The 576,716-nt window shown below is 33.9% G+C and overlaps 36 protein-coding genes and 5 long non-coding RNA genes across 58 annotated transcripts; 26 read left to right on the top strand and 15 right to left on the bottom strand.

Annotated features, from left to right (window-relative positions):
• Positions 1–9,567: 9,567 nt before the first annotated feature.
• On the bottom strand, positions 9,568–14,250 carry LOC130625270 (uncharacterized). The gene is made up of 7 exons (XM_057440322.1): positions 14,103–14,250; positions 13,837–13,943; positions 13,531–13,659; positions 12,460–12,907; positions 11,807–12,246; positions 11,308–11,716; positions 9,568–11,228 (listed from the first exon to the last, which is right to left on the bottom strand). The coding sequence occupies exons 1-7, from the start codon at positions 14,248–14,250 to the stop codon at positions 9,568–9,570; spliced, it is 3,342 nt and encodes a 1,113-aa protein (XP_057296305.1).
• A 28,988-nt stretch (positions 14,251–43,238) lies between these two features.
• LOC130625269 (uncharacterized) lies at positions 43,239–43,950 on the top strand. Its single transcript, XM_057440320.1, has 3 exons — positions 43,239–43,546; positions 43,597–43,682; positions 43,778–43,950. The coding sequence occupies exons 1-3, from the start codon at positions 43,239–43,241 to the stop codon at positions 43,948–43,950; spliced, it is 567 nt and encodes a 188-aa protein (XP_057296303.1).
• A 708-nt stretch (positions 43,951–44,658) lies between these two features.
• Positions 44,659–61,195, top strand: LOC130625476 (uncharacterized). 2 transcript variants are annotated; one of them, XM_057440578.1, is made up of 10 exons: positions 44,659–45,498; positions 56,285–56,368; positions 56,441–56,454; positions 56,998–57,060; positions 57,142–57,244; positions 57,321–57,343; positions 57,924–57,954; positions 58,509–58,531; positions 60,016–60,046; positions 60,686–61,195. In XM_057440578.1, the coding sequence occupies exons 1-10, from the start codon at positions 45,487–45,489 to the stop codon at positions 60,725–60,727; spliced, it is 426 nt and encodes a 141-aa protein (XP_057296561.1). In that variant the 5' UTR covers positions 44,659–45,486; the 3' UTR covers positions 60,728–61,195. The 2 variants fall into 2 exon arrangements, with proteins under 2 accessions (XP_057296561.1, XP_057296560.1); XM_057440577.1 differs by lacking the exon at positions 44,659–45,498 and adding an exon at positions 51,428–53,323.
• Positions 61,196–76,260: 15,065 nt separating this feature from the next.
• On the top strand, positions 76,261–77,675 carry LOC130625475 (uncharacterized). Of its 2 annotated transcripts, XR_008981716.1 has the most exons (5): positions 76,261–76,280; positions 76,822–76,884; positions 76,966–77,068; positions 77,145–77,167; positions 77,645–77,675. It is a non-coding gene; the product is annotated as an uncharacterized LOC130625475 (long non-coding RNA). The 2 variants fall into 2 exon arrangements; XR_008981715.1 differs by lacking the exon at positions 76,261–76,280 and having other exon boundaries at positions 76,342–76,884.
• An 11,585-nt stretch (positions 77,676–89,260) lies between these two features.
• LOC130626122 (uncharacterized) lies at positions 89,261–90,704 on the bottom strand. The gene is made up of 3 exons (XR_008981810.1): positions 90,613–90,704; positions 90,448–90,499; positions 89,261–89,767 (listed from the first exon to the last, which is right to left on the bottom strand). It is a non-coding gene; the product is annotated as an uncharacterized LOC130626122 (long non-coding RNA).
• Positions 90,705–131,310: 40,606 nt separating this feature from the next.
• LOC130625268 (loricrin-like) lies at positions 131,311–132,873 on the top strand. Its single transcript, XM_057440319.1, has 3 exons — positions 131,311–131,511; positions 132,269–132,329; positions 132,584–132,873. The coding sequence occupies exons 1-3, from the start codon at positions 131,311–131,313 to the stop codon at positions 132,871–132,873; spliced, it is 552 nt and encodes a 183-aa protein (XP_057296302.1).
• An 8,977-nt stretch (positions 132,874–141,850) lies between these two features.
• LOC130625400 (protein SEC13 homolog) lies at positions 141,851–158,009 on the top strand. Its single transcript, XM_057440490.1, has 12 exons — positions 141,851–141,965; positions 142,069–142,113; positions 149,091–149,206; positions 150,505–150,586; positions 152,140–152,209; positions 152,423–152,512; positions 153,412–153,455; positions 153,543–153,599; positions 154,062–154,144; positions 154,363–154,483; positions 156,972–157,118; positions 157,494–158,009. The coding sequence occupies exons 1-12, from the start codon at positions 141,960–141,962 to the stop codon at positions 157,578–157,580; spliced, it is 948 nt and encodes a 315-aa protein (XP_057296473.1). The 5' UTR covers positions 141,851–141,959; the 3' UTR covers positions 157,581–158,009.
• Positions 158,010–160,584: 2,575 nt separating this feature from the next.
• On the top strand, positions 160,585–166,173 carry LOC130624958 (uncharacterized). Its single transcript, XM_057440024.1, has 3 exons — positions 160,585–161,384; positions 162,319–162,364; positions 164,779–166,173. The coding sequence occupies exons 1-3, from the start codon at positions 161,076–161,078 to the stop codon at positions 165,237–165,239; spliced, it is 816 nt and encodes a 271-aa protein (XP_057296007.1). The 5' UTR covers positions 160,585–161,075; the 3' UTR covers positions 165,240–166,173.
• Positions 166,174–168,592: 2,419 nt separating this feature from the next.
• On the bottom strand, positions 168,593–172,748 carry LOC130624959 (sentrin-specific protease 8-like). The gene is made up of 6 exons (XM_057440025.1): positions 172,341–172,748; positions 171,559–171,647; positions 170,131–170,242; positions 169,753–169,868; positions 169,186–169,245; positions 168,593–168,878 (listed from the first exon to the last, which is right to left on the bottom strand). Exons 1-6 carry the CDS (start codon positions 172,445–172,447, stop codon positions 168,712–168,714), a joined length of 651 nt encoding a protein of 216 aa, XP_057296008.1. The 5' UTR covers positions 172,448–172,748; the 3' UTR covers positions 168,593–168,711.
• Positions 172,749–173,518: 770 nt separating this feature from the next.
• On the bottom strand, positions 173,519–191,478 carry LOC130624956 (uncharacterized HTH-type transcriptional regulator YjiR-like). The gene is made up of 12 exons (XM_057440023.1): positions 191,386–191,478; positions 185,018–185,152; positions 184,338–184,444; positions 180,384–180,535; positions 178,613–178,774; positions 178,360–178,486; positions 178,008–178,133; positions 177,487–177,601; positions 176,006–176,077; positions 174,910–174,958; positions 174,652–174,703; positions 173,519–174,034 (listed from the first exon to the last, which is right to left on the bottom strand). The coding sequence occupies exons 2-12, from the start codon at positions 185,144–185,146 to the stop codon at positions 173,911–173,913; spliced, it is 1,215 nt and encodes a 404-aa protein (XP_057296006.1). The 5' UTR covers positions 185,147–185,152; positions 191,386–191,478; the 3' UTR covers positions 173,519–173,910.
• Positions 191,479–191,633: 155 nt separating this feature from the next.
• Positions 191,634–207,048, top strand: LOC130624960 (uncharacterized). The gene is made up of 6 exons (XM_057440026.1): positions 191,634–191,806; positions 201,522–201,555; positions 201,908–202,041; positions 202,120–202,166; positions 203,837–203,907; positions 205,159–207,048. Exons 2-6 carry the CDS (start codon positions 201,538–201,540, stop codon positions 205,504–205,506), a joined length of 618 nt encoding a protein of 205 aa, XP_057296009.1. The 5' UTR covers positions 191,634–191,806; positions 201,522–201,537; the 3' UTR covers positions 205,507–207,048.
• Positions 207,049–208,050: 1,002 nt separating this feature from the next.
• On the top strand, positions 208,051–218,409 carry LOC130626201 (uncharacterized). 2 transcript variants are annotated; one of them, XM_057441305.1, is made up of 9 exons: positions 208,051–208,367; positions 208,752–208,969; positions 209,311–209,449; positions 210,867–211,087; positions 211,797–211,942; positions 212,698–212,732; positions 214,248–214,301; positions 214,725–214,789; positions 216,856–218,409. In XM_057441305.1, exons 1-9 carry the CDS (start codon positions 208,088–208,090, stop codon positions 217,156–217,158), a joined length of 1,461 nt encoding a protein of 486 aa, XP_057297288.1. In that variant the 5' UTR covers positions 208,051–208,087; the 3' UTR covers positions 217,159–218,409. The 2 variants fall into 2 exon arrangements, with proteins under 2 accessions (XP_057297288.1, XP_057297289.1); XM_057441306.1 differs by having other exon boundaries at positions 208,233–208,367; positions 208,825–208,969.
• Positions 218,410–218,850: 441 nt separating this feature from the next.
• On the top strand, positions 218,851–226,510 carry LOC130626204 (uncharacterized). Of its 2 annotated transcripts, none has more exons than XM_057441311.1 (7): positions 218,851–219,168; positions 219,761–220,005; positions 221,709–221,851; positions 222,068–222,108; positions 223,269–223,310; positions 224,184–224,245; positions 224,654–226,510. In XM_057441311.1, the coding sequence occupies exons 1-7, from the start codon at positions 218,889–218,891 to the stop codon at positions 224,783–224,785; spliced, it is 945 nt and encodes a 314-aa protein (XP_057297294.1). In that variant the 5' UTR covers positions 218,851–218,888; the 3' UTR covers positions 224,786–226,510. The 2 variants fall into 2 exon arrangements, with proteins under 2 accessions (XP_057297294.1, XP_057297295.1); XM_057441312.1 differs by having other exon boundaries at positions 219,016–219,149.
• A 156-nt stretch (positions 226,511–226,666) lies between these two features.
• LOC130626203 (uncharacterized) lies at positions 226,667–235,578 on the top strand. Of its 2 annotated transcripts, XM_057441310.1 has the most exons (10): positions 227,383–227,522; positions 228,272–228,417; positions 228,851–229,080; positions 229,240–229,381; positions 229,711–229,766; positions 231,223–231,362; positions 231,965–232,008; positions 232,473–232,517; positions 233,088–233,161; positions 233,704–235,578. In XM_057441310.1, the coding sequence occupies exons 3-10, from the start codon at positions 228,883–228,885 to the stop codon at positions 234,046–234,048; spliced, it is 1,044 nt and encodes a 347-aa protein (XP_057297293.1). In that variant the 5' UTR covers positions 227,383–227,522; positions 228,272–228,417; positions 228,851–228,882; the 3' UTR covers positions 234,049–235,578. The 2 variants fall into 2 exon arrangements, with proteins under 2 accessions (XP_057297292.1, XP_057297293.1); XM_057441309.1 differs by lacking the exon at positions 228,272–228,417 and having other exon boundaries at positions 226,667–227,522.
• A 241-nt stretch (positions 235,579–235,819) lies between these two features.
• LOC130626202 (uncharacterized) lies at positions 235,820–244,521 on the top strand. 2 transcript variants are annotated; one of them, XM_057441308.1, is made up of 9 exons: positions 235,820–236,133; positions 239,070–239,233; positions 239,529–239,671; positions 239,991–240,057; positions 241,443–241,579; positions 241,850–241,878; positions 242,639–242,683; positions 243,450–243,526; positions 243,803–244,521. In XM_057441308.1, the coding sequence occupies exons 1-9, from the start codon at positions 235,824–235,826 to the stop codon at positions 244,124–244,126; spliced, it is 1,296 nt and encodes a 431-aa protein (XP_057297291.1). In that variant the 5' UTR covers positions 235,820–235,823; the 3' UTR covers positions 244,127–244,521. The 2 variants fall into 2 exon arrangements, with proteins under 2 accessions (XP_057297291.1, XP_057297290.1); XM_057441307.1 differs by having other exon boundaries at positions 239,070–239,311.
• A 423-nt stretch (positions 244,522–244,944) lies between these two features.
• On the top strand, positions 244,945–251,022 carry LOC130625763 (uncharacterized). Of its 2 annotated transcripts, none has more exons than XM_057440864.1 (9): positions 244,945–245,247; positions 245,351–245,580; positions 246,710–246,833; positions 246,993–247,027; positions 247,766–247,890; positions 248,684–248,724; positions 249,386–249,418; positions 249,988–250,049; positions 250,243–251,022. In XM_057440864.1, exons 1-9 carry the CDS (start codon positions 244,962–244,964, stop codon positions 250,540–250,542), a joined length of 1,236 nt encoding a protein of 411 aa, XP_057296847.1. In that variant the 5' UTR covers positions 244,945–244,961; the 3' UTR covers positions 250,543–251,022. The 2 variants fall into 2 exon arrangements, with proteins under 2 accessions (XP_057296847.1, XP_057296848.1); XM_057440865.1 differs by having other exon boundaries at positions 245,113–245,247; positions 245,328–245,580.
• A 3,079-nt stretch (positions 251,023–254,101) lies between these two features.
• On the top strand, positions 254,102–258,708 carry LOC130626090 (uncharacterized). The gene is made up of 4 exons (XM_057441197.1): positions 254,102–254,632; positions 255,207–255,424; positions 255,526–255,661; positions 256,737–258,708. Exons 1-4 carry the CDS (start codon positions 254,305–254,307, stop codon positions 257,066–257,068), a joined length of 1,014 nt encoding a protein of 337 aa, XP_057297180.1. The 5' UTR covers positions 254,102–254,304; the 3' UTR covers positions 257,069–258,708.
• Positions 258,709–259,493: 785 nt separating this feature from the next.
• LOC130626089 (uncharacterized) lies at positions 259,494–260,448 on the top strand. Its single transcript, XM_057441196.1, has 3 exons — positions 259,494–259,566; positions 259,652–259,755; positions 259,948–260,448. Exons 2-3 carry the CDS (start codon positions 259,690–259,692, stop codon positions 260,353–260,355), a joined length of 474 nt encoding a protein of 157 aa, XP_057297179.1. The 5' UTR covers positions 259,494–259,566; positions 259,652–259,689; the 3' UTR covers positions 260,356–260,448.
• A 461-nt stretch (positions 260,449–260,909) lies between these two features.
• Positions 260,910–262,597, top strand: LOC130625499 (uncharacterized). Its single transcript, XR_008981723.1, has 2 exons — positions 260,910–261,624; positions 261,818–262,597. It is a non-coding gene; the product is annotated as an uncharacterized LOC130625499 (long non-coding RNA).
• A 3,079-nt stretch (positions 262,598–265,676) lies between these two features.
• On the top strand, positions 265,677–270,315 carry LOC130626085 (uncharacterized). The gene is made up of 4 exons (XM_057441191.1): positions 265,677–266,207; positions 266,782–266,999; positions 267,101–267,236; positions 268,312–270,315. Exons 1-4 carry the CDS (start codon positions 265,880–265,882, stop codon positions 268,641–268,643), a joined length of 1,014 nt encoding a protein of 337 aa, XP_057297174.1. The 5' UTR covers positions 265,677–265,879; the 3' UTR covers positions 268,644–270,315.
• Positions 270,316–271,068: 753 nt separating this feature from the next.
• On the top strand, positions 271,069–272,022 carry LOC130626083 (uncharacterized). Its single transcript, XM_057441190.1, has 3 exons — positions 271,069–271,141; positions 271,227–271,330; positions 271,523–272,022. Exons 2-3 carry the CDS (start codon positions 271,265–271,267, stop codon positions 271,928–271,930), a joined length of 474 nt encoding a protein of 157 aa, XP_057297173.1. The 5' UTR covers positions 271,069–271,141; positions 271,227–271,264; the 3' UTR covers positions 271,931–272,022.
• A 15,409-nt stretch (positions 272,023–287,431) lies between these two features.
• On the top strand, positions 287,432–289,856 carry LOC130625328 (protein starmaker-like). The gene is made up of 3 exons (XM_057440386.1): positions 287,432–287,591; positions 288,941–289,152; positions 289,339–289,856. The coding sequence occupies exons 1-3, from the start codon at positions 287,522–287,524 to the stop codon at positions 289,744–289,746; spliced, it is 690 nt and encodes a 229-aa protein (XP_057296369.1). The 5' UTR covers positions 287,432–287,521; the 3' UTR covers positions 289,747–289,856.
• LOC130625266 (glutamic acid-rich protein-like) lies at positions 289,747–290,296 on the top strand (the record flags this gene model as incomplete). The annotated part of the gene is made up of 1 exon (XM_057440318.1): positions 289,747–290,296. A coding segment is annotated over one exon (369 nt), but the record flags the coding sequence as incomplete, so codon positions are not given.
• Positions 290,297–292,021: 1,725 nt separating this feature from the next.
• On the bottom strand, positions 292,022–308,354 carry LOC130625326 (uncharacterized). Its single transcript, XM_057440385.1, has 9 exons — positions 308,185–308,354; positions 301,560–301,626; positions 300,651–300,801; positions 299,927–300,138; positions 298,920–299,047; positions 297,656–298,257; positions 295,693–295,961; positions 295,131–295,334; positions 292,022–293,304 (listed from the first exon to the last, which is right to left on the bottom strand). The coding sequence occupies exons 1-9, from the start codon at positions 308,268–308,270 to the stop codon at positions 293,227–293,229; spliced, it is 1,797 nt and encodes a 598-aa protein (XP_057296368.1). The 5' UTR covers positions 308,271–308,354; the 3' UTR covers positions 292,022–293,226.
• Positions 308,355–310,466: 2,112 nt separating this feature from the next.
• On the bottom strand, positions 310,467–333,460 carry LOC130625887 (copine-9-like). 3 transcript variants are annotated; one of them, XM_057441009.1, is made up of 25 exons: positions 333,266–333,460; positions 331,904–331,944; positions 331,559–331,602; positions 331,225–331,328; positions 330,103–330,142; positions 329,025–329,101; positions 327,723–327,749; positions 326,934–326,974; positions 325,919–325,947; positions 325,299–325,402; positions 322,632–322,736; positions 321,808–321,849; positions 319,168–319,246; positions 318,519–318,572; positions 318,195–318,256; positions 317,758–317,804; positions 316,939–317,044; positions 315,869–315,944; positions 314,714–314,801; positions 314,602–314,641; positions 314,059–314,100; positions 313,365–313,437; positions 312,791–312,848; positions 312,555–312,628; positions 310,467–311,640 (listed from the first exon to the last, which is right to left on the bottom strand). In XM_057441009.1, the coding sequence occupies exons 1-25, from the start codon at positions 333,415–333,417 to the stop codon at positions 311,491–311,493; spliced, it is 1,755 nt and encodes a 584-aa protein (XP_057296992.1). In that variant the 5' UTR covers positions 333,418–333,460; the 3' UTR covers positions 310,467–311,490. The 3 variants fall into 3 exon arrangements, with proteins under 3 accessions (XP_057296992.1, XP_057296994.1, XP_057296993.1); XM_057441011.1 differs by lacking the exon at positions 321,808–321,849; XM_057441010.1 differs by lacking the exon at positions 327,723–327,749.
• A 119-nt stretch (positions 333,461–333,579) lies between these two features.
• LOC130625886 (copine-9-like) lies at positions 333,580–352,079 on the bottom strand. Of its 3 annotated transcripts, XM_057441006.1 has the most exons (26): positions 352,020–352,079; positions 349,784–349,933; positions 349,194–349,234; positions 348,972–349,018; positions 347,931–348,034; positions 347,813–347,852; positions 347,424–347,500; positions 345,530–345,556; positions 345,058–345,098; positions 344,406–344,434; positions 343,626–343,729; positions 343,221–343,325; positions 343,082–343,123; positions 340,245–340,323; positions 339,934–339,987; positions 339,319–339,380; positions 339,197–339,243; positions 338,796–338,901; positions 337,838–337,913; positions 337,483–337,570; positions 336,688–336,727; positions 336,518–336,556; positions 336,240–336,312; positions 335,868–335,925; positions 335,605–335,678; positions 333,580–334,996 (listed from the first exon to the last, which is right to left on the bottom strand). In XM_057441006.1, the coding sequence occupies exons 2-26, from the start codon at positions 349,897–349,899 to the stop codon at positions 334,808–334,810; spliced, it is 1,758 nt and encodes a 585-aa protein (XP_057296989.1). In that variant the 5' UTR covers positions 349,900–349,933; positions 352,020–352,079; the 3' UTR covers positions 333,580–334,807. The 3 variants fall into 3 exon arrangements, with proteins under 3 accessions (XP_057296989.1, XP_057296990.1, XP_057296991.1); XM_057441007.1 differs by lacking the exon at positions 345,530–345,556; XM_057441008.1 differs by lacking the exons at positions 349,194–349,234; positions 352,020–352,079 and having other exon boundaries at positions 349,784–349,908.
• A 263-nt stretch (positions 352,080–352,342) lies between these two features.
• Positions 352,343–361,659, top strand: LOC130625889 (ubiquitin-conjugating enzyme E2 H). The gene is made up of 7 exons (XM_057441012.1): positions 352,343–352,544; positions 352,628–352,704; positions 356,936–357,010; positions 358,470–358,509; positions 358,761–358,813; positions 359,287–359,415; positions 359,981–361,659. Exons 1-7 carry the CDS (start codon positions 352,492–352,494, stop codon positions 360,103–360,105), a joined length of 552 nt encoding a protein of 183 aa, XP_057296995.1. The 5' UTR covers positions 352,343–352,491; the 3' UTR covers positions 360,106–361,659.
• A 2,361-nt stretch (positions 361,660–364,020) lies between these two features.
• LOC130626165 (uncharacterized) lies at positions 364,021–385,820 on the bottom strand. Its single transcript, XM_057441267.1, has 6 exons — positions 380,276–385,820; positions 372,777–378,935; positions 368,318–370,385; positions 367,628–367,837; positions 366,682–366,954; positions 364,021–365,263 (listed from the first exon to the last, which is right to left on the bottom strand). Exons 3-6 carry the CDS (start codon positions 370,305–370,307, stop codon positions 364,380–364,382), a joined length of 3,357 nt encoding a protein of 1,118 aa, XP_057297250.1. The 5' UTR covers positions 370,308–370,385; positions 372,777–378,935; positions 380,276–385,820; the 3' UTR covers positions 364,021–364,379.
• A 35,383-nt stretch (positions 385,821–421,203) lies between these two features.
• LOC130624971 (uncharacterized) lies at positions 421,204–447,000 on the top strand. 5 transcript variants are annotated; one of them, XM_057440042.1, is made up of 21 exons: positions 421,204–421,256; positions 421,517–421,672; positions 425,833–425,944; positions 426,408–426,559; positions 429,031–429,116; positions 430,684–430,784; positions 432,321–432,561; positions 433,295–433,383; positions 433,894–434,128; positions 434,840–434,940; positions 435,063–435,321; positions 435,447–435,526; positions 435,994–436,225; positions 437,649–437,682; positions 439,205–440,351; positions 440,741–440,879; positions 441,484–441,549; positions 442,592–443,495; positions 444,574–444,847; positions 445,192–445,362; positions 445,735–447,000. In XM_057440042.1, exons 4-21 carry the CDS (start codon positions 426,414–426,416, stop codon positions 446,005–446,007), a joined length of 4,578 nt encoding a protein of 1,525 aa, XP_057296025.1. In that variant the 5' UTR covers positions 421,204–421,256; positions 421,517–421,672; positions 425,833–425,944; positions 426,408–426,413; the 3' UTR covers positions 446,008–447,000. The 5 variants fall into 5 exon arrangements, with proteins under 5 accessions (XP_057296025.1, XP_057296023.1, XP_057296024.1 ...); XM_057440040.1 differs by having other exon boundaries at positions 425,833–425,956; XM_057440041.1 differs by lacking the exon at positions 425,833–425,944.
• A 4,196-nt stretch (positions 447,001–451,196) lies between these two features.
• LOC130625409 (sodium/mannose cotransporter SLC5A10-like) lies at positions 451,197–461,946 on the bottom strand. Its single transcript, XM_057440502.1, has 13 exons — positions 461,617–461,946; positions 460,024–460,146; positions 459,267–459,341; positions 457,950–458,219; positions 457,492–457,597; positions 456,825–456,905; positions 455,780–456,017; positions 455,057–455,141; positions 454,371–454,588; positions 453,703–453,935; positions 452,635–452,883; positions 452,020–452,208; positions 451,197–451,449 (listed from the first exon to the last, which is right to left on the bottom strand). Exons 2-13 carry the CDS (start codon positions 460,123–460,125, stop codon positions 451,286–451,288), a joined length of 2,010 nt encoding a protein of 669 aa, XP_057296485.1. The 5' UTR covers positions 460,126–460,146; positions 461,617–461,946; the 3' UTR covers positions 451,197–451,285.
• A 669-nt stretch (positions 461,947–462,615) lies between these two features.
• On the bottom strand, positions 462,616–471,091 carry LOC130625410 (ankyrin repeat and MYND domain-containing protein 2-like). Its single transcript, XM_057440503.1, has 12 exons — positions 470,817–471,091; positions 470,523–470,581; positions 469,886–469,993; positions 469,647–469,677; positions 469,040–469,138; positions 468,255–468,329; positions 466,729–466,814; positions 466,187–466,395; positions 465,370–465,505; positions 464,217–464,272; positions 464,054–464,126; positions 462,616–463,657 (listed from the first exon to the last, which is right to left on the bottom strand). Exons 1-12 carry the CDS (start codon positions 470,884–470,886, stop codon positions 463,340–463,342), a joined length of 1,320 nt encoding a protein of 439 aa, XP_057296486.1. The 5' UTR covers positions 470,887–471,091; the 3' UTR covers positions 462,616–463,339.
• Positions 471,092–480,218: 9,127 nt separating this feature from the next.
• Positions 480,219–492,438, top strand: LOC130624997 (integrator complex subunit 11-like). Its single transcript, XM_057440070.1, has 7 exons — positions 480,219–480,325; positions 483,971–484,193; positions 485,796–486,010; positions 488,850–488,949; positions 490,435–490,607; positions 490,886–491,558; positions 491,952–492,438. The coding sequence occupies exons 2-7, from the start codon at positions 483,980–483,982 to the stop codon at positions 492,428–492,430; spliced, it is 1,854 nt and encodes a 617-aa protein (XP_057296053.1). The 5' UTR covers positions 480,219–480,325; positions 483,971–483,979; the 3' UTR covers positions 492,431–492,438.
• Positions 492,439–492,595: 157 nt separating this feature from the next.
• LOC130624998 (uncharacterized) lies at positions 492,596–500,856 on the top strand. 3 transcript variants are annotated; one of them, XM_057440071.1, is made up of 5 exons: positions 492,596–493,978; positions 497,732–497,966; positions 499,272–499,731; positions 499,954–499,970; positions 500,077–500,856. In XM_057440071.1, exons 2-5 carry the CDS (start codon positions 497,732–497,734, stop codon positions 500,709–500,711), a joined length of 1,347 nt encoding a protein of 448 aa, XP_057296054.1. In that variant the 5' UTR covers positions 492,596–493,978; the 3' UTR covers positions 500,712–500,856. The 3 variants fall into 3 exon arrangements, with proteins under 3 accessions (XP_057296054.1, XP_057296055.1, XP_057296056.1); XM_057440072.1 differs by lacking the exon at positions 492,596–493,978 and adding an exon at positions 495,146–495,279; XM_057440073.1 differs by lacking the exon at positions 492,596–493,978 and adding an exon at positions 495,330–495,573.
• A 7,141-nt stretch (positions 500,857–507,997) lies between these two features.
• On the top strand, positions 507,998–522,581 carry LOC130625432 (uncharacterized). Its single transcript, XM_057440525.1, has 22 exons — positions 507,998–508,281; positions 508,562–508,645; positions 509,718–509,897; positions 510,471–510,519; positions 511,503–511,598; positions 511,847–511,914; positions 512,285–512,374; positions 512,455–512,550; positions 513,339–513,500; positions 514,022–514,090; positions 514,290–514,416; positions 514,753–514,811; positions 515,195–515,323; positions 515,715–515,753; positions 515,940–516,137; positions 516,309–516,357; positions 516,726–516,844; positions 517,122–517,289; positions 517,631–517,731; positions 517,806–517,945; positions 518,320–518,506; positions 519,186–522,581. Exons 1-22 carry the CDS (start codon positions 508,048–508,050, stop codon positions 521,644–521,646), a joined length of 4,905 nt encoding a protein of 1,634 aa, XP_057296508.1. The 5' UTR covers positions 507,998–508,047; the 3' UTR covers positions 521,647–522,581.
• A 9,599-nt stretch (positions 522,582–532,180) lies between these two features.
• On the bottom strand, positions 532,181–533,450 carry LOC130625824 (uncharacterized). The gene is made up of 2 exons (XM_057440940.1): positions 533,293–533,450; positions 532,181–532,987 (listed from the first exon to the last, which is right to left on the bottom strand). The coding sequence occupies exons 1-2, from the start codon at positions 533,338–533,340 to the stop codon at positions 532,268–532,270; spliced, it is 768 nt and encodes a 255-aa protein (XP_057296923.1). The 5' UTR covers positions 533,341–533,450; the 3' UTR covers positions 532,181–532,267.
• Positions 533,451–537,622: 4,172 nt separating this feature from the next.
• LOC130625956 (uncharacterized) lies at positions 537,623–538,892 on the bottom strand. Its single transcript, XM_057441080.1, has 2 exons — positions 538,735–538,892; positions 537,623–538,429 (listed from the first exon to the last, which is right to left on the bottom strand). The coding sequence occupies exons 1-2, from the start codon at positions 538,780–538,782 to the stop codon at positions 537,710–537,712; spliced, it is 768 nt and encodes a 255-aa protein (XP_057297063.1). The 5' UTR covers positions 538,783–538,892; the 3' UTR covers positions 537,623–537,709.
• A 4,170-nt stretch (positions 538,893–543,062) lies between these two features.
• LOC130625461 (uncharacterized) lies at positions 543,063–544,332 on the bottom strand. The gene is made up of 2 exons (XM_057440563.1): positions 544,175–544,332; positions 543,063–543,869 (listed from the first exon to the last, which is right to left on the bottom strand). Exons 1-2 carry the CDS (start codon positions 544,220–544,222, stop codon positions 543,150–543,152), a joined length of 768 nt encoding a protein of 255 aa, XP_057296546.1. The 5' UTR covers positions 544,223–544,332; the 3' UTR covers positions 543,063–543,149.
• A 4,172-nt stretch (positions 544,333–548,504) lies between these two features.
• LOC130625462 (uncharacterized) lies at positions 548,505–549,774 on the bottom strand. The gene is made up of 2 exons (XM_057440564.1): positions 549,617–549,774; positions 548,505–549,311 (listed from the first exon to the last, which is right to left on the bottom strand). The coding sequence occupies exons 1-2, from the start codon at positions 549,662–549,664 to the stop codon at positions 548,592–548,594; spliced, it is 768 nt and encodes a 255-aa protein (XP_057296547.1). The 5' UTR covers positions 549,665–549,774; the 3' UTR covers positions 548,505–548,591.
• Positions 549,775–549,990: 216 nt separating this feature from the next.
• Positions 549,991–551,887, top strand: LOC130625463 (uncharacterized). Its single transcript, XR_008981714.1, has 2 exons — positions 549,991–550,364; positions 550,607–551,887. It is a non-coding gene; the product is annotated as an uncharacterized LOC130625463 (long non-coding RNA).
• Positions 551,888–558,068: 6,181 nt separating this feature from the next.
• On the top strand, positions 558,069–559,337 carry LOC130625532 (uncharacterized). Its single transcript, XM_057440636.1, has 2 exons — positions 558,069–558,226; positions 558,531–559,337. Exons 1-2 carry the CDS (start codon positions 558,179–558,181, stop codon positions 559,248–559,250), a joined length of 768 nt encoding a protein of 255 aa, XP_057296619.1. The 5' UTR covers positions 558,069–558,178; the 3' UTR covers positions 559,251–559,337.
• Positions 559,338–571,176: 11,839 nt separating this feature from the next.
• LOC130625571 (uncharacterized) lies at positions 571,177–575,352 on the bottom strand. The gene is made up of 2 exons (XR_008981736.1): positions 574,969–575,352; positions 571,177–571,552 (listed from the first exon to the last, which is right to left on the bottom strand). It is a non-coding gene; the product is annotated as an uncharacterized LOC130625571 (long non-coding RNA).
• Between the last annotated feature and the right edge of the window lie 1,364 nt (positions 575,353–576,716).

Here is a 576,716-nt window from a genome sequence, read left to right as displayed (position 1 = left end):
AGCTCGCATCAGCTCCAAACTATCACAGCACATCAAGATCTGACAAGAAATTTGTGGCAATGGAAATGAACAAAGTGAAGGTCGTCATGAACAAACCTGTCTACCTCGGCCTCTCCATCTTGGACTTGAGCAAACTCACAATGTATGAGTTCCACTATGACTACATCAAGCCGAAGTTTGGTGCAGGCGCAGAGCTTTCCTACATGGACACAGATAGTTTCGTCTACCACATCAAAACAGACGATGTCTATAAAGATATCGCAGGTGACGTTGAATCAAGGTTTGACACATCGAATTACAGTCCCGAAGACAAACGTTCCTTGCCCATTGGCAAAAACAAGAAAAAATTGTGCTTAGTGAAGGATGAACTTGGTGGCAAAATCATGATCGAATTTGTTGCATTGAGGTAAAAAATGTATGCGTACAAGATACTCGAAGGACACGTGCAAAAGAAGGCAAAAGGTACAAAAAAGTGTGTCGTCAGGAAACAGATCACGTTCACAGACTATTTGAACAGCCTGCAAACCTGTCAAAATTTGTATTGCACGCAACTGAGATTTACCAGTCGAAAACACGAGATTTTCACCGAAAAGCTGAACAAAATTGCGCTGAGTGTTGATGATGACAAGCGACTTCAAGCTCAAAGTGGGTTCACCTTTGCACATGGAAGCAGTCCTGGAGCGGTTTGCAAGAAAGAATTGCTCACCAGAGTGTGGCATCCCGACCATGTTAAACCATGGATGTTTTGAGTCTCGCGGGATGCTTCAAAAATTTATTTGCATCTCACACGTCTCAGTGTTTTTAAAATGTCAAAATTTTCTGTTTCAAACGTTTGCATTCAGCATGGTCTTGGTCACGAAAATGCATTAATAAAAATGATACTTGAACTCTTGTTGGTAATGTTGTACGTAAATTTTTTGTACGTCTACTGCAAGTTTTCCTTTCTAATAAAAGTTATGTCAGAACTGAATGAAATTTTAGACGTCTTAGAAACACCGTCACCAGCAATGAGAAAGCGCGAAAAAGTCAAGCAAAACTTGAGTATCGTCAACTCTCTTGGAAAAAAGCAGTGGACGCCTGAGTTGCTGGATAAAGCGACAGAGAAACAACTTGACAACCTCTTGAAGAAGCTCGAGGCACAAGCGCAAAAATCAGCAGCAAAAGACTTGCTGTCGAAAATGTCAGGTGTTGATAATTTTCAGACCATGATAAGCGACATAAACGCAAACTTTCTGATTCAAAACTCGACTTCAGAGTTGATTGGTAATGTAACGGAGAAATTGCCATCGTTCACAGGGAACTCTCCGATGGAAGTTGCAGGGTCATACATGTATGAAAAGTGCGGACTGTGGCTCTCTCCCGTCTCTCTGTTTTGCACAGTTTTCAACCATCTGAACTGGAAAAAATTCAGCGAAATTGCCGAGGAGCGTCAAGCGCAAATCAAACTGCGAAAAGATGTGCCGGATGAAATAGAACCAAGTTTCGCAGAGCAGAAGCCGTCTTGATGTAAAAAAAAGATTTTTGTACGTCTCACGACTTACAAATAAATGAGTGAATCTAACCAAGTCATAACCAAAAAGGGTCGTGTGGCTGCTGGCAAGAGACTTGCAGAATGGAACAGGGCAAACAAGGCCAAGTTGAAGCAAGTACATGCTCGGGTCGAGACAAGTGAGAATTCAAGTACCCCAGCAAGTACTTTGCAAGAGGGTCAGGAACCTCTCGCAGGTCCTCACAAGTTCAGTGCATATCTCTATGGCGCTGGAAGTATTGCCGTTCTTGCCGTTTGCGTGGCAGTCTATTATATACGTAAGAAGCCTAGCGTCGCCGCAGGAGCACGCGTGTCAGCGGAAGGGCCTTAATAAATGAGCACCAAAGAGTATGAGAAAGAAATAGTTGATTCCTTGTGGGAAGCTGGTAGACTAGTATCCTATACTATTTTCTTGGCGCTAGGCGGGAAACAAGTTCTGGAAGTTTCTAGACCGGGGGCTAAGATGGACATGTCGGACGGCTTGAAGCTCGCTGGCTATATGACAGGAGCGATAATATTCGACGATTACGCGATAAAACATCAGTGGTATAAACGTTCCCTAATGCCTCCGAAAGTCTAGATATGACTCTTATCAAAGACTCCCCATACGACAATCTTCACCGGGCCTACAAGTTGCGGCAAGACCCAACGAGTGCTCGACCTCCTTGAGAACGAGTACAGACATCATTTCGACAATATTGTAATTCTCTGCCCTACTCTCTGCTGGAACAAGACCTATCTCAAGAGGTCCTCGCTGTGGAAAGATGACTACGTGTCCTTGGTGGAGCCCAAGGAGCAGCTGTTCGAGTGGATTCAAAAACTGTCGTCGTTGCTGGCGGGCGAAGAGACGCTCTTCATCATTGACGATATGATAGCTGACGAGAGTCTCGACAAAAAACGTCAATCCCTGCTTGAGCTTGCCATAAGCGGTAGACATCGCAAACACAGTCTCTGCTTACTCACTCAAAGCTACACGGCCATCCCGAAGAACCTTCGAAGGCAAAAAAGCAGCTATTCATGTGGTACCCCTCGGAAAGGAGCGACATGAAAATGGTAGACGAAGAGACAAATATGATCAACGACTGGGAGACTATCAAGACTGAATTGAAAAAGTCCAAGCATGCATGTTTGTACGTAAGACTGGAGCATCCTAGAAGTTACAAGATCGCCTAGACGGGCTTCGCAGGAGCAGGTAAAAAATACGGAAAGGTGACGCTGTTGTTGACCTCCAAAGGGTGGACAGATCTGTCCACACTCAGCCAGATGCAGTTTTTCATATAATAAAAGATGGATAATGAGAGCGTAATTAAAGCTGTGTATCAAGCTCTTTTGAGAGCCTACAGCAGACTAATAGATGCAGTGAATGCTGACGATGACAGCAAACTGGTAAACACGACTCGAGATATTGAAGAGTTATGCAAAAAATATCCCTGGCTTCCTCAGCTTGGTGTTGGTTATTGGACCTCGTAATTTTGTGATATTTTGTGAATCACAAAATCCCTAGCTGAGCCTTGGCACCAGATATTTAATGAAATGGAAAAATTGAAAATGCAGCATTGGATGGCAGACGAGGACGAGTACCAGAATGTTTTGAGAAAAAAAGACTGCGACGCTAGCCGAACTCTCGCAAAGGCGGAAAAACCACGCATACGTAGAGGCCCCAACTTTTCAGCAACTGAGACTTGGAACCTGATGCAAGATCCTGAAGACGCATATCTTGACGGCAAGACGAAAAATTTCAAAAGGCAGATGATAATCTTTATGCTCGCTCTAAACTGGATGCAGCACAATGTGGGACGCCTCACGCCTGACAAAATCCAGACTGTCCATGAGATCATAATGCGTGGAGAAAAACACAAGAGCGGCAAACCCGTGCTGACGGGAAAATACAGGACGACTAAGGTATACGCTGGTTATCACGAATTTGCCCCTGCTTTGCAATCCCAAGGTTAGTGACAGAAGCCCTGGATCGATACTACTCTACAGAGAGTGACGATCCGATATGGAACGCAGTGAGGTTGTTCATAGACTTGATTAATATCCATCCATTCGAAGATGGGAACGGGAGGCTATGTAGGCTCGTTATCTCATATGTACTTGTGGAGAGTGGAATGAGTCTCTTTCCAGTTTTGCTTGGTTCGTTCCACAAACGCGGCAGGCGCCATTACATTCAGGCTGTTAAAAGGTTTGAAGAGAGACCATCGTTACTTTACACGATGGTCTGCAAGTCTTTGGTGAAGGTATGGGATAATTTCGAGAAAAACTTGGCTCTACTAGAAAACTGATTCCTCGTTAAGCCTTGGCGTGTATAAGAAAGATGTCCTTGGTCAGTAATTTTTTCGAACGCAGCAAAGTTCGTTCTTTATACATTAAGGAAGGAGGCCAATGCCTCGTAGCCAAAGACGTGTTGAGAGCTGTCGGCTATAACGATAATCATAATGGTAGAAAAGCTATTCAGGCACATGTACCTGAGAAGCATGTAAAGCGGGCCTAGGAGGTTAAAAGTACCGCAGAAGACAAGTGGGTCGATATCATCCAGACATGATGTTACTGACAGAACCCGGTCTCTATTGCTTCCTTTTAAGGTGTAATAAATCCAAGATATAGCCCTGGCGCTCCTTGCGTATGATCTCGATCAAAGGGACGTGACCATTGCCAACCTAGAGGACGACCTCGAGAAAGACACGTCCGGCATCGGCATCAATATGACAACGTGCTATGCGTGGTTAACAAGAACCATCCTCATGATAAGAATCCCTACTACATGATCAGATGTCAGCGTAGACAGCTGGGCAAGAGCATGGGTATACTGATGACAAAGTACCCCGAGAGCACTATACTCGGGAGATGTGACGACCCTAACGCGATACACACCTGGTGTCGGTTTAAGGAGGACACCCTAGGGTCTGCGAACTCTTACAAAAACCACTTCACCCTACCCGACGATGATACGCGTGAGTTGTTTGAGGGAATGTTCGACATTGACATGGCTTAGCCCTGATAACTACTCACCAAGGCTGTAGACGAAGCTTTCGTGACCACTTCAAGTGTTAAAAGATAGTTAACACTTTAAGAAAAAAATGGAGGCCTATGTAGAGAGCTTGCAACTCAGAAACTTTTACGATATTCAGGTATCTGTGCTGAGATGCTGCATCAAGGCAGGATCTACTACTGGTTATTGTTCACAGTGTTTGGAAAATTTTAGATTTCGAAATAGGGAGTACTACGAGGGGTTTGTATATCCAGATAATGACGAGCTTTTGGATAGAGTGCAATCGGGAGAGAAGCCGTAGGCAACAATTCCGACGGAATATATAGATGACGATCTCGAAGATGAAGTGCTCGAGATCGATATTGAAGACTGGGGTCTGCATATCGTCTCCACAAAGGTGAAGAGGGTTGTGGTATGTTACGAGAGTATCAAGGATAAGGACTTAAGGCTCTCGGATCTGGCGGACTTGGAGAAAATTGGTGACATACTCAAATTTCCTATTGAAGATAGACGTTTAGTTGACATCATCGACCTTGATAGCGAGCCAAATGTTATCAAGGGAATCGTCTATGGGTATCCATTCTACACTCTAGCTCCTTATGATTATACCCGCCTTGATTGACTGACTCTGGTGACTAAGACCTTATGTTGGTAAATGTAAGCGGTAGGTTCACATTAACTACGCTTATGGGTATGAACTGAGCGGTTCCCCCGGTACGGGGGAACCTGTGAAATGGTCATCTGGCTCGTGAAATTTTCCATTCCTTAACATACTCCGGAGGCAGCTTCGTGTCTTCAGGAACCCGCAAAAGCTCTTCTTTCACAAACACACGCTCTGGACCATCTGCAAGGTAGTACATCGTTCGGTTGTCTGGTTCGTTGACGATGCGGTCCAAACGGAACGTTTTTTTCGACCAAATTATGTCAGTTGCACGTCTTCTCTAATCTCCATGCTCTTCACCAGGTTGCATCAAATATCGGTAGAGACCATCTTCTGCCAGAGGCTTCTTGTCAGGCTTATAACTCGCTTTTTGTGGAACTTCTTCAAGTTTGACTGCATCGTTTGGTTTCATCTTGATTCCAGCGGTTTTGGTGTTGTTCATCTGATCGACAATTTTGTAGAGTTGCTTGACCCATATCGTCGAGACCTTACCCTCTTCGTTGAGCTCTTGAGCATCTTGAGCCTTGAAGAGACGTCTCGCGAGCTGCTTGTTGAAGTTTTCCACAAAGGCAGTGTGTCTATGATGGTACTTTGTCACCGTCCTGTCGATCTTGACGTCACGCTTTTTAAAGGTCTTTGTAACGTCTGCAAGGAACTCGGTTCCTGCATCTATCATGACAGTCTCGGGCCACGTCAAGGGTCTGGCCTTGTAAATGTCCTCGATCATTTTGGCCACTTCTGCAGCCTTTTTCGTTCGCAGGGGTCTCGCCACTTTGAACCTGCTGGCAATGTCAATTCCAGTAAGAATGTATTTGTACACGTTGCTATAGACTTTGTCATGAGGCATGCTAAGCAAATCAAATTGATGTACTGCATTTGGAACGGTAACGGTGTAATGAGGATGTTTTACCACCTTTGGCCCTGGAGTGTGAACCTGCCAGAAGGCCTGGTGGGCAAGGTAGATTTTGACCTTTTTCGCAGACAAACCACTAAATTCAACAAGTTTTTCAATGGCTTCGTTTCCGATCCAGAGATGTGTGGGCTGATAGTACAATTTGTCTAATTTTTCCTTCTCTGTGGGAATATTCGACATGTTTATTACATATCGAAAATATTTTACATATAACTCCTATGGAGACGCTAGGCGAACTTGTACACTGCAAAACCAAGGAGGGCTAAGGATCCTACGATAAACGTCAGCTCGCGTCTTGTTGCTGTTTGCTGGGCGTGTAGAAGTCGGATAACTTAGGAGCCTTCTCGATCGTTGCAATGTAATAGTCTCTCATACCTTCATCGAGCTCCTTCAAGCTCTCTCCAGCTTGCCTTTTCAGCTCTCGTTGATGGTTATACCAATCGATCTTTGCCTGCCTGTCACGTACCCACTGTGTTTGAGCTGCTTGAAGTTGTTCAATTGCTTTATCACGCTTTTTACGCTCGGCCTCACCATGCCCACCTAGTTTACTGAACAGATAGTTACTCCCCGAGAATGCTAGAGCGTTAATCAACGCCCCTCCTGCCATGATTGCAAAGGTCGCAATTTATTTTCAGGTTCAGCTGAGCATCTTGAAGTAGGAAAACGTAGCATTTAATATCCCCCGTTGTTCCGTCTGCCTTCTTTGTCATATGCAAGGTTATACCGTCTGACAATCTCTGTAATTGCCTTCCAGAACCGTGGAGACTATGATCAGGTGATGCTCCGAAATCAACAAACAGGGCGTATGTCTCTGTGAAGAACTTGGTTGGGCAATCGTCACCTTTGAATCGTGGCTACCGAATAAGTTTACAATCTGCTCGAGGTGATCTTTCGGGAACATCGCGTGCGTGTAGAGCTCATTAGGCTCACCCTCGACAGTGATCGAGATTTTTTCCATCTTTGGGTTATAAAACACCTCGTTAGCGCCCGAGTAAGCCTTCACTTTTGCAGGGTCTACAAAGAGCAGTAAAACGCCTTTCAAACTTTTTGCAGGCGTATCAATTTGCAAATTGTAACTTGTGTCAGCCTTTTTCATCGTGACAACCTTACCACGGAGAACCCTTTCATAGGGTAGCGCAAAACGATTATACCGTGACATCATAGCGCTCGCGAGACCCTCGTTAATAATCTTGTCAAACTCTTGTGCAATATTAGTGATCTTATACGCGGCATCCGGTGGTTTAGCTGCGGTATTTCCAACAGCTGCCGTATTTCCATCTTTGATAACGTCACCGTATGATGAAAAATGTATAACGAATTCCAGCCTATCGTGTAAGCCTGCCTGGTAGAACGGCAAGTCTCGTGTTAATTCAAACATTGTCCCCAAGGGCACGCAAAAGGTGCTACCGTAGGCTGCGACGATCGCTTTTTCCTCATCCGTGCCTATATGATCAGTCGCTTTTACCTGTAGGGCGCGTATTGTACCGTCGTTGGCATTGATCCCCTCTAGGATCAAGTTGTTTTCCCGATGAAAATTGGGCAACCATAGGTCCTTGTAGGTAGCGAGCACCCTGTAGTCGCTAATATTTTGCACCTCGTTGCCATTCAAAGTGATACGAAGATTTTGCACCAAGGATTTACCTATATTGCTGACGATAGTGCGCTTTGTGTTTCCCGTAAGTTCTAGATCAAAGAGGAGTTTGATACTAGATGGAAAAATTACATCGTTCAGCCCCATGTTGGGGATGTCCACATATAAGTCCTCGTTCTGATTCATCGTGCTAGGGACATGACTTACTTTTACACGCTGCTTCTTCCCTTTCATAGTTTCATTGTTTTAATCTTAGCGTAGGGATCGAGCTTAGTTCCGAATATACTCATGCTTTATTATTAGCTGATTTTCGTTTCAAATAAATGCCGATTAATCCAATATACGAAGGAGACGACTTTACGTCTGAGGAAAAAATTCCAGACGAGGATTTCAGTAGGCCTGATGGCAGCTCCACGATAACGCCGGATCAGGGTCAATCGCCTACCGTCTCCGCAAGAAACACCACGACAAGACAGAGGGAAGAGCTACTAAAATCAAAGGTCGACGATCTTTACAAACACCTTGGCGAGGAGCTGGGACAGCCAATCGCGAGATTTTATAACGAGTTTGAGGCACAAGGAAACCAGCTTCTTTTCGATGGCATAGAGATCACTAAAAGGAATGGTGAATTGAGGAGCGTTGCCGAGATAGCGAGGAGATTAGGTACAAATCGCTTGTGAGAATTGGGGTTTACCGACTACACTACACCAAACAAAGGCAGTAAAGCAATGGCTCAATGACTTCATGTTGAACAGAAGGCCGATGATATTGAAATGATGCCGCTGCTCGAGAACGTCCTTGATGAAACGGAGAGCCTGATAGAAGAGACTCCTTTTGGCGCCAGCTTCACAGAGCGTGAAAGAGGAGGGCTTAACCTCGAGCTTCAAACGCTAAAGGGTAACCTGAAGCACTTGAAAAGCAAGATGATCTTCTACGACAACGAGATCGCCAAAGCAGAAGCCAAGGTGAAAAGGCTTGATACAAAGAAAGCTACACCTGGCGTATCAGAGGAACAGCAAACTATCTGGAACGAAGACATTGAAAAGGCTAGGGAAGATCTAGAACGACTCCAAGATCAAAAGGAAGCAGTACGAGAAGCACACGGTTTACTATCATCTGACATTCAGAGCCAACTGAAATCTATTAAGGAAACGCTGATGAAAATCACAGAAGGCGATAAATCTCTGGCTGAAAAGCTTAGAATCTTGTTCAAGGAGCAAGGTGTTACTATAGCTAGCATCGTGGCGGCTGTTGGTCTACTGATTTCCACCATCGTACTCGCAGTTATAATAATGATAATAATGGTATATTTCGGGCATATCCATATGTTACAATGGCTCTTCATCCCTAATTAAAAACAGCTATTTATAATAAAAATTAAAGAAAATTTTAAAAAGCGTAATATATATTTCAGAATAAACATTAATCAACTAAAATTTGACTCGAAATGGACATGAGCATAGAGTAGATAGGACTACTGGAGAAGTGGCTAGAGGCATGGTGGGATGCGATAGCGTGGAATCGATTGGTGAGAAAACGTATGGACAAGGCAAAATCAACAAATAAACAGATTATATATTAAAGAAATACTATAGTATTAGTATATGTAATCAAATAAAGTCAGAGATTAAAATGGACTTGGAATAGAACGAGTAGAACAAGCGGAGAGAACAAAAAACAGCCTGGGGGAAATAGTAACTTGATTGGCTGGAGCTATGCGCATACTGAGGACATACTAGGTAGAACCGAGGCTGTTGTTGGAATATATAAGAACAGGACAAAATCAACAAATAAACATGTAATCATAAAGTCGTAAATAAAAGTGAACAGTGTGTGTATATATTGAATGCAATATTTTCTATAAAAACAAAAACAAAAAAAACTAATGTTTATTTATATATTTTGCAAGAGCTCTATCTGATAAATAACATTTAGCTCCGTAAACAAATTTTTTATAAACCACTTCTTTTCGTAGACTGGTGGGAAGATCGTTCAGTTGTCGACCACTTCTTCCAATAAAAGTTTTATCCGATGCGTTAACTTTGAATTCGGACACACATCTTTCAGAACTTCTTGTCGTTCTTTCTGTTTTCTTCATTTCCAGCCCTTTCAGGTATGTGGGAAATTCTGTTTCGTGCAAAGATTTGTGAGCGAGTTTCAACATGTTCAAGTTGATTCTCTCTTTGGAGGGCAACCATTTCAAATTCAAAATATCTGCTGTGGTACAGTAGTGCGCTGTAACAAAGGCTGCTGCACATCTTAAAACTTTGTTGATACGGTTAAGTTTGTAATCTGGTGCGTTGGAAAACACCACATTGCAGTAGTCAAGTCTAGAGAGTAACAGTGTCTCCACTAACTGTTTACGTAAGTACTGAGGAGCTGAATGTTTCAATTTGCGCAATACAGAAAGCTTACAGTAAGTAGATTTCAAAAGCTGTTTTAAATGAGTGTCCCAGGCTAAATGTTCATCAAAATGCACACCAAGTAACTTATAACTTGCAACTCTTTCAATAAGTTTACCACAATGTTTAATATTGAAGGTTACATGTGTGTCATCATCTAACTTATGTGTTTGTGACATTCTGCTTCCCGAAAACAGCATGATTTTAGTCTTGCCTTGGTTGAAAGCAAGGTTGTTGTTGAAAGACCAGTCACACAAGTTGTCCAAACGTTGTGTGAGTTGTTCAATAGCATTCGGTAATTCGTTTTGTTTGCAGTGATCATAGCAAGATGTGTCGTCAGCGAATTGACAAACTGTCCCATGAACTGCATCTTGTAGGTCAGTTACGTACAAGTTGAAAAAAATCGGCCCTAGAACTGAACCCTGTGGCACACCAAATTGAACGGTCTCCATCGATGATGAACAGTCATCGATTTGAACGTACTGCAATCGATTGTTGAGGTAGGAAAACATCCATAGAACAGCTGGTTTAGAAAAGCTAAGATGATACAGCTTAGTTATGATAGTTTTGAAATCAACTGTATCAAATGCCTTGGAATAATCTAAAAACATTGCTAGTGTCACTTCACCCTTTTCCATGGCTTTTATAATATCATAGCGTATTTTCAGCAGTAAGGTGGTAGTCGAGTGATGCTTTCTAAATCCGGACATGGTGTCTTTAAGTGCATTCTCAGATGAGATGTATTCACATATTTGGTTTGCGATACACCTTTCGTACACTTTAGACAAGGTCGACAAAACTGAAACAGGTCGATACTGATCTGAAGAAGTAGTATTGTCACATTTTGGAATTGGAGAAACCTTTCCGATTTTCCATTGCGTATGAAATTTTTGCTCATCAATACCGGAATTAATAACATGTGTTAAAGGTGAAATGAGATATTCTAATACAGGTTTTATATGAGCAACTGGTATATTATCGAATCCAGCGGAACAATCCATGCGAAGCGATTTCAGTTCTGTTTCAACTTCCGTGTAGGTCACATGTCTAAAATACAACTCTGAACGGTCATTGCGTAGTTGGAAATTGTTAATATGATTCAATAAGTCATCTTGTGTAGTTGGAACAGCGTTCAAAAATTCTATTCGCGGTTGATATATATTGATCATTCAGCGTGGTTGGATCCAGGCAAATTTTATCTTTCTTCGGATTCAGAATACGGTGAATAAACTTCCACACATCTGCAGGTCTTTTTGAGCTTAGAGCTTTCTTGAAAAACGTTTTCCTAGTGTGCTTGATCGTACGTTTCAGGTTATTTCGAATATCTCTGAAATTATCCCAGTCACTATCAGATTGTGTCAGGTGAGCTTTGTGACGCAATTCTCTACATTTGCTTTGCATATCATTAATGCGGAGATCTTTTAGCCATGGTGCTGGAGGTCTGGTAACTTTGATTCGTTTCAATGGTGCATGTCGTTCTATACATGAAGATATTAATTCATTGAAAATATCTAGTTTATCATCTGCAGATTCTGAAGAATAAACAACACTTAATGGTAATTGCGAAAAGTCAGTGACATAATCATTTAAAATGTAATTCTTGTAATCACGTATATATTTAAAACGAGGCTGAAATCTTGTAACTCTTGTGTTGATACAGGCATATATAGCATCATGATCACTTATTTCTGGTGTTGGAGTAACATCACAAAGTTATACTTTACATTGAGCGTTTGTTATAAAATGGTCAATCAGCGTAGTCCCTCTTCTGCTTGGCTTCGTAACATGTTGTACTAAGTTATGAGAGTCAAGAATGTCGTTGTACACTGTTGTGATCTGTGAATTCTCCAACAAGTTGATGTTCATATCACCGGTAATAACAATGTGACCTCTCCACTGAGACACGACTTTATCTAATATAATATCCACTTTACTGAGCCATTCAGCTTTGCTTGCATCGTCAAAGTTCGGTTGATAAAAAACACCCAACAGAATTTTGCTATGTCTATTGCGACCATTTATCTCTATCCATATGTGTTCAAGTTCGTTATGTAAAGTTGTGATGTCATTTCGTAATTTAAAGTCAATATCATCTTTAACATACGCTGCCACACCACCTCCTCGCCTTTCTTTCCGTTTTTTATAGACTAGCTTGAAACCTGGTAATTCAACATATTAGATAATGTATTTATTATTTTTCAACCAAGTTTCAGACATTGTCATTATATCGAAGTTATATGTATGGGCAAATACTTGAAATTCTGCGAAAGAAGAGATCAAGGATTGGGTGTTCAAATGAGATATTTTTAACAAATGTTTGTTTTTGTTCAGCGCTTCAAGATAGTAGTCAGTCATTGATACGTCGTTCTCACTTTCTACATAGGATGTATTTAGTGAAACATTGAGAAACGGGAGAACAGTATGAAGACATCGATCACACATTGTTTCGTACGGTACTCGAGAATTCGTAACCAAGTGTTGCTTATTTTGGCATACTGCATGTGAAACATCGAGGCATTGACTACATAATAGACGTTTTTGGTTACATCTCACTACTTTAGAACAAGTACTGCATTTAGGAGCGACGAAACCAGGTCCTGGATTAACTTCAATATCACCATCAAGAATAAGATTAAACGTGGCACTGCAATTTGAATAATACAATACCCGTGATTTCCCTCTTTTAAGATGTCTCGCTTGGGTATTCTTTGGTAACAACGGTAATGAAGTTTCATAATGTACTTGTTGATCATTGGAACTAATTATGAATGTTGTTAAAATTAATGTGTAAAATAGAATTTTTCTCATATCACCTGGTTTCTATTAGATGGAATGTAAGAAGCTGGTGTAGAAAATTCTCCCGCAATCAATTTTCAGAGCAACGACTTATTTTGTAAATTCCTTCCAAATTATTAGTCAATTCACATAATGTCTTCTTGGTTATCATGTATCAATAACAAAATAAATCTGTGTTAAAATCTGTAACAAATATGAGTAAAATCTTGGTTTATCATAACTTTATCAATAACTTTTATCAACAATCTGTTTATTCAACATGCTGTCGTCGAGTCAATAAATTATGATTACGGTCTTTATAGGACTGTGCACGTAGTTAAGCAGTTACAGGTGGAGGTTCCGCAACAGGCTCAGGAGGAAGTGTCGTAGGAAAGGATTTTTTGCAAAAACAGCTGGAAAGGCTTGGAAAATTTTTGAAATACCTAGCAGGTAAGGCAGGTGAGGCGCTACCAGTGATTACTGGCACGGTTGTCTCGTTCTTTTTCAGAGTTGCTGCAAAAGTTGTCGTATATGTAGCCAAGCATCTATACATGGCGATCGCTGCCGCTGCTGCTGTTGTTGTGGCATATAAGATAGGCAAACTATATTAGTGCTTCTGCGGAGCATTAATATTTCTTCAACCAAATGTACATTAGGATCGATAATACTCCCGCAGTAACCAAGGTGGCCTTGGTGTCATCGTGAGGGTTTCCATCACCTGACTGAGGTATCTTTTCAGACCCCGGTTTTAGGGCAACCCTCGATATTTCTTGCCCAGGTCTGACTCGTTTTAAAAACTGTGTGGGTTTGTTGTTTAGGTCTAGCCATATGCCAAGCATCGCACTCGCCGGCGCATTCAAGATGTTGTTGTTATACCCCACAATTTTACCAATACGCAGGTTCATACCGGATGGTAGCATGTACACGTGGTGCATCACGGCAAAATTCACTGGGGTCCTGGCATATTGAAGCACCTTTTGAAACTCGGTGATATCGTGGCCTACGTTCTCCGAAGGTTGTACCATGGCTTCAAATTTCTGTAGTAGTATCTGTCTCTCTGTGAAATTGTCAGCATCCGAACCTATAAGGGATGCCTTGGCATCAGCTTGGGACCCTAGTAGTAAAATCACGTAAACACGAATACTCTCGCTAAGCTTCGTCAGACCTTCCGTTGTCAGGCCTTGTCCCGTAGGCATGATAAACTTGGCCCAATCACCATCTACCTGCGGCCACCATCTACCATTTGTGAGCGAGGACATGAGAGCCTTAAACTTGTATTGGGCATTAGGGTCGGCACCATATTCGCGACAAATCTGGGCATATCCAGATGAAGAGTAGGGGTTCTCGTTTTCAGAAAAGCCTTCATCGTATGGCATGGGTACCTTCATTCTCGCTAGGATACGCCGCATGTGGAAATAGACGTGGAATTTAAAGATACTGTTGATAAGAGGCACGGAGCCATTCAAGTGTTTGGCGGATATACCCAAGGCGGTGCTAGCGCAATGACAGGCGAAATTAACTTGTATATTCCAGTAGCCAAGGGCTTGACCGGTCCAATTTACACTTACGGGGTCGTTCAACAGGTTAGTGGGGACTTTTATGGGGTATTTCGTGAACATCGAGAAGGTCACGGGAATGTGCGATTCTGTAGAAACGTAGAGGTCTTGATGCTCTAGATTAATTACACCCAGAGGCCATTCGTCTCTATTGGACTTGTATTTTGCCTTGTGGTTATAGCTATAAATGTTCATGTTTCTTTAAAGAAAGATGCGACAGCTGTATGTGACCAATATAGAGAAGCCTACGATTTTTAACGATTACCTAGGGGAGGATACGAGAATTGCCCTGAAATCGATAAGTATCAGGCCCGTCTGGCTGAACCTTTACAGCGACAATGATTTTTTCATCGTAGGGCAGGGCCTGATCAGAAAGAAATTAGAATTGAAATTATGAACGGTTTGTTTAAGATTGAAGATATCGCGGCCATCGTCAACAGCCAAGCAGGGGACAAGATTAAGCTGTTTGTCCTGAAAAATGGACTCTGTAGGCTTAGTAGAGTTTTGACACTCCAATCTACCTTCCTTTGAAAGGCTCAACAGACAGACTGGAGTTCATGCTGACGGACGAGTATCATCATGAAAAAAATGTTTCGTTCGTCGGAATTACGATGCATTTACTCATAGAATGAATGGCAGATATGAAGCTTTACCCAACTTTGCCGCCAAGTGCGCCTGAGCCTGAAGAAAGTCAGGTCTATAGACTAAAAAAGATCGAAGAAATCGAGCAGTACCTGCGGTCTGAGATCAAAGAGCGTGACAAACTCGCCAAAAAGTTCAAGATGCATGGTACGTGGGTTAGATTCACTGATCATGGATTGCTAGCTGTAAGTATTATAACTTCAGGTGTTGGGATTGGTAGTATGCTGTCCGGAATAGGTGTACCACTAGCTGTGGCGATGGGTGGCATCACGATCGCTGTAGGACTAGGGCAGGCAGGTTTAAGGAATGCGGGGAAGAGGCTAGACGTTAAGTCAAAGAAGCATGAGGGCATCAGACTCTTAGCAGAGACTAAGTTGAACTCCGTTGTCGACCTCATCTCAAAGGCTGTGGAGAACGGTGTGATTAGTGATTATGAGTTCAGCCTAATCATGCAGGAGAAGCAACGCTACATGTTGCTGAAGGAGCAGGTCCGACAACAAACGAGAAAGATCGTAGATTCCATCAATGATCGGGAGCGACAGCAGCTTGTCGCAAAAGGGCGTGAGAAGGCCAAAGAGGAGCTTACGGAAAAACTTCAATCTGCACAGTATGCCAGCGCTACTTAGAGTCTCCACCCGCTTATAGAGTGTAATATGTTGGTCAACATACTAGACAATCACTTCTCCCGTATCTTAATCTATGAGCAAGTCGCCATCATGTACGACACGTCGCTGCTTTTTAGCGAGATCCCTCAAATATTGTTCAAGATTTTTCTGCCAAGGAATTTTAGCACAAGGCTCGCAGTATGGTCCGTCCGTTTGTGTCGACGCATCCCTATACTTGACTTTGCGTATGGCTTCGATAAGTTCTATTCGCTTCAACATGGAGTACCCTTTGAGGCCTAAGGCTTTAGCTTCTTGTCGGAGTTTGTCCATTTGTTTATGTGTGAACCGCGGCTGAGCACAACCACCTTTACTGTTTCACCATCAAACACTTATTTTCGGGTCTAACCTGCTTTGCCTCCTGGACAAAAAAAAGTCTCATAGGGGCAGTGGCCACCATTGTAAGTGACGTAGTCTTGGTAGCAATACCAACAAAGCACCTTCTCTCCCACGCGCAGACGTCTTTGACATCTACCACATCTATCGTAGGCATCTAGAGTTCTTTGACAGTCATAGCAGATTTGATATTAAAAAATATCGCTATATACATGTTGGTACGAATATGTGACGCAACCGTTGTAACTCTCGCGGACTGATACCGTCAGAAAGTAAATGAAATATAGTTTTTGAAACTGTCGCTAATTCTGCAGCGCGCGCTAACGGCTAGCATTGATTCCAAAGTAAAAATGACTAATTTATATAAATTTTTAAATAAAGCGCTACCACAGCGCCCTGTGTAATCGCTGAGTTCCAGCAATCATATCAAATTAAGAAGAATGTTATTTCTTTAAGTCCAATTGTCTCATTTATCACATTTATAAGCTCAATGTCCAAAATCAGTTCAATTAATTCCAACAGTCAATCATTTCACTATTAAAAGCGATGCAGTTCAATTAAGTCCAACAGTCAATCATTTCACTGTTAAAAGCGATGCAACCTATTAATGTCTCAAAAATATGGCTGAATACATGTTGCTACGAATATATGACGCAACCGTTGGAACTCAAACCAACTGATACCGTTATAAAATGAAAGAAATGCAGTTGCTAAAACTTTCCCTATTTCTTCAGCGCGCGCTAAAAGTTAGGATTGGATCCAGAGTAAGAAATGGCTTATTTATCTAAATTTCTAAATAAAGCACTATCACAGCGGTCAGTGTAATTTCTGAGTTCCAGAAATCATACCAAATTATGAATAATGCTATTTCTTGGAGTCCAATTGTCTCATTTATCACATTTATAAGGTTACGGTCCAAAATCAGTTCAATTAAGTCCCACAATCAATCGTTCTATTCATAAAAGCGATGCAACCTATTAATGTCTCAAAATTATGGCTGAATACATGTTGGTACGAGTATGTGACGCAACCGTTGGAACTCAAACGCACTGATACCGTTATAAAGTCAAAGAAACATAGCTTTTAAAACTGTCTCTGATTTTTCAGCGCGTGCTAACGGCTAGGATTCGTCCCACAGTAAAAAATGACTTACTTACTTAAATTCTTAAATAAAGCGCTACCACCACGTCCAGTGTAATTTCTGCGTTCCAGCAATCATGTCAAATTACGAAGAATGTGATTTCTTGGAGTCCAATTGTCTCATTTATCACATGTATAAGCTCAATGTCCAAAATCAGTTCAATTAAGTCCAACAGTCAATCGTTTCACTGTTAAAAGCGATGCAACCTATTATTGTCTCCAAAATATGGCTGAATACATCTTGCTACGAAAAAGTGACGCAACTGTTGCAACTTAAACGAACTGATACCGTTATAAAATCAAAGGAATGCAGTTGTTGAAACTGTCTCTATTTCTTCAGCGCACGCTAACGGCTAGGATTGATACCAGGGTAAGAAATGACTTACTTATCTAAATTTCTAAATAAAGCACTATCACAGCGCCCAGTGTAATTTCTGAGTTCCAGCAATCATTTTAATTAAGAAAAATGTTATTTCTTGGAGTCCAGTTGTCTCATTTATCACATATATAAGGTCAACGTCCAAAATCAGTTCAATTAAGTCCCACAGTAAATCAATTCACTGTTAAAAGCGATGCAACCTATTAATGTCTCCCAAATATGGCTGAACACATGTTGGTACGAATATGTGACGCAACCGTTGAAACTCAAACAAACTGATACCGTTATAAAATCAAAGAAATGCAGTTGTTGGAACTGACTTTATTTTTTCAGCGCGCGCTAACGGCTAGGATTGGTTCCAGAGTAACAAAACGCTTATTTATCTAAATTTCTAAATAATGCACTATCACAGCGGCCAGTGTAATTTCGATTTCCAGCAATCATTTCAAATTAAGAATAATGCTATTTGTTGGAGTCCAATTGTCTCATTTATCACATTTATAAGGTTAAGGTCGACAATCAATTCAATTAAGTCCCATAGTCAATCGTTTCACTCATAAGAGCGATGCAACCTATTAATGTCTCAAAATTATGGCTGAATACATGTTGGTACGAGTATGTGACGCAACCGTTGGAACTTAAACGCACTGATACCGTTATAAAGTCAAAGAAACATAGCTTATAAAACTGTCTCTAATTTTTCAGCGCGTGCTAACGGCTAGGATTCGTCCCACAGTAAAAAATGACTTACTTATTTAAATTCTTAAATAAAGCGCTACCACCACGCCCAGTGTAATTTCTGCGTTCCAGCAATCATGTCAAATTACGAAGAATGTTATTTTTTGGGGTCCAATTGTCTCATTTATCACATTTATAAGGTCAATGTCCGAAATTACTTCAATTAAGTCTCACAGTTAATCGTTTCACTGTTGAAAGCGATGCAACCTAGTATTGTCTGAAGAATATGGCTATATTCATTTTGGTACGAATATGTGACGCAACTGTTGTAACTCTCACGGACTGATACCGTTAGAAAGTAAATGAAATATAGTTGTTAAAACTGTCTCTATTTCTTCAGCGCACGCTAACGGCTAGGATTGGTTCCACAGTAAAAATGACTAATTTATATAAATTTTTAAATAAAGCGCTACCACAGCGCCCTGTGTAATCGCTGAGTTCCAGCAATCATATCAAATTTAGAAGAATGTTATTTCTTGAATCCGATTGTCTCATTTATCACATTTATAAGCTCAATGTCCAAAATCAGTTCAATTAAGTCCAGCAGTCAATCATTTCACTGTAAAAGCGATGCAACCTATTAATGTCTCAAAAATATGGCTGAATACATGTTGCTACGAAAATGTGACGCAACTGTTGCAACTTAAACGAACTGATACTGTTATAAAATCAAAGGAATGCAGTTGTTGAAACTGTCTCTATTTCTTCAGCGCACGCTAACGGCTAGGATTGATACCAGAGTAAGAAATTACTTACTTAACTAAATTTCTAAATAAAGCACTATCACAGAGCCCAGTGTATTTTCTGAGTTCGAGCAATCATTTTAATTAAGAAAAATGTTATTTCATGGAGTCCAATTGTCTCATTTATCACATATATAAGGTCAACGTCCAAAATCAGTTCAATTAAGTCCCACAGTAAATCATTTCACTGTTAAAAGCGATGCAACCTATTAATGTCTTGTTGAAACTGTCTCTATTTCTTCAGCGCGCGCTAACGGCTAGGATTGGTTCCAGAGTAAGAAATGGCTTATTTATCTAAATTTCTAAATAAAGCACTATTACCACGGTCAGTGTAATTTCTAAGTTCCAGCAATCATATGAAATTAAGAATAATGCTATTTGTTGGAGTCCAATTGTCTCATTTATCACATTTATAAGGTTAAGGTCCAAAATCAGTTCAATTAAGTCCCACAGTCAATCGTTTCATTCATAAAAGCGATGCAACCTAATAATGTCTCAAAAATATGGCTGAATATATGTTGGTACGAGTATGTGACGCAACCGTTGGAACTCAAACGCACTGATACCGTGACAAAGTCAATGAAACATAGCTGATGAAACTGTCTCTAATTCTTCAGCGCGTGCTAACGGCTAGGATTGGTTCCACAGTTAGAAATGTCTTACTTATTTAAATTTTTAAATACAGCGCTACCACCGCGCCCAGTGTAAATTCTGCGTTCCAGCAATCATGTCAAATTACGAAGAATGTGATTTCTTGGAGTTCAATTGTCTCATTTATCACATTTATAAGCTCAATGTCCAAAATCAGTTCAATTAAGTCCAACAGTCAATCATTTCACTGTTAAAAGCGATGCAACCTATTAATGTCTCAAAAATATGGCTGAATACATCTTGCTACGAAAATGTGACGCAACTGTTGCAACTTAAACGAACTGATACCGTTATAAAATCAAAGGTATGCAGTTGTTAAAACTGTCTCTATTTCTTCAGCGCACGCTAACGGCTAGGATTGGTTCCACAGTAAAAATGACTAAATTATATAAATTTTTAAATAAAGCGCTACCACAGCGCCCTGTGTAATCGCTGAGTTCCAGCAATCATATCAAATTTAGAAGAATGTTATTTCTTGAAGTCCGATTGTCTCATTTATCACATTTATAAGCTCAATGTCCAAAATCAGTTCAATTAAGTCCAGCAGTCAATCATTTCACTGTAAAAAGCGATGCAACCTATTAATGTCTCAAAAATATGGCTGAATACATGTTGCTACGAAAATGTGACGCAACTGTTGCAACTTAAACGAACTGATACTGTTATAAAATCAAAGGAATGCTGTTGTTGAAACTGTCTCTATTTCTTCAGCGCACGCTAACGGCTAGGATTGATACCAGAGTAAGAAATGACTTACTTATTTAAATTTTTAAATACAGCGCTACCACCGCGCCCAGTGTAAATTCTGCGTTCCAGCAATCATGTCAAATTACGAAGAATGTGATTTCTTGGAGTTCAATTGTCTCATTTATCACATTTATAAGCTCAATGTCCAAAATCAGTTCAATTAAGTCCAACAGTCAATCATTTCACTGTTAAAAGCGATGCAACCTATTAATGTCTTGTTGAAACTGTCTCTATTTCTTCAGCGCGCGCTAACGGCTAGGATTGGTTCCAGAGTAAGAAATGGCTTATTTATCTAAATTTCTAAATAAAGCACTATTACCACGGTCAGTGTAATTTCTAAGTTCCAGCAATCATATGAAATTAAGAATAATGCTATTTGTTGGAGTCCAATTGTCTCATTTATCACATTTATAAGGTTAAGGTCCAAAATCAGTTCAATTAAGTCCCACAGTCAATCGTTTCATTCATAAAAGCGATGCAACCTAATAATGTCTCAAAAATATGGCTGAATATATGTTGGTACGAGTATGTGACGCAACCGTTGGAACTCAAACGCACTGATACCGTGACAAAGTCAATGAAACATAGCTGATGAAACTGTCTCTAATTCTTCAGCGCGTGCTAACGGCTAGGATTGGTTCCACAGTTAGAAATGTCTTACTTATTTAAATTTTTAAATACAGCGCTACCACCGCGCCCAGTGTAAATTCTGCGTTCCAGCAATCATGTCAAATTACGAAGAATGTGATTTCTTGGAGTTCAATTGTCTCATTTATCACATTTATAAGCTCAATGTCCAAAATCAGTTCAATTAAGTCCAACAGTCAATCATTTCACTGTTAAAAGCGATGCAACCTATTAATGTCTCAAAAATATGGCTGAATACATCTTGCTACGAAAATGTGACGCAACTGTTGCAACTTAAACGAACTGATACCGTTATAAAATCAAAGGTATGCAGTTGTTAAAACTGTCTCTATTTCTTCAGCGCACGCTAACGGCTAGGATTGGTTCCACAGTAAAAATGACTAATTTATATAAATTTTTAAATAAAGCGCTACCACAGCGCCCTGTGTAATCGCTGAGTTCCAGCAATCATATCAAATTTAGAAGAATGTTATTTCTTGAAGTCCGATTGTCTCATTTATCACATTTATAAGCTCAATGTCCAAAATCAGTTCAATTAAGTCCAGCAGTCAATCATTTCACTGTAAAAAGCGATGCAACCTATTAATGTCTCAAAAATATGGCTGAATACATGTTGCTACGAAAATGTGACGCAACTGTTGCAACTTAAACGAACTGATACTGTTATAAAATCAAAGGAATGCAGTTGTTGAAACTGTCTCTATTTCTTCAGCGCACGCTAACGGCTAGGATTGATACCAGAGTAAGAAATGACTTACTTATTTAAATTTTTAAATACAGCGCTACCACCGCGCCCAGTGTAAATTCTGCGTTCCAGCAATCATGTCAAATTACGAAGAATGTGATTTCTTGGAGTTCAATTGTCTCATTTATCACATTTATAAGCTCAATGTCCAAAATCAGTTCAATTAAGTCCAACAGTCAATCATTTCACTGTTAAAAGCGATGCAACCTATTAATGTCTCAAAAATATGGCTGAATACATCTTGCTACGAAAATGTGACGCAACTGTTGCAACTTAAACGAACTGATACCGTTATAAAATCAAAGGTATGCAGTTGTTAAAACTGTCTCTATTTCTTCAGCGCACGCTAACGGCTAGGATTGGTTCCACAGTAAAAATGACTAATTTATATAAATTTTTAAATAAAGCGCTACCACAGCGCCCTGTGTAATCGCTGAGTTCCAGCAATCATATCAAATTTAGAAGAATGTTATTTCTTGAAGTCCGATTGTCTCATTTATCACATTTATAAGCTCAATGTCCAAAATCAGTTCAATTAAGTCCAGCAGTCAATCATTTCACTGTAAAAAGCGATGCAACCTATTAATGTCTCAAAATTATGGCTGAATACATGTTGCTACGAAAATGTGACGCAACTGTTGCAACTTAAACGAACTGATACTGTTATAAAATCAAAGGAATGCAGTTGTTGAAACTGTCTCTATTTCTTCAGCGCACGCTAACGGCTAGGATTGATACCAGAGTAAGAAATGACTTACTTATTTAAATTTTTAAATACAGCGCTACCACCGCGCCCAGTGTAAATTCTGCGTTCCAGCAATCATGTCAAATTACGAAGAATGTGATTTCTTGGAGTTCAATTGTCTCATTTATCACATTTATAAGCTCAATGTCCAAAATCAGTTCAATTAAGTCCAACAGTCAATCATTTCACTGTTAAAAGCGATGCAACCTATTAATGTCTTGTTGAAACTGTCTCTATTTCTTCAGCGCGCGCTAACGGCTAGGATTGGTTCCAGAGTAAGAAATGGCTTATTTATCTAAATTTCTAAATAAAGCACTATTACCACGGTCAGTGTAATTTCTAAGTTCCAGCAATCATATGAAATTAAGAATAATGCTATTTGTTGGAGTCCAATTGTCTCATTTATCACATTTATAAGGTTAAGGTCCAAAATCAGTTCAATTAAGTCCCACAGTCAATCGTTTCATTCATAAAAGCGATGCAACCTAATAATGTCTCAAAAATATGGCTGAATATATGTTGGTACGAGTATGTGACGCAACCGTTGGAACTCAAACGCACTGATACCGTGACAAAGTCAATGAAACATAGCTGATGAAACTGTCTCTAATTCTTCAGCGCGTGCTAACGGCTAGGATTGGTTCCACAGTTAGAAATGTCTTACTTATTTAAATTTTTAAATACAGCGCTACCACCGCGCCCAGTGTAAATTCTGCGTTCCAGCAATCATGTCAAATTACGAAGAATGTGATTTCTTGGAGTTCAATTGTCTCATTTATCACATTTATAAGCTCAATGTCCAAAATCAGTTCAATTAAGTCCAACAGTCAATCATTTCACTGTTAAAAGCGATGCAACCTATTAATGTCTCAAAAATATGGCTGAATACATCTTGCTACGAAAATGTGACGCAACTGTTGCAACTTAAACGAACTGATACCGTTATAAAATCAAAGGTATGCAGTTGTTAAAACTGTCTCTATTTCTTCAGCGCACGCTAACGGCTAGGATTGGTTCCACAGTAAAAATGACTATTATCTATAAATTTTTAAATAAAGCGCTACCACAGCGCCCTGTGTAATCGCTGAGTTCCAGCAATCATATCAAATTTAGAAGAATGTTATTTCTTGAAGTCCGATTGTCTCATTTATCACATTTATAAGCTCAATGTCCAAAATCAGTTCAATTAAGTCCAGCAGTCAATCATTTCACTGTAAAAAGCGATGCAACCTATTAATGTCTCAAAAATATGGCTGAATACATGTTGCTACGAAAATGTGACGCAACTGTTGCAACTTAAACGAACTGATACTGTTATAAAATCAAAGGAAAGCAGTTGTTGAAACTGTCTCTATTTCTTCAGCGCACGCTAACGGCTAGGATTGATACCAGAGTAAGAAATGACTTACTTATTTAAATTTTTAAATACAGCGCTACCACCGCGCCCAGTGTAAATTCTGCGTTCCAGCAATCATGTCAAATTACGAAGAATGTGATTTCTTGGAGTTCAATTGTCTCATTTATCACATTTATAAGCTCAATGTCCAAAATCAGTTCAATTAAGTCCAACAGTCAATCATTTCACTGTTAAAAGCGATGCAACCTATTAATGTCTCCCAAATATGGCTGAACACATGTTGGTACGAAAATGTGACGCAACCGTTTTAACTCTCACAGACTGATACCATTAGAAAGTCAATGAAATATAGTTTTTGAAACTGTCTCTAATTCTTCAGCGCGCGCTAACGGCTAGGATAAAAATGAATTTAAATAAAGCGCTACCACAGCGCCCTGTGTAATCGCTGAGTTCCAGCAATCATATCAAATTAAGAAGAATGTTATTTCTTAAAGTCCAATTGTCTCATTTATCACATTTATAAGCTCAATGTCCAAAATCAGTTCAATTAAGTCCAACAGTCAATCATTTCACTGTTAAAAGCAATGCAACCTATTAATGTCTGAAAAATACCGCTATATAAATGTTGGTACGAATATGGGACGCAACCTTAGTAAATCTCACGGAGTGATAACGTTAGAAAGTAAATGAAATATAGTTTTTGAAACTGTCTCTAATTCTTCAGCGCGCTAACGGCTAGGCTCTGTTCCACAGTAAGAAAAGACTTACTTATCTAAATTTCTAAATAAAGCACTATCACAGCGCTCAGTGTAATTTTTAAGTTCCAGCAATCATGTCAAATTACGAAGAATGTTATTTCTTGAAGTCCAATTGTCTCACTTATAACATTTATAAGGTCAATGTCGAAAACCAGTTCAATTAAGTCCAACAGTCAAGCGTTTCACTGATGAAAGCAATGCAACCTATTAATGTCTCAAAAATATGGCTGAATACATGTTGGTATGAATATGTGACGCAACTTTTGGAACTCAAACGGACTGAGACCGCTATAAAATCAAAGGGATGCAGTTGTTGAAACTGTCTCTATGTTTTCAGCGCGGTAACGGCTAGGATTGATTGCAGAGTAAAAAATGACTTATTTATCTAAATTTCTAATTAAAGCACTATCACAGCGCTCAGTGTAGTTTCTGAGTTCCAGCAATCATGTCAAATTTAGAAGAATGTTATTTCTTGGAGTCCAATTCTCTCATATATCATATTTATAAGGTCAAAGTCCGAAATGACTTCAATTAAGTCTCACAGTTAATCGTTTCACTGGTAAAAGCGATGCAACCTAGTAATGTCTGAAAAAGATCGCTATATACATGTTGGTACGAATATGTGACACAACCGTTTTAACTCTCACAGACTGATACCATTAGAAAGTCAATGAAATATAGTTTTTCAAACTGTCTCTAATTCTTCAGCGCGCGCTAACGGCTAGGATAAAAATAAATTTAAATAAAGCGCTACCACAGCGCCCTGTGTAATCGCTGAGTTCCAGCAATCATATCAAATTAAGAAGAATGTTATTTCTTTAAGTCCAATTGTCTCATTTATCACATTTATAAGCTCAATGTCCAAAATCAGTTCAATTAAGTCCAACAGTCAATCATTTCACTGTTAAAAGCGATGCAACCTATTAATGTCTCAAAGATATGGCTGAATACATTTTGCTACGAATATGTGACGCAACCGTTGGAACTCAAACGAACTGATACCGTTATAAAATCAAAGAAATGCAATTGTTGAAACTGTCTCTATTTCTTCAGCGAGCGCTAACGGCTAGGATTGTTTCCACAGTAAAAATGACTAATTTATATAAATTTTTAAATAAAGCGCTACCACAGCGCCCTGTGTAATCGCTGAGTTCCAGCAATCATATCAAATTAAGAAGAATGTTATTTCTTGAAGTCCAATTGTGTCATTTATCACATTTATGAGCTCAATGTCCAATATCAGTTCCATTAAGTCCAACAGTCAATTGTTTCACTGATGAAAGCGATCCAACCTATTAATGTCTCAAAAATATGGCTGAATACATGTTGGTATGAATATGTGACGCAACCATTGGAACTCAAACGAACTGATACCGTTTGAAAATCAAAGAAATGCAGTTGTTGAAACTGTCTCTATTTCTTCAGAGCGCGCTAACGGCTAGGATTGATTCCAGAGTAAGAAATGACTTATTTATCTAAATTTCTAATTAAAGCACCATCACAGCGCTCAGTGTAGTTTCTGAGTTCCAGCAATCATGTCAAATTTAGAAGAATGTTATTTCTTGGAGTCCAATTCTCTTATATATCACATTTATAAGGTCAAAGTCCGAAATGACTTCAATTAAGTCTCACAGTTAATCGTTTCACTGGTAAAAGCGATGCAACCTAGTAATGTCTGAAAAATATCGCTATATACATGTTGGTACGAATATGTGACACAACCGTTTTAACTCTCACAGACTGATACCATTAGAAAGTCAATGAAATATAGTTTTTGAAACTGTTTCTAATTCTTCAGCGCGCGCTAACGGCTAGGATAAAAATGAATTTAAATAAGGCGCTACCACAGCGCCCTGTGTAATCGCTGAGTTCCAGCAATCATATCAAATTAAGAAGAATGTTATTTCTTGAAGTCCAATTGTCTCATTTATCACATTTATAAGCTCAATGTCCAAAATCAGTTCAATTAAGTCCAACAGTCAATCATTTCACGGTTAAAAGCGATGCAACCTATTAATGTCTCAAAGATATGGCTGAATACATGTTGCTACGAATATGTGACGTAAGTGTTGGAACTTAAACGAACTGATACCGTTATAAAATCAAAGAAATGCAATTCTTGAAACTGTCTCTATTTCTTCAGCGAGCGCTAACGGCTAGGATTGTTTCCACAGTAAAAATGACTAATTTATATAAATTTTTAAATAAAGCGCTACCACAGCGCCCTGTGTAATCGCTGAGTTCCAGCAATCATATCAAATTAAGAAGAATGTTATTTCTTGAAGTCCAATTGTGTCATTTATCACATTTATGAGCTCAATGTCCAAAATCAGTTCAATTAAGTGCAACAGTCAATCGTTTCACTGATGAAAGCGATCCAACCTATTAATGTCTCAAAAATATGGCTGAATACATGTTGGTATGAATATGTGACGCAACCGTTGGAACTTAAACGAACTGATACCGTTTGAAAATCAAAGAAATGCAGTTGTTGAAACTGTCTCTATTTCTTCATAGCGCGCTAACGGCTAGGATTGATTCCAGAGTAAGAAATGACTTACTTATCTAAATTTCTAAATAAAGCACTATAACAGCGCTCAGTGTAATTTCTGAGTTCCAGCAATCATGTCAAATTACGAAGAATGTTATTTCTTGGAGTCCAATTGTCTCATATATCACATTTATAAGGTCAAAGTCCGAAATTACTTCAATTAAGTCTCACAGTTAATCGTTTCACTGTTAAAAGCCATGCAACCTAGTAATGTCTGAAAAATATCGCTATATACATGTTGGTACGAATATGTGACGCAACCGCTTTAACTCTCACAGACTGATAACATTAGAAGGTCAATGAAATATAGTTTTTGAAACTGTCTCTAATTCTTCAGCGCGCGCTAACGGCTAGGATAAAAATGAATTTAAATAAAGCGCTACCACAGCGCCCTGTGTAATCGCTGAGTTCCAGCAATCATATCAAATTAAGAAGAATGTTATTTCTTGAAGTCCAATTGTCTCATTTATCACATTTATAAGCTCAATGTCCAAAATCAGTTCAATTAAGTCCAACAGTCAATCATTTCACGGTTAAAAGCGATGCAACCTATTAATGTCTCAAAGATATGGCTGAATACATGTTGCTACGAATATGTGACGTAAGTGTTGGAACTTAAACGAACTGATACCGTTATAAAATCAAAGAAATGCAATTCTTGAAACTGTCTCTATTTCTTCAGCGAGCGCTAACGGCTAGGATTGTTTCCACAGTAAAAATGACTAATTTATATAAATTTTTAAATAAAGCGCTACCACAGCGCCCTGTGTAATCGCTGAGTTCCAGCAATCATATCAAATTAAGAAGAATGTTATTTCTTGAAGTCCAATTGTGTCATTTATCACATTTATGAGCTCAATGTCCAAAATCAGTTCAATTAAGTGCAACAGTCAATCGTTTCACTGATGAAAGCGATCCAACCTATTAATGTCTCAAAAATATGGCTGAATACATGTTGGTATGAATATGTGACGCAACCGTTGGAACTTAAACGAACTGATACCGTTTGAAAATCAAAGAAATGCAGTTGTTGAAACTGTCTCTATTTCTTCATAGCGCGCTAACGGCTAGGATTGATTCCAGAGTAAGAAATGACTTACTTATCTAAATTTCTAAATAAAGCACTATAACAGCGCTCAGTGTAATTTCTGAGTTCCAGCAATCATGTCAAATTACGAAGAATGTTATTTCTTGGAGTCCAATTGTCTCATATATCACATTTATAAGGTCAAAGTCCGAAATTACTTCAATTAAGTCTCACAGTTAATCGTTTCACTGTTAAAAGCCATGCAACCTAGTAATGTCTGAAAAATATCGCCATATACATGTTGGTACGAATATGTGACGCAACCGCTTTAACTCTCACAGACTGATAACATTAGAAGGTCAATGAAATATAGTTTTTGAAACTGTCTCTAATTCTTCAGCGCGCGCTAACGGCTAGGATAAAAATGAATTTAAATAAAGCGCTACCACAGCGCCCTGTGTAATCGCTGAGTTCCAGCAATCATATCAAATTAAGAAGAATGTTATTTCTTGAAGTCCAATTGTCTCATTTATCACATATATAAGGTCAAAGTCCAAAATCAGTTCAATTAAGTCCCACAGTAAATCATTTCACTGGTAAAAGCGATGCAACCCATTAGTGTCTCCCAAATATGGCTGAACACATGTTGGTACGAATATGTGACGCAACCGTTGGAACTCAAACGAACTGATACCGTTATAAAGTCAATGAAATGCAGTTGTTGAAATTGTTTCTATTTCTTCAGCGTGCGCTAACGGCTAAGATTAATACCGCAGTAAAAATGACTTAATTATATACATTTTTAAGTAAAGCTCTACCACAACGCCAGTGTAATTGCTGAGTTCCAGCAATCATGTCAAATTAAGAAGAATGTTATTTGTTGGAGTCCAATTATCTCATTTAGCACATTTATAAGGTCAACGTCATATTTTGCAGGCCATTTCTTGAATAAAACTATGCCAGAGCTACAATAAGCGCTTGCTAAAAAATTACGAGTTCTATGGTGTGCGAAAAACCGCACTTACAAGCAAATATTGCAGGTGCGATGTAAATATTTGCAAATGTCATTCACACTTAACTATTCTTTGTTTACCACAACGTTATATGTTTTTTAAGCTGTATAGAAATGATTTTTTAATACTAAGGGTCCGTCTCCACGATCGTTTCAAAAATATTTGTGTTAAGTCGTATGTTTTATTTGAAATGATCTCTATACAATTTTGAAACAAATTTAAAAAAAAATCCCAAAAAATTGTTTTAACTTCGTTTCCAAATAGTTTAAGTCGCTTCGTTGAATTGAAAATCGTTTCCAAATAGTTTCGCATTTGTTTTCCAATCGTTTCAAAAAAATTTAAATTAATTCTTTTCAATTTGTTAAATTCGTTTCAGATTTACACAGATTCACAAAAAATTAGAATATCTTAAAAAAATTGATTCTTTGCACAAAAAATTTTTAATTAGGGTCATTCGCCAATTTAAAACCCTTTAAACAGTTTGTGAAAAGTGTTACTAATCAGTCAATTGTTTGTGATCATGATTAGAGTCAAGAATTACAAACTGAAAATAACGGCAAAGTATCAACTCATTCCAGAGTGTTTTCCCGCCATGTCTCTGTTATCATATCATTTGACATGTTTTTTTAATGCATGCCTCAAAGATAAAAGTATCAAAGCAAGAAAAGCCGAATTTCTTTACCTAGGTATGTTTAGGAATAATCAAAGCTTCAAAGAAGATATAATGCGAATGCTGCAAATTTGAAAAAATACTACGTCATTAATTTTTGCGAATTGCTTTCTCCGAAATATTTTGAGAAATAAATGTTTGAAGGTAGGTCATGTAAAATTATGACTCAATTTTCTGGCTGATTGATATAACTTGGGTTCGTATTTTTAGATAAACCGCTTTGAAATGTGGATTCCAAAATTGGGATTGGATTATTCGTAACGTTAAGGCAAAGTGGTTTAATTACTGCATAACTATTGCAAAAAACAGCAATTCTGGGTAGCTGGCATAAATATGTGCGCCCAGTGTAAATTCTGCGTTCCAGCAATCATGTCAAATTACGAAGAATGTGATTTCTTGGAGTTCAATTGTCTCATTTATCACATTTATAAGCTCAATGTCCAAAATCAGTTCAATTAAGTCCAACAGTCAATCATTTCACTGTTAAAAGCAATGCAACCTATTAATGTCTGAAAAATACCGCTATATAAATGTTGGTACGAATATGGGACGCAACCTTAGTAAATCTCACGGAGTGATAACGTTAGAAAGTAAATGAAATATAGTTTTTGAAACTGTCTCTAATTCTTCAGCGCGCTAACGGCTAGGCTCTGTTCCACAGTAAGAAAAGACTTACTTATCTAAATTTCTAAATAAAGCACTATCACAGCGCTCAGTGTAATTTTTAAGTTCCAGCAATCATGTCAAATTACGAAGAATGTTATTTCTTGAAGTCCAATTGTCTCACTTATAACATTTATAAGGTCAATGTCGAAAACCAGTTCAATTAAGTCCAACAGTCAAGCGTTTCACTGATGAAAGCAATGCAACCTATTAATGTCTCAAAAATATGGCTGAATACATGTTGGTATGAATATGTGACGCAACTTTTGGAACTCAAACGGACTGAGACCGCTATAAAATCAAAGGGATGCAGTTGTTGAAACTGTCTCTATGTTTTCAGCGCGGTAACGGCTAGGATTGATTGCAGAGTAAGAAATGACTTATTTATCTAAATTTCTAATTAAAGCACTATCACAGCGCTCAGTGTAGTTTCTGAGTTCCAGCAATCATGTCAAATTTAGAAGAATGTTATTTCTTGGAGTCCAATTCTCTCATATATCACATTTATAAGGTCAAAGTCAAAAATGACTTCAATTAAGTCTCACAGTTAATCGTTTCACTGGTAAAAGCGATGCAACCTAGTAATGTCTGAAAAAGATCGCTATATACATGTTGGTACGAATATGTGACACAACCGTTTTAACTCTCACAGACTGATACCATTAGAAAGTCAATGAAATATAGTTTTTCAAACTGTCTCTAATTCTTCAGCGCGCGCTAACGGCTAGGATAAAAATAAATTTAAATAAAGCGCTACCACAGCGCCCTGTGTAATCGCTGAGTTCCAGCAATCATATCAAATTAAGAAGAATGTTATTTCTTTAAGTCCAATTGTCTCATTTATCACATTTATAAGCTCAATGTCCAAAATCAGTTCAATTAAGTCCAACAGTCAATCATTTCACTGTTAAAAGCGATGCAACCTATTAATGTCTCAAAGATATGGCTGAATACATTTTGCTACGAATATGTGACGCAACCGTTGGAACTCAAACGAACTGATACCGTTATAAAATCAAAGAAATGCAATTGTTGAAACTGTCTCTATTTCTTCAGCGAGCGCTAACGGCTAGGATTGTTTCCACAGTAAAAATGACTAATTTATATAAATTTTTAAATAAAGCGCTACCACAGCGCCCTGTGTAATCGCTGAGTTCCAGCAATCATATCAAATTAAGAAGAATGTTATTTCTTGAAGTCCAATTGTGTCATTTATCACATTTATGAGCTCAATGTCCAAAATCAGTTCCATTAAGTCCAACAGTCAATTGTTTCACTGATGAAAGCGATCCAACCTATTAATGTCTCAAAAATATGGCTGAATACATGTTGGTATGAATATGTGACGCAACCATTGGAACTCAAACGAACTGATACCGTTTGAAAATCAAAGAAATGCAGTTGTTGAAACTGTCTCTATTTCTTCAGAGCGCGCTAACGGCTAGGATTGATTCCAGAGTAAGAAATGACTTATTTATCTAAATTTCTAATTAAAGCACCATCACAGCGCTCAGTGTAGTTTCTGAGTTCCAGCAATCATGTCAAATTTAGAAGAATGTTATTTCTTGGAGTCCAATTCTCTCATATATCACATTTATAAGGTCAAAGTCCGAAATGACTTCAATTAAGTCTCACAGTTAATCGTTTCACTGGTAAAAGCGATGCAACCTAGTAATGTCTGAAAAATATCGCTATATACATGTTGGTACGAATATGTGACACAACCGTTTTAACTCTCACAGACTGATACCATTAGAAAGTCAATGAAATATAGTTTTTGAAACTGTTTCTAATTCTTCAGCGCGCGCTAACGGCTAGGATAAAAATGAATTTAAATAAGGCGCTACCACAGCGCCCTGTGTAATCGCTGAGTTCCAGCAATCATATCAAATTAAGAAGAATGTTATTTCTTGAAGTCCAATTGTCTCATTTATCACATTTATAAGCTCAATGTCCAAAATCAGTTCAATTAAGTCCAACAGTCAATCATTTCACGGTTAAAAGCGATGCAACCTATTAATGTCTCAAAGATATGGCTGAATACATGTTGCTACGAATATGTGACGTAAGTGTTGGAACTTAAACGAACTGATACCGTTATAAAATCAAAGAAATGCAATTCTTGAAACTGTCTCTATTTCTTCAGCGAGCGCTAACGGCTAGGATTGTTTCCACAGTAAAAATGACTAATTTATATAAATTTTTAAATAAAGCGCTACCACAGCGCCCTGTGTAATCGCTGAGTTCCAGCAATCATATCAAATTAAGAAGAATGTTATTTCTTGAAGTCCAATTGTGTCATTTATCACATTTATGAGCTCAATGTCCAAAATCAGTTCAATTAAGTGCAACAGTCAATCGTTTCACTGATGAAAGCGATCCAACCTATTAATGTCTCAAAAATATGGCTGAATACATGTTGGTATGAATATGTGACGCAACCGTTGGAACTTAAACGAACTGATACCGTTTGAAAATCAAAGAAATGCAGTTGTTGAAACTGTCTCTATTTCTTCATAGCGCGCTAACGGCTAGGATTGATTCCAGAGTAAGAAATGACTTACTTATCTAAATTTCTAAATAAAGCACTATAACAGCGCTCAGTGTAATTTCTGAGTTCCAGCAATCATGTCAAATTACGAAGAATGTTATTTCTTGGAGTCCAATTGTCTCATATATCACATTTATAAGGTCAAAGTCCGAAATTACTTCAATTAAGTCTCACAGTTAATCGTTTCACTGTTAAAAGCCATGCAACCTAGTAATGTCTGAAAAATATCGCTATATACATGTTGGTACGAATATGTGACGCAACCGCTTTAACTCTCACAGACTGATAACATTAGAAGGTCAATGAAATATAGTTTTTGAAACTGTCTCTAATTCTTCAGCGCGCGCTAACGGCTAGGATAAAAATGAATTTAAATAAAGCGCTACCACAGCGCCCTGTGTAATCGCTGAGTTCCAGCAATCATATCAAATTAAGAAGAATGTTATTTCTTGAAGTCCAATTGTCTCATTTATCACATTTATAAGCTCAATGTCCAAAATCAGTTCAATTAAGTCCAACAGTCAATCATTTCACGGTTAAAAGCGATGCAACCTATTAATGTCTCAAAGATATGGCTGAATACATGTTGGTACGAATATGTGACGTAAGTGTTGGAACTTAAACGAACTGATACCGTTATAAAATCAAAGAAATGCAATTCTTGAAACTGTCTCTATTTCTTCAGCGAGCGCTAACGGCTAGGATTGTTTCCACAGTAAAAATGACTAATTTATATAAATTTTTAAATAAAGCGCTACCACAGCGCCCTGTGTAATCGCTGAGTTCCAGCAATCATATCAAATTAAGAAGAATGTTATTTCTTGAAGTCCAATTGTGTCATTTATCACATTTATGAGCTCAATGTCCAAAATCAGTTCAATTAAGTGCAACAGTCAATCGTTTCACTGATGAAAGCGATCCAACCTATTAATGTCTCAAAAATATGGCTGAATACATGTTGGTATGAATATGTGACGCAACCGTTGGAACTTAAACGAACTGATACCGTTTGAAAATCAAAGAAATGCAGTTGTTGAAACTGTCTCTATTTCTTCATAGCGCGCTAACGGCTAGGATTGATTCCAGAGTAAGAAATGACTTACTTATCTAAATTTCTAAATAAAGCACTATAACAGCGCTCAGTGTAATTTCTGAGTTCCAGCAATCATGTCAAATTACGAAGAATGTTATTTCTTGGAGTCCAATTGTCTCATATATCACATTTATAAGGTCAAAGTCCGAAATTACTTCAATTAAGTCTCACAGTTAATCGTTTCACTGTTAAAAGCCATGCAACCTAGTAATGTCTGAAAAATATCGCCATATACATGTTGGTACGAATATGTGACGCAACCGCTTTAACTCTCACAGACTGATAACATTAGAAGGTCAATGAAATATAGTTTTTGAAACTGTCTCTAATTCTTCAGCGCGCGCTAACGGCTAGGATAAAAATGAATTTAAATAAAGCGCTACCACAGCGCCCTGTGTAATCGCTGAGTTCCAGCAATCATATCAAATTAAGAAGAATGTTATTTCTTGAAGTCCAATTGTCTCATTTATCACATATATAAGGTCAAAGTCCAAAATCAGTTCAATTAAGTCCCACAGTAAATCATTTCACTGTTAAAAGCGATGCAACCCATTAGTGTCTCCCAAATATGGCTGAACACATGTTGGTACGAATATGTGACGCAACCGTTGGAACTCAAACGAACTGATACCGTTATAAAGTCAATGAAATGCAGTTGTTGAAATTGTTTCTATTTCTTCAGCGTGCGCTAACGGCTAAGATTAATACCGCAGTAAAAATGACTTAATTATATACATTTTTAAGTAAAGCTCTACCACAACGCCAGTGTAATTGCTGAGTTCCAGCAATCATGTCAAATTAAGAAGAATGTTATTTGTTGGAGTCCAATTATCTCATTTAGCACATTTATAAGGTCAACGTCATATTTTGCAGGCCATTTCTTGAATAAAACTATGCCAGAGCTACAATAAGCGCTTGCTAAAAAATTACGAGTTCTATGGTGTGCGAAAAACCGCACTTACAAGCAAATATTGCAGGTGCGATGTAAATATTTGCAAATGTCATTCACACTTAACTATTCTTTGTTTACCACAACGTTATATGTTTTTTAAGCTGTATAGAAATGATTTTTTAATACTAAGGGTCCGTCTCCACGATCGTTTCAAAAATATTTGTGTTAAGTCGTATGTTTTATTTGAAATGATCTCTATACAATTTTGAAACAAATTTAAAAAAAAATCCCAAAAAATTGTTTTAACTTCGTTTCCAAATAGTTTAAGTCGCTTCGTTGAATTGAAAATCGTTTCCAAATAGTTTCGCATTTGTTTTCCAATCGTTTCAAAAAAATTTAAATTAATTCTTTTCAATTTGTTAAATTCGTTTCAGATTTACACAGATTCACAAAAAATTAGAATATCTTAAAAAAATTGATTCTTTGCACAAAAAATTTTTAATTAGGGTCATTCGCCAATTTAAAACCCTTTAAACAGTTTGTGAAAAGTGTTACTAATCAGTCAATTGTTTGTGATCATGATTAGAGTCAAGAATTACAAACTGAAAATAACGGCAAAGTATCAACTCATTCCAGAGTGTTTTCCCGCCATGTCTCTGTTATCATATCATTTGACATGTTTTTTTAATGCATGCCTCAAAGATAAAAGTATCAAAGCAAGAAAAGCCGAATTTCTTTACCTAGGTATGTTTAGGAATAATCAAAGCTTCAAAGAAGATATAATGCGAATGCTGCAAATTTGAAAAAATACTACGTCATTAATTTTTGCGAATTGCTTTCTCCGAAATATTTTGAGAAATAAATGTTTGAAGGTAGGTCATGTAAAATTATGACTCAATTTTCTGGCTGATTGATATAACTTGGGTTCGTATTTTTAGATAAACCGCTTTGAAATGTGGATTCCAAAATTGGGATTGGATTATTCGTAACGTTAAGGCAAAGTGGTTTAATTACTGCATAACTATTGCAAAAAACAGCAATTCTGGGTAGCTGGCATAAATATAATGGTCCTGACCGGGCTCGATCCCAGGTACGTTCGGATGAAAACGCAAATCAATAGCCACAGGACCGCCTTGACCTGTCACGGGGTGTTAGAGTTGATGTAGAGAATGCCTCGCAGATTCCTATTTGATGGCACGTGGCATGGCGCATGCGTTAGCACGGTTAAATACGGCAAAGAACCCAAATGTGCTCGATAATGAAACTTCCCGTACGAATTGTGACTTGCAGTTTTCAGCATTAGAATCGCCTTGATATGTAGATTTCAAATATGGGCTTGGAAGTATCGTAACATCAAGGCAAAGTGGTTTAATTACTGCATAATTTTGCACAAAAATAGCAATTCTGTGCAGCTAGGCTAACGTAATTGCTCAATATCGGGCTCAATAACCACAGGACCGTCTTGACCTCACACGGGGTGTTAGAGTTGATGTAGAGAATGCCTAGTAGATTCCTCTTTGACGGCACGTGGCATGGCGCATTCGTCAGCACAGTCAAATAGGGCAAAATACCCAAAAATGTTCGCTAATTAAACGTACTTCCCGTACGAATAGTGACTTGCGGTATTCAGCATTCGAACCGCCTTGACATGTAGATATCAAAAATTGGCTTGAAATTGTTGTAACGTCAAGGCAAAATGATTTAATTACTGCATAAAAGTTGCAAAAAAATAGCAATTCTGGGAAGCTGGAGTAAAGTTATTGCTCCTTTCCGGGCTCGATCCCTACCACAGTTGCCTCATATATTGTTCTTGTCTTTTATTATTTACGATACAGCATAGGGAATGGGGAACTAACAATAAAAACAAACTATTTCTCTGTTATTAGGTTGGTGTTCTGTATTACACGCGTGTTCTGTGTTACACGCGTGTTCTGTATTACGCGCGTGTTCTGTATTACACGCAGAGTTCTGTATTACACGCGGACTGTATTACACGCGGGTGTTCTGTAATACACGCGGATGTGTTCTGTATTGCACGCGGAGCACGCGACACGCGGAGTGTTCTGTATTACACGCAGAACACGCGACACGCGGACTGTTCTGTATTACACGCGGAGTGTTCTGCGCGCGTTATTTCAATATCAACTCCGTTTATGGTCTGGGCTAAAAAACAGTTGTTCTCCATGAGCCAAATTAGAGTGCGTTTGCTATTTTCCAGCTGGAAAAACCGTGATGGTCGAAGTATATGTTCTGCGTTTGTCGAAGATGCCGTTTCCTCTACTCCTGTGATTTTTTTGTTCCGGTGTTTGCATAAAGAGAAAAAAATAAAGTTATAAATATTGTGTATAAGTCAGTTTAACGATGATGTGTCGTCGCTGTTGTGTAACACAGAAAAAGACTGAACTATTACTTAGTTCTTTATATAACCTTTGAAACCTAATGTTACGAACGACGAAGACGCTCATTGTTTAGCCGTCAAGAAAATAATTATCTTTAGAGCAAGTTTCAAGATAATATTATTTTTTGTCTCTTATTATTTACGATACAACATAGGGAATGGGTAACTAACAATAAAAGCAAACTATTTCTCTGTTATTAGGTTGGTGTTCTGTATAACACGCGGAGAGGTTAAAAAGAATTCTGTTGTCAAATTCCAAGGTTTTTGGAAACACTTAATGTTTTTGCCGCAGAATCCATGATGTAACCGTTGCGTGCCTGTTCCGATGACCATCTGCCATGTTTTGATATTAGACGATCAGAAATACCATTTTTTGAGGCAGCCGAAGCTCCACCAGACCGTAAACTATGTAGACCTAAATTATGATTCAACGAAAATGGTTTCGTATACTCCAAGAATATCTCTCTTATTCTGGAGTAAGATATGCCGTGTTTGCCATCGATATGACGACCTTTTTTCGATGTTATGATTTTCGAAATAAGACAATCGGCATCTTTGAGGTTTCCTGATTGAATTAATTTTAACGTTAATTTTACTGGACAGTATTTTGAATTGTTGCCAGCAATGTAAATAATATTTCCTTTTCTTAACTGGTCGGTTTTGGATTTTTAACGCTGATCCGTAGAAGAGGATGATCATCTTGAAAATTTATATCTTTTACCTTCGAAAAATCCTAAAGCACAAACCACTAAAAATCTCAAATGTGCTAAGTTTACTGGATGGATATCATGCTTATCTAATAATAGCTTTAACATGTCGATCGTGAAAGCATCTTTCTTTTTAGTTCTTTCGAAATAACATGAACGTTTAGCTCCTTCGAAAGCCAGATTTACAAACGGATGATCTGTCTGTGAATAGCACCCTGAAGAATGGTGTCCCCATCTTATTCCGTAAAAAGCGCTTAGAATAGCACCCCGACTTTTGCCTTCCTTTACTAAGTTGTTAAAATATATAGCTACATAAAAAGGTTCTCCTGGTAAATGGGTGATATTAAACTCTGAGCAACATGACCTCCAAGATTTCCAAGCACTGTCATATTTTGTTCTGGTTTGGGGAGCTAGTGCTGCATAATTGATGTTAGGCAAACTAGTAATTAAGTTCTTTAGCTTACATGATGATTCAAAAGATAATGTTTTTAACTATATATGCTATACAGTTTTAAAAATAAGAATTAACAGTTTCTAAGGTTTCATATAACACAACATATTAACACGAAAACACAACTTCCAAGTAAATATCTTGGTTACAACCTCTGAGGTCGTGCTTTTTAATTTGCTTACCCCTCTCGGGTGGTGTACACCCCTTCTCGGGTGGTGAACACCCCTTCTCGGGTGTAGCACTGAAATTCGTTTTAAACCCCTCTCGGGTTAAGCGGAATCTCCTCTCGGGTGGTGCACTGAATACGTTTAAAGCCCTTGCGGGTTGTGCACTGGTGTTTACAAACGTCTATTAAAGCAGGTTCTTAAATTACGATAGGTTACAACTCAGAAAATTCCTCGGTTGGGATTTTTTGTTACTTTTGGCACTTCTCCTTACTTTTGGCACTTCTCCGTTGCATTAAATTTTTGACAATTATATGTAACCTACAAATTACAACAATCTATATATAACGCTAATGTTCTAAAGTTTACGTGGCCTTTAAAAGCGGAATTATCACAAGTACTTTTATAAAACGGATTGAAATAGTAAATTCGTTTAAGTCACAAAATGTTCCATTATGAGATAGAGATGGCCAAAAGGAGCTTGAATACCATTCTGGGACTATTAATATGCCTTTTGGCTTTGCACACTTTTAAATGTTTAATAGTCGCGTTTATTAATTTGATTGGTGAGCAAAGCCAATTATTATCGCAATCTGACCAGTCTTGTGTGAAAGCATCAACGCCTAATGAACCGAGACAGTAAAACTTCGAATTAAAATTGCTTACTTTACTGTTAAAATTGTCCGCAAAACGATCGAATTGAACTTCACCAAAGACCTTAATAATGCTTGTGAATGAAGAAATATCAATGGACCAATCATCTGTGTCAATCAACTTGCTTAATTTGTCGGCCGTATAATTTTGTTCTCTGGGTATCCACGTTGGTGAAATTGTGATGTCGTTTTGTACACACATTTTAAAAATATCTACAGCTATAGAATGTAAATGTGGTTTTGTACTTCCAATTTCTAGAATTCTTGAGGCAGAGAGGTTATCGGTTCTGATATTTACGGACTAGTTTTTCGAGAGGTGAGCGAAAGATTCCAGAGAATATTTTATAGCTAATAGTTCGCGTACGGTTGAACTTGTTCTTACCTCAGTGTTGTTAAACTTGCCATGACATAAACATCTTTCCTAGCCTTTTTAACATAAAGCTCCCGTAAAAGTTCTCGCTTGCGTCAGTAAAAAGAATTTGCAATGTTGTATGTTTTGGTTTAAAAGAATATCCATTTTTCTCGCAAATATTGTGCAACCAAAACTCAAGCTCTTGCGTTTCATCAGATTTAATTTTTAAAGACGAATACCATGAAAATCGCTAAGTAAAGTTTTCTTGTAAATAGACGAACAATTGGACCAAGAGATAAGTGCAGATAATTGACCTGTTACTTGTGATAATAATTTTTCTGTGGGGCATCTTGACTTAACACGGATTTTATCAAGGTAAAAAGCTTACTTAGTTTTCTTCTGGGACGTAAAATTTCATAGCAGTGGTATCGACGACTGTTCCCAACCACTCACCTTTTTGTCTAGGCCCTAGGTTGCCTTTGTTGCTAACCTGCTTTTGTTAAATCTTGAGTAACTAATTTGGTTGAATCCTTACATGCAAGAAAAGAAGATGAAGTATTTATTCCGTCATTAAGACATACTACCGACTTAATTCCTGTTTTCTTCCACTTTTTTATTAACGGTCGTAGCAATTTCGTTAATATGTAACATGCAGTAGGTAAACCAAATGCAAGTACTAGAAACTGGAAATATCTTGTTATGCCATTTTTAAAACGCACCTAAAACCAAGGAATTTTTTATGGCTGGGGTGTATTTCTACGTGATGGTAGCCAGATGTTAAGTCAAAAATGTCCTTTTCTCCAATTATATCGGCCAACGTTTTTAGATCTTCGTATTTAAATTTAATTTGTTGTAAATATTTATTGACGTATCTTGGATTGAGTACCATTCTAAGTTTTTTATCCTCGAAGACTGTGAGAGGATTGCAACAGTAAGGTTGTTCTGTAGGTTTTTGTATTAAACCCTTATCTAAAAGTTCTATAATAGCTGTTTCAACAAATTCACTGTGTTTTAGGCTCGACAAATTGTTTTTTGCGAAAAAAGATGGTGGATGTGCAGTAAAAGGCAAGATATATCTATGTGCTATAATGTTCAATACAAAGGTAGAGCATTCAAGTTCCTTTTCCCAAAACTGTATATGTTTTCTTAAACAACCTTTAACTGAATTTGTTTTTGTCGGGGCAGTTGTAGAGTAAGTGTCCAGCTTTTCCGCAGACATAACAGTTTCTATCGAACTTGTTCTTTCTAAAATCGAAACCTTTTTTCATTAAATCACTAGGTTCATCACGATAAAATCTTGGAGCTAAGTTTTTAGAGTAAAAGCTCTTGGACTCGTACTGATTGAAATATTTCTTATTAGCGTACTTATTTTTTTTAGATTGTTCGAATGTTTTTCGCTTTGTTGATGCTTTCGACCGTGCCATCTTAATTTGTTTTTCATCGGCTGAATCAAATGATAAGTCATCAGACAAATACTCTTTAACAAAATGCCAACCGGTTTCCTCTCTATCAGCCAAACGAATAAGTTTCTGATACTTTTTAAGAAGTTCCTTACCTTATTTAAGAGATTCTCTAGCTTCATTGAGTTGTTGGTTTTTAAACTGCCGATTTTAAACTAACCGATTCTTCAACTGCTTTAGATGTAACTGTTTCCATTTGTCGTTCTAGATCCTTGTCCAACATATTTTTGACCTGGATCGCTGTCTCCTTCACTAGTGCTTCACGATTTAAACACGATTGGATTGTCTCCACAATCTTCTGCGTAAGTTGATCGTCAGATGAAGCCATCCTGAAGTTTTAACGATGATGTGTCGTCACTGTTGTGTAACACAGAAAGAGACTGTGAACTATTACTTAGTTCTTTATATAACCTTTGAGGTCTAATGTTACGGACGACGAAGACGCTCATTGTCTAGCTGTCAAGAAAATAATTATCTTTAGAGCAAGTCTCAAGTTAATATTATGTACCACCATTTATTTAGCGATAATGTTCTGATGTTACTTGGTTCCAACGCTTTTAACGGTGAAACGATTGACCGTGGGACCTGAGCTTACAGATTTTGGACTTTGGCGTAATAAATGTGATAAATGAGATATTTGCACTCCAAGAATTAACATTCTTGCCAAATTGGAATGACTTCTTAAAACTCCCCAGAGAGACTGTGCCCTGTGCTAGCGCTTTATTTAAAAATTAAGATGAATAAGACCGTCTCAAAAACTACATTTCATTGATTTCTAACAGTAGCAGTCCGTTTGAGTTACAACAGTTGCGTCATGTATTGGTACTACATGTATTTAGCCATAATTTTAAATGCGATGAAATCTAGTAATATCAGAAAAATATCGCTAAATACATCATGTTGGTACGAATATGTGACACAACTGTTGTAAAGCAAACGCACTGGTACCGTTAGAAAGTCAATTAAATGTAGTTTTGGAAACTTGTCTTAGAGTTAAATGGATGAGTAAAGGAAAGAATTTAGAGAGTCATGAACCGAAATCATAGTAGTACCTAAACCCAACAACGACATTCGAGTATGTATACATATGAGATGTGCTAATCAAGCAATCACACGCGCGCGCTATCCAACTCTCACCGTAGGCGATTTGTTAGTTGAATTAAAATCATGTTTCGTCTTTTCAAAACTCGATTTAAAAAGCGCATTTTATCAGCCTGAGCTTGGAGAAAACTCGAGTTATATTACAGCATTTTAAGCTAATAACAAAATTTATCGTTCCACCAGACTCATATTCGGCGCAAACTCCGCCGCAGGGAATTACAAGATTCACTTAGGACAATTTTAACAATCATAAAAGAAGCTAAAAGATACATCAGGAGAAAAAAAACATTTCCGATTATGCAAGTCGACACGTCACCAAAACTGTCAATCGAAACGCACCTACCGAATTCGACGAATACGTTAATTTAACAAGCAAGTTCGCTACACTAAACCCATTAAAATTAGAAGAAATAAAAAAAGCTACAAAAGAAGATGTACAAAAACAACGATTGGTTACAAGTTAATTAATGTAGACAACCTAGATTTACGAGATCTAGATATCCTAATGTTAAAAAAGTTTTCGAAAATTAGAGATCAAAAAGTTTTAGAAAATTAGAGTTCAGGACGACCTAATGTTGAAACAACATAAGATTATTATGCCCAAAGTCAGTCAGTAGCAATTCAGTTAGCACATGCAGGACATTAAGGCATAGCAAAAACAGAATCTCTATTACGATATAAAGTATTCTTCTTTGGTTTGGATGAGAATGTCGAAACCAAATTTAATAAACGTATAGCATGCCAAGCTATTATGCGATTAAGAAAAACACACCTTAAAAAATTATGAAAATTCCAGACAAAGTATTTGACAAAGTTAATTCCGACTACACTGGACCTTTTCCAAGCGGACAGAATATATTTGTCCTAATTGATAAAAAATCACGTTTCCCAGAAATCAAATTTACTAACTCTACCTCAGCAAAAACCTTTATTTCTATCATGCACAGAATCACAAGCACTTATGAAATACCGAAAGAGTTAAAATCCGACAATGGATTTCAATCGCACGAATTAAAACATTACATGCAACAGACCGGAAGACAATATAGGCGAATCACACCATTACATCCACAGGCTAATGGATATGCAGAGTGATTCATGTCATCATTAAAAAAGTAACCCAATTCGCTGTCATCGAAAGAAAAGATTGGAAAATAGAAGTGTACAAATTCTTATTTAACTATCTTAACACGCCACATACAACAAATAGAATTGCGCCAGCAGAAGGTATGTTTCATCGTAAACTGAATCTCACCATACCGTCATATTCGAATGAAACAGACAAGACGAACATAATCGAATCAAGAGCAACGATATTAAAGCGAAAGAGGAAGCGAAAGAATATTATGATAAGAAGAACAATGCAATGGAAAATAACATCGACGGATCAGATTTAGTCATCGTACATCAACCAAAAAGAAACAAAACAACATCAAAGTTTCGAGCAGAACCACGAATAGTAATCACCGCGAAATCACAAAACAACGATAAATGAATTACTAGAAATGAATCTCACTTCAAAAAAGTTACCACAGATAAATAATTTCCTGAACAATTTGACGACGACGACGCAAGTTTAATTGAACAATCATAAAATGGAAACCCAGCAGCTGAACCAACACCACCACAACGCCAACCAAGAAAAACTTATCCAAAGAGAAGACGTGGACCACCAGAAGAATGAAGAAATTATTAGACAGACTTGTACATATATAAAAAGTTATAAACATTGACATTTTACCAGACACAAATCTTTTGTTGCCGTTTGTTTTAATATGTTTTAGAACTTCGGTTATGATGTACAATAGAAAGCGACACCTACGAAGGAGAACAGTATAAAAACAGTCACTTAGTATTTTGAAAGATAGTTGCTAAATAGATACGAATGTGTCATAATCTCTTTTTTCCCTGCAAAGTAAAGCGTATCACTGGGGACGAGATTGCCCTAAAGGTTGATAAGCGAGTTGTTTAATTTTCGGCCCAATTTAAACGTTTTATAATAAGGTCGTGCCATAGTGGTTATGGAGTTCACTTCGTAATCACAAGGTCCATGGTTTGGCCAAAGCGCTAGCATATTTATCAAGTGCGATTACCACAGCTGCGGTTCAACCCATTCCATGTGAGAGCAACCAACCACGCTCTTCTTCTTTTAACCACGCTCTTTTTTTATTTTATAGAAGTTAATTTATGGATAGCGTATACTTATATATGTATGCCTGTATATAGGTATTTTGGTATACGGGTATATATATTTATCACATAGAACTGAAGTACCGTTCTAACTTTTATTTTGGTAAAGTCTAGCGTAACGTCACGCCTTAGAAGACTAAATGCGACGTGTAAGGAAGTGACTGGCGTGGGCAACCATGCTCACTCACGCAAGGGAATGAAAAATAAAGATAATGGTCTGAATTTACAGGGAAAAGCAAATTTGTTTTTGCATCATTCGTTTGCATAATGCATTCTGGGAATTCATACTACTACTTTTGCTTTTACAATGTTTTATCTAAAAAAACTTATTTGATTATGTAAGAAACAACTGCTTGCCGTATTTTTTATATCGTGGTACTTGAGAGGTTACGTTTAGCTAATTATAATTTTTTACCACAGAATGCCTTTCCTTCTTATTGTCCGACTGAAATTTGTTTACCAGTTCGCAACCTTTTTAAAAAGATTATGAGCCTTGTGTTAGCCATAAAAGGTTTTTTATCAGAACGCACGTCAGAGGTTTTTAAAACTGACGTATTTCAAAGAGGTAAATTTAAGATTGACACTTTGGGTTTAAAGTAATAACTTAAGTATCTCACTTTGAATATATTAAACGCATTTATAGGTAATCTATTCTCTTAGGTGTACTTATCCATTTTTTCTCTATATATTTGAGATTTTCAGGGTGATTGGTGTGCTTTATATATTTTTGGATTAGGTAAGGATGTATATTAAAAATTTCACGTTCAGTTTCTACTTTTTCAAGGAAAGATACACTCTATTTTTTGTTATCTTTAGTTATTTGACATCTTAAGAAAAGAAAATGCCGAGATTTGTAAGTTACTTTATTCGTACAAATTTTCTTTCGACATCTCCAAATTAAATGCACGCCAAATTTATAATTGTCTTTCATCGTTAATAAAATTTCGTGTCCATTCCTAGTTTCTGGTTAGAAATCTATGTTAGAATACCCGATATTCCATGTATGATACATAATACTTGATATTCCGTGTGTGATCCATAATACCCGATATTCCATGTATGATACATAATACTTGATATTCCGTGTGTGATCCATAATACCCGATATTCCAAGTGTGATGCATAATATTCGATATTCCGTGTGTGATGCATAATATTCGATATTCCGTGTGTGATCGATGATACCCGATATTCCCTGTGTGATCCAAGGATGGTTGTTGCTAGTGAAGTCGAGTGAATTTTTCCACGCGTTAACGAGTACTTATATGAATATCTAGTGAAACTGCATCGCTATATTATGCACAACAAAAAATCATATAGGCCTACCGCCAAATTAAATCGCGCTAAAATTTTCTAATTTCCACATCCATTCTGCCGTAAACAAAACGTGGCTGTCTTTTTCAAAACTAGGCAAGTGTTAAGCATTTTCTTCAGGATGCACGGAAGGGGAAGATTGGTTTTTTATATTAAAATGTTATCTTAGTGGCTTCTTTCTTTTTGATAAAATGTATTTTGTAGTAGTATTGATATTAAATGAAGTAGAGTGACAGAGAAAAAAGAAACGTTTGTTTTAAAGGAAGCTCTACGTATCTGGTTCACCAGTTACGAAGCATTATTAATTATGTTGTTTGTAAAATTAGCGTTCTTATTTTTAGCATTTGTAAGGAGAATAGAAAATATATAACGGACAATATGGCTACCTACAATTCCAAGAGTATATCTCTGATTATGTATTTGTATTTCGAAAAGGGAAATTTTTTAAATATTATTGCATATTTATGTACTTAAACTGATGTCGACTTTGTATAAAAACTGCACTATGAATTATGACCAGAAAAATTATTCTACTGTAAACATAACATACAGTAACTTGAATCACCATCCCTTCCCTAGCAGGAATAAAGTTAAATTAACTGGTGTTGATACTTATTATTTTTATGCTTAGCACGCGGTTTTTCTATGAAATCATTCTTTTCTAAATAGTGTAAGGCCATATCGCAATGCTTGAGAAATTCGAATTCATGCAAAGTTCTGTTTGTATTAGGACTTTCCGGATTTACGCCCCGCATGCACTTTATACTTCCCCCGGTGGTACATTAGACCAAGAAAGCTTTAGTATTTTTTGCTTGAATTGCATGAATCAATAAAAATTCAGGCTTTAGATATAATTAATTCAGATTCTGATCACTCCTTGGACGCACGTTATTTAAATAAAATGAATTTATTCGGACTTTGTTTTTTACTTTTTGGATCGTTCCATTCTTTACTAGTCTAGGAAACATAGCAACAAAAAAGCTCACGGTTTACGGCTTTTACGGCTTTATGAAAAATAAAAACACATTTTCATTCATAGAATGCAAGGTATATACACGATTTTTCTTTGATAAGCTACTCGTTCATAAGCGATTGAATTTACAAAAGTTTTTGCCAATTTTTTTTAATCTGATCAAGCATTTCCATAGCTCGAAAGTTTAGGTGACGTGAGCAAAAAAATGATGACTTCAGTAAAACATTAATAGCGTCATAAATCGAACCAACTTAATTTATATCCCTTTTATTCATAGTTTCAAGTTAAAAATTTATCATTTTTTATCAAAAATGTTCAGTGGGGACTTTGAAAACGTCATCTAAAGAATAATATGGTCATAGTGTTTCTCAATCAAAAAATACATAGGGATTCATAGGGGCCGTAAAATATAACTAAGTTCTCTACAAATAGAAATAACAACCTTTCTTTTACCAACAATACGACAATTTTCTTTTCATTCTTACACAATTTCTAAAATTATTTTAATAAAATTATGCAAACATTAAGCAACTTAAGTTGCTTAAAAATTGTCTATGCGGTAAATGTCTCCTTTAGAGAATTTCCCAAAAGTAATGAGAAAATCCGTGGTTTGCCATGTCCTTATAAATACAACTATGTCGGACGGACTATTTACTCCTGTGCTATTTTCTCTGCTGGTAGATTGAAAAATGCTACTGTTTCGCAAAAATATTTACTGGTCCGTCCGACATTTTTATCAAGCATTTGTAGACGACATTTTATGCTGCTAACAGTATTTTATAACTTTATGATGAATAAGGTTTAAATAAGGGTTCAAACAAAAAATACTTAAAAAATTCTCTCATGAAGAACTAAAAAATAACCAAACGACAAAAAATGAAAAAACTGTAGGGAAAAGAACAAACTAATTTACAATAAAGAACAAGAAAGATCCAACTAAAAAGATTCATGGAAAAGCTTCGCTGAGTCTTAATTCGGTCTGTTTTCTTTTCAAATCTCAACCCGGGTTATTTCAAATTTTAAATAACCCGGGTTGTAATTGACCGCTTTTATTTTACTTCATTTTCTCCTTTTGTTTTTATCACAAGATTTGTTATACGATTTTGCAACAAAACAGTTGTCGGTTTCATTCCATTGTTTAGAACCTTGTGTTTTATTTGATTGGTTTACATTTTGCGTTGTTCATGAGTTATTTCTTATAAGGTTCTTCCAAATGTTCTTATAAGTTCTTATAAGAACGTTTGAATTTAGCTGGTGAACATCTAAATATATTTTGCTTTTTCACTTTTCTTATACATTATATATAAAATCATAAAAAATTGCACATTTTTCTTAATTTTTAGGCAGTATGTCAGAACCCATCGAGTAATAATTTTTTTAATTGAATGGGAGAAAGCAAACATGCTAAGCAAAATCACTGGAAAATTTCATTTGCCCATAAAGTGGTGATTACAGTCTCTAAAAATTTGTATATCTCCCATGTTGTCAATCTCGTGTCGTATTATTAAGTATATTTTAGCACTGAAACACCAAGAACAATTGGTTTAAAGTATAGCTTGCCCCAGCACAATAATAAATCCTATTTCTAAAATCTCAAATGTGTGAAATGTGAGTTTTAAATAATGGTAAGCAACTAACATTTTCAAATTTTACGTTTAATGGCGAGCTAGTATACCTCGCTCATTTACCAATTTATATACTCTGTATGTATGTGCGCGCAAGTCCATTGTTCTAGACGCTAAATTACAACAAATTACAACACTACACTACCTCACGCCTCCACTCTTCCAGAACGCACAGTACAAAAGGTGGCCACATCGATTAACAGACAGATTTTATTACATCTGGTCAATTCTGATAAAGTCTTATAAAAGGTTAACTATTTTAAAACAAAGAAGGAATTAGCAGACACTCCAATTAACGGACAAATTTTTGTACTAAATTCTTTCACGGTTCACCCTACTTTAATAAAATTAAGCCCAAAATATCTAACTTCCAATAAGGCGGACATCTTTAATTAGCTGAAAGTGTTTTTCGCACCATTGGTGTTCGGTATATAATCATGTAATGGCTGAACTATTTTATGTACTTAAGCTTTTAAAACAAATCCCTACTAGTTAATCTTTCACCTGCAAGTAGCCAATATGCTTTCTTTGCCTTCACTCTAATGAATCAGCGGAAGCGGTCAGCTTATCTAACAGCTGTGTTTTATGAAAGTAGGATAAGCGTATATTTTAAATTTTACAGGAAGTTCAAACTAGCCATAGAATAACAGTACAAGTGCAACTAATGACAGGTCCTAAACAAAACCTCCCACGTCCCCAGGATTTTTTTGCCTTTCTGATATAGAGATGACGAGGAAAAATAACCTGGCATCATTGACATGTTTTTGTAACAAGATTGCCTTCCATATTTTCGCACAATTATGTTGATTTTTTCCTCAGTCAGCGCTCTTCCAGGTAAAGATGATTCTCCATGAAACAAATACCAACTATACAACCATTCGCTCTATATTTGACACAAAATATCTACAGTAATCATATAATATTTTTCCTTTGTTTTTGCCAGCAAAAGATATGTTCTTCTGAAGAAGAACAAAAAAAATCCACAAACTGGATTTAAAATCTAGATGAACCATCACTAGTTAGCATATTGTCCTGTTCAAAATTGACGTTACCTACTGGTGAAACAGCACATCTTCTACCAAACTTTCCTTGCATACTTTACTTCTGGTAATATGTTTACTTTTTCTGTTACTAAAACATGACAAAAAAGCCCTGGGGATGAGGGTCAAAATTGACCCTACTTATGAGTAGAAGAAATAGATTGTGCCTTTCGTATTGTTCAGGTAGGCACAAGGCCTATAGCAGATCTATTGCTATATCAGACTCACGTATTTTGAGCTCAAACCTTTTTAGCTAACTGCCTCAATTTTTCGTTTTCCTTTTAAGGTAAGAAGTAACGTTTAACAAACTTTTGCAGAAAGAAATTGTCGTGATTTGTGTGGATAAAAATGTTTTTGCAAAATTAAGTCTCGCGAATTGGGCGAAGAGAATAATTTTTTGCTATGATTAGGCAAAACCTTTGTGGTAAATGAATAGCTACTTTTTATAATATGTTGCTTGTATTGCATTTTTGGTACGGAGGGAATTTCTTGTGAATTTTCTCGTTTTGAATGTTACGTCGCATTAGTTGGATCGCATAAGTCAACCGAAATGGATTTTACTTGAGAATCGAATCCTTCCACAAACATTATTTACTTTTTTATTTTATACCGAACTTTTTTAACAGAGTTTTCTTTTATACTTAATAAGCGACATGAAAGTTGTTTCAAAGCAACTAGGCAATGTTTATTTACATCCTTAAAAAAAGTTGCACAACAACTTCTAATAGAAAAACACTGTTTAAAAAGATCTTTTTGCCGCGCATGAAACTTCAGTTAAAAATACATCCTCGTCCCCATGGTTTGTTGCCTATGACAAAGCTGCTAGCGCTTACTTGACGACTAAACAAGACCCTGATACAGGCTGCTTTTCATAACCAGTATATTGGTTACTATAAATAATAAGTTAGTCTGGCTAGTTTCTGCAGCTAGTAAATGCAAATTGATAAAGTCCTCGTTCTTCACATGCACATGGCGAGGGCGATGTATTTTGGTTTTTTATGTTTTTCAACGCGAAAGTTTTATTTCAAACCAAATCATTATTTGTTCACCCTGAAACTATATTTTATAGTGATAAAATGTTTTAAGAAGCATTGTTTATCAACAAAATGTGTTGACGTGTAGCTAAGTATAAAATGTTTTCAACGTCTTATAAATCTTGGCTGAATATTTTTTGTAAGCAACCCAGTTGATAAGACTAGGTTTAAAATTGGGTCAAAGATTAGGCATCTTCCTCAGCAAACTTCAGTCCTTTTATTTACGCTATGAATCCTTCCCTTCTTTTAGCGGTCAACTTTCCCAGTTGATCTATGACAAAAAAATTTCAGCAGCAATATATACTGCGTTTAAACAGCAATAGAATGTGCTTTGGCATGATAATTCAGTACTGATGAACATTCACATTCCCAGAACTGTATTGGTAAAATAATTATAGGTGACAACAACCTGAGAAACTTGTGCTCAGGAAAGGCCTCAGAACTCTTATGTAAATCTAATTACCCAAGAGGTTACAGATAAATCTACTTGTTTATTACTTAATTGTGTTATATAGTTACATAAACTTTTATTTGGGTTAGTACGTTTTTAGGATCTTTAGCAAAATATGTCATGTGAATAATTTCATTTTAGCTGTAAATATGTTTTGTGGTGGCTTTACACACAAATTTTGCTTCAAAACAAGACATTTTTCTTACTAACTGTGACTTTTGTGGCTAAATTTTGCACAAGTGTGATGTGTGTGCTAGCTAGAAATTGGAACATGCATTAAGCTGGTCTAAACAAAACTACACTTTGGGAAGAGCACTTGGTTTCTAATAATGGCTTAACCGTTTAGCCGAGTGACAGACGTCTATATTTTCCCGTATAGACAGGATAAAAGGGTTCATAAGTCATTTATTACCCCACTGATTTTTTCATAACCATTAGTGAAAAAAAGATGTGAGTCCAGGGGTCTTTACCAAAAACAAGGCTTAGATGGAAACCATGTAACTCGCTTTATAATTCGAACGTACACAGACATTGGATCCACAACTCGTTCAAAAATAAACAATGCAATACAACTTTTAAAAATAGAATATTTCAATACAGTTTTGCTGGAGTGTTCGTATTAAGATTTAATGTACCATTGTTAAAATTTCCTCCGGGAAAAAAATGAAGAGACTGCGTGGAACTGGAAGAGCTGTCGATTGGTTATGTACGTCAAGTTGGTTATTAATTGAGCTCAAGATGTTTGAAATTTTGTAACGGTGAGTGGTACTAGCTGATTTGTAATTTCGTAACGAATCAATATTTTTGTGACCACTGTGTTGGGCTACATAAACTTTTGTTTGACATTAATAAATAGTTTGCACAGTTTGTTATTCAGCTCTTCTGGTGGTATGAGATGAGATGGTCTATATTCTTGAATGATTCGACAATACCTGACAAAGGTGTTTGCTGCAAACGTATTACAATATTTTGTAGCTTTTGACTGTTGTCCTGCTATGAATTCGTCTATTTCATTTAAATCGTCAAATAAACTATCGTCTACCAGACGAAATCAAGGAGTAATTGACATTTCCTACCACTTTAAATTAACTTTATTGTTTTGTTTTTCTTTTGATGTCGGTTAATAGGGCGTCATATAGACTGGTCACGTGAAAAAAAAACAATCAAATATTCCGAGAACGTTCGAATAAACGTAAACATTCGAAAATACAGTAATGGCTTACTACGCCTGCCTATGTACATACCTGTTAGCAAGATAGCTATCACCCACTTAAATTGCCAAAATTCATGTTCTTTACAAAGCTGTAAAAGGAACCTTTATTATCATTAAAAATGTCAACAATGGAAAATGAAAGCCCAAATAACATCTTTTATAAAAATATTTGCTGTTTGGCTCACCGTTTTTGGTCAATATTTTTGAGCATTTCAAATACTCAGGAATCCTCTTCTTCAATGTTTTTGTAACAAAATCCGCCATCTTTATCGATTTACTATAAAGATGGCGGATTTTATGCATGTATTACGATCTGTGAATGGATTACCTATGTTGGGTGTAAACCAGCCTGTACCAGGGTTTTTTTTTGCAGCCTGTCTCGATGTTAAAAAGGCAAAAGCCCCTGGGGACGAGGTTTGTTAAAAAGACAGGAATTTTTGCATTGATTAAAAATATACAGTCTTACACCAAATCTTATAATAAAATATTATTTAACAATAATGTTTGAACAATACATATAAAAGAAAATGTAAAAAACGATTTGTTAAAATGAAATTTACGTAAACTATGAAAGGTGCTCTAAGATAGGACAAATTTTTGTTGTTTCGTAAAAGATATTGGCAGATGTAAACATTAAGTTTGAAAAATATATTTTTAACAGGTAGAAAGTTTGTTTTTGTTACGAAAGATACAGTCACCATGAGAACGAAAGATTTCATACAGATATATGTTATAAAATTGCTTCGCACAAAGTTGCAACCGAATAAGATTGATTTAAACAATAAGTCTGCTCAACACAGCATTTTTTGAAGATTCCAGGTGTAAATTGTAGTGTATTCGGGGCCAGTATGTGTAGAAGACCAAAAGGCATTGATATACTTAAAATCTCTGCAGAACATGTTCAGAAAGAGCGGCATCAAAGTGGTTGGCTGAAATAACTAAAACAAGAGTACTTGATGAGAACTTTAAGAAACAAATATATAGCTAACAATATTGTGTATGCATGTAAAAAACACATTCATGAGATGGTAGTATATTTATTGTAACACCTTACACTTTCCCATAAGAACTGTGAAATTTAACTTCAGCCTGATATGTTCTTACTTTTTTATATATATTTTAAGCATTTTTTATTTCTCTTCAATACATATCAGTCTATCCATGACTAATTTTGTCAGCTATTTTTAGCCTTAATGTTCTTGTACAATTGACAAAACATTTTTTTACAATTTCTATTTTACTTTTATGGATAAGAATTGGATTGTACTTACGCAAAAATTCTTATACACTTGTTCAATATAGATCATTGTTAACCGTCGATGGGCCGATATGGAGCGATATTGCCGTCGTCAAGAAAAAAGGTAGCTTAAAATGTAAACAAGCACGAAAAACAAGTTTTAAGAAGCATTGGAATATCTAACTTGTACAATACATTTATCGATAAAAACATTTTCATAGAAAAGAAACAACAACAATGTCAAGTTTAACAGTTAAAATAACCAGAGTCAGCAACATTCTGTCTGGAATGCTTCTTCAACATGGCTAGTTAACTAGCTACATTGTCCATAAAAAGGATGATCTGATATCCAGTTTTATCAAAAAGACTAAATACAGGACGACAAAATTATAACAAATACGTCTCCTCTTATTTTTAGACTCGTTTCTTCAGCTTTTTCGTTACTCAGTCAATATAAAACTCATTAAAGCCCATGTTATTCTTAGCTAGCTAGCTAGTTAAAAAAATTACTTCAATATTCGCTGTAACTAAATTTTAGTTCAACATTCAAATTTTTACATTCCTCTGTTAGTGTCGAACATCGTAATGTTTTGACTTTCCAGGGACTTTTGAATTCTGCATAAAATGTTTAATTTTAGACAGGACTGTTTCGAATTTTGACCTCGAGTATTGTGGAATGCTAGTATTATAAGAACATTAAACCGAAATTCTTATTTTTTTATTTTTATCTAACTTGACGGTTAACAAATACAATAATAACCGATTACCCCGTGTTGTTCCGAAAATATCTCCCTCAGTCATTGGACCGACCTCGCAAGCTCGGTCTGCACTTAGACCTCGGGCGATATTTTGCGGTACAGCCCGAGGTGATCAGTTATTATTGTATTGAAATTATTTTTTAGTTGTTGGGGAAAAGCGCAATAATAATAACCACAGGACCGGTTTGACCTGAGACGGAGAATTTCCAGAATACTCCGCAGACTAAACAAATGCTATCGCTAATTAAACGAACTTCTAGTACGAGTTTTGATTATCAGTTTCCACCTTTCGATACGCCTTGAATTGTAGATTTTAAAAATGGGCTTGGAGTTGTAACGTTAAAGGAAAGTGCTTTAATGACTGCACAGGTTTGCATACACCTCAACCAACTGATGAGACTACAGCATTTAGAAGTTTGCACAACCGTAACGTGATCCATACGTTAGAAATAATTTCTGAAAAAACTGTTACTTTTCACGACATTATCCAATGCAATTTCTAGAAGCATTAACTAGTTCTTTTCATTAACTAGTTCTTCCTCTTGATCCTCTTCCCTAGCCACTAAGATTATCATCATTGTGCGTCTTGATGACTTTTACATACTTTGTCACATAGCCCACAAGGAAAAGTGCATAATCGGATCTTAAATGAGGGGCGAACAAAATAAGTAGGTTTTAGATTTACTTTTCAGTAAACATCAAAAATAACATCTTTGACTTGAGTTAACCAAGTATTTTTTACGTACTATAGTAGAAACAGCTTCTTATAACCTTTGTTTTAACTTCTTTGGACTTAAGGAATTTTTTTTATGACCAACAACAATATTTTTTTCATGTTTTGAGTTCCTTTTCCACAAAATACTTCGAGCTTCGAACGATGAAGTTTGTTATGATGTGATGGCGCCAAATTTGATACATATACAGACAGGAAACATTCAACAACAAATTGAACGCACAATATGGAGGCTTCATCTTTATTAACGAATCTTTAATTTCCTAACCTTCTTTAATCAAATTTTGTTTCAGTATGGTCAGTTTTAAATAATAAAAATATTTCCGTCACATGTTCTTCAACATTTTTGCTATTTTGATCCACAGCTTTCTTGTTTAATTATTTCGTGTGCATTGACCCGTGGCTATTACAATGAAGAGAGAAATATATTTCATTGTTTTTTAAATTAAGCCACCCGTTTGGCGATTCAGTAAAAATACTGTATTATCTATAATTCAGCACAGCAAGATGTAAACAAAAGTGTTTTGTATTTTGGGTCTATTGCGTTGTCGTTTTGCAACATTTCTTGTATGCGTAACACATCAAATTATATCTCTACGAATACGAACTGTACGAATATTTTCAATATCAAAACATTCTTAGTCTTTGTTTTATGACTTTTTTGTTATCATGGCTGTAACATGCAGATTAATTTATTATGGATCAGCAGACCAAGCCAGTCGGTCTGGTCTTCAAAATCAACATTGGCATCATGAACTTTTGTTCAGCAGCCGTGCCGTGCGCAGTTCGCCTCTTCTTTAAGAAATAATAATGAGGTCATATCAACATACTATTCCCTGACTGCATAAACTAAACTAAAAGACTACATTTTCAACAGGACGGTCAATGATAGCAGTTCTTTATATATAATGTACATATAAACTGGCGGTTTCATCCTGTATAAATATTCAGAAAAAAACAAAACAAAACAAATTCACATAGTTCGTACGAAAATTCATTTAAGTAATTATCTTCGTCTGAAACTTCCATAAGATTATCAGTCATCCTCAAAATTATCTAATGATGCCAAAACACATCTTCACTTCCACCAATACTAGCCTTTTTGAATGATCGTGCACTATCAGGGTCAAGTGACGTACATTAAAAGATCGAGCGAGTATCATTGGGAATTTGCCGATCTTCTGAACCAGTCTTTTTTTAATAACTATGACAGCAACTACGAATTTCTCTTTAAGTTTGTTTTGTTTTACTTATTTTTCAGTTGTATGCCGAGACAAATTCGACCGTCGAATCAATGTCCACCATTTTCAAGGGTGTTGCCGGAGTGAAATTCTTGAGAAGGACAGTAAGTAAACCAACAAAATTATATTCTTGTTATTGTTATTTTCTCTCATAACAATTGCTTCTTTTCTTTTAGAGCCCGCAGTCTGCGTAAGTTATGTCATAGTTGCTGTTTATAGTCCTAATTGAGTTGGTGATAATTAAAATCCAACGGCATCTTTTTCCATAGTTTTATAATACTTGCTAAATCAATGGAGGTAATTACTTTTCTTACCAAAATATAGTTGTCTCTTTGTTAATTAAATATGGCTCCCTTAGTATCTTAGTGGTGATTCTTGCAACAGTTCGCATTCTTACATTTTTCAATCCCAACCGTGCTAAGAATATAGCGAGAATTTAAAAATATTCATGTTGAAACTTCAAACAAACAATACATATATCATTCTATGAAAGTCTCAAACTCCTTCCAAGGTAAGAGTAGTAACGTTCTTGGCAGTTATTGCCCCACTGCAATTTGGCACCGTTTTATTATAAACATGGATTCCTAAAATTAATTAGTTTGCAAAAAATGAACGCAAATACAAAGACTAAAAGTTTTGTATTGTTGCCTCGTTCGATAGTGCATTTATAGATTAAAGGAGTAACTTTGTAGTAGCTTGGACACTACTAGTAAAATATATTACCTTTTTACAGCCCGAGGAATGCAATATTCCTCAAAAAAGGCACAAGGGCTGAAAAGAATGTGCAAAAAATTTGGTAAGATACGTTCACGTCGAATATTCATGAAAGCATAAATTTGTTGCAACCAGTTCTTTTATAATTTATTTTCATTTCTAGGAGGCAACGTAAAATATTTGAAGAGGTTGCTGAGCGCCGACGTAATCGGCAACAAGCTGCTAGCGAGAAACGTCGGCCTCAGCAGCCTAAACAATTAACGTTGGTATGTTCGATTGATTTGAATTGAGGATAGAATTAGTAATGTAATTTTTTTAAAAAATTTTCAACTTTTTTTTCAGGTGGATCGACTCCGGAAAGAAATGTAAGTGAAGTTTGTATTCGCATTAACGCACAGCTACTTTCACCATTGGTAATAATTTTGCGGTAGCTAAACACAAAGTGATAATTAGCTACGTTTGTTTTGTTAATGTGCACGGTAATCCATGAAATAAAACATAGGTATCTCTTTCCTTCCTATTGGTATTAGCATAAAAAGAGGAGCTACAAATATTTCAGCAAACCTCATTGGCTATAAAGTGACATCGCTATAATGATCATTATAATCACGTTCGAAAAAGCCTTCTGTTCAAAAAATATTACCCTGCTTAAAATTTAAAAGTAGTTAGAGGGAATGTAAGGGGACGATAATAAATTGAAATAAGTGGTAAAAATTAAGAAACATTGCGGAGAGTGGGAGAAATCTAATCGTAGTAAGGGGGGATGTAAGGGAATAGTAGTAAGTGGGGATGTAAGGGAATATCAAATTTAAAAGTGTTAATTTTTCTGAATTTTGATGTCGTTTCCAAGCTGACTAAATTTAGGTTACCAAACGTTGCGTTCTTCACTTTATACATTGCTAACAACTTGAAGATTGACATGTTGTGTTTTTTCTTTTAACTTAGTACGGATTTAAAAAATGAAAATGAAAATATAGTAAGTAATCATTATTCACATCTTATTATAATATTTCATCTCAATATATTGATGAATTAAAACAAATTAATCAGATCAACAAAAAGATGTAGTTGATAAAATCTTCTTCGATTAATTACTATTTGTTGATTTGATGCGAAAAGTTAATTTCATATGGAAAAGCTTCAAAAGTTGTCTAAAAATTTGTATACTTTCAGCTTTCTTGATTGGTTCTTAAGAATTGGCTAATTTTACTAATTATGCATGATGTCAATTTTGATTAGAGAATGTTTTCAGCCGTTCACTTTGGTGTTTTGAACATTTTACACAAATTTTTATATTTACTTTCTATAATTAAGCTCAAAAGCAAATACATGTTTTGGAGATAATTTCGCATAATTAGCGCAGCTTTCGAAACGAATAATCAAGAATCGAAAAAGATTTTTTTATAATAAATAGATTCCTAGATAGCTTTTAAGATTTTTTATATGAGCACAACTTATTTTCGAGTAAGCTATAAAACAAAAAGCTGGTCAATCTTTTATGACTTATTTCTCTTTTGATTCTTTTTTTAGCGCAATACTATGAACTTAGAGATGTAAGTAAAAACAATAATTAGAATCGATTTCCACAAATGATATTTTGTGTGTTTTCGAATTGGCCTATGTTCTCAAAAATGGCGATAGTGAAACAAGTTGAAAAACATTATTCTTAAATAATAATTTTAACATGAAACTGCAGTTGGAGCATAAATTTTACTTAGCTACACCTTTCTTATCGGCTGGACTGCGATATGTCATCTGCAACAGTATTTCTTTAACGATTTTCTTATCGGCTAGAGTAGTGTAAGTGCCGAGCGAGCTTGCGGGGTCAGTGCAATGACTGGGGGCGATATTTTTGGTACAGCACTGGCTAATCAGTCATTACTGCATTTGTTAACCGTCCAGCTTAGATAAAAATAAAGAATAATTTTATACTGTAATAATACCATGAAATGCTGAAATCAAGATTTTGATGCGCTTATCTGAGGGTCCGCTTATAAACTAGTATAAAAAAAGTGCAAGGAAAAAAAAGAAAGAAAAAGTAAATAATTTTTTTTGCATATTCTTTTTTGTGTATCTTTTTGTACAATGCCGTTCGCCTCCAGTGCGGAAGGTCTTGTTTTCAAACCCCGACCGAGTCATGCCAGAGACTATAAAAGTGTGAATCGATCCTTTGTGCTTAACGTTCAGTATGAGAAAAGGATTGATATCTTAGGCGGTTGTCTAGTTAAGCGGTTGTTGTGCTTGCACGCCTTCTTTAGCTCAAATGGGAGTTTTAAATGCACTAGAACCCCCTTCCCAGGACCCTCATTGATAACAGTTCCCATAGAAACTGAAGAGGCTATCCTGGGTAAATAATAGTAAAATAATAGTAATAATATTCCTTAATCTTCATCAGTTGTTGAATCGTCAGAAGAAATATCAGAACGAAAATTACTTTGTTCGTACTCATACCATCTGTGTCAGGGGATTCTGAATCGTCATCAGTTCTGATCTTTCGATCCGTCGGAGTGTTTAATATTCCACACTTCAAAAAAGACCTAATTATCAAATCTTTGTTTTGTTTTACAGAAAAATCCTGCATTTTAACCGAAACGATCATTGTATGCTCTATCTCTTTTCCTTATATGCGCTTGTTTGAGGGTGCGCTTATAAACGGGAATAAAATCTTGGTAAGGATTTGGTACGTTTAACAATGGGTGCGCTTCTAATTGGCTGCGCTTGATTTCGGCATTTTACGGTACTTTACTACTGTCCTTGTAGAAATTAGAAGCAGAAAAAAAAAATACATCCAAAGCAGAATTCTCTATGCACTAAATCCCTATAATTTTTCTTTCACTACTCTTGACCAGGGGCCTGCATAAACCAGACTGTCGGCAAGATCGGTAAGTCAATTACAATGCCTCAAAACAGATATTGCCCGCTTGCATAATCCAGACGGTTAACAAACACTTCTTTGCTAAAGCTTTTTGCAACATCAAAAAAATATGTTGTTATTCTTCTTCCTCTCTTGTTCTAAATATTTTTTTTTCATGTGCAGAATAAGATTGAAATCAAAAGTGCATCGACTGGTAAGACTAACTGTTTTTGTTTTTTGGTAATTCGTCACGCAGAAAAGTTGTAATTACAGTTGACTCTACCTAATACGAATTTCCACGGGAAAAATTTTTAGTTCGAATTATTGAGAGATTCGAATTATAGAAAGTCTCTGTAATTCGAACTTTTCCTTCAGAGAGTGAAAATTCGAATTACAAAGAGAAATTACGTTAATTTCAAAATCAAAAAAACACTATTCCAGTTTCATTCAATCTTTATGTTCATAGTTTACACAAAAAATAAACTCTATTTGAATATTTGATTGTATAAAGAAGTGAAAAAATGTAGAAAGACCAACATTTTAAAGAAAAATAACGTTTGAAAAACAATTTTTGAATTTTAGAAAAAAAATCGAATTTGTCAAAGCCCTGTTTACACTCTAAAATTCCAATTAGGGAGAGAATCGTGCTGAAGGGACTGAAGGATTGTTCGAATTAGAGAAAGTTTCGACTTAGAGAAATTCGAATTGTAGAAAGTTTTTTATAAGAGTTCCTTAAGGAAAAGTGACGGTGACTGAGCAATGGTTCGAATTATAGAAATATTTGAATTATGGAGATCTGAATTAGAGGGAGTCAACTGTATCAAAATAATGAATAAGAAATTCTTACTTATAGGAGGATGCGCTTTTTAAAAGCAATGAAATAAGAAAAGGTTAGTTATTGATCACAGTTAATTATTTCTGAAATTGTTTGTAGAAACAAGAATAAATCTTCATTCATCTCTTTAATAATAGCCGTCGTCTGTCTGTCTGTGTGTCCGCGAAAGCCGCCTCCGTTACAGGAACACGAAATTTTGTAAAATACGCACCGATAGCAAAAACGATATATTTTTACCGACTTTTTTTTGACCGCTCCCACGTAGTACACCAATCACGACGCCTGATTCTTTAAAAAACAAAGCAAGACTTTCGCTTAAAAAAACAATCCAATATTTTCGCGGCTATACGAAGGCCATTTTGACGAAGGCCATTTTGACGAAGGCCATTTTGACGAAGGCCATTTTGACGAAGGCCATTTTGAAAGTGGTCATGTGTGGTCAGTTTTGTAGGCTTTTATCTTCTGAAAGCTTTATATTTTTGTTATATTTGTTTTTTGTTTGTTATTAATGTTAAGATAAATATATTATCACGTTTTTTAGCCACGTAAAGATCTTAAACGTACCAGTTTTAGAATTTTTGGCTAGGAACGAAGATTTCGCTACTTAGCTAGCCAGCTAAAGCCTTACTTATTACTCTTTTGTATGGTTTTTTATCCTACCCAACATTTATTTTTATGTTGAGGCTGTAGCCATTTTGCTAGCTCCAATCTTTGGCCAAAAACTGAGAGTATAAAAATGCAGTTATGCTACAACAATATTCTTAAGCAATAATTCTTATGCTAAATTCAATTACCTAGCTAGCTATAGGAGCTAGCTATATACATCTTTTATTATTTTCCTGAAAATTTTTCTGCAAATAAAATGGCTGAGCAATTGTTTTAGCTGGACGAGTCGGTAACGACAGCCTGTTCCCTGTGTTTTTCACAGTTTTTTGGAAAAGTCTATTACGCTTACTCACCTGTTCAACTATGTTTAACTGTACTAACCGCTCCTCAGGGCGTTTAATGCCGGGTTACATATTGACTTGTGGCTTACCCCGGCGTTTCGACGCCGGGTTTCCCGGCTAGTCTATATTATAATACCCGTATGCGTCTGTCTGTCAGGCAAAATTATACCGCAAGTAGCGAGACGCACGCAAAGCTGTATAAAAATTCGGGCGAACCCGTGAGGTTTTTCACGGGCCATCGACTAGTACTAAATTATTAATCATTAATTCTCTTTTTTTCATCATCATCAAACGCCAAAGCAGATATAAATGCTGCCGGTTCCTTTTCCAATCCTGTGTAGCTCACCGTACTCGCTATTGGCTCTATTAGAGGCGCCTTTATTATTCAATGCAACGTTTGTGAAAGGTGATGTGGCAATTTTATTTACAGTGCGAATGCGCCCAATAACCTTGCCCTTGTGTGACGATAATACAAGTGTTCTAATAGATATTGCAAATTAAAGATAACACCTATGTGAACATATAGGTGTTATCATATAGGTGCTCACATATAGGTGTTATCATATATATAGGCTATGTGAGCAAATAAATGGTCATATTACGACACTATTTTTTTTTTCTTTTCTGATTTAGATCGAATATCAATAGAAGGTACTACATTATAAGTTATACTTAATAAATACGAAATACGATTACGTTTAGCTAAATTACTTTTGTTTTACTTTTTAGTGCCGAGAAATGAAGGTATGGTATTGTTTGTGCGCATTTAAGAAATTAATGTTATCACTCAAATTTTGACTTAAATTATACATCCCTTCCTTTAGAGCCTGTCGCAGATGGTATGTGACATTACCGTTCACCTCCAAGCATAAAGTTAGCGTTTCTTTTCCGCAATGTTAAATATTTTCTTATTAGTAACGATTACAATTATTGTTTTAGACGACCTTCCAAGTGTAGGTAAGTTTCATTTATTTACTATTTTGTACGCTCTAGGATTTTTGTAGCATTTAATTTTGATTTTAATTTTGATTTTTTTTTTAGACTTTTCGTTCATCCAGTGTAAGTTATTAATGTTTATAAAGATGTATTCAATTTTTGCAGTATATTTCTCCACACTCGGGCTTTAACTTAATTTAATCAGCAGTTGATTTAGGCGTTACATAGTGTCTGGTTTCTGATAATTTTATTTTGATTCATAATTGTTTTGCTAGAAAGATATCAAAGGTGTGGAAAATTCCTTTTAGAATTATTTACTATCGCTGTTGTTGATATTGCATTTCGTTGTCCTCTTCCCCGCCTACATTGTCCAGGATTATTAATCATTTTTTAATTTTTCTTTTTCAGTTGAAAAGTCGCCTCAACTATCCGGTAATAATACTTTTTCGCTATTTATCTAAGTTGCGACAGGGTGTTTTTTGGTGATGAGCGGATTTTCATTTTTAAACAACAAAACTTATCGGAATGTTTAACAACACAAAACTATAGGAGGCTAGAATTATTGATAAAATTAAGATAAGATTGCACGTAATATTTGACGTCATTTCGTACAGAGATAAGTTATAACAACATTTTGTTTTGTGATAATTGTAGCACTCGAACATCGTTAAGCGACATAAAACTGGTTTTACCATATCTCCTGTGATCTAATATTACAGTTAAGCACTATTTTGAGGATCAGATTACGCACCTATTTTTAATATCTAAAAAGAAAAAACTTTCATGTACCAACATTTGATGATTTGCTAATGTATACCTGAAAGAAAAGGGTTCGTGTACCCAGCTTTGGAAAATTAGTTCCATTTTTATCGAAGGTCCAAAGTTACCTACTAGTTTTAAAGTTTTTGGAGTCAAAATTATACCTGCAATCCAGTGACTTTAGTATTATAATTAAAAACATCTATGTTCGTTCTGACGTAGCGTTTAGCAATTCCTTTTTTGGTGAAAAAGGAACGTGTCACAATTCGCCCTTCCAAACACGCTGGATTTTGGTATAATTATGCAGGGGAATTTTTTTTTCAGTTTTTTTGTTGAGGGTGGTTTAACAAAATGCCCTCGCTTTTTAAAGTGCATGTTTAAATTCGAAGTATGGTTTCAGGGAAAAGAACCAAATAGACATTGTTTGGTCAATCTACATTTCTTGACTAAAGAGATGTTGTGGTCACTCTTTAAAGAAAGAAAATAAGACAAAGGGAAATAAAAATGCCATGATAACTTTGTCGAAGAGTTTAGTAATTGACTCTTCAGCCTATTCTGTTCTTTACTTGTAACTTTTGCTTGAAATTTTTACTAGCTGAGTTTTTATTTTTATAAAGTTGATTTAACAAGAAAAAAATAAATTTGCGCCCTTAACATAACACCAGGTACTCCCCTATTTCTAACGTCCCTTATGCAAAAATTAAGCATGAAATATTTTTTTGAATTATTAAGCGCAATTTGTGATATGTGATCAGTATATTAGATTCATATTTCATTGTGGGGTGCTTACGCCTTTATTACGGCCTCGCATATTATTTTGCTCCATGTGGGCGTAATTAACGCCCATATGTTGCAGTAAAACTCTTTTTATCGGTTTGGCACCCCATTGGCTCAGAAGAAAAAAAAATTGTGCAATTTGATATCATTTTGAGCATATTTGCATATTTCATACTCAAAAACATAAAAAAACAGCAATTTTTCAAATTTTGCTGACGTCATAAATTTATCACGGGACCAAAACCAAAAATTTTACCGCCATTTTAATTCTTTATTGACAGTTAACATTTGTGCCTATTATTTGTCAAAATAAGCCAGTAGATCAGAAAATATAGGGGTATGGCATCCTCCCACTCTTAGACCGGGTCATTCAGACACCAATTTGAGTAGGGTTAAGCATAATTAGATTTTCGTACGCAACTTTCAATCTCTTTTGCCTTTTAGCTGAAGTCAAGGACAGACAAAGTTGTAAGTACAATAATAGATGATGGTATATGTAAACTTTAAATTAAGCCAGAAATTATGCTTTTTTATTTATTCTAATCCCTGTCTTAATTGTTCTAAAATTTGTTAAAACTGTTGCTAAAAAGTAGATTGCACAAAATACAATTCGCCGGATAAGTTTGGACGTTAGACAAAGTGGTAACATTGTTAGGATGTATACAATTTGTGATACTTGCATTGAAACATCCATAAGTTTTAATAATTAAATTGCTTTATGTTTACTAGACAAAATCCCTCGTTTAAGGAGTAAGTGAAATTTATTCTTTATGGAATTATACTATTTAATTTCAAGTTAAATTTTACAGTATTGCGTATTCTATTTATATCCAAAATCTATAAAGCTAGATGTATTATCAGTAATAAGTATCACAAAAATAACTAAGTTGTCGCTTGAGTCATTTTTTTAGATTTCACAAAGAGCATTAATTGTTCTGCAGATATTAGGCTGTAACAATTTCACTTTAGGAGAGCTTTAATATCTCATAATTTGCAAGTGATGGAAATAGTATAAATAGAAGTAGCGATCAATTTACCCCGAAAACATCGTTTTTAATTAGTGTATTTAAAAGCATGATTATTTAAGCTAAAGCGCTTCGCCTCACCATGTCGCACAGTGTGCGATTCTTATTAACCGCTCCTCAGGGCGTTCAATGCCGGGTTACATATTGCCTTGTGGCTTACACCGGCGTTTCGACGCCGCGTTTCCCGGCTAGTCTATATTATAATACCCGTATGCGTCTGTCTGTCACGCAAAATAATACCGCAAGTAGCGAGACGCACGCAAAGCTGTATAAAAATTCGGGCGAACCCGTGAGGTTTTTCACGGGCCATCGACTAGTACTAAATTATTAATCATTAATTCTCTTTTTTTCATCATCATCAAACGCCAAACCAGCAATATAAATGCTGCCGGTTCCTTTTCCAATCCTGTGTAGGTCACCGTACTCGCTATTGGCTCTATTAGAGGCGCCTTTATTATTCAATGCAACGTTTGTGAAAGGTGATGTGGCAATTTTATTTACAGTGCGAATGCGCCCAATAACCTTGCCCTTGTGTGACGATAAAACAAGTGTTCCAATAGATATTGCAAATTAAAGATAACACTTATGTCAACATCTTTAAGCAAATAAGTGGTCATATTACGACACTATTTTTTTTTTCTTTTCTGATTTAGATCGAATATCAATAGAAGGTACTACATTATAAGTTATGCTTAATAAATACGAAATACGATTACGTTTAGCTAAATTACTTTTGTTTTACTTTTTAGTGCCGAAAAATGAAGGTATGGTATTGTTTGTGCGCATTTAAGAGATTGATGTTATCACTCAAATTTTGATCTAAATTATACATCCCTTTCTTTAGAGCCTGTCGCAGATGGTATGTGACATTACCGTTCACCTCCAAGCATAAAGTTAGCGTTTCTTTTCCGCAATGTTAAATATTTTCTTGTTAGTAACGATTACAATTATTGTTTTAGACGATCTTCCAAGTGTAGGTAAGTTTCATTTATTTACTATTTTGTACGCTCTAAGATTTTTGTAGCATTTTATTTTGATTTTAATTTTGATTTTTTTTTAGACTTTTCGGTTATCCGGTGTAAGTTATTAATGTTTATAAAGATGTATTAATTTTTTGCAGTATATTTCTCCACACTCGGGCTTTAACTTAATTTAATCAGCGGTTGATTTAGGTGTTACATAGCGTCTGGTTTCTGATAATTTTATTCTGATTCATAATTGTTTTGCTAGAAAGATATCAAAGGTGTGGAAAATTCCTTTTAGAATTATTTACTATCGCTGTTGTTGATATTGCATTTCGTTGTCCTCTTCCCCGCCTACATTGTCCAGGATTATTAATCATTTTTTTAATTTTTCTTTTTCAGTTGAAAGGTCGCCCCAGCTATCCGGTAATAATACTTTTTCGCTATTTATCTAAGTTGCGACAGGGTGTTTTTTGGTGATGAGCGGATTTTCATTTTTAAACAACAAAACCTATCGGAATGTTTAACAACACAAAACTATAGGAGGCTAGAATTATTGATAAAATTAAGATAAGATTGCACGTAATATTTGACGTCATTTCGTACAGAGATAAGTTATAACAACATTTTGTTTTGTGATAATTGTAGCACTCGAACATCGTTAACCGACATAAAACTGGTTTTACCATATCTCCTGTGATCTAATATTACAGTTAAGCACTATTTTGAGGATCGCATTACGCACCTATTTTTAATATCTAAAAAGAAAAAACTTTCATGTACCAACATTTGATGATTTGCTAATGTATGCCTGAAAGAAAATGGTTCGTTTACCCAGCTTTGGAAAATTAGTTCCATTTTTATCTAAGGTCCAAAGTTACCTACTAGTTTTAAAGTTTTTTGAGTCAAAATTATACCTTCAATCCAGTGACTTTAGCATTATAATTAAAAACATCTATGTTCGTTCTGACGTAGCGTTTAGCAATTCCTTTTTTGGTGAAAAAGGAACATGTCACAATTCGCCCTTCCAAACACGCTGGATTTTGGTATAATTATGCGGGGGAATTTTTTCTCAGTTTTTATGTGGAGGGTGGTTTAACAAAATGTCCTCGCTTTTTAAAGTGCATGTTTAAATTCGAAGTATGGTTTCAGGGAAAAGAACCAAAGAGACATTGTTTGGTCAATCTACATTTCTTGACTAAAGGGATGTTGTGGTCACTCTTTAAAGAAAGAAAATAAGACAAAGGGAAATAAAAATGCCATGATAACTTTGTTGAAGAGTTTAGTAATTGACTCTTCAGCCTATTCTGTTCTTTACTTGTAAATTTTGCTTGAAATTTTTACTAGCTGAGTTTTTATTTTTATAAAGTTGATTTAACAAGAAAAAAATAAATTTGCGCCCTTAACATAACATCAGGTACTCCCCTATTTCTAACGTCCCTTATGCAAAAATTAAGCATGAAATATTTTTTTGAATTATTAAGCGCATTTTGTGATATGTGATCAATATATTAGATTCATATTTCATTGTGGGGTGCCTACGCCTTTATTACGCCCTCGCATATTATTTTGCTCCATGTGGGCGTAATTAACGCCCATATGTTGCGGTAAATCTCTTTTTATCGGTTTGGCACCCCATTGGCTCAGAAGAAAAAAAAGTTGTGTATTTTGATATCATTTGGAGCATATTTGCATATTTCATACTCAAAAACATAAAAGAACAGCAATTTTTCAAATTTTGCTAACGTCATAAAATTATCACGGGACCAAAACCAAAAATTTTACTGCCATTTTAATTCTTTAAGGACATTTAACACTTGTGCCTATTATTTGTCAAACACCAATTTCACCAATTTCATTCAGACACCAATTTGAGTAGGGTTAAGCACAATTAGATTTTCGTACGCAACTTTCAATCTCTTTTGCCTTTTAGCTGAAGTCAAGGACAGACAAAGTTGTAAGTACAATAATAGATGATGGTATATGTAAACTTTAAATTAAGCCAAAAATTATGCTTTTTCATTTATTGTAATCCCTGTCTTAATTTTTTTAAAATTTTAAAAAAAACTGTTGCTAAAAAGTAGATTGCACAAAATACAATTCGCCGGATAAGTTTTGACGTTAGACAAAGTGCTAACATTGTTAGGATGTATACAATTTGTGATATTTGCATTGAAACATCCATAAGTTTTAATAATTAAATTGCTTTATGTTTAGTTGACAAAATCCCTCGTTTAAGGAGTAAGTCAAATTTATTCTTTATAGAATTATACTATTTAATTTTAAGTTTTACAGTATTGCGTATTCTATTTATATCCAAAATCTATAAAGCTAGATGTATTATCAGTAATAAGTATCACAAAAATAACTAAATTGTTGATTGAGTCATGTGTTTAGATTTTACAAAGAGCATTAATTGTTCTGCAGATATTAGGCTGTAAAAATTTCAGATTAGGAGATCTTTACTATCTCATAATTTGCAAATGACGGAAATAGTATAATAGAAGTAGCGATCAATTTACCCCAAAATATCGTTTTTAATTAGTGTATTTAAAAGCATGATTATTTAAGCTCTTCTTTACTATTTTTCTACAACACCATACTTAACAATTACTTTTTGTTGTTGCTTTTCTACATCCGTGTTTTCTCTAACGCTTTTGCATGTCTTTTGCCTTTATTTTTGTTCTAGAATGTACCACTGAAAGAAATAAACAAATGTTTGTTATAACAACAACAAATTCCTAAAACTTTTCATAGTTCGAACAGATATTTACGCATATACCTGTTAAAGTACTATTTTTTACCCGGGGGTGGCTTGGTAGACGGTTTTATTTTTACTTCATAAGCAGTTTGTAGATGTAACGAAAGTTATTGCTTGATATCCTTCTTAAGCTTCAGCTACCAGTGACGAAGAAAAACAAAAGGGTTATTCAATGAAGATACAGAAATAATAATGTTAATTAAAGCTTTGGACATGCAAAACATTGTAAATTAACTACGGGAACGCTAGCATCTAATGAAAAAGTGTATAAAGACAGTACCTTTAAATTTTCAAAAGATGGACTCTATATAATATTGGGTCACAAAATATCTAATTTCATTTTTTTAAGAGAAGTGACACTATATCATGTAACTTTAAAACAGATGTTAGAGAGATTAGTAATTAAATAATATTAGAATTTCGTAGCAATTCTCGATCTGTTTTCGCAAAATTTCACGAAACCTTGAACTCCACACAGCTTCTTGCCTGCGAAAGTAGTTAAACAGTAAGTAAACTAGTTAAGATGAATGTGTAACAAATTTGATGATTCCCTTGGTGCAGCCTAGTGCCGCGAAATTCTGTCGTAAAGAGTTTGAAATTTTAGTTTCTGTCGTGTTTATTGTATAGGTAACGAAGACATGCTAAAGCAGCTCCAAGAATCAGGTAAACTTTCATTACCTTGACACGTTTGAAATGGCGGAGAGCTATTTTTGTCTTAATTGAAAATAGTCTAATCAACTACTTTACGCTACATCGTTCATTTGCTTTTAGCTGATAAAAGAAGAAAAGAAGGTTTGCTTCATTACTTCGTCTTTATTTTATTTTTATCATCAGTTTAATGATCACTAAGTTATTAATTTTTTATATGCATAGACAATCATTGCACAGTTTCATTAGCCTAAATATACTAAGCTTTTTTAATCTTGTAAAATAGGATGCGGCGAATTCTGCCCCTACCTTCTTTGTGACTTTTTTTCAGCCTTCTTAAACGTATCAGCTTTCTCAATTTGTGAAACAACACATTAGTTGCAATACTTTTCTCTTATATCAGCGTACATTGAGATGTCAACCGAAGTAATTTCATTAAAATTCTAGGAAAGTATCTGGAAGTATGGTACCTAAAATTTCGACAGGCAGGTGTAAAATAGATATCTTTAAAAAAGTGTATAAAAATTTTTGCTAGCAGCATATCAAAATGTTATTAAAAAACTGTCAAAGTAGTTGGATTCCGGAGCAAATTTAGTATTAGTGGTTACGTATTTCAGGTATATATTTATACTGAGTTTGCATACATTATTAATCAATTATTTTTCCTTCTTATTTTTCTCAGAAACACCAAAACGTTTAAGCTTTAGTAAGTAAATTTTTCTACAGATACTTCTATACTGCTGTTGTTACCAATTAAATCATTTGTTGTATATTAATCCATTAGTAGCTTTCTTGTTCATTCCTGCTATTGCATTTTTTTATAGATACCATGATCAGAGACCTAGAGGAGTCAGGTATGTATACAATAAATTTAGCATACTTAGAATAACCAAGCCGCTTCTTTAAGCAGACATCTACTTTAGATATCTATGCGTGTTTTTTTTAATGTAAAGAGACAGAGCGTTTATATTTTGTCAATATATCGGTCTTTTCCCTCTAGCAAAAAGAAGGAAATGGATGGAAGGTAAATTTTCTTAATATATATTTTCCTCTATTTTCCTCTGTTTAACCATATTTGATGCGGGTTTTTCACTAATTAATCCATTCACATGTCATAGAAATTTTTAGCGGTAATTTTATGGAAAAACATGTATGGAATAGAAAGTAGGACATCCTATTGCTCCAACATGCACAAGCTAGTCAGTATTTATGAGCAGAATACAAACAATTTTTTAGCTTTGTCGACCAACCTTTACCTAGCTCTACATTACTTGCTAGGTGCTGCAATTCGGGCCTTCAAGTATGGTTAAAAACCTTTCCCAAACTTTAAAATGTGGTATAATTGGATGTAAAATGGATCAATTCTTTCTCTTTTTTCATCAGTTTACTGGCTCCTGTTCTTTTTGCAAACATATTTATTTAAAATTTTGATTTACATCCATTTGGATTATTGAGAACGGTAATATTTGAAGCCACATACAGTACAGCTCTCAGGAAGCCTAACATCGTGTATCATGCGCGACAACCACGATCCACTATCTTTGTGCTTAAATGTGAAATAATGCTATCGTGAAAGACGCGAGTTATCGTGTCACGATGCATAAAAACATATATTCGGAAGACACAGTCAAATTGTTAGGAGTTAAAATTGACAATAACCTTAGATTTGATCAGCGCTTAAATGAAGTTTGCAAGAAAGCATCTGCGCAACTAAATGCTTTGTATATATTTAAAAACATACTTCCTTTCAAAGCTAAGAGGTTCTTAGCAAAAAATTTTGTGTATTCAAACTTTAACTACCGTCCACTTATTTGGAATTTCTCATCCTCAAAATCACTTTCTAGGGTCGAAAAACTCCATAAGCGAGCCCTAAATTTTGTAGATAGCGAATATTCAGAGGGAAAAGAAAAGTACATTTCTAGCAAGAACAAAAGTAACTACATGAAAATTATGCGAATAAGAAATCTCTGTATAGCTAGAGATTTTTAAATCTCTTAATAATTTAAATCCGCCATTTATGTTGGACATCTTTCAACGCAGCGAAACAAACAGGCCAGTACGAAGTCAATATGTAAATAATCTTAAAACATTGAACTTACTAATACTAAGAATTTTGGGGAAAAATATCTTCGCTCATTGGACTTAAATTTGGAAATTTCAGTCACTCGGTCACTCGGTCTATTTAATTTTTATACATTTTCAAAAACTATAAACAAATTTTTGTCGGATTTGATTAGTTTCCTATATATTTGTAAATATGTATTTATTTATTTTATTTAGTTATTTCTCCGACGTTTAATAAATTAAGAAAGAAAAAAGAAAATGCATCGTGAGTTTCACGATCATATAAAAAATTAAAACCGTGTTCATCACGATGCAATTGTTTCAGTTAGAATATGTAATCGTAGCTAAAAATCTATTGTCTTTTAACTGAACAATGTCATCTCTATTATAATAGCCGTATTTTGTGTGTTCAAAAGGGTTACCGATATTCCTTTAATCTTACCACGAATTTTTAGAAACCAGGGGGGCTTATGATTTATCTTAGCAAATCGGTAGAACAGTGGAGATTTTTGTCTCTTTGAGGAGTGACCGCATAGAATGTGTGTTGCTTTGTGATTGAAGTGGACTTCGCATTTATAGACGAAAGGAAGACACGAAAATATCTCTCTTGTGCGAATAATTCCAGAAAAATTTGCCAGTCATACATATTTCTTTTATTACTATTTCTTGCAACCTTGCCCATTACTTTGCATGTTGTAATAAAATTCACTTTACGAGGGCTATTAATTTGATTAAAAGCGTACGATGACGTAATAGCTACAAATAACAGTCCCTATGCACGCCAGTTCAAAGTTACTTGAATGTCAATTACATGCTCCAGGCAGAAAAAATTGCTTTAAACTGATATTTCCTTTTTCTTACTTAGGCAATAGAGCAAGACTTTCAACGGAGGTATCAAACCAGGGTACGCCTACGATCTGTTTCTATTTGATGTTCTGCCTCCTCATCCTCCACCTTCTCCTCTTTCTTGTCTGCAATTTCTTTGTCTTTCTCTGCACCTTCCTTACCGTCCTTATTGTCCTCGTCTTTACCTTCTTCTTTGCATTTCTCACTTCTTTAAACACCTTCATCCACTTCTTAATCCACTTTTTCATCCTTCTGTGTCGTTTTTGTCCTCGTCTTCGTCTACGTTGCGTCAGTCTTCTCACCGTCCACAATTACATCCATACTTACGACACCATCCATATTCGCCTCCATATTCACCCTTACGTCCACCCAACATTCCACCCTATTACTTCCTGCACTGCGTTCATTTCGAATTCTTTCACACGGTGGTGGTGATTCAACAATGGCATCGATATCGATGCCGCCGCCGATCACCTTTGCAAACACCGCCATCCTCTACACGTTCTTTATCGTCTGTTATTGTTCCTCGCCGTTCTATACGCACACACATTGTACCCCGTCCACTCCCACACCACCGTTCCAATATTATTCTTCAAAATCCATTGCCTCCTTCACGTCGGGTTCCCCATGATAATGCTTGGTCGGTTGGTCAAGCATTAAGGGACCTGTGTGAATGGGTCAATGAATTTTGGAGGCGGTAAATCATTTATAAATTAGGATAATAAGGAATGGTGGTTTATATTTTTTTCTTGCTTTACTTTGAGTGCTATTTTAAATGGATTGTCACCTCTATATATGAACGAGATATTTTCTGTTAGGGAAAACAAGTACAACCTTCGTTGCTTTAATTTGATCAGGCGACCAACTTGTCGGACAACGTACTATGGCTTAAATACTTTATCAAATATTGCAGGGAAGCTATGGATATCTGTGCCTGACGCTACAAAGAATGCTCCTTCTCTCGAAGCCTTCCGTAGCTCAATAAAATTTTGGGAAGGTGATGTTTGCACCTGTAAAATATGCATGGATATACCATACATATTTTAACTTTACTTATTTATTTATTTATTTTTCTTATTTTTTATCGCTGTTTGCCTTGTTTTACGTTATGTTGTCGATTTAAATTAGTTATTTAAATACTATTGTATCTATCGACGTTAAATAAAGAGAAATCAAATCAAATCAAATCAAATCATTGGATGTTTTACTAATACCTTCCAATTTGTTTTTATGTTTGAGAAAGTACGCATCCTTACATAAAGTTCTATATTGTAGTACAAATGTTTTGCTTTGTTCAAGAGTTTGTAGTAAGAAATTTATGCACATCCACTATGCAGGTTTTTGCAAGCAGATGTCTAACATGTCTAGTTTACGCAACACTGAGTTGCTTATCACTTTAATCCTGCTGTCCTGTTCAAACTGATTGCTGTTTTACCTATCTCCGTCAGAGCTTCATGACATGGCAAAGATCATGCATTGCATTTACATTATACCTAATTACCGTTTATGACAGATGGTAACACACATACAGAGGAATGCTTTAATTATTGTTTTTGTTGTATTAACATATTGAAGATTGTTTCAGTAAAAGTAATTAATGTATTCTGTTCTGATCATGTTAAATAATGTTTACTTGCCTTAGCTGTCACTATTTCTAAGAAGGGAGAGAAGGTGAAGGGAAAGGGGACAATTTTTTCTCGTTCTATTATCATCTGCTTTTGTCTTTTTAAAAATTAATTGAATATTGGGCGATCCAACGCATGTGCTAAATTAATAATACTGATATTTTTATAGAGTATTTACAAAATCGGTAAATTTACGACTATTAACTAAAAATGGTGAAAATTTTCTGTACAAAAGGTTGTCTTCAACATTTTAAATAACCCATTTGATATCAATTGTTAACAAATTGTTAATAAAATTTTTTAGGACGAGAAATCGGTCGAGAAAACAAGCTTTTGATTTATTATCTAAACAATAAAAACGAAAGTAATTCTAGTGCTTTAAATCCGGGTTCTCTTTCCTTCTCAGATACAGGATGCATTGACATTACTTTCTTAAGATCATTTTACTCCAAAAAAAAGTTTGAACTTCGAGTGTTTTTTTATTTTTAATTCGACAAAAAAATGTTAATGTACACTGGCTTATGATATTCGTGTCTCAGTTATATTGGTATGACAAACTATATTATACAAAATTTGTACCTGAGTTGTCAAAGGTGAGAACACAAAAAATGTCAAAAAAGGAAATTTGGAACAGGGAAAAAGTGGCTTAAGATCAAGAAAGTTCTGTAATTAATTTTTGAGGTCTTTATTCATTTTAAAAATCAATTTTTAATTGTCTTGATTTTTTGAGTTTTAACATATTATATTTGTCCATATTTGTTTTATATCTTCTAATAAGTTTTGGGAAAGTATAACTGGAACTCAAGATCTTTCTTTATAAAAATGTAAAAAAACGTTTTTTAGTAAGGAGAATAATTATTTTATATCTTCTGGTTACAAAGAGTTATATACCTCTATTTCTTAAAAACTTTTGAAAAAAACCAGCCTTTAAACTTGTTAGCTAGCTTCGGCTATCGACGTTGCATTTCAAACTTAGTGTATGGTGGACCAGTGAAAAATGGGCAACATTTCTTATTCTGGACCAAAATTTAAATAAACTACATAGCAACAGCAATATATTCAACAACAAATTGAACGCACAATATGGAGGCTTCATCTTTATTAACGAATCTTTAATTTCCTAACCTTCTTTAATCAAATTTTGTTTCAGTATGGTCAGTTTTAAATAATAAAAATATTTCCGTCAAATGTTCTTCAACATTTTTGCTGTTTTGATCCACAGCTTTCTTGTTTAATTATTTCGTGTGCATTGACCCGTGGCTATTACAATGAAGAGAGAAATATATTTCATTGTTTTTTAAATTAAGCCACCCGTTTGGCGATTCAGTAAAAATACTGTATTATCTATAATTCAGCACAGCAAGATGTAAACAAAAGTGTTTTGTATTTTGGGTCTATTGCGGTGTCGTTTTGCAACATTTCTTGTATGCGTAACACATCAAATTATATCTCTACGAATACGAACTCTACAAATATTTTTAATATCAAAACATTCTTAGTCTTTGCTTTATGACTTTTTTTTTATCATGGCTGTAACATGCAGATTAATTTATTGTGGATCAGCAGACCAAGCCAGTCGGTCTGGTCTTCAAAATCAACATTGGCATCATGAACTTTTGTTCAGCAGCCGTGCCGTGCACAGTTCGCCTCTTCTTAAAGAAATAATAATGAGGTCATATCAACATAGTATTCCCTGACTGCATAAACTAAACTAAAATACTTCATTTTCAACAGGACGGTCAATGATAGCAGTTCTTTATATATAATGTACATATAAACTGGCGGTTTCATCCTGTATAAATATTCAGAAAAAAACAAAACAAAATTCATTTAAGTAATTATCTTCGTCTGAAACTTCCATAAGATTATCAGTCATCCTCAAAATTATCTAATGATGCCAAAACACATCTTCAATTCCACCAATACTAGCCTTTTTGAATGATCGTGCACTTTCAGGGTCAAGTGACGTACATTAAAAGATCGAGCGAGTATCATTGGGAATTTGCCGATCTTCTGAACCAGTCTTTTTTTAATAACTATGACAACAACTACGAATTTCTCTTTAAGTTTGTTTTGTTTTACTTATTTTTCAGTTGTATGCTGAGACAAACTCGACCGTTGAGTCGATGTCAACCATTTTCAAGGGTGTTGCCGGTATTAAATTCCTGAGAAGGACAGTAAGTAAACCAACAAAATTATATTCTTGTTATTGTTATTTTCTCTCATAACAATTGCTTCTTTTCTTTTAGAGCCCGCAGTCTGCGTAAGTTATGTCATAGTTGCTGTTTATAGTCTTAATTGAGTTGGTGATAATTAAAATCCAACGGCATCTTTTTCCATTTTTATAATATTTGCTAAATCAATGGAGGTAATTACTTTTCTTACCAAAATATAGTTGTCTCTTTGTTAATTAAGTATGGCTCCCTTAGTATCTTAGTGGTGATTCTTGCAACAGTTCGCATTCTTACATTTTTCAATCCCAACCGTGGCGAGAATATAGCGAGAATTTAAAAATATTCATGTTGAAACTTCAAACAAACAATACATATATCATTCTATGAAAGTCTCAAACTCCTTCCAAGGTAAGAGTCGTAACGTTCTTGGCAGTTATTGCCCCACTGCAATTTGGCACCGTTTTATTATAAACATGGATTCCTAAAATTAATTAGTTTGCAAAAAATGAACGCAAATACAAAGACTAAAAGTTTTGTATTGTTGCCTCGTTCGATAGTGTATTTATAGATTAAAGGAGTAACTTTGTAGTAGCTTGGACACTAATAGTAAAATATATTACCTTTTTACAGCCCGAGGAATGCAATATTCCTCAAAAAAGGCACAAGGGCTGAAAAGAATGTGCAAAAAATTTGGTAAGATACGTTCACGTCGAATATTCATGAAAGCATAAATTTGTTGCAACCAGTTCTTTCATAATTTATTTTCATTTCTAGGAGGCAACGTAAAATATTTGAAGAGGTTGCTGAGCGCCGACGTAATCGGCAACAAGCTGCTAGCGAGAAACGTCGGCCTCAGCAGCCTAAACAATTAACGCTGGTATGTTCGATTGATTTGAATTGAGGATAGAATTAGTAATGTAATTTTTTTAAAAAATTTTCAACTTTTTTTTCAGGTGGATCGACTCCGGAAAGAAATGTAAGTGAAGTTTGTATTCGCATTAACGCACAGCTACTTTCACCATTGGTAATAATTTTGCGGTAGCTAAACACAAAGTGATAATTAGCTACGTTTGTTTTGTTAATGTGCAGGGTAATCCATGAAATAAAACATAATCACGTTCGAAAAAGCCTTCTGTTCAAAAAATATTACCCTGCTTGAAATTTAAAAGTAGTATAAGGGAATGTAAGGGGACGATAATAAATTGAAATGAGTGGTAAAAATTAAGAAACATTGCGGAGAGTGGGAGAAATCTAATCGTAGTAAGTGGGGATGTAAGGGAATAGTAGTAAGTGGGGATGTAAGGGGATATCAAATTTAAAAAGTGTTAATTTTTCTGAATTTTGATGTCGTTTCTAACCTGACTAAATTTAGGTTACCAAACGTTGCGTTCTTCACTTTATACATTGCTAACAATTTGAAGATTAACATGTTGTGTTTTTTCTTTTAACTTAGTACGGATTTAAAAAATGAAAATGAAAATATAGTAAGTAATCATTATTCACATCTTATTATAATATTTCATCTCAATATATTGATGAATTAAAACAAATTAATCAGATCAACAAAAAGATGTAGTTGATAAAATCTTCTTCGATTAATTACTATTTGTTGATTTGATGCGAAAAGTTAATTTCATATGGAAAAGCTTCAAAAGTTGTCTAAAAATTTGTATATTTTCAGCTTTTTTGATTGGTTCTTAAGAATTGGCTAATTTTACTAATTATGCATGATGTCAATTTTGATTAGAGAATGTTTTCAGCCGTTCACTTTGGTGTTTTGAACATTTTTCACAAATTTTTATATTTACTTTCTATAATTAAGCTCAAAAGCAAATACATGTTTTGGAGATAATTTTGCATAATTAGCGCAGCTTTCGAAACGAATAATCAAGAATCGAAAAAGATTTTTTTATAATAAATAGATTCCGGGATAGCTTTAAAGATTTTTTATATGAGCACAACTTATTTTCGAGTAAACTATAAAACAAAAAGCTGGTCAATCTTTTATGACTTATTTCTCTTTTGATTCTTTTTTTAGCGCAATACTATGAACTTAGAGATGTAAGTAAAAACAATAATTAGAATCGATTTCCACAAATGATATTTTGTGTGTTTTCGAATTGGCCTATGTTCTCAAAATGGCGATAGTGGAACAAGTTGAAATACATTTTTATTAAATAATAATTTTAATATGAAACTGCAGTTGGAGCATAAATTTTACTTAGCTACACCTTTCTTGTCGGCTGGACTGCGATATGTCATCTGCAACAGTATTTCTTTAACGATTTTCTTATCGGTTAGAGTAGTGTAAGTGCCGAGCAAGCTTGCGGGGTCAGTGCAATGACTGGGGGCGATATTTTTGGTACAGCACTGGCTAATCAGTCATTACTGCATTTGTTAACCGTCCAGCTTAGATAAAAATAAAGAATAATTTTATACTGTAATAATACCGTGAAATGCTGAAATCAAGATTTTGATGCGCTTATCTGAGGGTCCGCTTATAAACAAGTATAAAAAGTGCAAGGAAAAAAAAGAAAGAAAAAGTAAATAATTTTTTTCGATGATGCATATTCTTTTTTGTGTATCTTTTTGTACAATGCGGTTCGCCTCCAGTGCGGAAGGTCTTGTTTTCAAACCCCGACCGAATCATGCCAGAGACTATAAAAGTGTGATAACAGTTCCCATAGAAACTGAAGAGGCTATCCTGGGTAAATAATAGTAAAATAATAGTAATAATATTCCTTAATCTTCATCAGTTGTTGAATCGTCAGAAGAAATATCAGAACGAAAATTACTTTGTTCGTACTCATACCATCTGTGTCAGGGGATTCTGAATCGTCATCAGTTCTGATCTTTCGATCCGTCGGAGTGTTTAATATTCCACACTTCAAAAAAGACCTAATTATCAAATTTTTGTTTTGTTTTACAGAAAATTCTGCATTATGCGCTTGTTTGAGGGTGCGCCTATAAACGGGAATAAAATCTTGATAAGGATTTGGTACGTTTAACAATGGGTGCGCTTCTAATTGGCTGCGCTTGATTTCGGCATTTTACGGTACTTTACTACTGTCCTTGTAGAAATTAGAAGCAGAAAAAAAAATACATCCAAAGCAGAATTCTCTATGCACTAAATCCCTATAATTTTTCTTTCACTACTCTTGACCAGGGGCCTGCATAAACCAGGCTGTCGGCAAGAGCGGTAAGTCAATTACAATGCCTCAAAACAGATATTGCCCGCTTGCATAATCCAGACGGTTAACAAACACTTCTTTGCTAAAGCTTTTTGCAACATCAAAAAAATATGTTGTTATTCTTCTTCCTCTCTTGTTCTAAATATTTTTTTTTCATGTGCAGAATAAGATTGAAATCAAAAGTGCATCAACTGGTAAGACTAACTGTTTTTGTTTTTTGGTAATTCGTCACGCAGAAAAGTTGTAATTACAGTTGACTCTACCTAATACGAATTTCCACGGGGAAAATTTTTAGTTCGAATTATTGAGAGATTCGAATTATAGAAATTCTCTGTAATTCGAACTTTTACCTTCAGAGAGTGAAAATTCGAATTACGAAGAGAAATTACGTTAATTTCAAAATCAAAAAAACACTATTCCAGTTTCATTCAATCTTTATGTTCATAGTTTACACAAAAAATAAACTCTATTTGAATATTTGATTGTATAAAGAAGTGAAAAAATGTAGAAAGACCAACATTTTAAAAAAAATTAACGTTTGAAAAACAATTTAAGCCCTGTTTACACTCTAAAATTCCAATTAGGGAGAGAATCGTGCTGAAGGGACTGAAGGATTGTTCGAATTAGAGAAAGTTAGTTTTTTATAAGAGTTCCTTAAGGAAAAGTGACGGTGACTGAGCAATGGTTCGAATTATAGAAATATCCGAATTATGGAGATCTGAATTAGAGGGAGTCAACTGTATCAAAATAATGAATAAGAAATTCTTACTTATAGGAGGATGCGCTTTTTAAAAGCAATGAAAAGAGAAAAGGTTAGTTATTGATCACAGTTAATTATTTCTGAAATTGTTTGTAGAAACAAGAATAAATCTTCACGTTTTTTAGCCATGTAAAGATCTTAAACGTACCAGTTTTAGAATTTTTGGCTAGGAACGAAGATTTCGCTACTTAGCTAGCCAGCTAAAGCCCTACTTATTACTCTTTTGTATGGTTTTTTATCCTACCCAACATTTATTTTTATGTTGAGGCTGTAGCCATTTTGCTAGCTCCAATCTTTGGCCAAAAACTGAGAGTATAAAAATGCAGTTATGCTACAACAATATTCTTAAGCAATAATTCTTATGCTAAATGCAATTACCTAGCTAGCTATAGGAGCTAGCTATATACATCTTTTTTTATTTTCCTGAAAATTTTTCTGCAAATAAAATGGCTGAGCAATTGTTTTAGCTGGACGAGTCGGTAACGACAGCCTGTTCCCTGTGTTTTTCACAATGAAGTTTTTTGGAAAAGTCTATTACGCTTACTCACCTGTTCAACTATGTTTAACTGTACTAAGCGGTTAGCCCAGTGTTAACAACAGATTGTTTTTTGTAAAAGGCTGTTATTTTTATGCGCATTTGCAACGCGGTTTACATATATTAAGGGGTCAGTCCATTTGTAACAATTGATATTTATACTTTCTCGGGAATCACACCTGTATGAATGTTCAACATTGTTTATCAGCCCCATGTTACGATGAATTTATTAACTTTCACAAAAACTTATTCCACAAAAAAAGTAATATTGACCGATTGTTTCTGCTATGTTGAAGTAACAACGGTTTGTTAATTCTGTTTTTATTTCAGCTTTTGTTGCGGGTATATTATTTTTTTTTAAAAAAGTCACAATACTACAATGGTGTATGCGCTTCGCCTGATTAACGACATATATACTGCATGAATGTACTAAAGCGCTTCACCTCACCATGTCGCACAGTGTGCGGTTCTTATTAACCGCTCCTCAGGGCGTTCAATGCCGGGTTACATATTGCCTTGTGGCTTACACCGGCGTTTCTAAGCCGCGTTTCCCGGCTAGTCTATATTATAATACCCGTATGCGTCTGTCTGTCACGCAAAATAATACCGCAAGTAGCGAGACGCACGCAAAGCTGTATAAAAATTCGGGCGAACCCGTAAGGTTTTTCACGGGCCATCGACTAGTACTAAATTATTAATCATTAATTCTCTTTTTTTCATCATCATCAAACGCCAAAGCAGATATAAATGCTGCCGGTTCCTTTTCCAATCCTGTGTAGCTCACCGTACTCACTATTGGCTCTATTAGAGGCGCCTTTATTATTCAATGCAACGTTTGTGAAAGGTGATGTGGCAATTTTATTTACAGTGCGAATGCGCCCAATAACCTTGCCCTTGTGTGACGATAATACAAGTGTTCTAATAGATATTGCAAATTAAAGATAACACCTATGTGAACATCTTTAAGCAAATAAATGGTCATATTACGACACTATTTTTTTTCTTTTCTGATTTAGATCGAATATCAATAGAAGGTACTACATTATAAGTTATACTTAGGTATGGTATTGTTTGTGCGCATTTAAGAAATTAATGTTATCACTCAAATTTTGACTTAAATTATACATCTCTTTCTTTAGAGCCTGTCGCAGATTGTATGTGACATTACCGTTCACCTCCAAGCATAAAGTTAGCGTTTCTTTTCCGCAATGTTAAATATTTTCTTATTAGTAACGATTACAATTGTTTTAGACGATCTTCCAAGTGTAGGTAAGTTTCATTTATTTACTATTTTGTACGCTCTAGGATTTTTGTAGCATTTAATTTTGATTTTAATTTTGATTTTTTTTTTAGACTTTTCGTTCATCCAGTGTAAGTTATTAATGTTTATAAAGATGTATTCAATTTTTGCAGTATATTTCTCCACACTCGGGCTTTAACTTAATTTAATCAGCAGTTGATTTAGGCGTTACATAGTGTCTGGTTTCTGATAATTTTATTTTGATTCATAATTGTTTTGCTAGAAAGATATCAAAGGTGTGGAAAATTCCTTTTAGAATTATTTACTATCGCTGTTGTTGATATTGCATTTCGTTGTTCTCTTCCCCGCCTACATTGTCCAGGTTTATTAATCATTTTTTAATTTTTCTTTTTTAGTTGAAAGGTCGCCCCAACTATCCGGTAATAATACTTTTTCGCTATTTATCTAAGTTGCGACAGGGTGTTTTTTGGTGATGAGCGGATTTTCATTTTTAAACAACAAAACTTATCGGAATGTTTAACAACACAAAACTATAGGAGGCTAGAATTATTGATATTATTTGATAGAGAAATGGATTTGGGTGTATAACGATTTTTTAGCCGTTTCTTCCATACCTAAATTTTTCCTTAAATATTAAGTTTGCTGAAAAATGGGTCTGAAGTTTAGAATATCCTAAGAATATGTTTGAGCTTAATAGCTGAAATATAAACATTTGTATGACGCACAAAATTGGTTAGAAGTTTACTTTTTTATTGTATATCGAACGAACTGAATTTTTTTCTTTCCAAGCAATGGGCCTTTACATGTAAAAATTGATATTAGCTAGCTATAGTAACTTATAACCAGGATTTATTATATTAAGGCATTGCATATTTTCAGGCCATAGTTATGGTAACAACATGTTGAGAATAATAAGAATAGCATTTGTCAAATAGGTTAAGAACATCAACGCTGAAACGAAAACACACAGCGTGTGTATCAGAGAATTTACATAAACTGTAAAAAGTAATTTTTCCGTTGTTACTGGTTTTAACACTACAGATTGTGTGATTCAGTTTTGATGTCGTTATAAACCTAAACTTAAAACCTAAACGATCATTTGAAATATATTCGATTCTTAAATTTGAAAACGCTGCATTGTTAGCTTCTTTGATTTTATGCGTGATTTTCTTGATTATAAGTTGTTAAAGCAAACTGTTCTTTTAATATTTTGGATTGAAATATTTCGCTTATTATTATTTTTTTCTTAGATTTTTTGTTTCAGCGTTTTCAAACATAGAATAATGCAGATTGTGAGCAACCTCTATCCCAGGGCTTTTTTTCTTGATGCCATCCCGTTGTAAAAGAGAAGAGCCCAGGGTCGAGGTTTAAATGTGAGGTTTGAAAATTCAAATAACTGTGTTGTAAGTTTCGTATGGTATCCTTTACATCGGTTTAATGAGAGATTCAATGGATTCTTCGACGGGAATTCAGCTAGTACACAACTAATTTCGCTATGAATATAAAATGTGCCTTAAAAGGCGGATTGAAGAAGGAATTAAAAAAAATTGTTTTCCTTGTTATTTTTGACAATACGGAAAAGAGCTACTTGGCCAAAGCCGCAGATGGGAAAGAAGAGAGAGAAAGCCCAAGATAATTAAATAATTGCTCGAAATGTAATCACACTTGCTGTTCTCGCTAACGGAAATTCGTCCCCAGCAAAAAAATGATTATTTTAAAACACTAAGCATTAAAAATGTTTGCATATAAATAACTAGTTGATAAGATCCAAGGAACAATCCACACGAGTTTATAGGATATCCTCAATTTAAGTACTGCTAAAAGTCACGGAAACGTTTAGGCATGTGCACGCAACAACATGACTAAAAGTAGAAACAAAGAGGTATTTGATGGTGTTGAGGAGTGTTCTGACGAAAATTCAATACGTTTCAGATGTCAACCTATTAATGATTTTAATTAAAACAACGCTCCAACCTGATGATAACGCGATGGCCTAAATTTACAGAAAAAGAGAAACCTTACACACAAGGAATGACTTTATTCGGATGTAGGTGGTAATATCCCTATTTTATGTGCAAAAAAATTTTGTCCCGTTTTTTTCGCATTTAACTTTGAGTTGGTTTGAATTTACAATATAGGAACAGAATTGGGTGGTTGTGTTTGTGAAACGGAGTTAATGTGATTGTTACTTAATTATTATTAACCGCAGAAATCATTCCGAAAATTTCAGTTCATGTATGCTGTGAAAAATGTTTTTATGAAAGTTTAGCATTTAAAAGGTCACGATTTCCAATAATTAAAATCGCTACGTATACATCCATATTAACAAATATTTGAAAAATTCTTCGTTATGAAGTATTGTTTTAAATATTTTTAAGTTTCACATTTTATTGGATTTTTCCACATAATATATTCTTGAGTATCGGAAAAGCAATCATCTACTACCAAGAATTTTTTGTAGCATTTCTTGTATGATAGATCGAGTCAAAATTTTGCATCTATACCATCCGTTGCTTTTAACGAGTCGTGAACTTTATGAGATATGTCGTAAATATCTTGACATATTAAATTCTCCAACAGCAAAAACATTTGACCATGTTTGTATGTACCATTCCTTTTATTAGACAGCACCAAGCGAAAGAAACTGTATTTACATTAGCACTACAATGCGATGCACATTTTTTGTAAATGTAATACATTAGTAGCCGAACTGGTTTAAATCAGTGAGCGATTTTCATCAATATAGAAGGGCAGCATGGCTCAGTTTTTTTTAAGTTGAAATAAGATCCTATGCAAACAATTGGATTATGTCCATCTACAGGAATTGCTCAAACAGTTCTTTAATTCCATCAAAGTAACAATTGTTCTTATCTAAAAATATACAGGTATTTTAATATTTAAATATACATAAACAAGACCTTTAAGCGAGAAGAAGATACTTTTGGCCAATACAACAGTTCAGTTACCAAAGCAAATGCGTAGGTTACTTAAAAAAACTGAAAGTCGTATAAAATACAAGTAATATGATAAAATTATATTTCTCTCACCTTGTGAAAAATTGGCATCCATGAACTGAAATTTATCTGAAATTTCAAAATACTACAACACAAGTAGACACCAACTGCGTTTCACAAACGTTACCACCAGTTGTAAAGTTATACTTTGATACAAATAATTTTAGCAATTGAAAACGTGAATGCTATGTTTATTTTTAGCTCTGTTTATATACAGTGTACCCAGGTATAAATTAGCTAGAATTATGAGCCGTAAAACTAGGAGAAACGATGCCACCAAAACATATCCTGGTTAAAAGTATTAAAAATCATTACATTTGGTACTTCAAATCCACGTCTGACAGCAATTTTTAGTTCAATTGAAAATTATGCGACATGAACTTTCAATTGGTAATAAGAATTGCGGTAGTAGTAATATATGCTATTTTACTGACAAGTAACTTCTATTTTAGTTTGGGTAGCAACATTTGTAAAAGAAATGCTGTACAAGAAGCCCAAAATACCGTAGAAAAGACAAATCCAAAATAGGTGAAAGCTTAAAGCTAAAAAATAATTACAAACCCAGGGAAAGGGGGTTGCCCTGCATCATCAGTAGTCGCAGAAATATACATGCAAGCACAATCAGAAGATCTCATCTAAAAGAGTTCCATGAACACATCAACGGCCTACATCGACAAATCAAATTCACTGTTGAGCTTGAACACGATGGAAGTATCGCTTTCCTGGACACTTTAGTCAAACGCAAGAATGGTTCAATTTCAGTTTTAGTGTATCGTAAACCAACACACACTGACCAGTACCTTGATTCAAACCATCAGAAATCTTGTAAAGAAAGTGTCATATCTTTATTACTGAATCGTGCCAACAGCGTAGTCAGTGACAAACAGGAGAGGAAAGAAGAAATTCGACGTAAGGAATGCATTAATCGCAATTGGATACAGTCATAAAGTCATCACGCAAGTAGAAAATAAAATGAAGAGAAAATGCAACGGAGACAACAAGGAAACATTAGAGGAATTTGTCGCATCAGCATCCCTACCCTTTGTACCAGGTACTAGCGAGATCCTTCGTCGAGTTTTAAGGCAACACAAGATCAAATGCATTCTTAACTCAAGACACCCTAAGAAGCACTTTGTCAAACCAAAAGACAAAATAAACCTGGAAGAACAATGCAATGTTGTTCACGAAATCCCGTGTAAAGATTGTGATGCAGTGTACATAGGTGAAACAAAAAGAAAGTTTAAGCAACGAGTACAAGAACATATGCGCGCAGCGAGAAACGGAGATGTGAAGAAAAACAAAATTGCGGACCACAGCTGGAGCAGAAGTCATCAGATTAATTGGGATGAGAAGAAAATCATTGACAGAGAATCCAGAACAACGGCCAGGAAGATTAAAGAAACCATTAACGGTGTAGCACGTAACAAACACATAAACAGCATCTCGTATCAACTTCCTGAGATTTGGTTACCAGCCCTACAGAAGAAGTAGTTACCTACATCTAGGTCCGAAAATGTTAATTACCATAATTAACTGTAATTATCAGTTCGTTTCTGATTGGTTTTTTTATGACTTTCGATCCCCTGCAATTATATAAATAGATGCTTAACATCATTTTACTTTGCCCGATGATGGGAGAAGGATCTCCCTAAACGTCGCCTACTAAACTAATATGTTCAAGACAAGATCGTTGTCAGGTTGCTTCTGTTTTACATACGACACATGGGCTTGCTTTCCATGTTAAATGGAATTATATTGTTTGTCGTGATAAGTAAATTTGTTTTTTTTTCAGTTATTGTAACTGCCACCAATGTGTAAGTAATTTTAGCTGAGAGAATTATTTTACTTTCTGGAAACTAACTCTAATTCCGCATCTGAGGAAACGATACTGACGTTAACAAAAGGAAAAACGGTATGTAATTTTCGCGACAATTATTTCCCGCAAAGTTGGCAAGTCCCTATGTCTTGGCAAAAATATATTCTGCACAATTTAATTCCCTGAAAGCATTGTTAAAACAATCTGCAAAATATATTTGTTTTGTTTTGTTTTCCATACGGAGATTCTTTTACCTACATCTTCATTTTTACGTAGCTGTATGTATATTCAACATCATGAGAATAATGACATTCATTTAATTCAATGTAATTCCTAATGCAAATAAATGTTTTAAAAATATTATAATAACTAGCCGATAATGTCAAATCGCATTGAATCCCACATATAACCGACAGTAACAACACTTGTTACAATACCGACAGTCACAACAGCTCAATATTTTAATCTGAAGTGTCAATAAGAAAGGCTTGCAAGATCAAGCACATATCTATGATCTTTATACATTAAGTGTTTTAACAAATTAAAGAAGAGTATACACGATACAATACATTAACCGCATCAACTTTTCGTCATTTAGAAAACCAACCAAACATACTATTTATATCATTCTTGTATAAGAGTCCCTGCAACTGATTATTAAATTATTGTGTACAGTATACTGTACACTTTAGGGATGAACTAATTTACTTTCTCTCACTGACTTTTGATGTGAAATTTTAATAACCTTTATAAAATCTGTAAATGGATATTACATTAGCAAATCATTAATTTTTTTTTATTTTTAATCGTCAATATTGTATCGAGGGTAAAATATAGAAATACTTATTTGGTAATTTCTAGCTCTAAATGAATACCTCCAACGTTATAATTACAATTTAAATGGGCTATAACCTTAACATTTAATTTCATTGTGATTTTCGCGGGCTATCACTATATTAAACAGCAGACGCAAACTCAAGTTTTACAGCTACTTCATAACAGTAGGAAAGCCTTGTTTTCACATCATCGAAACTAAATGCAGCGTAAAATATGAAATTATTTATTTTAATTGAAAACCAACATATACAAAGGCAACTGATTTCTTAAAATCGCGAATTTCTTTAAAATCGCGAATATTAGGATAAGTGGCGAGTAGAATTTATTCAGCACTTATACACTTGTTTATTTAATAGAAGGCGATGGAAAAGAAAATTGAAAAACTGAGCGCTTATTTTTCTACTTATTATTCGAAAAACAAAAAACATTATATCACAACGCAGAAAGTATAAAACTATTTCATTTATCGCATAAATAAATTATATATATATAAATCAAATAAATTATATTTCCAGTCGAAGACCAGTTTTCAGATCCATCTTGCGTTTTAATGTAGTCCATTTTATTAGTGCGATATTATTTTAAACATAGCCTATTTCTAACTTCTAGACACGACAACGGGCTCAAGCACGATGACAACATCTAAGTTTGTTTTTACAATTTTTATCAATAACTTAGTTGGTTAATTCTTTGTTGAAAGTTTTGTTAAGTCATTTCTTTAAAACATTAAAAAATGCACGATAAAAAATGTTAAGTTCATACTCCAGCAGAATATCACCTCACTTTCAAATCAAACAATTATTTTAAAGTGAAATTTAAATTCTTGATTGCATCTTTGTTATTACTACTACAAAATTAGCAACTAGAGCACGTGCTCTACAGCAAAAAAACGAATTTCTCGAATTGGAAATTATTTTTAAAGTTAAAATAAATATGGACTTCCACAAATTTGGCCGGTCCCTGCTTATCAGTTTTTTTTGCCAGGAGGCAGAGTTTAGTAGGACAGGAGAGGAATAAAAGTGTTTATCTTATTCATTGGCGTCGATATATTTTGTAAACATTACTGGAATCAATTTAAGTTGGCAAGTCCTAGTATTTCGTGAAATATATTAAATCTTCTGAAGGTATTATTAAACAATCCGTAATATTTTTTTGTGTTGAAGATCTTTATTTAGATTCCGAAGATCGAAGATATTTATTTTTTTATGTAAATAAATATATTTTACCAAAAAGTTTTAAATTTTTTTACTCTTTTCACTCCGCCAAAGGGAAAGCGGCGTAACTTAGTAATATCTGGAGTTTGTCGATACATTCCTCTTGGTACGAATGTGTGATGCAACCGTTGAAACACGGACGCATTTCGAACGGTAGAAATTGAATGAAATGTAGTTTTGAATTTTTTTACTTCCCTAGCGCGGAATTGGTACTTTCGTTTTAATTTTTTTTTTAAAAAAATGCTAGCGTAGACAATAATACCCTAAGATTATCGCAAACATAATCTTGAATTGGAACTGTGTTACAAGACGAACTTTAAAGATGGTCTGTAGCAACAAAACCTAAAATGTATTTTCTTATTCCTCAACTTGTCGTTGTTGATATAACTTAGAAATTTTCAAATTAAGATTAGGCAACTAATTCTTGCGACGTCCTCACCCTTTTTTTAAAAATTTTTGAGTTTTTTGTACAAAATTTGTATTTTACGGGACACTGAACTCGTACGTAACACAAGTTGCATCCTCAAATATATAATATATGGCTCATTTTTGAAAGTAAATGTAAACCTAAATTTACAGATATTTCGAGGAAATTTTTGTCCTTGTTCGCAGGATTGAATATTTGCTGATTTTTAGACACTGTTTAGTCGCCTTTGTTAACACCGATTTGAAGATGATATATAAATTATGAGAGTTTTGCACTTTTTTTATTACATCGCGGAGAGAAAATGATGATCCTAGCTACATATCTTAGCAGAACTAAATACAAAATGTCGGCTATAAATGACACACCTACTACACGCTGTTATTTGCTTACTGCTTCGCTTTATAGAAATGCATACACAAAATTATAAAAACATTTCATACCACCTTTGAACAACCTTTCTGCGCCAATCAATTTTTTTTCATAGCAACTTTTTGTTGTCATCATTATCTTGTTAAAATCATCTAAGTAAATACAAAATCGTTAAAGAACTGAAACTGTCGTATATTGTAGAGAAGATTTAGCTGGAGTAACTGAGACCTTGTTAACCCCAAATCCTGATTAACGAAAGCAGGGGCAAAAGTTCACTAGACGCATAAATATTGTTATTTTGATATCTGTAATCATGAAATTCGAATTTATTCCATTTTCCAAAAATAAATAAAATAATTAAATAAACCAAAACAACAAAGCAGTCCGGAAAAGCGTGATAAACACAGATGTAAAATATGAGCGCCTATAAAACCGAATATTTTTTCTACATTTATTTACAGACTGAACATTAATGTTTACGAAAAGCTTCGGTTTTAATGAATTGATTTTATTCTTTGATAACGTTAGATGACTTTCGAAAAAACATCTAAACTCGAAACAATATCTTGTCCGACAGAAGAACAATGTCCCGAAAATTTATTTGCCTTGCTTCCCTCATTTAGTGTATTTCTGAATGGTTTTTTAAAAAATGATTTGTTATTTAAAATATAAGAACAATTTAGGTTTAGCCTAAACATTACAAAAATTTAAAGGATGTTTTCCAACTTCTCTGATATTTAACGCCATTTTGTATTTCAGTTATTGCCTACCAAAAAATAACGATGTTAACTTTTACGCACTTCAAATACTGAGAATTAAATATATTACTTACTTTTTTGAAACACGTTGTTGCTATTGGTAAAATTCTGTGATTTCCTTTTACACTATAAACAAAATACAACATTTCTTATAATCTGTATTCAGAAAACTTATGGATGAAAAATAGTTTTTGTAATATAAACTTTATTTCTAAATGAAAAAATAAAAATTAACTCACCAGATAAAACACTTCAATTCCTTCCTCTTGCCCTTTGTATAAAAATGTCTATGAAGCATCATGGTTTGTCTTAAAACTTTAAGTAAGCAAATTTTCTTGGTTCATTGATTTTTTAAAACAGAAAATTTCCATTGCGTCAATTTATGGTAACTTCACTAACTTTATATGCGCTTAGAGATTAGTCATTATCAATTTCATTTAGAAGGCGGGAATAAAATTGACAAGAGACCATTAATGTTAATTTCAAGTGACAGTCGCACAGTGCACGCTTTATAACTCTGGATTTAAGGCTGGGGTTTTGACAGAAATTAAAAGTATATTAGAGCTTAAAAACAAATTTATATGGTATAAAAACAAATTATTTCTTTAAAACCGGTTAAAATTATACTTGCACGATTTTTTACGACAAACATATCATAAGCAACAACAAGTAGCATTCTTCAAAAATTAAAGCAATTAAGACAACTTAAGTAACCGAGTAAAATGAGACACTCGCAAGGTAAACGACTAACAAATCATTAAAGGAAATTAAAAGGAAAAAGCAAGTTAAAGTTATCCCGGCAAAGTTTTCATTCCGAAAAGTATACAGCCTTTCATATAAACAGGTCCTATAATTAAAAGTTTTTTGTCCTAAAACTAAATTTTCTCTATTGACAATCAGAAAATACTTTTAGCTAGGGTTTCCGTGCGGATCTCGCTTATCACATAGGAACGAATCTCCCATCAGACATAGAGACATATGGATTGGCGGTGACTATTACTGGAATTTCTGTAACACATTAACTTTTAAGGGTGACGGAAATGGTCCTGTTGACAATGTTTTTCTTAATTATTATTGAAATTATTTACCCAGGATAGCCTCTTCAGTTCCTATTGGTGCTGCTTTCCAAGAAGATGCTTCGAAGGGGGTCCTAACCTATTTGAAACTCCCAAGCACAGCAATCGCTCAACTAGACAACTGGCTAAAATAACAATCCTATTCTCATGCTGAGCGTTAAGTAGAAAGGACAGATTCACAATTTTATAGTCTCTGGCATGACGCAGTCGGGGTATGAGTCCAAGACTTCCCGCGCTGAAAGCGAACACTCTACCACAAGGCTACAAGTCTAAGAAGCGAAAATACCGAAGAAGATTTCAGTATTTCTACAAATGTTGGCAGTAAACATGTGTTCAGGGATAGATAGGAAATATTCTCTCACCCGAATTACTTATGATTAACATTAACAAAATGTCATGAACGGTGTAAATCTTTTGTTACAGTACAAAAGAGGCCGTGCTCTACTAACTTATATAAAGTCAAATCCATAGTTATTCAAGTTTTTAAGAAAATTTGAACATTGTGCGATTTTTGTGATGTCAGGATATTAACAATGTAAATTTGAAAATTGCGAGAGAAATGAGATAACTGATTATCGTTATGTGGCGTATTATTCGTCGTAAACCATTCGTCGTTTCCATTTATATCGGCGTGTTACCCATATTCTGTGGATGTTTCGGCAATTTTTTATAAACCAAATAAAGCAAATTAATTATTTTCTCTAATTATTTTAATTTATTTATTTCACCGCTCCCGTTATTTTTAATATTTTCAATGCATTATGGAAATGATCAAACTTTAAATAATTTTGTCGATTCTTACCGTTTTTTTAGCATTAAATTTAAAAAGCTAAAAATGGGTTGACTTGCACATTACACTTGTACTTACATATTTTTTCCTTAACATTTATTATATAGCTAACGGGAAAGAAAACTTTGGAAAAATTAAGTGGAATTTACTGTTCGGGAAATTGGCAACATACAACAGTAAATGTCTGAGTAGTAGGTGTTTCCACGACATTTGCTGAGATGTAGGCGATGCAACGACAGTTGTTGTGCTGTAGGCATTTCCACGTGATTCGCTGAGAGAGTTTGCGCGAGAAACAGCCCAGGTGACCACTGTTTCCACGAGGGACGCATTTATTTCCCCGAGAGACACCTCAGGTAAGTAATGTTTCCACGAGAGACACTCCATGTCAATTTGCGTTTTAACGAGAGACTCAGACATTTTCATATGTCTTAATAAGGGGTAAGGATGGAAACAGAGGCATCTGGAAACGGACGCAGTCTCAGAACTTTTTCATCTCATATTTTCCTCGAATTCCAATGAATTGTAAAATGTTTGCTAACATTGCGATAAATCAAAGTTTTTAAAAAATGAAAAATATTAAAAAAATATCAAATTAAGTACTTAAATCCAACAAGTGGTGCCATTCGTCTAAAGAAAAAAAATGCTGTACAACATCATACTTATTCTTAGAATTTCCAAGGTATTAATGAAAATTGCAAAAAACAAACTTACATGGTGTTGGACACCGGGAGCTTGTCTCACCATCTAAAAGGTAGAAATACGTAATATAATAAATATATATGCATTTATATCAAAGCAGATTAAATTAAAACAGAAGTATACCCATACCCGTGTAATGCTCCTCAACTACAAATATAAAAAATTTATATAAGCTTATAAGCAGAAGAAATCATAAACATATAGAATTATAAGTAAATGGTTTATTATCTCAAATTATATTAGGTAGGTTTTGCGTAAAATTTACAACTTAAAGTATATCCAGCGCATGGTGATAAAGGTAATTTGAGGTTTAAGTATCCTATCACTAAACATGAGATATCATATGTACTATCTAGCGGTGGACAAACTTGGGCAGCAGGTGACCAGAATACACTTTTTCCGAATAAGATTTCTTCAATATGCAGACCCGAAACTTATTCATAAGGTTAAAGTCCAAAGTCAGTTCAATTAGGTCCCACGGTCAATCGTTTCACTGTTAAAAGCAATGAAACCTAGTAACATCGGAAAAACATCGCTAAATACATGTTGGTACCAATTGCTGACGCAACCGTTGTAACTCAAATGGACTGATACCGTAAGAAAGTTAATGAAATGAAGTTTTTGAAACTGTCTCTATTTCTTTAACGCGCGCTAATGGCTAGGATTAGTCCCGCAGTAAAAATGACTTATTGATCTAAATTTGTAAATAAAGAGCTAATACAAAGGCGCAGAGTAACTACTGAGTTCCACTAATCATGCCAAAGTAAGAAGAATGTTAAATCTTGGAGTTCAATTTTCTCATTTACCACATTTATAAGATCAAAGTCCAAAAACAGATCAATTAGGTCCCACGGTCAATCGTTTCATTTAAAAAAGCGATGATTTCTTTCATTTATCATTTCTCGTTGACGGCACGTGGCATGGCGCATGCGTCAGCACTGTCAAATAGGGAAAAAGTACCAAATTGTTTTCGCTAATTAAAACCAATTCTCTACGAGTTATGACTTGCACTTGTCAGCATTCGAACAGCCTTGACATGTAGATTTCAAAAATGGGCTTAGAATTCTTGCAACGTCGTGGCAAAGTGGTTTAAATACTGCATCATTTTGCAATAAAATAGCCATTCAGGGCAGAGGGAGTAAAGCAATTGTTCCTGACCGGGCTCGATCCCAGTTACCTTCGGATAGAAGCGCAGATCAATGACAACAGGACCGCCTCTTCCTGACACAGAGTGTTACGGTTGATGTAGAGAATGTCTCGCAGAGTCCTCATTGACGGCACGTGGCATGGCGCATGCCTCAGCACGGTCAAGTAGGGCAAAGTACTCAAATAATCTCGCTAATTAAACGCACTTTCCGTACGAATTTTGACTTGTGGTTCTTAGTATTTGAACCACCTTTACATGTGGATTTCTAAATTGCACTTGGATTCTCGTAACGTTATGGGAAATTTTTTTAAATACTGCATAATATTTTCAAAAAAATAGCAATTTTGGGCAGCCGAGATAACGTAATTGCTCCTGAGCGGATTCGATCCCAGGCACCTTCGGACGAAAACGCAGAACAATGACCACAGGACCGCCATGTCTTGAGACGAAGTGTTAGAGATGATGTAGATAATGTCTCCCAGAGTCCTCGTTGACGGCACGTGGCATGGCGCATGCGTCAGCACGATCAAGTAGGGAAAAGTACCAAATATTTTCGCTAATTAAACGTACTTCCCCTACAAATTTTGACTTGTGATTTTCAGCATTCGAATCGCCTTAAATTGTTGATTTCAAATATGCACTTGGAATTCTCGTGAAGGCATAGCAAAGTGGTGTAAATACTGAATATTTTTTCAAAAAAATAGCAATTCTGGGCAGCTGAAATAAAGTAATAGCTCCTGACCGGGCTCGATCACAGTTACCTTCGGATAGAAGCGCAGATCAATGACCACAGGACCGCCTCTTCCTGACACAAAGTGTTACGGTGGATGTAGAGAATGTCTCGTAGAGTCCTCATTGACGGCACGTGGCATGGCGCATGCGTCAGCACGGTCAAGTAGGGCAAAGTACTCAAATAATCTCGCTAATTAAACGCACTTTCCGTACGAATTTTGACTTGCGGTTCTCAGTATTTGAACCGCCTTGACATGTGGATTTCAAAATTGCGCTTGGTATTTTCGTAACGTTATGGGAAAGTGGTTTAAATACTGCATAATATTTTCAAAAAAATAGCAATTTTGGGCAGCCGAAATAAAGTAATTGCTCCTGACCAGGCTCGACCCTAGGTACCTTCAGATGAAAGCGCAGCCAATGACCACAGGAGCGCCTTAACGTGACACTGCGTGTTAGAGTGGATGTGGAGATGTATCGCAGATTCCTCGTTGACGGCACGTGGCATGGCGCATGCTTGAGCACGGTCAAGTAGGGAAAAGTACCTAAATGTTTTCGCTAATTAAACGTACTTCCCGTACGAATTTTGAGGTTCATAACCTCATAGCAAAGTTGTTTAAAAACTGAATAATATTTTAAAAAATAGCAATTCTGGGCAGTTGAAAAAAAGTAAGCTAGCTTCGGATGAAAGCGCATATCAATGACCACAGGACCGCATTGTCCAAACACGGCGTGTTAGACGTGATGTAGAGAATGTCTCGCAGAGTCCGCGTAGACGGCACGTCGCATGGCGCATGCGTCAGAACGGTCAAGTAGGGCAAATTACTTAACTGTTTTCGGTAATTTACGTACTTCCCGAACGAACTTTGACTTGTGACTTCCACCTGTCGAACCGCCTTGACATGTAGATTTAGAAAATGGGCTTTGTATTCTCGCAACGTCGTGGCAAAGTGGTTTAAATGCTGCATAATACTTTCAATAAAATAACAACTTTGGACAGCCGAAATAAAGAAATAGTTCCTGACCGGACTTGATCCCAGGTACCTTCGGATTGAAGTACATATCAATGACTACAGGACCGCCTTGGCCTGACACAGAGCCTTAGATTTGATGTAGATAATTTCTCGCCACCAGACATGACGTATGCGTCAGCACTGTCAAATAGGGCAATGTACCCAAATGCTTTTGCTAATTAGACAAACGTCCCGTACGAACTTTGACCTGCGGTTTTCAGCATTTGAATCGCCTTGACATGTAGATTACAAAAATGCGGTTGGAATTCTCGTAATGTCATGGGAAAGTGGTTCAAATACTGCATAATTTTTCAAAACAATTGCACCTGTGGGCAGCTGGAATAAAGTAATTGCTCCTGAGCGGATTCGATCCCAGGCACCTTCGGACGAAAACGCAGAACAATGACCACAGGACCGCCATGTCTTGAGACGAAGTGTTAGAGATGATGTAGATAATGTCTCCCAGAGTCCTCGTTGACGGCACGTGGCATGGCGCATGCGTCAGCACGATCAAGTAGGGAAAAGTACCAAATATTTTCGCTAATTAAACGTACTTCCCCTACAAATTTTGACTTGTGATTTTCAGCATTCGAATCGCCTTAAATTGTTGATTTCAAATATGCACTTGGAATTCTCGTGAAGGCATAGCAAAGTGGTGTAAATACTGAATATTTTTTCAAAAAAATAGCAATTCTGGGCAGCTGAAATAAAGTAATAGCTCCTGACCGGGCTCGATCACAGTTACCTTCGGATAGAAGCGCAGATCAATGACCACAGGACCGCCTCTTCCTGACACAAAGTGTTACGGTGGATGTAGAGAATGTCTCGTAGAGTCCTCATTGACGGCACGTGGCATGGCGCATGCGTCAGCACGGTCAAGTAGGGCAAAGTACTCAAATAATCTCGCTAATTAAACGCACTTTCCGTACGAATTTTGACTTGCGGTTCTCAGTATTTGAACCGCCTTGACATGTGGATTTCAAAATTGCGCTTGGTATTTTCGTAACGTTATGGGAAAGTGGTTTAAATACTGCATAATATTTTCAAAAAAATAGCAATTTTGGGCAGCCGAAATAAAGTAATTGCTCCTGACCAGGCTCGACCCTAGGTACCTTCAGATGAAAGCGCAGCCAATGACCACAGGAGCGCCTTAACGTGACACTGCGTGTTAGAGTGGATGTGGAGATGTATCGCAGATTCCTCGTTGACGGCACGTGGCATGGCGCATGCTTGAGCACGGTCAAGTAGGGAAAAGTACCTAAATGTTTTCGCTAATTAAACGTACTTCCCGTACGAATTTTGAGGTTCATAACCTCATAGCAAAGTTGTTTAAAAACTGAATAATATTTTAAAAAATAGCAATTCTGGGCAGTTGAAAAAAAGTAAGCTAGCTTCGGATGAAAGCGCATATCAATGACCACAGGACCGCATTGTCCAAACACGGCGTGTTAGACGTGATGTAGAGAATGTCTCGCAGAGTCCGCGTAGACGGCACGTCGCATGGCGCATGCGTCAGAACGGTCAAGTAGGGCAAATTACTTAACTGTTTTCGGTAATTTACGTACTTCCCGAACGAACTTTGACTTGTGACTTCCACCTGTCGAACCGCCTTGACATGTAGATTTAGAAAATGGGCTTTGTATTCTCGCAACGTCGTGGCAAAGTGGTTTAAATGCTGCATAATACTTTCAATAAAATAACAACTTTGGACAGCCGAAATAAAGAAATAGTTCCTGACCGGACTTGATCCCAGGTACCTTCGGATTGAAGTACATATCAATGACTACAGGACCGCCTTGGCCTGACACAGAGCCTTAGATTTGATGTAGATAATTTCTCGCCACCAGACATGACGTATGCGTCAGCACTGTCAAATAGGGCAATGTACCCAAATGCTTTTGCTAATTAGACAAACGTCCCGTACGAACTTTGACCTGCGGTTTTCAGCATTTGAATCGCCTTGACATGTAGATTACAAAAATGCGGTTGGAATTCTCGTAATGTCATGGGAAAGTGGTTCAAATACTGCATAATTTTTCAAAACAATTGCACCTGTGGGCAGCTGGAATAAAGTAATTGCTCCTGACCAGGCTCGATCCACGTACCTTCAGATGAAAGCGCAGATCAATGACCACAGGACCGCCTTGACCTGACACGGAGTTTTAGAGTTGATGTAGAGAATGTCTCGCAGATTCTTCGTTGAGGGCACGTACCATGGTGCATGCGTCACCACTGTCATATAGGGAAAAATACCTAAATATTGTCGCTAATTAAACGCACTTCCAGTACGCATTTTGACTTGTGGTTTTCAGAATTTAAATTGCCCTGACATGTAGATTTTCAAAATGCGCTTGGAATTCTCGCAACGTCATGGCGAAGTGGTTTCAATACTGCATAATATTTTCAAAAAAATAGCAATTTCGTGCAGCTGAAATAAAGTAATTGCTCCTGACCAGACTCGATCCCACGTACCTTCAGATGAAAGCGCAGATCAATGACCACAGGACCGCCTTGACCTGACACGGAGTTTTAGAGTTGATGTAGAGAATGTCTCGCAGATTCCTCGTTGAGGGCACGTACCATGGTGCATGCGTCAGCACTGTCATATAGGGAAAAATACCTAAATATTGTCGCTAATTAAACGCACTTCCAGTACGCATTTTGACTTGTGGTTTTCAGAATTCGAACTGCCCTGACATGTAGATTTTCAAAATGCGCTTGGAATTCCCCTAACGTCTTGGCAAAGTGGTTTAAATACTGCGTCATAATTTCAAAAATATAACAACTTTGGACAGGGCTCGATCCCAGTTGCCTTCCGATGAAAGCGCAGATCAATGACCATAGGACCGCATTGTCCAGACAAGGAGTGTTAGAGGTGATGTAGAGAATGTCTCGCAGAGTCCTCGTTGACGGCACGTCGCATGGCGCATGCCTCAGCACGGTCAAGTAGGGCAAATTACTCAACAGTTTTCGGTAATTAAACGTATTTCCCGTGCGAACTTTGACTTGTGACTTCCAGCATTCGAACCGCCTTGACATGTAGATTTCAAAAAAGCGCTTGGAATTCTCGTAACGTCATGGCAAAGTGGTTTAAATACTGCATAATATTCTCAAAAAAATAGCAATTCTGGGCAGCTGAAGTGAAGTAATAGGTCCTGACCGGGCTCGATCCGAGTAGCTTCGGATGAAAACGCAGATCAATAACCACAGGACCGCATTGTCCCGACACAGAGTTTTAGAGGTGATGCAGAGAATATATCGCATATTCCTCGTTGATGGCACGTCGCATGGTGCGTGCGTCAACACTGTCAAATAGGGAAAAACTACCCAAGTGTTTTCGCTAATTAATAACAATTCTGTACGAGGTTTGACTTGCAGTTTTCAGCAAGTCAAACAACCTTGACATTTAGTTTTCAAAAATGGGCTTGGAATTCTCGTAGCGTAATGACAAAAAGGTTTAAATGCTGCATAATACTTTCAAAAAAATAACAACTTTGGACAGCTGAACTAAAGTAATAGCTCTTGACAGGGCTCGATCCCAGTTACCTTCGGATGAAAGGGCAGATTAATGACCATAGGACCGCCTTGACCTGAGACGGAGAGTTAGAGTTGATGTAGAGATTGTATCACAGAGTCTTCATTGACGGCCCGTGGAATGGCGCATGCGTGAGCACTGTCAAATAGGGCAAAGTAAACAATTCTCTACGAGTTTTGACTTGCAGTTTTCAGCATTCAAACAGCCTTGACATGGAGATTTCAAGAATGGGCTTGGAATTGTCGTAGAGTAATGTCAAGAAGCTTTACATGCTGCATAATACTTTCAAAAAAGAAACAATGTGGACAGCGCTTGATCCCAGTTACCTTATGATGAAAGCGCAGATCAATGACCATAGGACCGGCTTCACCTTACACGGAGTGTTAGAGTTGATGTAGAGAATGTATCGCAGAGTCTCCGTTGACGGGCCGTGGCATAGCGTATGCGTGAGCACGGTTAAGTAGGGAAAAGTACCAAAATTTTTTCGCTAATTAAACGTACTTTCCGCTCGAATTGTGAATTTCATAACATCATAGCAAAGTTGTTTAAATACTGAATAATACTTAAAAAAATAGAAGTTCTGGGCAGCTGACATAAAGTAATAGCTCCTGACCGGGCTCGATCCCAGTTAGCTTCGGATGAAAGCGCAGATCAATGACCACGGGACCGCATTGTCCAGACACGGAGTGTCAGAGTTGATGTAGAGAATGTATCGCAGATTCCTTGTTTACGGCACGTGGCATGGCGCATGCGTCAGCACTTTCAAATTGGACTAGGTACCCAAATGTTTTCACTAATTAAACGCATCTCCTGTACGACTTTTGACTTGTGGTTTTCTGTATTCGAACAGCCTTGACTGGTACATTTTGAAAATAAGCTTGGAGTTCTTGTAACGTCATGTTAAAGTGGCTTAAATGCTGCATAATTTTGCCAATATTAATCATTCCGGGCCGGTGAAGTAACGTAATTGCTCCTGACCTGGCTCGATACCTGGTACCTGCAGATGAAGGGTCAGATCAATGGCCACAGGACCGCCTTGACCTGATACGGAGTGTTAGAGTTGATGTAGAGAATGTGTCGCAGATTCCTTGTTTACGGCACGTGGCATGGCGCATTCGTCAGCACTGTCAAATAGGCAATGTACTCAAAATATTTCGCCAATTAAACAAACTTCTTGTAGAAATTTTGACTTGTGGTTTTCAGCATTCGAACTGCCTTTAAATGTAGATTTCAAAAATGGGCTTGGAATTCCCCTAACGTCTTGACAAAGTGGTTTAAATACTGCGTCATAATTTCAAAAATATAACAACTTTGGACAGGGCTCGATCCCAGTTGCCTTCCGATGAAAGCGCAGATCAATGACCATAGGACCGCATTGTCCAGACAAGGAGTGTTAGAGGTGATGTAGAGAATGTCTCGCAGAGTCCTCGTTGACGGCACGTCGCATGGCGCATGCCTCAGCACGGTCAAGTAGGGCAAATTACTCAACAGTTTTCGGTAATTAAACGTATTTCCCGTGCGAACTTTGACTTGTGACTTCCAGCATTCGAACCGCCTTGACATGTAGATTTCAAAAAAGCGCTTGGAATTCTCGTAACGTCATGGCAAAGTGGTTTAAATACTGCATAATATTCTCAAAAAAATAGCAATTCTGGGCAGCTGAAGTGAAGTAATAGGTCCTGACCGGGCTCGATCCGAGTAGCTTCGGATGAAAACGCAGATCAATAACCACAGGACCGCATTGTCCCGACACAGAGTTTTAGAGGTGATGTAGAGAATATATCGCATATTCCTCGTTGATGGCACGTCGCATGGTGCGTGCGTCAACACTGTCAAATAGGGAAAAACTACCCAAGTGTTTTCGCTAATTAATAACAATTCTGTACGAGGTTTGACTTGCAGTTTTCAGCAAGTCAAACAACCTTGACATTTAGTTTTCAAAAATGGGCTTGGAATTCTCGTAGCGTAATGACAAAAAGGTTTAAATGCTGCATAATACTTTCAAAAAAATAACAACTTTGGACAGCTGAACTAAAGTAATAGCTCTTGACAGGGCTCGATCCCAGTTACCTTCGGATGAAAGGGCAGATTAATGACCATAGGACCGCCTTGACCTGAGACGGAGTGTTAGAGTTGATGTAGAGATTGTATCACAGAGTCTTCATTGACGGCCCGTGGAATGGCGCATGCGTGAGCACTGTCAAATAGGGCAAAGTAAACAATTCTCTACGAGTTTTGACTTGCAGTTTTCAGCATTCAAACAGCCTTGACATGGAGATTTCAAGAATGGGCTTGGAATTGTCGTAGAGTAATGTCAAGAAGCTTTACATGCTGCATAATACTTTCAAAAAAGAAACAATGTGGACAGCGCTTGATCCCAGTTACCTTATGATGAAAGCGCAGATCAATGACCATAGGACCGGCTTCACCTTACACGGAGTGTTAGAGTTGATGTAGAGAATGTATCGCAGAGTCTCCGTTGACGGGCCGTGGCATAGCGTATGCGTGAGCACGGTTAAGTAGGGAAAAGTACCAAAATTTTTTCGCTAATTAAACGTACTTTCCGCTCGAATTGTGAATTTCATAACATCATAGCAAAGTTGTTTAAATACTGAATAATACTTAAAAAAATAGAAGTTCTGGGCAGCTGACATAAAGTAATAGCTCCTGACCGGGCTCGATCCCAGTTAGCTTCGGATGAAAGCGCAGATCAATGACCACGGGACCGCATTGTCCAGACACGGAGTGTCAGAGTTGATGTAGAGAATGTATCGCAGATTCCTTGTTTACGGCACGTGGCATGGCGCATGCGTCAGCACTTTCAAATTGGACTAGGTACCCAAATGTTTTCGCTAATTAAACGCATCTCCTGTACGACTTTTGACTTGTGGTTTTCTGTATTCGAACAGCCTTGACTGGTACATTTTGAAAATAAGCTTGGAGTTCTTGTAACGTCATGTTAAAGTGGCTTAAATGCTGCATAATTTTGCCAATATTAATCATTCCGGGCCGGTGAAGTAACGTAATTGCTCCTGACCTGGCTCGATACCTGGTACCTGCAGATGAAGGGTCAGATCAATGGCCACAGGACCGCCTTGACCTGATACGGAGTGTTAGAGTTGATGTAGAGAATGTGTCGCAGATTCCTTGTTTACGGCACGTGGCATGGCGCATTCGTCAGCACTGTCAAATAGGCAATGTACTCAAAATATTTCGCCAATTAAACAAACTTCTTGTAGAAATTTTGACTTGTGGTTTTCAGCATTCGAACTGCCTTTAAATGTAGATTTCAAAAATGGGCTTGGAATTCCCCTAACGTCTTGGCAAAGTGGTTTAAATACTGCGTCATAATTTCAAAAATATAACAACTTTGGACAGGGCTCGATCCCAGTTACCTTCCGATGAAAGCGCAGATCAATGACCATAGGACCGCATTGTCCAGACAAGGAGTGTTAGAGGTGATGTAGAGAATGTCTCGCAGAGTCCTCGTTGACGGCACGTCGCATGGCGCATGCCTCAGCACGGTCAAGTAGGGCAAATTACTCAACAGTTTTCGGTAATTAAACGTATTTCTCGTGCGAACTTTGACTTGTGACTTCCAGCATTCGAACCGCCTTGACATATAGATTTCAAAAAAGCGCTTGGAATTCTCGTAACGTCATGGCAAAGTGGTTTAAATACTGCATAATATTTTCAAAAAAATAGCAATTCTGGGCAGCTGAAGTGAAGTAATAGCTCCTGACCGGGCTCGATCCGAGTTGCTTCGGATGAAAGGGCAAATTAATGACCATAGGACCGGCTTCACCTTACACGGAGTGTTAGAGTTGATGTAGAGAATGTATCGCAGAGTCTTCGTTGATGGCCCGTGGCATGGCGCATGCGTGAGCACGGTGAAGTAGGGAAAAGTACCTAAATGTCTTCGCTAATTAAACGTACTTCCCGTACAAACTTTGATTTCTGACTCCCGGCATTCGAACCCCCTTTACATGTAGATTTAATAAATGGGCTAGGTATTCTCGCAACGTCGTGGCAAAGTGGTTTAAATACTGCATAATTTTGCAAAAATATAGCCATTCAGGGCAGGTGGAGTAAAGCAATTGTTCTTGACCAGACTCGATCCCACGTACCTTCAGATGAAAGCGCAGATCAATGACCACAGGTCCACCTTGGCCTGACACAGAGTGTTAGAGTTGATGTAGAGATATTTCAAAGATTTCTAGTTGACGAAACGTGGCATGGCGCATGCGTCAGCATTGTCGAATTGAGCTAGGTACCCAAATGTTTTCGCTAATTAAGCGCACTTCCCGTACGAATTTTGACTTGTGGTTTTCAGTATTCGAACAGCCTTGACATGCACATTTCAAAAATGAGCATGATTTCTTGTAACATCATGGCAAAGTGGTTTAAATACTGCATAATATTTTCAAAAAATAGCAAATTTGGGCAGCTGAAATAAAGTAATTGCTCCTGACCGGGCTCGATCCAAGTAGCTTCGGATGAAATCGCAGATCAATAACCACAGGACCGCATTGTCCTGACACGGAGTTTTAGAGGTGATGTAGAGAATGAATCGCATATTCCTCGTTAATGGCACGTGGCATGGCGCATTCATCAGCACTGTCAAATAGGGAAAAACTACCCAAGTGTTTTCGCTAATTAAAAAAAATTCGGTACGAGGTTTAACTTGCAGTTTTCAGCATTTGAACAACCTTGACATGTAGATTTCACAAATCGGATTGTGATTTTTGTAACGTCATGGAAGGTGGTTTAATTAATGCATAATATTTTTAAAAGAATAGCAATTCTGGGCATCTGAAATAAAGTAATAGCTCCTGACCAGGCTCGATGCCAGGTACGTTCGGATGAAAGCGCAGAACAATGACCACAGGACAGTCATGTCTTGACATGGAGTATTAGAGTTGATGTAGAGAGTGTTTCGCAGAGTTCTCGTTGACGGCACGTGGCATGGCGCATGCGTCAGCACTGTCAAATAGGGCAAAGTACTCAAATGTTTAAGCTAACTGAAGGCACTTCCTGTACAAATACTGACTTGTGGTTTTCAGCATTCGAACAGCCTTGACATGTAGATTTCCCGGCTTGACATTTTCGTACCTTCATGGCAAAGTGGTTTAAATACTGCATAATTTTGCAAAAAATAGCCAATCTTGGCAGATGGAATAAATTAAATGCTCCTGACCAAGCAAGAGCCCAGGTACCTTCGGATTAAAGCACATATCAATTACCACAGGACCGCCTTGACCTGACAAAGGGTGTTAGAGTCGATGTAGAGAATGTTCAAAAATATTTGGGTACTTTGCCTATTTGACAGTGCTGACACATGCGCCATGCCACGTGCCGTAAACAAGGAATCTGCGACACATTCTTTACATCACCTCTAAAACTTCGTGTCTGGACAATGCAGTGCTGTGGTTATTGATCTGCGATTTCATCCGAAGCTACTTGGATCGAGCCCGGTCAGGAGCTATTACTTTACTTCAGCTGCCCAGAATTGCTATTTTTTTGAAAATATTATGCAGTATTTAAACCACTTTGCCATGACGTTACAAGAATTCCAAGCCCATTTTTGAAATCTACATTTAAAGGCAGTTCGAATGCTGAAAACCACAAGTCGAAATTTCTACAAGAAGTTCGTTTAATTGGCGAAATATTTTGAGTACATTGCCTATTTGACAGTTGTGACGAATGCGCCATGCCACGTGCCGTAAACAAGGAATCTGCGACACATTCTCTGCATCAACTCTAACACTCCGTGTCAGGTCAAGGCGGTCCTGTGGTCATTGATCTGTGCTTTAATTGGAAAGTACCTGGGATCAAGCCTGGTCAGGAGAAATAACTTTATTTCAGCTGCCCAAAATTGCTTCTTTTTTGAAGTTATTATGCAGTACTTAAACCACTTTGACAAGACGTTATGGAAATTCCAAGCCCATTTTTGAAATCTACATTTAAAGGCAGTTTAATTGCTGAAAACCACAAGTCAAAAGTTCTACAAGAAGTTCGTTTAATTGGCGAAGATATTTGGGTACTTTGCCTATTTGACAGTGCCGACGCATGCGCCATGCCACGTGCCGTAAACAAGGAATCTGCGACACATTCTTTACATCAACTCTAACACTCCGTGTCAGGTCAAGGCGGTCCTGTGACCATTGATCTGCCCTTTCATCTGAAGGTACCTGGGATCGAGCCAGGTCAGGAGCAATTACGTTTCTTCACCGGCCCAGAATGGTTATTTTTGGCAAAATTATGCAGCATTTTAACCACTTTGCCGTGACGTTTCGAGAACTCCAAGCTCATTTTGGAAATGTACATGTCAAGGCGGTTTGAATTCTGAAAACCACAAGTCACAATTCGTACGGGAAGTGCGTTTAATTAGCGATAATATTTAGGTATTTTGCCCTATATGACAGTGCTGAGGCATGCACCATGCCACGTGCCCTCAACGAGGAATCTGCGACAAATTCTCTCCATCAACTCTAACACTCCGTGTCAGGTCAAGGCGGTCCTGTGGTCATTGATCTGCGCTTTCATCTGAAGGTACCTGGTGCAGCCTGGTCAGGAGCAATTACTTTATTTCAGCTCCACGAAATTGCTATTTTTTTAAAAATATTATGCAGTATTGAAACCACTTTGCCATGACATTGCGAGAATTCCAAGCGCATTTTGAAAATCTACATGTCAGGGCAGTTCGAATTCTGAAAACCACAAGTCAAAATGCGTACTGGAAGTGCGTTTTATTAGCGACAATATTTAGGTATTTTTCCCTATATGACAGTGCTGACGCATGCACCATGGTACGTGCCCTCAACGAGGAATCTGCGAGACATTCTCTACATCAACTCTAAAACTCCGTGTCAGGTCAAGGCGGTCCTGTGGTCATTGATCTGCGCTTTCATCTGAAGGTACGTGGGATCGAGCCTGGTCAGGAGCAATTACTTTATTCCAGCTGCCCACAGGTGCAATTGTTTTGCAAAATTATGCAGTATTTGAACCACTTTCCCATGACATTACGAGAATTCCATCCGCATTTTTAAAATCTACATGTCAAGGCGGTTCGAATGCTGAAAACCGCAAATCAAAACTCATACGGGACGTTTGTCTAATTAGCAAAAACATTTGGATACTTTGCCCTATTTGACAGTGCTGACGCAGGCACCATGCCACGTACCGTCAACGCAGAATCTGCGAGACATTCTCTCCATCAACTCTAACACTCCTTTCAGGACAAGGTAGTTCTGTGGTCATTGATCTGCGCTTTCATCTGAAGGTACCTGGTGCAGCCTGGTCAGGAGCAATTACTTTATTTCAGCTGCACGAAATTGCTATTTTTTTAAAAATATTATGCAGTATTGAAACCACTTTGCCATGACATTGCGAGAATTCCAAGCGCATTTTGAAAATCTACATGTCAGGGCAGTTCGAATTCTGAAAACCACAAGTCAAAATGCGTACTGGAAGTGCGTTTAATTAGCGACAATATTTAGGTATTTTTCCCTATATGACAGTGCTGACGCATGCACCATGGTACGTGCCCTCAACGAGGAATCTGCGAGACATTCTCTACATCAACTCTAAAACTCCGTGTCAGGTCAAGGCGGTCCTGTGGTCATTGATCTGCGCTTTCATCTGAAGGTACGTGGGATCGAGTCTGGTCAGGAGCAATTACTTTATTTCAGCTGCACGAAATTGCTATTTTTTTGAAAATATTATGCAGTATTGAAACCACTTCGCCATGACGTTGCGAGAATTCCAAGCGCATTTTGAAAATCTACATGTCAGGGCAGTTTAAATTCTGAAAACCACAAGTCAAAATGCGTACAAGAAGTGCGTTTAATTGGCGAAAATATTTGGGTACTTTGCCTATTTGACAGTGCTGACGCATGCGCCATGCCACGTGCCGTCAACAAGGAATCTGCAAGACATTCTCTACAACAACCCGAACACCCCATGCAGGTCAAGGCGGTCCTGTGGTCATTGATCTGCGCTTTCATCTGAAGGTACCTGGGATCGAGCCCAGTCAGCAGCAACTACTTTACTTCACCTGCCCAGAATGGCTACTTATTTGCAAAATTATGCAGCATTTAAACCACTTTCCCATAACGTTACGAGAATTCCAAGCGCAATTTTGAAATCCACAAGTCAAGGTGGTTCAAATACTGAGAACCGCAGGTCAAAATTCGTACGGAAAGTGGGTTTAATAAGCGATATTATTTGAGTACTTTGCCCTACTTGACCGTGCTGACGCATGCGTCATGTCTCGTGTTGTCAACGATGACTCTGCAAGACATTCTCTACATCAACTCTAACGCTCTTTGTCAGGTCAAGGCGGTCCCGTAGTCATTGATCTGTTCTTTAATCCGAAGATACCTGGGATTAAGCGCGGCCAGGAACTATTACTTCATTTCAGCTGTCCAAAGTTGTTATTTTATTGAAATTATTATGCAGCATTTAAACCACTTTGCTATGACGTTTCGAGAACTCCAAGCTCATTTTGGAAATGTACATGCCAAGGCGGTTCGAATTCTGAAAACGACAAGTCAAAAGTCGTACGGGAAGTACGTTTAATTAGCGACAATATTTAGGTATTTTTCCCTATTTGACGGTGCTCACGCATGCACCATGCCACGTGCACTCACCGGGGAATCTGCGAGACATTCTCTCCATCAACTCTAACACTCCGTGTCAGGACAAGGTGGTCCTATTGTCATTGATCTGCGCTTCTATCCGAAGGTAACTGGGATCGAGCCCGGTCAGGAACAATTGCTTTACCCCATCTGCCCTGAATGGCTATTTTATTGCAAAATTATGCAGTATTTAAACCACTTTGCCACGACGTTGCGAGAATACCAACCCCATTTTCTAAATTTCAATGTCAAGGCGGTTCGAATGCTGAAAAACGCAAGTCAAAAGTCGTACGGGACGTTTGTCTAATTAGCAAAAACATTTGGGTACTTTGCCCTATTTGACAGTGCTGACGCTTGCGTCATGTCTCGTGTTGTCAACGATGACTCTGCGAGACATTCTCTACATCAACTCTAACGCTCTGTGTCAGGTCAAGGCGGTCCTGTAGTCATTGATCTGTACTTTAATCCGAAGGTACCTGGGATCAAGCCTGGTCAGGAGCAATTACTTTAATTCAGGTGCCCAAAATTGCTATTTTTTTTAAAGTATTATGCAGCATTTAAACCTTTTCGCCATTACGCTACGAGAATTCTAAGCCCATTTTTGAAATCTACATGTCAAGGCTGTTCGAATGCTGACAAGTGCAAGTCATAACTCGTAGAGAATTGGTTTTAATTAGCGAAAACAATTTGGTACTTTTTCCCTATTTGACAGTGCTGACGCATGCGCCATGCCACGTGCCGTCAACGAGGAATGATAAATGAAAGAAATCATCGCTTTTTTAAATGAAACGATTGACCGTGGGACCTAATTGATCTGTTTTTGGACTTTGATCTTATAAATGTGGTAAATGAGAAAATTGAACTCCAAGAATTAACATTCTTCTTACTTTGGCATGATTAGTGGAACTCAGAAGTTACTCTGCGCCTTTGTGTTAGCTCTTTATTTACAAATTTAGATCAATAAGTCATTTTTACTGCGGGACTAATCCTAGCCATTAGCGCGCGTTAAAGAAATAGAGACAGTTTCAAAAACTTCATTTCATTAACTTTCTTACGGTATCAGTCCATTTGAGTTACAACGGTTGCGTCAGCAATTGGTACCAACATGTATTTAGCGATGTTTTTCCGATGTTACTAGGTTTCATTGCTTTTAACAGTGAAACGATTGACCGTGGGACCTAATTGAACTGACTTTGGACTTTAACCTTATGAATAAGTTTCGGGTCTGCATATTGAAGAAATCTAATTCGGAAAAAGTGTATTCTGGTCACCTGCTGCCCAAGTTTGTCCACCGCTAGATAGTACATATGATATCTCATGTTTAGTGATAGGATACTTAAACCTCAAATTACCTTTATCACCATGCGCTGGATATACTTTAAGTTGTAAATTTTACGCAAAACCTACCTAATATAATTTGAGATAATAAACCATTTACTTATAATTCTATATGTTTATGATTTCTTCTGCTTATAAGCTTATATAAATTTTTTATATTTGTAGTTGAGGAGCATTACACGGGTATGGGTATACTTCTGTTTTAATTTAATCTGCTTTGATATAAATGCATATATATTTATTATATTACGTATTTCTACCTTTTAGATGGTGAGACAAGCTCCCGGTGTCCAACACCATGTAAGTTTGTTTTTTGCAATTTTCATTAATACCTTGGAAATTCTAAGAATAAGTATGATGTTGTACAGCATTTTTTTTCTTTAGACGAATGGCACCACTTGTTGGATTTAAGTACTTAATTTGATATTTTTTTAATATTTTTCATTTTTTAAAAACTTTGATTTATCGCAATGTTAGCAAACATTTTACAATTCATTGGAATTCGAGGAAAATATGAGATGAAAAAGTTCTGAGACTGCGTCCGTTTCCAGATGCCTCTGTTTCCATCCTTACCCCTTATTAAGACATATGAAAATGTCTGAGTCTCTCGTTAAAACGCAAATTGACATGGAGTGTCTCTCGTGGAAACATTACTTACCTGAGGTGTCTCTCGGGGAAATAAATGCGTCCCTCGTGGAAACAGTGGTCACCTGGGCTGTTTCTCGCGCAAACTCTCTCAGCGAATCACGTGGAAATGCCTACAGCACAACAACTGTCGTTGCATCGCCTACATCTCAGCAAATGTCGTGGAAACACCTACTACTCAGACATTTACTGTTGTATGTTGCCAATTTCCCGAACAGTAAATTCCACTTAATTTTTCCAAAGTTTTCTTTCCCGTTAGCTATATAATAAATGTTAAGGAAAAAATATGTAAGTACAAGTGTAATGTGCAAGTCAACCCATTTTTAGCTTTTTAAATTTAATGCTAAAAAAACGGTAAGAATCAACAAAATTATTTAAAGTTTGAATATTTCCATAATGCATTGAAAATAATAAAAATAACGGGAGCGGTGAAATAAATAAATTAAAATAATTAGAGAAAATAATTAACTTGCTTTATTTGGTTTATAAAAAATTGCCGAAACATCCACAGAATATGGGTAACACGCCGATATAAATAGAAGCGACGACAGGTTTATGACGAATAATGCGCCACATAACGATAATCAGTTATCTCATTTCTCTTGCAATTTTCAAATTTACATTGTTAATATCCTGAAATTACAAAAATCGCACAATGTTCAAATTTTCTTAAAAACTTGAATAACTATGGATTTGACTTTATATATGTTAGTAGAGCACGGCTTCATTTGTACTGTAACAAAAGATTTACACCGTTCATGACATTTTGTTAATGTTAATCATAAGTAATTCGGGTGAGAGAATATTTCCTATCTATCCATGAACACATGTTTACTGCCAACATTTGTAGAAATACTGCAATCTTCTTCGGTATTTTCGCTTCGTAGACTGGTAGCCTTGTGGTAGAGTGTTCGCTTTCAGCACGGGAGGTCTTGGAGTCATACCCCGACTGGGTCATGCCAGAGACTATAAAAGTGTGAATCTGTCCTCTCTACTTAACGCTCGGCATGAGAATAGGATTGTTATTTTAGCCAGTTGTCTAGTTGAGCGATTGCTGTGCTTGCACAACTTTTGTAGCTATAAATGGGAGTTTCAACTAGGTTAGGACCCCCTTCGAAGCATCTTCTTGGAAAGCAGCACCAATAGGAACTGAAGAGGCTATCCTGGGTAAATAATTTCAATAATAATTAAGAAAAACATTGTCAACAGGACTATTCCCGTCACCCTTAAAAGTTAATGTATTACAGAAATTCCAGTAATAGTCACCGCCAATCCATATGTCTCTATGTCTGATGGGAGATTCGTTCCTATGTGATAAGCAAAGATCCGCACGGAAACCCTAGCTAAAAGTATTTTCTGATTGTCAATAGAGAAAATTTAGTTTTAGGACAAAAAACCTTTAATTTTAGGACCTGTTTATATGAAAGGCTGTATACTTTTCGGAATGAAAACTTTGCCGGGATGACTTTAACTTGCTTTTTCCTTTTAATTTCCTATAATGATTTGTTAGTCGTTTACCTTGCGAGTGTCTCATTTTACTCGGTTTACTTAGGTTGTCTTAATTGCTTTAATTTTTGAAGAATGCTACTTGTTGTTGCTTATGATATGTTCGTCGTAAAAAATCGTACAAGTATAATTTTAACCGGTTTTAAAGAAATAATTTGTTTTTATACCATATAAATTTGTTTTTAAGCTCTAATATACTTTTAATTTCTGTCAAAACCCCAGCCTTAAATCCAGAGTTATAAAGCGTGAACTGTGCGACTGTCACATGAAATTAACATTAATGGTCTCTTGTTAATTTTATTCCCGCCTTCCAAATGAAATTGATAATCACTAATCTCTAAGCGCATATAAAGTTAGTGAAGTTACCATAAATTGACGCAATGGAAATTTTCTGTTTTCAAAAATTAATGAACCAAGAAAATTTGCTTACTTAAAGTTTTAAGACAAACCATGATGCTTCATAGACATTTTTATACAAAGGAAGGAATTGAAGTGTTTTATCTGGTGAGTTAATTTTAATTTTTTCATTTAGAAATAAAGTTTATATTAAAAAAACTATTTTTCATCCATAAGTTTTCTGAATACAGATTATAAAAAATGTTGTATTTCGTTTATAGTGTAAAAGGAAATCACAGAATTTTACCAATAGCAACAACGTGTTTCAAAAAAGTAAGTAATATATTTAATTCTTAGTATTTGAAGTGCGTAAAAGTTTGTGTAAAACATCGTTATTTTTTGGTAGGCAATAACTGAAGTACAAAATAGCGTTAAATATCAGAGATGTTGGAAAACATCCTTTAAATTTTTGTAATGTTTAGGCTAAACCTAAATTGTTCTTTTCTAAATAACAAATCATTTTTTTAAAAACAATTCAGAAGTACACGAAAAGAGGGAAGCAAGGCAAATAAATTTTCATTGTTCTTCTGTCAGACAAGATATTGTTTCGAGTTTAGATGTTTTTCCGAAAACCATCTAAACGTTGTGCAAAGTAATATTTTTTCGAAGGAAAAATAAATAGTAGCTATGAGCAATTTAAAAAGATATATCAAAGAATAAAATCAATTCATTAAAACCGAAGCTTTTTGTATTTGTATCTAAATTTTTAAAGTTCTGGTACCTTTCTAAAGTAATTACACTTATGCTCTACAAAAGCAAATTTCTTGCATCTTTTTACTGCAAATTATATTAACATTAATGTTTAGTCCGTAAATAAATGTAGAAAAAATATTCGGTTTTATAGGCACTCATATTTTACGTCTGTGTTTATCACGCTTTTCCGGACTGCTTTGTTGTTTTTATTTATTTAATTATTTTATTTATTTTTGGGAAATGGAATAAATTCGAATTTCATGATTACAGATATCAAAATAACAATATTTATGTGTCTAATGAACTTTTGCCGCTGCTTTCGTTAATCAGGATTTGGGGTTAACAAGGTCTCGGTTACTCCAGCTAAATCCTCTCTACAATATACGACAGTTTCAGTTCTTTAACGATTTTGTATTTACTTAGATGATTTTAACAAGATAATGATGACAACAAAAAGTTGCTATGAAAAAAAATTGATTGGCGCAGAGAGGTTGTTCAAAGGTGGTATGAAATGTTTTTATAATTTTGTGTATGCATTTCTATAAAGCGAAGCAGTAAGCAAATAACAGTGTGTAGTAGGTGTGTCATTTATAGTAGACATTGTGTATTTAGTTCTGCTAAGATATGTAGCTAGGATCATCATTTTTTCTCCGCGATGTAATCAAAAAAAGTGCAAAACTGTCACAATTTATATATTATCTTAAACTCGCTGTTAACAAAGGCGGTTAAACAGTGTCTTAAAATAAGCAAATATTCAATCCTGCAAACCAGGACAAACATTTCCTCAAAATATCTGTAAATTTAGGTTTGCATTTACTTTCGAAAATGAGCCATATAATATATATTTGAGGATGCAACTTGTGTTTTGTGTTACGTACGAGTTCAGTGTCCCAAAAAACTCAAAAATTTTTAAAAAAAGGGTGAGGACCATTATTGAGCATTAAAATATAAGAAATACAACTATAAAGCAGATCTTTTTAACAGTTGATTTCTATTTATTCTTTAAACAGGGTCAAAAAGTCCCTCTTCTGAACTTTAATTACACGGCATATTTTTGTGTTAATGCATCTTGAAAATTTAGTGTAGAAATATTTGATATAGCTATAGGTTTTTAACTTTATTTCTGCCGTAATTCTTCAACATTTTAGCTGTGTAGTTTCATTATAAGTTCAAGCAAAACTAAAACTTTATTACGCGAAGTATTTGGACCTTCCAAAATTAATTGTCGCAAAAATTAGTTGCCTAATCTTAATTTGAAAATTTCTAAGTTATATCAACAACGACAAGTTGAGGAATAAGAAAATACATTTTAGGTTTTGTTGCTACAGACCATCTTTAAAGTTCGTCTTGTAACACAGTTCCAATTCAAGATTATGTAAAAAAATTCAAAACTACATTTCATTCAATTTCTACCGTTCGAAATGCGTCCGTGTTTCAACGGTTGCATCACACATTCGTACCAAGAGGAATGTAGCGACAAACTCCAGATATTACTAAGTTACGCCGCTTTCCCTTTGGCGGAGTAAAAAGAGTAAAAAAATTTAAAAAACTTTTTGGTAAAATATATTTATTTACAACACAAAAAAATATTACGGATTGTTTAATAATACCTTCAGAAGATTTTATATATTTCACGAAATACTAGGACTTGCCAACTTAAATTGATTCCAGTAATGCTTACGAAATATATCGACGACAATGAATAAGATAAACACTTTTATTCCTCTCCTGTCCTACTAAACTCCGCCTCCTGGCTTACTACTGGACATTGCTTCCGGTTTGTAAATTTATTAACTTCTCATTTCATAGAAAACAGGTGATAAACAATTATTTTCTGTATTCCTTTAACGCATTTAATTTGAAAGTTATATGAAAAAAAAAACTGATAAGCAGGGACCGGCCAAATTTGTGGAAGGTCCATATTTACTTTAACTGTAAAAATAATTTCCAATTCCAGAAATCCGTTTTTTTGCTGTAGAGCACGTGCTCTAGTTGCTAATTTTGTAGTAGTAATAACAAAGATGCAATCAAGAATTTAAATTTCACTTTAAAATAATTGTTTGATTTGAACGAAACTTTACTAACAGTGAGTTGATATTCTGCTGGAGTATGAACTTAACAAACCAACTAAGTTATTGATAAAAATTGTAAAAACAAACTTAGATGTTGTCATCGTGCTTATGTTTAAAATAATATCGCACTAATGAAATGGACTACATTAAAACGCAAGATGGATCTGAAAACTGGTCTTCGACTGGAAATATAATTTATTTGATTTATATATATATAATTTATTTATGCGCCAAATGAAATAGTTTTTACTTTCTGGTTGTGATATATTTTTTGTTTTTCGAAATAATAAGTAGAAAAATAAACGCTCAGTTTTTCAATTTTCTTTTCCATCGCCCTCTATTAAATAAGCAGAAAGTGTATAACTTAACATTTTTTATCGTGCATAAATTGTAAAAACAAACTTAGATGTTGTCATCGTGCTTATGTTTAAAATAATATCGCACTAATGAAATGGACTACATTAAAACGCAAGATGGATCTGAAAACTGGTCTTTGACTGGAAATATAATTTATTTAATTTATATATATATAATTTATTTATGCGCCAAATGTAATAGTTTTATACTTTCTGCGTTGTGATATAATGTTTTTTGTTTTTCGAAATAATAAGTAGAAGAATTAACGCTCAGTTTTTCAATTTTCTTTTCCATCGCCTTCTATTAAATAAACAGAAAGTGTATAAGTGCTGAATAAATTCTACTCGCCACTTATCCTAATATTCGCGATTTTAAAGAAATTCGCGATTTTAAGAAATCAGTTGCCTTCATATATGTTGGTTTTCAAATAAAATAAATAATTTCATATTTTACGCTGCATGTAGTTTCGATGATGTGAAAACAAGGCTTTCCTACTGTTATGAAGTAGCTGTAAAACTTTAGTTTGCGTCTGCTGTTTAATATAGTGCTAGCCCGCGAAAATCACAATAAAAGTAAATGTTAAGGTTATAGCCCATTTAAATTGTAATTATAACGTTGGAGGTATTCATTTAGAGCTAGAAATTACCAAATAAGTATTTCTATATTTTACCCTCGATACAATATTGGCGATTGAAAATAAAATAAAAAATTAATAATTTGCTAATGTAATATCCATTTACAGATTTTATATAAGGTTATTAAAATTTCACATCAAATCAGAAAAGTCAGTGAGAGAAAGTAAATTAGTTCATCCCTAAAGTGTACAGTATACTGTACACAATAATTTAATAATCAACTGCAGGGACTCTTATACAAGAATGATATAAATAGTATGTTTGGTCGGTTTTCTAAATGACAAAAAGTTGATGCGGCTAATGTATTGTATCGTGTATACTCTTCTTTAATTTGGTAAAACACTTAATGTATAAAGATTAAGCCTTTCTTATTGACACTTCAGATTAAAATATTAGGGTTTTCAACATAATCACAATAGCTGTATTGTAACAAGTGTTGTTACTGTCGGTTATATGTGGGATTCAATGCGATTTGACATTATCGACTAGTTATTATAATATTTTTTAAAACATTTATTTGCATTAGGAATTACATTGAATTAAATGAATGTCATTATTCTCTTGATGTTGAATATACATACAGCTACGTAAAAATGAAGATATAGGTAAAAGAATCTCCGTATGGAAAACAAAACAAAACAAATATATTTTGCCGATTGTTTTAACAATACTTTCAGGGAATTAAATTGTGCGGAATATATTTTTGCCAAGACATAGGGACTTGCCAACTTTGCGGGAAATAATTGTCGCGAAAATTACATACCGTTTTTCCTTTTGTTAACGTCAGTATCGTTTCCTCAGATGCGGAATAAGAGTTAGTTTCCAGAAAGTAAAATAATTCTCTCAGCTAAAATTACTTACACATTGGTGGCAGTTACAATAACTGAAAAAAAAACAAATTTACTTATTACGACAAACAATATAATTCCATTTAACATGGAAAGCAAGCCCATGTGTCGTATGTAAAACAGAAGCAACCTGACAACGATCTTAGTTACAGTGCAGCATGAGTTATTATTAAAGATATTATTATTATCTACAGAAACAATAGAATATCAACATCTTGAACATATAGTTTAGTAGGCGACGTTTAGGGAGATCCTTCTTCCGTCATCGGGCAAAGTAAAATGATGTTAAGCATGTATTTGTATAATTGCAGACGATCGAAAGTCATAAAAAAACCAGTCAGAAACGAGCTGATAATTACAGTTAATTATGGTAATTAACATTTTCGGACCTAGATGTAGGTAACTACTTCTTCTGTAGGGCTGGTAACCAAATCTTAGGAAGTTTATACGAGATGCTGTTTATGTGTTTGTTACGTGCTACGCTGTTAATGGTTTCTTTAATCTTCCTGGCCGTTGTTCTGGATTCTCTGTCAATGATTTTCTTCTCATCCCAATTAAACTGATGACTTCTGCTCCAGCTGTGGTCCGCAATTTTGTTTTTCTTCACATCTCCGTTTCTCGCTGCGCGCATATGTTCTTGTACTCGTTGCTTAAACTTTCTTTTTGTTTCGCGGGATTTCGTGAACAACATTGCATTGTTGTTCCAGGTTTATTTTGTCTTTTGGTTTAGACAAAGTGCTTCTTAGGGTGTCTCGCTAGTACCTGGTACAAAGGGTAGGGATGCTGATGCGATAAATTCCTCTAATGTTTCCTTGTTGTCTCCGTTGCATTTTCTCTTCATTTTATTTTCTACTTGCGTGATGACTTTATAACTGTATCCAATTGCGATTAATGCATTCCTTACGTCGAATTTCTTCTTTCCTCTCCTGTTTGTCACTGACTACGCTGTTGGCACGATTCAGTAATGAAGATATGACATTTCTTTACAAGTTTTCTGATGGTTTGAATCAAGGTACTGGTCAGTGTGTGTTGGTTTACGATACACTGAAACTGAACTGAAATGGAACCATTCTTGCGTTTGACCAAAGTGTCCCGGAAAGCGATACTTCCATCGTGTTCAAGCTCAACAGTGAATTTGATTTGTCGATGTAGGCCGTTGATGTGTTCATGGAACTCTTTTAGATGAGATCTTCTGATTGTGCTTGCATGTATATTTCTGCGAATACTGATGATGCAGGGCAACCCCCTTTCCCTGGGTTTGTAATTATTTTTTAGCTTTAAGCTTTCACCTATTTTGGATTTGTCTTTCCTACGGTATTTTGGGCTTCTTGTACAGCATTTCTTCTACAAATGTTGCTCCCCAAACTAAAATAGAAGTTACTTGTCAGTGAAATAGCATATATTACTACTACCGCAATTCTTATTACCAATTGAAAGTTCTGAACTAAAAATTGCTGTCAGACGTGGATTTGAAGTACCAAATGTAATGATTTTCAATACTTCCAACCAGGATATGTTTTGTTGGCATCGTTTCTCCTAGTTTTACTCGCTCATAATTCTAGCTAATTTATACCTGGGTGCACTGTATATAAACAGAGCTAAAAATAAACATAGCATTCACGTTTTCAATTGCTAAAATTATTTGTATCAAAATATAACTTTACAATTGGTAACTGCGTTTGTGAAACGCAGTTGGTGTCTACTTGTGTTGTAGTATTTTGAAATTTCAGATAAATTTCAGTTCATGGATGCCAATTTTTGTCAAGGTGAGAGAAATATAATTTTATCATATTACTTGTATTTTATACTTTTGACTTTCAGTTTTTTTAAGTAACCTACGCATTTGCTTTGGTAACTAAACTGTTGTATTAGCCAAAAGTATCTTCTTCTTGCTTTAAAGGTCTTGTTTATGTATATTTAAATATTAAAATACCTGTATATTTTTAGATAAGAACAATTGTTACTTTGATGGAATTAAAGAACTGTTTGAGCAATTCCTGTAGATGGACATAAACCAATTGTTTGCATAGGATCTTATTTCAACTTGAAAAAAACTGAGCAATGCTGCTCTTCTATATTGATGAAAATCACTCACTGATTTAAACCAGTTCGGCTACTGATGTATTACATTTACAAAAAATGTGCATCGCATTGCAGTGCTAATGTAAATACAGTTATCTTTCGCTTGGTGCTGTCTAATAAAAGGAATGGTACATACAAACATGGTTAAATGTTTTTGCTGTTGGAGAAGATGTCAAGATATTTACGACATATCTATAAAGTTCACGACTCGTTAAAAGCAACGGATGGTATAGATGCAAAATTTTGACTCGATCTATCATACAAGAAATGCTACAAAAAATTTTGGTAGTAGGTGATTGCTTTTCCGATACTCAAGAAAATATTATGTGGAAAAATCCAATAAAATGTGAAACTTAAAAATATTTAAAAGAATACTTCATAACGAAGAATTTTTCAAATATTTGTTAATATGGATATATACGTAGCGATTTTAAATATTTGAAATCGTGACTGTCCTTTTAAATGCTAAACTTTCATAACTTTTTTCACGGCATACATGAACTGAAATTTTCGGAATGATTTCTGCGGTTAATAATAATTGAGTAACAATCACATTAACTCCGTTTCACAAACACAACCACCCAATTTTGTTCCTATATTGTAAATTCAAACCAACTCAAAGCTAAATGCGAAAAAAACGGGACAAAATTTTTTTTGCACATAAAATAGGGATATTACCACCTACATCCGAATAAAGTCATTCCTTGTGTGTAAGGTTTCTCTTTTTCTGTAAATTTAGGCCATCACGTTATCATCAGGTTGGAGCGTTGTTTTAATTAAAATCATTTCATATTTTTAATTAAAAAATAGGTTGACATCTGAAACGTATTGAATTTTCGTCAGAACACTCCTCAACACCATCAAATACCTCTTTGTTTCTACTTTTAGTCATGTTGTTGCGTGCACATGCCTAAACGTTTCTGTGACTTTTAGCAGTACTTAATGAGAATATCCTATAAACTCATAGTGAAAATTTTGCTACAAATTGAAATTCTCATTTAATATCAGCACAAAGTAATACAAAACTACACGCTTTTTGGACGGATAAAGATGTTTAGTTTACTATTGAAAAAATACATATGCTTCGTTAAGGTCATTAAAATACCTAAAACCTCCTGCATTTTCTATTTCCCTTTTGCCCTTGTGGATTTTTCCTTGGATCTTATCAACTAGTTATTTATATGCAAACATTTTTAATGCTTAGTGTTTATTAAAATAATCATTTTTTTGCTGGGGACGAATTTCTGTTAGCGAGAACAGCAAGTGTGATTACCTTTCAAGCAATTATTTAATTATCTTGGGCTTTGTCTCTCTTCTTTCCCATCTGCGGCTTTGGCCGAGTAGCTCTTTTCCGTATTGTCAAAAATAACAAGGAAAACAAATTTTTTAATTCCTTCTTCAATCCGCCTTTTAAGGCACATTTTATATTCATAGCGAAATTAGTTGTGTACTAGCTGAATTCCCGTCGAAGAATCCATTGAATCTCTCATTAAACCGATGTAAAGGATAACATACAAAAACTTACAACTTTGGGCTTTTTGTCTCTTTTACAACGGGATGGCATAAAGAAAATAAGCCCTGGGATAGAGGTTGCTCACAATCTGCATTATTCTATGTTTGCAAACGCTGAAGCAAAAAATCTAACAAGAAAATAATAATAACCGAAATATTTCAATCCAAAATATTAAAAGAACAGTTTGCTTTAACAGACCCAAACTTATAATCAAGAAAATCACGCATAAAATCAAAGAAGCTAACAATGCAGCGTTTTCAAATTTAAGAATCGAATAAGTTTCAAATAATAGTTTAAAACAGTAACAACGGAAAAATTGCTTTTTACAGTTTATGTAAATTCTCTGATACACACGCTGTGTGTTTTCGTTTCAGCGTTGATGTTCTTAACCTATTTGACAAATGCTATTCTTGTTATTCTCAATATGTTGTACCATAACTATGGCCTGAAAATATGCAATGCCTTAATATAATAAATCCTGGTTATAAGTTACTATAGCTAGCTAATATCAATTTTTACATGTAAAGGCCTATTGCTTGGAAAGAAAAAAATTCAGTACGTTCGATATACAATAAAAAAAGTAAACTTCTAACCAATTTTGTGCGTCATACAAATGTTTATATTTCAGCTATTAAGCTCAGACATATTCTTAGGATATTCTAAACTTCAGACCCATTTTTCATCAAACTTAATATTTAAGGAAAAATTTAGCTATGGAAGAAACGGCTAAAAAATCGTTATACACCCACATTCAATTCTCTATCAAATAATTTACAGAAAACACCTGCTTTCTTTCGTTGAACTACAAAATTGTGAAGGTAATGTGAAAGGGAAACATTAATACTATTTGAATTATCAAATCCTTAAAATTCTTAACACAGTAGTAAAAAATTACCGTACCAGGTATGTTCGGCAGGGTGTGTATAATAAAGAAATAAGTTAGAAGTAAAAGAATATGCCTACAGTACTTACAAAATTGACGAAATAGAAAATAAGGTTGCTAAAATTTATATTATAACAAAAAAAAATACAAAAATACAGAAAAACAAACTTACTGTCTTAATCTACAGGATGTAAAGAGAAATGTTATTCATATATAGCCTTAGAAGATATGTTTTTATAAAGGATTAAAACTAGGTTTGTAAATCGACGTATAAATTCAGAATATTCCCATTACCTGCTATTTTTTGGTAATTGTCAATTGTATGTAATTTGTATTTCAAATATTCTGAGCAATTTTAATATAGGAATAATATAAAGGCTATTTTTAATTACAAAATTATCGCGTTCTTGTAAAACAAACCAACCGACATCGTTTTAAATTCATCAAAAATACTTTATGATAGTGAAAAGTTGTTATATGGATTGACGTTGTTTATTTTCCTGTTTAATGGAATTAAAGCTCGCCTGAGTCTTTGATAACGTCGACGAACCACAGCAAAAGCAGATAAGTTGCCCGCTTATGAAATAACGTACTAGGTAGTACGAAGTTAAATAAAATTATATCTAAATAATGCAAAGGAATAAGGCGTATAATCATAGATGATAGCTTTTGCTGTAACAGGTAGCCTAGATTAAACTCCCTTGTTATGTCATTAAAAGTGATTGAACTGTGATGACTATTCCTTTTGTCTCCGAGAGTGGCTGGACCAAATGTGAGCAATTTACATTGGCTCGTTTAAGCTGACAATCGGTGCGACGGATCGGATTGAAAGAAACGAGAAGATATGTTGTAACTAACCATTGCATTATCCAAATGATGTGTTTAACATTTTTGTACCATTGTCACAGTGAGCCATGACATCACTTTCTCTTTACATTATTTTATGCACATGTTTTGCAGCACGACTGCTTCCCGCAATAAGAAGGCTTGGTTTTTCGCTATAATAAATAGAAATAGTAAGCTTTTTAATCTCATTGCAAGTTAAATTTAGGTCAAGAAAAAATTAGCAAAAAAGGAAATTTACTTAATTATTTTCTGCATCTAAATTTAAACAAAAAAGGATTTATCAAACGATTCAAACTTGTGTATATATAGCACAAAATAATACTTAAGAAATTTGTATATAATTTAAATAAATGTAATTCTTATAGTATATAAAGTGGTATTAAAAAAGAGAATATTTTCTGTTAATACAATATTACAGAAAGTATCAACTCTATCTAAGTTGAGAAAGGAGAAATAGAGACTAAATGCCTTTTCACTTTTCATTATCTTCCAAGAATCACTATGAATTGAAATAGCTGTGTTTTATATCTATAGGTCGTTGAATAATAAAAATAATGATTTTAGTCTCCTTAATCCTTTTTTTTAACAGTAATGAATGCAATTCTGGTTATGGTACAATTAATGGTAGTTGAAACATATGTATTTCCATAACTATTGGCTGTTAATTCTCCTTCTGCAGAATATTTCCTGCTGTAAAATAAATGTTTCCTTTGAGCCTTTACTTTGCATTTTCAAAAAGAAGAGAAACTTGGGAATTACTTTTCTTCCAAAATGCCTAAATACTTTTCCTGCGTGTATAGATACTAGTATATCCTATATGATTATTTACCGACTCTCGACGTATTAACTGAAACTAAAAAAGAAAAATTTAATATTAAACAATTATTATGTACATCGTTAAATAATATAATTATTTTATTGAGATTGTTATGATTATGCCACGAAGAATTGATATTTACTGATATTTACTATCTTAATCAATTTGCTTACGTGATCATAAATTGGAATGGCGGAAGCTCTTTTTTTTTGTTCTTCTGTTCTGCTGCCTAAGTAGATTTTTCGATGGACCTTATCGACTAAATAACTTATATTAGCACACTTTTTATTGCCTTGTATTTACAAAAAACACAATTTTTGTGGGCAATTAAGAAAAGCGAAAAAAATTAAAATGATATATAAAGAATCCAAATTAATTCTCCTTTCGAAAACTATGCTAAAGTGTTACCATGACAACAACTTTTCTGAGTGAGTGAATTTGCAGATTATTTTTTTAGAAGTAATTCCTTACAATGATTTTCTAGTATGTAGTCTGCCACTTTAAAGCAAAATCTTATCCTGTTTATGCTATATGGAGAATTAATATTTTAACATTTATAAAGTAAAATTCGAAGTAATAAAGTAAATATATAAGCTACATTTTCTTGTGTTTACAACATGCTTCCTCAACAACCGCCGCCATGTTATAGCATTTTTTTCAGATTAAGCCCAGCATGTCATCCCGGATAGCAAAAAGGCTACTTGAACATGTTGGGGGAAATAAACATTGAGAAAAAAAAGAAAATTATATTATTGCAAGTAGGTTTAATTTTTGGTGAATAATTGAAACGTCTACTTGCACTGCAGTCTCTTGTCAGCTAAGAAACAAAAAACGAGCTGCATAAACCATTATCATCCACAGGATGTTTTCGTTGATGTGGAAGCCTATGTAAAAACAAAAGAACCTCTGGGGACCAGGTTGTGCGTGGAATCTCTAGCAGGGTAGATACTGTTTAAAAACGAGTCAATCAAAAATCCTGTGGCAATTTTTTAATCTCAGTCCTTCGTATCCTTGCGTTAAAGAATAGATCTTGCACAAATTTCGTTGCACATTCTTCTTTACGTTAAACATAGGCTTCTATGTTATATTAACAGGAATGCATGGTCTTCTATTTTTCTCAACTTGCTATTTTTTGTAAATCTTACGATCCGCTGGAATGACTGTGCGTTCGCGTGAATTTCAAACTCGTCAGTTTTATTACATCCCTCGCAGTTATACAAATATTTTATAAATATATAATTGCACAACTTTAGGAATTACAGAAGGAAGAAAAAAAGAAAAAAATGAAATGCAAGAAGGTTAATTGGATACGTTTTTTCAGTAAAACAATACAAATATTAAATCTGCAAAGCTGTATAGTTCTTGTAGAATAAGGTGTGTCCATAAAAAGGTGGTTTTTAGCATGTTGAGTGTGCAATATTTTCTGTAATTGATAAAAGAACACTTTGTCGTAGTAGACATAAAGTTAGATTCATTATGTCACAGAACATCGTTAATGTTTTTTTTTTACACGCGACTTGTCGTTACTGCTACTTTTTGTAGTAGTAGTTTTAGAACAGTTTGCTGTTCTTCCTTTTATCTTGTAGTTATTAAATCAAAAATGCTTTCCATCCTTTCAAATTGAATTTCAAATTTGGAGAATTCTCAGATCTCTAATCTACCTTATCCAAATTCCTCCAAATCGATTTTATTGTCTGCATTGTGCAATAAAAACAAGGCATATTAGTTGATGCGTTAACATACGTCGTAACGTAAACAGAAACTAACCAGTACTTATTTACTTACTAAAAATTTTATTTCTTTGTCTTTACTTGTTCTAAAACAACAAAGGATAAATTTTATTTTTTGATATTCCGGTATTCTTCATGGTTCAGTCAAAAGAATGATTAGCCATGTTTTTTTTAAAAAAATATTTAATTGTTAATGTTACCAATTGATAATTTAGCGCAAAGAAAAATTTTTAGAATAAAAAACTTGTAAGGATTTTTTTATATTTCTTTAAAATTTAGATTAACAAGATAATAGCCTGACACTTCTCCGTTCGTTTTTTTTTTTTTTAATTTTTATGTAAGATTAGAACCAGGTTTAACGTGAATTTTTACAAAGAAACCTCAAATCAAAATAAGGAAACACGCAAGGGTAAAATTTTCTAGCATTTTCTTTTTTCCTAAATGTAGCACGTCAGGGGAAAAGAAAAACATAAAAAGGAACATGTTGGTTCATATTCTCAATTCCACACTTTTTCTGTGTCAATTATAGATTTGAAACGTCGTATAAAAGTGCCATAGCTCTTACAATTACCTGAAGCTTTTCCAGAATGCATATTAAGTCAGCTCAAACCTTAAATTTGAATTAGCTTCTCTTCAACAAAGCCAACCTCCAGACATCTTATATCCTCTTCTTCTTTACTTTTAGTCATGTATTTACTCGCACTAACGAAAATGTAACTTGCTTAAACCATTTTTCGTACGCTTTTGCAGAATATTTGCGTCAACATTGATTTTCATGTTACATTATATTTCTCTGGCAGTTGTGGGCCATTGTAATACTCCATGAACTGATAAAGGTGAGAATGTAACACGCTTTCAAATTAATACTTAGACTGAAGATAAATTGAAAATTAAGAATTTTCTATAGAATATGACGATAGTAAAAAGTTTATTACAAGTTCAACTGAGAATACTGAAAAATTTGATATAAAAAAGGAGTGTAATTTTGCATTACTATATGTTTTAATTTGCCGACTTCATCATTTTTTTTCTTTTTTGCCATCTTTGGCATTTTCCGAGAAGTCGCTTTTTTCCTTTTTCTCTAAAACAACAAAAAAAGCTAATGCTTTTTTCAATTCACCTCCTATATTTAGAGCGAAAATTATTTGAGTATTTTGACAGCGTAGTGAAGATAAGCATTGTACTTTATTCAGTAGTTAAACGTGAAAATCTCGAGATAATTTTTGTTGTCAGAAATATCCAGGAGTATGTTTTTAAGCCGTTAAAGAATGCCTAGACGCCATAAAAAGGAAATATATTTATAGTATGCAACCTACTTCGGTGGTAATTCTCTTGCCAAACGCTCTAGGGTACCTCAATTGCGTCTTCTATTCTCGTCATAATATATATGCACGTTCTTACTTGTAAACCAAATCAAGAGAGGTCGAAAATACCTATAGCGTTGATTATTTTTGTGCAAGTGAGAATTTAGTATTGACATTATTAACTTCTTTTTGGTGGCCCGTGAAAAAATCCACGGGTGTGCGTTATAAATTTAGACTAATCGGTGCCCCCTAAATAAATATACGGGTTCGCCTGTCCTTAAACATTGCGTTTAGCGTTTCGGTGACAGGACTTTTTCCTCGCGAATAAGCAGACAGGCGACGGCTATTACTAGAGACTAGTTGCCAGCCCGCAGAGAAATCCAAATTACACGCTTTTTCGTGTGGATTTGCGGAGTCATTAAAGAAGCTGGTCGTTAACCGTAAAAAATACAAAATGATTTATAAAACAAATGTAATTTTACAAAATGTATGTAACAAATGTAAACGTTTTAAACTTGATTTTGTCTTAAAAAGTTAACTCTCTGTTTGTCATATTGGCTTTCTTTCTTTTTTGCTATTTTGTAAATTTAATTAGGAACCCTTAAAATACGTAAAACTAAGGATTTGAGAAAAGATTGCAACCTAATAATAATAAAGTAACATGATAAAAACATAACCACCTTATAATGATATTTCGAATTATATGAGTTGGCTCGCAAGGGTATACTCGTAAATTTTGACGTTCAAAGTAATCTTAAAAATTTCTGTCGCATGTCTGAAAATTGTTTGATTAACTTTCACAGAAAGACAGTCAATACCATTTGTTCACTAATGACAGCATTAAGTAGACTGATAAGTATAGCAAACTAAAGTGGCCACGTTTGCCAATGTACACAAAACTAGTTAAAACTAATGAATGGTTTTCTATAACTAATGAAGAACGAGAACATTTTTTGTACTCCGAATCAAAATTTCGAGTTAAAGAAATTTTAAATAACCATCCTCCTAGCAATGACGACACCGCCATCCCCACGGTCTTCGCTTTTTAAAGAAGTAATTCTTCTGTACATCTAAATAAGTAAAGAACATAAATTAGAAACAGATCGTAGGCGTACCCTGGTTTGATACCTCCGTTGAAAGTCTTGCTCTATTGCCTAAGTAAGAAAAAGGAATTCATTTAGACTTCATCGAATCGTACTGAAACTTTTTACAATATCAGTTTAAAGCAATTTTTTCTTCAGCAAAAGACATGTCATCAAATATATAGCATGTTTTAATGACTTCAAAAGATATAACAAGAAATATTTTTAGTGTCCCTAGTAACCATTTGTGGATGCTTCTTTTTTTCTATCCGTGTTCCAAGAAGCTATTACTATTATTGCTATTATTTGTAGCTATTACGTCATTATGGGCAAGGTTGCTAGAAATAGTGATGAAGGAAATATGTATGACTGGCAAATTTTTTTGGAATTATTCGCACCAGAGAGAGATTTTCGTGAAAATAATTGCCGCATTTTTAAGTCGAAATAAATTAAATTCGGCGAAATCATAAAGTTGGCAATTCGGAAAAGTATCTTCACCGGAACTTAGGTCACTCGTCAAAGCGACAAAACTATTAGTCGAGTTTTTTTCTATCACAGCCTATTTTATCTAGCAAAAATTGGGGTTAAAAGTTCTATCCAAGTTAAAAAGTGAATGAAGAAAGCGATTTTTCTACTTTGTACTAACCCTCACATGAAGTAACAAAACATGCTTTAACGCGTAAATTTCGCTATTACGTGTTCTTTTATAATTGGCCTAAAACACTTTCAACCTTAATTCTATGTTCATGAGAGTCATGAATCCCTTCTTTTGGGACTAGTTGTTATAATTAATTGTACCTTAACACGAGTCTCCAACGCACGAAACCGATCCTCCCGTGCATCCAGGTACCTCCTGAACCATAACGGTGTGCGCTAAATAATAAAGGATAAGTTTTATTTATAAAAGATTAGTCAGACTTACTAAAGCCCAGCCTGAAAGTCTTCCGGTGGATCCAGCCTAGTGAAAGGGAAAAAAATTGTCAATCGTAGAAAAGAAGCTCTGTGAGAGCAATTTGAGAGCTGCATTATAGATGAAAAACTCGAGTCAAATTAGCGAGACTAGTTGCATCACGTAAAGGCGCGAAAAGAAATTTATAACTTAAATAAATTCGCAGAAAAAACGTTATGCATACGGAATAACATGGAGCTGCTCAGCTGCTGGGGGTGCATTAAGAGCTGCTGGTGGTGCAGCTAATAGTGGTCGTGGCGGTAGCGTTGTTCCAGTTAAAGTTCGTGGCGGTGGTGGTGCTTGCTCAGTTGGTGGTGCTGGCGCCAGTGATGCTGATAGCTCCCGTCGCTGGTGGTGGTGCTGGCGCTGGCGCCTGGTGGTGGTGCTTGCTCCGGTGGTTGTGGTGGCTCTGGTGCAGCTAGATGTGGGGGTGGTGATGGTGGTGGTGCTGGTGCAGCTGATGGCTGCGGTATTGGTGGTGGTGGATCTCCGTTTACTCTCCTCCTCCGTCGCTCTCTCACATAAACTGGCTGGACATCATTTGGTCTACAAGAAAGAAATAATGTATATAATATTCTTTCTTTCCTTATTGAGTGCATCAAGATTCTTACAAAAATTCATTCACCCCACAATTTTGGGTTTAAGTGTATTTCTGACAATCAAACGCAAAAATAAAATTTGCTACAATATATGTTCAACGCTTTTTTACAAAGATGCCTAACAAACTGAATAGTCTTTCGGATGCTAAATTCTACAATAACTCTTTTACAAAAGCCAAAGTATAGCCTTGTTCAACAAACGATCGCACAATATCACTACAAACTTAAGAACAGCTTAATTTTGTACAATTGTTTCAAGAAAAGTTGTTACTGAAAAAGATTGTGCTATCCTATTTTCAATTAATAGTACCGATTTCTGAGGTAAGAAAGTTGGATACTTTATATAAAGCATGCATTGGCGGATGAGTGGCTTACGTATAAAAAATTATAGCAAGAAAATTACTTATGCCACTCTCTTGACGGCTCTTCTCGCATTCTAAATTGATAAAAATGTCGATAATAACTAAAGAACTGTATCGAGAAAATAATTTTATGTTACTTATCCTTCGGAAAGATGATAAACAAGAGGAAGAGGAAGACAAAAAGGATGAAAAAGTGGATGAAGAAGTGAATGAAGGTGTTAGGACAATGAGGACGGTAAGGAAGGTGCAGAGGAAGACAAAGAAATTGCAGACGAGGAAGATGAGAAGGTAGAGGATGAGGAGGCAGAACATCAATTAGAAACAGATCGTAGGCGTACCCTGGTTTGATACCTCCGTTGAAAGTCTTGCTCTACTGCCTAAGTAAGAAAAAGGAATTCAGCGTGAAGCAATATCAGTATTTACAATATCAGTTTAAAGCAATTTTTTTGCCTGGAGCATGTAATTGACATTCAAGTAAGTTTTAACTGGCGTGCATAGGGACTGTTATTTGAAGCTATTACGTCATCATACGCTTTTAATTAAATTAATAGCCCCCGTAAAGTGAATTTTATTACATCATGCAAAGTAATGGGCAAGGTTGCAAGAAATAGTAATGAAAGAAATATTTATGACTGGCAAATTTTTCTGAAATTATTCGCACAAGAGAGATATTTTCGTGTCTTCCTTTCGTCTATAAATGCGAAGTCGACTTCAATCACAAAGCAACACATATTCTATGCGGTCACTCCTTAAAGGGACAAAAATCTCCACTGTTCTACCGATTTGCTAAGAGATTGAAATTGATTTTCGTCAGTAACGCCGTTAAAAAAATGCTGAACTAAGGATGTTCATAAAAAATCTGAGAGTCATGAATCCCTTCTTTCGCGACGTTGTTAATTAAATGTACCTTAACACGAGTCTCCAATGCACTAATCCGATCCTTCCTTGCATCCAGGTACCTCCTGAACCATAACGGTGTGCGCTAAATCTTCCGGTGGATCCAGGCTAGTGAAAGGGAAAAATATTGTCAATCGTAGAACAGAAGCTCTGTGAGAGCAATTTGAGGCTTGTATTATAGATTAAAAACTCGCACGAATGCGAAAGTCGAGTAGGTTGAGTCAAATTAGCGAGACTGGTTTCATCACGTAAACGCGCGAAAAGAAATTTATAATTTTGATAAATTCGCAGAAAAAACGTTATACATACGGAATAACATAGAACTGCTCAGCTGCTGCGGGTGCATCAGGTGCTAATGGTGGTGGTTGCGGTAGCAGTGGTCCAGGTAAAATTGGTGGTGCGCCAGTGGTGGTGATGGCTCCCGTGGTGGTGCTGCCTCCGGTGGTGGTGGTGGTGGTGCTGGCACTGGTGGTGGTGCTTGCTCCGGTGGTGGTGGTGGCTCTGGTGTAGCTGGATGTGGTGGTGGTGATGGTGGAGCTGGTGGCTGCGGTAGTGGTGCTGGTGGATCTCGGTTTACCCTCCTCCTCCGTCACTCTCTCACATAAACTGGCTGGCCATCATTTGGTCTACAAGAAAGAAATAAAAACTGAATAGTCCTTCTGATTTTGAATATTGGTAAGCGACTGCTTGCTGAAGCATGTCCTTTATTTAATGTGGTTAGTTTTTTCAAATACTAGTACAAGACGATTTCTGAGGTAAGAAAGTTGGATACTTTATGCAAAGCATGCATTGGCGGTGGTTGACATATAAAAAAAGTATAGCAAAAAAAATACTTACGCCACTCTCTTGACGGCTCTTCTCGGATTCTAAATTGATAAAAATGTCGATTTACCCTTCGGACGTTGTGATACACAAAGTATCGTTGCCCATTCCTCCACACTTGGTCTTGCTGTGGTGGTGGTTGCTGTTGTTCAGGCTCCTCCGCCTGGCCTGCTTCTTGTTGTTGTTGTTGTTGAGGTTGTGGTTGTTGATGTTTTTCGTTATTCTACAAAAGCGTATGTACTATAAGACAACAAAACATCTCTATCGTAACACGTGCTGCATGAGTAAGAACATGTCATGTTACGAATAGCTTCGTGTATTTTATTGTAGATTTTTTCTGTTATTTTGTATAATGAACTGTTTGTTTTTTATATTTTGTAATCTAATGGGTGAAGACTGTGTGCACTAAATAACTTGTGCTTCATAACCCCTTTGTGGAAGATTTATGGGTAGTGGTAATATACAACATGGTTGATTTGGATGTGCCCCTCAAAATCAGATCTATTTCCAAAAAAATAATAATGTACGATACGGTTTACTTGTACTTAAGGGCTAAAACTGGCGTTCAACCTCCCATAATAATCCAAATTTCCCAAAAAACATTTTTAGCCTGTACTGGACACGTAATTTATCTGACAATACAATGGGAGCACTTGCTAAGAGAAGTTTCCAGGATGACCGAAACTATGTAAAGTAGAGTAGTGAGAACGTCTTTGATCCCATGTCTTTAGGCTCGAGTGCTTCTTTCGTATCGTAGTGCTGTGGGGGAGAACTGCCATACGTGATTAGGATTTTAGAAGTTACATTGCGGCATCGCTATCGATGCCACTGTTGAATCACAACCACGGTGTGAAAGTGTTCGAAATGGAAGCAATGCAGGAAGTAATAAGGTGGAATGTTGAGTAGGAATTGCGGGTGGCTGTAAGGGTGAATATGGAGGCAAATATGTATGGTGTTGTAAGTATGGATGTAATTGCGGACGGTGAGATGACTGACGCCGACACAGACGGTAAAGACACCTATGACACAGCACGAGTTGACGACACAAAAGATGATAAACAAGAGGAAGAGGAAGACAAAAAGGATGAAAAAGTGGATGAAGAAGTGAATGAAGGTGTTAGGACAATGAGGATGGTAAGGAAGGTGCAGAGGAAGACAAAGAAATTGCAGACGAGGAAGATGAGAAGGTAGAGGATGAGGAGGCAGAACATCAATTAGAAACAGATCGTAGACGTACCCTGGTTTGATACCTCCGTTGAAAGTCTTGCTCTACTGCCTAAGTAAGAAAAAGGAATTCAGCGTGAAGCAATATCAGTATTTACAATATCAGTTTAAAGCAATTTTTTTGCCTGGAGCATGTAATTGACATTCAAGTAACTTTTAACTGGCGTGCATAGGGACTGTTATTTGTAGCTATTACGTCATCATACGCTTTTAATCAAATTAATAGCCCTCGTAAAGTGGATTTTATTACATGATGCAAAGTAATGGGCAAGGTTGCAAGAAATAGTGATGAAGGAAATATGTATGACTGGCAAATTCTTCTGGAATTATTCGCAGTCGAAATAAATTAAATTCCGCAAAATCACATGTTTTTTTGTCTTCTTTTCGTCTGTAAATGCGAAGTCCACTTCAATCACAAAGCAACGCATATTCTATGCGGTCACTCATTAAAGAGACAAAAATCTCCAAAAATAAACTATTAGTCGAGTTTTTTTTAGCACAGCCTATTTTCTCTAGCAAAAATTGGGGTTGAAGGTTCTATCCTAAGTTGAAAAGTAAATGAAGAAAGCGATTTTTCTACTTTGTACTAACCCTCACACGAAGTAACAAAACATGCTTTAATGTTATTAAAAATCTGAGAGTCATGAATCCCTTCTTTCGGGACTAGTTGTTAAAATTAAATGTACACGAGTCTCCAATGCACGAATCCGATCCTCCCTTGCATCCAGGTACCTCCTGAACCATAACGGTATGCGCTAAATAATAAAGGATAAGTTTTAAATACATCATACATTTTATTTATTAAATATTTATTATTAAATAAATATTTATTATTATTAAACTTACTTGTGTAGTAGGTTGAGTCAAATTAGCGAGACTGGTTTCATCACGTAAATCACGTAAACGCGCGAAAAGAAATTCCTAATTTTGATAAATTCGCAGAAAAAACGTTATACATACGGAATAACATAGAACTGCTCAGCTGCTGCAGGTGCATCAGGAGCTGCAGGTGGTGCAGCTAATGATGGTGGTGGTGGTAGCGGTGGTCCAGGTAAAGTTGGTGGTGCTGGCGCCAGTGGTGGTGATCGCTCCCGTGGTGGTGATGGCTCCCGTGGTGGTGGTGGTGCTGGCAGTCGTGGTGGTGCTTGCTCCGGTGGTGGTGGTGGCTCTGGTGTAGCTGGATGTGGGGGTGGTGATGGTGGAGCTGGTGGCTGCGGTAGTGGTGCTGATGGATCTCGGTTTAACCTCCTCCTCCGTCACTCTCTCACATAAACTGGCTGGCCATCATTTGGTCTACAAGAAAGAAATAAAAACTGAATAGTCCTTCTGCTTTTGAATATTGGTAAGCGACTGCTTGCTGAATTATCGTTGCCCATTCCTACTTACCCTTCGGACGTTGTGATACACAAATTATCGTTGCCCATTCCTCTACACTTGTTCTTGCTGCTGCTGTGGTGGTTGTTCAGGTTCCTCCGGCTGGCCTGCTTATTCTACAAAAAGTATTTATTATAAGGCAACAAAACATACGAGTTCATTCTCCTCAGCGGAAAAGTATGTCTATTTTGTCAGTGGATTTATTTTGTTTACGTTACGTGATGTAAACAGTTTATTAAAATTCTTGTTTTTTCCGAACTTCTGATAATCCGAACATTCGTTAATTAGAACAAATAATTTAGTCCCTTGTATATTCGAATTAACGGACGTCCACTGTATTTATGTTTAAACCTACGAAAAAGGTTAGAGAAAAGTGGACAAGGTAAACAAACATATATTTTCAATTTTCTTTGTTGATTTCCGTCGCCGCTACGCGAATCGAAAAAGGATCAGTTGAGTTTAATAAATCAATTTCAACAAAAATAAATCCTGTATTGTCCACAGGTTTCAAAATCATGCATCTTTTGCTTAATAAGTTACTTGTTTAACAAAGGTATCAAAAACCGGCCTGATTAAATTTATATACACATTTATATACATCTTAGCCGTGATGCCCCATCAGGACAAGCTCCCTCCTTTTTAAAACAGTGGATCTTGTCATCTTCACTACCATCGACTGGAAGGCTTAAACCGCATGTTTTAAAAGATTTCACGATGAGCTCACTTGACAGCTTTTTCCAACCTTCTAAGATCCACTCGATTACTTTCCTTCGCGGAGGTGGCTTCATATTACCTGCTTTTGTATATTCGTGGATCCCTTCACTAAGCCATGTATCGTAAGCTTCGGTAACATGAGCTTTGAATGGCTTATTCCACGAAACATCGGGGGCTTGAATATACGGAGTACAACCACCGGGGACGATAACTGAATCAACATTGAAACTTTTCAAACGTTGCTTGATTGTTTGCATCATGTGGCATTCAAAGGAATCCCAAGCTAACAATCGCTTTTGAAAAGAAAATTTACCAATAACTGTTTTAATGTATTCTAATGTCAATTCCTCATTCATCCAAGCATTTGACGATGAAGCGATAATACATTTAGATTTGTATTCTTCGTTTAGAGCATTACATTCCCGCTTTGCACCCCCAAAAACGATGAATGGTTTGAGCCGTGTTCCATCAGCCTTTGCTGTAAGGCACACAGAAACTCTGACTTTCTCATGGCCAGTGGTCTTTAAAGGAATGTCTTTCTTTCCTTTGCTTTCTACAGTTGTCCCTGAGAGCATGTCAGACCAAATTGCAGTTTCATCCATCGCAATGATTGAACCAGCGGAGTATTTAAATTTTCTTTGTAATCGTCGGCACTGTAAAACATACATGACAAGTTTGTCGACCATACAACTAGGATTCTTTTGAGCGGTAGTTGTTCTTCTCCTTAAAGAAAGTCCGTTTCTTTTCATAAATTTTTCCAACCATCCACGACTGGCTACAAAGCTCTCTTTTACAGCAGGGTCATCGGTGCTTTTGTCATGGATAATCTTTGCTTTCTTCATTATTAATTTTCGAGAAACTCTAAGCATTGCTGATCTACGATCCATTATCCAGATGAGTACTTCTTCTTCTAAGTCGTCGTTCGTGAGCTTTCTTCCCCCACCATCAAGTCTTCTTCTTTTCAGTCCACCTTTATCAGCAACCCTGGCTTTGATGTCTTCCATTTTTGCTCTCCATTCACGAACTCTCCTCTCGTCAACATTGTATCGCCTTCCTGCTTGGCGATTTGAATAATTGATTGCATATTCCACGACTTCCTTCTTCAGATCCAAGGAATAGGATTTGATTTTTTCTCCTTTGTGTGAATTCTCGGTTGGAGCCATGTTATTTTGCACACACACACACCTCGCTCGCTAGAAATATTTTGTTTATTATACACTAGAACGACTTCATTTTTCGTAACAAAATCAAGCATTACAATAGCTTCCCGCATTCCATTTTTTCAAAAGGTAAACAAACAATGCAATGACTTCGCTGTACATTCAAGAGAGGGCGAAACATGGCTAGAACTATTCCAAGAAACTTTTCATTTGCCTTTATTGTGAAGTTTGAAACAAACATACGAGGCCACCATGTCTACAAAGATGTTTGGACTCCAACTCTGGGAGAGAAACTTAACTGCAAACCAGACGAAAGAGAAGAGGCCAAAGAATATGATCAAAACGCCATAGGTGTATACAAACTAAAGCCACAGGTTACAGTAAAAGGTGAAGATGAATCCGACAAAAAACCTACAGAAGAAAATAAAAAGACAGAATCAGAATCAAGTACTACACCAGCGGTTGAAAACGAGAAAAGTGAACCAAGCGAAACAAACAAAACGAACAAAGTAACCAAAGCCAAAGGAAGAAAATCAACCAAAGGAAGTAAAGCAGCAAAGGAAACTGAAGCAGTCAAAGAAACTGAGGTCGCGATCGAACCAGTATCTAAAGAGGTCAATAAAGAAGTTGTCGAAATAGATTCAGACGATCTGGGAGAAAAGGATGATGAGTTTTTAGTCGGACATTTACCCATTGAACTATCCAAACTAACGAAACAATTTTTGAAATCTGATAAAAACAACACGATGATCGCAAAAGTAACGGGAAAAAGGAAACGAGAGCTTGGCTTGGTCGTCCCTGCCAAGTTTCTTTGCTGTTCAACCAACAGTAAAATTGCAAACATTCTTTATGAGGAACTTAATAAGAAGAAATGTAAATTTAGCTATTTAGAACTTAATGTAAATGAATATTGCAATAAGAAGACTATAGAGTTCGAATAAAAGCATTGAAATCTCATTTTCTCTTGATTTTCTAATAAGCGCCGCATTTGAGGGTGCGGCGCTTATTAGAGGGCGGCGCTTATTACGAAATTCGAATTTTAGGTGCGGCGCTTATTAGAGGGCGGCGCTTAATAGAGGGCGGCGCTTATTGGAGGAAATACGGTATATAATATACCTGTGCATCACATGGCATGGATTTGTATCTTATGTATTTATTGCTGAATTAATTAACAATGAACTACTTCATTATTCAAATTGAGCTCGTTCAGAAGTTATTATATGCGAATCGTCAAGTTTCTACATAGCAAGATTTGTATTCTGGAATTTCCAGAATTTTTCTTATCACTTTTAATTCTACAATAGTCATTCATACAAAAAATTCTGGTACGACCCCTCTGTTATTTTTAGGTTGCTCATGAAGCCACCCTAGCACTCCACACTATTTGATTTAAATTTTGAATCAAAGTTAATGCAAAGTTGGAAGAGAAAAAAAGGACTGACATTAGTGACTTTTCATTGTTTTTTTATCATCATTGTTTCCTTATTTCGTGTGTTAATTCGCTCATGATAAGCGCCTAGCCACCAATTTCCGCGAAAAGGAAAGGAACGGAGAGGACTTTCTTTAAATATTAAACCTCTCAATTCAAACATAATTTAACTCGATTATTTAGTATGTGCATATTAAAATTCTATGTAAAACAGTGTCGATGAAAAAAGTAAAGGAAGTTAAAAAATCTGTGAAAAGGGAAAGAAATAAAAAAGAATTAAGAAAGAAGACAAACTCGATACTTTCTTAAATGGCGGAGAAGAATATTTACAAGATTTATTTAAATATTGTTATTTTTTCTATTTTGTGTAAAGATAATGTAAAAATGAAAATGTTGGAGAACATGTATTATCGTCGAATATCAACAGCCTTCGTGTTACCAGTGCACCAAAAACGAAGTCAACTTTTACCATTATCACATCAACAATATTCGTTTAGTAACAAATACACTGGGAAACAAAGCTTTGCTAAGAACAACGGTCAATCAATTTTTAACATAACACAGGATCCAAAACATAACACACCGATACTGACTCACACTTCTAGTGATTTTAATTAATCCAACAAATTCGATTTATTCGATAACACCAATAAGCGAGTTTAGCGGAAATTTCAGCAGAAATTTTACTAAAAAGATGTTTGGAAATTTAACAGTTAACTGTACGCACTGTAATTCATCTGGTGTGAACCTTTGCAAGCAACTGTACAGAGGAGAAAGGTAATCTTACTCTATCGGTATAATGTGCTGTAGTTTGATAACATGGCCAAGAATCCTTGGCATTTTAAAGGTAAACAAGAAGGCTTCGTGGTTCAAGGTTAGAAGAAAAAATAGTAATAGATAATAGGGAAGAAATATAAAGTGTAAAGTCATAATCCATCTCTATTTTTATTGTTTTATTTATTAGTCGAGGAAGAATTACCGTGGTATGAAGATCCAATAACATTCATGATTGCAGCAGCAAGCGTTTTTTTTATTTGTCTACTGGTTATTTTAAAATTTGTGCTTTCGTACTGCAGGTAAGACTCTATAATACTTTGTACGGAATAAACGATTCATCTTATCATTAATTAAACCGTGCAGTCATGCGGAAAAAAGAGACCACGGGAAGAAAATGTTCTATTTGCTTGAAAAAGGCTTTTTCCAGCAGCAAACCGAACATTCGTTCACTGTATTAATGACCGTCGTCTGTCTGCGCAAAATAAGACCGCAAGAAGCGAGACACATAGCTTATAATCTTTTCTGCTTTATAACACTTGCAGCAACCTCGTTTCCAAGGCATTTCGCCTTGTTGATAAAGTATAACGGTTCAGGGGCCACAAGAGCTTGGGGACGAGAGCAACATCACGCCAAAACACAACAAAATATTTCCTTATTTTCAAATATTTTCTTCCTTGGTTCTCTTATTTTCACCCTCTTTGCAATTTTTGTTTTCGAATCCTTGTTGGTACGGATAGTGAGTTGTGATGAAGACATGTTCATGATTTCTGCGTTCGAGCAAAAATATCAAACATCGGACGCCTTGCTTTATACACAATAGTTTATTTAGATTGACAACCAAACTTTTTGCCTCACCTGTGTAGGCTGTGATTTGTCGGTTAATTTTTTCTTACACATTCTTTTATTAACATTAAAGCTAGTTCTTCAGCCTTAAGCTTATAGCTTGCCGCTTCGTTTTCTTTTTAACCTTCAATAGTTCATTTTCACCCTTTTTCCAAAACATAGGGGCACTTTTTATGAGAACCTAGTACTAGGAGTTGTAATGTTCTAAGGAGAGCTGCATTTGTTTAATTTTGCTCTGCTATTTGCGAGACTGACTTAAGTTCTTCTAATTCGAATTTCTTTCGTGTTATTATTTTTTATTTTTTGTTTTGTTTTTATTTCAGCAAATATTCCGGAGAGTATTACGTTCCACGATGGAAATTACCTCGCAGAAAGAATGGGAAAGAAGGAGACTGGATTCCAACCATTAGTGACGTCGAACCTCCGCCAGCTGAAAAGTAAAAAGTATAACGGTCATAGTTGAGGATGGACAGTTAAAAGTTTATTATGGAATGTTAGATCTGAAGAGAATAATTTGAACTTAATATAATATCCCCAAAAAAAAATTTATGTTTTTGTTTCCGCGTTTGGTTATAAAAAGTACTGAATTGCACCATCTAAACTACTGTACATTTGGTGTCTAAAAACAGGCTGAATTCGATTATTAAATTAGGCAGAACTAACCATACACGCTTTTTCTTAAAATGTTTCATATCTTCGAATCTCCCTCTATATTTTTTACTTGTTTGCAAACATTTTCTACGCTCTGTATAAGTTTGTATTCTTAGAACTACATGAATACGAGAAACCCGTATAACCCGTTCATTTTCGTTCATTATTCACATAGTATTTCTAGCACCAAGTATTGCACGTTCCATATATTTTAATATAAGCCCTTGAGTAACTTATTCAAAAGCAAGCAGGTAATTTCTTTAGATAAGCTCCCGTGAATCTACGCATGCGCATAAAGAGAAGCATCTAGTTAAAACGTTTAAGCGACGGAAAATTTAAGACTATTCAGGCTATTTGTATTTAGACGAAATTTTAACCAGACCTCGGCAGTTCTAGATAGTGCAGCATTAATCAACAACTTACGGTGGTTTTCCATAAAGCAGTAATTACTTTTGCGCAATAGACAAAAAAAACGCCATTGGTTTGGAGATTTTTGTGATCGGGCGAAAGAATAAAGCTCCCCCACAAAGTTGAATGAATTCAACTTTGTGAAGGAGCTTTTCAGCGATAGTCAATCAGATCACTTGGAAAAAAATAATTTAAAAACAAAATGACACAAGCGACAAAATCGCCGTCCCAAAAATCGACGTCAAATTTTGCGTTCAGGCACGAAAATTTTCTTTATGGAAAACCACCTTAAGAAATAATGTACGTCGGGTTCCACAAAGTAAAGCACCTGTGAAGCACTACCTAGCACTAAAAATATAGCCCCAAGTAACGCTAAAATAAGTTTGAGCATTCACACTGCTGGTCATTAAAAACTATAAGCTATATACTATAACTATAAACTGTTGGCATCCTTTGATAAATTATTTTTTACTAAACAGCAACTTTATCGTTATTTCGCGCTAGTTAGTCTTAATTAGCGCCTACACGCTTTTTTATAAAAATATACTCTATAAGAATATCAAGGCTAAAAAATGGGTTAAAAATTAAGAATACCTTCGTGTTTCTTTATTTGTCACTTTTCTTACTTCTTTTGGATAATTACATGCTTTCCGGCTGTAGCCATGTTAGAATAGTTTTAAGAATAATTGAGGCTGAGAATTGTCAAAAAGTTAAGAATACTGAGGCTGAAACGAAAAAACACGTGTAGTGAAAACGTTACTTTCAGGTAACTTCGATATTCGTTGATCTAAAATAGAAAGACATAATTAATTTTCGAAACGAACTTTATAATTAGTTATCTTGTCCCATCATATTTTGACGTGGCATTTATTTGTTTTTAAGCGTAAAAATAAAATATTAGTTTGAAAAGACCGGGGAAAGAATAAAGATATCATAGAAAGCACACAACCTGCAGTTTAGTAGCCTAGTTAACTAAGCTTTCTTCTTCGAGTTGATAAAACGAGTTTCTCTCAAACAAAAGCTTAGACGCGAACGAATGACTCCAGCGGCCTCGAGTTTAAATTGAACAATGTGACTAATCGCTTCGGAGGCCATTTTAATTTATCTGTGAGTTGTTTAACAAGCTTGGCCACATCTTACTATGGTAAAAACTTTATAGTTTACTAATGTTTGTTAGGGTGAGCGAAGCCACTCGCTGGAATATTCGGATGAAAAGGGCTTTCCCCGACATGGACCACGTGAGCAAAGAACAAGAAATAAAAAGCGCGGCCATATTTTGGCTGCAAAAAAATCGTTTGAGACCCAGCGTAATTTTTCCCACCTTAACTGCACCGATTTCTCGGTGGTAAGAAAAATTATGCTGGGTCTCCTGGTTAGCAGTGTAGATGATCTTTGCGGCTTACTTTAAAACAGGTTAATATAATATATGTTATTGCTTGTGGTGTACTAATATTCTTAAATCGCATTCAATATTGTCAGTGACTTTGAAGTTTTTGATTTCCCGCAGTATAAAGATTAATAAGATTAGTCAAAAGGCGCGGGAACGCGGACATGTTTCTGCATTTCCCAATAACAAATCGGCTCCGGAAACTAGATATAAAACAAAACAAGACGTATGATATACGCAAACAACCTCGCCAAAAAAGTTTATAAAAAGCTGAAGCTAGACACGACATATTTTGCTATTCGGATAGGCAATAATATTGATAGAAAATTTCTCGAAATTTCAATTTTCGTTAGGTCAGTCTGGAGGAAACTGACTGACAGGAAGAAGAAAGACCACAAGCTCCAGCTAAAATTTTTGAAATTCAGTAAACCCTTAACTCTGCCTACATTCACTTTGGAAAACTTTGGTGGAAACACCTTTACTTTACCAGTTAGTAGTTAAATAAAGCTTTAGAACACTTATCTTTTTAAAAAATACAGAAGATGCAGGAGGTGCTTAAACTATCTCGCTATTAAAAATGCACAACTATGAAAAATCGAAAATGCGACCCAATTCTACAATTTCTGCTAAGAAAAAATACAGCCTATCATTCATGTTTGAAAGTCGCGCGATGGAACGTTTATGGACTTAAACGGCATTTAGTTGACAAAAAATTAACATTTTGATGTCACCATCATGTTCAGCATACTTTTTTTGTTAACTTTGCTAAACTTTGTCGAAAATAAAGTAATTTTAATTTTGGACCAATTTTGCCCTAAAATAACATTTAGGTGACAAAAAATCAAAATTTTGATGTCACCATCATGCTCAGCATACTTTTTTTGTTACCTCTGCTAAATTTTGTTGAAAATAAAGTGGTTTTTAGTTTCGGACCAATTTTGGCCTAAAATGACATTTAAGTGAAAAAAGCAAAATTTTGATGTCACCATCATGTTCGGCATACTTTTTTGTTAACTTTGGCAAATTTTGTCGAAAATAAAGTAGTTTTAATTTTCGGACCAATTTTGGCCTAAAATGACATTTAGGTGACAAAAATCAAAATTATGATGTCACTATTATGTTCAGCATATTTTTTTGTGTACCGTGCCAATTTTTTTCGAAAACAAAAACCAATTTTGGCCGATGACTTCTAAGTACTTAGAGAGTTTAGGTATGAAGTTTAAATTTGTGACGTTGCAATTGACCATTTGGTTAGTCAGTTACGAGTTGTAAACACGTCCTCGCGGGCGAGATAGTAAAAAGAAAAAAAAAGAAAAAATAGTTACCAAGATGAGATTCGAACACACGACTACTCCCGTGTCGGTGCTCAGAGAGGCAAAAATTTCCATTCTTGTAGGACACATTTGCGTTTTAATACAAGCTCACGAGCTTGTAATTAGCGTACGTTTCTAATCGAAACAAACGAAACTGTGCATGCTTAGATGAAATTCACCATTTTAATTCGCCCCGCGTCAGGCGAAGACACGTAGCCATTTTGACGTCGGTACACACGGATCCGAAAACAAATAAATAAAACAAATGTTGTTGCTCTTCATTTGCCACGATCTGATCCAATATGGCGGTAAGAGTTGCGCTGTCGTTAAAATTAGTCACTGTTAAAGCTGGCAATTTATTGTTGCTATTTCAAAATTTTGGTTTATATTTTGTTTTTTGTGTTGTCATAGGTAAATCTCATGACCACGATTAACACAGATCATGAAGACATGATTGTAAGTTAGTTTTATTTCAGAAAAAGGATGTTTAGCTAATACCGTCCATATTTACGTGATTATATCTAGGCAAACCGTTTTTTGGAGTGCTGATATCACAACTCCACTCGCTACATAACTTGTGGTTTTCACTATAGATTGTTCTTTACAAAACTTAATAAATATGATGGTAAATAGGGTTGAAAGTTAGGGGTCGTCTACAAATTTCGTATGATATTTTATACGAATATATACGAATTTAATTGCTTTTAATTCGTATAAAAATCGTATACAATTCGTATAGTGTTAAATAGTTATACGATTTTTAAAAAATCTAATACGAATTTTATACGATTTTCATACGAATTGTCATACGAATTATATTCTCTTTTATGCTATTTTCATACGAATTGTCATACGAATTATATTCTCTTTCATACGAATTGTCATTCGAATTATATTCTCTTTTATACGAATTTTCATACGAATTATATTTCGTTTTTACACTTTTAAAATGCGATCTAACAAAAACACTTCTATCGCCATTTTTCGTTTTTAAACTTTTAAAATGCGATCTAAAAAAACATTTCTATCTCCGTTTTTCGTTTTTAAACTTTTAAAATGCGATCTAAAAAAACATTTCTATCGCCGTGTTTCGTTTTTAAACTTTTTAAAATGCGATCTAAAAAAACATTTCTATCGCCGTTTTTGGTTTTTCAACTTTTAACATGCGATCTAAAAAAACATTTCTATCGCCGTTTTTCGTTTTAAAACTTTTGAAAATGCGATCTAAAAAACACTTCTATCGCCGTGTTTCGTTTTTAAACTTTTTAAAATGCGATCTAAAAAAACATTTCTATCGCCGTTTTTCGTTTTTCAACTTTTAACATGCGATCTAAAAAAACATTTCTATCGCCGTTTTTCGTTTTTCAACTTTTAACGTGCGATCTAAAAAAAAACATTTCTATCGCCGTTTTTCGTTTTAAAACTTTTGAAAATGCGATCTAAAAAAACATTTCTATCGCCGTTTTTCGTTTTTAAACTTTTTAAATGCGATCTAAAAAAATATTTCTATCGCCGTTTTTCGTTTTTCAACTTTTAACATGCGATCTAAAAAAACATTTCTATCGCCGTTTTTCGTTTTTAAACTTTTGAAAATGCGATCTAAAAAAAACATTTCTATCGCCGTTTTTCGTTTTTCAACTTTTAACATGCGATCTAAAAAAACATTTCTATCGCCGTTTTTCGTTTTTAAACTTTTGAAAATGCCATCTAAAAAAAACATTTCTATCGCCGTTTTTCGTTTTTCAACTTTTAACATGCGATCTAAAAAAAACATTTCTATCGCCGTTTTTCGTTTTAAAACTTTTAAAATGCGATCTAAAAAAACATTTCTATCGCCGTTTTTCGTTTTTAAACTTTTAAAATGCGATCTAAAAAATATTTTATTTTGAAACTCATATACGAATTTAATACAATGTCAAACGATTTTCTTTTTTTCAAAACCATACGCATCTAATTAAAATCTCATACGAATTTTTTGTTAAACTCGTACGAATTTAACTCATACGAATTTAATTTAAAACTCATACGAATTTAATTTAAAACTCATACGAATTTAATTTAAAACTCATACGAATTTAATTTAAAACTCATACGAATTTTATACGAATTTAAAAAATTTTCATACGAATTTAATTACTGTATGGCAAAAGAAAATTCGTATAGCATATACGAATTTTTTTTATACGAATTGCTACGAATTTTGTAGATGACCCCTTAAGCAAAAAGTGAATCGATTAAATTCCATTGTTTAAATTTTCTCTGGCATCTGCATTAGCAGGAAAAAATAGAGGGGAAGTAATTACCAGTCCATTTTGTCACACAAAGGAATTCGTAGGACTTTAAACAAATTCAAATATATAAATCAGAAGACATCAATCTCTAGCATGTACCGTCCTAATTACGTGATTATTTAAACAGACGGCTCTAGCTTCGATCTGGCAACTCTGCTCCCTACATAATATCATGGTTTTAACTAAGCCATCCCTAAAAACAACTTTGCAAGGGTGGAGCAATAAAGAAACGGTGCTGGTAGATAGATGGATGAATGTGCATATTTTACATGGCTAGCCTCACAAATATCGAGGGATATACCCTGTCTATTATTTCCAGGAGGGGCCATGGCTTAGATGGAGAGTCCTAGAGTATTTAATGCTCAATTTGAGCTACGAAGACCCAATTAGGGCCAACTCACAGCTGTTTCGGAGCGGACAAAAATGCTACAAAAAAATAATTCGATTTACCCTCTCAGTTAAAATAGGATATCTCAAGAACAAAATAAGATTTTTATATTCTGTAAAAAGAATAATAATCTTAGATAAATTGTCCATATTATTAAAAGAAATTTTTTTTTGGACACCTGTCCGAAATTGGTAAATTTAGGCCAAAATGTCTAAAAATGACTTAAAAATTATCATTTAGATAAATGTCTTCCACAAAATTTCTGGAATAAAGTTAAAAAAACATGTTTTTTATGGTCCACAGGTTAGGTTAAATATCTGGAATGAAAATTACTTAATTTTATTACTGTCCGAAATTGTCCAAAGGGTTATATTTGGGCCAAATGTGAGAACTATGTGAAAAACGGCCTTAAGAGCCTTAATATATGCTTAAAGTTTATTTATTAACTGAATAAAAAACATTGCTTTGGATTCTAAGACCATTAAGGATGATGTAGATGAAATATTAGTCTGTCCGAAATTGTCCAAAGGGTTATTTTTGGGCCAAATGTGTGAAATATGTGAAAAACAGCCTATGGAGCCTTAATGTATGCTTAAAGTTTGTTTATTAACTAAATAAAAAACATTACTTTGGATTCTGAGGCCATTAAAGATGATGTAGATGAAATATTAAACTGTCCGAAATTGTCCAAAGGGTCACTTTTGGTCCTAAGGTTTTTCGGGCCAAATATGTGACATCTATATATTAAATAAAACATCATTCAGAGTCGACGGTTTCAACATTTTAGTTTATCATGCTAGAAGAAAATACCTCAAGTTGTGCATAAATATTTTATTTATTATATATATACAAAGCAATCATTTTGTGTTTCTTTATAAACTGTATAAAATAGCACCCAATCTTGTGTTAAAGCCAAGATTAGCTAGCTAGGTAGCTAAAAACATCTTTGATTTTAACAAATTCATCTTGAGAAAGCCCACCAAAGTCTTAACTAAATAAAAAAAAAGAAGTATTAAGTTACTTAGCTACAAAATGCAAAACTGTAGGACCAAAAAATAGCTACTCTTTACAGAAAAATATAAAACAGGAGAAGCAAGATTAAAAAAGATAACAATTATCCACGCTTAAAGTTTTACAAGCTGTAAAACAATTTCTTAAACTTAAGGGTGCTCTAATAGCACAAAAATAATAATAAAATCCCTGCAAAATAAAGTAGTTTCCTGTTTTGTCCCTTACCTCGTGCTCTGCCAAACTTTAGCTAGCTAAAAAATTGCAAAGACACCGTTGTCTCGCTTATTTCAACATTTTCGAAAAATTCCGGTTTCGAACCAGGATTCCCGGGTCGAGCAATCAAGTCCAAGGTAAACACCACGCCGCCGTAATTTTTTTGAGAAAAACCATACCTAACAAAACATTAAATGGCATCGCTATGACTCTCTTAGAAGTTTAGATAATTATTTAATTAGACAGAAAAGGGATCACACTACATCAAATCGCCGTGCACCACTTTGGCAACTTTTTCTCCTCTCTTTTAGCGCCTGAAGAAGACTTTAACTTAAAATTTAAGTAGTTTATAGTTTGCGAGACGAACGGTGCACGGTACCGGCCAATAGAACCATGTTTCCAGGCCCCCCATACCAATTTTCAAGTCCGTAGCTAGTAGCGCGGCGTTGCCACGAGGTTGGAAAGATGGTATACTTTCGCCAAAAATAATGTTTTTTTTAATTTTGTGTGTTTTATTCGACGAAATAACTCGAAATCCATAACACACATGTATAACATATTTATATATTAAAAAAGAAGAAAAGTAGGTCGTTTTAATACTTTTTATTTCAGTAAAATTAAAACAATACAAAAAAAGTTTCAAAAACTTAAAAAATGATAAAAATACAAAATTTCAAAAAAAATTGTGGAAGCCATTTTAATTTTGTCCGCGGTTTGACCGTAGCGAAACAGCCGTGAACTCCCGGCAAAATCCAACGACCCACACAGTGTGCACAGTATCTTCCCAATTTCCCTCACATGGCTTAGGTTAACCCGGGGCTATGGTAACATTCACTCGCCCATGTTAAATCATCGTGAAGAGGAGAAAATAGTAATATGGTACATCATGGACTTAAGGCCCAGGATATCATGCCATAGCCAGCCATTATTATCAGTAAAATCAGTAAAAGACGTTCACAGAATTTGGTCGGTATAATCTACACTTCATAATACATGTTTTCACAGTTATTATGATATGTAGTAATACACGAAGTAGTAGTTGCAAAAGACAATGCCGTGCGGCTATCAGAAAATCTGCGCTAAGGTTACTGCGCAGAAAGTGAAAAAAACAACAACAAACACGTTTGCCAGCTCACAGCAGTGGGTATTTTTGGTAAAAAGGAAAAGCCGTTTTCAGTTTTAATATTGAAGTTATGTCTTCTAAATTGGTTTTAAGATGATTAGTATGGTGCAACTATTTGTACGGATAACTTGAGTTGGATAAAATAAGGTTATGTTATTTTTACAGAGCCAACGAGCTTGGCCCGAAATGTAAACATGTAATGTCACACCCTGGACTAGTCCTGTGATTTTTATTTCAATCCCTTAATGTACTTATTTCAACGCCTATCTTTTAATCAAAATGATGGCAATATTTTCCAGGATGTAGTTAATTAATGGCTGTTTCAATCATTGCCATAACCTTTACTTTTAATGTTCATCAATTGGGAAAACTTGGTGCAAAGCACGCATCATGATATAGATTTTTCCTAACAACATTTTCCAGCCTATCCTAGCTAGCCACTATTTTGTATCAGTCTTTTTTCAGGAGAGGCGTGCGATCGCACATGCACACCTTGGCAAACGCCTAAATCGTTTCAGGCGTGTGATTAATTGCATGCCTGAAAAATTAATATTGAGTTTTCAAAATCAAACTATAAAATCAATTTTGTAGCGTGTGATGGCAGCCCTCGAAATAATTTTTGGAGACTCGTCAGACAAAACGTTGGATAGATTTCCGTCTTGGTCGGACACTTTTAGATCTCCGAAATTATTGAATAGTCCTGGTCCTTTTAATCCACGAGCAAGCCTATTCATAGCCAACCTGACCATCCTAGCTAATTCACCTACTCCTGACTTAAAAGAACTACGTAGACATAAATCTCTTTTGCCTGGCCCCTTCGTCGTTGGTAACCAGGTCTTACCAGGAAATCCAGCCATGCAGTTCTTAACTAATGCAGAGTTGAACGGCGACGGAGCACCGATGAAGCAAGGCTGCAAATATGCACTTACAGGTGGAATAGACATTTTATCATGGATTTAATTATAGATAATTTCTTTATTTGAAAAAACAATTGGAAACCATAGCAGGTCCGAATTTAATGGATTTTTTCTTTATGCCTTTGAAAACAAAACCCACATGCGGTATAATTTGTTTTATGTAAAAATTTTGTCAAAGGGTAGCTGAACTTTCTGAATGAATTTTGAAGTTTTATTTAAGCCACATGGATAAAGATTTTTTTAATTTGAAAACAAAGCATATTTTTGCCTATTTGCTTGTGATGACCTGAAAAATATACAGGAAATATAAAAATGACAGTATAGTCATGCATACTATTTTGGACATATAGAAAAGGAAGTTAAGATTGAGAGAGTCGCTACACCAGTAGACGCTCGCTTTAAAACGGCCCCAACTTTTCTACCGCAAAATGAACGCACAACAAAAATAGCATCGGAGCCTGTATCACACGTGTTACTTGATTTACATGTAATAATACGCCATAATTTTTAATGGCGTGCGATGGCGTGTGCTTATTATTGTTCCATTTTTTTCTCAAGTAATCATAGAACTCGCATACAGCAACACTAATTTGCCATGTTTTAAGCAGGTAATTTGTGGCGAGGAAAGTAAAATGTGCGATGCGTTCGTTGTTTATATTTTTTTAGAAAAAAATTTACATGTTTTTTTAACTCAAACAAAGAAAGTGCTGCAAGACGCCAACTTTGTAATCGTAAAAGCATTTACGTGGTTAAACAAATAACTAAAATTGTTATGACGATTTATAACAAAATTATTTCTTTAGCTAAAGTAAACAAGACGGAAAATTTTTGTCGTAACACCCTTTTCTGTTATAAATAACTTCCAAAACAACATCAGCACATTCTGTATAATTTTCAAAACAACACAAGAAAAAGTCTTTCTGCATGTGGCAATTTATCACCGTAACTATAATTAGATATCATGCCGACTCTGTGCTTGCCTCGCAAGAAATGTAATTATTGCGTACTCCTGTTATGAAAAAGATTAGTCTTATTTATTTTACTCGCACTCGCATTGTACTCTCACTCTGAATTATTTTACTTGCATTTATTTGTACTCGTACTCTCGAAGATGTGTAGCTTTACCCGCAATTGACCTTAAAAATAATTAATTTACAACTTATTCATCGTCAGAAAAAAAAGTGTTGTCATCGTGAGAACAATCACTCGAATTATCATCACTTGAATTATCATTGTCGGTTTCACTCTCATCATTGAACTGAATATTATTTATTTTGGTGTGCGATTAGCGCACCCCTGAGGTATTTAGTGTTATTTTTTGGCGTGCGAAGATTGCACAGGAACATTCAAACATGGCGTGTGTGGGCTCGTGCGATCGCACGCCATTTCTGACGAGGCCTGCAAAAATTCCTGAAAAAGACTGTTGTATCTGTAAATATTTTAATTTTATTATTTCTTTATAAGCATACTTTTTTAATTTTGTACTCTAGCATGATGCACAGATGGATTATTATGGACGGAAATTAGCGACGTGCTCTTCCGATCGATCTGTTAAAATATATGAAGTTGTTGGTGAAAGCTATAAATTAACTGCAGACCTGAGAGGGTAGATTATAATTTTTTTTTTCTTGTTAAAGTTATATAAATCAAACCTTAACTAAATTTCGACCTAAAAATTACAGTAATTAATGATGAGGATTTTGAAGATGAAAAGGAACTGGAGTATTGTTCTTTAAACTGTCTTTGTAGATGTTGAACTGCTTATAATGTGAACACAAACTTTTACACAAAACTCCACTCAAAATGTTTGTTAATAAGCGCTTTAAGAGAAGGGAGGGCTGTTTTTAGCTTGTTAAAGTCATGATCATTTTTAAAGGGTACATTGCATCTCTTATTGATTGTTCGTTTGTTCAGACAGTTTACCTGTGTATTGGTTTTTCTTCTTGTAATTTGTCTTTTCTTCTGTAAGTTTTGAGTGCATTTTGTTTTTTTCTTTTTGGGGTGTGTTTTTAAAATTGTAATACTTTGTTTTGATCTAATGTCATTAAAAATTTACGATAACGTTAAAGGGAAAAAAATGTGTGAGGAAAATTTCTTCCAAGAAGGAAAAAGGAAGTAAAGTTTGAGTAAGATAAATGTGCAAAATCAAAATGAGAAGTTCGCACTAATAACCTTGAATAAAGGAATATAAGTTTGACATATGAAAATAAGTTGTGTTTTGATTTATCTTTTCTCAAAACATGCAGGTATATTTAAAATACTTACTTCCAGAAATACTAAAAATGTGGCAACTTTTAATCTAAAATATTTCAAAGATCAACAGTCCGTATAAGTACCACATATAAACTGTTTTATCAAAAAAATTACAAGCCTTTTGCTTTCTGAAAATAGCTTAACACCCCTTGCTGTTACACTTAAATTTGATAAAATTTACAACAAATATTCCTGTAAAACGATTAAGAAACTCTGACATGTTACAAAATAAAGTCAATTTGTTAATTGCTAAGCAAAAATAAAAGTTGGAATAGTTATTTCAAATGTTTTTAAATCAAAATCGGAAAACTTAATATAGCATCATACTAGCAAATTGTTTAGTAACCTGTTTTTAAAGTTATATATATCTATATTTTTATGCCTTTATACATCTGTCTGCCACGTAAAATGGTAGCGCAAGTAGCAAGACGCACATAATATGGTATAAAAAGGATCTGCCACTTACGGGCCTATACTTTGATACTTGTATACATCTGTCTGTCGAGCAGAATGGTGCAGCAAATACCGAGACGCACACAATGTGGTATAAAAAGGACGTGAAAACCCTTGGATCTCTGCATGTGCAATTAACTAGTGTATAAATATTACATCTGGTATTTCAGTTCATATTTGATTTTCTTGAATGTTTAGTCACGATGGTCCAGTATGGCAAGTGGCGTGGGCACATCCAATGTATGGTACCATACTTGCATCTTGCTCATATGATCGAAAGGTAATATACACTTTTATCTAATTGTTTAGGTGTTAATATGCTGCTAACTATTCTAATTCATGTTGGCATTCTGCATTTGTAACTTTCTCTTCATGTATAATTTGATTTTAACTTTGAGTACTATTTTTTTTTTAGAAAAATCGTAAAAATTATAGCTCCTAGTTTTGTTTTGTTTTTAAGGACAGGAAAGTAAAGAATTTATTTTGAAAAATATATATTACAGAAAATAAACATAATTGCCAATCTTCCCCCTTTTTGCTCTGATATAGCTATGTTGCCCAATGTCATCAGCTTGCTATCCACGTCAAATACACTAGAGAAAGCCATAAAATGTTAGAAAGCCAGGCAGTTTTTAGTTTATATGGCATGCCAAAACAAAGCCCTTCTTTAAAAACCCGTTTCAACCTTTGCTCTTAGGCCTCAATTTATTTTAAATAGCATCAAATGATCAAATCAAATATTCTATTGCTATGACTTTTGACAACATCTGCTACATGTGACTGACACATTGACAAATAAATTTGCAATTTCTAAAAATCACTTGCCGAAATGGAAGCAAAATACAGGTAGATTCAATAAGTTCTTGTATGTAATGATCTAGAATCTTTATGAGGGCTTTGATACATTCACTTGAAAAGTCTTTCCAAGCCTGGTAAATAAGTCTAATTTTAACTAAAAAACAAATCATAATTTGTTATTTATTCTACAATTTCTCATTCCATATTCTCTGTGTGTTTAAATGCATATCACTTAAAAATAGTATATACTGAAATTCTCTCTAATATCAGGCAATTCAAAAAATTAAGTAATTCTTCAATGAAAACGCTTTCAAGTTTTATATTGAAAAATATATCTCTATCAACCAGTTTCAGCTATCATATGATACAGTAAAATTATTAGTTACATGTTTTGCGTTTTTTAAAAGGCATACAAAACTCAGTTATAAAATTACAAAAAAGTCTGAAACATTGGATATATTACCAAATATAAGTGTGAAGCTGTAGTAACTCTGAATTTTTTTTTATTTTTTTTTCGCGGTTTTGCGCAGTGATACTTCTGTCTACACATGTACTGGATATATATTTTAATTTTTTACTTTGTGTGACATTTTTAAAAGAAATATGCAAATAAAAATCTAGCTTAATGAAGGAAAGCGACAGAAAGGTGTCACCTACAAACGCTTCCCAGCTCAGTTTTTGAAAGTTGAAAAATTGTAATGTGTGACAACGTCTTATCACGATGACGTTAGTTGATTACTCTCTTGTCTCCAATATTTATAGTAGGTGGTATGATTTGAAAGTGGGTCGACATAGTCCGAAATATTGATACTGAAGAAAAAGGGGGGGGGGCACTACTGGAGACTAGACAGTATAAAAAAAGCTGTTTTAATGCTGGTTAAAAATGCTATATTATTGTTGGTAAATAATTTAAGTAAAGTTTGAGAACAATTTAATTAATAATAATTAAATAATAATAAAAATAATAATAAATGCAAATAATTAGTTTCTTTTTGCTTGTGAAAAATATATATTGCAAAACACACTTTGTTTTAGATTATTATATGGAAAGAGGCTGGTAGTGACTACCAAGCATTATATGAATCGCAACATCACGATTCTTCAGGTCAGTTCTTTTACGCTCCTTCATATTAAATAAATGATTATTTGTCTGTCCTGTGTTTATAATAATACTTCCTCCAAGAGATACTTTGATTGCTTATTAGGTAATTATCATCTATATTTCTATACTTAGGTGATAATGATAGCTACCAGTTAAAATGCTGTTTGCATAGCTATCCTTCATATATATGTTATCAGTTATTTATGTATGTTTTAGTAAATTCCATATGTTGGGCACCACATGAGTATGGTTTGTTATTAGTTTGTGGAGCTACAGATGGTGCTGTATCAATAGTGTCTTTCCAAGGCAAGTGTATGATAGCGTGGCTTTGTTGTTAAGCATGTGAATGTCAGTTTTATATAATAATTTACACATACAGGGCTGATCCTTGCCACAACAAGGATCCGCCATATTTGTTTACAAGTGTTTGCTTTCTTTCATGCTAGCTACTTGTTTTAAATAAAATTTTTTAGCTCATTAACACATTACAAAAGTAGGACAGTAATTCCAGTACCTATAAACTTTAACAGGAACTTCTTAAGTCACCTTCTGCATTTTGTCCCCTGTTGAAACTGTTAGGGCATCTTGAAGTAATGAATTTTTAAAGTAGCTCAATGCAAAAAAGTGAAACTAAAATAAGGTTCCGTTACGGTGGAATTCCACCCTATACGTAAAAGTGAAATTTCTTGCACAATGTTTTACTTAGGGTTGAATTTAATTTTGAAAATGGTTCATTTAAGGCAGAACCTGCGAACTCTGTTGTGTTCTGTTGCTGTTTGCGAATTCCAAGCATGCATACTGATTGAAAACTGCATTTTACATGGAAGCCTAACTCTTGCTTAATATAATCTAGTTTGAAATGCCACCTGTGGGTGTTTTTCTGCCTTTTCTTGACGTGATTAAAACTAATGTAAATAGTTCTAAGAAATGGATTTTGGACCGAAGTGACTAAAACTACTTGGAGTTCACTTCAGCTCTCACCTAAATGGCTTCTGGATGCATTTTGAAAAAAAATAGAAGCTTGGTGACCACAACTTACAAAGACCTTTGGCATGTAATTTGTTATACATTCTGAGAAAGCCCAGTTTAGAGATAGCATCGTAATGAATAACTAACATGAAATTTAAAAATCAGAGACAAATAAAAATTAAGAAAATAGGCAACAACATGTTTTGTGATTTGAACCCTGTTTTGTTTGATTTTAGATGGACAATGGGAAGTTGAAAAAATACCAAATGCTCATTCATGTGTAAGTTCATCACAGATTTCTTCTTTTAAGCAGGATGTGTAATTCAAACAAAGTGGTTATATTACTTGCATTATTTGGTTGGTTTAGATCGGTTGCAATGCAGTCAGTTGGGCTCCTCCTGTACAATATCAAAAATCAGACCAGGTATGCACTTTGTTCCGTCTTTTTCTTTTATAATGTAGAAATTTCTTTTTCCGTACGGGTCTTCGACTGAAGGGTAGAGGCGCTTTTACACATTCAAATGTTTAGATAGGGGCTTGGCACCTGATTTTACCTACAAGGTTCTTTGAGTCGTTTTCGTTAAAATGCATGCATATTTTTCAAGGAAAATGTTTGAATTTGTTGACTAATTGTAATCTGACTATGGGGAACGTGACACACTTTATTAAGGTGCTGTTTAAGCTTCTGTGTTGACTATATCCACAGTTCTACTTAAAAGTGAACAGCAGAATTGACTTCACTGCCTGGTTGCTTTACAGAAGCAAGCAATTTATTAGCACCATTATATATCTGTCTTTCGCTCTCCCTTTGTGAGTGTAACGTGACACTGTCAGATTAGGGAAAGAGTTAAAGGGCAGGCCAGATTATTTAGATCTGATTATTTAGATCTCTGGAACAGGTAGCTTCACGTACAAGAAAAGATTCGTCTCCGGTGGCTGTGATAATTTAATAAAAATATGGTGTTATAGGTATGCAAGTTTTTTATTTATTTATTTTTTGAGTGTGATGATCTAACACAATAGAGAGTTAGAGGTATTTTTTCCTTAAAATTAGACAGGAGGCTCAGTGTAAAAATGTTTTGGTTGATTTATCATCAGAAAGTCAAATGTTTTTTCATATCTGGGTACTGTTTTTATTTACACCGAAGCATTCTCAATAATAACCAATTCGTCTTTTCGTTGTACAGTGATGCAGAAGGTAAATGGTTGGAAGAGGATACGTTAAATGCTCATAGTGATTGGGTTCGAGATGTCGCTTTTGCACCGAATTGCGGCTTAGAAAGATCCATATTGGCCAGTTGTTCCTTAGTACGTATAACTAATATTATTTTGATATCAACTATCTACTTTCAGGTAATGTTAGTGTTTTTAGTGTGTATGAACATGGCCGTTGCGTTAAAATTTGGCACAAGCAAATTGTATTTCGTGTCTATGGTCATGACTTTTATGTTAAAGTCTCGCAAAAGCGAATTGTGTTTAGTGTGTATGACCAGGACTGTTGTGCTAAACTCTAGTCTTTTTTAGTGTTTATGACCAGGATTGTTGCGTAAATTTTGGCACAAGCGAATTATTTTTAGTGTTTATGACCATTACTATTATGTAAAACTCTTGCATATAATCAAATTTTTTTCAGTGTGTATGACAAAAACACTTGTAGCTCTCTCAGTAACAATTCGTTTTGCAAAATACATCACAAAAATTACAAAAAAAAATTTGTGTAAACAAATTGGTTGTCAACAACAAAAATTTACTGGAGCTTAAGGTCGAATTTTTGAATGCTTTTAAATTTTATTGCGCAAATGTGCTAACACGGTGCTTGGTTGTTGAAAGTACAGCGAAAAGTCTGACATTTGACGTTTGGTAGCATGGTGCATAGCTATCTAGCAATCTATCTATATTAGCACCCTCACTAAAAGCTAGATACTGAGAGTATATTTTCCGCAATCGAAGAAAGGCGTCTCTCTGTATTCTGGCCATGAAGGTTGAGGCTTTTCTGCTAAATTGATAGGCAGGAAAGTTTTTTGTCACAATTTTAAACGAAGGCTGCGTTTGCTGCATTGACCGTCACAGGGGAATTTTGTCATTAAAAATTAGTATGTTTAACCATAATATGATCGATGTGGGTTCATTTTATAGAACAGAAAGTACAATAACTTGTTGAAAGTTGTTGAAACCAAACTCGTTATGAGGTAAAACGTTTAGCAAGGTCGATTACTTTGTTCGCATACGCAAACAAACTACGTAAAAAACAGCTGAAATTTGTAGTCAAGTAAAGAAGCAACGTAATCAATATAAACTTTATTACCAGGCTCCCATTTTTTTTGCAAATGGTACCGCAAGTAGCGAGACGGCGCGTTGTAAAGAGGACGGGTGAATCCATGGACCAACTCCTTCAATAAACAACAGGTACAAAAAACGAAAACGAATCATTTCCTTTGATACGGTCGATATTAAGCAAGTTTAAGACAGGAAAAGTAATTATGGTGTTTTTTGCTTTCCTGGTGCATTTTAACATAAGCCTAGTTAACTAAGCTTTCTTCGAGGATATCAATTTCCTTAAAATTCCAATCCACCTCATAGCAAATCCCGAATTACAATCAACCAATGAGCACAAAATCGGTGTGGTCACATCTTAACCTCTTAATTAATGCAAGAACTAATTTGTTCCGGTTAGTGTGGCCATTAGTGTAGAGTGCGACACCTTAAGTAAGTATTCCGAATTGTGCTGAACCTCCTGACTAACATAAGTTTAAATACACGGATTTTAAACTTGTATTTTTTCCTATATTTGATTAGGAGTAAACCTTTATGTTCAATGCTTTTAACCTGATTAAAAATTTCGTAGACACTGATCCAAGTGTTATGTAAAACACGGAAAAATACTGGCTTGTTTTTATGGTGAAAAAGTTACAGAAAGAAAAGGTTGGTTGAGGACAAAAAGCTTTTAGGCAGCCATAAAGAATTATTTTACGGCAAGATAAAAATTTCATTTCAGTGTCTAGTTTTGTGGTTTGCACATGGGTAACTTCATATACGAAATTTGATTATGGTTTGTAATTTCAGTGCGGGTAAATCTCAATATAAATCACGCTTATAAAATATAAATATAAAGTTGGTTTTTAGTTCATATTTAACGAAGCGAAAATAAGAAACGTTTGCATGCATCTTAAAGGGTTATGCTAATACTTCAGGTGTAACGCAACGTAAAAACGTAGATTTCTGATTAAATGTTTGTTTTTGTTTTTCAGTTTGTGAAAGCGTGGCACTTACTTCGGGTCTAGTTACGTCTAGAATGAGCTAGACACGACTAGACGTCCAGTGCGTGTGACTGATAGACACTACTAGGCGTGATTAAACCTCGTTGCGCTGTTTTTGCTAGATGCGTGGAACCAAGAATTTCTTTTCTCGCGTCTAATGATCATAGGATACCTAGTATTTGTGACTTAACTGATCTTAAAAGATGTTTTAACTCCCCCACAATTGACCAGTTTCAATTTTTCTGTTAATATGATAGTACCTTTTTAAAAATATCGGAAAAATCTAACGTCATCGGTTTCGATCTCAGGACCATCAACACTATACACTTTTAGTGATTGAACTATTAAGCCAGATTCCATACTTGCAGTCCTAAAGTATCAGCGTGACATTTATGGGCAGTTTCAAAGTTACGGAAGCACCAGTTGGAATCACTGCTTGCTCAAAATTGATAATGACTGTCAACGTCGGCGTTTTTCGAGCTAGTTTACGTTTATCATACGTCTTGTTTTTAACTGTAAACAACATTGTATTATTTCAGGATTGCAGAGTCATAATTTGGAGGAAGAATGAAAAAGAAGGTGGGAGCTGGGTACCACAAACGTTACATAAGTTCAAGGATGCTATATGGCATGTTAGTTGGTCCATTGCTGGAAATATATTAGCTGTTTCAGGTGCTGACAACAAGGTAGTTTACACACGACCATGAAAGGCGTGTCTTTTTTTACCTTTTGTCGTGTAATGCGTAATGCCGTATGTTGCACTGACCTTCATACATTAATGACGTCGTCGTCGTTTTTTTCACCATTCGTCGTACGTTAATGACGTCTGTTGCGTTGGCCTTTGTATATTAATGACGCCGTCGTCGCTTATTTACAACATTTCATTTTCTTTTCACCATTCATCGTACGTTAATGACGTCTGTTGCGCTGGCCTTCGTACATTAATGACGTCATCGTTGCTTATTACGACGCTTCTTTTTTCACTATTTGTCGTACATAAATGATGTTTATTTTTACCCTAAATCAAGCAGCTTTCATTCACTGTTAATTTTTGCATTTAGATTTCGCTATGGAAAGAAGAATTAGACGGTAACTGGGTTCGCATCAGTGATATAGAGAAAGGTCATGGACAGCCACCTCTTATGTAGATAACGTATTTGTACAAAAATGTTTTCTGGGTTACACGCTGGTTGGGTGGATCACATATATACATAGGAGGACATGTGAAACATTGGTGTATGCAAAAATCCGTGTTATAGAGAATTTATGAACATAAATAATTTTTTTTAAATCGTGTTTTTGTAATATATAGAATAAGAGACATCATTTGCGTTAACACAAAAGCCTTGTATTTCTCTCAGAATAATCTTAAATAAAACACAACTCTCTGATGTCAGAAAAATCTCATTCTCTAGTTTAAAGAAATTGTCACTCAATTTCTTAGTGTGACCACGGTTACACCTGACTTAGTTGTCATGGTAGTGTGATTTTATGTGAAAAGGAATATTTTGAACTAAATGCTGTATTTATTAATTCAGTGATTTTATCAAGCATAGAATGCGACCTCAAAATCTCAACATGTATATTTATTTTTTCCATTCTTTAAATCCCCTCATAACAGCTAATCTGCTAGCGGCTAAAAAAATGTTTTTAAGCTAATTGTTTTGGTGTGTACGACATGTTTACCGTAACCATTGGTGCAATAAATTATTATTTTTTTGTCTTGCTTAACCAATCCTTTGAAAAATGTTTAGAGCAGTGTTCTCGATGAATGCGATTTTCAAGCACAATGTGTGTTTCAGCAATTTCAAAATGTACAATGTTGTATTTATTTACGCCCCTTTCATATAAACGCTTCACTCGTTTAAACGCCCTCCCATAACGCCCATCTTGTATTCGCTGCCACGTTTCTTTGTATATTTTACATAAGCATTTCTCTCAAATGATTGCCTAGGCGTGGTTCTTTGTTATTTTTGTGTTTGTGCAAATTGATAAAACCCTCTTAAACAGCTTTCTGCTTTCGTTGAAGCAGGTCGCTATTATTTCATTGTAAAGAAAATTTAAACATTTACGCTCAGAGATATGTTACATATAGCTGTTATCTGTTTTTGTTTTGATATTTTGCTACTATTGTGGTTACATAAACACAAAAAATGATAACCGCTCCCTATTTACCGTCCCTCTCTAAGTGCCCACTCTAGAAATCAAAATTTGAAATAAACGACTTAGACGTTATATCGAGTATTTAACGTATATTAGACGTTATATCAAGTATTTAACGAACATTTCGCGTATTATTGTCCTGAAAAAATTCGATGATAAAAATACCATACTTGAAACGATGGTTTTAAGTATGGTAAAAAAGCCATCATTGTATTCTATAAAAAGTTAAATTAGTTCGTGACAGCTGTCATCAAAAAAGTTTACTTAAAACTACTGGAAACGAGGTTGAGAAATGGACATCACGCGTTCGGAGGAACAGACTCGCATTTTTTTAGTGTGAGATTTCCATTACTTCTCAGATAACGATAATAAAAAGATATGCGTTGAGGCTCCTGAGCAATACGCCTTTTCGGAGTTAGCGCAACCATATTTCATTTTTCACGCAAGTTGGACTTTGAACCCTCTGTTCTCGGTAACGAATCATACAAGAAGTACTAAAAAGGAGAGGCTCTCTTGATAGATTTATCATGTAGAATCTTCAAAAATTAAGAAAAATCTGCTAATACATTCTATGTCTATTTCTGAAATAAGAAACGTTTGAATTAAAAACATGGAATTTCAGCCTACAACTAAGAACTTTTATAACTAGGCCTTTTGTCAGGTTTCTTATAAAAAAAAAAACGTCTAATCTTGCTTTAGCCGGAGGTCAAAGTCTAACTTGGTCTACTTAAGAGAAAATTAAATATGACTGCAATAATTCAAAAATGGCGTATGAGTCTTTAAATTTGTCCAAAGTTAAAGACATTAATTTGTTAAAATTAAAGTCAGATCTAAAAAATGTTGTCGGTCTAGAATTACTGAGACACGTTTATTCCGAACTGTTTGCAACCTCGTTCACAGGATTTATTGGATATTTTATATATATATATATATTTCTTCCAACTTTAAGAAGCCTTTTACTAATTTTTTTTTAGATGCAAAAACTAGATAGAAAATAAACGATTACAAGAAATCATTATTTAAGAAAGTATTTGATCAGGGAAACAAATTTTCTTCAAGTTTTGAAGAAAATTTTGTTTCCTGGATTGATCTTAATTTGTGTCAAAATTCAGATGCAAATTATTCTATTATTCTATAAAAGCTGAGAAGGCGCACATCATTGCTTTCAAAATAAAAGCGATGATTTACGCTTGAAAATGTTGTTATACCTTTCCAAAATAAGTCTGATATTCTTATAAAAATTTTTGTGTGAAAAAAACGTGATTTGCGTTGTTTCTAAATAAAGAATTTCACTTCAAATATTCACGACTGCGTCAGCAGTATAAGAAAATGGTTTGGTGTAGAAAATCTTCTTTTATTCAACAGATTCAACGCAGTAAATAAAATTTCTTTCAAGGTTTCAATCAATTTAATCACTAAAATAAAAATATCTTTTCATTACAAACATAAACGTGAATTATTTATAGCGTTTGACGAAAATTCAGCCACATGGTTTAACATGCGAAAACGATTTTATTTTTGACTTATTTACCCTATGAAATCAACCACAAAAAACTCAACCAAACATATTCATTTTAGACTTAATGACGTAGATTTTAAGTAAAAATTTAATGAATGTTCAATATAATGGTATGAACCAAAAGCAAGACCCGATCAGGGACCAGGGACCCCTACAATGGAGTATGAATTTGTCAAATAAATGGAATCCCATTGAAAAAGAAATCCTGGATAGAAGTGAATATTTTTTCATTTCTTCCAAATTTATAATAATCAATTTCGTATTTGACATTAATTTCAAATTCAATATTCACTAGAATATTCACTATCCATATTTACCTTTTGATCTACAAATGCTTTTTTAAGTAACATTTAAAAGAATTCTCAGTAATAGAAAATTGGCAAGCAAGTTAATCAAAAAATAGTAAAAATACGTTTTTTAGTCGCTTTGGATGTAAAAAAACTTACTTTATCGCAATTTGCGTAGAGCCTGGTGTATTTGGTTATTATAAATTCTTCTTGTAAAATTGTTCTCAAAAAATTGTACTTATAAAATTGTTCTTATAAAATTCTGTTCTACCTTTAAAATGTTTTTAATCGGACAGTCACACTTCAGGAGGGTTTTACTTTTGAAGGGAACTCGGTCATGTTTTTACGCCTTTAACCAACTGTCAATATTTCACTTAAATTATAATAAGGCAGGAGTCGATATATGTCGTGTTGAATGAAAGTGAATAATTGATTCGAAACAAGGAACAGAAAAACATGCAACAAAACTCACGACATTTACTGCATCTACTCGAGTATCAATATGATTGGTTAGCTTCTCACACGTGATTAGAAACAACACTGCTTATTGGTTATATTTCTGGGTAACAATGGGTATTGTTTTCAAAAAATTTTATCTCATATATGATTTTTCACACACGGATCAGTAATCATTTTTGTTCAACTGTTCATTGGAGGTGTTACACACAGACAGTATGGCTTTCAAAGTTTTGACTTTAATCTTATTGCTTGTTGCTATCAAATACATTCTCACAGAAGGTAACCTTTACCTCATACACAATGTTAATGACATCAAAAAGGGAAAGATCATAAAACATTCGAAAGGTTTCACAAGAACAACTTGTTTGTTAAAATGCCGAAACAATCAAGATTGTGACACGGCATATTTCAAGGCAAATCAGGGAAATAACGCAATTGGAGAGTGTTGGTTTGTCCAAGAAGGTGGTGAAGATGAGTTGGAGTTACCAAATAAATCAGATGGTGGAAAAGTGGAGTCCTTTGAGGTAGGAACAAATTATAAATAATTAAGGTAATAATTAAACCCCATTCGTGCCCAGGGAGGTTGGTTGGGGGGAAAAAAGGTCGCCTCCTCTTCCTCCCAATATTTTTATAAGTTCTAAAGCGTACCGCAGTTGAAATTTGTTGACTTTTCGTTATTTTAAGCAAACTTTTGTTCTGGATATGACGTCACGTCTACTAGATGGCTACTTATTATTTAATTGATGGTTAGAGAAAAATTTTGACGGAATATTCTTGAGGATTTTCAAAGCTGCATTTTTATGCATTTACTCAGTTGCCAATCTAAAAGTTATATCTACGAATTTTTCTTATTCTAAAGTTATTGTTTCACACTTTTAGTCATTTTTTAGGTTTGGATATTTTAGTCCCCAGCCTTCTCAAAGCCCCTAAAATGCCCGACCTAAATAAAATAAAAATGAGAAACTTTTAAATATGTTTAAGTATAAGTATACTCTGACTTTTTAACTTTCTATTGTATTCTGTTTAAACCTTTTCCCATTCTTTCTCTTTTAAACAAACGAAAAGTAATTAATACTTAAATAGAAGGACTGGGTACGAGGTTCGAATTTTTTGAATATACGTTGCTTAGAAAAAGAAGTTGTATAAAATAGCTCAAGAACAATTTAATATCTAAAACAAGTTTAAAAAATATTCCAGATAGTACAAAGTTAAGATTACTAACAACAAGATATATTTGTGTTTGTACTCCTCTTGGCAAAAACAATAACATTTTGAGACTCCTCTAAGCTCAGTGTTCTTAGAAAGTGGCATTATGTCCACCATGTCCCCAGGGTCTTGTGAACACTGAGCCGTTATTAATTTCATTAACAAGGCAAAACGCCCAGGAAAGGTTGACATTATGTTACACAACTAACATTTTAAATTATTGTAACAGAGCAGCAACATTTTTGTTTCTAGAATGTTCCTTATTATGAGACTAAGAAGAAAAACACGAGCTCTAATGGTATGATTTTTTTTGAATAATTTATACTGATGATTTATTCATGTTTATTATAATTTATTTCAATTATACAGTTTTCATTTTGTATTCATGTTAGTCAACATGTACAATTAACTTATTCAGCGGTTTGGACTTGAATTTTCAATTCACAGTTTCCAAGGGCAAGTTTAAAGTTTGAATTGCATCGAAATACCAGACAAATAACTTTTAAGATTTCGACTTTTTAGGAGGTTATAAACTCATTTTCAGTAAAAAGTCTTAAAGAAGATGCCCTGAGAACGAGGTTGTGGCTTTCTTCTAATTATTTTATTGCGCCAAAAATTATGATTTTTTCTTCTGAATTTCTTAATAGCGTGATGAACATACTTTTCTATGAATTTATTGAAAGATGTGTGATGAAACAGACACAAACATAAAATACACTAAACACGAGAACATAAGCTAGTTATCATACCCTCCCATCCTATGTATATTTTAGTCACGAGAACAAGATAACTGCTGTATATCTTTTTTAAACAAACGCGTTTTAAAACGAATGGATGTAAAATAATCTTTATTGAAAACAGTCGTAGGCGCTTATTTGAAGAGAAGTTCGATCGAGGCGGCTGTAAAAATTTCTGATGATGCAAATAATTTCTAAAATGAGGTGTTTGAGGAGAACTGTGGTTAATACTGTTTCATCCAGATTGCCTTGAAATTGAGGACGTAGTTGTTTACCTGTTGACACACATTGTTTTAGACTCCCATGTTGGTAAGTTCTCACAACAGTCCAAACTTAAACTACAGGCTTTAGTTAACAAATATTGTAAACTTAAAGTTAACTTTAGAATAAAACTTAACTCTTTTAAAATTCAACAGTACTTCTCTTATGAAGATAAACTTTACTAACGCTAAAAACAAAGTAATTTAAGAAGTGAAGAAGCTCTTCTTATCCAATGGAAAATGTCTGATCACAATTCTAAAATTGCTTACTTCGCACTTTCTTTGCCTATTTCACTGTGCCATTTTTTTCTTTTTTCCTCCCCTCTTTTTTTCTCTCCTTATTCTTTATCCGTCTTTTCCTGACCTAAAATATTTCCTAAGTTACAAAATCTTTTAACGAAGGTTATTAAATGCTGTTAGTACGTTAAATTTTCTTAGTTATCTTGTGTCAAAGGTCTCATTTCTGATGTTTACTGGTAAGTTCATCTAAAATCTACTTATTTCACCCCATATTGCCATGAAAATTCTGTACAAATTTTACTGGAAAAATATATAAATACTTAATTGTGAAATATAGTTATTTTTTGGTTATGATCATATGGTTAGAGTTTTTCTCGCACTGTGATTGGCTATTCTACACGAAATATATGTTATATTTTTACTTTCTACAGAGGAACGGGTTCAATATTTACTTATTTTTCAATTCCACACTGCAAAAAGCTGATATTTTTTCTCTGATTGGCTGAGATAGCATGCAAAAAACTAATATTTTTCCTGATTGGTTAAAAACTCGCCCAGTAAAGTTATTTTTTTCTTGTAAACATGAACTTGTCGGTAAATACAACTTTCCCGAATTTCATAATTATGACGTCATCCAAAATTTATAATGGTTCAGTGCTCTTCAAATAAGGATAATCAGATAGATTATTAAATTATCATGACAAAAATGAAGTTTTTAGAGCAATATAATATTCTGGTTGGATATTATTTAGATTTGAAGAAAATACTTATTTTGAAAACGAGACCATTCTTGAAAAGCAGGGCTATACAAAGGATTTGACCGTAACTTTCGGCGCGGAATTGAGGCACTTAACGAACAGAAATATTAAAGAAATTAGGTAATTTGTTTTACTTTTTGCTAAGGAACTTAGGGATAAAATCATTCCTATTATCGACCTCTTTAATTTTGTTCGGCATATTTAGGAAATTCGGGAAAGGTCTATTTGTTCCATAATTTTCTCCTTATAAGAAACACAATTTTTGTTTAGGAAACAAACTAACAATTAATTATAAATATTCACAATTATTCTTTTGTTTCGACATAGTCATTACAAAAGAGAAGTGCCAGTGCTCTCCACCGTAGATATAACTGCAACTTTGGGTTAGTGAGGTTTTATCTATACCGCGTTGAAGGAGTTTTGTGTTGAATTCGATTGTTTAACTTAACTTTTTGTTTAACTGTACTTATTAAGCAGACAGACAGTATGCAAACAATAACTAGTATAATAATAAAAAAATTAAGTTAACGTAACGCAGATCTCGTTTCAACAAGCTTTTACATTAATTTTACAAGAAATTGTTATAATTCAATTTGACACAATTTTTTTTTTCTAAATGAACAGTTTGATTTTCTTTAATTAAAAAAATAACATTATGTGTGTAAATTCCAATATAGTGTTAAACATTCATTGATATTGATTATAATTTTATTTTAGCCGACGATTGGAAGTTACAAGCCACAAATGTTTGTTTTGGTGTAAAGGGCGATAGTTATGGTAACTTTACATTAAAGCATACTGGCACCATCAAAAAGTTGAAACTTGAACATACGGGTGAAGAAGGTACATTGAACTGCCGAAGTAACGTTAGTAACGTTACCTCTCGATGGGGATGTCATTATTTCGGAGAAGAGCGGATTTCGACTGTAATCACTGACAAAAACAACAGAGTCCTAATTCCGAATTTCGAATTTCTAAAAATCAGGTTTGTTCAATCTTACTATCTTCCTGGATATCATGGAAACTCGCCATATCTTCAATTTGATAATCTAAACATATCTGCAAGATATGGCGATGAACTCAGAATCTGGCACCTTGTAGATTTAAGAGATTTTAACGAAGAGGAACTCAGTAAAGGAAAATCATGCGCAGACGTTTATGCTGTCTTTCATAATTAACTTAATGTTTGCAACAAAATTTCATTCACATGCAGCTTCTTTCGTTTAAAAAAAAACTTTGAAACTTATTTGAAGGATAAATGAATTCCCGTCATTCTAAAAGTGTGCAAATTTTTTGTTGTTGTAAATTTGGAAATTTAGCTATGTACTATGAAGTATAAAGCTGAGAACGAAGTTGCGTTCAAACATTTTGTAGTTAAAAAGTTTTTTGTTTTCTTTTCTAAACCTTAAGATTTTTTTAACTTCAACTTTTTGAGTGTTAAATAATTCTTAAAGTCTTTTTAAAAATGCAGCTATCATAGGTAAGAAAAAGCGATCGCAAGCAGTTATGGCCGATTTTAAAAACAAATTATCTACAACAGCTCAAATATATCTTTTTAAACTAAAATATATCCGAAGCTAATTTTGTACAATAATTGTTCTTGATCGCTTCTTTTTGTCACCTTCGACTGCGTTAATACTCATATTGACTTAATAAATCAATTTTTTCATAAGCATGTCAATTTAGGGGAAATTTGTGGAAAAATTCATAGAAAGAATAAAATGAGTTAGAATTCCGAAGTTCTTTTCTTACTATTAAGAACAAAATAAGAAAACAAGAACAGGTAGCCTGAGGTCGGATTTTTGTATTTTCATAACAACATGTGATGTGAATGCATTTCTTTAAATACACACCCCACACGTGACATAAATTTTGTATTTAGAAACTACAGGAATTTTCTCAAAGTAGCATTTTTTTGGCCTTAAAATAATTTTATGGCGATTTCCTTCATCTTTATTTTCTCTTTGCAAGCTAACATACACTGTGCATATAATTCACATTCTGTTTATTATATATTTAAAATACCAGTTTTAAAGCATTAATTTGACTCCAAATTTCTTTCTCACAAACAAGCAAATATACCATGAGTTCATTTATTGCATTTTCTCTCCATCGGACTACTTACTTGTAAATAAACAACAAATTTCACGGCGTGAGTTCAAAAAAATTCCCTGATTTTTTTGGTTTTTTGTCTATACGTGCATAACAAAAACAGTCTTTTGTTAGTAAAAAATCAGTTGTAAAGAGAAATACTAAAAAATTGAAGGTGTTATTTATTAATATATGTATTTAAATTTATGGTATTTAAAGTTATGGTATTTAAATGAACATTTTAATGTCAGGAATCATTAAATTTCATTATAATTCGCGTGATATATATAAATGTATATTTGATGAAACGAATCGTGTTACAAAGAAAAACAAAGAAGTATTGTTATTTAATTAAAGTGAAAATTTTTAACTAATTTAAATTTTTCTGTATTAAATTAATTTGGTGTATTAAAATGTAGAATATTTCAACTTTGTTTTTCTTAGTAACTGTGGTTACCATATTTGTTTATATCTTCCCCAGTCCTCTAGCTGCTCTTATTATGTATTTATATTCTCGCACATGTTTAGTTTAGATTTCGTTCTTTAAAAATATAGTCACGTTTTAAAATAAAGTTTTATTTGTATCCGAATTTATCTGGAAATTCAGTAACTTTACACTGTATATAAAATGCACAATTATTTTAAAGATTTACATATGGGATGTACAATTTAACAGAATAGTCAACTTTATCCAAAGTATTGATTTTTCGCGAATGTTTTCCCAAAATTGAGTTGATGTATTTTGTTATAAGAAGTCTTACCAATAGTGTACTTACTTACAAAGTTTTTCCTTAGAACTTTTAGTTCAAAACATTTTTTACAGCGTTCTCCACTCTTTGGTAAGAAGAATTATCTCTCGGTCGTATCATTCAGTATTAAAATCCGGATAAAGAAAATTCAAGAAACTTCAAAATCAACATATATTTTTTCTTTATTCAGAATAATCTCTTCTTCATTTTTTTCTATTTTTAAATATCTCTTGTGATAGGTTTCTTATAAAAAATGTGTTTTGTGAATTGTTTTTCCCAGTTTATTTAATTGTTTTTGTTGACGAGAAAAATTACATTTCTTGTATACTACGTTTATTCTTTGTTAGTTCATTCTGCGTGTGAAGATATGAGGTATCAAAAAAAGGTTTTCATTGTATATATATATATATTTTTTGCAAATGTGAGAGTCTTACCGGTTAAACATATATTCGCCTATTAGAACATCTTGGTTGTCATAGCAACGAAACATTTAACGGTCAAATTGGACCAAGAAATTAAAATTATCGATATTTGTTGCCAATTGATTTCATTGTACATCATAGTTTGATTTTTTGATGTACTCACATGTTTATCGTGTCACTTTATAAAACAAACTTTTGATATAGCAAACCTTACGTTTTTCAAACTGAATTTTATTGGCTCGCTATCCCAAAAACCTCGTTGTAAAGAGCCCGAAGCATTAAACATCATTTAAAAAATAACAAAACAATGAACTTCGAGGTTATAAATAAAGCAATTTTTAAGGGGAGTAAATTTAAACTGAAGTTTAGAATATTTCTTTTTGGCAAGATTTTTTTAAATCATTCACAAGTGCTCATTTTGCTTATTTTGTTAACGTTAATTAATACAACAACAAAAACCTTTTTTGTTTCTATTTTAGACTTAACGAACCCCCGATGTTAAAAAAAAAAAATTATTTTCCTTTGAGGTTCGTTACATCGACGGTCTAACGTATTCACCAATAGCAAGATCTCTTATGCACCCCTAAGGTGAGAATATTTTACTGAGACCTTATTTGATTCATTTCAATTATTTGAATTGTTTTTAATGTTTTCTGAACATTATATCTTTGTCAACATTAATACACTGTCAAAAACAAAAAACAAAAAGCACGGTTTTGTTCTGCCGCTGACTTTTGTAGACACTTTAAGTTATATTCCTCTTTTTAAATGTACTTTTGTTAATGTTTCCAACTAAGACAATATTTTAAACAAGAAAATAAATTTATTTGAGCAATTCCTGGCGACTCTCGCTTTTACCTCTTTTGCGACACACGCCATAGGGAATTATATTTTCAGGGGCAAAGAAACGAAAGTTTTTAATATTGTAAATACAAAAAACAACTTTTAAAAGTATATTTGTGAGGCTAGCCATGTAAAATATGCACATCTATCTATCTAAGTTTGTTGTGTAGGATTTGGTTTGTCTAGGTCAATGCAAAGATATAAGCAGGCAATGTCTACATTTATTTCTTCGTTGCATGTATCAGTACGCTCTATGATTTATATAAACATTATTTTTTGAAGAGTGTGGACTTATTAAATTAATGGCACATTCAACTGATATCTTTATGATCCCTGATTATAATTCCTGATGTAAAAAAATATTACCAAGACTGACTTCTTCCATGGTCTTTTCTGTACAAGCTTGCCATTAACACAGCCCAAAAGCGCAGTAATGGAAATATATATTTATAAGCGATATAATTTAAAGAATATAATGTGAACTCCTATAAAAGGTAAAAGTTGTTAAGTTTGGATTGTTATTATGGAAGCAAAACAGATAAAACTCATCCACTCGAATCTCTCTTCGATATTATTAACTCGTATATTTCTTGTCGCTTGGCATTGGTCATTTCAGTAGTCACGTGAGGAAAGCCAACAATTTGATTGGTAGTTTGATAGTGTTCGCTTATGAGTTCAGCATGACAGATGAGATATATACCACAGTCATAAACTAAGAACGAAAATTAAAAAAACGTGTAAATTTAAAAGAAGATATAATTAAATAGGAATACGGAACAATGAAATAGACATCGATATCGACTGCTTTCTTTAGAACGATTACTCTATCACTGATATTAACTGCGTTTCTACATTCATGTTTTTTTATGACCAAAAATGAATTTAAAGCAACTTTCAATAAAGTTGAAAGATACGCCCTTATTTAAAATATATAGTAAAATAAATAAAACAATTAATTTTAATTTTTTAAAGTTAATAATTCTAAATAAAACCAATAAATAAAACAAGAGAGAGCTTACAATTTTGTTGCTGACTACAATCATGGTGAGCATCAAAACGATAAGTTTCCACACTGGATCCTGAAGCGAAAGAAATAGACATAGAAATTAGATATATTAGTTGTTGGGAAGTCTTAAATAAGCAATTGCGCATATACCCTTAGGTATTTCTGACCATACATTTCGCTTTGTCATACAATCGAGTTTTTGACTTTTTTTATAGATAGACAATTGAATGACAGGAAATAGACGAACGGTCAACCTAGAAATTCTAACACGATGTTAAAGAAACCTAAAATCTTGAAATCTTTTTTAGTTTTTTGAAGACAACTGAGCCTAACTTCAGGACAAATCAGCTAACAAACCTAAATTTAGCAGAAATTTAAACTTAGGAAAAAAATAAATTTTTTTTGTCGTGGAATATATCTAAGGTTTGCAAAAATCTTCAAATATCTCAATTTCCAAAACTCAAAATAACTATTTTCCAGGACAACTTCAAGAAAAAAGCCTTTTTAAAAGAAATTTCCCAGTGGTCAACTGTGGTTACCATGACTACCAATCATAATTTAAAAAAACAGAAGGTTGTACCTGATATGTGTTTGAAAACCTTTGATGCCAAACTCTTCGCCGCATATTCGTTTGATGGATATAAGGAATCGAAATGATGAAAAATGCTGTTAATATTGTCAAATACCAGTAAGCTCCTAGAAACAAATAAATGACGAACGAACGAACGGACGGACAGACGGACGGACGGGCGAACGAAGCAAACAGTTGCTTTAAGCAAATCGTGGACGAAAGCTGTTTACGAAAATAGACGTTACTCAATCTACAAAATGTGTATCTACATAACACACTTGGTGTCCATAAAAACAGTCCATTTAGTAGTTAATATATTCACTTTAAGAAACTTAGTTTGCAAGCAGTCTGCCTGGGAGTCTAGTGAGGAAAAACAGACTTACTCACCAATGACTTCCACCTGCTGTGTTTTGTGATTGGTTATCGTTTACTGGAAAGAAAATCACTTTTTTCTCTTTTAACAACAGTGGCTCCAAAAACACTTGGACTTCGTGACTTGCTGAAAAGAAATATGATACGATAGATAAAAAAAAAGAATGTTAAAACAAATAAAAACAACTTTTGATCTACCTATTACAAAAAAATAATAAGTAAGTAAATAAGTAAGTAAATTCGCGTTGATTAAGACGCTGTTAATTTTTCATAACATAAATTCGCTCTTGTTAATTTATGTCTGGCGCTAAAAAAATAATCTTAATTCATAAAAATAATTTTGAAACGCCTTCAAGATAGCTCGTGGATATACAGCGTTAATCAATAGACATAGAAAGAAAACAAACATGTTAACATTTTTAAGCTCTTTTCATTTCGAACAGGAAAAGATGTAATCAAAGCAGGATGGAAAGCAACAGGGTTCACTGATAACTTCAAAACTGTCCGTAAAAACAATGAAACACTATCAAAGATTACCCTTTTTATTAATCTTTCTTTGAGCATTTTAAACAGAGAGATGTAATACGTGCGATGACATTTCATTATTTCTTTTTTATTCTTCCAGTTTAAAGTGTCTACCTTTTTGAGAATTCGCGTTAAATAAACACCATTTTGAAATTTGCGTTAATTTTTGATCGCATTAATTACGGACTCGTTAATTACTTGCTTCGTTATTTTCGTGTAATAAGGTATAATATTTATATAGCTACTTATTTAATAAAATAAAAAAACAAGGCATACAACAAGAAAAGTATCGGACAGGATCACAGAAAGAGTACTGGACAAGATCACAGAAAGAGTACACGACAAGATCACAGAAAGAGTACTGGACAAGATCACAGAAAGAGTACCGGACAAGATCACAGAAAGAGTACCGGACAAGATCACAGAAAGAGTACCGGACAAGATCACAGAAAGAGTACCGGACAAGATCACAGAAAGAGTACCGGACAAGATCACAGAAAGAGTACCGGACAAGATCACAGAAAGAGTACTGGACAAGATCACAGAAAGAGTACCGGACAAGATCACAGAAAGAGTACCAGACAAGATCATTAAGGGCGAATAAAGTTATATTTAAGAAGAATCAACTCCCAAGCATTAAGAGATGGATAACATTTTTAGCAACCATCTAAACATTTCAACAATGCTCCCACTTAGCTTTATTGATGAGCATATTAGACACCAACGTCTTAAACGCTTAAAGATGAGGCTAGGCTATGAATGTTATAATGCATAAATACAGGTGGGGTTTCGCTGATGGAGAACACGTTATAATTCTCCAACATGACATATTTCCCTACTCTAACTTCGCCATTTTGGTTTTAAACAGTTATGAACATTTTTTATGTTAAGTAGTACTAAAACACATAATAAACAGACCTTCGATGACTTTGATAAACTGCGTTACTTCTGGAGAAATATAAGCCACAGAAGACTGCAGGCCTGCGTAGAGTTCATATTCGAAATACCTGCAAAGGAAATGCACTATGTTTTCATGGTTATAGAATAACAGAAAATTATTTTCAAAAAAAAATAAATAAATAACTTTTAAAAAATTAAGTAACTGATGAACATCAAAATCTTGTAATTGATCTTCGGAGGTCACTGCTCGAACACACTCAACTAATAATAGAATCTATTTTCAGTGTAGAACAAGCTTTCGGTTTCACGTGGTCACGTGATTTTTAAGCAAAAGGGCAGATTTTTTTAGAAATTCAATCACACGTGGTTTAGCTTTTAAGTAGCTAAGCAACCTCCCACCCACCCTAAAGTTAAGGAGTTTATTATAGAAAACATTATGTTAAGGCTACCTTTTCGAATATGTAACAATAAAGTGTGCTTTAAAAGTTGTTTTGTGAGAGAAATAATAATATTGTGGTTTCGCAGAGTATTGTAAAGTTTTGTAGGGTAATCATATGACGACCTTTATATAAGCTAAGCTGAGACGACTCCAGACGACTCCCTTTTCAAAACAACTTGTTTTTATTCTGTCAATTCTGTCTACGGGCAAATAAATAAAGGTAATTTTGTTTAAGCAAAACGAATTAGAAATTAACTAGTTTTATTATGCAAAATGACTAACTTAATAAAGGTAAATGGACATACTAAGATTCTAACAATTGCTCTACTGAACAAAACCTAGGATCAATGGACAAACTTACTCAAACATAAATCCAATGAGTTTATCATTCAGCCAACTTTTTTTCTCCAGTAACTGAACATCGTCTTTTGTTAGACACGTGTTGTGATAGCTAAGCACGATACTCATATTCTCACATCATTTTTCTTTATGTAGCTACCTAGAACAATAAGCTGTCACTCAAAAACATCAGTTATATTTTGCAACATTACTTTATAATAATATAAAGTGGCCACAACGCACCCTCTTCCTCAATTTTTTTGACCATCTCTTTAATCACTTATCACTTTATCCTTGTTTTTTGCATGTTTTAGTCCGATAGGAATTTTCTTAAATTTTTTCTAGGGCTTAGCTTTCTAAAAGCATGTTAGACTTGACACAGTTGAAACGGGTCCCAGCTAGTTTTTCAGATATTAATCCGCGCTTTTTGATTGGTTAATTCTATTGTTCTTTGCGCACGTTGTCAATATTGGGAAATCTTTTGTTTTAAGCGCTCACCCGAACAAATATAATAAATTACTGTATTATTTAAGAGGGAAAAATGTGGCAACACTGATTTTGTGCTTATTGTTTGATTGTAATTCAAATTTTGCTCAAGGTGGATTGGACTTTTAGGGATTTGCTCTGATATATATTTGTGTCTAAGCTTTCGTTTAAGAGAAACTGAATTTGATATCCTCGATAGAAGCTTAGATAACTAGGCTATACAGTTAGGTTCTCCCTTTTTTGCATTCATTAAGCCAAAAAAAAATCTTTGGCAACTAGTTGAAATCACCATAATATTCAAAATATGGAAGTTTTCGGTAACATTTTTCATTACAAAAATTTATAAAAAGGAGCATAAAATTAAGGTAAGTACACCACTTTGGACCAATTTTCTTCTATTCTTTTTGAGAAATGCCTGTGAAAAGTATAAGAAAAACTATAATACAAAAACACTTTATCGAGACAGTTAAAAAACATGAGAAATATATTAAATAGACAAAATAGTCTACAACAGCTGAAACTTAGACTTCCGCAATATACCCTTTCTTTATAAGAATACCAAAATTTGAACCAGGCTGGTCATTATTTTTATTTCTCCACTGTTCTTAGGAATAGACCTAATGTCTTTTAACCTTATATTCTTATAATGAATATACACTGACATAGTGTCTATAAAAACATACATACGATAGTCAGAAATTGATAAAGAAGATATTTTTGTATAGTTTTTAGAAATATGTAGACAATTTTTTTTAATTTTATATATAAAATATTTCAAAAGATTTTGTTGTGATATATATCTATATTTACAAAAACATAAATCGAATCAAAAAATAATTAAAAAGCGAGTCAAAAACACAACTAATTTGGTACATTGAAAGCTTTGGATTGTCAGCAGAATTCCAGAATCACTTGGGTTAAAATTCTCGTTACTTGATATCACGTAATAAATATTAACCTCTAGAAAATCAGGGCTGTACTTTCAAGAACTGCAAAAAAAAATACCTGTAATCCAAAAAATATTTCCTTATATATTTTATAAAAGTCTGTTTCAGTATAATAAACACACCACAACATATTCTTTAACAACATAAAGAACTTTTTTCTCAGTCATGCAGCATGCTGGTAATCTCTTTACACAACACCTCCAACGCCAACAGTAAATCTTTTTCAGGATAATTTGTCACGCATATTCGAAAACAGTTCGTGTATGCCTTTGAAGGGCTGAAACTAAAACAACATAGAAACAGAATTAAAAAATACGAAAATAAAAAAAATGCACGATGTGATGGTTTGTAATCTTGATATGATAATGAAAATTCACACAAAACACTGCACAATATAGAAGCATTTAATTTCCAAGTTTAATTTATACAATACTTTTCCACCACATTTGGGTAAGGGAAGTTTTTAACAAAAACGACTTCTATCAGCTAGATCTTCCACCTCCTAGATCACTGTTAGTTCGCCTATAATATCTTTTCTTCAGTTAGATAATCCACCCTTCTCGATCACTATTAGCCTGCCCATTTCCTCATGTAAAGTTCGCCTATCATAACCTTTAATCAGTTAAATCTTCCACCTCCTCGATCACTATTAACATGTTCATTTTCTCCAGCACTGTTACATGTTCCACCTACTTGATCACTATTAACCCGTTCATTCCCTCCAGCACAGTTCGCTTATCATATCCCACTATAAGTTGACCTCAATCACTGTTAGCCTGTCCATTCCCTTCACCACTGTTACATCTTCTATTAGTCTGTCCATCCTCAAAACGATGTATTAAATAGCACCGATAAATGACATTAGTTGGCTTTAATTTATGGTTCGACACAATGACTTACTTATCTCCCGGCCACACAGACATACCATACTTTTCTAATCTTTTTACCAGTACTATAAAAAAAACAAAGTGAGGAAGTAAGATATTAAAGGCTTATTAACCGTCTGTGCGTTTTGTACAATTACAATACAAGCTGGTCTGTCTATCTATACCGATATTACCCGTGATTAAAAGTATAGACTGAGCATGCGAAGTCAATACGCTGACCGAGGTAATATCGTGACATGACATGACATAAAACATGAAATAAAAATCATACCATGGCTACTGTAATTTTCAGGAAGTTCAAGCCACAACACAAATCCTCCCTGTAAAAAGAAGAAATAATTTCATGGATACATCTTGAGTGTTAGGGTGTAACTCAGACGTATATCTGCTATTTCCATATATGTTTTTGTTAGATAACATATGTATAGTAACTGTAAACACGTTTCTCGTAAATTATTTTACGAGAAATATGTTAACCTGAAATGGGGATGTTCTATTGAGGATAATTTTTGGAATGAGTGAAACAATAACAACTCTTCCTAATTATCTAAAACATTAATTTACTGTAGAAAAGACTTTGTGACAACATTAAAATGTCGTCCAAAAACTAGGAAGGGAAAAAAAGAGTAAAATTAGATCAAAAATTTGGATTGGTTTATATTTTAAGAGCATAAAGATTCGTAAATAAGTACGTTTTGAAAAACTTCTAATTTCACAAATAAGCTAGCCAGGAGATCCAGCATAATTTTTTTTACCACCATGAAATCGGAATAGTTACTTTCTGGATTGGTTAAATCTATTGTTTTTTGGTCACGTGGCTAAATCGGGAAATACTTTTGAGCGCAAATGGCTTCACTCACCCGAACAGATCATAATTAAATCTTGTATTATTTGAACGGGTAAGGCGTACCCACGCTGACTTCATGCTTATTGGTTGATTGTAATTCTTGAGGTGAAGTAGAATATTAGGGATTTGCTTTGACACTTGTTTGCGTCTGAACGTTCGGTTGAGAGAAACTGAATTTAATATCCTGGAAGAAAGCTTAGTTAACTAGGCTACAAATAAGCAAGAATTTTTTCACAAACATTTTTGTTAAGAGAGCAGTTGTTTTTTTAGCACCATCTTCATTTTTCCGATAGTATAGAAGATAAATGATTGGTGAAACTACAGAAATAAGGAAAACTTATTGAGGAAAAAAATGGGTAAAATTTGAAAGGATAGATATATAGCTTCAAATTAGAATAATCTGAGAATATTATCTCTTCTATGATACGTTTGTCCTAAATACCTTGCACGCCTAAATAGCCTTGCACGCCTGCATTTTTAACTCACATCAACAAGCACATCATACATACAGAATTTATACCTTCGGTTTGTTCAATGTAACTTCTTTTGGTAAATGTTTTTCAAGATATTCACAGGAGAGCTTCATAAATCTCTACACAAAATTAAACAGAAAATTCAGGTCTGGAAAATACATCTCCATATGAATAACACCCAACGGTAGCTGGACAACTATTTTTTCTAGAATTGCTGGAAATGGAAATGCCCTGAATATGAATGATAATATGAGACCCAGAATTTTTCTACAGGATAACGTCTAGTCTTCTCTATAATAATAGCCGTCGTCTGTCTGTTTGTCTGTCTGTTACAAAAACACAAAATGCGATATATCACGGACAGGCGACCCCGTGCCTTTTTCCACAGGTTGACAACTAGTCTATTTGATAATATGTATATATATAGCTTTATATATGTATATATGTATATATATGTTTTCAAAATGACTGTGAGCAGCTTCGTCCTGTGTCCCTCGCAGAGTCAATAATAATTATGACTCTGCGCAAAATGGTAACACAGTAGCGATAGCTGTAACTGGCGATTTTATAACTGTTACTGAAACATGACATTTGATTTATAAAAGATGGGCAAACCCGTGGATTTTTGCCTAGAGACTACAAAGTAGTCTATAATAACACCAGTCGTCTGTCTGCTTGTCTGTCTGTTACGGAAACATGAAATGCGACATATAAAGGACGGGCGACCCCGTGGATTTTTCCACAGGTTGACGACTAGTCTCTTTAGTAACGGTATTCTGTTCAAAATGGTAGTCGAATCGCGGCTTTGTGCTAAAGATGCACGAAATAGTGATGTTCTGGATACGTACCACAGTGAAAACCCATGGATGTATCATGAGCTAATGACTACCTTATATTATAATGATCGCCATGTGTCTGTCTGTCAAAATAGTATATACAAGTAGCAATGTTTAAATGGCATTTTCCATACGGCTAACAACTAGAAGATTAAATTTGCATCAAAAACTACTTAACGAAACACTGCATTTTTTTTTGAGTGTTCATGTATCTATTGTGAACATCAAAGTAAAAACAATTTTAATGTGTCTTTTGAAGACGGGCAATTACTTGAGGAGGCCATTTCCTCACAAGTATAAAATGAAACAAATTTATATTTAAGAATATATAGAAAAGCATTCAAAAACATGCAAAGTGATCAAAGACACTTTTTAAAACCCACTCTGTCTCAATGTGCAAAATGCTTAACTTTTCAAGTTTTTTCAGAAGTTGTTTGATCAAAAAATAAAAAACCATGAGAAATAACACAAAGACGACAAAGAAATTTAACAATCCAACGCAGCCTACCAAAACGGCAAAAATGGACTTCACCTTTAATTCCTGCAAATGTCCTGCCTTTTTCAAGATCTAATCGACATCTCGAACAAGTAAACTGTCCACAATCAGTGACAGCAAAAATAATATTTCAATCACTTTATGAACACGTTTCAAATCACAACACAACACGTAAAATATTGTTAAGTGATCCTACACTGTAATGGTTCTTAGCCTCTTCAAAAAAGTCTGGAAATCTTGGGTGGTTTAAGATAGCAGCTGCTAAACCTTGGTTAAAGTAGTTGTAACTACCTCCACTGAAGTAATCTGGTCTAAAAAGAATTTTGAAATTTTTTAATAATTTCACCCATGATAGCGCTAATTAAATATTTTCATTCAAACATTCAGGGATATATCACCAACAACAATGAAACACGGAACAATGTCTTTAAAACTTCTGTGTTTAGAGACATTAATATCGTTAAAGGGTCGGCATTGGAAAAGAAATTATCCTTTGAAAGCTACACATCAAGAAAATCTTTCACAAAGAACAAAACACGCACAATATTTAAATGTGTCAAAATGCACTGAAATTTTCTAAATGATTTTTCTTTCTTGTGACTTTATTGGCAATTTTCAACTTTAACAAATTATCTTCTGGAAAGCAACATTTACAGCATGGTAACATTTAAAAGAGGAGATGTTATATTCATTGAGAAACACAAAATAACATTGTACGCTGTTTCCAGTTGTTTAATAATCCACGGCGATGTTTCCAGCCAGCCAAGCCTTAGGGAAGGAAAGAGAATTTTTGAAAGCGATCCATTTGAAATGACATGTCCCTTTCCGTAATCTGCATCTGACCTAAAGAGAGCAAGAAGACTAGTTTAGAAACACAAAAGTATTCTAGTAAATTTGAAATTTGGTGATGTATAATTAAACAATACTATGATCTTTTCTTTAAGGTGGGTGCTGATAAATTTTATTTCCACACGTTTCCTTTGTATATTTTTCTTGCACTGCTAATTGTTAACCCGAGCGCACCAATTACATTTTGGATTCCTGATTTTTATTAGTTAACAATACTTACGGATCATCATATGCCACCAATCGTTTCGTATTGGTGTCACCATCATATTGATAGTAGTTGTAAATATCATCGGCAACAACAAGAACATTATACTTCCTTGCCAACTCAATAACTTTTTTGGAACGGTCTAAATAAAACAAAATTTGACTTTTTATTATTTATGTGAGAGAAAGATAAGTTTATGAAGCATACACACAAAATATAAAGTCTGATATGAGCCTCAAAAGCATTTTGGACAAAACAAAAGTCTTACGTTCAGAATATATGGTCCCTTTTGGATTGTGCACAACAGTCATCAGAAATATTATAGCCCAATATGGCTTCTTCTCGCTCACTTCACGTGAACATTTTGCCCTGCATTCTTTTAATTTCATCTCAAGTTCAATTACGTCGATGCCATCCAGATCACAGCATACTAAAGAGTTTAGAATAAGAAAACTGAAATAACACACCACCAGCAGTCATTCAAAATAATCAAATTGAGCATCAGAAAAACTGGCCTGGAAGTTAATTCAAAGTACATTTTAAGGCAGTATTTATTAGACAAAGAATAACAAAAACTAGATAATTTCAACATAGAAATTTCCTGTGGGAAAATCTACTAGAATAGGAAGACAGACAGTTAGAGAGTTAACATTTTGATCACGATGTCAATGACCCAAAAAGTGTTGAATTGTGCGATTAACTAGGGCCTACATCGGACCACAAGCGAGTCAATTATTGGGAAAATTCATCTATTTCCGAAGATTACTTTAAATCGAAATATTAACTTAACGAAATAGAAAGCATGTGACCTTTACATTAAGTTGGTAGAGCAAGTTGGTAGAGCAGTTTTTTGATATATTAAGAATTCTAAAGGCAAAGACTTTATCTTACATTATTTTAATCAGTGCTTCAAGACCAACACGATAGATGCAACAGTTTGACAAATCTTGACAAATTTTTGCTGACATCATCAAAATATATTTGATCAACGTTTGACACAATAGCGAGAACATGCTTTTAAATATCAGAAAATTTTGTTTTAATTATTCAGCAGAAGTTATAAACATTTTTTTTCTGTGAACGTTCTTATTATTATTACTTTTATTCCGAATATTTATACAAGATATGACCACTTCAGTGTTGGAACACTGTTATCAATGTGGGTCCTGTGTTCTGAATACATACATGTATTCAGAACACAGGACCCACATTGATATACACCGTATACACCGGCATTGCCTACCCAATTTCCCTCACAGACCTTGTGATTATGAAGCGAACTCTATATATTAGCACCAATTAATTAAGGGGGTTTCCAAGGACCAAATCTCAATGACAATTTCTTTCTTTATACAAACTAATGAGGCAAACACAGTGCAATTTACAGTGACTGGGAAAAAAATCACAAAAAAGGCATGATTGTTCTTGGAAAATACCACCCATAACCTATTTTTTGTAAGTACTTGGTACGTGGATATTACAAAAAAGCAGCTCGGTGAACATGAAACATTAAAGCCACTCTCCGCCATATGCTAACACCCTTATACTTTACTAACATACTACACAAACGTGAATGAAAGACAAAGAAGACCATTTTAAACCATGTCACAAGTAGTCACACTCTGTAAACAGTTTATAAATATGTTAAATAAAAAAAAACAGAAAAAAAGGCTGAATAATTTAAAAGTTGATTTTAGCTCTCAGCTTTCTAACATTAACAATTATATATAGAAAACAATTTGCAACTGCCTCTAAATTCCATGAAAAAAAAAACAATAAAGAAAATTAAAATTCCTTTTTTAAGTCTGTTGGTCTATAGGTCTTTTTTGGATAGAGATAAAAATGTAGATCAAAATCATGCATTAAACAATTCCCTTCTTACAAACAACTACAGAGAAAGACTCAAATTTTCAAGTCAAGCATTTAAAAAATAAATTAACTCACAGGGTTAGTTTTTCTATTTCCCATTAAAAAACAGTACCTACATGGTATTTCATTCACAATAGTATTCTTTCGTACTCTACGTATAATAACACTACCTGATTCCACGTTAAGAGAGAATTCTTTGCTGCTTCGGATACAAAGTGGAAAGGTGAGATCTTCAACAAAAACATAATCTCCTTTCTCGAGAAAATGACTCATGATAAACATAAAACCAAACGATGAACCATAAGTAGCGGTCAGAGTTGAACTAAAATAAAAATAACACTTCTAAATTGTTTCTAAGTTTTCTGACTTTCAGTGACATACAAACTTCTCGTGTAGCGACTAAGAGTTCATACACAAATGACATAAAGTCACCCACTAAAACATCTTGCATTAATAAAGTATTTCCCAATTATTGCTATAGCAGTGAAATACGTATTGTAGCTTCGAAAAAGAGATCACTTTTTTAGCTCGCTAATGGGGAACCAAATTGTTGAAAATTACATTTACAGTTTCCGCAATGATAAACATTTTATAAAAAAAGAATTTTGATTCTCAACAGTGCCACTAGGTGTAGTTTTCAAGTTGAATAGCTCAATATAACGCAGGTAGTGTTCCCATCATTGGTTTTAAAGGAAACTGTAAAGACAAAATTTTAATAGACAATGTTGTATTCTCAATGTGGTACAGTACAGTGGTGGCTTATAACAGGTTTTAATACTATTTAAAATCCCTAATTTTACAGGTCTGGTATCACATGAATGAGAAGAAACATGCTTTGCAATTCAGGGTACTTGTTAAAAGTTTATAAAGCATAAAGTATAAAGCATAAAGTATATATAAATATATATAAATTATACTGTATAATACGACAAAGTACTAAGATTTTGACCTATTATAGGCTAATAGGGCAGGACTGAATTTTCCAGTTTTGCATGTTTTAGGATAAAATTAGGTCCACTCATGATATGAAATATTTTCCACAAAGACCCTTTTTTGGGCTGCCTTTGTATAAGGGAAGTGACGCCTGAAAGTAATGCTGCATCATATAAGGCTAATGTAAATGGAGAAAAATAGAACTCATTTTTTATTGGAGTGATTAAGTCATATATGCTAAAAGTACATCATCCTACAGTATAAACTAGCAAATAGGCCCTTTCACCATTAGTATTGTTTAGCCAAGATAGTAAACGGCATACTGAATCCTTTCCTCTCCCTCTGAAGACCGTACTTACCAGTAGAAAACTTAATACACACACAATTTCTCTGATACACGCTTTAGTACTCTTTATATACACAGTAATATATGTTGCTTATGAGAAGATTCTTGCCACAGTCCAGTTAAGGGCGGTTGTTAAACAAGAAAATATGTCTCTAGATTATGGACGCAGAGTATAAAAGTTACACTATTAGAGCCCTGTTAGTATTTTACACAGTCAGTAAAAAATCATGCCTAAAAATCGAAAAATCATTTCAAATACATAATAGAAACATGTGTCACGCTAAATCAGTTTGAAACTCTGCTAAATAATGTTCAAATACACTATCTAGTAAAAAAAAAAAAATTAATTTTATTAATATCATAAGGTCTGCATAACTCAACACCAAATGCTTTCATGTAAATTGTTACTTGGTCTCCTCGACTTGAATTCACCTTCTTGTGTACTTAACAGATTTACTGCAGATTGCTACGCTATTTGAGCTCTGTTAGTATTTTACACAGTATTAAGGGTAATTCACAAAAAAAAATCATTAAGGTTTTTTCCAGGTTCTTGTCCTAAGTTTAGTCAGCGATTTCAGGTTTTCTAGGCCTCCTCTTATTCAAAGTTTCTCAGGTTTTCCAGGTTCAGTGGCAATGCTGGTCAAGGGCAATATTAAAAGGTACAATACTTTAGCTATTAATGTTAGTCATATCAGTTAATAATGTAGAAATCGCCATTTAATATAAAAAAATAAAAATTTATTTAAAAGAATCATTCTCCCATCATCAACCGATGATGGGAGAAAGATCTCCCGAAACGTCGCCTACTAAACTATCATGTTCAAGAAATGATAAACTTTCAACAGTAATATAAATACTGAACAGACATACCGAAATAATATCTTCAAGGATCAAGGTGGTAGTAAAAATATAGTCAGGTGGTAGTAAAAATATTTATTTAGAAGCTAAGCGTCATACTCATACAGCAGTGTATAAGGCAAAATCAGAAGCACAGAGAAACAGATTTGCAGATGTTTTAAGAAGGGAAGACCAGGGCAATCAGGTTGCTTAACACTGAGTTTGATTGGGATGAGGATAATTTGTCTGATGATGATGTAGTAAAAGGGCCAGCTATGCAGATCAAGACAAAATGGGTAGTGGAGGCTATTGAAGATTGGCAAAGCTGCAGGAGTATCAGGTATTGTTGCAGAGATGGTAGAAGCAACTGGATATATTGGAGTTGAGCTTATTACAAGTCTTGCTAATCAGATTATAAAGGATGGCGCTATTCCGAGTGAATGGAAGTCGAGTGTAATAGTGAATTGTTTCAAGGGTGATGCATTAGAAATAGGTAACTATAGAGGTTTGAAGTTGGTTGATCAAGTAATGAAAGTTATTGAAAGAATGATTGATAAGTTACTTAGAGGAAGAATTGATATAGATAAGATACAATTTGGTTTTGTTCCAGGGCGTGGCACTACAGATGCAATATTTTTACTCAGACAACTTCAAGAAAGGTATTTAGGAAAGAGAAAGAATCTCTATTTTGCCTTTGTAGATTTTGAGAAAGCTTTTGATAGAGGGCCACGTTAAGTTATTTGGTGAGCTGTGAGAAAATTAGGTGTGTATGAGTGGCTAGTTACGATGGCACAGTCTATGTACAGCAATGCTAGAAGTCGTGTCAGGATTAACGATTCACTTAGTGATGAATTTTGTGTAAATGTTGGTGTACATCAGGGTCCTGTACTTAGTCCTTTGTTGTTTGTTCGAAGCGCTGTCGATGGAGTTCAGAACAGGTTGTCCATGGGAGTTATTGCATGCAGATGATTTGGTTCTCATAGCAGAGTCGATGGAAGAATTAGTTGAAAAGTTTAAGAAGTGAAAGAAAGGACTAGAAGAGAAATGGCTAAGGGTGAACAGAGCAAAGTCTAAAGTCGTGATTTGTAGCATTGCAGCCAAGTGTGACCTTGCAGTTGGAATGTGGCCTTGTGGAGTTCGCATGAAAGGGGTTGGTAATAACTCAATTTTTTGTCAGACTTGCAAGCATTGGGTACATAAGAAATACAGTAGTATTGGTGGAAGGTTAAGAGCTGACATTCAGTTTGTATGCAAGCCTTGTAAAGGTGAGATTATAGAGAATGAAGTATTTCCAGCTTTAATGATGTACAACAGTGGCTCATTAGAGATAGTTGAGAACTTCTGTTACTTAGGTGATATGTTGGGCAGTGAAGGGGGTGTTGGAAGAAGTGTTACTTACAGGATAGGTTTTGCTTGGAAAAAAATCAGAGAGTTACTTCCCTCGTTGACTAGCAGAGTCTTGTCAATTGAGTTAAAAGGTAGGTTGTATGAGGCCTGTGTAAAAAGCAGGAAGATCTTGACCGTTTAGAAAGGAATGATATGAGAATGGTTAGGTGGATGTGTAATGCCAGTCTGAGAGACAGAAAGAGTTCAGATGAGCTAAGAAGCAGGCTAAGTATCCGTAGAATTAAAGATGTTATTCAGATAAGAAGATTGAATTGGCTGGGGCACTTGGAAAGAATGGAGGGGGGTAATTGGGTAAGAAAGTGTAGAGACTTGATAGTTCCTGGGGCAAAGCCCAGAGGCAGACCAAGAAAGACTTGGCAGAGGAAGCTATAAGGACAGACTTGATACAGAGGAAGTTGAGTTTATATCTAACTCAGTCTAGATCAGATTGGAAGAGGGTCATTAACATACCCCGTCCAACACATGCTAGCATGGAAAACGGACGTTAAACGGATTTTTTTAGCACAGTTTGACTATCTTAGCATAGGAAATTTTTTTTTTTTTCACTGGAATATAAGTATTTCATGTTTCCTATTAAAAATTATAAGTAAATTTATCATACCTTAATACCGATTCACCATAGCATTTTGACAAAAATGATGATAAACTTTCTAAATATTCTGGTGCAGGTTTAAGGGCGTATTTGTAAGTGTTGTAGTTGCCTTTGCTCTAAAGAATATGTGTTAATTTCAGTATTGGTAATTCTAAAAAAGAATATAAGGTAGCTAACAAGTTGTATAACTTAGCTAAATTGTGAAGTAAAAAAAATCTAGTCTTTAAACATCAGAACCTCTAAAATTGTGCAACAAAACAGTTAAGGAAATTGGAAAATATAGCCTTGTGGTAGAGTGTTTGCTTCCAGTGTAGAAAGTTGCAGGCCTAAACCTGAACTGAGTCATACTAGAGACAATAACATTGTGAATCGATCCTTTCTGCTTGGTATTCAGCATGTGACTGGGATTAATATCTTAGGTGGTTGTCTAAATGATCAGCTGCTGTGTTTGCACTGTTTCCCAATTCAAATTGAAGCTTTATCTACTAGGATACTTTTCACAGTACACTCATTGATAACGGTATAACTATGAATGAATGAATGAATGAATGAATGAATGAATGAATGAATGAATGAATGAATGAATGAATGAATGAATGAATGAATGAATGAATGAATGAATGAATGAATAAATAAATAAATAAATTGTTTACTACATAAAATGTGGTACTACAAAAGTTACTTCTCACAATGTAAGACATTGTTGATTCTGTAACAATGGGATTAATTTTTTTTGCCATGTCACTGGTGAACTGCCAAAACAACATGGAATCTTTACAAGAAGACAATAGTTTCTTTACATCTTGTACATCGTCCATATTGTCCTGAAAACAGAAATTTGTTATAAAGATTTCATATTCAGGGGCATTATAATACCAAATGCTAAAGTAAACAATGAAAAATAATAAAGTAAAATAAGTATATCCATAAAGTAGGCTTTCTGAACTACTACTATTTGCTGACAGAAATATTTTTCAGTCTTTTTAAAGTGAACTTTCATTGCTTTGACTTTTCTGTTACTGTCCATACTGTCATGTGCATAATCCTGACTGGTCTAATAATAATAAAGGATAAAGGGTGTTGGGAACAAGATTGTACATGAAAATATGTATATTTAACATTGGTATTGGAAAATTAGGATGCCCAACCAGATTCAACTATGTGTTTATAGATGCCATACATTTTCAGATTGTTTATTTAAAACAGCAATTCAAAGTGTGGCATTAACAACAGGTGGTGTTTAACCCTATTCAGTCCGACGGGCGCCCCCCCCGGATGGTTTTTCCTTAATAACTCCTAAACGCTCTATGAAACCTTTATAATTTTGACCATGTCATTATTCCGATTCCCCGATTGTTTTGGAAATTTCAAAATAATTTGCTCTAGAACTAAAGTAATTGAATTTTAAGCAGACGGTGGTATTTTGAAGAAATTCATGCTTTTGATGACGTCACAGAAAATGTGCTGACGCAAGCAAAAACTTATTGTCACCATTTTGTTTCCTTTGTGATATACTATAAGTGTGCCAAGTTTGATTCAATTTGAGCAAGCCTATGAAAAGTTATTGAGGGGGGAGGGGGAATATATTGCCCAGTCATAATATGTTCGAAAACCCCCGGACCAAATAGGGTTAAAGGAGAAGAGCTCAAAATTTTCTTGTCATTTTTTAGGTGAAATAAAAAAGTAAATGGTTTTTAATAATCTTTACTCCAGTGTTGACTAAAAGTAATTTAAAATTTTAATAGCATTGACATCATAGCTGTGTTAGACATTTGCTGTATTATACTTGTAGTATGATATGTTTGCATATACAGTACTGGTTGTAGTGCTGCCCTGCCTGGATTATGAACGCTGCCCCGTTTATAAACAGGGCAAAAACTACATAATCCAGGCAACATAATCAGGACAGGTAGGCTTATGTACGACACTTTTTATATTATTTGACACTTATGTCAACAGTTAAAAATATTAAGTGGCACTTATAGAACATACATAATCAGGGCAGATCTACAGTACCGCCTGAATGTAATGTTACATGTACACGCATTTCACGATGTCGCGTAATGAAGTCATGTTTACATAAAAAAAACTTTATGTGTCTATTGTTATCACATGTATTTTGCATGTTTCTATTGTTATCTACATTGTGTGTGTTAACAAATATATATAAGAAAAACTTTAATTCGAATTTAAGACATGCATGTCATTGTTTCCATTTGTGAACAATCACAAAATATCAACTATCATAATCGCGCTAAAAAAAGTTTTAATTCTTCTCAGAAAAAGCTAAAAAAATTTTAGTTTTTCTTGCAAGTGTTTTTTCTTATCATGTAAAAAAATTCATGCTCAAAGTAAACGTAGTATTAAAGTTGCTCTCCCCCTTAAAGGTTTGCATTTTTAATTAGATAAACAACTGGTGTGTAAGCAAAAACGAAAGTAATGATTAAACAGGTTGCAATTTATTTAATAAAATATATACAGAAGATAAGTTTAAAAGTTGTTACAATACTTTAACAAATAAATCCATGTGTGAATAAAAGATGTTTGTCTGCTGAAACAATAGAAACACGAAGGGTATATAATTAAATTTTTAAATATTTTCTTATGTCAATCCCTTAGCAGCTGTGGTAATTATAAAAAACAAAAATTTCATGTGATTGTTAAATTTCACGTTTTGAATATGAACTCTATTGCAAAAATAGATATATAACGGAACCAAAAGTTCTGACGCTACCGAAAGCTCGTATAAAGGTGGTACTCTAATATTTTCTCACTTATAGAATGAACATAATCCGGGTCAACTGGCTTTATATCATTCGTGGCAAGCAAATAGTCTTGGTGGCAAAGTTGTTGTTATTCTCAAATGAAACAATTTTGCGGAAACTACATTTTGGGACTCGCAAGTTTAATAACTTTCCACCAAAATTAATTCCCGCAAAATGAATAATTCAGATAATCCCCAGAATTCAATTCCTGCGAAAAAAATTAATCCACCTATTCGCAAAATGTATTTACTTCAAAGTATATTATGTTGAAATGTAGTCACACAAGGAGTTATTACTAAGAACTACGTTGAGACTTTGTTTTAGCTCTGTATAGTTTTCAATGGTGTTTTATCATGCAAAGAAAAATTACATGAGACTTTTTTCTTTCGCTATGGCTAGTTTTCAATGGTGTTCTATCTTGCAGAGAAAAATGGCATGCAAGAATAATTTGTCAATGGTTTATTCACAAAAGCCAGCCATTATATCAGCGTTCATAATCCGGTCGGCATGACATAATCAGGATAAAAAAATCCAAAAATTTTCACAAATTTTTGCGAAGCAATTGAGCTTTGTAAGCGAAGCAAAATTGTGGAGCACGTTTGCTACACGGGAGGTATACCAAGTGAATTATTGAGATTCCCAAAATTTCGATAAAAAAAAATCATATAAAATCAGCGTAAAGAAAGAGGACTGATATTTTTGCACATATTTTTTGTTTCTAATCGACTTAACTTGTGTATTTTAAGCTTTTTTGTTGCTGTGCTTTTTCTGGAGATTTGAGTTGGATTGGAAAGCTCCTGTGTAAGGTACCCTTTTCTAAAGAATTATTGAAGTAATTTGTACAATTATAACGCGCCGAGCTGTGTTTTATTTTGTTGTTTCTAAGAAGATGTAAAAATACAATATTATCAATTTTAATTGGTTTTATCCAAATCAAGGTAAGGCTTAATCACACGAAAGGTAGCTAGCTAGAGCTCAGTTTTGTATAAAAGAATTGAAAGTAATTTGTAGAATACATATGGAGAAGCTGTATTACTACCTAACTGATAGCCAGATATAGGAAAACCTGTAGCTAGGGCGCAGACAAAACAAATAGCTCTGGGTGCTAGAGTGAGCCGACTAACTTTTTTTTATCACAGTTCTTTATTTATTATATAAGTAACCTGTTACAGTAATTAAAAAAAAAAAAAAACTTTTGCTATCAAACCAACAGCAATGTAATTGTCAATAGGAATTAGTTGTCCGTACACCCTCCCAGAGAACAAGGTTTAAAACGACATTAAAACATTAAAACTGTCATTAAATGTACACCCTCCCAGAGAACAAGGTTTAAAACAACATTAAAACATTAAAACTGTCATTAAACAGAACTGCAAGGATGCCCAAGCCGCACACGTCCTCTAAATGGCGTGGGCATCTTCGAAACTGCTTGTAATTTTAGAACAAGGGTGCTGATAAGCTGCATACGCCGCATACCGTGCAGGCGTTTTTGGGCAAGTTTAGCGTTTAGTAAAAAATTGAAGTATTCACCCAAAAAAACCCGCATAGACCATAAACTAAAGTATGCGGTAGCAAAGTTCTTAAAAGAACTGTTTTTGATGGTTTTTGATAAAATTTACTTGATAAATAACTTTTAAGCTTATTAACTCCTTTCTCTTGAAGCATCTTTTTACAACTATCGTCCACAAGGTATGTTACAAGGAATTGAATTTTGGAAATGCTCCAGGCAAGTTCGGGAAAGTGTGGGCGGTTTTGGAAGACAACCACTAATTTAATTGGAAAAGTTGCCCGAACTCGCCCTTTACAGCTTATTGACACCCTCATATTTTAGAATATTCTCAGGAATAATAGACCAAGAGAAATTACATCACAGTTTCTCCACCGCCCACGTGTGTTTGAGAACAACCCACATAAAAAAGTTCATTATTTTTTAAATTATTTGTGTAAAAATTACTATTTTATTCACGATAAACCATTTGTCAGTCATTTTATTCATCCAACAAAGAATCCTATCCAAGGTGCTTTTCTATTAGTGCTGAATTTAATAATTGACATGATTCAGCATAGTTTTTAAAAGGGTCTGATTGCAAAATATGATTGCCAAAGTTTAGCACTTGTAATTGTATTTGTGTACTCAGCTTTTAAAACACAGACAAGAAACATTATAATTTCCTCTGGGTGATTACATTAATGTTGGTTGAAAAAAACCTGAATGATGAGAAGCATATGTTTTTGAATGGGTCTAGGACAATAAACTTATTTAATTTCCCTTGGCCTTGCATCAATCAAATTCTGAAAAAATAAACACTTCTAAAATGATTTTGTCAGATTTAGAAACTGTTGGTATGGTTGGAACGTTGCATATAAAATTAGTAAAGTTGCCAAATTGTTTAGTTTTTTCTTTATTTCCGAATTAGCCTTAATTATTTGAGATGAAAAACAGTGCTTTCAATTCCATTGACTTGGCCATCCCTTGTTTTTGTTTTAAATGTTTCCCGTGAGTTTTCAAAATTCGTTCCAGCAGATTCTGTGGCTTCTAGTGCCGGTATTTTTATGTGAAAAGAATATCCCACGCACATCAAATAATCGCGCAGTCTATTCACAAAAAAAACTGTTTTTGCGCAACGAATTGTTCTGCAGATCGTTCATTTTCCTACCTCGTCCCCAGGGTTCTTCTATATGATATTCAATTTTGATGTATTTCGAAAGATGTTAGCGCTAAAGAAACAAGAAGCGCTAGGGACAAAGTATTGGATAGTTTAATTTTGCTTGCAACTTGCAAAATGCTTTGCAACCTTTTTTTAATTTCTAGTGTGATTTGCTTTCTCTAAAGGTTAAGAGAACCTAACACGCAAATCTATTTCTTGGTTAACACAGAATTTAGCAAAAAAGACTTCCCGTTTAGAGATAGATAGATAGATAGATAGATGTGCATATTTTACATGGCTAGCCTCACAAATATCAAGGGATATACCCTGTCTATTATTTCCAGGAGGGGCCATGGCGTAGATGGAGAGTCCTAGAGTATTTAATGCTCATTTTGAGCTACGCAGACCCAATTAGAGCCCGCGCTCTACTAGACAACTCCCGGCAACATCCAACGGCCCACACAGTGTGCCATCTTCCCAATTTCCCTCACATGGCTTGGGTTAACCCGGGGCTATGGTAACATTCACTCACCCATGTTGAATCGCAGTCAAGAGGAATCGAACCCCGGTCTCCCGCACAGAGTACGAGAGCTATAACCACTAATCTACGGCGCCATGAACTTTAAAAGTGTACACGTCCGTGTATTAAACATGTACAAAGTAATACCTCATATACATATAGCTATACGATGCCTTGCTCTGCAGAGTATTAAAGAGAATCTTGTAAATCTTAGCTACCTAATATATTTTCTGGAGTCAAAACATTTCTCATTCACACCTCAAAACAACCACAGTCTTTCAGCAATTATATAACTCAGAGTTATATAATTTCTGAGAACTAGTTTAAAATGGTGCACTGGAAGCTCCAATTAAACAAGGTGTGCAAGTTATCAGGAAATGTAGAATAAGTGTAATGTCGCGCATTTATAGCTGGATAGCTTTTTCGAAGGCTCAACTGAAAGTGAAATCTTAACAACTATGTCACCGGAAAATGGTCTATACTAAATTGCACGAAGCCACACAGCTATCAAATAGCAAAAAAACATGCAGAAACGCAACCACTCAATAATATCAATGGAAAAAGACAGTGTCGATTCCAAAGTTGCTCCTTTTTGAATTTTCGAGTTTTTATTTGGTGGCGCCGTAGATTAGTGGTTATAGCTCTCGTACTCTGTGCGGGAGACCGGGGTTCGATTCCTCTTGACGGCGATTCAATATGGGCGAGTGAATGTTACCATAGCCCTGGGTTAACCCAAGCCATGTGAGGGAAATTGGGGAGATGGCACACTGTGTGGGCCGTTGGATGTTGCCGGGAGTTGTCTAGTAGAGCGCGGGCTCTAATTGGGTCTGCGTAGCTCAAAATGAGCATTAAATACTCTAGGACTCTTCATCTACGCCATGGCCCCTCCTGGAAATAATAGACAGGGTATATCCCTCGATATTTGTGAGGCTAGCCATGTAAAATATGCACATCTCTATCTATCTCATTCACAGACAAGTCCTATTTATAGAACTGAATTAACTCTACACCAAATATTTGTGATGTCCGTCCTACCAATAAAAATAAAACATAATTTCAATTAGCAAAAGTGTATATAGCTATCTGGAGGTTTTGTGCAATCCTCAAAATAAAGAAAAACCCACCTGCTTGAGAATCGCTTTCACTTTTGCGGCCTTCTTCCAGGAAAAGGCAAGTTGGTTAAAAGATGGCAGCACAGACACGAAGCTTTACACTAGTTGGACATAATGCAGACCGCAAGCCGCGGACCGCTATGTCAATTTAAAAAGCCCCAAAGCAACACTTTATTGCAGACTGTATCCAGAGCAGATCAACGATTTTACAAATTTTAGGTAAAAATTAAAAACACTTGGATTCTCTTTGAGAAAAAAATCCGTTAAAAACATACAGCGAAGGGATTTGGTCCGCAAATTGCACTTAGGTAGTTTTTAGACTTAATGCATCCTATAAAAAGTCATACATTAAAATACCAAACACAATTTAAAGATCAAAGGACGGGAAGAAACGAAAGTTTACACGCGTGATATAATGTGATATGAGTTAGAGGTAAGCAACGCTTTATAGTTCTATATCTGATATTTATACATACGCAAATAGTCCAATGTACTTTTTGTATTTTAGCTATAGCTATATATAGCTAGCAGCTTGGAACACGCCGTGTCTTAAGACCTGCCAGGCTAATCTTCTGGAGCTTAGGTAAAGCTAGCCGTACCTAAAAGCCGTACCTAAGCCGTACCTTAGCCGTACGTAACTACACTTTTCTTTTTAAGGTGAGGTAATGTATTTTAATGGAAAAAACTGAGCTAATCGTAGTGGTAAATTTGTTGTGTCACTAAATTTCTGTTTCTCAATCGCCAATGAACCCGCAAAATACAAAAAATGTTAACGAAACATGTTGCTCATATAGAAACCAAACGGGGGAGAGCGCAGGAAGGTGTTTCCCAAATCAACAATTTAAGTACCGCTGGCAATAAAAAGGTGGTTAGTACGAGCGGTGAACTTCAATGCGACTTATCAAGTAAAGTAAAATAAAGGGGTAGGTTAGGAAAAGAAAGGAAAAATATGAAAATTATAAGACAACATATATTTTACGGTTGGGTCCTATCATATAAGAAACAACTTTAAAGGCTTAAATACGTACAATAAAAACGAAATTAAGTTAAGTACGGCTAGCTAAAATAAAGTACGGCTGGACAATATTAAGGTACAGCTAGGCCCTATCGTATAAGAAACATCTTCAAATGCTACAAATGTTCCATAAAAACGAAATTAGGTTAGGTACGGCTAGCTAAAATAAGGTACGGCTGGAAAATATTAAGGTACGGCTAGGTCCTATCGTATAAAGAAACACCTTCAAATGCTAAAATTGTTCTATAAAAAATAATTCGATTAGGTACGGCTACCATTGATCAAAATGAAAGTAAGGCTGCACATCTATTTAAAGTAAAATAAATTGTATAGCTGAAAATATAAAAAATATTACCTAAGAAACGAGATGTTTTAACAAACACAAACAGGATAATATAAGACTATATTTTAATAAATATCTCTATCAGTGTCAGATTGATTGCTTACATTCTCTAACGTTTCCATTTCTACGACCAAATCTGTAATAGATCTATCTGATCTTGATGCAATATATCGAAACGCTAACAACTGTAAAAGAAAGATGTCAATAAAATCAAAGGTCGTAAAGAGTGATTTAGAGGTAGCAGGGATAGATACAGGCCAGTTCTGTTTATAGTCAGTCAGTGTGACTCTTAACCCAATTCTCAAACAATTCAAAAAAATACTGGGTAACAATTGGCCAGGGCTTCCTTCCTTGACGCTGCTAATGACATTCTCTCCATATTACTTCGATATTGTGGACTTCTGATGATAGTGGCGATGCTTTTATCGAAGGTTTCATCATTGACTGTTGCACAACAGTAAGAACGTATAAAGGACGCTTTAGAACAAATAAATTTCAAAACATGCTTACATATATTTTCAGAATCATTTTGATATCATTTTGAAAAAGACGTTGCATGTCTTTAACTACTTTGTTTGTTGCAATCTCCTTTACAAAAAGTGTTTCGTCTGATGCAACAAGGCACGAAAAATGCGAGCCGGGATGGCTGTCCAGCGTGATCAGCTTTAAATATGAGAAACGGGACTCTAAAAAGGCTTTAATCTGTCGTAAACAACCATCCGTATTCTCCAAATCAATTGCAATCAAACATTGAGCTACCAAAAGCAATTGCCGAAACTTATATGGATAAGTCAGGATGTTTCTTTGGTTAAGAAGACCGAATAGTACTTCGCAACAAATAGCATGTGTTTGATCAGATTGAGATGTTTCATTTCCCGATTTTTTCAATTCAACAAAAAAAATGTATCTTTTGAATAGATCCCTGTCCTTTGTAAATAAAGAACATTTGCAAAATGAATAAGTTTTACAAATTTCACACCTGAAATAGAAAATAAGAAGAAATTATATTTATGCTTTTCAAAAAACATCTCCTACTGCTTTAAATCATTTCACTAGAACGAACGTGTACGCATGTAAAGCCGTAAAACAACATAATGCATTTTTAGGTGTTGAAAATAGAAAACAGTAGTGTATATTTTGCTCTCGTAATAGAAAAAAAGAGTGTGTGAGGAATGAAGTGACAGTTTTTTTTGTAAGAACCACCTAGACTTGGATTCTTTTGGTTATTATTTTTCATCTTATTTGTTAATGTGTTAGCGCATTCCCCTTTTTAATTCTGTCAAGAAATATTTCTTTATGTTTGTTGTTGTTTTTAGAAAAATCAGTAAAATTTTGCCCCTGAGTATAGTTCTTATTTCGTTCTTAACCTTATTGTTCTTATAAAAAATTGTTTTTATAAAGAGTGTATATGCTGAATTAAATCGGGACACAGTTAACACAATCAAAATTAAAAATCAAAAAACTTTACTAACACATTCTTTCGCAGCTTTTTTAGGTTCTTCCTTTTTCTTATCGTTTTTCATCATTAAAATAACATGCACTCATAAACAACAACGAATATTACATTTTTTTAAAAGTTCCTTTGTTTTATATAAAAAGTTCCATTAACTATAACATCCAACGAATAAAAACGCGTGTGTTCTTCAACTGGCGAAAACGTTAATTCTACTCCTTATTCAGACATTCACAGTCTATACCTCAGTTAGACGGAAGATTTACCGCATTACTTTCAAAGTAGCATTTTTTTATTTTCCTGTGCAGAAAACAATGTGGAGCCAACCTAGTAGAGCTTATTGCATACAATTTTTTTCTTAACCTCGCCCGCACTTTACTTTCCCGTAAACTCTACTTCTTCTACGTACTTATTGTTTTTCGTTTATATTAAATTTTTTAAGCATTTAAAGTTGTTTCTTATATAATCAAATCCAGCCGTACCTTATTTCAACTAGCCGTACCTAACCTAATTTCGTTTTTATGGAACATTTGTAGCATTTGAAGATGTTTCTTTTATACGGTAGGACCCAGCCGTACGTTAATATTGTCCAGCCGTACCTTATTTTGGCTAGCCGTACCTAACATAATTTCGTTTTTATTGAACGTTTTTAGCATTTGAAATTGTTTCTTATATGATAAGACCCAGCCGTACCTTAATATTATCTAGCCGTACCTTATTTTGGCAACCGTATTTAAATATAGCCAGCTCTAGTCACTTTTAGCGCTAGCTGTACAGCTATTACGGGAACCTAACCTAATATCGTCCGCAGCGTAATAATGTTCAATCTTACTTTACTAAAGTTTTCATACATTCGATTTTAAAAATCTCTTTTGTATTTGTATTAAAATCATTTTATAAAAATTATAATACATGTAAGATATATTATTATCGGTATTTCATCATTGAGGATTCCCTAGGGGTTACTGGGGCTTGACGATGGAGTGCTCCATTTTGCATCATATTTATCGGCATGGATATTCACCTAAAAGACGAAATAAAAGTTAGACAATTTAACTTTGGTATACATTAACTACTAATTTTAAGCTTAGAAGCAAGTGGTCTTACACAGAGCTGCTAATTACGAATTTTCTTAAGTACGGCTAGGGTACGGCTAAGGTACGGCTAAGGTGCGGCTGTTAGGTACGGCTAGCTTTACTTTAGCCTTCTGGAAGTGAGAAATGGCAGTCAGGAAAATCCTCTTAATTAAGCTGTATAGCTAGCTAGCATAATTAAGAGGATTTTTTTTCTTTGAATAAGCTGTATCATACAGCTTAATTAGGTGACATATATCTAAATTAGGAGGTAGAAAAAGTTTTCCCCTGATTTCTCGAAAAATGTAAATTTTAGCAGAATCACCGCTGCTCTTTCATTGTTAGTTTGACCACTACATTTTAAAAAAAAGAATAGTATTTCCAGCACCCCGGTTGAAAAGATATGGAATAGTTAGGATGTCATAGTTAGTATACTCAGCTACTAATATCCAAATGTCTGAATGTAAGCTTCCGCATTATGTGCTATACAACACCTTTTCATGCAAGTCGGAAGCCCTTTAATCTTTGTTTATCGTAGTTACTTTAATGATCATTGCGAGAACCATGTTGCGAGTGATATAACAAAAGCTTCGTAATAAAACAATACTGTAATTATTTTCTCATAACTGCAAGCAAGTTTTATTATTAAAACTTATTGAAAATAAAATCTCCTTAGGTATAAGCTTAAGTAATGAAATTTAATGATTTGGTAACTACGCAAAAGATTAAAACGAATCGCGCAAATAATATTGTTTTTTTTTAAATGTTTTTGTGCATGTTTTTTAACTTTATTGCGTTTTAAAAAAAATATTTTTCTTAACATTTTATTTTAAACAATTTTTTTCAACGAAACATTATGCGAAAGAAATCGTGGACAAAACTATTGTTGTTGAAAAATTTTCATGTGCTTGTTTTTTGTTTAAAAGACGTTATTATTCTTTTGAACATTTTATTGCGACCTTTTCTTTTCAACAAAATTTAACGTAACATTAGCAGCATAATTTTAAAATACAAGTCTTTGTGCATGAAAGTAATTATCCATTTACTCCGACTCTCCTCCACCTCGTTCTACCACAACTTAAAAACATGATATCCAGTCCTGTTTTGGCAGCCTAGTCAATGAAGAGGCTAGGTGTGCAACACTTTACATGCCCAGAAGTGTTTCTATGTTGTCAAGGCATGTGATTCGTAATTCTTCAATAATTGTCTCTACAACGGAGGAGGGTGTTACGACAAGCGTATTTTCTATGTATTTTCAAATCACGTACTCAGATATTTTTTGTTGCAAAAAAAATAAATTAATAATTCACCCCCTTTAAAAAAAATAATAAATTTCTTCTATTCTTTTGAATTAGCAAATTAAGTAGTTATGCTTTGGGTTCCAGAATAATAACACAAATTGATAGAAACAATGTATTTCTATTGAAATGAATAGATACAACACATTCAGTATGCGTAGACTATTTATGGAAATTTTTGGGGAATGGGTAGAAATGAAGGTGCCTCCTTCGTGCTTCGTCATATGCACAAATATATAATGCATAACCTGACAGATATGAGACAGATAAGATGCATTGAGCGTCAGATGCATCGACATGTCCTGAGCGTCAGATGCATCGACATGTCCTGAGCGTCAGGCACATGCTAATTGGGGTATTTTCTTCCCTGAGTGTCAGGTATATGAGAGATGCCCTGAGCGTCAGGGGCTTCAACATGGCCTGAGCATCAGGCGCATATTTCCAATTCACATAATGACTACACTAGAGATGCCCTGAGCTTTAGGTGCATTGGCCCGTCCTGAGCGTCAGGCACATGTTAATTACTGATGTTTTTATTTATACTCTAAGCGTCAGGTGTATGAGAGATGCCCTGAGTGTCAGGGGCATGTTTCTTATTCACATGATGACTACACTATCAACACATTACTTGCCTAAACGGCTGATGAAGGAGGCCCAACACACCCACCAATTAAATTGGAGGCTCCTTACAGACTTGTTGATTCTACCTCTGGACTACAACCCTGACATAACATGAGCCAAAAGAAATGCCAGGGAAACCTTGAGGCAGAAGCAATTTGTCTGGTTGTGTTGTGCTGCGTGCTCACATAACAATTGTGATGCGGTTGTCTTTAGTTGCATTGGAGACGTTCATAATATTTCGATTTCGACTCGATTCCATTGCACCACGGTGATAAATTGAATTGGTATCTCATCCACCATTCGTAGGCGTGTTGATGACATAAACAAAGAAAAAATAGGTGAAGAAAATCAATTTATAAAAAGAGTGGGAGGGTTGGTAACTGTAAGCTGTAAGGTACATCTGAAGAACTTGTGTAGTGTGGAATGTTGGGTTTTTATATGCAACCATTAATAATCAAGACGTGGGTACAGTTCCTTTTCAGGAAAGTAAGACTAATAATTCTGGCAATCTTTAAGATATAAGATATATGTAGAAACCACTGTGCTAGGCTCTACATGACATTTCCAATGACTAAGGTAAACGTAATGTATATTAACCACAATTCTAAAGTCACCTGTGTGCCTGTCACCGCAATTAACATAAGCAAAACTTGCAGTTTAGCTCCATGAAAAGTTTTCTTGTGCTGTTTTGAAAATTATGCAAGAAGAATTTTTTTATGTTGTTTCGAAAGTTATACAGCAGGTTAAGATTGTTTAGTTTGAAAATTTCTACAGCAAGTTATTCTCCTTTCACTTATAAAAAAATCTGAAATATTATTTTAATAAAAAATTGTTCTTTTAATGTTTTTCGTGCAGTCTAAATCTATGTCCCACATGTGCAAAATTTTTTTAGGGAATTTAAATGTTATATCATAAAGGAGGAGGATGTTACGACAAACATATTCTGCAATGTATTTTTTATATATTTTTCCTATAAAGCAAACTATTCAAGCGATAGTCAGAAGTATTTCATTTTAGCTAGCAAACGTATATCACTCATCATCATCATCATTCTTGGCTTAACGTCCGTTTTCGATGCTAGCATGGGTTGGACGGGGTATATTAACACTATTATATGATATATGATATCTATATAATAATACGCCAGTTCTGTGTCTCTGTAACAGGCAAAGTAGATGTGTTCATTTTCCTTTGATGTTGCCGCAAAATGCATGTCTAGTATGTTAATTTTTTTAACGTTACAGCGCGACGTAAATAACACTACTTTAACGTCAATATCCTATAATGAATTGATGAAGCCATTACAGTGCAATTCAAACTTTGAGGTCAAATAACTTGGAAACAAGGTGGTGACGTCAATGTTTTTTCACCGCGTGGGTTACTAGGGACCACCCGGGACCAATTTGGGTAAATTTTTCAAACCTAGGTCCCCAAATCCGTTTCGGAATGCACAGGTTTATTACGTCATCAAAAAAACTTTAAACTACAATATTTCTGTAACTGTTTGTCAAAAGTACATGATGCTATACATTTTATTGATCAGCGTTTCAAGATTTATAAGATGAAGGCAACGGGTATACAATTTTTTTGTACTTTTATTAGGGACTGCTGACGTCAGCAAAATTTTTAAACCCTTATATCTCATTAACCATTCATCAAAAGCACATGATTACATACATTTTCTTGATCAGCGCTTTAAACTCCGCACAATAGAGGCAACGTAAAAACAAGGTTTTAATTTTTTTTGCAGATGGGTTGCTGACGTCATCAAAATTCATATGACGCTTATTTTTCAATTTTATCCTGCCTCAGTGGATTTTTCCACAGGCTTTATCGACTAGTAATATAATAATCATAACAAAGGAGGGAGTTACAACAATAGCGCGTATCTTGTTTTTTTTTCGAGTCTTTTCAGATCGGCGTCACCATTACTGACGCAAGTTACAGTTTTAAAAAAAATTTAAAGCAATGTATGTAATGAACGATGTATTGAAATTGTGTTCTAAAAATATAAGATATTTTAAATCTTCCTTCGAGATAAAAATTATAATAGTACAGTTTATTTATTTTATTTTTAAGTTTATTTTTATGTTTTTAATTGCTTTTGCTTACAAATTCTAAGGACTTTGCGCCGAAAATATTCTCAACATGGCCACACACGCAGGTTATTGTTATTTATACAATGAGTTTCCCTGATCTTTTCAATTTCTTGCCGTTTAATTATTTTCTCTAAAAGGCAATAGTCTTTTATGAAAGTAAATATTTATGCGAGTTTCGCGTACGCGGAAAGTTACATTCGGATTGTACTGTATCACTTGCAATGATTGGTGCAAACACTGCTGATGGAACCACCTAGCAGGTACGCAAGTATCTCAGCGAGCCTATATAATGAAAAATTATGTCACAGCGCTCTGTACGCACATGGTAAGCATACTAACCCAATCCTCACTCTTTTTGCCAGGTATTATTGGCCGATCTTTCTTTAAACACCCTACAATTCTTTCTGTGCCATTTTTCTTGTTCTAAATATAACATAAAACAATATATGGAAATAAAAGTCACTATTGTATCGATGAATTCAACAACCTCCTTGATGTAACAATGTGGCTTGAAATCTACTACTTCTTGATTTGCTAATAATTTTTTCACTTCTGTTTTTTCCAACATTAAACATTTCTCTATCTTCGATGATGTAAATGAAACTGTCTGAGACATCTGTTAAATTTTACTGAGGAAAGTGTTAGACAAAGGAAACTGAAAGAGTGAATTTTTGTATATAATTTTTTTTTTATCTCTTTTTGTTGTTTTTTTAAGGAAATATTTTATCACTATTCATCATCATCATCATTCATCATTCTTGGCTTAACGTCCGTTTTCCACGCTAGCATGGGTTGGACGGGGTATATTAATGACCCTCTTCCAATCTGATGTAGACTGTGTTAGATCTAAACTCAACTTCCTCTGTATCAAGTCTATTCTTATAACCTCCTGCCAAGTCTTTCTAGGTCTGTCCCTGGGCTTTGCCCCAGGAACTATCAAGTCTCTACACTTTCTTACCCAATTATCCTCCTCCATTCTTTCCAAGTGCCCCAGCCAATTCAATCTTTTTATCTGGATAACATCTTTAATTCTACGGATATTTAGCCTGCTTCTTAGCTCATCTGAACTCTTTCTGTCTCTCAGAATGGCGTTACACATCCACCTAACCATTCTCATATCATTCCTTTCTAAACGGTTAAGATCTTCCTGCTTCACTGCCCATGTCTCACTACCGTACAACATAACACTTCTTACACAGGCCTCATGCAACCTAACTTTTACCCCAATTGACAAGACTCTGCTAGTCAACAAAGATGTACACCAACATTTACACTAAATTCATCACTAAGTGAATCGTTAATCCTAACACAACTTCTAGAATTGCTGTACATAGACTGTACAATCGAAACTAGCCACTCACCCATACTTAATTTTCTCATAGCCCACCAAATAACTTTACGTGGCACTCTATCAAAAGATTTCTCTAAATCTACAAAGGCAAAATAGAGATTCTTTCTCTTTCCTAAATACTTTTCCTGAAGCTGTCTGAGTAAAAATATTGCATCTGTAGTGCCACGCCCTGGAACAAACAAAGCTGAAATAAAATAATGAAATGATTTTCAATTTGTTTTTTATTGAAACAATTTTAAATGAATCAGAAAATAATGAATGATTTCCATATGATTTGAAACAATTTTATGAAAAACAAATACTTTTTTTCCACAAAGACCTGTTAGTAGGGTTAAAAGTTATTTCAAAGTTTTGTTAAAAAAATTAAAAATGAGACGTTCAGAAGAGTAACACTTTTTCTAAAAAGACTTAAAGTCTTTGAGAGAGGGATCATGTGCGTTAAACTTTTTTTTAACAATTATAAATTTTTTTTAACAACTATAGCTTCTTACGATAGCTTAAGAATCTTTTGTGTAGTGTTTTGTTGAGATTAAAAAGTAGTCCCCCTAAATTCAGGGGTTATACCAATTGAGGGACCACAAAGGTGATTTTAGAGCTATGGAAGTCTTGACCTTTTTAATGTGAGTCTCTACTAACTGAGCTACCTAAATTTTCTAAGTTAGTTTTTAAGGTACAGAGGGTTTGAAGCCTTCTGTCATTAGTTTCTGAGTATCTGAAAATTGCTGTTACTGGTTTAAATATGTTCTCAAAAATTACTCTTCTATTAATTGGATAGATGCTTTCAATTTTCTATTCTGCCCACACAGAGTTGGAAAAAATACCTGATACATATGTTAGATGTGCCTGTATGCTTGCTATCATTTTATTTTGTTAAATATTTTGCATCTTCCTTTAGTTTACCTTGCACTGTTATGAACAGAAATACAACTGTGAGTATGTATCTACTGTTTACTGTGTTCCTCTTTATTCAATCGAATCAAATCCCTCCATGGGGGGTGACATATATCCCTATTTCATTGACTAGATCTCTAGCAGTAAAATTTCTTTCTCATCCATTGTTTACATCTATATACTTTTTATTTTATTTTTTTTATTATTTTGTTTTTTATTGATCCTTTTATATCCTTTTTTAAAAATATTTTTAATCATATATCTTCAGTATTACTGAAATGGTTTACTTATAGCACCAATTTTTTTTAGCATTATTAATAAGTACAGCATTCCGTTTTTTATTGCAATACCTTACAATCCATGTAAAGAGTATTTCTATTTTTCATATAGGAGACCACAACGAATAATGACAAAGATGATGGTAAAGGAAACATAGTTGTGATTATAGTTATCACAGTGATTGTTGTAATCTGCATATCAGTTCTTGTTGTTTTTCTGTTGCGGGTCCAGAAAAGGCGAAAAAGGTGATTACCACTTTGCGCTATGGTTATCAAAACATTACGGTTTTAGCAATTACGTATAACATTTATTATTTGCTGTAGGCGAAGACTGACAAAATGCGGTCATCTTGTTGCAGACCATTCAGTTGGTAAGTAAGCTTGGTAATTCTGCACAGTAAGATATTGTACTATAAACATGCTTTCTATTTTCATGTTTATTACAAGTTCCAAACACCTGGTGTCACATAAATTAAAATTTCACAAAGAAAGAGAATAAAATTAAATTATTAAAAGAATATATTTTAAGGAATTCATTTTTTTTTTAGTTTTTTTATTAATAAACACTTAGTCTTTATTTAACGCTTCTCCAATTAACACCCCCTCCCTCTAAAAGTTAAAGGGAATTGAAAGTACTTCAAACTGAGCTTTCATCATCATCATCATTCAGTCCGTTTTCCATGCTAGCATGGGTTGGACGGGGTATATTAATGACCCTCTTCCAATCTGATCTAGACTGTGTTAGATCTAAACTCAACTTCCTCTGTATCAAGTCTGTCCTTATAACCTCCTGCCAAGTCTTTCTTGGTCTGCCTCTGGGCTTTGCCCTAGGAACTATCTCGTCTTTACACTTTCTTACCCAATTATGAGCTTTGTGCTGCTAAACATGAGTTTACTGCATCAAAGTTAAAGAAAATAAATAAATAAATATTGAAATTAAATTGATAAACAAATGAACAAATAATATATAGTAAATACCCTGTCAAATCAAAACAGTACTACACATTTACAAAAGATAATGTAAAAATATATACTTCAAATTAAAAATAAAAGCATTTTGCTGACCTTCATACAGGAAAAGATCACAGTTTCATCTTCTCAAGGTCCGGAATCTACTTAGACCAATGTAGCAGAAGTTTTCATTTAAGTTTTCCACATTAAAAGAAACAAGAACAGAATGAAACTGGAAAAAGCAAATTTAAGAAGATAGTGGACGCTCTATTGTCAACCACACTCTTTTGTCTACCACCTTTGTATGCAAAAGTGATCACACATTCACAATCAGCCTTCATTTAATGACTGCAATTCTTAGGCAAATCAAAATAGTTGAATCAGATTTTTTGAACAATGAAAGATTTTTTTTCCAAGGATTAATTGCAACAACAGTGAACAGATAAATTTTGAGGTTGCATTAGTAGTATGGTGATGTAAATGTAAATATTGTAAGCCATAGCGGATTTTAGAAGGGTTGGTTATTGCTCTTTCTGACTTTAATAAGGCTGAAATGTCAACATGCAATTTATTAACTATTAAGTTGTGACACCCCTACTTTGAGATGTCATGAGTGGCCCAATGTCACCCTTACTGTGGGCCAGTATATAGGATAATTATTTTTTTTTACTTCAGTGCCAAACACTGTTAGAGTTGCAGCAACAGATGTCTAGATATTTTATTCAATGACAAAGGTTATTCTGTAAAAACCATAGAAATTTTAAGTTTTTTTTAAAATGATTTTGCTGATCCTTACCATGACTTTCAACACATTGCTTTTAACTATCCACACATCATTATAATACATATATATATATCTGCTTGTTAATGCTTTATCAACTCGCATATAAAAGACATTAACAGGTACAAAACCAATAGGATTTATTATACCTGATGCAATTATTTTTAGAACGGGCTACAAAGGCGGTTTCCATTTGTGCTGAATTTCTGCCCAACTAAACAAAACATAGCTTCACAATAAGGCATACTTATTTGTGTATGCGTGTGACAGTATTTTAAGCATTATTTTTGTGTTCATTATTGTGTTTAGAGCTTATACGAAAAAGGAATATATATGTAACAGATGAACATTTGAAAAGAAATGATGATACAATAAATAAGGTACAACAATGTTTTCCTAACATGTTTAGTGATTTCTAGCACTGATGTAGATGTATCAACAGTAAATTAGAAAAAAATGCAGTAAAATATCACTCAAGTTCTCAGTCTTTTTCAGGAGAGGCGTGCGATCGCACGCGCATGCCTTGGCACACGCCTAAAGCGTTTCAGGCGTGTGATTAATCGTGCACCTGAAAAAATAATATTGAGTTTTCAAAATCAACCTCTAAAATCCATTTTGTAGCAATGGTAGCAATGTGCGATGGTAGCCCTTGAAATAATTTTTGGAGACTCGTCAGACAAGACGTCCGATAGATTTCCGTCGTGGTCGGACACTTTTAGATCTCAGAAATTATTGTCCTTTTAATCCACGAGCAAGCCTTTTCATAGCCAACCTGGCCATCCTAGCTAATTCACCATCTCCTGACTTAGTTAAAAGAACTACGTAGACATAAATCTCTTTTACCTGGCCCCTTCATCGTTGGTAACCAGGTCTTGCACAAGAAATCCAGCCATGTGGTTCTTAACTAATGCAAAGGTGAACGCTGACGGCACACGGATGAAGCAAGTCTGCAAAACTGCACTTACAGGCGGAATAGACATTTTATCATGGATATAATTGTAGATAATTTCTTCATTTGACAAAATAATTGGAAACCATAGCAGGTCCAAATTTAATGGATTTTCTCTTTATGCCTGTAAAAAAGAAACCTAAGGGCGGTATAATTTTTTTTCTTTAAAAATTTTGTTAAAGTGTAGCTGAACTTTCAGATCATTCAATTTAAAACGTCCCCCACTTTTCTACCACAAAATGAATGCACAACAAAAATAACCTCGGAGCCCTGTTTTCTGTTTTGTCTCTATGATTTCATAGTCTTGCTACAAACACACAAAATAGCAGTTAGCAATTATTTTATCGACTTTGGTGAAAGGAGAAACTCCTTGGATTTTTTGAAAGGCTAATCATTAGTCTCATACTAATACCTGTATTTTTTTAAAATCACTGTTAAATTGGTATTCGTGCTGAGGGGTAGAGTTTTCCACCATCTGAAAACTAGTGTATAAAAATTCTCAAGATTAACATTTGAATATCATCAGTATAACAGGGTTGCAAAGCCGAAAGGGGTCCACTATGTTTGCAAGGAAATAAAGGGTTGTTTTTTTTATTGGAGCTGGCTTTTGCATTTTTTTAAACTAATGTTCTGTTCTGTTTAGTCAAACTGATCTCAACTGTATGTAAATCAATTATTTTAGGGCTCATTGCCAAGTAATTACATAAAGGTTGCTCCAGAAAGTAAAAACAAGCTACTAAAGGGTAATCTAGAAACTTCAAGAGAACATATATATACAGAGCCAAATATTGCTCTTGGTTTAACAACAGAGAGTACTCAGCTTGATTACGAGTATGCTTATTCAGCATCACAAGAGCAGTCAGAGGAAAACCCGTTGTATCTATCTGGTGGTGAAATTACTTCAAGTTTCAGGTATAAACAAAAACTAAGAGACAAGAGGATGGAAAAAGCTGCAGATAATATAATTTATAAAGCATCAACAACGCAAGATAATTATGTTGATATGTCATGCCCTGAGCATGCCATTTAATTGCTATTATTTTATAAAATGTTTATTTTTATTATATTAATATCCGATTTTTAAAAGTTGCAAAAAAATTATAGTTTAGTGTTACACGTATGACATGGGTGGCAGTTTTACACATTACACAAGCTGTTGAATTTAATCGATTCTTTTTTATGAAATATGAGCCATAACTCAAAATGATGTTTAAATGTTTTTATGGTCAGAGTGATATTTAATGTGTAATACACAACGCATGTAAACATTTCATTTAGACCTTATTTGCTTAATTTCAATCATTTGAATTGCTCTTCATGTTTTTTGCGCATCAAAAGCCATTTAATGACTTCTTTGAAAACAGCTAAAATTGGTCTAAAAACATGCCATACAAGTGTCAAGTCGTCATTTCAATTTGAGTTATAAGAGTTTTATTTCAAGCAAGAATTACGGTTTTAAACGAAAAGCATGATTTTTATACTGCTGACTTTGCTAGAGCACTTTGCTAGAGAACTTATATCTCTTTCAGCACGTACTTACATGATATTTTGTTATGTATCCAAATGAAACAAGTAAGTATTTTAAACAAGAAGCATATTTTGTCTATTTTGCAGAACCAGCCAAATTGAATCCTTTGTTTGGGATGGGGGACAAAGGTTCTTAATTTGGTAAATAGACAAGACAATTTTAAAACGACTGTGGTTGCCAAGATATGAAGAACAGATTGAATAAACCCACCCCAGATATAAGGACACTGAAAAGCTCCGGCATGAATTTAAGTCATTCCAATACTATAAAATTTCAATACCATAAATTCTTGATTTTAATTGTTTTCTTACTCTAGTTGTAAATTTCTTGACATGCAGCCATAAAGGTGCATTTACTATGCTTCATGGCTTAATTACCTTATTAGTAGTATTTTTAATCCAGACATACTCACGATGCACATAGGAAAGGTGCATTTACTATGCTTCATGGCTTAATTACCTTATTAGTAGTATTTTTAATCCAGACATACTCACGATGCACATAGGAAAGGTGCATTTACTATGCTTCATGGCTTAAATACCTTATTAGTAGTATTTTTAATCCAGACATACTCACGATGCACGATAGAATTAGTTTTATATTTTTACTTTTTAGACCTATTTATTTTTATAAAACATATTTTTATATACTTTACATTTTTAATATTTACAATCGTAGTTGTAGTTAATGTTTTATAAATCATTACGCAGAAAAGTATAAACAACGTTGCTTAAAAATCTCAGTTTTTGCCAAACGGTGAGTTAACTTCCAACTGCTCAGAAATATTTCAGTTTATCATTATATCAAAATAGTCATATATTTTTCCTCTTTATCAGCACAAATTACATTCGATTATTGTACCTTTTTTTTTAGCAGAGAATATAATACATACATGTTTTTCTGACTATACAAAAAAAGCGAATTCACATTTATGTATAAATATATTTTTGACATGTTATCATTTGTGATACTTAAATTGTAGTATTTTTATGTTAATTTTAAATTTTATTTTTATTTAAGGAGCACAGGGAAGCACTAATACTTTCACATTGAAATTTTTATTTTATTTTAGCATGTCAATTTTTAATGTTGAACAGCTACTCTTATTCACACTAATAACAATCCCGAATTGCTTAAATAATAATGTGGATACGGGGCTTTAAATATTAAGTACATATGATATGATATGAAAAACTGTACATGTAAAAATCGACGCTCTCATTTTTTTGTGGCTTTCAAAATGGGAGTGAATCTTCAAAGTTCAATGCTTAAATGAGATTTCTATTTTGCATGATCCTGGTCACATGCACCAATTTTCTATTGCGACAAGCCATGTGATTTACTACTGAGTGGAGATTCTTTAATTGGAATTTAATTCATGAATTCTTATATTCGTTTTATTACAAACAAAAATTAACACAATTGATATCAAGGTGCACAGTGAGATGCACAAGTGACATACACGCATGTGTCTCTGAGGTTTTGAGGTGCACAATAATATGAGATAAACGCTTGTGCACCTAATCAACCTACAAGGTACACAAAAAGACGTGTACCAAGACTTTAAATTTTTGAAGCCCTGGGACGGATCAATACATGTAGTCATGGTCAAATTCCCATTTTTTTCACAACAATAATTTGGTGCAATTAAAAAGCTCCATCTATAAATGTGGTAAAATTAGAAAATTATTTTTTTGTCCACAAACCCATCATGAGTGGAAGATCATGTATTATTTTACGAAAAATCTAAATTGTTTAAGCATCTTAAATGGTATCATACGCAAAAATACATCATCCTAGTTAAACCACTCTTATCACTCTTATCAAATTTCATATTACGTATGAAATTATAATTAAGTAAATACCTGCTATTAAAACATGTTAGAACATAAAACATGTTTTTAAAAATTTAAAAATTATGATCAAATACACCTTTCTGTATGATGATATATATAAAAAATATTTATATAATCGTACAACAAAATATGATTGAATAAAAGAGACTTTAGAGAGATTGTGTTCCGTTTTTATACTAAAAAAAAGAAGGTTCTAATGATTGTGTTTTCTTTTTAGACACATAGATATGAAAACCTATTGTGCATACCTTCTAGTTCTCTATGTTGTCCTTGCTGATTCCTTGTTAACAGTCCGCAGGGCTCCTGTACAACCAGCAGTTGGCACTTTTTATCATTCAAGAGATTATTTTACCAATCCAAAAAATGATGTGAGGTTTTGCTTGGAGCATAATGCAGTGTGCGAATCAGGCACAAAATGTGGAACCTGCAAGTGCAACTATGATGATTTGTTTTTTTCATATAAACATGGTTGCAAAAGTTATAAAGGCGTGCAATCTATTTTGAAAGGTACGTAGTCTCAATACTGATACACTCGAAAATATAAATATATTACTAGATCTACAATATAACTGGTATCAATTGGAGAGACCTATAGCACGGAGGACTTGTACCTGTGGCAAGCAGACTTTAATGTGACCGTTGCAAGACTTCTTCCCCATTTTTATTTTTTGTGTGATTACACAAGGCCAACTTAGACAGTTTCAGTTTAGTTGTAAATTAAATTTTAAATTGTGTATACAGACACAGTCTAATTAAGATACCCAAAACAAAAGGAACACCCATCAGAAGGATTCACCTGGGCTGAGCAATATCCTTAACATATGCTTAAAATAAACCCCTATCCAGCCTGATTATTCTAAAATGTAGATATTTTTATTTTTGTTTTTTCAGTTAAAGATTGCATGTACCATTCTCATGATTCCAAATCGTTGATTTTAACCGCCCGTCAGTACATGTTCTTTAGTTGCCGCAAATTATTACTTCCGGTGGCACTGACTCACTATAAAGATTGTGAAATAAAGGCTGTAAAATCTATTGACATTGTAACTGGCATGGAAGTTCCCATAAATGTTTCTCTTATGATTGACAAAGAAGACCAATGTTTAAAGGTGCGTACTCAGAACTCTGTAGAAATCTTGGACTCTCAGGAAAATGTTATAGAAAAGAGTCCATAACTAATTAGCAGAGATGGTGTAGTAGTAGCGCATTTGACTTGTAATTTAGATTTTAAGTTCGAGTTGTATGATATAACAAAATTACAGGCAGTTACAGTTGCAAAGAAGAAGGTAAAAGTAAAATGTGCATACACAATAATGCCTTAAGAATTTCTTTGACTGCGGTAACAGACCTGTGAAAAAGATTAACAGGCATAATGGTAAATTCTTTCATGTTCAGCTGTGGTAGATCAGAGGAAATATCAGGGTTTTTTATATGTTCTTATTTGTTTTAGTGCAAGCATTTTGTGTGCGACCTAACTGACATACCTGGTTTCTTTTTAAATTTTGATATACAATGTGTCAACAAATATACCAAATTTGCAGCGAAGACGTGCTTTATGTTCCGAGTAATTGGTTCTTTCACAACGAATGGTATGAGTCTTTTGTAATTATTTCTTTAATATTCTTTCAGTTACAGTAGATTCTTGATATCTCATTTCCATATGTCGTTTCTTTCTGGTGTCTATTGTCAAATATCTTGTTCCCAGTATGCTACTTTTGGAACTCTTTGGGGGAGATAAAATTTATAGTTTAGATTTTTGTAAATAAAAATTTATTTTCAAACTTTTTCTAATGAGTTTTTTTTCCAGAGAGGCGAGCGATAGCACTCACACTTTTTGCACACACAAAAAGACGTAGATACGTGCACAATAATATGAGAAGTTGACCACTACAGCACACTTAAAATCCCACCTAAAACAATTTATTTGTGCTTTTGTCTATGTACCACCATCTCCCTAAAAACGATAGCTTGTGTGATATATTTATGTTATAATTTTTATGTACAGTAGCATGATTAAAAGGATTAACACAAATGTGAAATTTAAGCATTTGTTTGACAGTTCCAAAGTAATAACATGTATCGAATGCGAAACCTGTTTAAAGACACAAAAACATACACATGATGTTTATACACTTCCCTGTATGTGATGCATCAAGATTCTTTTTGTCTGAAAATTTTTATTGTATACTCTGTTCAAACGTATTCATTTGAAGAAATACTAGTAATGTCTTCTTTTCACCTGCGAACTCCATGTACGTAAACATCATTCAACATTTGTACCTTGTATTAAGTCTTAAAGCCATATTATTTCAGAAATAAGAAACTTTGTCACACAAGATTATTGTAAGACTGAAAAACATTTTCTTGCTACGTGTATTTTTATTTCCAAAGTTTAGATCTTTTTTTACAGTTGCATGAAGCATAACAAAGCAAGTTAATCTGCATGTTAGATTAGATTGTTGCATAGGTAAATGTACATGATATTTTATTTTATTTATTTCCTAATAATTTCAATACATCTCTGCATGGAGGCAGGTAACGAAACCTTGTGTTGTTCCAATTTTGCGTTATACCCCAAATTTTATGTCTTTGTTTTGCATATCCTATGCCTTTTTCTTAAATTTATGAATGTTTTCATCTTGAATTGATCTGTAACAGGAGGTTGAGTACTTTGAAAAAACCTTTGTTAAAGTACCGTGAGGTCCTTTGCCGGACACAACTACATTTTCTGTTTTTGTTTGGTAAAAACCGAATTTAAAAAATGTGAATGCATAAAGTGATTAGAAAATGCAATTTATTATCATAAACATGCATGTTTTTTTACTCAACTTAACCATCACAGACCTTTTTTCTTTATTCATTTCCTTTTGTTTACCATCTAGCTTGCCTACCATTGGAGAGTCCTTACTGTTCAGAAAATTTTAGTAGTTTCCTAAATTTCTTAATTTACATTTTTTATTAGAAGCATTTATTTTTTTATTTTTATGGGATTTTTTATTCCGATAGAATCGCTACCAACAATATCTACCAGTACTAAAATGGTTGAAATGTCAACAACAATAACAACAGCAACGGCAACAATAACAACAACAGCAATGTCAACCAATGCCACAACAATGAAGTTAACATCAACATTAATCAAAGTTCAGAACAATTCTACAAAAGCAACAGCAAAGAAAATGCAAACATCAACAGTAATTGGGACTAGTACACGTCATGTATCTTTTGTAAGACTTGTTATAGCAGTAAACATTTTTCTTTCTTTATTACATGCGGAACAATGAGTGACAGCCTAAGTAGCAACTAATTTTAAGCTCTATAATATCAACATCATTTTATACCTTGAGTTCCGTTTAAGTTCGGATACTATGTTTTCAAACAAAGGTTATTGTCTGTGTGGTAATTTTAGTGTTGAAAAATTAAGCTGCTTTTTTAAAAAAACCCACATAAAAAGTGCAGGCATTTTTAATCTACATTTGCATTGGGTTTCTAGTGGTACAAGTCTGATGGCTTTTCAATATTCACAACATAGCTTACTTCCAAACTAAAGGCAGTGGTTTTGTTTCTATATTATTGATTTAAGACGTGCTTCTGTGTCTAATTAAACATTTCCTTGACATATTCACAGATTTCGGAATTAAAATTTGTTAGAGGTGCCCTTGTAAAAATAGCTTCCAGTGTCAGCTTCTGTCAATTCAAGAAATTTATATAGAAAAAGAATTGGATTTTAAAGCAATACTTTCTTTAATACTACTAAGTTCAGAACGAATTTTAAAAATTCTTTTGATTCAGAAAGGCAATACTTAGTATTATAGCCTATTTTTTTCATATTGATTCAGCCTACCTTCATTATTTAGCACATATCTGCGTTGAACTATAAACAAAAGTTTTCTGTTTTCGTTAAGAAAGTTTGTGAGTACTTTTTCTCCACTTTAGAGTGTGAAGACCAAGAAATCTAAAGCTAATAAAAAGATGAATCACAATCTTGCTATTTTTTCTGCTGTTGGTGTTGTTGTCATCGTTTTGCTTCTCTTCGTAGTTTTATTGATATTTTACAAAAGAAAAAAACAGGTGCAGTCAGAGTAAGTAGAAACTTGATTGATATGATTTCTATTACATGAACACAGGGAAATGTTAAAGCTCATTAGATGAAAATTACGGGAACCATTTCTGCTTTTTAATGTTTAGCAATCGTTGAAGTGAATATGAGTTAACATTTCATGGAATAGCCCACACACACGCTCGTCCAAGATGATAAACTTATTACAAAATTTAAAAGCATACCTAAAGCACTTGAGATGTCTGCACAGTTTAACCCTACTTATGACTTGTTTTTACGTTTTTTAGCAACCTGGGGGTTTACAGTGTTTAAAATGACTTTATGGATGTTCCCAATGCTAAAACAATGCCACTCCCTTCCTCCCTTTTTTCTTTTATTTCTTTTTGGTGTATAATGTAATAATTCTAAAAATGTAAAGCATGGCAGAGGACATGACACAAGATTTAAAGTTATGTTGTTTCATACATCAAATATTCCAGGGGTGGTATTTACCTTTAATTTTTTTATTTTAGCCTTTTTTGAAAATAAATTGGTATTTGTAACACAACAAAGCACAATAATTAACAGTTACTTCATCTTTCTTGCCTATGTTTCCCCAATAGCTTACAAAAATATAGTTTTTTTTTAAATTTACAACCATATTATTTCTATTTTGGTGCTTTGAAATGATACTAAGTTTAAGAACAATATATATAATTACTAATTTTTCAGCCTTTCTGGAGTTATGACTCTAGTCTTTGTATATTATTTTGTTTTGTTTCCTGTTTGTACTTCTAGGAAAGGATGTTACGTGAATGAGCAAGCAAGTGCAGGTATTAAACTGATTTATTACTTTTGTCTCCTATTTTTAACAGTAAAAATTTAGTTATTTAGCATTAGACATTTTGGATTACAAAGTTTATAGTATTTAATAGCTGCCGGCATGCTTTGATTGTTCCTCTTATCACTTTTATTTTTAACAGTTAAAATCTAGTTACAATCAAACTTAATTTTGATGAAAATATTGCTGCATATTGCTTTGATATTGTGCAATCTGCCAAATATGTGCATTTAATATCGTATGTTTTCCTTCTCAATGCAACTTAAACTTTTTTATGCTAGATAGGAAATTTCATTTCATTCTTTTTTTGTTCTGTTCTTGCTGCTGCCTTATTTTTTTAGAAAACAAGAATTGTCTGTTTTTTTATTAGTAAAAAGCATGAACTAATAAAAATGTTTTATAGAAAGCAACTGGTTGTATGTAACTTTTTTGTTTATTTAGTATGATAGACAAGGTGGTTTGTAGAAAGCAACTAACCGAAAGCAGTTAATTCACTCATTTTATCCTCAGCCTAATCACCTTATTATCAAATTTTTTCAAGGTCCCTATTTTGTTATGAAACCTGAAAGATATACACAAGTAATCTGAAAATCAGAGCATGTTCAAATATTTTACTAAACTCACCCCTATTTCTCCCCACCTACAGAATTGCACAATTCACACAATTATAAATACATGGCAAAACAAACCACATAGCGTGCTGGATACATGCCAAAACAGAATACATGGTCAATGAGGGAGAGCATGTGTATTTGTGTTTCAATCATAATGCTTGTTATAAAATATATAAGTTCTGGCTATGATAAATCGAATGAAGTTTCTGTGTTATTAAATGTTTAAACTTTGCAAATCAGGCTTCTTTGCAACACTCAGCTACCTCTTTTGAAGCTTTTTTTTTTGAAGAAAACTTCACCTTGCTGTTGTATTACTTTTGTACTTTAGTCTCTTTGTTATGGAGAATTGAATGTCTATTTTAGAATGATGTTTTTCGAATTATCCTTTTTATGCTTACATTTTAATTGATTGAAGAGGGCGCAGTAGATATTAGTAGCCATGGGAAAGGGGATTTACCTACAGCTTCTCTTTGTTGCATTGTTTTCACCCTTTTTTATTAATTCCCAAAAGCATGTTAGCAAACTCCGCCTCAGTGCTCATTAAGGGCAGGGCAGTCTGTTACCTATGACTGAACATGATTATTTTGCGATGGCATGTTCTTGGCCTGGATTTTAATTACTTTAATATTATGAGTCGTGAAGTGAATGAAAATCACAGTACTACATTTACAATGACATTTTTAGTACAACAAAATCACAATTTATTTTTTTACTGATACTGTTGAAAAAAAAATGACTCCGTAAGGCGACCAACCTTTTCGCCAAAATGTTAGCCAACGTTTGAGCCCACCATTTACCAACATATTTTATTCATTTACAAACGTTGGCCTATATTGGCCTAAATGTTGTCCCAATTTGCAATCACATGTTAACATGTTTTTGTTATGTTGTAGGTGTTGGTAATGAAAATAATGGACCTGTATACAGTGAAATGAATGACCTTTTAAGTGAGTATTATTTTCGATAGTGTGCAATTTACATTTGGTAACATTATACTAAACAACACGTAGTAAAAACTCAATCTTAAATTATGTTTTAAATTGTGTTTTAAATTGTAGATTTTTCAAACAAACAAGAAGGTTTGTTATGCATAAATATATATGTATTAGCGATTACAAGGAGCATGATTTCGAGTCAAATCTATTTTAAGAAATTTGCAGAATAGTTAGTATATTTTCTTAGGGTGCAAATTTAGTTGGACCCAATCAATTTGCACCCAACACCAGTAAATTATGATAAAAATAATCGCGAATGAAAGAAACTGTAGTTACTAAAAATTCTAAGTTAAACCCTGCATTTTAATTGTTTTTATTTTTAAGATTCCCAAGTTCCAAAGCGTAAAAAAATCCTAACATTGCTGTACATTTTAGAATCCAAAACATGCGAGGCAGATGTTTCAATGATGAAAATATCCGAAGAAACAGACAGTGATGAGGTACTTTTTAAACAAACATTTTCCTTACCTTGAGATTAATATTAATTGATAAATACCGTGTAAACAAAGCTGTAGATCATGAATGGGATTTCTAGATATGCATGCTTTGTTTCTAGGAACACATAATTCGATCTAAAATAACGACAAATAATCCCTTTGAACCTTAAAAATCGCCCCATTATGTTCTAAAAGGACAAAATTGCAGTATTTTGTCCTTAGATGACACAAAAACGGCCATATAAAGCTTATACTACGCCATATACCGTTATAAAGTTAAGAAAATTGGTCTGCAGGAAAACCAGCGTATTTAGTTTTAACATAGCTCCAAGAAGCACAGAAGTCATACTTCACTATATAAAACTACAGCACGTTCCTGGAAACATTAAGCATTAATGTACTGTGTCTTAAAATCATCAAAACTGGATATTACAAAGCTTAAAAATATTATCATATTTTTCAAATAAAAACATATTGTTTGAAATTATTTTTAGTTGCACAGTTAAATTTGTATTTTTAACTATATTTTTGGAAATACGTTATACCAAGTTATATATATTCTAAATTCATTAATTCTAAGATATGAAGTAAGGTGGCAGTAACCCTTTTTTAGCTGTCCAAATAGCTGAATTATTTTTTTATACCTTTTTTCACTATTTCCTAAAAATATAGGCCTTAATATGTAATAAAATGATTTTAACTTAACACTAAAATTGCTGAGTCAGTAGAAATTTCTATTCAAAAATGTATCATAAACAAGAGAAAAATCGGCTTCTACGAGCTCCAATTTTGTCTCATTATTTTTCATCAGCTTTTTTTAAATGAGCCTTGGGTTAACCCTGTTAAAACGGTGTGCGGAGTTTTTTTGTTCATTCATTTTTTTTTAACAATAGCCTTTTGTTTTTTTTCAAAAGATTCTTTGTTAGCATCCTCTGCTGCATCGAACGCTGTTAAGAGAAAAATATTCATGGCTGCATGGTTCACCAAGCATGTCTGAAAATTTTAAAGTAAAACGAAAATGCTATCGAAAGTTAAAGCTTGTGCAGTGTAGCATAATGAAGATCGTTTTAAATTTCTACACAATGCCCCATCTTTGTTGCTATTAACGTTTCTCTTTAATAATTATGTCATTTCTTTCTGTACAATTTCGCAAGCGCATAGACTTAAACTATATTCGGCAGAACTAAATAATTATTCATGAATTTTATATTAAAGAGGAATTGTTAAGACTGAATATTTTTGGTGAAAGATAATAGTATTTTAGCTATAAAATCGTGACAAGTGTGTTATAACAGAAAAAATCTCTATAATAATAGCCGTATTCTGTCTGTCTGTCTCTGCGAGGACCCCCATCCCCCTACTGAGTTAGAAAATCATGTTACGGAAACAAAAATATCAAATGCGATATATTTTTATCCACTTTGTTGCTACCCCGTGGATTTTTTATCCACTTTGCCGCGACGAGTAAATATAAGGGACGGGCGAACCCGTGGATTTTTCCACGGGCAACGACTAGTATAGATATAATAGTCTAAAAATAACATTTCTTAACTAATTATGTAAAAAAAAATTTTCCGATTTTTAAAAGGGTTACTGCCACCTTAATACACTCTAGAAATTTTTTTTAATTTTCCTAGAGAGCATCGCAAATACTGTGCAAACAAAGCTGTAGATCATAAATCAGACTTCAAGATAGAATTTTGTGATACAGTGTTCATCACAATTATGCGCTTGCTGTGCACATTCAAATTGTGTTTTCCTAAAGAGCACAAAGGACACACTGTTTTGTTTTCTTAGAGAAAATGAATTCATAAAACACTAACACCATTACTAAAAACATAAATATTACGCAAAAAACTTTTAAAAGAGTTCTGAAATAGGATATGATGTTCCTGGTCTGCAAGAAAAACCTTTTTCATGGCAATCTGTTTTCTGTAACACAAGTTAATTTATTGCAGATAAATTCGGATAAATTTAAACTTATTATTATACTTATTATTTTTTGTGTGGGTTTGCAAAGATTGATAGTTGTATTCTGATAAACCTCAACATTTTGTTTGTAATTTTAGTTGAGTACAATGGAGAATCCTTACTACATGCCAACTCAATGCCACAACGAATTTTCAAATGCAAATTGCAAAGAAAATAATATCTACAACTATGCTTGTAATGGATTTTCTGGAAATGTGAAAATAACCGCCCCCTCTGCACATGTAACAATGTCCAAATCACCGGAGTATACTTATATAACCCCTGTGACATCATCAAATAATCCTATGTATGATGTTGCTAGTTTCGAAAGTATGGATACTGCAACTGTTTGTAGTAACAGTGGTGATAAAACAGCCGTAAACGAAGTATATGGGATATAATTTTTTGGTTCCATTGTTTTCTGACAAACATTTGCAGGGTTTCCTCTTAATATGGGTAGGTAAAAAAAGTTTTTTTGCAGAGAAAAGTAGCGTATTGAAATCAGGGCATACAGTGAATTGAGAAGAGCAAACATTTTGTCAGAGCCAGCAAAGGAGATATAATTTGAAAGGTATCTGAGAATTGTCATTTTTCATGTGTGCATGAGAAATCACGTTCTTTTTTAAATATTTTTAAAATAGTAAATATTAAAAATAAAAATTACTAATAATTTTTATCAAAATAAAGAGATTATTTATAAAAAAATTTGAAATGTTATTTTGACTATTTCAATGTATCAATGTTGTATTTTTACCAATAATTTTATTACCATTAAAAAGAAAATGAATTTGTAAATATTGAATTTATAATAATAAGAATATCATTAAATGTATTAATTTTGATAAAATATCTCTTTTTTAACGTATTTTTTAAAAATAAATCTTTGCAAGCTTATCTTTCAGTTTCTTGTTATTTCATGTCTCATGCCTTTGTTATTTTTATTTTTTTTTTACTTTCGATAACTCATCAAGCCAGTAAACAAAAAGTGATCTTTTTCCACCATTAATAAAAACAGTAATAATAAAAACCTTTGTTTATTTTTGTGTCATATGTTTATATAAAAGTTTGTGTCATATAACTTTGTTATGAATATTCTATCTAAACTACTTCTGGGTTTTTTTCAACAAGGGAAATAATTGTTCACTTGGCCAGTAAAAAAAGATATTGTTGTATCTGTTCTTTTTTTACATGCAACATGCTATATAAGCTGTCATGTATAAAAAATTCAATCCATTCAATCTATAGCTTTTGGACACTAATAACAACGTCAATAATTATGCCAATTTTTCCGGAGTGGTACACATAGCGGTTTATGGCTAATATACTACTGTCACTTACGGCTAGTATTTTACTTTCAGTTTGTAGCTTGTATATATATAGTATATATTGTAGGTATTATAGTAGTCAGTCTTTAGCAGGTCTACGCTCTATGGATTGTTTATTATTTAGTTCCATGGACATGTTTTGATTGTAATAACCCTTTGGGCAGTATATTTTCTATGTAATTTTTACCATGTTTCATGTTTTATTATTGTTTATTCAGGTATGCAACAAAATTATAATGTAATAGCAAACACAGAGCGTCTTTTGATGATGTTTGACTTGTTTGTATTTACCACAAACAAAAATAGAGCAACAATGTTTTCTTGATATATTATTCTTACCCTCCTTATCTTCCTCTCAGATCCAATTGTAAAAATGAATTGTAAAAATCTTGCTTTTTCCCTAAAGACATAGAAATATAAGTATTTTTAATTTTTGACAACTTAGCAAAATATTTTCATACCACAATTTACTTGATTTGCTAAATTCATTTTTTTTCACAAGGACAAGCAGTAAGGTCATGAAGTATTGATAGGTCATAGTGTTAGTTCCAGTTTAAACCATTTTAGGCCTAATGTGATTTAAAAAATAAAAATTAAGCGTCATTTTTTTATTATGGTTTATTTGTCAAAAGCATGATCAAAAAACACCATTAGTTATAATGGTTGAAAAGTTTTAGATTTCAATGTAAGAATGTTCAGAGACATAGAAATACAACTTGGACTAATTTCAAGATTTCTGAGTTTTTGTTGTCTTAAAAGTATTAGTAAATAAATCTGCAATACTCAATTTGTTTCTAGTTGCAAATATGAAAGCGTATTCACTTATATACTTCACCGTTCTCATCTCACGTATCCCTGGTAAACTCTTTGTAGACAGAAATTCTTCACCTTCATCATGCAGTAAGCATTTTTGTGAGTCACTGGATATATTTGCTAACATCGAAAAAAGTTTAAAGTTTTGTAACTCAAGAAATGCGGTTTGCACAACTGATAATTGCACAACGTGTTCGTGTGACAATAATGATGTATTTGTATCGTATAAACATGGTTGCAAAGATACCTTTGAGGTGAATCAGATGTTTAATGGTAAATCAGTTGTTGTATTTATCACATGTATTTTAGAACAGGATTCCAACAAACCTAGAAAATCTGGTGATAGTTAAATGATTGCTGATAATGCTTATGTGCACATAAACATTCTCATAAGAATTAATTTGTGTCTTTCAGTTGGAAAATTTAAATTTGTAATAGTGGTAGCCCTGTTTTTATCCACCAAAACTGTCAAAATCAAAATGTGTCCCTTATATCAGAATAGAACTAAATATCTTATAAATTTAGATTCCAAGTGGTTTTGTGTTACCAGTATGCAAATATATTTTGAAATTGCAAAAATTTAAATGGTTACCCGGGGTGTTTACATATTCTAGCCCTAAAATAGTTGATGATTTTACTATAAATTGTAAAGAACATGGGGGAATTCACTAAAAATTTGTTGAAAAGTTTTTTCAAAAATGTTTTCCAACGTAGCTTATTTGCTCTTCTTTTGTAACATAACGATTTACATTGTGCTCTAAGAAAATAATGAGGCACAAAAAAAAAGGCGGGAGATAATGTGTTCTCTATGTGATCTGAACGTTGTGAAAAAGTGTTTCTAAGTCACCAATTCTTTTCTTTTTAGATAGTTTCTCCTTTTATGCTCGTTCTTATGGCATGGATATACCTCTTATAAATTCTAACTCGTTGTCATATCAACAGTGTGAAAGGCTTTCAGCAAAAGATGACAATATAAATGTAAATGACTGTAAAATAAGTGGTGTGTATAGTATTGATGCTATCGATGGGCTGAAACAAAGTGTTAAAGATCACCCATTTTTAGTTCAACAAGCAATGGTGAGAAAAAGGATACTTTTTCAATGTATCCAGGTAAGTTATATTTCATTTAACATTTTATCCAATGTGTTTTGTGTTTTGGTTTGAAACCGCCTTACAATTCATTTCTATTTGACCGCATTTTCCGCTATAGCGCAAGGCGCTTACCGTTCCTTTTGTTAGTGTCTGTGTACTTTTGTCCAAGTGTACATATACTTAATAAAAAACAGTCAAATTGAAAATAAACTTTTATACAAAAAGTATGATAAACACAATTGCCCCTAATTGATGCTAAACTCTATCGAGAATTTATTTTGAGAATTCCGTTTAGAGAAGTTCGCTTTGATTTATTTGTTGTTCAATGATATGTTTACAAATCCAAAGCAAAGTTTTTAGGCAACCAGTGGTATTTGGAACAAATTCCAAGCTTCTTATTAGGTCACAGAAAAAGGGCCAAGATAAGCAAATAATTTATTGCCACTATGCTGTTTCTTTATGATGTGGCAGCTTTGATGCTAATAAAATTCCATATCAGAACTTTTGTTTTAGGAAATTTGAGTTGTCCAGGTATTTTTAAGTATTTTAAAGTGGTTTAGACTTGTCGTATAAGCAAGGCAGAGCATGTAAAGAATTCTCTTTGTCAGTGATCTGTATGGTAATATGTAACACTAACAAAGTCCTATGAAAAGAGAGAAAAAATATTGTTAATACTATTATCGCCTAATGGAATCTGTTCTAATTCTTCCGATTTCTGAGAACAACTGTATCTCTGTGTGTTTCTTTTCAATTAAAAGTTTAAATTGTAAAATAAACTTTTTCAAAAGGTTTTCTTCATTAGATTTGATTTTGGGTAGTATACACATTTTTCACCACATTGTGCCATAATGTTTGTCTTCTTAAAGGAGTTCTAAGTGGATAATTAGCCTGTTAGGTTAATATACTAAATAGTATGTCTGGAATGCTAAAAGTGGATGTGTTTATTTTCCTAAAGTAACCGAAATTTCAGGTTGATTCTGTTATTTTGACTCTATGATGTCAAGCATTGTTAGGCTCCTGTTAAGAAAAGTCCATTAGGTTAGTGAAGTCATTGCAATTATGTAATATTTAATAACTAGAAAATAAGTGAAAATAAGTAGGTTAACCCTAGAGGAGCAAATTCTGATGCGTTCATCATATACACATTCTTATAAGAGTTAATTTGTGTTGTTCAGTTAAAAATGTAATTTTGAAATAGTGATGACCCTATTTTGATCTATCAAAATCAAAAAATTCTTGCCTGATCTTCCTCAAGTATCATCTAGGGACAGAATAAACAACAATAGTGTAGTAGCATAATGGCATATCTTTTTTATTGTTAGGAATATGGCATGTCAAGCATGGCAGGAAGTTTAGGGTTAGGGGTTCGAAGTTAGCGGAAAGTTTAGGGTTAGGGTTTAGGGTTAGAGTTAGGGTTATATGAGAGTTAATGCATACTGCACACTGCGCATGTGTAGTGAAGGAGATAAACATTCGTGCAGAATTTTTACGAAACTCGATTTCCGATCTTCTATTGTAGGAAATCCTGCTTTCCTTTATACCAAATTCCAATTTGTTGTGAGTTACTGGTATACAATGATCTTTTGAAATTTTAAAAATTTAAATGGGGAAAGAGTAATAACTATCAAGAGTAATTAAGTTTAATTGCTACGGACTGTAACATCGTTTAAATGTCTCTTTCATTTTTTTTTCTGCTTTACAGTATTATAAATGCATTTTAGCATCGACCTAATGAACAAAAAGATGAAGAATCAAACTCACCTACAATTTTAATAATTGTCATTGTCACTGTTTGTTTGTGTTTGATAATATTGTCAATCTTAGCGGTTTTGCTGTTTCGTTATCGCAAAAAATTACGCATAAGGTGTGTTGTTATTTTTTATTTATGATAGTGTTAATTTTTTATAATAATTTACAATTTTATTTTGCTCAAATTAGCGTGTGTGCATAACAGCAAATTGAGGTAATGATGGTATAATGCACAATTTCACATTCTGAAAAGTGATATATTAGGTTCAGGAAAATAATAAGGGCACTTTTTTGTTTTGTTTAATTTATGTTAATTCTATAATTAATTCAGGAAGAAAAGTCAATGCGCACATTATGTAGTGGATGAAACAGGTGTGTTTGCAATCATATTTTATTTTATTTTAAATTTTATTTGTCTCCCCATTACTACTAAGTGACTTATTTGTTTTGGTATTTTCTCAAGTGTTGGTAGTTGCGAGAAAGGAATAAGCATCAACGATAAAATTGTTCCTATCACAGAGAATGAAGGTTTTTTTAATTTGTAGAAGAATTTCATAAGAAAAACTACATTCATGCTGCCAGTCGCACACATAAATACATTTTATAAATATTTGCCTGCACCATTTTTGGCTAAAAAGGCTTAATCTAAGAAACTCCCCTAAAAGTTAAGACGCATTCCATAAAAATAATATTTTTGTTTGGTGTATAAAGGTTAATGTATGAAACTTTTTTTTTGATAAATGCCAGTTATTTAAGCAATGCCACCGTAATTTAAAACAAAAACAGCAAAGTAAACTTTTGCTGGCTTTTTTAAAGTTTGGTTTTAGTAACCATATTAACTGTCGTTGATTTTTTCCTTATCCCAAGAAAATTATTATATTTTAATAAGTCATTATTTCCAACATATAAAAATTATTGTTTAAACGGTCAATAAACACTTTTAGGCACACACAGGGAAAAAAGCATTTATTTAAATTTGCGTTTTCGATTTAATTTACCACAAATGGTAAACTGTTTCAATGGTGCGGTTGAAGCTAAAAATGTCTGACATTGACTTTTTTAAATGGACGATAGTCTAATAGTAAGATGCTTTATGCATTAACGAGAGAATCAATTTCTTCCTTTTTTAAGCTTTTACACAAGTAAAAATTATCTTCAACATGTGTAATAAATACTGTGCTTGAATGTCTGTTGTGTGTATGGCCACATGGACGTGCAACCTCATGTGTCTCTAGAATTTCCTGGTTTTATGTCCAAGAAACTGGATCTTTAACTTGGTTTAGTAATGTTTTAAACTAAAAAACTAATTGAAATCTTCAGTCTCAAATCTGATCTTAGCAGCAATACTGTGTGTTGTTACTATTCTTCACCAAAAATTTTCATGTCAATTAGATATTTTTTCCTAAAATACTAATTTTTTATATTCCTTTCTATGCATGTATCATTTTTTCCAATGCCAATTCTGATTTCAGCACTAATACTGTGTGGTGTTACTATTCTTCATAAAATATGTTGTTAATTTGCTATTTTAGGACAAGACAATCGTTATAATGCTGTCAATCCTGCATATGAAGGTATGTTTTTGAGGTGAAATAAAAATTTAAATTGGCAGGGGTTTTGAAACTGGTGCAAATGGCAGCATAAAGAGTTGAGAATATTTTCATTGATATTACGAATTTAAAGATTGCGAGTTAGTAATCTCTAAAGTATATTTCATACCAAATTCCCTATTTCAACATTTTTTTGTTTCACAGAATTTTCTAAAGGGCTGGTAATTACTTGACGTCTAAAAGGTTGTGGGTTTGATCCCCACAAAGAGGCGATGTCTAGCTAGCCAGAAATATCAGACATTTTTGTAGCTCAGACCTTTTAAACACCTTCCTGGAAACTATTTCAGGGTGTACCCCTCGAAATTAGTGAGGTCAACCACAAGAAATATAAGTCACTCTTTTGCACTACATTCTCCTTTTTAGGTGAAAGCACTGCAAGATTTTTTTTTAGCTTGGTACCACTATTGGTACCTCTATTGGTACCTCTATTGCTCTTATTACTCTAACCTTCAGTCCTTTGCAAAATTTATGCTAATTTCATTTAAAGCAAGTACAGAATTATTTTTTACTGTTAGAGATATACCAGCTTTTAGTTTTCAGCATTAACTGATGGCTAATTAAGTAAACCTATAAAACTAGTCAGAGCCCTGTGGAAAAATCCACAGTTGTCTTTTCTTTTTGTACCGCATTGCACGCGTCTCGCTACTTGCAGCAATATTGTATGGGAATTATAGTAAAGATGATAGAAATGTACCCCTTGAAATTTGAATGCGTAAACAATATTTTATTTAACCTGAAAAATGTTTTTTTAATTTTTATAATTTTCTTTGTTGAGATAAATAGTACATTTTAGTGTCAATTTTTAATATAAACAACAATTTTTTTCTTGTTTCGTAGATGTAGAAACAAAAGTTAGTTCACATGGTGAATATGCAACTATTTCAAATCAAGTGCTAAAGGTAAATTAGTTTGTAAAACACAATTAGACTTGTAACCTAAAAGTAGAGCATTTGGTTTCTTCTTCTGGGTTCATTCACTGCAAAGTCATGTCTGATTAATTCAATCCTCACAACTCTAACAATAAAATTTGCACGGCTTGCCATTTGTTCAATGGTGGCTTCTGTAGTTTTAAATGAAGTAAGAACACTCTTTAAAGAACTATCCTGTATAGACCTCGAAATATTTTTTTATGCTCATTAAACTCTTGGTGGACAGACAACGGTCATTATTATAGAAATGTGTGATCCCTGCTTAGATCTTTAAGGTTCTTTTTTGGGGGGCAGATATTTATGTATATTTTTTTTTATGTATAGCAATAAAACATAATGTCAGCTACTATACATTAGCTGTATCTTCTGTTCTCTTAGACAACAACTGAAGGGAAGAAATCAGCGGAAAATTTGTATTATAAGTCCACTGTTATGGATTCAAACAACAGTACATTAGATAATACGCTAAGCCAAAATATATATGCAGAATTAGATGAAGGTTCAAAATAATATCTGCACAAACATTAGATGTGTAGCTGGTCTACATTTTGAATTTGCTGGTTGTGCTTTATCATGAGCTGCTGAGTGATTCGTGATAAGTTGCACATAAATATTTAAACTTTTTATTTATTATAACTTTTAAATTTTGCATTTGTTGATAGATTTTTGTTGTTATTACTTTAAAAATGCTCAGCTGGTGTTTTGCGGGTTTGGTATATAAATGTTCGGAAGGGAACACAAGGTGGTTTATTGTAACAATGATCTATATTATAATGCCTGTATATGTCTGTCCGTCCGTCTGTCTGTCACGCAAAATGGTAGCTTAGCTGCGACGGGCGAACTCGTGGATTTTTCCACAGGCTAACAACTAGTATTATATATAAAGAGTTTTTTTATTTCGATAGGTGGATCAGTGGGCAAGACATTCTTTTAACCAATACACTCATGCAAATAATTCACAAAAAGTTAAGGCAAGTTTAATTTATTAGTTCTTCCTCAAGGTGTCTTATGTGTGGAGAATTTCCCGAAAAAGAGTGACAACAAATATAAATAAAGACACTTTAAACCTAACTTTCTGTTTTTATCACTGAAGACAGTTCATGTTATAGGCTCATTTTCATTTGGCTGCATTTTTTGGTATAGAGGAGAAAGCTAACAAGTTCAGGAAAATTAGAGATTGTTACTGTTTTTTATACACAATAGAACTTGTTTTTATATAATTTTTATATAATTTCATGCTATTTTTAAATCTGATTTTATAACACAAATAGCATAAATGAATAAATAAATAAATTTTATATTATAACAGAGAATAGTTTTTAAAAATTTATATAAATGAATTTTATATATTGTGAATATTTTCAACATATAATTTTCGGGTTTTCAGATTTTTATAAATACAATGAAACAATGATGCATTTTATTTTTTTGGTTTTAAACAAAATTTCCTTTACTTTTCATTATACTAAACTAACTTACATGTAACATATAAACTTTCTTTGTATAAATGCCTTTCATTGTCCCTAAGGATTTTAAAAAAATAAAGTTTCAAATGGAGTTTATGTGCACTAAAAATGTAACTTCACAATCAAAATTATTTGAAAACTCTTAAAAATTCCAAGATTACAGATAATTTATCATTATCTACCTTTCTTATCCTAACGCAGAGCATCTGTTTTTCAAGAGAAGGCAAAATGTCAAAATTCATCAAAAAGTAATAAATAGTCAATCTGGGTAGAAAAGAACCAACCATGTAACTTAACTGGTGTCTTTACTTTTTTTCTTTTTCATGGGTATATAAGAGGCTTTGGTATATCAATTTTTAATGGTAAAAAAGGGGAAATAAATGTAAGGAATTGTGAAGCTTGTGACAGGGAAGCTTTTAAAGTAAAGTTTTTAAAAAATACTGTTATGTTTACTTTTTTGTTAGACAAACGTTTGTGTTTGTGTAACGAAATCTAAGGGATATATATATCAGTCAATAATTGTTTATGAATAGAATGTTTTATGTAAATGTTAAGTTCTTAAACATAACTTGCACTTCTTTCTGTAAGTTGAGATCAAACTTTATTTTGATGTCTTTATCATTGGGTGTTTTATTTAAAAAAATTGTTTCTATCTGTATTATTTGTTAATATTTTTTGTCATTTGTATTTTTTATTATTAATTTTTATGGATTCGTTACGCATGTAAAGTCGCTAAAATATATTTTTTTGAAAGAAAGACAAAAGTATATACTGTGTAGTTGTTGATATAAACTTTTTTTAGAAGAGGTGTGCGGTAACAAGTGTACACCCTGACACATTCAAAGTGGTTATGGTGCAAAATGCAGAATTACAAAATTTATAACAGGTTGACCATTGTAGCACGCCGGAAAGCACACCTAAAACACGTGACATGTCCTCCTTGCTAATTTGCCAAGTCTTTCTGAAAAATTTTGTTGATGTAAATAAAGGAATAAGATACAGATCAAAGTATAAGCTAGTAAAATGTTGTGTGTTTGATGTGTGAGTTGATCAGCTCTAAGTTTTATTAATATTTTAAAGCATCCTTGTGTTTACACAGATTTACTGTTTGAACGCAGATGCTTCAGATGTGGAATAAATGGGTATAAGAAAAAAAACATGTGAGCATATTAATTGAGTTTTTAATTGGTCTCTTAGTTAAAATAAAAAGATTTTTATTGCCTATATGAATAATTTTCGTCAGAATATGTTTTTACATAATGTTTTTCGATTTTACATTTAAATAATGACTGGAGCAAGTAGAAGAATATTTTTTGTTTATCATTAAGCCCCATTGTAGTGTGTTACTAACTAATTTTAATTTTAGAATACTAGTAACATATTTTTAGTATTTTTTGTTATTCTGTGGCGAGCAATGTCTGATCTGCTAATTTAGTATTGCTTTTTCATATTTTGTTGCAATGTTTTACCACCTTGTTTTCCAGATAACGATGCCCTTAGTACAATGTATAAAAGAAAGATTATTATTTTCCTTTATGTGCAGCTTCTTGGAGTGAGTTTACCGCAACTCCTTGTCGAAAGAAAAAGTAGTTCACATTGTCATGGGTTCTGTAGTTCAACTGATTATTTCACAAACACAGACAAAACTAATTCTTTTTGCTCGTCCAGGAATGCCAGCTGCGTGCGAAACTGCAACGATTGCAAATGTTTTGGATCACATACGTTTGTGTCATACAAGCATGGTTGTAAAAGTATTCACCAACTTGAAAATTTGCTGAATGGTAAATCAATTTAATTTGTGTGCTTATACAATTTTGCTTTAATGTTCTGTTGGAGTTTTGGTTGAGTCGATTGTCCACTGAGTAGCAATATAATTAAATTCTGTGACCTGGAAAAAGATCCACAGGTTTTTCAGTGCATTGCTTGCGTCTTGTTACTTTTGGTACCATTTTACATGACAGACAGACGTATACAGGTATTATAATGTAGATAATAGTGGTGCCTTTTATACCAGGCTCTGTCAAGTCTTTTGCTAAAGACTGCAGTTATTGTAATGTTGTTAAAAAATAATTCATACATGTAGAGAAGATTTGCTTGTACAATTTTAGTAACAAAAGTCATGGTTGTTTTCTTTGTTGATTACTCGATGTATGCCATTACGCAATCATCTACCCCAAAATGTTTTTTTTTTTTTTTACTATTTTTATTTTCTTCTTTCTTATGATTTTATTTTCATTAGAACGTATACCAGTAGTACACATTTCTCACACTTTGACAATTTGTATCAATCCAAAGATCAATTTTGTTCCTCTCTTTTTTCACTGACACAGTACTGGAATTTTTAACCCTACTTCAGCTGTATGCTTGGATCGTGTTTAATAGTAGTAATCTCAGTTCATATAAAACACACTGATATTTGTTGCTTTTTAGAAGACTTTTGCAGCAAAGAAAAGTTCATTTTTGCTCAATAATCTACACTAGTTCATAAAAACATTACCACTTTTTTATTCCTTCTCTTTTTTAATTTTAGAAGAAACTTGACCATTTCGTAATTGGTAAATTTGCTAAGACCGATTCTTAACTTTCAAAATCAGTTCCTCTACAGGGTGATCACTACTCCTTGGAAGTTAAACTCCTGAACATTATACTGAAAAAAAATCCTGGATAGTTGCAAAAGTGAGAAACAACTCCTTTAAAATAATTTTTCTTAACTTATTTAAAAGTCCAATGCTTTTAGTTGTCAGATTATCAAAATCGTGTTTTGTTTTGCATAGAAAGTTCAGCTCCTAAAATATCATTACAATTGTACAAAACAAAGAAGAGCTAAACCAACATCCACTTATAGGAACAACGATGTATGTGTGAGATATATTAGCATAAATAAACCTGCTCATTAGCTTCCCAAGTGCTGCAAAGATGATGGATCGGGTGGGACTTGAAAGCACAATATCTTGCTTGCTGGCAATTACTCTATCGACTGCACTATTGATTCAGTACTATCTCCCTAGCACATGCATGCCTCGTCTACTACATGTGCTAGTTATTATGAAATGTAATCAGCATGTATCATTATAAATAAATGTTAAAAAACAATCATTTTTTGTTTCAGCGACCCTCTGTTTGGAAAGCACTGATTTTTACATGGACGTACCAACAACAAGTGATAAAACTTTGTCTTACGGGAGTTGCGAGCAACTGACTTCAAAGCCCAGCCAAAAACTTGTTCAGTATTGTAAAATTCAAGATGCTTTTGAAATTGAACCTGCATTTATGAACACCGAGAGGCTTTTGGCGCATCCGTTTAAAATTCGACAGATTAGCTTTTCAGAGTGCTTGAAAGTAAGTTTTCTTCGATGGAAATACTAAATTCTAACTGTTTTCATTGGACTTTTCAATTTGACTTTTTTTACTTTTTGAAATATGTATCCTGAGAATAGAGAACTTTTTGAAATATAATATCCTGAGCTGTTTTCACCTTCAAAGAAAATTTTGTTGTAGTGCCGAAATTTTTCGTGCTCTTTATCAAATTGGGCTGGAATGCTTATCAAATTGGTGCTGGATTGTGAAGATTACGAGGAACCCTCCGGTCTTGTTAGCAGTTGTTTCATATTCAAGGTTAATGGTATCAGAAATGTTACCGGTCAGATATTATTTTTTAATTAAAATATTTTTATTATCGTGTACCTGTATATTTATCACTTTACTCCATCATCATTGTCATTATTATTTACTTTTTTATTTTCTCAGTTAAATTCGCACTATTAAGGCAATTTAAATAATCCACATCACATATTCTTCCCATCAAAGTTACATGTAAAAATTGATAACACACCATAGCTTTTGACACGTTTTGCAGCTGTTAATTTTCTGTGGATTTTTTTTAAAATATTTATTTTTTGCTATAAAGCATTCTACTGATATCAGTCACATCTTTAAATGTACTTTTAAAAACTTTCTTTGCAATTGTAGCTCCAGCAACAACAACAACAACAACAACAACAACAACAACAAAGAAGAACACCACAGTAAGTTACCGCACCCATCAGAATTACCTATCCTTACCTAACCGTTGGGCCTACATAGGTCTTACATGGTTGTATGCTTAGACGGACAAAAAACATTCTTTGAGGACTGATTTGCATGAAGAATGTCTGTTTAATAGTTATTAAGTGAAAATAAAGCAAGCTTTTTTAAAATAACCATTTATTGTGTAGACTGACATGTTTCCCTGTACTAATTGGTGTTTATTTTATCCATGTTGACATGTCTTCTGTTAGGACTTAAAATTATTTTTTGAGGATTTGACATTAAAGAAACTTGAATAGTTATCATAAGAATAAAAAACTCAGTTTCAGAAAACAGTGTTGCTAAAGTTAGTTTAGGAAGGAATGTTTACACATATGACTATCTTGCACGAGTGACATCACACTTTTAATCATGTGACTCCCAAAAACTGCTAATCTAAAGCTGTATATAAATGTAATTTTTTTTCGATAAACCATCATTTACAGGTTGTTTTCGATCTCAAATCTACTTATATGTGATTTGTTTATCAGTGTTTTTAATTGATCATGTATCAGCATTTCATGGCGTTAATGTATTTCGTCAGTTCTTTTTGACACACCCTGCCTCTACTGTAGTGGCTTTAGGTAATCAAAAAGTTTAAAAAGACTGTTAGGTCCTAGTCACTATTTAAAAGTGCCTAGTTTAAAACAGTTTTACACCTGCGAGAAACAAGATAATGCAATCAATAGTTTATTTTATGCTTTACTTTGCTTTTTATTGCTAGACATTCCCCGATCTTTATTAACAACCCAGTGGGTAAACTGGATTTGTTTAGGAAGCCTGATTTTTCCATTTTATATCTCTGATTAGAAAAAAATTCTAGGTGAATGGTTTGTTTAGGTTTTTGTTGATATTCTATTTTTAGTCCATTAGTGCGAAAATGGGTCAAACTCAAAATGCGAAACTTAATTCCAATAAATCCCACCTATAATGAATTACAAATTTTCATTTAATGCAAAACAATGGTCATTGTTAATAGTGCTGCAAAACCTAAAAAATTATTTTCAAATGCACTGTTACTGCCTTCCAAATGTCTGTTTCATGATCGAGGTTGGTAAAAGTTATTAAAAATAAATTTCTGTGATTTCACTACTTTTTATCATTCATGGAGATCAATTCTGCAAAAACACAAAATAGGAATTTCTTACAACGAAGCAATATTGGAGATATAAACAAAGATGGCACACAGTCTCATCTGTGTTTTAATAGTCATAGTGCAGAGCCAAATGAATGTTTTCTATGCCTTGATAAAATCACATTGAGAAAAATGAAATTTCAAAACAACTTCACATTTCTTGTAAATGAAAAATTGAATCACATGCATAAAGACTCTTTGTGTTGCTGTATAATTATGTAACATGAACAACATATTTTAATAAACAAAGCAATGCTTTTAAGGTTGTACCTTATATTTAGGTTATATCAATGAAAAAAGAAGAAGAAAAGATTAACACATCCACTATAATGATCATTGTTATTTTGGTGTGCTTGTGCTTAGTAGTTCTAGTTGTATTATCAATTGTGTTGCTTCGTTATCGAAAAAAGAAGTTGATCAGGTAAGGCAAATAAAAACAAACAAAATAAAAGTATTCTTACTATTTATATGGAAATCTACAGAATCCTATTTTTTTTACCTTTTGTGTTAAAAAGTATGCTATTTTTATAAATACATAACCTAAAACGAAGAACAGGTATTTCCATTTCCATAAAGAATGTTTTTTTCTTCCAAACAGTGTCTTAAATTGAAGAAAATAAGTCTTATTTTGATTGGATATTTTATTAAATTATTACAAATATTGATGTCAGTAGTAGTTATTAAAATTAATGAAATCATTGCATTTCCCCTAAAGTTTGATTGCAAATAACTTATGGGTTAAAATAACTGATAACACAATAGTAAATAGGGACGACTTAGAATCAAAAAAAGACGATAAAATTATCAAAAAACGTTTAAACTTAAATATCTTCTAAACTGTTCATGGAAAATACATGATCCTATACATTTTCGTAGTCAGCGGATGTCATAAAAATGAGAATTTACTAGTCCCATTCTCTAGCACGCCTGCACTACGAAATAATCCACATAAGGCCAACGAATTCGTGGAAAATAGGCCAATCAACTAGTCGTCTCTAAAAAAGTAGGGTTTTTTTTATTTAGAAGAAAAAGCCAATGTGCCCACTACCTTACAAAGGCGTCTTCAGGTACATCTTGCTTTTCTCACTTGTTAGTTAGTTAAGTGCTATAAATATAACAACTTTGGCTTTAAAAGTTAAAATTGATCCAAAAGTGATATAGTGTATTATGTTCCAAAAATTTTTGTTAATGTAAAAGTTTGCAAATAACTGTTTTAATACAATATTTATGCACCATCATTATGTGTAACAATATGTACATAAAAACTAGTCTGTTTTTTAGCAGATCTCCTTCTTTATGGAGTATAAAGATTGATTTGAACAAAAACAACCAACCTTTCTTTTCAGTGTTATTTGTTCTAATAAAGATGGAGCAGAACAAGTTCGTTTGTGTAAATGTTGCATTTATTTCTGAGATATTCTTTTTTAAATAAACATGGGGCATAAAGATATTTTAACAAAGTTGTCAGCAATAATGTATATTAAATTTAATATGTTACTCTCTATTTATGTTTACATTTTCTTCGCCCTAGGAGAAGAGAATGTGTATGCAGAGATGGGAAATCCTGCATATGAAGGTAACACTAAAGTGGTTCTGAAAACAAAAATTTTTTCAGCCTTGTGAGACATGTAAAAGCTATTCAGGCAGTCATTTCTGTGTTTTGTTTATGTTCATTTGTTCGTACTGATGATGTGGAAACTATATTTTACACCAGAGATGTCGAAATATACTTTAGATGTTTCTTTCCTTTGAAAAACTTATATTGTGTTATTAAAGTTGCTTTTATGCATACATATTTTAATTATGCATTGGTATGCATGTTATTTTATAGGCTTAAAAAAGAGAAAAAAGCTTATATTAAGCTTTTGCCATATAAGTAATTTGAAGCATCATGATTTATATCATGCTGCACAAATTTCATATAGTCCTGTATGGTATATTCTATAATAGTAAATGATTCCACAACATTTAATCTTCTAGCTTATTCAATTGCATGGATAAGGTGTAAAAAACTCAAGTTTTAACAAGTTAAATTTTTCCTAGTTTTTATAACTCTCCTTTTTTTACTATTTTGCTCGGCCAGTGTTTTATTGTCATGTTTCTGTTATGTTTCTATGAATAAAAATATGAATTTAATATTTTTCAGACACTGATGTAACTTATGAATCAGGAACAATACTCCGCTATGCCAGACCAGATAACAACAGATTGTCAGACCAGGTAAGTTACTTGTGTATTTGTTGTTGTGTCCTAGTGTTTTTTTGTTTATTTTTTTGTTTGTTGATTTGTTTTTTGTTTGTTTTTTGTTTCTAGATCTAAAGGGTGTACAGCTGAATTTTATTGATTTATTTATTTGATTTATGAAAATTTGATGAAAGTTACTAAATAGGGCTTAGTTTTGACATGGTTAAATTTGAACCAAGACACAAAACGCTCACACAAAAGTTGTGGTACTCGTTGTAACCTAAAGTGGATAGATCATATCACGATTTTGTTTACTCGAGGAAAGAAACATTTTTCAGCTGTCGCCAAATTCATAATAAAGTATATCATAAAAACTGTACCTGTAAATCTATTTCAAATCTTTCCAAAATATTTACTAATATTTTTGCCAGCAAAATTTTATTTTTAATTAATTTATTTCGAACCTCAAAATCAAGTACCTACTTATTATTATCACCAAAAACGGTACTAGATTTCACTTTGCTTAATTTTTGTATTTAAATGTTATTTTCTTGTTTCTTGACTTTTTTCTGAAATAGGATCCACCAGAAAGCAAAATGGAAGAGAATGATTACTACAAAACTGCAGATATTAATGGTAATGATAAAGAATTAGCTAATACTCTGTATGGCATGGAATCAAATCATGAGAGGGAGCATATATATGCAGAATCCACTGATACACAAAATATCATACCAGAGGCACAGCCAGAGTATGCTTACACATCTAATGTTTTTGATGACACAGTTAAAGACGTTTCTTATCAGTACGCTGAAGTTAAAACGAAGAAAAAGGATAAGCAGAATAATCTGAGGCCTGAAAATATGTTTGCAAAGAAGATTTCTGGATATGATGAAGTTGGTAGTGTAATGGATCCAAAATAAATTATTTTTGTTTTGTGTTATAGTTTGTTCTTGTTCTTATACTAATCTCTTTTAAATGTTTTCTTAAATATGCATTGTGAAAATAATTTACATCAGTAGCATGATGATTATCTCAAACATGATTGGCTAAGAGGAAAGATATGAATAGGCGGTACCTAATGTTTTGGAAAAAGGGTTTAATGAAACAAAATTAACGAAATCCTTGTTCCAGTTTTTTTAAACGAAATGTTATAATTTATAAATATATTATAAATTATGGAATAATGAATAATCCACGTCAGGGCTCACAAAAACCCTGAAATTCGTGGAAAAATGCCATGCTGACGTCAGCAGCAGTTAGCATATTTCAAGAGTTTGGAATTAACTAAATAGTCAAAGTTCCTAAGTCCTAAATCCACTCTGAACTTGACAAGTGATCTGTGACAAAGCGTGAATCTAATATAAAAATACCTATGGTGATACTTATCGTGACAAACTCTCCAACATGTGATAGGTGACGCCATTTGTGGGAATATTATATTTCATGTTTGCTTTTTTGTTTTTGTTCGTTTTTTTGTTTGTTTGTTTACATGTAACACTTGTTTTTTGTTTGCTTAGTATAATTTCTGCATTTGTTAGTGTAATTTTATCTTTCATACAAATTATAAGTTGCATTCAATATTTTTATTCACTATAATTAACGAGCAATTTTTATTAAATTTTTTAACGCAATTTGTAAAATTAAAATGTATTATATTTGATATAAATATGTATAAATATTTTGTACATAAGAAAATTTATTGCCATTGAAATATTTTAACGAATCACATTATTTTTATTTAAACTAGCTTTCCATTTTTGTCTTCAATTCACTAACAAAAGTTTGAAACATAGAATGTGGGATTTTATGTTGAACATGAAAAACTATGCAACTTCACGTATTTTTACTTCTACTTCAAAAAAAAAGAAGTGTTCCTTTTATATAACATTTTCAAAAGTTATAATTTTGCCAGCGAGGATAGTAGTAGTTTCCAACTCGTAACTAACTATGTCCCAAATGGTCAATTGCAATGTCACATATTTAAACTTCGTACCTAAACTCTCTAAGTACTTAGAAGTTATCTAAAAGACGTTTCAGGCCAAAATTGGTATTTGTTTTCCACAAAATTTGGCACAGTTAAGAAAAGTATGCTGAACATGATGGTGACATCATAATTTTGATTTTTTTCACCTTAATGTCATTTCAGGCCGAAATAAGTCCAAAAATTAAAACTACTTTATTTTCGATAAAATGTGGCATAGTTAACAAAAAAAGTACGCTGAACATGATAGTGACATCAAAATGTTAATTTTTTGTTAACTAAATGCAGTTTAAGACCATAAACGTTTCAATCGCGTGACTTTCAACCATAAATGATAGGCTGTATTTTTTGTTAGCAGAAATTGAAGAACTGGGTGGAATTGTCGATGTTTCATAGTTGTGCATTTTTAATAGAGAGTTTATGCAGCACCTGCATCTTGTTGTACTTAGAAAGATTGATTATTAGAAAACTCACATTTTAAATGACTTGCAATTAAATTTAAAAAAAAATGTTACTGGTGTAACCTAGTTTTTATAAATTTCAGTTTTAGCAGCATTGGTAACTTACCAGTAAAAATTTTGGTCCAAAAACATTTTGCTTGCTAAAAATTATCTCCAGTCTGTTAATGGTACTTTTTTCATTGCTTTACTGTTTTGAATTAATCTTTGCTCAGGAATGTAATTATGTAATGCTATTATAAATTGTATTGAGAATATGCACTTGCATTTTTTAGGAAAGGAAAAAATGTGGAAACTAGTACTCTGTGTTGCTTTTATAAATTCTCTGAAGACTGATGATCTTTTTGTTCAACGAAAAGCAATTGGGTCGTTGGCCCCTAACACAGCTCCCTTTATTAAATCAGTTGACACCTTTACGAATGAATATCAAGCTGATTGGTACTGTCATCAACGCAATGCAGTTTGCGTAAATACTTGTCGTGAATGTAAATGCAATAACTTCACCACTTTTTTTTCATTCAATGAAGGTTGCAAGACATATGAGGAGGTACACACACTTCTAAATGGTAAGTTTGAGTTTTTTTGTTCGTAAGATTAATGGTCAACTACGTGTTTTTTTATATAAGCAATAAAAATTTAAAAATGAGGCTTAAGGCTGCTTCTGAAAAGTACAGTATTAAGCTCAAAATATGCTTAGGTTTTGTTTAATAGCAAAAAGATTTATTGGGATATGCTTATGAAAAACACATGATCAGCCTCAAAATATGCTTATTTAAAAAAAAAAATATCGGTAATTACAACTTAAATCTCACTACATACTGGTTAATGCAGACATGAAGAATAAAAATACAGCCTGCTCACGCAACTTTACAACATTTTGTTAGGCTTCACATAATGCTTAGTATATGCTTAAAAGAATGACCAAATTTAAGCTTATAAATGTCATGCTTATAAAAGAAAAACATGTATGGTTCATAAGGTAATAGCCAGAATATTATCATGTCTATTTGGTAAATAGACATATTTTACAGTATCACGTGTTTTTATTCCACCAAAATATGAAAGCCAAAGTTTCTTTGATAAAGTCTATAAAAAATCGCCTATAAATTTGTTCTGTAAATTAGCAAACTTTGACGTTAGAGCAATATTGACGTCAAAGGAAAGTATATTAAGATTAGTGAAGCCATTGCATTGCACTTTTAAATTTAAGGCTAAATAACTTGAAAACGATTGGAAATAACTGACGTCATCTCCTGCGTGGGTAACTAGGGACTACCTGGGACCAATTTGGGTAAGTTTCCCAAACCTGGGTCTCCGAATCCATTTCGGAATGGACGGGTTGATGACGTCACCAAAAAACCTTTAAACCCTAATATCTCTGTAACTGTTTGTCAAAAGTACACGATTCTATACACTTTCTTGATGATCGTTTCAAGATCTATTTTCAAGATCTATACAGTGAAGCCAGCAGGTATACAATTTTTTTAAAAACATTTTAGGGGTTTGACTGGCCATTACTAACTTCAGCAAAATTTTGAAACCCTTAGATCTCATTAACCGCTTAACAAAAGCACATGATCATATACATTCTCTTGATCAGCGCTTTAAGCTCTTCACAATAGAGTCAACGTAAAAACCAGGTTCTAATTTTTTTGCAGATGGCTTGCTGACGTCATCAAAACTCAAATGAGGCTTCCTCTTTATTTTTATCTTGCCTCAGTGGATTTTTCCACGGGCCTTATCGACTAGTATTTATATAATGAGGAACAAAAATATTATTTGCCAGGAAATAGTTGGGTAGATAGAAAGAAAAGAAAAGAAAAAGGGGGATTAAACCATTAGCACCAGGGTACTGAATTTATGACTTTAAAGTGTTGTTTTATCTTTTTTCAAATATTCAATTTTTTTTTAAACTTTAAACTTTTTTAAAAAAAAAATTCAAGAATGCTCAACGAAAGCGATACGATGAAAAGCAAAAAAAGCGATAGCAAAAGCGATGTATTATCGGAGAACTTTATTTATCAAAATCTAAAACATGCACCAAGTATTAACACCTTAACAGACCTTTTTCTGATGATGGACCATGATGAAGGTAGGGCCCACCCCATGTTAGGTGTTAGCAGTATTTCACAAAAGATATTTCCTTTTTTTCTTCATCTACTAAACAAGGGATTACCTGCAGATCTATTGGAGTTAAAACAAACACGCGTTCATTTATTTGATCTATTGGACTTAAAACAAACAAAAAAATTTCGAAAACAAACACACATTCATTTACCTTTACAAGGATATCACGTTTTTCACAAAATGAATATCAAAGCAAAACGTGCGCAATCCATGGTAATCTGAAATTGATACATAAAGTTACTAAAATTACCATCTCATCAAAATTACAGCCGACACCAGAATTATTAAAAAATGCTTCTAATCAGTGCCTCTTGTTGGTTTTATGATGTTATCTTCAGGGAGTGAATGAGTTGAAGTATGGTACAGCAGAGAAATCAGAAAAGGGCGTTTGTATGTTTAATGCTGCCTATAAATCTTTTCATCCTTGTTGTTGGTTTGGTTGCTGCAATCCTCTGAAGCCTGCATGTCACGTTTTAGCCTATTTTTTGGACTCTTGGAGATGCATTTGAAACTAGAAACAACGTCAACATTTTTCCATCCTTTACTTTTTTAAAGTTATTTCAGTTGGCGTACTGACAACTAGTTTTCCAATTCTCCACTGAATGTGTGGTCATTATTATTATTATTATTATTATTATTATTATTATTATTATTATTATTATTATTATTATTATTATTATTATTATTATTATTATTATTATTATTATTATTATTATTATTATTATTATTATTATTATTATTATTATTATTATTATTATTATTATTATTATTATTATTATTATTATTATTATTATTATTATTATTATTATTATTATTATTATTATTATTATTATTATTATTATTATTATTATTATTATTATTATTATTTACCCAGGATAACCTCTTTAGTTTCTATATGAAGGGGTCCTAGTGCATTTAAAGGTCCCATTTGAGCTACGGAAGGCGTGCAAGCACAACAACCGGTCAACTAGACAACCGCCTAAGTTATCAATCCTATTCTCATGCTGAACGTTAAGCAGAAAAGATCGATTCACACTTTTATAGTCCCTGGCATGACTTGGTTGGGGTTTGAACCCAAGACCTTCCGCACTGAAAGCGAACGCTCTACCACAAGGCCACCAGTTGATAGTTTTCTTTATATATTTTGTGTGCACAACTAATTATGGTCTGAGAAATATTATAAAAGCAAAAATGAAAGGTAAAAGCATTTCGTTTTTGTTAATAAACCCACTGGTTAGAAGGTTTAAAATGTGGCACTTTTTCCCTTTCTGTGTTATTTCCTCTTTTTTTTAAATAATTTGAATTATGTTCATTGCCTTATCTCTTGTCTAATTACAATATATATGTTCATCAAAAACAGATATTACATTTTTAGGTAGCAAGTGTTTTGATTACCTTGCTAAAACATGGAATTTTACAAGATACATTCCATCAATGGGTAACAGCACGAGTGAATGTGGTAGCTTTCATGCTTTTAAGGGCACTGATGAAGTTGAAACGTGCAACATTCGACAGGGCGATTCATATGCAGTCGATCTAGTGAGTGGAAAACAACGTATAAATGCAACAAGTTATTATACCATTGAATCACCATATGGATTCTCTTCATGTTTAGAGGTTTTTTTTGTTCTTATTTATTAGCCTTGTTACTGTAGTATTTATATGTTATTTTCTATTTATTTTCTTTTATTATTCATTATTATTTCTGAGAAAGCTTTAGTATGTTAGCTATACAAAATTCGAAAGCAACACAGCAATTTCAACCACATTCGACAATTTTTCCTAAATAATCTATTAACCATGATGATAATGTATATTTTTTCTATGTTTATAGTGTCAACAGGGAAAAAATTGTGGTATAAATTATCTAGCTGGTTCTTTGATCTACCTGGCATTGGATTGTAGATTGCTTAAGAATAGAGAATATTCCAGTCGGTGTTTTATTTTTAAATTATCTGGCAAAAATGTTATTGAAGGTACTTTATTTATTTTCATGTCTCAACACTAGTATTTTTTGTTTGTTTTTGTTTGTTTTTTGAATACTTTTAGGATTTTTTCCATCAAAATGTTGTTTCTAAATGTTTCAGGGGTAAGTTAACATTTTTTTGTCATATCTTGTTTTTTACCATTTTTGATGTTTAGATATATGTTGTTGTTGTTGTTTGTTTTGTTTTGTTGTTTGTTTTATTATATTTTGTTTTGTTTTTGTTTTTATTTTTTAATTGCATTATTTTGTTGTTTGTTTTGTTTTTTGTTATTTTCTGACCTCGTGCAACAATTCTATCTATTTATTATAGGCTGGAAGAAAAACAACTTTTCAACCAACATCTGCGGCAACTGCGGCAACTACGAGACACACTACGGTTCGTATATTGATTCTAGTGTAGCAATTAATAAGAGTATAGTGCACACATGTAGGAAAGGCTTGTATTGGTGGATGTATTTTGGAAAGAAACTCGCACCAATATTTTTTTACATCATCTTTTCACATCAAAATCTGCTAGTTTAAAAACTGAAACACTAGATCCATTGTGAGATATGAAGATTGATGTTAATATGAGTTATTTAGGTTATTTCTTTAGGTTTTTTGCTTGTTTGTTTTGATTTTGCTAAAACTTTCTGTGCTGCACATGTGTAAGTGTAGGTGGTTGAAAAAACATTTCAGTGTTAAAAGAGAACGCGATTTGTTGGTACGTTGCATCGTCTTTGTTGACGCCAAAATTGTGTTATAACTGAATTACTAATTAATAAGCCCGTGGAAAAATCCACCAAGGCAGGAGAACAATGAAAAAGACCCGTTATTTGAATTTTGATGACGTCAGCGTCGATACACAATTTTTGTTTAGTAATTTGTTTTTATTGTGCAGAGCTTGAATCGCTGATCAAAAAAAGGTATAGGATATTGTGGTGTCATCAACTTGTCTTTTCCGAAACGGGCGTGTTGATCCAGCTGTAGGGATTTTGTTTTATTTTGATATCAAGTGATCCCTTTTTACCCACACAGGAGATGACGTTAGTTATTTCTACCCGCTTCCAAGTAATTTAACCCCAAGGTGCATTGCAAATGCTTCGCTTATTTTTTTTTTAAAAAGCTATTGATGCCAATCTGCTTTAATTACCTGATTACGCAATGTTAAAATGGTAACTTCGCTGTTTAACAAATGAGACGAGAAAACATCCTCTTAGTAAGCATTACACAGAGTTTTAGCCTCATTAAATTTGTAAAAAAGAATGTATGTATGACTGCTGACAAAAAACTCCTTAAACTTATCTTTTCTATTGTTCTTCTGCCTGATTAGATCTTCCACAATCTTAAAAACTAGTTATTAAGATATTTTGTTACTTGGTCCTTAACATTGTTTCGCTAAAAAAAATAGCTGCACTATCTTCGTTCGACTGTTCTGGGTTGTAAAATTACTAGATTATATAAAAATGGCTACAATCTCCATTTTCAATGTGTATCTACCATTTCTATGATTTCATTTATAACTTGTGAGGCTGAATTATAGAATATGTACATCTTTTTACCATTAGTTTGTATTGATCAACTAATAATCTCATCATTGTCACTGTTGACAGATGTAACAATTATACCTTTTCAATGTTTCCTAAGTGTTGATCATTAATTGTTTTTACCATCATAGGATTGTTCATACCATGTTTTGCTTCCACAAAGTGGTTATCAACACTTCATTCCCTTGGCCTGTTAGATGATGATTTCAAAACCTTTTTTTTTTTACCTTTGTAGGTGTTTGTACCACAACAAGAGAAAGAAAATAATAAAAAAATCATCATTGGAGTTGTTGTTGTTGTTGTTATTGTTGTTATTATTGTGTTGCTAATTGTTATTGTTTATCTTATTCGACGACGGCGTAAACAACCAAGGTGAACAAAGTTGTTTTTATAGTTGTCATGCAGGTTTTACAGCTCAGGAAAAATTGGAAAATTTTAAAACTTGTATCATTTTTCATCAAATAGCAACATTTCTAAAATATATAAGTTCTTTTAACAGTATTGTATAAAGCAGACGCTTTCAGAGTCTGTCATTGAAATGTCTCTTTTTAAAAGAGTTTGTAATATATATTTTTTTTTTTGTCATGAACCTAAATTTTGGTTTATTGTTGTGCTCTACTGCAACATTTTTCTCTTTTTAAGAACAACACAAGCAAAGCAGCTAAAAGAAGGTATATTATTTTTGACATTCTCAATTGTTGACAAAAATTTTTAAATATTTAATATATCCATGATTAAAAGTGAATTTGAAATTACCTGAAAAGTTGGAGCACAATTTCAAAATTTAAAACTGACTCATGGATTCTTTGAGATAATCTGATCTTGTAAAGCATACCCTTTTTGGCGGCATGAATATGTGTTTTTTTGCTTCTTTATTATTTATAGATGAAAAAAGTTTTTTTATTTCATTTTATATATATTTCTGGAAAGTAATACAGAATTAAGTTTATGTATTGCATATATTTGAATGTATATTGTCGAATTCTCTTTTAATTCCATCCTTCCTTAAATCAAATTTTGTCATGGATAACAAACCTTAAAAAACCTCTAAAAGTTTATTCAGTTTCAAATTTTGACACCAAACAGTATATACAACTAGTACATGGCATGGTAGAAAAATCCACGGGTTCGCCTGTCCTTTTTTTTGCCGTACTACGTGCGTCTCGCTACTTGTGGTACCATTTTGCGTGACGAATACACGTATTCGGGTATTAAAAAAAGATTTTTTTAATGACAAATGCATCAGCGATAATTATTTGGCCTCTCTTTAAAATTAAATCAACATTAAAAAGCCAAGAAATATTGTTTAGTGAAATTTAAGAAAGGTGTATTCCTTTGCTCTGCAAAGTGGTGGTCGGTTAACATGAGAGTTGGTTTCTACTTGTTTGGTGTGTAAACAGAATAAAAGTACTGTTATAAATTTTTCTGTAGCTGATGAACACATATACGCCGAGACTGGAAATCCTACTTATGAAGGTATCTTACATTGTTTTCCAATCACTTCGAAGAAAGATAAAAAATATTATCTCCAGTTATTTTTAAATTTGTTTTTTTTTTCTGCTCTACGCTGTATGACTTTTTATGATTCTACTTTTGTTAAAATGTGTTTAAAAAATATGTGTATTAAACAGCGTTGGTTTTTTTGGTAGTTATTAACTTAGCGAAATAAGGTTTCTTTGTACACATGCGAAATAACCTCTTGAACACACGCAGTAGCTTCGTACATGTGCGCAATAGTTTCACATGAGAAAAAATCATGTTTAGGTAGAAATGAGGTTTCATTTCATAACAGTCTACTATTATAACAGTCTGCTATGTGGAGAACCATATGTTTTGTTGCAAGCCAACTGCTTACAAATATACAAGACAGTAATTATGCACATAACTATACCAGGCATTGTAACAGGAAGTGTCAAAAAGAAGACAGACCTAGCCGTAGTCGTGTAGCACGATATATTACTTGGGAGAAAGATTCCTATCCCATCTTGCATCAATAACTTCGAAGTTGTGTGTTTGCGACAAACTAGACAGTAGTTTGTGGAAAAATCTACAAATGTGCCGTTGTGCTTTATGTATGTTAGGCTAGAAGTAGGGATTTTTAAACAAATTACAGGTTTTGATATATAGAACTGGTAAAATAATGGGGTTTATTTGTCGGATTGTGAGGTTCTTCTTTAAAGCGACTGTAAACTGTTCACTTATTAGAAATAATTTTAACTTCATGAATTGTTTTATTCTACAGAAACCAACATAAAACCAGCTGATGTACCTTCTAGTAAACAGAACGTGTATGCATATGCAAGTCTTGATCATGGTAAAGTAAGTAAGATGCATTGTCTGTCTGTCTGTCTGTCTGTCTGTCTGGATTTTTATTTAAAATAATATTGGCAAAGACTGAATTTCGTCAATTTTATATATACGCTTGTATTAAATTTATGTTTTACTTTGGAAACATTTAGGAATATCTGTACAAGTCCAAAATGCCTCATAGAATGAGGGAAAATATCAGAAATGTCAGAAAATAAGTACTTAATATTGCGTAGACGTCTAGCACTGGAAATCTCCATTGCACGATTTAGTTTTTTATTACTTCAGCCTGCATCCACAAACAAAGAAGCTACAAGCATCTACTACAAGCCTTCTACAGACGTTGTTACTGGCATGCCAAATAGAGAAAGCGAAAATAATTTATATACTACGGACCAACAGCCCCCCGAACACATCTATGACCAGTACGATGTTGCGCAAGTGAAACAAGATCAAGCGAAAAAATCGGAATATGCAACTGTATATTGTGAAAATGATCAAAAGAATGAAATTGAAACACCTCTACTTGATAAAGATGCTGGCAAGGCAGACACTAATAAACGCTTAGGTTATGATGAAGTTGGTTCCATCATAAATTCTGACGAAAAGTAGAAAGCGTAAATGCATGGTTCCTTTTATGTTTTTCTTATTTATTAATGTTAACTTATTTTACTGTCTGATTTTGCCGACAATGTTGTTGTTTTTATTTAGTGTTATTTATTTGTTGTTTTTTAATGCACTGTTTTATTTTGTTTATGTTTAATTTTTATTTATTTTTGTGTAATGATTTTGTAGTTGAAGCTGTTTTTTTATATGAACTTTTTATTCATTTTTATTGCATTAACTTTTTGACCGAAACAGACAGATACCATAGTAATAAAATTATTTTTCCAGGTGTAACCATATTTTGTACTTTTTATAGTCTATATTTTCATATGTTAGCTATATTTAATTTTTGTACTCTATAATTATTTTAATGCGAATACTTTCTTCATTTTTTATTTAGAGTGAATAATGTTTTTTATTAGATTTGGGAAAATTTCCCATAGGACACAATCTTTTTTGATTGTGATCGTGACGGGTTAAGTTTATCATTGTGTGAAATCACTTCGAAAATGGCTAGGCTTAATTGACAGTTATAAGTAAAATAAGTTTATAGGTGTTGCCTTAAAATAGAGTGGCTACAAGTATTGAAAATTAAAAAAGATGTGTGTAAGGTTGGACAGTGAATGTAAAAATAATGAATAACTGGAATTTTCCCCCTTTTTTGGTGTTTGTGATGAAAATGGCTATTGGCAGTAAGGTAGCAATCCAGTATTTACATAAAATTGCTAAAATGTTTTTTAAAAAAACACTTTTGCTATTGATATTTTCAACTGCTTGGGGTTTGCTTGACCGTAGAATTTGCTGAGAATATCCTTTCTAACATTCTCTCTTTCTATCTAGTATGACAAAAAACATTTATTTTCTATCAATATTCATTTTCTACATCTTATGTGTAATCTTCGTATCCTGCTCTAAAGTGAAAGTGTTACGTCAAGCATGTGATGGCGATACATGTCCTACTGATAAATTCACAAACTTTGGAATAAGCAAAGAAGACTTCTGTCAAAAAAGAAATGCCACATGTTTTGGTGATGATTGTCATATGTGCCAATGTAATGACTCTACCACATTTCTGTCTTATGAACATGGCTGCCATGATGATGACAGTGTGCAGAAAATACTAAATAGTGAGTTGTTAACATCACTTGTTTAATTTTCATTTCTATTTTTTGTTCGTATTGTCTTTTAGTGTTGTGCTTTACATAAGTCTTTGTATACAATGTATTTCAGATGGCGATACCTGTGCTTTCAAGTTTAAGGATGGTCTAAGAAAGGTCATCATTAAGAATGATTTTTATTATAAATGCAAAAAGATCGAGGTTCCAAAGTCCGTTTTACATTGTAACGACGTCAATAACGTGTCGGTTATTGATATTTTGGGCGGAAAAATGCTGCAATATGTTACTCCAAAATACTTTTCATGTGAACAAGATAATACAGATGGTCACTTGTGTTTAGAGGTATGAAGTACTCTTGTATGTCTTCTTATTGTTTATCGTACTATCTGTCGACTTTTTTTGCCATTGACGTAATTTCTCGCACATGTAATAAATTAATTTTCGCGAGGTTTTTTAATATGGCGAAATTTTTTTTTTTTTGGAAAAACGATATACAAATTTTTTTTCTTGAGTTTTTGTCCAGAACTGCATAAAATATAAATGTGAATTCCGACTTCAGCTGTCTTAATTTTATGTCTCCTACATAAAAACCCTTAAGAAGCAGTATAAATAAAGAAGCAGTATAAATTAAGAAGCAGTATAAATTAAGAAGCAGTATAAATAAAGAAGCAGTATAAATAAAGTAGCAGTATAAATAAAGTAGCAGTATAAATTAAGAAGCAGTATAAATAAAGAAGCAGTATAAATTAAGAAGCAGTATAAATTAAGAAGCAGTATAAATTAAGAAGCAGTGTGAATTAAGAAGCAGTTTAAATAAAGAAGCAGTATAAATTAAGAAGCAGTATAAATAAAGTAGCAGTATAAATTAAGAAGCAGTATAAATTAAGAAGCAGTGTGAATTAAGAAGCAGTTTAAATAAAGAAGCAGTATAAATTAAGAAGCAGTATAAATAAAGTAGCAGTATAAATTAAGAAGCAGTATAAATTAAGAAGCAGTGTGAATTAAGAAGCAGTATAAATTAGGAAGCAGTATAAATTAAGAAGCAATATAAATAAAGTAGCAGTATAACTTAAGAAGCAGTATAAATTAAGAAGCAGTGTGAAATAAGAAGCAGTATAACTTAGGAAGCAGTATAAATTAAGAAGCAGTATAAATAAAGTAGCAGTATAAATAAAGTAGCAGTATAAATTAAGAAGCAGTATAAATTAAGAAGCAGTGTGAATTAAGAAGCAGTATAAATTAAGAAGCAGTGTGAATAAAGAAGCAGTATAAATTAAGAAGCAGTGTGAATTAAGAAGCAGTATAAATTAAGAAGCAGTATAAATTAAGAAGCAGTATAAATTAAGAAGCAGTATAAATTAATTATAAGATTAACCGGATTTCTAACCAGGTCAATTCTCATTATTATATTATCAGCAATGACATAAAAAATATGTATTTTTTTTTCTATTAATTTCTTAATTTTCAATAGTGTGAAAATAGGTCTTGTGAAGTAGAAAAAGATTTTAAAGCTGCTTTGGTTTATCTTCAATTTACACATGATGAGAATCGCCATACGTGTATGATGTTTAAAGTGGCTGGATCAGAGATTAAAGGTATGTTGTTTCTTAAAAAAAAATAATCTGAGGACCGGAATATGTACGACGGGGGAGGTGGGAGGTTTTGGCGGCTATAACTAGTTAAAAATCTCCTATACAAAGTGATAGTTTTATTTATTTATTAATTTATTTACATAGTTATTTTGTTTGTTTTAGATTTACCACGTAGTACTTCTGTACCACTCACAACAGTAAGTTTATGTCTTTAGAATGAAATTTATTAGGCATGAAAAGCGGAAACAGTAGAGAAAATAGATATTTAGAAATCCTTTAGATGCTGTCTGTATTTTTCATTAAAACTTTAATTTACTGTCCCTCTTAAAAAACTAAAATTTGACCTTAAAAGTCATCTTCAACCCAAGCTACAATATTTTTGGAAAAAGCCAGATTTTTGGCTTTTTTTGAAATGGCCTAACAGCATCACTTAATCAGTGCTCTGCAGTCAATAGCTTGCAAACATTTTTTACTTGGGAGAAGTATGGCTAAGTTATTAATGTCAAAATGCGCTAGCTGCAATTGCCACAATGTCCGTGTTATGGAACAATCTGCTCCTTGGTTTGAAAACGTGTGAAAAGTTTGAGTCATGCTGACATCAGCAGAAATTATTACCGTTTAAGATTTTGGATCTAGCGAAATAACCTAAGATCCTTAAGTCCGCTCCTTTTCGTTCCATCCCTTTCCACTATATTATATCCAGGGTTGCAGCGTCCTCCTTCAGAATACCCATTGTATTCACCTTTTTCCAAGATTGCGTATTCCTTTGCCTTGCTTTGCCCATTTTCAAAGAAGTAAAAACAGCAACATTGTAATATTTACAAAAATTTAGGAAAAGTTTGACAGCATCTTTACACCACCTAATAAAGCCTTGATACATGTTTGTCATATGTGTTGAAGCTTGAGTGTTGTTCTGTATTATTTCTGCTTTGCAGGTTACCACAAAAAAACAGAAAGAAAGTAAGCCTGCAGTGGTTGCAGCTATTGTAGTCAGTGTACTGCTAATATTCATCATTGTTGTAGCCAGTGTACTATGTTGGAGAAGAAAGATGGGAGAAGGGTGAGAGAACGTTTAAATTTATCTCTCAGAGGTTTAGTGTTATATTTATGATATGTTCAATCAGCAATTAAGTCTTACACTTCCATTTTTAGTATTATAAGCACCAGGATTCCATTTGATTTGACAGCTGTCAATCCTTTTGATTGACAGATTGTTTAGTTTTTATTTGGCAATTAAAAACTTAAAATAACTTTAAAAAACAACTATATTTATTATAAAAAGATTCAGTTCGTTTAAAAGTTATTACAATGCCTATGTTAAATAATGGTAGTAATGTTACCATTTTTAGATGAATCTTATTCAATCATATAAACCTGTCAATCATATAAACCTGTCAATCATATAAACCTGTCAATCTTATAAACCTGTCAATCATATAAACCTGTCAATCTTATAAACCTGTCAATCTTAAAAACCTGTCAACCATATAAACCTGTCAATCTTATAAACCTGTCAATCATATAAACCTGTCAATCATATAAACCTGTCAATCATATAAACCTGTCAATCATATAAACTTGTCCATGATAAAAATATGCCGAGCATATAAGTTTTTCAATTATAGAAACCTATCAGTCATAAAAATCTGTCGATCATATAAATCTGTCAATTATATAATTCTGTCTATCAAATAGCTTGTCAATCATTTTTAAGTCTCTCAATCACATAAAGTCTGTCACTTGTATTAACGTGTTATTCATATAAATCTGACAATGTATAAATCTGTAACTGTTCTTAATATACAGACTGTATGTGGAAATGTGTAATTAATGATTATTTTTTATTTCTTTAGAAAGAAGAAAGAACGTGAAACACCTCTTAATGATTTACCAGGTGATATTCCATTAACTAAATAATACTCCACTAATATTAACTAAACTAGTCGTTAGCCCGTGGAAAAATCCACGGGTTCGCCCGTCCTTTTCATACCGTACTGCGTGCGTCTCCCTACTTGCGCAGCTAAGCTACCATTTTGCGTGACAGACGGACAGACGTATACGGGTATATAATATAGAAGTCGTTAGCCCGTGGAAAAATCCACGGGGTCACCCGTCCTTTATATTAACCCGTCGCAACAAAGTGGACATTTATCGCATTTGGTATTGATGCGCATTTTAAAAATTTCGTGTTTCCGTTACGGGACACGGCTTTCGCGGACACACAGACAGACAGACTATTGTTAAAGAGATAATACTCCACTAATATTAATTAAATAATACTTCACTTTCCATCTATCTGCTAAAAATAGTAGCTGCGAGTAGCAGCGAGCGACGTTTTTCCACGACTATAAACTAAATTATCAAATTTAAATAATAGTTGTACAGTGTACTGTCAACTCTCAAATAACCCGAAGGACTATTTCTCAAGGATATTAAGTTAGGTGGGGGCTTAATAGAGGGCGGGGTTTATAATTTCTGTGTAAGAATGGGACTTTTAGAAAAAGAAGAATTATTAGTGTTTCCAACCGAAGCTGAAAAATAAATTTTTATTTTAGGAGATGAACATGTATACGCGGAAACTACTTTAGGTATGAAGTAGTATTATTTGTGTCATCTTAACCAGCGAATATAGTTTTAGGAATATTCGGTTTTATGCACCATTACTGAATCATTCACTAGGAATGATTTTGTTGTACTAAGGAGCAAAACATTATTAAACTTAGAATCCAACGTCAAGTCAATTTTCATCGCATCTGATGATTTCTTATTTAAAATTGAGTTATTGTTTTTGTTTTGCTGCTGTTGTTGTTGTCGTTGTTGTTGTCCTTGTTGTTGTTTTTGTTGTTGTTTATATTGGTTGTTGTTGTTGGTGGTGTTGTTATTGTTGTTGTTGTTGTTGTTGTGAAGATAAGCGAAGATCAACGATGCAGCTCAAAAAATATCTTTCTATAAACTCAACTCCGTATTTTATCTTAGCGATATTAGACTCTTATTATCGCTTAGATAAAAAACTTAAGTTAGACTCAATTTATATATATATAAAAAATGAAATTAAGGCTGAACCAAAACATTGGTGTTTCTTATTCAAAAAAGCGTGCAATAGGATTTGTGATTGTCTCCTTAGCGTGAATCCACTTAAACGTTTCTTTTTTTTCAGTAACAAGTCAAGATGAAAATAACATTCCAAAGTACGAAACTGTAGATGTAGTTGATGGGAAGGTAATTTATTGTTTTGTCAATTTTTGTCATTTTTGTCGTTGTTTTATTATTATTATTATTATTTTTGTCTTCGTTATTTCGTCATTGTTGTTGTTACTATTTTTGTCGCGTTGTCTGTCGTCTGTGATTTTTGTAAAATCTTTGCACTATGTGCAAAATAATAGTTTTATATATTATGTTAAAATAATTGCAGGACAAGCAAGCTGAAAACCTGTACTATTCACCCGCAGAAGAGCGAATTGACAAACGCGCTAATCAAATTCCAGGTAGTGATTACGACACATCTGTGTATAGCGATGTCAAAGAAAAACAAATTGTCCAAAACGGGATTGATTTTGATGACGACAAATCTCCTCTTTTAAGTGGAGATAAACCAAAAACGTTTGCTTTCCAGTCTGATCAATACGACGAAGTTGGATCCGTAATGCATGGTAGTGCTGACTCAGCAAGAAAAGAATATGACGAAGTGGGGACTGTAATCTTTCATCAATGACATCACCTTATCGGTGTTAAAAAAGCATAAATCTTGTTTGTCACTTGCCTTTTGTTTGTTTGTTTGTTTGTTTGTTTTTTGTCTCCAGTGCTTTTCTCTTGGGTCATTGTGTGATGTTTTTATATTTTTGAATTTTCACTGGCGTTAAAAGAAGGGCGGTAATCTTCTAGGGTGTTAAAAAGTACATGCGGCATAGAGGCAAAAGTAAATTAGTAAATTCCTCCTTCGACTCGATTACCCAAAAGTTTTTCAGTGAACGATATTTGGTGCAGGAGGTATAATATTCATGCACGTTTCACATGACATTATTTATATAGGTGACTTAATTTATATTTATTTATTTATATTTTTATTTAAATGTTTGAAGTTTTATATTCTTATTTACATTTCGTATTAGGAAGTATATTTTTTTACATGCTGTAAAATATTTTTGTTGCAACTTTTACTTACATAACACAGCGTTCGTGTTTTTCTATGTGATGAAGAGTTGTACTTGCTTGTTCAATGTTTCTCCTGTGTCTAACCGTACAAGATGATTGAATACACAAAAGGTGTTTTTGTAGAAGTCTGCGTAAAGTTATTGTCGCATAGGGAGTGCTCAATATAATGAAACGTTTCTCCACCTACAATTCATTACAACTTTCCACACACAAAAGATTAAATGAAGTGTTGGACTTTAAGGGCTACGAAACGATTTCGGAAGCTCGATTCCCGCAATTTTCAAGGAATAGCGTGTAATAAACGGACCACTCAGAAGGTCAATGTGCAAGAAATTATACACACCTTAGAACCACATAGACGGCTAGACAACCTGTTTATAAACAATTAATTTTTTCTGATGAATTTGCTACTTTTTTTTCTAAAAAGAAAAATTTCCCTTCAGTATTATTGGCGGTATATTAAGCTACGGTTTGTAAAATGTATTAAATATCAGTAAATTAAAAGTTTGTTTTGACGATGAAACAGAGACAGCACGAGGAGATGTATTTGTTAAAAATGCTATGTTACTAGCTTTAAGAAGGTAATTTGTGTAAGTCAATAAGGTCGAAAACCAACAGCCGTTTTGTAGCCCGTTGAACGTATTTCTTATCTAGTTTTGTCTTTTTTGAAAATAATTTCGGAATGAAACTTTTCATGTGATGTAAACATTTAAGTTATGTCTATATATGTCTTGTGTATATCCAAACCCTGGAAACGAGATTGCTGGTTTGGCTTCTGCTATTGGGGTTATATATTCGATTATTTACAGCACTTTTTACTAACGATGGGGTATAAAAAAGGTTATCCATTTGCTTTATATCACTGCAACCAGCAAACATCTCCCAGATTATCTTCTCGGCATCGGTTTTATTATCACGGCTTCTTTTTTATGTTTAATCAGATCACATGGAGCCTGGGACGAGCTTAGGTCTTCTTTATTGAATAAAAATTGCGCAATGCAAAAATAAATATCTTTCTGAAATAGTGTAAACATGTACAAACTGCAGTAAATCCAGATTTTAAATTCATGGGGGCGTCTAATCATCTAGGGTAAAGACTTAAACGGACGGACACCTGTGCGATACATAAACGTCCAGTCAGAATACTACAGCAGTATAAACATAGTCATCCATCAGTGGCGGATATAAGCAAGTTCGCACTCAAAATAGTTTGTTTTTAAGACGAATTTCGCCGCCCTATGATAACGGCTTGTATTAAGACCATAAGAACACACGGAATAAGGCGGGGTAGAAGAATAGCGCCTGCTATAGGTTAAACAAATAGTTATTTCCACGTTTGGTAGGATAAAGCCTGTCAACACAGAAATACGAAGAATTTTAAACTTGTTCGCGTATTTATGTTTACCTAGGCTTACAAGACGTTGGAGTTGGCATATATGGTTTAAAAAAATTCTGCACTAAAAATACATGGTGACGTCACGGAAACTATTCACGTTACCACACTTCGGTTCCAGTGTTCTGTGCTAATAAGTATCATCGTATAAGGCAAACCAGGAGAACTCTAGTACCTAGGTTGTTTTTTATTTGTTGGGTATATTAGTTTTTATGGCATTTGTTTACCTATCGCACTGAGGATAAATAGATCGTTTTTTATTTTGTTAAAATGTCGTACAAAGATGGTTGCTAGATGCAGTTGAGTAATACTACATTGTATAAAATTTAAAAGCGCTAATAGTTGACATGGCTAACTTTTTATAATGTAGGTAAAATATTTTTTTAGGTGTTGCAATTTTCCCTTTTTAGGTGTTGCAATTTTCCCTATATTAATAATACCCCATTTTCTGTATGTTGTGTGCGAGGGAGAAAGAGCATATATATTTTTCCCACTCGACTGGCAAATTCCCGTAAGCTAGAAATGGTACTTTTGATAGCAACAGGCGAATTCTCGTGAGGTTCTTTTTGGAGATCTCCAAGGCTAACGACTAGTCGCTCTATTTTTAGACCAAACGGGACAAATGTTAATAACCGCAATTTGTATGGGTGTTCGCAAGTCCAGGGTCGTGCTAAGTAATGCATAAAATAGTACATACGGGTGGATTTTCGTTAATTCATAATGACAACCGTCGCTCATCAGTTTGTCCGCGATCTAAAGATGGTAACTTCGAATAGCACAAGTTTGGCTAAAAACGGTTTTCTTTATCCACAAACGCTTGCCATGTTGGCAATGTAGCACTTCAAAATCAACGACGGTACCCATAAATTTTTCCCTTCTTCGCTTTCCTTTTATAATTCTTTAGATAAATCATTTTCACCTACAGGAGACATTTGTTGTACGAGCGAAGAATTATTTCTTCACAACGAGGACATGAACACCGCCGAAAACTAAAAGTGTAATTACGCCAAATTAATTTCTGACAACAGTATGGTAGTGTCAACAAAATTTTGTTGTGCATAAGAAAAAATAAAGCACTGTTTAGTAAAAAAAAACCAGAAAGGTTTACTAAACAACTGTTTTGTTGTTATACATGACAAATTTTTGGGAGCCGGTAATTACCGGTATTCGCCCTCGTTTCTGCGCCATTTTGATTAACTTATAGCAGCGAAAATTGTTGACCGCTCCGTTATAAGGATCAGGGGTCGGTGGATCCTGGGAACGATGTTTTACTGTTATCACCGCTGTTACAATTTATGGCAGTTTTGTATATACAACATGCTTGACAGGCTATATTATTATTCACAGATTGTTTGTGATATTTTAAGAGGCCTTGTTAGTAACATATATTATACATACCGAGTCGCACCGGTTGAGTTACGATGGTGTAAAATGCGGGACATTTGCCCTATTCTTACCACGTTGTGGAATATAAAAATACGCCGGATCAAGCCTAATCAGCATTTTATCTAAAAATATAATGACAAACCTAGTCTTCTATACAAAACTGCAGTCTGGCTTATGCCTAGAGATTGTAGACAGTGTCAGATTTGGAAAAAGTTTTGAAAACATTTTTGCTGCTGCTTGGTTAAATTTTGCGCAACCTTTAATTTTTGCGCGGCTAAGAAAAGTTAGTATCAAACACAGAATGTGTTTTTGTTTTGTCTTTTCTTTTTCAGTTTGCACTTATTACTCTCGTGCGTTAATTCTGCTCAAAAATTGAAAGCGCGCGATATGCAATAATCGCTGTAGGTAATAGGCCCTGGGTAACAGGCTCGAAGCAAACAATGTGTTTTGTTTTATATTTCGTGTTACGCTTTCTCTCGCTCGTTCGTTTCCTTGTTGTTGTTTTTTGTTAATTAGCTATTTATTTAAACATTTAGCGTTTAGATGTCATATTCTATTTTGATTTATTTATTCATTTACTTTTTATATTTATTCTTCATTAGTATGTACAAGCTTCAATACTTCGTGTGCACAGTACTCGGCATCAGTACAGCCAATTTACTGGTAGTAGTAGAGCGTAAACGTTCTTCATCCATATATCAATCCATTGATGAGTTCACCAACCCGTATAATGATACTTCATTCTGCAGTTTAAGAAATGCTAGCTGCGGTGGAGTTCCTTGTACCCATTGTAGCTGCAATACCAAGACGGTTTTTTACTCATACCTCCACGGATGTAAAAGTAAAATGGAAATTGAGAAAATCTTAAAAGGTAAAAGCTTCACATATCATTTATTCGTTTTCTCCATCCTAAGTGGATAAATTGTATTGTGGTACTTAAGGTCAAGCCTTATTGCCAGTCTTGTACCGATAACTTTAATTCTGACAAAATTAAAAATGTTGTTAACTCTCAATCTCGTTTCCAGGGCTTGTTGCACTTTTTATATTTTGAACAGGACTGTGATAAGCCAAGATAGAGTGTGTATTGAGGGAAGAGTGGTGGTGGAAGCTAAAATTAATTTTTTTTTAACTAAATGTTTTTTTAAACTACCTCTATTATTCAGTAAATAATCATGACAACAGGCGTGTCGTCATTAAAACATTTTGATCAAGTTAAAAACTCCAAATCGAGGATGTAGCATCTGCATACACAAAACTTTAAGGTTACTGGAATAGACTTTAAGACGATTGGCGTCTTTGTGTTCAGCTGGCAAACGGGCTTACTACTTTACCTGTTGTAAGCCTCGTTTCTAATACTTTTGAGTACGAGAGTTAAACCGATAAAAAGTCATTGATTAAGCATCCATATTTCTTATCTTTTGATTTTCAACTGCTTATCTGTTTAGTTAAATTAGTTACATTTTCGGTACGAAACGATATTATCCCATTAGTCGGCGAGGATACGTTGAATTCTTGCGTTAGCTTTTCACTTCCCATTGATGGTGTCACCGATTGTAATTTGGGTGGAATGTATTTTATTAACATTGTAACTGGCGGAATTGATTTCCAATTTATGGACTACTTTGAGTTGGTAAGAAACACAACAAGGTCGCTTTGTTTGAAAGTAAGTGTGAACATAGTTGCTTTGTTATTGCACGATCTTGCGTTTTATGCATATGCGTGGTCATTTCTCCCTGGTATTAATTAATTTCGATTGCTTTATAGTACACTGCTTCGAAAAGAGATCTCGCCAAAGCATACGGAATGTTAGTAAAATTACCTCTTCAGTGCAAAGATGGAAATTCGCACCTAACAATACCATTTCTAATGACAATAGAAGGAGTTTACGTAGACAATAGCAGTAAGTAGAACAGAGAACTAATTTTGTCTCTTCTCTTCTTAGTATTTTTATCTCTTTTAAGATTAACGCAATGTAAAGATGACTGGAAGCATTTGAAGTTTTATATTACATTTGTATGATATTCTAGCTAAGTAAATGATTTTGCTGATAGGAAAACTTTGGATTTTTTCATAAGTTATATATGACTACCATTATTTTGTTGGTTCAAAGCGCTTTTTTATAGGTCCCTCGCAACTCGCAAAGGAAGTAATTTATTAATGAGTAATTGACTAGTCTCTATAATGATGGTCGTATTTTGTCTGTTTATTCATTTTGTTTCGACGGGCAAGCGAATTCGTTGATTCATAACAATGGCCGCCCGTTAGTTATTACTGATTTCGGCTTCTTCTTAGAGATCTTCACTACCTGCTTTCCTACACTTCCATTAAAAATCCCTGAGAAATTATTTGTCGAGAGAGGGGTGTATTCTAATTCCTATATAGCTAAGCAGTAAAGAATTGCATGCTATAATACACACAACTAGCTGATTTTAAATATTGTTTCATTGTTCTACACACCTTGAAAAGTTGTGCTATTGCAGCATATAGCCTGCAGTGTATTTAATGCGATGTTTTCTATTGGGAGGATATTGAAAAAAATGTACATATAGTTTTTATAGACAGGAAATTCATCCTCGGTACCGTTTGTTCGTACTAGTTGTTATACTAGTTAGGTATAGTAGTTACTAGCCAGTGGAAAATTCATAGGAAATCGCCTATCGCATGTATATTTCCCGTATCGGTATTCTTTGCATCCTTGTTTTCCTCTTAGCACGAAGTAATTAAATTACTATACAACGGGCATGAAATAAACAAGCTGCGGTGTGGAGACGGCAAAGTTACTATGTTGTATTCTAGTAAACGAGAAGTAGCTATGCTCGTAATTTTCAAATGTATGAATCTTCAAAAGAAATCAGAAAGTTCCAGTTGTTTTATATTTATATATTATTTTTGTTATTCCTAAATTTTAACATTTGTTAACCTGAATATTTGATTATATATTCAGGTTAATATCATTCTCACTCACATTTTTCTAGAAACCTTTCCGACACAAAAAACAGTAACAACAACAGAACGTACTTTTGTTACGAATTCACCGACTACTGTCACAACTGAAGCGTTAGTCCGCACAATATCTACGACTATCTCAACAAATGTATCGCCATCCGTCAGGAGAGAAACGTCAGCCGCTAAAACTGAAACGTTAGCCGTTACAACTGAAACGTCTTTTAGTAAAAGCACAACAACGTTGGGATGGATTACGTCGAGCAAAACGGAGGTAAAAAGAAGAATGCAATCCTTAAGTTACTGCAGAGAGGTTTTCGCGTGCTTTTGCGAATTGGCAAATGAAATAAAGTCTTTCGGTTAATAAATTTAGGCATATTTAAACAGGAAAACCCCTTTCTGTCCTAAAAAAAACCTTAGCATCTTGAAAAGGTAAACACAGGGCAAATGTTAGATAATTTATCTATTTTGTATTAAATACTTCCAAAAAAGCTGTGGAACATTAAAAGGACTATATAAAATTAAATTCGGTAGGTTTTTATTTCCAAAAAACAAAATTCTTGTTCCCTAATTCCCTCAAAAATTTACCAAATATTGTAGTCATAAAAATCTGTAAATAATGCCATAGTCAGTATGGAATAAGGTTATCGATTGAAATATACATTAGCCCTTACATGTATTGGAAATACAAGAACATAAATCGAGAGCTGGGCGGAGTTGAGTAGCTTTTAGTACTTGACGAAAGACCATTTTGCATTAATGAACTACCCAAACCGTAATTGAGGTAATTTCCGCGAATTTCTTTTGCACTTTTTTATCTTCACTTTATGAAAATACCTTTTCTTAAATTGGGTGTTTACAAATTTTTTGGTGTGAATTAATTTTTGCAGATGCCGAGAAATCAAAATTAATAAAATGCAACTATAGCGAATGATAGGTAGGATATGTTAAGACACGGAAAGTTGGTCTTTAGGTTCGCCTGTCTGTCAATTTTAAAAAAGTTATTTTTCGCGATGACTGATACTGGTACATTTTGTGGAAAAAAACCGGGAATATGGTCGATAAATCGCAAATTTCTTTTCGCGGAAAGTTGCATTTCTGATTTGATCACACGTATGACCTAATAGAAAAAATAACTAAATATTGTAATTGATATAGGTTGCTGTAAGAAGTGAGCGTGAAGACACTGGCAGTGGAAAAATGGCAGTTATTATTGGTGTAACTTGCGCAGCATTGATTGTCACTGTTTTGTTCCTTTTCATCATTGTACGCAAAATATGTGAAAAATCCATTCCGACGTAAGTTTATTTGTTTATTTGTTTTTCTTTGCTTGTACCCATGCTACATTTAGATACCTTTTTCAAAGTATCACTCCATAAGAGAATAGTTATACACCGAGGTCGGTCCAGTGTGCGATTTTATTTGCCGTAGTGAACCCAATCCTATCTCTTTTAAAACTTAATTTTTAAAATTATTCACTTCTTTAGAAAGAAAGACAACGCAGTGGTTGAAATGGCAACAAGTAATTCAGGTGAGTTCAACCAAGGTGTTAAAAGATTACGTAATATAAGCTATGACTCAAACTCTGCTGGTCCTAGAAATTCGATTGTTGACTGTTTTAAACAAAACGACGTTCCAGCTGAACTATGTAATTTGATAAATTACTGCAAGTACAAACAGTAGATGAAACCATTATCACTGATATCAATTTTAAGACATTGGCTTACATAAGAAAATGCAAAAAGCAAAAAAACACAATGAGTAACAATGCTTCAAGAGTCATTTAGACGGTTCACTGAGTGCATCCGGCCGACATAACACGAATTGCATCGCGGGTATGGAATCTTGTAAACAACACCACTTTTGAGAGATTTATCCGCAGATGATTTTACGAGGGTATAACAATTTAAAATTTCTTTAAAGTGAAAATAACCTGACAATAGCGCTTTAATTTCGTAAGATATTTTTTAGATTGGTCTGAGATCTTCCCTTCAATAATCAAAATTTTCTATCTTCTTCTTCCTTCCTTTCCTCAGACTCAACACATTCTTTTTCAAATAATTATTTGCTTCAAAGTGTCTCTTATAATAGAGCAAACAGAAGACTTTGGACACCTATTTTTCTCAAGAATTGTTTTTGCTCGCTGTAAGCTTAAGGATTTTTTGAGAACTGCAATTTCTGAAGATCCTGTGGATCATACCAATAACCACTGAATTCTTATATTTCAAAGGTGCAAGTGAATGAAAGTTTATTAGCAGTCCCGTATCATTGGACTTTGTATATCAAGTGGAAATTAACTTATATCCAGTGTTAATTTTTTGCATATCAAGAAATGCGATCGACTCATTCTTCTATCATTCTACAGTAAATTTTAATGTGGGGTGTAAGGAATTCATTTTTACCAATCTATCAGATTCCTTTTAACTTCTCGTAAAATATCATCCATGTATCGACTATGCAATAACGAATCATCTCTTTTGTTGGATTGTTGAATTAAACTACTCAACCGGCCATTGGCTACCATGGGCGCCAGAGGACTGCCTATTGCTAAATCATCTATTTTGCGGTGTAAACCATTGTTTGTCAACATTATAACATCTTTACTACAAATAGTTAACAGCTTAATAAAATTTTCCCTGTCTACAGAAGATATAAGAACATATTTATTCATTGATTTTTAATCTTGTTTCATTTTGCATTTGAGACCTGAAGATAATCAAATTATAAATCTATATTATATTATCCAAAAAATAAAAATGCTCATTGTTGGTTTATAATTTTGTTGATAGCGTTAGTATTAACACTTCTTTTGCTGTGTTTTTTCAGGAGATCCAATTGCTACATTATTTTTACATGAAAAAGGTGAGAAAGGAATTTTGAATTTTTTCGGTTTTAAAAAACTTTTGTGGCTACACATCAGCTGTGTTACTACAAATTTTTACTTTAGAAAAATCTCACCAATACCAGACAATACAACAACCATTGATGAGATCACGAAACGATTCCCCGTACGATTATGCGTATTCAAATATGGCTGGTCTTCAAGACGAGGTACACGAAACATTTATCTGTTACATCGGTTAGGATCAATATGGCGGATATCATTTATCAATCATCTCAAAATTGTGACGTAGCAGTTTTTGTCCGATTCCGCGCAGAGAAGGAATCTTGTGCGAAGGATGCAGAAAATTCCTGGGGTAAAAACTAGGATAATATTAATCTTATTTTTCTTTCTTTCGTTAGAATACTAAAGAAACCTGCAACCCTTACTACGAACACTCGAAAGATGGCGGACTAAACAAAGATGGCGGTAAAACCAAGCATGTCGTTATAGCCAATGATGACGGACAATCGATAAAAAGTAAAAAACAAGATGTCACTAATCCTTCCTATGACACTCATGAAAATAAATCCAGTGAAATTGCAAGAAATCCAATATACTCATCGTCCTATGCTGTTCCTAACATCAAGAGCGATGTAACATCACACGAATATTTATATCCGACTTGTCAGATTAACGTTAGTGAAAACCCAACGATGTCGGAATATACGTATGCCGTATCCCACGACGTTTCGCAAAATCCACTGTACGTGAAGAATTGCCATGAAAAAAATCCAATATATGTTCATACTGACGAGGTCAAGGTGTAACAGCGTAACATGAATATTGTTATATATCATGATCACTAGAATTCACACGAATCTGTTTTATATGAGTAAGACAAGACCGAGGGTGTTCTCGTTCAAATAATTAAGAAGGTTAAAACTATGTATATGTGACTTATCATTGTCAATGAATTGAAATAAAAACGCGCATGTAATTTAAAATTACTTTTATAGTCTCCTTCAGTTGCGCAGATCCTCATCGTCATTTTTATGGCAAGGTAATTTACAATTTTTGCTTGCGAGCTTAGATATTTCCTTTCACGCCCAGCAAGTTCCTGTTTGTTTATCGAAGGTTCTACTTAAGGCCTGTGCAACACTCTTTCAAAGTTCCTTGTCTATTAAGCAACAACTTTTAAAATTACAGAGAGGGTGGCAGCATTTAGGAGCCTCCAATAGTCCAGCAGGAATAGGGTTAAAAATTTGGAATTAGTGGAATCAGCCGTCCGTGTATTTAGAGTGTAAAGATAGGTGACCTGCACAAGTTGATTAACCTCCTGGTTTTCTTCTGACCATCATAAGGAATGTTCTTCCGCAAGCAATATGGCTATAGTATATAAGATATTCACGTCATTTCTCCACCTTATCGGTCCTATTAACGCCGGCCCTAATTCTGCCAGTCCCAAATTTAGTCTAACCACTTAGTGCTGTTGTTTTAACACCGCTGTGATAGCAAAAGGAAAAAAATTAATCTTTGCAAACATTTTCTTTTTTTTTAGGCTGAATGCTTTTCAAAAATGTTTGAAAGGTTTGATTAAGTTTTAGTTGGATTAATTAACAAAGCCATTAGCCATAGATATTTTTTGAGTTCGTTTGTCCCTACTTAGTCTACCATTATGGATTCCTGTTTTTATAAAGTTGAACAGTTCACTATTGCCGAGGTTGCTTTAGGAGGATTGTAGTGATGGGAGGGGGAGGGAAAGGGTAAAGTTAAATTTAGCTACCAACCTACCCAAGAAAAAGCGCCGCCATTATTATTTTTTCCCTAAAAGTCAATTTAGCAGGACCCGACCGCGCCGTATGAATTTGTTTAATTACAAATCAAAAAACTTAAGTTAGACTCAATTTATATATATATAAAAAATGAAATTAAGGCTGAACCAAAACATTGGTGTTTCTTATTCAAAAAAGCGTGCAATAGGATTTGTGATTGTCTCCTTAGCGTGAATCCACTTAAACGTTTCTTTTTTTTCAGTAACAAGTCAAGATGAAAATAACATTCCAAAGTACGAAACTGTAGATGTAGTTGATGGGAAGGTAATTTATTGTTTTGTCAATTTTTGTCATTTTTGTCGTTGTTTTATTATTATTATTATTATTTTTGTCTTCGTTATTTCGTCATTGTTGTTGTTACTATTTTTGTCGCGTTGTCTGTCGTCTGTGATTTTTGTAAAATCTTTGCACTATGTGCAAAATAATAGTTTTATATATTATGTTAAAATAATTGCAGGACAAGCAAGCTGAAAACCTGTACTATTCACCCGCAGAAGAGCGAATTGACAAACGCGCTAATCAAATTCCAGGTAGTGATTACGACACATCTGTGTATAGCGATGTCAAAGAAAAACAAATTGTCCAAAACGGGATTGATTTTGATGACGACAAATCTCCTCTTTTAAGTGGAGATAAACCAAAAACGTTTGCTTTCCAGTCTGATCAATACGACGAAGTTGGATCCGTAATGCATGGTAGTGCTGACTCAGCAAGAAAAGAATATGACGAAGTGGGGACTGTAATCTTTCATCAATGACATCACCTTATCGGTGTTAAAAAAGCATAAATCTTGTTTGTCACTTGCCTTTTGTTTGTTTGTTTGTTTGTTTGTTTTTTGTCTCCAGTGCTTTTCTCTTGGGTCATTGTGTGATGTTTTTATATTTTTGAATTTTCACTGGCGTTAAAAGAAGGGCGGTAATCTTCTAGGGTGTTAAAAAGTACATGCGGCATAGAGGCAAAAGTAAATTAGTAAATTCCTCCTTCGACTCGATTACCCAAAAGTTTTTCAGTGAACGATATTTGGTGCAGGAGGTATAATATTCATGCACGTTTCACATGACATTATTTATATAGGTGACTTAATTTATATTTATTTATTTATATTTTTATTTAAATGTTTGAAGTTTTATATTCTTATTTACATTTCGTATTAGGAAGTATATTTTTTTACATGCTGTAAAATATTTTTGTTGCAACTTTTACTTACATAACACAGCGTTCGTGTTTTTCTATGTGATGAAGAGTTGTACTTGCTTGTTCAATGTTTCTCCTGTGTCTAACCGTACAAGATGATTGAATACACAAAAGGTGTTTTTGTAGAAGTCTGCGTAAAGTTATTGTCGCATAGGGAGTGCTCAATATAATGAAACGTTTCTCCACCTACAATTCATTACAACTTTCCACACACAAAAGATTAAATGAAGTGTTGGACTTTAAGGGCTACGAAACGATTTCGGAAGCTCGATTCCCGCAATTTTCAAGGAATAGCGTGTAATAAACGGACCACTCAGAAGGTCAATGTGCAAGAAATTATACACACCTTAGAACCACATAGACGGCTAGACAACCTGTTTATAAACAATTAATTTTTTCTGATGAATTTGCTACTTTTTTTTCTAAAAAGAAAAATTTCCCTTCAGTATTATTGGCGGTATATTAAGCTACGGTTTGTAAAATGTATTAAATATCAGTAAATTAAAAGTTTGTTTTGACGATGAAACAGAGACAGCACGAGGAGATGTATTTGTTAAAAATGCTATGTTACTAGCTTTAAGAAGGTAATTTGTGTAAGTCAATAAGGTCGAAAACCAACAGCCGTTTTGTAGCCCGTTGAACGTATTTCTTATCTAGTTTTGTCTTTTTTGAAAATAATTTCGGAATGAAACTTTTCATGTGATGTAAACATTTAAGTTATGTCTATATATGTCTTGTGTATATCCAAACCCTGGAAACGAGATTGCTGGTTTGGCTTCTGCTATTGGGGTTATATATTCGATTATTTACAGCACTTTTTACTAACGATGGGGTATAAAAAAGGTTATCCATTTGCTTTATATCACTGCAACCAGCAAACATCTCCCAGATTATCTTCTCGGCATCGGTTTTATTATCACGGCTTCTTTTTTATGTTTAATCAGATCACATGGAGCCTGGGACGAGCTTAGGTCTTCTTTATTGAATAAAAATTGCGCAATGCAAAAATAAATATCTTTCTGAAATAGTGTAAACATGTACAAACTGCAGTAAATCCAGATTTTAAATTCATGGGGGCGTCTAATCATCTAGGGTAAAGACTTAAACGGACGGACACCTGTGCGATACATAAACGTCCAGTCAGAATACTACAGCAGTATAAACATAGTCATCCATCAGTGGCGGATATAAGCAAGTTCGCACTCAAAATAGTTTGTTTTTAAGACGAATTTCGCCGCCCTATGATAACGGCTTGTATTAAGACCATAAGAACACACGGAATAAGGCGGGGTAGAAGAATAGCGCCTGCTATAGGTTAAACAAATAGTTATTTCCACGTTTGGTAGGATAAAGCCTGTCAACACAGAAATACGAAGAATTTTAAACTTGTTCGCGTATTTATGTTTACCTAGGCTTACAAGACGTTGGAGTTGGCATATATGGTTTAAAAAAATTCTGCACTAAAAATACATGGTGACGTCACGGAAACTATTCACGTTACCACACTTCGGTTCCAGTGTTCTGTGCTAATAAGTATCATCGTATAAGGCAAACCAGGAGAACTCTAGTACCTAGGTTGTTTTTTATTTGTTGGGTATATTAGTTTTTATGGCATTTGTTTACCTATCGCACTGAGGATAAATAGATCGTTTTTTATTTTGTTAAAATGTCGTACAAAGATGGTTGCTAGATGCAGTTGAGTAATACTACATTGTATAAAATTTAAAAGCGCTAATAGTTGACATGGCTAACTTTTTATAATGTAGGTAAAATATTTTTTTAGGTGTTGCAATTTTCCCTTTTTAGGTGTTGCAATTTTCCCTATATTAATAATACCCCATTTTCTGTATGTTGTGTGCGAGGGAGAAAGAGCATATATATTTTTCCCACTCGACTGGCAAATTCCCGTAAGCTAGAAATGGTACTTTTGATAGCAACAGGCGAATTCTCGTGAGGTTCTTTTTGGAGATCTCCAAGGCTAACGACTAGTCGCTCTATTTTTAGACCAAACGGGACAAATGTTAATAACCGCAATTTGTATGGGTGTTCGCAAGTCCAGGGTCGTGCTAAGTAATGCATAAAATAGTACATACGGGTGGATTTTCGTTAATTCATAATGACAACCGTCGCTCATCAGTTTGTCCGCGATCTAAAGATGGTAACTTCGAATAGCACAAGTTTGGCTAAAAACGGTTTTCTTTATCCACAAACGCTTGCCATGTTGGCAATGTAGCACTTCAAAATCAACGACGGTACCCATAAATTTTTCCCTTCTTCGCTTTCCTTTTATAATTCTTTAGATAAATCATTTTCACCTACAGGAGACATTTGTTGTACGAGCGAAGAATTATTTCTTCACAACGAGGACATGAACACCGCCGAAAACTAAAAGTGTAATTACGCCAAATTAATTTCTGACAACAGTATGGTAGTGTCAACAAAATTTTGTTGTGCATAAGAAAAAATAAAGCACTGTTTAGTAAAAAAAAACCAGAAAGGTTTACTAAACAACTGTTTTGTTGTTATACATGACAAATTTTTGGGAGCCGGTAATTACCGGTATTCGCCCTCGTTTCTGCGCCATTTTGATTAACTTATAGCAGCGAAAATTGTTGACCGCTCCGTTATAAGGATCAGGGGTCGGTGGATCCTGGGAACGATGTTTTACTGTTATCACCGCTGTTACAATTTATGGCAGTTTTGTATATACAACATGCTTGACAGGCTATATTATTATTCACAGATTGTTTGTGATATTTTAAGAGGCCTTGTTAGTAACATATATTATACATACCGAGTCGCACCGGTTGAGTTACGATGGTGTAAAATGCGGGACATTTGCCCTATTCTTACCACGTTGTGGAATATAAAAATACGCCGGATCAAGCCTAATCAGCATTTTATCTAAAAATATAATGACAAACCTAGTCTTCTATACAAAACTGCAGTCTGGCTTATGCCTAGAGATTGTAGACAGTGTCAGATTTGGAAAAAGTTTTGAAAACATTTTTGCTGCTGCTTGGTTAAATTTTGCGCAACCTTTAATTTTTGCGCGGCTAAGAAAAGTTAGTATCAAACACAGAATGTGTTTTTGTTTTGTCTTTTCTTTTTCAGTTTGCACTTATTACTCTCGTGCGTTAATTCTGCTCAAAAATTGAAAGCGCGCGATATGCAATAATCGCTGTAGGTAATAGGCCCTGGGTAACAGGCTCGAAGCAAACAATGTGTTTTGTTTTATATTTCGTGTTACGCTTTCTCTCGCTCGTTCGTTTCCTTGTTGTTGTTTTTTGTTAATTAGCTATTTATTTAAACATTTAGCGTTTAGATGTCATATTCTATTTTGATTTATTTATTCATTTACTTTTTATATTTATTCTTCATTAGTATGTACAAGCTTCAATACTTCGTGTGCACAGTACTCGGCATCAGTACAGCCAATTTACTGGTAGTAGTAGAGCGTAAACGTTCTTCATCCATATATCAATCCATTGATGAGTTCACCAACCCGTATAATGATACTTCATTCTGCAGTTTAAGAAATGCTAGCTGCGGTGGAGTTCCTTGTACCCATTGTAGCTGCAATACCAAGACGGTTTTTTACTCATACCTCCACGGATGTAAAAGTAAAATGGAAATTGAGAAAATCTTAAAAGGTAAAAGCTTCACATATCATTTATTCGTTTTCTCCATCCTAAGTGGATAAATTGTATTGTGGTACTTAAGGTCAAGCCTTATTGCCAGTCTTGTACCGATAACTTTAATTCTGACAAAATTAAAAATGTTGTTAACTCTCAATCTCGTTTCCAGGGCTTGTTGCACTTTTTATATTTTGAACAGGACTGTGATAAGCCAAGATAGAGTGTGTATTGAGGGAAGAGTGGTGGTGGAAGCTAAAATTAATTTTTTTTTAACTAAATGTTTTTTTAAACTACCTCTATTATTCAGTAAATAATCATGACAACAGGCGTGTCGTCATTAAAACATTTTGATCAAGTTAAAAACTCCAAATCGAGGATGTAGCATCTGCATACACAAAACTTTAAGGTTACTGGAATAGACTTTAAGACGATTGGCGTCTTTGTGTTCAGCTGGCAAACGGGCTTACTACTTTACCTGTTGTAAGCCTCGTTTCTAATACTTTTGAGTACGAGAGTTAAACCGATAAAAAGTCATTGATTAAGCATCCATATTTCTTATCTTTTGATTTTCAACTGCTTATCTGTTTAGTTAAATTAGTTACATTTTCGGTACGAAACGATATTATCCCATTAGTCGGCGAGGATACGTTGAATTCTTGCGTTAGCTTTTCACTTCCCATTGATGGTGTCACCGATTGTAATTTGGGTGGAATGTATTTTATTAACATTGTAACTGGCGGAATTGATTTCCAATTTATGGACTACTTTGAGTTGGTAAGAAACACAACAAGGTCGCTTTGTTTGAAAGTAAGTGTGAACATAGTTGCTTTGTTATTGCACGATCTTGCGTTTTATGCATATGCGTGGTCATTTCTCCCTGGTATTAATTAATTTCGATTGCTTTATAGTACACTGCTTCGAAAAGAGATCTCGCCAAAGCATACGGAATGTTAGTAAAATTACCTCTTCAGTGCAAAGATGGAAATTCGCACCTAACAATACCATTTCTAATGACAATAGAAGGAGTTTACGTAGACAATAGCAGTAAGTAGAACAGAGAACTAATTTTGTCTCTTCTCTTCTTAGTATTTTTATCTCTTTTAAGATTAACGCAATGTAAAGATGACTGGAAGCATTTGAAGTTTTATATTACATTTGTATGATATTCTAGCTAAGTAAATGATTTTGCTGATAGGAAAACTTTGGATTTTTTCATAAGTTATATATGACTACCATTATTTTGTTGGTTCAAAGCGCTTTTTTATAGGTCCCTCGCAACTCGCAAAGGAAGTAATTTATTAATGAGTAATTGACTAGTCTCTATAATGATGGTCGTATTTTGTCTGTTTATTCATTTTGTTTCGACGGGCAAGCGAATTCGTTGATTCATAACAATGGCCGCCCGTTAGTTATTACTGATTTCGGCTTCTTCTTAGAGATCTTCACTACCTGCTTTCCTACACTTCCATTAAAAATCCCTGAGAAATTATTTGTCGAGAGAGGGGTGTATTCTAATTCCTATATAGCTAAGCAGTAAAGAATTGCATGCTATAATACACACAACTAGCTGATTTTAAATATTGTTTCATTGTTCTACACACCTTGAAAAGTTGTGCTATTGCAGCATATAGCCTGCAGTGTATTTAATGCGATGTTTTCTATTGGGAGGATATTGAAAAAAATGTACATATAGTTTTTATAGACAGGAAATTCATCCTCGGTACCGTTTGTTCGTACTAGTTGTTATACTAGTTAGGTATAGTAGTTACTAGCCAGTGGAAAATTCATAGGAAATCGCCTATCGCATGTATATTTCCCGTATCGGTATTCTTTGCATCCTTGTTTTCCTCTTAGCACGAAGTAATTAAATTACTATACAACGGGCATGAAATAAACAAGCTGCGGTGTGGAGACGGCAAAGTTACTATGTTGTATTCTAGTAAACGAGAAGTAGCTATGCTCGTAATTTTCAAATGTATGAATCTTCAAAAGAAATCAGAAAGTTCCAGTTGTTTTATATTTATATATTATTTTTGTTATTCCTAAATTTTAACATTTGTTAACCTGAATATTTGATTATATATTCAGGTTAATATCATTCTCACTCACATTTTTCTAGAAACCTTTCCGACACAAAAAACAGTAACAACAACAGAACGTACTTTTGTTACGAATTCACCGACTACTGTCACAACTGAAGCGTTAGTCCGCACAATATCTACGACTATCTCAACAAATGTATCGCCATCCGTCAGGAGAGAAACGTCAGCCGCTAAAACTGAAACGTTAGCCGTTACAACTGAAACGTCTTTTAGTAAAAGCACAACAACGTTGGGATGGATTACGTCGAGCAAAACGGAGGTAAAAAGAAGAATGCAATCCTTAAGTTACTGCAGAGAGGTTTTCGCGTGCTTTTGCGAATTGGCAAATGAAATAAAGTCTTTCGGTTAATAAATTTAGGCATATTTAAACAGGAAAACCCCTTTCTGTCCTAAAAAAAACCTTAGCATCTTGAAAAGGTAAACACAGGGCAAATGTTAGATAATTTATCTATTTTGTATTAAATACTTCCAAAAAAGCTGTGGAACATTAAAAGGACTATATAAAATTAAATTCGGTAGGTTTTTATTTCCAAAAAACAAAATTCTTGTTCCCTAATTCCCTCAAAAATTTACCAAATATTGTAGTCATAAAAATCTGTAAATAATGCCATAGTCAGTATGGAATAAGGTTATCGATTGAAATATACATTAGCCCTTACATGTATTGGAAATACAAGAACATAAATCGAGAGCTGGGCGGAGTTGAGTAGCTTTTAGTACTTGACGAAAGACCATTTTGCATTAATGAACTACCCAAACCGTAATTGAGGTAATTTCCGCGAATTTCTTTTGCACTTTTTTATCTTCACTTTATGAAAATACCTTTTCTTAAATTGGGTGTTTACAAATTTTTTGGTGTGAATTAATTTTTGCAGATGCCGAGAAATCAAAATTAATAAAATGCAACTATAGCGAATGATAGGTAGGATATGTTAAGACACGGAAAGTTGGTCTTTAGGTTCGCCTGTCTGTCAATTTTAAAAAAGTTATTTTTCGCGATGACTGATACTGGTACATTTTGTGGAAAAAAACCGGGAATATGGTCGATAAATCGCAAATTTCTTTTCGCGGAAAGTTGCATTTCTGATTTGATCACACGTATGACCTAATAGAAAAAATAACTAAATATTGTAATTGATATAGGTTGCTGTAAGAAGTGAGCGTGAAGACACTGGCAGTGGAAAAATGGCAGTTATTATTGGTGTAACTTGCGCAGCATTGATTGTCACTGTTTTGTTCCTTTTCATCATTGTACGCAAAATATGTGAAAAATCCATTCCGACGTAAGTTTATTTGTTTATTTGTTTTTCTTTGCTTGTACCCATGCTACATTTAGATACCTTTTTCAAAGTATCACTCCATAAGAGAATAGTTATACACCGAGGTCGGTCCAGTGTGCGATTTTATTTGCCGTAGTGAACCCAATCCTATCTCTTTTAAAACTTAATTTTTAAAATTATTCACTTCTTTAGAAAGAAAGACAACGCAGTGGTTGAAATGGCAACAAGTAATTCAGGTGAGTTCAACCAAGGTGTTAAAAGATTACGTAATATAAGCTATGACTCAAACTCTGCTGGTCCTAGAAATTCGATTGTTGACTGTTTTAAACAAAACGACGTTCCAGCTGAACTATGTAATTTGATAAATTACTGCAAGTACAAACAGTAGATGAAACCATTATCACTGATATCAATTTTAAGACATTGGCTTACATAAGAAAATGCAAAAAGCAAAAAAACACAATGAGTAACAATGCTTCAAGAGTCATTTAGACGGTTCACTGAGTGCATCCGGCCGACATAACACGAATTGCATCGCGGGTATGGAATCTTGTAAACAACACCACTTTTGAGAGATTTATCCGCAGATGATTTTACGAGGGTATAACAATTTAAAATTTCTTTAAAGTGAAAATAACCTGACAATAGCGCTTTAATTTCGTAAGATATTTTTTAGATTGGTCTGAGATCTTCCCTTCAATAATCAAAATTTTCTATCTTCTTCTTCCTTCCTTTCCTCAGACTCAACACATTCTTTTTCAAATAATTATTTGCTTCAAAGTGTCTCTTATAATAGAGCAAACAGAAGACTTTGGACACCTATTTTTCTCAAGAATTGTTTTTGCTCGCTGTAAGCTTAAGGATTTTTTGAGAACTGCAATTTCTGAAGATCCTGTGGATCATACCAATAACCACTGAATTCTTATATTTCAAAGGTGCAAGTGAATGAAAGTTTATTAGCAGTCCCGTATCATTGGACTTTGTATATCAAGTGGAAATTAACTTATATCCAGTGTTAATTTTTTGCATATCAAGAAATGCGATCGACTCATTCTTCTATCATTCTACAGTAAATTTTAATGTGGGGTGTAAGGAATTCATTTTTACCAATCTATCAGATTCCTTTTAACTTCTCGTAAAATATCATCCATGTATCGACTATGCAATAACGAATCATCTCTTTTGTTGGATTGTTGAATTAAACTACTCAACCGGCCATTGGCTACCATGGGCGCCAGAGGACTGCCTATTGCTAAATCATCTATTTTGCGGTGTAAACCATTGTTTGTCAACATTATAACATCTTTACTACAAATAGTTAACAGCTTAATAAAAGTTTCCCTGTCTACAGAAGATATAAGAACATATTTATTCATTGATTTTTAATCTTGTTTCATTTTGCATTTGAGACCTGAAGATAATCAAATTATAAATCTATATTATATTATCCAAAAAATAAAAATGCTCATTGTTGGTTTATAATTTTGTTGATAGCGTTAGTATTAACACTTCTTTTGCTGTGTTTTTTCAGGAGATCCAATTGCTACATTATTTTTACATGAAAAAGGTGAGAAAGGAATTTTGAATTTTTTCGGTTTTAAAAAACTTTTGTGGCTACACATCAGCTGTGTTACTACAAATTTTTACTTTAGAAAAATCTCACCAATACCAGACAATACAACAACCATTGATGAGATCACGAAACGATTCCCCGTACGATTATGCGTATTCAAATATGGCTGGTCTTCAAGACGAGGTACACGAAACATTTATCTGTTACATCGGTTAGGATCAATATGGCGGATATCATTTATCAATCATCTCAAAATTGTGACGTAGCAGTTTTTGTCCGATTCCGCGCAGAGAAGGAATCTTGTGCGAAGGATGCAGAAAATTCCTGGGGTAAAAACTAGGATAATATTAATCTTATTTTTCTTTCTTTCGTTAGAATACTAAAGAAACCTGCAACCCTTACTACGAACACTCGAAAGATGGCGGACTAAACAAAGATGGCGGTAAAACCAAGCATGTCGTTATAGCCAATGATGACGGACAATCGATAAAAAGTAAAAAACAAGATGTCACTAATCCTTCCTATGACACTCATGAAAATAAATCCAGTGAAATTGCAAGAAATCCAATATACTCATCGTCCTATGCTGTTCCTAACATCAAGAGCGATGTAACATCACACGAATATTTATATCCGACTTGTCAGATTAACGTTAGTGAAAACCCAACGATGTCGGAATATACGTATGCCGTATCCCACGACGTTTCGCAAAATCCACTGTACGTGAAGAATTGCCATGAAAAAAATCCAATATATGTTCATACTGACGAGGTCAAGGTGTAACAGCGTAACATGAATATTGTTATATATCATGATCACTAGAATTCACACGAATCTGTTTTATATGAGTAAGACAAGACCGAGGGTGTTCTCGTTCAAATAATTAAGAAGGTTAAAACTATGTATATGTGACTTATCATTGTCAATGAATTGAAATAAAAACGCGCATGTAATTTAAAATTACTTTTATAGTCTCCTTCAGTTGCGCAGATCCTCATCGTCATTTTTATGGCAAGGTAATTTACAATTTTTGCTTGCGAGCTTAGATATTTCCTTTCACGCCCAGCAAGTTCCTGTTTGTTTATCGAAGGTTCTACTTAAGGCCTGTGCAACACTCTTTCAAAGTTCCTTGTCTATTAAGCAACAACTTTTAAAATTACAGAGAGGGTGGCAGCATTTAGGAGCCTCCAATAGTCCAGCAGGAATAGGGTTAAAAATTTGGAATTAGTGGAATCAGCCGTCCGTGTATTTAGAGTGTAAAGATAGGTGACCTGCACAAGTTGATTAACCTCCTGGTTTTCTTCTGACCATCATAAGGAATGTTCTTCCGCAAGCAATATGGCTATAGTATATAAGATATTCACGTCATTTCTCCACCTTATCGGTCCTATTAACGCCGGCCCTAATTCTGCCAGTCCCAAATTTAGTCTAACCACTTAGTGCTGTTGTTTTAACACCGCTGTGATAGCAAAAGGAAAAAAATTAATCTTTGCAAACATTTTCTTTTTTTTTAGGCTGAATGCTTTTCAAAAATGTTTGAAAGGTTTGATTAAGTTTTAGTTGGATTAATTAACAAAGCCATTAGCCATAGATATTTTTTGAGTTCGTTTGTCCCTACTTAGTCTACCATTATGGATTCCTGTTTTTATAAAGTTGAACAGTTCACTATTGCCGAGGTTGCTTTAGGAGGATTGTAGTGATGGGAGGGGGAGGGAAAGGGTAAAGTTAAATTTAGCTACCAACCTACCCAAGAAAAAGCGCCGCCATTATTATTTTTTCCCTAAAAGTCAATTTAGCAGGACCCGACCGCGCCGTATGAATTTGTTTAATTACAAATCTGCGTTTTTGTTGAAAGCGTCAAAAGCGTTGCGATTAAGATTAATATCGTCTTTGTTTTTCCATTCACACTAGTCGCTATCAGATTTATTACAGACGGAAATTTCGACTTGAAAACTGCTCTTTGATTTACTATAGCATTAAAAATTGATTTCTTGACCTATGAGCAGGTCATTATCGTAAAACGGGACAAGCGTCTCTACCCCATCAATCACATGCTGGAAATTTTCTTTCCACTTAGAATGATATATTTTGTTGCTGTTGTCGTGATGTAGTTATAGCAATCGAATAGCCATTCTGTATGAAAAGGTTTCAAAAGTGTTAAACAAAAAGGGACATCAATATCTTGTAACGTAAGCAGATTGTGATTTTTTCCACAAGAGGATCAAATATTTCTTTGATTATAACCTGCTCATCATCCTCCTCCTCTCATCATTTTCCTGCTCATTTTTTCTTATTCTTTTTGACATCTGGATAAGATTTCTTTTGATAACCCAAGGTAAGCTGTGTTAAGTAAGCAAAGGCTACATGGCGTCAAGATCAAACTAGGATTTCTGGTAAGTGAAAAAGTGGTGGCGAAACTAAAAAAAAAGCGAAAGGAACAATATATTTTTGTTTCTGACAAACAGAGTTGGTCATGATCGTACTGTTTCTTTGGTTCTGTTATGTTACGACGATAAAAAGATACATATACTGAAAAAACTGTTGTGAAAAAAAGTGAATTAATGTAGCTATCTAGCTAGCTAGCTGACACCCTAAGAAGCATTATAAGGGAGGGTGATGAAGATTTTAGAAAAAAAATGGAATTGACTGAAGAAAGGAAAAAAATAGTTACAATTTATTAAACAAAATGATTTGTTTAAAGTTAAAAAATTTTCAAATCAACTATGTTAGGCACCATTATTTTAGGGTAAATGGTAATGAAGCTCAGCTTGACACATTTTCATATTTCTTGACATGGCACGAATACAATAATTACCCCACAAATTTTGATATCTCACGATCCGGTTTACACAGAATTAATACCCTGCGTATTTATTATCAATCTGAGTTTTAAAAGGATATCACAATTAAAGCCTGAAAATGTGCCAAAAGGGAAAATAATACTTCAGCTTTATTATAGCTAAAACCCACACATAAAAAACCTACAATTGTTGAGTGCAGTTCTATTGTTTTAGATAGGACAAACTTACAAAATATAACTCTTTATTAATAGCCGTTATCTGTCTGTTCGAATGCAAAAAAGTGTCGTGTCACGGTCTCACCAAAATACGGACTATTTTTGTACTGCACGGTGGAGATTTATTTAATGTGTCCGCTTTCAGCGCATTTGGGCAGCTGAAAACCATTCAGCAAGCCTTAAAATTTTGTTGCCGGCGGTTTTCAATTGTTAAATTATTTTTGCCTGCGTTTATTATCACATCGGCACTTTCAACTTTCTAACTCTCCGGCAAATGACAAAAAAGGCAGTCTGAAATTTAGCGAAAGGATCGACACAACCAAATCGTGCTCGTGGTCAGTGTTAGGTTTGTAGGTCTCCGTTTGACCTTTTGGTCTTTTAAAAGCTTTTGGCTACGAATTTTGGGGTAGCATCCTAAAGACAGACAGCTAGCTAGCTAGCCCGTAAAGGTTTTCCTCAGTTTTTTGTAAGAGATTTTATTCTTTACAACACTATTTTTGTTTTATCTTTGCCAATCTGATTTCTACTCACACGTGGTCGTGGCTGTCGTTAGCTAGCTAGCTACATCTGGCTACAAAGTGAAAGTAGCCAAATAAAGTAGCAGCAAAAAAATTACAAATAACTTTTTTTATGCTAAAAGCAGTGTTAGGTAGCTAGGTACACCTTTTACTGTAATATAACACAGGCTTTAGGATTTCAAAAAAAGTTTATCTTATTGTGTTTACACTATTTCGAGAATTGGGAATTTAATATTTATTAAGTAAACTTCGAAAATATAAAAGCAAATATAAAGAAATATAAATATATAAAGGCAAATATAAAGCCACATTTTCTTGTGTTTTTACTATGCTGCCCTACCGAAAGCTGCCATTTTTTGATAATTTTTTCAAACGCAGTTTGACGTCATCCGCTGAATGAAAAAAGACCCCTTAAACATATGCTCCCGTAAATCCAATTAATGAAAACTAAAAGCCAAAGAAAAAGAGTAAACTATTACAACTGAGTTTATGTGAACAATTAATAAATGTCTACACCATTTGGCATAAGAATAATAGAAGTAGCGCCAGAAAACATTCTTTTTTTCAGCCTTGTAAACAGCTAAGAAACAACGTGCTGCGCGGACTCATTAATAAAGTTGGTACTCTTTCAAAACGAGTTTTGATACAAGATGAACACTTTTTACAACTACTACTGTTTTGATCAACGTTGAAAAAAACATGTGATAATTTTTAATCTTAGTCAACCGAGTTCTTGCGTTGGAGTATAGGTCCTGCACAAATTTCGGTGCGCGCTTTACGTTCCACCTAGGGCTTCTCTTTTATATTGGTACAATGCAGGAATTTACGGACTTCTATTTCGCTTCCCGCGCTACCTTCTGCTTTCCGATTCGTGCGCCCGAACCTCATCGCATTCGCTCCATTTTTAACTTCGATCACAGGGCATGTAAAGCTCTTTTGATATCAACCGTTTTATTTACTTTATTTATGCTTGCTTTTGCTGTTGCGTACGCATTTTATCTTTCCTATGGGTCCCTGGGACAAAGTTGCGTGAATGCAAGTGCTAGGCTGTTTTGTAATACAACTTTGACTAGCAGTTGTTTTAGCTTGCGTCGGTCCTTTGTGTACTTACTCACGGGGACGTGACGATCAACTCTGCCGATAGTCTAGCGAAAAGGAAGTTCGTCACCAACTTTCTCAATCACAAAACGCTTGCCGAGTCAAACTGTAAACAAATAAAATTCTGACTATGTGGGTATTGATGTACGTTGTCTACATCTTCGCAAACAGAATTTCTCCTACATGATGTTTTGCATTCAAAAAAACTGCATATAGTTTCCGTGCATCAAGTTCTCTTGAAAGGCACAGAATTCGTACCACAAAGTATGGCCTATTAAGCGTCTCTTGTATTGCGTCTAAATTATGGGAGAAACTTCCTGTCCGAAATGCCCCTTCGTTGTCCTTATTCGAACACGGGCTAAACACCATTCCGTTTATTCAGTGCAGTTGTCGTCTCTGTGCCACATATATTTGTACCGTAGGATATACGAACTAGCTTCTTGTTATTATAACTAGTCGAAAAAACCCGTGGAAAAATCCACTTAGGCAGGAGGACAATGTAAAAATTGGTTATTTTAGACTTTTTGCTGATGTCAGCAGTGCATATACAAAAAAAATTGACGAAATTCAGTTTATTCATTGCGTCTATTGTGTAGAACGTAAACTGCTGATTAAGAAAATGTATATGATCATGTGCTTTTGATGAGCGGTTAATGAGATATAAGGGTTTAGAAATTTTGCTGACATCAGCAAATGTCGTCAAAACCCCGAAAATTTTTTTCAGAAATTTGTATACCTGTGACCTTAATCCTATAGATCTTGAAATGTTGATCAAAAAAATGTATAGGATCATGTACTTTTGACAAACGGTTGCAGAGATATTAGATTTTGAAGGTTTTTTTAATGATGTCATCAACCCGTCCATTCCGAAACGGATTTGGGGACCTAGGTTTAGGAAACTTACCCAAATTGGTACCAGGTGGTCCCTAGTTACCCATGCGATGAAAAATCATTGACGTCACCACCTCGTTTCCAAGTTATTTGGCCTCAAAGTTTTAAGTGCACTGTAATGACTTCAAATGTTAATTAACTTTCCTTTGACGTCAATACTATTTTAACGTTAAAGTTTGGTAAATTACAGAACAATTTTATAGGCGATGTTTTATAGAATTTGTTAAAGAAAATTGTGAAGAATATAATCCACTTTGCAAAAGTCACAGACAGGCAGACAGACAGAACTGGCGTATTATTATATAGGTAGTCGATAAGGCCCGTGGAAAAATCCACTTAGGCAGGATAACAGAGAAAAACAACCGTCATTTAAAGTTTGCTCAGAAATTTGTATGCCTGTTTTCTTCATCGTATAGATCTTGAAGCACTGATCAAGAAAATGTATAGAATCATGTACATTTGATAAACGGTTGCAAAGATATTAGGGTTTGAAGGTTTTTTGATGACGTCATCAACCCGTGCATTCCGAAACGGATTTGGGGACCCAGGTTTGGAAAACTTACCCAAATAGCTCCCAAGTGGTCCCTAGTTACCCACGCAGGAGATGACGTCAATTATTTCCACCCGTTTCCAAGTTATTTAGCCTTAAATTTAAAAGTGCAATGCAATGGCTTCACTAATCTTGATATACTCTCCTTTGACGTTAATATTGCTTAACGCCAAAGTTTGGTAATGTACAGAACAAATTTATAAGCGATGTTTTATAGACTTAATCAAAGAAATTTTATCCACTTTGCAAAAGTCACAGACAGAAGCTCCGTATTAATATAAGAGATATAAATCTCTTATTTTTTTAAACTTTATTTTAGGAAAGTCGATTTTAATTAGCCCAAGGCTAACAAATTTAAACTATATTTTTTTAATGTGTCTAGAATGGTTTATTGTATATTATATATCCACTTTATAGAAAGAGAAAATAAATAAAAAGTACTGTATTAAGCGCTCAGTCTAGTGTTAACGACATAGGCTATTTCCTGTGTTTTTATTTAAACAAAAGTTGAGATAATTTTTTATGGACAAGGATGTTACGCCTAAACGGATGTTTGACATTGTATACCCGTAATAAGTGCTCAGCCCGATGTCACGATTAATTTTCACGTAAACTTTTCTCGCAAGAAAAAATTAAACTTGCTTTGTTGTTTAGAGTAAAACAAAGTTCTAGCGAACACGGCTTGCCAGTTCATCGGTCCTTATCAACATTAGGAGGATTGCGAAATTCGGGGGTAGTCAATTTTCAAAAATATGGTTTAGCCCAGTATGCGGTTTGCCACAAGCCTGTTTACCAACCCTGCGGTTGCAGACGTGGTTGAATTTACAAACTGTTTTCTTTCAACCTTTTTTGCAGTTAAAATTACGTCAAATGTTTATGCCTTGAGAGATATGTGTAGGGAACCCATCTGAATTCCTCTTACTTAAGGCATTAAACGGGTTAAAGTAACAAGACAGAAATAAATTCTAGTCTTATTACCAATGGCCAACACAAACGTAGTTTGCGAACCAGAATCGGTAAAAATAACGTTCTCCTGCTCGAACGAAGGACGAAGGAGGGGACACAATTACGATGAGGCTTAACATCTCCAGTGTTGGAAGAAAGTGCAGGGTGCAAGAATAATTTCAAACTACGGCCTTCTTGCCGGCGAAAAACATCCGATAAGAACCGTTTTGTTATTGTGGAAATAAGACAGTGCGATTGATCAACAAATAGGTGGACTGTTGCAGTGCAAGAAGGAAAGCAAAGCAAGGCAGCAAGGCAAAAACAAGGCGGTTGTACATCAATAGCTGGAGGGCGGAGATTATTGGTTTGATTAATAGATTGTTGCAACGGAGGAGAAGTGCTTGAAGTTTGTGCCAGGCAGTCATTTCTGGAAAATGCTGATCGGAGCCTAACTAATTCGGAATGTCGAGCAGCAATCTGAGTCAGAAGGTGTTGCTTTTCTGTTTGCAAGTTTTGGCTAAGGGATTGCTCTTCCTGTTCTGAGACAGCCAGCTGATTTCGAAGAACAGCTAGTCGAGACGGTGAAAAAGATGTGTTTGCTGTGGCCTATTGAAACTGCAGAGGCAAGGATCTCGGTATTGAGGACATTGGATTAGTGGCGATAGTTGAAGAAAGTGTCGAAGATATTGATGAAGATGTGACGTTGTTGATATAGTTAGAACGACGACCTTGATAATAAATACTGGGAATACCAAATTTGTGTAGATAAAAAAGTTCCTTGTAGCCAGGAAACTTTGGTAAGTCATGAGACATTAAAATCGGAAAAGTTGCAGTTCAAAGAGTGTTAAAAACGTTGCTTTTTGTTAATTATGTGGTAAGCAAGCTGTTGGATCCACCGTTGCTTGGAAGGCTCACCTTTCGAATTATAAATCCCACATTAAAAAGAAGTTTTTATTGATAAATTTCCTGATGCCTTCGTGCAAAATGTTGGTTTTACTATAGTCGATGTTGTGAACAATGTAGAAAATTTAACAAACAGGCAAATTAATAGTTTACTATTAGATAAATAAAAATTCTGGATAGGAACACTCATTATTTCGTAATTTTGTTTCAAGTTTCCTTTTTGACGGATGGCATCTACTGTTTTCCTTGTTTGTATCTGAATGTCCAATGAACTGAGACTATTGTTAGAGATAGAGAGAAGTCGAGATAGACAGAGTCCACTGTAATTAATTTGTGCTGTGGTATAACAGACGCACGACAACGAAAATTGATAAATATTTAAAATAAAAGCCAACTTTTCGAAAAAAAAAACCGCTCAGCTTGAAAACACCCATTTCATGGCGATTCATCTGTACCCTTGTGAATTTGTTAATCAAAGTTTATCATGCATAATACGGAAATATTAAAAAGCGGTGGTAAAACGATTCAGCGTGGTCATCTTTGGGCCTGTTCTATTCTGTAACTCCACAAGTACTAAAAACGTTGAAATTAGTATGTGCCATCAGATCCAGAATTAGATCAATAGTTTCATCTCCCAACGGTCAAACTCTCATAAGAACGTTAAATTAGTAATAAAGTGGCGCCTCATTGTGTCAAACTCTCGCATTTGAGAGGACATACATACACAATTTTGCCCTTTTCAAACGTTAAGTGAAGACGTGTGTTTTAATATCTCATATCTTAACCCGCAGTATGAACTAACAATAAAAAATCAGAGTATACAAGAAATCTTTTTTTTCGTCAACAAAAACAATTAAATAAAATGAGAAGTACAATTTACAATACACATTTTTTATAAGAAACTTATTACGAGAGATATGCAAAAAGAGAAAAGAAACTGAAGGAGAGGGTATCGTGAGTCAGAAAAAATAATTCAATCTTGATTTCAAAGTTTTATCTTGAATTGAAATGGAGCAACAAGCGTAACCTGAATTTTCTTTATCCAGATTTTAAAAGTCTGAATGATACGACCGAGAAATCATTTTCCTTACCAAAAAGTTGGAGGTTGGAAAACCCTGTAAGAAATGTTTTGAACTAAAACGTTTAAAAAAGTTAAAAAATCTTTGTAAGTACGCTAGTGGTAAGACTTCTTATAAAAACATACATCAACTCAATATTTGCGAAAAACATTCGCACAAAATCAATACTTTAGGTAAAGTTGACTATTCTGTTAAAGAGTTGAAATATTCTACATTTTAATACACCAGCTGCACAACCAGCACTTTAATTAAATAACAATATTTCTTTGTTTTTCTTTGTAACATGATTCTTTTCTTCGGGTATATACATCCATCACACGAATTATAATAAAATTTAATAATTTTATGCATTAAAATGTTTATTTAAATACCATAACTTTAAATAAAATTATTAAGGAAATAAGGTTGGTATGAACGCTATAATTCGTAGCTAAACTTTCAAAGATTTACAACAAATACACGCAAACTTAGAATGTCAAAAAACGTTTTTATCCTATACATAAGTTTCTTTAAGCAAAAACCTGCATGTAAATAATAATTTGTTGCGAACATTTGTGCAGAGAAATGTTACTCGCTGAACATTACGTACACATGTGCACATGATCTTCCCCCGTTATTATGCTCAGTATAATCTCTTAAATCTTCAAGGTACCATATTCTTAATTCATCTCCATATTTTCCAGGTATGTTCAGATCAATAAATTGAAGATATGGCGAGTTATGGTGATATCCAAGAAGAGTGTAATGATATGACGGATTTGAATTCGGAATTATGATTGTATTTTCTTTGTCAGTGATCGCAGTAAAAATCATGTCATGTTTGTCATCATGATTACATCCCCATCGAGAACCAGGGTTAGGTGTAGGTCCGCAATTCAACGTAGCTTCTTCACCTGTATGTTCAAGTTTCAACTTTGTGATGGTGCCAGTATGCTTTATTGTAAAGTTACCATAAGTATCATCCTTTGCACCAAAACAAACATTTGTTGCTTGTAATTCCCAACCGTCGGCTAGAATAAAATATAACCATTATTAATGAGTATTTAACACTATGTCGGAATTTAAATACACTAGTCGTTAGCCCGTGGAAAAATCCACGGCTTCGCCGGTCCTTTTTATACCGACGGACGGACGGACGGATGGACGGACGGACGGACGGACGGACGGACGGACGGACGGACGGACGGACGGACGGACGGACGGACGGACGGACGGACGGACGGACGGACGGACGGACGGACGGACGGACGGACGGACGGACGGACGGACGGACGGACGGACGGACGGACGGACGGACGGACGGACGGACGGACGGACGGACGGACGGACGGACGGACGGACGGACGGACGGACGGACGGACGGACGGACGGACGGACGGACGGACGGACGGACGGACGGACGGACGGACGGACGGACGGACGGACGGACGGACGGACGGACGGACGGACGGACGGACGGACGGACGGACGGACGGACGGACGGACGGACGGACGGACTGATTAAGTTTGGACTGTTGTGAGAACTTATCAACAGCGTCTACTAGAATTTGGTAATATAAAATTATAAAAATTAATAATGAATGTTTAAAACTATACTGGAATTTATATACATAATGTTCTTTTTTAACTAAAGAAAATCACACCGTTTTTTCAGGCAAATAATATTTCCATTCAAGTTTTTCTTAACCTTGATATTAAACTTTTATCAGCAAATGTGTTATCGCGAATCTATCTGGCCAGCCCGTTATATTTTTCACCGCACACTTCACCCTTTTTTATATGCAATATTTTTTCTACGGAGATGTTTTTCTATTAGAATTAAGCTTGTCTTCTTCGCTCGAACCTAGCGAGAAATTTAAATCACTCCTAAGGCGATGATGCACGATCCAATTATTCGAATTCTATTTGTCGAAGTTCTATTGAGCATTAAAATAAAATCGAAACTTAACAGGTGATAAATGAGAACAGATTTTTGATACTTCTTTTTCAATAAAATGTCTTTAAAAAGTCAAAGACGAAGATGAATTGACTGCCGTTGCAGTTATTATTCCAGCAAAAAAAATGACTGCAAAAAAGACCTTATTTGGAAGTACGTGATACGTTATTAAACGAATTCCAGTTAGAGCAAGAAGAACATTATTTCATTTTCTTCGGATGTCTTCTAGTATTACGCTCCAAAGCGCTTCTTCCATATACTGATAAAAAAGTTGTTAACTTCTTTTTTATCCTTTTTTGAAGACAATGTTATTTTTCATATGAAACTCACATTTTTCGTAACGCGCATTTGATGTACTGATTTTAAGCAATTTGATTGGTTAAAAACCTTTCGATTAAATTACATGATACACGATCCAATTTGGCCAACTTGTCCAATTTGTGATTTACGATTCGATTTTCGATAAATCACCACCTTTAGAAGACGAAAAAGTGACTAAATCATCATCCAGCGTCTTGCAAACCTGTTGACCAATGTACACCGCGTGACGTCGCAAATCAACAAAATATGTACAAACCAAGTTGGCTTTTGTTAGCTATTGGCGGCAACCGTTAATGTAATTAACAATTTCAAAGGTCAAAATTTGAACACAGAAAATAAAAAAATTTAAATCTTTTTTTATGCCATTTTGTTTTCGTGATAGCTATGTAAGAATGTTATAAAACACATATATACTCAAGCGCTTATTATTCTTTTCTCAACTAAAAAAATTCAAAAAAATTTTGTTCTTCACGAAAATAAGATATTTATAAGCAAAAAAGATCATTACGAAGAAAATCTCAACCTCGTTCTCAGGGAGTTTTTCCCTTTTAGACTATTTACTGGAAATGGGGTTATAACGCCCAAAAGGTAAAAACTTAAAAGTTACTTGTGTAGTATATAGTTGCAATTGAAGCTTTAAACTTTTCATTGGAAACTGTGAATTGAAAATTCAAGTCCAAACCTGAATAAGTTAATTGTACATATTGACTAACATGAATACAAAATAAAAACTGTATAATTAAAATGAATTAAAATAAACATGAATAAACCATGAGTATATATTATTTAAATCATACCATTAGAGCACGTGTTTTTCTTCTTAGCCCCACAAGAAGAAACATTCTAGAAACGAAAATGTTACTACTCTGTTATAATAATAAAAAATGGCAGCTTTTGTAACATAATGCCAATCTCGTTCCCAGGTCCGTTTGCCTTGTTGATGACAAAAAAACAGACAAAAAATCAAAATAATCAACCTTTTTTATGCCATGTTGTTTTCGTGATGTAAGAATATTTTAATTATAAAAAATATATATGTAGGTAAAAGCTCAGTGTTCTTTCTAAGAACACTGAGCTTAGAGAAGCCTCAAAATCTTCTCATTTTTAACAAAGGAGTACAAACACAAATATATCTTCATGTTAGTTATATTAGCTTTGTATTATGTAAAATATTTTTAAGCATGTTTCAGATTTTAAATTGCTTTTGTTTTTTCATACAACTTCTTCTTATAAACAACACCAAATTTAACCCCAGGTACGCTTTAAAAGTTATTAAAAAATTGGGCGAAGGGTTTTTTAGCTCCCCCTCCCAGATTGCATTCCTGGGCACGATTGGGGTGAAATTATTATATCAATTATTTATAATTTTTTTCTACCTCAAAGGACTCCACTTTTCCACCATCTGATATGTTTGGTAACTCCAACTCATTGTCACCTCCATCTTGGACAAACCAACACTCTCCGATTGCGTTATTACCCTGATCTGCTTTGAAATATGCCGTGTCACAATCTTGATTGTTTCGGCATTTTAACAAACAAGTTGTTCTTGTGAAACCTTTCGAATGTTTTATGATCTTTCCATTTTTGATGTCATTAACGTTGTGGATGAGGTAAAGTTTACCTTCTGTGAGAATGTATTTGATAGCAACAAGCAATAAGATTAAAGTCAAAACTTTGAAAGCCATACTTTCTGTGTGTAACACCTCCAATGAACAGTTGAACAAAAAAATTACTGATCCTTGTGTGAAAAATCATATATGGGATGAAATTTTTGAAAACAATACCCATTGTTACCCAGAAATATAACCAATAAGCAGTGTTGTTTCTAATCACGTGTGAGAAGCTAACCAATCATATTGATACCCGAGCAGATGCAGTAAAGGCATTTCGTGAGTTTTGTTGCATGTTTTTCTGTTCTTTGTTTCGAATCAATTATTCACTGTCATTCAACACGACATATATTGACTCCTGCCTTCAATTTAAGTGAAATATTGACAGTTGGTTCAAAGCGTAAAACATGACCGAGTTCCCTTCAAAAGTAAAATCCTCCTGAAGTGGGGCTGTCCGATTTTACAGGTAGAACAGAATTTTATAAAAACGGTTTTACAAGTACAACTTTTTGAGAAAAATTTTACAAGAAGAATTTATAATAACCAAATACACACAGGCTCTACGCAAATTGCGAGAAATTAAGTTTTTTTACATCCAAAGCGGCTAAAAAACTGATTTTCCCCATTTTTAATTATCTTGCTTGCCAATTTTCTATTACTGAGAATTCTTTTAAATGTTACTTAAAAAAGCATTTGTAGATCAAAAGGTAAATATGGATAGTTAATATTCTAGTAAATATTGAATTTGAAATTAATGTCAAAAACGAAATAGATTATTATAAATTCGGAAGAAATGAAAAAATATTCACTTCTATCCAGGATTCCTTTTTCAATGGGATTCCATTTATTTAACAAATTCATACTCCATTGTAGGGGTCCCTGATCGAGTCTTGCTTTTGGTTTATACCGTTATATTGAACATTCATTAATTTTTACTTAAAATCTACGTCATTAAGTCTAAAATGAATATGTTTGGTTGAGTTTTTTGTGGTTGATTTCATAGGGTAAATAAGTCAGAAATAAAATCGTTTTCGCATGTTAAACCATGTGGCTGAATTTTCGTCAAACGCTATAAATAATTCACGTTTATGTTTGTAATGAAAAGATATTTTTATTTTAGTGATTAAATTGATTGAAACCTTGAAAGAAATTTTATTTACTGCGTTGATTCTGTTGAATAAAAGAAGGTTATTCTACACCAAACCATCCTCTTATACTGCTGACGCAGTCGTGAATATTTGAAGTGCAATTCTTTATTTAGAAACAACGCAATACGCAGAACGATTTTAACAAGCCTCATCCTCTTCCCCAGGGCTCTTTGGGATTATATTACACAAATCAGAATTTAATTTTTTCCTTATAAATAGAGCTAGTGTACGTCGCACATTGTTGTGTCTGTGTCTGCCATTTTGCGTTTTCTTGAGGGGAATGCCTGTTGTTATGAGAAACGCGGATTGGTTAGTAAATAAAAGCCGCGAAAATTTTCCAAAAAAATAGCTGAGTCATTTTTACTTTGCACTTATATAATCTCATATAATCTTTAAGTTAAAGATTTCTTACCAACGAATTTATGCGACGTTATAAAGTATTGGATGGAAAGTAATAAATAATTAAAAACATCTAAGATGAATACAAATACCATAAATTTTATTGTTGTGTTTTTTACAGAAATAAGCTTGCATTTATTCTAGCAACTTGATAGGTTGTATATTTGAAAGAAATGTTGTGACTTGAAGTAACTTTAACCTGACCCTTTTAAAATTCGAACAAGAAGCCCTGGGGGCTCTAAGAATTTCCGTTCGCTAATAAAAAAAAATTGATGACCTGCTAATTCGTTGTGTTGTCGTGCCAAACATTTGAAGAGGTTTAATGCATGAAGCTCTGAAGATAAAGCACACAAGTGACATTATATCTTACAACAAACGTAAACAAAACGAAACGTGTCATAATAAACTCACATTTTAAAAGAAATTGCTAACAAAAAATACAGCCTATCATTCATGGTTGAAAGTCTTGCGATTGAAACGTTTATAGTCTTAAACAGCATTTAGTTGACAAAAAATCAAAATTAGCATACTTTTTTATTAACTGTGCTAATTTTTGTCCAAAATAAAGTAGTTTAAATTTTTGGACAATTTTAGGCCTGAATTGACATTTAGGTGACAAAAAATCAAACTTTTGTATCATCATCTTTTTCAGCATACTTTATTTGTTAACTGTACCAAATTTGGCCGAAAATGAAGTGGTTTTAATTTTTGGACCAATTTTGGCCTAAAATGACATTTAGGTGACTAAAATCAAAATTTTGTTGTCACCATTATGTTCAGCATACTTTTTTTGTTAACTTTGCCAATTTTTGTTGAAAATAAAGTAGTTTTAATTTTCGGACCAAATTTTGGCCTAATCAAAATTATAATGTCACCATTATGTTCAGCATACTTTTTTTGTTAACTGTGCCAAATTTTGTCGAAAAGAAATACCAATTTTTGCCTGAAACGTCATTTAGATGACTTCCCAGTACTTAGGGAGCTTGGGTACGAAGTTTAAATCTGTGACAGCGCAATTGACCATTTGGGACAGGGTTAGTTAGTCAGTTATACTGATACTATCCTCCTCTCAGAGGAACGTGAAATCCCGGGGTCGATATTTTCTCAGAAAATGCTCCAAAAGAAAAAAACAACGGTTTTAAAGAATTTCCTACGCCTTTAGGCGCGGAAATTTAATTATTTCTCACCTCAAAATTAATCGCTGTATATTAACTTTCTACTAAAGCCTGAAGTAATAATTAACTTATTTATTTTTCAACACATAGTTCGGACAAAATTGAATGTCTAGTTGTAAGTAGAAATATCAAATATTTATTTAACTTAAATGGAAGCTTCAAGTACTCCAAAAGAACGGCCTTTGCAGTTCATTCTAAAAACGATTCACAAATTATTTTGCTGTTTTTAATCAGAATTTTAAACTTCGTTCTAGGGAATAGATCATTGAATTTTATCAGATAGTTGGATTTTCAACAAATTTCAAGCTTCCGAGGCGTAACAAGGAAATTGCTGATATGAGCAAAAATTTATTGCTGCCATTTTGTTTCTTTAATGACGTAATAAGTGTGTCAAATTTGATTCAATTTGGAAAAAAGCCTGTTAAGTGTTATGATCTGTGTCCACCACATAGGGTTTACAAATCAATTTCGGGACGTTTTTAATAAAAGAAAAGTGCAAGTTAAATTTCCGCTATCGTTTTGAAGCACGAGAAACCTGGGTATAATTAGAATGGACAAATAAATAAACAAATAGATAAATACAACACTTTCGCATGAAAAGATTCTTATCACTCTCCATCACTCTTGGCTAACAACTAGCTATAAATTTGTGCACATGTGACGGAGAGTGTCGTTAGTAATTGATTATTTAATTGTCCGCACATCCCAACAGAACTCAGTTGTCAGTAACTTTTGAAGTGCAGAGAACGTTCAATAATACGAGAAAGAAACCAAAATTTAACAAAATGAAGTTGTTGGTTTTGTTTTTGATTGGGTTGGTTTGCATCAACGCAGTGCCACTACGAGACGATAAAGGTAAAACTACAATGTTTTTTTTGTTTATTTTATATGTGAAGGGTAAACAGTACTGAGATACGTTGTTTATAACTTTTGGTTTTAAGGAATTTATATTTCGCAGAACGTGCTCCATGTTTGGTAAAAAATATTAATGAAGTATATACAGCATGAAATATTTTTACCTTCAAAGTACATGATTTAAGTGAGAATTCAAAATAAAGCTAGAAAATGGAATGGGATACAGTCACAAAACTAAGGGTATAATTATACAAGGCAAGTTTCGACAGCGTAGTTGTTTCCATAAGTCTTATTTTGTATAATGACTTGAAAAGCTGTGAAATATCCTTAAATATTGTGGTTATAAAAAAAAACGTTTTTTTCCCATTGAAATGTTTTGAAAAAGTTCTGCAGTTTTTAGTAAAGTTTTTTTATTCGAGCTTCGTGATTGAAAATGATGAAATGTTCTTAAATAATTCACAACCGACTGGTAGCCTTGTGGTATAGCGTTCGCTCCCAGCGCGGAAGTTCTTGGGTTAAAACCCCGGCCGAGATATGACATAGACCATAAAATCATTCAGCACGAGAATAGGATTGTTATCTAAGACGATTGTCTGGTTGAGCGAGAACACTTTCGTTGGTGTCGTGTCCTCACACATGACTCAGCATTTTCCTAAATTAAAAACGACGTTTTTACGAACCTTTCATAGCCAGAGAGAACTGTAACTAGTCTTTCAATCCAAAACTAATTGTCTGATTAATTGCTTTCAGAGGAAGTTTCTGGGAAGGAAGTTCTATCTCATTTGCTTTTTTGTACTTTCGATAGCCGTTGTGAAGGAAGTTACTGATGGCTAATTGCTGTTGATAATACTTTAGCAACCATGCCCGCACCTTTTAAAAAATAATAGTTTTATATTGCCATTATGAAGAATCAAAATTTAATTAAATCAGGAGATTTGTGCTGACAATTCCTCGTCTCCAGACGTTTAAAATATCCCCACTGTCGAGGTTTATCTGGGTATGAAAATAATTTTATGCACACATCGGAGGCGTAACCGAAAGTTTCGTAGATAAACACCTCAACTATACATTTAAATTAAAAAGATTACTTTTGTTATTACTCTCGAAGTTGAAATTAATTAAGGTTTAATCTGTATCTGTATTAATGAAGCTAATCTGTTGTACCTAAAACTCTCAATTCATCCTCGTCTCCAGGGCTCTTCTTCGCCTATGTTATTCTGGCCTTCCCGTCAGAATATTCTAGGTGTAGAAGAGCCCTGCGAACTACGTTGCGCTTAATTGCTTCGCTTTATGTATTCTCAATTTTCCTACAATTTGTCACAAAGTTTTTGTTTTTCGATCGTCTTTAGATGATGACCTTGATGAAGATATAACCGATTTTGAAGATGCTGTTCCTGAAGACGGTGAGTTTTTTGATGAAGACGAGACAAGTAACTCTGACGATGATTATGAAGACGACGATAATAAATCTAATGACGGCGACGAGTTAAACGACTATGACGACGCCGACGATAAGGATGATGAAGAGGAATCCCATCTCGACAATGAAAGTGATGATATGGTGAGAATTTTGCTTGCATTTTTTTTGTTCTCATCTTGAATGATGTTCGAATGCCAGGAAAAGTTGGAATTTTGTAGTATACATTGTTGTAGATAAAAATTTTGTTCTTGGAACGGAACTATTGTAAAAGTTGGTGTTTGTTTAAAATGTTATTTAAGCTAATTTTTACTCGTTGAATATTAACAGCCGAAAGAAAACGCCGACGCACAGTCAACGGATGTTAAGGATGAGGAAGAAGACGATGGTGATGATGGTGATGATGATGAACTTGACGAGGATAACAATGATGCTGACAACAAATCAAAAGACAAAGAACTAGATGATTTTTATGGAGATCAGTCAAAAGGTAATGTTGACGATGTTGAAAGCGATAAAGGTAAAAACGACAAATCGGGAAAAGATCAAACAGACAAAGAATTAGATGATTTTTATGGAGATGAGTCAAAAGGAGCAAATGTTGGCGAAGTTGAAAGTGATAAAAGTAAGAAAGGTCAATCAGGAAAAGATGAAATCTCTGTCGACGACATTAAAGTTGGTGAAAGCAGTGAAGTAACCCCCATAGAAAAAGATGTGAAGAAGGATGAAGCCAAGTAAAAAAGTGAACCCAAGGAGAAAGACGAAAGTCAAAAAGAAGATAAAGAATTAGATTCTTTCTACACCGATGATGGAGAAGAGGAACCGAAAAAATCGGATGATGAACCAAAACTGGAGGAAGACAAAGATGAAAAGCTAGAAAATGAAATCAAAGCTGCATTTGAGGATAACACACCATTTGCAACTGCAGAAGAACAAGATGAGGATGTTCCAATTGTAGAGGATGAAGAAGATAACGATGAGAAGGATGAATTGAAAAATAACACTGAGGAGGACGATGACGATTTTAATTTCAACGAAGATGAAACTGATGGCAAGGGTGAAGATCTAGATGAAGATGAAGATGAGGATGATAAGAAAAAGAAGTAAAGGAACCAGTAAATCACGAGTAAAGAACACGCCTTTATTTTACACGATTTTGCAAGTTTTGTAATGCATGTTCTGTATTTTTAAGTTTGCACCAGTTTAAATTTCATACAGTAAAATTTAACTTCAATCACTGCTTCAATTATTTGTTTAGTTTTGCTGTGAAAGAGATTTTTTTTCTATATATGTGTTGTTCTGTTACTTTATTACACTTTCGGAAGTCCTCTATTATCCACCTAATTAAACAAGGGGCGAACTGCGCACGGCACGGATGCTGAATAAAAGTTCACAAAAACAGAGTTGATTTTGATGACCAGACCTACTGGTTTGCTTTGTTCTAACCTCGTTCCAAACACCTGTTGCCCCTCTGTTGCCTGTTGTATCAGTTTCTTACATCCTTGCTAGTGGTGAATTATTTATAATTCATTATTTTACACATTTACCAATGGGTGGCTAAAATATATATTTTCTTCTTATTGTAATGGTCACGGGTCAATACGTACAAAATAGTTTGACAAGAGTTGACGATCAAAACAGCAAAAATGTTGAACAACAAGTGATGGGCTTTCGATTTGTTAAATGTTTCCGGTCTGTATATTTATTCACATTTGGCGCCTTCTAATCATAACAAACTTCGTCGTTCAAAGTTTGTAGCATGTTGTGGAAAAAAGACTCAAAACATGAAAAAATACTGTTGTTAGTTATAACACACAACTGGTGAGTACATCTAAAACCTACTTATTTTCACCCCATCATGCGAACATGAAAATTCTGTAACACAGTTGTTAGGAACACATATATATACTTAGTTATTTATCTGTTATTATTGGTAGTTATCTTAGTAGATTTTAAATCTATAATTTTTTCTGTCTTTTTTCTAATTTATTAAACGGCTGCCATTGACAAAATTCAGGTCCCTGGGGTCGGAATAAAAATGACCTGGGTGGAAAAATTAATAGCGCCGGGGGAGGGTGTCCTATTGGAAACAGAGGAGAGTGCTCAGGTCAACACATAATTTTTTTGCGGGGCTTTTTCGCAAACTCTCAGTCCTTCGATTACTAACCTCTATTTTTTTTCGTTCACAGGGCACTTTGTCTTTAACTTGGCGGCGGCTTGATAACAACTCTCAGGCAATTGACTTTGGGGACGCGGATGGCCACATAAGTAGATTAGCTGTAGTTCCCCATTAAATGCATCAAAAGAATGTTACCAGGTAATTACGTTTTGTTGACAAATACGCGTTTACGAAAGCTTTTTATATGAAGCTTTATTCTACGGAAAGTATTCAATGTAATTATTGTATGCGTAAATTAAATCGATAGACGTTTTCCATGCAACGGGTCTCTTTTTGCAGAGAAAGTTTTAGTGCGATAGGTCTTTTTCGTTTTCAGCGGCTGTACTTAACCACCACTTGACGACCAATTGCTAGCGCCGTTATTTGCGAATTATGTAAAAACAGGAACGTAGATTAAGAACTTTTATCTTCAATATGACTTACACGCATTATACTCCCCTGTTATGATCAGAGGTCTGATCGGGGTGAAGCAGAATGAAATACGGATGTGCTTTGATAAATATTCACCTATGTATACACACTATCCGGATAAGCTATCTGAGTTTATCACTAACATACTGCCGCACGTAGTGTATTGGGTTCGTCTGCGGCTCCCAGTTCTGGGAACCGCGAATCGAATCCGGCTCACTGCCAGGAATTATATTAGTATGAACAAAGTAGTTCTTCTTTAATATGACTTTCTTGTGAAGCACACAAACCAAATACTGCAAAAAATTTTGGAATTTTATGTACTGTAACAATGTTTGACAAATTTCCATTGGAATTTGTCCGATATTTTTTGTCCTGTACCGTGAGTTTCGACATGTTGCAAAGCAAGGATAACTAAAATGTATGTTTCGGAGATAAATTTTGTGCTCTTCATGAAGTTGGTTAAAATAATTGAATTATAGTAAATGAATAAACAAATAATACAATAAAAAGAAATTTAGTTTTCGCGCCAAAAATATGAGGGAAAAGATAAAAATAATCGTGGTAGAAAACAAAAATAGATTTATTTATTTTTTGTCTGACTTGAATTGTTTCATACTTCAAAAAAAAACAAGGTTGGTTAACTGCTTTTTGAACCGGAACGAGAACAATGTCTGTTAGTGGTAGTAAAAACGTTCATCGGAGTCATAAATTTTTACCACGGAAGAGATGAAAAAAAAAAAAGAAAGTAATGTTAACCAGTACAGTGAACAAAAGAATTCACGAAGTAAAACGAAAAACGAAAAAAAAAAAAGAAAACCAATCAATAAACTTCATTTACACAAGCGTTACAAATTTTACTGCGTGTTTTTTTGTACCCAGTCTCAACTGTTTACAACGTATCTTCAGAAAACATAGCAGCTACCTATAACTTACTAGAAATTTCAAAAATAAATTTTTTAATTCGTAAATTATAACAGAACGAATAACAGAGTCGGTCTTTAAAATTCATCACCAAGCTCGACATTAAGGATTTCTTGAAATAATATTAGCTTTGATCAAATAACTCCTTACAAAAAAATTTTTTTTAGTCAATTCGATTTCATACTAATAAAACGACAACCTTAAAATGGCAGTGAAATATCAAAATATTCATCGTATTTAACATTTGTGTTGTAAGCCATAAATTACGATGAACAAACTCACACTTAGAGAATATTTATATTTGATATAGTTTCGCCATGTCTCAAGAAAGTTAGGTTTGGGAACGCTTCAAAACTAGAATTATATATGGGCTCTAGATATATGCTTCATATATATATGAAGCATATATATATATGCTTCATATATATGCTCCTTATATATGCTACTCCAAGTATATATGTATTTTTTAGACACGCATTCGAAAGTCAATCACTTGAATAATGATAAAGCAATAAAAATAAATAATCAAATTTTAACATCCTTTGCAAGCTTGGACCAATCCCAAAAATGTTGAACTATGTAGATATTTTCTTGCGAACAAAGCTGGATCTTGCACAGAGTGCGGCGTGCACACTCCAACTCTGTACAGGTGAACAGCAGGTGCATCATTTCGGTGTACGTACAGGGTAGGCCATCATCCTGCAAAGCTATTTCGACGGTGATGTTGAAACACAATCACCAAGAACGTTACGTACTGTTCTCCAGGCCTCTGCCGGTGGTGGAGTCTAAAGAAAAAAATCTGACGAATTAGCATAGCCATGAAATGATCACATCCGACTTGGTGTTAGGGTTAAATACTTCAGCTACTACTTAGCTATACTAGCTAATACTTCAACTTTTACTGTCGCTCACCCTGCTCAAGACTAATTTTTTTATGTGAGATATCAATTATATAATACGTTTTGTAATTCCAGTGATGAAGCAGCTTCGTTTTCGTAAATCGTTAGTTAATATTCATTTAACTGTTATATCCAAAAAGTTGTACCTTAAGGAAAGAAATTATTGTGCAAGAAAAATATTGCGCAAGAAAATATTGCAGAATTCGTTACCTTTTCGTCCACAATTTCTAGCCAGGAGTAGCAATTCTTAATCTTTTCTTTCGCAGTTTCAAGAAATTTTTTTTTGCTTCGATTTTCAAGAAGAATGAAGGATTTTTCTGTTGTTGTTTTGCTATATACAGGAGTAGCAATTCTTAATCTTTTCTTTCGCAGTTTCAAGAAAAAATTTTCAAAGTAACAAATTTTAATGACCAAGATGAAATTTATTAAGCGATTCATGGATCATTGCTTCAATTCGCAATTTGATATCCTGCAATTTTTTGATTGTAACACCAATTCACAATCTTTAGCCCCGCAATTTACGATTTTTTGGACCATGAATTCGCAAATTCCACAATCTATTCTTGCGCAAATTTTTCTCCCTTATTTAAAATCTTAAATATGATTACATATAATTGTTGTCGTCTGTCTGTATGTCAATGCAATTCCAAGTCACTCGATGGGGACAAGTGAAAATAAAAATCTTCAGGAAGGCCAATAAATACAGTAGAAGATACAAAAATAAAAACACAAAGCTTCTTGAGCCAAAAAAGCTTAAATAATCGTTAAAAAATAACTGAATTATAATTGAATTATGATATTAAAAGTTTTCAATGACAAAATTTGTCCCAAAAAATTATTTGGTAGCCAAGGGCATCAGCCTTCATGAGAAACACCAATGCTAATCAGACGTAATATGCACCCACATTCAACCATATTAATAGAACAAAGATTCTACTCTTACAGCAGTGTGGGTGTGTCAAAATAACGCATTTCATTTTTTTTTTTTTGAAAAGGCACATTAATACATCGGTTCATCCCCTGTCAATTAAGATCACCCCCTAACTATCGTCATCTTGAGACTTTTGTTGACGCTGAACTTATGTTTGATGGAGTTTACTATGGTGATGTTTTTACTAGAATAGGTTATTGCACCAACAAACAAATAACCATAAATATAATAACCAATCTCATGTCCTTTATATATCCCATTTCAAGTCTCCGTAGCATTGCTATCACTACAGTAGTAGAATTTTGCGCAGAGATGTGTGCTATTAAAACATATTCGCTAACCCGTGAAAAAATTCACGGGGTCGTTCGTCTTTAGCTTTACCCGTCGCAGCAAAGTGGACAAAGATATATCCCATTTGATATTCGTGGTTCTGTAGCACGTCTTTCTAACTCAGCGGGGGTTGGCGCAGAGCAAATAAAATACGGCTAATATGAAAGAGACTAGTCGTTAGCCCGTGAAAAAATTCACAGGGTCGCCCGTCCTTTATATATCACATTTCGTGTTTTCGTTACGGGACGCGGTAACCCTTTTGAACACACAGACAAAATAAGATTATTAGTAAAGAGACTAGTCGTTAACCCGTGGAAAAATCCACGGGATCATCCGTCTTTAAATACACGCTATTTCGTGTGCCCGTTGCACAACTTTTTTCTCGCAAACAGACAAACAGAATACGGCTATTATTATCATAGCGAAGAATAGAGATTGGAAAATCCCTTACCGAAATCTTTTTTAATTCATTTCTTATTGATGGTAAAAGGTTAAACAACACGATTTTCCATCCCGGCATAATCTTCTGCATATTCGGTGAAGAGTTGTTCCTGTCCGTGATCGTCACGTCGAAGTCATCCACACGCGCATACGCGATCCATGGACACCAATGTCTGTGTTCTTCTAGTATGCTGAAGGATAATATGTCAGGGTCCTATTAAAAAAAGGAAAATTTACTGCATGTCAAAGAACAAAATCAACAAACCACGTAAAAGAATTCCTTATTCCCGACGCCAGCTCTAATTCTTTAAAATTGTTTTGAAGATAAAAGAGTGGAACCTTCTCTCCTACTTATAGCTTTTGTATTGCATAAGTACAATCTCGCAAAGCATCGAGAAATAGATTATTCGAGAAACAGGAATGACATAGGGAGAGAGCAAGCGTCAAGGAATTAGAGCATTGGCTCTCGATAGGGAGTGTAAGTTATGGAGTGTTTGGGGTCAACTAACACAGCAGTTGAAAAGATATTATCGAAATGGGCATCGGCATAATCGAGATTAAACGAGACATACCTGAAAGCGCATGCGTTTTGTTCTGACTGGTTCGCCATCTTCCAGACCGTCCACGCGATGAACAGGCGTCATGGAGCGTGGTGAATTAATAACAGAACTGTTGTCTAGGCGACGGTCGAAAGACACGGAGCCGATCTCACTGATAATCGACTCGTTAACAGAAGGTGATTTTGTTTCGGCTGTCATGAACAATAATTCTTTCATCCATTGTTGTTGCACGTGGTTCGGGTGACTGGTTGGTGGATTCTCCGAAATTGCTTTATCGTATTCTACAAAAAAAAGTTGATAAGATTACGAGGGGCATGTTGAGGCGTATGTTGTTGCACTGTGATACTATTTCCATCATCTTTTTAACATTTTGCAAACAAACAAAAATTGTTATCATGCTGCTAATAATTGAAAAGGTAGTAAACAACAATGGATGTACAACATGGTGTAGTTTGTAGCAGTTTCAAGTAGTTTGTAGTAGTTTCAAGTAGTTTGTAGCAGTTTCAAGTAGTTTGTAGTAGCTTGTAGTAGTTTCAAGTAGTTTGTAGTAGTTTAAAGTAGTTTGTAGTAGCTTAAAGTAGCGCGAAAACTGATTGGCACCATGTTTACGCTAGCCTTAAATCTAGTGAGACAGTCGTAAACATGGTGGAAATGTGACTAAGTTAGGTTCCACAAAAATGCACATTTTTAAAGCAAAATCGCCAAGAAATTGTTTTACAAAAAAAAAAGACAAATGTTGAACAATAAGTTTTTTTACAGAACTAAACCGGTAAAATATCTAAAATCCATGCAGAAAAATGTTTTTTTTTATTTTACATTAGACCTTGAAACATACTTGTTGTGGTACACAATCATACACAAAATTTTTCTCTTAAAAACAAACTTATTAAAGGAAAAAATTATTTTTTATTTTATACCCTGTGTATTTCTTCTTAAAAATATTTTGAAACAAAAAGGCATAGCTCTTTCTTTTGGTTATTTGGCGCCTAAAGAAGTTGGTGGAATATATCCGGACAAGTAGAGTGTCATTCAAAAGTCAAAATTAAAAACTCTTTTAACTTCGTTAGAGGGGCTACAAAACGATTCAATAAGCTCAATCCCCGCAAATTCTGAAGAATAGCGTGCAATAAACGGACCACTCAAAAGGTCAATGTGTAAGAAATTATACACACTTTAGAACCACATAGACGTCTAGACAACCTGTTTATAAATAATTAATTTTTTATGATAAATTTGCTATTTTTCTACTTTTATTTTCTAAAAAAAGAAAATTTTTCCTTCAGTTTTCTGTTATTTTTCAGTTATATTTGGATACCCAATATAATATTTGAGATAATTTAAGATGTTTTTTTCGTCCTTAGTGATCATAAACTTTACACCGCTATTAGTTCCACTGTCGTGTAAAGTCGAAAACTAACAGCTGTTTCGTAGCCCCTTTACGCAAAACTTATTAGCAAAAATACAAACAGTAACCAAAACGAGCCAAAAATAACGCTTAGTCTTTATTTATAGTACCTTGTTTGCATCTTTATAATAGCTGTCCCTTGTTTCCATCTCTATAATAGCCGTCCCTTGTTTACATCTCTATAATACCTGTCCCTTATTTACATATCTATAATATCCGTCCCTTGTTTGCATCTCTATAATAGCCGTCCCATGTTTACATCTCTATAATACCTGTCCCTTATTTACATCTCTATAATAGCCGTCCCTTGTTTACATCTCTATAATAGCCGTACTTTGTTCAAAATGGTAGCCGATCGCCACTTTGTGCTGCGGAAGCACGAAATAGCTATGCGGAAAATACGTACAACGAAAAAAATCTAAGGACAAACCACGGGATAACGATTAGTCTCAATAATAACATAGTTCTACTTTTTGTCTCTACACTAAATAGGAACACAGTCTGAACTTACAAAATGCAGCATATAAAGGACAGGTAAGGCCTTACTTATACAAACAAGATCTTACTTACCAATGTCTCGATCATTCGTGTCTTCGAGTCTTTTTTCAAAACATTCGGAACCAACCTCACTAAATATGGAATCACTGTATATCGAGTGACTTCGACCGCTTCCTGGCGCTGTGCTTAATAATAACTCTTTCATCAACTCCGGTGGAGTAGCATGAGGCAATCGAGGTTCTGAAAACAACGATTTGTTTTGATGTTTATTATCATCTTGACTCAGATCGTCCACTTCTTGATTGTCAATCGAGTCCACGACCATGTTTTTCGAGTCAGATACACGGAGATTTATCAGCGATTCTTGTGATCCAGCAGGCTTCAGCAAGTCTGACTGCGCGAGTGAATCGCTGCTCGTAGCTAGCTTCGACAATTCATGCGTCATGCTACCAGAGTGTGCACTGTTTTCGGATTTCTCGGATTTTACTGAAACACTAGAAGACATAACATCCGGGTAATCGCCAAGGGATTGTTGTGAAATGGCACCAATGCTTTCGGCGACATGCTTATGTCGCTTCTGTTGCGATCGGTGTGACAGGGATTTGTAGTTCCAAAGACCAACTTCCATTCCACATGTGGTGCAAGTCAAAGAAGGATCCTCGACGATCGGCATGCTAAGAAATGACAACTAATACATAACACACCTCATCAAGAAATAAACCATGCTGGTCCACATGAACGTCACGTAATGCGTCACGTCAATGAAAACAAAATACATTTGAGCTACTTAAGCAAAAAGGATGATTAATAACTAATGAATCATTGTATACTTTCACGTGTTCAATGTTAATTCAATGACATTGATTCTATTCAAGATAAATCATTCTGAAAACGAACTATACCACTCTTTCTTGCAGCCGCATTGAAGAAAAACTTCACCCCGCTGGTACACGAACCTTTTTAATTTGGTTTTAGCAAAAAAATAGAAAATATACAAAACCGCTTTCTAAGCAACTGTTTTTTCGGCAATATTAAAAAATCAATCCAACCCGCGTTTTATGTATTTTTTTTCAAAAGCAATTTAAATTTCAAAATGAGGCTTAAGGATGCTTACAAAAAGTTTTATTGAAACATGCTTATAAAAAACACATGATCAGGCTCAAAATATGCTTATTTGAAAGAAACATATTGCATTTGAGTTTTGAAAATCAGTAATTACAATTTAAATATCACTACATACTGGTTAATTCAGACATAAAAAATAAAAATAAAAACTGTTCACAAAAAAAAAACAACACAAAAACTGATGTCATGCTTATAAACAAAAACCATGTACCTCGCCGTCCATCCGGTAACAGCTAAAATACATGCCACCTTTCCTTGCAACGCCTCGTCATCATGATCTCCACCATATTTAAAAATATTTGATAACAATTCTTCAATACAGCTGTTATTAAGTACTTTCTAGAATCAAATCCAATAAATAAGTAACTTTTAGTATATTTATCTAGTTCATCTGTGTCTGCTTCGTTCAGGTTATTAGGAAATTATACCACAATAATTTTACTCAACAAAAGCAAAGGAGGTAACTATGTCTACATTTTAGTTTTAGTGCAACAATAGGATATATAGATTTTAGCATACATGCTTGGCTATTTTACATAAAAAAATTGCATTTATTCCCTTCAATATTTCTCTGTAAAAATATATATGAAGAATTTTATTCAATCTAACAAATGCCACAATATCGCAATACGGTGTTTAAAGGTGAATAATCTTCCGAATAATAGGCAGTCACATACCGTCTTTACTCTTTATTACTGCCTTAATACTACCTATCTAGTAACACAGCCCTTTTTTGGCACGGGTATAAAAAATTATGCCGCCTCTGCAATAAACCCAAACGTAGGATTGCTGTATAATTTTTATTGATTCTGTACTGCATCTACGCTCTTTAATATTTCCGCCGCATAGTGATGTAAAGTAGCATTTTACTACAACAACCTCTATTGCATAGTTAGAACAACTTGCATCTGTTATGAAGCAGATGGTCTTAAATTTGTGTTTTTACGATTTTAACGCATCATAAATATGTGACTTTTTTAAAAACTTGCAGAATTCTTTCGTTGAAAATAATACTAAGCCAATTTCAATGCTTTAAAAAAATAATCGCGCCACTTTAATATTACCTCTCTAACATTCCCGCCTCTCAAACATTCCCGCCTCTCTAACATTACCGCCTGTCTAGTCAACTTGCTTAAGGTTTCCACTACAATCCCGCAGCAGGAATAATAGAGTAAACACGGTACAAGTGGAATATAACAGAAGTTTGATTCTTCTTACCATAGAAGCTATCTCGTCTTCATTTAATTCTGGTAGGTAACTCCTCAATTCAACAAGGTTATTGAAAGCTCCTTTCACAATTTGCTTCCATTGCTCTACAGAATGTGAAGGCAATGATAAAAAGGATGGCGGGCAAGGATTTTGGGGCCATGGACAAAGCTTTTCATGGCCTATCTGAAGTTCATTCTGCAGTTTCGTGCAAATTTCAGCATCTAAGGAAAAATGATTGAAGCACAACTTGTAAGTCAACATCAAACATTCGAAAAGTACCTCTATGTTCTTAATCATTAACCATTTACATTAAACAAAAGGCTACAGCACTGTACACAAAAAGTGAAAAATGAAAAAGTATGCAATAGATTTCCTTGCTTTCTTGTATCTGTGGATTGAAAATGGCTGGATAATAGCATGCATGTAAATTTTCAGTTTAATTAAAATTGTTATCGTCACAGTTGAACCTTTTTAAACTTCTGATGGTTCCAATGGTAAGCTCCAAGAAGTTATGATCTCATAAAATATTGAAGCTGATTATTTATTGAAAAAGGGAGTGACACATCAAAGAAAATTTATTTTGGAAGTGTTTATTTTAAGTGAATTGCAAGCCCCCTTTAAACAATTTAATATCTTCTTCACGAACATTTAACATAAAATGATTTCTCAACAAATCTTAATTGGGACCTACTTTAACTATACATTTGGCCCTAAAAAACAACAACCCACTTACACGCAGAAGAATCCCAATCATCAGGAAATCCAGCATATATCTTTGCATTGCATGTTACACAACGTAACTGATCAGGATGGTCGTTGCACCAACCATATTGTGCACATCGCAGTGGAGATAATTCAAATGGTTTTGCAGCCCAATTCGTTGACTAAATGCAATACAAAGTATACCTTTCAAATTTAACAACAAAGTAACGTATATCACACAACTGCCGTGTTGACAAAAACCCTTTCCCCTAAGAATTTTTTTTGATTACTATTGCATAAGATGTTTTCGATTTCTTTGTTTCCGCATTATGTCAGCAAAATTTAATTTTTTAAACTTGTGATTTCTCTCAGTAAAAACGTAGCTAAAAATGCTCTTCATTGAATTTTTACCACTTTAAGTATACCATTTATCTCTAGCACGGGAAAAGCTTTACCAGTTAAATGCGAGTCTTGTGTTAAAATGGTGATTGCGTGGAAACAAATTTTTAAAAAACAATCTTTAATACCCAAACAGTTAGTTATAAATGTACTGATAGATGCTACCCTTTCTGTTACACCATAAAAATATAAAAATATAGGATTATTTTCTGCTCCACACCACACCATCTTGTAATAAGCTAGAAGCTGTAACTTTTATTTAACTCACACAAAAAGCACACACTCAATCACATGGATAAATTTTTTTAGTGGTTTTTACAGTAACCATCATGTTTTGCATAACAGAATTACATACAAAATAAAGTCACATGTTTACAGATTATTACACAAAGATAGAATTTTCTAAGGTGCATAATGTTACGTGAGATGCATTTATATAGGTTAGAAGTAAACAGAATATTGGCAATACTAAAGTGTTATTTTTTCATAAAAAAAGTATCTCCACTGTTCTTAGTTTTCCTTATTAATTAAAATTACTTACTGTGAATGTTTTCACTCTCTCCAGGAACGAGTCTCGACTTCGTGGGTTGCATGAAATATTGTCAGCACTACAAATAAAAATTAATATCATGTACGAAATTGCATGATGGAGAACATTTAGCATAGATTCTGGATCTATCCTCTGAAAATATTATACTTTTTACACATGGTGGAGAACATTTAGCATGGATCCTGGATCTATGCTCTGAAAATATTATACTTTTTACACATGGTGGAGAACATTTAGCATGGATCCTGGATCTACGCTCTGAAAATATTATACTTTTACACATGGTGGAGAACATTTAGCATGAATCCTGGATCTATGCTATGAAAATATTATACTTTTACACATGGTGGAAAATATTTAGCATGGATCCTGGATCTACGCTCTGAAAATATTATACTTTTACACATGGTGTTTTTTGTTCTAAGTTGACATTTAATCCAGGAACTTCAAAAAACCTTGAAAGAGTTGTCCAGTGCCAATGATGTATTACTTGGAAACTCATAAATTTCTGTATCAACGATCTTAGTAAAACTTTTGACAAAGTTAAAGGGGAACTCCAGTAAAAATCAACTTTTTCTTTTTTGTTTTATACGTACTCAGAAAAGCATAAGAAATCAAAAAAAACTTACTTCACTTGTTTTTCTTATTTAAAATTGTTGTACTAGCTTTCGCATATTCAATTTTTTCCTCATAAAAAAACAGACATGCGCGATTTCATTTAGGACTGGACCCGATTATAAATAATGACATCACATTGTGCAGAAAGTTTAAGCGAGTGCAGAGAATGTTCATGTTAAGACTTATAGCTTACATTTACATCGCTTTTTGTCTGTGATTAACATGCAAATCTATAAAAAATGGTGAGTTTCTCTGCGTTTCGATGTACCAATCGATCAGAGAAGTGTAAAGAAGTCAGTTTTCCCTGAATCCCGTCTACCATGCCATTTTAACTAATGAATGCGATCAATTTTTCTCATTTCTTCTCATTTCATTATTTGTACTTGTATCCACAGAACACAAGCAAATAACGTTTTGTACATTTTTATATTAAATAAAAACACATTATACTAATTTCCAATACAAACACTGACAAAAAAGTTTTCTAGTTACACATGTATCTTTCATAGCGCTCAAGTTTCTATTCTTTGTTTTTCAAAAAAGAAGCTTTTTTGATGGAAGGACCTGCCAGGGGGTAAATGTGCCCATTTTCTTCCATCCTTGTTACTGTTTAAGGCTGCATGTAATGCTGAAATGCAGTTTCTAAAACAGCTTTGTCAAAACAACCACATATAAATAAGTAGCTTCTGCAACGCATTTATGACCTACCATATGAATAATTTTTAGTTATACAATATTAATACCCCCGTTTTACCAACTTATCACGACACAAATATTATTCGATCTTTCGATCACGCATTTCAATGGTCCTCCATCACGGTGAAAGTTTCAATGTTACATAAAATTTGTTTGCATTTGGGCGCAAAAAAGCACGTATGGAGAAATGATATTGCTGAACTGTGAAATAAAAATATATTAAAGATTTTTTACTAAAGCAAATGATAAAGTTTTTTGACGAAAAGAATGTAAAAAAAGGCGATTAAATATATTTTTAATTCTTTAAAAGGAAAATATTTTGCGAAGAACGTTGCTTTGAGCCGTCACTTTGCATCATTATTAATTTCTCCATTGTGAGACACAAGAGGTTCGCAGTCGTATGGCTGTAGCTTTGTAAAGTCTTTTTCATAAAAAGAATTATCTGATTCTAAGTTTTCCGAGTTATAATCTTCGTCATTATTACAAGACATCTTATCAACGAACAATGTAAACAGCAAGTAAAAAAACTTTTAAAAGGTGTGCTGAGCCCACGAACTTCCTGCACGATGTGACGTATGCTTATCTATGCGGGCCTAGTCCTCTCAACTTTACGCGACCTTGCAAATTTATTTGAAATTAAAGATGTTTACAACCCGATTGAGGTATAAATAAAGATTTTTAACGGTTGTAAAAGGTTTATTTTGAAATATTTATGTTTTGGTTAACATTTTTTCAATTTTTTTTCACTGGAGTGCCCCTTTAAACACTTGCATCACTAAGGGGTCATCTACAAAATTCGTAGCAATTCGTATCAAAAAAATTCGTATATGCTATACGAATTTTCTTTTGCCATACAGTAATTAAATTCGTATGAAATTTTTCTAAATTCGTATAAAATTCGTATGAGTTTTAAATTAAATTCGTATGAGTTTTAAATTAAATTCGTATGAGTTTTAAATTAAATTCGTATAAGTTTTAAATTAAATTCGTATGAGTTTTAAATTAAATTCGTATGAGTTAAATTCGTACGAGATTAACAAAAAATTCGTATGAGATTTTAATTAGATGCGTATGGTTTTAAAAAAAAGAAAATCGTTTGACATTGTATGAAATTCGTATATGAGTTTCAAAATAAAATATTTTTTAGATCGCATTTTAAAAGTTTAAAAACTAAAAACGGCGATAGAAATGTTTTTTTAGATCGCATTTTCAAAAGTTGAAAAACGAAAAACGGCGATAGAAATGTTTTTTTAGATCGCATGTTAAAAGTTGAAAAACGAAAAACGGCGATAAAAAGGTTTTTTAGATCGCATGTTAAAAGTTAAAAAACGAAAAACGGCGATAGAAATGTTTTTTTTGGTCGCATGTTAAAAGTTGAAAAACGAAAAACGGCGATAGAAATGTTTTTTTAGATCGCATTTTAAAAGTTTAAAAACGAAAAACGGCGATAGAAATGTTTTTTTAGATCGCATTTTAAAAGTTTAAAAACGAAAAACGGCGATAGAAATGTTTTTTTAGATCGCATGTTAAAAGTTTAAAAACGAAAAACGGCGATAGAAATGTTTTTTTAGATCGCATTTCAAAAATTGAAAAACGAAAAACGGCGATAGAAATGTTTTTTTAGATCGCATGTTAAAAGTTTAAAAACGAAAAACGGCGATAGAAATGTTTTTTTAGATCGCATTTTAAAAGTTTAAAAACGAAAAACGGCGATAGAAATGTTTTTTTAGATCGCATGTTAAAAGTTTAAAAACGAAAAGCGGCGATAGAAATGTTTTTTTAGATCGCATGTTAAAAGTTGAAAAACGAAAAACGGTGATAGAAATGTTTTTTTAGATCGCATTTTCAAAAGTTGAAAAACGAAAAACGGCGATAGAAATGTTTTTTTAGATCGCATTTTCAAAAGTTGAAAAACGAAACACGGCGATAGAAATGTTTTTTTAGATCGCATTTTCAAAAGTTGAAAAACGAAACACGGCGATAGAAATGTTTTTTTAGATCGCATTTTAAAAGTTTAAAAACGAAATATAATTCGTATGAAAATTCGTATAAAAGAATATAATTCGAATGACAATTCGTATAAAAGAGAATATAATTCGTATGACAATTCGTATGAAAATCGTATGAAAGAGAATATAATTCGTATGACAATTCGCATGAAAATCGTATAAAAGAGAATATAATTCGTATGACAATTCGTATGAAAATCGTATAAAATTCGTATTAGATTTTTTAAAAATCGTATAACTATTTAACACTATACGAATTGTATACGATTTTTATACGAATTAAAAGCAATTAAATTCGTATATATTCGTATAAAATATCATACGAAATTTGTAGACGACCCCTAACACGGGATTATCTTGGTTTGAAAACTATTTATTTTAAAGATGCCACAGAATTTTTTACATGGTGCTAACTAATAAAGTTTTTAAATGCAGAGGAAGCTCTATTTTTCTTACAAATTTATGATATAAACAACAGCTTACGTTATTTTAAAAATATTACCACTTATCTGTTCAGTCACTGTTATTAAATAATAACGATATTATCGTGTCATGAACAAGCTAGTTTAATATTTAACAGCATTTATTAAACAGCATTATGTCGGCTGAGGTGAGAAACTACTTCCATTGATACATCGAAGTGGGTTATGAACTTTCCTTTCAAACAACTTTCGGAAAAAGAGAACAGTGTTCTATCAAAAGGAATGAATTATTGTCAACTACAACAAGTTTACCAACTAAAGAATTTGTTGTAAGTGCGGACAGGCTATTGAAGTACTGTAAAAGGAGGAAGCAGACACTTTCCATGCTAAAATTAGGCTGACTCTACAAAATGAAAAATCCCATAGGACAACATGATGAAACAGGAATGCATTACTCTGTCTATAATAAGAAAGGATAATGATAATATGATCTTACCAGCAAATAAAGGGCAAACAACAGTCAAATTAGTCAAGAAGGATTATCTTGATAAATGGTGTGACCACATAAAAAACGGTCCATAAGCACCCCTCAAACAAAATCCAATAGAAGCTATCAAGCGTCACACAAGGAACATCTAAGTTTAAATAATTATAATAGCATTTATGATAGATTGTTTTTTTAAACTTAGACCTTCAGACACTCCACCGCCTTGATTCTACGGTCTTCCTAAAATACACGGGAATTCCAATGCCCCAATTGTTTTGTAAACAGGGTCTCCTTTGTCTAATTTATTGAAATATCTAGCTTCCTTTCTTAGTAATTACACAAAGATTATTACTGCAAAGAATTCTGAATTTATCTAAAAAGTACAGATCAAGGATGAGTGGTATCATTTTATGTTACTTCACTGTACAGTTTAATTTAGTCACTAGAAAAAATGACTAAAAAAGAGTTATCTTATATTAACAACACTTGCAACACCTTACTTGCAAATTGATTTTCCTTTTAGCCATTAAAAAGGTTAAAGAGGAAAATCAGAAACAGAACTGATAAGAACATTGATCGGCAAGATGCAGAAGATGAACAAGTAGTTATATGTGTGTGTGCCAATATACCAGAGTCAAGTTAACATTGTCTTGTATTAAAAGATCATAAAATAAAGCCAGTGTTCTACCTAAAAACTATGTATGTCTACAGAAACAATGTAATATTGTCTATGGAATGCTGTTTATGTTGGTGAAATGAAAGGAATGTTCAAACAATGTGTGCAAAAGCACAAAAGAATTGTATGCAACGCAGATACACATCATAGCTGGAAGAATTATCATATTATTGACTGGATTAATAAAATAATCAAATAGGCCAAGAGCCCGGTTGGACAGCAAGAAAAGTAAAAGAAACAACAAATAGTATTGACAGAAAGGCTCATAATAATATTTCCTATCAACTTCCAGAAAAATGGTTACCCCCACTTTGGAAAGTGAGATGGTTTGAGACAAATGTAACAGAAAGGAAACTTTATAAAAACTTTATATAAAGGAATGTAACATAAAACAAACTTTCAGAAAAAGGAAAGATTTTAATCAATCTATTGCTTCCACCTAGGTCTGTAAAAACAGTTAAATACTATTATTACTGTGATATGATCTGATTGGTTGATTTCGATCATGTAATTATCCCCACAACTAATAAATAATTAGTGTTATTGAACCCTTTTCTGAACTTAAATGCCAACTTTTGTGAAAGTATTATAACTATCTGGACACAAGTTAGTCTCAGTACAAAATTGACCAAACCTTACCGCAAATGTAGCAGAAACTGTTTTTAATCTCAGCAGCTTCTGCTTTTAGATATTGTGGGATTGTCCATGTCAACCTTAACCAGACATTAAGCAAACTAGAATATTTAAACACTCATAAACAGCCTTTGTGGTACCTCTTGCATCTATCTATCTATGTACAATTGACAGGGTATATAAATATATAATTCACCATCAACAGTTTCAGGCAGATCATTATGCTTATTTCCTTGTTTAGTGTAAATCATAACTGAGGGTGACGTAAAGTTTTTATGTCAATTTATCTCTGGTTGTTACTGCTTTTTATAAAATCCATAGTTTAAAAAACACTTGTATATATTCATTTTCTATGTTTTTCAGTTTAAAACTTCAGTGGTCTAATGGTAAGATTCTTGCAGAGAAATTCTGTAGGATCTCCATTTTCACTTCCTGGCAGGAGTTTATAGAATAGAGTCACATACTTTTTTACTCTTGCCACATTACATGAATTCCAAAACTCCCTAAGTGCAATGATTAATGCTTTTTTTAGCACCCCACTTTGGTTTATTCAAACAAATAATCTGCACAAATGTATTGACTAACTGTGAGTATAATTCAGGAATCTTAGAAACAGGAAAAAAGTCCAAAAATATTGACTCCTAATTTCCAAGGACCACTTTGTTACGAGATATTGTTGAAAACATTTAACATTTCAACAAAGCAAAAAATTATATTCAAGTGACAAATTTCCTGTGGTGGAGCTTGAAACAAGCATATTCAAAATTAATTGCTTTCGTTTGTTTCTGGAAATAATATTTCCATGCTACCACCAAAATATTTAAGTGCCCTAATATTTGACTTGGTTGCTTTTGACACAGCTAAAACAAATACAAATTTTTGTCTAGGTGTAGCAAATCTAGAGCATAAATGAATTACTATTCAAATAGGATGTACCAGGCGCTAAGTAGCTTATTCAAAAGTTATCTCTAGCTAATTGATAAGTGTTTTTTGGCAAGAATGAACTTCATTATATCATATAAGCTTTAAGTTTCAGATGAGAAGTTAAATTAATGTGAGATTTTCACTAGCTAACCTTTTTTCAGATGTGTCGTCATTGTTCTTCTCATCCACTAAAGTTGAAAGTACTTCCATAATCTTAATTTTATTTTTTGTTGCCATTTCATGCGAACATTTTGGTCAACGATTGATTTAAAAATACCAACTTCGTGTAAGCAATAGCACGAAACTTGCATTGTTTGAAGAATGGTTTCCCTACCTTCACCTTTAGGTGTAAGAAAACCTGGTTTCTATTAATGAGTACGAAACAAGCCTCGCCACCTAGATTTGTGAGGGAAGTACTTTCGCTCTAATGGAAGAAAGAGAAAAGTCCCAAAATGTTTTTATTAATTAGGCCTTGTTGAAAATGGTGCAACACTTTTTTATATCCGCCAAATTTTTAAAAAAATCTCCCCAAAGCGCTTTTTCCAGGTGGCGACTTGCACGGTGCAGTAAATCTAATAGTGTTCATTGATCCCTGTTGCAAAATGTCCAACATAATATCAATTTGTATCAAAATCAGTCAATTCTAGGATCCTATTTGTTCGTTTGACAAAGTTGCTCTTCTGGCAACCTCGATTCTGGACCCTGGAGATTTTTTTGTTCGGAAGGAAAAAATGCGGTAGAGAATCTGCAACTTGATCGAAGGTTTTAGTCAATAAAGTGAAGAAGTCAAACCAACCATTTGTATATTTGTCTGTTGAATCAATCTGTAAACTAAAATAATGCGTTACATTACGTATTGTATTTTTTATTACAAAACCTTATGTACATTTATGCTTTATGTACATTTTGGATGGTTCCTACCCCATTCTCGTCCCCAGAGCTCTCTGAGATTAGTTTATCTCAAAGAGCTCTGGGGTCGAGAATGTCCTGCCCTTGCTTCTCGTCCCCAAAGACCACTTGCACCTTGAACAATTATAACTGAGTGATCCTTTTGCCACCTTAACGTTTTTCATGAAGGTAAAATGCTTCGATACGTGGTTTCCTGTTCTTGATGTAGTAGTAACGGGTCCTTATAACCAGGATTGGGGTTTTCGACGGTCAAACCCCCACTAAAAACGCTCCTTCGTTACCCCCTTAAAACCTTATGACGTCACAAATTCCTTAATAATGCTGACATCAACAAAAATCGAGCAAGATCGCAATTGAGTAAAGGAAGGTCCCAGTTTTTTTTTCAGTTCTACTTTTATTTCCACACAGCTGGACCGCTTGAATAGGGTTTTCCCCTTACTAATGAGGGAACTCTGGCTATCCATATCGGGGTCCGTCAGGCAGTTTTAAGCAGTTCTGTGTACTTACGTAATATTCTGACAAAGTCTGATGAAAATAAGGTAAGACTGTGATTGGTTATTGAATAATATAAATATTATCATAATATAAATATTATCATGTCATGAACAAGCGAGTTTATTCTAGACTACGTTTCGACAGCTACAGCTGTCATCGACGTGCAATGATCGTAATCATCTTTGGCTATTTATTATTTGAAGAGATAATTAGAGGATCGAAATTAACCAATCAGATCACAGCAATTAAAGTAATTAACTTTTCACGGACCCAGATGGAAGCAATAAATTGATTAAAACCTTTCCTTTTTTTAAAGGTTCGCTTTATGTTACTGTGATTGGTACCATTAACCAAGCAGGACAACTTTTATCGCGACGGCGATATAAACATCTTGCTGTCCCAGACAACAGGCGCTGGGAACAAGGTTGGTCCACGGTGAAGTTATGCCTTATTCGACATGTCAAAGACCAATTGAGACAAACGGGGCTTTAATCTTAAAGAGCTCTGAGGACCAGAATGATCATATTCCAGGCGTGGTGGGGTGAGATCATTTCTTGTCTCTGCCTAACATGCAACTTACCTCGCTGCGTTTCAACTTACGCGAAGTAGTAGTGAACCGCCGCCAAGCGAAACTTTATAAAATCTGTAAGAATTATTTTGTGCTAATTGTATGATTGTGATTATTTCGCGGGAAAAGAATTTACATAGGCTTTGGACCAAAAAATGCTTTTTAATTATGGTGATTTATGCCTTAGGTAGGTGTGTGTAGCAAAATACGAATCGAGTAAAAAACATTTTTTCGTTAGGGTTTAATTTCGTGGGAAAGAGATATTAATTTTTTGATATTAAAGAACGTTTTATATAAGCTGAGAAAATACTTGATATGAGACTGATAAACTCTCTAAATAGCTGATTAAAAACAGCTTCTTTAACCCGTTAAATTAAACCATCTTTATTTGGACATGCTTCCTTCTTTTGAAGATTTTTACGTGGCCATGAGGAGATAGAGAAATCACGTGACACATCATGGTAACACAAGTAAATAAAATTGGTAAATTTTAATAATAATAAAATATATGTATAAATCTATATTACAGTGTAGATGACGCATAAAACTGAAGATTTGTACTTCAGCTGTTCTTTTGTAAAAAAACAATCTATGCTAAAAAAAATTCGTTTTAATTGCTAATGTAAAACAGACGTGTTGTTGGTAACATATACACCTTATCCACATATACATTGTCAACGAAAATGTGGACAATTTTTGAGATTTTATTATCGATTAAGAGAATGCCAGAAAAACATGGCATATAGCTAATTGATGAATAAGAAAAATGAATTGAAAAGTAATGTTAAGAAAAAAATAATTTTCTACATATATCCGGCCGAATTATTTCGGCGGTTGAAAACGACAAATCTTTTGCTGGATGACGAAAATGTTGACCGCTAAATTATGTTAGAAATGTTTGAAACGATAAGACAGGTACGCTAAAAAAAGCTTAATAATCATTTACTCAATTTTTTTTGGTTTTTTGTCATAGCTTTCAGGTAGTGCTAAAAATGTTAGTACTAAAATTGGATAACGAACATTTAAAACAAACATTACTACAATGATTTTACCTCATACTCTAATATAAAAAAGAAAAAAAAGATTTCAGAGTCAAGCATGGGACGTCAAAAAACTTTTAAACATCTGAGTCAAGCATGGGACGTCAAAAAACTTTTAAACATGTAGCTATGTTATATCAAAGTAAACACCAATTGAGTGACGTTTAGTTGAACATTTGGCACCGTTTATAATTTCCGTCCGCGAATGTCTTGTTGGACCAATTTTTATCAGGCTTTCCACATTACAAACAGTTCTCCATTGTTATCCAACGATTAGCTGATAAAATAGCTACTTCTCGCAAATACATGAATGCGACTGACGCTCTTCTTTTCAATCATGACCAGCTTGTATTTTAATTCTTAGAGCCTTTTAACAGTTCTTCTTCTCCGTGCGTTTGACCATGCAATATGTTATAGGCGTCATGGGTGTGTCCTCAAGATATTTCTAGTAAGGTCGAGGATTTGGTTTGATATTATTCTGTTCCATGTATTCTGTCACTTGATCAGGAAGTTCGTGCAATACATCTTTCGCAAGACGAACACCGCTTGCTGGGTCATACACACCACCTTCCATAAAATCTCGAAATGGAACGAACTAAAAACGTATGTGAAAAATCTAAAGATTAAGATGAGCAGGTAAAGCTGGATTTCCACTTGTATGTTTTTTTCGCCTCGGAACGGATCGGATTTAAAAGGGAATCTAATTTTCAACTAATTTTTAGTTACGAAAAATGGCGTGTAGAAAAAATGGACCACTCAAAAGGTCAATGTGCAAGAAATTATACACACTTTAGATTTAGATAGACGTCTAGACAACCAGTTTATGAATAATTAATTTGTTATGTAAATTTGTTACTTTTTATTTATTTTTTTCTAAAAAATTGAAACTTTCCTTCAGTATTCTTCTTGGCAGTAAAATAAGCTACGGTCTGTAAAATATATTAAATATCAGTAAATCAAAAGTTTGTTAGACGCAACACGAGGAGCTGTATTTGTTAAAAATGTTATGTTAGTTCCTACAAGCTTTAAGAAGATAATTAATACCTCTAAAAAGATTTTAAAGTCATTGTTGTGGCTTCGACTGGTTTTATGTGCAATATACTTGTGTTTCTATGCAAAATTTCGAAGGATATAGATAGATAGCTAGTTCAAAAGGTTTAAAGTTTATTTTCTTACAAATTTTAAGTTAAAAGTAAGGTAAGTATATCATATAAATTCGTCTTAATATTTTTGAAGTGAAAATAAGAAGCTCTTATATATTTGCTATGCAGTTAGTAACTTGGTCAAAAAAATATTTCATATGGTTTTAGCTGCCAAGGAAAAAAATTATTTCGAATAAACGGGAAATTCAAATAAGTACTGGCCCGAGTAACCAAGCTTCTACGTTATTTTAACAGAAAAACAATAAATCGAAGTTGAACAGTATTTTTTTGGTTTTGATAACTCAAAACAATAATACGATAAAAATATCAGTCAATTGACATTATGTTATATCGCCCTCTCCTATACCTGAACGATGTCTCTTTGGGCGTACTTGTTATTATGAGACAATTTGACGTCATCACCATCAAGTTCTTCCATAGCTAAATAAATAAAAGTATTAACGATAATAAAAGTTGTCACGAATCAAGAATATAGTTTGCGATATTTTACGCACAAAGGTGTTTAACACCACTTCGTTCTGCTTTCTTTCACAACAATCAAAAGATTACTTAGCAACAAAGTAGGGACACAATTATCATTACCATCGAAATCAGCTTTTCCTACACCAACAATAATAATAGAGACTGGTAATGAAGATGCCTAAAAATACAATAAACTAGTTCTTAAAACAAAAAAAAAGTACTCAAGCGTAACATAATATATATTCAGCCGGAAATAGTTCTTATTTTGTTCTTTATAAGCGGAAATGGTGTAGTGGCAGAGAGGGTTACAAATAGAAAGTCAAAGGTCGGATATTTTCATGGTAGGTTAGTTAAAATTGAGAGTTTGCAAAATCCCGACTTTTATTGATAAGGGATTAACACAAGAGGGTGGAAAACACGTGCAAAAACCTACGGGTTCGCCCGTCGTGCATACTTTAGCATGGCTATTTCGTGCACGTTTAGCACGAAGTGTTTACAGCAGCCATACTTAAACAGAATACGGGTATTAGCATAAAATACATAACTTTAACTTCACAAGCGAACTTCTCTGGAAACATGAATAATTAAGCATTTTAGTTTCATATTTTGTAGAGCATTCAACTTTTCTTTAAATCAATATGTGTTGAAATGAAGCAACAGATGAAGCGTATACCAGAACAAAATAAAACATCACCTCAACTATAGCTTCTTTTGTTCGTGGCATGTCTGATATAATACCATCTGTGATGATTAGAAGGACAAAGTATCTGTAAGTAGAAGAAAATGTCAATTAATCAATCAATCAATCAATCAATCAATCAATCAATCAATCAAGATTTTGCAAGCACAAAGACACAAAATTGTTGTTTAATAGTCTGGTAGCTAGGGGTTGCCAACTGTGTAATTCAGGAATACAAATTGTGACCTATACTAACATATTCTATGGAATGTATTGTTAAAAAACGTTTGTTATTCTGAAATTATTTGTAGGTGTGTATTTTAAAGACCAGAAGAGTAAAAATTACTTCTACAAGTAAAATTTTGAAAGTTATGATATCTAAAAACTACTTGTACTGCTGAAGTTTAAAGAAGATGTAAAAATGGTATTATATGTAAAATTTACTTCATTTCTTACAGGGATATAGTTTAAAGAGCTGGAACATGGCCTAAATTTGTTATTTATGCTGATGTCATCAATTTTTGATTGAGTTTCATAAAACATGAATGTAAATGTTTAAAAGGAGGGGGGCGGGGGTAGAAAGTAGTTTCTTAAAAATGGAATGGTTTTTGGATTTCCTCGTACGAAATAGATGTCAGCCCTCCTTCGCAGAGCAGAATAGAGACAATAAAAGAAAAATAAGTAAACACAAACGAACTATATTACTTACTGGGATGCACCGCCACCAGATTGGACACAATCACGCGCCATTCTATTAAAAAATAAATCTAATGAAATAAATTCATATAATAGCTAGTTTAGTATTGGTATCCTTTTTGATAAGAAAGAAACGACTGAAGTCGTAGACGATACTTTCTCGTTTCACGCGCGTTTTGTATAACTTATTTGATAAAAAAACAAAGGTTCTTCCCATTCTGATATGTATAGAAAAGCGACATAACCCTTATAATTTTTTTTTCAAAGTTGATAAAAACTAAAATTTTTAGTTCCTATTGGTACTGTAATAAATGAGGGTCCTGCGAAGGGGTTTCAGTACATTTAAAGCTCCCATTTCAACTACGGAAGGCGTGAAAGAAGAAAATTCACTCAACACACAACAGCCTAAGATATCAATCCTATTAGCGTGCTAAACGTTAAGCAGAAAAAAACGATACACACACATGACTCGACCGGGGATTGAACCCACGACCTTTAACACTGGAAGCCAACGCTCTACCACAAGACAACAAGTCGGATATAAAATTGGTTATACCTAGCTGTACTGTTGATGATTGGTGCAAAGTTTGTTGGACCTGAACATAAAAACATAGCCATCTTTATTTGGTTCCTTCAACATAGAAAAATCACTATGTAATTAGTCCTACCGTAAAGCTGGACATTCCTGACCGTGTTGTAATAAGCAGCTATTACTCCGTTTACACCTTGACAGACAGGATTGGATGGATTAAAGTTCTAAATGGTACCACAGATATATAAAATGGCTAGCATTGGAATGACAACACTTTTTTTTATCCACACGACTTTGAATTATTTTGTAAGTTCGTTGGATTCTAGTGTAGGTTCTTTTGGTTGTCCATATATGTAACAATATTCAACGACGAAATACATGTTGATTACTTAACGAGAAGTTTTCTCATTGAACGAAATAATCAACGAAAGTATATTACGATCAGTCCTAAGAAAAATCACTTTTAATGAAATATTTCATGGTTAGCAAATATATTAGATTTGGTTGAGGAAAATTAAACAAAAACTTGGTCGGTGAATAAGATTAAATTTTTAAATCTGGTCATTAGATTATCGCAAATCTACTTTGATAAACTTTGAGCGAAAATAAACAACTAACATAGCGAATGCCGAAGAAGAAAGCGTGTTCGGTGCAGAGAAAATTAGAAGGGCGGTTCGAAAGGAGCTGCAATTTAAAGGTGTATACCGTCATGCTTCGAATAAACGCCCGGGGCGTTTATTAATTTTTTGACATTTAGGGGGGTTTCTATTCGAGGGGGGGGGGGGGGGGTTAATAAATTTTTTACACTTCGTCTCTTTTGCAGTTTTTAAGGGTACCTATAATATATATCTTCACAACAAAAAATAAAAGATATTCACATGTTTTAGAGAATAAACTTCAAAAGCGAAAAGCTAAATTTCCAACCTTAAACCTAAGATTTAGGAAAAAAGTAAGTAAGTATACTTTTACTATCGGCTGGCATAAACTCCCCTTATGAGGGACGGGCGTCTATTCGAGGGGGGCGTTTATTTAAAAAATGACTGAAAAGGAGGGGCGTCTATTCGGGAGGGGGGGGCGTTTAATAGAAGGGGAGCATTTATTCGAAGCATTACGGTAGTAAAATAATTTCCGATAAACAATCAGTAGACATTTTCTTTTAAATGAACAGCATATAACTTGTCGTTAAATATTGCTACATATGGGCAACCACAGATTGCGACGCCATAAATATTTGCCACTTAAACTACAACGGATTATAAATCTTAATTCCACATTTTCATTTCCAACTTACCAACGCAAAGTCGTGGTAAACATTGAAGTCAGGAGGCAGCTTGGCACCGAATCCAAATGCTGGAAATAATTTATCGCTAAAACAAAACCAAAGAAAGGATATTTAGTTGTCTTCGTTTACGCTGAGATTTATTTTCGGCGTATATTTAAAACTACAGTATTTCACAGGGCCTTTAATTGAGAGGGGCGTATATTACGAACATAAAAGGCGAGAGTCTATTATGGATGAGCGCATATTATAAACATGAAGTCGGGTTCAGATTTCATGGGTATAATTGACTAGCATACGTATCCTGTGAAAACTAATAAATTTGTATCAGGCGTTTTTCGAATTATAAATATTTCCAGACTGTACTTTGAAAAGACCAATTATAAGCTTACCTCCAACTTTAAAACAACTTAATCTCAAAATATTATAAGCTTACCTCCAACTTTAAAACAACTTAATCTCAAAATATTATAAGCTTACCTCCAACTTTAAAACAACTTAATCTCAAAATATTCATAACATTAGTATTAAAGAAAAAAAAACTATTTCTTTTTGTCTGATTTACATTTATGAGAGTATTCAAAGGTTTAAAGGTAAAACCAGCTACATGCATGCAAATCCGATCGCTATCTTAAATAAAAACTCCAGAGTAAAGCGGCAGATGTCATTACGGGGATTTATGGGGAATTTTTTTGTACATATCAACAACGTCGGTAAAACTTCGGGTTTTGACGTTAGATTTGTTGCTCCATCTGAAATTAAGTCTCTAAAAACACAAACGGGCAAAATACAAACCATTCATACCAGTAGCGGACTACTGAGCAACATACTGACGTCAAAATCGGAATAAATGCAAAATATTTTTCGGACAAAAAACCATTTCAATACGGCAGGGAAAGAGTGAACGAAGTGAGCTCTAAGCTCACAAGCTCTAAGGTTAAATTTCTGATTTTTAAAATACGTTTTTGCTAAACAAATGGTTTTTTTAAAACTAATATATTATGAACATTTCGAATTGGGAGTGGGAGGTAAGATTTAAGCCATCCTTCTAAGTCACACAAGCTGTTTACAGGACAACGTACCTATCGTAATCTTCAATAATCCCTCCTATAGCTTGCAGAACTTCAACGTACTGGCTGGGAAACTGTTCGCTATTGTAGTGAAGTGAGCTGCGATCAGACGGATAACCTAAAACACAACTAACTTTATCCAGAAACCTCTACAACCGGGCACCTTTAGCAAGCGGAAACCTCTAAAAACGGGCACCTCCATCAAGCAGACAATCTGATTTGTCCTGGCCAAATTTCCTTAAGAAATCTTTCACAACGCATCTCTTTAAACGCGGAGGACCTTTTCGATTTTGTGTGAACATTTCGGTTAACTTCCATAAAGTGGACATTACCAAACACTTTTTTTTACAACAGCTTAAGTTCGTTTAGAATACTAATCAATAGTCTTCTCTTGACTCTTCAAGCAATAACTACAAGAGGTTTTCAATCCGTACCCCACCCCCATCCAACTCCCTCATTCTCTTGCAAGTTACCGTTGCGGGTCTGCCCTTCCAATCTAAGGGCAGACCCTTCCTCCTGCCAAATTGCTGCTTTTGCGAAAGCAGTGTATAGCATTTAAACGATTCCACATTAGTCAATTAATTTTGTAAGCAATAAAAACACCGTTGTTAATAACACAAATTTACTCCAGAGCTCTGTATTTGCATTTTAGAATGTTTTTACCCGATCTATTTCTAAAAGAATTTTAAACTCTACTTAAGGGCGTCGGCTCACGCAAATAAATGCTCACTTGCAACCCCGACACCCCCCTCCCCTGCACCACGGGTGCGACAAACAACTCAGTTTAACGCACAAACCACGACTGTTTACTCAATATATCCTAGTACATACCATTCGAAGCAGTGAAGTCAACGGCGACGACGAAATTTAAAGACAACCTAAAATTAGAAATACAGATTCACTTTTTCACTTCTCTTTATTCCGCGCCTGTCGATAATTTTCCCAGATTTATCCAGCGCTTTTATTCAAACATTGGTTTGCCATGGACCAAGCGAGAAATGAAGACAGTTTTAAAAGATATTTTTATTTGTCAGACTAAAGCAAGTTATGTGCGAAAGGCTTTCGCAAAACACACATATCGGACAAGTAAATTGCTGAGGTAAATTGATAGATATTATATTTCTCAGTATGGCTATAAAGTGGTATATAAAAAAGAGATTTAGTTTTAGGAAAATACTCATACTATGAAAAGGATATCTTCCGCTGATGTAGGCAAAAAATGTGGCTTTTCAAACAACCATTCCTACTGTGAAAAGGATAGTACGTACCCTCCTCTAATGTAGTCAAGAAATGTGTTTTTTTGAACTATATTACAATCGATGATGTGAATCTAGAATCAAATAAAAACATGCAATAAAACAAAAGACTGTAATAAGATGTAATAAAAGACAAACACAGGAAATATTAACCTTGGTCTGAAACTTAACCCATGTAGACGGGTACTTTCTGTAGACTTATTTAAAACGTACCAATACCGTATTACAGTACCTCTCAAACTCCTGACAATTACATGTTATAACTTATCTATACCCTAAATAAAGTTTAAATACAACGTTCACATTGTGCAATTTTTTGTTTGTTTGTTTACTTACTGTGCCAGAATGTTTGTATTTCTTTTTCGATTTCTTCTTCTTCGGATTTATAAGCTAAAAATAATGACAAGCCGTTATTAATGTTGATCATTACATGTACAACACTAGGAACAAAAAAAACAAAATGTAGACGCAAACTTAATTTGCAAAAAGAGAATTTTTAAAATAATTCAGATATCAAAAGGAGAAGCTAAAATCTAGCTACACCGACCTTACATTTTGCTACACATACTGTGCTAAAATGTATACTGCTAAAATGTACAAAGTGGAATTTCTCTTGTACATTAAACCATCGGGAAATAATTTTTTTTTTTTCGCAGGTAATAAACTTTCGCGAATGCACCCTATCATTTCCCTAATTCATGTTTCAGCTTCTTTCACGAAGCTTCTTCTTTCAAAGAAAACGTTAAAATTTGGTAATATGGCATGACTAACAGTTTTTTTAAGAACAGTAATAATTATACAGGCATGAGGGTTTCTCGAGCACCTGGGGTGCATAAATATTTAACCTTAGGTCTCTGCCAATAAACTCTCTATCCAAACTATAGTTATGAAATTCCTTGTTTTTCTTAATTGGTTAATTCAAAAAAAAATCCCTTAAAATATTAAACAGTATGAAACATTGAATTCCAACATTTGTTTTGCTCACCTCATAAAACGTAGGTCTACCATTTCTAAAATCAATTAAATCTTGAAGATTGGTTTCACATACACCAATTAGGTCATGGCTGAAACATGAAAAAATACTTCATATAAACTGCCAATGTTCACAAAAGTTTATGAAACTTTGCGGATTTTTTTGTACATGCGCACAGGTCCTAGTAGGTAAAAAAGAAGGACCGCATGGGTAGAATTATTGAAATTTACATGTCTTTTAGAAGCACAAGACCTAAAAGGCAGTGAAATTTAACATTTTTACCTGTATTTTCTTATCTAATAAAAGTTTAATTAATTTTAAGCAAAAATTGTTTTTATATGGGTTAATGTTACTTTGGTTTGTTGTTTACATTGTTGTCTGTTGTTTGCATTGTGGTCTGTTATTTACATTGTAGTCTGTTGTTTACATTGTAGTCTGTTGCTTACATTGTAGTCTGTTGTTTACATTGTAGTCTGTTGTTTACATTGTAGTCTGTTGTTTACATTGTAGTCTGTTGTTTACATTGTAGTCTGTTGCTTACATTGTTGTCTGTTGTTTGCATTGTAGTCTGTTGTTTACATTGTGGTCTGTTGTTTACATTGTGGTCTGTTATTTACATTGTAGTCTGTTGTTTACATTGTGTTCTGTTGTTTACATTGTAGTCTGTTGTTTAGATTGTGGTCTGTTATTTACATTGTAGTCTGTTGTTTACATCGTAGTCTGTTGTTTACATTGTTGTCTGTGGTTTACATTGTAGTCTGTTGTTTACATTGTGGTCTGTTGTTTGCGTTGTGGTCTGTTGTTTACATTGTGGTCTGTTGTTTACATTGTGGTCTGTTATTTACATTGTAGTCTGTTGTTTACATCGTAGTCTGTTGTTTACATTGTTGTCTGTGGTTTACATTGTAGTCTGTTGTTTACATTGTGGTCTGTTGTTTGCGTTGTGGTCTGTTGTTTACATTGTGGTCTGTTGTTTACATTGTGGTCTGTTATTTACATTGTAGTCTGTTGTTTACATTGTAGTATGTTGTTTACATTGTAGTCTGTTGTTTACATTGTAGTCTGTTGTTTACATTGTGTTCTGTTGTTTACATTGTGGTCTGTTGTTTACATTGTAGTCTGTTGTTTACATTGTAGTCTGTTGTTTACATTGTGTTCTGTTGTTTACATTGTAGTCTGTTGTTTACATTGTAGTCTGTTGCTTATATTGCAGTCTGTTGTTTACATTGTAGTCTGTTGCTTATATTGCAGTCTGTTGTTTACATTGTAGTCTGTTGCTTACATTGTAGTCTGTTGCTTATATTGCAGTCTGTTGTTTACATTGTAGTCTGTTGTTTACATTGTAGTCTGTTGTTTACATTGTGTTCTGTTGTTTACATTGTAGTCTGTTGTTTACATTGTAGTCTGTTGTTTACATTGTGTTCTGTTGTTTACATTGTAGTCTGTTGTTTACATTGTAGTCTGTTGATTACAATGTAGTATGTTGTTTACATTGTGGTCTGTTGTTTACATTGTAGTATGTTGTTTACATTGTGGTCTGTTGCTTACATTGTAGTCTGTTGCTTACATTGTAGTCTGTTGCTTATATTGCAGTCTGTTGTTTACATTGTAGTCTGTTGTTTACATTGTAGTCTGTTGTTTACATTGTAGTCTGTTGCTTACATTGTAGTCTGTTGCTTATATTGCAGTCTGTTGTTTACATTGTAGTCTGTTGTTTACATTGTGTTCTGTTGTTTACATTGTGGTCTGTTATTTACATTGTAGTCTGTTGTTTACATTGTGTTCTGTTGTTTACATTGTAGTCTGTTGTTTACATTGTAGTCTGTTGATTACAATGTAGTATGTTGTTTACATTGTGGTCTGTTGTTTACATTGTAGTATGTTGTTTACATTGTGGTCTGTTGTTTTTATTGTAGTCTGTTGTTTACATCGTAGTCTGTTGTTTACATTGTAGTATGCTGTTTACATTGTGGTCTGTTATTTACATTGTAGTCTGTTGTTTACATTGTGGTCTGTTATTTACATTGTGGTGTGTTATTTACATAGTAGTCTGTTGATTACAATGTAGTATGTTGTTTACATTGTGGTCTGTTGTTTACATTGTAGTATGTTGTTTACATTGTGGTCTGTTGTTTATATTGTAGTCTGTTGTTTACATTAGAGTCTGTTGTTTACATTGTAGTCTGTTGCTTACATTGTGTCATGTTGTTTACATTGTGGTCTTTGGTTTACTTACCTACAGGAATGAGACGATGGGAAGTGGTCTATTGTTGCACATACATTTTTATAACAAGATAAGCAGAGAGAGAATAAAAATGATAACATCAAAAGAAAAGTCTAATATATTCTAACCTGGGGGTATTATCAAAGAAGAATCATGTCACTTGAAGGAGAAGAAAAAGAAATTAAAATTCACATCTCCCCATATTTACAGCAATCGAGAGGGGATGTTTATCCAAGAAGTGGCGTCCAATTTCAATGGCGTTAAGTTCTAGTACACTTTTTTACTGGGAAGTATATTTAAGGAGAATAGATGGGCGTTTATTAAAGCTCGTTTGTGAAATAAAACAATAGCAAATGTTACAATGTAGAACTTGAACACCATTTCTAAAAAAACGTTTATAAAAAATGTTTTAAAAAAATAATTCTTACCTTCCGTCGCTATCCCAGTCAAAACAAGAAATTTTCAAAGTCCTAAAAAAGTATCAAATTCAGGCCGAACTTCCTAATATGTTCTTAATTTTTGGCAAAAACGCAGCCTCAATGTTCTAAACAAGGTTTTTATAAGAAACATAAAGTGAGTAGTGAAACGCATGTTCTTCATATGGAAACTTTTAAATTCAAATTGTCATTACTTAATTCATTACTTAATCATGCGCTCTAGTTAGAAGTTGTTCTCGACAAGTTTAAACTGAGCTTAATGTGCCAAGTCGTTATCGTCAGACCCAGGCCCTAACAACACCAGCAACTTAGTGCCCATGCCGTTACAAGCTGTAATATGGCCTATTACAATCAACTAAGAACCTTTAAGGTTATGTATGTGGTTCTATGCTCTAAGAGATATTAAAAAGAAAACCCGAGGTATAAAATGATGTTGGACTTATCTTTAAAAAGTTAGCTAACAAGTTTTTTTAATCTTTATAAAAGTTCTTTACTTTTTTTAAGATACTCACATTTGAAGAATTTCAGATTTAATTATGCTGCATAAATTATGATGTCATATTTAAGTAATAGCAAATGTTGATATTTTATTTGTCATCAGTAATTTTAGTAATTGTTGTGCATTCAACCTTTACGCATTGATACTATAAAGGTAAATTGATTTTTGCTAAAATGACACTTTTTGCTCGTCTCAGTTAAAAAATTTAAAAAGACTTGTTAACCAACTTTTTAAGCTCTATAATATAACTCCAACATAACTTTATACCTCGGGTTCCCTTTAAAACATCGAGAGTGTTCCAAATGTTCTCCCATACCGTTGAAAGTCACCATTGCAAAGCGTTTGAGCTGGAATTTGAAATGATTTCCACGTAGGATTTAACGTATTTTTGATAACTTCTGTTTTGTGAACAGTGGAATATCTAAAAAAAATTATCATAGCTTCCTAAAAATCTTTTTGGAAAATTTACTTTTTTTTGGGTGTAGATCAAACTATGTCCAACATCCATATTCGCCTCGTCACATTCTTTTAAAAATCGCAGGCTTCCAGACTTATATATTTAAAATTTTGATGTTTTGACTATAAGATCATATTCAGCATCATTGAATTGGTGTGTGTAAAAAGTTTTAATTTACTCGGACAAGGAAAAGTGTTTTTTTTCTGGTGGTGTTATTGTAAATTTTATTTTTTGCTACAATATATATTACACAATTGTATATTCTTGTACAATGTATTGTACAAATGTAACCACGACGTACAACTTATTGAAGGTCACAGTTTTTTTTTTAAATCAAATCTGTTTGACTTGAAGAAACTAGAAACTATTGAATCAATTTCAAAAGAATGAAACACCTTTTTCGTTTTCTGCGCATTTAGGTACTATCAAAAACAATACCAAGCAAGTATCAAGTCTTGGTCCGAGTGAAAAGAATGATGGAAAACGTACTATGTTTTTCACTATAAGTTATAAAGAAACTGATGGGGTTAGCTTAAGAGTAGAGTATAACTTCTTCATAGCGTTTTTTATTTTAACCACCATTGAACTTATTCTGTTGGTTTTATCGTTGTTTGCATTTTGTGTTGAATTTAAATGCAGATGTTGCTATTGTGGTTGGAATCGCATTGATTAGATTTCACCTGGCAGTATAGTCGAATTGCATCCATTGATTAGATTAGATTTCAGCTGGCAGTGCAATGCATCCAACTACAATTATTATAATTAGCGTAGCAGTGAAGACCAATATATCACCAATATATCACTACAGATTTTTTCTCATCACGCCAACGAAAAAAGAGCACTCTGACTTACTCTTTAGATACAGAGAATTTGCTAAAATCGGTTGGCAACACAAGATAAACGGACGAAGCTTTATTTTCACAGAAAATTCATTACCCTGATCTTTTGTGAATCTATGTGGAACGTTTCAGGTGTTGTAGATGTAAAATTTTCTTTTGTGCGTAACCATAGCAGGGGATATTCTTTCATTTTACTCAAACTCGTATTGTTGTGAATCTTCCACCTTAAAAAGCTGGTCATTATTCTAATTTTCTTTTTTGTTCTCTATTGATTGTTCTCTAAAGTTTAGCACATGTGACATTTTAAATGTGGTTGTCTTAAGCTTACCTTCCATTTTAAAAGAATTAATTTCAAAACACATATACAACATTAGTATTAAAGAAAAAATATCTCTTTTTGCCTGCTTAACTTTTATAAGAGAGTGCTAAGATAAAACAAACAAGGTTAAAAAAGCTTTTTGCTATCAAATCCGATTGCCCCGCGAAAAGCGAAAAATATCAGAGTGATTTTAACTTTAAGTTACTTGTCAGTAAAATAATCCAACTTGTAATAGGGACTCATAGGGAAAGTTTTGTAGTCGGTGAAATTGTGAGTTTTGAGGTTATCATAATTGCTCCATCCGAAAAGAAATCGGTGGTAACCTAAATAAAGGGTATAACAGCTGTAAAACTCTTATTCCTCGATCCTTTTAAATAGGCAACGCACTCCTGAGCATAATGACGCCAACAACGGATTAAATCCGAAATAAGTTTAAACGAAAAACCATCTCAATATGATAAAAAAGTAACAGAAGTGAGGAAAACACAATTTTACCGGTGATATTCCTGGTTATTGCAATAGAGTGAAGTCCCGCTATCTCGAACTAAAAGCGGACGGAACAAAAAACTTGAGATAGCGGAATTTTCGAGATAGCTGGATTACACCTGGAAAAATTTGAGATAGCAGGGTTGTATCTTTTTTAGCAAATTGAGATTTAAAAAAATTACAAAAGCAAGCCTATATAATAAGACACCTAAAGTTGGCTACGGGTAATAAACCCAATTAAAACAAATAATATAAAGAGCAAAGTGAAAAAGAAAAGAATTTTGCTATTCAGTTTATTTGAAAACCATTTAGATTCAAATCTCAGTTAGCAAGACCGTAAATGGTGACCGAAACAAAGTTCTTCTTCGAGATTGCACGGCATTAGAGATATCGTGCATGATATTAGAGATATCGTGCATGATATTAGAGATATCGTGCATGTTCTAGATAGCGCGACAGACTGGCTGGCAGACAGAGTGTATATGTGAAAAAAAATGTTTAGTTAAACAAACTATATGAAAATTTGTTAGCACTTTTTTTTACATCTCGGCTATATTTGTTGATATATTTGTTATTTGTTACTTGATATAAGTGTAACAACTTTATAGTTCTTGGGACAAAGCCCGAAGGTAGACCGAAAAAGACTTGGCAGGGGGTAATAGAACAGACTTGATGCAGAGGAAGAACTTCAGTTTAGATCTAACACAGTCTAGATCAGATTGGAAGAGGGTTATTAATATACCCCTGCATTTATGTAATGCTTTTTTGCCTTGTTTTTGCCTTGGCTAAAATCATGTGCTAATTAGATCACCCACGCATTGGAGCTCATTTATGATATAACGTTTCTGGCGTACACTTTTACAATAAAAAAGAAATACATACGTGTTGTCCTCATTGCATCTTTCAAACAGCAAATACGGATCTGATTTCCCAAAAAAATCTTTCTTATCCAGTCCTTTTCCACAAAATTCTAACGTGACAATATCCTGCGAAAAAAAAACTTGTTTGGTGAGACACTTCCCTCGTATTAGTTTTTGAAACAGTTTGGACGAAACTTAGTACAGAAATTACGGGTAGCACGTTCAGAATGAAACTAAACCAGAATTTAGTATTTTTTCTTTCTTAATTGTAGGGGGGGGGGAGTTAAAGTTGCGCATAAATTATTACGAATAAAATACAATTCCTTTACTGCACCAAAATTATATAATATGGTATAATCACAATTTATACACTATGAACATCTTAGTATTGATGTGTTGACCAAAAAAATACAAGCAGTCGATCAAATAGCAACATACACTCATGTTTGTATGAGGTCTTCAATATGTATTTAACTTTACTACTCCAATTGTACGAAGGGTGTAAAAGTTTGACCAAAATTGACAGACCTACTAATTTAAAAGAACGTAAATTGTCCACCAAACTGATATAAAGCGCAATACAATGATTCATCGAAAAAATCATCAAGACTATAAGAAGGGTAGCGTAATAAATGTGTTTACCTTATTAGAACTAACTTCTTCAGCTCGAACTAAAACAAAAAAATATACTATTATATATTTATATGAGAAACAAGATTTAAGTGCAATCATGATAAAACACAGAAAAAGTAATATTTCAATATCACTGCCATAGAAATCCAGGAGAATGTATTTTTGGTATAAATTCCTCGTTCTTGTATTTGGTATTTTCAGAGTACTCACCATCCTTTTTCTTAGAAAAAATAAAGGTACCTATCTAGCTACTTTCAAGAAACTTCTAGATCTTAGAAGTTTCTTAGATGTTGGAGAGTGAAACTTGATATTGATTTCTTTTATATGTGATAAGCCAATTACTAGATGTATTGCAAGAACTAGATATAAAATCAATTCCAATGCTTATTAACATTTTTGTTGCACTTGTTTACATTAAAAACATTATTTTTTCTGATCTACGTGCAATATCGGTGTATACTGACCCGGGTTTAACAACTATGAGTCAACCAAAATGCTTAAAACATCTTACGACAGACCACGGTGGCCACTTGTTTTCAACCAAACGGTTAATTGGAGAAAATCAACGAGAAGAAAAAAACCTAAACAATTTCCATAACCCAACAACTAAAAACCGGAGCCAGTAGTAAGCAACGAAGCAAGATGTTTTTACAATGTTACTAAGACAAACACATTACAACGAACCTGAAAATTATTAGATGTCGAAGACACCATTCCACCTTTGGCAAGACAGTTTGCTATTTAGGGTTAGGGTAAATCGGTTACTAGATTTCTCAAAGAATTGGACACAACCTGCCAAAAAGCTGTCTTTGGGTTTTGTCAAAATCAAAAAATTTTTTAGCTTGCCACAAAATTTTTAGAATTAATTTAATATCAGTTCGGGTAAGCCAAAAAGGAGTGAAATACCCAACAATATTCTCACAACCACTAGGAGTTAAAAGATGAAATATGCTTTTTTCAAAAGAAGAACTGGTGCACAAATAACAAAATTCTTCAAATATGACATATAAAGCATATAACCTACCTATAATCTTGCCAGGACTTTTACGAGTGAACTTATCATTCCTGCAAAACAAGAATTACGATAATACATAAATGTCAATTGCAGTGTAGTAAAATGGACATCGCAAATATTTGTCTACTCATATCAATTGGTCAACCCAAAAAAAACATTGGAATTTCTTAAGTCTTTCCACTAAGTAATAGCGGCATCATTTTTAAATCATCGAATCAAGCGACTGTAATAAAACACAGACCAACAACATGTGCTGTTTATTCAACCCATTGCCTGAAATTTAATGAAAAGGCAACAGTAATTTTCTAAGTAGGGTAAACTTTTATATTTCTTTTACCGCATTGGGTTGTAAGAGCCAAAAAACTTAAGTGGTCGCAGTCGCGCCTAAAAAAATTTTTTTTAAAAGAGAAACGAAAGATTTACCAATCTGCCAAATCGTAATATTCAAATTGACAATTGGCCGGGTACTAGAACAGAAAATATTTACGATGTTTGCCTAACCTATAACCTCAAACCATCTGTGTTGATTCAATTTTAATCACCAAAATATAAAAAATGGCACAGATATCATAAAATTAAAAGTATTCAGAGAAGTAAATGAAAAAAAATCGCAATAAAAAAAATACAAGTCTTTAAATGTGTTGCAAGTGGTAAGGCGATAAAAAGGCTACAATAAGGTGTAACTAATCCCTCCACGAGATATTGTGTTTGTGGTTAGATGAGTGAATCTATTTTATGAATTGTCACTACTCTATATTATAAAATAAATAATGATAAAATTTATTTTATGTTACAGACCTTTCAGTATCTTTGACAGTTGGTGTTCTAAGCATGAAAAAGAAGGACAAAAAAGCTTAAGCAAGGGTGAAATAAACTTAGTGGCTGGTTTTGTTTGCTCAAATAATGCATTTGGCGTAGAACTAACTATGCTCAATCTTAAATAATCGTGTTCGGATAAAAAGTGCTTCATATAACCCCAATAAATCTAACTTGATTTAAACAAATCTTACCTATTTTCACCACTTGATGGAATAACGCTTTTTCAGTTAGTTAGCCTGCATTACCTGAGCAGGTTTTTTTTGTCCCAAGTATTGCATAAACAAGATGCAGGTATCTTATTATACTTACCTTTTTTAAGCTTTTATTCCCCCTTTTTTAGCTTTTTTAATCGTTCTTATATTCGGGATGTTTTCTGATGACTCTAAGAATTAGTCCTTACAAAAAGCCACAAAACTTTTTTAGATACTCCATTTTACTTTTTCCATATTTCTTTAACTCTGCATTGTACAGAGTGCCCTTTTTAAATTACATTCAAATATAACAACAATATACCGCAAGCAATTAGGAGTATTCATTGAAGTGTTTCATATTCGTGTTAATATTTTTTTAAATGCTTTAAAACAGAATAAAAAAAAATGTGAAAATGTAATTGCTAGGGAAAACTGAATATTCTGATGTCTTGAAATGCAACAAAAATTAATTACTATATTTCCTTGGGTCCAATATTTTGGTCTTCAACATTTTACGTGTCCTGTTTATTTTACATCTCCATTTAATCAATATTATAGAAATTGTTTTTTGCGCTGCCACGCTTAGGAAGTCTGATGTAATAAAGGGTCAAAAAACGTATTTTTAAAAGTGCTTCAAAAGACTACTTGTTGTTCACATCCAAAAGCATTTTAAATAGCTATATTGTTGGGTATATAAACAAAATATTGCAGCTACATTTTATTTACATCCTTAAACATTTGCTTTCATGGGGTAGAGACACTGATCGAGCAAACATAAGTACACTTAGAAAACCTTACAAATTTAGACTTAAGAACAGAGTACGTGCATTTAAAGCCTGCATTGTTATAAAACATAGACAAGCTTTATTACTTTATTTTTCTGATTCATGCAAAAATTATCATAGCAAAAATAGGTGGAAATGCTAAGATCCTCTCTCATTGTCTTGTTCATGCTTTATTCATTTTACTGCATTACACTACATAAATAGATGGTAACGTGCATGAAGAGTATTATGTTGGTAAAAAACATGCATGAAGTGAATTTACCAAAATGAAATGTGCAAACTTAAGTTACGAGAGGGACACATACTGCAGATGCTGCTCAATTTTACTTCCATTTTCACCAACTATGGATCCAACTGATGTCACCAGCCTACCAATATACTCCTAAAAGTGCGTTAATGAATTAGATTAGAGCGTTTATTATTTATATTGTACAAGTCACACTGTTCTGGAATTAAATTAAACCTAACCTAGCAAGAAACAGACACTCACACAAAAAAACTTTACCCCTGCAAACCTTGGTCTCTGAACTGCTACCCCAATATTTTGACTCTAATCAAATACTCCAATACCTAAGTCAAAATTTGTCCTAGCGAACGAAATATAGATGGTTACGCTAAAAGTTCTTAAACATAGTTCAATGTCTAGCATTATAATAGCTAGTACAACGTATTCGAAAACTCTAGAACGTTTCTTTCTGTGTTGGTAAATCATGGCTCCAAGCAGGTCCAAAATTATGACAATGAAAAAGATTGAAAATTTTCTGTGGGACAAATATCACATAATTTAAGCAGAATACTGAAGTGCCAAAATGGTTACATGTGAATGACAGAGAACAAAAAGTACTGTTTCAAAAATTAAAAATGACTTGTTAAGCAACTTTTTGAGCTCTACAAGTTTAGGATCATTATCCACATCAGATTCCTTTCAAAAGTATCCTGAAACGTGAAACAGGCAGCTGCTAGTTAACTTAGTTTGTATGGAGCAATAAAACTAACACCTTCTTTTAGCCTTCATCCCGGTAAACAATGAGACAAAACAACTGGTTTCAATGTATTATGTATCTTTATATTATACTTATTCATTTTGAACTTTTCAATGTTCAGAGTGAACTTAGGTTTTAGGATCTAAGATTATTTGGCCAAATCCAAACTCTTAAATTATGCTTATTGTTGCTGACAGTAACATGACCATTTTTCCTGATCCTTTCCTTTCAATAAGGGGATAATTCCATGGACATGAAAGTGCAACTGACATTTTATATGCTGTCCACCTTGCCTATATTAACTAAGATTTGTAGCCTGCTGGCTGCACAACATTCCTCGTTCTGTTCTAGATTGTAAATTCAATCAATATTCAATGCCACACAAATGAATAGAACTTACCTGTTTTCTCAGATCAACTGAATCAGAGTCAGAGTCATAACTAAAAAAGACAACAAAACATTTAATTTGCAGTATGCATATGCTGTCTTTTTGTCATCTTTGCAAGTATCTTTGACAATTTTAAGATTGCAATTATTTAAAATTATTTTTTAATGTTGTTGTCAAAACAAAATTTTCACTACAGCAGAAAATGCAGTTAAAAAGAAACGTGGCTTAAGTGAAAAAAACCCAATGCTGTTTCCAACAAAGCGTAATGCATGGCACTTCATAGAACACAACTAAAATACTTAAATAATAATACTTACTTAATAACTAAAAGAATTGCTTTTTTTAGAGATTTTTCACAAGTTTTATCCAAAAAAAGAACTCGTTCTTTTTGAAAAGTAAAAAATACTAAGTTTTATACCTAAGGAGTTGCCTATATTTTTTAGTCTCCTATCTCCTATTACACTCCTGTATTACATGGGAGGTTACACAAAGAATGTAATACAGTGTTAATATGGTTTTTCACTTTCTTCTTTTTTGGTTAGAATTCCTGATCAAGTTTTTAAGAAAGCTTACTAAAATCGCTGAATATTTTGTACAAGGCCATTCACTTTCTTGCATACGTTTTTTAATTATTTAATAGCAAACCCCGGTTTTCCATAATATAAACTAGACAATTAGCCTGTGGAAGAATCAATGGGCCCACCGGTCCTCAGATTTACTGGTGGTACATATTTCCAACATTTCTTATTTGTGCATCCTTGCCTCTTCTGTTAGTGCAAAATTGATAGTTATAGGTACCCCCTGATTCCTAAGAAATTGCGAAAATATTAAAGAAATGTTAAAAGAATATAACATCCCATTTTGAACACACAAACAAAAGAAGGAATATCGTATTATTATACTAGTAGTTAACCCGTAGAAAAATCCACACGTTCACCCATCCTTAAATTACACGGTATTTTGTGTGCCTGTTGTACGACACTTTTCTTGTGGACGGACAGACGAAACACGGCTAATATTATAAAGATTATTATAAACAGGGATTCACACTCAACTCATTTTTAAGGAAAATACAAAACTATATAGATCAAAACTTCATGTTTTCATTTGAAGGGTTTGTGAATGTGTACTTACACATCAAATTTGAGCATCTGCTGTTCTTCGAAAAAATAATCAATAATAAAGGATTTCACAAAATCTGGATTTAAACAATCCATAATGACTTCAGTTCTTCCAATCTATAGAAAAAAAAACTTTTAGTAGTAGTCATAACTATAAGTTGACAAAGTAAAGAATGCTTGGAGGCATATCACTTTTGGTTGTCTGTTCTTGAAAAAAGAATTATTCAATGGTATTGTTTAACCTGTTCATTTTTTTTACTAATATATTTGTCATTTGGAATAAAAAAACAGAGTTAACTCAAGTCAAGCTGTTTTTGGCTAAATTGAGACAAATAATATGTACATACCTCATTCCATTCTTTACGCTGTCCTTGCATGTATGCCACCACAACTAAGAACAACATTAAATAAATAAAAAATAACATATACATAAAATACTTAGAGGTGATTTGCAAATGAAAAAAGACATGCTGATCCTTTCATGCTTAAATATTTCCTACTGAAATCATTTTTTCCAGAATAATATAAATAAAGATGTGCACATTGATGTTTAGGACAGGAAATCTAAATGTCAGAATGATATTCAGTATGATCTCTGAGTCAGCATCACAAGTAAATAAGGCACACCAAATTTGCCCTCAATGTTCTCTTTCATTTTAAATAAACAGCAGAATATTAAGTAATATACTTACATGGATCAGATTTAGAAAACACATCCATGTCAACAAGATCTCTAAATAAAGATGTGAAAAATTAGCTCCAGCAGTGATGTCCACAATCTATACAAAAACACTAATCTAAAAAGTCTTTTACGGCTATTGCATGAAATGTTCACATAGGATGAACTTCTGTATAATAATAATAATAACGCCACCATAGTGTAGATACATAGAACAGCTAATAAAGATTTCAACATTGATATGATAATAGAAATGTGAATGAAACAACTTGAATTAAATTAAGGCATTTGAATTTGAAAAGAGGCCATACTAATGTTAGCAACAGGTATTGTAGCTTGTGAAAAATGGAAAAGATATGCCATTTAAATTGATGTCAGCTATGACCCATCCATATACAAATTTTGTATAGGAATATAACATATACTTTTGACAATAGGTTGAAGAGAATTTGAGGTTTAAAGGTATTCGATGATGTCATCAACAAGTCTGTTCAGAAACCGCAAGAAGGATTCAACTTTAGAAAATTAGTCTCCTTTTGGTCCAAAGTGGTCCCTAGTTACCTATGAAGGAGATGATGCTATTGCCACTTATTTCCAAGTTATTTGGCATCAAACTTAAAAGTGCACTGCAATAGTTTCATTGACTCTGATAATATTAGTGCCTTGAACTTTTATTTACCGTAAATGACAGAATAAGCGTCCCATGCCCAATAAGTGCCCATGTCAAATAAGCACCCCACAGTCAAATTTGTAAATTAGTAGCTCTTCTTTAGAAAAGGAGCACTTATTCAGATCAAAAAAAAAAACAACAACGATGATGATGATAAAAATATTCAAAATTCATAAAACATTTCTTTCTTTTTTGTTTGTATTTCTATTTTTTATTTATAAAAAATTATGAAAATAAAGATTGTTTTACTGAAAAAAAATTTATAAGCGCCCCTGCTGAATTAACACCCCCTGCCAAATAAGTGCTCCTGCTAAGATAAAATTTTTAAACAAGTGCCCTGGGCGCATAATCCATCATTTACGGTAATTAGTAAACATTAGTAACTAGTAAGCATCTTTTTCGATTACGTCCTTTTGATTGCTACTCTTGTTCCAAAATTTTTGTAGTACAAAGATACTGTACATGTTATAAGGAAAAAAAATGTAAATTTGGCAAAGACAAAATATGACAAATCAATTTAAAGTTCTTTTAATTAATGCTATATAAAACATTAAAGTCCTTTCTGCAAAATTAAAGCGGAAATAAGATGATCTGTTAAATTCAGCATGGCCCAACGCTTTAAAAATTTCCCACCTGTGAAAACTTCTCCCTCACATTAAAACAAACAAACAAACAAGCAAACAAAAAGGAAAGGAGCCAACTAACCTGCAAGATACTTTTAGTTCTAATTTCGACATTGGAGGTTGATATGGTCGACTATTCAAGGGTGCACTAGCATTTGCACTTGGGTATGGTGCTGAACCAGAAGTAGGATATGGTGCTGCTGGGTATGGTGGATTTGGATATGGTGCAGACATTTTGTTATTAATATATACTATCCTTAAAAGAAATATGGATGCATATAACTATAATCAAACAAACAAAAGAAAAATACAACACTTGTCGGAATAATAAATTTTAATAAAAATATTAAATGTTGCTTCCATCTATCATGTTTTAGTTTTTGTAAAATAGAATGATTATCATATATAATTGTTTAAAATATTTAAAATCTAAACATTCAATGTCATATTAACATGCTCAAAAAACTTATTTACTGATATAACATGATAAATAAGTTATACAACAACGGGTAAATTACAAAATAAAAAAACAGGTAACATGGTGTGAAAATACAAATACTGCCTGCCATAACAAACCTAGATGTGATTTTGTATGGTTTAATTGGCAATATTCTTGTTTAGAGGTCTTTCTAACTAATTTTTAATGAGAAACAAAGAAAAATCAAACAATGCTAAAAATTAATTTAAGCAGGACCCTTTTTGTGGTCTCAAAATCTTTTCTTTTCTTGATTTAACTTAAAATGAGACAGCTATATAACGATAGTTATGGTAGAGGTTTTTCAGTTTTAACAGGATACCTTTTTTGCTTCCTTGTCTTCTAAAACCTTTATGTTAAATGTAAAACTTACTCTGATCTAATAATCTCCTGATACAAAACCAAACCCAAAAGTGCATTTTTCAGCATTCTTGACTTTTTTTGAACATTCTAAAATATCATGGACTCTTTAGCTACCAACTAGAGCATAGTTAGGGTGAACAGACTAAGTAAAAACTAGATAACAGGAAACAATATTCCACAAATCATGTCAATGAGGTGTTGATTGAAGATAAAAACAATGCATCTTATTCTTCAAAGACTTTTTTTAATACATATAAAAGCCCCTTTATAATCAAAAATTGAAATAAATATATAGTGCAGTTTAGTTTAAGATAAATACATTACGTAACAATTAAACGTCAATATACACTTCTAATTTCAAAAATAATTTTGTTGGAAAGATACATTCTGAAGTAGAATGCAAACAACTCTACAGAAAATAAATAATTTTTGTGGCGTTAATAAGAAGGGTTTGTAAAATTACAATATTAATAAATCAATTTCTTGTTAAAGGTATCATTATGACATTGTAACTACAGATGATAAGTTGGCCAAGCATTTACATAAGTAGAACATTTTTATAAAAGTATAAACAAATATTAATATGGAGCATAAATAAAATAGATTTATTCAAATATAAAATGATTAAAAAAATGGCTACCAGTAGCTTGCTGTACAACGAAATGGATTTCTAACTGGTATGATTTTCAAGTTCCACAGCACTGCACGTTTCACTAGATTCTGTGGTAGTGTTTTTAATTTTTAATGATGTGATTAGCTGACTAAATAGCTAGCATTTGCTCATCATCAACGATTTACCATTCCACCACCATAACCACCGGGTGAATAGGCAGGTGGCGGATTTGGTTTAATGTTCCGCTGTGCCATATATTCTGTCACTTGATCAGGAAGTTCATGTAAAACATCTTTCGCAAGACGAACGCCACTTGCTGGATTGTACACATTACCTTGCATGAAATCTCGAAATGGAACAAACTAAGAGGTTAACAACACAAGAAATTTTATTTAACAAAACAATGTATATTATAAAAAGTGTTGAATGTTAAAAAAAAATCAGTTTTTCAAGTTCTGATTTAAACTTAAATGTTACAGCTATGTTATACGAATCTGTAGACCTTTTTAAATGTTTAATTTTTTCATGGCAAGCCCTTTTGGCTTTAACAATTGCGTGACAGGCAAAAAGATGCTGTTTCTTTGCACAAAGGTATCAGTTTACATAAATAAATGTCAATCAGAAGTTATCCATCTACACTCGATAATAGTTTAAAGCCTCAACAATGTTACCATAAAAAGAAATGGGCTGAAAAAGATCCTTTTTTAGCAAGCTCTCGCATCTTTTTTGCCTGCTACGCAGTTGTTAGAGCCAGAAGGGCTTTCCACAGAAAATGTAAACATTCACAAATTTAATCTCAATATACATACTATGCGTTTATATTGAGATTAAACAAACTTCAAATGACCATTTCCTCCTACTGATATGTACTATTCTAAGATGGCATTGATTGTACTGATAGCAGAGAACATACACACTAACACAATAATTACGACCACAAATTTTATGTCCCTAAAAATATCCAACATACTTGCACTATATCTCTTTCTGCTTCCCTACCACGATAAGAAAGACGAACCAAATCTCCATCCAGTTCTTCCATTGCTGAAAAAATAAATAAATTAAAGCATGATACCTAAACTAAAGAAGTTAGAATGTGAAACAGGAGAAAATCTGGGAAATAAAAATCTTAAAATCAAAGTTTGAATAGATTTCTTGAACATGCCAGGTGACGCACATGCCAAAATAAACGTGTGATGCAATGGTGCAACTTTTTATCCTAAAAATACTTACCATCGAAATCAGCTTGTCCTACACCAACAATTATGATAGAGATTGGTAATGCAGCAGCCTACCAAATACAAAAAAACGTGCAGACATGTCTGATAACAGAGGGCAGTAATATCTTAATTTCTAAATTCAGGTAATGGAATATACCACGAAAAAAATATTTAACTAATTTCTACTACTTTCGCATAATTCTTTAAAATATTGGTAAAAAAACTAATACAATAACTTTATTTCATCAAAGAAAAATTATTAATTTTTAGTTGACATTCTTTACTTAAACTATTTCAAGATTCTGAATAAGCTGCCTCCCCCTTTCCTGGTTATAGTATGTATGGAAATCCTTGGACTGAATAGCGCCAAGGCAATGCTGCTTACATGAACAATAGCTTCCTTCGTTTTCTCCATATCTGAAATAATACCATCAGTAATGATAAGCAAAACGAAATATCTAAAAAAAATATTTTATTATTTCAAATGTTCCAACTGATAATTTTAAAGTCATCATCATAATGACTTTAGAGGTCGATTGTGATTGAAAATTGTTGGTCAATTAATAACCAAATATATTTTTGTTGTCCTTAATTAGTTTATGATCTATTTCTTTTTACTTATTTATTTAGTGATCCCAAATAATAATAAAGGGATTGACTTACTGTGAATGAGAACCACTCGTTACATTTTGTCGCGCAATACTAAAAAACAGTTAACAGTTGTAAAAAAATACTCTTTACATCGTTAATCCAATATGGAGTTAATAAATTTTAGCAATGCAAACTCAACAAAAATTCTCAAAAAATTAAATAAGTGAAAAATAATTAAATACCTAGCTGTATTATTTATAATCGGTGCAAAGTTTGTAGGACCTGTACATAGAAATTTGTTTTTATAAAAATATGTAACTTTTAAAACTATTATACGGCTTTAATAGTTTTTAAAATTTAATTGTCAAATTCTTATTTATATTAACCCTATTCGGTCCAGGGTTTTTCGAACATACTATGACCGGGGGGAGGCGGGAGGGAGGAGGAATAACTTTTTATAGGTTTGTTCAAATTAAATCAAACTTGGTACATGTATAGTACATCACAAAAGGAACAAAATGCCCCTCCTGGAACGAATAGGGTTAAAGTGATAGAAAGAGAATATGCATCAGCAATGCACCTCCTTGTTCACTGATTATCCCATTTTAGTCAAAAATTATACTACATGAAGTGCAAATACTTTACAGAACAGTAGAAAAACCACAAAAAGCTAATCATCATTTGCTTAACATCCAGTCTACAACATAGATTAGGATTACAAACATTGCAGTCATGTGGTAGAGCATTGACTTCCAGTATGGGAGGTTGTGGTTTCAAACCCTAGCTGAGTTATGCAAGTGAACCTTTTCTTTCTGCTTAATGTTCACCATGAGAATAGGATTCATATCTTAGGCGGTTGTCTAGTTTGGCAATGCTGTGTTTGCATGGGTTTTGTAGCTCAAACAGGATCTTTAAACGCCCCCTTTGCTAACATTTGAAATTCCGTTGACATTTTTCTACTAGTAAGAACTGCAAAGGCTATCTTTATAAATAACTTGAATGTACAAGAACTCATTAACCAGAAAGGCTTTTCTTACCATAAAGTTGGACATTGTTGACTGTATTATAATATGCAGCAATGATGCCACTCACGCCTTGGCAGTCAGGATGGGCTGGATTAAAATTCTAGAAAGACAAAAATATTTTACATAACAACTTCATTCAAGGAAAAACTTATGAAACTTTATTTCGAATGATTTTTTTGCATATAACAAGAAGCTCGATAAGTTTTATAGGAGTTTTAATTGCTTTTTAAAAAGGTTGTTTGACATGTAAAGTGTGTTATACTCTCATGTAATATGATACCTTCACCAAGGCAGGGTTTGCTTTTTCTGTTTGTTTCAGTCAAATTTTGATATAAGTTAGATTTAAAAGAAACACTTCTTTACTTACCAGTGCAAAATTGTGTGATATGTTAAATGATGGTGGCAGTTTGGCACCGAAACCGAAAGCTGGGAATAATTTATCTCTAAAGAAAAATAAGATTGTGAAAACAATGTTAAAAAAGAATTTTGAATAAAGTTCGCATGACTATAAAAACATGAAAAAGGGTCTTTTAATTAAAATAAAATTACAGTTATGACAGCTGTAAAAACTGTAATCACAAAAAATTCTTTATCGAAGAATAAGCAGTTTTCAGTGTTTCGATAAATCTCAGTTGCTGATTGAAATGGGACTAGCTTCTTTAATTTTCTATTCTTTGTTCTTTGTTAACATGCTCATTATTGATGCTAATATTATTTCTATCCTCAGAGATAGAAATACGATCAAAAGTATTACTTTGATACTTCGCCAGTAAAACTTGCAAAAGCTATATTTTTAAATGATTATGTTATTTAAAGCAAACTAGGCCCTTTTTGACATGTTTTAAGTGTACCATGAATCTTTCAGGAGTACCTTGTTATTCAGCTATACAAAAAGAACACAATATTTTTGCTCTTGCCCTCAAATCTTTTTTACATATTTTCTTTTTCCCTAACAGCTCAACTAAAATTATTTTGTTCTACAAATTACTCTCATAGCATTGAACAGACATAACTCAGCAACATCTTTATACAGATTGTCTACACACAATGCCAGCTATAATAACCATGTCTGCAAAGAAATATTGTTGCCATCTCTTATCCTGGTACATGGCAAATACAGAAAGCTATATTTTGTCTATCACATGAGCAGATTTAGTGTGAACAATGCATGAAACATTTTTCGAAAATACCCAATGCAAGATATTTTTAATGATTCCCATGATTTAAATGACAGGTTGACGACTAGCCTGTGTAATATTCAAATTTAAAATAACACAATGATTAATTTATATTTTTTGAATGATTGAATCTGTGTATAAACATACGTGTCATAATCCTCAAGTATTCCTCCAACAGCTTGCAGTGCTTGCACATACTGACTTGGTTGGTTGGGTGTGTTGTAATGTAAAGACTGTGGTGTTGCAGGATTACCTAAACAGTAAAACAACAAAATCAGATTGAATATTCAAAGTTCGGAACATTAATACCAATGTCTAAAAAATAAACATAATACAATTTGTTTCTAAAACAAACTTCAGAATTAAATATTTTGTTTAAGTAAGAAGTTATTGAAACCAGAGCTTAGGCCAACACAGCGCAATGTTGATTTTAAGCAATCAAAATGTCACTAGAGTAATATTGTCCATTTTTAAACATAAAAAAGAGTGTTCATCAACAACATTTTATTAAATGAGACAGCTAGTTTAAACATTTTAAGTATACCAACCATTAGATGCTGTGAAATCAACTGCAACAGCAAAAGCCAGCTCCAAACTAAACAAAAACAAAGACTCAACAGAACTTATTTTTTCTTACTTTTTAGAAAACGTTCAACAAACATTCACTTACCCTCCTCTTATGAAGTCAAGAAAGGTTGGTTTTTCAACAACATTGCAATCCAAAATATGTATCTGAAAATAGATTATCTTCTTCATTCTGCAGTCAAGTGCAAATAAAAGATATTGGAAAGCCCTTAAACTTTACGCAATTTCCAAGAACTTTCTAAACAAACTTTGTTTTTGTTTTGTATTTTTGTTTACCTTATTAATATCAATATATTTTGCAATTTGAAGAGGTGCTTTAGTGCACTCAATGAGAGGATTTAATAATAACAACTATCAGCTAGGCTGATTCGTCTGAAAATTACTATTTCAAATAATTTCTTAAATACTTATATAATATTTTTGCCCATAGATGTCTAATTAAATAAATAAGTAAATTACGCATGTTTAATACCACATTGTGACAAAGGCAGGGATTTGTAAGACCACTTACTATGGTCCTGACAGTGTTGTGTTGTTTAGTGACTGGAAACTAGGAACTGGAAACTAGTTTGTGTTTAACAATGTCTAGCTATTGTCTGATAACTAAAAGGGACGTTTTTGTGTAACAAAGTAATGTCCAGATCAAATCGTTTTCAAATTTAAAGAGTAAACAATAGGTGAAATAAATAATAAAACATACTGTTCCAGAATTTTTATACTTCTTCTTTTTTGATTTCTTCTTAGGATGAATGAGCTAAATAATATAGTATATCACACAAAATTATAAAAATAGTTTAACACAGAAAGTTATAAATACCACAGGCTTTTGAAAAATAAAAGGCTGTTGCAGAACAAGAAAAGTGCAACTCCCCTCTAGTAGTTTTACCCTCAAAATTTTTTTTTTTAATTTTTTTTTACACTTTCAATTACACTGATCATTAAATTGGATGAGATCATAGTATTATGTGCTTCGTAGATAATATGATATTCATCAATAAGGATAAGCGTTACCTCGTGAAATGTTGGTCTACCACTTCTAAATTCTGTGAAGTCACGAAGTGTGACATCAAATGTTCCAATAAGATCATGACTAAAAAAAATGCAGTTTGTTATGATTAAGCAATAAGAATCAAATATCTAAATGTAACAGCAACAATATTATTTAGCAATTTATATGTTCCCTCAAGTAAGTTCTTTTTTTTCAGTTTTTTAGTATAATCCATTCTTGAAAAACTACAAAGAATTGTAGCCAGGTTAATTAGGTTGTATCTCAAATTTTGCAGCTCTATACCGTACCATGTGCTGAGATATCATTGTTATTGTATAAACATATTTGTTGTATAAACGTATACGTATATACATATAATACGTATATGTATATATGTTGTATTCAAATTCAAATGGCACAACCTTTTACAAATAAAGTAAATTTTACAAAGTAAACATGCTACAAAAAATAAGAATTAAAAGGAAGTTAATCTAAAAACATTTTTCTTGATAGTTGAACAAACTAGCACATAAAATCATGGGAAAAATATAACTTCGTTTCTGAATGTTGTGTTTTCTGTTGTGTTTTCTTAATAAGCTTCTGTTTTACTTTGTCTTTTTTGTGGGAAACACACCTTTGTAAAAATGGTTTGGAACCAAACAACAACAATGCACTACTGCATTTAAAAACAAAATTTAAAAGAAAAATTTAAAAACAAAAAGAGAACGCAACACAACACATTAAATTATGAACTAACTCAGTTTGTACCAGAGCTTTTTAACTTAATATAAGAGAAGTAAAAGTAACCACCAAGAACAATCATTAAAGGTTGGGAAAACACCTAGAATTGTGTTTATTCAAACTAAATCTTGCAGTTTTCTCTAAATGTCACAAAGAGGGCTTGATCTAGCTTTCAAAGGGATTGAGATACTGATCAAAATTTTCAAAGATAAATCATGAGTTTTTTAACTTTTCATGATAGAAGTATAAAATGAAACCAAATATTTTAAAGTTATTGACTTTTGTTCTATAAAATATCAAAAATTATTTTGGGGTTAACTTCCCCTTTCCACTTGTCTAAATCACACAGGCACTCAGCAATTACCGAGGCAATATATGTTAGCAAATGTTCTTAACTCACACCAGCAAATATAGGGAAACTTAAGGTTACTGTAAAGGAAAAAACTCACTTGATGAGTAGTCTCAGAAAAACACTTATTTATCAATACTTTTATATTTTTTTTTATGTTTTTTGTTTCTGAATGGTTGATGAAAGACTTTTTTGATGGTGCTATTTTCGTGAGATGGTAATTTTCCAAAAAGAAAACATAATGAAATAAACACACACCAATTTTTTTTCACCGTACGTTTTAAAATGGCTTCTTTTTCCGAACGCGTGGTCACAGACTTCTCGTTTTTGCACCATTATATTCAGCATAAATTAAATTCAAAAAGGTTCCTGTTTTTTTTTTCTAATAACGTTGTTATGAAATTATTTGTAATTATATATAATCATTCAAAAAATGCATATTTTTTTCTTTCTGTCGTCATAATTCGCTAATCAGTAATTTATACAAAAAAATCCGGGAACCTTTTGTGCATAATTTATTCAGCTTTTCATTACCGAAAACTTCAATGAGCCAATAGGAAGCTTTCAGAAAAAGAGACCACAAACGTAAAGGCATGTATGCGAAAATTTACTAATGAGATATTTGTTTTTAAAGATTTTCGTAGGTGTTATAAAAATGTGTGAACTGAGTACGCAGAAAGATGATAGAAGTGCAAACTTTTTCTTTATGCTGAATATGCGTGCATGCTCAGAATCATTAATAGACAGAAGTCAGGTTTACAAGAGACAGCTCCTATGCATATTCCTTAACTTTAATTTTTTTTTAATTCGATATTGAAAGTAAACTATCTAAAAATATTATTATGCATATTTTTATACAGGAGTTCCATATTATGCATAATGTTTACAAAAAATATGCTCAACTCATTTTGCACATATTTTTTCAAAGGTGTGAAGGATATAACAGCTCTAAAAAGACTTTTTCCAGAAAAAAGGGATGTTCCAAATATTTTCATACACTATAAAATATGTCATTGGAAAGAGAATTTTTTTTCTATATGTCATGATTTTTTTGCAAAAAACCTAAAAAAAAATTGTTTCCTTTACAGTAACCTTAAAGTGTTTTTTTCAGTATGATGACTTTGATTTATAATTTGCTGATGCTGTCACATTAACAAAGATTTTTTATTCACATTGGCAAATAATTACAAACGATATTTGTTGGATGTAATTTTTTTTCTCCTAATTTAATTCAGTCGCAAAGCAAAATTATATTGTTAATGTAAAAATGCAAGTTTTCCCACTAAAGCTGGCAAACAGAATTTTTTTATTTGCCATTTTTGGTCAATGAAAATAACATGAATTAGAAAAGCTGAAGGATCAACTTCCCTCTACACATTTAAATGATGTAACTATAATGATTTTAAAAAATTGCATTGCTTAATGAAAATAAAAATCAATATTTTTAAAATTGTTACATTGTATTACACATCTAATTACTTAAAAGACATTTAATATCAAATCATATGTTTTGGAGAAAGCTTTTAATTCGTCAGTTCAGAAAGGCGTGAATGGCTCTGTTTTAGTAAACTAGACAAATCTAAGTTCCATCTTGGTTACCATGCAGGCAAACACATCAGTTTTTCTCATCTTTTCCTACATTATTCAACTTCAAAATTGTAAAAGTAAATAATGACTTTATTAACCTTAATGCTTGTTGACTATATAAAGCCAAAATATTATTATTATTACCTATTTTTCAGTATTTCAGTATTATACCAACTTACTTACCCTCCATCACGGTCCCAATCATAACAACATACGCGAATCGTTCTACAATAGGAAAAAAGAAGTTTCGAAGAAATTGAAATTAAAATTAAAAAATATTTTTTTTAATTTCATGTATAATTTTTTTTATTTGCGCCCTCACCTGTCATAATCACCATTACAAAGAGTTTGTGCAGGAACTTTAAAAGGTTTCCAAGAAGGATTCAATGTCTTCTTTATCACTTCGGTCTTATGAACCACAGAAAATCTTGAATAACAAAGGCGAAAAGGCAAAAGAATAATCAGCAATCCACATACGAGAATTCAAAGTATGGTATATAAACATTTATTACCAACAATGAGAATGCGCATTGACAGTCTAAATGCATTAGTCACGCTGTAACGTCAGAAAGATTAACAAATTAAACATAATTTATTTGGCTACATCAAAGGAAAACAAACACATCCACTTTGCCTGTTACAGCCAAACACAGTCTTTGTATTATTATATAGATACTCACAATGGGTATGAATATGATTGTAAACAATAGTAATAAAAATCTCTTACGAATTATCCTCATTGCATCGTTCAAAGACCAGAAACGGGTCAGACTTTCCAAAGAAATCTTTTTTGTCAAGTTTTTTTCCACAAAGATGCAACGTAACTTCATCCTGGGTAGGAGAACAAAATATGTACTTAATATTACTGATTAAAAATAGGCTAAGTATATGGAGAGAAAAAATTCTCTAGCAGATTTAACGGTTCATTTTATCAATGAATTGTGAGGAAGAAAAAAAATGTTGTACCAACAGGTTAAAGAATTAACAGAACAGTTTGATTTTAAATAAAGCAGGACAAGAAAATATTGCTCTTCTTTCATGTAAGGGTAAGCATAAATAACAAAACGAGAGAAAAACTCTATACGTAAATTTTATTTAATATAGAGTAAATGTTTTTCAGTAAAGCAGTATAATTGGTCTCATATCAACTTCAGTAAAAAAAAATAGAAAGTGCAGGAAGCAATAAAAGCATTTTGATAAAAGCTCTATCTCATCAGTGTTACCTTTTTTCAAATTGTACTTTCTATTTAAAGTGGAGTAAGGTAAACAGATTGCAGCTCTTAACACTGACAAAATTGCATTAAAATATAATATATCAATGTTCGTTAATTTACAAAGTTGATACATATTAATTTTAAGGTTGATCTTACTTAATCTTAGTTGAGAGAATTGAATTCTAGACATGTGAGCACTATGTCTGTTTCATCTCTATTTCTTACTTGTTAGATTGCGCTTTTGCTCAATCTTACTACATGGCATATTTTACTTACAACAACAAAAAACTTACTCGATTGTGGTTGACTTCCTCACTGCGAACTAAAAGTATAGTAAAAAATTACAAGGTATTTTAAGTAATAACTTTAAATTTCCAAATAACCAGGATATATAAAACAATTTTTCATGCCAAATTTCTGTCATTTTAGCAATACAAGTTTGCATAACAATTTTTTTGACATTCCTGCTTCTGTCTGGTACTTTACACATGCGACAAGTGGTTTAATCGACTAAGTCAGACTGCTTTACCTTATCTCACCTTGATGAAGAATCGCTGCAACAGTAAATTGACAACAAAATGCGGGATAGTCCCTAGTTGAATAACAACATCAGACCAGCTCTATTGTATTTATACAATTATGTATTTAATCTGTAACTATGGTTACTCTTAAACTTGTGTATATTTAGGAGAAAATTTTACATTGGTGATTGCTTGAAAATGGATGCGTAAAAACCCAAAACATCACAAATAATGTAGTTTTTTTTGTTGTTGTCAATTTACCTTACCTTATCTTATAACATCGTCATAATGCTACTACTCTTGACACACCAAAACTTACCGATTATCGTCACAAATAATGTATTTTTTTTGTTGTTGTCAATTTACCTTACTTTATCTTATAACATCGTCATAATGCTACTACTCTTGACACACCAAAACTTACCGATTATCGTTCCAACACTCTTTTTTGAGTACTTTTTATTTCTAAAAACAAAAAAGCAATGTATAATGAGATTCTGTCAAAGATTTCTCAGCCTAAATTTCTTTATAGATTATAAGACCAAAATAATGTGAGTTTAAAAATTAATTTTTTAGCAGTTATTTTTCCTCTGTACATATATATGTATGTTTTGGCTAAACTTTAATTACTTTCAGTCCTAAAATCCTGACTGTAAATTACCAATTTTTTAACGGATAACAAAAAGAACATTTTAAGTGGTAAAAAAAAGTTAAAAATTAAGCAACCCTAATTAAAATTTAGTTGTTATAAAAAAATTAGTATAAGGTTCGTTTTGAAGAAAAAATAACTAATAACATTGAAAGCGGTTGATGTACAATTGACCTACAATTTATCTTTAAGTTTAATTACGTTAATGTTAAAATATATTTACAAAATAAACAAATACACAACAGACCTTTCACTATCCTTTGCAGATGGTATCCTGTTGAACAGAAAAATAAAAACAATTGTATGTTTTTGATTTGACAGAAAGATATAAAATAATAAACAATTTTTTTCCAATCCTGATGTTGCAAGAGGCATAAAGAACAAAGAAAAATATTTTGTTCCCAATTTTTGTGCCAGGTCTGTGTTGATCCTGCACATTGATTTTTTAGATGTGTTGTAAATTGCACATCGGCACAGGAAAAGGACCTGTCATAATTTGTTAAAAATATGTTGTTACAATGAGATATAGATTTTGACTCACCAAGCTTTTTAGCACAATAAATGATCGATCATAGTTTAGGGGAAAATTACTTACTTAGTGAAAAAAATTGCATTTAAAGTACATTATCAAAACCTGACTCATTCTAACAACAACAAAAGAAAAGGTATGGGATGATGGTACTAAGTAAACAACTTTTATATTTTTTGTGCACTAAAAAAAATTGTGATTTGTTTACAATGTTGGTAACATGGCAACATGCTCAGTATGGCACCATACAAAATCATGTTGGGGATGAACTTAGCTATCCAATGAATGCAACAAACCAATAGGTCTTTCCATTAGCCACCAACTGCAATTCAAATTTTGAAAAGTTAATTATTTTTCACCACTGAAAAAGGATTGTTTTCAAAAGTGGGTGCACATTTTTAGGATTAATTCTAATGTTAAAAAAATTTCAACATTGTGAACAAATATTTGATCTAACCAAACAATATTTTTCTATTGTGAACATATAAATATTTACAAAGAAGTATGTTAAAAAAAAATTGTTTCTTTTAAAATGTTAAACATTCTTGTTTTTACATCCAAAAAATTTATTTTGCAGTAAATCTCAATGCAGAAAGAGAATTTTACTGAAAGTTGTTTAGTAAAACAGTAAAGCTACTGTTTTACTAACCAATTTTCGGTAAAATTCTAATCTAAAATATCGATATAAGCTTACCAGAAACATGTAAAAAAATACACAATTTTTTTAATTAATCACAAGTTGATGTAAACTTTTGTTATTGATACTTTTAAGAGTTTGTCATATTTGTTAGGGTGTAATCTTTTTCGAGTGTGATTAATACTGTATTTTACAATCCTGATTCTAAATGTATTTAAGATGAAGAAGAAATATTTCTCACATAAAATATAAACGTTTTTACTGCAATTTTACCATAACGAAAATAAACTTCTATTGCTATATTGTACAGCTCACGCCATCTTAGCATGGTGACATGCAATGTTTATTGCACACTAAACAAGTTTGAGGGGAAAATACACACAACTCAGCAGAAAATTGACACTTTAGGAAGCTTAAAAAAACGTTATACTTCCACAATAAAAAATACATTTACTGCAATCTTTTAAATGCCAGCAAATTCACTCATTCAGATTCAGAACTGTAATGCTATGCCTTTCATATCATCATATAAGAGTATAATTTACAAGGTCGGATTATTAATGAGAGGTTAAAATATGAAACTAAAGTATTTCTCACTACTACTATTAAGTCACTTTTACACAATCGTATTTTACATGATTTTGATACATTTGATTATGATACTCGTAGATTAAAGTGTATGTTTTTAAAAAATAAGGCCATCTGGTAAACAATCTATAAAAATCAATATCAATCTATATAAATCTATAAAATCAAGGTGTATGACTAGTATTTAATATGAAATTGTGTCATATAGAACATGAAAAGCGGTTTTAGAAATAAATTAACTTTAATAAATTAATTGTTACATCAATTTTAATTAAAATTTATTTCATTTTATTTCATTTCTAGAAAGTTGATACCTTCATTTGCTTATCCTATATAATTGTTGTATATTTCATTACAGAATGTGATTGACTAAAAAAGTTTACATACTGTAGTGGATGCTCTAATTTGCCAGCATGTTCGCCAATTATTGACCCTAACGATGTCACCAATTGTCCAATAAAATCCTGAAGATATACTATATGCTATTTTATTTTTTTAAGAAATTAAAACAAATGTATCGATTTGATAAACAACTAATAATGTTGAAGTTAGTGCTCAATTAATAATGACACCTCTCTTACAAATCGTCAATCGAGCTAAAAAACAGTCTAACATAGTTTTAAATTTCTGTCTACAGTTTTAAATATAAAATGGCTAGTTAGTTCATTTTAAAATAACTACAAGATTAATTTTACAAAACACTTTTTGAGAAAATTTTAAATTGTGCAAGACAAAGTCTATAGGTTAATTAAATGCAAAATTGCTGTTAAACTTACATGCTTTGTCAGATCATTTGATTTATCATCCATATCGTAACTAAATAATTATTAATGTCAGAATTAAGTACATTTTAAATTAAACGCAACAAAATAGTAAAAAGTTTAGAAAACTCACACATCGAATCTTAACATTTGCTGTTCTTCAAAAAAATAATCCAGTATAAAGGACTTTACAAAATCTGGATTTAAATTATCCATGATAACTTCAGTACGATCGAGCTGAAACACAAGGATAGACATTATATGAAACATGTTTATACTACACAGATCATCCTGTTGATATGAAGGCAATTTTAAAAAAAGTAATGGCAGCTAGCCTTTCGGAACAAGTATGTAACACCACATTGCACATTCCCTCGCATAAAAATTTAGACATCTATTGACAGTAAATACTAGCAAAAGGCATGCCAAAAATACTTGATGTTTGTATGATATCAAAAGGCCAGTAAAGGAAACCATTATTCTTTAGCCCTCTGAATTAGCAAAGAATGCATAAAGGCAATATTTTGGTGTGGTTGTTTTAACAAAAAATATAAGTTAATGCCCAAAAGTTTTGCCACTGTAAAAGTTTAAACAATGGTAATTAGAAAAAAAGACGAAACTTGCACAGGATTTAAATTATCTTGCGTTTCCTATAAAATAGGTATTAAACCAGTTTCTTTCAAAGTGGAGCTATATTCTGTAATTTACATAGAAAAATAGAATAAACACTGCTGACTCATGGAGTTTTACTTACACAAAAGTGTGCTACCTGCTTATTTTCCATGCTTTTATGACCATATTAATTAAAGGGCATACAGTATGCCTCTTACATTTTCAAACAAAAAGTAAAATATGTCGGTATTTGACTTTAACATCATCGAAAGTGTGATGCACAAAGCAAATTTTACTATATATATATATATATATATATATATATATATATATATATATATATATATAATCGCATCATTTGACTTCTTTTAATTTTAAAGTTTTTTTATTATAGTATTTTTGCAGAAAATAAACTGTAAATAATGCCACTAGTAACAGCAACTGCTGATTTTGGTAACTCAGAGGGTTAAAGCTTACAAATTATTCAGGTAATTCAACTTTAATGTTGAAATGACTGCGCATTGTGAAAAAGAATTTTAATGAAATATCTTGTAAAACTTACTTCTCTCCATTCTTTCTTATTTTGACTTTGTACGTACAAAACAACAACTATAATAAAAATTAAGAAAAATCATATTTTACCAGGACAGTTAAAAAACTAAAACTGCTAAACTGTTTCATCTTACATTGAAAAAAAAGTGGAATATTCTTTTAGCATTTAGCTTAGTCAAAAGAAGAAACACAACATAAAATTAAAAGAAAGACATAGAACACGCAAACTTACATGGGTCAGATTTGGAGAAGACATCCATATCTAATAGATTTCTACATATAAACAAAAAAAATACTGATAATTGAAAAATAATAAATTAACAGGTATTTTATAGGCTTATAGGTTAAATCTAAATAAATAATTTTTTACAAAAAAAAATGTGTAAAAATTAACTTCACTAGTCGTTAGCCTGTAGAAAAATCCAAATAATAATTATAACTTTAATAATTATAACTTTAACAACCATGTTATATTCAATTATTCGACTAGAGGATATTAGCCTCTGAGACTGTCTATTTGACTTGCGGAAGTCCATCATATCTTAAATCAAGTTTGTATGAATCTGAAAACCCAATGCTTTCCCATTTATATTATTTAAGAAGGTGAAAAATTTATTTCGTTCTCAAGAAATCATGTTTGGGCTTGTGTATATCAAATTATACAGAATCCTAAAAATATTTGGTGTGTGAAAGTCGCATAGGAAAACTTCATGGAATTACAATTTATATTTACAACAAAGCAGCTTTTTCTTTTAATAGCGCCTAATAAACAAACTATCGAAAAACTGTGACCTTAACACAATTTGAAAAATATTAGCTAACCTGCATGAAACCTTTAATTCTATCTTGGAGACAGGATTCTGAAATTGCACATTTTGTGAAGGAGGGGCATTACCAGCAGTGTTAAAATCAAAAAGTGGATAAGGCGTAGATGCCATATTTTTGTTTATAATTTCTTCTGTTTGTGATTGTCTAAAACATAAAATTTAAGTTGAGAAATGTATAACATGTAGTACAGTCAACCCTGCATTTCCACTGAAACAGCCCCCTCCCCACGGCAGTCACATTTGATTCCCACCCATGAATTTTTTAGTACAAATGCTACTGTGTAAGACAGCCACTTCCCTTTACTAATGTTTACATAAAATTATTTAGCGTACTTTTCACATAGGAATCAGTTGATTTACTTGCGAATGGCTTTTATTTAAAGTAGGAAAATTATTTTGAGGTGGTGAAATGAAAATACACTGGGCAAAACAGCCCAGAAATTGGATTGTGGCTGTTATAAAGCCACAATGTTTTTAACCTTGTGATTTGTTTCCAAAATTTCTGTAAAACTAGTCTTAGTGAAGGACAAAAGTGAATCTCTTTGGACATTGTTAAACTGGGTGGCGTATGCTATACACAGGGTTTAAATTACCAGATTTTGCAAATCGAAAAGGCTGTCTTTGTGAATCACCTACTGCTATCAAGGTTGTTGCAACGTAAAAGGACCATTAACAAGAGATCAATGCCAGGTGGCCTAGAACACAGATGCAAAGATGTTTTTTTGTCTAAAGTCTGCAAATTTTTGTAACTGACTTTACATTTTTAATTCGAACCATGATACCATCAGCAGGAGTGACTTGAATGTATTTCAAGACTCTAAACGGCAATGCTTGCTAAATTCTGTTTGCTTATTATGTGTGTTATTACTTTTCATATAAAGAAAACAAACCAGGCCTTGTAAGCCCAACTTTATGAAGATTTTTGAAATTTTTGAATAATATACGATGGTATATGAAACTTTCTAATTTAGTTTTTTACCTGCCAGTTTTGTTAACACATTGGTATGCACAGGGTTAATTGCCAAGTATTATCAAGAATTAGAACTTAAAATACTTTACTTACATACTTTACTTGAAAAACATGGTACCAAACTTAGTTCGGAAACTGAGATAGATCACATGGTACATTAATTATCATTTGGTTTAAAAATGTATTTTTTCTTTTGTAAGGTGAAGTTCATTTTTGTATATAGAACCTTGAATGAGGGCAAGAGACTTTTGATTTCTAGTTCTGAATTTCACAGCACAACATTGAAACAGGTCAGCATCCTTCTGTGTCTAATTATAAATAGATTTTGTATGTAGTTTGAATAAAAATAATTTTTTTATATTGATTACACTATATAAACTTCACAATAAATAGTGCTGTCATCAAGCATTTTTAAATTCAAAAATTAAAAACAACAACAAGGTTTATTTCGTACATGATTTTTTTTGTTCATAATAATTGTGATATCATTAGACAATTCCATACAGAAAAATCAATTACAAATATCCTAATTTATTAGTGCAGCCGTGTTTGCAAATGGCACATCTTAATTTTATGTATATACCTGGTTTTATTTGTTTCAAAAAGCTGATAAAGCTTTGGGACTGCTTTTTTTTAAAAAGTTTTAAAAATCCAGCAGTCATTTTAGGAGGTACAAATACTTAGCATAAGCATTATTAATTAGGATGTGTCTATTTGCAAACAGGACATACAATTCAAAAAGAAGAGTTGCCCAAACCAAAGTCAATAATCAATGTGTAAACCATAGAATTAGCTAACTGTTTAAGTTAACGAAAATACATAGAAAAGATAGACAGGCATAAAGAAACTATAGCTACAGTCTTTGGCAAAGAAAATGTTAAGTTTAATAACCAAAGAGAACATCTACTGTAAAATTAGCCATGTGGTAGTATGTATTTAGTATCTTGTATCAGCTAGCTAGCTAATTGTCATGTTGCAGGTTGTTATTGGTCTTTCTACCTGACTGTAAGAATAATTCTATCATGATCAACAAAAAACTCTTTTTGCATCCAAAAATTAACACGGACTAGATATATCTAGCAACGTGCACGCCAGCATTTACCCTCAGTGAATATATTTTATAAATCTTGCTTCATTGCATTTCCATTCTTTTAAATAAGTGGGGGTTTTCTGTCCTATATATATAAAGAAGCTATTACTGTAAATGCTGATGAAGGCAAACTAATTTTAATAAATGCTTTGGTAAGCAAAGTTTGCTTACCACTAGTATAATTCCGTCATGTTTTTCAGTTCTGCCTTCTTGTCTATGAAACATCGAGTTCTCGCGGGAATGTCACTTTAAATTATTGACCTATCAAACGGGCGGATTAAACAATACTTTGACCAATCATTGGGCTTGCTGCCTCAACGAGACAAAACATGGAACGCTTTCTATTTTGGTTTGTTTTGATTTTACGCAATGTAATTGTAGGCAGCTTATTGGGGAGGTAAAATGTTCTTCTTCCTTTTTTACGCACATTGTTTCTATATTTTGTTACAAGAATTGTTATCTCTATAGTACTATGCCATATGGTACAAGCCGAAAAATATTATCAAGGCTTATGCCGAAAACATTTACGTTTGGCAGAAACCAACAGCCGATGGCAAATATTTTGTGAATAACTATAGCCATATTTTTTTTAAGATCGGTTCACAAAGTTGTTTTAAAAGAGAGTATTCAAAAGACTTAAACCATGTCTTCCCCTTCGCCGGGAAAGCGAAGGATGGATACTGACGTTGTAAAACTGTAAGACTGTTCTTTCAAAACCTTTCACAAAAAAGCTAAGCTGTAGCTATGCCTTTTTTTTCTAATTTAATTTGTTATTTTAGCATTGAAAGCAATCATGAAGTAACTATACTTGGTGGACTAAATGAATTTGTAGTGAAGTTTTTTGGACCTAAAGAAAGTATGTTTGCTACCTATTTAGCTCACCATTGTAATTATGAAGTAACCCAACAGCCAATATAATATAGTTAGAAATGCTTGAGCAAATTTAGAATTCTTGTCACCATAGATAAATTCTGTTGTTTACATCTTCAGTGGTAAGCTCTTTCAGCATTAGCGTGACAGGAAAGAAAATAGGGCACTAGGTGAAGTAAGGTTGTTATCAGTCTATTTTTCCTGCCACACGAATGCCAGAGCCAAAGGGCTTACTGCTAAAAAGTAAACTAATGAAGTAACGCTAGAGTCCATCTATGATCACAGTTTGTCTCAAATGAAAGCTGAGATGCAAACAATTGTCAGAGTAAATCCCTAAAATTTAAATCCACCTCATAGCAAACTCCGAATTGCAATCAACCAATGAACACAAAGATGTTCTGGTCACATCTTACCCTCTTAAATAATACAAAAATTATTTATATACTAGCTGAAAACCCGTGGGAGAATCCACTGAATCTCTCATTAAACCGATGTAGGGGATACCAAACAAAAACATACAGCATATGGTAATTTGAATTTTTAAAACTTACAACCCAACCTCGGCTCTTTGTCTCTTTTTATAACGGGACGGAAAGGAGAGAGAGAAAAAAAGCCCTGGGATCGAGGCTGCTCACAGTCTGCATTACTTTATATTTATACCCGTTGAAACCAAAACGTTGAAAATATAAGCAGGTACAAGAATAACAAACAAAAAAATGTCCAGCAAAATCAAAGGCGTCTAACAACCGTTACCTAAAAAGCGTAATCTGCTAAAATTTATACTTACTTTGCCATGCCGGAAGTACACCAGGGAAAAAAGTATATCAGACATTTAAAAAATCTATCATATTTTGCCAAGTTATACAAAAAAAGTTATTACAAAATTTCCACACTGTACAGTTTCTAACACGTCATACCAAAATCGGATATTCAGTCTATTGCATGCAGCAACCCTTTCAATATTACACATAATATAAAAAATTAACAGTTATCTGAATTCCCGTGAAAGAATCCATTGAATCTCTCATTAAACCAATGTAAGAGATACCAAACAAAAACATACAACACAGTAATTTGAATTTTCAAAACGCACATTTCATCCTCGACCCCAGGCTCTCTGTCTCTTTTATAACGGGATGGCAAAAGGGAAAAAAGCCCTGCGATCGAGGTTGCTCACAATCTGCATTATTCTATGTTTAGAATCGCTGAAACAAAACGTCTAAAAAATAAAGCACGTGCAACAAAAAAAAAATTATAAAATAAAAATGTCCAAAAATATCAAAGGTGTCTAACAACTGTTATGTAAAAATCGAAATACTCTTAAACTATATACTTGCTTCGCCATTCCAGAAGTACACCAGGGAAAAAAGGGATACCAAACATTTAAAGAGACCCAACATTTTCCGTTAAGTCATACAAGTTTCTGTAAATTCTTTTCTAGGATATACACGCTGTTTTTATAAGAATAGTGTGTTTTAGTTTCAGTCTTGATGTTGTGAACTTCTTTGACAAATGCTATCCTCATTTTTCTCAAGATAAGATAACATAAGATAATTTTATTAATCAAAAATAGCTGTACAGTTCAAATAATTAAATAAATTGTAATATGAAGAGAAAAAACAAACAAACTATTTTTGAAGGGAGACCTTACCTAATAGCAGAAGCTAAGACGAGGATAAGGCCACCCTTGGACGAGTACAATAGACGGCACAGGACACACAAGACAGCACGAACATATATAATCACCAGATAAATGAACCGTGTGAGAACAAAGGGAAAATTTGTTACAAATTAATAAGAGGCAATAAAATACATCTTTAGATCACTTTTCAGATCACAAATTTTTTAGTCATTGATGTCTGTATCTTATTCCAAGATTTAATGGTGTTAAATCTAATAGACTTTGTACCAAAACAAACGGTATTGACAGTAGGAAGATTGATCAAGCCAGCCTTTTTTGCACAAGTGCTCTGGGCATGGTTGAAGTCAACCGCAAAAGTATTCTGGATAGTAGCAGGCATTTTATCATGAAAGAGCTTATGCAAAAACAGAATGTTCTGACACTGGACAATATCATTGAATTTGAGGATTTCCAGGTTGCCATAGATGATACTAGATGATGCTCTTCGAGATTCAAAAGTCATTAGTCTGATAGCAAAATTTTGTAAAACAGCAATACGATTAACATCAAGACTATTTGGTTGACCCCATATTTGATTACAATATTGCAGGTGGGAATGAAAAATGGCATAGTAGACTAGGATAAGGACATTTTGAGGCACAAAATGGCGAAGTTTAGCTAAAGCTCCATTAGCCCTCTTGAGCTTGGCAACAGTATTATTGATCTGAGTCTTCCAGCTTAATTCAGAATCTAATAGAACACCAAGATATTCAATAGAATCACTAGGCATAAGCCTTTTACCATTGATGAGAAGCCTAAAATCATAATTAAGAGGTTTATGTGCATGTTTAAATATAATGTATTCTGTCTTGCTAGCATTAAGAGAAATCTTATTAGCATTCAGCCAATGGCAGAGAAGCTTGAGGTCTAAATTCATTTGTTTGGCCAGTTGTTTCAAAGAGTCACTGAAATGCAGGAGGTTTGTATCATCAGCAAAGTGGTGTACCATAGAATAGTTAATTGCACAATTCAAGTCGTTTATATAAATTAAAAATAAAAGTGGTCCTAAAACAGAGCCTTGAGGGACACCATGTCTGGTAAGATTATTTGCTGATCTAGCTCCATTTAAAGACACAAATTGTTGACGACCTATTAAGTAGGACCTAAATAAAGAGAGAGCATTACCTCGAATTCCATAATGATGAAGCTTTGTAAGCAGAATTTCATGATCAACAGTATCAAAAGCCTTCTGGAGATCAATAAACACTCCACATGCATAATTTCCTTTATCAAGAGCATCCATAATTTTTTGAGAGATATTCATTAGTGATTGACAGGTTGAGTAATTTTTTTCTGAAACCAAATTGTTGCTTATACAGGACATTGTTAGCATCAAGAAACCCATACACCCGTTTATATATAAGTTTTTCAAATATCTTATCAATGTTTGAAAGTAAGGATATAGGTCGATAATTTGTAAGTTCCAATTTGGATCCTTTTTTATGAATAGGGATAACCCTGGCAGTTTTTAAATTAGAAGGAAAAATGCCTGAAGTAAAAGACAAATTTATAAGTTTAGAGAGTGGAGCGGATAATTCAGTTTTAACAGTAGAAAAAATTTGGGCAGGAATGCTAAATGGCCCAGAAGATTTACCAAGGTCCAAGGAAGAAATACAATGGAGAACTTCAATATCATCAGTTGGTGAAAGAAACATTGAATTAGGAACAGAATCTTTTAAGAAGGAAGAGAAATGTTTTGATGTGAATGGGATGCCCATTCTTATATTGTCAGCAATTGATAAAAAATAATTATTAAAAGAGCTAGCAATTGTCACTGGATCAGTGACAAGTAAGTTATCAATGTTCATACAGGTTGGAGAAGCAGAAGCAGAAGAACGAACAGAAATTATATTTTTAACACCAATATGTTCTTAACATGACTATGGCCTGAAAACATATAATGCCTTAATAAAAAAACATGCTTTAAGTTACTATAGCTAGCTAATGGGAATTCTATTACATGTAACAGCCCATTGCTTGGACAACAAAAAAATTCAGTTTGATATACAATAAAAAAAGTAAACTTTAATCAGTTTTGTGCGTCATACAAATGTTCATATTTAAAACAAACTATTAAGCTTAGACATATTTTTAAGATATTCTAAACTTCTGACCCATTTTCAGAGTATGTACTTACAAAATAAGTAATAAGTCACTAAAATTTTCACTAAAACTAACTCCAGTCTTTTTATGTGGCACATGACCCTGTTACGTATTTTTTTAAGGACTGCTGCAATTATTATCTACTTTTGTAGTCAGATAAATTTTATTCATTTTAAACATGTAGTTCTTTACATGAAAATAAATAAATAATTTGGAAAATTTTTGTAAAAAAATTATGGTGGCATCTTAAAAAATTTTTATCACCCATTGTACCAAAACTTTATTCTAGAGGTGCTTTCATAAATATGCAAATAAGTTATTATGTGTGTTTATTAAAATAAGGATATATTTTGTATTTGGTGTAAAATCATCGCATGTTGATAATTTTCTTATACTTTTACGTGGATGTATTTTTCTTATGTACTTCTTTTAGCGCCATATGAAGGTGGTATTTGGAAGATAAGAGTGGATTTGCCAGACAAATATCCTTTCAAGTCACCATCTATTGGTATGTATGTTGATTTACTGTTTACTTGTTTACCTTCATAAGTATTATTATCCTGCGGAAATGGACGACATCCAACATACGTTTAAAAGTCTTAAGAAAAATTGCAAAATAATCAGGGTTTTGCTATCTCCAATCTATTTTCACAATGTCTATTTTATCCTAACCTTTTTTAATCTATTTTCAATAATTTTAATATTTACACTCAGTAAGTAATGACGTTTCAGTATTGCATGTGCTCCATAAACCTTTCTGTAACACATTTTACAAAGTTTAAAGCAACCATTTCTTATTATTAATCACATCAGTTTATATAAACTTTGTTAACAATTTTTTTTAACTTATACATTTCCTAATGACTAAATAATTGAGGTATATGAATACTCTGCTCTCTTTGAGCTACACAAACTCAGTTAGGGTCAACGCTCTGCCAGACAACTCCCTGCAACATCCAACGGCCCACACAGTGCGCCATCTCCCTAATTTCCCTCACATGGCTTGGGTTAACCCAGGGCTATGGTAATATTCAATTGCCCGTATGGAATTGCCACCAAGGGGAATCGAACCCCTGTCTCCTGCACAAAGTACAAGAGTGATAACCACTAAACTACGGCGCCACAATGATGATGTACCTAAAAAGAAAATGTTAGTTGTATTACCCTATGTAGGTACAGTATGTTTGCCATGCTAGGTCTCGTCTTAAGAGATTATTCTCTAAGCATTTACCTGGTTGTTCACTACAAGTTGTTTTTCGGAGTTGTCTTCCATGTTTCATTTCAAGGATAGTCTTCAAGGTTCTCTTTTTTCAGGCATTGTGTATAATTTTTCGTGTAGTGGCGGCAATGCCACTTATGTAGGTAAAATTATGCGACATTTGAAAAAAATTTGTGAACAACGTAGGCATTTCACATCTTAAGTAAAACTTGAAGTGTAACTAATCCTAACCCTAAAAGGGAACATTTGTTATTGACATCACTTTATAAAGGTTAAACAGCTTTACTGTTCTGACGTTGGAGGCCACTTATTATTTTCTAGAGATCAAGGAGAGTCTTTTTTTTCAGAAAGAAACTTATTTTAAATAGAAATGTTACGCTGGTTCTACTTTATTGATTTAAATAGTGTGTTCTTACTCGATTATTTAGTCATTAGAGAATATATCAGTTACTTACATTAAAGAGTTGTTCACATAGTTTGTGTAAACTGATGTGATCATGGCTTATAAGCCGAAAGCTTATCCAAAACATTTTACTTTTAAATGAAACAGGGAATGCTGTACCTGTTCCGAATCTGTTGTTTTTTTATTATATATTTTTTAATCATCAAATTTTTTCGCGGATTGCAATATTTTTTTGCCATTAAAATACGTTTTTTTAGGTTTTTTTGTTGTTATCTCTTGAGTATTTCTACAAAAGTTCTAGTTAGTATTCTACACTACAATAATCCATTTTATCTCCTTTTTTAGGTTTCCTTAATAAAATATTTCATCCTAACATTGATGAAGCGTAAGTACAAATATTAATTTTTTTAATCAAATATATTATCACCAGGTAAACATACCACCAACGTAGGGACATTGAATGCAGCCTGTAATTAGATTAATCTGCTTTGAAGCATAAAACGTCAAACTTCTGATATTTGACACATCAATACATTATTATACCACACCTGTTAGTTACTGTATAGTGACATTTTGACGAATAACGCCATGAGATAAATTGTGTTTCTAATAAAATTTTTCTTCTGGTTTTTGTAGGTCTGGTTCTGTGTGTTTGGATGTTATCAATCAAGCGTGGACAGCTTTGTATGGTTAGTAACTATACACTACTTTATACAAATCGTACGTCTTGGTTTGAGCTGATTCTAAATAATCGTTACTTTAATTCTTTTAAAATTCTTACCGTCACAAAAAAAAATTTGTTGTAATCCTCAGCATTCTTTTTAAAAATAATCCAAAAATTTCAAAAAAAGGAGCCCCGATGATTCTTGTACATCGAATCCCTGCAAAGTGTTTTTAATTACACAGTGTTGTTGGTAGTTTGGGTTGTATACTGTGACATCTGCTAGATCATACTGTTTACATTTAGATGTGTGATAAAAAAAGGTTTTCCTAAAGAATATTTACTGATTTTAATTCTATTTAATTCTATTTTTGCATACTAAATGTCATTGATTGATTACTTCAGTCTGAATCACGTGTGTACTTTCTGTGGAACGGCAGACAATAACAAACGGCTTTTTTGTTGGTTATTGACAAAATGAATATAATGTAATATTTTTAGACTTGAATAATGTGTTTGAGTCGTTTTTGCCGCAATTACTTGCATATCCGAATCCAGTGGATCCTTTAAATGGAGACGCAGCTGCACTGTATCTTCATAAACCAGAAGATTATAAAAATAAGATAAAAGGTGAAAAATGTTTCTTATACATCCGGATAATTTACAGGACTAATGCTTGTATGGCTAAAACACAGGGCTTTATTGCTTTATATCGATAAATTGCAGGGACATATGACTTTGCTTATCGATAAAGTACAAGGCTATATTGTTGGTATATCGATATAACGCATGATTGCTCTATATCGGTAAATTAAGGGACTATTATTGCTGGTTTATCGATATATCGCATGGTTTTATGGGTGTAGCTGTATTATCCTAGTGATGCTTTTTCTGTGAGTATGAAGAACTTTCAAGTGATACCTGATGCTGTGTCTGAATTTCACATTGCGTTTTGTAGAGAAGTTTTTCATTTAAGTTAGGCATGCTTGTTACTCTTACAGTAAAAACAAGCCTTTGATAAGTATCGAAATCCTTTGCTCGTAACCCTTTTGCCCCAATAAAATCGGACGGAACTCCGTCAGCAAACAGTTTTAACCAAAGATTTTGAATATAAGACAGCAACCTCGTCTCCAGAAACACGCTGCAGATCAGCCATTATACCAGTGACGTCATTAGTTCCATTTTACTGTTTTAGATTATGTAAAGAAATATGCCTCGGCTGATGTGATGGCAGAGCAAGAAAAAGACGACATGTCGACGTCGTCAGAGAGTTCTTTAAGTGACTTTTCTGAAGACGAGGCTGCAGATATGGAGTTGTAACGTGTTGTTTTTATAAGTTGATATTTCTCACTCGTCATTTTTAAAAAACCTTTTTGTGCCTGCCTTTTTTAGTTGGAAAGCTTTCGTTTCGTTAAACAATTTGACGTAAATCACACTTTTCATAGTTTCAATGTCGGTTGATAATTCATCCATTTCTTTAGGTTTTTTCTTAATGAATTTTAAATCATATAGCACAGTTGGGCGTGATTTTCTGTGAATATTCTTTTTGAAACGGTGAACAATTAGGGATATACTACGCAAAGTGCTTGCACTGTAAGTGATTGTCTTGTTTATCGTTGCCTCGATTATTATCAACGTGAATTCTACACCATTAGGTACGCATTGATGATTTTTACGTTCTTGAATTTTATTTGAAGGCGTCTGCGGTTCTGAAACTTTATTTCCAATTTTTCGAAACTACGTCTGTCTTAGATTTTAATATTTCTTTCAAACTTGCAGTTGTAACAGTGCTTGTACTGAGAGAAGTTTTTTTGTATATAATGTATATATAATTTTTTTTAGTAGGTGTGGGCATGGTTGCTCACATAACCAGTTTTTCGAAACCTAAGATCGCGTACAATTCGTGGTTGTTAGAATCTTTTTTTACTTATAAGGAAAAAAAAAGTCGTTTAATCATGAATTAGAGTATTCGCCTCCTTGAAATGAACGAGGGATGATATTAAAATGACCGGCGTATAACCTACACATCAAAAAAGCCTGCATATAATCGGCATACAAATCCGTGTTTTTGTTGCGTTTGTTCGTCAATTTGAAAAGTAGTTATTTTGATGTCTTTTTCAATCTGGATATTATTTAATTCTTAGATTTATTGATACATAGCAAAATATTTACGTCTGTTTATACATATATATTTTGAGAAAATATAGGTACTCTTAATGTGACCACGTTGTGCACGACGTACTAGACTGGTTGCAACAACGTATTCGAGGCTAGTTTTGCTGGATGAGGAAAGTTATAGTCCAGTCTAGTTATTGCATCCCGGTATGATGTTTCTTTTAATTTATTTGCTCGCATAATTCATGACCAGATATAATTTATCTTACTTCATCTTGTATTTTATTGACCATATTGTACTTTTAATTTTCTTTCAAACATGGCGAAGAAGTAAGTTTTCAGAAGTGTTTTAAAGAATCTTCATAGCTTGCACTTTTTTGCATATTTATTTGTTTTTCATCCTTCCAATAGTAAAGCAGCTCTTAAGCGAAAGTACCAGAGCTTTTATACTATTTGAACAGAATATATACTTGATTTTTTCCGTTTCACTTGCCATTGGCTCGTTTTTCTTGCGTTATACTTCCCATTGGTTCGTTTCTCATGGGTTTTACTTCTGATTGGCTCGTTTTTATTTCGTGTTATTTGATTGACTAGGTTTTTTAAAGTTTAGAATATACAATTATCAATCACTTTAAAGTGCTTTGTTTTCGTTTATGCCTTTTCTTTGTATTTAAAATTTAAAAGAAACGTAATATTATCCGGACATTGTAATACTGAAATAACTGACTTGGAATTCAAATAAATAATATTTAAAAAACATTTCTTTTGTGATAACTCGTTGCGTATACATAAATCCATGGTATATAGTATTTTAAATAATTCTCTTGTTAAATGCTTAGCAATGTAATAGTAGGCTCTTTTTACACTCGCATTTATTATACTACGGTTCCCTTGTGTGGATTTTAATCAAGCATATTTGCATTTGTATATAAGAAATGGTAAAAGTGATTTTAATGGCTTATAACCACAACGTTATATCCCGTTTGGATCCAAGTACTGTAAACTTCTCACTACTGTTGGTAAAATATAATTACACGACTATAAAAATATATTCAATAAGTCCGATTTCCACCTCTTCCTTTTTTCTGTCCCCTTTTTTAAAATAAATCTGAAACACTAGCTTTGAATACGCCGGTATGCCCGAGATTTTTTGTCAGCCTATAATAGAAAATATTAGGTGATTCCAACTCGTTTTAGGTGATTCCAACTCGTTTTAGGTGATTCCAACTCGTTTTAGGTGTTTTTAGCTCGATACAGGTGGTTTAAGCAGTTACTGCTTTTCGTAAGTAGCTATGTATCGAAATAACCAATCAGCAAAAAAACTCATTTAAATTGAATTGTATATCAAGACATGCCTCCTAAATATCACACAACTCAGCGATTGTAATTCTTTATAACAAGATGATGCTATGTGAGTTACTTACCTTCAATTCATACTCGACAACGGTCACAACTAGACGTAACATGCGTTTCAATGTTTTGATTGCTGTTGTACAACCTCGTCCCAACATAAAATATCCAGGGACAGCCAAACATGTGAAAATAGAGAAAATATAAACTGTAACTGTTCTCACCTCTTTATCAATATTCTAATGCTCTCCTCAGCCAAACCTTAGTGAAAACTTTAGTATTTGGAGAGGAATAAATTTGTCAAAGAATTTTTCGCTGGCAGCTACGTCACATATTTATATGTAACCCTTCAAACAATCTCTAATTATGAATGATACGGCGCTTCATTGACAAACAATGTTTACACAATTTGGCTACCATATTGTATGAACTATAAAAGATTTTTTATGACATATATATATATATATATATATATATATACTTCAGGGTAGTTACACAGTGACCGCGTTAATTCCATGACCCTGTTCTGGACGAAATATGAGACAGGGCCGGTCGGTTGTTAGGACTTTCTACGGAGGTGAACTTACTTTCTTAAATCAAAAAAATGTTGCATCTTTAATGCAAACAAAAATAGAATAGCAGAACAAAAAGGAAACGTAACATTAAAAACTTTGAATATTCGGAAAGTACTAATAAAAATGTCCTTTTTCCAACCTCGTTGCCGGGGCATTTTGCCTTGTCGCGGTGAAAAGGGCATTGTTGGCCACTCCGTAATAACGGCTCAGGGGCTACAAGACCCTGGGGACAAGGTTGCCGTATTTCCTTAAATGAGCACGCCCTTCTCCCAATAAGGACTCTTTTCTAATTATTATACAGAGTGCCAAACCGTCCACAATGGTAATAAAAATATCCAGTTGTAAGAAAAAGATTTATTACAAGTCGTGGAAGGTTCTAAACATTTATGAACGAAACAAAGTTGCTCCCAGAAGGCGAACAACAATTGGAGGCCGTCTGATATGTTTTTTGATACAACTGTTGGTGTAACATAAAAGAAAAATATTCTCCTGAAAACAACCAGGTGTAAAAAAGTGAGAGTTCCTGTTTGCCTGACTGTAGAAGCAGACGAGATACGCCTAAAGTCTTTCATTTTCTTTAGTGATGCGAAGCGTGAATACAAAGCATTGAATAAAGAATGATCTTGCCCGAATAGAGTAGCCATGTTGAAGAAAAATCTGCTTTGGATGAAGCATTTTAAGTGAGCTCGTTCAGCCAACTATCCGAATTTAATGTAGAAAATGCATGCTAGCTCTTTTATCTCTTAAATGATAAAAGCAAATTAGTTATCGAGATTTGGTTATCTTTTATAGAAATGTTCACTGCAATTATTTCTGGCTGCGTCTCTTTTTATCTATTTACTGAGATCTATAGAAACAGAAAACTTCAAACTTTAAAATAAGCGCGCCCTCTTGTAAGCGCCGCCGTCTTATAAGCGCCATCTTATATGGGCCGCCCTTTTATAAGCTCGCGCCTGACAACAAGAAATTTTAGAGCAAATCAAAATGGCGACCACTCAAAACAACATTCGAATTGGTAAGGTACAGGTACAAAAGTTTAATATAATTTTAATTGGGTACGAGGTTGTTAGTTGATAAAGATTGAGGTATAGCATGTATGTGTCAAAAAGATTATGCAGATATATCAATAATGGCTACATCACAGCAAAATTTTAAACTTGGGAAATTTTTGGAAATTAAATAAAAGCAACCCATATAAGATCTGATATTAAATATTTGAAATTCAACTTTATACACAACCTATTCCCAGTCCTCCAGTGGTTATAAGAATAAAACCTGGGAAAAAGGCTCCTAAAACAAAAGATATTTAAAACAAAAAACGATCACAACGATGTCTAAGTAAAAGGCTTTATAAGCATATTTATTAAGGACAGTTTAACCACAGCATAATTTCTTTTTAATTTTATATTTAAGTAGGTTAATGCATGATATAACAGGATTGATTAGTTTTCCAATAGAAAAAACAAAGCGATGTGAATAAACACTCCGGTGGAGCGCACTAAATGGAGTAAAGGTTTTGAAATTTTATTTACTTGGATTTTAAAGAATCATATTTTATGATCCATTTTGAAAACCAAACGTATTATTTATATCTTTAACTAAACTTGTCATTTCTTCCGTCGCTTTCTCCGACTGTCGTCCGCCATCTTTTACGCCAGTGTCTTCATTATCGGTATCTTCAACGTCAGATTCTGATATTTGTCGACGTCTTCTAAAAACTGCGTCAAGTGCAGCGCTACTATTAATGCGACGGACTTTATGTCGTGCTTTTGGACGTTGTTCTCGAACATCTTTAGTGTTGCTAGATTCGAGGTCTTTCTCTATAAAACTGTGTCTTCTTGATGCAATCTCAGTCAAATCTATACTATCTGGGACATCTTGTCTCTTGTTAAACCTTTCTTGTCGTACAGCTTCTTTCAGGAAATCTTTCTTTCTATCCTCCAAAGACGCTTCAATACCTTTTAATTCCTCGTCGATATCTCGTCCAATGTTAGACGTCATCTCTTGAAGTTGAGCAATCTCCTCACTCAGCTTTAACTCTTCGTCTGTAAACAAACCATGCGAATGTACTTCACGATCGTCGTCTATAGTTTTATCTCTGTTTGTACCATTTATGCGTGAACCAGTTAAGGTTGGGTTAGCTTGATTTTTCGCTGAATCAAGTCTTTGGCTCATCATTAAAGGACTTGCAGAGCGTCCACGCGGGCGTACAGGTGGCGGTACAGGTAGTTTTTTCTTTCTAGGTCTTCCACGAGGACCTCCAAAAGACGAATTAGAAGAAACTGATTGACTGCTTTCGTATCCGTCGTAATCGGATTCCGAACCTGCGTACCTATGGCTACCAAATCCTTCTGACTGAGTTCGGCGACTTCTGTATTGACCAGGGGCAGGCGTCCCAAAAACTGAATCGTCGCCTTGTCCCAAGAGCTTCTTCATTGCTAGAGTTAAATGTAAAATTAAAGCAAATACGGTAAATGCAGACAGATGGAACAAACCTGTAAGCTTTAATTTTTTGCAAAGAACGAACTTAGTACCGCGCATGATGTTCACCTAAACGCGTCTATTTGTAGTCAATTCTCTATGTGTGGTTTGGGTCAGCTTTAAATGACAAATAATTAAACCTTATTAAACCTGTGCATTTTTAGGCCTGTGTAACCCGTATAGGGCCGCCTGACAGAACTCTGGAATAAGACTAACGCTTAAGTGATGAAAGTTACAGTGCAGTTATGAAATGTCTTAATGCATCCTCGTTCCAAAGGTTTGTTGCCTGATGTCAAAGCCGCTAGCTTCGTTATGAAAAAAGCAAGAACCCCTGGGGACGAGGTTGGTCTTGATATAAAATAATTCCAGGTGCAAAATTAATTTTCACAGGGATCGGAAATAACGTCACACATACCTATATTAGGCCATTTTCCCCTATTTTACAAGATTTACTTCAATTTCTCACATGTTACTGATGTTACGACTTTGATTCTTGGTAGACATGTGGACTGTGTACCAAAATTAATTTGATAGTAGTGGTATCAAAAATGATGTCAGATAAAAGGATTTGGTTTTGTTAGATATATCAATACTTATGCCATTAATCGGAACATCTGCAGAATATTGCATTTAAAGATGTTCGAAGAGAGAATAACAATAAAATAACGGCATCACGATCAGAAATGACTTCATTCTGCTAGAGTAAAATTCCCTTTAAATCTGGTCTGTTTTTTATTCCTAGTACACATATATATCCTTAGCAACCCTTGGTAACCATCTGGTAACAACATACATATAGTTAATATTTATATAACAAACAATCCATTATAGAAACACTCTTTAATAATATCATAACTTGTAAAATTAAAAAACAATCTCCTCTGTCCCAAAAATACAAAATTTTAGCACTCTATCACGTGCCCAACAATTATGTCTAGTCAAACAAACCGCGGCACTTTGTGTCCCCCAAGTATAATAAGGTTGAGATATTCAGGATTCAAAGAGCATTGTACTGATGGTCGTTAACCTGTGAAAAAATCTACGGAGTCGCCCGTCATTTATATATCGGATTTTGTGTTTCCATAACAGACAGACAAACAGGCAAACGACGGCTATTATTATAGACTAGTCGTTAGCCCGTGGAAAAATCCACGGGGTCGTCCGTCCTTTAAATTAACCCGTTGCCACAAAGTGGACAGAAATATATCGCATTTGGTATTGGTGCGCATTTTAAAAATTTCGTGTTTCCGTTACGGGACACGGCTTTCGCGGACACACAGACAGACAGACGACGGCTATTATTAAAGAGATGGTAATGAAAACAGCTTTTGAATGTATAAAAAGAAAGGAAGTCAAGATAAAGAACATTACAAACCTTGTTGAATACGAGGCTCCTGCGAAGCAAGTAACGCGATCTCCATTGGCAACGACTGATGTTCGTGCACCGAATCAAAAGGATCCGACGAAAACTGCCACCTTAAAGTTGCTTGTCGTGATCGTTCTAGCGACATTAATTTTCGGAACTCCTCGGGATGTAACCGGATGAGCTGGTTGGTTAAATAGGCAGCTTCCAGTTGTGATGTAGTAAATGGGTAATTAGAGGATGTAGTTGAGTTCAAATCATCCCTGCTACCATATAGGCTGCCTTCTAAAGATAATTAAAAGCTAGTTATAACCTAGAACTGCATTTGGCAAAATATTGGTTTGCCAAATAGTGTGTTGGAAGCTTTGCAATAAATTCGTCAAAAAAAAACAAACGTGTATCAAGATTATTAATCTTTCATTCAAGCAAGAGTTATTGCATTTTTATTGGGCGAAAGAACATTTCAGGTACTGATGTAGCTAATTCTGTTCAGATACATAATCTAGATAAATATAAGATAAATTTAAAAATATAATATATAATAAATAATATATAATAAATATATAATAATAAATAATATAATAATATGCTTAGAAACATGCCAAATATAAGAAAAATAACAAATAATAGAGTAAGCATACTACTTCTTTTCCTTCCAATATGTTATGAAATTGAGATCAGTTTACAACTATCGTGAATGATAAAGGATAGCTTCGTAAAGCACACGCCAAACGAAGCTAACCCTGAATCGAAATTCAAGAACACACTGGTTTTTCACCTTAGTAAGAATGACTGTTAACCCTAAAAACATTCGAGTTGCGTGGTCTGTTAAAAATACAAACCCCATTGTTTACGTCCGACAAAATACTCTCGTCAGAATTCACCTGCCAAAATACACAAGATAGAATTCACTTGACAGAACAGACTCGACAAAATATACTCGCAAGGCTTGTCTCACCTTTTACTGTGGAAGATGAATTCAGAACAGGTCTCATTCTCGCTGCAGGAAGCGGATTATCCATTTGCAGATTATAAGCCACATCTTCTCCCAGAGTTTCACGAGCGACTTCATACGCCATTAGTTCTTGTTCAGTCAATTTATCCAACGCTTCTTGCTCTTCTTCGACTTTTTGGCGTTGATTTGCTAGCCTCATGAAAAGCTCCTCGCCTATTAATAATCGAGTAGCGAGTAACAATAGATTTAAATTAACCAGCCGTTACTAATTTGGCGCGCTTTTTTGCAGAAATATGCAATGCATTACAACGTAGCGTTCTGTTTTGCTATCAAAGCTTGGTTTGCTCATGGATGTACATCCATTCGTACATCCATGGTTTGTTAGGTAATTATTTTTTTGTTCGAGTAAATTTCGATACGCATACGCAAAACAAGTTGATCTCAATTCTGCCTTTTTCATATATATTCAATTAAATTAACTTATTTCTAAAAATGTGTGTATCATCATTATAATTAAAAAGCAGTTTTTGTCCAACGTATATTTTAAATCAACTAGTCGGTGACCGTGGAAAAATCCACGGGTCCCTGCATTGCGTGCGTCTCGCTACTTGCGGTACCATTTTACATGACAGACAGATGCATAGATTATAGCCTATGGCGCAAATTTGTTTATTAATACGGAATTAATTTTACCTTCAGCTCCTATCCCAACCACCTCGGACAACATCCGCAACGCATTTTTATCTTTGGCCAACTTTTTCCAATTTCTCGGAGTTGTTGATCTTCTTTCAAAGTCAGTTTTATCGGAAGACTTGCATGGAAATCGGGCTTTAACAGTCGACTTCCATCTACGATTTCGGATTAATTGCATCCAGTCCGGTTCGTCCGGAGGTTTATCAAACTCGACCGGTTTCTTTTCATGTTTAATCCACGACCTCTCGCCAGCAAGATTTGATTCCGGTTTCTGTACACCGGGTCGAGGTTTAGCCGGTTTGTGTATAAAAGAAGAACGTAGCGTGGAAACGGGCTTTGTTCTTTCTTGGACGACTTCAGCCCTTTTTTCTTTTTGTCTCCGTTCTTCTTCTTCCCTTTTCGTTCTCTGTATGTCTTTGATTAATTTCTTGGAATAAGGATCAGTTTTTCCATAACTTTCAACAACATATGCCCCTACATCTTTCGGAGGTTCTTTAGGTGGCCATTGTGCGTCTCTGTTCTTTGGTTTTAGTTGTTCTTTTGGTTCGTCCCAAGATTTTGTACCACGCGATGGTCTATTTCGAACAGGCGGAGGTGGTTGTTTTTTGTTTATCAGTCGATTGGTATTTAAATTATTTTCTGATTCTTCCTCCTTTTCTACAACAGTCGCTTGAGGCTTGGATAAAGTAGCTGGTTTACTTCGACCAATAAGATAGTCTTTATTTAAGTATGTGTCCATCAAATTACTGAGAGTCGCAGATTTAGCAACCTTTCCTAAATCTGGTATATTTTTTATGCGCTTTAATGATTCCTCTAATTCTTTATCAGTTTGTTTTACCTTTGACGCCTCAAAATTATTGTTTTCATCGGAATTTTTCTTTTTTTCATCATTTCTCACTTTAGCTGATTTTGGTTTTGACGGCCTACTTGGTTCAGCGTCTTGCTTGATTGTCTTATTTGTTTCTTCTTCTTTGTTTTCTGTAACATCAGTATCAACATTAACATCTTCCGTGCTAAGACTTAGATCATTGATATTAATTTCTGGTAAAGTATCTGATCCCGTGCAACTTAGCGCATTTTCAACTTTATCTGATTTAACACCTTTCCTTTCACTTTCACCATTGCATTTGCTGAAGGGAATTTTTTTTCTTGCTTTTTCAGTTTCTTCTTCAGATAAGGTTGCATTATCTTCTTCACTTTTATCCATTTCTTCAAACTTTGGTCTGTTTTTCCATCGTTTCATCAGATCTTCATCTTCATCTTCCTTGCCCTTTTGTTCTGTGATGTCTTCTGCATTTGATGTTATCAACTCATCTTTCTCTGTATCAGCTGTTGATGTATTATTCTTGCGTAAAGGCCTCCGACCTTTGTCTTCCTCATTATTACTTTCTCTTTCCTCTGACTCCTTATTATTATATGAATCCTCCCTTCGCGTTCGTCGATGTGTAGATTCTAGATCACCATTTTGGTCATTGTCGTTTCTTTTTTTTCTTCTGCTTCGTCTCCCTCCTTCAGTTTCTTCTTGTACACTTTCTTCATTTTTATCGACCCCTCTAGTTCTACGTGTGGCACTCCTTTCACTTGCCTTTCTTCTGCGGTCTCCATCGTCTTCGTTTTCATCTTCTTCTTCTGCGTCATCGTCTTCATCTCTGTCCCTTCGATTTATTTGTTTTCTACTGCGGTCATAACCATCTCTTCGTCTCCGTCTTTCTCTGCTTCTGTTTTGAGGTTCATCGTCTGAAATATCGTCATCATCAGAATATCTACGTGTTTCAAAAGTCTCGGTTTTCTTTTCTTTCCTATTCCTCTTCGTTTCTTCATATTCGTCATCCGTATCTTCTTTTTCTCCGTCGTGTAGTTTCGATCTTTGTCTTCTTCTGTTGACGTTGTTATCTCCGTCATCCTCTCTTGGTCTTGTTGTTCTTCGCGGTCCATTCTGTTCGGACAATTCATCTCCATCATGACGATTTCTGCTTCTTCTAGTTGACATGTCTCTTCACCACAGAGTGTGTTCTTGAATTCCCACAATGCAATGCAACCATAGCCTTACTGAATTCAATCTTTGAGCCTAAAAGCAAAGAAGATTGATGTCACATCTCTCAGATGAAACATAAGAACAACAATTTTCAGTTAGTACCCTTTTTTGTTGATCTCAAAGTTATCTCATAAACAGAATAAAGCAACAATAAAGTGCAAGAAATTTGAATTTGTGGAGAATAGAAGTAACTTTGTGATTCACTTTAAGAAACAGGACGGATAGTAAAGAAAACATAAAATATGTTAAATATATATATAAAACAAAATACGTGAATAAATATAGAAATAACATATTAAAAATATAATTAATATAATTCTTTAAATTTAGTTTGCCATATATAAATAGCTTCGTCTTTCTCTCATTTTTTTTATCTTATCTAAATTGTCAAAACCAACATAAGTTACAACTTTTTTTAACGTGTAATATTTTTGTTGTCACCTTTTCGTTTATACAAATTAATTACCGTCAGCCGATAAAATCTTTATCGTCCGCTTATCTAGACAGGCAATTCCGCCTGCAGCAATTTTTGTCCTCTAAAGAAAATTTCCATTGATCATTCAATTTACTTATTTTCAGCCAGTTGGTGAACTGGTGTGAAAAAAAAACGTGATATCATGTTTTCTTATAGGTTTCTTATTAAACGTAAGAATAATCTAATGGGGACTGTGGGCGTGTGGTAGGAAGTAACCGCCCTCTTTTCTTCAAAAAAATATATCAAATATAAAAAATGGTCCATTTCAGACTAAACATAATTATTTTGCTTTCATATTGTTTCATCTATTGGTATATTTTGTTTTGTTCATGCATTGCTTAATGGAGTTTGGTGTTTGGAGTGCATTTTAGCCAATCTAGAGGGTTTCAATTTTAAACAATTGATGTTCAATAGTCCCTAACCATGATGCGTCCCCTTAGTCACTTAGTTACGCCCCTTTAATAGAAAACCTGCGGTCACGCCTCTGTTAAACATATCCTGGCGTCACTTAACATGAGGGAATTATTTTCGCGAATTTAGCAAGTTTGTGTCAAATTTGCAAAAATTAATTCTCACGATTTTTTTTTTTTTTTTTTTTTTAATGATTTGTACAGATCAGTTTTTCCTTTGATTTACTTATCACTTTTTAGATAGATATGTAAACTTTAACTTCAGAAGTATTTATGTTATGTTTCCTAAAAAGAAGCTGCTGAAAGAGAAATGTCTACAATAAATACTTATACTGCTTACTTATCTGTTTATGTCAACAAAAGAAAAAAACAACAACAACAACAACAACAACAACAATAATAATAATAATAATAATTTTTAAGACAACAATGACAGTAAACTTCAATTTCAATTAACCAATTAAAGCAAGTAAATTTGTGGTCACACATGTCAAACAGATTTAATTACCTAATCAGTTGAAACCTAAGGAGGACATGTGGTACATGCAAAACATACAAACGTTGTTTCTCACAATGCATTATAACAATAGGGAGCAGTACCCTTCTTTTTTACATGCTAATTCGCGCCAAAAAATAGGAAATGTACGCTCTTTTTTTTCGTTTTTTTCAATAGTGTTGTAGACTGGTGTTAAGCTAAATAAAAATTATTCCTTGTATACAACTAGTTTTTAAACTTGATTGGCTTTAGTTTTAGTTAAGTTTGTGAGAGACACCAAAATTATTTACTGGACAGTTTTGCTCTGCCAGGAAACGTTAAAAAGCTTCGTACATGCCCATGCGTGCCGAAAGGTAGCTGTGCACGAAATAGATCTGAATCTGTAAATCTGAATCAAAATTACTTACACTGCAGCTGAATCGTGAAAATAAAATACTTAGACACCCAACTTTGACATTTCTTTTTACAGCAAGAATTTTTATACTGTGAAGTCGGGTTAACACAGCCATCAGAAAGATGGCGACAATAGCATAGCCAAATTATAGCTGTTTTGGAATGAAGCTGCCGTAACTGGGATGCAACACGAAGGTAAACTTTTGCATCTCCGATTGCTGTTTACAATTTCCATGGTTGAAATATTTAAGGCAAACTTCAAGAGTCTTAAGACGTTGTTATGTCACACCTGTTTTCCTTCTAAATCATTCGTTTATTTTTCATTAATGTTCAATTGAGGTCAACTGACTTGCTTAAAAATATCTTCCTCGTTCTAAACTCAGTGACACACCTCTCTTTAAAATTTATTTCATAAACAGCTGACTGCTATAGCCTGCTTAGTAAGTATGCTCAATCTTATTCAAATCATGCTCAAACCCATAAATGTAAAAGCAGCTTGCTAGAGGTGCCTTCAACTTAACAGATGTTTAAAAATAATACTTTAAAACAACACATCTGTGCGTTCTCTGTATGATTTTACATATTATATACCCGTTGTGAAAAACTCCACACGATAATCAAACCCTAACAGAATCGAGCAGTATACATACCAACGTAAGAAACAAATTTGTTTACAAGTATACAACAATTTGTTTGTCTTGACCAGACAGCATATTTTGATCAAATCAAGCTAGATATGATTTTTTTTCTCTGTTTATACGTAAAACGATAAACTAACCGTAGGTAATAATCGTTTATTATCCGTGCAACGATCTGTAAACAAAGAGGTTTTGATGAGGTGAATTTTAAATGTTATTGATGGTATTATACAACAAACAATAGATAATTTTGTTGCTTGTATAAAACAAATTCTTTCATTAAATCTCTTTATTAAAGTCGTGATTTTTTTTAACTGCCCTGCCTATGTATAAAATCCTGGGTTTATTAAACAAGAAAGGATTAGCTTGAAGTGTAAATAGAGAATTAAATCGAGAAGCTGCTGACTCTTAGGCTGGAATTACATTTCGTTTGTGTTCACTACTGTTTCGGACGTTTTGACGGGATTGAGACCATAATAGACGTATATGTGTCCAAATTAACAGTCGTTTTATTACGGCGATTTGCGCAACATTGTTTGTCCTGCTTCAAAATATGCAAGATAATTTTCGACAACAAACCAAGCGGTAGCTTAGCAACTGGATTTATGGATAAAGATATGACACGTCTGTACGAAAACTTGCGGATATAAAGCAAATTAGTACCCAGTCTCTTTACATCTTCACAACCCAGAGCGTACCACTCACTGCTGACATCAGCTAATATTTATAAAATCCCAAATGATGCTAACGAGTTTGTTCAAGTTATTAGGGTCCTGTTGTTAAATTACAATTCATAACTTTTACTCATGTTCTGAAAAAATACTACTTTCTAAGATAAGCAACATTAAACTTCAGTCAAAATTAAAATTCCTTAAAAAAAGGCGTATTCCATAAGTGCGCAATTTAAATCCGCATCAATATCACAAGAATATCACAAGAAGGAGCGCTGTTTTGTGATTAGCTATTAGAACGGAGGTGCTTATCTGAATTTAGGGGAACATAATTGAAACTACAAGAGTTTTAAGTCTATTCATTTTCATATCAACAAAGAATAACTCCAGTTGTGTTTGCTTCACACAATGAAAACTTACTTTTGTTACCGATTGGTTGCCTTGTGGTAAAGTATTCGCTGGGTTCAATCCGACCGAGTCATGTTATACACTATAAAAGTGTAAATTAATCCTTTCTGCTTAACTTTTCGCAAGATAATAGGATTGATATCTTAGGCGGTTGTCTAGTTGAGCGGAAATTGTCCTTGTACGCCCTCCGTAGGTTCTATGGGAACTTGAATGTACTTAGGAACCCCTTTGCTGGACTCTTTTTTATAACAATACACTAGGAAGTGAAGAGGCTCTTTTGGGTAAGTACTAATAAAAATAGTAATTATCATTATTTTTAAGTGCCTTCTTGTCAGAGCGCCTGTCAAGAATAAGCGCCTCCTCAGAGGAACGATTTTGATTATTAGGAATCTATTTAAATGATTCTTGCAACCATAAAAAGAGTGGGTTCGAGAATGCGACTTTGTGATATTTCCAATGGTACAATAACTGAATGAGACTTTGACAACCTGGATTCCAGGGTTCTTTGTCTCTTTTTAAGTCTTTTCGCCCTCTCGATATCAAATGGCATATCAAAGGGCACAACTATCAAAGTCTCAAAATGTGGATAAGAAACCCTATGACGGAAGAAAGATAAAAAATCTTGGTCCGTAAATATCGCAGAAAAAGTCGATAATAGATTTTATCTTTTAATCTATATTTTCCTAATTTTATAAGTTAATGGCAAATTCTGAGCCATTTTAGTAATGAAGAATGCTCCTAACGCAAAGCTTGAGCAATTAAACAACCGCCTAGGGAATAATTATTATCCTATTGTCATGGCGAGAAATTAGCAGGAAGCATATTTTTAATGTTAGACGCTGTTACGACTGGATTAGGATTTGAATCTAGACCTCCGTTAATGAAAAAGTACATCTTTTCTCTTCGTATGACAATGTTTTAGGACATGCTTTCGTGGATACAATTTCGCGTGCACATTACTTTGCAATTAGAGGTATTAAAGTCACATAATACCAACAATAGAAATATACAAACAAAATCTCAAAATTATTGCTAAGGTTCAATTACACATTTTTTGTGAAACAGAGGTTGTGAAAATTCGAATATAAAAAATATTGATTAAGATATATTTTTGTGTGAGTGTTTAATAATCCAGTTGAATAAAATGTGGTGTGAATTAAATTTCGAGGTCGTATCAAACTTTGCGTGAGTTTTAATTCGCGGGGGAAAATTCATCGTTGCGTACCTCACATGACTTGCACAACGAAAAGTCCCGAAACTGTTCCTTTTTTTTTTAATTTTTCGTTACTAACTTCAGTTGCTTCGTTTCCTGTTGATGTAGCTTATAGGTTATTGCTGTTAAAAAATTAATCTAGAAATTGAGAAAAAAAGGAAAATGCGAAGAAGCAGCGAAAGTCAGAGATGATCATCAAATTATAAATGAATCTTTCAAATCATTCTTGCGTTATAATAGAAACAAGACCTTAGTTCACTACAAATTACAGAGCTCTTTATAAGTACCGAGTGTAACAAGGGTATAACTCAGTACGTTACTCATCCATTAATTCAAGTAATTAAAGCTAAATAAACAAACAAAATCCCAATCGATTACAATCAGGGTAATTGTTGTCGCTGTTATTTTTGTTGTTATTATTAACGTTTTCATATCATTCTTATAATAAAATGAACGTTTTAGTCCAAACCTTGTAATCATTAACCATTAGGGGTATCCTTTGAAGATTGAAGTATGACAATGACAAAAAACGTTTCACTTTTATTTTATGTGCGCTCGAGGAGTAGAAATTTATTTGTAGATGCATACTCTAAGAGTAGATTAATTAAGAAAATATGTCAACAGAGTAGAGTAAAATATTAAGTACTAAGTAAAAACATTATGTATGTATGTAATTTCGATAACAGAAGTATTATTTAGAGACTTAATAAATATAAAAGAGTAGCTGCTTGTAAGAAAAGTTATTGTAGACTAGTAACAAAATATATGGAAGTATTAGTTAAATGTATCAAAAGGTTGGCGCATATACAACACAAAAACACTTGAAGTTTAGTCGACTTGTCTAGAAAAAGCATATCTCTTTATCCGCATTACACCAACAAAATTTATTTACATCAGTTTAATTTCTTTCTGGGTGAGGCCATACTTAAAATTGAGGGCTGCCGTTCTTTTGTCATTACCGTCGTCTACGCTGCAACATACGCGTCGTATATGGACAATGATGAAGTAAAAACGTTGTGGATACAAATGACACGCTGTCTGCATTGCACAGATGACATTCTGCTTATCCCATTCAAGTGACACGATGTTGACATTGCGCAATTACCATGTTGTCTATACTGTATTAGTGACATGCTGTCTATCTATACTACGCGAGTGACATTCTGTCTGCACTATAGAACTGTCTACTCTGTACAAGTGACATGCTATCTGTACTGTTCAAGCTCCGATGTACAAGTTATACGTATTCAAAAGGAAAGGTATTCAAAGAAAGGTATTCAAAAGTTCTAAATTTTGTTTGGGAAAAGGACATCGTCAGTAAATCTTCTCAATTCGATATACATTTTCGTTGCTCTGACATGCAAGGAAAACCTGATAAGTAACATTGACGATTCAAAAACAGCGTTATACGTGCGTGAATGAAACGAAAACGAACATTTTGTTCCTATAACAACACTCCGTTGAAGTAGCATTAGCGCATATAGTACTTGGCAAATATACGATCCTATGCTATTTATAATAACTGCTTTCTTTACCGTAAAAACATTTAGTATTGACACTGGTCATGGTGACTTGACAAGCTGTCAGATTAGGTAGCCATCAAAGTGATACGCTGTTTTCGTTTGTTTTCTTAAAAGACACAGGTCAAGACACTGTTATGTAATCCTATCCAGATATATTTTTGGCACTGAATTTCAATTTGAGGCATATGTGGAAAATGGTTTCAAGCGATGACAAATAATATTAGAAGGATTTTAGACTTTTATCTAAAATATATTTGTTTATAAGTTATTCGAAGTTATTTTCATAATACGAATAAAAATAATGTGGAAAACTATTTAGCAGACCGTGGAAAAATACACAAACGTTGTTAGTCGTGTTGCATATTTCGTGCATCCTTGCCATAAAGTATTAATTTAGAAGCCATTTTAAACAACAATATAAATGGACATTTTTACAAAGAGATTATTTTGAATACAGATTGATGTCCCTAACTTTTGTTGTGTCTTACAGCCAGAAAATCTCTCCCAGGCCTTCATGCCTAGACTAAATTCCTCGTAACAAAGTTTAAATATATTACTCTTTTTAGACAGGTGTTACTTAAAAATACTGGCCTTGAGATAACTATCAGGGTCGACACATATCTTTATACGAAACGAAGTCCAGGTCATGAAACCGGAATTTCTTTATATTTCTTTTATTTACTTTTTTTGTTTGCTACTTAAAGTTTATCAGCAGTTTCTATCTTTGAATGAATGAAATGACTTTGGGGCCTTTTTCTGATTTGGTGATGTGGTTTTAAGGAGCAAATTTCTCCCGCGTAGATAACGTTAAAAAGCTTGAATATTGATAAAAACGAATTGAAAATCTCAGGGCTTTAACAGTATATAGGTATAAAAGTTAGTTACAAACTTTGACCTTGATAAAATATTTGATAAAATCACCTTTTTGTCATATCTTTTTTTTTCGCTTAGGTTTTCAAAGAAAATAGATCACGAACTGTGCTTTGTAAAAATGCGAATACACTAAAATTCTTAAAAAACGTAAAAAAGATCTTTTGCAATCCACTATACGCTGCTTTGAAAACTATGTATGAGAATGTATAGAAAGCTCACAATCCTGGATATAAATTAATGCAAAAAAAGCGAAACTAAGCTCTTAACCAATCAAGAAGGGCGTTGCTGGGTAATTCATACGCACTCGAAACTTGTCAAGGTTTCTGTGTCTATATGTGGTGGACTTAGAACTTCGGATTTTAGGTTATTTGATTAGATTTAAAAAATTATATAATATTAATTTTTCGCTGACGTCAGCACGCCTTAAGATCCTATATTTCCGAACTTTTTTGTGGTGGATTGTATTGTAGTGCAGGTTATAACTTTCGTTTCCTTCGGACTTAAAACTTACAACACAACTTTATTTTATTATCGAGGGAAATCATTTTGCAATTTAAACAAGTGATTAACTCGATTTTCTAGGGTTTTTTTTAATTTTACCTGAAACTTGGAAAAAGCCGGATTTTCTGGAAATTTTAAGCCTTACTTAATGCACAATATGTGAAAACCGAAAAATAGTTTAACTTTTATTTGGCTAACAGAAACTTCAACCAGAATGAAATTTAATCTGGAACTAAAGTAATCAAATTTTAAACAGATATGGTAATTTGGACAAATGTCAAAGATAACGTCACAGAAAAATTACTGACATAAACAAAAATTTTTGCTGCCATTTCGTTCCTTTTTATGACATACTATGAGTAGATCTAAGTTCAAAGCGATTTGGAAAAGCCTATCATATTTACATTGACCAGTCGTTAGCCCGTGGAAAAATCCACTGGTTCCCTCGTCCTTTTTATACCACATTGCGTGCGTCTCGCTACTCGCACAGCTAAGCTACCATTTTGCGTGACAGACAAACAGACAGACGTATACGGGTATTTTAATATAGATTTATTTAGGGTTAACATTCGGAACCCATGTTTTTAACATTATTATGTAAAGATGATGGTCTAAGTAACAAGTAAGGGTCCAGTCATGACAAAAACTCCTGACTGACAATATTGAGTGTGCATCCATCCATCCCTTGGGCGGTCAATAAAAAACAAACACCTTGAACAAATTTTTCCTTTTTAACTTAAAAGACATTTTAATAAATAATAATAACAATAATAATAATACTCTATATTACGTAATGAAATTCAGCCTCGTTTCCAAGTTAACGCTCAGAAACAAGACAAGTCGGCAAATATATATTATATCTTTCAGAATTGTTTTTTTTAATTTCATTTCACGTGAATCTTCCTTTTCGTTTCGTAAATAGTTGCCTGTGAAATAGGCGGCGAACGGCTTTCTCTTCGCTGTTCTTTTTCTCCGTACTGGACTAGAAAAATAAATAAACAAATTAATAAACTTGGAGTCATAGCTCACAATATCAATATTGAATTGACTACAATCAATTATTTTGATTGCAAAAACAAACAAACTTTTACTTGGTGGTCATAAACACTCCACCGTTGATAATTTCTATTATACAAACTCCTTAATGTTTCATTTTATAACTGTGCAAATGTAGAAGGGTTTTAAGAATGACTGCAATGTTTTGTATAACATTTTCAAGCATTCGACATAGTAAAAGTTTCAGAAGAGCTTAACTAACCTTTTTCCTAATAATTCACTATCCAATTAAGGATATATGCTATTGTTTTAAACGAAAAAATTCTAAATCCTAACATAACAAAATCAAAATCAAATTCTAGCATGCTTTATTCACTTAAAAAAGATATATAACCGTCGAGGACCTCGTTGAGCGACTTACATGACCTTAGTTTTACGTTCATGCTTTTATTAATGACTGTAGACACATCTACTAAATAACTTTAATTGCTCTCCCAGTTTCACCTACGAATTTTACCTTTTTATTTCTAACTGTAAAAAAAATTAAACATTTCAGTCAAACTAAAAGTTATTATCCTAATCTGGTTATAAGATTAGTTACAAACTTTGACCTTGATAAAATGTTTGATAAAATCACCTTTTTGTCATATCTTTACTTGAGGTTTAGCTTATGTTTTCAAAGGAAAAAAATCACGAACTATGCTTTGTAAGAATGCGAATACACTGAAGCTCTCAAAAAACTTAAAAAAATATCTTTAGCAATCCACTATACGCTGCTTTGAAAACTATGTATGAGATTTTATAGGTCAAACGAAATGAACGTAGCTATATCCTTTTTTGTTTTACTCTAATTGAAACTCACTGTATTAAGGAATAATTCTAATAATTGTTAAGTATTACTTGGAAATTAATTGGAGCTCTAATAGACTGTAAAAATTCACTGTTTTGCTTGTCCATTGCCATTTCGTGCATCCTTTATACAAAGATGAGATTCGGAAGCCATTTTGAGCAAAATATGGATATTAATATAAGAGACGTTCTTAAGTTATAAGTGGAAATATTTAATCACGCCCTGACTGTACCGCGCTAAAATACTTTAAAAATTAATTAAATCAACAAAAAAACCCAGATACATAATTTAAATTTCAACGAGAAAGCTACATTAAGTACAATATATAATATTTATTTTAAAATATTCATCGTCGAAATGCAATCCGTTATAAATTTATAAATCAAGAATCATATTTTCAAAAAATTTTAGATTAAAAAGGACTTATCAATAAAGATTATAAAGTTATTGTTACCAAAAATTTTTTAGCCACTTACCACAATCAATTTCCTTCTTTTCAATTTCATACACGAAGGCCACCTCACGTGACCGCAAGGAGACTGTAAACATACGACGTCATGTAATGAGTAACTGCATAGTAAAATTATTATAGTAAGTTTGACCACGTCGATATTGTAATTCACCAAAACTATTCTCGCCATTACGTCCAGGTAGATGAGTATTTTATTTTTTATGAAATGTTTAAACAAGTTGAACGGAATTTATGCAAATCACGAAATGGAGGGTGTTGCTCTCCACTGGAGAGCATAGATTATTAAAAAGTTCGTCCTGAAAATAAAAAAATGTGTACTGCAAAAGAAAAGATAAAAATAAATAAATTGCGTGACGAACAAAGAGATCGTTTGTATGAACAAAGACGATGTATATTCTAACATACAAAAGTGCAAAGTGGATATGTTTTTAGAAAAGTTTGTCTTGTTGACTTATTTATTTTGGTTGGCAGCTGCCTAATTAACAAGCCAACGCTAAGCACATGAAGATATGTAAGCACGTACTGTAGCGGCACGGTGAGTATGTTCGTTTCTATGTTTAATGTCCATTGAGACTTTTTCTCATTTGTTCTGTTAATTATTTTGGACATGTTTCACAGACAAATATGAACGTATTTCATGTCGAAATAATTTACAGATTTTCAACAAAACGTCACGCGGAGATAATTAGAATGTACCTTTTGACCGCACTCTAGAAAGAATCTCTTGGAGCAGACGATACAAGGTTAAAATAACTCAGTTTTTTACCCAAACAAAGTCGATCTTAATTCCTGTAATTTTCCGCCACTGAAAGTGCACGAATAATTATTTACATTTCTAGATTTTCCTGAACCCTTCGCAGGTTTTAAAATTTTATAGTTATTAGCTTACTGACAGACAACAAGCATTATAATGTATATCAAATATAGATCATTAATTTAAAAAAGGTACTTTAAAAGGAAATTCATTATGTCCACCTTAATTTTTCATCCGCCAAATTTTTATCACTTTTTTAGAACCAGATTTTTTCGGCCCAACGCGGTAAAAATTTTATATAAAACCCGAAATCGTTTTAAAAGCTGATCGGTGTTGTTCTAAGATGAAATCAAATAAAGCATCACGACATTATTTTGCTTTAGAATACTTTAGTTGGCGCTAAAAAAATGTTCTAGTAAATTAAAGTTCTATCATGCACAGGTACAAACGAAATGCATACTATTAAGCTCCTGGTCGTTGGAATTGTTTTAACGCACCAGGCTAAAGTAAAGGTGAGCCTGCCGCCATTATTTTCATGGAATGTGCCTCTTTACATAACACATTTTTTATGACGAAAATTATAGTGTTAAATTCGAAAATTGGTGGTAAACTTATATAAAAATTTTAAGTTTTTTAATTCAATCTTTTTTCCCTTGTAATTTATCAAAGTCACATTGTTCCGTTTCAGCTGTCAAATCAAATTGATGACTTTGTCGTCATTACAACAGCCATTACGCCGCATGGAATATTCATTGTTCCTTATTGTTTAAGCTTACTCCCCCAAAGACTGCTGGGTGAAAAATACAAAGTAAAGCTAGATGACATTCTTCGTTAGGATGGAATGATTTTTCCACTGTTTGAGGATTTACTGCAAGACGGATATTTTCAAACGAAATACGTCAGTATGAAGAATTTATCCCAGGTAAACAGATGTCAATTCTTTCGACAAACATGACCACTTTAATGTCATCTCCAAACTTCAAATGTTTACATTTTGAATGTTATAATAATCCTCAAACAGAGGGACGGAATAAGATAAGAATGACATAAAAAGTGAACAATCTTGACTCTCAGAGATCTTTGTTTTCAGTGTTGTATAGAAAATTGATAAGAATTTGTGAAAAAATTGGGCGAAGTTGGGAGCAGACACGCCCTAATGTGTTGCAACATCATAATAAAGTTCACACGAAATTGACGTCAGTGTTGTGACACCAGTGTAAAGCAACCACACATTAAAGTCACCCGTGTTTTAAATAAAGGCACCGTCAAAAACTAGACTTTAAAAACTTGTAAAAAAGGCTAATTCGGACAATGTTTTTTCCTGACCTTTATAGTTAGTGCATTCTTGAATTTCAACTTCTTCTTAAGTATAAAACTTCCTAGAAAATATATTTTTATAATAAAATACACAGCAGAAACAAAATGATCAAGGCATGCATGTAGCAGAAAAATATTGAATTTGAGTTGATATGTTTTTTAAGACGATTACCAGCCAATAAATGTAAAGAAGTGATAAGGATGTAAGCCTATCCATATTCTGGCTTTCCAATTAAAATGCGTGATTGATTTTGCAGACATTAATTTTAATCCACAACAACCGACAAAAACCGTGCACATATGCAAGTTAAAAAATGTGATAAAATTTCAGCATTGTTCAAAGTCTAACTTCATCTCAAGTTTCGATGTTGGAACCTAACTTTATCTCAAGTTACACGTCGGAACAGAGAAAATTTCATAATGATTTGACAGGGATCTTCTTTTCTTTATCTATATTATAATACCCGTATACGTCTGTCCGTCCGTCTGTCTGTCCGTCTGTCACGCAAAATGGTAGCTTAGCTGCGCAGGTAGCGAGACGCACGCAATGCGGTATAAAAAGGACAAGAGAACCCGTGGATTTTTCCACGGGCTAACGACTAGTTTAAAATATTTTTTCTACAAATTAGAGCTAGACAACGCAAGATTCAATCCTTAAATCATCATTTTTCCAGATGTTTTTACAAGGATAGATGATTTTGTTTGTTTTACTTTATTTGTTTATTTTTGCTTCATTGTCCTATCAGTTTCAATCGTCAACGTCATTACATTTCATCAATTTCAAGGTATCACTGTGACGTTAAGATTTTTACTTAGAAAATGTGCAATAATTTGCTTTTTCGAAAGAAATATTTCACGCTTGTACGAATATTATTATGTGTTAAACGTAAAAAATTAAGCGCGAAATAAAAACTTTTGTTTGAAACATGATCTGTGTGTAAAGAGGATTAAACGCATTCTTTGAGACAGTCACGAACCTACGAAAAAAAAAATCTGCATAACTGACATTGTCTCTCCTGCTAAAATGGATAAAAATCAATTAAGCTAAAAAATAAGAAGTATATGAAGAAAATTCTTCATTTCACATTTTATAAACATATATTCATTTATGAAGCAAACTGCCTTGATAAAAATTGAATTTTTATTTAGGCAAGATAAACAAGTAATTTCATTCAAGAAAGACAAACGTGCAAACGTGTAAAGTCTATTTATAAGACAAGAAGCAATTATACACGTGTATATTTCATTGAAGTAAAATTTACTCACAACGTATAACATTCTTTTAAGTAAGACTAGCTTACAAACGTGTAAATTTCATTCAAGAAAGACAAACTTTCAAACGTGTATATTTTATTCAAGAAAGACGAGCTTACAAACGTTTAAATTTCCCTTGTAAGTAGCTAAGACGTACTTCCCATGTAAAGTTCACTTAAGTAGGACTCGTTCACAAAAGTGTAAATGTTATTTCAGTAAGACGAACTTACAAACATGTAAATTTCATTTAAGTAAGACGAACTTGCATACGTGTAAATTTTTTTTAAGAAAGACGAACTTACAAACATGCAAATTTCATTCAAGAATGACGAACTTACAAGCGTGTATATTTTATTTAAGAAAGACGAACTTACAAACGTACAAATTTTATTTAAGAAAGACGAACTTACAAACGTGTAAATTTCATTCAAGAAAGACTGACTTTCAAGCGTGTATATTTTATTTAAGAAAGACGAACTTACAAACGTGTACATTTTATTTCAACCAGTATAGAAAGTGTTGCGGAGAGGTTGCCAAGGCAAAGGCATTAAGCACGGCAAGGAAAGGGCACGGCCTAAGGCAGGCAGGGAATCGGCAAGGCAGGGGGGTAGGCAAGACATGGAAGGCACAGGCAACGGCATAGTAGGCAGGCACCAGGAAAGGCATAGGAAGGATGGCAAGGAATCAGCATGGCAGGGGTAGGCAAGGCATGGAAGGCACAGGCAAGGGCATAGTAGGCAGGCACCAGGAAAGACATAGGAAGGACGGCAATTCAAAGACACGACAAAGGCAGGCAGGGAAACTGGAATAGGAAACAGCAAGGCAGGGGTAAGCAAGGCATGGGAGGCACAGGCAACAGCATAAGAAAAGGCATGAAAAGGGTAGGCAATTAGTTTACCCGTCCTTTAGCTATATACTGCATTTCATGTCATGCTACTGTGGTTACCATCTTGCGTAGAGACAGACAGAATACTGCTATTATTAAAAAGAGACTAGTCGTTAGCCCGTGGAAAAATCCACGGGGTCGCCCGTCCTTTATATATCACATTTCGTGTTTCCGTTACGGGACGCGGTCACCCTTTTGAACACACAGACAAAATACGGCTATTATAATAGAGACTAGTCGTTAACCCGTGGAAAAATCCACGGGGTCGCCCGTCCTTTATATATCGCATTTCGTGTTTCCGTAACAGGACGCGGCTTTCGCGGACACACAGACAGACGACGGCTATTATTAAAGAGATAGTCGGTTACTCGTGGAAGATTCCACGGAGTCGTCCGTCCTTTATGTAACTCATTTCGTGTTTCCGTAACACGACGTATTCCTCGCGGACAGACCGACAAAATACGGCTATTATTAAAGAGACTAGTCGTTAACCCGTGGAGAAATCCACGGGGTCGCCCGTCCTTTATATATCACATTTCGTGTTTCCGTAACAGGACGCGGTAACCCTTTTGAACACACACCCAGACGACGGCTATTATTATAGAGACTAGTTGGTAGCCCTTTGAAAAAACAAGGGGTCGCCCATCCTTTATATATCACATTTCCGTAACAAAAAGACAAACAGAGGCACGAACAGACAGACGACGCCTGCCCGTGTAAAAATCCACGGGATCGCCCGTCCTTTACGTTTACCCGTCGCAACAAGGTGGATAAAAATATATCTCATTTGATATTCGTTTTGGAATAGCTTAATTTATGATGGTGTCCATCAGTTGACATTAAAATTTTGAATCTATCAAGGGAATAAAAAAATTCTTCAATATAGAGTTAAGATAATTAACAAATTTAATAACATCTAACCCTTCGTAAAACAAGGTAGACAAAATATTTGTTTATCTAGTTAATTTCAATGGAAAAAATGTTGTTTTTTTCAAAGTATTTATTTTTTTCAATGGAAAAAATGTTGTTTTTTTCAAAGTATTTATTTTAAATTCAGCCTGAAAAATAGTTTAGCAATTGTTTGAATTTTGGCAATATTTAGGCCCATTTTAAATTTAGGATATTTTATTAAAAAAAAGTGCACCTCGTTTTACAAAGGGTTAGTAATAAAAATACATTTTAATATTGTGGCTTATACGGCCCACCACGACCGCGTCTCCCACCACGACCGCGTCTCCAACCACGACTGCTACTTCTACCACGATCCCGTCGCCCACCACAAAACTCAACCCCGCCATTATGCACCCAACGTCCAAACACTTCTAGGTCCATTGACCCGCTATGTCTAAGTCTGTACTGTAAAAATTTTGTCCATACTTGCACTTAAAGAAAAAATAATGTAAAGGTTAATACAATAAGTAACATAGATAATACCTAAGGTATACCAAAATAATCGAAGTCGCTGCAAAAGAGCTAACTGATCTGGGCCTTGACGCATTGTTTCTGTAAGAACAATAACATCTTGAAACGAGCGATAGATTGCATAGCCAGCAAAGTTGATTGTCGAATCATCGTGTTTTGGTGGCTGATGTAGATCCAAAGCACGAATTGGTCCAAGCTGACCAAGGTCACCAAAGAAATTGACAGCTGGTACACCACCATAATAATTATCAAAGTCTCCCGTAGCCTCGCATAATCTTTGGCTGCACCAGGCCACAAGAAGCTTCGACTGCATGCTACGTTCATCAATATTAAGTTGAAATAATTTCAGCTCATTGTTTTCATGCATACCTGTATACTTTCTCAGCTTTCTTAGAGATACATCACCCAACGGATAGTCAGAAAGCTGGACAGAATTTAAATTCTTATCTTTTTTCAGTTTGTGTGGTGGTGGAGTCATTGAATGTATAGTGCGACCATTAGGTATGAGGACTGATGCTGCACCAGTTGGGGCCAAGTTCATAACAGCAGAATTTCGCTTAAAAATACGCCGAACGATTCTGGTGAGCGCAGTAATGATGAATGTTTTCCCAACACCAGCTGTTCCTTGTATTAATAAACGTAATGGCTGGGTACCTGTTGGCAAAGTTCCTTTTGCAACTTGCAATAAATGCTGAAGATTTATACCAATGACTGTTCTCTGTAATTCATTAGCATTTAAGATGTTTATTTGGGGTAAGGTACAATCATCAGCCAGATGCAATTCATTTCTTTCTGCTTCTTCAGATATAGATTGTAACCATGTGTCAGCATTAATTATACTGGTCGGGTTTCACGACAAGTTTTACAGGTTGCCAAACTATGCAACTTCTCACCTTCTTCGAACTGTATTACAGCTGCAACAACATCAGGATTTTGATGAATAGAGGAGGTTTCATTTCCATAAATTTGATCACTGGTCTGGTTGTCTGTGACAATTGTCGGAACTGACTGTGTGGTTTGTATGGACTGAGTGGTTGGTAAAATATTTACTAGATTGTGTGTAGTAATTGGAAGTGTAAGGTGTGGCAGGGAATATGTATGTTTGGAGGCAGGCGGTTTTTTCAAACTACCATTTTCCTGATTACTTACGGCTGTTTTAGAAATGTTTTTTTTGCAGCTATAAATTATTCGCCTGTGTCTGTTGAATGTTTCCATACTTGTTTCATTAACTTTAGGTTCTTCATATTTAATATTTAACTGAAGACACTTTAGCTTTAAAGCAGGTTCTTTATTATAATTTGGCTTGCGTTTACGCTTGGTTGTAGGTTTGGTTGTAGGTTTAGGTGTAGGTTTGGGTTTAGGCTTGGATTTAGGCTTATGTTTAGGCTTAACTTTTTTTGGTATTATAGCAGCAGACATATAAGATTTCATTATTTTCTCTACTAGGAGGTCTTGATTTTGATTCAAAGTAGTAACTTCCTTTTCACCAGGTTTTTCATTAGTTATATTTTCAGGATATTTTGATGACAAACAAGGAATTTTTTTAGGTGGACTGAGTGATGTGGATGATGTAACAGGAGTAACGCTCACATTATCATCAAAGATCAACGATTGATAGTGATTTTGATTAACCCTGCCAAGCAAAATGAAAGCACCTGCAGTGGTACCATCAGTCAATAGATGTGCCACTTGTTGTTCACCAGGAATATCATGTGTTTCGTCATGAGTAGGACTAATGAGGGTATATGGGCGTGTTGCAGTACTGGTATCGGCTGTTATCAAAATGTTTACGCCCAAAATTATTGCAGTAGCCCGTATGAAAATCTCTTCAACATCAACAGTAGGTCTTGACTGAGTTTGTATGTCGCGTTCCCACTCTTCCGGCTTTATGGTTAAAAAGATTCTGTTATTTTGAAAAATTTCTAGATTACTATTTTCTCGAACAAATTTGACCACAGCTGCTCGTAGTTGAAGATGATTCTGGAAATGTAGTCCAAGGGGCACAATTTGTCTGATCTCAGGGCGATTAAGTTGCTGTACTACTGCTCTATAAAAGCAGTTGCCATCCCCTTTGGTCACTTCTCGATATGTTATATTTGACAAACCAATACTTCTAGCGTAAGCGACTATTTGATCAGCAGAAGTTGACTGATTAAGAAGATGCGTAGCATAGGAATCCTGTAGTGCTATTTGGAAGTCGATATCATTGTTATTAAAAGGCCCAGGATTGCTTTCAATATCGCCAGATAACAGTAACAGTAATTTCAAAGACGCAAGATTTATATTACAGCTCAGACAACACATGAAAATTATTGAAATAAAAAGTTTCAAGAAATGAATGAAGTTGTTGTTACCATCGATCTGGTCAAAAAACATTTCAGAACGGCTGTAAAAATTTGTTGTTTCATTCCTAATGTTATTGGAGCAACTAGCAGCTACATTATAAAAAGAACCAATGGTGGCACGAAATATAAGTATATAATATAATAATACTATAAGTATTACGACGATATGCTTGGACAGATATAATATATAATTGGTGCAGCCAAAGATTATGCGAGGCTACGGGAGACTTTGATAATTATTATGGTGGTGTACCAGCTGTCAATTTCTTTGGTGACCTTGGTCAGCTTGGACCAATTCGTGCTTTGGATCTACATCAGCCACCAAAACACGATGATTCGACAATCAACTTTGCTGGCTATGCAATCTATCGCTCGTTTCAAGATGTTATTGTTCTTACATAATATATAATTGAATCGCCGTCAAGAGGAATTCAAAGACACGACAAAGGCAGGCAGGGAAACTGGAATAGGAAACAGCAAGGCAGGGGTAAGCAAGGCATGGGAGGCACAGGCAACAGCATAAGAAAAGGCATGAAAAGGGTAGGCAATTAGTTTACCCGTCCTTTAGCTATATACTGCATTTCATGTCATGCTACTGTGGTTACCATCTTGCGTAGAGACAGACAGAATACTGCTATTATTAAAAAGAGACTAGTCGTTAGCCCGTGGAAAAATCCACGGGGTCGCCCGTCCTTTATATATCACATTTCGTGTTTCCGTTACGGGACGCGGTCACCCTTTTGAACACACAGACAAAATACGGCTATTATAATAGAGACTAGTCGTTAACCCGTGGAAAAATCGGCCGAATTTTGGATATTTTTGATGTATAGGGTGACGAGGCGCGGAAATCGTATAGAAATCCTATATACTCTCCACCGTACTTCTTTTTCTTTTATATTTGGCTTATTTAATGAGGAAATGGGCTCCGCTACGCTCCGGGCGCTGACGCGCCCTCCGCTTCTCTCCGCAAAAACACGGAAATTCGTCACGCTCTAATATATTTATGGATTAATTTGTCTTGATTATTCTACGATGCTACAATTAGCTACAATGTGACACAATTTTATGATGCTACGGTTGCTTCCTAGCTGCAGTTAGCACCTAAATCAGATATAAACATAAACGTATATCTTCTTACTTTGGTGACTGTGGCAATGTAGTCCTTGAATCAAAATACAGGAGCAGGGAACAAAAAATAAGATTTAAACAGTAAGCTACAATTTCTACGATTAATAGCTATCTAGCCAGGTATATAATAGCCAAAATGCAAGGACACAGCTGGGGACAAAAATCAGATATAAAGATGCACCAAGCTGCAGTTTACACCTAGCTAAATGTGTTTTGTTTACTAACACAAAAGAGACGGACAAAATTATGAAATAATACTTATCCAATAATCCAGGAAGTATCAATTTCGTTCCAGCAAACAAACACAACACACTCCGGTAAATTTCCAGAGGGTTTGAAAAAAGTGGCGCCAGAAAAGTATATTTCCATCGCTTAAACCACGTGTTCTACTTTATCCAATCAAAGCGAAGAATTTTTGTGTTTGGAAAAATCTACGTGTTCCATTTTGTCCAATAAATCAATGGAAAAAATGTTTGTTTTTGGAAAAACTATAGTTACCTCATTCTCGTCCCCAGAGCCCTTTCAAATTTATCTCAAAGAGCTCTGGGGTCGAGAATGTAGTTACCTGCGTCTGCATTAGCAAATTCGCAGTTTGTTCCGGACGCAATATATCGCATATAAATATGTTGAAAAAATATATCACGGGCCAATGACATTACTTTTTGTTTATAATCTAACCAATCAGAAAGTGCTAAGATGTAAATAAACATGGTATCCGGTGTCCGTTTACCTACCGGTGGGTCAAAGAAGGGTCGGTTTCATTTAGGATACTATACTAGCTAGCCAGTTTTAATCCTATAGATATTCCTAATCAGGGCAAAATTACCCGACTGAATATAATATGTGTAGTCAAAAGATATGAGCCTGTCAAGAACAATTCTTTTTTTCCAGCTACTTTTATACTAGCCAGCTATATGTTCACTAGCTTTAGTTAGGTAGCTAGTGATGATCTTTTTACATGGCTTTGCATTAGCTAGGTAGCTAGCTAAAGGCTAAAAAGTTGTTCATTACATGTATCAAATAGTATAATTTAATAGAAAATACAGTAAACAACTTCCCTGATAAGACAACAATAGAAAAAGCAAGCTTAATTACGGATTACCAAGGCGTGCATTATAGTTATGTTTTTCCTAGCCCTGTCCAGGATTCGAACCCAGATCTCCCATTTCCATAAATGAGTGTCATAGCCATTAGACCAACAGGGCATAATACATAATATATACATGGCATACAGAATTTTAACAGTTTCACATTATACTCAGAAACTTACTAAGCTTTCTTCTGTACCTTGACTGTTAATATTGTTAGAGTTATTAACAACCAATATCGTCAAATCCATATATACATATATTTAAATATTTTCAGTATAGCTATAGGTGTTGACGATTGCATGATAACCGTTCGTCAGAATTTGCCCTGGTAATAAAAAATGCAGGTGTTGGATGTAAGCATCAGAATTTAAAACGTCTCAAACAAATAACAAATGTATATACATGTTCAAAAAGTTTCCCGATATATATATTTATATTGCAATAATTTCCGTTTCTGTAACTTGAGCCGTACTGGTGTATGCTCACTGGCAGGGTTAAAAAAATTTATTTCCTGACCTGTGTACAATATAGCTACAATCGTCCACAAAAATATGGCTTTCCATTCCCCCTCAATGTTGAAAACTACTGCCCTTTGTGGCTGACCAACGTAAACGATTACACGTGACATACCTTTACATAAACATTGATCATCAGTGGGGACCGAACGTACTATTTGCAGAATATGTGACTATAGCTAGCTATGTTTTTTTGCTGACTTTTCTAAACTTTTTGGTTCTTGGTTTTTCATATATAAAACTGTCAGAGCCAACAAATTTTGTGTTGCTGACTTTTCTAAAATAGTAATGTCGCGCCATAGATTAGTGGTTATAGCTCTCGTACTCTGTGCGGGAGACCGGGGTTCGATTCCTCTTGACGGCGATTCAACATGGGCGAGTGAATGTTACCATACCCCCGGGTTAACCCAAGCCATGTGAGGGAAATTGGGAAGATGGCACACTGTGTGGGCCGTTGGATGTTGCCGGGAGTTGTCTAGTAGAGCGCGGGCCCTAATTGGGTCTGCGTAGCTCAAAATGAGCATTAAATACTCTAGGACTCTCCATCAAGCCATGGCCCCTCCTGGAAATAATAGACAGGGTATATCCCTCGATATTTGTGAGGCTAGTCATGTAAAATATGCACATCTATCTATCTATATCTATCTATCTATCTATCTAAACTTTTTGGTTTTTGATATATAAAATTGTCAGGGCCAACAATTTTGTGCACAATTGTAGCTAGAAACAAGCTATGTGATGGGACAAAATATAATTATTGTGTAGTACATGTATAGCTATATTGGTAGTTTTATCCCAGCTAAGTGGTTAATTTTATGCTAGTCTTTTTGCTAGCTATATAAAGGCACTTGTTGCTCTTTTTATGCTAGCTAGCTATTACTCTTTTAAAGTTAGCTAGCTATACACTATATCCTATCTAAGGCTAAGAAGGGGTTCATTACATGTAAAAAAAAAATAGTGATATACTAGCTAGCTAAACATACCCTTTCTTCGTTTCTTGAAAATGACCTTATATATATATACAATATACAAATTACGCTAGGCCATCTTTAAATAAACAAAAGCACTCCCTCGTTGTGTCAATAAAAAAACACCTTGTCTCGCTTAATTTAGCAATTATATAAGAGAATGACCGGATTAAAGTACTGGGCAACCCAGTCCAAAAAAAAAGTGGCACGAAAATTCAATGATTTTGATGTATAGTGGGGGCGGAAATCCTATACACTCTCCTCCGTCCCTTATATTTGGCTTATTTAATGAGGAAATGGGCTCCGCTACGCTCCGGGCGCTGACGCGCCCTCCGCTTCTCTCCGCAATAAGACGAACTTACAAACATGTAAATTTCATTTAAGTAAAACGAACTTGCATACGTGTAAATTTTTTTTAAGAAAGACGAACTTACAAACATGCAAATTTCATTCAAGAATGACGAACTTACAAGCGTGTATATTTTATTTAAGAAAGACGAACTTACAAACGTACAAATTTTATTTAAGAAAGACGAACTTACAAACGTGTACATTTTATTTCAGAAAGACGAACTTACAAACGTGTACATTTTATTTAAGAAAGACAAACTTACAAACATGTAAATTTCATTCAAGAATGACGAACTTACAAACGTGTATATTTTATTTAAGAAAGACGAACTTACAAACGTACAAATTTCATTCAAGCAAGACGAACTTATAAAGTGCTGGGACAGAATATTTACCGGGATTCGGTCCTCTTCAATTACAATAACAATTACTGTGTTTCATGGAAAATTTTGTACTGGGAAATTTTCGTCCCTCGTAGGCTATGTGAAGCAAGACGGGAACACGCCGTCGCGGGACGAACGAGATATTTTTTGCACATTTTAATGGAATAAAAAACGTTTAGGCAAAGCTCTCATATAAACAACACATAATAACGAACTAACCTTTAAAAGAAGAATAAATAGACAAGTCAGGATATACTTACAATATGTAAATATATTTTGTTTTGCTTCCAATGCAGAACGTTTATAATACGCAATAAAATGTTATCATTGAACTACTTTCTCCATATAATTAACCAGTTTAAGCAATTTTAGGCTTTTTTGGTAAAAAATGTCGTCTTAAGGACCATATCAATGAAAAAAAATTGAAAATCTGTGCGGTGATTATCAAAAACTTTGTTATGGTAACAAATACAATGCACTTGATGGCCTGTGCTTTGTAGTAAGAAGCTTTTCTGTTGATTAGTTTAGATACATTTTTATAAGACTTTTGCTGGGCTTAGAAGGTTAAGAGATAAGGAAAAGTGTTACGTACGCTAAACAATTTCTTTGAACGGGCTGGCGACCAAATCCTCCTTAATTATCACGAGATTTGGTGACCAAATCCTCTTGAATTATCACGAGATTTGGTGTCCAAATCCTCTTCAATTATCACGAGATTTGGTGACCAAATCCTCTTCAATTATCACGAGATAAGAAGTGCGTTTGTGACTAAAACGATAAAGTTAATAAGATATTGCAAGTCATCAAAACATAGATTATACCACGTAATATTTCATAGAACTTTTAAACTTTGTTTCTAGATTATTTTACATGGCTGAACGTGCTTGCCAACATATATCAATTTTTGTGAAAAGCTAGTTACGTAAGTTACCATTTTAAACATCCACTTTTAGGTATCATCTTCTGCCTCTGCTGAATAGAATGAACACCAACAAGAAACTAGCTAGCTAAAAATTTATCAACAGGCATGTGTGACGTACACACCACTTTGAACTCGAGTTAGTCCAGCCATATTTTAAGGGAAACGTAACTTTTGTGTCCAGTTTTCTTCTGCCGTTACGGAGGTACACAAGCTTACGTAACTTCGCATGTCAGGCAACACGAATGTTGATTTCATGTAATTATTGCATTAATATGATATACTACGATAAGTATTACGATTAAATCTAACTCGTACAAAGAAGATTTCAATGCTAGGACGACAAAAGATTGCTCCATAACGTAAAAGCAGAAGTTGAAGTACTTTACCACGTGACGAAAACCATACAGGGACATTGTAACTCGATAAAAGAAGGAATGCAGAGAACCTCCCATTTCTTTACCCATATTGCTTAATTTATAAACACACTGGTTTGCGACAAGCAAGTGGTGTATGGGTGTTTTGTACAATTCTTTAAGAAAATCATTTTTCTCTTTTATTAATTCAATTCATTTTAACCTACTGCTCTCGGGTAGAAATCACCATGTCAACTTTAAAGCAGACATATCAAATCAATTTTTTTGTTATTTTTACCTATGAAAGTGACTTGTTAAATGAGAATTAAGCTAATATTGCTCAAGTCGGGTGGAATTGTCACGAGATTTCATTCCCAGCAATTTTTACATTAGAAAACTTGCTATAAATGTTAATGTGTTTATTCTTCTGTCTGCAAATTATTTTGTCATCACCTGTCTGTAAACAACAAAACAAAACAAAACAAAATTTGAAACCAAAACATTTAGCTTCAAGTTACCAAAACATATGTGCTCTGTTGTTTTTTTTCAGGAAAAGTCAAGTGTTATTCACAAGCAAAACAGTCTGTAATTTTTGTTAAGGTAAACGCCAGCCACTTGACTTTCTTAAGATCACTAATGTTCATTACATATTTTATTTAGTATTCAACTCATTCGCACTTGCGAGATTTCAACAGAATTTACTTTGCAATGTGTGGAAGGCTGAAAGGACGTTAGTTGGCTTTATGTAGGCGCTTTTTGCATTCGGTCACAAATTTTATCATTGAAACCTACGTGACCACGGAACTTCCAACGTTTATAAGTCTGTGATCAAGATTCTCAATTTCGATTACATTGAAGATGGCAGCATTTTCCGATTTATGGGATTGCTTAAAAACTGGTCCATCCGTACACCCTGGGACGTTGACTTCTCTCAACTTTCCACCCAATTTTATCCAGGAGAGGGGAGGGGGCACAAAGTGGTTGACATTGAATGTTGAAATTTGGTGACTTTTTCAAACTTTTATTACAAATTCCGGCAAAAAATAATTTTAGGCAAAAAAAATTAAATTTTCTGGATTTCCTGCCATTTTTGAACAAAGATTTTTTTTTTTAAATTCTTTTTTCAAACAGTTGTGTTTCTAAAAGAGTTAATAAATGTTTTTGTGTTACCAAGGATGCATACCACAAGGTGTATATATTGCAGACCAGAATTTTTGTGTCAACAGGACCAGAAAATTAGTCATATATATGACGTCATTTTTGGTCCCTATAACGTCATCAAATTATTTTTTTACCTGGAATGAGTTTGTACTAAGACATTCCACAACTGTGCCAAGTTTCATCACTTAAGCACAAGTGGTTCAGGATGTCTGACCCTCGGGTACTCCCCTCCCACAGAGTTACAAGGACCAATAAAGCTGAGGGATAATAGGGGCCAATCTTTAGTACTTGCGGCTAGCAAAAACATTCTAATGCGCAAGCTTGGAAACTTAGCGCTGGAAGCTACGGCAAAAAACGCATCCTTGGAAAGGAGCCTTTGAATAGAAATACTACGAAATAATTGCCATAGTATTTCCATAAAGTATCAGCATGATCTAAATTAAAAAAAAAATCAAATTTTGGATAGTTTGAAAACCGACAAATTGACCGATTCTTTTATTTTTTTCGTTACCAAAGGTGACCGATAGTAACAAAAAATATAAGTCTAAAATTTTAGCCAAAAAAATAGAAATGGCGCATAAATAGATTTGATTAGTGCACATTGGAGGCGTCTAATCAATAGACAAAAATTGATTGTGCAGACAACACCACGGCCAAATCCTTATAGATTCTTTCTCTAAAAAGCGGACGCTTGGATTTCTTTAATTAGCGAACAGAAAAGAAAATACATATAGTTTGCTTTAAAAATTTTCAATTACTTGACTTTTTTTTATTAATATCACTAAACAACTATTTTTACAGCCCACTCTAGGGCACACCTTTTAGAATTTTATATTTAAATAAACAGTTGTGCCGATTTGAGCATTTTCGCTTCCTAAAAACATAGCCCGATGAAATATCGTTGCCTTAGGCTTTTGAATCTGTTTGTTGTCGAATTAACACGAGCAAATAAAACTCTTTAAATAGCGGGCATCTGGTGGACAAAAAGTGATTGCACCAAGGGTGTTTGCTAATTGAAGAGTCGAAAGAAGTCGTCTAAAAACCCTAAAAAAATTCACATACAAAATAATTCTAAAATTTACCGTTATCTTATCACAGCATGGTTTTTGTTAATTTCGTAAAAAAGGCGCGAGTACGCCTTTTGAACGAAATGGACAACAATATTAATGTCAATGTTAATTATTCGTTACTTTGTCTGTGCACTTATTTATAACAAAGCAAAGAGCATCAATGAAATTAATTACTTTTGTATAAAAGAAGTTTTAAATCAAACAAATGTCTTTACGAAAATATACAAAACAGAATAAAAACATTCGTTTAGCAAAATCTGACATTACTGTAGCTATATATCGGATTAAATACTTAGCAAGCTTGGTATTTTTTCATTATTTTATGAAAAAATAAATAAATAAAGTCAAGAACACAGGTAATAATTAGGTTAATAATGCAAAAACTTGACTTGCTTATTCAGGTTTTTACTATGAAATATACGAGCCTCGTTGTATATTTCTAATATGTAATGTATATCGACCAATATAATGTATGTCGACTAATATATAATGTATGTCGACTAATATATAACGGTTGGCTCTTCTACCCCTCCGACTGTAACTATGTTACATTACCGCCAGAGATACGTATAACATTGCTTTAACTTGCTTGCCTACCACACAAGCTGATTAGCGGTCAGTAAATGGGTTGACAACACTGCATTTAAAGTGCGCCGGAGTGGGTACTCGAACCTGAAACCTTATAATTACAAATCGAATGCGCTACCACTACACCATCTCCGCGAAACACGTTTATACAAACTTATACAGTACAAAATTATTTAGTCTTTAATTCCACAACGTGGGGTAGATATAAAATCTTTTTTCAAAAAATTTAAAATCTCTCTTATCTATAAGATCCTTGTAATTAATATGGGATGGTGTTTTTTAACATATGAGTGATTGTTGATAAGAATAATCACTTATAATCTAAAACAATGAAGAAAAAAACATGTTAGACAATGTTTCACTCTATTACTGTGGAAAGTTTATCATTTCTTGAACATGATAGTTTAGTAGGCGACGTTTCGGGAGATCCTTCTCCCATCATCGGGCAAAGTAAAATGATGTTGCGCATGTATTTATATAATTGCAGAGGATCGAAATTCATAAAAATTAACCAATCAGAAACGAGCTGATAATTACAGTTAATTACGGTAATTAACATTTTCGGACCTGGATGTAGGTAACTACTTCTTCTGTATGGCTGGTAACCAAATCTCAGGAAGTTGATACGAGATGCTGTTTATGTGTTTGTTACGTTCTACACTGTTAATGGTTTCTTTAATCTTCCTGGCCGTTGTTCTGGATTCTCTGTCAATGATTTTCTTCTCATCCCAATTAAACTGATGACTTCTGCTCCAGCTGTGGTCCGCAATTTCGTTTTTCTTCACATCTCCGTTTCTCACTGCGCGCATATGTTCTTGTACTCGTTGCTTAAACTTTCTTTTTGTTTCGCCTATATACACTGCATCACAATCTTTACACGGGATTTCGTAAACAACATTGTTTTGCTCTTCCAGGTTTATTTTGTCTTTTGGTTTAGACAAAGTGCTTCTTAGGGTGTCTTTAGAGGTAAGAATGCATTTGATCTTGTGTTGCCTTAAAACTCGACGAAGGATCTCGCTAGTACCTGGTACGAAGGGTAGGAATGCTGATGCGATAAATTCCTCTGATGTTTCCTTGTTGTCTCTGTTGCATCTTCTCTTCATTTTATTTTCTACTTGCATGATGACTTTATGACTGTATCCATTTGTGATTAATGCATTTCTTACACGTCGAATTTCTATTTTCCTCTCCTGTTTGTCACTGACTACACTGTTGGCACGATTCAGTAATGAAGATATGACACTTTCTTTGCAAGATTTCTGATGGTTTGATTCGAAGTTAAGGTACTGGTCAGTGTGTGTTGGTTTACGATACACTGAAACTGAAATGGAACCATTCTTGCGTTTGACCAAAGTGTCCAGGAAAGCGATACTTCCATCGTGTTCAAGCTCAACAGTGAATTTGATTTGTCGATGTAGGCCGTTGATGTGTTCATGGAACTCTTCTAGATGAGATCTTTTGATTATGGCGAATACGTCGTCAACAAATTTTTTCCAAACCTTTGGACGTCTGTCTGATGTGACTAATGCTGTTGTCTCGTGTGCTTGCATGTATATTTCTGCGACTACTGATGATGCAGGGCCTCCCATGGCAACTCCGTCTGTTTGAGTGTAGAAGTTCTTATTAAACAGATACCATGTTTTGGTTAAAACAAGTTCGACCAAACGCAAAAAATCCGGTACTGGAATCTTTGTCTTTTCACCGAATGCAGCATCGTTTTCGATAATGTCTTTAATGATGTTTAAGGTGTCTTTTATGGGAACATTTGTGTAGAGTGATGTGACATCAAATGATACCATGCATTCGTCGTCTGCTATCTTTATTTCTCTGATGTATTCCGAAAATTCTTTTGAGTTTTTGCTGTGGTCACTTGCTGTGAATTTGCTGAGGATGGAAGCAACAAATTTTGATAGGTTGTATAACGGTGTTCCAGTGCAGGAAACTATTGGTCGAATTGGATTTCCCTGTTTATGAATTTTGGGTAGTCCGTAAAATCGCGGTGGTGGTCCGTCACAAGGTTTCAGTCGGTAATACTGCTTATCGTCGATGTATTCTTTTCTCTTCAACTCCATTAAGATGTTCCTCGCTTCTCGTTTGATGACTTCTGTGGGATCTTTCTTGAGAAGTTTGTAAGGCCCGTTGTTGATGTGTTCGTTGCACTTGTTGATGTAGTCAAGTGTATTCATGATAACCGTTGTTCTCCCCTTGTCTGCCGTTTCACTCGTTGATTTTTGCTCGCATTAGCATTTGGCTCCATTTTACCACAAATGACCTACAAGGCAACTTGTGCTTTTGCGTGTGACCGCGTGAAAAGCTTTTTTTACAGAAATCAATTTTTGAGGTGAATTAATTTTGAAACATTGGTTGGTGGTCCGTGGAAAATTCCAGGGGTTCTTTCGTTTTTATACCGTATTGCGTGCGTGTCACTACTTACGGTGCCACTTTGCGCAACAGACAGACAGACCTATACGGGTATTATAATATGGAAAAATCTACGGGTTCGCCCTTCGTTTAAATTTACCCGTCGCAACAAAGTAGATAAAAATATATCGCATTTGATATTCGCGTTTTATGTAGCACGTTTTCTAACTGAGCGGGAGGTCCGCGCAGAGGCACACCAAGTACGGCTATTAATAAAGAGATTAACCCGTTAAAATTTCTGCGCGAATAACCAATTCAATTTAAAGGACCCTGTCATTAAAGGACTTTGTGCCCTAAGTGAATGTGAATAGGGTTAACCATTTTGACTTCTTATAGCAACTTCATAATTCACAACGAGTTATATAACTAGTAAAAAATAATTATGATGTGGAGGTATATCACAAACTTTTTCAATTTTTCAACAAGACCGATACCAAAGAACAAACGGTATGTCAAATATACAAATTGATGTTATTTAGCTATTTAAGTACAAAGTTCTCACCTAGTTGAAGACATATTTTTTCTAACAAAGACACTGAATATTTTTTATGATTAGACCTTAAGATGATGTCAAAATAGGCTTGACCTAGTAAATTTTATCGTAAGAGGATTTGTGAAGAAATAAGTAAATTAATCTTGAGATTAAGGACACACTGTCTTTTTCTAGCTTCTATAATCTTTCATGGAATTCAAAATCCTAATTTTTGAACTTATGTCAGGACTCCCTGAATCGACTTCAGGCTGCCTCGGTTCCGGTTTTCTGTTGTGATAATTTGATTTGAAATCTGTTAACAGCTTTAAGATAATGATAAAACTTTCCCAAAATTCAGGTAGATAAAATTTTGCTTGATCATTTGAACTTAAAGTATTGTATTCAGTATAGCCAATAAAGGATATTTATTTATGATACATATACATCGCCAATACACATCGACATTTTTACCTTATTTGTCTCACATAGAATGAGTTTACCCATGGTTGTGGTAATGACACTCGCTAAACATATCTACATCGGGATTGTATCACTCATATCGTGATTACGAAGAGTGGAGAGTAGAAAGCAACCCATGCGTTTCATTATCAACGGTGTTATCTGCTGAAAAATTTATTTTTTATTTTAAAACCCGGTGTACACGGAATACTGCTTATGATAGTGGAGATAAAGGCAGTGTTGACACAGAGCGGATAGTCATGTTGTCCAAAATTTTAAGTATTTCACTTGAATTATTCATATAGAAATGCATAAACAATAATGATTCTTCCTGGTGGTCATTTCTCGCAAGTTTTGTCAAGGTTCGCTACATATTTTATTTGACATAGACAAGTACAATTTTTACCTTGTCTTATGCAAGCAATGTTTGAACTTTTATTATCAGCGGTAAATTTTTGGCTTATACAATTTTTTAATCACGGGCTTCATGAATATATTGCTTTCAATTTGCATTGATTTAACCGAAATAATTTTATGGTGCTTGCGTGAGCAATAATGTTTTACAAATCGGACTTTAACTGTGGATAATGCGATTTATCGTTAGCCATTTAAATTTAAACTGCTTAATTTATCCTGGCGTAGATATTTGTCCTTTAATCTGTAGTAAAGTTTTGGCTATAGGCAAAACTTCCTCGATTTAATTTTCATATCGTCAGTTGATCCAGAGAAATGCAGACCAATTTCCTTCAATTTCGTGATGCATTTTTCTCTCTTCAAAGAATTAATAGCTTCCTAATCATTTCACAAGGTTAAAACGTACAAAATAGAATTTTTTGAATTTAAATCACACAACAGCTATAATGAATTATCATCAAGAATTTTTGTTTTTTTACACTAAGAAGCTGCCATTATGAATGTTATTCCCCTACAAAGAGTTTAACACGGCACCGAACCGCGTGGCACGATTTTGAATACTTTGATCTCCTAGCTAGCTAGCAGCTAGCTAAATAAATTGTTTTCCCATTTATAACTAACAGAACACAAGCTAAAAATAACCTCAGCCACAGCCTTAGCTATGAAAGAATGCAGGAAAATAGTATAAAACTTGTTAGTGGAGTTTTCGGTATAAATATATATTGTTTAACCTGGTGTTCGCGCATGGGTACTGAACAAATTGCACTGTAAAGTTTCGCACAATATTTCCATGTTTCCAACAATCTTTACTTAAGTCGAAAAGAGAAATTAAAGTTCAATGTTCCTGAAATTTCACGCTGATTATTGACGCACTATAATGCTTTTTCACACATTCTTCATGTCAGTTAAAGTTTTAAACTAACGTACGAGAAAAGCTAACAATGTTATATAATGTAGCTGAGTTTTTTTTTTCAACTACAAAGGAATTGACCAGCAAATTTAATGTAGTCTTCAAGAATTACTCGATTTTTTTAACATATTGATCAAAACTTTTCCGGCAGAGTTTCATCAACTCTAATTATTTATCCATCTAGCCTTTGGCACTATTCAAGTTTTTCGTCATTTATTCCTATCCTGTTTGCAGCAAGTATATCCTATGTCGGGTTTTTTGTTCTGTAACTTCTGATTGCCTCACAGAATTTACTTTAAACTTGCAGTCGCTAACTTTTACTTCAAATAGCATTGATACGCCCTTTGTCGCGAGGCAGCAAAATTATCTTTATGTTTTATTAAATTTAATTTTTGTTGTTTTCAAGTCCGTTTCACGCTTATGTACGATTTTCTCTTTTGCCTTATTTTTAGACTTTCCAATGCTGTTATGAGTCGAATGTTTATTTGATATTTGGGAGTGTACAGGTATATGTATACGTACTTTCGAAGATTTTGCCATTCTTTACCACAGTTTGATGTAAAACAGCTTTCATGAACCTAAATTTTAATATGTTCATTTTAACGGCTTGGTAAAAGCCCTAAAATCTAATTATTCATTGCCAACTCTTCAAAACTCTAAGTACATTTCAAAAATCAACATATCGCATTTTTTTTAATTTTTGAATTTAACAACATAAAAACGAGGTTAACATCTGATTTTGTGACGTGTTTTATGTTTGTCAGGTAACTTTGTTAATAAGGCAGAAGTTAGGACATTTATGCCACACCCTTTCTCCAAAACTTTGACCGATTCACTTGGACCCCGACCTGAAGAAAGTTAAGCTGATAGCGTTATGTCACATATAAGATACAAATACAAAATTCAAATTTGGCTTAACATTTGCTTAAGGCTTAGAGAATATGATATTCGCTTTATTTAAACAAAAGCACGTAACAGTTTCGCCCTGCGAAGTGGCAAAAAATGAGATTTTGACCTAGTAACCTTTTAGCTAAACAAATGCAAATATTTGGATTAACTACCAGAAAGCAACTTTTAATGCTAGGAAGTTTAGGATAAATATTATGACATTTTGGCAGCCAGATCATCTATCTTATGTTAAGATATCTTTTTACATGGTGTATGACAGAATCAATTACTTTCGTAACTTCAAGTGTCGCCATCCTCGTAGAACGTTTACATTTTTAATTTTATGTTGATCTAGCTTTGCTGTCTTTCACATCTTTATTTCCACAGCAGGGCGTACAAAAAACCGACGCTGTCTGAGAACTCGTTTTTAAAAACATCAAACAAGTTTGCACATTATACAGTGTCTCTACCTCGAACTCAACTAGCTACCTATTTTGAACACTCACATAGACACATACACTGCTCTCCTTCTTTCACTCTCAAACAAATTTTACCACCTCTGCATCTCAAACTTTCTCTATCCCCACATGTTACTTAAGAATTTGGGATAGAGATAATTTGCTGAATAAACCATTAGGCAGCAAGTAACGTAGATCTTCGCTAAAAATTAAACTCAAGCGAAACGCGGCCTATCACAGAAATTTTGAAAAGTAGCTACTTGGAGAAAAAAAAAAACCGTAGCGCATTCTGGTTATGAGAAATGTTGACATGCACCTTTCATCAAATATTTTGTTTATCATACAGTCATAATTTGTTATTGTTGTTTTTTCTTATCTCAAAAACATATCCTTCTTCTCTGGTGGTAGTTATTAAGATGTTGTTCAGAGGCTAAGTTCTTCATGAAATATCGTTTCATGGAGAGATCAGTCGATACTGAAGAGCAAAAAGGGAAAACAAAAGGAACTATCGAAACCTGCAACATTTTGAAACATGGTCGGTATAAGACGCGAATAAATAGCATTTTAAAAGCAGTGTGACGCTGAATTTCTTTAATAACCTACGAAACTTGGAATCAACACATTGGGATTGTGAATACAGCAATGACTTCCAAAACCTTTGTTCTAAAAGTTTCAAAATTTCAATATATTAACCCTTACATTCGAATCCACTACATAGCCATTTACCAGGAAAACTTGGTAGCATCTTACTGGCAAATTTAAGGTCTTTTATTGCTAAACTTGGCGATCTCTCACTGCTAAACTTGGCGATTTCTCACCGCTAAACTTAGCGATCTTACACTGATAAACTTGATGATCTCTCTTTATCAAACGTGGTAGTCCGTCACTGCTTAGGTTCATTGAATAAGGCCTTACGACACAGGGTTCGTAGTAACAGAAAATTTATTAACAAAGCGAAGCTTTTTTAAAAAATGATCACATTTTGGATATATTCGGATCTACGAAGGTTGAAGTTGATTAGCAGCCAAAGTAGAATTTTCTTTATTTACGACAATGGGTGTTAGAAATGATGCTCCCTCCCTGCCCTGCAACAGGGAAGTGTCATTTAACTCCTTGTATGGGAAAGCTCGCCACCAATGTCCCAGTAATGATACAAATGACCACCTGATGTTAACAAACATGATACTAAAGAATCTAACCACTTTAAATTTAACTCACTCTCACAATATTTATTTAACCTTAAGAAACGTGACACCTAACAAAGAGACAAACACTATGTTAAAACTTTTTTTTTTGAAACTACAAGCTGTTTTAACAGAATGTAACTACTTATAATGAATACATAAGTCGTGAAAGCTTTCGTGTCCTTCTTGTCGACAAGAAAAAGTCCTGCTACGGACACACAAAACAGCAAATGCGACATATTTTTGTCGACTTTGTTGCGCGGAAGGAATTCCCGAGGAATTGGAAGGTTGGGAAGACCTGTGGATTCTGAGTGTTTAAAATGGTGGCATGGCTGTATCCCCCGCACCGCATCACCCCGCCCCGCTGCTCTGTCCCCCTCCCCAGAGTCATTTTATAACTTTATGTAGGCGAACATGGATGCACGAAATACCGATTCAAGAAAATGTGTGATGGAAAATTTCCGCTTTCACAGGCCAAAGAATAGGTATAAAAATACCCTTTTTTGTCTGTTCAGAGTTTAAATCTGTACTATGCTAAGGATAAGCGAATTACCCTCGTTTATTTTTCCAGGGTATAACGGCAATGGCTGGCAGGATGTTACTTGACTTTAAGATGACCAAAATATATGTACTATATAATATTCCCGTGATTTTTTAACTGATTACCAACTAGTTATTCTTTAACTTTAGATGTCACCATTTATTTATTTCTATATGCTTTCTGCCAACACAAGTAGCGTTTAAGAATAAAAAGAAAACTTTCCCCCTAGCCAGTTCACCTGCTACCTCTATTTTTCACCACATCAAATCGATTCGGTGTGACACAGAGCATGATATCAATTATTTAGAACATAAAAATAGGCGAAAAACACTTTTAAGGAAACTCATGTTACAATAATGCTAAAGTAATAGTACTTGTTAACCATCCTCGCGCTGTGGACTGAACCACAAATCTCATAATTTCGAAACGCACCTCAGCCCCCTCATCTTAGCTACATAAAAATAGCTACATATAGCTAGATACATCATATCACCAGATTCTTGCTAATACTTCTTTTGGTGCCAGTTGTGGAATTGGGGACAATTTTGACCAAAAATCATAATATATGTAAGATAAATTAATATAAATGTCACCAATCTGCCTTTTTTGTTGTTGGCATTTTTTTATTATTTTATTCAGAATCAATTCAAATCAACAAAACAACATTGTTCATTTTGGTCCAAAATAAACAATGGCACAATATTATAATTCTATTAAATACGGTTGTTTGAATGCGTGTTTGCCTGTTAAAAATAAAGCATTTTAAATTTGAGGGCTAATTTGGACCAACAATGGTAATTGATGGAAAAAATAAAAACTCAATGTCCTTGTTCGGTTGTTCACCAATGGCAAATATTTTGACAAAAAAAATCGTTTTGACCACAAAGACGTGTTAACACTATAAAATGTTTCGCTTAAAATTCCTCGCCAAAAGTGCAACGAGCATTGTTTACAAGTTCTACAAGTTGTTTTTTTCATACTATCACTACAAACATTTTGTGGCAAAAAACAGTAATATAGCTTGCGTCAATAACAAAAAAAAAAACTCACGTAACTGCAGCGCCATTTTTGTTTACAAATAAGTTGCGAGGTGCCATGAAGAGGAAAAAGAATGCATAAGTGGTAACGTCAATGCTTTAAAAACAAAGGGAGCCGAAGTACTGGTTAGGCGGCTGGTTTGCAACTTAGACATCTTTTCCCTTTTATTTTGTAAACATCCAACTATGAGGAAGTTGTACACAACATATATTAGAAAATGTTAAGCAATCTCTTTCAAAGATTCATTACAATGCATATTGTCCAGGTTTTTGTTTAGTAGTAAAAACTGACACGATTTGAAGATCAGTTTGTAATGTATGTCAACATTCAGTTTTTATTATCACTTTCTAAGTAGTTCAAACTTTTAATACATACATAAAAATGAAGTATTAATACGTACATAATAAAGTTTATTTTGAACGACACACTTCGATCGAGTTTTTCCAAAATATTGATATTTCACAAAATACATGGATGTCTTTTGAAAAGACAAATTTGGGAAAAGGAAATCAAGCAAGAAAACACGGTAAACGTCTTCTGTCCTGTGAGAGGTGGAAAACAACGTCATCATATTTCTGCGGAAACGACGCGTTTAAACAATTATGTGTCGTTTTTAAAAGCGGATAAAGAAACAAAGCAGAATATGTCATTTTTCTTTTTTCTAAACACCTATTTACAATACTTTTGTATTTTTTTGTTATTAAGTTAATTTTATTCGATAGCTAAGCCATAGCCTTTTCTTGACAACTAACATGATATCTACAAGGTAGCTCTAATTCATATCCAGCTCCTTGGTTAACATATTTTTTAATTACATCTGTTACAATGTATGGACCTTGCATTACTGAACATTCAAATGAAATTTATTACTGTAATAGTTAAGTTATATTTCTAAACAGGACTCAACCGTAAGTTTCACGATTCCTATTAAAAAAATGGGTATTAAGTAATTTTTTTAGAAATCCAGATAATTTGGGTATAGTGACTCATCATATCAATTAGATATGGTTGATTATCAATACTACCGATAATATATATTACTTGGATCTCACAGATGAAAATAAGATTTTGACGAGATGTGGGCAATTTAAGGTACGGAACATTTTAAAACGTGCTAAATTGTGCTACAGTTGCCACGAATACAGAAATTTGTCCACCATAGATCGCCGTCTGTATGTGTATAGAACTTGCTTATAAAAATTACGACGCGATATAGCGGAGACAAAAGTTTATTTCATCAGCTTATGGGTAAATCCTATTAAAATCAAAAGTTTGCTTGACAATTATATTCCATATTTTAGTGAAAATATTCAGTGAAGAAGAAACTTAATGTATTGTAATTTTATTAACATTATACTATTGGTTTCCATAGTTCCCTTTAGCCCTAAAAGTGTGTCACTAAATAGCATGTGCGACAGATTCCACTGAAATTCAATATATTAAACTAGCTCTGTCTAAAAAGGGATGATGAACTAGTCTTAAAGATTTTTATTGCCGAGTAATCACTGGAGATAATAATATATAATTTTGGAAAAGACAATAAATTGTTTAAGTTTTATTGAAAAGGGTCACAAATTATTTTCTGAAAACATAGTGAGAAGAATTCATGTTCGACAATCCCAGTAGGCGTTGCCTATGATGTTGAAATGATGTGGAAATAATGCACGCTGATAACAAAATAACATTGCCCTCTATTTGCATACAGCGGAAAAAAACAAAATTTTTGTTATTTCTAAAATTTTTGCCAACGCTGCGAAGCAAGGTCCGTATCAGCTCAGTCGTCACGTACGAGTAAACACAAGATGACGTGACACGGTGACAGATCTAAAAATAGATCATAACTTCGTTAGCGTGCTTAAACAAATATATATTTTAATTATTTATTTATATAATTATTAAGTTCCACCCACTTAGAAAAGAGTTCACAGCAGGTCTAACTCTTTTCCGATAATGCTGTTCCTATGTCAATCCTTTATCATATTTGATCTCTTTCTTGAGTTTTTTTATCTACCTTACTACGTGTAAGGCAATGGAAGTATCTCTTTAACACTATAATGATGATGTACAGACCCATAATCTGTTTTCAGCAAGCTCTACAGCAGTGCATATTTTATATCACGTAAAAATAAATAAATGAATGAATAAAAAAATTTGCAGCATTTCTAGGATTGATATCTTCAAATAAAATTTAAGTGAAGATAATAAAAATATATTAGTATTGGATTGAAAGTAGGTTTTTTTTTCATTGCACAGGTCACAACGAGCGCCGTTCTAATAATTATTCAACTTATTAGCTATATTTACTTTGTATGTGTGTTGTCTACAGGACAGCTGACTATCACTCACTAGGGTATCTGAAGAAAACAGATGCTTGTTAATCATTGGTTCGCAAGCAAGATCATGACAATTGAAGTAAAAAAAATTATGTAATGCGAGCATAAAAAAGTGAGCAACGAAGGGTTGATTTTAATTTATTTTCAAGTTGAAAATGTTTTTCATACCAGCCAAAAAAAAGCAAAAATGTAAATAAATACAATATGCTGCAAGTAGTAACGAAATCTGGCAACAATCGCATGTGATATAGGTAATAGTAAATATTATTTAGAGGATTTTAAAGCAGAGACGATCAAAATTTTCTTTTAGAGAAATAACCTTAAAAATTACGAGGATTATTTAACCCATTTTTTTAGAGAGAATGCAGCGCCAACTATACACTTTTTTCAATTCTATAGCCTACGCCAATCTTGCTTTAAAAAAAAAAATTTCCATAATCATACTGCATATGAAATAAATATCGTCATCTTAAACGTACAAGGACTTCAAACTTAGCAACATTTGTCCCTAAAATGGTTCAATCCTTATTACTCAAGAATTTGAAACACAACAATAATCTTTTAAGAATGCAAATTAAAAACTTTTTGTGTTGAGTTCCATCACGTACTTTAAATTTGTGTGATTCACATGAAAGATAATCTGCGACGAGAAAAATCTTCGCAAATGTGATTCATTTTAGAGGAAAGGGCTCTCACTGCTGCATACATAACGAACTTGTGGAACATGCAGAAATAATGCTTGATAGTGGATTGCAAAGAACTAACAACACCGAGTTAGCAATTATACGAGAAATATGTATTTTTGTGAAATAACTTAGTAAATAAAAGAAAGTTAATTTTAAATATAAATATGAATTTTATTAAATATATAAAAATAAATTAAGTCTTAGATAAATTATTCTGTATTATTTTACATGAGTTCAGCAAACATCTCGTCTTCATCCATTTCATCGAACATTTGTTGGTGTTGTGTTGTTTCGATTGTCCTTCTCATTCGTTCAGTGGTTTTACCATCAGTTTTTCTATCTTTGCTTTTAAGTGCCTAAATATCGAAACACAATAATAAAAATATAGTCTAATTTAATATAATATAATATAGGATTGTATACTTTTGGCCTTACTAGACGAACAAAACTATACTTTTTTCAGATGCTTAACAAGTTATATCTTCACCTCAACTTTTGGATTGTTACCAGGTTTGCCGCATCCTCTCCATCTTGTCCCAGTACATGCAATCTGGGGTTTGCAGTTGAGCTGAAACAGTATGGATGTTAGCAAAAGTAGGATAAAGATATAACTTCCGTTCGAGTTCATCTTGTAATGTAGTGCTTTCTTCAAATGTTGTGGTGCAGTCGACAGACAAGTGTGTGTGTTCTGTAGTTTGAGAGATTTCTCCCCTTTTATACATTTTTTCGCCTCACACAATACTTCCCGAGTATTGTTCGGGATGTTATTTTCGGTGATTTTACGATCATCTAGATACTCGTACTGTTTGTTTTTATTACTGGCGGCATAAATGTTTATTTTAAGTCCGTTCTCATTGGCGGCAAAATAACGTCGTTTGGCAGGAAGCCATTATGAAAACAAAAACTAGATCAATCAATCAATTGATCAATCAAATTCCTGGGATTCTTTTGTTTTTGTTTTGTTAAAAGTTTTTCGTTTGTATTCTTAACTTGCTCAACGTACCTCATCGCACACTGGTTGTTTTCACTCTCCCCCACAGGTGTTGATTCATTAAGGCTCTTCACCTCAACAATGTCTCAAAACTATTCAAGTTCTACCTACACGCTTTTTTCTGAGCAGACTAGTCATTCTCTATTGTTCTAAAAAAAATATGCTTATTGTTTTTAGCCTGAAATCCCAGCCTGATTTTCTTATAAAGCATACTCTTACAAAAGCAGAAGCGTATGTTGCAAAACTTATTTTTATCACCTTAAAAATTAATTAAAATCACTAAAGAGTATACTAGGGACCTCAACCTCGTTTCCAGGGTAGTTTGCCTTTTTAATGAATTTCATAACTCTGTAATAACGGCTCACGGACCACAAGACTCTGGAGACGAGGTTGTAGGGACTTCGATGTATAGTTGGCTCATACAACCAAAACAGCGTCAAAATATTTTCCACTTATCTTAGTTAAAGATGAGATGTTGAAATATAATAAAGGTGAATAAAATTTATTTATTTATTTCTATTGAACGAAAAAGAAAACTCATTTTATGTATCAGTATTTCGCGGGCACTTTAAGTCTCTGTCTAATCTCGTCCCCAGTACTTTTTAAATAAAACACATTCTGGGGACGAGGTTGGTCTCTGTCGTCATAAACAAAATTTGCGATTTGTCTGAGCACTTTTCAAAAAGCGGTATTTAATAACGGTATTTTAATTAATGGACAAGAAGCTCTTCTGAGCAGAAACTTTCATTCCCGTATGTACAGTAAACTTTTACTGGACAGACTGCATTGCAACAAAGAGCTCAAAGATGGAGAGTGAATTCATAAATATTCTTTTCAAGTGGCATAGATTTTTTTATTTCGTTCACATCTTTTATCTACTCACTTCCTTCCTTAAGGTAAATGCACACTTACACATCAAACGTGCTTATAAGAGTATTGCGTTTCTCCGACACGAGTTTTTATTTCCTTAATACCTTATTTTAACGTGACGTCACATATTCGTAATTTTTTGAAGACTGCATTTTTACTCGAATCCTTCTCATTCCAAGGGCTTCTTTATCACATCGCTCCATTACGCATGTGACAAAAAGAAAAAGAAGCTCTGATAGAATTTATTTTTCAACTTACAAGTAAAAAATCATTTTAAAATTGATAGTTTTATAATCTTTGACTCGGTAAAAGTCACCTGAGGGCGTGTGTTTTTTATTTTCATTATAAAATTTTTTTGTAAAAACAGCAGGTACTCTCAGATAACAAAAGCTGCAAATTTAACATACGCCTCTGTTGAATGACCGCCTAATCCAAATTAACGTCGAACGCCTCTGGTGGTTATGCGTAGTTTACAATGAGCTTCTTAGCAATATTGTAGCAATCGCAACTACAGCTACCATTTTACTACCACATGTTATTATTTCGCACGCCACAATATTAGGTTTTTGTAAATGACAAATTAATTTCCCTTGGTGTGAACTAAAAAAACTTAAATTTACCCTAGGAAGGTGTTTATTTAGGGCAGGCCTGTTATCTTGGTTATGTTGGTTGGGTCGGTGGGTGTTGAAACGCGTCCAAACCAATGTCATTTTTATTTTCCAGTTTAGTTCTTGCTAAAACTAACAACTTATGTTGTATGTTGTGATGCAGTAAGATGGAGCTTGTTGCGCTCGTACAAAATACAGAGTAGATTTAAAAAGAGTTTAAAAAGAAAAATCTCCGTGAGAAAACCAATGCTAATGCGAACAATTATAAGCTTGGCAAAATCCTAAAATAATCTACAGAAGAAAAACATTGTGATGTGCACTTTTCGCTAGTGTATAATATCCATGTTTTGAGAATAAATAAGACCGATCACAAATTACCTTTTTAGATTAAACTCAAATTTCCCATTTATTTAACCCGTTCGAAAAACGTAAATGGGCATTTATTTAAGCATGGGCGTTCATGCATGCGTTAAGCATGGGGGTTCAGTTAAGCGTTGGCGGTCATTTAAACATGGGCGGTTATTTTAACATAAGTTATTATGCCACCTCGTTACTAGTGCTTTTTTTTCTTTTTTTCTCTTTTTTTTCTCGATAAAGCAGGATGATAGTGAACTACATAATTTTGAATCAGTAACAGTAAATCAACTCGTTCGTTTGTTTTGAATACCTCCTGCAATAGAAGATGACAATGGATATAGCTTGTACTGTATGAAGCAGCATTGAGACTGAATAATTTCACTGTTTTATCATCAATTTGATTGACACTGTTCAAGTTAGTTCTATTAGAAAAATTCCAAAACTAAGGGACATTAGTTAAAATTACTATAGATAAATGGATTTATCAACACATTTCGATGACATGCCGTCCAAAAATATTGGTATTCAACTTAAAGAATATACCTTGGCATTTGCTCTTGTGGTAAAAAAGATAATGTTTTTTTATCATGCGCTAACTACTTGTTTCTTTGTAAAGTCATATCAAAAGTAAAAGTCCACCATTTTGGATTTTTGTGCGACAAGTTATTTCGCTCGGCCGAGACCGACGCGATTTCAGAAAGGTTACGTCACTCTTGCGCGGGAGATAAATAGAGATAAACATTGAATTGAAGCAGCGTGTATGCAGAGACTTAAAAGAAAGTAAGCAATCTCTGTTTTATTCTTGAAGTTAAATAAAATTACAATATTCTTATAGTTATAAAAATGGAAGTAAGTTATATTATTATCTGCATGAAATATAAACCTTTTTAACGTATTCCTAACATAACCTATAGAGATTCAATGATTTTTGCAAATGTTTTTATTACGACCTTTATTAGTTGGATATTTATTTATTTATTTATTTTCCATGACCTCGTCGCCTACTTTCAGCTCCTCTCTTTTAGTTCAAAAATTTTATTTTAATATGAATTTTTGTTCAGAGCGTATCCTAATTTTTTTTGGTAAATATTTTCTTGCTACCGACATCTTAAAGGGGCTACGGAACGGCTGTTGGTTTTCGACTTTAGTGACTTACACGAAAGTCGAACTGATGGCGGCGAAAAACAAAACTCGCTATTTTCCCGGCATGTATGTAATTTACAGACTCGAACATATAGATATATCTAGAATTTTATCTTCTCCAGCCTTGGTCATGTTTTCATCCAGAACGGCTCTCGCTGAAATATTTCTTTGTAATAATACTTTTTCGAAAAAAAATAATGAACCAGCGAGCAAAGTGCACTGGTCTGTTCATTGCGCAGAACGCGTTTGCCGGATTTTTAATATGTGTGCGGGATATACGGAATGTGAGCATTTTAACCGGTTCGTAGCCCCTATAAAGCATGCTGCCAATGATTAATTTTAATCATGTTAATCCGGGGGTCGCATTACAAACATTAAAATTTTATTAGTGTTTAGTGAAGGAAATATTCAAGGACTGGAATTTTTATTTAGTAAAGATAAGGTTATATTTCTATATAATTTAATCAGATGAAGATATAAATAAATATGTATTGCTTGGTATAATAATAATTCACCCCCGGATTCATGTGTACGTAAACATTTTTATACACTAAAGAAACCACGTTTATCAAGTGAAAATTACCACTCTCCACCTGCGAGGTTTTACAACCGCTTAAGCGGTCCTTCATTAATCTGTTGGGGCGCGATATTCTCCCCGATATTATTCGGGGTTTTTTGTGTTTTGTTTTTTGGAGTTAACCTTTGGTGCGCAGCTCCGGTGCTATTTTATCTATTGTTTTCACTAACTCGAACATGTATGTTTGAGATGACCTCCATCAGTCGCTACCTTGTCGCTACGGGACAAGTTCTCGACGCTGGTGGCTAGTTTGTATTGACGGAAGTAACATAGTGAAGTAGGTCTAACCACGTGCGTGGGTTGCTATTGATTTGACATATTAACTTTGCTTTTTTTCAAACAAAAAAAAGTTGTCTGGCGATCGGATCGGTGTGTCACCGCAGTAGTTCCTTCACACTCCGGCTAACAACAAATGTCGATAACGCGCTCTTCTCGCCAAAACTTTTGCTTCTAGTTATGCGTATGAGTGTTCAAGGCGATTCGATTTCGTCTTAGTTTTAAATATTAGTTATGTTTTCTCTTTTAAGATGCCTACATGCATCGCATTTGGCTGCTCGAATACATCAGGTAGGTTAAAAGAAAGAACAGGATTTTTTCAAGTGCCAATGCCAAAAAATGATGACGAAAAAAAGAGGGCGGCAAGGTGGTTACACAACATCGGTACGGGACATACTCTTAATTCATTCAAATTTAACGAAACGAAGAACTTTGAAGTGTGAAGACCACTTTCATTCCGACTGCTTTGAAAGAAACCTGCAAGCAGAAATGTTTGGTTATACATCAAAGAAAAAACTTAAACCAGCAGCGGTTCCTACAATATTTAGCTTCTGCGTATTCGACCAAATAGACATGGATGGAACTGCTGTATCTAAGAGTTTAGCAACTGGCTAAAGAATCAGATGTCTCAAGGTATAACCTTTAATATCGGGAAAATAGGTTAAATAAGAACACGTGTTTATCTCTTTTTCCCTATTCACTATCATAACTCTCGTGTCATCAAAATTGTTCCTCTTCTTCTGCCCAAGTCCTCTCCATCGTCGATGTCTTTACGACATTACATAACTACGTTTTATAATTCGACGCGTATATCGCAGGAATAATTGCTTTGTCAATGTCAACAGAAAGCCTTAAGCACGAGCCTTGGTGTAAGAAATAAACATCCATGCACGTTACAGACCTTGAACGGTACTTAAATGAATCACAAACAAAAAAATCGTGATTAAGGCACTGGGTCGTACACTAATAGCTGTTCAAATGGCAAATTTCTTCTAAAAATACCTTATTTGCTAATTATCACAAGAGCAAGACTTTTTGTTCATTTGGCCTAAAAGTGCGTTAGTGCGCGAAATTTAATACAGAAATTAATTCACGCAAAAATAAACTTTTTTTAAAAAACGAACCTGATTTCCGAAAGGCGTTTATATTAAACTAGTCGTTGCCCGTGGAAAAATCCACGGGTTCGCCCGTCCTTTTTATTTACCCGTCGCAACAAAGTGGAAAAAAATATATCGTTTTTGATATTCGTGATTCCGTAACATCATTTTCTAACTCAGCGGGGCGTCCGCGCAGAGACAGACAGACGACGGCTATTATTATAGAGACTATACCTATTCTGAAACTAATTTTTCTCTTTTTCTATTCGTGTAGGGGTTTAAATACGTGCGAGAACTAATGCACGCGAAAATTTGTACAAATAAGCTGAAATCCACCAAATCTAGTGTTGTTAAAAACTCTTGTTAGCTGTTGGCATCAAATTTGCGACGTGGCGTAAACGCTTGTTTTCATTTAACTGCATTGACTTTATAGCGCAAAAAGCCGATAACCTTTTGTTACTTCTTTTGTATAAAATCTCTAATTTCGCCTACTTGATAATACAAAAAACTTGTGAGCGGAAGATATAGTCAAATAAAAACGAGCTTTAAATCGGCTACTGTTAGGTGTTACACCATGAGAAGTTGAGCGTGAACACTTAAAATGCAACCTCTGAACCTAAGGTGTTGCGATGCATCCTTTGGCCAGCATTAAATTAACTGACATTGATTAGGGTACGGCATCAACATAACGAGTAAAAAAATGCAGACGTTCTAACGTCAAATTTAATTTTTCTTGACAAAAGAAGGGGGAGGTTATTTGCGCTGTTATGTGTCGTTCGCCGTAAGCTTCATTCCAGACAGTATTACTTTTACTTTCGTTGTATAAGTTTTTGTAAAATTAGCATGTGTTGGATAATGCAAAAATACAATATGGTTTATCAATACTATATAAATACGTCAGACCTGATAGATGCTCTTCTGGCATTACTTAACACATCTTCGGGACGGGCAGACAAAGCAATTTTTTTATTTTTTTAACAGCACATATTACACTCAAGTCACCCGGGATGACGATGCAGGTTTTTTTTTTGAACATACCTCTTTTAACGCGTAGGTGTTTTAGAACATCATAATATTAACCAAAGTTTATTTTGTGCACCCCAAAAGAATTTGCGGCTGTTTTATTACCCCTTGTATTAACGGTTGGATCTTTCTACAACACTCTAAAAATTACGAGATAACCTTTTGGACGCTATGCGGAGCTACAGAACATCTTCAGCTGTGTTCCAAAGCTGATCCACTTATGGAACACCGCCAAATAGAGTTTCAGAGCAGTCCGCACAATCTCAGTATCTCATCAAATAAATTCTCATAAGACTTTATTTTTTCTACGGAGGATGGTGTAGTGGTAGTGCATTCGACTTGTATTCATAAGGTTTCAGGTTCAAGTCCCCACTCATCATAATATTAAGTTTATTTTGTGCACCCCAAAAGAATTTGCGTCTGTTTTATTACCCCTTGTATTAACGGTTGGATCTTTCTACAACACTCTAAAACTTACGAGATAATTTTTGCACCCCAAAAGAATTTCCTTCTGTTTTATTACGCCTTCTATTAACGGTTGGCTACAACTTACAAGATAATATTTGTGCACCCCTAAAAAATATTCAGCTGTTTAGAATTGTTGTTGGTCTTTATTACACCCTTAGAACTTTCAAGATTTATTTGTGCACCCACAAAGAATATGCAGTAGGCGTTTTTGCGCATTGTGCTATTACTGCTTTGATCTTATATATCAAAATTCAAAAGCAAAATTTGCAAGGTTTATTTGTAACCTCGGATACGGTGTGCTAATGTTAGGAATATAGCAAAAATATTGCTACAAAAAGTTGTAATGTGTTAAAAACACTCTTAAGGATCCTTTGGGCGCTATACGGAGCTACAGAACATCTTCAGCTATGTTCCAAAGATTATGGAACAACGCCAAATAGAAGTTTCAGAGCACTCCGCACAATCTTAGTATCTCATTAAATAAATTCTCATAATATATTTTTTCTACGGAGGATGGTGTAGTGGTACTGCATTCGGTTTCTGGTTTAAGTTCCCACTCCGGCGCACTTTAAATGCAGTGTTGTTAGCCCATTTGGTGCCGTCTACTGACTGCTTACCAGCTTATGTGGCAACCAAGCAAGTGAGGACATTGTTACACGTATATCTCTCTGGCGGTAATTTAACATATTTACAGTCGGAGGGGAAGAATAGCCGGACATTAAGGTTGAAATTCCTAAGGACCTGAAAGCTCCCCGGTATTTTCCTGGTCACCAATATATTGTTTAAATTTTACGCTTCTCATTTCTCTACACTAGATTTTTGCTGATTGAGAAGGATCACTATATTATTATGCTGGAAGCAAGAAATGGAAGCCGCTGGTAAGAATGACAAAAACCAGTTTTCAGTGGAGCTAAGGAAGTTAAAACTCTTTGATACAGAACCAAAATCCTAATTTACGGCTTTGGAAAAACAACCTGCAAGCCGCTTTTGTCACAGCGAACTCAAATTCTTTGAAATAAATTCATAAATTACTACTAGCGACAGAATTTTTCCGTCTATAAGCTAAAGATGGTAGCTGCGAGAACCGTCGAGTGAATTTTCGTTGATTTCTTTAGAACTACAATTTGGAAAACGTCCTGATTTTTGTGTTTTTGAACCTCTTTTGGAATAAATTATAAGGTCTTTTGATCTGACGGAAGTCAAGTGAGGTAAAGGAAAAAAAACATCAATAAAAGAGAATTAACATTCACAAGCCACCCTAAAAGACACAAAGATAAATTTGATGTGCCTTAACTTTCTTATTTTCCAAAAAAAAGTATAATAATATTTAAAATCCAAATTAAAACTTAGTAAACTAATTAATTGAAGTGACCTATGCTAATGCCAATCGAGCCTGCATAGACTGACGAAAGTGCTCCACCAGGAGTGATGCCCATGCTTTAGTTTAACTTAACACGGAATAACTCACCAGGTCAATATATACTAAGAAAAGAATGATAGGTAAAACGCGCCCATCGGGTTTCCGGTAGAGCGGGCTAATATCAACTCGGGTTTATATGTAAATTTGTCATTTCCCATCCCGGGTTTATATGAAGAAAAATTAGCGGGAAACTAAAAGTGACGGGGTGAGTATATAAACAAATATGGCTTCCATCAACAGAAAAAAGAAGATAGCGATACTGTTTATGCTTGAAACAACTGTGTTATCACTACTAGTTATTTCTCAATTTTTTTAAAAATTACCATCATTTCTGATTCATTAACATCTCCCACACGCTTGAAACAGGATTAAAAGTTAATCTTAGATCATTCTCAATTGTAATTTTAGTGAAACCTGGTGTTGTCAGCATGTTTCATGGTTTTGTTGTCTTTTATTACAAATACACTATGATACAAAAACAAATATGTCCATTGATATGCCTTAATAGTGATAATTATTTGCTCCTCTAAGGTTACATAAACTTTTTCCATACTTTGCCACCGGGTTTTTCTGTTTACATGAACAAATATCCATCCCGTTTGACCGGGATCGCGGCTCACTTGCCCGGGATCTCGGTTGACCGAGTTTCCCGTTGTAACCGGGGCGAGATGAATATGCACCATATAAAAACGATTTCAATTTTCAGCGTTCTTCCACAAATATCTAAGATCTCGGTCATGCTTTATATCTCGGTGGACCGAGTTTCCCGGTCCCATATAAAAAGGCCCTTAGTTTTTTCTATTTTTTTGTACACGTAACCTTTCGGGATGGTACGAAGTACACGGGATACACACGAAATGGTGTTGTGCTGAAATGCACGCTTTTTTATAAGCAGCACAAAATATGTGATTGACGCTCAATTTTGGTTGCTTTTTTTAATTTACAGACTAAGTGCTGCTTTTTATTGCTTGTTGACTATCTACTAATACCATATTAACGTCAACTTCATCCCCACTTTTTTGTTTCTTAACAGCGCAGCGCTTTTTGATAGTTTGGTAGAAGATGCTGGTAACGCGCTTGATGTTAACTTGTTTCGCTGGATCAGTCAGGCTGGTGGGCCAATCAAAATTAAACTTTTAACGTGTAATCAAGTTTGTCAATGTATGAAACTTACATGATCATTACAACAAGAAAAGTCTTGGCCTTCTTTTCGCGCCGTCCCCAATAGAAAAAAGGGTAAAGAGGGCCTGGGAACGAGGTTGGAATTTGAGCCTCACGTGACTAATAAGATATTGCTAACTAAGAAGCGTTTACTGTTACTTTTAGAAAGATGACGTGAATTTTATTTTTAAAGTTCCTGGTAACTAAATTGGTTTTTAATGCGATTACAAGTTGTTTCAACTGTCAATTACAAACCGTTGTTGCTAGGTTAGGCGTAATTTGTATGTTGTATGTGACGAGTATAAAAACGAAACAAAAACAAACAGTGGAGATGAAACATTCTATGCAATGAAACGTTTCTCACTTACAAATAGGGTGTAAATTGTTTTCGTTTATCCTAACAAGATGGAGAATGGTTTTTCCTGTTTGTTTATGATGATGAAACATTTCTTGCTTAACCAAACAAGACGAACATTTTTCTCGTTTAACCAAAAAAATGTACTTAATACATTCTTGATTTTGTATTACTATTGCAACCTCGCTTTACCAGGGCTCTCCCACACCTATGATATCCTGACTCAAAACTTGGAAGGAGGTTGTCTCTATTATTAATCTTTCGTTTGGCACATTATCGGGGAAAAATCCGGGTTCAAATTAGCTACGGGAAGCTAATAGTCAAAGATTAGTTGGTCACCTGCTGCAAAAATACATTTCCAGGGTGATGCGTAGAAGCAAGGAAAGAGGCTGACTAGCATTTACCAATTTCCCCAACCTCGTCCCCAGGGTCTTGTGACTCAAGAGCAGTAAAGACGCAAAATGCTCTGGGAACAAGGTTGCAAGTTCCCCAGAAGAAATTTGGATTCAAGATAGAGATAGAAGAGTTGCAAAGGTGTATATTTTTATCATCAGACAAAAAAAACGACTGGTAGCTGTTGACAACACAAGCTTTTCATAAGAAAATCCAGCCAGGGAGGTTAAAAACAATAAGTCTATTGTTTAGAACAATAAACAAATAAGAATAATGACCAGCCTGGTTGGAATTTTGATATTCTTGTAAAAAAGACGTGAATTCGATTAAGCGCCCATCGATTATGATTCCAAATTTGTACATTGTGCAAGTAAGCTTGTATACTTATTCCTGGTTCGCATATACTTAAAAAAAAAGAAAAAGAAAAAATAGAACATAGAATTTACCCCGCTGTAGCAGGATCGATGGTAAACAAATCAGCGTAAAAGCTGCTTTAGAAAGTGGTTTATTATATATATTTTTTAACATACTCTTATCATTTCTATATCAGTATATTTATAATATGTCCGTTTCAAATTATCCTTGCGCTTTTTATGCATCTGCAAAATTATGCTGCAACCATAGACGCACGAAATAATATCAAAACTTTTGATGTTTTGCGTGGCGCTTATGCTTGCTTTTATGATTGCGTCGAAGGTGTTTATACTGTCTTTTTCTCGCGTTTGTGTCACATGTGTAAACCAGCCTTTACACAACCTCGTCCCCAAGACTGTTGACCTCTAATCGCCGTTTAATATATAAAAGAGATAGCAGGTCAGGTGGTCGAGGTTGGCCTTTACAGTGTTGTACTCCGGACCGAAGTTTACTATGGGACGAGCTAACAAGTTCTGTTTTAGCATAATTTCTTATATTAAATATTCACCTGTGCTATTCATCAAAATAAGACGTCATATATGCTTGTGAAGTAACATTTTAAACTTCACGGGATCTTCTTACCACAATATTGCTAAATTTAGCCAATCTTTTAAAACTTAATGTCTTATTTAAAAAAATAAAACAGTCGATAATAAAATGTTTTTGTTGTTGGGAGTTACAACACTCGGTACAATAAATTAACCTATTAATAGTCTAAACCAGAGTCGTGTACCGTCCGTATTCACAAGTGTAAAAGAGCCCTAGGGTCATACGAATAAAAATAAACAACACCCGGTTATTCCACCCGCTTCGGTGATTAATTTTCACCGAATTTCCAACCTTTTGTTTATTGTGACAGGCAAACTCAGGCACGTTGATTCCTTCATTTTAGTCCCCAAAGCTCTTTTATTTGAATTTACTGTTTTGAGATTTTATCTAGGCAAAATCGGGTCCAGCGTCTTATTGGCACTTGAAGGACATTAAAGTCATTTTCATTTTAAAAATAGTAACAGACCAAAAAGTTGCCTTCTGAAAACTGATTGCCTGGTAAACCTTTTTCTTTTCTGTCTGCGAAAGAAGTTTAATTATTTTAAGGTTTTTGTAAACAATATTAACCCACTAGCAGTATTTTTGTCTTTTCTGTTTCGCTAAAAGAAGGCCAAAAAATAAAATGCAAGACGCCAGCAACCACTGCTCTGAGAAAAAGTTTCTCCTTTCTCAAACTCTCCTCCTCTGATTCTATACAGATATGGCGAAGATAAGTTTAAACGGTAACGGCAAGGCTGATGTTTAGTTGTGTCAGAAGATCACCATTTTGCTTGATGATATTTAAGAACTTCGACTATAGCGTGATAATTTTGGAAACAATGCATTTTATTGTTTTCAGAATCTTTATTATTATTATCATTGTGAATTTATTGTTATTGACAAAAAATTCAGTGCGGAAAATAAAAACATGCGGTTTTAGCGCATGCGCTTTATCATTCTTTTTACGCAAAGAAGAAAACATGTGGAAGGTGAAATTTTACAATGTGTTTTATAAGACAAACTAAAATATTTTGTAGAGCTTAAATCGCTGAAAAACTGAGACAAAAGATATATAAAAATCTTGAATATGTTTTTGTGAAAACTTTTTTCTCAGTCATAATCATTCATATTTCCGATGTGTACTACAAGTTTTAGCGGGATGTCAAAAAGTTTAATGTGTTTTTTTTTTTGTAGTCGTAAAATGGAAATAGAAATTTATATTTATATGTATACTTTCTTTATATTTTAGGTTCTTAGATTGGATTGTAATGGAACATTTATAAGATCACCAGAAAAGAAAGCTGATATCTGAAGTTACAAAACATTCTTGTCTAATCATACTCATTTTAATCAAGTTTTAATTAAAAAGGTTTTTTCGCCTTTTTAACAAAACACAAAGATTCGGGTATAATTCTCTTCTATTACAGAAAATTTTTAGCATGTTTTTATTGAATCCACTACAAAAGCAGTTAAAGAAAACACTAAAAAATATTGATAAGTTGATACCAAATGTGCATTTACGCTCTCTTAATTTACAATTTGGCTTGGTAGTTCTAGATACTAAGGTATTTTCTAGGCGTGCGATTTTTTATTCAAATTTAAGCGTTTTCGAAATCCAAGACACGCAAATATTTTGATCAAAGCAAGGCGATAATAATTAATCGGAAGGGTCGATAAATTTTGTTCGAACTTTTGTTTTTGTTGTTTTTGATTTAACATCCGGGACCTTTGCATTTTGTAGCTTGTACCCATAATGCATTGTTTTGTTTACACCTTTAATGACCCTATTGCCACGGCATCGATCAAGGTGTTTCATGGTAATAAAGTTACTAGATAAATAATATGTCTATCTAAGCACTCTATCGTAAAACATCAAATCAAATCTTAAGTTTGCTTTTTTATGAACTTAAGTTTGTCAACTTTCTCATGTTGAAAGACACAAAAAGAGCTTTTTTTGGTTTGTTTTGATGTGTCGGGATCCGTGAAATTGTAATGCGAATAAAATGGCGGCTATCATGCGACGGCCACGAGCGAGACCATAAAAAATGAAATTCGGCTTCTCACTCAAAACTAAACCGACTCTTTATGCTAATAATAAGAATATGCATGGAGGTAATGTTTAAATTATTATGGATTTTTTACTTTCTGTTTTAATGTGCAAAGGTTGTCGTTCCCGATGCTAATTACATTACAGATCAACACTGAACTTTTCTAGCTAATCTCTTTTCTTTTTAGGCACACAGGTAGCAAGAATTTTAGTTCAAGTTTTTTTTAATCAGTGTGTGAACAAAACATTCCTGTTGTCTATATCTATATTTTCTGCCTATGTATAGCTATATGCATTCCATACCAATGGCACCGTAGATTAGTGGTTATAGCTCTTGTACTCTGTGCAGGAGACCGGGGTTCGATTCCTCTTAACGGCGATTCAACACGGGCGAGTGAATGTTACCATAGCCCCGGGTTAACCCAAGCCATGTGAGGGAAATTGGGAAGATGGCACACTGTGTGGGCCGTTGGATGTTGCAGGGAGTTGTCTAGTAGAGCGCGGGCTTTAATTGGGTCTGCGTAGCTCAAAATGAGCTTTAAATACTCTAGGACTCTCCATCTAAGCCATGGCCCCTCCTGGAAATAAAGGACAGGGTATATCCCTCTATATTTGTGAGGCTAGCCATGTAAAATATGCACATCCATCTATCTATCTATTCTCAATGCAAAATCACAACATATGGAAACTCTTTTCTAGCTAAATGAGTTGGATTAGTCATCATCATCATCATCATTCTTCTTCATTGACCCTCTTCCAATCTGATTTTGACTGTGTTAGATCTGTTCTGACCTAACTACGGACACCGGCCCAACTTTTGACGCGGGAGTGGCCCGTCTCTTTAGACAGGCATCAAAAAGGACAGGCCGGTGAGTTCGCAATCGGGTTGGCCCATTGACAGGCCCCGCCCAACTTTGGACAAATGTATGCAAACATGTCTTAAGTTGGTACAGGCCCAACTAAGGAAACTCTTGCTTTTAAAAGGCATGTCATCAGATGGGACAAACTTGTGACTGTACACAAAGTTCTCTTGCAATTTTAGAAAATGTGTCATAAGATGGGACAGGCCCAACTATTGACAAAGGACACTTGTATTTTCAAAAATCATAGTAAAAAAGGGACAGATCCAACTATTGACACTTTTTAGAAACAGCCAGAACATGGGTCAGTTGAAGACTCCCAGACTAAAGTTAAGCCTTGATGAAAAGCACACTGTTTCAAATTTGAAAAAAAAAGTGAAGACAGGTCTGGCCCAACTGTGGACAAATGCAGTGTCTAAGGAGAGGACAAAAGAAAACAAAAAATATACAGAGGAAAATAAATCATAAATTCTCTAAATATAGTCTATTACAAATATAACTAAAGTAAGGAGCAACACAAATACAATGACATGACAACACAGACATAAATTCACAAATATTAGTACTAAAGTCGGTTGCTAGTTTGATCCCCACATAATGCTGGAAGGTTGTAAGGACAGACTTAATACAGAGGAAGTTGAGTTTAGATCTAACACAGTCTGGATCAGATTGAAAGAGGGTCGTTAATATACCCCGTCTAACTCATGCTAGCATGGAAAATGGATGTTAAGCCGAGAATGAATGATGATGATGATGAAGTTACGTAATAGGTCAAGTTGCAATAATTCCATCAAATATTATATTGAAAATTAAACATAACAAAATAGCTTAGCTATAGCATAGCTACCTGTGAATATATATAATATTAAATTACACTGAGCTAAATGTTATATTTTGATACCTGAGTCATGATTTTTTAGCGAGTCATTATTCACACAAACATTTCCAATCTTTGTCCTTATAACCTCCTGCCAAGTCCTTCTCAGTCTGCCTCTGGGCTTTGCCCCAGGACTATCAAGTCTCTACACTTTCTTCCCCAATTATCATCCTCCATTCTTTTTCAAATGCCCCAGCCAATTCAATCTTCTTATCTGGATATCTTCTTTATTTCTACGGATACTTAGCCTGCTTCTTAGCTTATCTGAACTCTTTCTGTCTCTCAGACTGGCATTACACATCCACCTAACCATTCTCATATCATTCCTTTCTAAACGGTCAAGATCTTCCTGCTTCACTGCCCATGTCTCACTACCAAATAAGTCAAGAATGCTAAATTTGTGAAAGTTGTACTTTAGTTTGTTGTGTCAGCTGACTACATATAGGTAGATGAATTCCATTGTTTATATTTCCAGTGGCAGGCTCTTTCGACACAGCTGTTTCGTAGCTGACAAAAATGCAACAGAAAAATAATTCGATTTAACCTCTCAGTTAAGACAGGAATTTCAAGAACAAAATAAGATTTTCATATTCTGTAAAATAAATTAGATAAATTGTCCATATTATTAAAAGAAAAAAGATTTTGGTCAATGTCCAAAATTGACTTAAAAAATTATCATTTAGATGAAGGTCTTACACAATATCTCTGGAATAAAGTTGAGAAAACATGTTTTTTATGGTCCACAGGTTAGGTTGAATATCTGGAATGAAAATTACTTAATTTTATTGCTGTCCGAAATTGTCCAAAGGGTAATTTTTGGGTCAAATGAGAGAACTATGTGAAAAAAAACAGCCTTAGGCGCCTTAATGTATGCCTAAAGTTCTTTTATTAACTAAAGAAAAAACATTATTTTGGATTCTGAGGCCATTAAAGATGATGTTGATGAAGTATTAAACTGTCAGAAATTGTCCAAAGGGTCACTTTTGGTCCTAAGGTCTTTTGGGCCAAATATGTGACATCTATATTTTAAATAAAACGTCATTCAGAGTAGACGGTTTCAACATTTTAGTTTATTATGCTAGAACTAAATACCTCAAGTTGTGCATAAATATTTATACAAAACAATCATTTTGTGTTTCTTTATAAATTGTAAAAAATAGCACCCAGTCTTGTGGTAAAGCCAAGATTAGCTAGCTAGAAACATCTTTGAATTCAACAATTTCATCTTGAGAAAGCCCACCAAAGTTTTAACTAAATATAAAAAAGAAGTATTAAGTTACTTAAGCTACAGAACACGATGAAAAATGCAAAACTGTAGGACCAAAAATAGCTACTCTTTACAGAAAAATATAAAACAAGAGAAGCAAGATTAAAAAAAGAACAATTAGCCACACAAGTTTCTTAAAGTTAATGGTGCTCTTATGGCACAAAAATGATAATAAAATTCCTGCAAAATAAAGTAATTTTCTGTTTTGCCCTTACCTGGTGCTCTGTCAACCTTTCACTATAGCTAAAAAATTACTAGTACACCATTGTCTCGCTTATTCCAAATTTTCAAAAATTTCTGATTTCGAACTAGGATTCTCGGGTCGAGCAATCAAGTTAAGGTAAACACCACGCTGCTGTACTTTTTTTTCGGAAAAACTATACCTAACAAAATATTAAATGGCATCGCTATGAATCTCTTAGAAGTTTAGATACTTACTTAATTAGACAGAAAAGGGATCACACTAAGCAAATTCCGGAGCAACACTTTGGAAACTATTTCTCCTCTTTTTTAGCGCCTGTTTATAGTTTGTGAGACAAACGTGCATGGTACTGGCAGATAGAACCCTGTTTCCAGCCCCCTACCAATTGTCAAGCATGTAGCTAGTAGCGCGGCGTTGCCACAAGGTTGGAAAGATGGTATACTTTCGCAAAAAATAATGTTTTTTTTTAATTTTGTGTGTTTTGTTTGACGAATTAACTCAAAATCCATAACACATATGTATAATGTGTATAACATATTTATATATTTAAAAAGGAGAAAAGTAGATTGTTTTAATACTTTTTATTTCAGTAAAATTAAAACAATACAAAATTGCTCCCATGAAGTTAATTAATGATTTTTCATGCAAATAAAACATCTAAAGTTATTATTAATATTAAATTTATAAAAATGCTTACATTACGAGAAAAAAATTCATTTTTCATATATTGTATTTTTGAATTTTGATACTTATTATTTTCTCTACAAAATAGCAACAACAATTTAATTCTCCTAAGTTGTTACTAAAATGTATACGAGGGACAAATTTGTTTGGATTTTTCTGTGGCTAACAACCAGTATTATAATTTTTTATTTCTATTATTCCAGAAAAGTATGGTCGAAGACTCATCCGCAAGTATAAAAAACCAAACTGGTAAAATAAAAAGCTCGTTGGTCTGCAAAGATGTACAATTAATTGAAAGTAAAAAGACATTGCATGCTAATGGAAAGTTTAAAACAATTCCAGATGCCATTACATGGTAAGATATGCACCTTGCAGACTACCGTTTTTTCAGTCAGTTTTTGTTCTTGTTGCTAGGATTCCGTATTTGTAACATCTTCCTTACGAGTACTCTGTGGTAACAGTTTTACAAAAATATGGGTTAGGCTTGTATAAAAGCTTTTTGACAGTGTTCTAACAAAATTCTCTGATAATACACTTACATTCACACGCGCAACAGCTATTCAGGCATGCGACTCATCGCACACGCTAATTACGCTCTTTACTTGCGTAAAATAAAAAATAACGTAAGAATTATAAAAGTTAATTTTCTACAGCATTAGTTAATGTCACCGCTTAAGGCTATGCTTTAAGCGTTTAACTATTAAAAACTGTATTCCGAAATTCAATCATTTTACATCGACAGCTTCAACTGCATTGTTGCATTAAAAACAGTTTATAACCACTTTTGCTTAAATTAAATTTTTTTTAGAAAGTTAATTAAATGCCGTGTTTTTTTCCCGTGTTTAATTTAAATGTGTTTTTTTCGGCCTGTGTTTAATTAAATGTATGATTCTTAACTGTATAACATAACATACTCGCGTGAGAAATTTTTAAATCTTTTTTTTTCTTATTGTCGAAGAGAGGAGAAAATGTGTGAAAATGTGAATGTTTTCATTCATTTTTTTTGCATATAATTTAACCAGCTCTTGAGGGACCGGTTTTATACTTGATACAATATGAACCCCTGTGACTTCAAATAAACCTTCTGCATTGTCATTGGTTTTTTTTAAATAAATTTCAAAATTTATTTCAAAATTTACAAGATGTTGATTTGTAATTTTGTACTACGTAACAGATAAACTTTTTCAGAAATGTCTTTTTCTTGTTTTACTTTTAAAAATCTAAAAATCTAAAAACAACTTTAAACTATTCCAAACAAGCTGTCTCCCATAAGTTAACAAACAAAACTTGAAACCTCAATAGATAAAAAATGACTCCCATTTTTACCATTGTTATAGATAATAGATAACCTACGGAGAAAATATAACCCTGGGAACAAGGTTGGGAATAATCAGCCTTCGAATTTCGCTTCGGCACTCGGCAATTGCCGAAGTAATTGCCGAAGTATTAGCAGTTTTAAGGCTTTCGCTTCGGCAATAATATTGCCAAAGAAAAACTTGATCGTCGACTGTTGTAGCAGTCTTTTTTAGGAATATTTGAGTAGGTGTGCGATGATTCGCACACCTACCGTATGCGTAACATTCTTTGCACGTGCGCTTTACATTGCACGCGCAAAGAATGTTACGCATACCGCACAGGCTCCTAGGTTATTTTTTGTTGCGCATTCATTTTGCGGTAGAAAAGTGGGGGACGTTTTAAATCGTGAACTCCAAACACGATGATCAAGCGTCTACTGGTATAGCGACTCTCTCTATCTTAACTTCCTTTTCTACATGTCCGAAATAGTATGCATGACTATACTGTCATTTTTATATTTATTATTCACTTTTCATGTCATCACAAGCAAATAGGCAAAAATATGCTTTGTTTTGTGCCAAGGCGTGCATGTGCGCGTGCGATCGCACGCCTCTCCTGAAAAAGACTGTTGTAGTTTCCTTTTTTTTGTGAATATTCATATTATCCATACTCCTAGATTTCATCAAACAGATAATGCCACAATGACACAAATAACTTTCCACTGCCCATTTCTAAAACGACGAAAAATAAAAAAACATATAGTCTCGATGCCCCCAGCTATCGCATTCTCTTTTAAGGGAGAATGTTGAAAACCCTTAAATGGCGTGAAGGTAGACAACACGATCCCTTCAACCAATGCACTGCACTGTGTTGACAAACTTAATATCGGCCCCGTAGTTTTATTCAGTTCGACCTGCGGTTCAAAATGGTGGAGTGACCGAGTAAGGTTGTATTATTGTTCCCAAGAAAAACAAACATCAGGATTAACTCAGTTGAATTTGTTGATGTTTGATACTCGTCAAGGCTTGGCATCATATTTATATTTTTTTATTTTAAAAAGTGCCGAAGTCTGCCGAGGCAATTGCTGAAGGTTTTCAGTGCTTTTGACCATTGTCTTCGGCATTTTTTCTGCCGAAGTACTGCCAAAGTGATTTTGAAAAATTGCGAAGTTACTTCCTGAAATTCGAAGACTGAATAATAGCACGACAAACAAAATGGCAGACCATTGCAGTAAGTGCAACGTGTGGCACGTGTCAGCGTCTCTTCGTCCACCGTTTAAATTTAATTATATGGTATTTACCTATTATAAATTACTTCCTACAACGAACCAAGGTGTTTTTTTAATATATTTAGCACTTTTACACCACTTAAAGAACACTCACGGGACTGATAAGAGTGAAATAAACCAGGGAAAAAATCGCAAAAAACGCATGCGCAAATTTTCTAAAATAGATTTACACATGCAATGTGTAGCAATCGTGTTGTTTTCTTCGTGAAATTCCCTGATTCATGTTTGTTGTTATCTTTTAGGAATGAATCTGGAAAGAAAATAAAGAGACGGTTAGAAGATCATTTGCCCAACGATAATAAGAAACCTAAAACTGACAACGATGATAGTACGCAGTTTTCTCATTTCCCCTTTGTTTCACAGAAACAAAACATCCAAAAATTGTCTGTTGTATGTAATGCTGTGATTTTTTAAGGTTTTTTCACTACCGTTAAATGGTAGTAAAAACTCAAAAGTTCTTAAATGAAAATAATTTGATAATATCCTGCTCAAATCAGAATTGGGGAAAATGGAATTACTACAATGTAATGAAAGCAATGGTAAACAAAGCAGCATATCATGCTTCTTACATTACAATACAAACGTAACTTTTTCTATCAGCTTTTCTTTAAAAAAATTCCATTTCTAGTGCTTTGTAATATGTCAGACTTTAAATTATGTTCATTTTCTTATTTTTATTTTTGAGAATATTATTGCGTTTTTTGGTTCAAACTACAAAAATTTCAGTGTAAAAAGAGACGTAAACACAAGAAAATTTATCTTATGCGTGTGTTAACTAACCTTAAGTACTTTTACAAAGATGATGCAGCTAAGCAATTATTTAGTGTATTTTTGTGTTGTGTTTTATGTTGTTTTTTTCAAAAAAATTTGTATCTGAATGAAATTAATTACGAAATACAGTGCACCACTTAAAATAAATATTTGACGACTGCCGGTCATACTGACCGCCAAAGATCCAAAACAGCTGGTCAAATTGAATTTTTCGGGGGTCAAAAATTATATGCGATTCCTTGCGCAGTGGTTTTAATCATGAAATTTAATTCTATCCAGATGTAAGAAAGTTAAAAAGCCCTGGGTTTAAACGTTTCTCTCTATTAAAAAGTAAATAAATAAATGGTGAAGCCTTTTATTTGTAGTTAAAATGGTAGCATTTTAGCTAGCTATTTACATTAAAACAAAAGGTAAAAAGTCAAAAGAAATGTATATGAATCAATGAGAAATAAAAGTGAAGCGAGATATTTAGATTATTATCTATTCTTAACAGTAGTAATATATAATAGTAAATATTTTTTTTACGAAGCAAGGAAATATTGCTTATCAGTCTGACCACTCCTAACATGATCCTGACGGTCGATCAACAAAATTTGTCGGCCAGTGACCGTTGACTGGCCGTTATTTTAAGCGCTGCATGTTGTTAGGTTCCAGACGTGATTAAAACTTTAAAAGTCATGTTTATTTATTAATTGAGACAAAGATGTATGCTCGCCCTATTGCTAGAGCATCTACAAACAAAAGTCACTGTGACACGGTTTTTATTAAATGTACAAGGATGTAGAGTTAAGACAGTTCTGCTTTATTTCCACAGAGTCTGGAAATTTGCATGTGTAAATTTAAATTGTTTAATTTCCAGTACCCTTTTCTGTCCCCTAAAATAGTTTATGTTTATACTCTGTAGTATCATTAAGTACTGTAATCTAATGAAATGTTTGGACAAGATGTCTGTTAAATAATGTCAACGTAACTATGAATTTCCTTTCAATAAAGATATCAACTGGATTTATTCAAATTTTATACGATTTTATTCAAATGTTAAAGATTGTTGTCAAATTGTAGAACATCTCTTGTTTAATACACTGTTCTCTATCAATTTTATTTACCTTTGTCTGTTAATTTAGCTGTGGAATTACTAGATGAACTTAAAGAAGAAGTATTTAATTGGGAAAAGTATATAGAAGACACAGGCTCGAGAGAAGTGCCAAGTTCTGTTTTTAAACATGTAGGTTTTTTACCTAACATTATTTGTGGTTTTCTAATGTAGAGGCCATTGTTTTTATCTTTTGAACAAGATCACATTTTTATTTTTAATAAACCCTTAAGGGATCATCTCAAAATGTTCGTACTTATAGTTTATCTAATTCATATCAAAAACATTGTATTGATTTATTAAATCTTTTGTATCATTTTATTTTTAATACGAACTTTTTCGTATCATCAAAATTAAGAGTTCGTATAAAGTTTGTATCATTTAAAATAAAGTTTGTATGTAGTTCGTATCATTTTAGAGAAGTTTGTATAAAAATTTGCTTACATACGAAGTTTGTTTATTAGCTATAATTGGACTATTATCTATAGTCGTTATATTGAAAGTTTTACAACAATTATAAAGTTTGTTTCGTTATGCGAACTTCATTTATCTTAATTAGACTTATTATCTAAGGTCTTTAGGGATCGTCTCCACAGCATCTTAAGCGAAAAGATCCCCGTAGATCGTTTAATAATCATGAAAATGGGATCGTAGAAAACGAAAAGATCGCTGTGGATCGTTTAAAAATCATAAAAACGGCATCGTAGAAAACGAAAAGATCACTGTGGAACGTTTAAAAATCATGAAAACGGGGTCGTAGAAAGCGAAAAAGATCGCCATAGATTATGTAGATTGAAACTATGAATACGTAATTTTGCTAGTCTTTTCAAAAAAGTCAACCTCGTATATTTTACTTCTGTTATTTCTGGTTTCGTATTAAAATAATTTTGCGCAATTACGCTGGTTTTTTTTTTAAGGTTGTTTTAAGTTCATATAGCAGTTTACTTAGTTTAAATTTTGTATCATTTCTTTTCGTATTTCAAAAAAACTTCGTTTAATTCTCTTCTACCTGGTTTCATATTTACATAATTATGCGCAATAACGCCGGTACTTTTGAAGTTCATTTCAAGATCGTACAGCAATTTACTTCGTTTAAAGTTCGTATCATTTCATTTTGTATGATAAAAAAGTTCGTTTAAGTTTGTATCATCTATATTATAATACCTGTATACGTCTGTCCGTCTGTCACGCAAAATTGTGTAGCTAAGCTGCGCAAGTAGCGCGAAGCACGCAATGCGGTATAAAAAGGACGGGCTAACCCGTGGATTTTTCCACCAGCTAACAACTAGTGTATTAAAAAAGTTCGTATAAACTTTGTTTATATTTTTTTATTTTAAACGAAGCACTTCGTATGACATTCGTTTAACGAAACAAAGTAAGCATTTGTATAATTATACGAAAAAAACATACAAGCATTTTAAGACGATCCCTAAGCAATATGCAACTCCTAACATCAAACAGAAGGATATTTAGCATGCAATCTGTTATTCTGAATTTTAATATAAAATAATTGAAAAATCTGTGAAGAGAAAATAACAATATTTTTTAAATAAATAATACAGCTATTTGTAGAAACAGTTAGTCTGACACCAATAATACCATGATTTCATTTCATGTGTGTGTGGTTGTGCTATCTATGCCTGAGGTTCACACAATTTGTTTTAATAGGTTGTACCAGAGTGTATGTGTGGATTTGAACCTGGTATGAAGCTTGAAGTGCCAAACAAAGACTACAGGAATACATACTGGCTAGCAACCATCATTACCAAAGCTCCACCATTAATATTAGTTCGATACGAAGGTTTTCAACAATGCAATAATGCCGACTTTTGGTGTAATACGCTGTCTGATGATCTGCATCCAGTGGGTTGGTGTGCACGAACTAAACATGCTTTAAAGCCACCAAAGTGTATGCAAGTTTTTATTTGTTTGACTTGAAAAAACGTTTTTATAGCTTCCTTTGTGCTAATGTGCAGGAATTAACCAGATTGGTAACGACTTTATAGACAAGTAGACAATATAATGAAGTAATTTTGAAGTGAGTTGTTCTCCCCAAGGAAATAATAAGCAATAGAAATTTGTTTAGAATTATGACATAAAACTATTTTTTGAACTTTCCTCTATTAATTCAGCATTCTCCACATGGACCGTTAACGATGTTTACAATTATTTTAATTTCATTTTCAAAGCAATCAGGGAATTGACCTGCTATTTTTAGTTGCTAAAGGTACATAATTGCTAAATGAATTTTTTCTTATCTTCCTTGTGAGATAGAGAATTTCTAAGTCAACTTTTTGGATATGTCACAGCTTTTTTAAAAAAATGTGACAGTAAATAGATGAAATATCTGGTATCCTTAACAAAAGCCAAATGTCTAAAATCTTATCATAGTAAGAATAAATAACTTGCTACAACATCATATTTGATCTCTAGTTGAACCAGAGGTTCTATATTTAATCTCTAGTTTAAACCGGTTTGTGAGAGAAGTAAAAGATTTGACTGTCACCATCACACCAGTGAAACGGACTTTGTGAAAGCTTAAATTAGTTAAATTTTCAAAAAGACCCATGGAAAGGGTTTTTATAAAATTAATTTTAAATAAGCAGGACACTTTGTTACTGAAATTTGATCTTTCTCTGTAGCAATCCAACACAAAGAGAAGAACTGGTATGCTTATCTTATCAAACACTTAACTGGAGCAAGAAAGGCATCAGAATCATTATTTTTAAAAGTAGGTTGTGTTTAGTGGTTATTTAGCCATAACAATTCGGCATTCAGTGAGCAGGTAAGCGCCCAGTGACCTCACTCTCAGTAAGCATACAGAGGCTCTAATAGGTTGCTTATGTGACGAGAAATGTCAAACAAAAACAAATTTTTGGTATAAGGCGATCTAATTAGTTGTTCTAGGGCCTAACTGACCATGTTTTTTTGGAAAAGCCTCAAACTAATAATACGTTTTTTTTATGTTGTCTTCTCACATTTATCTTTGACTCACATTTGAATTTTTGTTTTTATTTGTGGCTGCAACTTAAATAGTGTTAAAACATATATTGTAGTTTTTATGTTTTTTACCAATTTTCAAATCTTGTATTATGTTCACTTTTTGATAGTTTTCTGAAAAATATGGCCACATAGGCTTTGGATGTGCGTATTTTTTTTGTAATTTGTGGGATATTATTGTTCTTTGCATTGACATGCATGTCTTTTTAGTTGTTAGTATATATTCTGTGATTTTTCTTAGAAATCACACCCTGCACACTACCTTCGCGCTGGTCAATACGTTGAAGTATTAGATGCATATAACCCCACCTGTTATTGGCTGGCAAGAATTGTGGAAGTCTTCTCTGGCCGATTAAATTTGCAGTATGAAGGTTTGGAAGAAAAAAAAACTGAATTGTGGTGTTATTATTTGAACGAGAATCTGAGACCGGTCGGGTATGGAATCAAACATGGATTAACATTATACCCTCCGCAAGGTAAATTTACAGTCTAGATTTACTTGTTCAGAACTATGATAGTGTACTTTCCTATGAAAAAAAAATTCGAAACGAATGTGTTTCATTACCTTCTGTAATAGGGAAATAAAAAATGAGTAAAATTGATACATAGTTGAAACATAACTCTTTTTTTTTTTGAAAAGTGGATAAAGTTTATGGCAATTAAAGTTGATTTTCTGCCACACCTGAAAAAATGTGTAGAGGGTTTAATTGATGAAAAACTGTTTTTTATTAGATTTTTTTTTTTGTTATTGTAGGTCTTTTTCCTTCTATTTTTAAATCACTTTAGCTAATTTTGACCTACTGTTTTCATTATAAATGCCAGAGAAAATTTATAAGACTTTAGCTTGATATTTTGTAGTTGTTTCCACCCAAAATTTATAATTGTTGTTGAAACCACAAAGTCCTAATCAGTAGAATGGGTGTTTAACCAATTTATTTTTTACAATCAGAATCAAGGTGCTATAGACTCGAAAGATTTTAATTAATTAACTGCTGATCAAAAATTAATTGCACCATGTAATTAATTAACAAAACAAAAAGGAGAATTATCCAATGGTTATGTGCCTTGGCAATTTCAGCAATTTTCACTAATATTCTGACTCACAGAAGTATTCTCATATGTAAATATTCATGGCCACCATTGATGGCAGTGTTATTTCTTTTCAATTTCATTTTTCTTAATTTTAGGTTATTTTACATTTACTCATGCTCAATTTAGCCGCATCACTGAGAAATTACTTTCTTTGTCAAAAAGAACTGATAATTCTTTATTTAAAGCATTATTTGTGGTATGTTGTATTTTTTAACTGATCCTTCGTGTGTTTGTTTTACAAATTTATACTTTATTCTTATTTGTTTCCCCCTTTTTTTTCCTATAGTTGTTTCATTTCTCTTATAATTTCATGAACAGGGCTGGCCGAACAAGATAGAGCATAATCTACGTTTGGGCATGAAACTTGAAGCCCTCCATCCCAACGACCCAACATCCATATATGTCGCCTCTGTGGCACGTATTTTCGACAACTATTATTTTCTTGTGAAAGTAGATAATCTTTTGTCGACACAAGATGATTTGATTTTGAACTCTTTCGTGGCACATAGAAACTCACCTTGCATTTTTCCCATTGGTTTTTGCACACGGAACGGTGTCACATTGCACCAACCAAAAGGTAGGGCTTGTTTTCTCTTAGTAGTTTACCTCCACTACAAACTGCTATTTCTTTGTTATGTGAGTTGTTTAATTTAGTAAACTTGAGATATCCAGTTTAAAAAGTAAACAATGTTTATCTTTCAGGTTACATTGGGAAATTTACCTGGGATGGATATTTAAAGTATACAAAGTCAGAACCCATTCCTGAGTCATTTTTTGCACAGGTAATTTGCATATTATCATTACAGCTTCCTGTTTTGTCACCTCATCATGTTGGTAATCATAAGGAACTCGTGCCTTTAGTTTTCTTTTAAATTAAATATCATTTAGGTTTTTATAACCCAATTACATTTCTGTATGATTTTTTTTAAATACTACTAAAGTCTCTATCAACTTGTTTTTAAGTATTTGCAATATGATGAATTGTGCTTGTTTTGGTCTGAATCTCCATTCTTTACTCCTGAGGTTATTTAGTTTATAGTAATATATTCTTGTTGACAATCTGAACATGCATTTCTTGCATCGAATATTTTCTGTGATGAAATAGGTGATTGTGGTGCTGTCCAGCTTTTTTTAATAAGATTGCAATTGTTGTTGTTATTGTTATTGTTGTACTATATTCATTGTTATGTGTTGCTGGTGGTGTAGTATTTAAAAAATCTCTTGTCACCTTAAAATGGATATATTTCAGATATATGACGATGTAAAGCTAGAAGTGGGAATGAAGTTGGAAGCTGTTGATAAAGAAAACAGAGGAAATATATGCGTCAGTACTATTTCAAAAGTAGTTGGACGCCATATTTGGTTGAACATTGATGGTGATACGCGCAGTGATCAGGTGTTTCATGTTGATTCGCATGACATTTTTCCTGTTGGATGGTGTGAAGCAACCGGACATGAACTGCAATGGCCAAGACCAAACAGTAGGTGTTTTTTCATTGGTCTATGCTTTTCATTCCCTTCTACCAGCAGCAGAGCGGTTAGTCTGGGTTACTATTAAAAGCTATATCTAAAAATCTACCGACACTCATGATCGACATTTATGAAAGTAGACTGAATTTCCTACAAGATAAAGCGGTTTTTAAGGCGCCTCAGCTTATTAGTTATTGCAAATTTTAGAATATTTTCGAATTGTGCACAGGGAGAGAACAATTAGCAAGAATGTACTGAAAAAATCAAAAATTTTTGAAATACGTAATTAAATGAAGAAACCCCAAGAAAATCAGAATTTCGTACTCAAAAATGTACAATTATATGGACTATCCATCGTTTTGAGCAATGTCCAATAATTCTTGATGTTTGCAGGTTGAAATTTGGGAAAATATTTATTTAAGACTTTTTCATTCCAAAGCAAACAAACTGTTACTAAAATCTAGATTTGCTGCAACCTTTTGACATTGCAAATAATTCCCGTTATAAAATGCAGCGTTTGACTCGATTATTAATAACTCTCGTAACTGGGATTGTTTCCAATAGCAACGGTACTTTCCGCATCATTAGATTTAACAAGTTAGACATGGTACTCTATTGATCTGTTAATCTGTGTATTCGAAGTTGTTGTTGTTGTAATCACAATAGAGTTGACAGTTCTTTTATGTAACTTGTCAAAACGATTAATCAATCCTCATAAAAGAGACTGTCCGACAGAAGCTTGTTGAAACACTGCAGTTGTATAAAGAGATTGTCTTACAGAAGCTTGTCGAAACACTGCAGTTGTTAATCGATGATGCCATTACCGGAATAAAACTTTGTTCTTTTTCCTATCATGTATGGATGTTGTTGATAGAAATTATCCAGGTGTATAAAATGCCGATTTTTTTATTATCTATTGCTGAAAGTGAGTTGAAAGTTTGGAATCTTTTTTAATTAAGTCGTAGTTTTAATATATTTTGTGGTTTACAACACAGAGTTAGCAAGTGTGATTCTATACTGTAGCTACTGCAAAAAAAATTTCAATGGGTGAAATTTATAAAACGAATAATTTGTTGCGCCTCTTTCTCCATTCAACAGAACATAGGACAGGGTTTTTTTATTTTACACGTTTCTACAAGATTTTACTATTTTTCAGAATTCACACTTGTCGAAACTGATAAGGAAATGTATAAACACTCCCCCCACTGACTCTCCCCCGCTGTTACTTTTTAATTGTCTATGTTGTTATTGACTTCTGAAGCTGTTTTTAACTTGTGTTTTGTCTCGATCAGTTAATTAACACCTTTTTGTTGTCTGTTTATTAGAGCGTGACAATTTAAATAATTACTTCATATCAGAAGGATCAATGTTTACATCATTCCCTCACTGCAAGTAAAAAGTTTGTTCAATTTGGTTTTTTTTTCGTTCTTCTAGCTTTGGAACAGAAGAATCGAATATCAAGTTTAAGGTAATTTGATTTCCGTGTTTGTTTGTTTGTTTATTTTATTCAATCAACATATTTGTTTATATCGTTTCTTTGTTTTTTTGGTGTTTTTTTTTTGGGTTTACTAAGAAGTTAAAAATGGGGAGAAAAGCTTTTTTATTATTATTGTTGTTGTTGTTGTTGTTGTTTGTTTTTGTTTGTTTTGTTATTTTGTTTTTTTTCGAATTTCGAAAAATCTATCATTTTATCCCTTAGCACTTTTGCTTCTATAACTCCTGCACCTCCTGATTTTATTATTAAATGCCGTACATTCAGGGGGTCGTGGTTTTCCGCAAAACTAAAGAAAATGCCAAACTTTGAACTGAACAACGTTTTTAATTATATTTTCACAAGTCGATTGTAATTTATGTCTCAAATCACTTCAATACATATTTTTTTTGCTAATTAAGCGCTACCAGAGATTTAATTTAGACGCAAGGTTAACAATTAATCATCCGTGGTCATAACTACCATTGTTATTTAGCCAATGAGAAGCTGTTCTTTAGATAGATATTAACCAATCAGTTGAAGTTTTTTGTACAATACGTGTGACATGTACAATAAGGCGTATAAACTTTTTAAAATACGTTTCACGAGTAACATATTTAGCATCTGCGATGAAGTCCATCCTTATTTTTACCCCGCAAGCCTATCAGTAAATAACACTCAAGCAACAAATCGCTCGCCCAAGGTTATATTAATTTAGACTGGGCGAACGATCTTAATAAATTGAATAAGTTTATAAACGCATATTTTATTATAAAATCTTTTTTATCTATTTTATCTTATCTTTTTTTATATATATTTCGGTTATTTTTTACTGCAAATAATAAGAAAAATAATATTAATTTCCATGTGAGATGAATTCATATTGTTCAGCCAGACAAAATTGTGATGGAATGTAGGGAGCAATTAATGGCTCAGGTAGTTTCTCATTTCTTAGAATTTTGCGAGTCTTTGCGGGAGCAATTGAGATCGCTCTCCCATTGATAAGCGTTGTTGTTTCCCTTTCCAACGTTTGTTTGTTTATTGACCAATCACTATGGAGCTTTGCTTAAGTACGTGTGACGTAACGTGTGATTGTTACTTAACCTCGGAAAAAAAAGAAGCTGCTCCCACTGAAACTTTTACAGTTCGCACGAAATTAAATCAAATCATTTTTGAGAAGAAACATCAGTAGCGCTCACAGTAACGGTGCATTTACCTTAAACATTTTTGAGAAGGATATTTGCAAAACTTTTTCTGAGGCGTGTAAATTTTTGTAAATATGTTATTTAATTCGCGCTTAAATCTGTGTCTGCGTCACACAACATTTGAAATACATGTAGTTTTTCCGACGTTCGAAGTTTAAAACTAGCATCATCGATGTAAAAGTTGCTCTTTCGAGGACTCTGGAAAAATTATCTGTTTACTTTGGTATTATTTATATATCGCGGATATATATCGCCCCCGCGCTTTTTTCAGAAAACTTCTGATTTAGTGTAGTGTTTACTCCTTTTCTTTCTAGACACACTGCTACGCGTAAAAATCGTCTCGAAGTTTTACGTAAGGGAAAATTACACGACAAAAGCTCCGACGCGAAAGATTCAAAGAAAGATAAACCAAAAGAAAAACGGCAAAAGTCGCGTCACTATTTAAAAGGTCGTCGTGGGGTTTCAAGAAACCGAGTGACGTACGATGACAAAAACGATACGACAACCGACACGTCAATTGCAATCGTTTGTATAAATCGACTCGCTGAAGAGTACAACTCAGAAGAGAGTATTAAACGTCATTTCCATCTTGACGCCGACGGACGTCTTCCGGCTGAAGTTGTAACTATTGACGATGACGACGATGATGTGGATAAATCTAAAACAGAAGACAATGATCCGTGTAAATACTCGGCAGCAGATTTAAGTTTTTTAAGTTTTATTCGCGTCAAACCAAACGATCTTAGTAAAAAGGAAGATGAAATGTTTGAGAAAAACCTTCACGACAACGACGGCAACCAAGGGAGCGATGTCGACTATTTACTGTCGCCAAACTCAAGTCGCGAAAGGCGTTCACTGAACAGTGTTGTTGCTATGCTTCGTGCTACTCGCCGTTCGCAGACCAAATCTCATTTGCTTGATCAATACAAGCAAAGCAAATCCAAAAAAACTGAACAACCAAGTCAGTCTATTAATCGAGAGAAGCCGCATAAACAGGATGCTGCCAAAACTGTGATTGATCTATGTGATGATATGGGAGACGACGAGGAAAGCACACTCATTGTCGATACGAAAGTTGCCACTCAAGATAACTCCATAAAAATTCCCGGCAAGGGCGATTACCGTATTGTGGAAAAAATCGTGACAAAGCGAGGCGATAAAAGTAAAATTATCCTTAAGCTGGGCAAAGCGTTACAAACTGACCATGTATTTACTCCAAATCGGCCAACAAATTCACAAACGGCCAACATGGCTGCCACTAATGTGGAAGACATGCATACGTTGTCCAACATGGCACGCTCGCACCCAGGACTGGACGAGATAATGAGACATCGTTTCGTTAAAGTACGAAACATCTGCAAAGATTTACCCAAAAATCCATTAGTTTGGACTAAAAAACACGTTGCATCTTTTATCACGACGGCTGGGGAAGAGAAGTATGCCAAGCTGTTCTACGATCAGGTTCGTTGTCAAATATTTCCCACTACTTCTTCCTTTTTGTTAACAAGAAATCGTTTTATAAGAAACTCTGTACAACCCCATTTAAAGAACAGTTTAATGATATTCAAATTTGATGTCTATATAATTTCTATATTTGGAGGCATAAGAACAAAGCAAGTGTTTCTTGAGCACGTTTTCCTCCAAACCTTCCAATCAAATACATAAAATGTGATTTCATTTATCTCAATGAAACTCAAACTTCATAAAGACGTTAATTAAGAAACTTTCGCAAATGAAATTGCAGCAGAATGAAAGAAACACTCTTGACCAACAGCTTGATATTTTTTTGCAGCTTTGTATTTCTTCCATATGTATGTCAATGATGTATATCTTTATAAATTATTTTCTAGGAGGTTGACGGCCATTCTCTTCTTTTACTCACCGTGCAGGAGATCCACCACATTCTCGGCGTGCATCTCGGAAACGCAATGAAAATTCATGATTACATATTTACGTTACAACAACTTGTCAATGACGCCTATCTGAACAGTAAGAACAAGGCTTTATCCAAATTGCAAAACTAATGCGTTGAGATGTATATTTATTTATATATATATACTTTGCATGTATTCTGTAAAATTTCCTGTTCCGTAAATTAGATCATATGAAATTTTATTTAAATTTGCTTTCTCTCCTACTCTTCTCCGTCCTTTTTTTATCGCTATCCTGCGATGGCTTACACCATTCAGGTGGATTTTCAGCAAACTTGCAACCGCATAACGTGGCGTAATGTTTTGACTGCGGTGATTGGTTTAAAAGATACTGTTCTTTTGTTTTTTATAATTTTTGATACAGCGACCGAAAAATCAGCTTGTTGAATCAAATCAACTAATTTTGTTTACCTGTAACAACGTTCCCGCTTTTCTGTTACTCCTCCAATTTGACATTCGCTTACATCTAAAATGGTAGCTTTAAGTAGTGGAGCATTTCTTATGTAGTGTTGTGTTCATACCAACTTCAAACTTATTGTATAATGTGTACCAGTATCGTTTGTAGATGTATATAATATTATGAGACGTTTTTTAGTCGGCTGTCGTGTCTATGGAGCCTTCTTGTGACGTTATTCTAAAAATGCTCCACTCTTCATTTTTAGATCACGTCAAACAAGCAGGTTCCATGGAAACGCCGCACGACACCGACTCTATTATTCTAGAAAGAGGTAATTTAGTTTTATGTAGTCCAGTTATATTTCGTGTTGTATTTTAAAATAAAGACCACTTTTTTAGAACCCTCCCCCACCCTTTTTAGAACCCATCTTACCCCACTCCTTATCCCTGAAATCTTTATGGATGACGGCACTTAATATTTGACCCTTGTGACAAACGTTTTATTTGTGCTGTCCTGACAAACACGAATGATTTGCTCTGCGGGGAAGAGTGTGATACGAAGGTTCTACGATTTAGTAGAAACTAGGAATATTTAGAAGTATGGGTAAAAAATGTAAAAACTGAAGCAAAATTGCTAGTTTTGTGGGCTATATCAAAAAGTTAAAATCTTTAAAGAGCGTTAAGCGATGAAAAATATAGGAAAATAATTATGAAGAGTAGTACGGAACACCTTAGCTGAAGGACTAAAAGTCATCAGTCAAACGCACGAGGTAAAGTCAACAAAGCACCTAATTTGAGGAAATGAAAAATTGCAGGATAGCTTAAGTAACGATCATTTTTAGAAGAAATCTCTCCCGCCTTGTACAACGGTGAAACTACAGCGATTTTGGGTTGAATTTGTTCGTTGTAAATCCATCTCTTCTCCCATCTCTATGGCACGTTGTCAGAAAATTTTAATAAGTGCGGTTCGGCACAGCTTAAAAAAACAATATCGAACTCAGTCGTCGAAAAGTCGGCCTGTGCCGCACGGCAACGCTCGATTAGACAAAACCAAATGCCGTACTCTGTCGTGCTGTAGCATGTGCATAACGTAAATTTAACTTATTTACCAAGTATGTTAAATGCAATACCATGTTGGGAATTTTAGTGCAACACAGTTCGACTAGGCCTGGTCCGACACAGCGTGCTTAGCCAACCTGAAACAAGGCATGCTGACATAGCACAGCTTATGTATTGTATCTAATATTTTTTCGGGTGAATTTGCATGGATTTTTACGGGTTACGACTTATTTATTTTCGAGAATCCTGTACTGCTCCTCCTAGTTACTCAGATGAAAATAAGATTGGAAACGTTTTTTGTTTTCACAAATTTAGAAACAACATCAAATAGCTCAAAGGAGGAGAAGGTTACAACTGCGGAAATTTCTGAGACTTGCACCATGTTCCCGAAAATGGATGTCATTCATTGGATAAAAACGTCCGTTATACCGGAAAATGAGAAACGTGAAGTGGTGTCTACGACAGATATGCAACAGACTTATTCAGAAACTACGAAAACTGAATCGGTTCAAAAGACCGCTTCTGTTATATCTAAAGGGTTAGAAGTCGAACCTCGAAATATCACGCAAAAAGAAGATAGTAAAAACTGCGCATTACCGGTAGAAAATTTCAATCCGGTCCAGATGATCCCAGTTAGTGAATTTAATTTCATGCCGGCGTATAACATCCCCGGTCATGCAGTACGTGTTGCTTCTCCGCCGGTGCAGATGTCAGCTACTTTTACTACTCCTGTTCATATGATGCAATACAGACCGGCGAATATTCCGGTTGGCTCTGAATTTCCGATAAGATTCGGCACACATTTAATACCTCTTCATTATTTACCAGAACAGGCAAAAGAAACTGTTACCCCGGTGTCTAAACCGAACGAAACACTAGTTCCGGCGACCTCAATTCAACCAATCATCATACCACACATTCCCAATACGCTTAAAAGGCCAGCCGAGGTAATGTATCCGGTCCCATTTCATTTTCCGCTACAGTCAAAGGACTGTAAAAAAGACAATACCGCTTCGCGTAAAGCAAAGATACGTAAAACAAACATGGCGGGTAAGTCAATAATGGCAAGTCCGGTGTCCATTCCGCCTCCTTCGTTTTCACCGGACCATCCTTGGTTTCAGTCATATTTAAGGAAGGTGGATATGAAGTTAGAGTCAAAAGAGTTGTGGGACGATTTTTATAAGAATGGAACGGAAATGATTTTAACCCGTATTGGAAGGTATTCTTTATTTTTTATATTGGTATTATTATTATTAAAGCACATTCCATTTGACTGTGCGCACGTGCTAACTAAAAACTCGTGAGCTTTTTGCATTATGGCGGCAAATACAGTCAAATGGAAACAGGCCTGTTATGTTTATCATAGCAAAATTAAAATTCGAGTATAGAGATAGTTAATTCTCCAAAATAAATAAGTGTGGGATTTTTGCTTTATGACTTAGTTTTATGGAAAAATTAAAGGATGAAAAATAGAGTTTTTAATTCATCTTTGGAATCAAAGGGCGACTCACAATTTGAAAAGCGTACGCTAATTGACGATACCTTAGCGATTTTGACATTGCATTTATAAACAACCCTAGATCAATTGATTGGTGATTCAAAGAGATGCGTTGAAATATTGTTTCGGTTTTAACTCAGGTTATTAAAGAAACAAAACGGAAAACTTTTTTTCTTCTCAAGTTTGTTAAGTCCATTGAAGACCTCAATTCCGTCGCAAAAAAAGAACCACAATTTTCTTCAAATATTAGGCAACCCTTTCGTATGACGTAGCCAGTGTTATCAAATAATTCGAACGATTTTTTTAGCGTAATAAAAGTTGTTTACGTTAGAGACGGGTAGGGACGTTTGCGAGGACAGGACGTTTACCGGGATGATTCTGTCCCGCCTTGGAATGGAAAAAAATTTTCAGGATTTTTTTTTAATTGTATGTTTACATGGAAAAAATGTCCCGTCCGAGCCAGGATCCCGCTTAGCCGCGACGAGACAAAATTATCTATGGAAAAATATTTTTAATATAAACACAAATATATATTTAGTATAATTAATGATTGAAGACGGATCTGGCAAACATCCGGTCCTAGCAATCGTCCCGTTCCGCCTTTTATACAAGGCTTATTTTTATGTTCTTGTCTGTTTTGAAAACTCGCTTTCCTAAAACACATTTTGTTCTCGAATAACTTGAACCCTATTTTTAGCATGATAAAAAAAAGGTTTTAATCTCCTTTACTCCTACATTTTACGAAACCCTACCTTCCAAAATTCGTGACGTTTGTTACAACCCGACGCCGTATCTTTAGACGTATGTTCCCAACGTTACAAATTCACGTCACGGGTATGGATCCAAAAGCGTCATACGTTATCATTGTAGACTTTTCTCCCGCAGATCACTATCGTTATAAATACGAATATGAATCTTCGCAGTGGTTAATCGCTTGCAAAGAAACTACGCCCACCCCAGGGAGAGTGTATGTACATCCAGAATCTCCCGCAACTGGGGAGGAGTGGATGAGAAATACGATTGATTTTACACGCTGCAAATTAACCAATAATATTAGAGATAAAAGAGGACACGTGAGTAGAAATTCACTGTTTTAATTGTGTTTTATTCTTGAACTTGATTTTTTTTTAAATTATACGATGTCTACCAGGTTGCACATCACACCCAAAAAAATTGATTTTTGTTGCTTAAAGAGAATTACTGTCGCTGTTGTTGTTGTTGTTGTTGTTTTGAGGTCGATTTTCATTGATGTTCGTAATTGTTGTGCAATATCTCTTGTCGCGTTTTGTTAACAGTTCAACAATTTTAATGTTAACGGAAACCAACCTTAAGTTGTTATGTTGTTATTGTTGTTGTTATTGTTTGCAGTTCAGTTCAGTTTTTCTTTCCTTACGAGACCTCGTTTACATTTGCTTAGATACTTATGCAATCTATGCACAAATACCAGCCTCGTATTCATATCATCTATTGGAACGGGGCTCTTCCTTTACATATTGATCCAATTGAATTGTTACGAATCGGATGTCGAAAAGAATTCGTCTTCCTTCAAACACAGTTTATTGCGGTGACAGCATATCAAAACAGTCAGGTGAGTTGGAAGTATTGCTTTTAAAAATTTAATTCTGGATCACCCAGGGCTTCTTTTCTGTTGCTGTTTTAATAAAACGTAGGCGTGAAAATAAGTTTTGTGGTAGTTTTGCATTACCTCTCCCAATCAAGAATCCCGGATAGTTTTTCTAAATCCAATTTTGGATCTCGGTCACCCAGGGCTTCTTTTCCGCTGTTGTTTTGCTAAAACGTAGGCGCGAAAATAATATTTCGAGTTACTTTTGCATTATGTTTACCAATCAAGAAACTCGGATAGCTTTCACAGTTTGGTCAATTCAAGTTCTTATGACTAGAATGATCGGGGCACAAACTCTTAATGTATGCTAATGTATGCTAATGTATGCTATTTCAGATAACACAATTAAAAATCGCAAGCAATCCCTTTGCACGTGGTTTTCGAGGAGACTGGCGAAAAGTTTCTAGTTCGGATGAAAAATCGAAAATAGAAAGCGAGCAATCCACCACAAAGAATTCCAAAAACTCTGACCAGCAGGAGAGTGAATCTAGTGATAAAATAATACCAAAGGAGGAAATCCTCTCAGAGGAAGAAGAAGAAGAGGAAGAAGACGTATTAGACAACGAAGACAAAAAAGAAGAGCTGAGTGAGACAAAAAATAAAGTTTGATATTTTGTGAGTCGAAGTATTAGATGTCGATTCTTCACAAATGTCCCTACACTATTTCAAACAAATAAGCGAGACAAATTTTCGCCAATCATTTTTTCGAGGTTTTAAGTGGATTAACTCAGTTCAATTGGAATTTAAATATATACCCCGTTCAAAGCATAGCGAAAAAGGAAAAAACTCGCGGAAACTTCTCCGTATATTTGTTTTGAATAAATTAGTCGTAGTTTTGGTACTACTATTAGGTAATTAAAATTTAGAATCCGCAAAAATCCGACAAATTATAATGTAAACTCGATAAAAAAGAAAGTCACTCGCCGTCAATCCTGACAAGTTATTACGCGTAAAATCTACTTAACGTAAAAATGACTTTCAAAATTTAAGCAATTCGTTTCGTCAATATTTCTTCTTAAAGTGGGTATTGATTTTAGCCTCGAGGGTAGTGACTTTTTAACAATACGATCAGTATTGTAACGAGAAATTCAGAAGTTACCAAAGTAAAAAATTTAACAGAGTTCCAGTTCTAAGTCCGATATGGAACTGGAATTCCGATGAACAGTACTTGTTATTTTTTTTTCTGACAGAAAACTACACCACCATTTTTAGAACCTAAGATGTGCTTTCATTTTTAATATTTTTATAGTTTTCTTGTGTTTGCGGATAACTTTTCTTATATCCATGTTTATACTGTCCTTTTTTTGTCTTGGGTTTCTTGCCTCCTACCGGCATCGAGGCTTTGGCTTTAAAATGTTTAAATAATATTTTTCTTTTTAAAAGCATACGTTTTAACAATAGCTTCAACATCATCTGCATGTTATGTTTGTAAACATATAACTTAAAAACATACCCAGGGTCAGATAGGGGAATTTTTTAAGCATGTGCTAAGTATATTACTTAGCCTTGCTGAGTCCATGATGTGTGTGGATTTTCTGGTGTTATGAGTATTTTAATTAGACGTATTCTATTTTATATAAATAAATAAACACCACTACACTTCACTATCTCGATCTTTTTAAGCTAAAAACAGCACCGTTTTATTTTACTTCACATGGCTTATCATTCTACCTTAAAAAGTTTATAATTTGTTTTTCCAATATGCAAGCACCCCTAAATAAAAACAAAACAGATTTAAAAAGTGTGCAAATGAAAACATATAGCCTGGCGTGAAATTTAAACGTTCTTATAAAAAGGTGTGTCGTGCAAGGTAAGAGGCTATTTCAAGTTGTAGTTTTTTAGAACGCTCGAAAAATGTCACAACTCTACCCCAGGTCTAACTTTTTTTACCTTATTTTTGCGGAGAGAAGCGGAGTGCGCGTCAGCGCACGGAGCGTAGCGGAGCCTATTTCCTCATTATATAAGCCAAATATAAAGGAAATGTAAGTACGGTGGAGAGTATATAGGATTTCGTCCCTATACATCCAAATTATCATGGTTACTATGGAAATATTAAAATTTCGTCCAAAGGATCACAGTAATCCAGCAATTTAATATGGTCATTCTCTTGTACATTTTTTAGTAAGCGAGACAACTTGTTTATAGCACGGCGAAGGAGTTTTTGTTGTTTTTTAAATATGGTACCAAGCGTAAATGGTGCCGTTTCCAGTTTAGGTTAAATCTGCCTACACTTTTTAGCCACGTGATACATAAATCACTTTTACTAACATCACATGACATTTTCTCGGACACATAGCGCCTCAAACTCAATCTAAGCCATATCGCAACTGACGGAAGGGCTTGTTATGTTCAAGAACGCGAAGAAAGAAAGGGTATGTAATGAACCCTTTCTTATTCTCATTCACACCTAAGGCTAGCTAGCATAAAACTACTGACTGAGCTGGAATAATAATAGAACTTAAATAGCTAGCTAGAGCTACTTGAATTGAAGAGCTAGCTAGCTAATAGCATAAAAAAGATCAAGCAATATCATAATGGCTAGTATAAAACTAGCTAGCTACAAAGAAATAGATTTTCTGGCTATAGCTAGCTATAGCTCTACATATACTACACAATGAGTGAGATGATACACTCAATCATAGTGCCGTGTTTAATTTTTAATCTTTAACAGAAACTTTTTCCATTAAATATTGCGGGGGTTTTTAGCTTAGAGAAGGTAAAAACAGGTTATAAACTGTATTTTTATTTTTAAATGTTACAAAATTTTCCACAAAGTATATAAAATTGTTTTAGCTGCGTAGGATAAGAACAGGTTGTTAACTGTCTGTTTGTTTGAACTGAAGTTAGGATAGTTTTTTAGAAATGGGTATTGTGCCGAAACGTATGTGCGAAACAGTATAGCTACCTGTACAAATCACTCAGCCCTGTGTTAACAACAAGCTGTTACCTGTGTTTCTATTTAACAGAAGTTTAAGCTAATCTGGTTTAGTCACAAGTAACTATAACACCTGGCGCGATTTATACGTTTTGTAAACTGTGCCACATTGAATGTTGATTATGTCTGGTTTGAAATGGTATTAAACCTATATGGATGTGCAACATACCTGTTTTATTATTTAATTTTTCAACATCTGCATTTGTTATTACCCAGGCGTTTTAAATTCTAACTTTAACATCAACGTCTACGTTTTCTGTTAAGAGGCTTTTTAAATTCTGACAAGCTGTTCTCGTGCAATCATCAACATGTATTGAAACATGTATTTCTTATTTAATTTCTCAATAGTCTAATTAATTGCTATTATTTTAAAGTTTCTGCTCAGTTGGAAATAAGAATTTTTTATTGTCATGCAGGGTAACCGAAGTTGCAGTAAAGTTTTTTGGAAAAATGTATTACGGCTATCCGATTTTACGATTAATGTTTGATCTTGCACAAGAACTTTTTCCATAAACTATTGCAGGATTCTTTTTGCTTTAGGAGTGTAATAACAGGTTTTAAACTATGTTTTTATTTTTAAATGTTACAAAAACTTTTCCGCAAAATAAAATTGCTGAATGACTGTTTTAGCTGTGTAGGATAACAACAGGGTGTTTACTGTCTGTTTATTTGAACCAAAGTTAGGATATTTTTCAGAAAGGGATATTATGTCGAAACGTATATGTGCGCCACAGTATATCTGTACTAATCACTCAGCCTAGTGTTAACGACAAGCTATTACCTGTGTTTCTATTTAACAGAAGTTGTGCTAAAGTTTTTTTGAAAGGGTTTTTTTACCTATACTAATGGCGCACCACAGATTAAAGTACATATATTTTAAGTTTTACCGGGAACATTTTGTGAAAAATAAAAAAGGTTTGCTGACTGTTTTCGCTATGACATGGCACAATATGTAAATTGTGTTTTTATTCAAGCTAAAGGATAAATATAATTACACCCGAAACACCTTAAATGTTGTGTGTTTCACTCGATTTACGATATACTGCACATCTGTACTAAGGCGCTCCACCTGAATGTGTGGTACAGTTTTCAATTTGTATTAACTGTTCCACCAAGCGTTTTACGCCAGGTAACACAGTTACTTGTGGCTTAACCAGCATTTCTCAAAAGGTTAATTAACTAGGCTGTGTGCTGTAAGTTCCTAAGTGTATATAATGTTCACCTGTAAAGTTTTGTATATATATATATTTATGCCCTGCTGGTCTAATGGCTATGACACTCATGCAAATGAGAAATCCAGGTTCGAATCCTGGACAGGGCTAGGAAAAACATAATTATCTTGCACCTACAACAACCAGGCTTTCATATAATAGGTAATCTTTGAGTTGTAGAGGGGGGGGGGGGGGGGAGTTGCATACATTTATCACTTTCATTTATAGAGCCCAAAAGTGCTTTGTTTTTTGTAATAGATCTATCACTTTATGGTAAAAAGTTTTGTGTTGACATACCTGGTAGGCACAAGAAACTAAAAAAGGCGTTTTTTAAATTTTTTTTGCCTTTCTCGTGGACTTCTCTGATTATTTCCATATCTTGACTTTTTAATGTTGTTGTCATTGGAATCAAGTTAATCTCAGATTTATCAAAAAATCATATGGCGTTATGACCGATTGTTTAAATACTTGTAATGGCACATAATTCTGCTAACATGATTCACTGTATATTGACCTGAGATAAATTTGAGACTTTTTTTTGAGATATTGAATTTGAAATATTTGCACCTCAATACTTTCTATACTCCTGGACTAATATGATACTTATCTTAGATATATTGAGTATACACAATCTTTGAGTTGTAAGGTGGATATTTTCTATTAAAGTCATGCACCCCTGCCTTGCCGTTCCATTTCCTTGCCAGCACTGACCGTGCCTTTCTTTGCCTACCCTTCCTATGCCTTTTCTGGTGCCTGCCTATGTCCTTGCCTGTGCCTCCCATGCCTGTGCCTACCATGCCTTACCCACCCCTGCCTTCCTGATTCCTCTTCTTGTTTCCTTGCCTGCCTTTGCCCTTTCCTTGCCGTGCTTAATGCCTTTGCCTTGGCAACCTCTCCGCAACTCTTTCTATATTGATTATAGTAAACGACTGTATAGGTTGGCATAGCAACACGTGTATGGGTTGTCATGGCAACATGTGTATATTAAACTTATTTATAGAGTTGTATTGTATTTTAAATACTTAGGATTCACATAAAATGAAATTTCATATTATTTTTTGTCTTCGTTGTGAACTTAATTTCATGCAAAATAGGAGTCAATCTGGTATATCTCTTGCTCTCCTATTTTTGTGAACCTACATCGAGGAAGGCACCGTCAGCCTAAGCTTTTTTTGACTTTTTGATATGAAAGATGGCGTCCCTCATATCAAGAAGACAAAAAACCCTGGTGACAAGGGTGCGAGGAAAGAGAATTGGACCTGGCATGATTTTTTGCCTATAAAGCATTCGTTATTTTACTTATAGCAAGGAGAGGTCTACCTAGTATATCCTTCGCTTTTTTATTTCTCTTCTTCTTGTAAACATACATTGAGGATGGAGAATTAAACCCGGCATGTTCTCCGGCATATCTGCAAAAATGTATTTCGCAAAATCTTCCAATCCTTCGAACTTCGATTTCTTGTTGCACTGAAGAAGCCATTGAGTTCTTCGTTGCTCATTTAGAAATACCTTCATTTGGGAAAGCTATACAAGGCAAAAAATACTGATTGTGTCATTAATAAAATAACTAACATCACTGAAGCATTTGCATTTTTTTCAGTAAGTCGCTCCTTAGTGGGTAAAAATTCTGCTTGTTCTTTCAGAGTACGAGATCAGGTTTTGCAATTTATTTTTATCACGAAAAATATCACGTAAAAATATAACTGTTTGAATTAATGAGGCAAGGCTTATGTCTCGACTACTATCGATACCATATCCATAGAAACGACAAGGCGAAAACCAAACAAAACGCTGCGAAACGTACACCCCATTTACTAAGATTCGATTGATGTTCAAACTGTTCGATTTCATCCAACTCTTCTTGGTCTGCTGCCAACATGGTGCGACTATTTTCAACACCTCCATCTAAAAAGAAAGACGAAAAAATATTTGGGCTACTTGGACAATCAGCTCAAACCAAGTCGGCAAGAAAAGAAAAAAATAGAGATGAATTATGGACCGGAAAAGGCCGTCATCCAATTTGTTAAAGTTTTGCTCGTTAAGAAAATTTTGATGACCCATTTACGCTGCTTTTAATGACCCATCTAAGTTGGTACTATGCTCGTCCCCTGGGTTTCAAGGACCCTGACCTGTAATTAAGGCGCGAGCAACTATTAAATTAATTAAAACGCCCTAGGAATGAGGTTGAGTTGACTAAAATCAAGAAAGCAATGTCTCTCACATGGATAAGATATACAACTGTTTATTTTTATTCACAAATTAATAGAAACAATGCCAAAAAAGAATTTTCTTTGAATTTTAATGCAACAACAACAATAGAACGACATAAAAAGGTTTAACTATTCTCGTCCCCAGAGCTCTTTGAGATTAATTCCTCGAGAGTTCTCAAAAAGCTCTGGGGTCGAGAATGGAGGTTAACATCCTTGTCCAGAGGTGAGATATTTTATATGGAAATCCAATTAGTAAAATAGTTACCTTTAATCTTCACTTCACCCAGGGCTACATCAGCTGTTACTACATACTCCGCTGATCGTTTTCCTTCACGGTAACGTGGGCGGTTTATAGTTTTCCACGTAAGTGCGCCCAGCATTTCGAGTGGAACTTGGCGAGTGAATAAACTGATGGTCACCATTATGATTATGCAAACAAAGAACATAAGTAACGCTAAAGAAAAGAAAATAAGATTGATGCCAACAACTAATAAAAATTTTAACATCTATTTTCTTTTACTAACACCCCTTCTTCCTCTCTTCCTAACTACGATTTAAAAATGAAACCAACTTCCTTTCTTGATAAGCTCCCTTTTTTTTTTTCAATTTTATTTTGAATGAGATATTCATAGACATAGTTGAACTTGAGTTTGTAGTTGTTGTAAATAATGAAAGTAGCGCGTTACTTTGGAATGTATAAAATAGTAACCTTGTCCCCAAAGTCTTGTGGCCCGTAAACCGTTATCAAGGAGTGGTCAAAAACCTTTTCGTCGCTATCAACTTCATCAACAAGAAAAAATGCCCTGGGAACGAGGTTGATAGGGGATATCTTGAAAAAGCAAAGAAGTGACTCTGACGATGCAGATACAATTCTTCTTACCGTAGTACATGAAATGTAATTTCACAAAAGCATTTCGTGTGTCTTCCTGTCCACAGTGTGGTTGTGGGTACGCCACATCCAATGAAAGTCTGATGATACCCAGTAGTAAACCGAACAACATACTAGTAAGAGCACCAGCTTCTGTTAATCGAGGCCATAGCATGCCAACCAAAAACACCGCACAAGTTGGTGGGGCGAGGTAAGATTGAATGGTTTGGAGATATTTAAAAAGCTGGCCGCCATGACCCTCTAAAGAAAATAAATTATATTTTTTGTTATTGCTGTGCTACACGCTGAAATTAACGATCTCGATAACGTCTCTACATCAAGACACATGTTATTTTTGACAAATAGTTAATACTCAGTACTTGCTAAAAAGAATTGCGGCCTGGAATTTACACGCCATTAATATTGTATACTCTTGAATCAACTATTTTAAAAGATCAACGAACCGAATCATGTATTTATTATATCACTTGATTGATTGCGACTTTCATTATGACAAAAAGTTGATTTGGTGTCTAATTTTTGTTACAAAAATCGTCGGGAATGTCGTACAGTGAAGATTCGGCTTTAACTTATTATTCGTGGAATTAAACTTCCGCAAAAATAATACTAAAAGTTTGATTGATAGCCAACATTATTAGATTTAATTATTTTACAACTAAATAATTGTTTTTAGGCTAAAGGTATATTAATGAAATATTGTTATTTAAAAATTGTTCCGTGTTTTTGTATGTCTGTTGCGAAACGTGTTTTTTGTTAGTAGTTTTGAGTTTTGTGCACAGATGAACATAAGACGTCTCAAAGTACGTATAGTCCATCAGTTGTGTCAGTGAAGGCCAGCAATTAAATATATGAGTGATCGTTTAACTTAAATAATATTTTTTGTTTATTTGTGTGTTTATCTAGCCACACACAACAACATATATATATGCGAGTATCTTCAGCGTTTGCTCTGTTGGCAGTAACAATTTAATTATTCTCATTGTTAATTTGCAAAAATATATCCCAAATGAATTGAAAAAATTTTAAACCACGCAAAAAACTGTTGAAAATAAAACTTACTTGATACAATAGGCAGCCATAACATTCCCACAACGACTAAAATACAGACGACGACCCTCCCTACTATGAGTAGCTCTCTGTTAGATGACTTGGGTCTAATCACCCGCCATATATCCATGGTGAAAATAGTACTAGCGCTGTTAAACGCTGACGAAAGCGACGACATAAGGGCAGCCACCATGACAGCTAACATAAGCCCTACCAAACCTACAGGTAAAATATTTAACACCAATCTAAAACAAAAAAAAAATAATATATAATATATAGTATATAATAGTTTTTACAGAACGTTATTTTCGCGACATGGTTACTTGTGACGTAAAGTAAAACAAAGAAATATTTATTTAATTCCAGTATTTTAGGGAAATTATTTTTCGCGAATTTATTTTTGATTTTGTTTTTAATTTTTACTAAGAAAACAAATCTTAATATTTCTCGAATTTCGCGAAAAGAATTAGAATTTGTTTTTTATTTATTCAAATTTATTTAGGACTTTTTACGTTAGAGACAAAAAAAAAACGATTGCTGAAGGTTTCATCCTGAGGCAGTGCGGGTGAAAAGTTTCCTGTAACCTCCGTGTAAAATGACATGTAACCTTCCAATGCTCCGGTAAATACAAAAATTTAAAAACTAGCCTATTTACAGTGCGCCGGCACAACAACACTTACTCCGGATATGCTTCATTTGAGCAACCATACTCATTGTCGCATTGCATTTTGCACGATTTGGGATCCGGACAAGCGATGATGTCCGGATATAACACACGCGAAATCATGCCGGGCATCACCATGATATACAAAGGTAACAATTTTAAAAAGCCGGCAACAATAGTACCGAGTCTTGCATGGACCATACTTTTGGCTCCTAATGTTCGTTGGACAATCACCTAGTGAAGAAAATATTGATCAAAGTTTGACAGGAGTAGGAGAAGATCAAACAATCATCATTTCCTTTAATAATCCTCCCGTAATATAAAATGGTGGTCGAATTGCGATCGCTGGGATATATACGACGGGTTTAATGTGAGGACCAGAATATGCACGACAGGCAAACAAGATGATTCTTCCACAAGCTAACGACTAGTCTTAATAATACCGGTATTCTGCCAGTTCGAAATGTTTGCGCACTGCTTGATTCCGGAACCCCACAAAGAAAGTATATAGTCAAAGGAAAGTACAGACAACTTGGAAGGTTCTATCAGTAATCTATTACGCTCCAAAACGCTACTGAACGTTTTGGTATGCCACGTACTTGTAAACACCACACTCCTTTGAAGTTTTATTTCATTATTTCACAGCTTGTGACATGACAGACTTGTTGTGAAAAGAAAACATTTCTTTATTTTGAACATTACCTGATCAGTACACCAGTACCAAATACCGGTGATAGGTAGTGAAAATACAATTCCAATCCAAGGATATTCTTTATCGTCGAGTGGACTAAAAAATACGCAAACTTTAAGATTCGTGACTGCGTCTTCGAGCGAACGGAAAGGAGTTAAAAGCGGGTTAGGTGATATAGATATTGTATGTGAATAATGTTTACGCTTTAAGAAATTCATGTGTTCTACGACGATAGATGTTTTGAAACAATTTCAGTTTCAGGTGACTATACACTGTACATATGTAGTACGTATGTACTTGATATATATAGTGCGATAAGTAATGAAAAATGGATTTATTCATGTAAACAATGGCAGAAGATTACGATGTTAACAACGTAAAAATAAAATAAGGAAAAATAAAAATAAAAATAAAAATGAAAATGACTATTATGAATTAAGGCTAGCTGTTTACTGACCTTTTTTAAAAAATATGGTACGTTCTTTACGGTGAACAAAAATTTAGACGGGTTCATTTTTAAATAAGGAGAAAACCAGTACTAGTTCTCCCCAATAAAAAAAAACTGATAAGTGATATAGACCTTATAGCGGAGAATCTATATAACCTCGTAAAGTATTACGGTGAATCTATAAAGTTAACACTAACGGTTTTAACATTGAGCAAAAAAATCCCTACGACGAGATTCGAATTCGAGTGTATTATTTTAAACGGAGAATATCCCTGTACACACTCACCGAAACATATGATCCCATTTTTCTTCTGCTTTATAACATGATGCCACATACGGAGCTTGCGTGGTTGCATTGGCCATAGTTACTGTTGCTATGACAGCCGTTGTCTTAGCAACAGCAGTTGTCGTCATAGTAACATTTGTGGCGGCTGTTGTGATTACAGTAGGTAAAAATGTGGCATTTCCTGCTGCAATTGCGTATTTATCCCAAAGACCATTTATACCACCAACTTCTTTGAAGCCTATCGTAGAAATAAGGAATAAGAGATGAATTTACAAACTAAAGTTCCAAATATAAAATATTGTGCGTCCCACAAGTAATTACAGGCACTGTTTCTACGCTTAGATGAGCCTGCCGAAGTTAACTTAACAACGATCGCGACAGATTTAGAACTTTAGATTATCTCTATAATAATAGCCATCGTCTGTCCATGTGTCCGCGAAAGACTCGTCCTGTAATGGAAATATAAAATGCGACATATAAAGGACGGGCAAACCCGTGGATTTTTCCACGGACAACGACTAGTATTATTATATATATATTATGCGTGCGATTGCATCTATATTATAATACGTCTGTCTGTCACGCAAAATGGTAACCACAGTAACGAAACGCACGAAATGCAGTAAATTAAGGACGGACGAACCCGTGGATTTATCCATGGTTCACCGAATTTTTGTTAATTTAAAAAGCTAAACCCATGCTAATTCTCACCGACGTCGTTTTCCCAAAATTTTCGGATCTAGAAGGTCGTCGCTTTGATTGTCTCAAAATGTGGATATCGAAGAAAGTGGTGAGTGGCGCGTTTCTCTACACTGTTTACCTGATCACACATCTGCAAGTAAAGTTTTTGTAGCTTACCAACTGCGGAGTTGTGGAAAGTTAATTATGTTTGGTCATTTCCAAAAATAGCCAAAACTAAGAATTTTAAAATGATATTACGGATTGTAATTTTAGAATTCAAAATTGCGGTTCACAACTTTTCTTAGCGTTTCTTGACTTTACTAATCACTAACAATACGCCCTACTGATAACGCGCTCTACTTACCAATAATAGACAAAGCTAACGCCCCAACAACCATCAAGGTACATTGCATGACATCAGTGTAAATGACTGCGGTCAAACCACCTAAGAAAAAAAATACAGCTGTTGAAAAAAAGAAATATTTAAAGTACGCAAGAGCATATTCGTTACTGCGGTTTTCACAGCATCTAATCCACGTGATAACTACATGTAGGTTTACCCACAAAGCATGCGACGTTTTGCGCGCCAATACAAATAATATGCAAAATCAGAGAAATACATGTCTCAAAATTACTGTTTCCTAGTAACTTTCACAGTTAATGATACCCTATTTAGATGATTTTGACATCCCAGCATAATTTGACTTGATTATTCAGGCTATTTTGGCTTTTTGTGTAATGTTTTAAGTGAAATATCCGGCTCATACAATGACTAAAAAATGCACGGTCGTTAAAAGATAATGCATGCTATGATCAAAGTCGTCTGACAAGACAGAACAACTTTGTTTTCAGGGCCTTTTTCGCTTATGCCTCTGGGAACGAGTTTGAGAGTAGTAAGGTTCAGATGACAAAGTGGCAACACTAATATGAACATGGGCCCTATTTTATATATTCTTTTATTATTTTTTGTTATTTTTCTTGATTCTTTTTGCAAAGGGTACGATAAATATACAAAAAAAACAACCTAGTACCTAGTAACGTGTATACTGCTGTAAAAGCTAACAGAACTGCTGACGATGCATAAATATTAATTCCAATGGCTTTCTTGAGAAAAATTCCACCAGCGTATATATCAACCTGGAAATAATTATAACAGTTGTATAAGCGAGACGAAATAACAAACACAAACAACAAATATACAACAAGTGAGACGTCCTTTGTAAAACGCATAGCGGCAACCTCGTTTACAGGGTTTTTTGCTTTTTTGACCTTGAAGCCCTCGGCGATGAAACTTGTTAGCCGTCAATTAAACTGTAGCAGCTTCAACATCAGGCAACATAACCTGGGTACGAGGATGCAATGACGGATAAATATACTACCATGGAAACAAACAAAGAAATGAAACAGATATAAAATCACAATACCAACTATCTTTTATGTAAGAAAATTTAACTAACATATTTTGAACTCGATTAAAAATCATACGTACTGCGATTTTTGTGGTGATATAGCTAATCAACGAGACAACGGTTAAGTAAATCCGCATCCATTTACTTTGAAATCTGTTTCGAAGATACTCTGGCATAGTGTAAATCTTGGAGCGGATATACACAGGAACGAAGAAGAATCCAAGAAGAAGTAAAATCCAGCTAGCGTGCCATTCATAAGCTACGACGCCAATTCCAGCTGCCGCGCCTGAGCCGGCAAGCCCGATGAAATGTTCCGAACCCATGTTGCTAGCGTATAAACTGCCTCCAACCTGGATGAGAGAAACAACGAAGTAAAACCGAATGCATGCTTTTTCATTAAATTAATGAACCAAGGTTTGTTGGCGCTTATGAGAATTGAAACTTTTAGAATTGAAACTGTGGAAATGTTGAGGCCTTTTGATGGGAATTCTGAATAGTTTTTGAGAAGATGGCAATATTTTTTTAAAAAAAATTGAAGAAATTTTTATATTTTTTCTAAATAAATTGAGAAAGTTTTCTTTTAAAGTTGGTACTGCGCGTGAAAAACAAATTATTGCTAGACCCGTCTCAGTTTCTCTGTACTTTAAATTGAAATCATACGAAAGGTTACAAAATTAAAATTGAAGAGATTTAAGGAGAAAGTTGTTAAAGATCTACCCTTAGACCTGGTTGAATGGCTTTTGAAAAGACTTTTTAAAATTGAGGAAAATGAAGGACCTTTAAGCGTGACAAGCCTGTTGTTTTAGAGAAAAACGACGTGTTGCAGTAATTCGAAAGCAACAAAAAATAAAACTCGTATGACGTAAGCAAAGAATAGACATTTTCAAAAGACACTAACTTTAAGAGAGATGCAATTCCTCAAAACAATCTCGCCAACAACTAGATGTCAATAGAATAAAATATTTGCCCAGGGTGTATGATTTCGTCACAAACTATAATCCTGGACATTTTTGCAAATGACTGTTTTCTGAATACTCTTCAAAGTGACAGAATCACAATGCTATAGCTCTGCAGCCGGTAGCCGGAAATTTTAAATTTTGTGCATATTAAGTCCAGGTAAATAAACGTTGAGAGTGCGCTACTATAGTTTCTCAGATGTCTGCATTGTGAAGCAATTGACGCAACAGGCAGCTAAGGTCCGAAAATTTAATAAAGCAAAGCATACTAAATCAGCAACAGTTAATATGGTTTAAATCAAACCAAATAAGGTCCTAATTTCAATTTTCGTTTGTGAACAATGGTAAATGAACTTTCCCAAGTTTGTAGAACTTTTATAAAAATACCTGAATAAGATTTCAGGTTAAAAACAATTGTTTGGGACAAAAAAGTATACTTACGGCCCACCACATCATTGAACGACCGGCTAAAAAATACTCCTCCGCAGTACCATTTTTGTTTTTGCCGAACTTTGACTAAAATAGAAAGAAAAAACAACGTGATTTTTTGAAATACTAAAATGAAATAAATTTTTCTGAAAGACAAAGTATACAATGATAACTGAGTTGTTATTTTGTGAATTTAAACTCACGAAGTCTTCACAATCTCATTTTCTTAACGAGGTTAAAAAAATTAATGAAAGCTTAAAGATGAAGTCGAATCGTCGTGAAAATAAGCTACTGAACTTTAGCACGTAACAATTTGACACGTAACTATGAACTAAACTTTACAGTGTTTACTGTGTTAGATATTTAATTTTTAACGCTACAACATCGTCCCTTGTCTACTTAAACAAATGAAATGCAAGGTGAGGGAGGGATAACAAAACATTCAAAACATTTCCAACTAAACTTGGTACTTTCAAAACGTGGCATCAAAAAGAAATTGGTTTGACTTGTTCTTACATGTTCGTGTCTTTTCCTTTTCTTTTACAATACCTTACAATTTTTCCTTACAGCCTAACTATTATTCTTATTTTTCATTCTCGAATGAAGTTCCTTTATTAGAACCTAATTTTCAACAATATTTAGGCTCACATTGGACTATTAAAAACTCAACCAAATTGTCAATCTTACTAAAACATTACGCTCCAGAGGTCAGCATATTTTCATCTTTTTATTCTCACAACAATAATAAAAGCAATTTAGAACAACCTACATATATTCCCAACGCCAAACATATTGCAAAATACACTCCAATAACAATCCAATCCCAGACAGCAAGATTTTTCGGATCTGTATTTACAGTATCACTCGCCATCTTGTATCAACAGCCAAACGTCTGTAAGAACACAAAAACATAACTTAAACATTAACAAAGTTTTTATGTAATTTGAAACCGATTAAGTTACAAAACATTTGCTTTTAAAAGAAAAAAAAAATGAAAGTCGTCAAGGCTGATATTTCGCGCCAACTAAATTTGTTTTCTTTGCTTATTTCACTGCCGCAACCTCGTTTCTAGGGAATTTCTTGCGAAAAACATTTTCCGGGTAATTTCCGAATTTAAAAATCACGTGGCTGATTGGAGAGGCCCATCGAACAGATTTAATCACGGCGAATTTATTTCGGGAACTTGGCAACAATTTGTTAAAAAGAGGACTTTACTTTTACTTTCGGTTTACAACGCGTAACTCCGCCATAATTAAAAATTTTACATAATAATTTGCAGACCAGACGCCTCCTCATAGGCGCTGTGTGAAGTTGATTAAGTTAAGATAGTCAAGGTCGTACGGTGTGGTTCCTAGATGTGTGACTGTGCATTGTATGTGGTGTAGTGAAGCTCTTGGACAGCTATATCCTCGTTTCCATGTTATTTGATCATTGTAAAGACAACTTCATAGTTTGATCGACCTCGATTGATTCGATCACATTTATTTGATCGGAAACCCGCCCTAAACGTTGCCTTGGAAAAGTCTTTTAAATGAAAAAAAATATGCTAACTTCGTTTTCATGTTATTTGGTCATTGACAAGAGGATATTATAACCAGAGGACTTGTTGTGTTAGAGAAGCATGGAGGAAGCCCTTTTTAAAGTTATTTACATATGAAATTATCCCTAACAGAAACCATTTTATCCGAATCTAATGGGACGGTTTCCATCTTCTAAATTGGTCAGCGGCAAGGGAGAGCACATAATTATCTGGTCTGTAGCATGAAGTTACTACCCCAAACAAAACCCCAATTAAAGTACCCCATGTTTTCAATTAACTCATTTATTTCAGGCAGGAAATAACTCATGTTTAGCATCAGTATAAAAGGTCACGAAGATACCTTGTTGACCTCTTTAACGCCGCCTGTAAAAAGCAGCGTAATAGTAAAAGTGTAGTAAAAGTGCAAAAATAAAATCGTGATTTTTTTACTCAAAGCGGCGTTATTTTATATTTGCTAATATACGGCCCCTGTAATTTCCTATTTCTAATTCATAAAACTTAGTTTATTAAGAGAGGGAGTCAGCTGCCGAACAAATGGAGGTTGGGAAATGATGGCAATTGGGGCGCTTTTTTCTCTTTGTTCATTTGTGAAATAAAACCGGCGTTAAATGCAACCCTTAATGGCGGATAACCTAATTTTTGGGGTGGTGGAATAAGGGCCGGCGCTAAAAGAGCCGACGTAAAAACAGTCAACAAAGTATTTTTTTACAAATTTTCACAAAGAATTCTTCGTCAGATTGCTGAAACAAGAGCCTAGTGAATTGTAAAGGAATTTGGATCTTAAACAATGACACAAAACGCTTTAAACCATAAAAAACTTACCTGATTAGTTGACAAGGAATGATGTTGTAGATTGAAATTTAAATATCTGTTTTGTTACAACCACTCCTTTAACACAGTTTAACAAACAAATAAAAAAATACGATGTTTTTTTAACTTTAAGTTAAGTGCTTGCATAAATAAATAAACTTTCTCTAATAATCTCGACTTTGTTTATTTTTATCACAAATTTCAAAATGGTGTCAAGACGACGAGTATGTAAACAAAATTACGGGCCCCTAACGTTTTTGTTATTAGCTATAATCGCTTTTTTATTTATTCATCAACCCCGTCCCCAAGACATGTTAGGCTTTTATACTAGAACGGAAATATAAAAAACCTAACAAGTCCTGGTGACAAGTTTGTTTATTCATCTACTCCATTTTCATGTCATCCAGATAATTTGTCGAACTTATTGACATTATTAAAAATGATATTAAAAATATATGAGAATCTCAATCTTAAAACTAGACATGGTAACATACAACAACGTAATTTTACAGGCACATCATCTCAATGGTTTTTAAATCTATCCAATTAATGTTGGGACATTGAGTCATGTCTTCGTAAAGAAATAAGGCTCGTGTCCATTTTAGTACATTTTACGCTACACTTAACCTTCATCCCAGAACTCGGTCTTATAAAAAATCTAAAAAGTATCGAGAATCCTGGCGACCAGTGCGTTTTTAATAGAATAACGACACACACAAGGTCAAAGTTACATACATCACATGTGGAGGAGAGCATAAATATTTCGAAATGGTAGGATTGTGTTTGATTTTTTAAAACCATTTCGCAACCTCAAGTATCTCCAAATTGCTTTACATTGTCAAAGAAACTTATCTACGTGGCGAAAGTTATAAAATGATTCCCGAAACCAAGGACAACACATCCAAAAGCAATGTCGATCACCTAGAAGATCAAAGCAGATTTTTGCTTCAAGACGCGCATGTAACAACAACCATGTTCACTTGACAACGGAGTAATTAAATATGACAACAATTATTAACTCAAAATATAATATTCATAATAAATTTGCATAAATTTACATAATTATAAATAAAATTATTAGAAGTCGCGGTAACGAATATTAATGCAAACATTGAATGTAAATATTGTTAAACTGTCTAGGATTTAAGTCGTCGCTAAGATATAAACAACAGGGACTCCCGAAAAGTAAATTTTTGCAGGTGTTGCTTATTTGCTGGTGTTGTTTATTTGCAGGTGTACTTCTTTTTTTCTATGCTTGGTAATACAGTACAACGAGTGAAACACTCAAATTTAAAGTTTTAGTATTCTGTGAAAATTTTGGCGATTTCCAAAATTATCACTAAGTTTTTCACATAGGTAAAAACATGCTTCTAGGGGAAATTTTAGCAAGTTCAGAAAAGATTATAGATGCTCCTTACAGGGAAAAGGAATAGGTGAAATTCCCTACTCGTGAAAATACACCCATTATAGATTACAGAGATTTGATTCAGCCATCGCTTTTAAGTAAAAAAATTAAAATAACATATGAAAGATATTTCGAAGGGTACTGGTAAACTTTACTTTAAACTTCCCTGGAACGTTGACGCATCATCTTCTTTCGTGCACACCAATCACACAAAATAGTAAACAATGATTTTCTTCTTCGAGACAATTTTATAACAACAATACTATTATTCTCACGACAACACGCGAACTTAATTCAATGCTACACTTTTACAATGCCAGCTTCTCAACGCTAGCTTGGTTTTGCGCAGTCATCATTCGAACTTAGAACAGATGTGTCAATGTTTTTGCTGTCAGGCGTTGAGTCATCGTCTAATTTTATATCTTGAATATCAACCACATCCAATTCCTGTCTATGATCTTCTTCTTGTTCTTTTTCCTTCTCTTTTTTCTCTTGTTCTTCAGCTCTGCGCAACTTTTCCTTCTCTTCCTCTTCTTTGCGTAGTCTTTCCTGCTCCAGAAAGTTCTGATATTGTATTTTTAATTTTCCACAAAAATGCTTGTGGTTTGACCAGTGAAGCTTCTGACAAGATGCATTGCAATAACGAGCCTGCAAATAGCAAAAGTACCGCTAATTTATTTCTTTTTCCTAAATCCTGTCAGTAACAAGACTTAACATGTTTTCTACGTGCTCCAACTGTTCTTTTTAAGCGAAATTTATTCCTTAAATATATTATCTAGGGAAGCTACAACGAGAAAAAAAACTTTAAAAATAGCTTTAAGGATATAGCTCGCTATTTTAATAGAAAGTTTGAGTTAAAAACAAGGTGAGTACTTATATGGAAAAAAATCATGGATATCCAATATATGTTGTAACATTTTCTGTTAATTTCAGTTATATTTAGATACCCAATATGATAATTAAAAAAACTAACAGCCGTTTCGTAGACCCTTTGAGCAAATTTTTTCTCTCAAAACATAGTACAACAAAAACAAAACTACTTACCATTTTACAAGCACTACATTTACTTGTACAATGTCGACCACCACAACATGAACAACATTCGGAAAAATCAGCGCTAAATATACAAACATACTCATATTCTCATGAAAACGTCCAGTGTCGTCGAGTAGTAGGTAGTTAGTTAAACAAAAATCAAGTGTTGTACCTCTGCATACCATTAATGGCTTGTGTGAGTACAGATATTGCTGATGGTTCATTCCCCTAGTGTAAAGAAAAGTGGCATTAGATTACAGTACCTTTACTTCCAGGCAACATCAACGACCTTACGAACGCAAGACGGGACTATCTACGACAGAGAAAACATTATTATTTTTTCAATGCGCATGTGCAGATATGGGGAAATCCCTCAAAATAAAGTTGCGTTTCGCACTTCGACTCGAAGTAAACAATTCTAAGGTTGTCGAATAGAAATAAAATTTTTGGCCGTTTGGACAGTAGCCTTAATGTTTTGATTTGATTTTAATTTTTCGTTATGAAGTCATTGACAACTTCGTTACAGATAGTCCCTGTTCTTGCTTCGTTTAGTCCCTGTAATAGTCTTACATATACTGATGTGACCTAATCGTCTGAAAAATTATTCTGTCCGACAGTGTAAACACAGAATAAAATCATCAGTCAATGGAATTCTCCTTCTATTTCGTATCTCATTGGATGCGACGAATTGATACACAAATTAGAAAAATTATACTGCTGAGTTACTAAGTTATAACAGGAAAGAATCGTTTTTTTAAACGTGGGACGATAACATCACAGTGCGATCATCTTGGGATCGTCTGTAAAAATAACTATCATCTACCATTCCAGTTGATTCATCTTCGATATTCTATCAATTTGAACGTCCGTGTACGAATCGTAAAAATTGATGAACGAAGATGTTTGTGAAAATATCGACTTATAAATACAGCTTCTTTATGGTGCCGAAATTATCATACCCTACGAACTTTTCCCATCAGACCATTATTTCTTCTATAATTACAGCTATGTAAGACTCCATACCATTTCTTTATGCAATTTTAGCAATAAAACACTCTGGCTTTTACTAAAAAGTGAATTTATTTTACATTTGATTGTTCTTTTCTTTGTGATCAGAGCAAAAAATAAATTCAGTTATGCTTGAGAACCAATCAATTTGCCTTAGTTTAGGCTCATTATACACACAGCATACATTATACATACATACTCACGAAGCCTAGCAACCCAAAAGCTTGGCAATATATTGTTAATAGCATTTAATATTTTACAGTTATATCTCTGTAATATGAAATGTAAATCGATTGCATAATTAAATAGAAACTTACTGGAGTGACTGGAGAAAGACTTCGAACTACTTGCTGGAATAGATTAGATTGTGCATATGGAAATGATTTCACTGCTTCTCGCAACATCGTCTCAACAGCCATCATAAATCCATCCTCAGGTCTTCCTCTTAACATACTAAAAAGAGAACAAGTTTTACATAGAAAAAGTAACAGAATAAAAGAAATCTAAATAGGAAATTGTGCTGGGGTTATTAAACACATAAATATCAACATTAAAAATACCTTATATCAAAATAATGCATTAAATAATAATAATTATAATGCATCTTTCGTTATTTTCTACTTCTGTATTTTCTGTAAGTTTTCATCCCTTTTCCACTTTCTATTAAATGCTAAACAACTTCAGGAAGCATCTACATATCACATCATTGCATTGTTTTACCTTATCTTACTTATCAAGAAGAACATAATTAACTCTAATGTTTATACTCTAGAAACATCCAGAAAACTTTGTACTTTGGTTATTCTCTTATCCGACCATTTTACAGGAAATAATTAACCCTTTCCTCATTGTCCCTGTCTTTCATAGTGTTCACACAACGTGTTTCTACCATGTGGTTAGACAGCAGCAGCTTACGCCTCAAGCCCTAACAACCGCCAGAGAGGCGTTAAAGATACATAATTTATCAACACATTATTAACGATTGATTTTTTAATTTTGCAACAACTTTGCAGCTGCAAAAATAGTTTAAGATAGGCTATCCTAGCTGAATATGTTAAAATGAGCATCAAGCATGATATTATTTCTTTAAAATACTGCGTTCGAAAAAGAACTCCTGTTTGAAATGGTACTTACAATTTTAGAAGGCCTTTGATTCCTCCCTTTCCTTCTTTATTGGTGTGCCACAGTGCACATTTCGTTAACACGTGGTTGAAAATGTGAACCTTCATTGACAACACTTCGTTAACATTATGATATGCTTTCCGACATTCTGTTTCTAGGACTTTGCTAATCGAGTCATGATTCTCAACAAGGTCGAGGTTCTTTTCCAGAAAGAGAATTGCCTGCAAAAATATAACAAGCAATAGAGATCTAATAATAAGGTTGTTATAATTTAAAAAGAATAAAAAAAGGAAAATTATATCGTTTTGCTTGAAAATATAAAAAATTTATCAAACATAAGATCATTTTTGTTTCAGAATATAAATTTTATTTAATTTCCACATTGGGGGTACTCTGATGCAAGAATCTTATTTTCCCAAACATAGCATCAGTAACACAAAAAGGTTTCTGGTGCTAAAATACTGCAAATCTGACCAATTTATATCAACTGTAAATCATTAAATTTCTAGCATCAACACTTCAACACGAAACAAACTTAAAATTTAAACACTTGCCTTGATTGGATTCAGATTTGGGATAACAACGTATTGATGTAGCGAGCTTGACAGGTGCTCTTTTAATTTAGCCTCTTTTTCAAGTCCTAAATGACAAAAAATACACGGGATTATGCTCATATTGGGTTCAAGAAATGACCAAAAAAGCCAATTCCAAACATTTTTTTTACTTAACTAAATAACGAAACCCAATAAAATTCTTTTTTCATGCTGGTTTATGATTTTAAATATCACTCTATGGATACAAATTTAAACAAAGATGGGGTTCTGAAAAATCCATCCATTAAAGATTAACATTTAATGCTTTATACCTTACAACTACCAAAAGGAAAGTAATGATTGATAACAAGTTGTGTTTAAAATGTTTATTATAGTGTGAATATAAACCTGTGGTAATTTTTTTTATATATTGTGAGCTTTTATCTTAACATATGTAAGGCTAAAGTAGTACTACTAAAAATGAAGAACTTTAAAAAATTCTATGCCATGTTTATTGTTTTTGTGATATATATCTAAGAAGCATGCTAGGTATCCATAGCATTTAAGATGTTATCCAAATAAGAAGATTGAGTTGTTGGGACACTTAAAAAGAATGGATGAGGATAATTGGGTATGAAAGCGCAGAGACTTGATAGTCCCTGAAGTAAAGCCCACAGGAAGAGAAAGATTTAGCAGGAAGTAATTAAGAAAGACTTTTGCAGAGTTTAGGTCTAACAAAATCTAGATTGGCAGGGGGAGGGGGGTTATTAATATACCCCATCCAACCCATGCAAGCAAGGAAAACGAACGTTAAGCCCAGAATAATGATGATGATGATGATGATGACGACAACGACGATGATGAATGTTTTTATTACAAAAAACATATGTGCAAGTTTTTACGTTAGTTCTCAATTAATGTCAACAGCATAAAATGGCTTGAAAAAATGAGAAAACATTGAAAAAATGAGAAAACATTGAAAAAACAAGTTCTGCCTGTCCATTACACTCCTAAAAGCAATGAGGAAATTGACCCTTTTGTATTATTTTTGATTTTGTTATTACGTATCTACATAACAGGTTTATACTCTTTAATGGTAAATTTACAGAATGAATTTATACCATTTATATAAGGATCCAGTAAAAAGGCTTTAGCTTCAATATTCTTTGAAATCCTAACTGTCCAGCCTTATACACCTGTACATAGCAAATACCATGGTCCGCTATGTACAGCGGTCTGTCCTATAGAAGTTAATTTATATGAGTTTGACATCAAACAATGCATAAAAAAGTGTTTACTATGAACATTTCTCTGCTATAAACAGGTGTTCCAAATCAGTATGGAAACACTGTTATCAATGTGGGTCATGTGTTTTTACAACATTGCCTACACAATTTTCTTGCATGGCATGGGTGGCCAACTTAGTTGTTGTTAAATTGTTAAGTTGCTATAAAAATAGTTAAATTTCTATAAAAACTTTCCTTTCCTTCTAGCCATGTAAAAAGAAAAGTAACAGAACAAAAATGTAAGAAAAAAATTAAACAAACCATGTATTTTTGTGTAGTAGTCAATCGTCTCTGGTTGCACAAAATTATTGATGACACTAACGCAATCGTGGCGTCCTGAAAAAACAAGTCATTTATAAGCCTATGTTCCTACTGAGCTTTTTATGGTCACTTTAGAATTAAGGGGCGGGAAGGGGGAGTGAGATTGTGACAATCCACTCATTATGTGACCTTGCCTGTATTTTTATCTCTATAACATTGTCATTGGTACAGCATAAGTAAATTGAAAAAATGTAAATATCTAAATAACGAAAAAAAGCTTATTGAAAAATACTAACAGTTGTTTAGGAATTTGTATATAATTTCACATAATTAGCACAACTTTCAAGACAAATATTCTTAGATAACTTTTAAAGGTCTTTCATATTAGCGCAACTTGTTCTTTAAGCTGAACACCATTTTGTTATTTTTACTTTAAATATTTAGTGTGTGTTACATTATATGCAAAAAGTAACGGATGTACAATGTAAATTTGCATTTGAGATTGAAATTAATAAAAAGGAATTACCTATTTCGTTTTAAAATGATCCAATCTTAACAGGACCAAAAATCTATACTTAACAAACTAACTTTCACTATTTATGTTTAATATTTTCACCAGACAAAAGTTTAACACAGATGCCATCCTTATGCCATACAACATGTTCATTTTTTCATGTCACATAAAATGCCATACAATATGAAAGACGTACAGAGGTAATTATACCAGTTCTACTAGACTATACTAGACTATTAAAAAACTTTGAATTCATGAAAAATTAACTTACCAACAAAAGCACCGAGTTGTGCAGCAGTTCTCTTAATCTTGTTTACCACATCTGGTTTGGCCCCTGCTTCAAGTAGCAAGCGCACCGTGTCAGTTGAACCTAAGATTCACAAAAAGAAGAGCTATGATGAAGATATTGCACTACATTAACAAGATGTGAGCACAGTGGGACACCCTACACCTCTATTTTAGGGATAAGGCAACTTTTAAATAAATTAAGTAATTTGATATGCATTGGTAATAAAGTCATCTTAAAAAAATTCTTAGGTGTAATTTTGTTCTTTATGTTTAGGATTTTATAGGACACTTTACATTTGTATAAACATATAGCTTAACTTCATAATAGCCTTCTCTGTTATCCCTACTGGTAAACAGTTGAAGGAAAAGTCTAAGATAAACATTCTTTTTTATCGCAAAAATCAAATTGCATTGCTTGGTAAAAATACTGTGATGATTCACATTAATATTTTCAAAGTGTGTGTCCATTTTGGACTCTCATTTTGGTTTGAAATCTTATTTCGGGTAAAACTTATTTTGGGTCCATAAAAGTCTACCCAAGAAGAACAAAAATGTGATACTTCTTCCTACTGTAAAGAAAAGCTTAATACCTGATAAAGCAGCAAACATGAGGGGTGTGTACTAAAAAAAGGATTCCAAAGTTATATATGACACATTTAATAATTTACAGAATTTGATTTGTCAAAAACTCTCTGGCAATAAAATAAGTTGGTTTAGCAAGCATTTGGACTGCCAAAATTCCAATTTTTAAGAAAATCTTGAAAATTTATCCATTTAATAAACAAAAAGCTCAATTTAGGAAAAAAAAGCTTTAAATTTTGAATGTCACCTGATCTTTATGAGTATCAACGTTTACATCTGCGCCATTTGACAGCAAATATTCCACAACTTCAAAGTTTCCTTTGTAAGAGGCATGCATTAATGCAGTCATTCCATCCTGTGTAAAATAAACTACACCGTGAAATTAAGAACATAACTGCAAGCTGAATAAATTTTCTGTAAATCTCTTATACTTATACTCATATAATATCTCTGCCCAATTCTATAGCTGTGCTACAGACGCATGAAATGCACAAATAAAGGACAGGCAGACCTGTAAATTTATTCACAAACTTCAGATTTTAATGATTCATGTTGATGTTAAAGCTTGCAAAATTTCTAATATGGCTTATTTACAAAAGCAAAAGTAACAAAATACAGTACTGCTTTAGATTCGTATTTTTGATGTGTTCGATTTCAATTTAACAAGATTGCGCACCACAATATTATTAACGAACCCAATTTCTTATGTATGGTCAAAATCAACCTTGTGGCCTATAAGGAGTATGTATTCAAACTTTATCAATGTATAGGTATTGTAGAGGTGGATTGATTTAATTATATACACTATACACTTGTTTTACCTGTAATCAGATGACTATTTTATTACTTTGGAATTCATCAGTGTGATAGGAAAACTTCCTTACCTCTTCACAGCAATCAACATGAACTTCACCAACAAGTTGTTTTACTTCAGTTAAATTTCCTAAAAATGGGAAAATGAGTTAACAGTTAAGGGTAATATTTCGACAGATGAATCTATTTTGTCTAAATTGTCAATTGTAAACAGCCCTGCAAAATTTGCAAACCCAGAAGTAATGTATGGTTGCTGATGCAATAATTATTTTCTGTATTTATACTGCTTCCCTGGCTATAAATATAGATAGACATAATGTTCACACATTTATATAAAAACATACAAATAAAAAAATTTTGCATACCATTTTTAACGCTTTCAATAAATAACTTCTCTTTTTCTGAGAAGACATGAGGAGTGTTAATTTTCGTCATTCTTTATTGTATATAGTGTTTCTTTGCTTTAAATATAAAAATTACTGTTATATAGTAATTTAGGTAAGCTTTGTAGGCAACTTTTTTGGTGTCCAACTTTAGCGTGTACACCAAATTAGCGTCAAACTTTAAAGTTAGAACAAAAGAATTAACGCTAAATAAAGTCCACCTTACCGTTATAACGTTAACATGAGATAACATTATAGCGTTAATTATCATTATAAAATAGCGCTAATGTTCGATAATAACGTTAATAGCGCTAAATTAACATTAAAACCATTCTTAAGCTAAAGAATTTTTTAAAAAAAAATAATAGGGCCACATTCCATCGATGTATTAAAATAGATAGCCCACAATGCGTTCTTACAGTCTTTTTTGAGTAGGTGTGCAATGATTTGCAAGTTTAAATCAGGTAACGCATCAAATAAACATGTAAATCAAGTGATATAAAACGCATGTTGTGCATCTATTTTGCTTTGTTGTGCATCTATTTTGCGGTAGAAAAATTCCTTTTTTACATGTCCATATTGGAATGCATGACTATACTGTTATTTTCGTAAATTTATTGTTTGTTTGCCAGGTCATCACAAACAAATAGGCAAAAATATGCCTCGGTTTCAGATTAAAAAAAATATTCACGTGGGTTAAATCAAACTTCAAAATTCATTCAGAAAATTCAGCTACATTTTAACAAAGTTTATATATATAGAAATTGTTTCAAATTGTTTGAATAACACTTGCGGCATAAAGGAAAGAATCTATTAAATTTGGACCTGCTATGATTTCTAATTGTTTTGTCAAATGAAGAAATTATCTTCAATTAAATCCATGATAAAATGTCTATTCTGCCTGTAAGTGCTGTTTTGCAGACTTGCTTTATCCGTGCTCACTCAGCATTCACCTCCGCATTAGTTAAGAACCGCATGGGTGGATTTCTTGTGTAAGACCTGGTTACCAAGGACGAAGGGGTCAGCCAAAAGAGATTTATGTCTACATAAATTTTTTAACTAAGTCAGGAGTTGGTGAATTAGCTAGGATGGTCAGTTCGGTTAGGAATAGGCTTGTTCGTGGATTAAAAGGACCAGGACTATTCCATAATTCTGAGATCCAAAGAAGGAAATCTATTGGACGTATTGCCCGACAAAAGTTGTGCAGGAAAGGTCTCAGCTCTGTTTGCATTATATGACATTAGCTAAATAAGAAACTTTTCAAGCAAACGAAAAATCAAAATGGCGTAATCATGCTTTCTAACGTTAATAGAATTATTTTAACGCTAATTATTATTATCATCTTAACGTTATTACCATTACAAAAAAAATTGTATTAGCGTTTATAATGTTATAGCGTTAAATGTTAGCTAGCATTTGTTATTAAATTCCCCTGGACAGTCACATATACATATACTCAAGTCTTACTTAACTTCTAAGCAACCTAGAATATAACAATAACATGTCAAGTTTTTTGATAGGAATGAAGCATTAAAAAGCAGGCCATTCCTTGAGCAAGCGCACTCGCCTGCACACTCATAAAATAATTTTTATCGCACTCGTGAATTTTTTCTTTTTCTAAAAAAGGCAATTATGCTGATTAAAGTAACACTTATTTCTTTGTGATTGAATTGTTTAAAAAGTATAGAGAACATTAAAGTCGGCCCCTTCATGCTGACACTCTTATGCTCAGCTGGTGCATTACACTGAAACACGAACGAAAGACAGAAGACCATTTGGAACCATGCCACAAGTCAGTCCGACCTTTGTTATAGAGAATACTGTGAGAAGAGTGCGCACCCATGCAAGTTAAATATAACCAGAACATGAGAGAGGTTAGGTGTCCTGTACCTTAATACAGCTTTCGGACGAATGTTTTCGTGATGTAATACCAAAGAAAAAACATGTTGAATAAAGTTTAAAAAATCTTTTTAAAAGGGGAAAGAGAAATCAAAAATGTTTAGAAATATATTTAATGCCAAAAACATATAGCAAATCATTTCTGTACATCTTAAATAACATACAATGTTGCGGTAAACAAAAAATAGTTAAGTGTGAATCACACTTGCAAATATTCACATCGCACTTGTAAATTTTGCTTACGAGTGTGATTTTTTGCACACCATAGCACTCATAATTTTTTTAGCGGGTGCTTTTTGTAGCTCAGGCATAGTTTTATTCTAGAAATGGCCTGAAAAAGTAACAGAAATTCGAAACTTTCACTTTAAACTTGATGGATTTTGGTTTTGCGCAATTACAGTATTTTGACAAATACTGTAATTGCGGGATCCTGGGGTTTGCTTGTTCAACTAGAAATTAGCTATGCAAAGAATGGCCTTATCAGACTATGCAATCATGTTGGAAAATAACCCGACAAAATTTAGCCATCATGACGTTAAAAAAAAGGAGTCTAGGCAAGCACTGTGCTCTTAAATCAAAACAAACTGAACACTCTTAGAACTACACAAACAAACAAACAAATATTTAGGTCATAAGAGTATATGCTAGTGACACTAGTCAAGCAAACAAACTGTCCCTAAATGTAAATAAAACAAAATAACGGTATTCTGCAAAAATTTTAAAACAGACGACTTACCATTAAAACTTCCAGATCTATGTATATATAAATGAGAATAGCATAAAAGGGGAAAGTTTTCTCAACTTTTTATGTGTTCTTTAACGAAAGCCTGTCTTGGAAAACTTATATAAAAACAGTAGAGAATAAGATTTCCAACAATATTGAAATATTATACAAAGCGAAGTCATTACTAAATTTTCATTGTCTTAAACATTCATACTTTTTTCTTTACTCACAGCTATTTAACGTATTGAAACATTGTCTGGGCTATAGCACTAATCATTCTAAGCTTAGAAAAATAATTTACAGTAACCAAAAGCAAGGACAGATACACCATAGCCGAATCATTATTGAGAGAAATAAGGGCCATAAGTATCTAAAAACTGAACATACACCAACGTTCTGTTGATTATGTATAAAACAGGTATGGCATTGCATCTAAAAGGCCTTCACACATCAGTTTCTAGAAACTAAGCAAGGGTATATATTACACAAGATATTCGATAAACAATTTTAACATTCCAAAGACCTTACTATAACCAGTAGATACTCATTGTCTTATGGTGGGCCATTATGGAACATACACAACCTTAGATGAAGACAAAAAATCTATTTGTTTGTTGATGGGCACCTGTTTTAAATAGAGTTTCTGTGCGCCTTTTTCAATCAGTTCTCTCTGAGAGTGAAGCACAATAATAATGGTGGGTAATGTACGATGGCCCTTATGGCTCACTTCTCTTCTTAATAAAAAACTTCTCTTCTTACTCAAAACACTTGTCTTCTTAGTTAAACCACTTCTGTTCTTTCCTCTGAAATCTTCTCTTCTGTTCGAAACATTTCTCTTCCAAAGTGAGAAACACTTTTCTTCCATGAACTCAAAAAATTTCCAGACCCAATTCCGGTCCGGAATATTGATTGAGCTATATTTTGCTAACTCACGTTTTTTGAATAAATGACCGACCCGTCACTTCCAGGTTTTTTGCGTTTTTCATATATTATATTTTCATATATATTGTGTCTCTTGATAAATAAAATTAAATACTTTGCTACTGATCTGAATTGATTTGTGTTATCATTTTATTCATGCACATGCTTCGGGACCTGCTACAATATTTTAATAAAAATATTTTTATTCGTAAATTGAGCACGTGTTAGCCAAGTATGCTTTTGCGAAAAATGAAAAAAATTATACAGACCATGGGTGTAAAATTGCGGACCAGATTTTAAAAATTACTTGTGAAGAGAAAGTTTGGGGCCACATGCAGAGAAGTGTTAAGTGCAGAAGAGAAGTGTCAAAATGCAGAAGAGAAGATGAGAATACAGAAGAGAACTGTTTGGATCATACAAGAGAAGTGTTTTTAAATTGGAAGAAACGTGAGCCATAGGGGCCATCGTAGTAATGGCTGTGGGAAGACCAACAAGCGTATAATATTTTTAAAAATATATTTATATTTAAATATTTGTTATCCCCTTTCAATTCTTATATATGAAGTATCCAATATTTATCCATCACATAATTTTTACGCAGCTATCGTTAATGCTAAAAATTCATCACTATTCCCAACTTTGGCCACTTCTTCTCCGCCATGTTATGTTTTTTTGTTTAAACTTATTTCGGATTTAATCCGTTTTAGACCCTGGTTGTAAACGGGGCTAGCCACACGGGCGGGCGTGCACATTTGCTGCCGCGCTCCGGCCGCCGCGCTTTTTAGTATTTAGAAGTTTTATTATGCGACAAAAGTCGTTTTAGTAGGCGGTAGATTTATTTAGAATTTTGCGGGTCACACGGGTGCGAGTGATTTGAATGCAGCTGTTGACATATGTTAGGTTTAAGTTAGAGGGAAATTATGGAACAAAGGAAAGGCGATCAGAATGAAATTGAATCTTCGTCTACAATTTAAAAACTAACATCGTCTTCATAATTTACTTTTTTAATCTTGCTATGTTGTTGAAGCTTCGCTTGGAAGTCACTTTTGAAATGAGGAGGATTTTAAAAATTCTAAATTGTAAACATTCAAAAATCTCTTTGTGTATATCAATCGAACTTTTTATAAAATCGAATGTTCTTTATACGAAATATAAAGGAAAAGTTTAAGATAACGTAATACAATGAGCTGAAGGGACATAAACATAGTGCGACAAAGCGAAAGATATGGAACGTAATTTTCATACACAAAAGATTGCAACGACCGAAAGGTCTGGAATAAATGTTCGACAGTACATATGGAGTGTCTACAAGTATATACAAAATTGTTTAGTAGGAGCTCGCCGGTTTTTAGTACCTCCAAATTAGTATCATTCATTTAATGATAACACGTGTTCTCTTGCCATATATATTTATATTTCTACTTTTGTAAACAAAACAACATCACTTTCTATATAACTCTCCATCGTTGTTGATGTTGCAACATTTTATCCCCTTGCATTAAGATGAGTACTATCCGCATATATCAAAAAATGCTGCAGGCCCTGTGATCAACACTACCGACCATCTCTATGAAACTATCGATCATCTCTAATAAACTACCGACTAATAAAAAAACTACTTGTCGACGGGACTACGGATAGTACTTTAAAAAAGCCCGCCGCCGCTGTTGAAGATTTACTCACTTCGCATTCAACCTATTAAGGACCTGTCCAAGTATAAATACCTAACAAGTCATGGAGAAGAGGTTGCGCAGAAATACTGTAATGTTTTCGATTGGGGAAACGGTACTCTCCATAGGCTTACGAATAAATGATGGCGCGACGAAACATGTGTACACAAAATGGAAATGCTTTTGTAAATGTATCTTACTAAGGCACAGAGCACTCACATATTCACGAAACCAACAGCAAATACCAGTGTTTTTAAACCATTTGTTTACAAAACAAGGTTTGCGGAGTAGTAACCCTTTGGATTTCACGAAATTTTTAAAACTAAATCAACCTGCTCTAAACGTCAATATCGTTGATGACCATCACGACCACAAATATTTAGATTCTAAAGAATTTTTTTTTAGAATTTTTCACAAAGTTTAAGACAAATGAAGCTGAATGTTCGAGAAAGCAGAGTTAGAGATGCTTTAAGATTTCGTAAACAAACCTTTAATAGGCAGTTTTTTGACAAAATGGTATATGTGTAGCTAAAGTTTTCGAGTAGCTAGCAATACCTATTTTTATAACGGGTCTCAGGTCAATGGAAATTGCCTGTACAGTTCTATGGCGTTGTGTTTGTTTTGGAAAGATGTGATGGTTAACGAGTTGCTAATTATTGTGTCAGTGGAACTAATTATGAACACTAGCTTTGACTGTAAGCATCCTCTATTTTCTTCTGTCCCAGAAAGTCTCTTTAAATCCATGAAAGGTTTTCTCAATATGTCTGTCTACAATTCTGCATTTAATGCAGACAAAAACAAGAGGACTTGCTAAAGGAGGTAGCCATTTTAAAATGTCTTTAGTTGGTAGACATGGTCTATTGGGATGAAAAGACAAGTTTACAGCTTTTTGTAATTTTTTTCTGAGAGCATGCCAAACTTTTTAGCTCTTGATGCTTAGCAAGATCTCTGGCATAAGTACTAGGAGATGCAGGATAGTTATCCTGATAATATTTCAGCCACTCTAAAGCAATTATATCGTTATAATTTGACTGTAGCATTAACAATACTTGCAACATTGCCAGTGACATCCTGCGAATGTGAACGTTCTTTCTCTGTAATAAGAAGGCTTAAGAACTACAATCGCAGTACAATGGTGACAGAGGTTAAATAGCTTAGCTTTGTTACATATACACAAAGAATTTGTACCATCCACCTCGTCAGTCATGTTTAAGTTTGCTGTTAAAAACGGACATTGGTTTTTGAGTAAAATGTTTAAATTAAATTATTTTTCTATGTAGCCTTATGTCAATATATACTTTGATTGTTTACACCTTAAAATAATCAAGAAATAAAATAAATAAAATTGTTTCATCCTTTTTAAATACAGTTTAAAAAGGATAAAATATAATTTTTGTCCGAATCAACACCTAAAGGAACTACTTTCTGTAATAAGTTTCATAATTTACCTCCCTCCCCCCTCCCCCAATTTTTTTTGGTGATGATAAACCTGCTTGACTTTAAAATTGTTCCCGGGCTCAGTAGGCTCCGTTGTCAGTACCTGGGTAAAGGAGCAACTAAGTCTTTTTTTTCTTTCTAAGCTTCCTCTAATGCTTAAATACTATATGGTGGTGAAGAAGGTGATGATAACGTTATAAATTCAATTACCTTCTTTTTAGTTTCTTTCATTTACCTTCTTAGCGTATTTATATACGTACATTTGTTTTTCCGATGATGTGATACCGACTGGTAGCCTTATGGTAAAGCGTTCGCTTTCAGTGCGGTAGGTCTTAAGTTCAAAACGTGGCCGAGTCATGCCAGCTTAGCGCTCAGCATGAGTAGGATAGGCGGTTGTCTAGTTGGGCGATTGCTGTACTTGCACGACTTTCGTAGCTCAAATGGGAGCTTTAAATGCACTAGGACCCCCTTCGCAGGACCCCAAAAGCAGTACCAATAGAAACTGAAGAGGTTATCCTGGTTAAATAATTTAATTAAAAATAATTCAATAATAATAAAACAGCTAGCTGTAATGATAATTCTTGTGCGTGTGGATGACAGAGCCATTTCTTTACTTCCACTTTAACAATAATCTCTTTCTATAAATAAAAATTTAATTTTCCTTACAGTACCTGGTTTCCGAAGCGGCAGCATGATTGTCCATGTCGGGCTTAACGAACTATAATGTCATTATATTTTCCGTTTGTCCTAGGCATGCTGACATTGGACGAAACAGTCTTAGAATGATTCATGCTAACGAATACCCCAATAGGGGCTTCACCCACATTGTGTCCACAAGTCTTCGCCACTTTTGCGATCTTTTGCGGTGTCTTCTTCAATCAAGTCAATCCATCGTCTCGCCGGTCTTTCTCGTCTTCGCGTGCTTACGAAATCCTCTTTAAATAAAAGCTTTCTTCGCTATACTGTAAGGAGGCAGTCTACAGACATGACCGAACCATTTGAGCTTTCTTTTGCAAACGATCTCTGTGATATTGCTTGCCGTAAATACATTTAAGTGATCCTTCTTTTTATATTCAAAGTGTTTATGCAAGCAGAAATGCGGCGTTTATGGGAAGGTTTCGTTTCTGTTATCAAGGCCTAAATAAAACACGTCTGCATACGAGGTTATTTTTCGTTCACGTTTAAGCCTATTTCAGGGTTAGTAGGTCATGATGCGCCGCATGATGACCTACTAAGAAAATTTGCTAGATCCGCCCCTGCTTTTTATGGGAAGTGACCATTGCGTTGTAAGGCACGCTAGCGCAGTCCCTGAAGCTTTTTCCGCGTAGCTTTAATCGGCGGTATACAAAAGGGCCAGGGGATGCGGTTAATATATCGGGATGGCGTTCACAAACCAGGACGGAGCAAGCAAAACACCAGGGGGAGTTTAAAAGTACCATTCGTGTGGACAAACTGGCTGGAGAAGACGGTCATATGCCCTACTTTTTAATAATTCAAGTTTTTACAACACAACGTATTACGGCTGGTGATTGATTAGCTAGCTACACTGTACACCCCCCAAAAAGCTTATATACTGATTGATATACAGTTTGGCACAAACATGCAAACATGCCAATTGAATGCAATCAATGCAAGAAGCAGGCAAGCTAGCTAGCTATTAGCTCTATAGCTAGCTAAATTTTCATCCCAGCTCCAGTTTTTTTGTAACATGTGACCCATTTATGTAGGATTTATTGTCCGCTGTAAAACACAGAAACACAGTAACGATATTTACTTGCACACACGCGTCTAAGTTGTAAGTGATTACGTAATTCCTGATGCGCACGCAGAAATGAAGATAAAAATTTAAACAAACTAAGCGGAAAAGTTACCTCGGTTTCTGCGCGTGCAGGAAAAAACACAGCACTATGATTGAGTGTATTATTACTGACTGTAGTAGAATAGGTGCTCTCTTCCTGCAAAGTGAAACAATTAAATTAATTCTACATATATATATATATTTTGGAAGGCAAAAATAAAATTAACAAAAGTATAAGGTATTAACATATGCCCATGACAGTGGAATAAAGTTAAAGAAGGGAGGGATGGGTGCTAAATTACTGCCCCCTCCTTCAACATGATTAGGGTTAAGGGCACTTACAGCTTTTTTAATTTTAGTCGGCGTTGGGCATTTGCCAACGTAATGAGCGACATTTTTTTCAAAACATGTATTGGCAATTATATGTCATTAGGAGTCCACATATAACAAGAGTAATTGTGCATTCACATGCGCCAGGAAAAGCTGAGGTTATAACAACAGAAATAAGTAATACACCTCTTCACAGTTTAAGTTGTTTACTTATTTTCTGTATTGATAAAAAAGTAAACAGAGTGAATTTAATAAGGCTTTGACCATGGGCATTATAAATATCTCTCATTTTCTATAGTAATAATTAGTCTTACGGAATGAAAATTTAGAATGTTATTGCCAGTCACCCTACCTAAAACAATATCAAGAAATTGTAACTTTTCTTTTCAAAATATTTTGCAAAAAAATGTTTCACTTTTATGCATGGTCAGAGCCTTCTTAATCCATAATGGTTTACTTTTTTCAATTCTCAATAAGAGCGTTTCTTTAGATTTATTTAAACAATCGTTAGCTGAAACTGTGAACTTGTGTATCTTTTTTTTCTAGAATATATAGTTATATACATTCTACAGAAATGTAGAAACATTAAACTCTTAGCAAAAATTCAATTAACTTTTTTTTCTTTAGGGGATATATATATAAAAATTTATTCTTTTAAAAGCTCTTAACATGGAAGTGCAGAGCAGTTGAGAACCAAAAGCCTGGGAAGGAGGTTAGAAAATCTAAATTTGAAACTGGTTACCCCACATTGTTGTATCTTAGGACAAAACACGCAGCGTTGATGTTTGCGCTAGATATTTGAAAAATATCATAAGAAAGAAACTTTAATTAGACAGCAGTTTATGTGTGCAATGAAGCAGTCTTGTCAATAAAGAAAGGCTTAGTACAATACCACTTGAATGTAACTTTACATGTACACGAGTTTTACGACCTCATGTAACGATCTCATGTCTACATAAAGAACGTTCACATATATTTTGTTTATGCACGAATTTAATTGCTTTTTATTGTTATCGTTGTGCGCGAGTCAGAGCAATAATATTTGATAAATCCTTTTGTTGTAACATGTAACATGCATGTTATTGTTTAAAAGTGTTAAAAATCACGAAGGCTATTGCATTATTATTTTAGAAAAATGAACGAACATAACACGTTAAAAGAATTTCTATTGCTGCTTTTCATTCTTACATTTTTAAAACACAATCTAACGAAGCATTTTTATTGCTGTTTTTCGTTCTTAAACTTTAAAAACACAATCTAACGAAGCTTTTCTATCGCCGTTTTTTGTTCTTAAATTTTTAAAACACGATCTAACGAAGCTTTTCTATCGCTGTTTTATGTTCTTAAACTTTTAAAATGCAATCTAAAAGCATTTCTATTGCTGTTTTTCGTTCTTAAACTTTTAAAATGCAATCTAACAAAGCATTTTTATCGCCGTTTTTCGTTCTTAAACTTATAAAACATGATCTAACAAAGCATTTTTATGGCCGTTTTTTGTTCTTAAACTTATAAAACATGATCTAACAATGCATTTTTATGGCCGTTTTTTGTTCTTAAACTTATAAAACATGATCTAACAATGCATTTTTAACGTCCTTTTTCGTTCTTAAACTTTTAAAATGCTATCTAACAAAGCATTTCTATCACCGTTTTTCGTTCACACTTTTAAAATGCGATCTAACGAAACTTAAATCTTTGTTAAATTTTATTTTCTTTCGTTGATCTCTTGACGACTATAGCAATTAAATACAACATTGGGACACCGCAGTTCACAAGAGCTAATTAAATTTTGTGAACAAGACATGAACTCTATTGTTTTCAACATGCAAAAATAGCTCATGTATTTAACAATAGGTTAACAATAACAACGAAAGTTCTGACGCTACTGAAAGCTCATGCGAAGGTGATACTATCGCGTACATGTAAAGTTACATTCAAGCGGTACTGTATGTAGCAAATGCCAGATACAAAATGAAGTCCAGGCATGTGATCTTAAATTCTCTAATTAATCTGAAAAAAATAAACTTTTGTATATATGTGTGATTATGTTTTAAAATTAAGACCTGAAAAAGCATCTCAATTATGTTCCAGGTGTATGTGGAGGCTCACGCTATAGTCACGCCCTAAAATGAAAGATTGTGAATTGTTATTGTGTGCTATCTATAACGATGAGATACGATAAAGTCTTACAATAAGATAAAATAAAGCTTTTTGTTCTCACTTGTATATAACATACAAGCTCATCATCATCATCATTTTCGGCTTAACATCTGTTTTCCATGTTAGCATGGGTTGGACGTGGTATATTAATGACCCTCTTCCAATCTGATCTAGACTGTGTTAGATCTAAACTCAACTTCCTCTGTATCAAGTCTGTTCTTATAACCTCCTGCCAAGTCTTTCTGGGTCTGCCTCTGGGCTTTGCCTCAGGAACTATCAAGTCTCTACACTTTCTTAACCAATTATCCCCCTCCATTATTTCCAAGTGCCCAAGCCAATTCAATCTTCTTATCTGGATAACATCTTTAATTCTACGGATGCTTAGCCTGCTTCTTAGCTCATCTGAACTCTTTCCGTCTCTCAGAGTGGCGTTACACATCCACCTAACCATTCTCATATCATTCCTTTCTAAACGGTCAAGATCCTCCTGCTTCACTACCGATGTCTCACTACCGTACAACATAACACTTCTTACACAGGCCTCATACAACCTATCTTTTACCTCTATTGACAAGATTCTGCTAGTCAACAAAGGAAGTAACTCTCTGAAATTTTTCCAGGCAGAACCTATCCTGCAAGTAACACTTCTTCTAGCACCCCCTTCACTGCCCAACATATCACCTAAGTAATAGAAGTTCTCAACTATCTCTAACAAGCCACTGTTGTACATCATTAAAGCTGGAAATACTTCATTCACCATAATCTCACCTCAGTGTTAAGCAACCTCTGATAATAATTCTTCCAAGCTACCCTTTTCTTCTCCTCTGTGCTAGCCAAAACACCATCATCATTAGATTACGTATATACTTTTCACCTACAACATCTTGATTAGTCTTCTTCATTTGCTTTGCTATCTTGAATACATCATTGCGCTGGTCTTCCCTTCTTAACATATCCGCAAATCTGTTCCTCTTTGCTTCTGATTTTGCCTTATACAATGCTGTACGAGCACAACGCTTAGCTTCTAAGTTAATATTTTTACTACCGCCTGACTTCCATTCTTTCCAAAGTCTCCTCTTTTCCTTTATACACTGGTCAGCCTCATTATTCCACCACCAGGTCTGTGTAGCTGGTCCTTTTGTTCACCCACAGGTATCATCAAAAGCTTCTAGAAGACAATTCTTCAAAGTATTCCAAGTACTTTCAACATTGTCAGCATCACATTGACCATTGTGGGCTAACTGCTGAACTTTTGCACTAAACTGTCTTGCTACAATCTCTTCCGTCAGCTTCCAGACTTTAAGACAGGGCCTGTACTTTCCCTTGGCTTCTTTAACACAGATAATATCACAAACAAGCAACCTATGCTGGGAAACACACTCTTTCCCCGATATAACTTTCACGTCCTTCACCACTTTCTTGTCCGATTTTCTAACCAGGAAGTAATCTATCTGTGTCTTACAGCCACCCGAGTCATATGTTATCAGCCTACTCTGTCTCTTACTGAATGATATGTTGCAAACCACCATGTTCGTTGCCATTCCAAACTCAAACAATCTCTCCCCTTCCTTATTTCTGCTCCCAAATCCATAACCTCCATGCACACCTCTATAACCTTCAGATGACTTCCCAACATGCAACATGACCATTAAAGTCGCCACCCACCATCACAAGTTCAAAGTCTCCAAACTTTGATGTGACTGCTATTAACTCATCATAAAACTTATCTTTATCTTCCTCACTGAGTCCACACTGTAGAGCATAACTGACAGAAAAGTGACAATCCTATAACCTATCAAAAACTTTATCACTATAATACAGCTATTAACACACATAACATCTATTACTTTTTCTACCCACATCTCTGCAACGAATATGCCAACTCCTCCATATCCATCACTTTTACCAATCCAAAAAAGCTATTGTTTAAAATTGCATCATGAAAACGATTGATATTTTTAAATAAATGCCATCCATATGTAAAAATGCTTAGAATTAAAAAATTAATTTTTTTACACTGTATGTGGCATTACTCTTAGGAACTATTCATCTACAGGCTAATAATTATCTGAATCAGACTCATTTCAAACAAGGGAAAGAGAAGCAAAAGTTTCTCAATTTTTTGTGCATATGTAAGCATGGTAGCTACATGTATTCTATTAAATTAGAAAGTTTGTGTATAATTCCACATTTTTAGATTATAGATATGGCAGAAATAAAAGCAGTTCCACTTGGAGCAGGTCAAGATGTTGGACGAAGTTGCATAATTGTCACGTTAGGGGGAAAAAATATCATGCTCGACTGTGGTATGCACATGGGCTTTAATGATGACAGAAAATTTCCTGATTTTTCATATATAGCAAAGACTGGACCATATACACCGTATATAGACTGCCTGATTATCAGCCATTTTCATCTCGGTAGGTTTAAAAGCTTTTATTTTACTGTAATTTATTTCTAAATCCAGACTATATAACTGTGATGCTCTCTAGGAAAATCAACCACTTATATTTTGAAAGTGTCTTAATTCGCAATTTTAAAACGAAAGAAAGAAGTCAGGCTTTTTCTGGTCATGATGTGGAAAAGAAGCAACCTTGACTTTTTGCATGATCCACACTGTGTTTAATATCACTAACTTGATTTTTCTGTAGTGACTGGATATATAGTTTATAAACCCTTATGTGTTGGCAGTCAAAGAAAAAGAGGTTGAAGAGTGATAGAATAAGGTTTTTAAAAGGGTTGAGGTTCTTTAGCGGTAGTGCATACGTATCAGGCCTCGTCAGGAAGAAAAATGCTGGCGTGCGAGCTTCGCACGTCATGATACTTCCTAATAATTTTGAGGCGTGCGTTGTTCGCATGGCATAATTTGCGATGGCGTGTGCTTATTTTTGTTCCATTTTTTTTTTCGAATAATCATAGAACTCGCATACGGCAACACTAATTTTGCCATGTTTTGAAAAGCAGGTAATTTGTTAGGACGAAACTAAAATGTGCGATGCGTTCATTATTCATTATTTTTGAGAAAAAAAGTATACGACGTAGCAACAGAACGAAGAAAAATTATAAAACATGCAAGTTACAGTCATAAAACTCTTTCAGTTAATAACTTTTTTGTAAATATTTTTTTAGAGGTAAATATTTTTTATTTTTATATTTTTCAAAAAAAATATATCATTAAACATTAAACTGTTTTTTTTATAAAAAAATCCCTCACATTATTATTGTTGCTTCGATCTTAAAACATTCCCCCCTAAACAAAACAATAACAAGCTTTGTGACGTCCTGTTTCTATGGCGATGTTTTATAACTATACAGATTGTTGTCTGAGTTGTAAAGCAATGTTTGTTGAAAAATATTCAGAAAGCAAAGTCTGCATGTGGCAATTGATCACCATAACTATAATTAGATATCATGCTGACTCTGTGCTTGCAAAAGAACATGCTGGAAGTGATTTCTGCGAAAGAACAAGACGGAAAAAAAAGACGTAAAAGTTGAACTGTAAAAAAAGGAAAAGTCGAACTTTAAAATTTATTTATTAATTTTAAAAGAGCAACTAAATTAAAAAAAAAATTAAATAGTGAATTAAAATTAATGTCTTTGTTTTTCTTTAATATAACTCGCGAGTAGCATGATATATTTTTTTAATATTTACTTGCGAGTAGTTTAATTATTGATTACTCTTATTTATTTTACTCGCACTCGCATTGTACTCTCACTCTGAATTATTTTACTTGCATTTATTTGTATTCGTACTCTCAAAGATGTGTAGCTTTACTCGCGATCGGCAATGTATATTATTCCTGTGCGCCTTCATTGAAGAGAACATTATTTATTTTGGTGTGCGATTAGCGCACGCCTGAGGTATTAAGTGTTTTTTTTGGCATGCGAAGATCACACAGGAACATTCAAACATGGCGTGTGTGGGCGTGTGCGCGTGCGATTGCACGCCATTCCTGACGAGGCCTGCGTATTGCAATTGCAACAAAGAATACCGGTATTAGTTAATCAATATTGTTTTTCAGATCACTGTGGAGCCTTACCATATTTCACAGAAATGTGTGGCTATGATGGTCCCATATATATGACACACCCTACTAAGGCAATCTGCCCCATTTTGCTGGAAGACTTTCGAAAAATTCAAGTTGAGAGAAAAGGTGATTCAAATTTCTTCACGTCACAGAATATAAAAGATTGCATGAAGAAAGTTGTACCTGTAAATCTTCATCAGTGCGTTCAGGTATATCTAATCTCATCTCAGTAGCGAATTTTTTCATCATCTAAAGATTCAAGAAATCCTTTTTTGAAACAATGTGCAGCTAATCATAATTTATGATCATGTGGTTTTATTTTCATTTTTTAAGGGGTTACCCAACTTACAAAATTATTCTCTAATTTCTCATATTCAAAACACAGGACTTCAATAATTATATAAAGTTATTTCTAATCTAGTATATATCTGTTAAAAAAAGCTGCCCCTAAATCTTAACTAAAAACTACTTCTTACAACATCGCCATGTTTATAAAATGCAAGTTATAAAATTTTCAGATTAAAAACATGCAAAGCAAGCGCACTGTAATGTTTTCAGTTTAATTCAATGAAATTTCTTGAAAAAGAATCCAGAAGAAGATATATAACACAATTTCCTAAAGCTGGGTTAACGTACCTGTCTCGGAACAGACAGGTTAATGACGTCATCTAAAATCCTTTGAATCCCCATATCTTTTCGACCATTTGTGAGAAACACAGATTTGACATCACTAATATTTTTAACTTGTTATCTCCCTAATCTCTGACCAAAACTGCTTAATTACATACCTTAACTTGATCAGCCTTTCAAGCTTTATGTAGTAATGTTAGAGATCATTGAGAACTTCTGTTACTTAGGTGATATGTTGGGCAGTGAAGGGGGTGCTGGAAGAAGTGTTTCTTGCAGGATAGGTTCTGCTTGGAAAAAGTTCAGAGAGTTACTTCCTTTGTTGACCAGCAGAGTCTTCTCAATTGAGGTAAAAGGTAGGTTGTATGAGGCCTTTGTAAGAATTGTTATGTTGTACGGTAGTGAGGCATTGAAGCAGGAAGATCTTGACCGTTTAAAAAGGTATGATATGAGAATAATTTGGTGGATGTGTAACGCCAGTCTGGGAGACAGAAAGAGTTTAGATGAGCTATACAGCAGACTAAGTATCCATAGAATTAAATATGTTATCCAGATAAGAAGATTGAATTGGCTGGGGCACTTGGAAAGAATGGAGGAGGATAATTGGGTAAGGAAGGGTAGAGACGTGATAGTTCCTGGGGCAAAGCCCAGAGGCAGACCGAGAAAGACTTGGCAGGAGGTTATAAGGACAGACTTGATACAGAGAAAGTTGAGTTTAGATCTAACACAGTCTAGATCAGATTGGAAGATGGTCATTAATATACTCCATCCAACCCATGCTAGCATGGAAAACGGACATTAAGATGAGAATGATGTTGATGATGATGTAAGAGCCAAAAAAATACGAAAATAATTTATTTCTGTATTGATGGGTCATTGCTGACGTCATCAAAATTCAAATGAAGGAATGATTTTGTTTCTTTTTTTGTCTAAGTAGATTTTTCCACTATCAACTAGTATGTATATAATATGATGCTAAGCTTGAGGGTGACCTCAAATTCTAGACTGGTTCCCGATTCCCAATTCATGAATTCATTGCATTGACTTCAATTTACATCAATGACATTACTAAAATTAGCCTAGTTATATATTGCAATAACACGGAAACAGCTGGAAATAATTGACGTCTCCTCTCATGGATGTAGCTAAAGCACCTAGTGAGACATTAATTTTTGTCTATAAACTGATCTTTCATGATGTAGTCTTGATAATAGTTTATGTCCATATGCTTTTTGTTTTTGCAGGGAGAACATTTATTTGTATTTTATAACATATCTACAAATTCACAAAAATCTTGATGCGAAAAATGAACATCACTTTTACGTATGCCGTTTACCCAACAATTACAATTTATTTTTTGATCAATCTATTTTTTGATGAAGCATTTGGTTAATCTTTGCCCACACAATGTCTTTTTTTACCATTCAGTATTCTAAATACAAACAGAAAATAAGAGTTGTCCAAAATAACTGATGATTTTAACAACCTGCAGTAATACAAGAGACACTAATTGCTTTAATTTTAAAAAAGGTTCTTTACACAACTCTACAACATTGTGTGTTATACCTAGAAAATATTGCTAATTATCATATGATTTTTTTATTGAACACTTTCTTTATAAAACAAGGGGTTAAAACATTTTCTCAAATCCATGGAACTAGATCATTTTTGAATCATGTTTTGCAAATTAGTTATAAATGGCAGAAAATTAAATCAATTCTTTAATAATTAAAAATATCTATGTTGTAAGAAATAGTTTTTTTCTGAGGTCGGAGGTCCCTTTTAAAGTCAGAATTCCATGAGAGAAGTGTGATCGCACGCGCAAATGCTGTCCAGACGTGTGAAATATTGCACACGCAAAAATTACACATCCTATTCAAAAAATGTCAAGGTTTATCTGCAAATGATTTTTTTCTTTACTGAATAGTTTAAGCATTGTTCATTAAAGCTTGGTTTGTGTCTTCCTTTCAATATTATTTTTAAATATAATTCTAATATTATTTTTGTTTTCATGTATTCATAGAAAGTATATTATTTTCAAATTCTTAACTGCACTAAATATGTTCACCTTAGAATTATTTTAATTTTTGTTTTCCTTTATCGAAATGAAAAAAATGTTCACAATAATTGTATGCAAGGAAATGTTTCAGCATTGCTTATTTCCAATTTAGTTTTTGCCACAAGCTCTTGATGGACCTGTTTTATTTTTAATACAATGTAAACACATAAATCTGCACATTCTCATTTGTTGTTTTTTTTTTGAAAAAAAAATAGTTATAGACTTTCAAAAAAAGTCTTTCAGTAAAAAAACTTCCATATCTTTATTTGTTATAACACGTGCAAAAAATGGCTTTGATGGAATGCAATTCGTAGCATGTTTTCTTCAAAGAAAGTTTACTTACACCATTATGTTTTCTTCAGGTTGATGATGAGTTGGAAATTAAAGCATATTATGCTGGACATGTGATTGGAGCTGCAATGTTTTATTGTCGAGTGGGAGATCAATCATTTGTTTATACAGGTAAAAGGAATATATCTTCAAAAGGTAGTCAAGTTTGCATGTAAGACGATTCTAATGTACATGCACCTAGACAGTTAGTTAGGCCGTGACAAATCATTGGTTTATCCTCATGGTACCCAGTTTGTAATCAATATGAGAACGTTTCAAATTTAAAGAATACAAAACCATAAATTTAAAAGTCAACTATAACATGGTTCTACACTGTGGGCCATGTAATTTATATTTCTATTCACAAAACCAAAAGTAATGAGTCCAAATTTTCTATCTCCATAAGCCATTTTGTATAACAGATTTATGTTAATTACTAGCTTTTTTGTTTCTCACAGCACTTTTTTGTTATCCACAACATTAATTTTGTTGCCAATAGCAAGATACAAAATCATTTTTTATCTTCTGTATCTTGTTACTGGTAGCAAAGTGTGTCGCTAGTAGCAAAATACTGGTAACAAAAACATAGCTATTAATTTCAGCAACAGATACAAGTCAATGTTTTTGTATTCATTTAAACAGAATTCAGTGTGATGCTGAATCTTTTGCTTGTTATGGCGTGATGGACGGTTTACCTGTTGTACAGGTGTTTAGCTGATTTAATTGTTGATTGTAAAACCCTGAAATAACAATTTGTATAATGCAGTAAACTAAAACATGTATGTTAACTGTGTAGTTATATTACAACGTTTCAAGCTAAGCAACACTCATTTCAAGTAAATCTAATATCAAATGTTCAGTATTTTGCATACTTTGTATTTAGAAATACTAAAACAATACCAATGTGAGAAAATAAACCATTATGGTTTATCAAATAAATACAAAGGAACTGATCTGATGTTATTGTTCAATTGTGGATTATCGTACATTATGAATAAGCCTTCTTTGACCTCCTGTAAACAGTGGGGTAAACTAGATAGTTAAAAAAATAATGCGATTTTACTTCCAATTTGTAATATGCTAGGTGCTTTACCTGCCTAACCTTTATAGGAAGCAGTCCTTGCGGATTATACTTTACTAAGAGGTGATGCATATTTGAAGTGTGCAACCAAAATTTTCATGTATTTTTTTTGTTTTGATTTTGATACATTAATTTTTAATACATATCGCGTAAGATTTTTCTAAAACTTGTCAAAACTGGTTAAATTTACTATTTCAAAAAATTTATTTGCCAGTCAAAGAACTTGTGAAAGTATCCCATTATATTATTAGTAAAAGTTGTCAAATTAATCTGAATTATATATTCTGGTTGTAAAGAGAGGTTCAAAATGTAAAATCTAAACAATTTCAGTATTTTCCTAAAAACTGCAAAACATTAAGAGATTATATCAAGATGTTTCTTAAACTCGACCATCAAACTCACTTTTTCTTGAATACATATTTTTGGAAGTTAATTTTTTTATTGCTCAGAGTGTTCAGGAATTTGTTTTTGTATGGTAAAACATGAGACTCCGTTAAGTGGGTTGAAAATAAAAAAACAAGCTGCTATAATTTTAGGTGATTACAATATGACGCCAGATCGGCATCTGGGAGCAGCATGGATTGATAAATGTCGACCAGATCTCTTAATAACAGAATCAACATATGCAACGACAATAAGAGATTCTAAACGATGTCGAGAAATGGATTTTTTGAAAAAGGTGCACGAGTCAATCATGAAAGGAGGCAAGGTAAATCATGTTATTTGTATATATGTTGCTGTGAAAGTTCGTTAGAATTATTGTTAGCTTTATATAGACCCTACAAGATTTTTATCTTACTAATAATAATTGTTGTGCGCTTGTTTAGTACTGTCTTGTTTTATAATCTACAAGTTACTGTAAAATTATAATGAAGGGTTGAATACTAAAACAATTAAACTAAAAAGTTGCAATTTAACCATGATTACATAGTATTCTATCTTTATACCTATACAAAATTTGCTTTAAAATGACAAACAATTCTTTAGGTTTTGATTCCTGTATTTGCGCTGGGAAGAGCTCAAGAACTTTGTATTTTATTGGAAACATTCTGGGATCGCATGAACATTCAAGTACCGATATACTTTTCCACAGGATTAACTGAAAAAGCCAATCATTATTACAAGTTGTTCATTTCATGGACAAATCAAAAAATACGCAACACTTTCGTGCAAAGAAACTTATTTGACTTTAAACATATAAAACCCTTCGACAGAAGCTATATTGACAACCCAGGTGCAATGGTCGTCTTTGCTACACCCGGTATGCTGCATGCAGGTTTATCTTTACAAATTTTTAAAAAGTGGGCGCCTGATGAAAACAATATGTTAATTATGCCTGGGTATTGCGTTATTGGGACTGTAGGTCATAAAGTATTAAGTGGTCAAAAGAAAATCGAACTTGACAAAAAGACCGTTGTGGATGTCAAACTGTCTGTACAATATTTATCATTCAGCGCACACGCAGATGCGTCGGGAATCATGCAGTTGATACGTCAGTGTGAGCCTAAGAACGTTATGCTTGTACATGGAGAAGGTTCCAAAATGGAGTTTTTGAAAAAGAAGATTAATGAAGAATTTCATTTAAATTGTTTCATGCCAGCCAATGGTGAATCTGCTACCATGCCAGTTCAGTCTAAAATTGTCATTGATATGGCAAAGGGTATGTATCTGATCACTTATCTATAGTAGATGATGTCACTAATGTAAATTGAAATTAAATTGATTATTTATGCCATTATAAAAATTTGAGCCTTTAATATAATGATGACCAAACTCTGAACTAGATATGGTTGTTTTGCTTTAGCTGTTGTTCTGTGAAAAAATTCACAGATATTTGTGTATTTTAATTATAAGTAGTTATTTGTAACCGATAGGTGTCGGTAAAAATGTATAACATTTGCTATTTTCTGCCTAATGTGTGTGCACCCCATGTAGCATAAGTTTGGATTCATGAAAGATAAAAAAATACTGCAATTCTAAGAGAGATGAATAATAAGTAGCAGCAGTGCTTTAATTTCTCCTATTTGATCAAAAGTTACCTTTATTATCTTAGGCTTTTTAAAACGCAAAGCCTTTAATCCTCATGACTCCCAATCCAAGCGTCATCGTATGATCAAAGCGAACAATGAGACACCGATTGATGGCATGCTTGTAATGAAGAACATGGACATGAAACTTTTGGATAGTAAAACAGTGTCGGAAGAACTCAACCTGGAGGAACATCAACTTCGCTTCACCTCGTCAGTTAAAATTGAATCTTCAGAAAGCATAGATGAGTTTTTTACTAATCTGAAGATAGATTTGGACGAATGTTTTGCAGAGAACTCGATTGAGAAACTGACAGACACATCTTTAGCTGTGGATTCTGTCCTACTGAAATTGCACAATTCCAGTTTAAAGGAGTCAAAAAAGGGAACTACGGTTAAAGATTTGCTTATATCTTGGAGGTTTGAGGATGAATCTTTAGGTAGCCGGGTGTTAGATTTTCTGACACCTTCATCAGAACCTGGTGAATTTGATAAAGAATTCTGATACTTGCATTTCAAGTTTGTGTTCTATGTTTAACTTCTCCCTTTCAACATCTCTATAAGTGTTTCACAGGTCATTTCTTGAGACAAGTGCGATCGCTCGCGCAATCGTCCGCACACCTAAAAAAATTTACGAGTGCTTTTTATCGCACACGTGAATTTTTACTTTTTCTAAAATATTATAGAGCGATAAAAAAAGTTAATAAAGGTGATTACGTAACAGTCACTCCTTCATGATTGATTTTGTTTAAAAAGTATAGAGAACATTAAAGTTGATCCCTTTCCTTCATGCTGACACTCTTATGCTCGTCTAGTGCATTACACTGAGACTTTAACGTAAGCCGGAGGACCATTTGCAACCATGCCACAAGTCAGTCCAACCTTCATTGTCACAGAGAATACTGCAAGAAGAGTGCGCACCCATACAAGTTAAATATAACCAGAACATGGGAAAGGTTATGAGTGTCCTGTACATTATTACAGCTTTCGGAAGAATGTTCTTGTGATGTAATACCAAAAAAAAAAAAACATTTTGAATAATCAAAACTTTCTAGAAATATATTTAATGCCAAAAACATATAGCAAATGAGCCAACACATCATCGCGTTTAACGTGTTTTGAACTTTGCACTCGTGGTTAATACAAAATTTTGTTCATACACAAGAGTGCACAAATCAAAATTTACTTTTGATATTTCTTTCAATCATATTTTTCTTTGAAGTCATCATTTCTATACAGCTAAATAACATATAACGTTGTGGTAAACAAAAATATGCAAATATTTACATCGCACTTGTAAATTTTGCGTACAAGTGTGATTTTTTGCACACCATAGCACTGGTAATTTTTTTAGCGGATGCTCTTTGTAGCTATGGCATAGTTTTTGCAAGAAATTGCCCGGTTTTATATGTTCTTTATTTTGTTTTATTGACCTCTTTCTTGATTCACACATTTTAATATGCTCCTTTAACCATTAACATTAGGTAGGAATATTGCATGCATATTAGTAAGCATGTTGTAATGCTGTTATTTTTATGGGTTTTTAATGACAAAAATAATTCTAGTTTGTTTGACTGACGTATGCTGCAATGAACTTGTTTTCCTTCTGACAAAACAATACATGCAAAACAGAAAAATCAAAGATTTTGGTGACTGGTTGAACATACTTTGCTACCAAAAATGTGAATTGATTATTCTACTTTTGATTGCAAAGTTCTAGTCAAAATGTGGAACATCATTTTCTTTAGTTAAGACCTAGCTTCATGTACAGGTCTGTTATTAAAATGTTGAGATTCCAAAAAAAGGCCTAACATTATCTGTGATAATGTTATACTGAAGAATTCATGATAAAAAGATTTTTGCACAATGAAGTAAATTGTTTCCCTTTTTGTTGCTAAAGAAACCAAGGTTAGTTTGTTTACTTGTGTGTTTCACCTCTGATATTGAAAGACGATATTTTTAAACTGTATTGTTGTTTTGTAGTTGACAAGAAATAACAAAACTTCTACGAACGGATGAGAAATTGTTGTAAATTTTCAAAGAAAAAGTTGAGGTAAAAGATTTGTTATTGTTGGAATGCTTCTTGACTTGAATTTAAGGCATATTTCTTTATCATGCCATTATATTTTGTTGGGATATCAAGGCAAAATTTTCGATTTGTTTGTACTAAAAACATTGGTTTTGTTTTGACTTGTTTTTTCTTGAATTGAGCTTGCAAGCATACAATGTGACAAGATGTGGTGATCGGACTGAGAGTTTTTCATATTCTTTGATTTATTGACATTTTGAAGTTGTTACTTTCTCATTGTAAGGAGAATTAAAGTGATTACATTCTTGATTTAAAAGTAATCACATGTGTGATTTAAATTGGCATTAATTATTTGGTGTGTACAGACGTTTTTGTTCAGTGTGTTTGTTTTATTAAATTGATTTTTATCAATGTTTGTATTTTAAAAAATGTTTTGTAAAAATAAAATAAATTTGATGGACAAATAATTTCAAACAAGTTTGGATTATTCAGAAAAGATCACAGGCCTTTAATTTAAATTTTACTGTATTTTATAAAAAATTACACATAAAAGTTATCTTTTGCTAGCAATGCATATTTAATGGCATGAAGCATAAAGTTTGTTGTTAATTCTAATTTTAAGAACATTTTCAAAGGCTGAAGTGTAAGAATTTACAATCATGCAAAGTGCAAAGTTGTACATTAATAAGGATTGCTAAGTTTTGTACTCAGGAAAGGTTGTAAAACTAGTTTTTAAGAGCTATGTTAAAACAACGGCAAAATGTATAGAAAAAATTGAATTGATACACAATCATCTAAATTCTGAAAAAGTTAAAAAACCTATATAAGCTTAGCTGTTAAATAAGTTTGTGCATAGTGTGTAAACAAAACAGCTGCAACTTGTTTACGTTATTTTTCTTATGCCATCCGTGTTTGTATATTTCTTTCTGTTGTTTGCACTACTCTACTATCTCTCAACAAAATTACATCAGTTGTTTATTTTTATCATTTAATCTTTGTCAGCATTTGCATTATATTAATTTCGTTATTACTCAATACTTTCAAATCTTTTATAAATGGATTTAAAACTTTTTTAATGTTAATTGAATCCAATTTGGTTTTTTGAGTTATTGTTAATTTAAGTTCTCTGTATCTCATTGAAATTTTTATACTTCTCAGAATTATAAGATTTTAACTTATTTTTAGCAATTATGTTTTGTTTTCTATGGTTTTAAGCTTCTTATTACTAATGCCTAAATAATCTGGCACCAGCATACAAGCCAGAACTTAAAGAAAAGGTTACTGGAGTTGACTTACAGGGACAACCTTCTGATTAAAACTATTTTGTAAGTTTAGGGAATTTTTTTTGCTTTATTTTTTATTTTGATTTTAATGTTGTTTGTTTATTGCGGTGAAGAGAGACTTGTAAATAAATCTGACAAAAGCGAAATAGGTTGCAGGTTACTGTGAGAAGTGCTTTACAGCTGCTCTTAAGTTTTAAATTTTCTAGAGAAAAACACAAGCAAAAATGTATATAGAGAGTGGAGAATAATCAAACAAAATCACAAAAGCAATAACATTGTTACTTTTATTCTGTGATCATAACGTCATTCAACATTCACATGTCTGTAAGGTGATACGTGAGTGATTATTTTTCTAAGTGTCATTGTAACAGTTCCTGCTCATGAGATTTTTTGTTGTTTTTGTTTCAGTCATGGGAATGATGTAGACTTAAAATCATTCTTTAGTTTTCATAACGAATTTTATTCAGCACTTGCATTTGTGTTATTTTTTAAAGTTTGTATGTATGGAGAAATATTACTTCATGTGTAGTGTTTATTTTCAAAACTTGATTTTGTGCTTAGTAGATATTCTGAGATATTTGTTTTGCTATTACTTGTGTGTGTATACGTTTTCTATAAATAAAATATTTATTAATGCAGTAAATTATAAATTATGTTTGTGTTTTGTTTTACGTTCGCCTGACAAACTTTTTAAATTTGTTAAAAAACAGTTTAAAGCAAACTATACAAAGCCAGTAACACACAATTCGAAATTTACTTCGTTGATCATTATGTGTCTGAGACCTAGTCCGAGTTTAATGGAAAACAAATAAATAATTATAATCAAAAAATCAAAAAAATCTTCCTGCTCTTGAACATTGTAGGGTGCATTCCTAAAGTACTTTTTCACAGTCTTTTTTTTTTTTGAATTTGTATTAGTTGCTAGTACAAATCTAACAGCAACAAATTATGATTTTGCCAACCAAAAAAAAATTAAAAATCAGTTCTGTGTGTCACCTGTCAAGTTTTAATTTTATTATGATAGATAGAATTTGATTAATTGGATTGTATAAACCACATTGCATTAAGCAAGCGGCAAAATCTTTGATTTGACCTTTATAGATTTCTCTCCTTTTCATTATAAAAATACTTTATGTATATGTGTGTTACACTTCTTTTTGTTTTACATGTTACCTATTAGCTATGTATGCTCCATGAACATTTGCAGCATTAACATTAGGATTTTGATATTCAACATAAAACTCAATGTTGTTGATTTTGTGTTGTTGCGTGTATAGTATGGCACCGGATAACTCAATGCCTATGAATGCAGACTAGACCATCAAAACAAATGTGATTATTTTTATGACTCGAAATCTTGTTAGGAAAATGTAGTTAAAAAATGTAAACAAAAACTGTTTTTCTGCAAAAGAAAAGTAATCTCTTTTATGGACTTAGAAAACCTAACAAAATATAGATAAACATTCACATTAAATGATATAATTTTTCGCTGAAGTCAGCATGCCCCATCTTCTTGTGCTCCTGCCTCTACTAGTCCGAGACTGGATTGTTTCATAATGTGGGCATAAAAAGTGATGATAGTAGATTCTAGACCTTTTTAACTTGACTCTGTATCTGTCAAAGTTTAACTTTGGATGTGCAGTAATGGCCAAATTAATCCTGATTTTGAAAAGAACCACAACCACAACAATTTTTCCCAGGATTGTAGTAGGCACTTAAATTCTGCGATATTTCGTGTGTTTAATTAGATATTTCATGAAACCATGTTTGATAATTTGTATATAATACCCCATAAATTAAAACAGTATAGTATTTAATCCTTTTGTTGTCAGCTTAAAAACAAATAATTATGTTTCAACACTTCAATTTGTTTCTTTTCCTTACATTACCAAAAAAAAGTCAGTGTTTTCAAAATTACCTTCCTAGAATATTTGAAAGTGGTTTGGTTGACAGTGGCTTTGTTTCTGTAAATAATAGCTAATTATGACAGAGATATTTGTTTGTTTTGTTGAATTTTTGAATATCAGGAGGTAGGATTATTTTAAAAACATACCGTGACAATTTTAGATTTATTCCTGCTTCTGCAAATATATTTGTAAACTAAGTATAGCTATTTTTTAAAAGTGTGAGATTTTTTTTTAATCGTACAAAAGTGTTTACTTGCTTGTTTTGTTTTAAAATTCAGTCATAAATGTTATTTCGAATTTTTTTATTTGTCGTTTAACCTTTTTACTTTCAATTTCTTCCTGTCAGCAAAAAAAAAAATTGCCAAATATATTGGAAAGTCTGTTTTACTGACAATATACCTGTTATTTTTGACCACGTCCTTATAAAAAAATCTCATTTTTGCATGTTTATTTTATTTATCACATGTTATTAAATTAAAACTCAGGTACATTGCAGAAACATTTGAAACTTATGACAAAAATATGTGTTGCAGTAAATTTTTATGTATGAAATTAACTGATAACGTAAGATTTGTTTTTATATTTAGATGATGCTGATAAACACAATATATTTGTTCTCTGTCGTTAATATCATTGTTTCCAGAGATGTACAAAGAGCTAATTATAAAGACACAATTTCTGTTAGTTACAGTAACAGCGACTGCCCTGGCTTTAACAGTATATGGGGTATGAATAATACATGCACGTGTGGTCTTGATAAAGCCTACACTTTTATGTCAGCATTTCCAAATGGTCCTCCTACATGTGTTAAACTTTATATGGGTAAGTTGAAAAAGGTTGTTGTTTGTACCTTATTAGGGGTTAAAGGGGATTTATAGAAGACATTGAGAGAGTAAAGAAAGATTAATCAATAAAATGTTTTGAATTTAATTTTTTGTGAATGGCCCTAAAAGAAGTGAATGTAAGAGAAATATTAAAAAGAATTGGTGGAATAAAAACTTATGTATGCAAATTTTGTCTTTAATTCTGTTTTCTGGACACTTTTCGCTATTTGCTTTATAAATCTTGATACAAATTTTGAGCAATTGGGATAAAATATTTTTAATGACTTAATATGGTTTTAAATAATGTCATCATATATTTTTGAACTGGAAAATGGACTACAACAGTGGTACATAAAATTATTAAAGAAAATATGATAAATTAAAGCTAATAATTTACATAAAGATCATGAAATCCTGTTAATTCCTTTAAAAAAGTTCTGAATTCCCCTAATTTTTTCATTGAATTTTTGTGTTAATTGGGTGATCCAATGTTAAAACCAAAATTCTCTAAAAAAATCTCTTAAATTTTTACTTTTAAAAGTCATTGGTCACCCTGTGTAATGACCATGCTAATCTTAGTACACTTTCCTTTTTTCTTTCCTCTTTAGGTTTAAACAGCCACAGTCTGAAGCTAATATGCATTTTACCATCTGTTTTCGATTTTTAAGGTTTTGTTTCCAAATTATTTTGGACATTACCATATTTTACTCCTTTAAAAGGGGCAAATTTTTATGGTCTAAGTAAAATAGGTTTATTGCAAGAAATTTAAAGCTAAATAAAAGGTGAATTTATATTCTAGTTGGTCATAAAAATAGGGTTATTGCACAAAATCAATGACTGTTTGTGAAAACTTTCCACCATTAAAAAAAATTTCCCAGTTGCACAAAGCAATACTAGCACCGCTAAAGCAACTATTAAAAGTTGAACAAATAACAGACTTGTTTTTTGTTATATTTTTTCTGTGCCACATATAAAAGAGCTGTCTTGTAAAGCTAGCTATATAAAAGAAAGAGTTTTTTAAACAAGTAAACAACTCAGGAAACGGCAGCTAGCTCATTCACAAAATGGCACTACCCTACATGGTACAGCTATTAACACATGTTATGATCTGCTCATGATAAGCCAATTTATGAAATTTGTTTGTAAGTGTTTCTTACAAACCTACCATTTTAGCAGATAAGAAAAAAAAAATCGATAAATTTAAACATGATCATGCAATGTTTACAAGTGTTAATGTAATTTTTTATGAGAAATCCAGAGTTTTGTTTATTTGTCAACCACTGATTTTTGTTTTTCTTTATAGATCCTTTTGATATAAATTCATTATATCCTGGGATAACAACAACAACAACAAAAACAACAACAACAACAAAAACAAACAAACCTAGCACTACAAAAAATATCCCAAGTAAACCATCAACCACTAAGAAAATAGAAACTACTGAAAAGGCAACCACAACTGAAAAAATAACCACAACTGAAAAAGTAGCTACCACTCGAGAAGTAGCTACCGCAACAAAGTCTCAACCTTTAACAAATAAAATAACAGATATTTCTACAACAACTTCAAAAACTACTTCTGTTTGGTCAAAGCGAACAACAAAACCCCAATTCACATATTCGACATCGATTTCTTCTGTTGCTAATAAATCAAAACAAAATGATGATTCTGGTTGGAAGACTGTATCTATTATCATGACTACAGTTGCTGTGTTGGTTTCTTTGGTAACTATTATCATTGTGGTTTATGTGTGTAGAAAGAGGTAAAAATGAACATTGTTTTTATAAGGAACACACCTTTAGCTTGCATTTGTATTTTTTTTATTTATTTTTATTTTCAAGCAATCTTTTTGATAACTTTTTGTCTGAATAAGCAATGGAATATTGCTTTTTCATCTTGAGTACATATTAATATTCTGGTACCGGTCCTTACTTGTCATTGAGACTAAATTTTATATAATGCTATTCAATTTCTTTTATTTTAGGTTGAGAGGCAAAAAAGGTGAGAAGCAGACATTTTAATGGTTTCTGTTGTTTTAATTTTACGACATTTTGTTATGATGGTTATTTTAAGCATACTCTTGATTTTAACAGTTTTAAATCTTTAGACCAAACCTGTAATGATGTTCCAATGAAAATCAAATCAAATCATGCAACTAATAACAGCAACAACTATGATCAATTTGAGCAGGATACGTACCTATGCCCTGTTGACACGTTAAATCAAATGAAAAATAATTATAATTCAAAGGACTTACCCAATCCCATTTACAAAGAGATTGAGCATCCATCTCATTACACCAGTATACCACCAACCTCAACAGATGTTGCATATGCAGAATTAACAAATAACAGACGCGAAACAATGTTGTCTACAACTAGCTCTACCTGTGGTTTAATAACAGACACTGGAGACAGTTATGCACCCCTTGGTGTTCAGCGTAGTGAACCATATACAGTTTTAAACTCTATTCATGAGAATTACCAGCCTGTTGGAAAAGTTTCGGATTATATTTACGCAGGATTAAACAAGAAAGATGTATATGCTGAACCCGTTTATCGTGAGATTGAACCTGATGTTCCAACTGATCCTGTTTATCAAGGTGTTGATAATCCGAACTTTTATACTGAAAACCGTAATAACCTTCCGTTACATAATAAAACAGCTGTGAACAATGACGCATATGAATACGCAGCTCATAAAAATGATGAAAATTTTTATCACGAATTAGCGAAGCCTTAATTTTTTTCAAAAAACACCTGGTATTGTTAAAGCCGAAGTTCATTAGATTCTTGGTCATGTATATTAGAGTAGAGTTTAGATGTAGCATTTTATCTTGTATTAGTATCCTTGTAGGAGACAATAACGAACTTTACTTGTTACGTTATCATGGTTGTATTATCTTTTTGTTGTTTTTATACTTCAATACTATTTATGACATGTTAGACGCAACACATTTAACGTCCTCTAAATCTAATTTCTCTTCAGCCTCTTCGAAGTCTCCGTGTTCCTTTAAATTCACACTAATGCAAAATGTTTTGTGGCACGTTTTTGTAACACACGGTGGCCACAAAGTTGGACATGCCTACTTGATTTGTTAGTTTTTTTGACAGGAACGTTATAGTACTACACATCTCGCATGTAACACAATTTAGGTGTCTGATCCATCACACTTAAAACACTGCAACAGACCTTTATTGTGTGTTTTTTGCTACACATTCAAATTTAAAAAGACTTGCTTTTTATATAACCATGTTTCCGACCTGACCCTGCGACCCAGCGTTACTCAAGCTGTGTGCATATCTTGATATTTGTTAAATTTGTTAAATTAGGAAAAGAATGAAGACTGCGTTACGAATTTGATCACAAATATTGTTATATACTGTTATTTTAATATTATTTGATGAGCTATGCTAGATACTCCTTCAAATTTTCGTTTTTAGTTATGTTTTTAATGAGGCGAATTTTGTTTAACTAACCCGAGCTCTAGGGGTTGAGGTACGAGTCGATTGTTTCGAGTTCAAGGACGCCATATTTGTTATACTCTGGCTTCTTCACCAAGCTGCGAATCAACATTTTTTGAAGAAAAAGGAATATTGGAATGATTTAGTATAATTATTTAACTGCCTTAATCTCAGTTCTATCAACGTTTAAGATATTCTCTTAATTGTGTCTATGTTTTCACATATTAATCATCACGATTTCTAGCCATGTGTAAATCTGAAACAAACCAATTTCAAGATTTTACCGCTAGCTAACATAGATTTCAAGGCTGCATCTTCCTGAAGCCAGCTAGCTGTAGCTAGCCTTAAATATTCTTATTATTTTAAAGTTTGGTATATTATTATTTATTTTTATGTTGGTGTTCTGCTCTCTTCTTAGCTACCTATTTAGCTACTTCTAGCTGAAGAGTAAAAGTAGCCAAATGCAGTTTGGCTAGCTACAACAAAATTCGTAATCAATGTTTCTTATGTTAAATGCAGTTAGTAGGTAGCGACACCTTTTATTAGTGTCACGAATACTTACTCTGCAAAATAGAATTGCTGAGTGATTTTTTAGCTGGACAGGGTGGGTAACGACAGGCTGTTTTTCCTGTGTTCTTATTTAAACCGAAGTTGTAATAAAGTTTTTTAAAAAAGGGTATTACGCCTAAATGCATAGACGACACAGTTTACGCGTACTAAGCGCTCAGCCCAATGTTAATGATGGCTGTTTCCCGAGTTTCTGTTTATCCGAAGTTACGATAAAGTTTTATTTTAAAAGAGCGAATTATGCCTATATATATGGATATGTGTCATTGGTTGCCTGTATTAATCCCTCAGCCTGGAGTAATTTTTATTTTTGAACTTTTAGCGGGAACATTCTCTGAAAAATAGAGCTTGGCCAACGGTTTTTTCTATTTAACAGGATAGGAGAAAGTTGTAAACTGTGTTTTTATTTCAGCTAAAGTTGTGAAAAGTTATTTTTTGGAAAATATATTACACTGGAAACACCATAATGTTGTGCACTTATTTTTTCAAAATATAATACACTGCAAACACCATAATGTAATGCGCCTCACTTAATTTATGACATACTATATTAATGCGCTTTACGTGAATGCGTGACACAGTTTACAGTTCTTGTTAATCGCTCTTCCATATGTTCAACGCCAGGTAACAAAGTTACTTGTGGCTTAACCGGACGCTTTGACTCTGGGTTTCCCAGCTAGTCTAAATGTTAATACCACGAAATCGCATTTTGGATCTAGTCTCTATTGTTAATTCCAAACCAATGAATGTAATTGTAATCTTTTTGTTCCTTTCGCCTACTTCTACTTTTTTTTGTTTGTTTTTAAACGTGTAGGATCCAACTTTGTGGTCAAATCTTAGATATCTTAAACTTAATATTTAATAAATTGACATGATAGAATGTCTTCAATTCTTTCTTATGAATGTTAATGCAGTATTGTAAGTATTAATTTTGAAAAATCACTTTTTGTATATTTGTACTACATGAAACATTTTGCAAGTTCAATATAATACCACAGGATAATACCTATTTATTTCAAATAACGGAACAACAGTAGAAGTTCTGTACAAAACAGGCTACTTACGAACTCGATAGGTATAGGGAACAAAATTACACACAAACAAGAAATCTTTTAGCCTTTTCATTAATTAGGACAGCTACTATGAATTTCACTACATTCACTACCATTACAGCCAATAAATCAATTGAGTCATGATGATATAATAGTCATATATCTTTACAAGCTTAGCTTGACAGAGAATGTTGATTTTCTATTATGCAAAAAGAATAAATTAATTTCTATCTCAGTAAAAATGATACAAATACAAGGTAATTTGCTCCACCAGCACTATTTATTAAATTTTCTCATAACTTTGTACATACACTAGGTAAAATACATAGGATACACTTTAAAACAACATGATTTTGTTAAACAAAGGGAGGTACAATATAGCTCCAAAAGATTACAAATATGCACTAGGTACATTTATCAAAAAGTTTTAGTTGGGGAGAAAGGAGAACCTTGAAGTTTGTCATGGGAAGAGCAGGGTAATTCTTTATAAGTTTTTCAACAAAGTGAGTTAATAGATTCATCTGATCTGTTATTATGAAATTGTGGAATGTGCTATTTTTTAGGATGATAAATAATCTGGAATTTTCAAAATTTTACTAGGTAATTTTTAGCATTACAGTGTAACTAATAAAACTTCCACCGAAAGTTACCCAGTTGTCACCAAGCTGACCAATAAGATCTTAGCCTTACGCGGAAAAGAATTGTGTGGTTCTGTCTTGGTTTTAAAATGTTGTCATCAAAAATTGCAGTTACTTTAATTGGGCCTCTTTGTGTCAACAAGAATCAAGGAGTAAAATTGTTTTAGAATTCTTCGCTTTTTTATTTTTGTTTTTGTTTTTTTAACGTAATTTACATGCAAAAAAGAGGATTGGGCTAAGCATACTATAAACTTGACCAGTGTGTTATTAACTATTAGATGTAATCACAATTTTTTAAAACGATTATGTTTTCCATTCTTAGTCTGACAAGTCAATTTTTATAAAGGGACTGACAATTATGGCCTTTATTAATACATTATTATTTCAGTGTAAATGAGGTATATTAAATTTCTAAAGAAACAGGTTATTGCCTACATCATTAAAATTTCTTTCTTAACTAATTGCCTGATTTCCAAGAACCAATCTGCTAGCATTTTTAATTGATAGGATCTATAAGTCCTGAAATTGTTAAGCTTAATGTAGTCAATACAAAGTGAAAGATGACAGAAGAAATGAAAGTAAAAAATCTACTTCATTTGACCTTTGAAATAAGACATAGTGATGGAGAGTCAAATAAAAACTTTTTATACACAGTAATGGAGTGCATATTTTGTGCTCTTGTTTGTTTTGAAAACTGTTTTGTTTACTTTTCTCTAAGCTTCCTAAAGTAATTGTTTGTATATGCTGTAAGCAGGAAAGATTTGAGTATGTGACGATTAATTAAGAGAATTAATTGTGATTATGTGTTGGTAAGTCAGCTGTAAAGCTTATCAGTAAGGTCTAGGCCACAAATTTGTTTTATTAATAATTTCATGCTATTCCTATGCTGATTATTTATTTATTGAACTTTGAGAGTCATGAAATAACCAGTCATAATTGAATTATTATTATTGAAATTGTTTACCCAGGATAGCCTCTTCAGTTCCTATTGGTACTGCTATCAACGAGGGTCTTGTATAGGGGATCCTAGTACATATAAGGCTCACTTTTGAGCTACAAAAGTCATGCAAGCAAAGCATTCGCTGAACTAGACAATTGCCTAAGATATCAATCCTATTATCATGTTGAACACTTAGCAGAAAGGATAGATTCCTATTTTTTAGTCTCTGGCATGGATTAGCTGGTGTTTGAACCCTCCCGTACCGAAAGCTAATCCTCTCTCATTAGGCTACCAGTTATGGAAAGTACACTGTAATTAAAAAGACCAGCTACACTATTAGTGATTCATTGGGGGCTAAATGTTCGCTTTAGCAGGATTCCATATTTTTTTTCTATTCTCACAGTTGACTTTCTGTAATAATTTGTCTATAGTACTATTTCTTAAAATGTCAGCAATCTTATTACAAATTTTACTTGCTGCATGGTTAATGAGGAAAACCCTTGTTTTGCCATTATTGGCATCAGCTGAACTAAAAAATATTCGAATTTTGCAAGAATGTACTGAACAATGTCCAAATTGTTAAAAGTTAATGAAATATTTTTTTTGTAGACCTTTCGTTAGAAAAGCAAAAAATTGTGAAATTCTAAAATTTTGTTTCATGAAAGTAGTTTGGAACTATCTAAAAAAACAATTATTTTTTTTTAATAAAAATGAGTGGAAACCTTTAGCTATTGTTAATATAAGAAACGTGGCACCACCAAATTTGCTCTCTTGGTTTTACCATTTTGTCTATTTACAATATTAGTCAGATTAAGCCTAGATTGAGCTGAATTAAAAATATAACTATCCATTGGTTCCTAGTAATACGTCAGCAGCTAATTTTTTTTTTTAACTAAGTTTTATAACTTTTGCTTATCCTGTAAGGAGTTATAAAAGTGCCTTTCCACTATGGGAATTAATACAAATGACAGTCTCAATAGGTCAAGCTATTGTGTAATTATTAAGCAAGTAAAGAAGTAACAGGAAGTGTTAATGTCCTTGGGAATTCCTAATGGCTGGCTCGCTTCCGACTGTAATTATGTAACATTACTGTCAGGGAACGCATATCATTGCTGTAACTTGCTTGCCTGCCACACAAGCCAGTTAACAACAATACATTTAAAGTGCGCTGTAGCAGGGACTTAACCTGAATTACAAAGTGAATGCGCTACCACTACATCATCTCCGCTAATTAAACGATACATGTCGCCCAATTAGGGTATGAAGATTTTTTATTCCAATGTTATACTAAACTTGATTTCCTTTGATATCATATGTGATGTGGTTTTTGATATAATAGTTGATAGCAAAGAGGTCAAAGTGTCACAATATAAGATATAAGATACCTTATGTGTCTCTATAGATTTAAATGTTGCTCATTATTTCGTGTTTAATATCCATTTTTACACACAAAAAAACTAAAAAAACACCTATGCGATGTTTACAAATTTTTAAGAAAGCCCAAGGTGTTTTTACTTTTTTTACAAACGCAACCTTGAATTGTTTTTATTTTGTTTCTTCTGAGTACTTTACAAACTTTTGCATTTATTTTTTTGTGTTTGTATGTCTGATAAGTTAATTGACAAATTAGGTGTCAATAACATTATTCTGACTTTAACAAATTTTTAAGAATAAAGCCATTACAATGCACTTATAATTTTAAAGCCAAATAACTTAGGAACGAGGTGGTGAAATCAGTTATTTTTGCATACACTGGTTACTAGTGACCACCTTAGACCCAAGTTAGTCAAATTTCCCAAAGCTTTGCCAATATACCTGGCCAATATATGCATTTAGGACTGATGGGCGTACGACGCATCAAAAAACTTAATATCTGTTCAATCGTTTGTCAAAAGTACTTTTCAACAACAAAAAAGTTATGTATTGACTGAAGTCATCAAAATTAATTTTAATTTTTTATTGTTGTCCTGCCTCGCTGTGTTTCTTTACAAGTTTATTCACTACACATCTGCACACTTTTAAGTAAATACAGGCGACAATGTTTTACATACTGCAGAGATGTTCAAACTCTTCTTTAGAATATTTTTAACACTGTTAAAACTGTTATAATGGGTACGTAAAATGTTTAAACTTGGTCTTAACTAGCTCGAACACTAAAAAGTAATTTTTCCTTACAGCTATTTCAGCATATATGCCTCACTGAAATTATCGATGCAGAAGAAAAGCTTTATGTCATGATTCTACGTGACATTTTGACAGCTACAACTAATCTATGGGCAACATCAAAAATCATTTTTGGCTATTTATTAGTTGAGGAGATAGGGGGATCAAAATAATAAAAATTATTTGATCAGACCACACAGATTATATTATTTTTACAGAGATAGATGAAAACAATAGTTCAATTCTACAAGTTTGCTTTCTTCTTCTTTCATTGTAGAGTTGTAATTTAGTGACCAATGCATTAACAACAACCCCCCTATATTGTCTTCCAACATATTTGTATATCAAAAATTTGTTTTATTTATACTGTGAGTAATATACCGAAAACAAACTGTTTGCACTTCTAGAATAGAAAATAGTCTGGAAATGTCAAAAATGTCAAAAATGTAAGATAGGAACTTTTTTACAGTAGCTATTTGCGTTTAATTACCTTGTTAGGATCTTATTCTTTACTATTGTATTTTACAAGCATAATTCCGTGTTGTTTTTTCAGAAAGAGGACTTGAAATTGCAATTTTAAACTGAAAATAAAATATCTTTTTGTTTAAATTTTTTTGGCTTTCAGGGTGAGGAAGTTTGTCACAAATATCAGGGAAAAACAAATGCAGAGAAAGTTTCAAAGAAAACGTTGAAAATTAAAAAAAAAAATCTATGAAAAGGTGTCAATTTACGCACACATCTTCTTTTAGGAAACATACTTTTTTTTTCAGGCAGGTAATTTTAAAAAGGATGTTCTGAGAATTTGTCTGTTTTATACCTTAAAAATGCTTTTCAGCAGGAGGTCCTATAATCACAGCCTCATGTTTCCTAAAATTGTGCTTTTTATAAAAAAAGAGGTGTTAAAGCTCAATAAGCACTTGTTTACACAGACAACGACTAGTTCTGGTTTACAAATATCTTCACATTTTTCCATTGAAAATGCAAAGAATGGTAGCTTGACTTATTTTTTTTTAGGATGCACTTTTAAAATTATAAATTGGAAGAAGAATTATTTTTTACGTTTCAGGTTTATTCTTTCTGTTTAATTTTATTTCACAATATTAAGTATAAGTTTTTTCAGTTATGTCTTGCAAAACATTTTCAAGAAAACAGCATAAATAGATGACTTTTAAACGTCAAGTCACATCTGTTTCTTTGAAGCTAATATTTTGTTTTTATTAATAGAAAAATAATAAAAAAACATGAAAACGTGCAATGGCAGAGGAAACATTCAATGATGAAACATCACCGCTAGAATGGAGTAATTATCTGCCAGATGCGCATCATAATTTATGTGTAAAAACAAATAGGACTGTATCCTTTAAAGAACAAATACCACCCAAAGCAACTGAACATGACTTAACAATGGAATTCCTAACAAAAGAACAAAAGAAGAACAAGATTCGAAACATTGCTATTAACGATTTCGAAAAAGTTGACAAATATGTTGTAAGTGGATGTGTTTTTAGTTCACCCCTCTCGAGGTTGTAGCTACTGCAGTATGTGTCAACCTAAGGAGAAATGTTAATTATTTCTTTATTGTAATCGCAGTGTTTTTGTTTTTTTTAATTTCGCCAAAGTATTAGAATAACTTTGTAAGCAATACCCACTGATTGTGAGAATAGCCAAAAAACATGATAAATCTAAGGAGATATCAGTTTGTTCAACGAAGAACAAACTGTATGTAATTTTGTTTTACTTGCTTTAAACAACTTTTTTCTGGTCTTAGGTGTATAAAATTGAAGTCCACATTCAAGAATGTAGCTGGGTGGTTTCTCGACGATATCGAGAATTTCATAGACTCCATGAAGAGGTGTGTATTTTGTGGATATCTTCCAGCTTGCAAGTAATTTATCATAAGTAAAAATTCAACCTAAATACAGTATGGTGTAATCCAGAAATGTAAAATAGGGCCATTAAATCACAAATAATTTTGAAAAAGAATTTTTTCAAGGTGGTTGAGATATTAATTTAATCTTATTACCTCACAACCTCTACGTCTTATATATGTCCCATATTTTGGAGTAAATGTAGTTGGGAAACTCAAGAAAAGTTTTAATTGAGATTTTCAATAGTAGCCGTTAAACAGCTACTGAGAACCCTGGATTACACCCTGTGCAGAATACGTAAAAGTTCCAATGTAAATGATTTTCATTTTAACTACTGGCTTAGACTTTACACTTTGTTGTTGTTAAGATCTTTATCAAAGTTGGTCCTGTCATAGCAATCAGTATATTATATTTTGACAAGTATAGAACATGGATCATATCTCAATAGTTTTATATTAGATTGAATTCATAATAACTTACATTGGATTTATGGGCACATAACAGCTTTGAAGGTCTGGTAAAATTGGTTTCTCTCATCAGTTATTATAAGTCAGCTAGGCAGCCCCCCCAATGAAACGAAAGTAAATTTTTGACGAAGTGAAATTTCACACTGCATTAAAAAATTTTTTAAGGGGGTTTTGGTTTTAGTTGGAGTTTGCCTGTAACAGGCTAAAACTTGTGTTTGTAACTTTGAAGCATGCACACTGATCAAAAACTGCATTTTTTTCTGGGGTGTTTGAGATAAAGTCTTGTACTGCTTTGAAATTTCACCTTAGTAGATTTGACTTGGTAGATTTGCAGGTTTAAATACCTATTTACCAGTCAAAATGCTGTTTCACCAATCGTTTGCATCACATATTTATGTAATCATTGTAGCAACAAAACAACCATTAACAAGGGATCAATGTCAAGTGACCTCAACTACAAAGATTTTTTTTTCTAAATTCACTAGATTTTTGCGAACTGACCTTCATATTTCTAATTTGAATCTTGTGTAACTAGCCTTGTTCAGTAAATGTCCGGAGCATCAACAACTTCTCTTTGTTTTTTTTGTAGCTTGTTCAACTTTGCGGCCTAGCATGGGAGCTACTACCACCAAAGAAAATCGTTGGTAACTTAAATCCATCCCATATTGAGAAACGGAAAAAGTTGTTGGAAAAATATTTGAAAACAGTGTTGCATACTTTGGTTGATATTCCAATACCACTGGTTGAATTCTTAGAAATAGATCAATTTGTATGTTATTTTGTTGTCTATATTATAATACCAGTATAATTCTGTCTGCAACACAAAATGGCACCGCAAGTAGCGAGGCACACACAATGAGATGGAAAAACGACGGGTGAACCTGTGGATTTTTTCATGGACCACCAACTAGTTTACTTAAATGTTGATGTTTTGATTTCGGTAATTTACACTCGTTAGGGTTTACCTTGTGCCAAGAGGAAAATTGTCTCTCCCTGACTAAACACAGCTTGTTTTTACCCATTTTTTGTTAGAAACAAGAAACACTTTCAAAACAGCTTGTTTTTACCCATTTTCTGTTAGAAACAAGAAACACTTTCAAAACAGTTTGTTTTTGATAGAATCTCACTTTTGTTATTTACCACCTGTGAAGCATGAATTTTTCCAAAAAAAATAATTTACCCTTTTTTATCGTTTTGTTGCATGTCCTGCTTTGCATCTTTTTTTTTACAACACATGATATTTAACCAAATGTTTGTCCGTTTAATCCAACCACAGCAATCACAAAACCTGTGAAGATAGGTTGTTATTTTGGTTTAAGAATCAATTATGATAACACTTTAGGATGTTAACACCGTATGCAACCAGTTGGCTGGCGACCTCTTTGAAATTGGTAAGCAGTTTGTATACAATATACTTAATTTTAAACCCTCAATGTTTTGATTTGTTTCTTCTGTAGTAAGTTTTACTATCAATGAGCTAATTGAAACTTGGTTCTTGTGTTCTGTATTTATTGCAAGGAAATGCTTAAAGCTCAATTACGTTGCCAAATTATATCGATTAAATAATATAACTTTACATTTATAATCTATTTTAAAACCTTCTTTGTGCTGATACAGACGAATTAATATAAAGGTGTTGTCTGAAAATTTTGTTTTGTCAAACTTCAGATAAAAATAATTACGTAGAAAATAATGAAAAATTTTCTATATTTTTCGCCCGTCTGCCTCTTCTCTTTTAAATCCCACTTTATATTTTCAAAACAGTAAAAAAGGTTCAGGGTAGTTAATAGGTGAAATACAGTAGAATGTGAAAAATATGTTATTCTATAAAAAAGGGTAAAATTCCTGTTTTTTTTGGAAATCTACACCGGGTCTAGAAATGGCCTAAATGAAATTTTAATGAAATATTTTGGTACGGGTCAAAATCTTGTAGGCATGTAAGTTATCACGTAGATTATCTTTTAACTTGTGTAATATCTTTTAATTATTCCTTTTATCACACTCAGTTACTTCTATTTCATGTATTATGATGTTTCTAATGTATCAACTTTGTATACAAAACAGAGTGAACTTTTTAATTTCAACTTTTGCATACTACTTTTGTATAGCCGAAAAGCTTTTACTTAAAAAATATATATTGATTTTCAAAATACAAAATGGCGAAGAGATTTAATATATAGTTGTAATTTAGTTTCAGTGTTTTTCAAACAGTAAAAATTACTATTTTGAGTATTTGTGTGGTGTAACTCATAAATGAATTTAGTTTGTGTTTTGTGGTAGCATAAGAAAATCAATCTGAAACAACAGACAATATTAGTTGTATTATCACTTCTAATTCTGTTCTCTGCACATGCTAAAATTCTTCAAAATTTAGGTGATGAGTTGCTGGCTAAGAAATTGACGTTCAAAATTACTCCACTACAAATACATTGTATCAACCGGAGACTACTGCTGCCATTACCAACATGTGGTGAGTTTGAGTGTTTCAATACGATGTTTGCCTTATTTTTTCTGTCTTGTAGCCCTTTTTAAAGTTTTTATCAATCGATATCTACTTAATTTGTATGCGAAAATTTTGTATATAATAAATTTTAACTTTTTGCCTTTTTGAATGCTGTTTGTAATCGATGTGATGTAACAGTATAGTTTCCTGTTTCTCTTGGATGTGGTCTAATTTTATCTTGATTTTTTTTCATCAATTTTTTTCCTTTCTTTTAGAGGGAAGTAATCCAAAAGCTGACATTGGCCATCTTTATTCTTTCATACAACAAGTACCAAAAATTCTTGTAAGTGTCTTATAATTTTTTAATTGACCACATGTAAAAATTAGGTTAAACAGACCTTAAGCAAACCTTAAAAATATTTCTCATCCTCCAAGAGTGGTTACTGATTTTGGCATTTCCTATTTGTTTACATCAGCTTACTAGTGCAATTGGTCAGGTAACGAAAAAAAGCTAAAAAGGGTTTTATCAGTTGTTGTAACATTGTGGATATAGGAAAATTTGCATGCACATTTCATTACTCATAAATTACAAATTGGAAGTTTCGCCATTAGTAAAGAAGAGTGAGTTCTGATAAATCTGGCTAATAACCGAATTTACTATTTCACCTAATGATTCTTAATGTAGCCATATAACTCTGTTAATCTTTTTTTAGGTTTATCCAGGCGATGAAAATCATATGTTTATTGGACAGAACAATCTAAATTATGATTTATCCATCTTTAAATCACTGCAATACCTGGAGGTATACACCAGTAGTTCTCCTATTTTTGCCATCTTTATGTAACACAGTAATTTTAGTTTCTTGTCTTTGTTTGACTGTAGGTACAGAAATGTGATATTGAGTTGATGGAGGGAATCGAATCCATTCAGAAGAACATGATCGAACTTCGCGCCCACAAATGCTTGCAGCTTTTAAAAGTATGTACGTTTTGTATGACAGGCTGAATTCAAATTTCGAAAAAATAGAGCCGCAACCTCTTTTTGCTTCATTTTTGGCACTTTAAAACTTTTAAAGACTTTTTAATTTATTCTCCTTGTGTCTAGGTTCATCATTTTTCTTATCTTGGTTTATCTTTCAATGACTGTGAACTACTTACATTATGTTATGCGTGTACCATATTTTCAGTGCTTTATTACTTGTGGTCAATTCTTTAATGCTCTACAATATTATACTCTTCTTTATTTTTATTACCTTTGTTTCACTCTTTATTTTACACATAGCATACTGGATATTTTTAGTAAAATGTTTTTTATTTTATTTTAAACTTGCACACATTTAGTGGCTTATTTAACAAGTTTTAGCCCTTTTTCGGAAGATCGAATTTACCCGTCAAAAGCAGGTAGTGGTGTTCAACCAATGCCAAGTGGCTCCTTTTCATAAATATAATTTAAAATTGGAGATGAACTATACTATGACGCTTTTCAGCATTTTATAAAACATATAATTTATGTAGATAAAGCAGATCCATCCGATCAAGCTTTCTGTATGCGTCATCAACATATTAACGCACATAGTGCAGTGGGTCTGTGAAACCAGCTCATCAGGCAATATGTTAGAGATGCCCACAGTGGGTTTAGTGCAACATGATTTGTATTTGTCTTTTCATGCAATATTTATGCAAATGCAGGGTGAATTAAGACTTCGTAACCCTATAAGCATTGTGTTTTAAAAAAACTTGCGTATATTGCCTTTTTTTCTGCATTAGGACTTTTTGATTGGTAGTGACAGTTGGACACAAGGTGTGTTGATGACAGTGAGTTCTGGTAAAGAAGCACACAGTGATGTAGTCAGTCAATTCCAAACATGGGATAAGATACAAAAAGCTTCATTCAGTCACAACGATATTCATTCTGTTGATTATTCCATTGTAAGTTGTTTACATTGTAAAACTCTGAAAAAATACACTGTGTAAATTGCGTAAGTTTTATATGTTTTGAAACTCGACATAAAAAGTTGTATATATTAGGTGCAAAAGAAGAAAAAGAAGAGTTATGCAATAAGCATGATTTTTTTTCTTCAGAAAGTCATAAGTAAATTTAAGGTTTACAGAAAATGATATGTGCAAAAGTACTAAAAATGAGATTCTTCAGTATTGGTAAAAAGGTCCCATGAATAGCGCAAACTTATGTACTACAAGTTAAATAGTGTATGGGAATAGAAGAGGGATGGAAGCTGTAAAGTTTTCTATCAAATGAAAACATACCATGTACTTTTAATGTTACAAAAAAATATCAGTCTTGATGCATTTTTTTAATCTTAAGTATGCCATGTGATACTGTTCAATGTAAACGAAATGGTGTCATGATCAAAAACACACAGTTGATAAAAAATCAAAAGCTGTTGTTTTAATTACAACTGAATGGTGTTTTTGTATTTTTCTTTTTTTAGACTCTTCTTACGAACATCACAACACTTGACCTTAGTCATAATCTGTTGACAGAAGTACAATACTTAGAGGTATTGGATATGTTTTTTACTGATACAATGCCAGTAAAAATATATGCACGTAGGCCTAGCTATCTATCTAGCTATCTAGCTAGCTAGCTATCTAGCTAGGCCCACTTACATAGTTTACTTACTTACAGTTAAGTTTGGCAGATGACGTAGTATATTACTTTATATTTAGTATGAATTTCTTCATCTTTTATATTTGTAGGAGCTGATCTTTTTAACAGATTTAAACCTTTCGTACAACGAGATTAGACATCTGGCAGAGTTTCCCTATCGTGTTCCAAGTGTTAGCAAGTTGAACTTAGCTGGAAATGGAATACAGAACATAGCTGGTAAATAAATTTTTCTCTGCTTTGCTTTTTTTAAGTTGCCACTATGAAATAAGTTTCTTTCTCATTGATTGACGGAAAATGGTAAAATAAGAATTCGTTTGTAAGATTTTTCTGTAATTCTCTGCAGCTTTTACCAGTTGGGATGTAGGAATGTATATAAGATTACCATCACAGAGTTGTAAAAAATTAGTTGACATTTTTCAGTTGTGAATATGTTTTTATCATGCTGATATTTGGATTGTTATCTTGAAATGTACTAAAGTGTCATTTTCCTTACACAAGTCAGTCAGTTAAAATGTTTTAATTTTCAACAACTGGTTTTGCTTCATCCATTAGGTTTAGAGAAGATGTACGCACTTGAACATTTAGATTTATCGAATAATTCCTTGTATGAGGTGAGTGATTTACTGGAATAACGAATCGATTGATAAGATTAGAATTTGAAAGTGCAAATTAAAGTAAAGGAAGACATAACTAGTTCTTAGCCGTTGGGAACATTCACAGCGATTTCTCGTCGTATCTACTTCGTTCATCTGTAACACAAAGTGTTAAAAACTGACAGAGTGAACTATTTTTATAGACAAAAAGCAAAAATAAATCTAACTAATTGACTTTAGACAAACGAGTTTTGGTATGACATGATGGCATGTTTTTAGTTTAAATTCGTTAGGGGAAAGAAATATCACTTAGTTGAAGGGCAACTCACTCTGTTGTCAGTTGTGGGACAGCTGTTAACCATGAGATTATGTTGAATGAGTGATTACAGTCCTTTTCTTAGGTCCCGGATGTGTTGATCCTGGGTAATCTACCATTACTGACAGCACTGCATGTAAAGGGAAATCCCCTAACAGACGTTCATAATCATAGGGTGCGAATTTTTGCTCAATTTGGTGGTAGAGCCAAGGAAGTATGTATATAGCAAACTTATGCATCTTTTTATTATATTAAAATACAGCTACTCTTATATATACCTTGACCCGTTGTTGATTTTGTTGCTGTTGTTATTGTTTAGTTTATGCATCAGAGAAGTTCTTTTAAAAACAGTTTTAATTAAAGCAATTAGGTTGAAACGATTTACATTTTCTTTGATTCAAACGGCCACGTGGCTCAGTAAACCAATCACATTTTCTTTTCGGAAATGACTTGGATGTATAATGATCCTTAGTCTTTTACTTGCAAATTTGTTATAGTATGATAGTAATGAGCCTCTTATGCTGTTGTAATAAAGAATTAAAGAAAATACTTCTAAAAAAACGTATGCGTCATGATCAATTTTTTTTTCAATTTCGCTATTTTAGGTGACTTTGGACGGGTATGCAGCAAACAAACGAGAAACGGTAGGTGTTATTCTTTTGTTGCTTTTATACATAATTCTAATAATTCCTAAGTGGTTATTCCTATTTTGTACGAAAAATGTTAGTTGCTGATTCGGGATGGGAAAAATTCCCTTTTTGTTTATTATTATGCCGTATGGGTATACCTACATGAGATTACTTAGTAAAATTTTCATCTTACGTGTTTAGAGCAAGATCACAGACATGTTAACTTCGCAAGACAACTTCGATGTAATTAGCGATGACCTCGTTGCTCCATCTTCTCCAGTGATCAACGAGCCAGCAAGTCCTTACAAGTTTTCCTCTCCTGTGGTTAATGATACATCGAGTTCACAAAAGCTGTCGTCGTCCGTAACGTCAGCCACACGTTCGCCAAGAACGAAGAAGGTATGCTTAAGTGTTTTGCAGAAATTAATTAACACGTTATACCATGTCATGACAATCATATTGTAGTGCAATTCTACATCGCTATGCCTAATTTAAACAATCAACAATTAATCCATCGTATATCCACACTGTCACTGTTTCACAATACTTGTGAAATATTTTATTTTTTAGAAGGACCGAATAGTTCAAATAAAACCTCCATCTGTTTCTGCTGCAAACAGTAAGTTTAATTTGTTTAAAACTGTTAGAAAAAGACTTAGCATTGTGGTGCATTTAAAGTTAATTTAAATTAGGTAATGCACGTGTCACAAAAATATTTATCAGCTAATGCGGAAATAAGATCTTATCAATTCAATCTGTTTTCCTTGTTTAATTCTTTCGATATTCTTTATTCTTGTGATTCTAAATTTCACTTTCCTTAATTTTCCCTAAAGTCTCCCAAATCTGAAAAAATCTAAAAAAAAAATCAAGTAAAAATCCTCCTGAGTTATCCTATATATTTAAAGAAATAGTAGCAAAATGTACATGGCTCTGGTATGTTTTTGTTTTCATGGGAAGAGCAGGGCCAGTATGTTTGTTTGTTTTTAGCGGAAAGTTTAAGCAAACTGGAACACGAAGAGGAAAACTTTCGCGAACAAATCGAAAAGCTCAGAGATCATGCTGGTGATTCGTGGTTGACGTTTTATAATGAAATGGTTGATGAAAAAGTAAGTCTTTAGATGGTTTTGTAGACTTCAACGCGTCTACTGGCCGTTCGAGTCGTAGTAGAACTCGAGAAAGAGATGATGTTTAGGAAATTGCCAATACAGTAGGTTAATCTTTTGACGTGTACGTGTACGACAATGTGACAACAACGACGACATCTACTGTCGTTAAAAACGGCATTGTGTAATAGTTGCTTGTCTAGTACAACCCACAAGAGAAGAAAGGTGATAGTAATGGGGAATGACACTTTATTTGTGAATCTGTACTTTCGTTTCTCAGACTGGTAATGCGGATTCTAGTGACAAGCTGGAAGACGAACAATGTAAAACACCAGAGGTGGAGAGTGTAACAAATTGTAAGGAGTTAGAAGAAAGTAAACCCAAAAAATGCAGCGATCAACTAGATAAGAATGTTTTAGAAGAAACTGATGCTCCCAGCACAGAAAAAGTGAGACGTGTCTTATTTCCTGTCTAATTTTTTTTGTAGATTTTTAACCTGAAGTATGTGACTGACCAGAAAAAAGAAAACCAAAGTTGTCAAACGCAACATAAGCATTAACAGAATATATTCTCTTATTGCGTCGTAGTGTATTTTTTCATTTTCAACACCATTGTTCAAACGTTCTGCTATGACAGTCGACAATAATTTAAAAAAGACCTGAAAGTGTTCTTTGTTGATACATATGTGTTATTTCGCTACAGTGTTTATTGTGTCGACAAATAATTCGTTGATACATTCCTTTTTTTTCATAAGTCATATCCATCGGTTAAATAATCTCCTTCTTCTAGCCTCCGTACATACGTTTTCTCTCAATTGACGAGATCGATTTGGAGTTATCGGACGAACTGAGAGCTGGTGTAAAAACAGTGATTCGAGATGGGAGCGATTTGTAAGTTTTGGTAATCGATTTCTATTCGACTATTATCGAGTTTCTTCTGTCTTAATAAATTCTTTTACATATAGAAACAACGAAACTTTTTTGATTCAAGAAAAAAACAACGAGGGAGAAGTGCAGGAACGTATGGTAGCAGTTGATGTGGAGAAAAAAGCACTGATGGAGATCGATTTCAACACAGGAGCAACACTTTCAAATTACCAACTAGGTATTACTTGTTCCGTGCTTTTCTTGTGTTACTCCTTATTATTGTGGTAACGTTTTGTTATGGTTGTTTTTTTATTGCTTTTTCCATGTCGTTGTTGTTGTCGTCGTTGTCATGATTATCACTGACATTATTATTATTGTTATTGTTCAATTGTTGTTTCTATTGCCGTTGTCGTTGTTGTAGACGTACGTTTTTTTGTTATTATTGTGAAAGTCGTTGTCGTTGTCGTTGTTATTGTCGTTGATTTCAATATTTGTTTGTTGTGGTTATTGTCAGTGTTGTTGTTTTATTGACGTTGGTTTTGCCTCGTCCATCGCTATTTTTCCGTTAATTTTCAAACAGACGTTACTTCATGTACATTCTGATATTTACAGAGTCAATTCGTGGCCTTACAGTCGATGAAGAGCAACAAAATTATATTTTGCAATTTGAAGCAAAGCGTTTGACCACGTCCACAGAGAACGAAAGCTATGTGTTGGTGAAGCTACGTACAAACTCTGTGAAAGATGCAGCAGGGTTGTATGTACTGTTGAAAAGTTATAACGGGAAAAAACAAACGCGGTAAGGTTTTATCTCTTTTCTTTTCAATTTCAAACAAAAATCTTTCATTTCATTTACTGCCTTAGGTTGGGGGAGGATGATTATTTTTCTAAAATTTTTCTTTTCGTTATTGTGAAGAAGTTGCACCCCGCGAGTATTAGTTTTTTAATGCTGCCGTAAGGAGGTTAATTTTCTAGAGTATTTTGTTTAACGAGTCATTTATTTTGGCATTTTTCGCGTATAAAGATAAGATAAAATTCAACTATGTGTATTAATATTTGATTGATTCGAATTAATGGGTATTAATTGATTATTGATTCAGAATTTTTTTAAAAATATGAAATTGTCCTGGAAATGTTCTTGAAAAATATAAACATGTTCTGGAAATGTTCTTGAAACATATGAACATGTTCTGGAAATGTTCTTGAAAAATATGAACATGTTCTGGAAATGATCTTAAAAAATATTAACATGTTCTGGAAATGTTCTTGAAAGATATGAACATGTTCTGGAAATGTAAAAATATGAACATGTTCTGGAAATGTTCTTTAAAATATAAAAATCTTCTAGAAATGTTTTTAGAAATATGTTCTGGAAAAAAGAAAAACTTTTAAAAATTTAGACACTCTGAATTAATTAGACACAATACTAATCACTAATTACAGGATCGAATTGATAATATTTCTACAGTTCGTTTTAGGAGCCGTTCGCACATCTTCACAAGCATGTCTGGGTTAATCGAGAATCCTTTTAACACACCTAACGAAATCTTAATCGCTTTCTTTCAAGACTTTATCCGCAAAACCGCGTTGTTAAAAAGAAATAGCCAATCTAGAGATGCTCAACGAGACACGACCAGTAACTATGAGAACATTGATGTGGGTGTATCTTTGTTAAAACATGTTGTTGCTGATTCATCGAGTCAAGATGTGGTCTCGATGTTGTGGGTGGGTTGTTTACCGTATCTGTTTCCCGATGAGGAGATTCCTGTATGTGTTGTCATGACGACGTTGAATGTTTTTCTTTTTCGTGTGTTTTTTCCTGAGAAAGGAAAGGGTTTGGAAACCATGGAGGAACTTCAAGAGGCAATGCATTGTTTTTACAGCTTTCCATTAAAGCAAATACGAGAGATTGTTGTGGGTTTGTTTGACCAAGGATTACGAGTAGAAGTTGCTGAGGAGGGACCACGCGGTACGTTTGTGTTTTTAACTCGCGATGCGAGTAAAACTGCGCAGTTTCTCGACGCTCTATCGTCAGTGCTGGGGTTTAGAAATGAGAAAGACCTTGTACAAACCAAGACAAGACTGAGTAATTCCGACGAACTTCCTTGTGTTGATTTACCAACTGTTGTGTATCCCGACGAGAATAAAATCAATGCTCTAAAGATTCAATTACAAGAACAAGAGTTATCGCCTTTAGACAATCGCGAGAATTTAATCTCCTACGGTATCGTGTACGAATATCGCGACGATGTCAATTATGAATGCTATGACGAATCTTCGATGCCGTTCTTACGCAGTTTAATTCTCACCAACGTACGACTTATTCTATGCGAAGAGGACTATGTGCACTGGCCCTTACCATCGTATGTTCGTTCGGCTCCGTTTACACCACAGTGGCTTGTAGACGATGTTGAAGCCGTGGATGCCATCATCGGTGTGGATTTATGGGAGAACAAAGATGGTAAGAAATGCATGACTGGTTGTTACGGCGTCTCCATAACGTTTGAAAGCAAAGAAACGACAAGTGACGCGTCTAAAGCTGATGGCGACAGCGTGTGGAATTTGTTGTTTCAGTCGATTAACGAACGTGAGCAGTTCGTACGGTCAATTGCATGCTTATGGAAAAACAATTTCGATCGGGATTTAAAAATCACATATTCAAAATCAGGATTGGCGTCGAAAGGCATTGCAGCGGCGTCAGTAAAAGGCCATGTGAAGAAGAACTCCGGAAATATCAGCATTCCGTCAACACAGACTTTAGACTCGCCGGATATGTTTGTTAATTTAGACCGGTCGCGCTTAAACGAACTCTTCCGCAACAAGATTTCGCAAGACGAAGATGCTAACGTTACCGGAGTACAGTTTGTGACGTGTGTCGGATGTAAACCGTATAAATATCCCGACGTTGAATTTAATGTCGCATTGATTTTGGGAAGATTTAACATATATATCGTTTGTTCTTCTCAGAACCGAAAATATATTTTAGCCAATAATCGATTTGAAGATGAAGGGGGCACCAGCTCTCTATATACAACTGTCGTCAAAATATCGACATTACAACAAGTTGTCGTCGGCTTATTTGATCAATGTTTTCGACTGGAAGCTGGCACACCGGAGCACACTTTTGTTTTTGTTACTCGTAACTTTGATCGTACTAATGAATTCGTACAAAGATTAAGCCAGTTCATTTTAGCTTTGCCAAAGGAAATGAATGTCGTTGACTCTAACGGCACCACTAACCGACGCCGTACGGCTGCCGAAATATTTCAGCTTTACAAACGGGACGAAGAATCGGATCAAAATTACTACCCGAAATCTGAATTTATTCATCCGAATAGTAACATAAAATTTGTTTATCCCAGCGACGAGACACTGGAGAAGTTACGATATAAAATTCTTGATCACATCCGAATCATGGAGCTGTTTCAAGCAGATGAAGATTTTAGCGTGCTTTTGTATGCCTTGATATTTCAACATGTGAACGAACAGACTGTCCCATACACAGTTGTAGTAAGCGAGAAATTTTTATGCATGATCAACGAAGACCGTGTGAACTATCCGTTACCGTCATTTGTAAATGAACTGCCTGAAACAACGCAATATGAAGTTGTCGGTGTGGAGCTATTATCCGCTTTGCTCAGAATCGAGTTTGACGAGTTTCATTCAGGCGCATTTTCATTGGTGTTTAACAAAGAAGCTGTCGATCCAACCTCCTACGAAGCGCGTTTTCATACGTCGAGTGTGGAAGATGATGTTTGCCTAGTAACCGATGTAAACACGACAAAAGACCAATACAAGGAAGAGCACTTAGAGACATGGGTTTTAGAAGCGTACTCCTACGTTGAGCGAGAGAAAATTTTTAATGTTTTATCGAAAATGTGGGCGAATTTTTACGCTGGCATGACGCTTCCCGTTTTGAGGAAAAAAACAAAATTATAATAGGGTGTTACTATACTCTTCTTGCTAGAAAAAACATACTCTTCAATTTTTAACTTACTTGTGCGTCGTCACCACCGCCCCTGTATATCACCGCGGTGGGTGTTATTTCTAGCAAGCAAACATATACACATTACGCTTTTTAAATACTTTTGTCGCAGTAATCTTCGCGCATACTGATTCGCACAAAAATCTACAAAATACGCGATATGGAAGTATGTCTGGTTTGCACGTCTCGGTTTGGATAACTAATTAGAAAGGCTAATTTTTAAATTTAATAATTCACTCAAACGTTTTAGTTTTTACTTGTCTGTTAACTTGAAATTCGCGTGAATTTTAATTTCGCGCGGTGACGCTCTGCGAGATTTTCTGATTGTGCTAATTTCAGTAAAAGTAAAGTATTAAAAATAAAAAAATAAAATTATCTAATTATCCTTTAAAATACCAAAATCATACGCGCAAAAAACTACTGAATTTACTGCGCTAAAATTAACGTGCGAAATTAAACAGGACGAGGCGTGAAAATTGCGACGGTTATCTCGAATTTTATATTTCTTCGTGAGAATATTTTTCTATTATGTTTTTTTTTTTTTTTTTTTTGATTTATTTTCTTTGAATGCTATTTCTGGACGTCCATTTTGAGAGAGAAAGAAAAAGAAGAGTACTTGTACGTTACAATTTAATTTTTAATCCTTGATCACATAATAAAAAACTTTATGAGCGACTTTATTTGTTATAGAAACAGTGGAAAAATTCTAGAAACTAATTTCTGGTCTTGATTTTATTATTCTTTTATCGTTATTTTTGTGATTACGTGAACAATATAATATGTCTTAATTTGAAAATTGTAAATAAAGTATGTAATAAAACTAACCGGGTGCACTATTTTTTTCTACCTTACATGAATATTTTATGGCCATTTTACAGCTGTGTTTTTCTTCTGCTCGATCACCCGTGAACATGATGTTAATTCTTCCTAGTTACATTGTTTTTTTGCGCATGCGCAGTAACCTAAAAACGAGTAAATGTTTGTTTATCTGAAAAAGTAATTCCTCTCCTGGAGTAGTGCACCCCTTATAAGTCAGAGATACATTAGAACCCAAACATTTTGGCCGGGAAGATTTTCTTAATTTTGTAAGGCCACGGGGCGGCTGCAATGAAATTGATATTATAAAATGAAAGTGCGATGTAATAATGAATATCATTACCCTCTGCGCACTTTGAGTACTGGCCCAAAATAGCAATGCACAACATTGAGAAAATTTATTTGCAAAACAAAACAGGCAAATGTGACGAGCGAAAAAAGGTCAAGTTACATAGAGTAAAAAACTGAAATCTTTTTTGTCTCCATGAACACAAATTACACAGTCAAATCCAAATCAAAACAAAAAACTATCGCTGTTAAAACCACGGTAACTGCCTCTGAAGCTATCACCACGACCATAAAAGCATCCACGTCCACATCTAAAATATAAAAAATTAATACTAACTTGAATTTTAAAATAAGTTAGAGGGGTATTAGATCGTACTTCGATTTTATACATAAAAAATTCGATTTCTTATAAAAATTGAAATATCCCAACTTTCTGCGCCCTGTAAACGCAGCCATCCTAGGACGAACATCCTCTGTTTAAAGTATATCATCCATAACTTTTATTTGATACTTTTATGCTGACCATTGCACTATCTTATGGTAGTGTTTCGCGTAACAGAATTTCCTTTCTATTTCCCCTTATTGAACACCAACCTCCTTGCCCGTAATAACAGCCCAGGGTCTACAAGATCCTGGGGACGAGGTTGGTTCAACACATCTTGTAAGTATAAACCTTAGCTTTCGAAGAAGAGGCAGATCTGGTTGAGTAGATCTGGAAGACAATGGTGTTTTTTTCTGCTAATCTAAGAAACTTTTCAACCAATTTAGCATCAGTCAACTTTTGAAACCTCTTGGTGAGGTTCCAAGGTTGCTAAAAATAATTCATGTTTGTTGCCATTCCATGTACACCATTCACTAACACAGGTTTGAATTTTCTGAAAACTTACAAATCCCACAGAAAGTGGTGGGTTTCTATTTCTCCAACTTTAAAAAGGTTTATTAAAAAAATAAAACGCATAAGAGTCTCCATTTGTCACATGTCGGACGCATAAGAGTCTCCATTTGTCACATGTCGGACGCATAAGAGTCTCCATTTGTCACATGTCGGACGCATAAGAGTCTCCATTTGTCACATGTCGGACGCATAAGAATCTCCATTTGTCACATGTCGGACATCAAGAATAGCATCTCGATTTTGCTATTACAGCCATTAGAGAAGCAAGTTTACAAAAAAGTTGATAAGAAAATTTTTAAATGGAAGGAACTATTGGAAGTATTCAAGTGGTTGAGAACTGTTTGTATATCCCATATAAATGTATGAGTGTGTTGCGGTGGTCTTAGGTTAAACACGCCAACAAAAAATCTTAGTCACATTTCCTGTTTCACTAGCACCACAATTTTCTTGCGCACAGACAGGCAGAATACGGTTATTATTAATATAGAGACTATCCGCAAGTAACTGTGTGAGTGCTTTCGTGCAGGTGTACAGCATGTTAGGTAAAGCGCACACAGCATACTGTATCGGGTGAAGCGCACACAGCATACCATATCGGATGAAGCGCACACAGCATACTGTATCGGGTGAAGCGCACACAGCATACTGTATCGGGTGAAGCGCACATAGCATACTGTATCGGGTGAAGCGCACACAGCATACTGTATCGGGTGACGCGCACACAGCATACTGTATCGGGTAAAGCGCACACAGCATACTGTATCGGGTGAAGCGCACACAGTATACTGTATCGGGTGAAGCGCACACAGCATTGGTGTGCTGAAATGAAAACGTAGTCTACAACCTGTTGTTATCTTGTCATGGGAAAAAGATTCGGTCAACATTTTTTATTTTACAAATTAAGTTCCCGAAGAATGTTAATTGTGACACTGGGCTTAGCTCTTAGTACTGGTAAATCGTATAGGCGTAATACCCTTTTCGAAACTAATGCAACTTTAGTTAAAATAAAAACATAGGAAACAGCCCATCGTTACCCCGTCGAACAATTTTATTTTGCAGAATAAAATTTCAAAATTGCCCGTGCAAATGAAATCACATCCAGCAGGCTATTGTTACAATACAACCTCGAACCCAGGGCCTGTAGTGTTTTTTGATATGAAGATGAAACGCGTACGAGTACATGCGTACGCGTTTCCCTGGCATCGAGGTTGGTTACAATATCAATTGCGGTTAAGAAGCAAACTTCAAAGTTTATGTAACAATAAAAAGTGTAGCTGCATTTAGACTAAGAAACACATTTGACTGCATTTTGTTGCAGCCAATTGTATTTGTCTACTTTCACCTTTTACCCAGAGGTAGCCAAGAGGCAAATAACCACAGCCCACATTTACAGTTTAGTAAAAAAAAGATGGCTAATAATAAAAGAAAAGAAATAAAGCTGGTTAGAACGAAAAGCTCTTGTATCAAATTGAATAATAAAGCTAGCTGGCTACCTGGCTTCAGCAGGACGCTTCCTTGAAAGTCACGTTCGTAGCCAAAATCTTAAAAATAGTGTGTTCAAGATTTTTAGGTAGCTAAAAGATGTGTTTAGAAGAGAAAACGGTCAAGGAAACCTACAAACCTTACAGCATCACATCTAAACTAAATGGCGTTCGTGAGTATCGCCCGGTCGTAGCATGTTTCCTCTGTCGGTATGTTAAGGTGGCAAAGAGCTTGGATTGGTTGTTAGAACTAATCGAGCCTCGTGATTGGTCTATTACACATGAGCGGTGAATACAAAGCCGGTAAAAACGGGTTGTATCGTGTCCCAAATGTTGCATCGCCGCAAGGATTACGAAAATAAAGCTGCGTGCAAGCATTTTAAACACACAAAATACGATTATTATTAAAGAAACTAGTCGTCAACCCGCGGAAAAATCCACAGGGTCGCCCGTGCCGTACATATTGTATTTCGTGTTTCCGTTACAGACAGACGACGAATATTATTATAGATACTAACCGGTAGCCCGTTAAAAAATATAAAAGCTTTCTCTACACCTTAGTGTATTGCACAGCTGTCAAAGTTAGGAGTACAAAAATTAAAAGTTTGCATGTCTGATGGTACTTGAAATGCTGCATCAATCTTGTTTTATTTTCTAAATCAAATTTTCGCGCGCCTAAAAAGAAATATTTCGAGCCGACATCAAACTTTCGCGCAGTCAAATGTGCAAAAATATTGTATTTTCACGCAACCAATTCTTTGCGCAATGTCGTGGCGAAAATATTTCATGTGTTCGGAATATTTCTTTCACAAACTTTATGATTTAACCCATGGGGCCCAAAAGCGATAAAAAATATAAACATTTGAAGGACGAGTCCCGCAAATATTCGAGCAAATATGCGGCTGAAACCAGCCTCACAGTTGCACTTCCAATAAGTTCTTATAAACAGCGCTCCTATGAACCATTTTCGTATTGTGTTCAGCCTTTAACCACAGCTTAATTTTAAGGAAGCTGCAACCTCGATCCCAGGACTTTTTCTCTCTTTTTGATATAAGTGACAGCGAGAAAGAAATAGCCCAAGCACCGGCGGGTGGTCCTACTAAGGCCGTCCCAAAAATAGCGGCGAGTGACATTTAAATATTTTAAGGTCGCAAGTGCGCAATGAAAAAACAAGATGGCGGTGCGCAATGGAGCGCTTGTTTGTTGTGGTGTTTACCATAGCCAGCAAATTAATGTTGTTACTTTTATACATCTAGCTAGCTATTTGTTTCAGAAGTCTTAATACGTTGTGATACAAATGATAAAAAAGTATAATCAAAAGTAGTAAAATAATATGGCTAGGTAGTGTCCAATAATATCCGACTGTCCCATATTGTTGCAAAATTGCTTCCATTCCATATTGTCGGGCGCTGTCCTATGTTGTTGTGGCTCTTATAGATAATACAAGACTGTCATTACATCTTGTCCCATATTGTCGAGCGCTGTTCCATGTTGTTGTAGCTCTCATAGAAAATACAGGACGGTCAAAAAGGCTTGTCCCATATTGTCCGGGCTCTCATCAAATTTCTCCAAAATTTATTTGTTTGCATTCAAAATGCCTGTCTGCCTACTTGCGTGCTTGGCTGCCTGCAGATCGAAAACTATTGTACGTTAACAACTATTGTCAGTTTTACCCCCTGGATTCTGATATATAAGATTAAAAATCGACAACATTTACCCATTTATGTGAGAAATAAATGGCTTTTTTTTATGAGGGAAAAGTGAATACGTTTATTGTTGCGAGAACTAAAATTTCAACTTGTAATAAACAATGAAAAGTTTTTCAATCCTGTTGCTATTTAAAAAGAAAAAGAAATTTACATAAAATCTTGGTCATTCTATCACTATTTAGAGACAACACGGAGAGCTGTATTTGTTAAAAAATGCTATGTTACTAGCTTTAAGAAGGTAGTTAATACCTGTAAAAACATTTTAAAATCATCGTTAATCTCTGAATTCTTAAAAGCAACAGTTTGTAACATGTCAAACGTAAATCTCTGTATATATCAAACTCGGATAGTTTATTGCATGGTCCACCACCACCTAAAGGTTGACACAAAATGTGAAAGATAAACAAATTTTTTTGCAAAGATGAATTATAATTAAAGAAAATATGAGAAAACATGGAATTTTCTTCCTGCAAAAAATTCTAACATTAGACGTTTACATGGAATGTATAAACACCAATGGATTACAAGGTGTAATTCTACAAAAATTAGTTCTTTCGGTATATTTTCCCAAAGGTTAACACAAATTAGAAAAACAAAAGAAAGGAAATATCTATGGTAAGTTTTTTACCCTAAATGGCTAAAGCCCTCCTACCACAAAAGAATCCACGTAAATTTGCCCGCAATATATCCAAAGCTCTTTTAAAATAAGATTTATACAAAATCTAGTTGTTTCGATGTTAATGTGCAGTACTCCTTTAAAAGAGTTTAAAGTTTTGCTAAACAACACGAAATGTCAAAACAAAAACATTATTGCTGACGTCATCAACCCGTCCATTCCGAAACAGATTCGGGGAGCCAGGTTTGGAAAACTTACCCGATTTAGTCCCAGGGTGTCTCTAATTACCTGCACGGTGAAAAATAACTGACGTCACCACCTCGTTTCCGAGTTATTTAACCTCAAAGTTATTTGGCATCAGTAATCATATTAAACGTATTGACTTCAGTCTAATACATAGACGTTGTGCTGCAACGTCAAAAAAAGTTAAACACAGACATAACCATTTCGACAACTTCAAAGAAAAATGAACATACTCACTTTTCCTGTTACAGATACACTGACATAAAATAGTCGATAAGAAAAAATCGACTTAGGTAGGATAACAATGGAAAAAGCGACATTCGAATTTTAATGACGTCAACAACCCGTCTATAAGAAAAAACTTTTTACGTTCCCCCAATTGCGCTTAGCTTCGAAGATCGCGTGCTTTTTACGAACACCTAAGGAGATATAAAGGTTTAAAAATTTTCCATTTCAGTATACTGCATAGAGTCATCTTTCACAAAAATATACATGAATATAAAAAATCAATGGTTAACGGCACTAAATAAAAATGTGCAAGATTATAAATAAATATAAAATTTTGAAACCTTTGCCATATTAGACAAAGAGATTGAATTAATTCGTTTTTCTGCTCAGGGTCACCACCAATAAATTAACATCATTATATATCAGAAAATATAGACAATGTAAACCTCGTAGTTATCTCTTTTTGAATTTGGAGTGTTATTATTTTGTAATATTTATTTCTGCACTATTTAGCTTACTACTAATATGGACCGGCGTGAAGATATACCAGACGAAAATCTGCATCACCGCAAAAATTGGTCTCAGTGGGAAGGAATTGTGGTACCAGATGATCGAGATGGTTTTCTGAAACGCGTCAAGGAAGGTTATCGAGAAAGAAATATTGGTATAACGGAAGATATACAGTGTGGAATTTATTAGATGCGGATCAGAAGACAGGATGGGCAAGATATACCTGTTTACGTTGGTAGTACATGCAGAGAGCGCAACACAGTTGATTCGAGAATTAAAGGAGCACTGTAGCTCCAGTTTAGAAGAAAATGACCTTATAAATGAGGTCATGGAAAATGGAGATTCGCTATGGGTACGTGCCGAAGAATCCCCGGATAAAGAGAAGGCAATGGATGAGGAAAATAAATATCTTAAAATGTATGATTATGCCTGGAATATTCGAGACCAAGTTAAAAAAACACCCAAGATACTTCTATGAATAAAACTATTATGTGGATAAAATATACTTGTATCTTAAGAAGTGTAGGGACTTTTATAATTTTATCATTCGTTTTATCATTATTAAAAAATGTATTAACTACGTCTAATTTTCCCAACTTTGTAAAGTAAAAAATTTGCACTTTTTAGGCATTACTAACAACACAGGCTATATTCTTGGTAGACTTATCCACTAAAGAGACAAAAATTGTTTTCATAAAAAAAAATTAATGACGCCGTTGGAATCAGAAATGACGTCATATTTGTACAAAAGGTAGTTATTATTCGATCAAGAAAAAAGATTCGTTTTACCATAAGTTTTGCTCTTCATGTTATTAAACATGGTGTATGTCTAGAATATTTTTTTGAAAATAAATATATTCACTCATTAAAAATTTAGTTTAAATATGAATAGACTAAGGTTAAAATAAAACTTTATTGTCAAAAGCTATGAGGCACACGAGTGTTTGACTGAATAGAAGAGAAGTGCGCATTGGTGACTAAATAAAATAAAAACTTTTTAAACTTAATATTCTGGCATCTACACAGGTAAGATAAAAATCATTAACCATGTGTGCAACTTGGTATTCAAGGATCTGGAACCTCTAAGGCAAAGCAAAGCAGATTTCATTATTACAAAGGAGAGTTTACATCTCATCCAAGGCATTGTTATATGTTTAACATATTGCATTTATAGATGTTCGAGGTAAAGAAAACCATACAATGACGTCATTGAAATCAGAAATGACGTCATTTCATTTTATGGTCTGTATTTTATCCCTATGTTGCACATATCTCCTTAGCAACACCTACGTCACCACCTGGTAACAAACACCACATTGTAACGAACAGATATGTAATAAATAAATTTATAACCAATACAACATCCTGCAACACTCACACATGCACTTATTAAAAGTTGTAAAAAAAATTACTACTGTCCGAAAATTACAATGCCTTCCGCAAAGTATTCATTTTTGTTCTAAAAAAACTTCCGTTTATTACAAGTCCCAATAAAAGTTAGAAAAATTCAGCACTCAATAACATGTTGCACAAAAATATTTCAACCCCCTATCTACCTATGCTAATAGGATGATTAATCAAACGGTTTATTGTTATTTTTCTATTTCGAGGCGACACCTTGATTTCTGCAAGGTATGGTTATATGTTCTCCTTTTAAGTAGACCAGTGAAGAAGTAATGAAGCTACGTTTTTTTATGAGATGTCTTCTTATAATTTATGCTCAACCCATTCGTTGGTGGTATTCTTTTCTGCAAATCCGCGCATCTGTGTAGTGACAGCAGTCACGTACCTTGCCATTCCTTGCAGGGTCGTCGTAGCTTTATACAGATGTTACATTTTCCCGCCTTGTTGTACTCTCTCCTTAGCATCTCTGTGAGGTAGGCTGTTGAAAAAAGGTATCCTAAAACTCCTTTACCTCATTCTGAAGATGGTCCACGTAACGCTTGACACAGTCCTGGCCACGATAAATCTTTACATCTCCGTAGGCAAATTCTCTATAGGTTCACCGACCAGACGTTATGTGCTTATTAAGCTTTTGCGTTTTACCCTCTGACACATCCTCTTTTACTGAGTTGAGTAGGCTTCCCGTGTCTGCGTATATGCAAACGCTGCCGCAAACTGAATATGATTATTGTGTTTTTTAATCATTTTTCATTCTCTTTTGGCATTAAGACGTTGACTGCCCTGTGATCGATGCAGCACTCATAGTGTTATAGGGCAGGTGAGACAAAAATGCACTGCATTTTGACTTTTTGAGGCAGCGCTTCTTAGCAACTTTGGGAGCTTTTTGATGGTGGTGTAGTGCGTTTTCGTGCTGTATGTTCACATATTTTTTGCGTGTTATGTTGCAGTTGGATTGTCGCAGGGTGTTGATGTTACTTTTCGTAATCTACAGTACGTTCTCCGCACTACCTAACTTGCTTGTCCTATATCTAGAAATCTTGTTGACGGCTAGGGTAAAAGGGGGGTGTTTTAACGAACTATGAATTCGTCTAGGTTGGACATTCTTTCTAGGTCTCCACCAGCCTCTTCATGGTGGAGTGCTTCAATAACGCACCACTCTTCACTTTTAGAGTTGATGACGGCGTTTTTAAAAACGATCCAAGCAGGCTAAGTACGAAGAATCTCTTTTTAGTCTCAGTCTATGAAATTTAATATCTTTGCCCAAACTACGACCTATCGTAAACCCGCTCTGTGAGGTCTGCATATTCTACGTGCTTCTTGATTTTCGCGGACATAGTGTGCATTACATCATCTACATTACTACCCGGCAAAACCGGGATTAGGTTGCTGTTGAAGACCTTTAGATCCTTTTCTCCGGGTTCCGCAGCTGGCACTAACCTCCAAAAATTGCTCAGAATTACCAGATAATGTCTTTTTCTTAGAATATGGCAACACACAATATTGTTTTTTACTTCTTTGTTTGTTTCAAATCTTTCCCTGCATAAACTCTTTACATTTTGACTAGCTAAAAAGAGCTCTACAAAAAAAAAATATTTACATGGAACATTTAACATGCGTCCTTTAAATTCATCCTAAAATTGTTAATTTTAAAAACGCTTCTTTACTTTACTTCCGTTTCGCTGGAAGAACTTAAAAAAATCATAGATAGCACAGAAAAATAGCTTCCTTATCTATATGAACTTAGCGCCATGATTTAATTAACACAGCAAAAAGATGAGGTCTTTTCTGTTTCCGAGAAAACTTAGTTGGGACTTTGAACACAATAAAATGAGTAATTTTGAATCCAGTGTGATAAAATATGTACTGACCGGCGCTGTCGCGACAAAAATGTAAACTAACATATCACACATTTTTGTATATTTGATGTAACTTGCAAGGTGCAGAGTCTAATTTTACAAAATTTCCAGTTTCAAAGTTTTAAAACCGAACCCTGTAAAAAAATCAAAAAAGAGCAGGTATTTCGTCCTCTCCTGCAGAAGTTTACACCAAATTGATAAGAAAATGTCTTATTGTACCGATCTATAAATGAAAAAATCGACCGACAATATGACGTATAAAGATAACGATCGAAATATGACGTATGAAGATCTATGTAATGAGATTAATGTGACAAATGCTTATAATTTCCAGCAGAGACAGGCTAATAGGGTGAAGAAATAAAAGCAGTTTCGAATAATTGGTAATATTCCAGGCTCAAAAAAAGGTAGGGGTGTCTAATAGAGAGGCAATGAAAATTAGTTTTCACAAAAGAATTGTTTTTGCAACTATTATTTATTTTCATTACAACAAAAATTAACAACAAATTTAAATCCAATGCCAGCAATTTTATCTTAATCCAATTGCAGTACCGAGTGCTGGATATCTTGCACGTAACCATCGATCACTGGATGTGTAGGTTCCACAACCACCGTAGTGCATTTCAGTGAAGAAAAAATAATTTAAGGGCAGACGACGCCCTGAAGGAGGACGGATGGCGTTTTTTCTCCAATTAACTGAAACCCCTTGGCGCTCATAAACCAAATTATTTTTGAGATAAGAGGAAGGAGTTTTCTCAAACGAGTTGTAGAAAAATGCGAAATAGCTGTTGTCATCAGTTTTGGCACACTTACGAAATGTTACGGCTTTCCCATTCACTTTGATGCCTTCTACATGATTTACACGGTTGACAGAATTCGGAAGAGTATCCAGGTAAATATAAGGACCTATGTGCCTATTGACTGGGGCACTAGTTCCGGTGTGCCCATTTAGATAAACGCGTAATCCGCCGGTCGCTCTATATTGGGTAATGATGGTGTAGGGTTGTGTACCGTCTGGCTTTGAAATTCGCAAAAGTACATCGCTACTTCTCCTGAATAAACATCTGATGTCTGCGTTGGATAATCTCGGCAGTAGAGAATTTGAAATAAAGGTGTATCCACCACCATTGATACCCATTTCACAAAATACTCTTTTCATTCCTGACGGCAGGTAAACATTGTATATACCGCTGGTGCTATGCCCAGAACGTCGTAAATCATGACATGTGTAGCAGCTTGGTCTGGTGTCCTGAAAAGATAAGTCACTTGAAACTACAAACTTGTATCACATTTTGCGAACAAATATTTGAACGTTTGGTGTTCATATATTAAATATACCGTTATAATGTTTGGCAATGTTATTTCGTTAATTTTGATTAGTTGTAATAGAATAAAAGGTCTGGTCGCTGTAGTGACTGTTTTCAAGCTGTGTAAACATACTAAAACGCATGTTTATGCAAATGAATCTGGCTTAGACATTCATAAGGATGAAATCACAAGCGACAAAAGTTTTGCAAATATACATCTTTCTTTTATGTGAGATAAAATGCTTACCACATCTGCTACCAGCCCGACCAAAAGCAGAGCTATAAATTCTATCATCTTGTAAAATTTCTTCCTGTTCTAAAAAGTGTTCGTTGAGCAACTGCTCTAATTTCTCATTGTGCTCTGAATTTATATGCTCCAAACGCTGTCATCCGTTGCGGTTTAGTCTTGCTTTTAACAATGGTTGTATACGTTTCATTCTCAGGCAATTATTGTCTTGTTATGGAAAAATAATCCGCTCAAAATTAATGATACTTTAAATAGATCTGTTTTAACAAAATATGCTACGTAATGAGTTTTTATGAATTGGATACAAACTATGACAAAGAACAGAACAAAATCCATAGAGATATAATAAAAGAAAAAGAGACACAAGGCGGTAAGTTTCTATTCAAAACCATATTGTTCAAAAAACAATGGAGAGGAGGCGCGTCACTTGGTTCCAGTTCTTTCTGCGCGCTTCTTGCAAACGACTAATGACCGATTCTTTCAGCATACTGACAGTTTTGCTTGTAAAAGATTAGGAAAATAATTAGGTTTTCTACTGAATTCCGCCAAAGTTTATTGTTTAAATAGCTCTCAGGGGTTTTCCCTCGCATTCAACATAATTTACCTGCATAATTTTTAAGAAAATCAGTATGAGAAGCAGCTCGAAGTTCAAGCAGGCATACTTGTTGTTGTCGTATGTATACGAAAAACAAACGCGTTTTTTCAAGAAATACTGAAGGGAATATGAATCCTTCATAGATGTACGAAGTTAAGGGTTTATTCTTTACTCTAATAATATTCTTTAAGTGAAGCACGATAACTAGCTACTTAAAGACAAAATTGAACTGTTAATTTTGGGTGTTGATAAAGTGTCCCTTTAAATATACTGGGTGTATTATCCCACGTTTTTCTTACGTAAAAGTTTTTGTAAAAAAGCGAGTTGTAACTAGTTATCTTATTTTAATGTTGTATAAAACAGCTTTAGCAATCTACTATCTTATTTCTATTCAGGTTTCAGGAGCTGCTCTAAACATGTAAAATGATTGTATTGCAATGGACAGGGTAGCTAGCAAGCTATACCCTCGATGAGGGCTAACCACATAGAATTTAAATCGCTATTGCTACCCATATGAAGTATTTCTCTCATAACTATCAGTTCTGACAGATGGTGATGTAAGCTCTGAACTTAACTGCTTTCATATCCGGCAAGTGAAATATGCACTGAGAATTAATTACCAAAAATTTCGCACAATTTATTTCAAACACATGTTTTACAAAAACCAAATGGTCCTTTAGATGGTTTTCGCAGACGCCCCCAAGAGGAAGGTTATCCAAAATTAAATATTGGTAAAGCGCCAGATATACAGTATGAAATTTATGAGATCCGGATCAGAAGGCCGAATAGGCAAGTTATACCTGTTTACTTTGGTAGCCCATGCAAAGAACGCGACACAGTTGATGCGAGAATTAAAGAGCACTGTAGGCCCAGTTCAGCAAAAAATGACCTTATAAATGAGGTCATGGAAAAGGGAGATTTGCTATGGGTACGTGTCAAAGAATTCCCGGATAAAGAGGGGGCAATGGATGAGGAAACTGATTATCTTAGAAGATATTATGCCTGGAATATTCGAGACCAAGTTAAAAAACACCCAGGAAACATCTATGAATAAAACTATTATGTGGATAAAATATACTTGTATCTTAAGAAGTGTAGGGACTTTTATAATTTTATCATTCGTTTTATCATTATTGAAAAATGTATTAACTACGTCTAATTTTCCCAACTTTGTAAAGAAAAAAATTTGCACTTTTTAGGCATTCCTAACAACACAGGCTATATTCTTGGTAGACTTATCCACTAAAGAGGCAAAAATTGTTTTTATAAAAAAAATTAATGACGTTATTGGAATCAGAAATGACGTCATATTTGTACAAAAGGTACTTATTATTCGATCAAGAAAAAAGATTCCTTTTACCAGAAATATTGCTCTTCATGGTACATGTTTAACATACTGCATTTATAGATGTTCGGAGTAAAGAAAACAATACAATGACGTCATTTAGTTTTATGGTCTGTATTTTATCCCTAGGTCGCATATACCTGCTTAGCAACACCTAAGTCACCACCTATTAACAAACACCACATTGTAACGGACAGATATGTAATAAATAAATTTATAACCAATACAACATCCTACAACACTCACACATGCACTTATTAAAACTTGTAAAAAATTACTCCTGTCCGAAAAGTACAATGCCTTCCGCAAAGTATTCATTTTTGTTCTAAAAAAACTTCCGTTTATTACAAGTCCCAATAAAAGTTAGAAAAAGTCAGCACTCAATAACATGTTGCACAAAAATATCTCAACCCCTATCTACCAATACTAATAGGATTAATCAAACGTTTTATTGTTCTTTTTCCATCTCGAGGCGACACCTTGATTTCTGCAAGGTATGGTTATATGTTCTCCTTTTCAGTATACCAGTGAAGAAGTAATGAAGTTTCGTATTTTTAATGATATTTCTTCTTATAATTCATGCTCAACCCATTCGTTGGTGGTATTCTTTTCTGCAAATCTGCGCATCTGTGTAGTGACAGCAGTCACGTACCTTGCGATTTCTTGCAGGGTCGTCGTAGCTTTATACAGATGTTACATTTTTCTGCTTTGTTGTACTCTCTACTTAGCATCTCTGTGGTATTAAACCATTTTTTATTCTTCTTGGCATTAAGGCGTTGACTGCCCCGTGATCGATGCAACACTCATAGTTCTTGTTTCTTCATACGACTGTGTTTTAGGGCAGGTGAGACAGAAATGCACTGCATTTTGATTTTTTGAGGCTGCGCTTCTTAACAATTTTGAGAGCTGTTTGATGGTAGTGTAGCACGTTTTCGTGCTGTCTGTTTACATGTTTTTTGTGTGTTATGTTGTAGTCGGATAGTCGAAGGGCGTTGGTGTTTTTTTTTTGGTAACCTACACTACGTTCACCGCACTATCTAGCTTGTTTGTCTTATACTAGAAAATCTTGTTGACGGCTAGGGTGTTTGTTTTAACGATCTTCGAATTCCTCTAGCATGGTCATTCTATCCGGGTCTCCACCAATCTTTTCATGGTAGAGTGCTTTAATAAAGCTCAACTCTTCACTTTTAGAGTTAATGAAGGCTTTTTTTAAGCGATCTAGGCAGGCTATCTACAAAGAATCTCTTGTTAGTCTCAGTCTATGAAGTTTAATATCTATATGCAGACTACTACCTATGGTAAGCCCGGTCTGTGGTATGTCTGCATATTCTACGTGATCCTTGATTTGCGCGAACATGGTGTGCATTACATCATCTGCATTACTACCCGGTAAAGCCGAGGTTGGGTTGCTGTTGAAGACCTGGTTAATTCTCGTGTATGTATCATCAGACCTGAATTCCTACTCTACCCTCTTTAGATCCTTTTTCTGCGGGTTCCACGGCCGGTACTATCCTCCACAAATTGCTCAGAATTACCAGATAATCTCTATTTCTTATGAATACGGCTACACATTATAATGTTGTGTTTTACTTGCTTGTTTGTTTTAAATGTTTCCCTGCATAAACTCTTCACATTTTGACTAGCTAAAAGGAGCTCTACAAAAAATGTATTTACATTAAACATATAAAATACTTTAACATGCGTCCTTTAAAATCATCCTAAAATTGTTCATTTTAAAAACACTTTTTTACTTTTACTCCTTTCTTTTTTCTGGAAAAATTTAAAAAAATTATAGATAGCACAGAAAAAAAATAGCTTCCTTATCTATCTGAACTTTAATTAACACAGCAAAAAGATAAGGTCTTTTCTGTTTCCGAGAAAACTTATTTGAGATTTTGAACCCATTAAAAATGAGTAATTTTGAATCCACTGTGATAAAAAATGTACTGACCGCCGCTGTTGTGACGAAAATGTAAACTATCATATCACACATTTTCGTATATTTGATGTAAAAAACATAGCTTGCAAGGTGCAGAGTCTAATTTTACAAAATTTCCAGTTTCAAAGTTTTAAAACCGAACCCTGTAAAAAAATCAAAAAAGAGCAGGTATTTCGTCCTCTCCTGCAGAAGTTTACACCAAATTGATAAGAAAATGTCTTATTGTACCGATCTATAAATGAAAAAATCGACCGACAATATGACGTATAAAGATAACGATCGAAATATGACGTATGAAGATCTATGTAATGAAATTAATGTGACAAATGCTTATAATTTCCAGCAGAGACAGGCTAATAGGGTGAAGAAATAAAAGCAGTTTCGAATAATTGGTAATATTCCAGGCTCAAAAAAAGGTAGGGGTGTCTAATAGAGAGGCAATGAAAATTAGTTTTCACAAAAGAATTGTTTTTGCAACTATTATTTATTTTCATTACAACAAAAATTAACAACAAATTTAAATCCAATGCCAGCAATTTTATCTTAATCCAATTGCAGTACCGAGTGCTGGATATCTTGCACGTAACCATCGATCACTGGATGTGTAGGTTCCACAACCACCGTAGTGCATTTCAGTGAAGAAAAAATAATTTAAGGGCAGACGACGCCCTGAAGGAGGACGGATGGCGTTTTTTCTCCAATTAACTGAAACCCCTTGGCGCTCATAAACCAAATTATTTTTGAGATAAGAGGAAGGAGTTTTCTCAAACGAGTTGTAGAAAAATGCGAAATAGCTGTTGTCATCAGTTTTGGCACACTTACGAAATGTTACGGCTTTCCCATTCACTTTGATGCCTTCTACATGATTTACACGGTTGACAGAATTCGGAAGAGTATCCAGGTAAATATAAGGACCTATGTGCCTATTGACTGGGGCACTAGTTCCGGTGTGCCCATTTAGATAAACGCGTAATCCGCCGGTCGCTCTATATTGGGTAATGATGGTGTAGGGTTGTGTACCGTCTGGCTTTGAAATTCGCAAAAGTACATCGCTACTTCTCCTGAATAAACATCTGATGTCTGCGTTGGATAATCTCGGCAGTAGAGAATTTGAAATAAAGGTGTATCCACCACCATTGATACCCATTTCACAAAATACTCTTTTCATTCCTGACGGCAGGTAAACATTGTATATACCGCTGGTGCTATGCCCAGAACGTCGTAAATCATGACATGTGTAGCAGCTTGGTCTGGTGTCCTGAAAAGATAAGTCACTTGAAACTACAAACTTGTATCACATTTTGCGAACAAATATTTGAACGTTTGGTGTTCATATATTAAATATACCGTTATAATGTTTGGCAATGTTATTTCGTTAATTTTGATTACTTGTAATAGAATAAAAGGTCTGGTCGCTGTAGTGACTGTTTTCAAGCTGTGTAAACATACTAAAACGCATGTTTATGCAAATGAATCTGGCTTAGACATTCATAAGGATGAAATCACAAGCGACAAAAGTTTTGCAAATATACATCTTTCTTTTATGTGAGATAAAATGCTTACCACATCTGCTACCAGCCCGACCAAAAGCAGAGCTATAAATTCTATCATCTTGTAAAATTTCTTCCTGTTCTAAAAAGTGTTCGTTGAGCAACTGCTCTAATTTCTCATTGTGCTCTGAATTTATATGCTCCAAACGCTGTCATCGGTTGCGGTTTAGTCTTGCTTTTAACAATGGTTGTATACGTTTCATTCTCAGGCAATTATTGTCTTGTTATGGAAAAATAATCCGCTCAAAATTAATGATACTTTAAATAGATCTGTTTTAACAAAATATGCTACGTAATGAGTTTTTATGAATTGGATACAAACTATGACAAAGAACAGAACAAAATCCATAGAGATATAATAAAAGAAAAAGAGACACAAGGCGGTAAGTTTCTATTCAAAACCATATTGTTCAAAAAACAATGGAGAGGAGGCGCGTCACTTGGTTCCAGTTCTTTCTGCGCGCTTCTTGCAAACGACTAATGACCGATTCTTTCAGCATACTGACAGTTTTGCTTGTAAAAGATTAGGAAAATAATTAGGTTTTCTACTGAATTCCGCCAAAGTTTATTGTTTAAATAGTTCTCAGGGGTTTTCCCTCGCATTCAACATAATTTACCTGCATAATTTTTAAGAAAATCAGTATGAGAAGCAGCTCGAAGTTCAAGCAGGCATACTTGTTGTTGTCGTATGTATACGAAAAACAAACGCGTTTTTTCAAGAAATACTGAAGGGAATATGAATCCTTCATAGATGTACGAAGGTAAGGGTTTATTCTTTACTCTAATAATATTCTTTAAGTGAAGCACGATAACTAGCTACTTAAAGACAAAATTGAACTGTTAATTTTGGGTGTTGATAAAGTGTCCCTTTAAATATACTGGGTGTATTATCCCACGTTTTTCTTACGTAAAAGTTTTTGTAAAAAAGCGAGTTGTAACTAGTTATCTTATTTTAATGTTGTATAAAACAGCTTTAGCAATCTACTATCTTATTTCTATTCAGGTTTCAGGAGCTGCTCTAAACATGTAAAATGATTGTATTGCAATGGACAGGGTAGCTAGCAAGCTATACCCTCGATGAGGGCTAACCACATAGAATTTAAATCGCTATTGCTACCCATATGAAGTATTTCTCTCATAACTATCAGTTCTGACAGATGGTGATGTAAGCTCTGAACTTAACTGCTAATATCCGGCAAGTGAAATATGCACTGAGAATTAATTACCAAAAATTTCGCACAATTTATTTCAAACACATGTTTTACAAAAACCAAATGGTCCTTTAGATGGTTTTCGCAGACGCCCCCAAGAGGAAGGTTATCCAAAATTAAATATTGGTAAAGCGCCAGATATACAGTATGAAATTTATGAGATCCGGATCAGAAGGCCGAATAGGCAAGTTATACCTGTTTACTTTGGTAGCCCATGCAAAGAACGCGACACAGTTGATGCGAGAATTAAAGAGCACTGTAGGCCCAGTTCAGCAAAAAATGACCTTATAAATGAGGTCATGGAAAAGGGAGATTTGCTATGGGTACGTGTCAAAGAATTCCCGGATAAAGAGGGGGCAATGGATGAGGAAACTGATTATCTTAGAAGATATTATGCCTGGAATATTCGAGACCAAGTTAAAAAACACCCAGGAAACATCTATGAATAAAACTATTATGTGGATAAAATATACTTGTATCTTAAGAAGTGTAGGGACTTTTATAATTTTATCATTCGTTTTATCATTATTGAAAAATGTATTAACTACGTCTAATTTTCCCAACTTTGTAAAGTAAAAAATTTGCACTTTTTAGGCATTCCTAACAACACAGGCTATATTCTTGGTAGACTTATCCACTAAAGAGGCAAAAATTGTTTTTATAAAAAAAATTAATGACGTTATTGGAATCAGAAATGACGTCATATTTGTACAAAAGGTACTTATTATTCGATCAAGAAAAAAGATTCCTTTTACCAGAAATATTGCTCTTCATGGTACATGTTTAACATACTGCATTTATAGATGTTCGGAGTAAAGAAAACAATACAATGACGTCATTTAGTTTTATGGTCTGTATTTTATCCCTAGGTCGCATATACCTGCTTAGCAACACCTAAGTCACCACCTATTAACAAACACCACATTGTAACGGACAGATATGTAATAAATAAATTTATAACCAATACAACATCCTACAACACTCACACATGCACTTATTAAAACTTGTAAAAAATTACTCCTGTCCGAAAAGTACAATGCCTTCCGCAAAGTATTCATTTTTGTTCTAAAAAAACTTCCGTTTATTACAAGTCCCAATAAAAGTTAGAAAAAGTCAGCACTCAATAACATGTTGCACAAAAATATCTCAACCCCTATCTACCAATACTAATAGGATTAATCAAACGTTTTATTGTTCTTTTTCCATCTCGAGGCGACACCTTGATTTCTGCAAGGTATGGTTATATGTTCTCCTTTTCAGTATACCAGTGAAGAAGTAATGAAGTTTCGTATTTTTAATGATATTTCTTCTTATAATTCATGCTCAACCCATTCGTTGGTGGTATTCTTTTCTGCAAATCCGGGGATCTGTGTAGTGACAGCAGTCACGTACCTTGCGATTTCTTGCAGGGTCGTCGTAGCTTTATACAGATGTTACATTTTTCTGCTTTGTTGTACTCTCTACTTAGCATCTCTGTGGTATTAAACCATTTTTTATTCTTCTTGGCATTAAGGCGTTGACTGCCCCGTGATCGATGCAACACTCATAGTTCTTGTTTCTTCATACGACTGTGTTTTAGGGCAGGTGAGACAGAAATGCACTGCATTTTGATTTTTTGAGGCTGCGCTACTTAACAATTTTGAGAGCTGTTTGATGGTAGTGTAGCACGTTTTCGTGCTGTCTGTTTACATGTTTTTTGTGTGTTATGTTGTAGTCGGATAGTCGAAGGGCGTTGGTGTTTTTTTTTTGGTAACCTACACTACGTTCACCGCACTATCTAGCTTGTTTGTCTTATACTAGAAAATCTTGTTGACGGCTAGGGTGTTTGTTTTAACGATCTTCGAATTCCTCTAGCATGGTCATTTTATCCGGGTCTCCACCAATCTTTTCATGGTAGAGTGCTTTAATAAAGCTCAACTCTTCACTTTTAGAGTTAATGAAGGCTTTTTTTAAGCGATCTAGGCAGGCTATCTACAAAGAATCTCTTGTTAGTCTCAGTCTATGAAGTTTAATATCTATATGCAGACTACTACCTATGGTAAGCCCGGTCTGTGGTATGTCTGCATATTCTACGTGATCCTTGATTTGCGCGAACATGGTGTGCATTACATCATCTGCATTACTACCCGGTAAAGCCGAGGTTGGGTTGCTGTTGAAGACCTGGTCATTTCTCGTGTATGTATCATCAGACCTGAATTCCTACTCTACCCTCTTTAGATCCTTTTTCTGCGGGTTCCACGGCCGGTACTATCCTCCACAAATTGCTCAGAATTACCAGATAATCTCTATTTCTTATGAATACGGCTACACATTATAATGTTGTGTTTTACTTGCTTGTTTGTTTTAAATGTTTCCCTGCATAAACTCTTCACATTTTGACTAGCTAAAAGGAGCTCTACAAAAAATGTATTTACATTAAACATATAAAACACTTTAACATGCGTCCTTTAAAATCATCCTAAAATTGTTCATTTTAAAAACACTTTTTTACTTTTACTCCTTTCTTTTTTCTGGAAAAATTTAAAAAAATTATAGATAGCACAGAAAAAAAATAGCTTCCTTATCTATCTGAACTTTAATTAACACAGCAAAAAGATAAGGTCTTTTCTGTTTCCGAGAAAACTTATTTGAGATTTTGAACCCATTAAAAATGAGTAATTTTGAATCCAGTGTGATAAAAAATGTACTGACCGCCGCTGTTGTGACGAAAATGTAAACTATCATATCACACATTTTCGTATATTTGATGTAAAAAACATAGCTTGCAAGGTGCAGAGTCTAATTTTACAAAATTTCCAGTTTCAAAGTTTTAAAACCGAACCCTGTAAAAAAATCAAAAAAGAGCAGGTATTTCGTCCTCTCCTGCAGAAGTTTACACCAAATTGATAAGAAAATGTCTTATTGTACCGATCTATAAATGAAAAAATCGACCGACAATATGACGTATAAAGATAACGATCGAAATATGACGTATGAAGATCTATGTAATGAGATTAATGTGACAAATGCTTATAATTTCCAGCAGAGACAGGCTAATAGGGTGAAGAAATAAAAGCAGTTTCGAATAATTGGTAATATTCCAGGCTCAAAAAAAGGTAGGGGTGTCTAATAGAGAGGCAATGAAAATTAGTTTTCACAAAAGAATTGTTTTTGCAACTATTATTTATTTTCATTACAACAAAAATTAACAACAAATTTAAATCCAATGCCAGCAATTTTATCTTAATCCAATTGCAGTACCGAGTGCTGGATATCTTGCACGTAACCATCGATCACTGGATGTGTAGGTTCCACAACCACCGTAGTGCATTTCAGTGAAGAAAAAATAATTTAAGGGCAGACGACGCCCTGAAGGAGGACGGATGGCGTTTTTTCTCCAATTAACTGAAACCCCTTGGCGCTCATAAACCAAATTATTTTTGAGATAAGAGGAAGGAGTTTTCTCAAACGAGTTGTAGAAAAATGCGAAATAGCTGTTGTCATCAGTTTTGGCACACTTACGAAATGTTACGGCTTTCCCATTCACTTTGATGCCTTCTACATGATTTACACGGTTGACAGAATTCGGAAGAGTATCCAGGTAAATATAAGGACCTATGTGCCTATTGACTGGGGCACTAGTTCCGGTGTGCCCATTTAGATAAACGCGTAATCCGCCGGTCGCTCTATATTGGGTAATGATGGTGTAGGGTTGTGTACCGTCTGGCTTTGAAATTCGCAAAAGTACATCGCTACTTCTCCTGAATAAACATCTGATGTCTGCGTTGGATAATCTCGGCAGTAGAGAATTTGAAATAAAGGTGTATCCACCACCATTGATACCCATTTCACAAAATACTCTTTTCATTCCTGACGGCAGGTAAACATTGTATATACCGCTGGTGCTATGCCCAGAACGTCGTAAATCATGACATGTGTAGCAGCTTGGTCTGGTGTCCTGAAAAGATAAGTCACTTGAAACTACAAACTTGTATCACATTTTGCGAACAAATATTTGAACGTTTGGTGTTCATATATTAAATATACCGTTATAATGTTTGGCAATGTTATTTCGTTAATTTTGATTACTTGTAATAGAATAAAAGGTCTGGTCGCTGTAGTGACTGTTTTCAAGCTGTGTAAACATACTAAAACGCATGTTTATGCAAATGAATCTGGCTTAGACATTCATAAGGATGAAATCACAAGCGACAAAAGTTTTGCAAATATACATCTTTCTTTTATGTGAGATAAAATGCTTACCACATCTGCTACCAGCCCGACCAAAAGCAGAGCTATAAATTCTATCATCTTGTAAAATTTCTTCCTGTTCTAAAAAGTGTTCGTTGAGCAACTGCTCTAATTTCTCATTGTGCTCTGAATTTATATGCTCCAAACGCTGTCATCGGTTGCGGTTTAGTCTTGCTTTTAACAATGGTTGTATACGTTTCATTCTCAGGCAATTATTGTCTTGTTATGGAAAAATAATCCGCTCAAAATTAATGATACTTTAAATAGATCTGTTTTAACAAAATATGCTACGTAATGAGTTTTTATGAATTGGATACAAACTATGACAAAGAACAGAACAAAATCCATAGAGATATAATAAAAGAAAAAGAGACACAAGGCGGTAAGTTTCTATTCAAAACCATATTGTTCAAAAAACAATGGAGAGGAGGCGCGTCACTTGGTTCCAGTTCTTTCTGCGCGCTTCTTGCAAACGACTAATGACCGATTCTTTCAGCATACTGACAGTTTTGCTTGTAAAAGATTAGGAAAATAATTAGGTTTTCTACTGAATTCCGCCAAAGTTTATTGTTTAAATAGTTCTCAGGGGTTTTCCCTCGCATTCAACATAATTTACCTGCATAATTTTTAAGAAAATCAGTATGAGAAGCAGCTCGAAGTTCAAGCAGGCATACTTGTTGTTGTCGTATGTATACGAAAAACAAACGCGTTTTTTCAAGAAATACTGAAGGGAATATGAATCCTTCATAGATGTACGAAGGTAAGGGTTTATTCTTTACTCTAATAATATTCTTTAAGTGAAGCACGATAACTAGCTACTTAAAGACAAAATTGAACTGTTAATTTTGGGTGTTGATAAAGTGTCCCTTTAAATATACTGGGTGTATTATCCCACGTTTTTCTTACGTAAAAGTTTTTGTAAAAAAGCGAGTTGTAACTAGTTATCTTATTTTAATGTTGTATAAAACAGCTTTAGCAATCTACTATCTTATTTCTATTCAGGTTTCAGGAGCTGCTCTAAACATGTAAAATGATTGTATTGCAATGGACAGGGTAGCTAGCAAGCTATACCCTCGATGAGGGCTAACCACATAGAATTTAAATCGCTATTGCTACCCATATGAAGTATTTCTCTCATAACTATCAGTTCTGACAGATGGTGATGTAAGCTCTGAACTTAACTGCTTTCATATCCGGCAAGTGAAATATGCACTGAGAATTAATTACCAAAAATTTCGCACAATTTATTTCAAACACATGTTTTACAAAAACCAAATGGTCCTTTAGATGGTTTTCGCAGACGCCCCCAAGAGGAAGGTTATCCAAAATTAAATATTGGTAAAGCGCCAGATATACAGTATGAAATTTATGAGATCCGGATCAGAAGGCCGAATAGGCAAGTTATACCTGTTTACTTTGGTAGCCCATGCAAAGAACGCGACACAGTTGATGCGAGAATTAAAGAGCACTGTAGGCCCAGTTCAGCAAAAAATGACCTTATAAATGAGGTCATGGAAAAGGGAGATTTGCTATGGGTACGTGTCAAAGAATTCCCGGATAAAGAGGGGGCAATGGATGAGGAAACTGATTATCTTAGAAGATATTATGCCTGGAATATTCGAGACCAAGTTAAAAAACACCCAGGAAACATCTATGAATAAAACTATTATGTGGATAAAATATACTTGTATCTTAAGAAGTGTAGGGACTTTTATAATTTTATCATTCGTTTTATCATTATTGAAAAATGTATTAACTACGTCTAATTTTCCCAACTTTGTAAAGAAAAAAATTTGCACTTTTTAGGCATTCCTAACAACACAGGCTATATTCTTGGTAGACTTATCCACTAAAGAGGCAAAAATTGTTTTTATAAAAAAAATTAATGACGTTATTGGAATCAGAAATGACGTCATATTTGTACAAAAGGTACTTATTATTCGATCAAGAAAAAAGATTCCTTTTACCAGAAATATTGCTCTTCATGGTACATGTTTAACATACTGCATTTATAGATGTTCGGAGTAAAGAAAACAATACAATGACGTCATTTAGTTTTATGGTCTGTATTTTATCCCTAGGTCGCATATACCTGCTTAGCAACACCTAAGTCACCACCTATTAACAAACACCACATTGTAACGGACAGATATGTAATAAATAAATTTATAACCAATACAACATCCTACAACACTCACACATGCACTTATTAAAACTTGTAAAAAATTACTCCTGTCCGAAAAGTACAATGCCTTCCGCAAAGTATTCATTTTTGTTCTAAAAAAACTTCCGTTTATTACAAGTTCCAATAAAAGTTAGAAAAAGTCAGCACTCAATAACATGTTGCACAAAAATATCTCAACCCCTATCTACCAATACTAATAGGATTAATCAAACGTTTTATTGTTCTTTTTCCATCTCGAGGCGACACCTTGATTTCTGCAAGGTATGGTTATATGTTCTCCTTTTCAGTATACCAGTGAAGAAGTAATGAAGTTTCGTATTTTTAATGATATTTCTTCTTATAATTCATGCTCAACCCATTCGTTGGTGGTATTCTTTTCTGCAAATCTGCGCATCTGTGTAGTGACAGCAGTCACGTACCTTGCGATTTCTTGCAGGGTCGTCGTAGCTTTATACAGATGTTACATTTTTCTGCTTTGTTGTACTCTCTACTTAGCATCTCTGTGGTATTAAACCATTTTTTATTCTTCTTGGCATTAAGGCGTTGACTGCCCCGTGATCGATGCAACACTCATAGTTCTTGTTTCTTCATACGACTGTGTTTTAGGGCAGGTGAGACAGAAATGCACTGCATTTTGATTTTTTGAGGCTGCGCTTCTTAACAATTTTGAGAGCTGTTTGATGGTAGTGTAGCACGTTTTCGTGCTGTCTGTTTACATGTTTTTTGTGTGTTATGTTGTAGTCGGATAGTCGAAGGGCGTTGGTGTTTTTTTTTTGGTAACCTACACTACGTTCACCGCACTATCTAGCTTGTTTGTCTTATACTAGAAAATCTTGTTGACGGCTAGGGTGTTTGTTTTAACGATCTTCGAATTCCTCTAGCATGGTCATTCTATCCGGGTCTCCACCAATCTTTTCATGGTAGAGTGCTTTAATAAAGCTCAACTCTTCACTTTTAGAGTTAATGAAGGCTTTTTTTAAGCGATCTAGGCAGGCTATCTACAAAGAATCTCTTGTTAGTCTCAGTCTATGAAGTTTAATATCTATATGCAGACTACTACCTATGGTAAGCCCGGTCTGTGGTATGTCTGCATATTCTACGTGATCCTTGATTTGCGCGAACATGGTGTGCATTACATCATCTGCATTACTACCCGGTAAAGCCGAAGTTGGGTTGCTGTTGAAGACCTGGTCAATTCTCGTGTATGTATCATCAGACCTGAATTCCTACTCTACCCTCTTTAGATCCTTTTTCTGCGGGTTCCACGGCCGGTACTATCCTCCACAAATTGCTCAGAATTACCAGATAATCTCTATTTCTTATGAATACGGCTACACATTATAATGTTGTGTTTTACTTGCTTGTTTGTTTTAAATGTTTCCCTGCATAAACTCTTCACATTTTGACTAGCTAAAAGGAGCTCTACAAAAAATGTATTTACATTAAACATATAAAACACTTTAACATGCGTCCTTTAAAATCATCCTAAAATTGTTCATTTTAAAAACACTTTTTTACTTTTACTCCTTTCTTTTTTCTGGAAAAATTTAAAAAAATTATAGATAGCACAGAAAAAAAATAGCTTCCTTATCTATCTGAACTTTAATTAACACAGCAAAAAGATAAGGTCTTTTCTGTTTCCGAGAAAACTTATTTGAGATTTTGAACCCATTAAAAATGAGTAATTTTGAATCCAGTGTGATAAAAAATGTACTGACCGCCGCTGTTGTGACGAAAATGTAAACTATCATATCACACATTTTCGTATATTTGATGTAAAAAACATAGCTTGCAAGGTGCAGAGTCTAATTTTACAAAATTTCCAGTTTCAAAGTTTTAAAACCGAACCCTGTAAAAAAATCAAAAAAGAGCAGGTATTTCGTCCTCTCCTGCAGAAGTTTACACCAAATTGATAAGAAAATGTCTTATTGTACCGATCTATAAATGAAAAAATTGACCGACAATATGACGTATAAAGATAACGATCGAAATATGACGTATGAAGATCTATGTAATGAGATTAATGTGACAAATGCTTATAATTTCCAGCAGAGACAGGCTAATAGGGTGAAGAAATAAAAGCAGTTTCGAATAATTGGTAATATTCCAGGCTCAAAAAAAGGTAGGGGTGTCTAATAGAGAGGCAATGAAAATTAGTTTTCACAAAAGAATTGTTTTTGCAACTATTATTTATTTTCATTACAACAAAAATTAACAACAAATTTAAATCCAATGCCAGCAATTTTATCTTAATCCAATTGCAGTACCGAGTGCTGGATATCTTGCACGTAACCATCGATCACTGGATGTGTAGGTTCCACAACCACCGTAGTGCATTTCAGTGAAGAAAAAATAATTTAAGGGCAGACGACGCCCTGAAGGAGGACGGATGGCGTTTTTTCTCCAATTAACTGAAACCCCTTGGCGCTCATAAACCAAATTATTTTTGAGATAAGAGGAAGGAGTTTTCTCAAACGAGTTGTAGAAAAATGCGAAATAGCTGTTGTCATCAGTTTTGGCACACTTACGAAATGTTACGGCTTTCCCATTCACTTTGATGCCTTCTACATGATTTACACGGTTGACAGAATTCGGAAGAGTATCCAGGTAAATATAAGGACCTATGTGCCTATTGACTGGGGCACTAGTTCCGGTGTGCCCATTTAGATAAACGCGTAATCCGCCGGTCGCTCTATATTGGGTAATGATGGTGTAGGGTTGTGTACCGTCTGGCTTTGAAATTCGCAAAAGTACATCGCTACTTCTCCTGAATAAACATCTGATGTCTGCGTTGGATAATCTCGGCAGTAGAGAATTTGAAATAAAGGTGTATCCACCACCATTGATACCCATTTCACAAAATACTCTTTTCATTCCTGACGGCAGGTAAACATTGTATATACCGCTGGTGCTATGCCCAGAACGTCGTAAATCATGACATGTGTAGCAGCTTGGTCTGGTGTCCTGAAAAGATAAGTCACTTGAAACTACAAACTTGTATCACATTTTGCGAACAAATATTTGAACGTTTGGTGTTCATATATTAAATATACCGTTATAATGTTTGGCAATGTTATTTCGTTAATTTTGATTAGTTGTAATAGAATAAAAGGTCTGGTCGCTGTAGTGACTGTTTTCAAGCTGTGTAAACATACTAAAACGCATGTTTATGCAAATGAATCTGGCTTAGACATTCATAAGGATGAAATCACAAGCGACAAAAGTTTTGCAAATATACATCTTTCTTTTATGTGAGATAAAATGCTTACCACATCTGCTACCAGCCCGACCAAAAGCAGAGCTATAAATTCTATCATCTTGTAAAATTTCTTCCTGTTCTAAAAAGTGTTCGTTGAGCAACTGCTCTAATTTCTCATTGTGCTCTGAATTTATATGCTCCAAACGCTGTCATCCGTTGCGGTTTAGTCTTGCTTTTAACAATGGTTGTATACGTTTCATTCTCAGGCAATTATTGTCTTGTTATGGAAAAATAATCCGCTCAAAATTAATGATACTTTAAATAGATCTGTTTTAACAAAATATGCTACGTAATGAGTTTTTATGAATTGGATACAAACTATGACAAAGAACAGAACAAAATCCATAGAGATATAATAAAAGAAAAAGAGACACAAGGCGGTAAGTTTCTATTCAAAACCATATTGTTCAAAAAACAATGGAGAGGAGGCGCGTCACTTGGTTCCAGTTCTTTCTGCGCGCTTCTTGCAAACGACTAATGACCGATTCTTTCAGCATACTGACAGTTTTGCTTGTAAAAGATTAGGAAAATAATTAGGTTTTCTACTGAATTCCGCCAAAGTTTATTGTTTAAATAGCTCTCAGGGGTTTTCCCTCGCATTCAACATAATTTACCTGCATAATTTTTAAGAAAATCAGTATGAGAAGCAGCTCGAAGTTCAAGCAGGCATACTTGTTGTTGTCGTATGTATACGAAAAACAAACGCGTTTTTTCAAGAAATACTGAAGGGAATATGAATCCTTCATAGATGTACGAAGGTAAGGGTTTATTCTTTACTCTAATAATATTCTTTAAGTGAAGCACGATAACTAGCTACTTAAAGACAAAATTGAACTGTTAATTTTGGGTGTTGATAAAGTGTCCCTTTAAATATACTGGGTGTATTATCCCACGTTTTTCTTACGTAAAAGTTTTTGTAAAAAAGCGAGTTGTAACTAGTTATCTTATTTTAATGTTGTATAAAACAGCTTTAGCAATCTACTATCTTATTTCTATTCAGGTTTCAGGAGCTGCTCTAAACATGTAAAATGATTGTATTGCAATGGACAGGGTAGCTAGCAAGCTATACCCTCGATGAGGGCTAACCACATAGAATTTAAATCGCTATTGCTACCCATATGAAGTATTTCTCTCATAACTATCAGTTCTGACAGATGGTGATGTAAGCTCTGAACTTAACTGCTTTCATATCCGGCAAGTGAAATATGCACTGAGAATTAATTACCAAAAATTTCGCACAATTTATTTCAAACACATGTTTTACAAAAACCAAATGGTCCTTTAGATGGTTTTCGCAGACGCCCCCAAGAGGAAGGTTATCCAAAATTAAATATTGGTAAAGCGCCAGATATACAGTATGAAATTTATGAGATCCGGATCAGAAGGCCGAATAGGCAAGTTATACCTGTTTACTTTGGTAGCCCATGCAAAGAACGCGACACAGTTGATGGGAGAATTAAAGAGCACTGTAGGCCCAGTTCAGCAAAAAATGACCTTATAAATGAGGTCATGGAAAAGGGAGATTTGCTATGGTTACGTGTCAAAGAATTCCCGGATAAAGAGGGGGCAATGGATGAGGAAACTGATTATCTTAGAAGATATTATGCCTGGAATATTCGAGACCAAGTTAAAAAACACCCAGGAAACATCTATGAATAAAACTATTATGTGGATAAAATATACTTGTATCTTAAGAAGTGTAGGGACTTTTATAATTTTATCATTCGTTTTATCATTATTAAAAAATGTATTAACTACGTCTAATTTTCCCACCTTTGTAAAGTAAAACATTTGCACTTTTTAGGCATTACTAACAACACAGACTATATTCTTGGTAGACTTATCCACTAAAGAGGCAAAAATTGTTTTTATAAAAAAAAATTAATGACGTTATTGGAATCAGAAATGACGTCATATTTGTACAAAAGGTACGTATTATTCGATCAAGAAAAAAGATTCGTTTTACCAGAAATATTGCTCTTCATGGTACATGTTCAACATACTGCATTTATAGATGTTCGGAGTAAAGAAAACAATACAATGACGTCATTTAGTTTTATGGTCTGTATTTTATCCCCAGGTCGCACATACCTCCTTAGCAACACCTAAGTCACCACCTGGTAACAAACACCACATTGTAACGGACAGATATGTAATAAATAAATTTATAACCAATACAACATCCTGCAACACTCACACATGCACTTATTTAAACTTGTAAAAAAAATTACTACTGTCCGAAAAGTACAATGCCTTCCGCAAAGTATTGATTTTTGTTCTATTAAAACTTCCGTTTATTACAAGTCCCAATAAAAGTTAGAAAAATTCAGCACTCAATAACATGTTGCACAAAAATATTTCAACCCCCTATCTACCAATGCTAATAGGATGATTAATCAAACGTTTTATTGTTTTTTTTCCATTTCGAGGCGACACCTTGATTTCTGCAAGGAATGGTTATATGTTCTCCTTTTCAGTATACCAGTGAAGAAGTAATAAAGTTACGTATTTTTAATGATATTTCTTCTTATAATTCATGCTCAACCCATTCGTTGGTGGTATTCTTTTCTGCAAATCCGCGCATCTGTGTAGTGACAGCAGTCACGTACCTTGCGATTCCTTGCGGGTCGTCGTAGCTTTACACAGATGTTACATTTTTCTGCTTTGTTGTACTCTCTACTTAGCATCTCTGTGAGGTTGGCTGCTAAGAAAAGGTATGGTAAAACTCCTATGCCTAATTCTGCAGATGGTCCACGTATCCCTTGACACAGTCCTGGCCACGATAAATCTTTACATCTCCGTAAGCAACTTATCTATAAGTGCACCATCCAGACGTTATGTGCTTATTAAGCTTTTGCGTTTTACCCTCTGACACATCCTCTTTTACTGAGTAGAGTAGGCTTTCCATGTCTGAGTAGATAGCAAACGCTGCCCCAAACTGAATATTATTATTGTGGTAACCTACACTACGTTCACCGCACTATCTAGCTTGTTTGTCTTATACTAGAAAATCTTGTTGACGGCTAGGGTGTTCGTTTTAACAATCTTCGAATTCCTCTAGCATTCATTCATTCATTCTATCCGGGTCTCCACCAATCTTTTCATGGTAGAGTGCTTTAATAAAGCTCAACTCTTCACTTTTAGAGTTAATGAAGGCTTTTTTTATACGATCTAGGCAGGCTATCTACAAAGAATCTCTTGTTAGTCTGAGTCTATGAAGTTTAATATCTATATGCAGACTACTACCTATGGTAAACCCGGTCTGTGGTAGGTCTGCATATTCTACGTGATTCTTGATTTGCGCGAACATGGTGTGCATTACATCATCTACATTACTACCCGGTAAAGCCGAGGTTAGGCTGCTGTTGAAGACCTGGTCAATTCTCGTGTATGTATCATCAGACCTGAATTCCCACTCTACCCTCTTTAGATCCTTTTTCTGCGGGTTCCACGGCCGGCACTATCCTCCACATATTGCTCAGAATTACCAGATAATCTCTATTTCTTATGAATACGGCTACACATTATAATGTTGTGTTTTACTTGCTTGTTTGTTTTAAATGTTTCCCTGCATAAACTCTTCACATTTTGACTAGCTAGTTATTTTTATAAATTTATTTTTGGCACCCGCCGATTTCGACTTCATGACGATGCGGCGTTTTATCGATTTTCAAATAAGCAAACCCGGGGCGATCTTAGGCAAAGTGTCGATTCGCCTAAAACGTCCGCGGGTTTTAAAGTTCCGAATGAATGAAAATCACAGATGGAAGAAAAAACGCCTAAAACGTCTGCGGGTTTTCAAGTTCCAATGAATGAAATTCTGGAATGTGAAAAAAAACGCCTAAAACATCCGTGGCTTTTAAGTTAATACGCCTACACGACCACGGGTATAGTTACATGGACAAGTGGATGTTTCTTTTTCAACATGGTTTTCCTGGGTCAGGTCCAATTGCAGGGAGCACTTAAAATGTCTAGAATATCAAAGCATTTGCATGCTACCGAAGTTAAATGAAGAAGTTTTGAATTTGGAAACCCTTTCAGATATTGAAAGGATTGGAAATGCTGCAGGGAAATATTTTAGCCACGTGTGCCATGTTGTTGTCTCAAACCAAACCTTCATCTGCCTCTGCAAGAGACAATAAATTCATTGCTTTAAAGTAAGTAATACTTGAAATATTTTAGTTTTAGCTGCTCCTGAATGTTCTTTTGAAAATAAATCATTGTGTGATAATTTTTATTTTTGACTCTAGTGAGTAACTCCTTGTTACGCTATATGGTCACATGTTACTTACTGAGATTTGAATTAATCTATTAGACACCCCTGCATGCCAAATGTTTAGATCACACACTTTTTGCGAGCCTGGAATGTTAGCCATTACTCTAAACTGCTTTTATCTCTTCACCCTAGTAGCCTGTCTCTGCTGTAAATTATAAACACTTGTCACATGAATCTCATTACATAGATCTTCATACGTCATAATTTCGATCGTTATTTTCCTTTTTAGATCGGTACAATAAAACATTTTTTTATCAATGTTGTGTAAACTTTTGCAGGAGAGGACGAAATGTCTGCTTTCAGTTGATTTTTATTTTACAGGGTTCGGTTTTAAAACTTTGAAACTGGAAATTTTGTAAAATTAGACTCTGCACCTTGCAAGCTATGTTTTTTACATCAAATATACGAAAATGTGTGATATGATAGTTTACATTTTCGTCACAACAGCGGCGGTCAGTACATTTTTTATCACACTGGATTCAAAATTACTCATTTTTAATGGGTTCAAAATCTCAAATAAGTTTTCTCGGAAACAGAAAAGACCTTATCTTTTTGCTGTGTTAATTAAAGTTCAGATAGATAAGGAAGCTATTTTTTTTCTGTGCTATCTATAATTTTTTTAAATTTTTCCAGAAAAAAGAAAGGAGTAAAAGTAAAAAAGTGTTTTTAAAATGAACAATTTTAGGATGATTTTAAAGGACGCATGTTAAAGTGTTTTATATGTTTAATGTAAATACATTTTTTGTAGAGCTCCTTTTAGCTAGTCAAAATGTGAAGAGTTTATGCAGGGAAACATTTAAAACAAACAAGCAAGTAAAAACACAACATTATAATGTGTAGCCGTATTCATAAGAAATAGAGATTATCTGGTAATTCTGAGCAATTTGTGGAGGATAGTACCGGCCGTGGAACCCGCAGAAAAAGGATCTAAAGAGGGTAGAGTAGGAATTCAGGTCTGATGATACATACACGAGAATTGACCAGGTCTTCAACAGCAACCCAACTTCGGCTTTACCGGGTAGTAATGCAGATGATGTAATGCACACCATGTTCGCGCAAATCAAGGATCACGTAGAATATGCAGACATACCACAGACCGGGCTTACCATAGGTAGTAGTCTGCATATAGATATTAAACTTCATAGACTGAGACTAACAAGAGATTCTTTGTAGATAGCCTGCCTAGATCGCTTAAAAAAAGCCTTCATTAACTCTAAAAGTGAAGAGTTGAGCTTTATTAAAGCACTCTACCATGAAAAGATTGGTGGAGACCCGGATAGAATGACCATGCTAGAGGAATTCGAAGATCGTTAAAACAAACACCCTAGCCGTCAACAAGATTTTCTAGTATAAGACAAACAAGCTAGATAGTGCGGTGAACGTAGTGTAGGTTACCAAAAAAAAAACACCAACGCCCTTCGACTATCCGACTACAACATAACACACAAAAAACATGTAAACAGACAGCACGAAAACGTGCTACACTACCATCAAACAGCTCTCAAAATTGTTAAGAAGCGCAGCCTCAAAAAATCAAAATGCAGTGCATTTCTGTCTCACCTGCCCTAAAACACAGTCGTATGAAGAAACAAGAACTATGAGTGTTGCATCGATCACGGGGCAGTCAACGCCTTAATGCCAAGAAGAATAAAAAATGGTTTAATACCACAGAGATGCTAAGTAGAGAGTACAACAAAGCAGAAAAATGTAACATCTGTATAAAGCTACGACGACCCTGCAAGAAATCGCAAGGTACGTGACTGCTGTCACTACACAGATGCGCAGATTTGCAGAAAAGAATACCACCAACGAATGGGTTGAGCATGAATTATAAGAAGAAATATCATTAAAAATACGAAACTTCATTACTTCTTCACTGGTATACTGAAAAGGAGAACATATAACCATACCTTGCAGAAATCAAGGTGTCGCCTCGAGATGGAAAAAGAACAATAAAACGTTTGATTAATCCTATTAGTATTGGTAGATAGGGGTTGAGATATTTTTGTGCAACATGTTATTGAGTGCTGACTTTTTCTAACTTTTATTGGAACTTGTAATAAACGGAAGTTTTTTTAGAACAAAAATGAATACTTTGCGGAAGGCATTGTACTTTTCGGACAGGAGTAATTTTTTACAAGTTTTAATAAGTGCATGTGTGAGTGTTGTAGGATGTTGTATTGGTTATAAATTTATTTATTACATATCTGTCCGTTACAATGTGGTGTTTGTTAATAGGTGGTGACTTAGGTGTTGCTAAGCAGGTATATGCGACCTAGGGATAAAATACAGACCATAAAACTAAATGACGTCATTGTATTGTTTTCTTTACTCCGAACATCTATAAATGCAGTATGTTAAACATGTACCATGAAGAGCAATATTTCTGGTAAAAGGAATCTTTTTTCTTGATCGAATAATAAGTACCTTTTGTACAAATATGACGTCATTTCTGATTCCAATAACGTCATTAATTTTTTTTATAAAAACAATTTTTGCCTCTTTAGTGGATAAGTCTACCAAGAATATAGCCTGTGTTGTTAGGAATGCCTAAAAAGTGCAAATTTTTTTCTTTACAAAGTTGGGAAAATTAGACGTAGTTAATACATTTTTCAATAATGATAAAACGAATGATAAAATTATAAAAGTCCCTACACTTCTTAAGATACAAGTATATTTTATCCACATAATAGTTTTATTCATAGATGTTTCCTGGGTGTTTTTTAACTTGGTCTCGAATATTCCAGGCATAATATCTTCTAAGATAATCAGTTTCCTCATCCATTGCCCCCTCTTTATCCGGGAATTCTTTGACACGTACCCATAGCAAATCTCCCTTTTCCATGACCTCATTTATAAGGTCATTTTTTGCTGAACTGGGCCTACAGTGCTCTTTAATTCTCGCATCAACTGTGTCGCGTTCTTTGCATGGGCTACCAAAGTAAACAGGTATAACTTGCCTATTCGGCCTTCTGATCCGGATCTCATAAATTTCATACTGTATATCTGGCGCTTTACCAATATTTAATTTTGGATAACCTTCCTCTTGGGGGCGTCTGCGAAAACCATCTAAAGGACCATTTGGTTTTTGTAAAACATGTGTTTGAAATAAATTGTGCGAAATTTTTGGTAATTAATTCTCAGTGCATATTTCACTTGCCGGATATGAAAGCAGTTAAGTTCAGAGCTTACATCACCATCTGTCAGAACTGATAGTTATGAGAGAAATACTTCATATGGGTAGCAATAGCGATTTAAATTCTATGTGGTTAGCCCTCATCGAGGGTATAGCTTGCTAGCTACCCTGTCCATTGCAATACAATCATTTTACATGTTTAGAGCAGCTCCTGAAACCTGAATAGAAATAAGATAGTAGATTGCTAAAGCTGTTTTATACAACATTAAAATAAGATAACTAGTTACAACTCGCTTTTTTACAAAAACTTTTACGTAAGAAAAACGTGGGATAATACACCCAGTATATTTAAAGGGACACTTTATCAACACCCAAAATTAACAGTTCAATTTTGTCTTTAAGTAGCTAGTTATCGTGCTTCACTTAAAGAATATTATTAGAGTAAAGAATAAACCCTTACCTTCGTACATCTATGAAGGATTCATATTCCCTTCAGTATTTCTTGAAAAAACGCGTTTGTTTTTCGTATACATACGACAACAACAAGTATGCCTGCTTGAACTTCGAGCTGCTTCTCATACTGATTTTCTTAAAAATTATGCAGGTAAATTATGTTGAATGCGAGGGAAAACCCGTGAGAGCTATTTAAACAATAAACTTTGGCGGAATTCAGTGGAAAACCTAATTATTTTCTTAATCTTTTACAAGCAAAACTGTCAGTATGCTGAAAGAATCGGTCATTAGTCGTTTGCAAGAAGCGCGCAGAAAGAACTGGAACCAAGTGACGCGCCTCCTCTCCATTGTTTTTTGAACAATATGGTTATGAATAGAAACTTACCGCCTTGTGTCTCTTTTTCTTTTATTATATCTTTATGGATTTTGTTCTGTTCTTTGTCATAGTTTGTATCCAATTCATAAAAACTCATTACGTAGCATATTTTGTTAAAACAGATCTATTTAAAGTATCATTAATTTTGAGCGGATTATTTTTCCATAACAAGACAATAATTGCCTGAGAATGAAACGTATACAACCATTGGTAAAAGCAAGACTAAACCGCAACGGATGACAGCGTTTGGGGCATATAAATTCAGAGCACAATGAGAAATTAGAGCAGTTGCTCAACGAACACTTTTTAGAACAGGAAGAAATTTTACAAGATGATAGAATTTATAGCTCTGCTTTTGGTCGGGCTGGTAGCAGATGTGGTAAGCATTTCATCTCACATAAAAGAAAGATGTATATTTGCAGACTTTTGTCGCTTGTGATTTCATCCTTATGAATGTCTAAGCCAGATTCATTTGCATAAACATGCGTTTTAGTATGTTTACACAGCTTGAAAACAGTCATTACAGCGACCAGACTTTTGATTCTATTACAAGTAATCAAAATTAACGAAATAACATTGCCAAACATTATAACGGTATATTTAATATATGAACACCAAACGTTCAAATATTTGTTCGCAAAATGTGATACAAGTTTGTAGTTTCAAATGACTTATCTTTTCAGGACACCAGACCAAGCTGCTACACATGTCATGATTTACGACGTTCTGGGCATAGCACCAGCGGTATATACAATGTTTACCTGCCGTCAGGAATGAAAAGAGTATTTTGTGAAATGGGTATCAATGGTGGTGGATACACCTTTATTTCAAATTCTCTACTGCCGAGATTATCCAACGCTGACATCAGATGTTTATTCAGGAGAAGTAGCGATGTACTTTTGCGAATTTCAAAGCCAGACGGTACACAACCCTACACCATCATTACCCAATATAGAGCGACCGGCGGATTACGCGTTTATCTAAATGGGCACACCGGAACTAGTGCCCCAGTCAATAGGCACATAGGTCCTTATATTTACCTGGATACTCTTCCGAATTCTGTCAACCGTGTAAATCATGTAGAAGGCATCAAAGTGAATGGGAAAGCCGTAACATTTCGTAAGTGTGACAAAACTGATGACAACAGCTATTTCGCATTTTTCTACAACTCGTTTGAGAAAACTCCTTCCTCTTATCTCAAAAATAATTTGGTTTATGAGCGCCAAGGGGTTTCAGTAAATTGGAGAAAAAACGCCATCCGTCCTCCTTCAGGGCGTCGTCTGCCCTTAAATTATTTTTTCTTCACTGAAATGCACTACGGTGGTTGTGGAACCTACACATCCAGTGATCGATGGTTACGTGCAAGATATCCAGCACTAGGTACTGCAATTGGATTAAGATGAAATTGCTGGCATTGGATTTAAATTTGTTGTTAATTTTTGTTGTAATGAAAATAAATAATAGTTGCAAAAACAATTCTTTTGTGAAAACTAATTTTCATTGCCTCTCTATTGGACACCCCTACACTTTTTTGAGCCTGGAATATTACCAATTATTCGAAACTGCTTTTATTTCTTCACCCTATTAGCCTGTCTCTGCTGGAAATTTTAAGCATTTGTCACATTAATCTCATTACATAGATCTTCATACGTCATAATGTCGGTCGATATTTTCATTTATAGATCGGTACAATAAGACATTTTCTTATCAATTTGGTGTAAACTTCTGCAGGAGAGGACGAAATACCTGCTCTTTTTTGATTTTTTTCACAGGGTTCGGTTTTAAAACTTTGAAACTGGAAATTTTGTAAAATTAGACTTTGCACCTTGCTAGTTGCGCTGTTTCCGACGTTCTGCGATAAGTCGGGAACGAAGTTTCTTTTCGGATTCTGCACTACAATGTAACCCGATTTTTCGGGTTATGCGCATGCGCATGAGAATATTATAAATGCACGTGTTGTATCCTCGGCCAAGCCTCGGTCTTTGGTCGCGTGGAAAGCATCGCAAACTTTAACTGTCATTAATATTAATTTATGCAATTTTCGTTTTATGTACCGCACCGGCGCAAATAATCAAGAAAATGTCGGCGTGAAGAAGAACAGACGGACATCGACAACTGTAAAGTGACCAGCTTCACGGTTTTCTTTCTTGGAAAATGCGCACAAAAGATGCAATCCACATTTGGCCGTGGATACCGAGAAAGTTTTTAATCCAGTTGCTGGTCACAAGTCGGTCGATGTCAAGTGCAAAGATCTGTGATGAATATGAAATATGTTTTATAAAATATGTCATGCGATGTACCACTCTACCAAACCAAATACCAATATAACAAGTTACTCCAATACTGTTGTTTTTTCTGTTCTACTTTATTGTTAGGAAGATGTGAAATGAAACATCAAATATACAAAAATGTGTGATATGATAGTTTACATTTTTGTCGCGACAGCGCCGGTCAGTACATATTTTATCACACTGGATTCAGAATTACTCATTTTATTGTGTTCAAAGTCTCAACTAAGTTTTCTCGGAAACAGAAAAGACCTCATCTTTTTGCTGTGTTAATTAAATCATGGCGCTTAGTTCATATAGATAAGGAAGCTATTTTTCTGTGCTATCTATGATTTTTTTAAGTTCTTCCAGCGAAAAGAAAGTAGAGTAAAGAAGCGTTTTTAAAATTAACAATTAACAATTTTAGGATGAATTTAAAGGACGCATGTTAAATGTTACATGTAACTTTTAGCTAGCTTCTTTTAGCTAGTCAGAATGTAAAGAGGTAATGTAAATAATAAAAATCCACTGTCATATTTTTTTAAGGTTCCATGTGGCGTGAATAACATGTTAAAGTGTTTATAGATAAAGTGTTTATGGTTTCAATCCTTTGGGATACTTGTTACAAGCACAAATATGCACATTAAATAGTTTTTATTGGGATGTACATTTTTTATTATTGTCTTTGTGAAATAAAATACATAATTTACATTGTAACTAAGATTATTTTATCTTTGTGTGAGACTGTTCTTCATGCGTTTAAAATATGACATTTAGCACAAAAGTATTCATAAGGCTTTAATGGTTTATTTTTTTAAAGTTTAATTAATAACCAGCCAGCTAATTATAAAACCAAAGCTTCCTGGAGTGCTCTTAAAACATACTCCTATTTCATTCAAAGGCAATGCAATAGCGATGGAAATAGCTTCATTAAATCTGAACAAGCAGTCAAAGTTGTACTGTTAAATTCGGACAAGCTTTAGTTTCATACACCAGTATGTACACAAAATGGTGTTGACAACTGTCGATCTCGTATGTTGGAAGTTGTTCCGTCAAGTTGCAGGAAAGAAGTGCGTTTTTGATCATTGTTGCGAACACTGATTTACCTGGTTGTACGCTGTCGTATTGTCAACATAACTTGGAAAAAATGAACTACAAATGAACAGCCACTATAAACTCTCAGTAAATGTTTAATCGATACTAAATAGATTAACAATCAACTATTGAATGTTTTGCTTGTATGAGCTAAAGCCTACATTGTCATCCCGATGGCAAATTTCACCTTTTAGTATTTTCCCTCTATATGCGCGATAATTGAAAAAAAAGGTTTATTAAATATATATATATATATATATATATATATATATAGAAATAGGTGTATTAAACAAAAATATCGCCCGAGGTCGGTGCAATGACTGAGGAAAAATAATACACCTATTTCTTTATCCATTTTGACGTAAATGAAAATAAGATCGTATTTTATAAAACGAGGCAAATGTTGAGCACTTTTTTTTTTAACAATCAAGCGCTCGCAGTGAGACATTATCTCCTGCGTCACATTCAAGTTGAATTTGAAATTATTTATAGACAGTCCAGTTGATAGATTTACCAGATATGGCCTTTTAAAGTTTTCTTAATGTTCAATCAAGTTATTTTGAGCTAATATGGTAGACATCTAATACTAAGCGTAGGTTTAAACCTCGGACCTTTCGTTATTTTTGTAGCTAGCTCTAGTTGTGTACATCTCTATATTTGTAAGCCATGTACTTTAAAAATTTGTATATTGTTTTTAGTTAAGGCTTAACGATGTCTAAGGAATACTCCAGACTTTTTTATGGAATACAATCCGCAAAAAATCAATCACAAGTGCTTCAGTGAAGCGTAGTCATGTGTCAGTAGCTAGCCTGCTATAAAGACCAGTGAGAGAGTTACAGGTAAATAAAATCAACAAAACAACATAGCTTCTTTTAAAACAAATATTTTCCGTTTTCTGTCGCTATTCCTTCTTTAATGTCATACTTCAAGGATTAACAACATTTGTATTATCATTTTCTATCAGCTCAATTTATTGAAAAGGAAATTAAACCACGATAATAGAGCTTTAAAAGTTGTAACAACATATTTTACCTTAATTGTGTGCATCTTAAATAAAATGCTCAACACGTTCCTTGTTTTAAAAAATACGGACTTGTGTTTTTTTACGGCAAAATGGATATGGAAAATTGGGTATTATCGATTTTATCATGTTTTTTCTACAGATACATTAATAATAAGGCTCACATATAACTGATGAGCACTACACTTTTTTTGTAAGCAATGTCAATTTTAACCAGCCACTCCTTAAAATTGCCAAAAATATTAAACAATAGCTAAATAATTTGTTTAAGGTGAATAAGTGATAAAAAATAGCATAAATAAATTAAGTACTTTAAAAATAAACAATTTCTCTAATAAACTTACCTAGGTAAATAATGACTAAACAATTTTTGAGGCGTTTGTTCTTAAGTAGTCAAACGATGTTTGGAGCAAAGTGCAAAAAATCAAAACGGCCAACATAAGCATTTTCAAACAATCTTAAACAAAGTCGAATAATTTTTGAACGACTAAATATTAAAATATTCGGATTGTCAAATTAAATACCAATGTTTGTATTATGGAATTTCTAGGATTTACTAAATTGATTTCAAAGGCTCTCGGCAAAGTCAGTGTAAAGTGTACCGCCGCCATACACACTGCATATCGCTTTTTTGGGATACTTAGCTTATTACTTTTCCCCAAATTGATTCACTATATTCTCACTCAAGAGTAGAAGTTAAACGAATTCATGATAGTTAATAAAAGGTGAATGCTTTTAAAAACATGTTTTAATCAAATTCTTCTCTTTTCGTTAGCAAAACTTTCGACATTTCAAATATCAAGGCATTTTCTTTGAAGGACTGACTTTGGTTCCAAGCAACCCTACGAATGTAATTATTCTAAATTACAATTAACAATTCCAAGGCCTGCGTCTTTCTTGACCTTGTACTCGTTCTCTCCAAGAGTTTGTGGACATACTGCGTCTTCTTCGACTATTATCTCGTTCATTAAAAGCAAAATCATGATACCAATTTCTTGGCATAATATGTCTTATTCGTGATCTAAAACATGATCAATTAATTTACTTTTATGGAAACCATGACGACAATATCCCTGTATTCTGTCTTCAAGGGGATCGTTTTGTCGACAGCTACCAATGTGAACAACTCTGTCCTTTATTCCTGGTTTTCTCTCCATCTACTCGTATATCCCCCACTCTTTATCTTCTGCTACATTTATATAGGTCTTTTGATAACCTGGCTGACCTCCGCGTTTTTAAAAACCACGTGTATAATGGGGAGTAATAACCTCTTCCCAGTCAGACCAACCACAATAGCGCCCCACTAGCAAACCGGTCCATTCTCGAATATCTTCTCGCTTTTGTTTCATATTAGTAGTATAAAATTCTACATAAAAAGAAATAGAAAATATTGAAAAAGTACTTAACCTTTATTCTCTGTTTTAGAGATCAAGAAAAGAAAATTGACAAGCAAATTTAAACAAATAACAAATTTAAAGCATTTCTTAAAGAAAGAAAGTGCCTTTGTTTTTGTTTTTGAAACATAATGTTTCTTACTCATTAAAGTTAAACTTTGGACAGTTTCAAGCTGATTCTGCTCCTGACACTTCTGCTTTAAGCTTTAAAAATGAATAAGGCCAGACAATGTGGACTATCCACGTATAGGAACTGAAATTGCATTTATTAAAAAAAATTCATTTTTTTGTTCAAATTTCGTAGTTTTGAACAAGTGATAAATTCTAGTGATTAAAAGGAATCAGAAAAATTAATAATCTAGTGTATATGAGCGTGAAAGAGCATGATTTATTCCAGCAGAGATGAAAACAATAACTATCATTGGACTCTATTGAGATGTACAATCAATAAAGTTATTTCTGACAAAGTGAATTGAAATTATATTTCAATTCACTTTGTCAGAAGAAATGCATTAGTTTTCAGCATCTGCGCTCCCGTAGCTTTTGATAGCACATTGATAATTCACCATCAATGTATAATGGTTGCGGGGTGGAAACCTGTCCATTGTGTTCACAAGCGAAATTTGTACCTCGGGTCCTACAAATTTCTAAATCACGTGTTGAAACGCACTCAAAATAAAATAAGGAGTCCAGGGGCGCCAACAATTTCTGCAACACGCTACGAAAAAAGTCTGTAATATTTTTGCTTGAAGAATTGTGACCTTTTTTTGAGAAAAAAAAGTATAGGGGTATTGCAGCTCGTTTTGACTAAATTTGACGTTCGCAGTGAAACTTCAGTAACCTTGCTTCATTAAATGCAAATTAAAAAAGATAAATTAATAAAACAGAAGTCTGCACACGAAGCTGTGAATAAGATTAAACGTTCACCGCATGATCCAAAATTTCTTTTGAATATAATTGGCCATCTTCCACAATGTATTTTTAGATAGATATGCTTTATTTATATTCGATAAAGTAAAATGTGCGTTAAATAATCTCATAAAATAACACTTAGAGAATCATTCAGAATTAATCACGGAATCAATCAGAATCAATCACGGTTGTAAGGAAGATTACATCATGACTATTTCTACTAGGGAAGACTATTAAGACTAATAGAAATCGACTGTTATAAACGTAAAAACATATAAAATCTCAACCTCGTCCCCAGGGCATCTTGTATCTTTTCTGACCCCGGGACGGCGATACGAACATGGCCCTGGAGGAGGCTGGTCCGATATGAAACCTGATTGGCGCGGATATGTCAAATAATTATTGCGTCATACAAAACATTTTGGCGAGGCGGCGAGTCTGTGACCAACAGGAGGAAGCTGTTCGTTTTAAAATGGCGGAGGTGTATCAGCAGTATCAAGTTTTTTTTAAAGTGAAAAATTTAATAAAAAGCATTACTAAGCAATGAGAGTATAAAATAAGACATCATAAAGTAATACTGCTTACATGACAATATTTCAATAGCTGGGAATGTTTAATAAAGCTAGAAAAGTTGTTAGCTAGCACACTATACCTAACACACTATCAAGGTAAGAACAAAAGAAAGAAACTCAATTTGTTTCCAAGTGGCCAGGTTTGATTTGCAGCTTTTTGCAAAGACTGACGTTGCATAAAATTGCCGCCCATGTCCTTTATAGACAAAATATTGACTTGAGATTTGGTATGATATGGTTTTAGATTGGTTTGATGAAATTGAGCCAAAAAATAGTTCTATTATCATCATACATTCTGAGTTTCAGAATTTAGCCCTTTTCAAAGACGCCGATAAGCCGTTTTGACAGCATATCAATTTTGACCAAGATACAGATTCAGAAAATTTTAAAAGCTATTCTAACCTCAGAAATGTCAGATAAGATTCAACCTAAAATTATGCTAGTAAACAAAAAATTTAGTTGCAAGGAATGTCTCTTTGCTGACATCTTTTTGTGATAGGATGCTCTTATGAGAATACTGAATTAATCTTCACGGTTAGCTAGTTTGGCATTTTAAATATTTTCCAAGCAGAATGATAACAATAAATAGATGTATATATCAATAAAAATCGATTTTTGAACAGCAGCAGAATTTTGATGAGCTCTAAAAAGTGCGAATTTATGAAACTAATTTTGGTCCAAAATCCCCAAAATAATTTCCTCAAAAAATTATTCCCGAAACATTTTTTTCTCAAGGTAGCAATACTTTGCTGTTCGTAAAGTCGTATATCAATTCTTTCTAAACTATTAAGGCAGTGATACATTAAATCGAGAAAACAGATCACACGCAGACTTGTCGTTCTCGATTTTCAAACCAGCATAATGCTTTTGATAAAATTTTGAATTATTTATGTTTTAAACAGAAAAAAACCTTGTTTTTGTATAAATTAGATGCAAATTAAGTGTATATACAAAATAAATGTGAGCTTGCTGAGTAAAAAATAAAAAAGCTGCAAGGCGTTTTAAAACATGTCATTAAGAAAAGAAAAAGCAGAATTTATCAGTAATGGGTGGCTTTTTGGAAATGTTAAGGCCACAAATGTAAAAGAAAAAAATACTTCTAAAGTAAATACTCTTCTGAAGCCTTTTTCACCCAATATAACTGCAAGCAGTGAGTCCACCATAGTTGAATTCAGTTTCAGCTAAGTATTGTTTAAATACAGCAAAATCTTTGTCATCATATAAAAGCAGTAATGCAAACACAGATATGAACTCACGGTAAATGAGAATTCTAAAGTTCAGCCAAAATGAATAAAAAATGTAAATGTTAATATGAGGTTAAATTTCTGCCTAGCTACTTTCAGTCGGGCACCTAGAATGATACGAACATTTGAAAATTATGTAGCCATATCTGCACCTTAGAGAACCAACGAAGTGCTATGTTCAGATGGGCAAATCATTTACTAATTTCCAAGTTTCCCCTAGCTACAAGTTTTGCAACCCAGTGCTTGCTAGTCAACCAATTCAGTGAAATACACATAACTAAATTGCTTGAATTTCTTCAAGTAAACAGCAGCCTAAATAACATTATTGTATATTTATACATTTACACAAAACAATCAAGGGCAATATGCGAGAAGTTTGTGTGTTGCGATGAGAGGAATCAAAACAAACTCGCCGCACGCATCTGTGACGTAAAAGGCCGATCTCGCTTAGCTCTGCAAGGTTATATTAAAACTTTGGTACATTGAGACAAATCTCATTAAATATTACACACAGAAATACTGTGTATTGGAGGGTCACGTGACGAGGCCTCCTCCAGGGCCATGTTCGTATCGCCGTCCCGGGGTCAGAAAAGATACAAGATGCCCTGGGGACGAGGTTGATAAAATCTAAATTAAAAATATATTCTGCACCGACCCTGTTTTTTTATATTGGAGATCAGAATCTCCGTTTAAATCTCTAAAGAACATCATGATCAAACACTCTGCGGATTTTATTCTATCTAGAAGTGAATGCCATAATTGCGAGGCTTTATATAGCCTAATGTTTGAAGCCCATATTTTGTAGAATGCACTCTTGATCTCGCTAAAGCACTTGTTGATCTGAAATTGTACCATGTGTTATTTCTAAACTAGAACACACTTTCCATGTATGAAAGATTTAATTTCCATTTCTTGTAGACCTCTTTCAGTAATTGTCTACATTGTTGCACATGAATACCTTCCATAGAAGAAAAGGTTCCGCTCTAGACTGGGAGGTTGCCTTTTCTAAGACTCTTCTTAACCTTTGCATTAGATCTCCTTCTATTAAATCTCCAGACTAAAGGACAATAATTAAATTCAGACGATATGAATGTCGTATATATTAAATTTCGCTGTTTATCGTCAACAATCTAGGAAATTCCCTTCAAGGCATTAGATTTGCAGCTAGCTTTTTTGCACAGTGTGTTGATTTGATCTGTAAAAATAAGCCGATTGTCAAATTTATTACCTAGAAGCTTCACACATTTGAATGCAGTTAAAATTTTCCCTTTCAAAACTAAATGCTATAAATGTCTGTCTGGTTTTCCAAATATTATAAAAAACTTTGGTGTAGAGAATGGTGATAAAAGACATCCTTTCCCATATCTGTAAACATGTTAATGATTCATGTTTCATGAAGTAAACACATGCTTAAAAACACGAGCACATATTATATTCATTCTAACTGCACTAAGCTTTCTTATGATAATGAAGGAAGATAAAAGCAAAGGATTGGATGCGCAGACTATATATGACAATGCTATAGATAAAGGTGGTGGACCACTGGGTAGTTCATCTCAACGTAATGAACTCAGAGACGTACAGCAGGTATTTCTTGCTACTTGATTATTATATTGACTTATTTTTTCATATTGAACTTTTGCTATGATTGTCAATGTGCTATTTCTTATTTATTTCTTTTTTTTTCTTATTAGTATGTGAACCTTTTTTTCAGGTTTAAAACTTGCAGAAAAAACAAAAGGACAAAGATGCCGAACTGGATAAAATTGTATCGATCATAAATCTTATGTTAAATAAACAAACAACCTTCATTGGAAATTGTGTGCTTCAACCCGAGGAATCTACCATTCCTTGATTCTATGATTAACAGTTGAATGATTTGGAGAAGTTTTGCGTCAAAGGTGATGGTATTATTGGAAGATACAACTTTCATTTTGTCTGATATGTGCGTCTTTGGTACAGCATGCCAAAATAAAAGATTGATCAATGACAATGAAGAATATCTCTAGGTAATTGGACTATTGATAAGACTTGCTCAAGAAATGGTTGCTTCCAAGGCATCATTAGGGTGTTTAAAGTCCATAGGTAAATGACTTGCTATTTCATTTCCTGCCTCATACGCTTCTTCCAGTCAGATCTTAAGAAAAGTAGTGAAGCAATCATCTACGTGTTTAATATAGTGTTGGTGCTATAACAAGACTTTGCGAGGTTTTGTGATCTTACTGTTTGAATATCAAATTTATTTTATTGTATGAGCATGCTGTATAATGAAAAGATAATTACATTTTATCCTCTTAAGGTACTGATTTAGAGAGGAATTTATACAAACGTTACAAAAATATTGCGTTTTAACAAATTAACTCAAGGTCTCTATTCCATTATCTTTTCCTAAAATTTCTTTTTTCTTTTTTAGAGTGACTTGTTCATTTATTATGTCATTTGTTGTTACAAAATAGTACTTAGAGTTAAATGTCATTATTTTCTAATTCACTTTGTTCAACCGAAAATAAGAGCCTTATTGTCTACGTAATCTCTTCAAAACGTAGGACGCTATTCGAGAAATAAAATTTAGTGAGTCGAGTCATCCTCGGTATTTACTACGAAAATAAGTTATATGACCTTATCAAGCTTATGCATAATTGTTTTATCGCGTTGAGATGAAAATCGTATTAAAAAAAAAACAATTGTTAGTAATAAGACACACCCAAGAACAGGCGTAGTTCTTTCAACACTAGAGGCACCTAAAATTATCGTATTTCCTTGAGTGATACCATCCCATGTTTGATGACCTTTAATACCCCATTTGCACAGTAGACAAATTAAATAATTTGTAACAAAAATAGTTGTTTTAATAACTTAATTTCTGAGGTATGAGCTTACATTCAAATTTACATCGAGAGCTTACATCGAGAGTACTATAATATAAGCAGCATACGCTATAAAAAGCTAACATACTTTGTGGGAGCTAGTGATTTAAAATAGGAAAATTAAAGTATTATTTTAATCAAATTCCTAAAAAAATATTTCGTGAATACTTTGGACGAGTTTGGACTGTAAAAGGTCACAAAGATCAAATTACTTAAGATTAGTATTCAGCTTAATTTGAAATAAAAGAAACACTAAACCTATTTGGTGGAGCGTTTTTGAGCCTCTAAAACGGTAGGGGCACAAAATTCTGCTGTCCATAAATCTAGTCTAATTGTAACACAGATACAACAAGTTGGTGTACGTCATGAGCATTTTTAAAATTGAAGAAAAAGACACTACCTAAAAAGACACTAATCTTTATACTGTATACTTATATAATCCCATAAAATCCCATTGATTGTTCTACAATCCATTATGCTGATGACACAACAAAGTATCTCAGTTGTAAGCCATAAAAACTTTACGAATTAAGTACAAAAAACAGTGTCATATAGAATCAATGTATTAATGGGCGCAAAATTCAAGTCTAAGCCTCTAAAACAAAAGCTGTCATTTTCTCACCCTTTTTTGTCAATAGTATTAATTTTTCTCAATGCACAAAATATCCATTAAGTTTTAATTATTTTTTCAGGAACAAAACTTTTATAAAAAAAGTACAATAAAAAATAAAAAATAAATCAGAAAATCTCAGCGTACTGTAACATTGTGGCAAGACAGCTAATATTTTTGTCCTATCATTTTTGGATATAGTCATTTTTCCTTAAACATAGTTTGAATCTGATTTAAGGATTTTATTGATAAATTCGTTGAAAATATATGAAAGTTTATGTCTTTTATATTTTTGTTTGCAAAGGTGTATGCGTTGTATATTTTAATTATTTTTGATCATCCGCAAAAGAAAATCTTTTTTTTTTTACAAAAATTTGAGCTGCTACATAATATGCATAATACTAAAGTTATTATGAATAAAAAGGAAGTTTTGATGGAACCTAATTTGGAGTAACTGTTTTGTGATTTTGACCCTCTTTACAAAACTATATTCCACAAAAATTGCAGAAATTTTTATTCATGCCTCTTATTTCTAGAAATAAGTTTTACAAATATTTCTCACATGATATATGGAAACTAACTTTCATCAATTCTGCTTAATGTGTATCACAAACAAGAAAATCGAATTCCAGAAATTTTTTGACCTTTCTTAATGGGTACTGTTTATATGAGGCAGATTGGCTCAGTTGGCAAGCAACCCGTTTTAAAAAAAGTTTTTTGGGAAGAGTAAACCCATGACATGATTTATGTTGTTCTTGGGTTAAAAATATGTACATATTTTTTGAAGAAATAGCAGATGAAAGATGTAAACAAACCGGCAAAATAAACGCAAAATTGTCCAAGATTTCCTGTTTTTGTCTTTTGCTCTAATGAAATCATTTAATACAGAAAATACCGACATATTTTAGACAAAGTGATAAGAGATTTAAAACATAATGTGGTTGTTGTTTTTGTTTTAGCTTGCAATGTACATGCTTTTGCTTTTTCAACTTGGCACTGGCTTGCCAAAGTGATATTATATTAATGAAGTCAACACAACGATTCAACCCATCCTGAGTTGGAAAACGAGCCAATTGGTTTTAGGGGAGTTGACTCGCTCCGTATAATGTGAAAAAATAGTGGTCTACCATATGTCAGCTGGTTAACTTAATCACAAATGGGTCAATCTATCTTATATAATCAGGCTCTAGGCCAATTATTTGTTTTTGTTGCATTTATAGGTTTTTTTCAATAAAATTGATTTTAATGTTTACTTCGCCAGGGGCGGATCTAGGATTTTTTTATGGTTAGGCAAATTTTGTTTTTTTTTCAATTTTTTTTACGAGATACCAGAAGACCAGAAAGAGGTTTTCGAGGTGGTAACAAGTGCTTTTCGGCTACTAAGGCTATATAATAATATAAAATACAAATAAAAGTTTTGATACATAATGCGATAACTACTCCCGTCTTTTTACTATCTTCCGACGTTTTGTATATGCCAGAATAATGTTTTTTATAAATTTGAGGTTAATCTAATAACCAGGCAAACAATTTTTCTTCTTTCTTCTTTCTTCTTCACTTGTATATAAGCAGAAACAGAAGTAATACCAATGGACGAATGAATCTAGCATTGAAATCAAAATAAATGATCAATTGTCAAACAACAAACCATGAAGTGAATGGAGCGCCACTCAACAGATACAATTATTTGCATCAAGACCAGTCAAAATGATAGGGTAAAAGGCTAAAGGTAAAAACAATCATAATAAAAAACACACAAAATTTAGGAAAAACAGAACTTAAGTAATTACGTAAATTGATTGTGAAATTTGGACCTTACTCTGGAGGTGCTTTGTTACAGTCAATTGCTTCCAGGAGAGGCCACAAAGGCAACTCGAGAATTAAAGTTACAGAAAACATTTTTGTCAAAAATAGGTAAGGTAAGTACATAAAAATGTAAGTATAATTTAGGCAATGATAAGGCATATACTAATATAAGTATAATTTAGGCAAAAGAATAGGTATGGTAAAATAAGAGGTACATATGTATATATAATAAAAGAAGTGTTCTACAATAACTTGAAGTAAGGTTTTATGAAGAAGGTAATAATGTAATTCACTTAAAGTTTAATCGTCTATTTTTCAATGAAAATTTCTCAATAACATCAGAAATATTAGGAATGATGTTTTGATGTACATGCATTAAGGCTAAGCCATTTAGTCTATCTGAGTCCATGGTTGTGCGAGTAAATGTTTTTAACCTCTTCATGGCTGAAAATGTCCTTTCACACTCGCAAGAAGTCACAGGTAAAGTGGCTAAAATTCTCAAGGCCACTTTTACATTTTCAAACCCAGTAAAATTGACAGATTTCAATGTGGAGGAAATGTTGTTAGGTATAGGCCCTTCATATGATTTCCAGTAAATTTCCCAAAGTTCCAATTCATGTTCGATAGATTGAACATTGGGCAAGTCTTCTAGATAGAATTGAAAGAAAGCATTGAACCTTTTTTTCCAATCTACATTTTCTTTGATAAGACTCAGCATTTTTTCTGGGAGAATAGCTAGCCCACTATAGCAAGACAATGCTTTTTCTTCAAACCTGCCAGTAAGTTCGGAATGTAAATGATCCAACATAGGTATTGTAATATTCCTTTTATAATGATCAGAAGGATTTTCTGATGGTGTGTTGGATCTAAAAAGTGTTATACCCGAGGTTCGAGGACTTGCCTCAGTAACATGTAGTTCCTTAGCAAGATCAGAAGCTTCTTTGTACCACTTTTCATGGTAGTAGTCAATGTTGTTTCTAACCATGGTAGTACGAGACTTGAGAGCATCTATCATGTGTATACCATCCATGATATCATTTGCTCTGCTTTGTAAAAGCTCAGTTACTTGTAAAGTCATCAAAAAAATATTTTTAGTGATCATAAATGTAGCCATGAAATCAAATGAGGTTAGGACTTTTAAAAAAGGAAGAGCTTTAGAGGATGTGTCAGCATTACAAACATGATTTAAATTTAAATTCATTTCATCTAATGTGTTTACAATAGCTACATAAAGGTCATTAAATACCTCCATACCTTTAATTCTCTCAACCCACCTTGTTGCACAAACATTAAATAATTTATATTTTGTAGCTGATGGACAGTGTTCCTTGATATTACGTTCTAAAATCAACCGCCTAGTTTCAGAGTAATTAAAAAAAAATGAAATGTCTCTAATCTGTCCCATAACATTCTCAACTGCTTGAATGCCACAGGTTTTACAGATTGCTAAATTTAATCGATGGCTATGGCAATGCGTATACAAGGCTTTTCGGTTTATGCGTAGGATTCTTGCTGCCAAACCATTTCTAAAACCTGCCACTGAACCTGCACCATCGTAACCTTGACCTCTACAATCCATTATATTTAGCTGAAGATCTTCTGCGAGACATTTTAGGACAATTTTACATAAACCATCACCTGACAAACCTTCCCCACAATGAACCAGTCTTAAAAATTCTTCCCTAACATCACAATTTTGGTCAACAAACCTTATACAAAGAGAAAATTGCTCTTTGCATGAACTGTCCATGCATTCATCACCAAGAATAGAAAAAAATTTACTGCCTTTTATTTCAAGAACAATTTTTTCAGTGATGACTTCACCAATACAATTAATCAACTCATTCTGAGCTGTTTTTGAAATGTAGGTAGCATTTTTTGCACTGTTGTCAAGAGTTTCTTTGAAAAAAGGGTTTGCACGAGCTCTATAATTTAAAATTTCTATGAAATTACCTACTCCCCCAGATGAGTAACTGCCTACTTCAGGATGATAACTGCTATCATCTCTATGACCTCTTAAAGGGATATTTAGTCTTCCACACAACAAAATTGTATCGATGATTGGCTCAAGTTTGGCTTTATTTTCAGAAATCTGTTTACTTATTTGCTGATCAACAAGTTCAGAAATTGGTTTGCTTTTACCAGAATGCTGGCTCAAATATGTTGTAAACAGTGAAAATGTTGCCTGGTGAAGACTTTTTACAGAGCTAGATGTTTTTTCATGGTTTTTGAACAACGTTGTAGCACAACGTTTTGCATTAACAGGCTGTGTTACCAGATTTCTTATGTTTTTTAACAAATTAGGAAACTTATTTCCAAAAAGAACACATGGCAAACAGTAACCACCATCATAAGCAGGTGAATAACAAAGCCAGGTGTATTGTTTTAACCAATCAAATTTAAAGGAACGACCATCTTTAACAGGAAATTTATAGTTATTATCAGGGATGAAAACTTCGTTTATTAATTTAATTATTTCTGAATATTCCATGTTTTGAACTTTATTCATATACGAAGCTATATCGTTGGCTAAGGTTATTTCGGTTGACACAGAAATAATAGAACTTATTGCACCTCCAGAGGATTGCTTAGTTACAGGACTAATACTAGTCACTGATTTAACAGTAGAACTTGATGACATTGGAATATTTTTTGTTTTGGTTGACATATTGACAGCAGGAAATGTTACTGTAGGTCTGTCAGAAGCAATACCTAGGTCATTCATGCCATGTCTATTTACCCAGAAAGGCAATTTTGACTGCTTATTTTTTTTAATCACAGGTTTTGGCAATGGTTGCTTGATTTTTCTTTTTGGATGTACACCACATAATAGAGGCACAAAATGATTATGTTTAAATTCAATTTGTGTCGGTAAAGTACCACAATAACAAAGTAAAATGTGAAGACTTGTAGAAGAAACTGCAGAATCTCTAGGTTCAATATTTTGACTGTAAAGAAGTTTCAATTTTGCGTGACCACAGTCTGGATATAGTGTAATGATGTTCCTCGAAATTGCTGAGGACAGTGCAAAAACACAAACAAAACTACACCACTCAAAGTTTTTTATATTATGCATTGCCTCTACTTTAATTAAAGCATCAGCAGTTTTACCTGAATCTAAAGCAGCATGTGAAACTAAGAGACCACCTAAAATGTTTCTGAAATTGTTAAAATAAACTCCTTTGCCTTTCTCATATGCCGAAATTATAGTGGGATGCTTTATATAAAAGCCACTATTTAAATACAGTTCTAACGATGTCAAAGTTCTTAGTTTTCGAACAAGAGAGTTATCTCCACACAAAAACAAAGATACAGAGCTGTATAAACAGTTACCTGAGGCTTGTGACCTAAAGAAAGTAAAAGTTAAAAATTAAACAAAATTCCCAACTATCACACAAGCAGCTGCTGGCTAGCTATACTCCATACTAAACTTAACAAACTCATCAAAACATAAAACAAGATTACACTTGTCTCAGTTATCTTGTTTTTAAAAAAACAAACTATTCATATGATCGAGGTTATTAATTGAAGCTTTTGTTTTGATAAGAAAGATTTAATAACACGTTTTGTAAGAACATCTGTGGAGGTGGGGGTTAATTATTTCATAACAATCAGTGCTGGTGCTTAATAACTTTTAATGTTTTTCACAAAGAGGTACCTAATACTCAAGACAGAAAAAGCTACAAAAATTATCTAGCTACTTACTTCAAAGCAATAAATTTGTCTTTAACAAAAGGTTGGAATAAAGGTTTCAGCAACTAGATCGCGAAAATACTTCTTTCCAACATTATTAATCCTCTCATTATCCGAAAAGGTAGCCGAATCCAGAATTTCTTTTTTCAATTTTGCATACAACTCATTCAATTTATTCAAATCATTTGACTTGAAAGCTTCTTCAACAGTGTACTCCTGATCAAGGGAATCCATGTTGAAAAAGAAGGACACACCCTTGGCCGCACAGAGATTTATGTAAAACTTACCCGCGGTCGTTTTAGGCGTTTTTCTTCTCGGTTTTAGAATTCTATTCATTTGAAGTTGAAGACCCACGGACGTTTTAGGCGTTTTTTCTTCCGATTTAAGAATTCCATTCATTTGAAGTTGAAAACCCACGGACGTTTTAGGCGTTTTTTCTTCCACCCGTGATTTTCATTCATTTAAAACTTGGAAACCCACGGACGTTTTAGGCGAATCGGTATCTTGCCTAAAATCGCCCCGGGTTTACTTCTTATTGAATTTTAAAAAAAAAACAGTTCCTAACAACGCGCATCCAGGTTGGCGAAGCAAAGTTAGCACTACAAGACAAATTTACAAAAATATTTATTACTTTCACAAGTTATGCTATATGGCATATTTTCCTTTTTTTTGCCCAAGCTTAGGCTTAGGCAATTGCCTAGGCTGCCTAACCCTAGATCCGCCCCTGATTTTATCGGTAAGCGAATGACGTGCATGCATGCAACCAATGTAAACAACTTTTTCTTCTCCCTGTCTTTTCCCTCCCACTCATAAATTCCATACTTTTTTAGAATCCGCTGCTACATCTATACGCGTCTTTCGATAACGTCGAGGATTTTCACGTTTTCTAAAACCAACTGATATTTCAGGCATCATAATTTTCCTCCATTCAGACCACTCAAGGGCTCCAACAGTCTTTCGTCTTCAGTATCTTCGCGGTACGGTTTATTCCAAGCATAAGTATAGTAACTGCTATAATCATTTTCCATATTAATTGCCTCTTGTTGATTGGTTGAAGATTTGACACGTACCCATAACGAGTATTCATTTTTTAAGGCGACATTAAATAATTCTCTTTTAGAAAATCCGTTCCGACAATACAGATCAATTGTTTCCTGAAGAGGCTGATTTCCTGTGCATGTGCTACCAATGTACACAAATCTATTCCTATCTGGTCCTGTAATCTTTCACTCATAAATTCCCCACTCTGTACGTCGTGTCACATTTATATTGCTTTTTCGATAACCTGGATTGTTCAGATCGGTTAGTTGTGAACGTCGTTCAAAACCATCCGTTTCATTTGGCACCATCACCATCTCTCATTCTGACCAATCTGGAATACTTTCACG

This window comes from Hydractinia symbiolongicarpus, chromosome 14 (genome assembly GCF_029227915.1).
Source record: "Hydractinia symbiolongicarpus strain clone_291-10 chromosome 14, HSymV2.1, whole genome shotgun sequence".
NCBI lineage: Eukaryota > Metazoa > Cnidaria > Hydrozoa > Anthoathecata > Hydractiniidae > Hydractinia > Hydractinia symbiolongicarpus.
This window is presented reverse-complemented; position numbering and strand designations above follow the sequence as displayed.

Bases quoted from the DNA above. Each gene is read 5' to 3' on its own strand.
- LOC130624998 (XM_057440071.1), top strand. From the start codon at position 497,732: ATGATGCTGATAAACACAATATATTTGTTCTCTGTCGTTAATATCATT. The intron at 497,967-499,271 runs GTAAGTTGAAAA...TTTTCTTTATAG, and splicing joins ATGTGTTAAACTTTATATGG to ATCCTTTTGATATAAATTCA.
- LOC130625432 (XM_057440525.1), top strand. From the start codon at position 508,048: ATGGCAGAGGAAACATTCAATGATGAAACATCACCGCTAGAATGGAGT. The intron at 512,551-513,338 runs GTATGTACGTTT...TTTCTGCATTAG, and splicing joins AATGCTTGCAGCTTTTAAAA to GACTTTTTGATTGGTAGTGA. The intron at 515,754-515,939 runs GTAGGTGTTATT...TTACGTGTTTAG, and splicing joins CAGCAAACAAACGAGAAACG to AGCAAGATCACAGACATGTT.
- LOC130625461 (XM_057440563.1), bottom strand. From the start codon at position 544,222: ATGATAGAATTTATAGCTCTGCTTTTGGTCGGGCTGGTAGCAGATGTG. The intron at 543,870-544,174 runs GTAAGCATTTTA...TTATCTTTTCAG, and splicing joins TCGGGCTGGTAGCAGATGTG to GACACCAGACCAAGCTGCTA.
- LOC130625889 (XM_057441012.1), top strand. From the start codon at position 352,492: ATGTCTTCCCCTTCGCCGGGAAAGCGAAGGATGGATACTGACGTTGTA. The intron at 352,545-352,627 runs GTAAGACTGTTC...TTGTTATTTTAG, and splicing joins GATACTGACGTTGTAAAACT to CATTGAAAGCAATCATGAAG. The intron at 358,510-358,760 runs GTAAGTACAAAT...TGGTTTTTGTAG, and splicing joins CATCCTAACATTGATGAAGC to GTCTGGTTCTGTGTGTTTGG.
- LOC130626083 (XM_057441190.1), top strand. From the start codon at position 271,265: ATGAGATCACGAAACGATTCCCCGTACGATTATGCGTATTCAAATATG. The intron at 271,331-271,522 runs GTACACGAAACA...TTCTTTCGTTAG, and splicing joins TGGCTGGTCTTCAAGACGAG to AATACTAAAGAAACCTGCAA.
- LOC130625887 (XM_057441009.1), bottom strand. From the start codon at position 333,417: ATGTCTGCACCATATCCAAATCCACCATACCCAGCAGCACCATATCCT. The intron at 331,329-331,558 runs GTATGTACATAT...TTTTTTCTATAG, and splicing joins AGCGTAAAGAATGGAATGAG to ATTGGAAGAACTGAAGTCAT. The intron at 315,945-316,938 runs GTACGTTGTCCT...GTTTTGTTTTAG, and splicing joins ATTATTGAAGATTACGATAG to CGATAAATTATTTCCAGCAT.
- LOC130624971 (XM_057440039.1), top strand. From the start codon at position 422,353: ATGCTAATAATAAGAATATGCATGGAG. The intron at 433,384-433,893 runs GTAGGTTGTGTT...GATTTTTCTTAG, and splicing joins CAGAATCATTATTTTTAAAA to AAATCACACCCTGCACACTA. The intron at 436,226-437,648 runs GTAGGTGTTTTT...TCGTTCTTCTAG, and splicing joins GCAATGGCCAAGACCAAACA to CTTTGGAACAGAAGAATCGA.
- LOC130626165 (XM_057441267.1), bottom strand. From the start codon at position 370,307: ATGTCAACTAGAAGAAGCAGAAATCGTCATGATGGAGATGAATTGTCC. The intron at 367,838-368,317 runs GTAAAATTAATT...GATTATTAATAG, and splicing joins GGTTGGGATAGGAGCTGAAG to GCGAGGAGCTTTTCATGAGG. The intron at 366,955-367,627 runs GTGAGACAAGCC...AATTATCTTTAG, and splicing joins TTCATCTTCCACAGTAAAAG to AAGGCAGCCTATATGGTAGC.
- LOC130624997 (XM_057440070.1), top strand. From the start codon at position 483,980: ATGGCAGAAATAAAAGCAGTTCCACTTGGAGCAGGTCAAGATGTTGGA. The intron at 490,608-490,885 runs GTAAATCATGTT...ACAATTCTTTAG, and splicing joins CAATCATGAAAGGAGGCAAG to GTTTTGATTCCTGTATTTGC. The intron at 491,559-491,951 runs GTATGTATCTGA...TTATTATCTTAG, and splicing joins TGTCATTGATATGGCAAAGG to GCTTTTTAAAACGCAAAGCC.
- LOC130626085 (XM_057441191.1), top strand. From the start codon at position 265,880: ATGTCATATTCTATTTTGATTTATTTATTCATTTACTTTTTATATTTA. The intron at 266,208-266,781 runs GTAAAAGCTTCA...TTATCTGTTTAG, and splicing joins AATTGAGAAAATCTTAAAAG to TTAAATTAGTTACATTTTCG. The intron at 267,000-267,100 runs GTAAGTGTGAAC...ATTGCTTTATAG, and splicing joins CAAGGTCGCTTTGTTTGAAA to TACACTGCTTCGAAAAGAGA.
- LOC130625269 (XM_057440320.1), top strand. From the start codon at position 43,239: ATGAAAATTCCAGACAAAGTATTTGACAAAGTTAATTCCGACTACACT. The intron at 43,547-43,596 runs GTGATTCATGTC...TGTCATCGAAAG, and splicing joins CAGGCTAATGGATATGCAGA to AAAAGATTGGAAAATAGAAG. The intron at 43,683-43,777 runs GTATGTTTCATC...ACGATATTAAAG, and splicing joins TAGAATTGCGCCAGCAGAAG to CGAAAGAGGAAGCGAAAGAA.
- LOC130625886 (XM_057441006.1), bottom strand. From the start codon at position 349,899: ATGGCATCTACGCCTTATCCACTTTTTGATTTTAACACTGCTGGTAAT. The intron at 336,728-337,482 runs GTAAGAAAAGCC...TTCTATGTACAG, and splicing joins CAACAATGTCCAACTTTATG to GTCCTACAAACTTTGCACCG. The intron at 336,557-336,687 runs GTATTTAATTAT...ACTGTTTTTTAG, and splicing joins ATTATAAATAATACAGCTAG to TATTGCGCGACAAAATGTAA.
- LOC130625268 (XM_057440319.1), top strand. From the start codon at position 131,311: ATGGAGGCAAATATGTATGGTGTTGTAAGTATGGATGTAATTGCGGAC. The intron at 131,512-132,268 runs GTAAGGAAGGTG...TTTCGGGACTAG, and splicing joins GTGTTAGGACAATGAGGATG to TTGTTAAAATTAAATGTACA. The intron at 132,330-132,583 runs GTACCTCCTGAA...AGAACTGCTCAG, and splicing joins CGATCCTCCCTTGCATCCAG to CTGCTGCAGGTGCATCAGGA.
- LOC130625476 (XM_057440577.1), top strand. From the start codon at position 53,252: ATGAGAACTTTAAGAAACAAATATATAGCTAACAATATTGTGTATGCA. The intron at 57,245-57,320 runs GTATGTTCGATT...CTTTTTTTTCAG, and splicing joins AGCCTAAACAATTAACGTTG to GTGGATCGACTCCGGAAAGA. The intron at 60,047-60,685 runs GTAAGACTAACT...TCTTACTTATAG, and splicing joins AATCAAAAGTGCATCGACTG to GAGGATGCGCTTTTTAAAAG.
- LOC130625532 (XM_057440636.1), top strand. From the start codon at position 558,179: ATGATAGAATTTATAGCTCTGCTTTTGGTCGGGCTGGTAGCAGATGTG. The intron at 558,227-558,530 runs GTAAGCATTTCA...TTATCTTTTCAG, and splicing joins TCGGGCTGGTAGCAGATGTG to GACACCAGACCAAGCTGCTA.
- LOC130625956 (XM_057441080.1), bottom strand. From the start codon at position 538,782: ATGATAGAATTTATAGCTCTGCTTTTGGTCGGGCTGGTAGCAGATGTG. The intron at 538,430-538,734 runs GTAAGCATTTTA...TTATCTTTTCAG, and splicing joins TCGGGCTGGTAGCAGATGTG to GACACCAGACCAAGCTGCTA.
- LOC130626090 (XM_057441197.1), top strand. From the start codon at position 254,305: ATGTCATATTCTATTTTGATTTATTTATTCATTTACTTTTTATATTTA. The intron at 255,425-255,525 runs GTAAGTGTGAAC...ATTGCTTTATAG, and splicing joins CAAGGTCGCTTTGTTTGAAA to TACACTGCTTCGAAAAGAGA. The intron at 255,662-256,736 runs GTAAGTAGAACA...ACATTTTTCTAG, and splicing joins AGTTTACGTAGACAATAGCA to AAACCTTTCCGACACAAAAA.
- LOC130626089 (XM_057441196.1), top strand. From the start codon at position 259,690: ATGAGATCACGAAACGATTCCCCGTACGATTATGCGTATTCAAATATG. The intron at 259,756-259,947 runs GTACACGAAACA...TTCTTTCGTTAG, and splicing joins TGGCTGGTCTTCAAGACGAG to AATACTAAAGAAACCTGCAA.
- LOC130625824 (XM_057440940.1), bottom strand. From the start codon at position 533,340: ATGATAGAATTTATAGCTCTGCTTTTGGTCGGGCTGGTAGCAGATGTG. The intron at 532,988-533,292 runs GTAAGCATTTTA...TTATCTTTTCAG, and splicing joins TCGGGCTGGTAGCAGATGTG to GACACCAGACCAAGCTGCTA.
- LOC130625326 (XM_057440385.1), bottom strand. From the start codon at position 308,270: ATGGCAACAAAAAATAAAATTAAGATTATGGAAGTACTTTCAACTTTA. The intron at 300,802-301,559 runs GTAAGTAATTTT...TATTGCATTTAG, and splicing joins AGAGAGTGAAAACATTCACA to TCAACGAATTGGGCTGCAAA. The intron at 300,139-300,650 runs GTAAGTGGGTTG...ATTTTTCCTTAG, and splicing joins TGATTGGGATTCTTCTGCGT to ATGCTGAAATTTGCACGAAA.
- LOC130624958 (XM_057440024.1), top strand. From the start codon at position 161,076: ATGGCTTTCAAAGTTTTGACTTTAATCTTATTGCTTGTTGCTATCAAA. The intron at 161,385-162,318 runs GTAGGAACAAAT...TTTTGTTTCTAG, and splicing joins GAAAAGTGGAGTCCTTTGAG to AATGTTCCTTATTATGAGAC. The intron at 162,365-164,778 runs GTATGATTTTTT...ATTTTATTTTAG, and splicing joins GAAAAACACGAGCTCTAATG to CCGACGATTGGAAGTTACAA.
- LOC130626201 (XM_057441305.1), top strand. From the start codon at position 208,088: ATGAAAACCTATTGTGCATACCTTCTAGTTCTCTATGTTGTCCTTGCT. The intron at 211,943-212,697 runs GTAAGTAGAAAC...TTGTACTTCTAG, and splicing joins AAAAAACAGGTGCAGTCAGA to GAAAGGATGTTACGTGAATG. The intron at 212,733-214,247 runs GTATTAAACTGA...GTTATGTTGTAG, and splicing joins GAATGAGCAAGCAAGTGCAG to GTGTTGGTAATGAAAATAAT.
- LOC130624960 (XM_057440026.1), top strand. The intron at 202,167-203,836 runs GTAAGTAAGCTT...TATTGTGTTTAG, and splicing joins TGTTGCAGACCATTCAGTTG to AGCTTATACGAAAAAGGAAT. The intron at 203,908-205,158 runs GTACAACAATGT...CAATTATTTTAG, and splicing joins ATGATGATACAATAAATAAG to GGCTCATTGCCAAGTAATTA.
- LOC130625328 (XM_057440386.1), top strand. From the start codon at position 287,522: ATGAAGTTGTTGGTTTTGTTTTTGATTGGGTTGGTTTGCATCAACGCA. The intron at 287,592-288,940 runs GTAAAACTACAA...GATCGTCTTTAG, and splicing joins GCCACTACGAGACGATAAAG to ATGATGACCTTGATGAAGAT. The intron at 289,153-289,338 runs GTGAGAATTTTG...GAATATTAACAG, and splicing joins ACAATGAAAGTGATGATATG to CCGAAAGAAAACGCCGACGC.
- LOC130626204 (XM_057441311.1), top strand. From the start codon at position 218,889: ATGAAAGCGTATTCACTTATATACTTCACCGTTCTCATCTCACGTATC. The intron at 219,169-219,760 runs GTAAATCAGTTG...TTTTCTTTTTAG, and splicing joins GGTGAATCAGATGTTTAATG to ATAGTTTCTCCTTTTATGCT. The intron at 223,311-224,183 runs GTATGTTTTTGA...CTTGTTTCGTAG, and splicing joins TGTCAATCCTGCATATGAAG to ATGTAGAAACAAAAGTTAGT.
- LOC130624959 (XM_057440025.1), bottom strand. From the start codon at position 172,447: ATGAGTATCGTGCTTAGCTATCACAACACGTGTCTAACAAAAGACGAT. The intron at 171,648-172,340 runs GTAAGTTTGTCC...TTTCCTTTGCAG, and splicing joins CTCATTGGATTTATGTTTGA to GTATTTCGAATATGAACTCT. The intron at 170,243-171,558 runs GTCTGTTTATTA...ATTTCTTTTCAG, and splicing joins GTTTATCAAAGTCATCGAAG to CAAGTCACGAAGTCCAAGTG.
- LOC130625400 (XM_057440490.1), top strand. The intron at 152,513-153,411 runs GCAAGTGTATGA...GTTTGATTTTAG, and splicing joins ATCAATAGTGTCTTTCCAAG to ATGGACAATGGGAAGTTGAA. The intron at 153,600-154,061 runs GTATGCACTTTG...CTGATTATTTAG, and splicing joins AATATCAAAAATCAGACCAG to ATCTCTGGAACAGGTAGCTT.
- LOC130625270 (XM_057440322.1), bottom strand. From the start codon at position 14,250: ATGAAGGTACCCATGCCATACGATGAAGGCTTTTCTGAAAACGAGAAC. The intron at 11,717-11,806 runs GTATAACTTTGT...ACAAGATTTCAG, and splicing joins TAACAAACGCTCAATGTAAA to CCTCGTTTTAAATATATACG. The intron at 11,229-11,307 runs GTATTCTGAATC...AACCGCGAATAG, and splicing joins TGTGTGGAAGTTTATTCACC to AATTTTTGAACGCTGTTCCA.
- LOC130625462 (XM_057440564.1), bottom strand. From the start codon at position 549,664: ATGATAGAATTTATAGCTCTGCTTTTGGTCGGGCTGGTAGCAGATGTG. The intron at 549,312-549,616 runs GTAAGCATTTTA...TTATCTTTTCAG, and splicing joins TCGGGCTGGTAGCAGATGTG to GACACCAGACCAAGCTGCTA.
- LOC130625409 (XM_057440502.1), bottom strand. From the start codon at position 460,125: ATGGCGAGTGATACTGTAAATACAGATCCGAAAAATCTTGCTGTCTGG. The intron at 454,589-455,056 runs GTAATGTTCAAA...TTTCTTCACTAG, and splicing joins GGTACTGGTGTACTGATCAG to GTGATTGTCCAACGAACATT. The intron at 451,450-452,019 runs GTAACTATTTTA...CTTTCTTTTTAG, and splicing joins GGGTGAAGTGAAGATTAAAG to ATGGAGGTGTTGAAAATAGT.
- LOC130626203 (XM_057441309.1), top strand. From the start codon at position 227,246: ATGTATAAAAGAAAGATTATTATTTTCCTTTATGTGCAGCTTCTTGGA. The intron at 231,363-231,964 runs GTAAGGCAAATA...TTTTTTATTTAG, and splicing joins CGAAAAAAGAAGTTGATCAG to AAGAAAAAGCCAATGTGCCC. The intron at 232,518-233,087 runs GTAACACTAAAG...AATATTTTTCAG, and splicing joins GGGAAATCCTGCATATGAAG to ACACTGATGTAACTTATGAA.
- LOC130625410 (XM_057440503.1), bottom strand. From the start codon at position 470,886: ATGACGAAAATTAACACTCCTCATGTCTTCTCAGAAAAAGAGAAGTTA. The intron at 466,815-468,254 runs GTTTGTTTAATT...TTTGTCATTTAG, and splicing joins CTACTACACAAAAATACATG to GACTTGAAAAAGAGGCTAAA. The intron at 466,396-466,728 runs GCAAGTGTTTAA...ATATTTTTGCAG, and splicing joins CAAATCTGAATCCAATCAAG to GCAATTCTCTTTCTGGAAAA.
- LOC130625763 (XM_057440864.1), top strand. From the start codon at position 244,962: ATGACAAAAAACATTTATTTTCTATCAATATTCATTTTCTACATCTTA. The intron at 245,248-245,350 runs GTGAGTTGTTAA...AATGTATTTCAG, and splicing joins TGTGCAGAAAATACTAAATA to ATGGCGATACCTGTGCTTTC. The intron at 249,419-249,987 runs GTATGAAGTAGT...CTTTTTTTTCAG, and splicing joins ATACGCGGAAACTACTTTAG to TAACAAGTCAAGATGAAAAT.
- LOC130626202 (XM_057441307.1), top strand. From the start codon at position 235,824: ATGCACTTGCATTTTTTAGGAAAGGAAAAAATGTGGAAACTAGTACTC. The intron at 239,312-239,528 runs GTTTTTTTTGTT...CTATGTTTATAG, and splicing joins GATTCTCTTCATGTTTAGAG to TGTCAACAGGGAAAAAATTG. The intron at 241,879-242,638 runs GTATATTATTTT...ATTTTTCTGTAG, and splicing joins AGCAAAGCAGCTAAAAGAAG to CTGATGAACACATATACGCC.
- LOC130624956 (XM_057440023.1), bottom strand. From the start codon at position 185,146: ATGGACGATGTACAAGATGTAAAGAAACTATTGTCTTCTTGTAAAGAT. The intron at 178,775-180,383 runs GTAGTGTTATTA...TAAACTCTTTAG, and splicing joins CTCTCTTAACGTGGAATCAG to TATGCTGTGATCTGGATGGC. The intron at 174,035-174,651 runs GTAAGTCATTGT...ATGTTGTTTTAG, and splicing joins TCTGTGTGGCCGGGAGATAA to TTTCAGCCCTTCAAAGGCAT.